The sequence below is a fragment of the Tinamus guttatus genome, unplaced genomic scaffold, assembly GCF_059628265.1.
Source record: "Tinamus guttatus ecotype Peru unplaced genomic scaffold, ASM5962826v1 Tinamus_guttatus_pri_ptg000047l, whole genome shotgun sequence".
Taxonomy (NCBI): Eukaryota; Metazoa; Chordata; class Aves; order Tinamiformes; family Tinamidae; genus Tinamus; species Tinamus guttatus.
The window spans coordinates 34,765-611,480 of record NW_028288581.1 but is presented as its reverse complement, the minus strand read 5'-3'; the positions used below and the strand labels follow the sequence as shown (position 1 = coordinate 611,480).

The window sequence follows — 576,716 nt, the reverse complement described above, 5'->3', positions numbered from 1 at the left end:
AAACAATGGAAGGATACTGTAGATTCTCCAATGGAATCTTGGAAGCCTGTTCTTATCAGTCCCTTCTATTCCACAATACATAGTTAGTAAGTGCAAAGTACAGCCTGCCCTGGAGGTCACCAATTTAAACACCTTTCTAGATTAAAACAAAACAACAACAAAAAAGAAATCTGGTAAGTACTAACACTGAAGGAAACTGCTTTGCTAGAGTCTGTTTTTTTAAAAAAAAAATAGTCATTGCTGACTGCAACTGTAGCCATAAGCTTTGTCTTGGACAGGTATTCCCAGTACAGTTGGGTCTTAATAAATCAAACGCAGCTCTTAAACTCTATTTGGGAAATGATAAGCAACAAATCTTGTGGAATTGGTTTTACTTGGTCTTGTGGGATTTAGTACTCAGTATTCTGCATCACCATTAACAGGGTTTCTTTAAGAAGCCAGCTTTTCATCTCAGCTATATCTGTTTGGCTGTTAAGATGACTTTTTTTTTTCTTTTTTTTTTTTTTTTGAGATAAACAAAGCCCATGACACTGGTAAAGATAAGAAGATTCATCTGCAACTTTCAGACCATGCCTATGCATTTGGATTTCCTGATAAAATATTTGTTTTCCATGTTAAGACCTGTCTTGTAAAAAAACAAAAAAGCAAAATAAAACAAACAAAAAAACCCTAATATCTCCAGACATGTTAAGGTTGGCACAATTCAAAACACAATTGATTAGGGTGGAATGGACAATGAACTGCAGCTAACCAAAACCTGTGATGGAGATCAGAAGGCAATTGAACTGTAATCAGTTCAATTGAACCTAAGTCAAATTTACAGACAGAGAATCTCAGAAATGCCATAACTAATGGAAGGATTTCAGCTATGAACATGGGCTGAGGAGCCTTTCAGAGCCAGAAGCTGACAGAGATTGAGGACATACTTAAGGGATGGTAATGATGATAACACTGGTGGCCCACAGATTTCTCTGTGGTACCAGAATGACAAGCTTAGATCATTCCTAGGGAACTGGAAGCACCTGCTTCCCTCCATGCTCTGTCTCTTGGGACCCTTAGGTTCAGTTCTGGAATAAGCCTGCCCACCTATACTGTTCACATACAGAGAGCAGTAGTGCTGTTTATCTGCCTATGAAAGGTTGTGAGAAGTCTACGGAAGTCAAAAGTCAAGACATGGATCTGAAAAAGAGATTTGTACAACTCAAAGGCCCCTCTGTAGCCTGAACTCTGAAGTGAGCACTTCTGGCCCACCCTCTGTGTCGTTGCTATAACCGCAGTCACAGACAAGCATCTCAGGAATCACTGACCAATAGGACTTTTGTATCTAATGTTTACTTCTGCATCTGTCTTTGAAAAGTCCCTGAAGGGCTGTGTTTCATCCTAATGGAGGGTAAAGAAAATGACAAGTAATTCAGTTATCTGCATTCAGAACCCTGTCCTTATGCAAATTTATCCAGTGGCCAGACATTTGGTAAGGCACTTTCTGATGAAGAAATGATATCTTTGTAATGTAACATCAGTAACAAAGATGTCTTTAGAGTGATAGTATCAACAGCTTTAGGCCAAATACAGAAAGCAACAAAGGGGAAAGAAAACGGCACTCTAAAATCATGTGCAGACACTTACCATAGGAAATCTTTGCTTTGATTCAAACACACAAACAAGTAGTAGACATAGATTTTACACGGTCACTTTCATTCATGATTATATTTACATGAATCATATCCAAATTTTTAAATCTTTCATTTGTCATTCAGCTCTCAGTCTATGAATTTTGTCTTCCTTTTCCCCAGTTTGCTACCAAGTTTCAGCTGCATATATTACAATGCAAGAGGTAGACAACACACTAATCAGATACTAGTAAGACTGTGTACTTGCCAAGAAATAAACAAGATATATTGATCATGATTTAATTGTACACAGTTATAGGTATATTGAAATGTCTGCAGTTATTATTCTGTCAACATTGTCCTATTACAGCCACAGAACTATCCATCACATAAATTCAGCACAGGAAGTCAGTTCAAATCAGCCAGTCTCTCAATCATTTCCAATCAAGTGAGGAATGTTCATAACATCACTTTAAAAATCTTGCCACCATTCCTGCCCTGACAGAAATAATAATTCAGCTTTCACCTTTGCGTGCAATGACAATTGTAAAGAAGAATTGTTTATAGGCTATCAAGGATGCTTGAAAGACTGATCTAGTTCTCAGCCTGGATGGCAATGGAGGAAACTGAGCTATTGTCCTTGCGCTATGTGTTAATATTCATGTAAGATCAGTCAGAAGTATTCAAGGCAAGTAAAGATGGCAGACTTAGCTTCACTTTCATACATCTGTGCCATTTTACAAGATAAGTTTCAGAAATAGGTAAATGAGCCTGTCAATTAGCATTCCTCAAAGGCTTACCTGATTTTAGTGAGCATCTCAATTCCATTAATAGTTAAATAGTAATTAATAATAATAATAGTAACTTTAAGCAAGCTTGAAACATACGATCTAGGAACAAATTCCTCATCTTATTAGCTTTGTTTTAAGATAATAATTGCTAATCTGTTTAATATTTAAGTATAATAAACTGTTTTTTCATGTATGCCCAACAAGTGAATACCAAGGATAACAAATCTTTCAGTTGGAAACTGAACATAAGAATTATAAAAGTTAATTATAACACAATTGCTTACAAACTCTTTTAGTAGATAATGATTTTGTATTAGTAATATCTGTAAATATAACCTAAGAATGAATAAGAACAAGTTTTTATCAAATTGATTCTTAGCCTAGGTTGGTATGATGTGAATGTTTGTTATCATTATTATAATTTGCCTTAATTGTATGATTCCTATTTATGTTTTCCTTATGTTTGTGTTGTGATATTCTTCCTGGGTATAGGGTATGTTTAAGAATAGTGCTCATATGATTAAGCAGCTCTTATTCAAAGAGAATAAGATAGAAATTCAGATTTTCTAGAATTCTAATAGAATTCTAATTCATATTCAGTAATTTACAGCCCAGGTGTCCAAGGTGTGAAGTGGACAAATATTTAGCAGCCAAAGTCTCGCATTTTAATAGTCCAACTCTATCATTTAAGAAAGGCAGTGACCCTTGATTTCAGGGTCCACGAATTCTCGGCTCAGCAAGAACCTTGTTTTCCAGAAAGAGAAAAGTGTTGCTATTAAGAAGACAGGTAGCATGTTGCATGGAGCTACTACCAGTGTGTTTAGACTCTAATTTGAACAAAAAAGTAGTCTTAAATGCAGCTCATGGTAAGATGCTGACCTCTGTACTAATTATTTGTGCTTCCCTCCTTAATGTGCCCACATACCTTCCTGAGAGACTCAATGACCCAGTGGCTTCTCCAGCTACTGGATTGTATTTATAGAGGAAACAATGTTGATTTTTCATGAAACTCTATATAAGTAGAATTTGTGCACTCATGTCCAGATATAAAAAAAAAAAAAAAAGGTTTGGTCACCAGTGACCAACTACTGTTGCTGTAATAGTCTCATAGTTGCTAGAAAGAGTTCACAAAAAAGACACTATACCCAATTGTTGATAAAAATATTTGACTAAAAGCATTATTCTACTGGAAAATATGCTTTGGGCCTGCTGACCAAGTGAAGAATCCAGTAATGAGGTACTACAGTATGAGTGCGAGGCTCTGTCTTGTATTAACTGACATAGCATAGCTAAAGAGTGGGCACCCTTTAGCTATGTTATGTCAGCTATATTATGTGACAGAAGCCCACACCAGCTTGGAAACTTTGATTGCGGGTAAGGAACATGAACCTCTGCTGGGAGGATGGTCATAAATACTGTTCCACTATACTGTTGAGGTTTGATGTGAATGCATGTCTCATATTGTCTTTCACCTATTATTTCTCTGAAATTGAGTGCTACTGCTAACAATAACATTTTGCCAGCTTCCTTTAGCGGAATTTGAATGAAAATCTTCTAAATCTTCACACACACACATTCAAGGCAGCATCTGCTTTCACTATTCCAAGAGACTTTGCAAACATTTACTTACTGTCAAGCTTTGTGCATATGCGTGCACGTGAAAGGTCAGAGATGGTTGTTCTATCATTTGGGATAAACACAACTGAATTGAAATGTCACAGCAGTTGTACCTAGCAGTTTTAAATCTTTGGAGTGTTGCAAGCCTGTGGATTTTCCTGCCAAGCAAATAAAAATCGACACTCCGACAGTACAAATTTACATGATTACAGATAATATATTTTACATCATGCTTGTGGAGTTTCTGAGCTCCAGTAGAGCACAGGCAGCATTTGCACTTGATTGGAGTTGAGAAGCTTGCTGTGAGGCTCCAGAGCACAGAACTAGGCTTTTAACAGAAAACCATGGAAGGCATCAGTAAATCCAAATTGCCTGTGTGCAGCTGATTGATGTTAACCTCTTTAGACCTCTCAGACATTATAAAGAAGCTCTGCAGAAGAAGTCAGAGGATGTCAAGGTATAATAAAAAAGAACAAAGAAAATTAATTTTGAATAATTAATTGAAGAAAAGGCAGCCTTCCTATAAGAAAGGCTCTTATATGAAGAGCATAAACCTTTTGTCACATGTTTGTAGCTTGTTGTTTTAGCAGTTTCCTTCTTGAGAATAAGTGCTGCATAAACTGTGTGCAAGAACTTGCTGACCCAGGGAAATGGAGGTTGCTGGAGAGTTTATTGGACCTCCTTTCCCCAAGAAGGACTTTCCTGAGGACAGTGTAGTGATTGCTTCAAATGGGGAAAAGGAGGATGGGAGTGCTCATCTTCTGAATAGAGATGGGATGGTGCTTGTTAAAAAAGCATTTCCAAATGTAAGAGCATGCTACAAGACAAACTGTGCTGAATTTTTGTGATTGCTAAGGAAAATGAAATCAAGAGGACAAGAAGGCGAGAAGAAGCAACGTGAGCCCCATTCTTTCATCTGAGCTTCATCTGAGCAGAGGTTTATTTTTTTAGCAGATGGAGTGAGAGCAAGTCATAAAGAATTACATGAGGAATTACAAATTGTACTCATTATTATTCATATAGATGTTAGGTATTTTTCTTGAACAGTCTTTCAGAAGAGGTGATAGCAATAGGGCTCTGTAGAGATTCTGTAGAGTTGTTTTGAAACCTGCAGAATTTAATAAAAAGTCGGATAATGACTGTAATATTAAAAACAAAACAAAACAAAACTACAGCTTTATATGTAGATGGGAAGAGCTCATCCGTTTAAGTCAGCAGTATAGTTTAAATTATATGATATTTTATGGTTCTCTAATTAAACTCTAGAAATAACTTTTTAAAGATTTTATATTTTCCTTCTTTGTGGAAGACCAATAATATTTGCTTAGGAGAAGCAACTATTGTTGAAAAACAGGCTGTTGACCACCTGCCTACTTTTAGTATATGTTCTGTTTAGCAGGTAAAAGAATAAGTTATATACTGTACAACATCTATGAAGTGGGTGCTTCATGGCATCAATGAATCTAAACATATGTTGTTTAATGACTTGTAACTGTCCTGATTATCAGTATACTAGTATTTTATAATTCTATCTGAAAACAGCATCTTGTTGAAGACAGACAGAAAATATCCAGACTCTTAAGTTTTTCTCCCAGATGCTCAAAATAACAGGTGGTCATAGACTCTCACAGTCCCTTCCCTCAGTAATTCCTCTCTCTTATTCCTCTTTGCATAATTTATTTTTTTAGGGCTAAAACTATTTCTTACTCTTCTCTAGCACAGTGAAACTCTGAGCTCAGCTGAATACATTGCTGTGATAATTCTGTTGTTTAGAGTTAACAAATAACGTTTCTGGCAGGCAATAATTTCTGCTAAATATGGCGGCTCACAGAGGCAGAAGACATAACCTTAGCTTTGGATGCAGTTTTTTACAAAGTGTAATGTAGCCCCCAGGATTAAGCAGGACAACTGGATGTTCAGAAAGCAGAAAAGCCTGAAGTTGCTGACAGACAGTTAGGCACCTGCTGGGGAATGTAGGAGAGCTGAGCTAACGGGTGCTCTCTTCTCTCCCCCACTTCGAGTGTACTGTGACAGATGGGATTTAGAACTGATTGACATATCTTATAGGATCTGTGCCAATTTAAATTATCTTTCAGATTTATTGCAGAAAATGTTAAGGTGAACGGCATGACCTGATGAGTTAACTCACTGAGAAAGGGAGAGAGAGGGAGAGAGAAGGAGACAGAGAGACAAAAAGGGAGAAGGAGGGAGAAGAAGGTGGAAGGGGAGAGAAAAAGAATGGAAGAGGGAAGAGGAAGATGAAGAGGGAGTTATGAAAGGGAGAGGGAAAAAAAAGAGGAAGAAACAAAAAAAAAAAGAAAAGAAATAAAGAGGGGGGAGGGAAGTAAGGAAAAGGAGGAGGGAAGGAAGGAAGGAAGAGAGGAAGGAAAGAAGGGAGGAAGGGAGGGAGGGAGGAAGGAAGGAAGGAAGGAAGGAAGGAAGGAAGGAAGGAAGGAAGGAAGGAAGGAAGGAAGGAAGGAAGGAAGGGAGGGAGGGAGGGAGGGAGGGAGGGAGGGAGAGAGCACTTAACACCACTCTCAGATGGGACCATCTACCCCACAGTCCGACAGTGGAGAATCTAAACAAAAGGAAAAATAAGAGGGAATTGTTTGATGGCAAGTGCACTCCAGCTTGCGCATGAGTTGCTTAGAGCTGTCACTTTGCAGCATTACAAGGTGACAGCATCAAAAAACCTTTAGATTGCTATCAAAGACAAATGGCCTTTTTAAGCCACATTCTTCTTTAGCTAGGCTGCTGTGAAGTGGTATACAGTATGCATGAAAAAAATGGACTTAAATAAATCACTTATAGGAGAGAATATTGGGAAGAATACCGGCATCTATTTGTGTTGAATCTAAAATTTGTTATGTTTTTCTGGAATAAATATTTTGCATAACACTCTGCTCTTATAGTCTACAACAGTTCAGTCTGGTTCATGTTTAAGTAGGTGTTGCAGAGCTGCTGTTACTGGTATCACATCTTAAGGAATAGTCCATTCACCCAAGAGACCATAAGACCATTTTAAAAGTCAGGGACAAAGAATCAGGATGAAACCTTATTAGAGGTGGTAATTTAGAAGCAGTGACAGTGGCACAAGGCTGCTTTACTGAGCGTCGGCCCCTAATCTCTACCAAGGACTATCCTTGAGAGAATAAAGTGTGAGGGCTTGTCAGGAATATCAGCAAAGGTGCCCCAGTCGTGCGAAGGCCTAGCAATGCAGAGCCAACCCAGCAGGGCTCCTGGCACAGCACCAGCCGTGCCTCTGGCATCCCTCCCCTGCTGTCAGAACTGCAAGGCAGGTCACTGCCTCCTCTCCTTGCGCTCTCAGCTTCCAGAAGCAAAGGGACAATATTGCTCGGCCTGGCGCCAGTTGCCTGGTGTGACAGCATTGGATCAGCTCCCCACCTGACATAAGCCAGGCAGAAGGAAAGTAGACAATGTTCTGAAAGGTGAGAAGAAGCAAGGAGAAGGTGACAGCAGCCTGGCGAAGCATCCAGCAGGAGAGAGAGTGGTAAATCTAAGAGGGTGACCTTGAGGCAAAGCACCCACTTCTCTTACTGAAGGAAAAAGCATTTTTTTGCAAGGATTTTTTTGCAAGCGGTGTTTTGCAAGCGGTGTTTTGCAAGGACTGTACCTGGCCCAGAAAAAGGTGGAAAAAAAAGGTTGATTTTTAGAATATGTAATTTTCTGATGATTAGCTTAAAGAGACTAAATGTTGCATTTTTAAAGAGGATTCGGCATCCACAGAAAAAAAAAAGTGTGTGATTTTATCAACATTCTGCTACAACATCTATGTTGCATTCCTAAAGCCACAGAGATGATCCTGAGCCGAATCTTCTATTCAACGCTTTAATCTTATGGGATATTCTAAGAGGTGCCTGATAGACAGACTGCCAGTTGTCAGAGTGTCTGTCAACTGTGAGAGCTAGCAGCATATGCTGAGACAAGCTGGAAAGGGCAGGGTAAAAGAGATGACTTCTCTGTTTATATAACAGAAGCTCAGCAGAATTGGAAGGAGCAGCCTTGTCTGAAGGTATGAAAACCAAAGAATTTGAAGTTTTACTGGGAAATCCACCGAGTGCACAAAGTAAACAATCCTGATTTATCTCTAGAACAAAACAGTCCTCTACTTTTATTGATGATTCATTGTTATTATTGATATTGCTGTTTAGTACCAATGATTGCTTAGCCTATCATTCTGAGTCAGATCTTTTTTGTGCAGGTCGTTTTATAAGAACCTAACTGATATTTCTGCTCAGAGGAGACTTTCATAATCTAAATCATTTCCATCCTTTAAAAATTTGCAGAATATTCTAATAGAATACAAAGTGAAGGACCATCTAATGGACTATCTCGTACACTTTGGAGAAGGAAATTTCAAGATTTGAAATGCTGTATTGGAACCTTTGAAGTTTTTCACTGTGATCATTTCCACAAACCCCTCTTTAGCCCACTGAGCTCTTCAATAGACCCTTCACATTTGTCGTCTTCATGAACAGGATTAAAACGAGGCTGAATTAAAATAGGCAAACAAGACTGGGCAGTGGTGGCAATGGTGGTAGGAGGACTGGAACCTGGGTACATCGCGGCACATGGCCCCAGGCAGTCTGGATGTGGCTTGCTCTCTCTTTCAGCTGTCTTTATCAAACTGGATATCTTTGTGTTTGGAATAGCTGGGGGTTGAGTCCTAGAATTCACGCAAGCCACACCAAGACTGAACTATGGCCCTGTGTCACAATGCACCAGTGTCCTGATCCTTCCCACTGCCACCCTTGGCTTCATTCACCGGTCTTGTTTGCTCATGGACTGACAAAATTCAGGTCCTCAGAAAGGTGAAAAAACATACGAATGACCCCAGGTATGGTCTAAATGTGAAGACTTTGTGGAGGTATTTTGCTGAGATACACAATCTACATACAGTGTAGATTGTTACTGGCTGTTGCTGCTAAGAACATTAGTAACTCAGTCTAATGAGTAAAAGTGTGCCAGGTGTCCCCTTCATCTGTGCATTCAGGTTGGAAGAATGAGCTCATCAGGCAGCAACTGAAGTACAGTACTGAAGTGGTCTAGACTTTTTCACGAATTTCAGACAGCAGGTAAACTTTGGTGACTGAGTTTTTACTGAGACGGGAAGTATGGATATGAAGTGATACGTGTTTGGGTATCAAAATACCCTGAGAAAAGGCATTTTTCTTTCTTTCATTTGTTTGTTTGTTTATCCATTCCCATTTTCAATTACAGAAAGCAGAAGATGTTATGTTGATTTTCCCTGAAAAAAAAGACATAAATAAGGGAATTATTGCTCTAGTTATTTGAAATTCACTGGTTATACAGCTTATTTGCTAAACTATGCCAAAGATAATTTCACCTTATCACTCATGGGCCTCTGAGACACATCCACTTCACAGCATCTGGTAAAGAGAAAAGCTTATGCTATTGCATTTAGCTGAGTATTAAGGGAACCAATAAATACAGCGTACAAATTTCAGAAAAAGTTTTCTAAGAAAACAGTACAAAAGCAGATTGCTCTAGTTAAAAGAGTTGCAGGTGCTTTAATTTTCTCCTACAGATCAGCAGCACACATGATTGAAGGCATCAATGTGCCCTCTCATACAACAACAGAGAGAGGGTACTTATTAAAAAGATTAAAGAGCTGTTCTAGAAGTTCAATGATCATTATAACTTCTTATTACCTGACAGCATATAACCAGTGAAGGGCTACAGATCTAACAACATCAAAAGGCAGTTTATAACTATATATTCAGGAGGTTTATCAAGAGCATATTTGCAGGAAGTTCTAAAATCTACAGCATTTCGGATTTTATTATTCAACAGCAGTGTCAGATTTTAATAAATGAAATTAGTTAATGAATGTACAATGCTCTGAAGATATGAAATGCTATTTAAATTGTGGGAAGGCAAATCAAGGTAAGGAATATAGTCTCAGTCTTGGAGAAAGAAGTATTTTCATTTAATAACACAATTCTTGAGGAATATGAGAAATAAAATACACTGTACTCAGATCAGAGTCTTCACATTTTGCTGTTGTTATTTTGGACTGAAAATCAAAGCATTAGATTCTTTAAATTGTATCTTTTCTACTTCATCTTATTAAAAGAAAAATATTTTCCCTTGCTTTCTGATTTGTAAAGTAGATTTTACCAAGAGAACTTTGCAATGATGAAGTGACATTATAAGAATTATGTCAGTTAGATTTCTGGGTGATTATTAACTCAGTTATAACATACTTTCCTACAGCATTTTTAAAGAAATTATATTCCGGGATTAAATGATCCCTACAATAAAACAGAGAGATTAATAATAACTGACAAATATTAAGAACAAAGTGAATAAAAATAATTATTTTTATCATAATGTGCTTTTTTCATTTTAGTCAAATTTTAATTTTTTTTAGAAGTTTGACAACACAATAAGCTAGTAAAAAATCCAAAACTTATTGTAATTTTTCAAAGCATATTTGTAAAAATTATCTAATCAGTAATTTTATGTAATACATTTTCCTTTCATAAGGGAAATATATTTCACTGATATAAGATGGATTGATTTAGGAATTTTGTTTCCCAATATTTTAACGAGAATTCTTAATCATCATTGCTGACCTTATCTAGTGCTGATTCTGCTTCAAATGGGAGGACAGATTATAGGACTTTCAGATTTCCTTTCCAGTCAACATTCGTATGATTTTACAATCTTCAGTTCTTATCTTAAAAATGAAACAAATATAAATCTGTGCCAGATATCTTGCTATGCATTTGCTCAGATACACCCTAGGAGCGCCACTTAGTGCCGCTTAATGCTGCAGGTAAGTTTTTCTACCTACTGATCTTTGTAAAAGTAGCAATAGGTTACTCTCAAAGATAACAATAGTTCAGTACTGTGCATCATGAAAAAGGCATATAAGTATATTATATTTTCAGTTGTTTTTTTCTTTTTTGTTTGTGAGCTCTCAAACACCTTCCAATAGAGAATGGTATGAGCTCCAGAACAGAAAAATGAAGTCTTCTGACAATCACTTGCTTATTCTCAGTTATTTTCTGTGTCTCCAGATCTTCAGGACAAAAGAATGTATATGTACTTATTGATGCTGTTATTATCTCAAAAGAAGAGAATGTATTGTGTTAGAGCTGTAATATCTCTATCATTTAGATCTTCAGGACAAAAGAATGTATATGTACTTATTGATGCTGTTATTATCTCAAAAGAAGAGAATGTATTGTGTTAGAGCTGTAATATCTCTATCATTTATTGTCATTCTGTAAATCCTTCAGTAGCACGCATTTATTCTTTTTATTGCCTTAGTTGTGTTATTGGCAGTTTCTGTGTTTAAAAGAGTGAAAATATCCCTTTTATGTTGGGTTAGGTAAGAAGATAGAAATAAACGTTATCTTTATTGGCCCAGCAACTGCTTCTTTAAGATAAGAAAAAGTATGAAACACACACAAAAAAATATGCAGGGCCTATATGAGCCACATCTGCTCTGGATAGGATATTGAGACTGTAAAGAGCTTTCCCCAAGACAAATAGGTGCTGCGGTGCTGTGGTTTATATATCCGATTGATGGGTGCTTGAATCCTGGATGTCATCTAGAGCCCTGTGCAGGACACCTGCCAGCTCAGTGTGGAGGCAGCTGGGTACAGGGTCCCACTGGACTAGGCAATAGGAAATGATCACTCCCTGGCATGATAATGCATTTTGATTCAGGGGCCAGGGAGAAAACTATCTTCATTTTGGATCGGCCCATTACATCCACCTCTGATAACAGGAAATGCTTTTAAGATATCAGTGCCAGAAGGGCAGTGGTTGCCACTTTTGCATAGTAGCTTAGCAGGTAACTCTTTTCCTATAGCTTAATGTAACTCCAAGGCTAGAAAAGAAGAGACAGGGATACTTATTACCCATCTTAATGAAGCTATTCCACTCAACAGTAACATAGTCAAGATTCATTTGGCCACAGAAAAGTGGTCAGTATGAGCTTATCGACTAACAGTCAAAGGCTAGAGGGAGAGAAGTTCTGGATTCTGGCTCTTGCCTTCAAGACCTGTACTGCAGCTTACCCTGAAACACATACTAAATGCAATGCATAAATAGTTCTTAGCTTCTGCTAAAGATGCTGGAGCCAGCGTAAAGACAGCTGTAGGGTTTGAAAGATATTCTCAAGGGAAACTTGTGCAATACCTCTTGTAGTAGCTTCAAGCCACAGCCATTACTCTTTCTCTTACATAAGCACCACCAGCATCACACTTTTCAAAATAAAGATATTGATCCTACCTCTGGGAGTGGCTGGGCAAGCACTCTAAAGGAGCTGCACTTCTTGGAAAAAAAATTGATAACTTGTCTCTTAGGCTCATGCTGTAAAGTGAGGTGCACTAAAGCCTATCACACTAAATCACGCTAAAGAGAAGCTTCTCAGCAAAAAAAAAAAAAGGGTGTCAGGAGTAATGGTACATCTTGACTTTTTAATATGAAAGGGCAGAGAAGCTGAAATCTAGCAGAATGAGGCATATGAGTGAACTGTATGCTGTAACACCTGACAACAGAGAAACCCCTGATTATTTAAAAATGTCAAATCAATCTTTTTTGTAAGTAACAAAGCATGATCTCAAATGCTTTAATTATTACATGTATTATCCAACATGTGATTTGCATGCTTATGGATGGATGACATAGAAAAAAAAAAGGGAGAAAAAAGAGTGGGCATGGGAAGACCCTTTGCCCATTTCATTTCTTATGTGGATGCCTGCTGTACAAAGCTAAGTCTAGCAAGATAGTGTTGCTCATTAGGGAGAGAGCTGGTATTCTGTTTCCTGGAAGGGTCATCAGCCCTTGCAGAATGGGTTCTTCTAGCTGCAAACGGCACTGAGAAATATTCAGCACATTGAAATGCATATACCGGCTCCTACAGAATGAAAGAGGAATAGGGGGAAAATGGGTGCATACTAATATTAATTATTTAGCTAAGCAATGTTAATTAGGTGTCTGCATAATTAGATATGGGATAATGAGGGTTCATTTGCTGCATTTGTTAATATTTACTTGCTTCAAGCCCAATTCTTCATTAAGTAGATCATCTCAGCTTACTTGCTGTGTGATTTTCTGAGTACCTGATAAGATATGTTCTCAGCTTTTCTAATGAAACAAAAAAGGATTTACTCCAAGATATTTATGTAACTACCATACTTAGTAAATGTTCCTTGACCTATTGACTCTCTTTAGAATGTTTCTCTGGAGGACTTACGTATCTCTAAGAGAACATAGGACTGCCTGAATAATCAAATGTATTTAATAAGTATGATAATTATTAAACTTAAATATACATGAATTATTATATATTATTATACTTAAATTACTATGTACTCAAAATTTGGAGAAACTTAAAGAAATCATCCTCCAGTTTTTATTACCTATCTTCTGAAATTAGAAAGAATTACTGAAGCATTAATAGTAATAATCAAATTATGTTGGTGATTATTCATCATTTTTATAGTATGCTCCTGTTCACATTAAATTAATTTTACTAGATAACTGAATAAAATTGTTTAGAAATATCAACAGGCTGGCAGCATATATTTTAAAACTTAGTTTGTATTTTTAGGTAGATAACCTTTATATATCCACACTGATTTTATTCTACTTTTATCTTCATATTTCATTAGTTACTTTTCTCTTCTTTCTTTTTTGCATTTGCCATCTTTCTTTGATGACTTTTTTAGCTATAGAGAATAATAAATGCTTACATTAAAGAAATATATTGTTTTAATGATCTTTCTAACATCAAGAAAAGAGAATAATGAGTGCAACAATTAGTCCATATATCTCCTCTTTAGGACAGCCTCTCTTTCATTTTCTCATTTTGTCACCTATTCATCTCTACCTATATTAAGCTTTTGCATGCTGTTTCATTTCCTGGACAGCTGGCAGTAACCATTTTCCTGGCATGCTTATTTTCTCAGTTGGGTTTTACTCAAAAATCAACGTGTTTCTACTGTTTTCAGAGTTTTACTTCCGCTGTATTTTCTTGTTCCTGTCTAGGAGCCAGGAAACGTATTACTATTTCATGACTCAGGGAACAAATGACTCTATTTCAGCATTCTTTCTCACTAGTCACTTCTGCTCTTCAAACTAACAATTGTTTCTGGCATTGGAAATATACTTCTCATCACATTTGCTGACCATTTAACTGAATTCCCTGATCCAGCCCAGGGTGCTTATGGTTGATATATACCAGGAGCATCCGGCAAAGGCAACAAGGAGGGTCCGCTTGCTTGAGTAGCCCATTTCTTTGAGTCCTCTCATGGGTTCTCCCTACCTGACCAGGCAGAAGTCACACAGTAAGGCTGAATGTGTTGCCAGTATGAAGCAGAGTGCATGCCCAGAAGGTAAAGACAGGTGGGGTTAAAGATTTTGGTCTTCTCCTATAGTTCAGTGAAGTGTTCTAGACTGGCTATCCATGTGGGTATTACCTGTCCTAGAAATATACAGTATATGGAAATTAGCACAGGCTGTTTTAAGGTGTTTCCTAAAACAGAAATAGAACAACATTAAAAAAGCAGAAAGGTCCATTAATGATCCGTAATATGGAAGGATCATTATGTTTTGAAAATAAGTAGTTTCTCAGTTTGTGCAATTTGACTGATGCCATGCTGGCTGATGATATATTGGAGAGATGAAGCAGTATAGCTCTTCAGAGTTACAAGAGCTACACCATTTAGGACCTGTTGCCAGTGGATGCCCCCTTCTGTCACACCCGGACGCCCTGGTTTTATTATTGTCTTCTGTCCACACTGCAAATGCTTATTCACATTGTTATGAAGGACAAAAGCTTAAGATAGCTTAAGATGAGGTAGAGACCTTTATAAGGAGTGTATCCTGTACATAGGATAGAACTATCTAGTCTTTCAACACTATTTACAATGTCCATTTACCTTAGGAGTTATGTTGCTCCAAACAAGTACTTTGATGAACTGAAAAGCAGCTGTTTCATTTTTGTGCATACATGTGCAAAATAATACATTTGCTGAGGAAGTGAATTGTTTATTCCAAAAAGAAGAGGACCTCTGTCAATACAAGCAGGAATCATTCTTTCAAACATAGTTTTACAGATGGAAAATTGCCTGTCAGCAGTATGGTGAAAAAGACTGAGCCTAGCTCAGCCAATTAAACCGGCAAATAGCATATAATCTTAAAATAGCATACATTCAAACCAGTTAAGCTTTTGGGCATAGTTCTGCATAGTTCATTTGTCTTCTTCAGAGCTTCACAAGACTTTTGGGTAGCAGCTATCAGAGGACTAAGAGCACTAACAGCACTTAACTTTCCTGACCAGCCTCACCGAGGGCTTCCTTGGGCCCTTTCTCATGTCCCAGGAGCTCTATTTCAACTCTTCAGTTCCTGCCTGAACTGTGTTGTTAGTGCTCCTGCCTCTTGTCTGCCTTCCGGATAGACTTCTGTTGATACTACAGATAAGGGCTGCTTCATCTCTTCCTCAGCATCATGCACATAACAGGGTTATGGATTGTTTGAAAAGAGTGACCCACAGCTTGTTACCCTCAGCAATGTCTAGATGACATGTGTGTGGTGAAGCAGGCAAGTTTGGAACAAGCAATGTACAGGGCAGCTACACAGGGTTTCATTGTTCAGTCCTGAAGGGTAGATAGTTCCTACCAAAGTGCCCTATGAATGTGACCTATCTCTCTCCAAAAAGTACTTGCACTCAAAGAGCAGAGCTGAAAGCACTTGACACACAAACTGCAGGGATCCACTACCAAGAGGAGTGTTACTGTACCTGAGATTTGTCCATCTCATTAGTTACTTTGCAGAAGAACTTACCTTGAAGTGTATGGAATTTTAAGCAATTTTAAGCAATATATTGTCATTTGACTAAAGGAAGATGCTTTTTCTTCAGTCAAAGATCCATAATGGAATGTTTGATTTTATATGCCTATGTAAAAATATGTAGATCTTAAATTTAATGCAAGTTCAGTGTTTGCAGGTATGGTAGATAATTATTGAATTACTCTGGTTTATTTATACATGCAAGCTGATTGGAAAATTGCCTAAACTGAACAGAAAATTGCCTAAGCCTTTGACATATCTGTGGCTTGATTTGTATTTCACATGTAAAGTAGGCATATGAACAAAAATTGTTTTAAAATATTTGTGATACAATTGAGTATTTATTTTTTAATAAAGAAAGAACTGTGTTCCTATGTTAGAATAATAGTAACTAGAATAATGTAAAAGAAAGGTATTTCCCAGCACTGGGAAATTTTAATCTCTAAATATTCAGATATAGTGTAACAGATGTAGCAGTATAATGCATTTTTTAAAAGATGATTTCCTAACACTAAATTGGTTTAGTGGAATATACTATTTAGCCATTCAAAACACACATATTGGTGAGGCAGCTAACATACTTTTGCATTTGCATTATACACTCTCTCTTGCTCTATGACTGTTAGGGTGCTGTGCTTATTGTGGCAAGAAAGGCAGCAGGATGTATGTCATAAATCAGCAGGAAATCATCATTAGTGTGTGCAACAATTTGTCTTTGTTAGCACTCTACTATATTTTCAGAAAAAAATGAACTATCATATAAATACTACAAATCATTCTTCTTAAGTGTTCTGATTTGCTACAATGAAGTCCTGTCAAGTCCTTGGCTTACAGTAAATAGAGACCATGACTTAACTTCTGTTCTGTTAAGACAGTCAGCATTGGCTGTCCATAAATTTCACCTTACATTTAAAATGCATATTTTTCACATGTAAAATTGAAATAAAACAGTTTAAATCTACCTGTCAAATCTGTGCTACCTGAAAGAACAGACAAGTGTGAGCACGACCTGTTCAAGAAACTAAAATATTGTGGGAAAGCTGCTTTCTTAATTATAACAAGAATTTGGACTTTCCTTATTTCAGATTCCAATAGAATAAATGCAGAAAACCTAAAAGTAGATAATCCTGTTTCTTAGGGAGAAAATTGACTGATAATTCACCATTCAAGGAATGGAAAAGATAGCAAAAATGATAATACAAAGGGCCTAAGGGATATTACTATCAATCCTACAAAATCAGCTTGACAATTTAAAGTAACCTGAAATATTGTGCCTTCATTTTATAAATCTGGTGCTCTATTTTTTTTCTTTTAAATGGATTTACCAAATTCAGGTTAATATGGATAGCAGTGACATATTAAATAGAGGAAGTCATTGTTAACCACTAAACAGATATTAAATTAGTGTTATTTATGTTTTAGCAAACATATTTTGTACTTAACTTTGATTTAAACAGGAAACAGACTCATCTTCTGTAACAGATTTATAGCAGGAATTAACTGGCTTTTAATATTTTAATTTCAAATTAAATGAATAGAATTTATCACTAAGTTTCGTTAATCTTAATATTGTCCTGAACAGAATAGCTATAGAAGAGAAGAATGCTTTGCTTATAGTAGTCCAACAGCATTAACAATCCTATTTCATTATAATCATTTTAAGAAAAGAAGACAGAACACCAACGCCATATCAATTTTGGCATTCTTACAATATTTTTCATACTATTTTTTATAATGCGATACAAAAAGATATTACAGCATGCTCAACAGAAATCAGAGGTGACAAAAATACACACCTTTTAAATGAATAGAGGATGGACTCTGATACTCTTATTCAGCAAGATTTCCTCTATGCTTCACAACAGCCCAAGTTTTCAGTATATTAACTCTGAAAAATTTAATATACCAGATTTACCAAACTTAAACCATTTAGAAATAAAGGTTTTTTGATGATTACAGAAACAACATTAGAATTGTATATCAATGCTGTATATATACCTGATAATCCATAAATCAGTAGAAAGAAAACTTGTAACTTTTTATTGTGTAGGTTTAGGTTAGGTTACCTTTAATCATGAATAAATCTTATTAATGAGCAGCTTATCGAGATGCCAATGTAATCACCATTTGCTTTTGAAATTAAACCCTTATCCAATGACTGTTTTCTGTAAAATATAAGATTAGTTCAGGAAGCAAAAAGTAAAAGTAGGAGTTCCCAGTGGAATTTATTTTTCAGTGTTTTCAGTTATCTGACTGTTTTTGAATTGTTATCAGAGATTCTCCTTTTATTCTCTTCTTTGACAGGTGCCCAGCTCTTTGAATTATCTTCATGTAGTTAGACATGTGAATTTCAAGCATTCCTCGCCAAAGTTTGTATATATGTATGGAGGAAAGGGTTCAATATGCAGGAGGGCAAGGCTATTCGGAGAGGTCTCAGCAGGCTGGAGAAATGGGCTGTTAGGAACCCCATGAAGTTCAGAAATACCAAATGGGAAGTCCTGCACTTGGGGAGGAGGACTTGGGGGAGTCCAGCAGTCCGAGCAGGCTGGAGAGCAGCCTTGCTGAAAAGGCCCTGGGCAGTCCTGGTGGACAAGAAGTTGACTGGGAGTCAACAATTCACCACTGCAGTAAAGAAATCCAACAGCACATGGGCTGCGTTAGCAGGAGTGTAACTAGCAGGCTGATCCAAGTGTTTCTTCCCCTCTTCAGTGGCTATCAGCTTCATTTTGAGGATTGTGTCCAGATTTGGCCTTCCCAGCATGAGAGGGGCTGGGACATTGCTGGTCAGGGTTGTGAAACATTTCAAAAAAAAAAAAAAAAAAAAGTCCTGTATTTCTAAGTATGGTGCTTAGTTTTAGTCAAGGCTGCCGAAGTTAAAGAAATTTCTGTACATCATTAGTTTTATTTGGCCTTTAATGAAGTTATTGAAAAGGTTAAGAAAACATGGGGTAGCTAAACATTAAAAATCTATTTCTACCAAGAGAGTTTGTAGATCACTGTTGTTAGACTGGCATAATTGTTTGCGGTTTCAGAATATTGATAGTCCTGGGTTTGATATGACAGCTGAATTGCATAAGTATCATCTTAATATTGACAGCGTTTTCTTACAGGTCACTCTGCATAAAGCCTATTTGCTAAAAGAAATTAAACTCATGACAGTTTGTTTAAAAGAAGGGTTCAGAGGTTTAAAAATAGTCCTGCTTTCATAAATATATCTAGTCACTCTATTTAGTTATACAAGACCTAGATGATAAAGAACATAATACCTCAGACAAAATCTCAGTTTGTGCGTGTTTTGAAGGGATAACTTTCTGAATCTCAGGATTATGAATATGCAGCTATTATCATATGTGGGAATATTGCCAAGCCCCTGCATAGAAAAAGGATGTGCTACTTGTCTGACAAACTAACTGTAATTGTCTCCAAATTAATGTATATATCTCATGTAGCTGCTTTTAGGTCCACTTCACAATCAAGGCAGAGAAATTGGAATGTTGAGGTCACTGTCCTTCTTATCTTACAGCTGACATTTAAAATAGGAGAGAGGTCTGTGTTGTAACCATGAAAACTCAGGAGACAGGAATAACACTGAAGATGACAACTCTCGTTTTTAAAAGGTTTTTTAATCCTCTGTCCCCAAAGTTGCTCTGGAGTAGAGAAATGAAAGGGTGACCCAGGAGCAAGCTTTTCTTTTTGTACTCAGAATATATTAATGTAAAAAGAAAGACTTTCATGACAAGTATTTTGCTCCACAAAAGCTCTTATTTTATAACATAGAATAAGACAAAATGTTTTGCCAAATCTTTCTGATCTGGCCTGCACAAATCCAGCTTTTGTCATTGAGCAAGCTTTTCTGTTATATTTGATTGATGTTTAATTTACTTGGTTAGTTTCTAGCTCAAAAGCAAACACTTTTGGCTGTAATAGAGCATTTGTGCCACTTGATGGAGCCATTAGAAGTAAGGTAATGCCACATCTTCTGTGATTGTTTTAAAATGCCTGTTTGTGTATTAGCAGCCAGAATATGTGGGTGCCAGTTACATACAAGCATACGGGGATGCGCTAAAGGAAGGGGAATCAAGCTCCCTTTGCACTTGCACAAATTAAAGTTGTTTACTCTGGGGGGAAAAATCTGAAACAAAGGTTTCACCTTTTTAATTTATAGTAGGATTCTTACCAAGAAAGAGAGCACTTAGATCTAAATATGGCAAGAATGTGCTTTCCTTTCAGCTGTAGAGTTCTGGATTTGTTTAGTTAAGGGCTGACATGCTATTAAAATACACTTCTGCTCCTCCTGTTTTAACCTGAGCCCCACTGGTGGAGTGAGCTTCTTGTTTTGATGAAGCCATGCCTAATTGTCAAGCACACCTATATTTTCCAAACATCCTTGAAAACTCCCAGTCGTTTATGTGTTTGCCAACGGCTAATAAGAAGAAGCACAGATATTGCTGAATGAAATATCCTCTTGAAATTTGCATGACTCGGCATGTGTATTGCGATCGTGTTCAACACACTGGATGAGCTCTAGGTACTTATATACAGCTGACTAACATGAATACATTTTTTGATATGGATTGAATGAAAACATGAACTATATTTCTTATAAAAGGGATATTTTCAATAATTGCATCTGATATTCAAAGTGTGTATTCACAAGAAAGATTTAAAAACAAAATAACTTTTGGTAATATTTACTGTAATAGTGTTGTAATATTTACTATTCTGCTTTGGAAGATATTCAATTAGAGACAGATGAGCCATAATTTCTCTTTTATTTTCCTGTTTTGGATTTGGGGTTTGCTTTCAGATTGAAGTACTCATATTACACTGAGAGATGACAGTGAATTACACGAGCTGATGAACAGTCTGACTTCTGTATTGCTAGATAACATTACTAAAAAAAACCCTACTGTTTCACTGTAGCTGCAATGAAATATTGTTTCTCTAGAGCTACAGTGAAATATTGTACAGACTGTCATTTTTGCTTTAGTGTACAGATGTTTATATTGGAAACACATGCTGATCCCTAATGTTGGCTCATTCTGTAATAATTATATCTTAGTACTGCATTACATTTTATAATTATCATAAAATCTTTATAATCATAAACACAACATGTTAATACATGCATTTTTTTCAATAGTTTATATGCTATCATTTCATGATTTCTACTGAAAGCGAAGATTCAGCTATCGCATGAATCTTGAAGGCAGAGAGAGAAATGAAAAAGGTAGGCAAAATATTGTCTTAAGTGATAATATTTCACACAGAGTAAGTAAATCTCCTTTTCCTTAAAGGATTTTTATGCCTCATGGTCAGGAAAAGTATAATACAATGATGTATATTCATGCATAAAGGAATATATTAGGGGAAAGAAATGCAATTGTAGAAATACCAGGGAAAGGAATCGATAGGACATTGTTGCCATATTTTCCCACTCCTTACAATCCTTCATCTGTTTTTTATTTTTTAATCACAGTACATACTATTGGAGATCATTAAACAAATATGCTGCCAATCGAATCCTTTATAAAACTTTTTACTTTAATCGGATTTATATGAGCATATTTGCTTGAGAAGGAACTCTGTATTCTTAACAAGGAATATTCTGTGACATTCCATAGATCCAAGATAAGGATTTACAGATATGATTTACACCACATGTAGAAAACAGGCAGACAAATCTCATTAAGAAAATGTTTCATCACAATTCAGTTTCATGACATCAGATAGATAGTCTAATTATTCCACGGTTGCAAAATCAGTGTGATGCATGGTAATATTAACTAGCTATTGCGATTAAGTAAATGTATGATGGAATTGCATAGACTGGAGGATCAACTTTATTAAAGCTTATCTTCATATTGGTGTAGTTTAATTTTTAACATCATCATAAATTCTCAACACTACTCTTTAATCAAGAGTACATGTTATAACAGTACCATGATAAATGTTTTAAAATAGAGCATGCTGTCTAATATATTTATTTTTAAATCCTATCAGAATATTTTCCCTCACATTTTCTGTTTTGGGGACCCTTTCTTGCCATTCTCTTAAGAGTTACAAAGTATTTAGTTTACCTATTTTCTCTTTCATTTGAAAAGCACCTACTCTTGTCTTTAGCATCAAAATTAGCAGAGGACTAGTTTAATTTTACCGTCCTTGAGTATATTTCATGTTCAGATCCAAGCAATTCTGATATAGGTCTGCTTTAACTCTGAAGATATTTGTCAGGAATATACCTTTGCTTTTATATGCTATGAGCAAAGGACAGTGCAAAAGATTTTCAGCATTCTGGATACACCAGTAAAGCTGTTTGGGCTAAACAGACAGATGTAGAAAATTGTTTACATGACAATCAAAGTTGATCCCAATAGCTCTATTCACTGCCTTTTCTCCCAAGGTTCAATTCTGACTGTTCCTTCAGAAAGGATTAGTGGTTCTACCCCATACAATATGCCCTCTCTTTAGTGCCCCGCTGTCACCTAGACTGTGTGAAAGGACAATTTTCCTAGCACAGCAGTTGGTGTGGAGAAAGATACCTGATTTCTGTGTTAAAACATAACTGCTGTTATGTTTATTCTCTGAATAAAGTGTTTACTGTCTGAGCAAAACATAACTGCTGTTTTCCTCTCTTGTCTTATCTTTTCTAAAATCAAATACCTGAAAAAAAAAATCAGAAAAAAAGGCATTCAAAGACATTTAAATTTTCCCTTTAAGTAGAATCCAGGCTAAAGTTAGCTTGCTTAAAAAACACGCTTATTTTTATATATCAAAGTAAGATAAATACCCAATAACAGATTCCTTCTTAAAACACAGCACCTGTATGGATGGCAAATTTGGTGTATATTTAATATAACCCTCTTAAAAGAGAAAAGAGAAAGACCTCTTAGATATGCAATTGGCGACTAAAGACAAAATTTCAGTGCAGCTTTTCTCCTGACAACACAACAGACTGGAGTGCCATACTGCTCCGTTTGTCCAGAAGACATTCAACAGTCATCTCTTTTCCATTAAATATAGCTTAGCACTTCTCAACAAAGTCTCAGAATATTTAAATTATATTTCATAGCTCCTGATTTAATTGGGTGGAACTGGAAGCTGGGAGCTGAGAGGGGAGCTGGGTTTGAAACTAATCAAATATAGACTAATGAGGAACCCCAATGAGCAAAAGTTGCTCCTTAGATCACCTTCCTCTAGCATGTGAAACTGTATCATGCCAAAGCATGATGGACATCATAGCAGTCTTCTACTTATGCCCTTTTTTAGAATCTGATAAGTTCTCACTTTTTTTCATGCTTTTTATAATCCAAATAGAGACTTGTGACACCTTGGCAAACACATAAATGGTCTTGTCATTTGCCTGACCATATATCATGATGGATTTAGAATGATTCTCCGGTCAAGAAAAGGTTGGACCAAATAAACTTAAATTGTACATTATTAAATGAAACTGTCATTAGTGGCAACAATATATTTGAAGTAAAACTTAAACATTGGGAAAAAAAAGACCATTTCTTTCCAGTTTCTTAGGACATTTCCTTTTGCCTTGCCAGCTATGCTGAACTTCCTAAGACACTCTCCCCAAAACATTTCGGTTTGTAAAAGTGACCTAGAATTGTCAATCAGTGTTTTTATTTATTTCACCTAAAGTAGACTATATCTAGAATGACAATGCATTAATTCTTCCAAGCAAAACAATCAAATGTGCTTGCTTTATTACATTGGTTTCTTTCATTTTTCTTGTGGCAAAATTGTTATCATTATTTTATTAAAATGCAGAAGAGAAAACCATTATTGACTGTAATAAGACTGTAAGACAGGGAACAATGAACTTAAAGATATCTCAAATAAACATTTATCATAAAACTCAGTATAAAGAACTAGAGATTTTAAAAAAAGTGATTTTTAAAAATACATTGCTTGAGTAAATATTAATGAAGGCATTAGCAAAGATAAGTATTTCCTGTGAAGACAATTTACTCTTTAATATTCAACTGGTCTCCCTAAAATGTGATAAATTTACAGGTTCAAAAAATTTTCTCTAAGATGAAACAAAGTCTGATTGTTTGTTTGTTTACAATTGAAAAAAAAAAAGGCAATTTATACAGCCAGCTTTAAGTATTCCTTCTTTGTATCTTAACACTTTATTGGAAGGAGACTAGTTAGAATAGGAATAGTTAGCAGTCTGAAAAGGAACAGTGTTTTTGGTACCGCTAAACTGCAGGTTTTGGGAACCCATGATGAGTGACCCTTGAAGTTAGATTCTGCTTTTCCTGTTTCAAGATATTAACACACATTTTAGGGCAGGGAGCTGCTTCCTTCTATCAGTATCTCTATATTTAAAAGTTTTAAAAGGAAATTAATATATGCCAGATGGTACTAAATCACCTCCTGCCCCTTTTTTTGTTAACATTTGAGAAATCTGTCCGCTCAGCTTCTGAATTCTGGTCAGCATTATAAAACTGTGATAATGAAAATTGTCATAAAATTTTATTCCTCTTTAAAGATTCTTGGTAACTTAATAGGAGTGAACCACATATCTATGAATATAGAAACAATAGTTAATAAATGGGTCTTGCTGACTGTCTTTCATAAAGCAGAATGACGGATTAAATCTAAGGAAGAATCACAAAAAGAAATTCCCCATTTTCAAAGTGATCAAAGAAATGCAGAGAGTAGACACTTATTGCAACAAAACAAAAATGTGACAAAGGAAGAATAAAAGGAAGAGTTTGCTCTTTACTTCTTCAAGGACAGAAGTAAAGACATAAGATACTTTAACATAAGAGAGGAAAATATAAGGTTTTTGTAATGATCGAGATTAGAGATCAATCAAAAGACAGAAGAAACAGGTCCAGAGGTAAGGAAATCTCATGTATAAGTTTATTTTAAATTATGTGTCTTTCTCCGGAACTAGTTTTTTTTTTTTTTTTTTTTTTTTTTAAGCAAAGTTCTCAGAAGTGTTGTTCACAGGCCACCTTTCTCATCATGCTTAGAATTGCCAGGAAGCATCTGGTCTTACATCTTTGGCAAGATTTGGTGAAGCAATGGTTTATAAGCTGGTATGTGTATGTGTTTGTATGTTTACATAGGAATAGAGGCAGCAACTCAGCTGGTTAGATTGGAGACTATTTAGATTGCTGAAGCAATGACTCCAGCTTTTAAGACGTGGCATTTGAAGGAGAGGTTTCCTATTTCAGATGTATTTTATTATTATTATTATCATAATTATCATTATTATTATTGCTTTAGTATTTCTGGTTACTACAAAGCAAAGGCAGAACATGGATTCTTGAATACTTGGGGGACTCCGGAAGTGCAGTTCCTTGTAGCAGTCTGGGCAGTGGCCATGAAGGAGCAAGAGACAAATACTGTCACACTGGCAAAAAAAGTTGAGAGCAGGTAATAGAGGAGGAATCCAAAATGTTAAGAGTATGACTAGAGTTAATGTTAAATGTTAAGAGTAGAGCCAAGATGCCAAACATATATCAGGAAATTCAGGAAATAGTAACCCAGTAAAGTTACAATTTGAAATGAGACACATATCAGTGCTACACAATCTTAGGTACAAGAGCAAAACACAGTATACACAGTCAGACAAAGGCCACTGAAACCTCAGGTGCACATGCAAACATCATCTGAACAAGCTAGATTGAAAAACAGTTTTAGAATGGCAGACTGGGTGTAAAGACTTTGGTAGAACCCTGAGAAAGAAAAAGGAAGCGAAAAAGGGCAATTAGGAAGAGGGAAGTTGTATTTTGAAGAACAAAAACAACTATACAGGTTTTGAGGGGGAGCGGTTCTTTTGTTTCAGACAATGCAGAATAAAAAGTCTGTGAACATAATACGGGCACATGGAAAACACTGCTTCAGACTGTGTTTTAAAAAGATGTGAAATGCCAAGTCCATTAGATTTTGTGTGCAGTATGTGCATTCTCCTTCAAATTATGATGAACTATTCTGAATGTGGCTGTTCTAACTGTAAAAAATGAACAGCGACTGTCTGTGGCTGCAGGCCAGCTTAGCCATCACTAAGTGGTGTTTTCACTGTTGTTTTATCAGTGTCGATTTAGCATGCATTTAAGTACCTGCTTGGTAAGGGGGGAAGAAAAAGTACCAACAAACCCAACTTTGAAACAGTACTGAAAAGAAGAAGAGGAATTTTGTTTTGAATGAACTAGTTTTGGGTTAGTCGCTGAAAATGATGCATTTGAAGTAAAAAGAAGCAAACACAAGTATTGAGGAAGGTTAGGGAACAGGAGAACAGTGACATCAACCTTCCCATATCGTAACTACCAGAGCACATTACTTTTGAGTCTCTGAATCCACTTACATCATTTCAAGATTTTTACCAACATTTTATATGTCAAAACAAAACACCTGCATTCAAAGATTGCAAGAAGTTGTCAAAGAGAAGAAGTTCTAAGTTCAATGAATTACAGGAGTTATATGGTATGAGATGCATACTCATAACACCTGTTAAAGACTGTAAACTTGGCATTCAATTGAAACATACCAAGGTCACATTTTAACGACTCTGGAACTGTTTATGTGTGGGTGAATACTGAATATGCACTTGTATTACATTTTTAAAGCACTAAGATGTCCTGAAACACGCAAAGTAAGACAATGCTTTCATAGATAAAAAATTAAACTTCAGCTAAAGCAAAGCGTATTAAAATGTTTGCAAATGTTAAGACATCTAAATTGGTAAAAGTCACCTGTGTCTGGGAAGTTTCATTCAAGGGCAAAGTGGAAAATAATAGGAGGAAATCCCCTTTTTTCAAACTTCGCATCCAAGTGATGCATTCATTTCCCAGTGTTCAAGAGCAAAGATATTTTGAACAGAGGCAGTTGGATAAGGTATGTTAATATCAACTTAATTTAGAACGATTGCAGTTGGCACATTCAAAATACAAAGGAGATGGCACAGAAGGAGAAAAAAGAGTTGAAGAGATAATAAACTTCAGGCTTCTCCCTCAAATGTTGGGGAGTGTTTCCCATTGCGGTCTAGGTGGCTCTGAATTTTTTGTTTATGACTTAGAAAATATTATATACACGTTCATTAATAAATTTTAGATGTGGCACCATCAAATCTCCTTGAGTTCTGGAATGGAAAAAAAAAAGCCCTGATAAAAGAAAATGAAACAAAACAAAACAAAAAAGGAAAGAAAAGGAAAAGAAAAAGGAAATAAGTGTTCATAAGTGTTCCCACGGTTACATTTTTGCAAATTGACTACTATCTGTAAATAGAAAGTTACCTACATAGCAACGATTTTTTTCACCCTTGGCTTTAAAAAGAAGGCCAGAAAGGTCAATATAGAAAGAATTGCAGTAAGTTCTCAATTTTGAGAGGGTCATCAAAACATTTAAACCAAAAAAACTGTAAAGGATTCAAAATATTATAAAATGAAGTTAAGCCACTGTGGGGTGGGGGTGGGGGAACAAAACACAGAAGCAAAGGCAGGGAAGGACAGGAAGATTGTACCAGAGGTTAAGATAAATGATAAGAAATGTTTCAAGTAAATAGAGCACAAAATGTCAGAAAAGGAGACGACAGGAACTCTGAGAGATAAGGACAATTTGTTGACATAAAGGTAGACAATGCAGGGGTGAAATGGATGAATCCTCCATTGCGGTGTTTACTAAGAGGGCAGGGAGCAGAAGCTGCCAGAGATAATAGACGTGCTTCTACATATCTCCTGCTGGGCCAAATGAAACAATGGCAGAAATCCAAATCCCTTTAGAACAGGTTACTAGGAAATCACAACAGCAACCTCCCTGGCTGCTATCATTCCAGCATTTGTTTGGGATTCTTCTTTGTAAGCCCTGCCGTGTGATAGACTCTCCCAGTGTTTTACTTATAACCTCTCTGTTGGCTCAAGTCAGCTCTAGCTCATGCCAGAGAGTTTGCTGCAAAAGCAGTACTTGGTCAAATATCATTAATCAAAATTGCCATCTCAATGCAGTTGTTGTTCTCATCTGCCTGAGTCTTGCTTTTTTTTGGTATAGAATAGGACACAGGAATAGAATAGTACAGAATACCTCTACAATTTGCAGTTAGTTTTCATAGTAGCCACTGCATGCTTTCAATTAATTTGGCAGATCACTTCAGGATACTGTTTGGAGATGTCACATAGAATGAATTTAAAAACTGGTAAAGGTTACAGACTAAATCATTTCTATCCTGTTATTTTGAGGGAAGTTTGAAGAATAATTCTTGAAGCCAGTTAGGATACCATCAAATATATTTCAAAAATGAATATATAGAGAGTTGCTTGCAGTGGACTTCAATTTAGAAAAAAAGTAATGAATTGATTTTCTTTGTTCTTTCTATTATCAGGAGATCAGATGTTTTCATATAAGAAAAACTTGTATGGTAACTGCTCAAGCCAAAAAGGTGCCATAGAATTAAATATGATATAATTTCATTAAATTATATCTCTTTCTCAGTAAGACTATCTGGGCATATTGCATTCTACTGCCACCAAAGATGAGAATCCATGGAGAGGAATTTGGGAGTTCTGATTGACAACAAGCTAACCATGAGGCATTGGCCAAGGCCAGTGGGATCCTGGCCTGCATCAGGAGGACTGTTGCCAGCAGGTTGAGGGAGGGGATCTGGAGCTTCTAGAGAGGGTCCAGCAGAGAGTGACAAAGATGATTAAGGGACTGGAGAATCTATCTTATGAGGAAAGCCTAATTGAGCTGGGCCTGTTTAGCCTAGAGAATAGAAGACTGTGAGGAGATCTGATCAATATGTATAAGTACCTGAAGGGAGAATGTAAAGAGGATGGGGCCAAACTCTTCTGCATGGTGGCCAGTGACATGACAAGGGGTAATGCGTACAAGTTGAAACACAGGAAGTTCCATCTGCATGTGAGGAAGAACTTCTTTCCTGTGAGGGTGACAGAGCACTGGAAGAGGCTGCCCAGAGAAGTTGTGGAGTCTCCTTCTCTGGAGATCTTCCAAACCCACCTGGATGCCACCTTGTGCCACGTACTCTAGGTGACCCTGCATGTGCAGGCGTGTTGGACTAGATGACCTCTAGAGCTCCCTTCAAACCTTAAACATTCTGTGATTCTGTGAAATTTATTATATACATTTTATAGCTAAATTAAAAAAATAGAAAATAATGATCAGAATCACTGCAGTATACACAATTTTGATATTAATCAAATATTTATTTCACTTATTTTTGTAGTTTCATTATTCTTGTAAGACACCCCGTTTGTAAACTCTTGACTCTAACTTCCTTCAAAAAATTATTTACCTGTTAGATGAAGTCAGTGATCAATGTTATGTGGGGCCAAAAATCTCAAAGGGATTGCTTTGAAAAGTAATGATAATAAAAAACATAAATGTAAATATGAATATATAAATAGGTATTCAGAAAAGGGAATAACATCCATGTGTAAACAATTTTCTACAATTATCGATGTTATTTGTGGGCACCATGTAAAAAAATTTTTTGACTTCATAGTGTGTGATGTGATGTGACTTCACCCTGTCTTGGTAGGGTTGCTGGGTTCGTCTTCTGTCTTCCAGTTAATCACACTGACCTTTAGGGAATAGGGAAAGACATATGACATTCAAGATCTGCAGAAAGATTTCCGAGGGTTTCAAATTGAATACAGGCCAAAAAAAAAAAAACAAAACAAAACAAAACTAACTACTACAAAAGGCTGACTGCTGGGATTTACTGTTGTGTTCCATCTCTGTAAGACACATTTTTTTTTTTTACCCTCTTCTGTGTTCTCAGATCTCAGCTGAAACACTTTCTCAAATTTTAAGGAACCCCAATCTAGGTAAGATGTTGTCTAATGAGAGAAATCTCAGTGGAGATAAATGGATTTATCAGATTTCAAGGAAAAATAAAACAGTAATTGGGTTTTTTAGTCTTGAAATGAGAAAATCATGGGACATTGACAGGATCTGGGTGCTGAGTTGGAGGGAAGGGCTTCAAGTCAACCCGCCAGCTACCCAGTCTGGCTCAGAGCTAAGCCAGAGAAGTGATAAGGGACCTGCAAACAACTGGGGAAGGACCCAAGGTCTCCATGTTCGTGTGCCCCCAGTGTCCTTGGAAATCATGGGGAGGTGAAGGATCCTGAGGCTGGACAGTGGATACTGCTGGGGATCAAGATGATGGCTTCATGGAGTCAACAAGTCACCAGGCATAGGCCAAATGTCTCACAGGAGAGATGTGTAACAGCCTTCAAAATATGTACAAACTTGCAGTATGTTGAAGGGAACTAACTTATTCTCCACATCTACCAGGGAGAAGATTTAAAAATGGGTTAAAAATGCCAAAAATGGAGGGTACTGACTAGACATAAACAAATAGCATAATTTACATGGAGACTAGCTGGCCATCCCTGACTTGACATAAACAAATGCTTTCTAATGGTAAGGAGAGATAAGCAATAGAATGGATTGCTTAGTAGGGTTAATCAAATTTCCCTCCAAGAGCTAGTTTAAAGAAAATTTAGACAAATATCTCTTTTGAATAATACAGAAATAGAAATTAATGAATGCTTTCAGACAGGGACATAGATTTAACGACTTATTTTGATTAGAGTAGGCCCTCTATTGTATACTACCTGGGAATCATTCCATCGATGCAAGCTAAGTTGAAGGAATTGATCCACTATTCTCTCAGCATCACTCTATATTTCAGTAAATGACAAGTTTTTTGTGAACTACTTAAACACTTTTTGCAGTTTGGTTACTTTCATGTGCTCAGTTTTTTAAATCATGATAGGGTTAAATCATGATATAGGTTTTCATTGCAAAATATATATGGCAAGTATATATTTTTTTCTAATATTCATTCATAAACATCATCAGCTCTTGTTATTGAATAGGGATGAAACAATCATCTAAGAAAATAACTTCTGACTATTCATCCAATACATTTTAAAGAAGGACATGGTATATATGTATGCCTACACAAGAGTTATTAGCTATTCTTTTTTAAATAATGTACGTACATATAGAGTTCCTTCCTAAGCCAAATTTTAAAGCATTGTTTGCATATGATTTTATATTCCAGCCTTTCATTAACATGTTTGGTTTGAAAATGCAACCACCACCCATATAAAGCAATTACATGGTCAGGTATATTATCACCAGATGTGATTACTCATCAAGTATAGATACTCCATATATTTTCAATGCAAATTAGAGGCATGTCTGAACAAATCACACGAATGCATATCGTATATCTGTTATCAATTTGCCCAAATGTCTCACCATAAAAATTCCATATTTGTAATTAACTAAAAAAGATAGAAGCCTAAATGCTATTGAATTGTTTTAGATCAGTTAACCCTCAGAAAAGCCTTTCATGGTCAGGAGAAGAAGGACTGTGATTAAAAATTCTTTACCACTGTCACCCAGTTTATCCCACCCACTTACTGTGATTTAGGCACTCTGCAGCTATCATGATACAGGGGGGTTGGCCTTTGAATGCTTGGGGGCCTTAATCCTCTTTCTAGCCAAGTGAATCACATTTGCAGTAATTGTCGTTTCTCAGACATAATTTCAGATGTCAATTAATAAATGGAGAAATCCCATAGTATGTTTTTATCAGCATTTTCAGTGATTGTTATCCGTGTACTCCTTTTTAGTTTATTTACTCTCTGCGAAAAGAAAGTATTAGCTACTGTGACAGTTATTTCTGAATTATGGGCAATAGTAACTTACCTAAATTTATGTCTGACTTCTTGCAGGCCAGTAAACAGCAAGCACCTCAGGAAGAACAAAATCTTCTGACTGATATATGATTGCTTTTACAGACACCCGTCTTTAGTTGAATTCAGTCTTTTTGAAAGCTGTTTCCCGAAATGCCAGAATACATTTGAGCAAAACCTCATCCACATAAGTATTAAACAAACAGCAAGCAATCAGTGGTATATACAAAATTAGGTATGTCTGAAACTCGCATTGACAGTATATATACAGCACTATTTTAACATGGTAAGTTGTACAGCAACTCCTACTCCATTATCAAAACAATTATTAGTAGCAAATGGTAATTTCATTTTTTCAGAGCAGTAACATAAAATTCCTTTGGTAAGAGGATTTTTTTATTATTATTATTTCCATTTTCTTTACTGTCCATGCCTCCTAGGGCATATCTGCTATTCATTGCACTGATTTTATAATTTTTTTCAAGTGAAAGTTGTACATTTGAAAAGTCCTACATGGTGCTTGAATTAGGACCTAAATACCTAAGGCTGTCTTCCCATCTACACATCTATCTAGCCATAGATTTACTATGTTGCATTCAGAACAGAGTACTATCAGGAGTATATATTTGAATCTTCATGTATAGAGATCTAGTCTCCTTTCTCATCCCCAAAATTGTTTTGCTAAAGTTATAATCAGTGCTTTCTTTCGTGATGCCCTTTTGTCCACTCTCATGAGTCACCATCATTGAGGGCTGTAATACAAAGTGATGGATGCAGCCTGTCCATCTCTATTATCTGGCAACTCATAGGCTGAAAAGTATAGCTTTCTCAGACATTTCTGCAGAAGTTGGGTCTCCTTTGTGTTACACTTCCTAAAATAGTTAATTTTTATTTTAAGGTTGTTTTAAAAGGGCAAGGCTGCAAGAATAAACTATTTCTGCAGCTCTTTTTCATGGTACAGGCAAAGTGCTCAGTACTGAAATTGCCATATGCGCATTTTGTGGACAAAAATGGTACACCATTGCTATTTGAATAGAATGGGTTTTATTTGTGTCTACATTACATGTGACAAAACATTTTATCTTTAGTTGCATATGTCCATATACAGAGGTACAGAATATATGATAAAGGGAAAGAAAACCCTAAATTAGATATCTTTGGGTATCATGACAGAAATCAAAATCTAGGATTGGTCCCTAAGCTCTTTATGCAATACATGAAGAGAGCGGCATACCTCAGAAGAGAGTTGTGTGTTGTTGGAATGAGGACACTCCTAGAAACTATCTACCGAGAAACGCTAAGCCTGGGGTGTTTCTGAAATTCTATCATCTGCTCTGGAAACAACATGACTGAGGCAAGGCTGCTGATAGGTTTCTCTCTTCCCTAGAGCTTGAAAGGTGAAAGTACATGCCTAGAGCTTAGTCCCTTAAAAATGGCTAGAGTAGTTTCTTCCTTTCAAAATGCAATTATTGACGGATGCAGCTCTTGCTCAGCAAATGGGAGACCTAGATTTCATATATCCTCAGCCTTATAAGTATTTCAGCTTGTATCTTCCAGCACTAAATGCTATGCAAGGCTTGGGCTACTTGCCAATGTTCCTAATAAAGTATTTTAATGAGGCAGCAAAGAATGAGAAGTTCAGTAGGCTAAGAAAGAAGACTGGAGAAGTGAAGGGATCCTAAATGTCAAACTATGTAATGAGTGATTTAAGTATATGTCAGTGGAATAGGAAGTCTTGGGGATTGAACCCAGGACTCCCCCAGGGATATATTCCAACTCCCGCTATAAGCTTCAGCTGACAGGATGGAAGACACCATTCCATTTAGCTCCTATGAACAGGACTTTGGGATTTGAATGTCTAATATTGTGGCAAATCTAGCCATACCAAGAGGGAGCTGCTCTAAAAACAATTCAGGTCAGACAGATAGTGGTACATATGAATTTAAATAACTCTTGGAAGTTGAGATGTTTTGTCCTTGTTCTCTTGTGGTTGCTTTTGTGCTTTTTATGGGATCTGGCCTTTGTTCTGTTGAAGTGTCTGGTTGCCAGCTATTTTAAGCTAGAGCCAAAATATTTTCTTGGTTTGGGGCACTTATATTTGTCCTCATTTTCCATATTAAAAATGGTATTGGGTAAAATCTCTAGATTCTTAAACAATCTTGAAACTGTTAAAACACACATGATTGTTATCGACTCTACCTTTCACATCCTTTTTATTAGCTGTGTCTGCATGTGTTTTCACTTAGGAATGAAAATATGAAAGTATTTTGCATTTTGAAAAATTTATCATTGCAGTATAATTGCTCCATGGTGTTAGGAGACAGCTTAGCCTTTCTGTTGATGTTTTTACCATTCTTTTTTATATTCTGGAGATGTGCTTTCATTTTTTTTTTCAGAAAACACCAGATTGAAGTCTTCCAATTAGTTTGACAATTAGTCTGTTTGATATTTCTCTTTTTCTCCATTGTTTGCTGTACATTTTCAAAGAAATTTATAAAATGGATTTGGGAAATTACTATTTTCTCAACTGCCTATGCTTTTCAAGAATTCATTGGTAACTGAACAAATTAAATGAGATTATATGCCCTCTTTACTTTTGAAAAGCAAGGAAAATCCTGAAATATTAATTAGAACAAGAGGATTTTGAAAATTAGAAGATTTTATTTTCAAATATATTTAGGTAGTAAAGGTTCAGTGAGTCACCATTTACGCTGTTAGGTACCATAAATCATAGATGGATTAAGACCATTGACTTAAATAAGAAGTGGTTAGATGAGTTTTGTCCACATATTTTAAGCACAGGGGCATTAAACAGCTTGCAGATCAGTCTGCAGTTCAACCTAGTATACAGACATGCAAACATGATACTATAAAGTAATTCTGGGATTAACAGTGTCTTCTGTTGTACAGTGCCTGTCTACATGTGTATACTTTTACTCCACGGCATATGTGAAGTAGCTAAAGACATCTTTTATTGATGATTGTAAAGAAATCTCTAACTGAGATTAGATCTGATGGAAGGTTTTGTAATCTTCAAGTGCTCTGTTTCAATGGAATATAAGAAGCCGGTTGCTAAGAGTCTGAGATCTATTAAAGTTGTCAGTAGAAAGAGTCCATTAGTGACATTTGAAAGAGTCAATTTGATTGTGTCTCACAATCCTTGTCTGTTCAGAATTTACTGCTGTGTAAATTACAGAGATGACTTGTGCCAGTCAGATTAAGCAGATGTGAGATATTGAAATGTAGCAAAAAACATGTTGAGAGGGAAAGACAAAATCTGTATATCTCATGCAGCATCCCATGATACATGATGGCCTGAAAGAGCCACGGGATATATTTGATAGTGCTAGGAGAGCAATTATGGAGAAAGATATGGAGAGTGCTAGGAAAATCACCTGAGGTATTTCTGACTCTGGCAAAATATGGATTTTAGGTAATGTTTCCTTGTATCAAAAGTTAGAATAAAAAGATAGAACTGATCAACATTCCAAGGGCAGTGCTAGATAGCATTAATGCATAGGAACATTTTCTCTAACCCAAACTAACCTCAGAAAAATAAATACGAATGACACGTAAAGTAGTGTGGCAAAACCTATTTCTGTCTCCAGTAGTAGTTCTTCCATAGTTCTTTAAGGAAATGTTTATTTTTGGAAAAAGCACTATTCATTTTACTGAGTTCCCTTACTTAAAAAAAGGTTACGTTGATAGCCCTGGACAGTAAAATTGAAACGTAGTTTTCTAATAAACTGGCAATTTCAGTGATTAATAATATCTATGCTTGAAAAGATAATAAATACCATTAGCTTTAAAAAACAACTGATCTCACATGAAGACATACAGTTTTAAGAGTTCTGCCCATACAACTAAGTGAGTCAGTGCTTGTGACAGTCTTTCTTTCCACAGCATTGGTGTATTTTATTATTCTTCAACGGAAGCCAAAATAAGTATCATCTTAAACAAAGCTATAGTATAATTAAATTAGAATAAAAAGGTTATTTTATCAACATGATGTTTTGTCATGAAAGAAAGTAGTCTTGAATCACAGGTGGCATGCTCCCAACTATATCAAACCAAGAGATCTTGACAGCAGAACAATGTTGTTTATGAAAACACAAAACCAAGGGAGGTGTGATTAATTATGCCTGTTCTTGGAAGATGTCAGAATTGATTAGCAGATAAATGGCTGAATGATTCACCTCCTGCAGGTCAGAGTGATTGCACAAAGCTGAAATTAATGTACTTAATACAGGGGTTGACTCAGCAGCTATCCCACTGCAGAAGGAAGGGCAGGAAGATGATGCCAACTTCAAGCAAAGCCCCTACCCTGATCCACGCTAGCCCTTACTTTCATGGGATATCAGAGTTCAATGATCCTTTGGCATTTCTCATGCCAGTAATACAAAAACTTTGAGTTTCTGGAACAAACATATTTTTTGGTGACTCCTTTAAGGTTTTTCTCAGAAAGATAAAAAGAAAATGTTGCTTAAATTAAAAGGAGAATATGGAAACAGCTGTTGATATTGAAGAAGCAGTGGGATGCTTGGGAAATTGAGCTGCAGATAGAGCAGTATATCTGAAACATACTTCAGGTATATGAACGGAAATAGAAAATGAATGCACTGAATGCTACAAATTTTGGACATAAGTAAGATATACAAAGCTTAGAGAAAAATCAAATATTGTACTGATAAAAATCATAAAAGGAATGGTTTCAGGAAATTTCTTTTAAAAGGATGAATAGGTACTATTCTGTTATTTAAAGAGAGTAAGATACCATAGTGTTGAACATCTTAAGAAAGTGTAAGACAGCAATCCTGTATTAAGTATACTAAGCAGCATTCCGTAAATAAGACTCAACTCTTATTGTGTTCAATAAATGTTCAATAGGGCCATATATGTATCATGAAGATATAGATGCACAAAATGTAAGTTATCATTGAGATTAGTTGCAAAGTCTGTTGAAATTAATGGAAAGCCCTTGAGGTACTGATTACAACTATGTTTGAATGAGAAGCAGGAGAAGCAAAAGGACTCTATTAATGCTATACAGGAAAATAGAACTGTGCTATTTCCAATTTTTGAATTGGTTGCATTGTAAAATGCAAAACCTTACTGGAATCAAAGAAGGATAGGACTGCCATTGAACAGTGACTTGAAGTCAGGAGCTCAGAACTCCATATAGTACTGTTTTTTGAAATAGGAGAGAAAAATTAGAAAACAAACAAACAAAGAAAAAATAATGAAAACCTAACCAAAATGAGACATTCAACAAAACAAAACTATTCCTTTAAAAGGAATAGTTTCAAATAATACAAAAGATGTTTGCAATTTGTCCTGATTTTAGACTAGAATAAGCCTTTATACACTGTGGTACTTCTTTATACAATGCTGTGGCAGAAGATGTTTTCACAGAAACAAACAAGCATTCTTCTATTGGAGGAAAATAATCACAGTTACACAGAATTTCTGCGCTTATAACATCCTCTAGAGAACAGCTTCATATTTTATCATAAAGATAGTCTTGTTTTTCTTTAATCTGCTCTGGTCAGGAAGATTTAAAGCTACTAAAAATACATTTTGTAGGATTTTCTCTCTCTTTCCTATGCTTTGGGTTGCCTGAATGTTATAGTGTTGTAATTTTTTTAGAAAGGTTATGAGAGTATGAACAGGCAATGCTGGATCAGATTAACAGCCTGCAGCATTAAAAGCCATGACGCCTCACCTTCCCTTCCTTTAGCATAGTCATGCTGAAACTTGCTCAGCATCATGCTGCTGAAGTAAGGTACATCCATTGCTGCCAGACACAAGAGCAAAAGAAATATCAGATAACACAACATCAGGCTATCATTTTCTATTACGTTAAAAGGCAATTAGATATTTCAGATGCACTGAGAACATTTAGAGACATGACAGTGAAGGCACAATCAGCAACTTCACTGAAGTTCAGAAGTAGCATTTTAAGGGTCATTTTTTAATTAGAGGATTTATTTTATTTTATTTTATTTTATTTTATTTTATTTTATTTTATTTTATTTTATTTTATTTTATTTTATTTTATTTTATTTTATTTTATGTTTTTCTTATTTATTTGACAGATATGGGTTCTTCTCCCAAGCCTTTGCACATCTTCTCTTACCACTTATTTTTCCCTTTCAGCAAACATTTGCCAGTGCAATACCGATTTCCAAAAAGTTTGCTGAAGGGACAAATCTCTAGGGCTACCAATATCAGCCTGACAGTCCTGCAGACACCTGTACTTTAAAGAAGAGGGTTTCTTCTCAAATGCTAATCAAGTATTGTTTCTAAGCACTTAAAATTAAATGAAATGGTATACCCTTGAAGATGTAAAACAAAAATACAGTAACCAGTATTTACACCTTACTTTATCTTATTGCTGTGCTGCTATTTCCAGTCAGATCAGGGGAAACAGTATTGCTTGCTATTAGAACAACTAAATTGATTCTAAGAGCTGCATTTGCTGAGTACTTCTGGTTTTTTACCTCCTCCTTTGCCACTTAGAACTTGCAAAATTGCTATTAATCTACTTCTGGGCCTACTTTGAATCCACATATGTGAAATAAACAAGCTGTGAAACTCTGAAATCTCTTATGGCGCCTTTGCAATGCAGCTAAAAGGCATTAAATTTGTTTCTAATCATTTTATCCTTTCATTCCATTTATTTGACTTAAGCTAATTTTGAATGAAGCTTTTATATATATACATATATTATATATATATTTATATATAAACATATATGAAGCTTATATATATATTTAGATTGTGACTGACAGTATGAATGGCTCTGGTCATATTTCCTTTCCAGATACAACATCTGCCATGTGGTACTGTTGAGTCCTTCCTTGCTTTTGGAGAGGGTGTTTCCAAAAAAAGTAATTCAGATGCCTGAGGAACAGAGGAACCCAAATTTTAAAAGAATATCCTAAACAACAATAACAAGTACCTAAACAGATTTTTTTTGAAAGACTTTGTGATGAACCATTACAGTTAAATTATCAATTACAGTTTCCGTAGAAAAATCCAAGCACAGTGATAACCAGGGCAAGATTTGTTTTTTCTCCTTCCTTCCTTCCTTCCTTCCTTCCTTCCTTCCTTCCTTCCTTCCTTCCTTCCTTCCTTCCTTCCTTCCTTCCTTCCTTCCTTCCTTCCTTCCTTCCTTCCTTCCTTCCTTCCTTCCTTCCTTCCTTCCTTCCTTCCTTCCTTCCTTCCTTCCTTCCTTCCTTCCTTCCTTCCTTCCTTCCTGTAAACTTCCTTCCTTTCTCCCTCCCTCTTTCTTTCTCCATTTTTCCCTTTCTTTTTCTTCTTTCTTTCTTTCTTGTTAGTGCTTCTTCCTGTAACCTGCTTTCTAGGGTGGGAAATTACATTATTCAAAAAGATAATCGCAGTCGCTGTGTGCATGGATTCTTTGCAGAGTACAGATCTGTTGACTGTAGTTAGATCGTGTTTAGTTTTTAAATAAAAGGTGAGGCAGAACAGTGCTTGCTTAAGAATTTTCCTTAAACATAGCATCTTCACATTGTCATTCTCCTGCAGAGAACACTGCAGAAAAACAGCAGGTTACAGAACAAACACAGAAATCAAATGCACTTTGAACTATTCTGCCCTATTCTTTTTAAGAGCAAGCAGTAGAGGAACATAATACTGTAGGTGGCATTATATCAGATTCTTTTGTCCCCTTCTGGAAGACTGCAAACCTTACAATGCATCTGCTATCAATCTAATAAAAGGAATTATTTTTGCTTCAGATATAAAACAGTTTTACTACCCCAAGTTAATATTTTAACCTTCTTAATAGTACCAGTTTTCCAGAATATGAATAGACAAAATTTAATTTTGCCTTTTAGAATCATCAGTGAATCCAGTGATAGTCACTCCATCAAGTCAATAGGGATCATTCAGGTCAAGGCAAGGCTTATACTTGTTTCACTGTGGGGATAACAAGCAGCATACACATACCCTTTCTTGCTGTGAAGCTGAAGTGCTGCCAACAGGATAAGCTTGATCTGTAAGTGCATAAGGTAGTGAGTAATAAGGAGGTGTATTATGTTCTGAGCTCTGTACATTGCTCTGTAGTGCCAGTTACAGCAAGATGTCAGTGTAGGTAAGCCCAAAGTAATATACGACAGAGTTTATTTAGTACATTTTTCCAGTGTTTTAGAAACAATTACATCAGGTGACAATAGATACAGGCTGGGAGTCAGCAGAAATAAGAGGACAGAAGGTATCAGGCACATGACACCTCTTGGAGGTTCCAGCTTCAAAAACCTACTCTTTCACTCTTACACATCTGACTAAGCTTCACTAATGCTGTGTTGAACTGGAGGACTCCAGTCTGACTCTACTAGAGTGGTGACTTCCCCCCACTTTGGGCTTCCAGAAATGGAAGCCAGCTGCAGAGGTCCAGCTGAAGGGGAAAGTGGACTTGCATTACAAGGTGCTCTGATGGCCTCTGGTGCAGACAAGGAGAAAGGCAGTTTAGTGCACTGCAAATAAATGTCTCAAAACCAAGGAGCCATAAATCTCTTCGGCATCTTGTGTCTGAATTTTCTGCTGGTGAAGCTGTGCACTGTGAGTCTTATGTATCTAGAGCAGGTCTGTCATTTGGAAAACTGGCTTGTAAATTAAGGCTCGAAGGCAGAGAGGCTGATCCGGGGTGAACAGTGGGCGTGAGCACAATACACCCACTGGTCCCACTCAGTTATCAGAATCTGTGGCATTTGAAATAGTGGTTTTAGGCACCTTCTAGTCTCATTCAAGTTCTTTGGTCACTATATTCAAACATTGATCTGTGTATCCAAAGAAGCAGAAAAAGCCATAGGACTTGTGAAATTAAAAAAAAAAAAAAGAGAGAGAGAAAGAGAGAGAATAGAGAAAGCTGAAGGAACCCTTACAGCAGGGTTATTTTACATCATCACTAGAGATAAGCAATCCCATCTCCATTTTCTGCCGTTAGGAACAGCAGAGAACCGGCAGATTACTGTAACAGCAAATTAAAAAGGAAAGAGGCAATTCAGTTGAATCAGTGACTCAGTGCTTAGTGGCTCAAGTCCTTGATCATTTAAATCAGGATGTAAATTTCTGCTGTCAAGAGGATCTTCTGTTCAATACAGTAATTTCTTCATCAGCAAGAAGTTGGTCAGTCTCTGGTGCTTTACATTCACTCACACAGAGATGCCAAGCCATGTTGAGTCCATCGGTGGTCAAGAAACCTAACATATGGTGCCAATGCCATAATAGCAAAATAGCTCGAAAACTATCCAGGCTGACTCGCTCATCTGACTCATGCTTGAAAATACATTTATACCCAATCACTACATTATAGAGCACCTCTATCACTATAATTCTTATTTGTTCTTGATTTCTAAATGACTTCAGCAAATCGAGAAATGTGTCGAATGCAAAGGCTCTTCTGTTGTTAATATAATGTTTCAGTATTAAGATTTTTGAGATATGGACTGTTACAGGAAAACATAAACCAATTAAATACCAATTGTATTTATCTTTCTGAAGGACCTCATTACAAATAGTAGCTATTTTATGAGAAAATGTTTGCACTGTAAGCTCTAGATAAAAATTTAACATCCTTTTTCTAGACCATCAAGTTTTCTAATATCAAGCTTTCTAACAAAGGCAAACTAATAAAAATTCTTGACATGGTAGGAAAATTACGGATATCACTAGTTTCTTTCCAAGTAAACAATTTCTTGGAAACTTGCATGTAGTCCTTTCTCCAACATATTTTTTTCTTTATCCCTAGACCATGAACTATATAAATTAGTTAAATTCTTCACAATGTACTTCAAATGTCATATTTATTTAGCACTGCACTTAGAGTATTACAACATTTTCATATTGCTAGCAAATGTGAAAATAGCTTGGAAAGCACTTCCCAGTTTTCCTGGTAGCTTTTAAACACATTATTGTCAAAACAACCTTAGTGTCTAGTTTAAAATATTTCAAAAATATGAATACACTGCAAAGATACTTGCTCCTATTATTCCACTAATAGAAATTATGTTTATTCTTCTTGGAAAATAGTGATATATTTGAATAAATGTCACTTACATTTCCAAACTCCAAATATTTTCAAAACTTTTAAAGGAACTAGCTAGGCCTTGAAAAAGTAAAATTGATTTATCTTTGGATATCCATTATTGCAAAAACCAGTAAGATTAAAAAAAAAGTATTTTGATATATTTAAGAGGTAAGCTGTCATTTTGAGCCTTCCTTTCTGAGTATAATCTGAGTTTATTGCTGGTTATTTGAGAAAGATATTCAGAAAGGTGGAAAGAATTAGTATTGGGTGTCTTCTGAACAAAGAGAGGTCTGGGAATAAACTAATCACCTTTGGCTCTCATAGTTCACAGAGACAAGCACTTTTAAGCATGAGTCATCTTATCTTAAATTAGATGCCTGAAATAAGTCATATGAACTGTGCTCAAATGTCCATTTCTCTCCACTGACTAATAAAGGGAACCCAGACAACCAGCTCAAATGTATGTTATTCACAATTGTATAAACTTAGGTGAGATAAAGCCCCCTGGATGAAGTGAAAGCTTTCTCATCCCACTGTTATTTCCCTCTTGACTGGTCTATCATGTTTGTATTCACTGTGAATATGAGGCTGTCATAATTCAACCATAATCATTCATTCATTCAACAATGGACAACAGAAAGATCTCCAATTCAAAAGAAGAAAGGAATTAACCAAACAGCCTAGTCCAGTGTTCATGGTCTTTATCTTCCCGTTTATGCATGTACACCTTGATGTTTCTCTATGAGCATATATACATTGAGTAAGGAGACAATATATGGTCTTGCGTTTAGCTAAAATTTTTGGTGAGTTCAAATGTGCTATGTTGGGTTTAGAAGGATTTGTACTCAAATTAAATACGATTAGTTAAAGTACTAAAAAATCTTTGTGCGGATGACTTTATTTTAGTTTAGAATTTTCTTGTTTATGTTTGATTCCTAGGCAACTTTCTATGAACTAGAAGAACCATTTAAAAGATGTTTTTCAGTCTTCGCTGATTTAGGGAATTTGGCTCAAAATTTTACATCATATACATGATACTGACTACTATTTTCTTTTTCAAAAAACAGCAGATACTAGGACTAGATTTCCATGTGCACTACCTCAACTGGATAAATTAGTTTTAGACTTGAAGCACTGGCATTCTGTGTTATCAATAATTTACAATTGAATGTTCATTTTGTGTGGATGCCTCCTTAAAGTGGAGAACCAGCCCTTTCATCATTGTCTGTGATCAAACCCACAAGCCAAAGCCTGCCATTGCTTAGAGAATAAGGACTTAATTGGTAGACACAAGTCTTAAAGTATCAGAGGCCATGAAATTTAAAAGCAAAGCTACTCTGCAGATTACTGTACAGAGAAAGATGACTGCAGATGAGTTTAAGAGAGGGAGTCATTTAAGCAGCAGAAAGCCCCCAATAGGCTAATTTATCATCCTCCTTGGCAGCCTCTGTGTGAAACCACTTTACATCATCTATCTGAAACCACTGCTGGATCAAATCTGGGATATGTTCATCGGATGGTTTGTGCATGCCAGCAAATGTAACTTCATTTTGATTTGTAATGCAGGTAGAAAACAATCATATTTCTACACATTTAAAATACATATGCATTCAAAAAGTCCAGACTAACACAGAAAGATTACAGGCTAGCCTAAACCTTCGCATTTCCAAGAGCTATATTTGAACCTATGTAAGACTTGCTTAGACTTAATGCTGAACTTCATATTTAATTTGCTATTCAAGAATGAATAAATTATAGAAAGTAAACAGCGTTGAGGAGAAGATCCACATAGAAGGGCTAAGTTATATAAACAATATATGTTTTTCACTTCACATTTCAAATTTACACTACATGGTGAACATGCTGTTGATATAGCATTGCTGACGTTCTGATCCTTTGTGTCCTGCATGACATCAATTAAAATATTTAATGATATAGAACCAAGATATGCAGTATGATCAAAACCATCAAGCTGATAGTGACAGATTTAAACATCTTTGCAAACATTTTATTCTTAAAAACTAAAGTATGTATTTTGCTTTTCAAATAGAAGTGTTTGCAGCTGAAAATATTCCCCATTTATCTTAAAACCCACCTTTGTTGGATCACAGCATTTATAAATTAACTACTTTTAACTACTAACCATTTGTCAGTGACATATTTTTTAAAATTCTAGCCTTTTAAATAAAGAGTGAAATAGTAAGTATATTAACCAATAATATTCTTTTACTCTTGCTAAAAATCACAATTTCAACCCAAAGCTCTGACAACAATAGCCTGAAGTTTTTGGTGGGTACTGGTGAACCAGCTGGATTAATCCCTGGCTTCCATGGGGAGGAGGCTCTCTTGGAATGGAGAGGTCCTGAGGTCAGAACACTGGGAGCAATCAGAGCAGTTGGAAGTTACCCCACTGATTGGGGTCTTGATCACCGAGGCCCATGGCTGTGCCTATGGTCATGGCTATGGCCATGCTGGAGACCAGGACTCCTATGGCATTGCTGAGGCAGGGACTGACAGCCCTGGACTGAGCTGAAATGGGACTCTTGGTCCATGGGGTCCCAGGTGAGGCTAGTCAGGGCCATAAAGACCTATTGGTGTTCTCAGTGCCCCCTCAAAATCAATTGCTTTGATACAAACAATATCAATAACAGTAATAAACAATAGCAATAGTACAATTAATAATTTCTACATCCTCAGTAATGACCTCATTAAATCTTAATAACAGAAAGTCTAGACCACAGTATTTGTTGGAAACAGCCTGTATTTTAATTTCTTTGATAAACATTGCCAGAATGCTATAGGTGGCAATATCATTTTTACTTTTATAAAACAGCCATAATTTTTAATTTTAGTAACAGCTTTTATTCAGGTGAACTTTGCAGAACCAGTACTTGAATGATTATTTTTGATCACATAATGTATTTTTACATGCTTATGTCCCTTCATGAAAATAATTTAAATGCAGGTTTTCCAGTGACTCCATTCAAATAAGTCACCTACAAGTACTAAAGAACATAATCTCTCCAAAATTATTCAAATGCTTAAGCGCTTGAGGATATATCCATACTGCTAAATAAAATGGTCAGGGAATAATACCATTTCCGGATTGCTTAAATCTAGCTCTAAATAAATATTTGTCTTGGAGAAATTTAGAGCAATGCAAAGCAAGGGAAGAAGCTATCAGTTAAGCTGTGTTCATGATCAGGGGTCCAATGCTCAAGCTTTCTCTTTTCCACATTTTTGTTTTTCAGTAAAGATGCATTCAAAGAGTCTCTAGACAGCAACCTATGTTTTCTTGAATGGTACAATTTCATCTTCTGCCTTTATGGACTTTGAGCAGGAAATTCGAATATTAGAAATATGTTTTGCTCAGGGTTCCCAGCAGTTCCCTAAGACTGGGAAAAAGAAGTTCAACCATATACCACTTCTTAGTAGTTTTACTAGAGAGATTAGATATCCTGCCACTTATTACCACTACCAGTTCTAATCTGATTTTACTAGCTAAATTAGACATCCTTGCCACTTTTTATGCTGGTTCCTTGAATTCCATCTGAACTGTCCAGCCCCTTTATAAAGATAAGATAAAGAATAAAGTCAGTCCAAAGAATTCTTGTTTATGAATTCATGCAGGCAAGGCAATATTCAGTACTGTGTTACCTAAATCTTCCTGTCAACATGCATTTAGAGGCTTAAGGCTAAGATAGATATATCACAGTTTTTTTTTTTTTTTGTATATGACAAACAGAGCAAGCTTCTAATTACGTTTTTACATATGACTGAAAAGCAGACTGGCTGCTTGTTTACCCATTTTAGATACTTAAATTCATTTGAAACATTAACATCTCATTGCAAGTGTTGGAGGGGAGTTATTAGAAAAGGTCCAATATCTTCCTTATCAGGGTTGTCACAGACTACTACCACACAAATTATATTATAAACTAGCCATACAATGATTAAATTCTACAGGTTTAGAAGTAAGAAAGAAACAGTAGGGTCTTTAGGTTGGAGAATGTAAATATAAAGGGATTGAAATTTAATCAACCTCCCAGTTAGCTAGAAGTGTTCAAAGAGCTGCTTTGAAGAATACATAATGTAAGTTCTTTCCTTCCATCTTGTCTCATCTCCCACACCTCAACTTTTACTTTGCATTGCTGAGAAAAGTGAGAGATGAGTATTTTTCATCTGCTGTGGGCATTGTATCAGTCCATGATATTCTTTTCTTTTCTTTCCTTTTTTTTTTTTTTTTTTTTTTTTTCTTTTGTGTTGGATTCAACCTATGACATTTTAACAAGACCTTAGTGCATGCAATTGTTCATGAAAGACAAAGATGAAGTTTCCTACTGGAGGTGCCAAGCCCAGGCTGGACCATGGCAGAAACTTCATTGATCAATTCAGACCTCATTCAAAGGACAGACAATGTCTTCTAGAAGAGGTCTGAAAAGCAAATTTGAAGCTGATGACAGCTTTTAACCAGGTACAAATAATTAAGGAAGGAGTGGTGACCAATACATCATTGGCAGGGAGCTTCCAAATGAAGCAAGTTAATAAAAACACAATGTAATTAAAGGATGTTCCCTCTGTCTTATCTCTCTGCCTGCATGCCAAACGCAATGGCTCTCATTACTCATTCGGGTAACCTGCTTGAAAGCACAAAAGAAGGGAAAGTAGTTTCTTGGTTCTACTGGAAGAGAAAGTAGGAAAATGGATCAGAGGAAGCGGAAATGTGTTTTTCTATGCTTTCTTTGAAAAATGAAACTTTGTATTCAGTGTTTTTAGAACTGCTGAACATTGTTGAGACATTGTACTTTTTGCTCCACAACTTTCACGGCTACAGTATTTCCCAGAGTACATGATGCAGCCTGATAAAGACTTTATTAACTATCTCCAAGATAAAGACTATAATCACTGCTCACCAGGAGTCCTCAGAAGCAGGTGTCAAAGAAACCTTAAGAATGAAATTTGCTTAGGAGAGCAGGACAGAAAAAGAAACTCAACAATATTTTGGAAGAAGATGAAATTTAGTAGAACCACTTTATGGATGGAAAACAGATTGACTTGTTACTCTGTTACATGACTGAGCAAAACTTTCCTTAGCTGATGTGATCAAACATTTTTCTTCTGCAGCCATATAATTATCTTATTTTAAAAAGCTTTTTTGCCTTGTTATAATCAGCACTATGATTATTTAACTTCAGCTCTTATTTTCTTTAGAAGTAAACCTCTTCGTTTTAGAATTGATTTGTGTTCTTTGGAGGGGAGAAGGTGGTGTCATGGTTTTCATATTCATTCTGAATCAGTAGTCACAAGAAGTATATGCCTAGTGCCTTCTGGAAAGAGCTGGTTCAAAAAGCTGCAAGTATTGGTATGAGCATGGCTCACAAACGTGGTGGGCAATAATGGAGATGACAGCATTAATAAAACAACACTGGCTTACCAATAATGATTGTTTTCAAAGAGATTAATTCTGCCAAACGATAAACACAGAGATCAGCATACAAACTCTTCCCTAAACATCATAAACATCATCTTCCATAAAAACATTTATACTTTCTGGACTTTCCATGTATAATTATTTTTTATTATCTTTTTTTTTTTTAAAAAAAAAGAGAAAGATTTAAGTGTCATTGATGGAGACAGGAAATTTAGCTGTGTTGCTACGATTGCTGCAATTTGTCACAACGTTTTAGGAAAATACCTGTGCCTGTGCAACCTTTATGACAACAAATTCATATTTGAAGTGACTTTATCTGCTTAGTGATTTTTTGACTTTTGAGGATCTTTAAAAAGTGACTGCAGGAAATGTTACATTGTATTTTGCATCCAGCTTACAGAAGTGTGAAATGTTCGTGTATTCAAATTTGATATGTAAAATAAACTTTTGTCCACATTTGTTCAAGGATTTCAATATCTGGGCAAGCTTGTCATTCGCCTTGCAGCAGATTTTCCATATCATATTGTCACTGGCTTGCAATAACAGGCTTGGAGGCTCCTTTGTACTGTTTAGTTTCCAATAATTCAAAAATTCACTTGATAATGGTCTCTCTCTACCCAGTTTGAGTTCACTTAACTCCAACACAGTCAAGTGGCTTTTGCACACATGTATTAGTACCCCACTGATGCATATAAAAGGACAGGGAATTATACTTTTAGTTGATTTCTTCTTTGGCAATCATTTTAAAATTACCACTTGGCCTGTTTTTAATGAGCTTTGAAATTCTGTCAGGCTGAGACTTTTTTTATGTTTAATGAAGCAAATTGTTGATCAAGGCCTTTGCTATTATTAAAATTATTTGGACCTTTCTTTTTAATTCTTTCTACTTCTGTTATTAATATGTTAATTTGGAATGATGAAGATCACAGTAATATTAGCTGCAGTCTTACTCTTTATTACACTATTTACACTTCCTCTTTATTACACTAATAATAATATTACATTAATATGAATCCTTTTTTGGGGGATGGCCAGATGTGATCCATATATTCCCTTTGCTAGCTATGGGAATAACTATGAAGCCTTTTAATAATAATGATGATGATAAAAAGAGAGAGAGAGAAAAAAGAAGGGAAAAGATATGGTTTGTTGCATTTAGTGTCCAGAAAATTCTTGCCATTTCTTGCCATTCTTATGCAAAAATAAAGCACCTACTATTTGGTCCATTTTATAGAAAATAAGTGCAGGTTAGCTGCTTATTTGTAAGTTCCAAGTAATATTTGCTTTCAGTAAAGATTTTTTTCAACATATTCTATCTTTTTCTGCCTTTGATCATAAGTTATTTTGGATCCTAAAATGTAATTGGATGTGATTTTAAATACAACCTGAAATGACTTTATGGTGTCAAGTGACCTGCTGTGGCAGGAAACCCTAAAATGCTGTCCTTTCCCTAAACTGATCAAGCAACTTAATGCCATTAAAAGATTGAAAATGGAAATAACGATCGACTGCCAGTTTTGCCATTCTACTCACTGTTAATGTTTCATCAGTTTTATTTTAGTAGTTAGAAACATTCTCTGCTGTATGGCCACATTACACTCCTTCATTCTTCAGCTCATATTTTTCTTTTAATAGTTTCTTTCTCTCTGCAATAATTCTCTTCTGCTGCACGCACAGACAGCAGTATTGAGTCTCTCTCTCTCTCTCTTTTTTTTTTTTTTTTTTTTTTTTTTTTTTGACCAGGCTAAAGTTTGAGGTATTTAATTTAATTTAATTTAATACGATTATACCTCCATTCCCTAGTCCTGCTCACTCTGTGTTTAATCATTATTGAATTCAATTTTTCTGAGTATGGGTTATTCCACTTACACATTAGCTTGTGTGGTGGCACTAATAATTGTCTCTCTCCAAGAAACTGTGACAATATACATATTATGATACTGGACTTAGTTTTTATAGGTACAGTACATTGGATTATGGTTGTCTCACGGTTAGCTAATGTCCCAGAATACCGTTTTTTTTTTCTCATTTCAAATTGGTGAACTTCCACTTCAGAGCAGAAATTCTTAATGTTAAATACATGACCTTTAATCTTCTTCTGATTAATACCATTTCTAGAGCACAGGGCCTCATGATTGTTGTTTTGAATCCCTTGTTTTTTTTCTCTTGTTCTGAATTCATTCTGAATTCATTCATTCTGAATATCATTTAACTGGCCTCATCACCAAATATCATCAGAAGAACTCCATTCTTGGAGTCTTGCCAGCACAATATAGTGGAAATTTGTAAATGGCCTCAAGCTCTGCTCAGGAACTCTGCTGATAAGCTCTGCCTGTTCACATTGTCCATTTCAAGTTACACACTTTTTGTTTTCTTTTTCTCTCCCCTCAGTCAATTCTTTCTCTCTCTGATAGAATTTTACTAATTGCTACCCTCTTCAGCTGTATGAATAATATTTTTATGTAGCATCCAATCAGATGATTTATATAAATCCTGAGAGAATAGATCAATTGCTTCTCATTTATCTGAGAATTTATGCAACTCTATTTGAACAGTGAATAAAAGCAAGATTTTGTTTAAACAAGAAACTAGGTGATAAAGGACTGCATATTAATGCAATCCCCCCAAAACAAACAAACAAACGAACAATAACAACAAAAAACACTCCTGAAATAGTTCATTACTTTTTAAATCTTTGATGAAAAGATTTTTTTTTTTTCCTGCCAGAATCCTTCATTCTTTAATTTACTGAATTCCTTTTAGTAGTGCTGGAAGGAAGAAAAGTTCATTTCCTTTTATGGAGTATTTTGACGTATGGAAAACTGTTCTCCCTCTGACTTGGATCAACATGCAGGAATGTTCACATTTGCTAGGAGACAGAAGAGAGTTTTGGCTTTGCAGGCATCCACCTGTCTTCCTGTCCTACAGCCCAGAGAAGACCCAGAGCTCGTGGTCATGGTACCCAGCAGGTGGCTTGATTGAGGAACCACAGAGATGAGCTGGCAGGAAACCAAGAAATTTCCAAAGCTTGTCTGGTGGTTGATTTCCAACAGGATTTCATCACAATAGAACTATTTTAGAAAAACATTTGCATTCCGATGAAGTAAAAAATTCCAAAAAGAAAATATTTTGTCTGAATTTTCTGATGAGCTTGAATGCCAAAAAAGCTTACTGTGGGAGGAGGCAGATAATCTCCATTTGGAACACCACATGCCAATTATTTACCATGCTGGGACTTGACAACTTCTTGAATCACGCTTGTTGTATCATGTCCCTGGGGGGTCTAGGAGAACTAGCATAAAGTTACAGTTGGCCATGAACTAGAAGTACCAATTCCATTAGATATCTGCTAAAAAGTCTTCTTGAAAATTTGAAAGGAGGTAAAAGTCTAAGTTTCAGTGTTCAAACACACTGGAAATTTGATCCAGTTTAAAAAAAAAAAAAGTAATCTAATAAAAAACAAAACAACGTAAAGAAAAGCCTTTTATTTTGTTATTTTTCCTAGCACACTTTACTGTGGGGCCAAACTTCCGTGCTGGACCAGTGGGAAGAGGAGGAAGAGAGAAATTCCATGAGGCCCGGGTGTAATTAGTGAAACCGTGAAACTTTGCATTGGCACTGTCTGAGAAAATTGCATAAATTGATAAGTAAGTAGGTTAAATGTGGCTTTCCTCTTTTCTTATGTTTACAAAGCTTTCTAAATAGGTTACCTGCTTTTATATAATTTTAAGTTAACAGGCTTTAGGAAAGAGAGGATAGACTTTAGGAATGGAGACTCAAAGGCATGTGTCTAACACACATGCGATCTGTTCCTATTTTTGTGGTAATCCTAGGATATTCATACCCTGCGCAGAACTCCAGTATAAATAACCCATGGTAGCACCCCAAAGAATATGCTTTGAGGGCTGCAGGAATCAGTTTAAGAACATATGACACAAAGAAAAAGAAATATTTTTCTAGGAGTTCCAATGTGATTTAAGAAAGATTGGAATAAACTGGAGCCTGCAATGCAAGGTTTCTCTCCTGAAAGCAAAATTTCAGAGTGCTTTGTCTCAGTCTGGGACTAAACTCACGTTCCAGAATATTGAGTTTTCCTTGTGCAAATTGTTTCATATTGTGATCCACAGTTACAAAAAATATTTTTTTTTATATTGCCTAATGTACATGATATTTAAAGCTTACGCTCCAAGGCTCAAACCAGTCATTAAATGACAGGAGGTAGAAAGAAATATGTCTTATCAGCAGGGGTATTCTCTGCTGGATTTTCTTGGTCCTTTCTAAATTGTCTCCTAACCATACTGAGAGAGGATACTGAATAAAACTGGCTGATGATCTGATCCAACCTGGCAGCTTTTGTGATGCTAAGTAACAAACAGAGGTGGGTTTATCCTATACATAACAATGGCAATTATATGCTTGTTAGTACAGCTTGACCTAGTTTTTCTTTGATTTATGCAGCAGAAAGGCTAATGTGTGACAACTATTATTAAAGTAAAATTCATGTGGAGTCTTAGGACCAGATAAGAGCAAACATTGTCTCTTTCACTATCTCCTTGCACTTCATAAGTGTCTATACATATGTTTTTGTTGGTTTTTTTTGGTGGTGGTGGTGGTGGCTTTTTATCTCTCAGTGTATTGCAATGTTAACCGTCTATACCCTCACAGAATATACAGTGATTTTTCATTGCTCTGCTGCCTGTTTAATATATCTGTAAAGAGTGTGCTGAAGTGCCTGTTATCCTAGAAGGTATACTGCATGTTAGAAATTGTGATTCCAAGTGGATTAAAGCTTACTATTGTTTTATTAGAAATTACTCCAGAAAAAAGTGAAGAAAGACCTCTGGCTTACTAGTATTAATTCCTATATCAACTAGGTGGTCTGAAATGGTATTTCTTGCGACAGTTTCTCTTTGCTTTTGTTTAGTCAATTCTTTGGTCATGTGATGTGACCTGCAGAGATGTGATGATACTCAGTGGCTTGCTGTGTCTGCACTCCTCAATGTAAGGAAGACAGGAATGTTAGATAAAGTTTTAGTCTTCACCTCCTTCTAGTACTTGCTGTCTGTGTGAGATATTTTATTTTCTTTAAAATGTAAGCTCCTCTGGCTATAAACTGTGATGTTTTATGATGCATACATTCCTGAGTACATTTATTTGTCCTTAAGAAATAATAGCTTGGCAGTAGCTGGTTGGTAGGTGGCAGAGAGAGACTTAGGTGATGCCAAGTAGTATGTACCAGTAGAGAATGAACCCTGAGCTGCCTCAGATGTCTTGTGAGACCTGCAGAAGTCGAAGAACTTGTGTTTTGCTTCTGTTGACTTGGGTACACCAACTTGGATCAAGAGGAGAGGTTTACATTATCCTGGGGTTCTCAGCCCATTCACTGAGATTTAATGTTTATCTGTTCCTTTTGAAAATAAGGAGGGCCAGGAAACACCACTTCTTTCCCCTTAAAAAAAAAAAAAAAAAAAAAAAAAAAAAAGCTGCCCTTAGACTACTTATTTGAGTGGTGTGAGTTTACAAGCTTATGAAGGTGGTAGGCTTGGGTTCAATGCCTGCTTTTGCTTGAGGAGATGTTTTTCACACTTAACTGAAGTTTCTTTAACCACCAGCTGTTCTGAGTTGACCTGTTTTTGAACTTCTTTCATTTTGCAAAAAAACAATAAAAGATTCATTGCCTCAGAGACACAGATGAAAGAGGAATGCCTGGATCACAGAGTAGTATTCGGAGAACCCAGAGAGAGGTAAGCGCCGGAGAACTGCCAAAATCAAAGTAATAAAAATCAGAACATTAAGCCTCTGTTTACATTAGCATTTTGGTTTAGGACAGCAGTGCAATATCAAGACAAAATCCTTGGTTGTCCCTTATAGCCTTTTGGTCCACAGAGAGGTTTTGTTGCAGACAAATTAGATTCACTTCAGGGAAAATGACATTGAAGGCTGTGCTTCAGGTGCTTACTGAATGTCCTTCAACCTCTAGTGGGAATACAAGGGTCCAACGCAATGACTGTTCTTTCAGGCAGGTTCTCACCACATGTTGTGGGGAGCCAGACCCAGGGAACTGACTGGGCTGAAAGCAAACTTCCAAATGACTTTCAGTATAGATGCAGAGTTCTCAGCATGAACTGCTTCAAGCTACTTCTGCTTTTATTGTACTAAAGTTTGGGTCAGCAGAGAAATAAACTCAGACAATATTGGACCATTGCAGTGTATAGGAAGAGAGAATTCAGTAAAGAAAATTATTCTTTGCACAAAGTTTTAAGTATTGTAGTTCATTTTATTGTATTTTTCTTTAGCTTAGCTGGTTATTGAGCTAACAGTCCTGAATATAAAATAACTGATAGCACTTCCACTAAAGGTATATAGGTTTCATCTTTGCTCTTATTTTCTAGCTACTGAAAGTATTTCTAATGGAATTTCTGAATGTCTTCTGATCATTTCTTTTGATATGTACAGTGTCATTAGGGGAAAATACAATAATGTATCCTATAAATGCCTGAATGACCACTTGTAAGTTGTTTCTGCTGCTAAGTGTGCTTTTGTATTCAAATGCAAATGAAATATTTAATGGGATATATTTCAGTAAAATTGCTATTTTATTTTTACAATTACTGTTTTACTTTTATAAATAGTCTTTTAAGAAAAGATTTTCTGGCAATTTAAAATAACACAGAAAGCTATATCCTGAACTAAAGCCTATCTGTTGTTAAATTGAACTGTTTTTCAATTACATTAAAAATAAAGCCCTATGGCTGACAAAAACAGTAGTATCAAAAGTGCTGCTCTATATTTCAGAATACTCTGAATCAGATAATGTAATCTATAATTGCATCTCTTTAATCATCTGTTTTTATCTCCTACTTCTGGCATGATTTCAGTAGTTGAAAACGAGACATGTATACAGCAGAAACTAGATGCACAGAAATTCATGACTACCTTGAACCGTGAAATTTTTAAAGTTCATACAATTTAAATACTGTGCAGTCTCAGAGATTATATAAAACCATTATTTGATGAAGTCTTCAGAAAAGGAGGATGTGCTCAGAAACATAGGTGATATTTCTAGGATGACTAGAGTCTTGGTAGAAGCTTGTAGAGGCTTGAGTTTGCAATATTTTTCAGTCATGAACAAAAGCTTTAATCTAACAGGGGACTTGCAGCTCCCTGTTTGAAAGCAGTGCCTGACTTGGAGATGCCTTCTTCCTACAGTGACCTCCAAAATCTTAAGCTATAGGCATAGGAGGAGTTGGTATTCAAAGAGGAGATCAGAAATGCATACTACTGAGAGGGCCGCTGCTAAAGCTGGCTGACAGAAAACACAGAGAACAGTTCAGTATGTTGCCACAGAGTGGAAAACAAGTTCTTGGCTCAGGGCAGCAGGCTGCCATCTTAATCCCTAGGAGAAGAAATTTTGCTAGATGACTATATCACTAAATAGGATATTAAAGGATATTTAATTAATATTTTAATTTCTGAAAAAAAAGCAACCCACAAATTTCTTCTTTGAACATAGTTATAGGAAACATTAAAAAAATATTCAGATGTGATGAAATCAGGCCAGTACCCAGCTGCAGTGCAGCTGCTAGTACCCAGTCACACAGTACTCAGAACTAAAGTCTCAAACATCTGGAACCATAGAATATGCCAAGCAGTTCAGATACACATTTTATCATCCGAATGAAATCTTTTATGAAGCTAAAGAAAGTTAAAATGACCAGGATAGTTTTCTTTTTGCCATAGCAGCTCAGTTGTAAAACAATAAAATTTCTTGCTCTGAGAGAGGCAGCATGGTCAAGAAGTCCTAGATGGAGAATAGAGAGTGAAAAAAACATAAAATTGCAGTCTTGAAATCAAACTGCGGAAAATCTGAAGCATACAATGAAGACTATCTTGCATAGTGCTTTCAAAAGAATTTTTCTTTTGCCACCATCCTTAGCCACAGTTACATTTTATTATTTACACCATGATGACGTCTGAAGGCCAAGTCCCACTGTGTTAAACAAAGCCCTGTCATTTAGAGAAGTCCCTTCTGTTTGAAGAGCTTACACTGCAAGTATGCAATTACAGTTGATAAACAGATAAAACAGAAAGTGGGCAGGGATAAAGAGAAACAAATGAGTGTAATACAATACCATTAGCATAAGCCTATCCTAAAGAAATATCTTCATGTTGTTTGCTTTTTTTGCTGAGGTTAAGCCATAGTTGTTAAAGATATTTTTTAGATCTGAGTACCTAAAGTCCTATATGAGGCTGTTGTTTAGATTCAATGATACTGGCCCAATTGCAGAATTCAGGATTCATCATCCTGTTTTTGTTCATGTATCATTTTTCCTTACTAAATTTCTGGTCGACTTGTGAATAAAATCTTAACACATGGTAAATAAACGATAGCTAGTTAGTGGGTTTAAGCTAATATTCTGTAGTGATTCTTTTTGGAAGAATATGTAATTGAAATGTCAAAGGCAAGTCTGATAGAAGAATCCAGGCTATTGTAAATTAGGAATTTGCATTATAAGAGGACTATTAATGAATGACATGAGCTGTTACTTTTAAATAAAGTATAATCATTTGTATGCAATGTGCAATTCTACAAGTTCAATTTCAGAAGCAAAGATGTCTGGACAAGTATTTCTGCATAATTAGCTAATCTAAACTTAACATACAAAATTTTAGTAGGTCAACCATTATTAGAAGACATGATGTGCTTTAGATTGTGGTTGAAGACTGAAATTTGTTTTATAACCTAAAGGATTTATATAGATGTATAAAAATGAATATACATATATATTCCCTCAGAAAACATATTTTTGAAAATTTCCCATAAATGTTTATGCATCTTCTTCTGAGATAAGTGTGACTATTTTGACTGGTTGAGAATACTACACCTTATCATACACATTAATTATCATGACTTGCATACACTGTTTTTCTGCTTACTACTTTTTCTTCTGCAGTTTGTTCCATATATTGTTAAAAAAAAAAAAATCTGTACTGGAATTCAGTGTGGGTGATCAAAACGTCTGCAAACTAGCTTACATACGCACACCTCCTGTCTGTTGTGACTGCAGCTACTAAGACTCATTTTATTTTGGCCATCAAAGTTTGAAATTGAGGAGTCAGTCCACACGAGGACCTCTGATATCTTTAGACTACTGTCTTACAGTGTGGAGAATCCACTGTAAATATCTTAGTGCAATGTAACCTGTACTGTCTATGTAAGGCTCTTTCACCTCTCTTAATCACTGTCATCTTATAATTTGTTGGAGGAGATGGCGGATTAACTCTCTAGAAAATCAAAGCCTCTAAAGTCACCGGCTAATGGCCTCACTTTTTTTTTTTTTTTTTTCTAAACAAACAAAATATTAGAACGAAGCTCTCTGCTTCCACTGCCTAATTCAAACTTTTCTCCCATCTCAAGGATGTCTTTTTTTTTTTTTTTTTTCCCCTGGTTTTGGGGATGTATTTTAAAACTTGGTGTCCCAAAATGTTTCAGCTAAGAAATGCCCGAATGAGATAGTTCAACAACTGCAAATACTTTTTTTTTCAGTTGTTTCTATCAAAACATTTAATTGAGTTTGATCTTGGCAATGACCACCATCCAGTAGCGATCTTAGTACGTCAATCCAAACTAATTTTTGCGCAAATGCAAAACTAGTTTAAAAAGCCATTCATCTCTAATCCTAGAGAATATGTGTGGTAATGAATTGACCATTGCAGAAGTGCCATTAATGCTGATATTCTCTGACTTTCCTGTTTGGGACTTTTTAACCTGAATAATGTTCTTCTAATGCAGATTTTTTGTGTATAATATATTTGAATATTTCCTCTTCTTTTTCCTAATATTTATTCAGGTACAGTCAGCAAACTGTCTGTGTGTGCATTTATGTCATTAAATATTTGCTCCTGTAGAAAGACTCCTACACGTACACTTCTGGTGATGATTCTAATGAGATACCCCAGCCTTCAGGGCACCATTCTGTCAGCAGGTGCTCTACACAAAGCAATGCTGGAGTTTGCAGGTTATCTTCACAACAGTGTAATTTCCTGGCATGATTCAGTGTGCAGTGGGGGAAATACTGGCATGGGGCCCAGAGTACTTAGGCATTTCTTCTTCTGAACTCTTTACAAGTTAAATACCACATGCTTCATAATAAAAGTAAAAAGTTAATATTACTAATACCAAGACATTGTACTGACACTGTTCTCGTGATGACAAATTTTCCCTATCAAAAACAAATAAAGCCTACTTCTCACTCCTAAAAGTTCAGATTGTTATTAGATTTCTGATTACAAAAGTAAAGATGTTTAGACTCAATTTTAAGTTAGCTGGATTTCCTTGGAAGCTTCTTTTTTATTTTATTTTATTTTATTTTATTTTATTTTATTTTATTTTATTTTATTTTATTTTATTTTATTTTATTTTTTAATTGCAAGACAAGGGAATAAATCTGACAGTGTTCCCTGATATATTAAGTATAAAAGTTATGCAATTACCATGAACAGTGATCATCCATTAAATAAAGACATATTCTTTGTACTTATTACAACATGTATACTATCCAGAAAGAACCACATATTTCATATAAATTATTTAGGTTTTGATTTACCATGAGAAATTATTAAAATACTGGAAAAATTAAATACATTATGGATTCAAAATAATGTAGTTATTAGGTATAAAAATGCATTATAAAATATAAATATATTATCAAATATACTGCATTATGAAATTCAAAAAATATTTTATAGTTACTTATAAAATAGAGTATGAATAAAAAACTCTTCAAAACAAATTCTAAGCAGAAGTTGCCAGAGAATGCTGTGCAACCTGTTGCCTAACCTCCTTGCAAAAAATGATGCTTGTACTTCAAGAGCCTGTAAATTTTAGTACAAAATTTTATTTAAAAAATTGTCCTGGGCTAAAGATGCCATTTTTATTTGAAATTGTATTTTAATGAAAATGAAAAAATATTTTTAAACTTTTAAATTTTAAAACTTTTAAAAAGTTTTGACTCCTTAATATAAATTATGATTTATATGGAACTGATATTTTTAAACTGCCAAACTTCTGCAGTGTAGATTGAGATTAATCTAGAAGACTAATGAAAGATTAGTTTCCTTGCCCTTGTAGTCCCGAAATATCTGAAAAAAGAAATTAGAAAAACCTCATTGTGATACTTCTGAAAGTTTCAACTGAAAACTCAGATGAACGAAGGAAAAATGGGCATATTAAACCATTATATAATGTTATTCAGAACTTTCAGATATCAGGCAATTAAGAAAAGTATTAATGACCCACTCAGCAGGTTTTTATGTGTCTGTTTGCCTTGGAGGCAAATTATTTAAACATAACCTCCTATTACTTGCTAGAATACTTGTGCATATTTTAGAGGTCTCTCAAAGAGCAAGTATATTCTTATGGTTAGAGTCCATATCACAGACTGTTGCCATCTTTGTATGTCGGTCCTTACAGTAATTGTAGCACTGAGTCTAACTGTGAGTTCTGAGAATAGTCCTTTTACAAAGAATTTTTAAAACACTTTCCAATAGTTAGGGGGCTTCAGTCACCAATCTGCTTTTGACTGACCTTAAGTCAGTGTTCATCCTGAGAAAATCAATTTTAAGTCATCAAGGTAGTACACACTTTGGCAGCTTTGGGTTTTGTATCAAGCAGGGAGTTACGGCCAGGGAGTAGGCTGCACCAAGGGTGTCCATGACTGTCACCGGGTCCAACATGGCCCATGATGGCTGAGCCATGGTCATGATAATCGTGTACTTCACTCTGCTGCTAGGGAACGGGAACTAGCATCACGCTGGAGTGTTAGGCATGTTCAGGATGCACTTAATGCACAGGATATACTTAATGGCAAACGCCAGGGATGCCTTAGGCAAGGGGTCATTTGAGGATGTCAGTGAAAGTTAGGTGTGACGGCATTCACGATACCTGCTGTGAGTAGCATTAGGTGAAACAAATAATCAAATATAATTGCCCTGCATTTCAAAACCCTTATATATTAAGAGATTCAAGAGAAGACCAAACGGCTTAAGAAAAACCTGCCTTTGATAACAAATAGCAAATGACCAACTAGAGTAAAACTTTGAAACTGGTTAATAAATGTGTCAGTAAATAATAATAATAATAATAATTATAATGTAATTTGGATATAGTAATTTATTTTTAAAAATGGCATTTATAATGAATGTTATCAGCATGGAACAGTTTGAGCAAATCTGCACAGGGTATTCCCAATAGGCGAAATGTAAACTTTTGTCTGTTGGGTTTCATTGACCAAACAAAATCTTTAGGTGATGCCGCTTGAAGAGAGTGATTTTGAGTCAATATGTTTAGAAAGATATCCTAAGAGTCTACTCCATCAAGTGTTCTCAATGGATATACTCAGGAGATTGCTCCATATAGGCTAATCTACGCTGTATGTAATTATAGAAGTAGTTACTATTTATAACTAGTAGTTTGTCATTGCAGAGTATCTCTGCCACAGATTCACAGATTAATCATGTTTTTAGATATTTTTATGAGATACTTTATTTTTTAAATATGTTAACAAAGATCATATGAATATATTCATGAAATATGAATTCATATTTCATACAAATTTATGAAATATATTTGTGACTTCTTTAAAAATGTTTTTCCAGTTCAGAATTTTCTCTGAAACTGCTTTTTTTTTTTTTGCATGAAGAGCAAATGGTGATCAAGAATTCTCTTTGAACACTTGTGGAGAAACAAATGAAATATTTTATGCACTTTTTCCCTCTGCTTTCAATTAACCAAAAGTAAAGAATTTGTAGATGGTTTTGAAGAAGGCAGGGGGGAAGGAATCAGACATTTATCTCATTTAGAAATAATATTGTGCCATAGTGGTGTGCCTTTCATGATAGATTTTGTTTTGAAATGGAACAGGGATAAATATTACTGGGTGCATGACAAATCCTAGGTTTCAGGAAATTTGATGTGAGACACAGTTTGATTTAACAATGAAGATAAACATCTGCTGCCTCTAAATAAATGGATTTTTTATTGCAGTGGTGGTCTTGGGAGAGTTTAGGGTGCGATGACCCCAAGAACAGAAGCACACCACTCAGTGATGTGATCTATTTTTTTTATAAACTTTTAGAGAGTGATTTCTGTGCTTAAGTTCCTATCTTAAGATTTCTGTTCTTCAGCAAAACACACTAAGTGCTCACAGTGCCTACCAAGACCCTGACCACTTTGGTGAAGTTCAAACAAGTGCCATGGGCCCTGGGGGAGAGGATGCTCACTCTGACCTTCACCATGCCTGTGTCCTGGACAGTGGCCTGGGCTGTGTGCGTCTTTCACACTGGGCTCAGACCGCTACATCAGCCGCCTAGGAATGGAATTTCCTCCAAGATAAAACTGCTTTTTACTATTTATTGCCTTTTAAAGTTAGTTTGTCATCACAGACTGCTGATGGCCTTGCTAGCTTACTAGCTCCAGGCTGCTCTCTGTGATTTTCCTCACATCTAAGGTCAATTAGAATTTATTTCCTCGGTTACTATTACCTTCTATTCTTCTGCCCCAAATGTGTTACATAGATTTAAAGCTGTTATCAGCTCACCTGTGTGTCTTTTTGTTTTTTCCTGCAGGTACCTAAACCATTCACTAGAGCAGGGCAGTCCATGCCTCATTTAGCAGCGCTCTCGGTTAGGTCTACTCCATGACATTAATTTCTGCTTCATTGTTTCCAGAGCACCTACTACAACTATCTAATCAGTGAAGACTGGGTGGATGTAACCAGGCTTTCACTTACCCAAGTGATGCTTCTCAGTAGGTTTTATCCTGGGACAAATTCCATGCAAATATAGAAGACATGTTAGCAAAATCACTGCCATTACATGATAGATGCTGTATGGTAGCTTCTTTTAGATGTGATGGACCTACACTAAAGACCACACTCAGGATTTTCACTGACAGCTTTGCTCTGGAAGAGGCTGGGTTTCAGAAACTTGGCGCACCTAGCAAGAAGGCCATGACTTAGCCACATCTGAATTCAAAGAGTCCTCCTGGTTGCAGGTCTGCCATTTCTGATTCTTATCTACTTGATTCAATCCCTTTATTATAGGTTTAATGCTAAGTTTGCGGGAGTCACTCACATCTTGGGTGGTTGCTTGATAGTGGAAAAGTTTGGTAGTTAGATAGAAGTGTCTCTTCCCATTTGCCTGATATTGGTCCATTGCCATTCCAGTATGGTAAAAAGATTAAAATTACCAGCTGAAATAAATACAAGAAAAATGTGTCTATTACCAGTGCACATTACTTCCTGAATATGGAATGACATATCCTACTGCAATTAATTAAATGCATGATTTAAGAAGTTATTTAAAGACAAGCCCTTGTCCCTCATAAAAGCATAACAGTCTAGTAGGAGGTCTATGGCTGTTTAGCAATTCTCCTGACACTATTTTTGCACTGTCTTTGAAATCACTTCAGACAAAGAGCATCATATTTAGATACTCTATGCATTTCAGTTTTGGATACTATATTATGAGAAACAAATAAATGGGTTTCAAATTCAGACAGAAAAGTAGAAATAAGGAAACATTCTGCAGCATAGGTATTCATTATACTTACAAGGTTTTCTAAGGATTTCTGGGCAAATAGTTTCAACTACAGTCAGCTTGAGACTTTGCAGCAAAACAAGAAGATTGATTTTAGTGCTCTGAGAACAGAGGGGTAATTATATTCTCATTTTCATGTTCATGATGTGCACAATTCTCCTATTAAACTTTAATGGGTGTTGCAAGTGAAAAAAACATATGCAACAAGATAGGGAAAACACCACAAAGCTGTTAGCTTTGAGTCCTTGTCAGATAGAAGATATTATCACTATAAATCTTAACTTTCATAGCCAGTGAGAGCTGCAGGGTAGGCTAGAGAAACAGAGAAGCATGGAACTGTATCTGTGCATTAAAAGTACCTCTCTAAAATATGTATCATGATTAAGTTAATATTGAACGGTGGATTTTATAACATTTTCTGATTTTATTTTCCCCAGGCAAAAATCAACACTTTTCTAACTGCAGTATCCTTCACAATTCATTTTCTGTAGTGTCAAAAGAGGTGTATTAAACACTCTGGGAGAAAACACACTCTCTGATATGGTGGCAGCAGGGTGCATATGGTTTCACAACAACATTAAAAGCTCATCTTTCTTTCTCTCTCTTTCCAGGAGCTGTTGTGGAGAGGGTGACACAGAAGTGAGAGTGCACTACCTGCAGTCAGCTATCAGAGAGCTGTGAAAAAAGAGAAGGCAGGGAGGAGTGCAGGGTACACTCAATAACATCTGTTCCTAAATGGAGGCAATAAGATCCAGCCTGCTTAGCATAAGCAGAAATATGTCAAGTTAAATAGGATAGCAGCGGGACTCAAGGTAGAGCATGCAGAAGTTGTGAAAATAAATGAGCAGAGCCCAAACATTTATGACATGAGGCAAGTGTGTAACCAAACTCGTGAATTCCTGGCTACATTTTCATTTATTAAAAACAGGGAAAATGTGGAATTGCAGACATGCATTGGAAAAGAAGTATTAAAATTGTGATTTGCATATATCCTTATCAGAAATATGGAAGGCAAGTATAGAGAATTTAAAAGTAGTGCTTTCTATCAGCTTTTGACTCTACCAAAATTTTTGGTTGAAAACTGTACTATACTGGTTCAAATAGTACTATTTTTCAGCACATGTTTCAGGGCTGAAACACTACTATACAAACCCATGAAAGGATAGTAAAATATGTAATCAGACAGAGTGCTATACTGAAATTTGCAGGAGCAGTAAGACATAAACACGTCTTTATACTTTCACAATATGTTTTTGGGGAGGAATTGGGTTGTTTGTCTTTCTGGTATCTGGAGCTTTCTTAAACTGTAATGTTATTTTAGACTTCTCTGCTGTCTTTGTTCAAGTTCAGCAAATAGGGTGTTTACATTTTGATTAAAAAAAACCCCACTCTTTTCTCAAATAAATAAACTGTCCCACTAGAAAAAAGAAAAACAAAACAAAGCGGAAAGCTAGAGAGCTACATTGTTAAGGTACAGACAGAAAAAGAATAGAAAACACACAGTCAAAGTAAAAATACATGCTTCAAGATAAAAATTAAAGAAAGCATGTGGTACAATAATGAAAGGAAATACTAGAAAGCTAATTTAAATGGTAGGAAAGAAAAGTTGCATTTACAGCTAATCAGATGAATTACTTAGAATCATAGGATCACAGAATGCTTAAGGTTGGAAGGGACCTCTAGAGGTCATCTAGTTCAACCCCCCTGCACACGCAGGGTCACCTAGAGCACGTGGCACAGGACTGCATCCAAGCGGGTTTGGAAGATCTCCACAGAAGGATACTCCACAACCTCTCTGGGCAGCCTGTTCCAGTGCTCCGTCACACTCATTGTTAAGAAATTTTTCCTTAAGTTCATGTGGAACTTTTGGTGCTTCAGTTTGTGGCCATTACCTCTAGTTCTGTTGGTGGCCACCACTGAAAAGAGGCCAGCACCATCCTCCTCACTGCCTCCCTTGAGGTACTTATAGACACTGATTAGATCCCCTCTCAGCCTTCTCTTCTCCAGGCTGAACAGGCCCAGCTCCCTCAGCCTCTCCTCATACAGCAGATGTTCCAGGCCCCTGATCATCCTTGTGGCCCTGCGCTGGACTCTCTCCAGCAGCTCCACATCCCTCTTGTACTGTGGAGCCCAGAACTGGACACAATACTCCAGATGCAGCCTCACGAGGGCTGAGTAGAGGGGCAGGATCACCTCCCTCGACCTGCTGGAGATGCTCTTCTTAATGCACCCCAGGATCCCACTGGCCTTCTTGGCCACAAGAGCACACTGCTGCCTCATGGTCAACTTGTCCACCATGACACCCAGGTCTTTCTCTGCAGAGCTGCTCTCCAGAAGGTCGGTCCCCAGCCTGTCCTGGTGCCTGGGGTTATTCCTCCCCAGGTGCAGGACCTTGCACTTGGCCTTGTTGAATTTCATAAGATTTTTCACCACCCAGTTGTTCAGTCTGTCCAATTCCCTCTGGATGGCAGCGCAGCCCTCTGGGGTATCACTTGAGCTGACATCTGTGATTGTGATGATTTCAACTGAAAGATCTGGAAAAACAAAACTGCTAGCAAATGATAGAAGAACTGAGACTGCAGGAGCTGGCCCTTTGTGGAGGAATGTTGGAAAATATGAGTTGCTGTTGAACAGCACCAAAATACCCTTGCCCATATGAATATCCTGTACTAAGGGAGAAACAAGTTTTCCAGCAATAACCTTCTCAAATGCACCATTTAATTTAAATACACACATATACTTTAACTACAAACTTCCATTGCCACAAATCAAGCTTTTCTATGAAATTAGAAAAAAAAAATCTATGAGAGGGTCTTCCTGGAATCACTGCAGAGACTGTAACAGGTTGGATAAATAAATAATATTTTATTATCAGGTGGAACAGCATGTGGGAATACAGAAAAGGAGGCTCTCCTAGTTCTGGTTAGAAAGGGCAAGTCTGTTCCTACCAGGAATTAGAAGAGAGTATGGGGAGGTATATTCCTCTACAGGGGGAAGAATGCTGATGCTACTTTCTACCAAGTGCAGCAAGCAGAGCATCTTTGTCTTGTTTTTCAGTCATTCTTCAGTCAGTGCCACACACTGAGCAAATTTGACTTGCTCTATGCTGGTAGAGCTTTTAGTGAGTTACCATGAAAAACAACATGGCATTTTAGCCTAACAGCATGAGAACAAATGCGCATCTCCACTGGAACTAATATAAAATAGAAAGCAGATCATATTACTAGGGCTATATGCATGGAGCTGCCAGCATCCTGTCATTAACCAAGTGCTTGTAAACACTAAAAAAAAATATATAATCACAAAACCACAATTTTTTCTTTTTTTTTTTTAAGTTTGATTTTGTGAAGCCCCCATGGCTGGCAGCCTACCCTGCAACATCCAAAGGGCCACATGCTGGCTTGTTTTGTTTTGCTGTTTGGTTTACAGTTGCTAAGTGGGTGCAGACTATCAGGTTTGTTCCTTTGTATCCTTATTTGCTTGCTTCCTTTGTTTTTATGTATGAATAATACTGCATAAACAGCTCAGTGGTTAGATTCCCGTAAACCTCTTCCTCTGAATTACCTACAGGGAAAAATCAGACCAAAGATCTCTCAAACTAGCCAGGGAAGAGGGGGAATCAGTTTGCTCTTGGGAGAGTTTCTATTAAAATAGATCTGTTTTTTAGGATTTTTTTGGGGGGATGGGTGCAACAACAGTCTAGGAGGGAGAACTGATTTGAGTTAAAAGAAAAAGCAACCAGCTAAAGCATATTTTTCAAAGTTCTTTGATACCAGACCCTTTAAGTTCCAGGTTTGCTGGGGAGATGTACTTCTTATAAATACTTTTTCAAAATCATTTCATTAGGAAATACACAAGTTTTTTTGCACTATTTTAATGAAAAGAATTAGATAGAAATAAAAAGAAATAAAAAATCATAGGAGTGGAATATTTTTAATAAATTCAGAAGAGTCATAGTAAAATATAACCTGTAAGTATTTGTAAAGTTCTTTTAACAGGTAGCATAGAAGCTTTGTAGTAGAAAATTCTCTGCAATGTAAAAAAAAAAAAAAAGGGAAAACCATATTATAAACCAAATAAATCTAACACTACTTGTGCTTGTTTAAAATTTTGTCGGAAAGAGGAATCAGAAGTGATTCACAGTCAATTGCAGGTCTTTTAAAATGTGGAGGATAAAAGTCTGAATTCTGACTGTAGGCAAACTTCTCAAAACAAGTAGAGTGGGGTTCATCTTGCATCACTTTCAGCTCCTGCAGTGTAGATCTAAACTTCTAAACATCCGAATTAAACACTCTGGGATCCCTTTGTAAGCCATGCAAAGGAATAAGTACAATTCATCTCATCCTGAGGTAGGTAGAAATACAAAACACATCATATGAAATGTATGCAAAAAAAAAAAAAAAAAAAAAAAAAGGCTTCTTTCTCCTCAGCTTCTCGCTATAATTAATCTGTGTTTGCTGTCTCCAGGATTTCTCTAAGCTGACTTCCTGGTGTCCTGGTTCTCTTTAGGAGAATGGCACTGATGTGGCTTCAGTGGTGGTGCCAGCATGTTGAGCTTGGCTGGCCAGCAAAGCTGAAGATGCCACATGCCACACTGATTTGTGCTGACCCTATCTTTATAAAAAATTATCCATCTGACCTCAGTAGACTGTGGAGAAAAGTTAGAATATAATTTGTAGAATAGAGTAGTATTTCTTAAAATGCTTTGTAAACATGCTATTTATTATATCTCTCGCGAAAGATTCCAAGCTAGGTGAACCGTAGATGATTTGGCCTTATGTTTGGCACATACTCTATAGTCACTGGAACACAGATCTGAGTACGAAGCTTCATATTAAGTGTACCTAAGAAGTAGAAAAAAATTAACACCTGTGATGTTTACAGTTAAAAACAAAAACAAAACAAAAGACTATTTTCAAGTGTTTTCAAGTGAAATGACAATTGTACAGCTTTCAAGTTTGGATACCCATCTGGCAAAAACATTGCAGCATGGATGACTTAAATTTTCTTTTAAGTCTGACAGGAGGTTTTGTTGTTTGTTTCTTTTTTTCCCCATCAATAAGCTCCTGTGCCTGATAGAAAGCTTCTGTGTTTTAGGAGGTTAGGTAACTGTGTGTGGTTCAGAAGTGGAAGCTATCTGGTTTTACCTGTCTGAAATTCCTGCATCTTCACTCCAGAAATGTTTATATTATTCTATTTGATATTTTTATTTATAGATCTTAATTTATTTCCATTCTGCATTGCACTACATTAAACCATTCTGGAAGAAAATGATACAGATTAGGACAAATAAAGCCATTGCTTGGAAGGAACAAGGACTGAGTTTCATCCTATCTTGAATAGGAGAGATTTGCAGCAACCTGATCAACAACTTCCACAACAGCAAGAAACTGCTGGTCAAATGTAATAACTGATGGGAATAAAGCAAAGGAAACAGCTGCTGTAGAAAAGGCCAAATAGAGCAGCAGCTAGAGAATTTACTTGCTGATAATGATGTAGATAATATGTTACAATAAAAAAAAAGAGTGAAGGACACAGGAGAACAATAACTGACTGACAAACAATAGATGGCCCTTTTATCAGGGACCACTAAACTAGAAGCAGAGATACTGGATTACGATTTTTCAGCAGCAGTCTGGAATGACTTTTTCAAGCAGTTAGTGTTGACAGAAAGGCAAAATGACAGCTTCATTTGTTGCCCAAAATATTAAAGTACCATTAAATGCAAAGAGTCCACTGCAAAGGAAAACATTTGATTTGTATGATATATGTCTTAATTTTACAAAGTATTTTGTGAAATTAATGGTTTAATTCAAAGAAGTCATAGGGTGCAACTGCTGCTCTGCAGAACTTGTTAATTTTAATTTATTAGTTGACCTTTGACTTTTATCAGCATATTAATTATAGAAAGTAGGATTACGGTTTCATTATGATAACAAAGACATTAACTATTGTTACTATTTATATAATTTTAAATTGAAATCAAAGTAAACTTTCTGCTTTGCATTTCAAAAGATAGAAACTTGAATGAATAGAAGTTAATTTTGAGGCTTCATGGAAAGATAAAGTTAAAACATTGGGAATTTTTTGATTAGCTTTGCTTATTCTTAAATGTAAAAGTGACTGTATTTGTCTTTTCAAGGACTGTCATACAAATACAAAAGTGCACAGTATCATGTGAAAAGGATGAGTGAAAAACAAACCCATTATTTTTCTGTAACAAGCAAATTTTAATCACATGTTGCTCACCACTTGAATCATGATACTGATTCAGCTGCAGAACATTCGATGGTAAAACATTTTGGTAAATAATTAGAGAATTTTCACACTAAATTGACCTTAACATAGTCCATTCAAGATAAAAAATAACTAGCTGAAGAAATAGGAGTAGGCACTCGAATCCTCTAAATGAGCAATAAAAGTATTTTAAAGTGAGAGCTTTTGAGTACTGAATGTTAGTTTCACAATTTATTTTCTAAGTTTCCTAAGCAGAATTCTCTGACAGAGGGGAGAAAATTTTTAATTTGCTCATTCTGGATTTATAGTTCGGGAAACTAAACTATAAAGCATAAAAAATGGGAAAAGGGATTGACATATAAGTAGCAGAATCATATGATGTGGCACCGGGTGGGACAGCAAGAAGAATAAACGTTTCATCTGTTCCGAATTCCTTACGGTTTGTTAGTATCTATCATAGGTGGCATCTAAAATTGCACACAGTGTTCCAGCTTAGTCTTACCTACCATGGAACAAAGCAAAACAATTGCCTGCCATAAGATGCCTATGATACTCAGTTATAGTATTTTTATTTTGTAAAGGCTGAAGCACAGTTGGCATTGAACATTTCTGAGCCATCTATTGTTTGCTTGCTGCCCAGTTAGAGAGTCTACACTTACCTTGTCTTGTTTATAAAAAAACACATTTTCCTAACATGTCCCTTATAAAATGTCAGGTCTTTCATTCTTCATTTTTTCTACTTTTTGTATCTTTATGTCATTATGCATCTTTAGTTACACATCTCTGCATGGTTACACATCCGTACAGGCACAAATCCTTATAGTTTCCAGATTTAGTAACAATGCAATGCTATCATTTCCTATCTTTTCTCTGTATTGGAACATTTCTTTGCTTTGGATTTAAATAAATAAACAAAGATTTTCTGAACTTTTCTCCCCTTCCTGGGATTTTTTTTTCTTAGAAATTCTTTATGCTGAAATTTGCATTTATCTGTAGTTATTTATATTTCCATTACTGTTGCTTCTTCCTCACCTTAAAGTCACAAACTCTTTGTGATCAATTTAATCCAGTATGATTTTCTACATTCTAAACCTCTGTTTTCTTATTCAAAATAAAAAATAAACAAAAAAGCTCTTAATTGTCACTTTCAAGAGTACACTCACATGTGCAACCTTTTCTTTTATGTAAGAATTTACACTTCCACACCAATTTCAGTTAATCTATACTTTTTTTTTTCTTTTTTCCTCCAGCTCTGATTAAGTCAGGTATGGCTTGTAAAGTATTCTATTTTTTCCTGTTTGTTCTCTGTACTCACAGTACCGACATCTAATTTTATCTTACTGAAGATTCCATTTTAATATCCCATTATTCTACCTCACTGCTATGATAAAGTCTCTCTCTCTCTCTCTCTCTCTATCTTTTTTCAACCTACTTTTGAGGCTTTTGTAACCAGAACTCTTGAATTAAGTTTAAAGTCTTTTTACTAGGTTGGCAATTCTTCATCTAATACCAGATCTGTGCCACCCAGCAGTACTGCTTTCAGTGTGTTTCTTGTAGAAGCTACCCAGGCTGTCTTTCCGGCTGTTTTGCATATATGGAATATGGTCAAAGATGTGTCTTTGAGTTTATTGTGTATCTGGGCTGAAGAGGTGATGGCTGAGGTTTGGCATTAGCAACTATTTGTACCCAAACTATCCTCTATGTTCCAAAGTTAGATTTCATGACTTTTTTTTTTTGTTTTACTCTTACATGACATGCATGAGGTTCCAAAATAAGAAATGTTGGCTTATTTATTGTAGCAGATAGCAGAATAGATCACCAGCTCACACAGCTCAAGTATTTAAGGGGTGTCTCTTTTCAATAACTATTGTCTGTTGGTGGCAAGCAGTCTCTGTCTATCTTCTAGAGGGCAAGAGATGCTTCAGAAGACCCAGCTCTGCACGAACGTTTTGCATGAGCAGAACATTTCAGGAAAGACGATTGTCTCTCTCGCAGACAAGATCACCTTTGTGCATGTTTGAAGGACTTGCGTTCCTAGACTGTCAAACTGGGACCTGTCATAAAACAGCATACACTGTTGAAGAAAGACAGCTTACTGTGAAAACTGCCTTCCAAAGCTGAGAGGTTTGAGTGTTTTTTTTTTCTTCTTCTTCTTCGTGTGAACAATCTGATGTTCATTTTAAATCCTCTTTTTGGTTACAAAGCACTGCATAGTATTATAGTACTATGTTGTTTCCTCCAGTTGCATCTGTTGTCTGTTGCATTCATAGTAACTATCTTGTTGCTTCAGCAAGTTTGGCTCTAAAATAGAGATTTATTTTTTTGAAAAATAAAAACAGACAAATTTTGTCAGCTCAGAGGACTAACTAGTTCAATATCCTTGCTCTAACAGTGCAGCAGATCCCTGAACAAAGTCTATATAAGTAAAAGAAATATATTAAATGTCCTTCTTTGAAACACTTTCCTGCCTTCTGGCAATCAGCAGTTTAGGGATTCCTGCTGACCCATTCATAATTGGTTTAGCCCTTATATATATCTTTCCTTGTGCTTTGCAATATCTTTCCTATTCCTCAGCAATAGCAATCTGATAAGTGTGAAAACTGAAATATCATCCACTAAGGTGATATATTTCAGATAGCCTGATATCATTTAGGAGTTTTCGCTCCTAATCACATATGTGGCTCCTGTCTTCTCTTTTCTTGATCACTGGGTAACACTACAAACATATCCAACATACCCTCTAAACAACAGTCATATCTAATAATGTAATTTAATCTAATAAGTAGAAAATAATAATCAACAAGCTAGGTGAAACAATAAAACCAGGATTAAGGTTAAAAACATATGGCTTTTTATAGGTTTGGTCATAGTTAAAAAGATTAAATCTTTTGTTACCAGAGCGCACCCTATAGTTTCAGCCAGAAACTACTATAAACCCAGCAAGTGATAGGATGAATATAACTGTCTTGAAATCTTCAGGGAAAAATCATTTGAGGCACCGAGTACAGCTTATAAAAGTAAGTATGTTAAAATTTATGAAGCACCCTGAGCTTATGGAGATGGGAGATGATATTACTCTAGTTGATGAGGTGTTGAGTGCCTTCCCCTCTCACATGACTCATGCAGCTCTGCTGACTTAAACTATAAGCTATGAGGTCCTCTGGAAAAAAAGTAAGAACAAAAGACAAATAATTTAAAAGAGCAACTAAGTTAGCTTGGAGATGAAATTGAACTGAGAATTAAACATTTAGTCCAGATCTGCAAAGGGATGTGTATTTTTTATTTGGTGCTGAGTATTCTTGACTCCCATTACAGTCACTGAGCTCCTGATGAGTTCACATTCTATCGTGAATATTTCACTATGGAAGTGCTGACAATCTCATCACTATATACTCTCATTTTGTAATGACTGCCAACACAGCCATTATGTGAATGAGATGGATAGACATAAAAGAAAAACAAAGAAGATCGATAAAATTTAAAGTATTTTTTGCTGCTTCTGATTTTAGTTCAATTATTTCCTTCCAAAGAACTATGACTGAATTAGTAAGGAAGTACAGTAAATATTGTAGATGAAAAAAAAAAAAAGGCTTTAATACTTTCATTGTATATTCATTGGCTATTCAATGCTCTCATTTATGTTCTAAAACTGCACTTAAATAGGGCTACATCCTAAAGACAAACCTGTGGGACATTTTCAGATTTCAGAGTCCTTTGGATGCTAGATCAGTTCTATCACTATAATGGTTAATGGGGAACATGAAATAAATTGAAAAAAAATTAAATTGCTGAAAAGAATAAGACTGTTTTAAGATGTGTACACAGCTAGATTCTACAGTTAAATACTTCAGAGAAGATCTTCATGAATCCTTTATGTACTAATGAAGCACAAAGTCCAACCTCTAAACTAATTTGGGAGGACAAGTGATAGCTTTTGTTGTATGTTTCAAGGTTTACGGAAAAAGATCACTCCAGAGTGATCTGACTGTAAGTACAAGTGCTTTATCAGCAGGAATGTTGTTGGCTAGCATAATTCTGAACTTACTTAATGATACTTCACTTCTTGCTATGGTCTGCACCACCAGAAGATTGAGGTCGTGCAAAGGCAGCTGGAAGCCATCTTTAACTGCCTTCTGGAAGCCTGTTCTGAGGTCAGGTCAGGCTCAGGAAACACTCTTCTTTTAGGAGAAAATTTTAGCTCTGAATGACTAGTGCTGATATAAACCTCCAGAACCTGCTTCTTGTTTATCAACATGCCTTCCAGCAACTTTGTAAGGCTCAGAAATGTATGCTGAATTCTAACACATTTTTTTATTCAATGACAGCTTTCCAGGTGGTGATGACTAGTCCTGAGTCATATTCCCATGATGTTTTTAATTCCATGACTTCAACCATTTCCGGCTTCCTATCTTGTCACATTCAGAATAGTTGGAAAGCTTTCGAATACCTCTCAAGAGTAATTCTTTGTCATGATGACTGAACTGAGCTATACGAGTAAAACGATAACAATAAATAGCATTTACTAACCACATGAAACCTGATGAGATAAACATAGACAAAGAGGGAAGGATGATCTTTTAAACTATGCTTACCTGGAAAGTTAGGGGCAGTTACAGTACCCCTCAGTGAATCAAACTGGATTTCTCTCTCATGTAATTATCCTGTATGAGGCAAAGGTGTCATAAGGACAGTGATAAATTTGGTGCCATTTACAAGAAAAAAAAAGAGACAAATTTGAGTCAGAAAGGAAATAGACAAGGGTGAAATAAAAATATGTCCATGAAAGAACCCTGCTTGCTTTTTTTTGTTGTTTATTTGTTTGTTTTCACAGAAGGTAAATCCACCAGGCTACTGAAAAAAAAAGTTTTTTTTTTTTTTTTTTTTTTTTTTTTACTCTTGTCTTACAAAGAATATGGTCTAAAATAGTAGAAAGGTACATGTTAAATAGATCTAAACCAGACTAAGTAAAACTTTTGCTTTTACCCCATACTAGGAATCAGAACATGAATTCTGTGTTAACACTAAGAAACAAAGATCTGGTTGTGTTTTGTTAATGGAGAATGTCAGAGAGGATGATATGCAGTGTATGTCATTAGTATCACGCTGCAGCAGAAAAAGATAAGACCCGTAGATCTGCTATAGAATCTCATCACTATGAGAATTTGAATTAGGGATACTCAGAAGAAGACTACCTTCACAAACATAAAAACTTGTTAGGAAAGGAGGAGTCTGCTCCTCATGTCCATGTGAGATAGCAGAGGAAATAATGGACTTAAACTGCACTAATGAAATGTTAGAGATAGTGAAAAATAAACTATTCTAGCAGTAATTGAACTGCTATCAAGTCACCACCATAAGAGGTCTTCAAAAACTGGTTAGATAGGCATTAACAAGACATTTCATAGACACTGCAAGTAACTGTAGAAAAGAATATTACTACTACTAAAAACAATAATAAAAAGCAGAAAAACTCTTTGCACCTTAGATTCCTTTTTTTTGGACATGCTACTAACTAGCTGGGCTTTCAAATGGAGAAAACATTTTAAAACACATATTGTCAGCTAAGGTGCATGTTTTTGTTTCTTTCTCAGATAACGGAATACAAATCATGCAATATATTTTAAAATAATACCTCAAACATGACCAACATTTAAAATAATACCTCAAACTCATTGAAATTTAGGATTTTCTAACTTCTTAAGCTCACTTCCCTTCACCCTGGTAGACATAAATGGGAATTAAATAGGTTTTGAAAAGATTAAAACAAGATCTGAACAATATTTAATCACGTATGTTTGGAAAGGCAAAGACTATGAGAGCCAGTGGGGGACAAAGATATAAATTAAGCTGTGAGGCAGGAGAAAGGAGTCAGTTTAATGATGGAAAATTTCTCTGCAAGCAAGAGAAAGTCTAACTATGCCGGCAAACTAAAACACTAAATAGAAACAAAATAAGATTGCTCTGATTTAGGCAGCAAACATAGAGAAATAAGAGCCTCTATCTTTTTATGCCAAGGAAATTAATTTAATCCAAGTCACAGAACAGTTTTTAACCTTTTTTTCAGAAACAAATTCTTCAGCTTGGAAATGCCAGTGCAGACTGAACAAATGTGTCTCCTGATGTTACACAGTCTTCAGCCCCCTCCAGTCTGCCCCCACAATCCTTCAGCTTGGGAGAAATACAAGGCAGCTCCTCCTACTGCCCTTTCGCTTCCAATCAATGAGGAACAGACTCCCAGCTAGGCATTAAGCAGTCTTGAGATACTGAGTTTATTTTGTTTGTTTGTTGTTACTTTTTTTTTTTTCTACAATGAAAATACATTTGTTTTCAGTAAAGAAATTCCCTTCCTTAACCACCTCCAGTTTTCTTTAAGTGAGGCCATTTGTTTTCAGCAGTGCTGAATATTCTTCCCTCTTGCAAACATGTTCGGTTTCTGCAGCTAGAGTACAAACAGCAAATGCTCACCAGAAATGCTCATCTCATCCTCTTCCCTCCTTCCCCCAGACCCTCAGCCTGACTCTTTTCACAAGCCCAGCAGCAGCAACCGTATGTTACGCATTAAAGACAATTGAAGAGGTTAATATTCATTGGTGTGCTGTCTACATTGAGAGAAATTGCAGATTCAGAAAAATAGTGTTTATTTTCCTTAACTCAAAAGGAAAAATTCTAAATTTCTTGACAGACACTAACATTTTGAAAAGTTGCATAGTTTAATTTATTAATAGATTTTTTTTTCCCTCATGCCTTCCAACAATAATTGCTATGTGTAACTATGGGAATACATCTGCCTTTTTATCCAAAGGGAAATAATTTTTTCCTTTCTCTTCTATATGCACATTTTCATACACATAATCATTTTCTTATCTAATTAAAATTACCATAAACTAAGTAACTAGTTTTAAATAAGGAGCACCTTTTCTCTAGCAGCAGATAATAAGCAGTGAATCTATTGTCTAAGCAAGATGTCAGAGACCTTCCAACAGAAACATGTAACCTTTATTTTGTGCTTGACTGTTGTATTCCAGTGGTGCTGCATAACCTTTGGCTTACAAAAAGACTGTATCTGTGCTCTATGCAAAAGCTTCTCTTTGTATTTTTAAAATTGGCAGCAGTGGGAGTTCTACTTCTGCAGGATCTCATTTAACGAATACAACAATACTAGGTTCTAGGAATGCAGCAAGATAGCAGAAACAAATATTTATGTATGCAAGTGTTCAAAAGTCATCTGCATTATGTAGAACTATTGTTCTACATAAGTCTAATGAGAATTTTCTTGCTGTCTTTAATGGAAACAGCGTTATCTTTTTTACATTAGCTCTTCTGACTAGCTGATGTCAGACATCTTTCCCCCAATGAGTAAATACTGAATAAACAAAAACAATGCAGATGACATGGTGGTTGTCTTCTCTGCAGTGCACACTATCTGAACTGTTCTTTGTGCTCAGCCTATTCAATACTGACTTTATTTTTAAATAACAAGCTTCTTCACATTACCTTCATATTTGGTTTTGAATGAACTAAATGTCCAGTTGTGCAAACAGTAGTATTAGTAAAAACTTCACTTGTGTCTAAGATCAAGTTAGTTGTCAGATTACTCACTGACTGTTGTGACCCATAAAATATACTTCAAATAAATACTAGGAATAATGGGAATGCAGGGGTTAATCTATTCTGAAAATCTATCTACTATCTATGAAGTGTACTTCATATTTCTATTAATATAGATGCTAAAAATGATGTGAATTCAATAAATTCAAGATGGGATTTAAAAAATGTCTACTGGCAGTAAGTTAATTACACAAAAATTAAAGCAAATTTTCTTGATTGTGCTGGTTTTAATTCCATTGTGTTCCTTCTTTCTCCATAAAGGTTCTAAGCCAAGTGAGAAACTGATCTTCTCAAGGAGTTCTGGTTTTATGTGAGCATTTATGCTCATTAGCTCTGAAACCACAATCCAGCTCTTTCATGTCCTTCTCCGGAATCCTCACTGAACTATAACTGTACATTTTTTTTTTCTTATAAAACGTTGTAAAACATTACCCTGGTAACTTTCCCTGTCCTCATAAGCTCTGCTTAATTCACTTAGTTGGTTTCTCATCCAGACTATTGTCTACTGAACATAAAATTCAGGTTGGAGTATGGGAGGGGAGGGAGTGTTTATTGGTATAGAGGACAGTGTTATCCGAATTCTTTGTAAAGTCTGAGCATTGGATCTAATTCAGCATAGCAAATTATGTCAACATTTATCACATGCACTCTTCAAGTCCTTTTGAAAGTTAAAGTCTAACAACCAAATTCTTCACCAAGCAGGTTATATTAGAAGTTCAGGACAGAACAGATGAGTTGGGGGTGGGGACCCTACCGTCCAGACATTGGTTCCCACCATTGCTTTAAAAATAGTTCTCCCTAAGACTTTGCAGCCATTCTATAGTCCCCTTTTGCTGCATCCTAAACTGCTCTGTTATGAAAGAAATTTAATTTAAAAGAAGAGAAATTGTCTGAGCAATTTTCCTCCCCCCTAACCTCTAAAGTAAAGCCTTCAGGAGGAATCTGGAGCTCCTAATGACCTCTCTGGCTAATGTTTATATTACCCTGGAGAAACAGCCCCTTGTTTAAAACATCAAGTAAATTAAATTGCAGGCTACACAGGCTTTTAAGGAGTGTTATAGATGAGAGGATAGCCTCTGCTATCTGACTTTGAAGAAACATTATTTTTGCACAGTACTGTCAACTTGCAGTGAATATATGCAATGATTTATATGCTGATTTAAAATTGTCGAAGTTGGGTGTGAGGTTGTGTCAAGATGACAAAAGCTTATACATACAAAACGTTTGGTGGGAAAGGAAAAGTGGATTTTTCCACTACACTTTTAAAATGCACCATGGCCTGGACTTCAGGAATCTCTTCAAATTCTTTAGTAAGAACAAATTTTCCAGTGTAATCAAGATGTGACTCAGTATAATTAAACTGAGTTTAAATTTCCCATTTATCCTTCTAGAAAAACACAGTTTAGCCTTGAGTTACATTGAAGGTGTTGTAGACATGTTTTGCTTTTCACTATTATATACGTTTGTAAATAATCAGGAAAACCATTAACTATAAACATGTAACAGATCCCTCTTGATAACACTGTGTGTGTGTGTTTAGGTTCTTGCACTGATTGTAATTTTGCATTTGGTCAGTAAAACATGAAATAACACTTCCAGTGATTAAGAAGCTCCAGAGACTAGTTGTCCATTGGGAATTACATGTTTACAGCTCCTTGAGAAGCACATGATAGTAAAGACTGAAAGTATGCAGTGTTGTTCAGGAAAAAAAAAATGGAAATATTTCTGAGGTTGTAAACTAGATCTCTTTGTAGTGATTTCATCATTTCTTCTTTGCTTGGAGGTACTTGTTTATAACTACTATCCCTGCATTTGAGCTAGGGTTTCTGCATGCCTCATGTTCTGTTTGTGTATGCCCTGAGCAGCTAGAAACTCCACAAGCAAGGGGGATTTCTGAAACTGTAGCATTTGCTATTGGATTGGCACCTCCATGCTCTGCTTGGAGTAACTTTGAGCATCTTTCCTGGGGTACTTAACTCTCTCGGTATATTGTGTAGAGTTTACATGTGCTACATGTCAAGAGACCAGAGTCCTGAAAGGCAGTTGACATAGTGGCTTGGTCATTTAACAGTTCTGATTCTGAGAAACTTCAATCAGCCCTTCAGCCCAGTCTTGAAGAGTAGGGAGCTAATTGCAGGTTTCAATTCTTCTAATGATTGGAGCTCTTGATCTTTAATAATGATATAGTAGCAACATTTTCTTCTTGTTCAAGAGGACTCCCATAAAAGGTAGGAGAACACAGGAGACTGCTATGATATTTGAACATTTTACTTGGAATAGTGGCTATTTCCAAGTGACTGAAAACTACACAGATATTTCAAAATCAAGCAACACCTTGTTCTAGATTAAACCACCTTCTGAAAGTAAGCTGGTGTGATTGGTGTCATATTGCAGATAAACTAGATTATTTGTTATTAACAGGTTATGTAGTGATATGCCCTTCAGAAATATGTACAGTATGAAGGAAAAAAAAAGCCTCTGAACACTAAAAAGCATCTTTCTAGAATATGGCATAAGCTAATTAGACTGGAGTTATGTCTTTCTTGAGAAAAGGACTGTACAATTCATTTGATGTTGAGACAAATCAGCAACCCTGCTGAGAACTTTAATAAGGTATCTAACAAGGGAAATTTGCCACATTAGGCAGTTTGGCTAGCTGCCAGTCACTGCTGTGCTATTTCAAGATGGTGTAATATCCCCCAAATTAATATGATGGACCTCTAGGATGCTTCATTGGATTTCAGTTCTGGATAATCTTTACTGAGGCACTACACACACACACAGGTGTGCGTGTACGCCTGTACGCCACAAGATAAAAGAAAACAGCAAAGCTAGATGAAAGTATGTAAATTTATGAAGTGGATGGCTATGTTATTAACCCTTCCAATCTGGCCTATGAAAAAACAAGCTCTAAAGTCCTACATTGTAGAGAGAGAAGTCCAACAACTAAATGCTGCTGTTATATGAACAGAATTTAATTGAAAATATAATTTGATATGAATTTATCTGGGGTTCAAATTCAATCAGCTTAAAAAGTAGCGCAGAAAGGGATTTTTGTATTAGATTATTTTACTCTTTCCCATTTTTAAAGTATCATTTTTGAAATCAAAGGTAGCAAGAAAAAAGGAATACTTCAGTCTAAAATTATTGATGACCCTTTTATTTCAGACCTGAAGTACATGGTTTCTGTTTGAGGAGGCTGGTAGGAGGGACTGTTCAATGGTAGAATGGCAGGAGGATGTGGGCTCCAGCCCCAGCAAATAAAGTTTGCATTAATATCCAACTGAAATGTGCATGAAATATTGGAATATGTTAATGACAACAAGATGCTCTTTTTCTTTTTTTTTTTTTTTTTTTTTTTTTTTCAAATGACCTGGATTCCCTATGGAGTCCCCTGTCCCAGAAGTTGTGCATTTAGTCTTTGTCTTGTTTGGTGATTTATACTTCTCCCTGACCACTTACATTTGGACCACAGTCTCCACACTTGTCAAGTCTTCTTCTAGAATTTGTTCTTTTTCATTTGCTTAGCAAACCACTGACTACTTTTCTTCACTGTTGACCTCTAAAGCAGTCCTTATTGAGAACATTTTAAACTTTCTTGACTTTCCTCTGCATGTCTGAAAGTTCTTTCTAGCTTTATCTTGCTATAATTACATAATTTCTTTGAAACAGACACTAACAACTTTCCTCCTACAGCTGAGATATTCTTTGAAAGGCTAAAATCTGTATTTACTTGCTTGGACACTTGGCATATTACCTATTGAACTACTTCCTGTTCTTTAAAACAGAATGTTGCTGGACATGATTTTCCCTATCTTTAATATAAATAAAGGAAGCAATTATAAATAGCTGATGAGGAACTGTGCATGCATAGTGAGTTTTAATTGCTGAGAAGTTTTTACTACATTCAGCTTGCAGCTGGCTGCATTGTTATTGCGTTGGTCAGATTGTAGTTGGCTAACTTATTTATTGCCTTCCCAGCTATATTTTGGGATTTGGGCTATGTTTTTGATAAGGCCAGATGTATTTCAGGCTAATTTTAATCTATAATCTAAATCTAAAATACAGATTTAATTTATTTTAAAAAAATGCTGGAGCACCAAAGTTACTGGTTGCAATTATTGTGTGATCTCTGTGTAAGTAAGTAAAATAACATACATTGCTATTGGGCAAATTGTCATCTTTAAGTATGACTTTTGAATATAAAATATAGAAAGTTAAATCATATTATAACAATATATAGTAATGATTCTGTTCAACTCAACAAAAGGTTCTGGTCTTATACTTACCTTCATAGATACTCAGCAAAATACTTAAGTGTGTGTTAATTGTGTGTTAATTTTAATTAAGAGGTGAACATCTGATTAACTTCAAATGCTATTATATAGCAGGTAATATTGAAAGCTGACTTGCATAATTTGGTGTTTTGTCTCATAGTTCTGAGAATAAACCAGAAATTCTTCACACCACAAGCTCTTCTGAAAACTCTTCTGAAAGTACTGGTACTCTGGTAGAACCTACCCCTGCTGAAATCAGTAGCAGCATAGTCTACTGGAATAGGAAAAGTCTGCGGACAGGAGAGATATGCATTTGTTTTTATATGCATATATAAATGAATACTTTAAATGAAAACTTTAATATTTGTCGTAATATCAGCTCATTGCTAGGTAAGGATTTGCAAAGAGGATAAATCAGCTATGACACCTATTATCTACCCCACACTGAATTCAGCTCTCCCCGCCTGCTGTGCTGCTGCCTGTTCAGACCCTGTGATGGTTGTGCAGCTGTGTGAGGCTCCAACCAGACTGCAGCTGCATTCTCTACCTTGATAAACACAGAATCTTTCTTTATGCCTACAGTGGGGATACTGCTGCACGCTCACATTACTGGGAGCTTATGTGAGAATTCTGCACTTAGGAAAGGAGTGCAGTAATTAGCCAAAGCCCCTGATACAGTCAGTTTTATACTGAAGAAGAAAATATATTTTTTAGAATTTTTCCCTGAAACACATACTAGGAAAACTGGCCAGTATTTCACGGTCTTGATCTCAGTGAACATTTCAACAGGAGCTGACACTTTACTGTTGTTGTTAGCAACAACTGTTAGTTGACCAATGGCAAAAATTTTTAATAACTATTTTTTAATTAAATCCTGTTATAGAGCTGAAAAATAGTAAATGCCAGTAATGTAAATGTTTCAGGATAGTTCTTTTTTTCTGTAAAAGAGAAATAAGAAAGATTATCAGTTATGAGATTAAGTAGGGAGCCATAAAAAAAAATACAGAATAAATTCTCCAGGTGCATCATTTTGTAATCACCTGATATTTTCTTGGGTAAGGTGTGTTATTTTCTAGATAAAGAACATATAACATTAGTGGTTAAACTGAAGAAGATAATGAGATTAGCCTAAGAATTATAGAGCACACAAAGGATTATATTTAATATGAATTGAAAAGAATTTATTAAAGGTACTACTTGGAAATTGTCAGAGAGGAAAATTGCATTTAATGTTTTCATTACTGACTACAGCATAGAGGAGTAGCATTCTGGTAGCAGTTTTTGCCATCAAAAATGTGAAATATATTGTCAATATATGAAAAATAGAAATGTCTTTCAAATAAAGGTATAGCAACAATACACTAAAAAGATATTGTTAGCAAAAATGATATCATTCAGTTAGGGATCATATTATTCCTATTGTAAGACGGGAATTTGGAACGAAGTCATTGAATAATAAAAAAATAAAGGTAGTATTCAGCCATACGGTCAGATATCAGTGCAATATAACTTTGAAAAATGGCAGAGACAATCTCAAGATTTATCACTTGGAATATTTTAATAAAGAAGGCGGACTAGTGCCACTGCAATATTAGTTTGAAAACATTGGAATCCTGGTCAACTAGTTTAAAAAAGAATCTATCTGGAATAGGCTGGAAAATACTATTCAGATTACCAGGAATAGGGGGAGCTTACTTTTGGTGAATCTAAAACATGTCTTATTTAATTAAGAAAACAAAGCTTGAGGATGCATGTCTGTGAATCCAGGAGTAAGAAACAGAAGAGGATGGAATTTTTAAAGGATGACATTAGTCTCTTTAAAAGAGAAAAAACAAATATGAACTGGTGGAGAATAGATTCAAGATTTACATTTTACATTTCCAATCGTGTAGGGGAAAAGGTTCTGGAGACAACTTTCAGTAGCAATGACAAGGAAAAATAGGATTGTTATTTCAATTGATTTATGAAATGGACTATACGATTATGGATCGCCTATTTTGTTCTCTTAGCAGCTATAGTATCTTTATGGATGACCAAGGAAACCAGAGATGTGAAAGACTTTTCTGCCTTTGCTATGAAGAGCTGTGAGAAGCCTTGCAGGTAGGTCACCATGTATAATTCACATAAATGTGTGCCAATGACAACAAAGAACAACAAATAAGAAGAAACAACAAATAGTACTAAATGTTGATTAAAAACATCATAATTAAACATTCATACCAGTTTGATATTTCCCTACATAGTTCAGTGAATCCTCATCAGCTTCTAGTAGGGGAATGCTATATGCTTGCACTACTTTTTCAGGAGTTGCTGTTAAGAACTAAAAGCTCTCCAAGATTTCTGTGTCAAAATATAAGACAGATATGAGAAAACGATTACTTTAAAGTGACATAAATTGAATTAAACGTGGAAGTAAATTAGTCCTTACCGTTATTGAAAAGATGTTAGGATAATTAGTTTGATAAGGAAATTCAAGAAAAGATGTTTAGCCATCAGTGTGTTTTCTCCTTCCCTCTTCTGCACAAATTCTCAGCCCTTCATACAGACAGATTTTTTTTTTTTTTAATCTCCTGTTCATTTACCATGCTTTGCTGTCCACAACAATTTGCACAATTGCTTTTTTTGCTTTATTACATGTTAACTCCATATTGAAGCATGTTTCTCTCTTCCTCATTTTAGGGCATGGTGATAGTACTGGTATATATCCGAAGTAGATAATAATAAAATGCATCCTTCTCGTGTATTTGTCCTGCAAGCCAAATGAATGCTCAGATATGTGAAAGAGGACAAATCTTCCTAGACTTTATCTTCATATACACGTCGTATTTCTATGGAGGACGAAGGACAAATTTTTAAACAGGTCAATATCTCCTCAAATTTAATAATTTTATCTTTGGAAAGAAAAAGCCATCTGTCTTTTTCGTATCCTGAAACTTTACCTTTAAATAATTAGGATTCGCATTGCTAAACATTATATAGCTCGAGCAGACTTTGAAAACCTGAAGACGTAGAAGATCAGATAAAATGAAAATATTAATCTATATTGATGTGAAGTATTTCATAGAGAACAAAAGCTGCTAACCATCATGCACCATTGTTTTCTTTGATTAAAATTACATGAATACTTGGCAATAATCTTCTAGCTGATTTTAGTCACTAGAAGGTGAGGTGAATGACAGCTGCACAGTGAAAAACAGCCTCCCAAAAATCACTAACTTTACAGAAGGCAAGTGTGTTCTGCAACTTAGTCCCAGAAAGGTGCAACATAGAAGATGAACCAGGTGTGATGGCTGATATTCCCTCTCTGAGACCTAACTATCACATCTGCAGCACTTGAAACATTCATTTGAAAATCAACAAAATACGAAATTGATGAAAGTTTAATGAAAATAATGTCTAACTTCAATTAGTTACAGTGGAAGCTCACAAATTCTTGTTTGCCTAACTCCCAGATTCCACAATTTTAAAGAAAATACTGTTTCTTCCTTCCTCTCAACAAATATTAAAAAGCAAACCAAACAAACAAACAAACAAAACACAAAAAACATAGCAATGTAGTAGTATTGAATCAGTTACTGTTTATTACATTAGAAAATATGAAGAAATTGTACTAGAGTGTGTATATATATATACACACACACATATATATATGTTGCTGCATCATCATAAAAGATAAGTACTAATACTTTGGCCAGACTACTTGTAATAACTTGTAGTACTCAGAAGTGTCATTCCTGCCAGGGGTAAATTGGGATCCACTTGTTACTGCAGAAATTTGCTAAATCCTTCAGTCTGGCTATCGAAATCATCAGGAAGTACAAGGGACTAGACTCATTCGACATTGCTGAAAATGCTGAATCTAGCCCTTTATTGCTCTACTGTGCTTGTAGGTTTGAGATGTTAAATATGTCATTCCTAGATCTTTACTTTTAGTCTCAGGAGCAAATTCCTCTGTGAGATAACTGGACTGAAAGCAACTCAGGGTTGAATTTTACTCTTGGTGCTTTTGGACTGGCTAATCTTTGAAATCTTTTATATCAGGCTGCTTAATGTGGCTGTCAGGGTGCATATATAGACAAAAACACTTTGTTAAATTCAGAAGCTGTGCCAAAGTTTAAAATAACTCTTAGCCCCGTATTCATTCCCTAGAAATGATCAAAAAGAAAAGGTGGAATTTAAATAAACTGCAGCCTACTCCGTGGAGTAGGTACTAAAGAGGTACTTATTCTAGCTGCATATCTGGCCCCAGAAGTTTTCTGAGATACCAATCTCTCTATACAGGCAAGATGTAATTGCAAGTATGCATTTAGTTAATGTTTATTAAAAACAATTCACCTTTAAAATGCACACTGCAGAGCAGATCTCTACTTTAGCAAGTAGTTTTTGTTTTACTTTCTGGTATTATAAAAAACAAGAACAATGCCTTCTAATAGAGGTCTTTTCGAAATAAAACGGACTACCAGTAATTTCAGAAATAATCTAAGGCTGTCGCTTAATCTTTGATCTTAAAAATCAAATCGATAGCACTGCATGAGTCACTTAGCTTAATTGTCACAAAGGATTTCATCTTTCTTCTGCATATAGGGTACTGCCTTTGGTTTTATGGAATTAGGTGTTCAATTAGGGTAACATTCTGTACTAATCTGTGGCTTTTTTTGTCTTCTTTAGAAGAGACAGTCCTCAATGTGCAGAAGGTTGATAGCTGCTATAATTTAAACAGCATAGTTCTTTCCTTTCTTTCTTTTCCTCCCTCCTGTAGATTCAAAAATACTTTCTCTGTGCTATCTGCATAACTGAAGATGTTGGTGTTTACTCAGAAGTTGGTGTTTACATCATGCTTAATCATATTCTATTGAGGTGCTCCTCAATAGCCTTTCTCCAAAACCAGGTCAGTCAGACATTTAGAGACCCATATCTGGGTTAGAAAAATAAAGTTTTGTAATTAAAGTGAAATTAGAACCATTATGATTCGTTTATGTTAATCAGTCCTGTAAATTCTTCTTTAAATATGTAGTTTTTACTGAAAGTAAGTCATTCCACTATGTTAAAATCCATGAAACAACAAAGGGTAATGCAGAGAGGAGTGTATAGTGTATAGTATGTATGGCTATCAGGATATCTTTTTTATCAGGACCTTGATAGAACTGCAAGTTTTATGACATGTGGTTACCTGGTCTATCAGTTTTGTGGAGCCGCAAGGGTTAGCAGTCTTTAAAAAAAACCATTCTTCTGAGCTGCTTTTGCCTGGTATTCTAAGGACAAGTAGGGGACAATCCCTATATGAATTCCTTCTCAGAATGAGCTTCTTATGCTACTTCCAGGTGCTTTCTACTCTTTCTGCTAGTCAGTTTTTGGTTGCTCTAGCACATAATGCAGGCTCAGTCATGAGGAATTGTTTTAAACATATTTTCTTTTGTTTTTCATATGGCAAATCAAGCCAGTGACAGAGCAAAAGCCTTTCTTCATTTTAAAGGCATATGTAACACATTGCACAGTGTAATCTCAGCTGACTACCAGTCTCTTTAGTAAGCATTTTTAGAAGGTTGTAGCAATAACTACATTTTGGAATTGACCTAATGTTCACTACATTTTAAATCTGTATTCTTTTGCAAGGCAATCATCCATTTTGCTATAAGATAGCGAAGGGTATCAGACAAGGAGACTAATACTCTTGATAGCAGGGAATTATTCTCTACGAAGAGAAATGCCTATTCTTTTATTTGTCACAGTATGCTGAAAAAGAAGAGGGAAATAATTTCTTGTTTCTTCGTCCTACGATAAGCCAGATTCTTCTGATTAATAAGTATATACTTGTTTGTGTTTATGGTTGAGCAATTGCTGTTAACCTAGGTAGAATTCTTCCCAGAGAACTAGTGCCATTGCATGAATATCCTCCAACATACTCTATAGTTTTGGGATTTTTTCCATTCTTATGGGTTCTTAATATTTGAAAGACCTAAGAGCTCACAGTACATTCATCTTTAGGATATAATTTATAAAAAGAGATATTATATTATATGTTTTATACATGTATAATATGTACTTATACATGTATATACATGTATAAATATAATATATATATTATATTGTATATTATATATTATTTATAATGAGACATTATGAGATGATCTTATATTATCAGAAGATGTTTCTGTTTTTAGTTGAAGAAAATACAGTAAAAGGAGAGGATCTTTTTTTCTTTGTTGTTTGTTTTTTTCTGAATTTATTTATATTCCTCTGAAACATAACTTTGCAAGTTCATTATTTCTCTTGTACAATTATTAATCCTGTGGTGTATGTGTATTTGTTGGTGCTTATTTCACTTTTTTAGTTTGGTACTGTTTACTTTTGTTCCATGTCTTCCTTTCAACCTACCCCATCACTTGAGTGGCAGCTTTGAAAGTCAATGTAGCAGTATTGCTCAGAGGATAGGCTCAAGTCAAAATACAGGATTGGAGACATTCCTCCCCTTCCTACTGACATTTGTTTTTTTTTACTTTAGGCATAAACAATTTTTTTTCTAGAGCTAAATCTAAACTTTCTGCAGTTTACGAGCATTATTTTTTGTTTAGTTTAGTTTTGTCTACTTTTATTTTATTTTCAATTCAGAACTGATTCCAGATGTGAATATTGTTACTCCAGCATTATTTGAAGTTAGCATTAACATTTCTCCAGAGATGACTTCTTGGCAGATTTTTTTTTCTTAAAAAACAATAAAATTATTTTGTTTCAAGCTGGAGTTTCATTTACACTATTTAGAATTTTCTCAACATATTATAACAAAATGTTCATTAAAAAGTGCACTTCCCAGAACTGTTAATTAAAAGGGCATGCTGGGATAAATAAACACATATGCTGTTGATTAACCACCTTTTAGGGGTCAACAGTTGGGACATCCTGCTGTGCTTGTGTTAATTGTTGTCCAGAATTTTACCAGGTACTGTTTTGTCCATATGGCACTTGCTGCAGATATATTGCAGCAGTATTCTCTCCATGGAGGGAAAGCGAAGGGAAGGGAGAGGGAAGGGAAGGGAGAGGGAAGGGAGAGGGAAGGGAGAGGGAAGGGAAGGGAAGGGAGAAGGAAGGGAAGGGAGAAGGAAGGGAAGGGAACAGAGAAGAAAGGGAAGGGAAGGGAAGGGAAGGGAAGGGAAGGGAAGGGAAGGGAAGGGAAGGGAAGGGAAGGGAAGGGAAGGGAAGGGAACGGAGAAGGAAGGGAAGGGAAGGGAAGGGAAGGGAAGGGAAGGGAAGGGAAGGGAAGGGAAGGGAAGGGAAGGGAAGGGAAGGGAAGGGGAAGAGAAGGGAAAGGAAGGGAAAGGAAGGGAAAGATAACTTTGGCTGCACTATATGGCAATAAGGAATTCACCCTCTCTCTTAAAATTTTCAAAGGGCTTATGTGGGTGTATGTGTGTATTCATCACTATCTATTAATATCTACCACTATTTATAGAGATCATATCTACCTGCATGAGGGGGAAATATAAATGCAAATTTGTAAGAAATATTTTCCCAAATAATGAAAAACAAGAAAAAGGGAAGACAATGTGTGTTAATGCCTACATTGCAAATATATATATAGATAGATATATTTATATATTCAGGATGGATATGCTATTTTTCAATTGAACAGAAAACATTCCTGTAAAACCCAAAAGATACTGTCTTTTTTTTTTTGTTATTTAATTATTCCCTAGAGACATCTGTCTTCATGAAAGGTGAATCACAGAAATGTCTGTAAGAGTGGAGGACTTGCCCTGATATACTCCTAAGTCTAAAATATATTCACCTTTACTGAAAATTATTTCTATTTGTTTGAATTCTTTTTAAATTTAAATGCGCACACAAAATTTTCATTTCTGTCTTTTATGATATAAAGATTTCAGGAAATTATTTGCAGGTAGGTAAAACAAACCAACTCCAAATCATAATATCTTACATAGACATTTAAATCTTACTGTCAGTTGTGTCTCTGACGATTGAAATTCAATATTTTTTTCTCCACGCTGTTGTTGAAATTTCAAGAAACCACTGGTCAAGTTCGAGCTCCATGTTTGAACAGTGATATAATCAGCTGGATAATAATCTGGAGAAAAAGTCCACCAGAAGTAGAGTCTTGTAAACCATTTATTTTACTTTCTCTTCATTTTTGAATGATGCTTCCTGCTGAAGATCTGGTTCTGTAGAGAATCCCAAATATTCTGCCACAGATATGCTTTATTTAAACTGGACAAATTAGCAGCCCTTGCACCTCAAGGATATCATGAATGACAGCAACCATATGACGAGAATTTATTCAATCTGCTAAATGGATAGTCTGAGGGTGAATTCTCTGGAATACCATAATCTCCTAGAATTAAGGCAGAAGTCCCTATTTCACATTGCCTGACAAAGCATTTCTGATGTTTTCATGATGATGATTTCCATTACCATTTTAATCAAAATGATGCATTGATGCAGCTTTGTTATATACAGGAGCAAAGTTATGTCTTACTCTTTCATGCGTTTTACATTTTGCTGTTTTTTGTGGTCATTCTGTATACATACTGTTAGGCATCTCTGTCTACAATCTTTGTTCTTCATTACTAAAAGTCTCTAGTCCAGACAGCCAAAATTTCAGTTTTCTTCCGAAGACTTCTCTCCTTTACCTTTGTTTTAGACATGTTCTAATCCACCTTTGTTTTCTGTGTCTGTGGTCTTAAGGATCATTTTTAGCTTGCCATATAGTTATTTGTTTCCACTCTTCTCTATATGAAGAGCAATTACAAACCACCAGTCCTTGACAAAATAACTCAAAAGCCATTCAACCTTGAACCAATCAGTAGTGGCACAGTGAAACTGTGAAAACAGAGATAAAAAATGATTCCTTTTTCAACTTGCTTGCTTGAGTTCCCTCTTTCTGGGACTAAGCTCTCTGTTTCTCTGCTGTGTGGTGGTTTTCTTACTCCTTCTGAGTGTCTTGCTGCATACTTCTCCCGGCTTTCACTATGGAAGAGCTGGAGTAGGACATCTCCTCAAGGGCTGACAAGCTGGTGACCCACGGTACCGATGTGCATCTGTAGCAGTGATTTTAAGAAGTTCCTCCAACAACTTTGTGATTATCAGGCAAGGTGAGGTGATAAGTCCAGATCAATCTGGAAAGTGAAGTGAGCAAGACAGGATCAGCCAAGGACAGAGCTGTAGAGAGGCACCATGGTGGCGGTGTCGAGGTACGGGGACTGACGGCCCCAGGCCGGGCTGAGATGGGAGCCTGATGATGACAGCCCGGAGTGGCCATGGCCAGTGGTGTCTGCAGGGCCCCGACAGGTATAACCAAACTGTGTGAGTTTCCTCTTCACTAGATACCATTCTAATTATCTATAATGTAATATTTTATCAAGCATAGGCAATGATGGAGGACTACTTCCACCAAGATCTCCTCAAGTATTTCATTCAATAGTGCTTTTCTCTTCGTATAGAGCTCCAACTCCCCTTTATTTATTAACTGAGGAAAACTGAACAAGTCCTCCTATAAGAAATGTCAATTTCAGGATGCTAAAGCAGTAATTTAGGAAGAGAGAAAGGAAGAGAGAAAGTTAAAAATTAGTCATGTTCAGAGAATAATAGAGAAAGGATAGTTTAATCCATGCTTTTGCTGTCTTACATTGTTGTTTTTTAAGAGTCAGTAATCTCATCAAATGCTAGCCATCTGTCAATACTAAGCCTCATTCCTCAAAAGCCTCAGACACAAATTTTCCACTGAATATCCCCTAAGTTTGTAGAAAATTCCAAAGGCCAGGAAAGAAACTTTCATCAGAAATGTCTGATGGTAGCGGAGAGATTACATTTCTCTCAGTTCTGGTATGCCATCAGAGCCATATAGTATTACACGACATTGCTGCTCTTTTCCACCTAAGTTTGGTATATTGTGTCTATGGCTTCTTGATAAACAATAATCTCATGCAACACAGGAAATTTTCTCAGCTGGTACAGGTTAAGGACTCAGTGGAGTTACACTGACTAATGCCAAATGAGGATCTGACTTGCACTCTGTTTATCTGTATCTGTTTATCTGTACTCACCAGTATCATTTGTAAATAAATAAATAAATAAACCCTAGAAAATTGTATCTATAAATAAGAAAGCTTGCAGGTAGCACATTGCTTAATTTAGTACATATGCATCCTCACATGCTAAAGCTGTTTATAGTAATAAATGCACTGCATTATTTATGATAATAAATGTTCAGAAACTTGTTTTCAAATTTCAAGGCAATCTAGCCTTGGGTTAGGTAATTGTGCCAGAGAGGATATAACTGGTCACAGTGACTGTGATGAGTATTCTTTACAGATTAACACACTGCTGATCACTTATAAAAATTATAGCATAATACTTCATTAGATTTTAATTTCTTTATCAATTTTTCTTCCTTTGGTTTCTATTAGAAATGCCTGCCTAAGGCATTTGGAGATGTCATTTCCTGTGATGAAAGGGGAATAGCATGAATGCAAATTTCCAGAAAATATTTTTGTTTCTCTTAGAGTTGGATTCTCATAAGCTTTTTTTTCCTCCAAGAAAATAACAATTCTGCACTTTTGATAATTTTACTATATATGTCTGGATTTATTTTTCAATGACAATTTCAAGCACAGAGAATTCAATGTTAAATAAAAGTGGCTTAAGATAAAGGAGTTAGTTTAAGGTATGCTCATGCAAATAGTATCCTGAAACTAGAAAAAGAGAATACAGAATTCTCTCATATTTCATTATTCATCTTGGAATACCAGACTGAAGACCTGACCTAAATTACTGTTCCCCAAATTACTTACTGCTATGCTGCTGATAGGTGTGGTAAAAAAGGAACAGAATTATTTATTTTTGGCATAGTACAAATGAAATGTGGTTTACCATTAGTTTGCTTTGTTCTTTTTTTGTTGTGTTTTGTTTGTTTTGTTTTGTAACTGAGGGAAAAACAGGAAATAAAAGTCCAATTCTTCCTATACAAATATGAGTATTGCTAAACTTAGTGATATCATCTAGTTATTCAATAATACTTTTGGAAACTGTACAGAAAGTATTGTATGACTATACTTGATGGAAAAACAGATATACCAAGTTGCATTAACCTGATTTCTGTGTGATAAAATCTAGGCAAATGTATCTTTACTTTTCACACTCTAAAAGCTTCTGTGTAAATGCTTCTTTAGTGCTTAAAAAACTAATTTGAGATATTCAGATTAGTCATACTCCTGTGACTGAATTAATATTGAAATAAACTGTAAATATTAAGTAAAAGGAAAAAAAATAAGGAAAGAAAAAATATAGATCAGACATGCATAAGAGTAAATCATCCAGTTCAGTCTTCTACTATTGCAGGCAATTTTTTTTTTTCATTTTACAGACTTCTGCACCATCTATGCTGCCTTCACCCCTAAGTTCTACATCATTGTTTCTGGATCACAGCAGCAAGCAAGTTATATTTCACTGGTACATAAACCATCTTTAATGCCAGGAAGATGATGATGTACTTATGTTTTGTTCTCCTTTTATTCCCAAATAAAATAACTTTTACTGTTAAACTTTTGGCATTTCTGACTTTACTCTTGCATGTTTCCGATGAACCTTATGAATTGTTTGTCCAGTTTTGCATTGTCCCTTGGCTTACTCATATATAAATATATTTCCCCATTGCATAAGATGCAAACTCTAGCTAGTTTAGAGCCTTTATCTTAGATATTCAAAGCTGTTTTTACATCTGAAGGCTGACATGCACCTTTGTCCCTCAGGACTTGTATCTACAACAGAATTTGCATGGGGTCGTTTGGACGTTGTTCCAAAGCCACCTTTTTTCAGTGATCTTCAAAGTGGATTTAATCCAAATACCAAAGTGGTTTTGTTTTTTTTTAAAGTTCCTTTTTTCCACACATACATCTTTGTATTCTTTTTTAACCAATATATCAGTCATTTACAGCACTACTCAAATATTTTTACCTTTTCTGTTTCTTATCAATTTGTACTCTTCCACATTGGCTTCAGCCATGGCTTTCTTGTAGTTCAGCTTTCTCTATTCTGTTGGTTCTATCCTCTACTATCCTGAAGGTTATAGTCACTGAGAGAGAGAAAAACAGAGAATCAGAGAGTAAATTCTAACAGAGAACAAATTTATGAAACTAACATAGAGAGAACTGAATGTTGAGAGAAGTAGAAGAAAATTTATCTACTATTTCTTAACACATGGCCCTTGCTTTCTGGCTCATCAAACTTGATAACCATCCATTTAAATTGAAGCACACATGGCTTTTGCACAGAGCAAAAACATGATCATCAAGTTCTTGATGACAATCTGTGCTTAGACATAGCTGTGCATTCCAGCACACCACCCATCTATCTTGGATTGGGTTAGATGTGGGCAACCAATACTTTCCTTCTTCATGGTTAGTATGAATGATGGCTGCTCAGACTGTGCACATGGAAGGAGCCATGGCCTTCCAATGGATTCCATTAAGAATGATAGGTTATTTAGCTAGATATATGTGGAAAAAAATAAAAAAGAAAAGCTCCCAATAAACTTGTCTGTGTGAGTAGGATAAGACATGTTAGACTGTCTTCCTTACTTATATTGAAAAAATAGCATTCCCACAGAAATTAAGAATAATTTTTCACTTTTTAAAAGGGAAGCTTTGGTATTGGTTCCTTCTTCTTTAATATGACGAGTCATGATTATTTTTGCATTCTCACAATACATGTGGATTCATGCTTAGCAAAACAACAGTATATTATTATTTAAATTTATTTTTATCTTTGTGTCCAGCTAATGTTTCAAATCCTTTCCTTTAATAATTATTATAAACTTAAATTCCTTATTGTTCTCAGCAATTATAATCCAGGTGGTTGGTTGATGTTGCTTGCATAGCTTTTGGCTATGTTGTTAACAAACTCATCAGTGCTTGTCTTTTTTCTGACAGTGATTGAAAGACTTTGGTTCACTCCTTCCATATGCTTACACATGCTGATAAATATTTGTCAACAGTTCTACTTATTGTACCGACTCAGAAACAGAAGGAAAACTTTTCAACTGCATATCCTGTAACTTCCATCCAGTACATATGAATGTCTTCCCTTTCATAGAAACATCTACTAACATATCATTGTCAACATCTCAGCCTCCCTAAGCAGTCAAAATATGCTTTGAAAATAAGTGCCACCTACCCTTAACATACTCCAGTGAGATATGCAAACACACACATTCTTTTTTGTAGTCTGGGTGATTCCGACTGAAATATAGGTAGATAGCTCTCCTTCCTCAATTGCACAGCATGTTGCTGTGAAAACAAAACCAATTTTAGTATCGGGGGATATTTTCAAGCCTTTTTTTTTTTTTTTTTTTCTCTCGCTCTCTTTTTTTTTTTTTTCATTCTATCCTGTGTCTGCTGCTAGATTTTTCAGTTGCTATGGTGAGCACGGGTGTAGGCAGTTCTTCCAGTGAGGGAAAAAAAAAAAAAGAAAAAGAAAAACACATTAAATGAATGCTAATGTGAGGGGAAACTGGCAAAGTCCTGTTTCATAACTTAGTCTGGCTCATACATAAAGATCATTCCACCTCAGACTTTCATGAAGCTATGTAGAAAAAGGTCCAAAAATCATATGCACAACCATCTTTTTTTTTTTTTTTTGAATCAAAAAGGAATGTATGGAACAGAATAGTCCAGTGATTTAAGCAAAGCTCTAGAAAATAGAGGCCTGAATTCTAGTACTATCTGTTGTCACTGAATGAGATAATTAAAGACAGGCACTGCAATGAAGGAGAATGATGTTCAGGGGATAATGGCTTCTTTCCATCCCTCTGGTATCCTTCATGCCTCCATCAGTGAACAGCTCAACCTCATAAATGAATGCAAAGTTTTTCAAATATCTATACTTTTTTACATTTCAAAATGTGTATCAGGTTTTAAAATATGAATATTCCACTTGGGAGACAAAATTCTCTACCTGCACTTAAAATAAAGGTTTTTGTTCCTTTCTCCTTCTTCCTTTCCTCCCTCTTTCTCTCCTTTCTTTTTAACTTTGTTTTTCTTTTCTCACATCTTCAGGACGAAACAAAGATTTTGAAGGAAGAAAAAGATCAAAACACTAATTATCCTGAAGAAATCATGATTTTGGAATTTCAAAAAATTATTTAAAAACATCTATCTTTTTTTTTCTTCCCCTCAAGGAGAAAAATTGTCTAGGAATAATGTTTGTTTAAAAAGTTTTCTGTTATACCTGTAAGTAGGGAATCAACACTTTCTTTCATAGACAACCCAAAATATCACAAAATGTTTCTATAATTTCATGCCACTTAGTGTCCTCTGTTCTTAAACTAAGGGACACTTTGAGATGCTAAGATTTTCAACTAAGCTAATTGAGCTCCAGCTCTTCTTTGGCTTCATTCTCTGCCTGTCTGTGATGGCGCTAGGAGACGCAGAGCTAACCCTACTGGGACATGAGAATAACCTTGCCCAAATAGGCTCTTTTGATCAGATTGAGTGTTATTAAAACTAATGCTCTTGGGTCTCTTATACTTGTGATTCATAGACAAAGTTTCTATGGTTTGTAGACAAGGCTTCTACCAGGTCTCTTGTATTTCTTTCAGATCTGATATATAGGAAGAAGTAACTTTTTGTTTTGGTCACATCTGTATACATCTGTTTGCTATATATGACTAGAAGACTAAAAATATTTCAGAATAGCTTGAAAAGCAGGAAAAAAAAAAAGCCCTGTTGAATTTTATCTAGTGAATATGGTGCCAGATTTATTCATAGTTCCAAGGGTTTTTGTGAAATGGAATTAACATCTGTGAGATATCTTGGATCTTCTACTATATAAATGTCAATTTTTCCTATTATTGACACAGAACCCCTTAAGAGTTGCAAGAAACTAGTCACTCTTTTATGTTTAACTTAAAGTGGTGATCCTGTAGATTACTAATATTAAATATCTCATTAATGAAAAAGCAGTCTATTCTCAACATATTTACTTATCTTCTTAATAGTGGAAATGTGCTCTCTTATTCTAGAGATGAATTAAATCTTATTTTTATGGAACCTTATGGAAAAAAAGAATGTTAAATTCTGATTCTGACAATGATTCCTTATAATTATTACTATTATTTCATAAATTTTATTAAAAAAATAATAATTTTTGCTTAAGAGTTGATGATAAATGAATAGGCAAGAAAGGATTTTCCTTGGTGACAGGTTTTAAAAATGATTAGTGCCTTAAATCTGCCATAGAAAAAAGAAAGGCATTTGCCTTATGTTTAAAATAGAAATTACATTGTATTCAGAATAAAATTTGATGTCAATTTGGGTTTAAAATTTTCTGCAGACGGGAAACTTTTCTTAGAAATGACTATTTTTACCTGCTTATTTCTAATCTTGTAAAATAACAATATGAAGATTTTTTTTCAAGGAAAATAACTATTAGTTTGCTTTTTGTATCTGTGTGTGATATCAAGGCACAGAAACATACACAAAAGATCCTACCCAAGTTGCACATAGATTTACTCAGTCTTAAACAGACTAAGAAAGTTTCGAATCTTCCTGCCAGGAGCAGTGAAATGAGCCCCAGAAGACCATGAAGACACCTTCTGCATGAATATCTTTCTTAAAATGTGAGGAGGAGACATGAAAATTGCCAACATCAGTTAACCCTATAAATCTCATTGTAACTGTGTATTGTGGAAACAATGCTCTAGGCAAGGGCTGGGTGCTTTGAAAATAAAGATTTAACTCTTTTCTAAGTTTTAAAATAAATTTCCTAACAATTTGTTTCCTATGGTTAGAGATAAGAAACGATTTAATTTGATGGATATATCCTATCACATTTAAACTGAGCGATTCAGCTGCTGAACATTAAAATATTCTGAGTTTTCTGTTAATAATTACACTATCCTGGAGGCACTAAAATAAATAATAATAAAACAATAAAAAACAACCAAGACAAACTATTCATAATTGAAATAATACCTACATCTAAAACAAATCCTTGTTTCTTTGATCACAAACAGTAAGCTACACAAGAAATGTAAGTTCACTTCATACGTACTTTGTTCTTACAATCTAGATAATAGTAAACTCTCTTCTGCTTGCAGTAAAACAGAAAAAAAAAAAAGGCTAGAGAATCAAAATCTTCACCGAGTGCTGCCCTATTCATTCAAACAAAACTTTTTGGAAGGCTGTAAAAAGTCATCCAAAGTCTCTTCTGCAGGCAACAAGTTAATGTTAATCTAGCTGTTTCAGAATTTGAGGCCTGTTGTGTTCTTTTCATTAGAGCAGTCAGTAATGCCACTACATAGGAAAAAAAAAAGATGAGAAATAATGCTATACTCACTGTAAAGCACAGCAAATGTTGAAGTCAAACTATGTAGCCTCAGGCATTTCTGCAAATGCAATGGAGTGATTCACTGTGTCATAAACCTTATGACCCCTCCTGTCTTTCTTGCATAGAGCTACTAGTGAATGATGGTTGCCTAAGAAAGCAAAAACAACAATACAAATATGTCTCCTCCCCTCTAAAAAAGTAGAATCAAAGCCTAATAAAGAAATCATATATCAAATATGCATACTGTTATGAACAGAGCTGAAGGAAGTTCAGGTATGGATAAGGAGCCTCTGCAGTGGTCTATCTTTGTCTTTGTCTCACATTACCTGTTTTTTTGTTGCATGCTGCAACTATACAGCTGCAACTCAAAACCAGTAAATATCTCTCTGATTATAAAAAGACAGTGTAGTTGAAGGAAGCCTTGTTACGGAGGCTTCAGTGACAAATGAGCTTGATTGGGAGACAGTTATTAGGTAAAGAGGAAGGCAAAGACTGACTGTACTACCCTAACTGTAGTAAAGAGGAAGAGAAGACAAAGGCACAGGGAGCTCTTCATCTAGTTGAATGTACACAACTCCATGGGAACAGATGGCAGGCATCCGGGCTGCTGGGAGTGCCAGCTCTTTATCAGCTTTGAAAAGTTTTGGCAACTGGGGGCTGCAAGTGGTTCTTCATGTCTGGAAAACAGAAAACATCAGACACATCTCCAAGTGGGAAGATATTGCAAATTACAGCGCTGTCAGCCTCCCATCAGTCCTGGTAAAGGTAATGAAGTAAATCCTCCATAAAGGCATTTCCAGTCTAGTAAGACCAAGAAGGTGATTGGGAACAGCCAGCACATATTTACCAAGGTCAAATCAGGCTTGATCAACCTGGTAGCTTTTTATATTGAGATGATTAAGGAAGTGGATGACAGGAGACTAGTGAACAATGTATACCTTGACTTTAGCAAGGCTTTCAACACGATTTCTGATAGAATATCCCTGTAACCAAGCTAGTGATCAAGGACTAGATAACTGGATGCTAAGTCAGTGCAAAATTGCCTGGAGAGCTAGACTTAAAGAGAGGTGATCAGCAGTATGAAATAAAACTGACAGCTGATGACTAGTGGAGTCACTCAGGAATCAATATGGGGACCAATATTATTTAGCATCTCTATTAATAACCCACATTTCACTCTCAGCAAGTTACAGATGATGACAAATTCTGAAGGAACAGCTGATATGGAAGCAGGTAGCACTGCTCTTCAGAGAGTCCTCAAGAGGATGTATAAACAGGCAAAGAAGAGCTTCACGATATTTAGCAAAAGCAAATTTGGAATCCCAAATTTGGGGTGGAATAACCCCATACAATTGTGGCTGCAAACTAGCTAGGAAGCAACTTTCTAGAAAAGCCAGCAGTGTGTCCTTATAGCAAAGAAAACAAACTACAGCCTGCTCTTTAGTAGCAAGTGATAGGGTGAAAGGTAATGGAACACGAGCTGCAATACAAGAAATTCTGATTAGATATCATGAGGGAAAAAAATCACTACCAAGTTGTCCACAGAGTCTTTAGAATTCCAGCCATGGGGCTAGTCAAAACTCAACAGAATAAGGCCTCTTACATAGACAGGCACATTAATATGGAACAACCGAATACTCTGGTGAAGTACTGGATTTGCAGTAAAGGTACTCATTTGATTTCCAGTGAGAGTAGAGCTGGGCTCTGTTCTGCCACAGCACTCTGAAAGGGGCTAGTTAGCACTGCTTCAATCAAACCAAGTGAAGCATTAGCCTTATTAGGCTATGCTGCTGGTAGTATCTGAGAGGCTTGAATATCTTTGCATGCTTTGTTTCATGTATTTGCACTCTTGGCAGCACCGAACTACCTTACACCCATCTGATATGGAAGTGCTACTGGTTTAACTTTATCTCATCTAGAAATGTTAAATTCATAGACATTGTCAGAATATGGCTCTAGATTAAGCAAGAGGTAATACTTCAGGCAGTTTGCCTGGTAGAGCAATCAGACAGTATCTAAAAGTCCTCATTTCAAGTAATTTATGAACATTTATGAGTGCGGCTCATTTAAAAGAGTACCCATACATGAAGGGAGAGAGAATATTCCAAAATAATGGGTTTTTAAAGCTGTTTCAATATAAAAAAAACCCAAACATACAGTGATCGACAAAAAGTGAGTGACCATCCTGTGGTAACTGAGCCATAAATGGACTATATTTACTATATTAAGGTGTAAAGTCTCTTGGCTATGTTGTGTGTAAGGATGAGTTCACCTAAATTTAGGAGAGGATTCATGGGACTAGGAATACTGAATTATGAAAAATATATTTTTCCCATAAAGATGATCAAACTATGAGAGTTAAGAGGGAAAGGGAGAATTTAACAAGCAAACCCCGCAGCTCCTGGCTCCTCTAACTGACTCCTATAAAGACCAACTTCAATGCTTAATTCTTACAGGATATTGAATGAGCCCAGTTACCTAATTTGGGTTTTGAATAACATTGAATAGGTTTGTATATGTATCGAGCTTACGTATATCATCGACATCAGTTCAAAGAATTTTTCTGCTGTTACACTAGTTTTCTCATTGAACATATACTTTTAAAATGTGGTATTCATATGTGGCAGCATAACATCACAGTTAGAAATTCATATAGTCTTAGCAAGTCTAAATGTTAGTTTCACCATAGAATAGTCATTGGAAATCCACCAGAAACTAGAAAGCACAGTATGCATCATTATGCTGAAAAAACATAAGAACTAGTAATGTAAAAGGTAGTGTACAAATTAACTGCTTTTACATAATCAAAGGATGGTTGAGGTTGGAAGGGACCTCTAGAGATCATCTAGTCCAACCCCCCTGCTCCAGCAGGGACACCTAGAGCATGTGGCACAGGACTGCATCCAGGCGGGTTTGGAAGATCTCCAGAGAAGGAGAGTCCACAACCTCTCTGGGCAGCCTGTTCCAGGGCTTTGTCACCCCTCACAGGAAAGAAGTTCTTCCGCAAATGGAGATGGAACTTCCTGTGTTTCAACTTACACCCGTTACCCCTCACCCTGTTAAAAGATCCTTTTAAGGTCTTTTAAGGTCTTAAGATGCTTTTAAGGGTCTTTTAACGTGTTTTCTAATAAGCATCAAAGGTAGGAAAAATCTGGCATGACATAAACTCTTAAAGGAGATGAACGTGAGCAGATGAACATGAGCATCCTCTTCTCAGAGATGAACTTAAACTGAAACTGTATCAAAATTCTGTAACTTGGACTGGTCTCTGTGCTCTCTATGTACTATGCATAATCAACATGATAAATCAGTTTACGTTTTCTGCAAGTAAGGCCTGCACCAATCAGAAGAAAACAGAACAGAGAATTGCTGTCCTAGCTCAGGATGGATCATGTAATTTTCATTTTATAAGCAAAGAAAAACTTAGAGTTATTTAAATGTCCGTTGCTATTTTTTTTTTATTTGGCTTTGAAGGAGAGATTTTCAATAGATAATAGCCAAGAACTTTAGAAATAACTGGTGTCTTAGGAGCCTCTGTTTTTCCAATGGCATTTGTGATCACAACTATGGCCTAGTTTTCCAATAGTGCAAAAAATGTATATTGACAGCTTGACTTTTAAAAATATTAAGATTCCAAGTACAATAACCAAAACTGAAGCATGAAAAATCAATACTATTTTTGTCACAAGATTTTACAAATGTCAGAACTTCAGTTTTTAATGTATATGAAAGATGACATTTTCAGCAGTACATTGCCCTCTAGCACTATACTGAGATATTGATTTAGATTTTCTTAGGGGCCTAGATATTCCTAAGAGGTGTCTGTTCCAAGTATTAATCCATCTTGGCCTGACCTAACTTGCGAGATCTGACAGGATCCTACAATAAGATGTTATGTCTAAAGGCAATTTATCTTTAAACTAGTGAAATAAAAGATTTTGTCAGAATGATACTGACATATAGAGAAAAAAGTTATAAAAAATGAAGATCAAACAGCCAAAGATCAAAACAAATGAGCAAACAGATAGATGGATGGATGGATGGATGGATGGATGGATAGATAGATAGATAATCAAAAAAAAATACAGATTCCTGTAGTCATTTGCATTTTAGTCAATTACCTGGACTTCCAAATTGGGCAATCATAAAAGAAATAGGTAGTAAAAGGTAGTTGAAGGATTTTTTATAAAATGGTCTCTACAACAACCCAAGACTGGAAGAGGCCTTCTGTGTGGTTTCTCTGAACCTGTATGAAAATTTAACTTTATTTGGAACATATATGTAACGGAAGACTTCAATAAATTTAAACTACAGTAGGAAGAGAAGGAAGCAATAGATCAAATATATGTAGCTGACCACTGGAATCAACAATTTTCTTGAATAGACAGTCATTACTTTTTTTTTTTTTTCCCTAAAACCTCATAGTCAGTGTAATCAGTACCAGCAACTGAGAAATCATTAGACTTTCAGACCATCAAGAGGGAAAGAAAAGGTATGCTATTGAGTGGGAGGATATTCTTTAAAATATTTTAGGCTTATTTGAAAGAAGCAGCTAAAGTGCTATTAAACTGGAGCTAATAAGTGCAACGTTATCTGAAATAACTTTCATTAAGGATCTCCATAAAAGGCTAGTAAGAAGATTAGCATCAGATTAAGCCTTTCATTAGATTAAAGAACGAAAACAGAGAGCAAATGGAGTAAATTAATAGTGAAATGGCTTATGGATCAATAGGAGGAGCAAAATTTTTAGAAAACCATAAATTCCTTGTGGATCTAAATCACATTTTAAATACACTAACTATCCTTAGAGGTATGAAGTATGTATTAAAAGACTGTTTAGAATTATGTATCCTCAGATCTGTAGGTTCTGTGTGCAGAATAGTTAGTACATACTGGAAGACAATAAGAATCGGGCACTTTATTAATTTAAGTATCTGGTAAATTTCACTGAAGTCCTCTCCTAAGCTTGGTCTCCTAAAGATAAACATAAATTCTCTGTCAGTGTGAAAATCCTTTGGAGAGAATTTTTATTAATTAACTCTACAAATTATCTGAATCTAGCTAGTCTTGTCTTTCACAAATTGTTGCATTAGTTCTGACATGTATGTATTGGAAGAACTATCATAAAGTAAAAAACAAAATCAAAAACAAAAACCCACACCTCTGCCAAAAAAGAACTTATTTCTACTTTCAATTCTGTATAAGACAGTAGTGCTTAGTTGATTTGCTTTGAAATTACCATGCAAGGTCTCCCCTGCAAGACAGAAGTAAGCAACAATACAACAAAACCTCAAGCACAGAATCAACCTAACAACTGAAATCTATGATTTTACTCTAAAAAAAATCAGTTCATGAGATTAGTAGTCATATTTTTTTTTCAAAATTGCATATCTTTTTAACAATAGAAATCCTTCCAACAGACTGATTATGATTATCGTTACATGCCTTTGACACTCCTCCAATAGCATAAAGATGGTGATTAGCAAAAACGAAATTCAAACTTTTTTTTTTTTCAAGGCAAAAGTAGCTTTCATGAGAGCAAGCAATCTAATGATTGATTGTTATACCTTTACTGTATAGCCTATCTAGACAGGAATTTAGTGAACCATTCCCCTCAATTATTTACTGTGAGTAGAAGTTTCTAAAACAGAATCTTCAGTTTGGTAAGACCAGGTGCAAAGCAGAACACAAACTCTTTATAGCGAACAAAATACACATCATGTCCTCTTTCAGAAGAAGATTTTTGAATCTTAATTTTCTTTTTTAGAGAATAAAATTTCAGCCATAATTACCATAAAGAGGTAGATGATAACTTGAAACATCTGTCTGGAAAATATGCTATGTGGACTGGTATGCAATAGCAGGGGACACCACAACGTGAAATAGATTTTAGAATATCAATCACCCTTTATTTTTTTTTTCTCTGTGGTGGTGTTTAGGGGTTATTGGGAAGATAAGGTTTGACATGTAAGTCATATAAGTTGTAAGTTTATTTTCTGGTTGAAGATTAGAATGGAAGTCTCAAGCCCGTGAAAAAAGAGGTGCCTTGTTTAAAATGACAAGCCTCAAAGACTCAAAGTCTCTAGGAAATCAGAAAATTAGTTATTTCTCCTGGGGGCTAGGAGTACATTTTGCATTCCTGCTAAAGATAAGAAATAAATCTTTCCACCAAGCAATCTTCACAATCATAATATTAGAGAAAATAGTTGTTCTTTAATTCAAGTTATTCCTTGTACTGTTTTGATCAGTATTATTATTCTTTAATTTTACTGTATTCCTATTACATCATTTTAAAATATTCCTTTCTGTACAAGGCACAAATTAAGATACATGGGATTTTCAAAAGCACTAATGGCAATTGGGAATGTAATTGATATTGAATACACATGGCTGTTACAAGACTGAAAATCCTGTCTGTGGCCAAACATGTCAAGAAAAAGGCCACTCTTCCCTTTCATAAACCATTGACATTGAAGAGCATTCTCCCATGAAGTGTGGGCAATCTAATTAAAGAGTTAATACTAAATAATTTCAAATCCCTTTCTGAATTCTTATTTCCCAAAGTAATATTTTGAGCTTTTCTCCTGGCCTCCTCTACTCTTTTGTTTGTTTGTTTGTTTGTTTGTTTGCTTTTGTTTGTTTTTGTGTTGGTTCCAATTGGATAGCAAATTTCTGAAAATAGCTTCCAGATTAAGCCCTCAGGAAATATAAGCAGGGTAATACCCAGTGATGAACCATGCTGGAATCTGGACTTCAAGCAGAGCCCTCAGCAGTTATGTGATGACAGGACAGAGGAAGTTCTGCATATTTCCATTAAAAAAAAAAAAAAAGGCATTGACACTCAAATGAGTTTATTGGCAAGAACTGGAGGACTGAAGTTTCTTTAGTACACAGTCATTACTTTTTTTTTCCCATTGGGTTGGTGATATATAACGTATTGCTGAGGTACTGGGCTCCAGCCTTCCAGACATCTCAGGACATGCTTGTTTTACACACTGAGAACAATTCCTCTGCAGTGAAAAATCCATCAGTAAGATAAGCATCTGCATGAGTCTTTCATGTCTCCAAAATCTAATTTGCCTGCAAATCCATTATTATGAATGGTGATATAAATAAGAATAAAATCCATTTGGATTATTCAGATCTCAGAGTTAGGACTGACTGTTGCAAGAGACATAGTTTAATGTTATATAGCTGCCTTGTTGCTTGTCTTGTATCATTCTCTGCTTCTAATTGACTTAATTTAAAAGTGACTTTTGATAGAATCAAGTAAATTAAACAGGCTGGATTTTAAAATAAGAAAAGGGAAATCTTGTGGTGTTTTTTTCCAGCACTTTTGAAGTTTGCATTTTATAGATTTTTAAAGGAAAAAGCCATTTTGCTGGCATTTTATTTCATATTTAACAATAAGAATATTATGAAAAGAATCAGATATGTTTTGAAAAAAAAAGTCATTACATATTTTGAATATTTTTTTAGGTCATATCTATCGTATGTCAGCTTTCTAATTTTTCTGTTTTGGAAACCTAGTTTCTACCTACCATATACAGAACAATATATACCGTCTAAAAGAAACTGTTAGTATATAATCTGGATTTTACCGAACAGATACATAGACAAAGGAAACTCTGAAGAAGGAAAAGGAACTTAGAACAAATATTCTAAACCTGAAAAATCTATAGTTATTGCCAGATGACTTAAAGACAGAATGCTTGAAAAATATATTTATTTCCAAATATTTGAATGTTAATCCTGAAATGTAATTGGAAAATAGCACTAGGTCTTACAAATATATTGAAGCACTTTGGTAATTTTATTCCTAAACTGATATTTCATTTCTGTTGATTAAACTGAAGGTAAGAAAGGTGGAAAAAAAAAAGTGCAGTAATAAGGCAAAGTACATAATCTATCAAAATTACATTTTATTGCATAATGGAAATAATTCCCTGGTTACTGCCTCTTTATTTTTTTCTTTTTTCCAGTTATCTTTAGTCACAGTTTTCCATTAAAGCTGTACACATCATAAAACACATAAAAATCTCCAGACCCTAGAGGCAGTGAAACATGGACTGGACATACGTTTTTAATTTGATGCTTTGTTTTTTAAGAACACATAAATCCCTCTTGGTTCATTAGGACCAACATCATTGTAATCTTACGTCTATACTTCTGCGATGCAATCATTCTAAAGAGTGAATTTATGAATTCCATTATTAAGTCAAATTTACATGGACTCCACCTGAACTTTTATTGTATTTAAGATCACAGAAACAAGACTTCCATAAATCTACTATTTTTTGCTAATATTGGCTAAAACAGTCTATACTGATGGTGTACAAGGCTAAGACAAGACTAAGGACACTAGAATTAAAATCAATTTCATTGGATTTGTCTGTGTAGAATATCTGCATCCCTACAAGTCACTGTAACTAACATAGTTACAGTGTGAGGAGAAATAAATACAGCAAAGGGAGGTAGAATTCACCTAAACTGATGTAGATGATAGCTACTTCAGGGTAAGATAAATTTTGCATTAGAAGAGTTTATTTCTCTACATTGACTACAAAGAGACCCAAAGATGACCAGCTCAGATATAGATATGTGCAAGTCAGATGACTGAATCTGATCAGATGAATCATGACTCAAGAGCCAGATTGATCAAATTTAAGTGCTATGTCAGTAAAAAAAAATTCTAATTGTCTATCTTTACAAAAAATCATAGATCATAATGAGTTTTTAGTCATATAAATTGTTTACAATAAAACAAACAAACAGCTTGATTTTTGTGTTTGATGTCATTTTATTTTCATTGTGTTATCTTTGCTTCGATTGCTATACATATGATTGAAATAAAGATATATATGTATGATTTTTATGAAACAAATATATATATATATGATTTGTATATGTACGGAAAATATATATATTTGTTTTATGCAGCACAAGAATGGAAATGAAGATTTCAGGTATACATATTCATCCGTATTAATTATTATGTTCAGTTAACGCTCAAGTCCATGAACTTTTGCAACTTCAAATTTACTTAAGCATGCTAACTACTAGCTCAAAAGTTTACAACACCCTTAGGAAATAAATTCAGTGGAAATTATGTCAAATATGGTTCTTAACAACAGCTAAAGAAAATCAGCTATTTTCTTTCATCAAATGGGCATAATCCACCAAATTCACAAAAAGATGTCACAAACAGTTAAGTTTAATCAAAAAAAAAATCATGTCATTCGTGACATGATTATGATTCCAACCCATTTTTCCCCTATGATGCTAAACTGCTAAATCTTTTCTTGGTTAAACTGATTGTAGGATTTTCGTTTACTGTGAAAAGTTTTGTGCTAGTTTCAAAAACTATGTTTTCTTCCTTTTGTGTTTTCTTTTCTTTTTTTTTTTAATATTTTCATTTTTGCTTCACAAAAACAGTGCAATATTCTGTGAATATCATTTATCAACTCTTGAGTTTTAGTGAGATTGCAGCTGATTCTGTGCCCTAACAATGGCATAATACTGAACAGTTAATTTATTTTACTACTTTTTCCCTTAAAAAGCATTCATCTGTAAAAACTGTGGAGATTTTTTACTTTGTAAAATTTTAATGCCAGAGAAAGAACCAGTAAAAATAGAAAGTTTTTGAACATGATTGAAGACATATTTGAAGGTATTATTAGAGAAGCTATAGAAGTTAAATGAAACCAAAATGAGAGCTGATACTTGACAAGCAGAGATGCTGTACATTCTTGAAATAGTTAGGTGTACAGAAAAAGATATAAATCAATTAGGCTAACAACCTACTTAGATAAAATATAAGGCAGTTATAGAATGTTTGGAGGAATCTTGTTATAGAAGGGCTATGAATTTCACTAATCATGACAGTAAACACATACATTTTTTTTTCTGCAATACTGCTGACCATGACCAGAAAAAAAAAAAAAAAGAAAAAATAGATTTTTTATTTGCAGAACTTATCTAATGAGAAAAGAGAATATTCGAACAAAAATCAAGAAGAGGGTTGGTTCTATAGTAGCCATCTGATAGAGTTGTGCGGTGCTAAAGCCATTCAGGGAAGCAGCTTTCCTTCCTTGTACATTTGTAAATTGTGTGTCCATCCTCTTCAAATGGTGCTTAGGAATTAAGAGTTCATACTGTTCTGAATATCGAGAGAAAAATAGAGGAAGAATGTGTCTTTGTGTAAACTTGAGTGAACAGTTTCTGGAATGAAATTGAATAAGCCTTTTAATATAATCACAGCAGAGTCAGATAGATGAGTTTTATATATCTCCAAATATATGCTTTTAACATTTCTAAGTAGAAATTAATTCTTTCTTCCCCAGACAAGTAGCTTCTGGTAACAGATGCAAGCAAAGATTTTAGTGTGGCTAGGAGACACAAATTGTTTGAAAACAATTAAGTACCTGTTTTGTGTGTATGTGTTCTGCTGAGATGTCAATAAACATACCTGCTGTGGAGGTTTTGCTTCTTCTATCTATCTTAGATGCCAGGTGGTCACATGTACTTGTTCATCTCCTCTAAGCTGCACAAAGCGAGCACGTCTGTGGATGAGTGTAAGCAAGCATTAAAATATTCTTGTCTTTATTATTACCAACTCACTTCCTAGATTAGGAATCATATCTTTTCATCATGGGTGCTAGTTTTCAAGCTCTTCTTATACTTTTCAAAAGGGGTAGAATATAAAGGGTAGTCAGGACCAAAAAAATCACAAGAAATACCAAAGACATAAATTACCTACATGAATAAGTCAGTAAAATTATGCTCTTTAAAAAACAGTGCTAAATTGCTATGTAATATAGTTCAAACGAAAAATAATGCACCTTTGATGTGAAAAAGAATTAAATGACTCACAAAATTTGCACGATTCAAAATCTACATGTGTCAAAATGAGAAATGTATCAGGGCATCACTGTAGACAGCTCAGTGTTACAAATAATCAAAATGATAGGCTGAATAAGCAAAGAAGCAAGACAGAGAATATTATAATACTCTGATACAGCTTATTGCAGCAGTTTTGTCTAGGATACATTGTCTTGTCTTATCATTTCCAAAACAAAAGCAGAAAGAAAAAGCTATTTGAGAAAGGTGAGAAGAATAGCAAAGACCACTGTTATATGCAGGTAAGCTGTGAAACATTGGGTTTGTTTAGAGGGATGATAAATAATGAGGACATAAACTGTATGAAACACTAGATAAAGAGCTTCTGTGTTAGTACAATGACACTTGTGTGATGAGAATAAAAGGTGAGAAATTCAGTGCTAGCATCTCTTTACTCAAAATGTCTCAAAACTGTGCAGCTCTAGGAAGTTGTTAGTTCTAATAACTTAACAGGATCCAGGGAAGCCTTGCTTGTAAATATCAGGAATAGCTAGAATTTTCATAATGAATTATAAAGAGTAATGTGAGAGGCATAATGAACCTTGTTTTAGCAGTCTTGAATGTTAGATCAGAAGGAAACCTAATGTATGATACAGATTACCCTTAGTTTTTGAAGTATCATTGGAGAGAGAAAGGATCCTAGACTTTCTAAATGTTTGTATTTAATGAGTAAAACAGTGTCAAGCACATGCTCAAGGATGATGTTCCACCCTGTTAAATTGCTGCTACTCTCTTTGGCCCACTGACTAAAAGTTATATCTCCAAAGAACATCTGGGTACTGTTTGGAATAAGTATGGGCCAAGGCAGCCCATAGATAGCACACATGCAGCTTTATGACCTTCTCTGACATTGTTTTCCAGTACTGTCCCAGCAAACCTTGCTGAAAATACCCTCAATCTTGTTCTGTAAAAAACTGGAGAGGCTTTGAAAAGGTCCTTGCATGATTTGTGTGTGTAAGGGCTTATTGTCCCAGTGGAGAAGTTGGATGAGCACAAGAGAGTGGCACGGTACTACAGGCAGAGGGATGCCATTGAACAAGCAAGACTGGAGTACTAGGCCTTGGTTCTGGAAAAAAATACCCCTCAAAATTCATGGAGAAGAGGGTTAGTGTCTAGAATAAGTGAGCTATCATTGTGATACTTGGAAAAAAAAAATAAGTTGAATATGTCATGGCCTGCAGACCTAACCACTGACCTGATGCAGTTTGGCATATCTGCCCTAATTACTCCAGGCTGTCCTGATGTTCAGCTAGCATGCAGATGCCATGCACATCTTAAAATGAAGGTTCAAGGCCTCTGTTTCCTCTCATCATGGTTGGAAAAGCGCCCCACAGACAACTGCTGCTCTCATCTCTGTCTACAGAGTTGTCAGACTCTGAGCTGGGTTCTGGGTTCTGAGTTCAGGTGAAGCAGTGGGGACCAATAATTTGCTTTCTGTGACTCTTGCAAAGGAGTGGGGCAGAGCAGACAGTGTTCTGGAAAGAAACATAGAAAAGAACAGCTGCCAGTTAGTACGTCTGCCCTGCAGCAGTGACAACCCACAGCAGGGCATCACCACCTGGACCTTGCATGGAGAAGTCACAGCTGATGTAGTTTCCCTGCGTACAGGTTTCCTGAATGAGTCTGGCCTGGGCAGCACCCAAATATGACAGCAAACGACCTGACTGACTGTTCCACCTGGATGAGGATAAGGTATCATCTTTAAAAAAGGCACTGCGCTTCACAGCTACACAGTGACACATTTCTTCTTGCCCTCCTAGAAGAAAGGAGAACCTTCATGAGTTTATACAGTACCATCCGAGGAACATAGCTGCTACTACAATCTATTCTCCCTATCCATCTTCTCCTTTCATATATGTTGTATAACCCCATCTCTCAATTTTAACACAATCACAGGCTTCCTATGGAGGCAGTCTTGTGAGGGCCAGGAGGATGAGGAGGAGGAGAAGAAGAAGTAGGGGGAGGGGATGCTGGCTGCAGCAATGAATCCCCTCTGGTACAATGGTAATGGATCCAACCAAAGGATGGTAAAGGAGCAGTGGATCCAAGCAAATGACCTAAAGTGAGTCCTGCAGCCTGTATAAGGTCTAGACACTCTGGACTGTCCTCCTTTTTAAGCAAGATATCATGGAAAGCACTGAAGTGGCTCAAGGTATCATTTGAAGCGTAGAGGGAGATATGAGATATCGTTTTGATGCAATATGACTTCTTGCTTCAGCACTCTATGTTTCACAGAGGGACTCATCTTGTCAAGAGAGTTCCCACAAGTAACTTCTTACCAATGTCCCCCTAAAGAAATGCTTACCGTAGTGCTGCTGCCACCCAATTTCCTAGGCAAAAAATGAGAGACAGTACACACTGCCCCTCCCAATCCTTTTTATTAATTTTCCAAGGTCTGGATGGCTTTTTCATATTCTGTTTCCATCTCCTAAAAAATGTGTTTCTTGTGTTCAGATTTGTGTTAAAGCCTTTGTTAAAACCGAGTTGCTCTCTACTGCAGTGGGTAAGTATCTTGGAACATACTGTATAGATACAGAGATCAAAGATGTGCGATTATTGATGGGGGGAGGAAGCAACAGCTAACTGAGACGCTTGATTATGACAGTGGTCTCCATGTTAGAGATCTGTAGCAGAGAAATGATAGAAATTATTATGTATGTCTGAGTAAAATGTGGAGCAAAGTGGAGAGACAAAGAAACATTATGGATAGAGAGCAAAGATTGAGTGATTAGAGATTAACAGTTCATGATTCTGTGAGAAAGATGGGTTGGGAAGGATGCTGTCAGAAAGCCTCTCTGAAGGAAAAAAAAACACAGCAGAGAAGAAACTGGGAATTGCAAAGATTGCCAATGCAAGGAGTGTGGGAGAAGGGAGAGAAGACAGATCAGTTTTTTGACAGCTGTTGGGGAAAGACTGACAGACCTCATTGGAGTTCTGCTTTAATTGCTATTGAGACCTGTGGTGAAGCTATTTCCCACTTCGATGGCTGTGTGCACTTTTCCATCTGCCTGTCATTAGCTACTGAGATACATGGAACGTATCACAGAGTTGAAAGATCTTGTCCATCTGTGATGTCTTCTGTCAGAATGGCTTGTAAGCATCCTTGGGTGCAAAGTAGAGCAAGATCTGATGATCCAGTCAGCATTGAGGATGGTATTGGCCACTCTGCCTCTCAAAAGTAACATTTTCTCAGTCAGATGTCTGAATGAACAGTCCTCCAAGACCCAACAAAACTGAAGCGAACTTAGCCTGTAGTAGACTTTACGTGGATTCAAAACCCACGACTATAAAGGGTAAATAACACTGCCATGATGAAGAGTGGAATTTGGACCACACACACAGGCTGATATCTTCAGTCAAGATTTGGTCTCACTTGTTGACACTGGGATACCTTGAAGTCTTGGCCTTGGTGGGATTTGTTGACATTGTTGACAGTGCTGTTCATAATAACTTCAAGGGAAAACTTATGACAGTCAAAGGTAGCAAAATTTCAGATGATGGCAACTGCTCTTACCACTAGGACAGATTTAGAGGAAGTAATAATCCTGTACTGGATGGCCAGAGCTTCCAGCAAAGAATAAATATTGAATGTGATCCTCTGCATGTGGAAGTACTATACCCACTATTGATCATCCTGTTTGTTATGCTGCATTATAGCATGTCGCACTATCTGTTGGGTGCCAAACCTCCATTCTTGCTCAGGTTGTGCTCAAGGTGACAAATGAGCCCATTGTGCTGCATTTTGCCTTTGGACTGGGGTGGGAGATGGTCTTTTCTTCCTCTGTGCTGCTGAGACTAGAAGTCCACCAGCAGCAGCTGCTATGGGCAGTGTGCTGTGCCATCAAGTACTCATGAGAGACTGCTGCTCCATAGATGTGGCACACAAAGCCCCTTTTTAATCCCCTGGAGTAATGATTATGTGTCATGCATAGGTGAAAGATGAGGAGAACCTATATGCATACTTTGTGGGTTCTCTCCCTGTACTTGGTGCTGCTGAGGCCACATCTCAAATACTGTGTTCAGTTTTGGGCCTCTCACTACAAGAAAGACTTGTGTGTGCTGGAGTGTGTCCAAAGCAACAAAGCTGGTGAAGGGGCTGGGCCACAGACCTTATGAAGAGCAGCTGAAGGAGCTGGGATTATTTAGTCTGAAGAAAAGGAAGCTCAGGGGAGACCTCATCACACTCTACAACTACCAGAGAGGAGGTTATAGTGAGATGAGGGGTCAATCTCTTCTCCAAAATAACTACCAATAGGACAAGAGGAAATGGCCTCGAATGGCACCAGGGGATGTTTAGGTTGGATATTAGGGATAATTTCTACAAGGAGAGAGTAGTCAAGCATTGGAACAGGTTACCCAGGGAAGTGGTGGGTCTCTGCAGTGTTCAAGAAATGTGTAGATGAGGCACTTAGGGATATGGTTTAGCAGGCACAGTGATGATGGGCTTACAGTTGGTCTGATGATCTTGGAGGTCTTTTCCAACCATAATGATTCTATGATTCTATGATTTAATAGACATACTCTTGTGGAATACTTTTAGTGGGGTACCAGGGCCTAAACGAGCTTGTAGCTGCGACAAGACTACTCTGTTTGGGGGACTATGATTAGTGTAACAGGTATGCAAGCCTTGGTTAGAAACACACACTCATCTTTAATTTCTAGGTGCAGTGAGGGTCAGTGGGGTATGTATATTCTGTACATTGTCTTGTAGAACAAGCTAAGACTATTACAGTAATAGCGCTAATGAATTCTTGAAAGGAATAAGTGGAGTAGATGAATCATTTCAGAGATGTTTTCCAAAATGTGTGATCTGTTTCGACCACTCTTGGTTAAGAGGAATAAGAAAAAGGACTATGCCTGACTGATAAGGACTTTGCCCCATAACTTATATTCCTTAAATCAGAGTGCTGTAAGGTGACCTACTAAAATCCTTGCAGAGCATTTAAATGTTTCTGCTCACACAAAAAGTCAAGCAAGCCATTTTTAGGCGCACATGATAAAAGTGCCGTGCTATTAAAGCAGCAATTCTATTATGATCTGTCTTTAAAAAGTAGGGTTGTGAGGAGAAATTGATATAAGGCATCTACTTACACAGGGAAAAAAGGAAAAGATAAATTCATAGAAGTAATGAAAACAGACAGCGCACCTGAGAAATCCCAAACAAAGTGATAATTTATAATTAGATCTGCATGAATAATAATAGAGTATTTACTTAATTTGTTTTTCATGTCTGAGAGATTTTTTTAACTGATCACGAGTTCCCCAAATGTATTTATCATTCATATGTATTTAACAAATACTTGTTGCAATTGATAGGTTCTAAACTTTTTTTTTTTTTTACTGTCAAAACATGTTTGGTTGGAAAATTCAAAGGTAGCTGCTCTTCTTTTTGATTTAAAAAGTTCTTCCAATTAATGTTTCTGTGTATTTCCTACTTTATCATTCACTTTTATGAATTTTTGCATGGAAACTGAGTCTCTAGAAAGAGTATATGAACTCATGGAAAGCAAAACCATTTAAGAATTCTAAATAACATTAACAGATTTTGTTCTGCAGTATATATTTACTCAGATAATAACGGAGTACTGGCCAAATGAGGTGTGAAAGAAAACAAAACATGCCCATACTGTCCAGTATAAAATAATCAGTCTGTTTGCTGGAAAAGTAAACAAAAATACTATATCTGCACAGCAAACAACTCTTAAAAGTTTTAGTAGGAAGCAAGCCAAAAAGTCCATAATCAAGTTTCAAATTTCTCATTTAAAAAAAAAAAAAGAAAAAAAGAAGGATTTAGTCGTTCACCTTGTCTTTGTCCTCGTAAGTTCTTCTGCTCTAAATGCATATTCTCAGATCTTCGTTTAAAACAAAGACAGTCCTTTACATGTTACTAGGTTTTAAAATTAAGGATGCTTTATGCATGATAATGATATTTAAAACAAACTTCCATGTCTGTTTTCCCTCTCTTTTAGGGTAAATTTGAAAATACAATTTCTCGGCAGCAGAGCTGTTTAAATAACTTACTGTCACTGTGCTGCAGTTTGTCTTGCGCTCATTGTGCCAATTGTTTGTGGAGCGAGACAGTAAACTGGATTACTGAAATGATTTGGGTTACTGCGATCATTTCACCAGACCAATTTGCAGAATAGCAGTTGCAGAGTGACAGAGCAGGGTACTGTGAGTGGAAAGGAAAAAGCAGATGGAGAAAGAAATTATGGGAAATGTTAAACCATCACTGCCATCAGAAAAAGCCTCTTATGAAAACTTATTTTTTTCAAAATCATCACTATTAGTATTTTTAATGTTGTGTCCAGCACAGTAAGAAGGCATTTCAATTAAAGCTGTAGTCTCAAGAAGTACGGTTTTTGTGCCACTTCTTGAGTATCACTCTCACTCCTGCTGTGTGGTAAAAACATAAGATGTGTTGGCACTTCAGTGAACCATCTCTGTTTTAGAGTGCATTTTAGTAATATTTGGGTTCACCAAATCTAATTTAGAACTTTCATAGTCAAATATTTTCTCCATGCTCAGAGAGCAGAAGACAAAATGATTTAGAAGAAAATAAAACACATTATAAGCAGAACAATGACATGACTATAGTTCCTCAGTAGCCTTTTAACCTATATTTTTCAGCTTTCTGAATAATTCTATCAATAATTTAATCTGTAGGTCTGCTATTCACATGGTATAAATCTTCAAGTAAAATTACAATGGAATTATGGTAGCAATGATTGCCTATAATTTTATCTTTGTAATATGGCATGGATTTCAGCATTACTTCTCTGATTAATCTTTCTAAACACACATATTTTTTAGGAGGACGTTAGATTAAAAAGAAAAGGGAGGAAACACAGTTAAATAAAGGGAATAAAAAAATGTAACAAGAATTTTGGGCTTTATACAGATGGCAGAATTAACTTTTTGTAAGTTTATGCCGATAGTTTTAATTAATATCAAAGCTGATACTCTGCCCACCCTGCCAACTTAGATTTAAGGGAAAGCTTGGAGAAATATTTATCTGGGCAGATGTCTCACTGAGATATTTGTGCGGAAATATGTCCAAGAATTATGCAGCATTCTAGAAATTAATGTTGTTTGGTCTGTTTTGTAATTAAGAACAGCATAATTGAAAATAAAATTGTTTGCGTTATTAACAAGGTCCAAATTGTCTGTGTAATAGCTAGTCTGAATAAATCTTCCATGCTTAGAATGAGAAGAGAGATACTACCTAGGAAATTTCTATTGCCCCAGACAAAGAAAATATCTAATAATGGAGTATTCAAGTTCATATCCACAATACTTACATCTCCCTAAAAAGAAAACAACAAGCTATTATTGCATACTAAAATTGCATTAAATATTACATATTTGTTTTCTGTAATATTTGAATAATAATGTTGGAACTGTGTTTACAGCACACAGAGCATGCACAATGCATTATTTGTGTTCGGGTGCTGTTCATAGATGAATGATTAATTTAGGTATCTACTAAGGAAGCTTAAGGCTGTATAAGAAGGTCTTCTACGAGTCCTAGGATACTTTCCACATTCCCCTTGTTTTTTACATTGGCTAAAGTTAAGTATGTTTGGAGAACATATTAGTAACATCAGTGTAAATGTTATTTTAGAAAAGAACTCTTTCACAACAGAGCAATTAGATTTATCCCATCAGCAGCAGTTTCCCAAACTGCTCTCAGGTTTTAATGAAAGAGTTCTTTTCCGGTTGGATGTGGAAAGGAAACAAATTACTAAACTCACCTTAGATCTGCACCTTTTGCTTCTCAGTACTTCAGCACAGTTCTATGATTCAAGATATCAGTAACTTTAAGTGAGCAGTAGGAGCTGTGAGCTTTGGTCATAGTCAACAGCAGATTATTCTCTGCTGTCTCTTCCTCAGCTTATCTACATAACATTTATATTGAGCTTATATACATATATAGATATAGACATATATATGTGCTTTATAATACAAAAAACTCAGACCAAAGCACCAAACACCAAACTCAACCATCTTCCCTCCTAGGCCCAGGGGATAGAGAAGAGAGAAAAAGGTTCTTCTGCAGGGTAATTCAGAAAAGGAGCCTGCTGAAATGTGCTCTGGATGTCTCTACAGAAGAGCTTCTTCCTCTCCACAGAGCAGTGTATGACTTCAGGGAGATTAACTACCTTAGCAAATTCCCTCTTTGTCATTGTTAATTTAGGTGTCTAAAAAGCAACAGATGACTCCCTATTTGTTTTGCATTTTTCTTTGTGTCCTGAAATGGATTCTGAACTATAATTCAGGCTTTCAAACGCTTCGCTATTATAACTAATTACGAAGGGGATTAAAAAACATAATGGCAGTGCAATTGCACTCCTTTCAGAGATTTGGAAAGAAGATGAGGATCATTGCCCTTCTGAAGTGCTTTCTCTCTTAATGTTTCATGAAGCTCATATATGGTAGTGCCAGCCAACACTGTATAAAATGATGATCTGTGAACTGTCAAACTGTAGTGTCACCTCAGCAACATACACTGCACTTCCCTTGGCCAAGGGCCAGCAGTATTTGTGGCCTCTGGCAGATTATGGCTGTAACAGCAGCACTTAGAGGTGGAGTCTCCCTCTTTGCCACAAGCAAAACTCAGAATACGCCAGGTAACCCCCTGGAAGCTGCATTTGCTTTTGGTCAGTGGGAGGAATCCAGTACTATACAGGCACAGCCTCCCATCAGCAATTGCCTTGAGAAGCAGGAAGAGAATAACATGAAATGAAAGAGAAGAAAAATGAACTGAAGAGAGGAAAAAATGTAAAAGTTCAATTTAAGACCATGTGAAGCTAATTAGGCAATTAAAGTACCTCGTATAATTGCATTGCCTTGCTTCTTCACTGTCTCTGCCCCCCCAAGAAAAAAAGAAAGTATGAGAATAAAGCTCTGCTTTCCCAGTAGCATAATGAACAAGAAAACATAATATATCACATGACTGTCATCTTTAAAAAATACCAGATAATGTATTTTACTGGAAAATTAGAAAAGCAATGCTATTCATTTTTCCTGAGATTGTGAACGATCTTAACCAAGTCCTTTCCACAGAAAACTTTTATTATCATAAAGGCATATTTGCCATTTAGAGAAGAAGCACAATATTGTTCAAAACAGAGATAAACATTCGGTTCTTAGGAACTAAATGAAAGGAGATAACACAGTGTGTTGATCTAAACAGGACCCCATTGAGAAGTGATTTCATTTTTTTATTATTTAAAACATCACCGTGCAGACATTAGCTAATTCTTCCAGCATCCCCTGCTTATAAATAGTGAGGCTGGAGGAAAGAGATGGCATATCCCCATTTAGTCAATGGAAATAAAATGAAATGAAATAAAATAAAATAAAATAAAATAAAAACCTCAGGAGTTCTCCACTTTCCGTTTGTACTCAGTTCTCTGAACACGGCTGTCCCACAATGCATATGCAACTGAAACCAAAGTAATCAGAGAACTGCTCATGCTGTCTCAGACAAAAGGAGACTTTGCTTTCAGGTCAGACATTAAATCGATTGTGGGATGACTCCAAGAAGACCACAAGAGCTTGAGTCATCATACAACTTGAGTCACATGCCTTCTTCACAGGAATACCCTGGAAGGCAAGGGAGGCGGGGATGAAAAAAATCTCTCCTTCACTGGCAGATGGCATTGTAGCCATCTGACAAGAAGGCAGGATATTACATTGATATGGAAAAGGATGCATCCTTGGTCAAAAAATAAGAGGTGTCAATGTATGGCTCATACTTGTCTGCTTTTCTAGTAAACAACATAATTAAGTTTGTATAAAAGGATAGGGGGAAAATGTCTCAAATATTTATTTTTGCACTCATTTGCAGCTCTCTTCCAAGAAAAGTCTTTTGTAGGACACAAGCACTAAGCTAGAAGCCTAGCTGCTTAACTTACTTAAAATTCTTGCCTTCCTTTTACGTGGCTAAAGCTAAGTTAGACAGACAATAACTTAATAAATGAGATTTCTTCTACAGTCAGTGGAAAAAAAAGATGGTAGAGAATAACTTGGCATATACGGGTGCCTGTTCTACAATGGAATAAACTCTGCCCTGTAGGTAACTGCATCTTTTTGCTATGAAGAACAACTGAAAGGGTAAGCTTTGACTGGATGGTTAAGTCTAGACAGATAGAGATACAGGAAATAAAAAGTTCCAGAAAATGTGTGCAGGGGGGTTGGACTAGATGACCCCTAGAGGTCCCTTCCAACCTTAAGCATTCTATGATTCTATGATTCTATGTGTTTATTTTTGTAGACATGTATATTAGAATAACAATTCTTCACCCTATAGTCATGTTCCATATCAGTATTCTTTACATACTATTAGTAGGGAAATTTCTTTGCCCTACATGTAGAAACCTCACGATAGATGAGCTGGATATTTTTCCTGCATGCTCACATTATCAAATACATTAAAAATTCATGTGGCAACCATGACTACTCAAAACATAAAGCTATTCACAAACTTTCATATGATCAGTCTGAAAAAGGTTTTCTAGAGCTGCATATTTTCCAGGAAGGTGGAATGAAATGTAAGATAATAAGCATGGAAAAGTGTATTGGGTTACACAGATACTGTCTAAATGAAAATTCTCTTTCCACAGTCTTTGTAGTGGAGACATGGATGGGAATAGGACTACCAAAAAAAAAAAAAAAAGTGTGAATTCTGAAATAGCAAGGCATATCATATTAGTACATTAATGGATGTAGCAATAGAAAACCTATGTCTCCAGTATACAGTGACATTCTAATTTAGGTTTTGTAACTTAAAATTGTCAAAATATTGCAGTATTGTAATATTCCATACTTAAATAGAACGTCAGGCTATAAATTAAATGATCATATTATATTTAAATACACTTTTTTTTTTCTTTTTTAAAGAGAGAGCAAGAGAAAACTGCTTGGCTGATTAGACAGAACTCCAGGCTTCCTTTGTCATGCTCAAGTTTTTCATTTTCATTTTATTTATGGGAAATGACAATAGAAAAAAAAAAGAAGGTAATTCTGAAAGAAATCAGAGAAATCAGATGAAGTTCCTTGCTATGAGGTGACTTTTGACACAAGTAAGGGCTGGAATATTTATAAGGCAACCAAGTAGAAAATGTGATCAAAAAAAATTTTTATGTCAATAATAATAATAAAAAAATGTACCATAACATTTTTGAAAGCCAACAAATGCATAGAATTGGGAGAAGACGGAAAAAAAAAACTGAAAAAAAAGAAACAATCTAACTTTTGGTGGTCCTCTTAATCCTTTTTTTTCCTTCCATCCCCATATGGGGAGATTTTATTCTTTTATCTATTTATTTTGATGACAGATTAAAATAAAAGGCAATCTCCCCTTGATTTTAGCATGCTTTGGATCAGGCCTTATTCTATTAGGTATAGGCTAATTTGAGCAAGACATTTATATTATCTTCTTCCTGCTGCAAATATGTGCAAAAGTTATATTTCACTTGTTCGTTGGCTTCAGTTAATGAAGAACAGCCTCTGCTCATTTCAGCTCATGCCCAAATATAACAGCTGAATGTAATATTATGACTGAGCTCTCGTTATAAAAATGTCATGATAGAGATGACCTACAATTTTTGGAGAGAAAATATTGGACTTCTAGACTCCATATTCCATCCATTGTTCTATCTCTGAAAATGTCAACAAACAAAAGCATGTTCTCATTCTCCAACAAGAAGTCTCACAGGATGCAGAGCAAACATCTGCAAGATAATTCAGTCAAACTAATCACATGAATATCTTCCATGTCTGTACTGTAGACTTATTAAAAAAAAAAAAAGAAAAGAAAAAGAAAAAAAAAAGAGTCTGGGGCACTTTTTAATTGCTTCCTGTGTGATAGATAATCAAGTAATTTAGTAAGAAAAGTTTGAAAACTTCAAGCCAAAGAGACTAAATTGAGTGTAATGTGAAAAGAAAGGCTGAAGGAGACTGAAAGAGCCTAAAAATCTGAACTAGACCTATTGGAACGGGAATTAGTACCTCATGTCTGTTAAGATTAACGTAAATTCCCCTGTTGTTTTGGAGAATGAGGCCCAGATGCCTGGAGCTTCCTCACAACGCTTCAGCTTTCTGAGAAATAGTGGCAGGGAAAGGAAAACTACAAATGTGATGGGCAATGAAACAAACAAAATTTGATTTTCTTGAGTCTTACCACCACCACTGATATTAATCTTGTTAGTGAAAACATTCAGATAGTTAAATCTGTCTTTCTTTACAGGAAGCAGATAAAAAACACTATTATATGGCCATATGAGAAGAAAAAAAAAATGCAAGCACTGAAGATGCTAAAGGATATATCCAGTATAGTAGTAGTATATGTAGTTTTGCCTACCGTGAATTTATAGATATTCTCATTAAACACAAATTGGTTCACCCACTAAAAAAAATAATAAAAGGAGGAGGAACTAACAAAACACTTGATTTTTAAATGTGTTAAAAATGCTAGATAACACTATAATGCTAGGGCTTAGCTGATTATCTTATCTTAATAATTGCTGCAACATCAGTAGAACTAGTCGACCCAAAAATAAAACAAAGTCTATTTTAAAAATAGCCTGCTGCAGAATTTTACAAAAGTCAGTGTGTAGCAATTAGAAAATACATTTTTGTTATGTAAGCTTCTAGTTATAAGAATATACATTTTGCAAAGACAAGGCACTGCTCTCCAACCTGTTTCAAATTATCTGTAGGACCTACATACAATCCTCTGGAGCTCGCAAGTTTCTATCAAAAAATCAAAGAAAAGCAAGCAATTAATGTAAAAAAAAAGTGGATTACTCTATGTATGATATTAGGCAAAATTTTAAGAACATTCCCTTAGAAATGGTAAAGTCTTCTCTTTTGATGAGTCTGTATTAGCCATTATTACAAATATTGTTGTCTGTTAAACAAAAATACGTTCACTAAGAAAACCCTAAAACCCATGGTGTTTAGGTGAAGCAATTGCTTAAAGCCTTACAAAAGTTATGCATTGTTCAATCTGATGGACTTTGTTCTCCGAGTATTTTGTAAATTAGTTATCTTGCAAATGATAAATCAAAGAATTAAAAGAACACCAATTGCAATTGCACTGATTAAAGCACTCGATGGCTGAGCTAATGTATTCTAAACTGAACTGTTTCAAGGAGAGAGTTGTGGAACATCTGTTGACCCTGCTGACTAGAAAGACAAGCTTCCTTGCACTTGTCAAGCACACATAACCAATAGAAAAATGTAATTTCAGAGTGAAGACAGTACATTGTGCTGGTAGAATCGTTTAGGGAGAACAATGAATAGGGTTGCATACCTCTGTAATGATAGTTTTGAGAAAAACTCGTTCCTTTGAGTTCAGATAATTAAAAAAGAAACACAGTTCAAAAAAAATCCATTATTTAGAATGGATCATGGTAGAAAAAATGCTAGAGGAGCTTTGGGAAAGAGCAGATATACATACTTCAGGTGCTTTCGCCCTTCACATAAAACCAGCTTCCTGATTTTCAAATATTTTATAACTTTACTTTTTTATTTATTTATTTTTTATTTTTTATCCCTTGAGCTCCAAGACCTAACACTAAGGGGCACCAGAGAACTGAACTGCATCTGCTCAGATCCATCAGGAAGCAGCTGCTGCCACCAGCAGCAGGAGTTATTTGCTGTGCTAGGTGGAGAGAGAATGGGGCTTTGGGGGAAACACAGCAGACGAGACAACAGTTCTGCATGACACATTCTCTGTTACAGAAAGCTGTGACTGGAAAAGCAAGGACACACACGCCTCGGGAATGCCACTGTAGGCTCCGCGTTGTGGTTTATCACTAGGTGTTGAAAAAGAACTCTCACTCTCTTTCCCAGACAAAAGTTGGGAAATGTGTGAAAAATACTGAATGCCATGTTTTAGGGGAGCCAAGTTTATGTTAAAAAAATACTAGCAGATTTATTCTGAGTTTAGCTCTAGACAAGTGCAAATGTAGGAAAACAAACTTCTTTATCAACTCATTCTTATATTCAATTTTGGGTGAGATCTGGATGTGGCTTGAATGAGGCCTAGAGATAAGTAGTTTTCATCACCAATTTTTAATTCTTTGTGGAGTTACAGGACATTTCCAGTGACAGCAGACGGCAAAAGTTCTATTACCTTTTCCCTTTCCAGAGGGCACCGATATCAAACAAACAAGTCCTTTTGCCAGGTGGGCAGTGCAAAACTGACTTCCTTCATCCCAAATTTGCCTGCCAAAGAGACAATAATTATTCCAGTGCTGCACATCTTAATATAGCGTATTTTGAAAATCTCGGAAAAGTTATGAGGAACCTGTTACGTATTGCAGGTTTCAATACCAATATTTTGTTTCTGTCCTTTATATTGCCACAAAATAAATAAATAAATAAATTACCAAATAAATAAACAAGATATAATGAAACAAATGACGTCATGTCAGAGAGGTTAAGCTGTTCTGACCACCTTTTAAAAGCTCAATCACCACCACCTCCCAGAGCAGAAAGCATTGAAAAAATGCACACATAGTACGGGCCCCAGTATGTCAAATCATGGGAATCAAAGACCCAAGACCAAGACTAATAAAATGCCATTAGCAGATGGTGTGCACTGATCAAGTGAGAATTGCTAAGATGCATTCTGTTTGAGTACTGTGGAAGCTTTTTTTTTTTTTTAATAATAATATTAGCACTTATTTCTGTATCTTTAAATAGTCTATCAAAATAAAATGGGCACATAACTTCTGTTCAGTACAGAATTTGACTCATAGATCTTTAAGGCCAGATGAGACCATTATGATAATGTGCTTTGACCTGCAGCATAATGCAGGGCATAAAATCTCATTCTGCAATTCCTCCCTCAAGCCTGTGTCTTCTGTTAGAGGTATACCATTTCTTTTTGAAAGACATCCAGCCCTGAATTTATTATTTAAAGTGATGGAAAATCCAGCACATTCCTTGGTAAACTCACCCCTTGGGTAGTGACAGGTGCAGTTGAAAAGGTACAGGCTCAGAAGTGGTTAGTTTCCAATTTTTTCCATCTACACCTTTTGATATCTAATTAGAGAAGACTCGGCTACCAGATATCTCAAATATGATCATAATGTTGTTTAAGGAATAAAGTTTTCTTTCACCAAGTCATGGGGAAAGCTGCACTTTGTGGAGTACATTGCCCTGGTGGGCAGGCGGACATTGCTTGTTCTAAATGTTCTCCTCCTTAGGATGCAGAAGCCACAGGAATGTGGGCTGGTATGTTCTCCTACATGTTCTCCTAACTCACTGGGAAATGAAAATATTGATCTTGTTTATGCTGTTACCAGAAGCATACCTTCTCAGGAGGAAGATCTTGTTACTGGAAGCTCCAAACAGTCTTCACCTGCTGATGTTCAACCCCTAACAGGCAACTTCAGTTGTCCTATGCAGGTTGCAAGTTTTTCTGTTGCTCTTCCATCAAAGTGTGTCAACAAGCAAGATGAAGGTATTTTTGAAGCAAAACTAACACGACATTTCTTTAAGCAAGAAAGTCTGAGAGCAAGGACTAGAAGGTGGTGGGCTCTCTGCTGAGAGTCCAAAAGGAAATCATAAGTAATTTGGCTTCCATCAATAGGAGACTTAAACTTGTCCTCAGTCTCTAGACAGCCACAGGATCTCTGAGGTGAAGCAAGAAGACTGAGAGCATTTACACGGGTCATGCACCAGACCTGTCTTTTGCAGAACTTCTCTTGGGGGACAGCTTAAGGTTTATGGACATTTTGCTTTCCAGTTTGCTGATTGGAAGATGAGCAGCCATTGTCAAGCTTTTTAACATGGGACTAAACCCTGTCAGGATCCAGCTGCTGCCCAGTACCTGGAATTTAATATGCTGCTATGACAAGGACAGACACGGTGACACATCTCTCCAGCCACCATCCTGCATGGACGTGATGTTTTGAGGCCACACAAGGAAGGAGAAGACCTTGAAGGGGAGAGGGTCTGCAGGGTGGATCTGAGCAGCCCCTTCAGAGAGGAAAAGTAGGGAGGTGTGCAGAAAGAGCGGCGCCAAGGAGGCCCTTTGGAGGGGCCATGTGGTCCCCTGTGCCTCTCCCACCTCCTCCTCCCCCTCCTCCTCCTCCTCAGGCAGGAGGAGGCAGAGTTGTTGCTGCTGCCAATGCGCCAGGATAGAGAGATCTCGGCGCGGGAGGAGATGACGCAAAAGGCAGAGCTCCCCCCAAAAAAGTGTTTCTCCAGGACGAAGATGGCGGCAACTTAGCCCAGGGGCCCAAGATGCCTGTGGCCATCGAGGGCCCCCAGCCTGGCAGTTCCGCCCCGTGCGCCCGGGGACACCGCGCCCGGCGGCAGCAGCGGCGGCAGCCGCAGCCCATTGTCACCAGCAGCAGCGGCGGCCCCGGCAGCCTCCTCCTCCTCTTCCTCTTCCTCCTCCTCCTCTTCAGCATCCTCGGCAGCGCTCCGGGAGCCCTGCAGCAGCGTCTCTCCACTTAGAGCGGAGGGGGGAGAGGAGACGGAGACAGCGGTGCAGGCATCTGTGCCGCGGCTCGGGGCTGAGGAAGAGGAGCGGCAGCGGCGGCGGGGAGGAAGAGGAGGCGAGGAGCCCTCCTGGAGCCGTCCGTGGGCAGCGGGAGACGCGGCATGCAGCTGTCCAGAGGCAGCGGGCTTTTCTCGGGAGGGAGATGGGGAGCTGCGATCTGACCATGCCTGGGTGAGAGGGGGAAAGGACCCGCCGAGCAGCCCCACCGCCACCAACTAGCACCACTACCACCACCATCTCCTCTCCCTCCTCCTCTCTCTGCGTTATTGCTCTTATCTTCTCCACGGCACTCCGTGCTGGATGGATTGGGGCTGCTTCGTGTGGTGAGACCAAGGCAGAGCCACCGGCGAAACCCAGCGACATCTCAGAGGAAGAAAAAGAAGCGGAAAGAAGACGGGGAAAGAGAGAGAGGGGGAGAGTGGAAGAAGGAGCGAGCGAGCGAGAGGAGAGAAGGGAAGGAAGAAGGCAAGAAAATCCCCTTAATCTTCTAAGTCAATGCATATTGTGGTGACACTGGCAAAGGAGCCCTCACGGTGGAGTCGGCCAGGACTGTGCGTTCCCAAAATATGACCAGGGGTGCTTGGATGTGCAGTCGGCAGTATGACGACGGCTTAAAAATCTGGTTTGCACCCCGGGAGAACGAGAAACCCTTCACGGATTCGGAGAGGGCTCAGAAATGGCGACTGTCCCTGGCATCGCTCTTGTTTTTCACCGTCCTGCTCTCTGATCACTTGTGGTTCTGCGCCGAGGCCAAATTCACGGGCACCGGAGACAAGGAGCAGCAGCAGCCGCCCGAGAAGCCGGAGCCCGCGGAGCAGGAGCTGCTGGCGGGCATGGGGGAGCCGGCGCCCCCCGCGCCCCCCGCGCCCCGGCTCCTCGCTCCCCCCTCGCCCTCCCTCCCGCCCTCCCCCAGCAGCAGCAGCAGCAGCAGCAGCGGCGGCCAGGGCAAGGAGAGCGAGCCCCGCCACGGCAAGGCTGTTTTCCTGGGCAACTCCAGTGCCAGGCCCGTGGAGAGCTGCCACCCGCAGAGCGCCTCGTCCGGGCAGTGCTTCAGCGTGGGCGACGCGGAGGCGGTGTGCGGGCGGCGGGGGGGGCCGCGGAGCCCGGCGCCCGGCTGGGACCTCACGGATTTTTACCTTTCCTTTTGTAATTCCTACACCCTTTGGGAGTTGTTCGCCGGGTTGTCCAATCCGGACACTTTGAACTGCAGTCTGGATGTGGTGCTGGAGGGGGAAGGCTCCTGCAGCCAGTGCGTCCAGGCTTACCAGCGCTACGACCAGCACGCTCAGGAGAAATACGAAGAGTTTGAGGTTATGCTCCAGAAATATTTACAGTCGGATGAGTACTCGGTGAAATCGTGTCCTGAGGATTGTAAGGTAGGAGCCCCTGCTGTGTCTCATGTCCCTGCAGGCGGCGGGCTGGCTGGCGAGCCTCCCTCGTCTGTAGTGTCTGCCGGGGTCCCTGTTTTGGCTGCTCCGCCCGCCGCTGGCCGCAGGTTTTCGGGTGCTGCCAGCGGGGAGCTGCAGGGAGCCCCGGTGTGTGCAGCGCTCGGAAGGGAGGCAGAGGGGGAAGGTTAACAGAAAAAAAAAAAAAAAAAAAACGGCGATTCCCGCTCCTCGGGGAGCGCGGAGCGGGATTTCCCCCCCTGCTCATGAATATGCGATCGGCTCCGGCTCGGCTGGCGGCTTCCAGCGGGCTCGGCCGCGGCTCGTCGGGAGGCGGCGACGGCGGCTGCATGTCAATGAGCGCGGCGCTGCGCGGGCGCGGAGCGGCCGGAGCCGGGCAGAGCTCTGCACTAGGGCTGGGCGCTGCAGTGCCCTCCGCGCGGGGGGCGACGGCGACAGCGTGTCCGTAAGCGCCGGCGTTTCCCTCGCCGGGACACCCGTGACCTGTCAGAGATCCGGAGATTCCCCCCGTTCCAGTTTTGTTAGAAGGGAGAGCCCCGCGCTGCCTCTCTCTAATCGTTGTCTGCTCTCGAGTTCTGTGCAAGATTAGTTGGCCCAACTCTCAAGACAAAAAAAGGGCAGAAAAAAAAAAAAAAAGAAAAAAAGAGAGTTGTATTTGGCATCTTAAAAAAACCCACAACAGTCAACATGTTATTTATTTATTAATTATGTTATTACTCTCATTTGCTTGTGTATTTACTAAGTCAGGCCATATGAATGGTTTCTGCCTGCAGAGTCGTCTACCTAGATTACTTTAGTACTACATTAAGCAATGCTATGTTGCCAGTGGAGCACAATAATGCATACAAATCACCACTCCAAGCAGAAGGCCATAACACTCTGTAACTTCAGTGGGGCCTTCTGGAATCACTTTGTGGTAACAGCACGTATCTAAATAATCTTATTATTTGAAAAGATGCTGTGATATACACCTATTCTACATCAAAATAAACCCTAAATCCTCCTAGAAGTTAAGTATTCTTGTTATCTCTATGAATAAAATGGGAATGTTACCATCAGGTTTTTCTTTCCTCACTAGACTTGACCAAAGTAAAGGTTTTTTTTTGAATTCCACTTTAACATGAGTGTATACACACTCATTACATCTATTTTATGTGCTGATAACATAAATAAATTTTGTCTCCAAACTGAGTGATTTGGAAGCAATAAAAAGCAAATATAAGTATATGTGTAAAAACATATTTGCCATTCCAGTAACGTCTTCATTGACCTACAGCTCAGTGCTGCCAAATAATCAATATCTACATTCTTAGGTTGGTTTGTTTTTATATCACAGTTTAGTCTCGATGGAGCCTTACCACAAAGTTTGTCTTTGCTCTACAACATGTAATTGCATAAGAGATGCTGAAAAGGTACAGTGTAGCAAATGCTCACTATATAATTAATTCCCCTTGAGAGCTTGAAAAAGGAGAAATACTCCTAATATTTCTGCTGATTAGGAAAAAAAGAAAAAAAAAAAAAAAAGAACATTAATGGGTTGCACTGACTGTATAAACCCAGCCTATCTACTGATGTTATCCTGCAATGTTTTGAGAAATTGGCCAACCAGTCTGTGTTAACATTTTGACAAGAGGGAGAAACTCGGTGCAATCTTTTTATTATTATTATTATTATTTTCGTATTCTTTTCTGCAACCCTCGAGTGCGCCTGCTCTGCCCCAGCGCGGTGGGGAGGCAGGGGCAGATGCGGGGCCGATGCGGGGCCGGGGACGGCAGGGACGGTGGCTCTGGCGGGACGGCTGCTGTCCGGGGTGCTGCAAGGCAAGGCAAGGGCCGCGCTCTGCTCACCGCGCAGGCCTCGCTGCGGGGAAGGAACTCCAGAAATAACTCTGACACTCGTGCCCCTGGCACCATCTGCTTGCGTCTCGGAGCGCGGTCCGGTTCGCTGAGACCTCTGGCATATCCAAACTCGCTGGCTCTGGCGTTCTGGTTGTGGTGCGTGGCCTGCGTTAACGTGCTTCTGCACGGTCTGCCCTCAAGTGCGTCCTGGTGAAGCTAGAAATTTGTGGTGACTAGTCTGCATGCAGTGAAGTGAACGTCACGGCATCTTATTGTGATTTCTGCTGTTGCATTTCATGTGTGAAACTCTGTCAGGAAGTAGTTGGGTTTTTGTTTATGGAGACACTATTACTTTGAGCACTGGACATACAAATATGTCTTAAAAATACTAGCTTGAGAAACAGCATTTAATATATGACTAGAAAATAAGAACTTTATGTCTAACTGTGCTTTTTAAGTATGCACCACTTGATTGTTTCTGTGGTGAGATTTTTTTATTATATATTAAACAAAATGCTAACAATATTGACATTAGTCAGTAAACATGTATGTAAGCACTAGCTTAGCACAATAAAAGACTTATTAAATAGTCTATTTGCATTTTAAAGATCTTTAGTATTCTATGAGGGCTGCTACATTCAGAGTAGGAGAGAGCTTTTCATCCTGTTGACCCATTATAGCTGATGACAAAATCAATAAATATTGCTCTGCTTATCACTCAACCCAACACCCTTCTTCCCCTCCCCTCAGTCCAGAAACTGTCTATTGAAAATTAAAGAGTGAAAGTTATGGTGGCGATAACTCTCAGTACAGCTAGTGATGTCTTACAGAAAGGCACTAAGGGTTATAATAAACAGTACATATCAAAACAGTCTTGATGTATTTGTGTAAAAATCAGATATTGTACTATCATTCCTTTACCTGAAACAAGAAGGAAATTAACTTGTTCCACTGTATGCCTCCTAGCCTCTGAAGACTGTTGTAAACAAATTGTTTTGTATTATAGAAATTTGTTTGCAGTCAGGAGTTTTGGTTATCAATCTCTTTTTAAGGTTTTCATATGGTGAGTTTTGGTTTCACTTTTAATACTTTTTTTTTTTTCCTCAAAAAGAAAAAAGCCTTCCTGTAACTTTTAATAGGTCTTCTATCAAACTTCATATCAATATTTGGGGTTTTTGGAAATTTTAGAGAAGATGCTGGAGAATAGTGATTTTCAGAGGATTTTGAAAATCAATATATACTCTTGATAGTATCAATTACAATGCATATACACACTGTGTTGTTGGGATGTCACTAGACTTCGTGTATTGTTTGAGAAGTTCTGGATATTGGTGTTGTCTCATAGAAAATCCATCTTGGATTGATTATACACACACAAAGGAATACTGAAATCTGATGTCTTTATATATTTTTTCCTTTCATTGAAAACTGTGTATCAATAATGACTAAACAATAAATAGTCAGCTACTTCTTTGAATGCATTATATATTCAAACACTGAAATAATGAAGTAGCAGAATATGAGTCTTCTTCTAAGATTTTCTGTTTTAAAAATAATTTCTTTTTTATAAAATGTTGCTTTTATGTGTTTTAAAGCAATAGTTATATTTATGGAGATTGTAGTCAGTGTGACACAGGACAATATTCAAGCAATTAACCCAGTACAGAATGGTACTGGTATGAAGTTAGAAGACACAGTTCCTCATAATGACTTGTCAGCTTTCTATCAGGGGAAATATTCAACTTCTTGCTCTTAAGTCAGCAGGCAATCACATTCTGGAATAGAGGAATATTCTGGCTTTTTCTGAGTATGAACTGGGTCAAATAACTAAGTAGGACATAAAAATGTAAAGGTTTTTAAATTTATGTGTCTTTTTTTTTTTTGATTTGTTTGTTTTTTAGAAATACAACTTGTGTCTTGGCGAAAAATACCCGAGGACAAGGTTTTCTGTGTCCTCTATATGATGAAAGTTAAGAGTGTTTAATATACGGTCTTCCTCAGTTAATACTGAATTATGTAATTCAGGTGAATTTGTTGTAGTTCAAATAATGTCTAATCATTCAGTTTTCCTACTAAAATATCAAAATAGAAAAAGAAAAAATACACCATGTTTTTCTTTTTTTTATATATATCAATATGGCTAAAATGCAGACTTTATCTCACATACTAGTGCTAAGCATGTATATGCCAACTATAACACCTTCTGATTTGATGTGATATTGGTATGAGAAATACGAAAAAAAAACAGATGAGTTTTCTTACTTCTTAGTTGAAAAACAGGCACATCAATAAAGGGTTTCATCATTTAACATAGATTGTATAACTGATTTAACTGATTGAAATATAGATGGAATATAGAGCTGGTGCTTATAGAATTGTTCCTGGATTTTATTTATTTATTTATTTATTTATTTTTTCCTTTTTTCCTCCCTGGTTTTTCTTTTCTTCTTCTTCTTTTTTTTTTTTTTAATCAAAAATCTATGCCCAGCTCTTATTATTTAAGAAGTTGGTTGAAAATAATTCAAAACAATAAAATTGCAGTTATTCTTATTTATTCTCATTTATCTGGCTGGGTATATCAAAGCTCTTATGAGTCATGACTTTTCCAAGAACTTTTTCCTAAACAGCATGTGTACTCTAATTAGATTTTGATGTAAACTCTCAGTTAAGCTGGCAGAATGGAGTGGATGAGAGATACGAAACCAAAAGCTCAACTGGTAAAAGAACCCTCCTGTTACAAAAGGTCACATAGACCAGCATCTGCCACAAAGTTAGACATTTCAATTGCAGCTGGTAACCACACAATATTTATCTTATATGAAAGAGTGATACCTACATTAATCAGATGAAACTCCTACAAATTAAGCCCTCAGGAATTTGCACTGATGGTGAGTATCTAAACCAAATAGGAAACAATAAGCCTTAATTACTGATCTGGTGCTGTTTTGCAGCGTGTTTAAAATAAAATACTTATTTTAGAGCTATTCTTAAAATGAACAATATACAATGTTAAAAAAAAGCCATGATACTTAAACGTATATATTTTAGAGTTTTGCTTAAAATGCTGTGAAACCAATATGACTTTATAAATTGACATTTGCACACAACATTTTTTTTTTCAGAATTAAAAAATAAATCAAAATTTAATTGTTTCTTGTAACTAATTTCAGATTAATGTATGGTTGAAGTTAATATACTTATTCTTGAAATAGTGCACCATTATATTGTTGTAAGGAACAATGGACTGATGAGCTTAATATTTCAGTATAAAATCCCTTTAAACTGTCTGATATAGTTTCCTTTCTTGAGCTAGATGAATGTACTGGAATTAAAGGAAAGCTGTGCACATATTTAAAGTCATTAGATGTCTAAAATGCCTTGTTGATCAGGATGTGAGTTCTCCATTCTTGCAAAAACAAATTTCCCAGTGTATTCTTTCCAGAGGTAAGAGTCAATTTATCTAGGTAATCTAGGCTTTTATGACATTCATATTGCCAATAGGTACTTCATTCCTGTTCTAGGAAAGAGAGACACTAGATGGCTAGTACAGATTGAACGAAGTGAATTCCATCCATCTAATTCAGTAAATACCATTTAACACGCCAATGTAGTAGAGGCACATGGCTAGAGATTTCATGGCTCTGCCCTCAGTTTTATTTTGTTCACTGGATCTCTCTGCATCAACCAGCATGCTTCACATGCACTTTGCAGAGAATACGTCAGTCTTGCTTCTTCATTACATGTTCTTCCAGGAAAAGTAATCAAAATGCAAATTACAGTTCTATCACTTATCCTGCCTAAAAATCATTTGTTCTATACTTAGTAATTTATCACTTCAGTCTTGCACTAAGATCCATAATGTATTTAGATCTATGAATTGCCTAGAAAGGAGAAAGCAACTCTGAAATTGAATTCTTAAATATTACTTTCTGATAAATATCACTCATAGCACTCCCGAAGACACAGAATAAGTAACTCATGAAAAGTAGATGTTTATAGTATAGTTGCCCACAACAGATACAATGGTAGTTGGTGGAAATATAGAGATAATTCTAGAGGATGAGTCAGTTCATGATAAAATGGATATCAAAAATAGATCAGATTGATTATGCCCTAAAAGTACCAATTTTCTGACCATTTTCTCCAAAGAGAATTAAGAGTCATTTTATCTCACATTCAGATGCCACATTTGCCAGGGGAGACAACTATAGATGTCTATAGTTAGGTTAGATATATCCTAAGCAAGTGAATTTGGTATGAAAACTAAGTTTGGAGGAAAGTGTGTTTGTGTGAAAGATCTGACTGTGAGAAAGTCTATAAAATCCTGCTGTTTGTGCTGCCCCAAACACCACAGAGAAACCAAAAGCCTCACTCATTTCTCTCATAACTATATTCTGTCACTAAAGAATGTCTGAGCTATGCAATCCATTTCTTAGCAATAAGATTAAGAATAAAGGTCTCGTATGATATAACTGTATTTTTATCTTTAAATTTTTATTTTATATTTTGGAGAGAGGGCAGTGAAAGAGCTTTCACATATAGCCATTTCAGTAATTTTCACCAAGAGACTGCACAGTAACAATTGTATGCCATTCTTTAATAGCATTTTTTGCAGGTAAATTTGCAAGAGAGACCTTGTTGCCCTTTTTCTCTTTGCAGTGAAGGTATTTTGTTGTGTATATGACTACATGTATGGGATTTCCTATTTTACAATGGGTTTCATTTCCTTCTCTCAGACCAAGCTGGAGGGAACTCGCAAGTTTACCCAGTCTCTCTCTCACTCAAGAGGCACATATTCCTAGATGTTTATGCCCAATTTACTAAAATCACATGTTTACTGTACTTTTTTTCTTTTCAGAACTGTATAGCAAATACCACAAAGTGAAAGTGTGTGGTAGTTTAGTAAACTTCATTAGTGAAGCACAAGAGGCACATTCTGGCAGTCAAGAGATTCTACTAAATAGAAGCTATGTAAAACAAAACAAATGCCCCAGGTTTACCCTTATTTTTGGATTTGATGTTTAGTCATATTTATAAACAGGGCAGATATGATTTGATTTGCAAACAGGGCAGACAGATGAAAGATGTTGAACACTCCTTAAAAACATGTACATGGTAGAGCCATTTCAAATAAGCTCCCAATCCATGCAAAAATGTAGGTGTCAACCATTTCTGTGGAATTTTCTCAAGTAATTAAGTTTGTAGTTGGAAGAGTATGCTGGCCAATATACCAGAGAATAGTGTAAGCAGCCTTGCAGTGAAGTTGTTGAATATTTAATGTTCCCTCATCTTCCATTTCTCCTCTTTCATCCAAACTGATGAAGATGCGTTGAGAAAGCTCTATTTGAATAACACTGTCTTGGAGGCTTTATGGGACAACCTTGCCTGGTAGGACCTTTGGAGGTCAATTGTGTTCAAACTGTTGAGAGGAGCTATAAGCGATAAACTTTAGCAGCAGTATATAAACACCATGGCCTTCTGCAGTGTCTCGGAGATCCTGCTGGGAATGTTCAACTTATTTTCATGCAAACAGATGATAAAATAACATTTTGAGATTCCAGCATCATAATAAAATTTCCTAGTTAAAAACACTACAAAAATTGATCAGAATTAAAGTTACCAAGAAACAATATGCATGATTTTTGAGAAATTTCATGGCAATTGGAAAGTGATTACGAATGTCTCGACTTCAGTAAAATAAGGGGAAACTGTATCTAGAAGCTTACTAGCTTTTACAGTAGAAGTTTTTACGATAAAAAAAAAGTCCTGATCTTCAATTTTAACATTTGAAAGTGATTTTTAATCTTTTTTTAATCAGTTATGGTTTTAGGCAAGTCATGACATTTTCAAATTTAACCACTTTAAAATTGTTAGAAAAAAAGTATAGTTATACTATTTTTGTATGTTTGCATATGCAATTGATATTCAGGGAAAAATATAACATCTAGAATACTTTTTGAATGTATGTTTAATTTTCACTTATCTCCTGCACTTTAGATCAATCATTGCCTTCATCTTGGGCTGGTTAACACAATTCATCTCTATAAAACACCATCATGATGAATTATCTTTATTACCTTTTTAAGATATTAGCAACCCAGAATAGGAGGACATTCCTCAGTAAAGAGATAGAGGAAAGACAAACAGTTTGTCATGTCTAGGAAAATAATAATTCTGATTTTATTCATCAATATTTTAGTGGGTTTCCAGTGTTTATCATTCATTGTTGCTTATTTCTCTACATTGGCTAACTTGTTCCTATTTTAAGGACTCATGGGTTCCCTTTTGGGAAAAAAAAATACTAGTTGTGTATTCATTTAGCTAAATAGTTGGATTTGAAGTTCTATTAAGGGAGAATTTAGACAACTCTAAAATGTATTAAGCATATTATAAGCTTGTATAAGCTATTACATTACAGATCAGATTTCTGTGTGTAGTAACAGAGCTCTGAATACAAAATCATAACTATGCACCTTTATACATGTGGTACTATAGATTCTCTTAATAAAGAAAATACAGAAACCAGTAACAAAAATTGTGTTTTTTTCTTAACTCATATTAGGTAGTAATTGATTTATTATGCTCATTATTCAAGAAAATACTTTTTTCTTCATACTTTTCTGTTACTTTACTAATGTAACTTCATTATTTGGTGGGGTATCATTATTACTGTTAGAGGTAAGGTTATATTTTCAAAGACATTAGATGATATGTGCTGAGATAAATGTTTGTATTTGTTAACACAATGGATAAAAAAAGATAGCTCTTCTAGGTGCTCTTTAAAAACAAACTGAGCTTTTAAAATGATAGCAAAAACATCAAATAAACAATAAAATAGTATTTTTGGTTAGTTACTCACTGCTATTGTAGAATAGATAATGAAAGTATATACATTTTTAAAATTACTTGCAAAAATTACATGCAAATTCTCCCTTTAGAACTCTTAACATTTCCCTCACAGAAGACAGTTGTTGAAAATACATATGTGCATAGAAGAGTTTTAGAATAATAAGTACACTTTATTTATTCACAGTTAGAGGTAAAATGCTTGCACATTCAAAGACTTATAACTATTTTTTTAAAAAGAAAATCACCTTGCGGTGAAATCTGGCATAGCAAATCTCAGTTTGGGAGTTATAGCCTTTTCAAAATATGAACAATTACTTCTCATTTTTTTCTTTAAGCATTATTGTATAATGTGAAAATGGGAAACATATCTATGCCAATCATCATATCTTTTTGTTTCAATTACCATTATCAACATAGCTAGAAACTATGGTATCTATGCTAAAACCACTGGAAAATTTTAAGAGAAAATACTGTAGTAGATTCAGAATATTTATCATTTCTTAAACAAGTTTCTGGTTTCTGGGTAGGATGTGTCTCTAATGATTTTAGCCATGTAAAAGATAGGCAAACAATTTAGTCAGTGGAGAAGGCGCCATGTCTTCAGCGCATAACTCTTTCATACAGAGCACAACCTTTTTATTACTGAATATGAGATTCCTAATGTATCCATTTTAAAATACTACAATTTTTATGCCTATATATATATATATATATACACATATATATTTTCTTCCTTTCACATTAGGTTTAAGCTGTTTATATTCCAGCGAAGTGCCTTAAAGCGGGACTGGGCGCTTTGGATAACAAGTAGGTATTTTCCAGAAGGGAACGGTATGCGGAGCACCCAGCACACTGTTCCTGGGGATGCCATGGCTCAGGCTACCAGCAACACAGTAACTCCGCTGCACGGATGGGGCAGAGCCAGTGCAACAGAGATGTGGGGACTCTGCCCATACTGTCCAAAATTATTTTAAAAGCAGAATTTATTCCTTTTTTCTTCTTGTCCATTTTATGCTTTCTGATATAACTATCCTTGGGGAAATTATCCTTATTATAGGCTAAGTTTAGCTTATGTGATATAGTGTATCAGGAAATGAGGCTTACTGTTTTATATCCCAATTCAGTTAGAAATGCTTTATAGATTCTTTTGTCTCCATTTAAATCTTATAAATGTTAATGCTTCATTTTATAAATTTACATTTTAAGAAAATTATTACTGCAACAATAACTTTTCAAAATTAGGCAACTGAGTTTGATTCCTGTGATGTGACCTGAGTGAATATACTGCAAGCTGATCTCTGTATGACAGGCAGGAATGCAAAATATTGTTTTATTTTTATTTGTAAATATAACCCAACTTTGCTCTAATTAAAGATTTACTTTGAGATAAAGATAATTCTGTTTAAATCAATGATTTTAGTTAAATGTAATACTGTTTTGGGGGCAGGAGGCAGCACATGATATACATTAAAACTCAAATGTATGAAATCAAAGGGACAGATTTGACTCAGCCTACATTTGTTTTATGAGCCACCCAACAAAAAGGAATACACAAAGAGTGTTTTAAGTGATCATTTTCTTGTCTTTGACTGACACTGTTAATTTGTTGTTGTTTTCATATTAATGATTTTTTCCCTGTTCTTTGTTGTTGTTCTTGGTCTTGATCTCATTCTTTCATTTCATTGATTTCTCAGGCATACTGTAGCAAAATATTACGAGCTTAACTTGTTTTTTTCCAAAGGGAAAAAAATCTAAAGACAGAAAAGCAGAATTAATTTGCCTTTTCCAGGTGAACATTGTAGGTCATCCACCAGGGTTAAAAGGACAAATGTTGATCCAAGTATTGATAGTCTAAATGGAGAGAAACTGCTTTGATTCCTGAGAAGCGCTCTGTGTTTGCACTGGCATAAATACTTCTAGAGTCCAAGCATAAATTGCAGAATTACCAAGGAAGTTTGTTCTGTGGGAATTTTCAGTACTCACAATAAAAGGGTAACAATATTAACAATGACTCATATTAAATAAAAATTACAGGAATTATAAACACACACACGTGTGTTGTTGAGTCTCCGAGAGGAGGAAGTACGATGAAGCATCCTGGAGACGACAGGACAGCCCTGAAGTAGAGTCTTGTTGAAAGTATTTGAGAAGTCTTGTAGGAGTTTAAGAAGTTCAGAAAAATGCACTTTTTTTCAAATAGTCTTTTTGTTTATTTCAGTTCGTGATAGATTTTCTGACTGACTTGATTATATAAACAGCTTAGATATGAGCTTGATTTTTTGTTTTGTTTTGTTTCTTTGTTTATTTCTCCTTTTTTTTTTTTTTTCGATCCAGGCTTCAGAAAGACCCCATTGTATGGTCTGAACTTTGGATATGCAAGCATCAATTTTAAATGTACTAGCAAAGATATATTCTAACATTTGTTTCTATTTGTCTTCACAACTCCTTTGTAGTACATTTTATGCATTTGGACTGAAATTTGGATCACTGGTCGGAACAAAAACACCTAGTATTCCAAGCACCTGTGCTAAATAGTATTAATAAATTATGGGAAAAAAGTTACCCTGAATATTCTATTTGCTTAATCACAATATTTTAGATTATATTTATTTCTACTTCTTTTTTTTTGTACTTTACGTTTCTTTTTTCTATTTGTTTATTTATTTGTTTTTGTTTCCAGGACTTTTTGATTGATGTGATCATTGGAATATGAGTTCTTTGTTCTTGATGTATCATCTGAGCTTTATATCTTCTCTGAAATCTTTTAAGGGAATGAAATATACTAGCTTGTACAATATAAGCATCAATTTCAGTAACTTTCCAAATATATATCCTTACATTTTGTTATGAACATAATGATTTACATTATGATTTTTTTTTCTCATTGTTCTTAGGATAGGCTTAATTTGAACAGAACTACTGATTTTGCCATGGAAGAGATTTTTCTCCTCTTCTTGTAAAGTTGTTTAGCTCTGCAAGAGTCGGAGATGACATGATTTGCAGTTTGCAGGACATGTTTATGTCACAGAATTTGAACAGATCCAGGACTAGTAGCAAAGACTGACAGGTTCACAAGAGAGATCACAGTAAGGAAGGCTTTCAATAAAAGATCTGTGAATATCAAGAAGCTTTCCTTGGGATACTCTTAATTTCTGGTCAAGCTTATAGGATTAAAAGTAGTGTCTAAAGAATATGTAATTAAAAGAATGTTTGAAATAATTTAATGAAATGTTTTAAAGAAAAGCAAAATGTGTGTGTGTGTGTGTTTTCTTGGGGTTATTTGTATTATTGGGGAACTAAAATACAAGAATTCAGCAATGCAGGTGCCCCACAGCATGAAGTCCTGGGTGACATGCACCTCCTATATGCCTTGAAGGGCTGATTCTACCTCTAATTCTTTTCTCCCCTTTGTGCCTTAGTAGAATTAAGATGCAACTGTTTAATTCCTCACGGAGTTTGTCCACACTTGAGTGCAGAGATTGCAAACCTTGAGTGCTTCTGCCATGTGCAGCAAGTTGCACTGAGGGCATGCCCATGCCTGCATTTTCACTTGGGTCAGGAGGATACCTTTAAGGCAAATGTCCCACTCATTCTCCTTTGCTGCCTTTTGGTTTCCGTGACGGGAACCATCTGGAAACGTATAAACTGGATACTTTTCCAGAGAACATAAAGGGGAAAAAGTGCCCAGAAAGGCATCCGATGAACATAGTGGTGCCATGTTGTGGGCCTGCTTTTAGTGTCAGGATGGTGGAAAAATATGAAGTAAGCATGAAAAGTAACAGCTTGTGCAGGAAGGGAAGGGAACTTGCAAGAGTAGAATAGATCTGATCCTCCTTTGTGAAATAGTGCTCTCCCTATCTTATTTATTTTCCTGTTTGCTACTAGAATAAAAAAGGATTATAGGGCAATGTTCAATTCGGATTTTAGATAGCCACAGAACTGATAACAAGTTCTCAGGAAAAGCCTAAATACCTGATTTTCCCTTTAAATTGTTTCATTTTTTTTTATTCCTGTGAACATTTCATGTGCTTTTGGTTTTTCAGCAGTGAGGACAATACTATACCTGTGGGCATGGATGAGGATTTTTTTTCTTTACAAAATAAAGTTTCTTTCTTAGAGATCTTAGAAAAGCACTCTGTGATCCTTTGGAAAACATAACACTAGGAATATCTCATTATTGATAGAATCGTTGTTATTAGTATAGGGAATTAATACCTTGCTTATTTTTATTTCTTAAGCATTTTCATTTAAAAGCCTCCAGTAGCTACTGGGAAAGCTAGATTGTTGCCTTTGAACTGGGAAAATTCATGTTATGTTTTGAGATGTTCATAAATAAATTTAATGCATTTCTGGGAAGAAAAAAAATAGCTGAAAACATTGTTCTAGACATCATGATAAACAATTTCTGATAGAAGGCTCATTCCTGAAGATCAACTAGCTTAATGGATTTTAGCCTTTTGTGACCACTAGAAAGTTTTCTTACCTTTTCCCCCGTTCGAAATCTCAAGGTGGCCAAAAAAGAGGCAAGGAAAGCAATTCGTTGTCTGGCAAAATGGAAAAACAAATCATTTGCTGAAATGGTATCAGTGTGCTTGATTGATTGAAGCATCAGGGGGAGAGCTGCAGGTGATCAGCGTTTCCTTCGCCAACAGATGCTACTGAGCTAATAGGGACTGCTAGTGAGACAGACTAGCAGAGGCATGGGGCTTTTCTGCCAGCTGGAAAAAACATCAGAATGACAGAGAGACAAAAATGCAGATGTTTAACTTGTATATAATTATGCAATAATTATTTGTGTCCTCTTCAGAGCAGATGGAAAATACATTTGTAAAATACTTGCATTTGACGTAGCTCAAACTATGCTTAGGGTGGTTTATCCTGAAGGATAGCCTGAAGGAGCCAGTGCTGAAGGATCAGGAAACTGAAGAGATTTTTGAGGTATATTTTCCATAAGCAGGATATAGGAACTGACACACTACACTGCTCAGTGACCTGCTTCGTGTCATGTTCTATCTTGGAGAATAAGCAGAGTTTGGGAGGTAAAAGGAACACTTATACTAGGCAGTTAGCAAATCCTTTGCCAATGTGGAATGCTTCTTCCTAAATCATATTAAGAGGTACTTGATTTTCCATGTTCAGGGTTCAAGAAAATATATTCATATATCCTGATTAGTATAACTTATTCATAACTTATTATTTATGATAAGCAAAAATTTAAACATCAGTGGAGAGATTTGCTGTTTATATACCACTTTCATGTACAGTTCTGGGGCTGTGTTAATGGAGAGTGACTGACAAAGGCAATTAAGTTCACTCTTGCATAGCAGACAAGGATTTTGTGTATTCTGTGCGGAACTGAGAAAAACTGTGCGTCTATTATACTGCAAGAGTTTCTCTGCAGCTGCTATATGTGACATTGTAGTTTCAACTGTAATTATTTTAATTCTTTCTTTTTTAAAAAAATCATTTGGAACAAGCTTTCATGTATCAAGTTTTCTATATTGGCATTTTCTTGTAAGCAGCTTCTATATGATACTCTCTACCTACTTTAGTAGTCACAAGGAAATCGGTATAGAAAGCTCTCTGCTCTGATGCAGTCAGGGTAGTGCTGAACAACATTTCCAACTCATGGACCCGCTGGTCATAAAGATAAGACAATTTAAAACATCCTTTAGGATATAGCTTTTATCCTTGCTGCACACACCTACGTTAGTTTGTGGAGAGAGAAAGAAACAAAACTACCTACCAAACTAATTTTTAATGTCTTTTACTCTGAATCTTTGATATAGTAGTATGCTATACTGAGAAGAACAGTTTTCTAAAAGACCAAATGAAAAGTAGAGCTGGAAAGTATATTTTATGGTGTATAGAAGTTGGGAGAATGATAAGATGGGTGCCTGTGAAACACAAGAGAGCAACTGCAGGGTAGTTTGACTTCTCAATTATTATTTCTGAAGGGTTTGTTTCTGGTATACTAGACAGGTGTACTATCTGGTGTATATACTGTACTATACTGGTGTACTATCTTCACTGTGAAGAACTTTTATGTACAGATACACAAATAAATATGTCAAAACCCTTCATTAAGACAGAATTACTTTTGGCCTAATAGACATAGTGAACTGCATGTGTTTGGTTTAAATTAAAAATAATCTATCTATTTTAACGTGTTTTTAATTTTGTTGAATTTGACATTTTTAAGGACTAATTGAATTCTTTGTAATTAATTAACTTTTCTTACTTTGCATGTCCTTTCAGTCTCATTCTTTAAAGACGTCATCCTTCTCCCCTAGATAAGCAAGCCTCAGCCTTTGTGATCTTCCGGTATCTTCCTTTTCCTCTGTTTTGCAGTGCTGTCTTTATTGTTGATAATGGTTGCTTACAGAGGAGTGTTTTCACTGATTTGTGCATATCGTTTTTCGTTGTTGTTGTTTTTCCTGTTTCATCTTCCCCATATCAGTGGTCATACAGAGTTTTTAATTCTAGACTAAGTAATTCATATGGTTGCTTCCAGTGTGCATCAATTATGCTTGGCAATGCTAGACTCCATCTGCTATTGTTTCCCCTTTCACTTAACTCTCTTAAGCTTCCCAAGAGCTCCTTGGCCTGCTATGGCCTTGATTAATCCAAGGCTTGTCATGTCACTTGTAACATTTCTATCTTATTGTTAGTCCCCGTTTCCCCATGATTAATAGATAGATTAGACACTCTCATTCCCAGCAAAGAACCTGGGGCATCCTGCTGTTGAGCTTTAGCTACTGAGCAAGGACCTCTTGTTTCAGTCTTTGTATTCTACTTTTTGTAGTTAGCTCTAATCAGTGGCAATCCTTTACTTCTTCCTCTATGATTACATAGTTTCTTTAACACCCTCTTGTCGGGTACATTCTCATAGGCTTTTCCAAAGTCCAGAGCAGTTGTACAAGCCAGGTCTGATTATTTACTACTTATTATCATGCTTATTAACATTTAATAATTTCATGAGAAACTCAAGGGGTAATTTCTGTCTTTCTTCTTATTTTAATCAAAATATTTAATAATTTTATTTTAAATTGACACCTCATCCAGTTTATTTAATAGCACGGCAATACGTCTGGCGGCAGCTGTAAAGAGTTCTTTCTGAGATTTCCCCTAGTACTTTGATAAGAGAACTGTTCTGTTGTATGATTCAGTACACAAATGACTTTAAAGCGAGACTGCATAATTAGGGGTTTTCTAAATCTTAAATTGCTTTGGGACACTTATATAAACATCACTCCATCTTTGGCACTGATCTTTTATTGATTGGTTTGTTTCAGTAGTTCTTCTTATAATATCTGAATCTTTGAGCCTACTTCATCTTTATTGCTTGAAAAGGTTAGTACCTCCCCAACATCTTTTGAGATTTTTAAAAAATGTAAAAAACAATGTGCTTTCTTTGCTATAATCCTACCTTTTCCAGTTTCTACTTTAACTTCTTGTTAGTGTAAACATGGTATCTCTTGCAAGAATCATATTTTTTTTACATCTATTTACTCATGATATATTTGTAGCCATTCTCCTTTCCTGTTAGCATGAGTCTGTCACCATTTATGCTCTTGAAGACCACAAACTTCCTTTGCCAGGTAAACCAACAATTCCACGTCTAGCTTACATATTACAGTTCCAGAAGTAACCATATTTCTTGTTCAAACAGATCTGAGAGAGTTGAAAGCTGAAAAATGTTTTTATTGTTTGTTTTCTTTACACTGACCAAGGTAGATCATACTTAGTTTATCTTCGTTTAGATGAACTGCAACTTAGTGGCGAGATGCAATAAAAGACAAGTGCATTATTTTATGGAATTTGGCTTCAAAGAGCAGCTTTCAAGAGCAGACTGCAATATCTGCCCCTGTCACAGAACAACGGGTGGTGGGGGTGAGTGACACAATGAACTTCACTCATGGGAAAGAAATAGGAATACGTTTTATTGACAATGATAATGGTTTCACAAGATTCTATGGCAAGGTCACTTATTACTTACTGCATGGAGGTTCAAGATACACACAGAATTACCAAGGACACCTTCACATTGGATCACAAGGTTCAGATTGGACCCCCTTGCTTTCCAAACTCTTTCTAAGAAGAGTCTGGGTGCAGCTGGATCCAGTCCTAGTCCCACATCTGGTCAACAGTTTATGTCTAAGGGATTTGTGCACAGTTACAAAGTACAGTTTACAAGTTCAGAAAGAGAGCGCACTATAGTCACTTACCACGAGTCTGTAGGACTCTTAACCCTGAGGAGTATCCTTGAGAGGCGTCCCTGCTCAAGGGGAGATCCCGGCATGCAGCCTGCTGCGATGCAAGGAGAGCTCAATGGGCTTTTGGGCTGTCCCCATATCTATGGGATAAGATGATTGACTGATAGTCATTCTTTCAATTCCAAAATGACTGTTGGCTGGTGTACTCACAGTTAGCCTTATCTCCCCATCAAAATAGGGCCATCAGGACTGTTATTGATGGTTAATGTCTGGGTGGTGGAAGAAATCAGGGAGGCAACTACCAGGATCAGATAATGTGGTAGTTAACACCTGAACAGGGCTATGAGTGAGAAGTCAGGTTGATCTGGGGAAGGAGCCCATCCATCACAGCCCCTTCTCTCCCCCAGATTTACATGCTTGATCTCACTATCCAGTATGTATCTGAGAAGCCTCAGAAAGGTGATTCAAAGCTAGCACACTAAGCAGGGGTATGTCTAAGGCTAGCTAGTGCAGAAAGAAGTACATTTCTTTTGGGTATGGAATTCTCAAAAACAGAACTCAGAAGCATCAACCTGAAGTAAGATCCGTCCAGAGATGCCGCTTAGCTGATTATCTTGCCAGCTGTTGGAGACAGGTGGTGAGTCTGAGAGCTTTCTGATGCTTTTGGTGTATGTATGTGTGCGTGTTTTCTCACTAGGATCAGAGACTATCTACTGATCAGTCCGCACCTGTGCAGTGAATCTGCTATGAAACTGGATGCAGTAGTCCTCACTGTCTGTCCTCACCACTCGCTGCTCAGGAGCTAGAGAAGTCACTTATGGTGTAGGAAATTTACAGGTGTGTGTTCAAGACACTCCACAACGTGAAGATCTTCAGTCACTTGAATTATATAGTGAAATATATATAGAAATATATATATATAGAAATATATAGAAATATAGTGAAACTATAAAAATATCATCAAATGATTACCACTAAGTCAGAATATTTAGCTTTATGTTACTCTGTGAAAATTTAAACTTTTTTTTTTTTTGATTTTGCCAGTTTGATTTTGCCAGGAACTATTTTTACTACTACTATTAGTGAATTCTCAAAATACCATGGTGGAAAATCTTCAGTCACATCCTTTGAATTACTTTTGATTACCTACTTCTCAGCGAGTGCTTCCTCCTTAAACAAACCTCTCTTCTGCTGCCAAACACCCCTCAACTCCAGAGCACATAAAGGCATTCTTTTACTTCAGGAAGTGTGAGGTAGCTACTTAAAGTGTCCTGGCTATCCAATTAATGATTTTAGGCTTCGAACAAAGCAATAGTAGAACAGCTAGCTAGAGCTAATTCTCATCTGGGCATACCTATCTCAAGGTATGCACTCCAGAGACTGTTTTAGACCATTGGAGGTTACAAAGTTTGAGACTTTACCAAAGTTACATGAATTAAGCAAAAGACCCAGAGGAAATTTTGCTTCAGTAATAGCTTCTTCTGGATCTTCCAGGATACACATATGTATGTTACAAACATCAAAATATTCTCAGTAGCTACAGGGTACATTCCAGCTCCCTCCAGAGATGTTTTACAGTGATGGAAATATTATCCCTTTTCTATTCTGCTCACGGAAACATCAAAGAAGGAAGCACTTAGGAGGATATTCTCAGGAAGCAGAGTCTAAGCAAATTAAGAAGAATGACCTGGAAAATACAAATAATTTCTATCATCGGGAATAAATAATACAGAAAGAAATGATTTAAAATGTATATGAGCACAGGGCAATATAGCTAATAGAAAATAATACAGTCTTTCATTAATATAGATGAGTAAAGCCACCCATAATGTGAAATATTTGTCCAGTACTCTTGAAGGTTCCATTTATAATTGTAGATATTTACATAAGAGCTTCTTACATGTGAATCAATACAGTAGTCTATACTAGGATTCAGATTTTTTTTTTTTTTGGTTTTGTTTTCACGTAATTTTACATACAACACAATTAAGTGATGAAGACAACCTACAGAAAAAAATCTTGCTAGAAATAAAGGAACATGCTGTTTACTGTCTGGTGTGATATGAACTCCATAGAGGGAAGAGAAACAGTATGGCATGCCAATACCATTAACATAAACCCGAGCTGCTAAGCTGAATCTTAGTTGTCACTATTAGCAATTTTGTACATGCAAACAACTCACTACAAGTTGACATCATTTTCTAAAATTGTGGTTTTGTGTTCTGTCCAGATGTGATCAGGAGTACAAACATACTATGGGTTTGGTGATAAAGTATATCCGCTTTCTGTTTAGCTCAGCCAAAGCTGACAGACTGGCAGCTGCAGAGACAGAATGAAAAGTTTGATTTGACTTCCTGGTTAAGCAAGATATTAAAAGGGGTTCTTGCACCCACTGTAGAGAATAGTGACAATAGGTAACTGGGGAAACCCTTTATCACCCACAGTTTTTCAAAGTCAGGAGATTTCTCACTCAATGACCTTTTTTTTTTTTTTTCTTCTCACAAATTCTGTATTTTTATTTTCCTTTTCTTAATGAGAAAAAAATATATATGTAGTTATGCTGGATTGACCAGAATCCCCAACTTTTCATAGCAAAGAACTTCCAAAAGGATATCATAGTCAGAAAGACATGACAGATGCTTTGGTATAATATTTTATCAAGAGAAATCTCTCTTGAAAAAGACATCCACAAAGGCTGTTTTTACCTACTCGCTATCATCACGAAGGGAGTGATTGCATCCCTAGATTGCTCTCCATTTGCAGATGCCCACCATTCAAAGACCGAGAAAGCACATAGGTCAAGTTATTACACTTTCCATACCTGTGAATTCAAAAAAAGTGCAGTGCTAATGGCTTGATTGCACGTGACACACTGTGGCAGTAGTGCTACAGGTGAAATCCTCTGGAGACCCACAAATCACAGGACACATATTTAGAGCAGTCTTTGTGAGCATTCTTCACAAAAACAATAGGCTATCTTAAATAATCCGCTGTTGATTCCCATCATAACAAATGTTATGTTTCCCTCTGCACAGCCCAGCTGTAAGACACTGCCATGTAGAGGATGTTCCCATGTGCCAGCAGACACTAGTAAGTGAAACAGTCCCTGGAGAGCATTGGCAAGAATAAAATAACGGAAATCCATATTTTCACTATGACCAATAGTGAAATATGTAGTGAAATAGTGACTATGACCAATCTCACAGAGTCTGCATTTTCAGCTGAATCCAGGTGAAACAATGCAAGATCGTTGTAGTTTAGAGCACTGGGTCATAACTGCCTCAAGTCACTTTGCCATCCCAGGTGCTCTTGGTTTCCCCTTCTCTCCCAGAGCCTGCAGAGTTTTTTTTGCAGTGTTCGGTCACTCAGAGTTTCTGAGTTATCTAAATTAAAAAAGACAGAGTTATCTCACTGTGTTAATCAGAATAATTGTCCTTTTTTTTTTTTTTTAAACATAGCACCTGTTTTTCTAAGTTATTTCCCCTTAAATCAACACTATTAGCAAAAAGTACAAAAAGTAAAACAGGTAAGATAAACTCCCTGTGTGCAGAGGGAAAATTAGTTAGATCTCCCTAGGGAATGGCTGTTTTGGAAGAATAGCCACCTGTTTTCCCTTTTTTATATGTATTTTTTAAGAACAGAAGTATGTTTTCACGCATCTTTTAACTTTTGAAATGGATAAATTACTTTATGCTGCAGGGCATTAAAACTGCATCTGGATAGAGCATCTGCAAGAAGAGTCAAAATTCAATGCAAATTAGAGTGACAGCTTTATGAAGCTCTCAAATCTTTCTATACTGAAAATATGACAGGCTAGTATTGCAAACTTACGTCTGCTACAATGTCATCCTTCTTGTCTGTAAGATCTATAATATTTTGTTCATGAAATGGAGCTTCCAAGAAAATCTTAAATAAAAATCTTAATAGTTTTATCAGATAAATAAAAAATAAAGTCATAGGTAGTTTAGTGTCCAGCCTGTCTTTCTTCTTAGTAATCTTGGGATCAAATATGGCCTCCCAGAATGTAAAGGGTCAAGCCTGTTTATTTTAGTCTCTATGAAAGTCAATAAGGGTCTGTTAAGTTTGTATGTTTTTACTAACCTTCACAAAATTATTTCTCATACCATTTTTTGGAGAAATAGTGTGCTTTCAAGAAGCAGTATCTTTATTTTTGAAGAACCAGTCACACACTGGGAGTAGCAATTTCAATCATATTGAAAACTTTTACCTGCAGAAGGATAACATTCCCTGTCTCTAATTTGTAGTTTTATGGCTCTGGATAGTAACCACACATTATTCAGTTAACAGAAACATCACAAGACCTATGCTGTTGACATAAAAGAGCATCAAGGCAGTGCCATTTTGAAAGCCCCATGTGCTACAACACATGAGAATACAAGTGTTGCCACTTAAATCATGTTTCATTTCCACTTATGGACAGAATTTACAAGCAAATAATGCATTCCTTCAATGTTAGGCACTTCAACCTGAGATCCTGATCACTCTTAGAGTAATTAAATCTGCTAATGTGAAAGAGGGTTGAAGTATTGGACCGTTGGTAAGAAATTTGCAAGGTACTCTTTTCCGTATTACAATTTTTATGTTTTAAAAAGTGGATTTTTTTTCAAGCTGACCTTCACAGTTATAATCCAATCGAGTGAGTATTGATGCAGAAGCTGAAGATGAGCCAGTATGTTAGATGTGATAGTCGTGCTGGAGGTGCTTTTATCCTGCACAAAAGAAAAAGATCATCACTAGACATGCCTGACATATTTGTCTTGCTGACACATTTAAATCTTGATTTCTGTATTGTCTGAATAATCAGTCTTTGAGAATGTTCTTTTTCTTTTCTTTTCTTTTCTTTTCTTTTCTTTTCTTTTCTTTTCTTTTCTTTTCTTTTCTTTTCTTTTCTTTTCTTTTCTTTTCTTTTCTTTTCTTTTCTTTTCTTTTCTTTTCTTTCATGTTTGAAAAAATGCCCTTTAGGGCTGCAGAGCACTAATTCATCTTAGCCAACTTTTACTGTCCAAAACCTAAGTGTCCAGTTAAGCAAGTTAACTTGACCCCCTACATGGTTAATAGGGTTCCTCTGTTCTCTAAATAGGCATTTCAAATAGATGGGTTGAATTTCCCTCTGGAGTTTCTGCACTCTTCATTAATTAGAGAGAGATTCATCAACCCTAACCTCAGTGTCTAAAAGTTAGGCTTCAAATTCTTAGTTACACTCAGTGTATCAAATAAGGGGAAAATACCTTTCCAAAAGAGTGATTCATCTTCCTGTAACATGGACATCTATGGCAGGGCAAATGAATCTGTATAGGGAGCCTAGGGTTACAGATATTTAAGAGATGACAGGTTACACTAGATAGCTAGAATTAAATGAGATTAATTTCTCTATGGTTACATGAACACCAGGTTAGCCACAGTAACTGCAGATCAAGTGCTTCTCTCTGAGGAAAGCGGGGCTATGAATCCATCGTGTTGCTTATCTTCCGTTGCCTTCTCTCCTGATCTTATGTGCTGTGAGCCAAGCTATATGGTACTTATTGAGAGGTGAAGTACTTCTGCAGGATGTCTTTGCATCAGAGCCTTCTGCACAGTAGAGGCTTATGAATGCTGGGTCTTTTGAGGTTTTTCACTGTACTGCAGGATCAGATGTCCAAAGGACTATTTACAGCAAGAAGCTGTAAAAGAATACTACATTTCCTAAGTGCAAAGTGATGTAGCTTCAAGTTATTTTCCAGGCAAAAATAAGGATTAGAGGATCTAATGAACTGGATCACTCAAAATGCATATGTTTTTCCTCATTAACAGATAGAGTGGTTCTACATAATATTCTTTGTTCTCTCTACCAGACAGGGATTTGCTTGTAATTCATACTTAAAAACAAGTTTATCTTTATCAGCATTCTGTACTTGAGTATAATTTTGGGGATAAAAATCTTCAAATATTTGCTATCAGTGAGAGACTGAAGCCTAGTGTGATTTCAAACTTCAGGCTTTGCCTTCATTATTGCTATGTCAAGTAGAGATTTGCAGGGTGCGAGCTACTAAGCAGTAAGTGTGCATGAGCTGGTTTTCTGACATTTGTCTTTGAAGAGGGTGAGAGAGTTGTTTAGTATTACTTATTCTACCAACATTATCAATATCATTAAGCAAAGATATAGAGATGCAGAAAGATATATTAAGAGAGGCTTTTTGTTTCCCTCCCCTTTTATTTGAATGATAGACAGTTTGGCTCAATTTTTGTCCATGCCTGCTCATGGAAAAACACAAGGCACAAGAGAAAAAAAGCAAAGGCCTTATAAACATCTATAGGCATAGAACCTCATAGAAGGTTTGAATGGTAAAGATTGAATGCGGAAACACTGGAATGGGGAAATCCAAATGCATGTATGTGACTGTAGAAATAAGAAAAATTACCAAAGCAGTAAAAGTGATTGTCTCGTGACTTCCTCCTTATTCTCATCAAGGTAACTATAAGAAGTAGGCTATCCTTAAAATATAATCCTGGTAATCATGAAGATATGCTTTACACACTTTATTCTGTGGCTTTACTTTGTCCAGGACTTGATTTTTTTTTTCTTTTTCACTATCCATATCTGGAAAATGATGCACCCATCGATATATCATCTGGCCTCGTCTAGCTATTCTAGCTGAAGCTCAAAACAGGGAAGGAACAGAGACCAGCAGTCTAGTTAATTCTTCCCATCCAAAAGAAAGATGCCTCAAAAACAAACAAACAATAAAACAAAAGGTTTGTAAACATTGCAAGATTGTAAAAAGTTAGGAAAACTGGATCGACCTGGTGGTCTTTGCTTTAGCAAGGTTTGTATTTTCTTGTGTTCCCCAACAAGAGTGAGGCTGAATATTTGCCTCTTTCTAACATGAAAATTTTCTCAAAATGCTCTCTTAATAAGTCAACTTCAAGATGTGACACTTTCAGAAAGAAAAATAAAACACAAAGGGTTAGGTACAATTTAATGTGGTTTATACCACATTAAAATATAAATCTTTTCAAGGGAATCTTTGATGAAACATGTGCATATTAGATTTCTTTTTGTGTGTACCTTGATTGCTAAGAAGAAAGAATACTAAACGTAATATACATACCTAGTTAGCACCAGAAAAGTAGGTAGCATGGAGAGCAGGCTAAAAACTGTACAGATTTCTCTATTTGTGAGGCAGGATAATTTCTTCTAAGTTATATGGAAATGACAAGAGATTTCCATTTTTAAACATCACAGCTGGGACATTTATAAATAAAACTTACTAGAACAAGTGTATCCTGTGTTTATTTGACAGGTTTATCTACTTTTTGTGTCCTTTTAGTAAAGATCCGTTGTTTTTGCCTATCTCCAGCTTGCTGGCTTCTCGTTGGGCAATTTGACTTTTGCCTGAAAGACAAGATGTCCCAGGCTCAGGTTTGCGTCATCTCTGTTCTTAGTCCATCAAATGGATATTGAACTTCAGCGTATGTCAGGGGAAATAATAAGGCATCATTAGGCATAATTTTGGCATAATAAGGAATTACAGTAAGGACAACTTTAAAAGTAGTCCTTGCCACTACACCATTGCTCTGGGTGAAAAAAAATAGAAACGAATTGGCAAACAGTGAGAGGAATAGAGGGAGTATGTGGTATAGGCTTACTATATGGGTAAGACTTACAGGTCTTACGATGCTTGAGAAATGGCTAAAGAACCTAGGAAGAGGTTTATGAACACATTGACACATGTCAAATGTGTGACACGTTTGTCTCAATGGCTTTGCTGTTGTTTGTGTATGTTTTGTCTCAGTGGCCTTGCTCTTCTTCTGGGTATGTCTTTGTCCTAGGTAGGTATGGTGAAAAAAAGAAACCTGGGAGAAATATGAGGGAGTCTTTATCTGTTATCAGGGAGAAAGAAATGGAAGGCAGACTTCACATCTCCCAGAGGTAATTTAAAAGAAGTCTGTATGAGTTTTGTACTATCTATAGTAATCTTGTCCAGATCAAGCACATTTTAAAGGAAACTAGGTGAGCCTCTATCTTCACAGAGCTAATGAAACATTCAGAACAACACAATGTTGTGGTTATATTGCTTTTAAAAATGGAAAGAAGCAACATAAATACAAAAGTAGCTGAAATACAGTAGATTGCTTTTTGAGACTTTTGGATTGATACTAAATAGGGGTTAAAATAATATATCACTATTAGCAGCATGCAGCATTGCAGTACTATATCTTAAGGTTTACATGTTACCCTTTTATTTATAAACTGAGCTCTCGGTGGAAATGTGATCCCTTCTCTTGTGTTCAGAGATGTGAGAGATGTAAGAGATGTAGCTTTTTTTTTTATTTATTTTCCTAATTCTAGAGAAGAGACTTTTTCTTTCTGATTCTGGGAAAATATATAAGAATACAGACTGTTCAGAACTATTATGTTCCAAATATTTTTTCTTTGAAATAAATAAATAAGTTCTTTTTTGTCATTGTGGGTTTTTTATTTATTTTGCTTGTTTGTTTTTTAGGGAGACAACTGCAGTCCATTTTTGTTGATAAGCTGAAGTCTGGACAAATAAACATAATGTAAATAAATGTTGTCATTTGAAGTCTGTGAATAGAGCATGAAGTGATAAATTTGCATTACAAGAATGTATACGGCTTCTTTCTCAGCAAGCCATTAACTCTGAAACTTAACATTGCTTGTTCAGATAATTTAGCAATGATCATTTGTAACAGAATCAGTCTGCTCTTCTGGAAAAAAGGATTCTAAAAAAAAACCCCAAATGTGTTCTCACAGATGAAAGATAGCACCCCAACTTTAGTTGCCTTATCTATAGTTTTAGAAGTGGGCAGACAGCTGCTGTTAATTAAATGTGATAGGAAAATGAAGTCTTGAATCATGGGATCATTTGCTGTCAATGATGTTACACCATTAGACAAATGGAGGGATATAGACACTTAAGAAGTGCATGTTTTAGTTGTATTCTGAGGTGCAATTCCTAGCTTTGAGTTCACTTGTGCAAAAGAGCAGAAGACGTATCTATTTTGAGAACAGAATAGAATAGGGAAGAATATACCAACCCAGTGTATCAGTCACAAAAAAGAAAAAATAAATCAATACACTCTAGAAAGTCTGTTCTATTTTAAAGATCTTTAAATCCAAATAATACATGACTGAAGCATAAAAAGCCAAAAGGACTGCCAGATTTTACAATTCAATTTCAGACAAACCCTGTTTCAGGATTAATTAGCAGCTATGACAGAAACAGAAGTTTTAGCACAGAAGCTGTATGGATGCTACATAAGCCCATACGCCTTGCTAAGGAATTTAGATTCTGGTTTCCATGAAGTACAAGGCCATAAGAAGATTGACTATATCAGTGCAGCTTATCTATAGAAAGAATAAAATTTTTCATGGGTTAATCAGTATCTCCAAAAAGACTTAAATGTGTTGTGATACCGTAGGGAATATGCGTACATACAACTGAATGTATTCCATTGAATCAGTGAATGTCCTGAGTGTATGTACATGCCTCCTGTCAGGATGGTATCTTCTCTCTCCAAAGAAGGACAGTGAAGAGGCATTAAACTGTCCTGATCCCATTGCAGGGAAACAAGTGAGACTAGCGGGATGCAACATTGCATAGGCAGTGAAATTTTTCTGTCTTTTCCATAGGAGATACAGTATAGCCGGAAGTATGGAAAACTAAGGTAGATCTTAGTGATTGGTGTTAAAACCAAACTGTTTTCCTCCTCTCAGCCCCTTCTACCTGTCCCCCAACTTAATTTAAAAAAATAGTAGTAGGAAAAAATATATATTAGTAGGAAGAAGAGTAACTTAAGGACAAGGAGAGCTTTCAGAGCAGAGTGACAGGTTAAATTAAAAAAATTGTCAGATATGGAGAGGAAGAGAAGGGGAGAAGTTTCAGGAGGAAGTATGCCTAGCAAAAGGAGAATCAAAAGTGCTCAAATGCCTATGTGTTATACTAAAACTAAGGAAAGAAAACCAGTGAGCTAGCTGAGAATGTATCTGATTGTATATGCTGGAGAAGCCACGGAAATGGAGGGAAGCTGAAGGAAAGATGAAACCATACTAGAGTAAAATGCACCAATCTGATAAATGTTCAGCTGGAGAGCTCTACTGAAGCTGTGACATGTGTCTCATTTTGTGCGGAGCCAGTAGTTCCTGGAAAGACAAGTTAAGACAGTGCATATGTCTTTGCAAGGCAGAATCCACAATTTAAATGTGTCACTGAGCTAGAACTTTGAACATGTATCTGCCCATCAGATGTCACTAAAATACTCATGTCTGGCAGTATCATCTTGATTTATAGTTTTAAATACATTCACTTATCTAATCAATAGTGGCAATAGGGTGCCCCACTTGTAGAAACGATGTCAGTCTCAGAACCTCCATACCATTTATCAGATTTAGGCCAAGCAAATCAGTGCAGTTAATAACAGTGACTTCTACCCAATAGTGCTATCAGTTAATATGTCAATCTACTAATAAATCTATATGCTTGAGAAAATGCTTGAAAAAAGAGATAGTGTAATAGATACCGCTTTAGTGAGAGGTGAAGGACAAGCGAGTTTGATACCTGTGCAGTGTAGGTTATTGCTAGAGGGTGGAAATTTTGTTCATATAAGCCAAAGAGGCTTTTGTCTCTGTAGCATTCCAAATAGCTATTCACAGGTGACCTACTGTTGTAGCAGCACTCAAAATAGCATTGGCTTTTTTTAAGTCATACCGATAATTAAAGGTTTGGCACTCAAATGCTTCAGCTCATTCAACTTTCAGCATGCTTGATGGAGTTAGTCAAAGGACACACAATAAACTGATCCCCTCGCAATTGCACCAGAGCAGCTTTTGTGGCCGAGGGTAGGCTTTCAGATGAAAGTTATGCATAGCATAGGCACTTATTCTCTAGAATATGATTTTCTTTTCCATGTACGACATGGCAATTGGGATCAGCTGGAGTGCCTATGCTCACAGAATGTTACTAGGAAGATTTCATAGCAAGGGTTTCTTTGGGTGCTGTTGAAATAATACAACAGATATTGCTGACTGCAAGCATCCAGGCTTTCATCTCTTTGGGGCTCCATAATAAGAACCACAAAAAAATGCTTGTACAAAGATAAAATATTGAACTTTGGTATGTATAAAAAATCTACTTGTATCATATAGTGTAGGGAGTGTAATATTTCATGTCTTTTATCAACTGTTTCCATTGTCTAGAATATTGCTTTTATATTTCATTGGATGAACATTAAGTTAAACAACATTAAATTAAAAATACATTAAAAGGCACAGTTTAATTTAGAACTGTTTTTTTTTCTCTATTGAAATCAATATTATATTAGTTTTTATATCTTTGGGAGCAAAACTGGGCCACAGAGAGGCCATTTTTTACATAAAATATGTGAGACAGTTCTTGTTGGCTACTGTAGCATAGTCATTCATCTTAAGCAGATTTTGTCTAAAAAAAAAAGGATTTTTTTTTAGAAAGAGAAATATATCCAGAAATCTGGTTCTCTCTGCAGGTGAACCATAGATAATAATTTGCATCAGTTTATATTTGGATACAGAATGTTACCAAATTAGTTTGTGTATGCTTTTTGAACTGACTTTGAATTAGTGTAAATGATCACATAATAATCAGGGCAATGATAATTCATGCTGCTGAAAAATGGATTAGTTAATGCTACAAATCTGCTTCCCAGGAAACTGGCCAAATAGAGTCTTCAAAAACTCATATTTTTACTTTCCTTCAGTCTGAAGATGGAATAAATTTCAAATGTGAATCAGACAGTTTTTTGGTTAGTGAAAGATGTGAACAGCCCTATGTCTAGGAGCCAAAGTTAGTGGCTGAAATTTGAAAGATAATTTTAAATAAGATACATTCTGGCTTCACTTTGAGCTTTGTCTTCTGAGTATAGTTCACAGAAGAAAACAGATTTTTTTTTCCTTCTCAAAAGAATGTTACCATAGATTGTCCTGATAAGGGGGTAGAAGCTCCAAAGGATTTTGATCACTAGTGCTTCAAATCAATTGTAATTAATATCCCTGGCTAATTTAACTGGATAATGCAAAAGCTTAGCTGGAGACTTCAAAGAATATGGTGCACGGGAAAGGAACTTCTATGAAAAGGAGTTAGTTTCTTCGATATTGTACATGTGTACATTTCTCACCTACCATAGTTAAAATCAGTGGTGTTATGCTACGGTAAAAGTTATGGAGAAATCAGAATATTTGAGAATAAAACTGTGAAAAACATGAAGAAAATTATTTGGCTATAAAATTAGATAAAGAGGGTAAGAGAAGAAAATTTCACATCCCATGTTTTACCAAAGACATGTAAGATTGCGGTAGAGGAAAGAACAAACAGAGGTATAACTAATCTATCTACTAAAATCCTAAAATCCTTCCTTCAGAAGGGTCCTCCACTACAATATGTTGTAAAACCCTACATCTCAAAAGCACCTTGTGAACCTTTGTGTGCATGGAGCCCTTACTTGGAGGTACTCTGTTTATGTTATCCGACGAAGTCCTGTTTTCTCAAGACTGGGGGCATGATACTGAGTTCCTCTTTCATAACCAGAAGTATTCCCTAAACATAAGATTTCATTAAAAGAGAGAAAATATCAGGCCTTTTTGAAAAACATTTTATCTTCATTGTACTTACTTTTTATCTACTCATCAGTCATGTCATGTTTTGAATAAACTTGTGCTTTCAGAGAGATTGATCAAAAAGACTGTGAGTCAGAATGCTGGTTGAACTTGGTCTTTTTTATATTCTGTATAGAAAAAAAAATTGAAAAATCTAAACATCATTATGCCAATACTTTTCTACCAGCATTCTTAACAACAGCTTCTCTCGAGTACTCAGATAGTTCTCTCTCTCTCCTCCCCTAAAAAAGAACAAAAAAAAAAAAAAAAAAAAGATATCTTTTTGGAGTCTTCAGAGATTTTGTTTTGCTCAATTTATCTTTCTAGTAGTCCAAAGGAATGGAAGTTTAATTTGAGAACTCAGCCTCAGGCTCTTCCGGATGTATCAGCTTTTTTCTAGTCGCTCATTCCAACACCCATGAGTCAGGGCACCAAATGTTCCCTGCGAGTCTGCTTCCAGTGCCGTGCTCAAGTGGGGAGCAGTTAGTCACAGATAAGGGAGGCACGGATGAGTATCTATGTGGCATCAGAAAAAAAATAGTGTGGGATAGCTCTTCCAGACAAATAACACCTGGGTGAGATATTTGCTGACGTGAGCAGCCTTATCGTATATGAAAATGGGAAGGAACTTTTCCGCCATGAGGCGCTTGGGGAGAGGGATCTGTAAAGATGGCAAATGTGATCAGTATGCAGAAGCTAGACTGCAGCAAATGAAGAGTGGAGAGAAATATTAAAACATTTCCTTTGATTATATATTCTTTCCACTGTTGAATTATGAACAGTTGTTAGCTTTCTTTAAGTCAGAGCATGATTCACATAATTATTGTATTATGATTATTTTTTATTAAAGGACTCAACATATTGTAAAGGTTTCTGATGATTAAAGGAAAAATTAAAATAAAAAATATTTTTCAGCGGAATGGCTACATTTATCACTTAAATGAATTCAGTCATTATTTGGCATTCTCAAGTCTATATCTGAATGAAGGTTGCATATTCTGACTTTTCTGTTTCATTGCAACTTTTAATAGGGAAAATATAGCATCATATAGATAATGTAAACACAATATAGATCCTATCAAGATAAAAGATGCAGAGATTTATTATCAGAAATAATTTTCTATTTAAAAAAATGCAAGCTATTTTAATCAGTGAAATAATTAGAATATTCTTGCGATCGTTTTATTTATTTGGTTGATCGATTTTACCTATTTTCTTTTTTTATGGAAATATCTAAAGTATTTGCTGTTGTCGGCTTAAAATAAAATACGTGCTCTGTCTTTTGACTCTAGGCAAAGTAATTTAAAATTTAGAACCATTTCTAATAAACTGTTAGCCATGTATATGAATGAGACTCAGGTCAATGAAAGAAATAGAGCAGAAAAAGAAAGAACTATCACTTATTAGACCAATGATTGGTAAAGCTCATGTCATTAAATATGCATTGCTTTTGCATAGGTTGTCCAAATTACAGCTAATTGTGCAGAGAAATAAGAAATGCTGAGAAAAATTAATTGACAATGTCATATTTATAACTAATTTTGAGCCCAGCTGTGTCTCCTGAGCACAGTTAGTGTTTTACATTACGGAACTAGTTTGTAAACCAGAATTGTACATATTACCAGAAGTGCTCAGGATTTATCTATATTTCTTTCTGTGTTTAATTCAGGATACTTGAGAGAGTAGAAACTGTACAAATGGCTTCACTTTTCCATATTGCATTCAGTCCAAAAGCATGTCCTCCTTGTTTCTCATTTTACATCAGAAGAAAATAAAATATTAAAGGGTTATCTTCTTCATTATTATTGATGATAAAGATTTACTCTATGAAAAGCCAGAAAGCAGAAGCAACACTAGCAGCTCCAATCTCTAAACCTGAAAAGAGTTACAAGGGCTTTGTATAGCGAATTGGGCATCCTTCATTAAAGAGAGAGTTAATAGCGTGGGGACAGAAGAGAATTAGCTGGCCAGCCTACTGTTTGCACCAGCCACTGTGCTGAATTCTGGCATTTCTTGAACCAGGCAAGAGGATAGCTGTGTGTGCTATGGCTGAAACTCACTAGCATTTGTCAGGGCCAACCTTATCTGCAGGGGGGAGGCCCAGAGAAAAAAAAAAAAAAAGAGAGATCCTGAACATCCCCAATCTGTGTTTTGAACATCCCCAATCTGTGTTTTAAGGCATAGAAAAACTTGGTTGGTCCTAGGTTCTGTGGTTCCAGGAATACTTCATCATGACTGATCTAAACCTACAGCATGTACCCTGACAACCTAACTGCCAATGCAAGGATTTCCTTAGACAACTATTTCTTAGCCCTCCATTAGATCTAGACCGTGGTGCAAACAGAAATTTAAAATTCCTGGATCTGCTATGCCATGAGTCAACTGATGCTTTACCCTGCATTTTTCAATCTAGATTCAGATTTTCTTTTGGGCTTCTTCCTCCTGTAGCCATGGAGTTTCTATTTTGAACGATACTGTATTTTACAGCACATTAATAGGCACTGACTTGGGTGGTAGTAACCAGAAGTTCAACTCCCTTCAAATTGAAGGAGATTATGAACCAGTCTCCATTTCCTCATCAAACCCTCTCACCAGCAGGCAATCATGCAACAGGAGGTGGGTGGTAGGACCATAATTTCTTTCAAATGAGTCTCTGTACGACCATATCAACTTATTTTGATATGAGCTAATCTAGCAAAACAAGTTGTTTCGAAAATTTGGATGGATGCCTGTTTTCTGTTTCCCAAATGTCCGTAGGCATGTGGGTAATCAGTTTAATAGAGACTCTCGTCTCTATTGAGACTTTATTGAGCTTACGAAATAATGGAAACCTTTAAAAAAGAGTGAAGATTTTTTTTTCTTTTTCTGAAAAATGCAGGTTATATTTTTCTCAGATACTTGGAGTGGATGTTCTTGAATTTGTATTCTAAACATGAACTTCTGAATTGCACCAAAGTTGTATTCCAGATTAGCCTTTCCATTGAGAAGTTTTTTTCTTTTTCTTTTTTTTTTGGGGGGGGGGGGTGGGGGAGGACAAGGGGGAGGAGGGGAGTGCAGAGAGCCCCAGTAAAGAAGATAGTTCTATAAGTGAAGATAGTCAGATAATAACTTCAGTGTTGTTTAAACCACTTAATTCTATAAAAGACAGAGTTGACTGATTTTCAGCTGTTATTTAAAATTGCCTTTATGATCAGATATCCATGTTCCTATAATATATTTGTAATAAATGTATTTTATAATTCCTTTTGTCATTCATGAAATAATTTAATAAATTCAGAGATTTAATTGGTCTATTTGACTTGAAGATTCTCAGTTGATTCTCAATTGATAACTGTTTGAAGCTTTACTTTTTAAAATTACTGCTAATCATATCTTAACTTCATCAAGATTTTTCTAGATTTTTATTTAAATTAATATTTTGTGGACATAATAAAGTCAAGTCCCTTTTAGTAAGTATCATCAGTAAAGAATCTTTCAGGATTTCAATGCATATACAGACTCATTGTCTCAAGAGCCTGATCAAATAGATCTAATTACTTTTTGTTTTCATGTTAATTATATGGTTTAGAGACAGATCATGAGTCGGATATCTCAAACGACTGTGTATTTTCACCAGGCCAAAAGTCAGGATCAAAGCTGATCTTAGCTTATTGCTTGTAACTTCGCAGACTTCAGGGCATTTCTGAGAGTGAAAATAAGTCTATATACACTCTCTTTGAGCTTAAGAATATTTTGAAATGGAAAACATTGTGTTTTATCAGGGAAACAAAAGTTGGTATGAGTACCAGTATTTCTTTAATCGATCATAAGAACAAGGAGAAAAATTATGAAGGACACCTAAGTTCATGCGATTGGTGTTGAGTTTTCTTATATTAATATTTAATCTGAATTTGGAGAAAAAGGAAAAAAAATACAGGGTTTATCCATGGTATTTAAACTGGAACATTCTGCAGGAGATTATTTCTTATTAATTATAAAGAAATCAATTATTGACACCTAAAATTAAATTAGAGAAATCTTCTTAAAGTCTTTTCTTTGAATTTACTTCCATGGACTTTGGACCAGCCTTTCACAGAGTGCATTTATAACAGTGATTTTATTCTGATCCAGATCACACTTTTGAAGGAAATCTCCTGATCAACTTTCTTCTGTGGCCTTTGGTTCATATTACTGAGTGGCCTTGGAGCATGTCAGCTGGCTTTCTCTGGAATAATATTCAGCTAGAAGATGTGCTTCAACTGCTAATGGGCATTCCATCTTTGGGACCAGACAAGAGCTAGTCCAAAATCCTCTACTCCAAAACATGTATAGAATGAACACCAGGTCCTCAGCACCAACTGCTTCAATACACTAGTTCAATCTTTTTGAAATGCACTTCTTATTTCTGTAGAGAAAGCCAGCAAGGATGCTTCTTGTTGATCGTACAGAAAGTACATATAGTACAGATCATAGAATCATAGAATCATAGAATGCTTAGGGTTGGAAGGGACCTCTAGAGATCATCTAGTCCAACCCCCCTGCACACACAGGGTCACCTAGAGCACGTGGCACAGGACTGCGTCCAAGCGAGTTTTGAAGATCTCCAGCGAAGGAGACTCCACAACCTCTCTGGGCAGCCTGTTCCAGGGCTCTGTCACCCTCACTGTTAAAAAATCTTTCCTTAAGTTCCCGTGGAAGTTTTGGTGCTTCAGTTTGTGGCCATTGCCTCTAGTTCTGTCAGTGGCCACCCTGAAAGGAGACCAGCACCATCCTCCGCACTCCTTCCCTTGAGGTACTTGTAGACACTGATTAGATCCCCTCTCAGCTTTCTCTTCTCCATGGGCAATTAAGGGAAAGAGGTGATGTTCGTATGCCACTAAAATAGACAAATTTAGCAATTTTCATCATAACATCACAAATATGAGTATCCAAAAACGTAGTCAGAGCAAAAAGAGATTCTTAACTGGCAAAACAAATCATAAAACCATATTTTTCATACACTTTTTCAAAAGTGTAATAATAATATATATACATACATATAATATGCATTTGTATATAATGTATTTATTTTGTATATATTACACATAATATATTATGCATAAATAATAGGTTTTTTTTCTTTTTTAACAACTGAAAATTTAAACAAAAATTAATTTTCTTTAAAAATTAAGCTCCTCCCTGGAAAGAAAAAATACTGGATAAAATACCTTGCTCAATATGTTAGAAATTAAGGGTTTTTTTGAAAATGGAAGTATGTGAAAAGTATCAATTTAGTCTGCTTCATTAGAAATTTGTGAAGAAGTTGATCATTCTGCTAAAATAGAAGTAGAAAGAGAGAAGTGTAAATATAGTAGTATTTTAGAACTGCGTTTCCAACAACTGTCTTTCTGAAATGTGTGTAACTTTGGGGAATACTGCATTTTGAACTATAGTTTTCCCAGCCATTTATATATATATATATATATATGCACACACATATATATGTATATAAACGGTTGTTATCGATTAGAATAAAAAGGAACTAAGTGCAGAAAGAGATATATACAAATTAGGAGGGTACAATTTCATTAATGCTCACAAAAACCCATGTGGCTTGATAAGAAGCCTTATACCAAATAACAAGCTGTCGAAGTCAGAGGGCCATAGTACTTGTGCTTTCAGCAGGTTAAACTCAGCTGAAATCCCTCCACCAATGGGACTTGCATCTTGTTTTGATTAGAGCAACAGTCTTAGCCTGGTGTATGGGTTGCAGCCTCCTATGGATATGCTTGTTAACCAGATAAATCCAACAGTTTTTGTTACCTGTAAACTCATTTCCTCCAGAGATCAATGATGACTCAGACATGTCTTAGATGACAATTCATTATTTATTTGTTCTTCCACCTACAATTTGCAGAAATGTGGAACAGAAAGGATAAAATTCAACAAGAGACCAAGTTATACATTTCCATAATTAAACTTAATTTCTTTCTGATTTACTGTCTGCTCTGTTTTGCAAGAGACAGCTTGCTTGATGCAGTCCGTGTGTATGATCATGCCTGCAATGTATTTTATGCCTAGGTCTGTTCCTGCACAAAAACAAACAAATGAAATAGGAGAAAACTCAAAACAAGCATACAAAACACTCACTGTAGAGAGCATATTAATTGTGAACCAAAGAATGACTGAAAACTTAGCGGCATGATGTGAAGAACAAAGAAGAGAAGAGTAGGCAAAGTGTTTACTGCACACCAGCGGACACTGATGTGAAAAAAGAGGATCTGTTGAAGTAACAGAGGTGTGGGGAACTCTCTAACTTCCATTTGTATCCCTATCACTTTCTTCCCAAGACCAAAGATCTATGTTAAATGTCCTGTCAAATTTGTTCCAGCACCAAGACAGGGCTAGTGTTTGGAAACATGTGGCCTGAACTTTTAATTTTGCTTTCAGTGTCAGGTTTCAGCATACTTCTCCAAGCTGATATTTGTGTATTGATCCAGTTTGTAACATCTTTTTGAACAACTTTCACCTACTTATTTTTTGAACAACTTTTATCCGTTCAGAAGAACATTGCTTAAGAAATGAGACATGAACACTTAGAAAAGAGCTGTAGTGAAACCTGTTAAGCAAATTTAATTCAGCAGGGTTTCCTGTGTTGTATTATCTTTATTTGATGCTCTTATATAACTACAAAAGTTAATCATTTCAAGTTACATTCCCACTGACAACTTCCATGCTATTTCTTTGCAGCATCTTCTATAGCTAATGGTCCATCACAACTTCCATTATAAGTTTTGATTTTTGAGAGTTTTGTCATAGTAGCAGTTATTGAAAAGGGAACTCATCCTGGGAGATTCTGAAAAACTTAGTCGAAGCCAGTTTAGTTCTTTTTTTATAGATTTTATCCACTTTGTACATCTTTATCTCTAATAAAGTTTCTGGACAGTTTCTGATACGGTGCAAACTGATAGTTTCACAATGTCACACAAACTGGTAAAAAAAAATGAGATGTTTGACTTCTGTTTACAATATCTCTCCTGATAGTTGAACAAGGAACTATTTTGCACCTTGCAATGCCCTGTAGATTTGAATCTGTAAATATGCACTGGTGCAAATTTTCAAATAGATACTCAATAGTGGGAGAAGTTTGTAATGTGTAAGGGAGATATACAGACACCTATGTGACCAAGCCTGCGACTTCGTCCATGCTTACTGACATACAGAGCTTATTGTGCATTACTCTTCATCTTTGAATCAACATCTGCAACACTAAAGTGCTTCTGAAGATACTTTCCAACATTTCCAACCAGAAAAAAACAGTGATCAATGAAATTTTCTCTTTTTCTTTTTCCATAGGGAAATAAAAAAAAAAGCTTGGATGTTGTTCTGAATCACTTATTCATCTGCACACTGAAGATGAATGAACTATTCTGTTACAATATCTGGTTCCAGCTTACTTGACAACAGTCACAAGCAGGCAAAACAACAACGCACCTTTTAATAAAAAGCCACCATAATGAAGTCACACTCTTGTGCATAAACAATAAAAAAATCAATGTCTGCAGTTATATGACCACTCATGCACTAAAGTGCTTTGCTCAGTGGATACTTGCATGAAATCAATGTTCATCATGAAATCAATGTTCATCAGGTGTCTGACTGTGCTATTGCAAGACAATCTCAAATTCTCAAGCAAGCATGATGGAAGTCCAGAATTCTTTTTTTTATCATATTACTACATATATTAATCCATTTAGAAACAACTACTAATACGGTATATCACCTATAGTTCACGTATAAATCATTCCTAGTCCTCAAAAATATAAGATTTTTTAAATATATCTTTTTTAGAAGCGATAAATAATTTCATAATTTTAATAATTATTAAAACTCTTAGAAGTACCTGTACTGATATAATATAACAAGATTATTCCTTGCCAAAATCTATAGAATGGTATGTAAAAAAAAAAGTATAATTTATATAAAAAAAGCAAAATAAAATGTATATATCTATGCCTATTACTCATGCATTTACTTCTAGTATGTATCTACATTAGTCTGATTATCTATTGATAGCATTTTTTTTTTTCATTTCCAAATGGTATTACTGCTCTTTATTGTAAATTATCGTCCGTATAGTATTGCTTGTGGTCTAATACTACTAGATCTTTATTTATCTCCTTTTAGAATCAGAGGAAAGCAGTCACCTGGCTGTGGAACATATTTCTTGAACAGCAGGATCTGGATCTTTGGCCTTCTCCTTCTATCTACAGAGCTGTTTTGGCAGTAATGGAAAGATGGAAAATAGCTGACTCATTAACATCTGCATTCTAAACTGTTGATTGCTCTTGTCCAAAAGTTTTTTTAGGGCGGAGATGTTGTACTGTGTTTATGATTTACATTAGCTGCTCCTCTCTTATTCACATACAATGCTAAATTTTTGAATTCCTAGATATCCATTAATTATGGGACTGTATGTTTGTGAGTGGGAGAAAGAGCATTAATTTCCAAAGGAAGAATATATATATTACATGTATATATATTATTCTTTAAATAAGGACATGCCTTTTACTTTAAGAGCAGACACCAATCTTGGGGGATTGACTTCATAATGGGAAACAGACAATTCTTTTCCATCTTCAGCAGAGTCAAAATAAGCATCTCTCCTTTCTTCCCACAGACTGATTAACAGAGGTATTCCCTTTTGATAACTTCAAAGAGAGAAAGGCTTGTGGTGTTTTTTTTTCCTCTCTATTTTGTGAGCTAACATACAAACATACCAAAACTTTCTTCTCACAAAAAACATTCATTTTTGACAGAAGAACATACATTGTCTTTCCTGCTTTCAAGGCATAATACTTCTTAGAAAGATTCATCCTCTACATAGTTAAAGTGAAACCTCTTTGTTCTCCCTGTTTACTTACAAAGGCTCATTTAAAAGCTGATGTTTTCCAACCATAATGATTCTCTGATTCTATGTTTGAGTTTAAATCATTTAGTCCTTGGCTACCTATATAAAGATTTTCCTGGATGCTGAACGTTACTGAACATATCCTGATATTTTTTTTTTTGTAAAATAATTCTACTTCCAAATCAGTTCCAATATGAATCTCAAAATAGAAGGTTTATAAGGTTTTATAAATAACATAATTTGCTCACTATTCAGTAGCTTTTCATTTTTTAATGCACACTCTATAATAGAGTAATCCCACTGAAATATACCTGAAGTTATAAATGACATATTATAACCCTGTGTCTTACAATATCATAAAGATATCTGGGCAATGGAAAATAAAAGCACACATATAAACTACCATGAGAGAGAGTCTGTCAAATATGATTTAAATAAAAGTGTGCTTTTAAAATAGTGATATTAAGACTGATTTACCATGCATCGTACTAGTTGAAAGCTATCCAGATAAGCAAATCAAGATGTTCAATAAAAATTAGAAAGAATGCTCCGGCAAAAGCTTTCTGATACAGAACTTGAAATGCAACTGGCTGCCTCAGAGAAGAAAAACGAAAGTCATATAAAAAACAAATACATTCTTGTTAATCCTGAAATAATGTTTTGAAAAGAAACCAAAGATTGTATCCTGAATAAAAAGAGAATTTTAAATTTGACATTAGTAATCTAAATCCTATGATATATCTTTGAATATCTTAGACCCAGAGGGGAATGATATAATACGTTTCCATGTAGGGTATGATATGCTAAGTACATAATCACAGGCTACGCTACACTATAGTACCTGAGAGGTCTTCCTGATTACGAAGATGGATACTTAGACATATCTCACCTTGACATATCTCAATATTATTTTGTTATGACTTTTTGTTGTATTAGTGTAACGTACTGTGCACACTGCAGCATCTTCCCCTTTCCCGCACCTCGGCTTCTACAGGAAGAAAACCTGAGTGTTAGACAGAAAATGATTTGCCATTTGCACTCCAGGCTATCTCTCAGTGCACCTCCTAATCAAGATGTAACTACAGGAACCTGAGGAAATGTTTCTATCACCAGAAATGTGCCATTTCCCAAGAACATGAGATGATCTAATGGACGATATTAATACTTCCTGGAAACCTTGCCTCTCCTATAACTGTAGGCTTCATTGTTGTTTGCTTTTTTCTTCATTCATAAGAATTGTTTGCTTTGGAGTAAAGATCCTCTTTATTACTTGCTGTCAGCGCTTGCTTTAGCAGAGTCACTTGCTTTAGTACAGTCTACATTCTACTCCAGCTTCCCAGAAATCTTAGCTCTTGCACCTTACCCTGTCCTTCATCTAGAGGACAGAAAGTCAGACTGTTTTAGCTTGTTTTTCTTTGTTGTTGGTGGTGGTTGTTTTGTTTTTAGGTGTTTCATTTGGGCCCTGAATCCTGTATGACTGTGAACCATACTCAAAGCCTTGAACCTCGTGAAGTCCTTCACCCATATAGTCCTTTGGAACTCCCCCAGTACTGGCAGCTCAGCTCTCTTGGGACAATCTCCAAGGAGGACTATTTAATTGGAAATATGTGAGACTGTGTTAGAAGGACTCAAGAACTCCTGAGGTTTGAAAAAGCAAAAATCCAGACATGCCCTCTCCCCTTGTCTCATCCTTTCTTGTTTTGGAGTCTGAGGTTTCACAGAGTTTGGGCTGTCCAGAATAACTATTGCCCTTCATCTCACCAGTACATGCTTCTTAAATTTAAAAGATTCCATTTACATGCAGTTTATGTCTCTTTTGACCATCTTATCAGCTGAATATTGACTGGTGGTCAAATCACAAAAGCGTATGTAGATGTTGCAGTGTTGAGACTCAACAATTCCAATGTTGAGACTCTTGCTTTACCCCTTCTGAAAGTTTTTGCTGTTGAGATAATCTACAGTTTCCTTTTCTCACCTTCCTTCCATTGCATTTGGATTTCTACAAATAAGTTCTCTTCCACATTCTGCTGCTCATGTGTTGGATACCCCATTTTGCTTAATCTAGTGTGATATTTGAAGTAAGAAACAGAATTCTCTGACAGAATCAATGTTTAAATCTAGATCTATCTTTATTCATTATTTGAAGTATTTTCTCCTGAAAATTCTTTTCCATCTCTCCTTGTGTGGCATTCACTGTCATATAAAACCTGATATTAGTTTGGTGTACTTGCCTGGTTTCCTTAGAAACCTTTCTGAGTGATTTCCTGCAAAGGAAATTATCGTCCCACATTTAGGAAGGTACAGTTACAACTGAATAATGTTTTGACATAAGTATCAAAATTAAATTGCACACCTTACTTTAGCATCACATCGGAATTAGCCTAATTTATATTTTCCAATCCTAAATGCCTTCTCTTCAATTTTGAGCTGCAGATCAATGTCCATCATGTCATCAGATGAAGAAAGGTCATGGCTAATCTAGGCATTGAAGCATTATATTCTGTAATTTCATTTTGTAAATCTGATTGTTTTAGAGTCTTTTTAAGTGACAAACCAGACATCTGCATCAGACTCAGGAAATGTTATTATATCATCTGTAAATTTTTCTATCAGGCTGTATTTTAGTAGCACAAAATGCACCAAAAGTTATGTTGTGTCAGAAGTCTGTCTCCAGTGCGGTGCTCAGAATTACCTTGGGATATTAAGGCCTTGATTCTGAACTCATAATCAAAGGGTTCCTTTACACTGATTGGCAGTAGTTTGAGACCTTCCAAAACTATGGATCTTGAAAAGAATTCAGGCATGAAGGAGAACTGTTTATTTTGTCTGTCTTGTTTGGAAGCATCTGTATCAGATGGATGTGAACTGCTTTTGTTGTTTCTTCTGCTTCTGCACTCTTGTGTACAGAAAATCATGCCATCTTATGTCACTGTTTAACCGATAGCATCATATTGCATCACTAGCCTTAGCTGTCTATTTTTAAGGTTGATAAAATGTAAATCAAATTTTCAAAAAGCCTGAGATGCAGTTGTTATTAAAGAATATGATTCATGATATGTTAAGATATATAAAATCAAATTATCTATATTGCATAATAATATCTCTGTAAAATCTAATAGCAATAATAATATCATATATGATAAACTGAATGCCTTTCATTGCAGATGATCATGGACATGAATTTTTCTCTAACAATAATCAAATATATTGTGAGTCTTCCAAAATCAACAAAGATCTCTAAGGCAACGCCTTCCACAAGACTATTCTGTAGACGTCTTTTATCTTGTGTTATGATGAATATAATGAAAAGTAATGTTCTTGGATTTTCTGCTGCAAATTAAATTAGTTGAACATTTCTAGTTTCAGATAAAATCTGAAACTACTGGTCATATGTTAACTTATGATGCATATCTCATCCTATTTCCTTGTCCTGCATATTTTGTTAGTAACTCAAGCACACTAGCGATGTGTACTCATGTATACATAAGCTTTGGAAAGGCTGATGCTTGTTCTGTTCCTGTGTGCCCCAAAGCGTATGTATTCATATAATTAAAGTATATGAAGATAAAGTATATGAGGATAGAGTGGTTCATTGCTTCTGCCTCCCTATACATAGTTATTCACCACCTGTGTTGCCATTTTTTTTCTACTTTGTAATATAGTATATATAGGCCTGAAATATGGTGAGTAGCTTCATGAAACACAATATTCACATCTCTGTTTAAAATAGGATTACTTATTGCGTATTATAGCCCTGCATGCCAAGCATATAAATGTCTCTTTTTGGAAAGCCATGTGCTAGAAGGATCCCCCAGAAAAGGTTTTTCTGGTACATCATGAATTCTTTTGCAACTGTAATAAGCTGGATGACATTTTTGAAATAAGAAAAAATGATTTTCTATCTGCTAAAATGTCAAACTTTCATCCGTTGCAATTTGAAATTAAAGGTATGTGTATATACAGCAATATGCTAAAATGTATATAGATAAAACCTTACGAGTTATAGTTACTTAACTTCACAATTGGCAGTAGCTTGAGGAAAAGAGGTGATATAGTTAATTATTGCCAGGCCTTTATTAAAAGCAATATGAAAGATAAAAGTTAGAAAAGCCACATAAGGCAGAGCTGCTGAACAATAAAACTTATATGGGTGAAGTTTTTTTTAGATCAGTGATCACTTTGCTGCTGTTCCCTTTTAATACCTAATTAGCACTTTAGAAATCATGGAATCATAGAATCATTAAGGTTGTAAGAGACCTTTGGAGATCAAATACATACATGAATAAGGGAAAAAAAAAAAAGTTCTTCTTCTTACATTTAATTTACTGGCCAAGAAAGAACTATTATATCACGTAATACCTAAATATTTTTCCAAATGGTTGCCAATCTGAATTCATGAGCATAAGGCACATCATGCGGTAAAAAACAGCTGAGATAGATGATGTATCCTGTAGAATTCTGACATTTCAGGAATGGACAAGATTTAAACAGTTAAAGACATTCTGAGCAGTGATTTTAGTTTTGCTCTCTTAAACTTACAGAATTCCTATGCAAACTACACCTGCTTGTCGGGTGATATTAAGTTCTCAAATAGTAGTAGCCCTCTCTCCATAAAGACGACTGATCAAATATCCAATGGCCTTACTGTAAATGAGCAAAAACATGAAAATGTGGAGGGGTTTTGGTTCTCCAGTGGGAGGTAACAACACATCCCTCTGGGTGGATGATCCAGGCTCAGGAGACATCATGTGTAACAGCATTTTAGTGCATCTGCCTGCTAAGATGAATACTCACAAATGCATATACACATATCTTTCTGATATCTGATACATAAAAGAGATTATGTATTATAAAGTTTATGAGATACTATGCAAAACTTGTTTTAAAAATATGCAAAAAGCTCTACTATTGCCTTTTTTAATCTTATCTTCTACCAATCGGAAAGCTCCTCAGAAATTTTCCTCTTAAGATATACTATTTTAGGGACAGAGATACAGCTCCAGAAAAATGCTATGTCTGAATATTTTTGTATTGAATGCTATGCAAAATAGAAAATACATGATTTTATAATGTGTCTACAAACTTCTATTAACATTTTCATTTTATTAACATTGTCTGAAAATTCTGTTATAACTTAGCCTTTCACCATAAGTAATTTGATATGTGAAATGTAGGTTCCTGATGTTATACTTTATATAACATATTCTGTGTTTGCAATAGTAAAGGCTTCTTCTTCTCACAATAAAATAGGCAGTACTATTAATTTTGTTATATTGTGTTACATTTTACTATGCTGTTCTGAAATAGCCATTGAACTGTAAAAGCCATAGACCTTCTGACTAATTATTAGCAACATCTTATATGTGACACTAATCCATAAAAACAATTTCATAACAATTCCAAAACATAATTTTCACATCATAATGATAATAGCTATAGCTCTGGTTATCCTCTTTCTGAGTATGTTTCTTGTAGTTTAGTAACCTTGACTGTTAGTTCTTTAGCTGTAAATTGTGCAAGGATTAGTACAAAATGTACAAATGATTCACAAGAAATACACTCTTAAGTGTAATTCTTTAAATTAGGGGCATGGGGTGGCCATATCTTAGATGCTAGAGATTTTATTAAAGGCAGAGAAGAGAGGGTTTTATTATTGAAATGATTCAGGAAAAGTTCTACAAAGACAGCACTGGAGGCTAACATTTTTTATTTAACCAAAGAAATAGTCAGAACAGGCTCAACATTAGGATGACTGTCCCTATCCTTATGTTATACATTGGTATCTAACTCTTTTTTTGCAAAGTAATAGGATTCAAAATGCATCATGCTTTTTGGTATTTTTTAGCCTTTTATTTTAAAAAATCTAAAAGGATTAGTCAGAGGAATGTATCTCTAAATAGTTGATCTTTATATTCCTTGGTCAAATTATAAAAGAGAATAGCAACTTTGGATTGGTCCCCAAAGTGATGTTTTTAGTTTTTAAATGAACATATCATAATTTGGATGACTCAAGATGTTTAATTTAATTTTCAAAGTGCTATTATTTTTTTTAGTTATATTGAAACATTTTATAGCAAGTTATATTAAAATTTAACTGTGTTCAATTTAAAATCCATAAACCCATAGCTAGACAGTTATTTCATCCTAATTTTCAATTCAGTTCACCCACAGGCTTCAGATTAGCTCACATGAGCTCTAGATCCTGAACTAAAATAGTCTATGAGAACAAGCGAGTAAAGACCACCAGCTGCCATCTAGTCTCAAAGTGGTTTTATGAGCTCATCATTAACTGTATTTGCTCATTGTAGCTAAAGTCCTGTCTTGCCTCGTATAAAGCTGCAGATATAGCTGTGTAGCTTATACTAGTCACTTCTCCTTGCTCATATCCAGAGGATGGGTCTGGCCTCAGAGCTGATGTCTCCTTGTGGCCATGGGCTGCTGTCTCATTGCCAGCCTTTGGCCTTCTGCTATGCAGCTGCTGCCATTAGCAAACTCTGCTAAAAAAAAAAAAAAAAAAAAAAAAAAAGGGTTGCAGTGCACAAGCTCCAAACATAGCTTTCAAGCTATCCCATGCTAGTTACGTTTCTGTTTTGTCTATTAGGTAGGACCGATGCTTGTAAAGATAAAAAGCAAAGACAATAGGTAAGCAAGAAAAGGTCAGCTCTCAACCTTGGTGTCCCTCTAACGGTCTCCAGTCTCCAGTCTAACAGATCATTTTCTACGTGGTCTATCACAGTTAGGCATTTGTTGAACATAATTTTATCTCTGAGTATTTTTTTTTCACCAGTACCCATTCTGTGGAGTATAATGAGTTTTTCAGGTACATGTAAAATCCTTCCCACAAGCGAAGAGTGTTGCTTCTATCAAGGCCTGTGAATGGATGCTTACAGCTCAGAAGGCAGTCTAGGGAAAAGGTGTGTTAGTCACAATTACTGCCAGGAAATCTGTGGGGAAAAAAAAAGGAGAAAATAAAAGACTAAAAATATATTTATTTAAAAGCAATATCAGCTTTTTTAAGATTAAATGGAAAATTGCCCAAATGAGAAATCACATGAAATGGCAGTTTCTTTACTTGAATGCTTTGGTTTATTCAGATGTTTTAAAGACCTTTATCACCTGCTGAGTGCCTGGAAGTATGAATACACATTGGAGTGACAGGCTGCACACCACAAAGTAGATTTGTGCTGAGGGACAGAATGCCTCCTGCTACTATTGGCTATCTATTTTTTTCCAATAAACTGTGGGGTTAAAATTTCAAGAGAAGAACCTCTCTTTTTCCTTTGTTGTTCTTAGAAGTTCTTTTTTATCTAATTCCTTGTCAAAATTAGACGTTTACTCAAATACCGTACAATAAAGGAGTAATATAGTAGTCAATAGCCTGAAGAAAGGAGTATGTTTTAGGAGTGTAATCCCACAAGAGAATGCATACAATTATATCTGTACAAAAAAAACTGAAATCGTTATTCCATGGAAGCCCTCTCTTCTCTGAAGTTCCAAAGTGCTTTTTTTTTTTTTTTTTAAACATAAGATCCATCCAGGCCCTGGTTTGTAGAGACAGGGAAAAGGCAAAAAGCAAACCTCTTTATAATTCAATTACGCTGGGCCAAGCTAGCATTCCCGTGGTGGCAATGTGACACACAAGGTTCAGGGAGGAAACGTTTAGGCATTAGAATAATTTATTTGATCAGGGCCCATTTGGGCTCTGCAGTTTTTATTTAAACAGTTGGTGTTCAGCCTTAGGGAGCACAGAGGTTACTTGCCCTTCTTTCCAGTGACTTGTCTGTGGGCTTGAAGGAGTTTCCGAAGAAATAAAATTCAGTCTTTTTCAATAGAAGGCTGTCTGTTGGGAACGTCTCTAAAGGGGTCTACCAAGGAAACGAAAGAAAAGGAAAAAAGAAAACAAAAGAAAAAAAAATGATATAAATTTAAATTGTCCTTTACTTTCAAAAAATCTCTCTACTCTGGTGGTTAATAAGAATGAAATACCTAAAATAAAACTGCAAGATTAAAGATACTGTTTTCTATTTGTACAGTACTTTTCATATAAAGAGCTCAGAACTAAGACAGTGATTAAAGTTAAGGGAGATAGGCAGGGATGATATATTTTTCTTCTTGTAGATAAATATATTGAGGCATAGATAGGTTTAATTGTTTTTATCACAGAGAGTCCATCTGAAAGTTATGCGTAGACTTTTGCAGTCTATTTTTTCACACTTTTTATATATCAAACCAGTAACAGAACTAAAGGAATGAATGTAAATTAGGAAACAGTGATACCGTGGTGGTGCGGACCACAGTGAAATACCTCAGCAACCAAGATGCTCTTAGCAACAGAGTAAAATAAAAAGCTGCGCTGGTAATGTTTAGAAGAAGTGAAAAACCTGCTGAAGGTACAAAGGGCTACTTGTATCTGTGGGTTAAAGTTGTCTGCAGTACACTTCACAAAAGAATAAAAGCTCATATCAGAGCTGGTCAAGATATATTTGATAGAAAAATATAATGTCAAAATGTTTTGTGGATGGAAAAATAAATAAAAAAGGTGCTTCTTAAAACTACTGGAACCAAGTAGTTATCATGAGGCGCGTGGGCTCAATTCTTTCTTTGTCTTATTCAATAGAAAGTACCACAGAGAAGTATAACAGATCCTAACTTCTCTGCTGCTGGTACTTCCTGGACTGACTGGATTATTCTGTATTTCCATTGCTGAAGCTATTTCAGTTTATCATAGAATCATAGAATGAATCATAGAATCATGTTTATATAAATAAACAATTTTTGGAGCAGGAACTTAAACCTGAGTGTCTGGAGGAGTGGTACATTTATGACTGTTTAGGATCAGTCTCTCTTAACGTAGACTCCGCTACCATGGAAAATATATTTTGTGGCATGCACTAAAGCCTATGCTGCCTTTCCTTTACTGCTGTTGTAGAAAAATGTAGCGTAAACTAGTATTACACCTTTGTTTTACTACGACAACATACTATGTTGCCTTCATCACTAGAGGAATGTAGTGCCTCCCACTCGTAGTGTATTTATCCTCACAGCACTCTTACGATGTTGAGCAGATGGCAAAGCAAGTTGCTGTGTAGAAAGATTGACTCTTCAAGATCAGATAAGAAGAGTGTGATGAAACCAGGCCCAGGTTTTCTTCATCTTTCTGCTAGACTCCGTGCTCTACTGGGAAATCACCACGTGCATCTCCCTGTGTGGACAAGGACATGTTGGGTTCTCCTTCTTTCCCTCCACCCTCGGGGACACAAATAGGATGATGGCCTTTGGTGACCCTTGTCTCATGTAAAAACCAAAAGCGATGACTGAAACCTGGCATGGCCTAAAAAATGTGATAGAGTTCTCAAATTATGCTGATTATGAGATTGTCAAAGACAATCTTGGGGAAGATAAAAAGTGTGACCTGCTTGCGTTTTCCCTTCCTCTAGCACGTATTGGCTTATATCAAGTTTGGTCAGTAGGTAATTAATTTGGGCTTATCGATTCCACTGGCAACTGCTACAAGTGTTTCTTCATTTTAAGGATAAGTTAGAGTGGTTTATAAGGACACAGGAGCTGAAAGTGATGTATTACACTGTCCCCATGCAGTCCTCTGCCGAAGTAAACTGTCTGGCAGCACTTCTGTGAAATGTGAAGGACATACCTGAAAGAGGCAACTCTTTCCTGGGAATGTCCTCATTCTCCTAGCGTAAGACAGTGTTGTTTTGCAGTTGCCTCATTTGGAAAGTCTACCATCTCTGACATGCCACTGGCAGCCTTTTTGGCAGGGGAGATGATGGCAACTCATTTAACGTTCTTAAGGGATTTGGAACTTTCACATCATTAAAAGGGTATTCCATTAGCAATCTTGTCACATGTTAATTTGTGTAAAATATAAACACACCAGTAGGTCACAGCAGGTTCCGGAAAATAAAAGAAGTGATTTGATCACTTAGTGCTAACCTAGCAAAAAAGGAGCAGAATACATTTTTTTTAAAGCATGGCAGGTGGTGCCTCTTCTTAACAGCTCCCGAAATCTGATTTTTAATTTTGTTTTTCTTCCTATCCTTTGTCCTTTTTTCCACTCATTTTTCTCATATTTTCATTAGAATTATTTTAATTGTAGATTCTTTTCCTCACAATAGAAAAACATATTTTTTTTCAAGAAACGTGGTAGTTTTGGTATTTAATTTTGTCTTTATAATGTTTAAGGAATTTATATGGAATGGAGAAGTTCATTGGCTGTGCTAATTTCAACAATTTTGGTGCATATGACAACTGCTAATTAGCATGTTTCAACTGATCAAAAGATTTTAAAATGAAATATTTATACTTAATATAGGAGTGAAAGCATTTCTCTCCTTTTCCATTTCATAAGTCTAAAAGTGAGGCAAGAAGTCTAGAGTATCTAAGTTAAAATAAATTATCAGAGTATTTTGCTTGACTGGATTGATTCTTTCATTTATTTGGATGTATAAAAATTTCTGATTTTGATTTAGCATCTCATTCAGAATGGAAAGAGTAATTAAAGTTTTGAAGTTTTAAGGATTGAATACTCTACACCCTCTTCTTCCCCTGGCCTCTAATTTTGGAGGAGTCATCTAAGGGAATTGGAAACATCCGAGGCTGCAAGCTTCCTATGTATTTTTCAAATGTTGATATTTTCATAGACTTGCAGAATGTCTATATGTGAATTAATATGTGTGAAAATGCCATTACTACATATGCTGTTCCTACTGTGACTTACAGTCTTCTTTTTCTGTTTTTTCCATTAGGGTCCTAGAGCAGTTGCAGTGAGGCGAATAAGTGAACAACTCCTTAGGTTACATATTATATGTGGAAGATGGGTAGATTTTGGATGCTATGCATCCATTTGGGGCCAGCAGCAGGATCTCTGTTTCTTGAGAAAGGCAGTATGGAGAAGGTGCAGCTCTTAGCCTGCCCTGAGTTCCAGCTAAGTCGGAGCCAGGAGCCAGTGTCACACACCTTTAACATCCTACCCATCAAGGTGAATGGCAATAAACTTAACTGGCAATAAACTTAATCTTGGATCTGAGAAAAAGAACTGCAGCACAGCAGACTGTTCTAAGCAGGTTTCTGACATCTGCCCTAGGGAGGCTGCACTGAAGTATTAAACATATGGTGCAATGGTGCAGAACAAATTACATTTAAAACAAACCAAGGAAGAGACATCAAAATGCCCAGAAATGTCAAGCCTTGTAGCAAAATTATCAGAGATGACTAAGATAGGACTGATAAGCTAACGAGCTCAATGCCAGTCCTCAAGTATATAAAAGGTTGCTACAGAAACAAAGAAGAATGCCCAGTTATCTACATCTGCTGGAGATTAGTCAAGAATTGGAGTAGCTACAGTGATATGCTTGTAGGCCAGATGACCCTTGTCTCCATTTCAGCCGTATGTTTTGTGGTGCTGTGGATCTTGATCACTCCCTTGAAAGGAAAGACAATTGCTTAAGCGATCAGATTGGTATTTTAAATGTTGAGAGACTTGTCAAAGATTACATCTGAAAACAGAAAATATCAAAATATTAGAGGGCTGGAACTAAGGCAGATCACTAGCACAGGGTTTTAGCTAAGTGGAAGCTTGCAGGCTGCTTTGCAGTCTCTCACCAAGAAAGAGTTGATGGCAGTATTCTGGTTTCTAAAATGATGATGCCCCCCCCCCCGCCATCCTTTGGGGGATGAACAGCATTTAGAGGAAAAGATCCTTCCAGTCGTTTTCCTCAGTTGCTCTCTTAAAGATCTGTAGTCTAAAAAATGAATGGAATAGCACTATAGAGTGCTAATATAGAAGGATCTGCTCAGAAGCTTCGGTGAGAGTTTTGTTTTCAGTTTTGTTACCAAGGATCTTACAGCCTAAATTTTAAATGTGACATGATAAATGAGGCTGACATCTAAGAAGAAAGGTTCAGGAGTAGAGAGGGACAAAGAACACAGTGGTAAAATGTTATAGGACTCAAGGTAGGCATAAGAACCAGTTGTAGAACAATGAAAAAAAGAATGGTGAACGTGCTGTTTTGCCTACTCTAGTCAATAAATAATCTTAGTAATGCTGTGAAAATCGTCAATCTTTGTATACCACTTCAAGTGAGACTGAGGACCTAGCATGTGCCTCTTTCAGAGGCATGGTGTCCCCCAAACAGTTCAATTCGCTGTTTTCATTGCCAGGAGTCCTCTGTGCCATGCAAAATGGTCATGCCCTGCCCCGTCATTCCTGACTCTGCTGAAGATGATGGGACTGGGTCAGCAAAGCCAGGATTTCATTTGAGCTGGGAATACAGCCCTGCCTGTGTTTGGCAAGTGAGCTCTGCTCACTGCTTTTGTCAGGAAAGCAGGGTGAGAGTTACCTGGAAAAGGTCTCTGGTTTCTCCTTCTCTTTGTTGACTCTCTTCTAGCATGGAACTGAGGTGCTGTAGCAAGCACCAAAACACCGTGGAGAAAGGATTAGAATGAAAACCTAGATGGATAAACAGACATTTTTTGTCCAGAAGAATATTCAGATAGTAGAAATTGTCACAAAAACCTCTGTTAAGAAATGTGAACAGCTATAAAGGACCCAAATACCTAAAGCACCAAGTTAAGGCTTAAATAAAAATGTAATGGATGTGAATACTCTAGTATATTTTATAGTTAAGATTTAGGGACTTTTTTTTTGCACATAACATGGCTAATTCTGCATCATAATTCTTAACTGTGATGTTCACACTGTCAGAGAACATGACATTAAAAATATATTTTCCTGAAACACATTACATCTTACATCTACTTATTATTAGAAATATAAATGTATGTTTTGTAGTTTAAATTAAAATTGGCAAGCTTATTAATCATTGAGAAAGTATACAAAATTACTCACTTAGAAATATTATCATTGGAAACTTTTTCCCAGCAGTATGTAAAGCAAACACTTCACAATGACATTTTCTTGCCAAATTTTGGATTTTGATTAAGACAGGCTTTTCAGCTGATATGTTTTTACCAAACTAGTAATTATCTTTTGTCTGCTAAGCTTTAAGTTGCAATTAAATACAAACTAAAATATGCTCCTGATGTTATATTAAAATATAAAAATATAAAAAATACATGTAGAAAAGAAAGCATTTTTATTAAAAATGAAGCTATTTGACAACTAGAAAAATTACTTGAGTGTCAGACATGATAGTTTGATTTACAACATTTACTTAGAAATGAGCATTCACTTAAAAAAAAACCCAAGCTTTATGCCTTTGTAACATGAAGACAAGGAAAAAACAGGTGAACTAAATCTTTTATAAACTTAAAGTGTCCTATTCCTATGATTGTTGAAACATTGATTTTCTGCTTTGAAATCATAAGATATCCTTCCTATAAAACCTTTCTGTTTGTTAGTTACAAAGAGTGTGTAAAAATCGGAAGTCATAAAACCCAAGTCTGGCACTCCAGAATTGCTTCCCTGTGGAATTCCTTTCACATTCATTTCTTTGTTCAGGTTTTCTCAGCTTTAAAAGCAAATCAGTCTACTCTGCTTGATACTGATCCAGTGCATGTAAAGTTCTCTTCTCTACTTAGGTTAGGAGCATGGGAATTTTTCTGCAGTTTTCAGGCAGAGAAATGAACTGCGCTACATAGTTTACATGCTCTGGCCCAAGATGAGGTCCTAAAAGTTTGTTATGGTCCAGGACAGAAAAAAAGAAGTTGCCTTTTTCAAACCTTTCTTAAATTTTGGAGGTTTTATTGTTGGGAGAAAGGGTTTGTAGCAGGAGATGTGGGAGATGATAGTGTGGGGGAGGGGTGGATTGAAGAGCTTTTTTTTTTTTTTTTTTTTTTTCCATAGGAGATGGTAGAAGATGACTCAGTAGCTGAAACTCTCTGAGCAATATTCCTTTCTTTTGTGGAAGTGTGAATATCACCGTTTTCTTATGTGGTCTCTCCTCATTACCAGACTGCAATCTCCTTTCCTCACCTTTCTGCCAAATCTTTTTCCCATCCTCAAATTCATAGCTTCAGATGAGTGTTCTGCTGGTGAACAAGAGAAAGATTGAGCAATTTATAACGTATGAGACTGAACTGAGCCTGTCTCCACTGGAAAACTGTCTTTTGTATAGCAAAATAAGGCTTTAGGGGGTGATTCTGAAGCTCTTTTTTTTTAGGACAGCAGGTCAAAATACTAAAGATATACTGAACATTAAACCAGTTGTACAATTAATATTAGAAAGCATCAAAAAATCTGAAGAACAGCCTGTGCTAACTAAAGTCTGCCTCCAGCAAACAAGTTTGTATGTTAAAGCAGAGGAGTTAGTTTGTTTTCATTTCTAATTTTGGCTGTGCAAGCATATTGCAGAGCTGGTTCAGGTATTGGGAGTGAGGTTTATCTGCCCTGCTTGTTCTGTAGAACTGGCTCCACTAATACAACATAACCGCGACCAATACTACTGTTCTTGCTTGCACACTCACAAAGCCCTTCCTAAGAAAAACTGTAATTAAAAATTTCTGTATGATGGAGAATACAATATACTACTACCAGCCCAGAAGTGCTTTAATATTTATAGCATAAAAGCAGCAGTATATATTTTATAAAGGCCTCAAGCTTAGCGCTGATCACTTCTTAGGAGTTTTATACAAGTATATTTACATAATTTACTGCTGCTTCTAACAACTTATTTCCATGAAAACCACACTTATGATAAGTCAACTTTCTGCTGAATTTTTTAGAGAGATATATGTCTTATCCGAGATGTTTTGGTATACCCAGCCACTGTTTTGAATGGCACTTTTAAAACTGATATAACCAGTCAGTTAAACAGAAGATTTGCTTTTAGCTGGAAGGAAAATTTATTCTATACTGAAAGATTAAATTCTCTAATTTCTAGAAATATGCTGTTTCTGAAGTACTACAATTCTCTTGACAAGTTTCAAAGTCTAACTTAGACTTTCCTCTAAAGCTGCATTCCATAATACTGCAGAAATTCTTATTTTTTGTTATTATAGAGATACAATTTTACCTTTTAGGAAGTTAGTGGCTTCACCTAGAACTGTTAAAAAATCTAACAAAATTCATATATATATATTTATATATATGTATATATGAATTTCACAGCTGAAATTACTTTTTAGATGGGTTTGCAAAGTATATTTTAACAACCTTTGCGTGGAAGTAGAAAATGCCTATGGAGCTATATCAGCTGTGGAAGATACAGAGATAAAATCAGTTCAAAATAGAAAGATGGAAGATAAATCATCTCTGGAAGTATAAGTAAACAAAATTTTATTTGAAATCCCCAGCTGTAAAATCACTGTTTTTTACTGCCTAGCACAGGAGAAAAAGCAATAAATGTGAGACACCTGTGCCAACAGAGAGTGATTTTCTTGATCAGTAGACCAACATTTCCCTCCCTTTTCATTCCACCTGCTGTTTAGCTAAAGATGGGAAGGGGAGAAAACATTGCAGTAAATGAGACAGAGGGGGAACATTATTTGTAAAATATTTAAAAACAGATAAGTTATTTTTTCCCCTCTATCTACATCATACATATATCACCTTCTAGAAAGCTTTCTTGATTCCCATGAATGAAAGCAAGAAAACACAATATAATGCAGCATCCTCCAAAGGATAACAGAAGATTTATTATCATACTGGGACCTGTAGGTAATCAGGAAATGTCCATCTGTGAAAGCAAGGTTAGCTCTTGATAAATTAGGAATAAGAGACACACAGCTATGCACAATATCCTTTTAGGTTAGTCCATTTGAATCATGGTGAGGTGAGATTTCTGAATGGGTACCAAAGATCTGTCCAGGTTTGCCACCTCACACAACCAACTTGTATACCTTGCTATTAAGAGAATACCTTATCCACTTAAGTGTGTTAACATACTCCTCCTCAACGCAACTTAATGTCTTCCTATTGTGATTCTGGTTTGGCACTGTGTGGGAACGTTTATACAGCTAACTATGTAACTAAATTAAGAAGGACCAGGACATTAAATCTTTGTTTGTCCATAATGTCACAAGTAGTTGTTGGCTCATTTTCTGGCTCTGTTTTGGACAAATACTCTTGTTTTTTTTCAGCACAGTTCTCCTTGTGAAGGGTCTAACTCTAAAGCAGAGTCCATTGAACACAACCGTTTGTCCATGTGAACATATCATAATCATTTGGCTTCAAGTAAGATCAGTTCCTGATTCTCTTCCAGTTATCATGTAGACATAGCTTCTCAGACAACTAATTGGACATTTCTAATTTTCCTTGGCTCAACATTCAGGTCAAAATTCCCCCGGCTACAGTGTAATCTGTCTTTGCCACTTGTCCAACTTTGCCCAGAGTGACTAATGGGACCATCTGAATTGTTGTTTTATCCTCTATATCTATTTTTAAAAGCCTCTTTTATTCAACACAGAAAACTTTCGCTTTCTGCTATACAATATATGACCCATCAAAAATTTATTTTTCTTTACTTATGAACATCCTCAGGATCTTGAGGCAGCTCATTATCTTTTGGAGTGAAAAGAAAGATGGAGCACCACCAAAGCATTTGCCAAAAGTTCTTGTTCATCTCAGCTATTCAAGCAGACAAGATTTTGATGTGTAGAGGTTTTAAGTTATTTCGTTGTTGTTGTATTCTTTTCTTCCAACCTTTACTTAGGACACAGCAGGAATCTATTCTTCCGGCTGCAGCTAAAATTGTCAGGCAGATCCCACTAGTGCTGATTTTTCAATGTGTTGTCTTTAACCGAAGATTTCCCCCAAAGTCTATACAATGGAATTTAGATATGTCTGGAACTCTCAGATCTTTAATAGCTCTCTTCATTCTAAGAAAAAAAAAAAAAGGAAATAACTACAGAAGCTGAGGAAGAATTGAGAAAGGAGTAGTTAAATTAGGGACAATTGTACTTCTTTTTGGAAGCTTGCTCTACTTGTAGCAACTTGCTATCTTTTTGTCTTATTTGTCTGGTTTATGCCTATTTGGATGATTTTTCTCTGAAGATATCTTCAAGTATGAGTGGATTTGTACAACTCAGTCTTCACACAGAAACAGGCACATGTATATATGTATACACTGGTAGGTTATTTATCTAGAGTCATTCCAGTCCTGAATGAGGCTGAGGGTATAATTTAGATTGCTTTGACTACAATTGATTTTCACACTTTAGTTTTCCAGTTCTATGGCTGAAGTAGTCCAGACAAAATAATCTGTCTTTTCAAAAAAAGATAGTGAATGTAGGAAGCAAGGAAGTTCAAGAAAAGAAATAATCATTGACAACTTTACAGGTATCATGAGTGTGGAGAGTATTGAAAACAACAGGGAGATTTATATTTCTTCCTACTTTCTCCTGAAAATAATAACTAAGAAAGATCCAAGCCATCTGGAATCAGAGCATTTCAATTTTATTACTTAGAACACCTCTTTGGTAACTCTTTGTGGTATTGGCTATTTTATAATGCCTTTTACATATGAATTACATAAGTTTGTCTGGAAGAAAGGCATTGAATAACCTGTTGAGTACATGACCCAACTATCTACCTGAGAGAGAGGTATCTTCAAAATAAAGGTAATATAAGAGGTACACTAACTTAGAAAGTTTGGATTCACAATTTCACAGGCTCAGGTAAGTTGAAATGATATTTTCTAAGGAAGTTAGTAGGTAAATATGGATGTAAAACGGTAAATATGGAGATCAGAATTATGACAGTGAAGAAAAATTGCAGTTATTCATAACCCTGGGGTCTGTCTGTCTGATACATTGCAATTTGCTTAGCCTGAAACTTGCAGTGGTCTGTTTCACCAAAAATGTTTCTATCGCAAGACAAGTGTTTCTGTTCCTAATTTTATTCAGGCTCTTATTAACTTACTGCTCCCTTCCAAACTGAAATCTTATTTGTCCGTAAGTTGCAATATACATTATTCTTGAAAAGGCTTTTTAAGTATGGAATAGTCATGCAACAGTGACCTATGTTCTCCAGATTCAATACTAAATAAAGCAGAATAAAACATTTTGAAATGTCCTATTAGCCAGTGTGTCCAATATATTTATGTTACTCATTAGCCGATAAAGCAGAACTCACATTTATCCTAATGGCTGCTATAAAAGAAGACAAAGTTATTCCTAAATCAGCTCATTAAATGATATACTCTCTTTAGAGAAGTAAGGCTGGGGGTATAATTGTATCTTAGCATTTACACAATTTTATGGATATTATTTATTCAAATAATGTTCTCTTACATTTTATTGCAAATTTTTTTCATTGTGCTTGGTATCATCATTAATGTTTGGTAAATATTCAGTGAAAGTAAGACATATACATGCATATATATATATGCATATGCATATATATATCAATCAACACTGTTAATTTTTACTTTCAAATCCAGAAACAAACTTGAGTGAGTGTCTCCGTTGCCTTGGAAACAAATGGAGGCTTGACTTGGAGTAGTTATATCCTTGAAATTAGGGGTGGAGTTTTGATGTTGCTGTTCTTTTTACGATGCAGATGAGGAAGGCAATTCTTGTAAAGACTATGCCTTATTGCATTTATAAGAACACAGAATCAAGATAATATGATGAAAAATGAGGTAGTGTTGGGAACAGATTTGAGAGGGAAATGAGAGCAGAACAGTTGCACTGAGTCTGTAGCCTTAAGCTTCTGATATTGATTAGACTAGCTAATCCTGGAGACTGCTACGAAGATGACTAGCTACAACAGGATAAGTATTTCTTTCTATTTATCTTCCAAATATTGGAAGAAGCTCAGCATTTTTCCTAGTAATTTCTAGTTTTGACTATATAAGTATGCATCATTTGCACTTGCAGCAACCATATATTTATAGTTTTCCAATTAGTTCAGGGAGTATCCTGACATAGAATAAGCCAATTTCAGGTATTTCAGCACATATCCTGTCTATAGGTCCTCATGCTTCTCACTGAGAGAAGTGTACCACTACAAGACTATGAGAATTTGACCAAGGATCCATCTCTAATAAGTCTTTTGAATAAGGTGACATTTTGAATTGTAGTTAGGATAATGAAGATATTAGAATGAGGTACTTTATTGAGAGTTTTGAAGTCTAGTTTCTACTGTTATCTTTTGCTTATATAGTATGAACAATAATATTGATATATATTCTTGTCAAGACAGTTTAAAAGTAGAAAAAAAATAAGTTCTGAAATATTACTGCTTTACTGAGTTTTACACAATAGAGTGAGATAAAGGGCCTCTGGGATTTGCATGGATTTGCATTAATCCTATCTATACTCTGGCTGTGCTGAGAACTATTAATATACCCATTTTACAGTGAATGCAATTAGGCTTTCCTTTCACAATTGTTAATACCTGATCTGTGCACTATTGGATGACCCAGGAGAGCTAATTTCATCCGAGTGAGGAATGGCCACACGTTGAATTTCTAACAAATTAGTCAGAGTACATACACAGAGCTGATATTGGCCCCACACTTCTATGCTGCTTTTGTAGCAGCAGGAAGGACAGTCTATCCTTGAGAAGCCACCAAGGTAGTACAAAACTAGCTTGTCAAAACATGTTCAATTCATATGAACCAGAACCTGCCATTTGCCCATGCTTAGTGTTTTACACCACGACCTGTGATGCTTTTGATACATTAAGATATATCAAAGCTGGATTTGCTCTATTTTAAAATCCTTGGTTAAGCCATAGCTATTGGCAACTAATCAGCCTGTTTTCAGGAATATGTAGGAGTGCAAGGAATTCACTTATTCCTCGACTGATGTCCTTAGCTTTTCATCTCTAGACATTGGTTCACCATGGTTTGTAAGCATGTGCTCATCACTGAGCACATCAATAGGCTTCTTCCAGTCAGACAGATTTAAGCAAATGTTTTCCAGAAACAACATACCTGCAAGTTTGCTGTCAGCTGTGCAACTGAAGTAACTGATTGATTGATATCAAATAGATTTTTTTATACTAGTAACGTCCTTCCTTTCTGATGAATTTCCTTGTTTTTATTAGGAGTGATTACTGTAATTTTCATATGTCCTTGACATGATAGCTATGAGAAGCATACGCTCACGTTTTCCCTAAAATTTGTATTTGGTATCAAAACTTTATTATCTGAAAAAAAACGTTGAAAAGGGATGAGAAAAGCACAAGCTACTCGGTAGTAATATTTTAATATACCTAATCAAGACTGTAATAACAAAATCCACTATAAAAATCTTTATGTTACTAATAGTACCTTACAATATTGTTTTTTTTTTTTAATTAAGATTTTGAAATCTGTTGGTCTGATCCTGGAAACCTTTATTCCTCTAACTGTTTGGTACTTGACTGTAGCATGTCTATGAGGACTAGTAGGCTACTCACTAAGGGATTTATGGAATCAGTTCCTAATTTGCTTTTCACTTTTTATTTTTCCTTCTCAGTGTTCCAGATGCACTTAGGGTGGACCATGCAGGTAGCCTGCTGTCTCTCTCAGTTAGTCTGAGCTGTTGTCCTCTGCTCACATACTTTCAGGATTTACACATATTAGCCAAGCACTGATGTGTTCAGGTCTCCACTTCTGCACTCTTCAGCAGAAAGAAGCAAAACAAATAAGTAAACAGGCTTCAGTTATCTCCTCTGTACAAAAACAAAACAAAACAAAGACAAACCAACAAACAAAAACAGGGAATAATTGCAACTAAGATAGATCTGTACATTAAATACATTAAAAAAAATTTAAAAAAGCAGACCTTCCCTCCAGCAAAACTAAACCTGCCACCAGCTGTGGGATTCAATTATGTATCACTAGGTGGTTTTCTGTTTGTTTTTAAGCTGCAGCTTGATAGAATTAACTTTGAGTTTTCTCAGCTCGTTTCCCCACTCTATTACTGATAAACAAGCAATTACTAATGCACCTGTGCTTGCGCTCAGGAAAGTTTCTGCTAGGTGGAAGGTAGTTTGGGACAAGGTACTTCTTAGTCCCTAGCTCTGTGGGACTCACATGGGGACTGTCCCCTCCCATGTCTGTCCCTACCAGGGAAGCTTCGGCTTCTCTCCCGCACCCTGTGATGCCCAGGGCAGCCCCAACAAGTGGGCGGCTCTTGTAAGGCTGTTGTGTAGTCCCCCCAGGGCTTTTCCCATGAGCTGGGGCTGATCCAGAAGGCCTGAAGAAGAGGCTTTTTTGGAAGGGAGCTTGGGAGTCGTTCTGAGCTCAGAGACGCTTCCAGGGCAGGGCTACCAGTCACAGCCAGCAGAACATTTCTCCTGTTGAATCCTGTTGCCACATGTCAAATCCTTGGGATTAAGCAAGATGAACTGTCTGGTCATTTGTTTCTCATAATACCTGACTGGTAATGTGAAACCATGCAATTGTGCTGTTATTCTCTGTCTTTCAGAGACTTGTTTCTTTCCCTGCAGAGGATGACCCATTAATGGGGCTATCTAGGTGTCTTCCAGGGCTTGCCTACTTCAAGAATCAGTAAGAGAGTCAGCCACATCTAGTAGATACTTACAATGCCAAATGGTCATTTCCAAGAGTCTTTTTTTTCTTCTTATCAGAAGCAAACTTTGGCTTTTTAACTACTACTGACATGCTTATACAGTACGTTTTATCGATTTACTTGCATCTGAGCTTATTCAACACATGAAATGAGCTACAAGCAAAGCAAATTGGGACATTATTGAAAATAACAAAGCCACCTGATTATTATACTCCCACTACATGCTGTCTTTCTAGTTCCCTAGAATAAACACTTTTATGACGGACATCTTTTGTGACAGACAGTGCCAGTTGCACTGGCATCTTCCCTGCAGATGTTTCTGGTGAAGTGCAGTGATGGTTGGGAAGGCCAATAAATAAGTTCACGGAAATGTCCAAGCCTTGTACACATGCTACCAGAGCAAAGTATCTACGAAAATTCCCATGCATGGTCTTATATGTGTAAAATGCTAGTAGCTAAGTGGCTAAGCATTTGTGAGAGAAAAAGAAAAAAGAAAAAAATAATGTTTTATCTACTTTCCCACTGCATTAGAACATAGCACAACAGCTTTATCTACAGTCATAGTCTGTACTGCAATTTTAAGAAAGTGCCACTTCAGGATGGCTTTTTCTTAGATAAGTTGTGGATGAAGCGGGCTGTATTTTTCCCATTCATTTTCCTCTACTTTTCCAGCTACTTATCAGCTTAGCTACTCCTGGCAAACCAAGGGATAATTCTTCTGAGTTAGGTCATCCTATATTATCTGCAGCTGTTATGAGAGAGCCGAGCAACTAGCATAGGGAATAGCAGATCGTGGTAATTTCAAGAATCAGTGTCCTTTTTTGTTGTTGTTAGCATTCTTCCATTGGCTTGTGCTTTATTGATGGCTATAACAGGTATACTGTAAAAAAAAATAACGAAAGGAGATAAATAAGACTGCTCAGCTGTCTTTTGACTGTTTAAAATGCCAAGTATGTGGAGGCCTTTTTGTTGTTGTTGTTCGTTTTTAGCAAAAACATAGTTCTGTAAGCCTTGCCAGTTGTTCAAACAGTTAGTTTGACAAGCAGATATGTTTAATGAGGCTTATATTTTCTACATATAAATGCTCTTCAATAACAATAAGAGTCTGCTTTCCCTACTATTTTTAGGCTTCATGGTGTTTTTCTTTTTCCATATATATATATACGTGTAAAGAAAATTAGATAATTATTTGCAGTGATTGTATTTATCCCTCCACTATTAAAAACAGCTTAAGAACATGAATTTTTTGTTGGGCATTGGCTGAGTTTTGGAAAAAGAAACTAAGGAAGATTGGCCATGCTAAATACGGCTGACTCCCAAATTCACACAGCATTCACAAAGGATTTGTTGCTTTCCTTCACATTTTCACTGGTCAAGTAAAGTTCTAGCTAGATATTGATAAATCCTGGCAATGACACTTTCTTCACTGCGTGGGTGTAATTCTTAGGAATAATGCTTTTCACCTTTCATAGACGTGCATGACTTCAAAGGCAGAGATGCACGTGGTCCAGAGTATTCACAGGACTCAGCAATTGCAAAGAAGGCTCCAAGAAGTGTGCAGTGCTGTATGCTAGAAGTGTCCAAACAAAAGATGAAAGCTAAGCTAAGATGAGCCAACCAACCAAATCTCCTTACAGGAAGAGGGAAGGAAGCCAAAACTTGCCCTATAAACCTGTAGGAGCTCACTTACTTTAATGACATGGAAGAAGGAATACACCCGTTACAAGTGTATTCAGAAAGCCTGGAACAATTTTCATACAATATTCAGTTTTTGCATACATTTCCAACATCTGGGGGGAGATTTCTGAAGGCACTGCTGCTGGATCCATGAGAACTGCACATCCAGCTCCTACTTTCAGTTTTGAAAAGAAAAGAATCCTTTCTTAAATTCTATCTTTATTCAAAGAAAAACCTAAGCAAAGATATGCCTGAATTAAAATTATGGGATTTGACCATTAATTCCATTTGCCTTGCTCCTTCTGTCTCTGTTGTTGTGTACCCAGTTCTCCTCAGTCTTGAAAATTGCAATAAATTAGATTATATTTGCAAAGTACTTTGAAGCTAGAAAGCAGTGAACAATTATTCAGCATTATAACTTTATTTTCCGTTAGAGAGAGAGACTTGCTAGAAAGCAATGAGTGCAATTTAAAGTTACCATCAAAGACTACAAAGGATATGTACTCCTTTTTGTTTGGAAAATGTAATTATCATGTGCTAATATAGTCTAGGAAGAAGACTTGTGTCTCATGAAAAGATTCTTTTGAAAAATGGTGGAGAAAGACAGAAGACTTAATTTCCTGTTTGGATTACTCTGGAATGCATGTAATATAATGAAGGAGAAGTGTAAGGGTGGCTAGTGATGAGACATGGAAGCAAACATTCTGTTCTTTAACTCCATGTGTAGGTTTCAACCATGTTTATGGGTACATTAAAAATTTTTTCTTCATCTACAAAGAAAAATTATATATGAATTACAACAATTCTACGATAAAATTGCAGAAAGGAAGATTTTAAAAGAATTTTAGGGTAGTTACCATATTTTTGTTCTATCTTTCTAGAAGATAACTTAGCACAGGAGAATAATGGTCTATGTTTTGAGCTCTTAAGTATTCTGAGTTCTTGTTTTAATAATCATGCAATTTTAGTAATAAAATTGTTTTTCTTGCTCAAATTATACCAGTAATATGACCAGCTAATATTAAGGGGTTAAGAAACTCTTATTTGTGCCAGAAAATGAAATAAACCAAAAGGGGCAATATCTGTAATATATTTATTTCAATACAGAATATTCAACATATTTATTTTCAATAGCAGAGTAATTTTGTGAAGAATTCTTTCCTGTCTAACAAAACTGAATTTACAAATCAGTTAAATCCTGTTTAAAAAGACAAATGAATGCAAATTCAAAGCTATTTTTCTTTTTCATTTAGAAGTATGTATGGTGAAGAAACATCTTGGGCCACTGGTTCATATCTGTTTTCCAAACAGAGTTTTGCACTGACGTATATGAATGTTTCATCTCATAGTTTTTGTTTTGTTTTGTTTTGTTTTTGTAGCAAAACAACATTGATTTAAACATAACTTTTGGCAGTACTCAAATAGAGTTTCTTCTTCAGAGAGTTTTATTATTGCTGTTTATCTTTAATAAAAACATTTGCCATACTTGTAGCCTTTGAATACCATAAAACGTAACTATATTGATTCTACTAGCAAAACACGGGAGCACATTTTATCATTGATTTTGCATGTAATGAGGTTACAATGGATAATTGAAAGGAAAATTTGGCCCATTGCTTCTAAAACTTAATTTTCTTCCTCCCAAACCTGTCTATGCAGACCAGCTGGCTCCAGGCAGGTCTTATTTAAGTGTAGAAATAGTATTAAGGCACCTTAATGTGACAAATGGCAAAAAGCACTTTGTAAAAATTTCATTCAGAAAAAGAAGAGTGAATTGCTGAGTGAGCTTTTGGGGAAGGAAGGTCGTAAGACTTCTCTATCATCCCCAAGCAAGCAGCAGCAGCCAAGGTGGAGAACTAGGATATGAATAGAGCAAATGCAAGAGATTTTCAAGATAAAAATGCGCAAATTACAGTCTTTTAGGTGTTAATTAGTATAAAAAATAAATTTCATTCTGATTTGAGCAAATATTCTGCTGCCACTGTTGGTTATGTTTTTAGTTACCCTCTGACAAGATGCTAATTTACCTTATTCTTCTTTAAGAAATCGCTTGAAGAATGGACTCCCCTGCACTAATGCACTTACTTTCTTAGTGACAGCTGCCAAGGTGCTGTCAAACCCAGCTGTCTCATTATTCCTCTTTCATTACATTTTCTTGTTATTCCTTGTACATGGGAGAAGAACCATATTAAAGCATTCCCTGTGACTCCGTTATAATTGCACCCTCTGTTAGTAATTGCTCATCCATTCAAAAGCTTTGCTGCAATATTTTGAAACAAATTGACATCATTCTAGTTCTGCAGTTAATCTGCTATTCAGAAAGGCATAGCAGGGGGATGTCTTATTGCTGTACTTTCTATGCATGGGTACTTTGGAAAGAAAATTAGCTTTGGAGACAGTGTTTGAACATTTTAATGAAACCATTATACCTAAGAGACTGTAATTTCTAGATTTCTGTCTGATACCAACTACCCCTGTTTATAGAATATTTTAATGCTCAGATTGTGCATGGCTTAATATTACATTGCGTATTGCACATTTTTTTTTTTTGTCTCCAGTGTGCATGGGAAGCTTGACATTCTTTTACACAAAATGATAGAAATGCATGCAGACATTTAACAGTCATAGTGACAAGTTGTATGGAAACAACAATGGAGATGAAGTTACATTATGCAAAGCAAGTTCTCTCAAATGTGATGGTCAGGTTTTTGCAGACTAGCTCTCTTTGATGTCGTGGCATGACAGGAAATAATGTGTATCCCTAAATTCAAAGATCAAAAGAAATATACTGTCTCCTTCATAACAGAACATCCCCTTCCCCTCCCAAATATAACTCTTCACACAGAATATATAAAAGAGTAGTTTGAAATACAGTGCCATGAAATGTGCAAGCAGCATTAAGAGACAGGAGAGGTTTGTCTGCATTTTGGTATTTAGAGGCAATAAATAGCATTGGCAATAAAATGACTTTGACTTGAATTACAACAGCCTTTCTTTGCCTGAATGTGGAGAGTGGGATAAGTGCTGACAAATTAATATGAATGATAATTTTTCCAGACAGCACATATACAGCATTTTGACAGTTAAGGAGAACCACTATTTAAAAAAGCATTTTCTACCAAATCTTGATTTCAAAGTGAATGCATCCTGAAAATTTAATACTTCCCAACTCTGCTGCATACCCTGGCAATAAAAGTGTAGTGTGACTTTGTAGTTTTGTCTTCTAATTTAATAGGATACTGTCTAGGGTGTAAAAATTAAAATTAGTCTTATGCTCTCCTACCACTTTCTATTTTGTGAAAAAATCTGCTTTTACAAGGCCCCAAAACTATACTGGAAGAGTCAGGACTACTGTCATTTTGTCCCCTTTGTCCCCCTTTCATTCTTAAGGCATAATATTGGAAAAAGGTCAGGCATAATAATATCATCATGTTAATTTTTTTCTCCCTCACTCATAAACCATGTATTGCTCAAAGTATGACTATGCCATTCTGTAATAAGAATAAGAATAAGAATTCTGTAATAAGAATAAGAAGTAGGAAGTTTTTAAACTAGTGTTAATTTATAGAAAATGGGATTTATCACTTCTTTGTATTTTCTTTTACAAATGGGAGTATTTATTACCATTAATGGTTCCAGCACAGTTTTACATAAAAATGTAAATACCAAATATGGAGCTTAGATGAAAATCTATTTTATCTGAAATGAGGCTTTTGTACTTTGTATTTTCTTTTTCCTCCCAACAATTCTTCTGTTGGTATAGTTCTGTCAGCCACTGCATTTTGCCTACTGCTAATCATTTTCAATAGCTTTATTTTAAAAATTATTGTAAATTTCACTATATTTAATTAAGAGCTTTTTGCTTACTTTTAGGGAATATTCACCCTTAATTCTGTTTAGTTTGACTGTACCCATTTCAAAGAAACTATCTTATTTTTCTGGAATGGAGTCATTTAAATGACAAAGATTTTAGATATTATTTAGACTATTCAGTTTTTATCTTTTTACTTTTTGTAGTTGCAATACCAGTTTAAGATGAAAAATAGTTGCTTAAAAGAAGCTATTGAAAAAAATCATCTTCAAATTCTTTACTGTCTTACCTTACCTAGATTTGAAGCTGATCTTCTACAGGACCTAGTGGGTAGAGCCTGAAATATTTTACATAAAGAATTATGTTGTGTTTTCTTTTACCTTTTCTATTTGGTTACTGTCCTAAAAAAAAAAAAAAAGCCAATTCTCATTAATATCAATAGAATATTACCAATTGATTCAGCCAATTAGTTATCACTAGCTCAGTATCTGCTAATAATTTGACATTTTTTCAGTATATCCACTTTTGCATTTATGTTGTTAAAATTAATTGGCAGATGGAATTCTGAGCCTTTCTTTTAGAAACCCTTCAGCTCACCATGTTTATATACCCCTGGATGGTCTTTCACAAATGCTCAAATTATTTGATTTAATTCTGATGTTGGAAAACGTACGATGAATTTGCAACCTATTTATTATTACCCCATTGAATATGGGAAAGCATATGTTCCTGAGACTTGTTTCTATAGTTAACATGATTATTTTTCCTGCAGTAGTTGCTTTTGCTCTCTGCTCTAAAGGGACTGTATATGGATGGTTGTTTAAAACTGAATTGAAAGAAATGAAAATGAAATGAAAAATTTCTTACATTTTGAAAAGTTTTTAAGTACAAGATGTTCTACAGATGAAACGGATAAAGGTATATATGCCAAGAAAGCACACTCAAACCTATCTCTTTAAGTTTTCTTCTTTATATTTGTCTATCTGAATTTGTAATGTATTTCTTTAGGCACAAGTGTCTTTAACTGTAACTTTAGTAGAAATTGGTTAAGAAAATGTGACTAGCTATCTTGCTTTTTGGAAGAAAAAAGTGGCAGTGGAGGGGAAAAAATAGGTAAGCCTACAACACAGCACTGAAACTAATTTGTTCTGTGAAAGAAGATAAAATAATTAAGACATAAAATCCAGACTACTCTGAGAATATTGACTATAGAGGCAACTAATTTAACCTTGCTGTAGTCACATAATTAGTATTGATAGAAAGGGCTTAGAATTCCACTTTCACTTTTTACAGTTTGGCAAAAGGTTCTTCTTTGAATGGTAGCTTAGTCTAGCTATTGCAATATAGCTTTCATTTTCCAGCCTACAGTTACATAAACTGATCTTTAGAACATACATATTTGCTCTGCATTTACGATGGACCCAAAATACATTCCTCAGCAACATTACTTTAAAGTTATATTAGTTGTTGTCCACTTGCCAGAAATTTCCATATGCTTTATATTTTTTTTCCACTTAATTACAGATTTTTTTTCTTATTTATTACTGGAATACTTCATTGATATATATATGAAAAAAAGCACAGGTTGATATCCTTTCAGTATCCTGTTCAGCTTTCTCTCAAGGGATTTTTATTAGTACAAGTTCAGTGAAATCTTAACACAGGCCTACGGAAAAATGCTGTGGGTAATGATTAGAGCAGCTTAATGCAGGCCTTGATATCAATGATATATCTGAATTGTGCTTCTCCAAAACATTTTTTTTTAATTTAATTCACCTGACATTGGCATTTGTCTTAGAATATGGCTATTGACTTCCTCAGTCCTAGAAACAAAGGGAGTGATTACAAAAGTATTGTGCATTACCAATTCATAATTGTTTTAGGGGTGCACAAGGCATCCAAAAGGAAGGACCCTGCTCTTTACCAGAATCCACACAGATACGTATACTGATTTTTCTATGCAATCTTTCTTGTATATCAGGATGCTTCATGGAAATCTTCAAATCTTTGTTTTTCATATTCCTCTGAAATAGAAAAGCTGTATACATGTGTGTGTGTATGTACATAGGTGCGTTCATGTGTGTGTATACACTCTAAAATAATAACATAAAGTACCATTGATTCCAGTAAATATTTGCTTGAGAAAAGCAAGGGTAGAGAAGGAAATTACTTTCCAGTGTCCTCTGTAACTAGGCATAGAAAATGAGTTTAATTAGTCTAATCATCTGTACTGTCTCTTCCCTGACAGCAGACCGCTCCTGACCTGTCTTTGCTTACCCTGTGTGACAGTGGCAGCTCAGCTGCTGGTGTCTGTGCTGTTCTTTAACAGGCTAAGCTAAGGTGGCCTCCAAATGCTATTTGTCATTACTTTTTGGCAGGTAGTGCCATAGTTGTTCATAGAAGAACTTTAAGACTACATAATTGTATTCCAGAAACAGATGGGACCTGCATGACTCGATCTGGCGCAATACGAATCAAGTCTATCCAAAATGCAAATGTCTGTGGGCTCAGGTCTGCGGTACATGGTAGTGCATGGCCAGATTCTCTAATGTGGAATTCCTTGAGAGTTATCTCAGACCCAAAGTTGACTTTAGGCTTTTATTTACATTAAAAAAAAAGTAAATATGAGTCATTGTCACATGAATATATGAATTTTTTGTTTCATGAAGAACTTCTAATATTAGTCATGCAAATATTACATATTCTTTCTGATCTGCAAGTATGTGAAATCCATGATGATTATGCTTAAAACCTCACAGAATAGCTGAAAGCTGTAGAAAGCTTCTCACACCTACAGACAAAAAGAATCTTTGATACCATGAATCAAATGAGCTTGCGTACTTTTAATGTTCTTACTTTACAACGGTAGTTTTGCAGCAATGGGGACACAGCTGCTGCTCCATGTTGAATAAGGATTCTTTTAATGAGGTTATTCCTACCCGTGCTGTTCTTTTGGACTACTTGGAGTAAAGCAAAGGATAAATAGTGCACAATATTTTATGCAGTGAAGAAGTTCCTTGGATGTAGAGCAATGTTTTCACATTTAAACTTCAAAGCAATCTATTTTTCTAAAACACAGTGCCTTTAAATTCAAATTATTGGCAGTTAGTAGTGGTGCTCTTTGAGAGGTTATTAATTAGCCATTAACTATACTAACAAGGTTTGAGTCGTACCAGTAAGGTTATCAAACAAATTTCATAAGCATATTAATTTGGCTAGCAGGAGAAACTGGGAACATGGGTAGATATGCTGGAAGGCTAGTGAACTATGAAATGACATTGTTACAAGTTCAGAGAAAACCTTCTTTTTTTAGGAGGAAAAATATCATGTGCATAAAATCAATATAAACATATTTTGAGAAATTTCTTTACCGAGAACGTGTGAAAAAAGTGGATAGGCAAAGATAGCTGATAGGCCAGAGGAAAGACGTCAGCCAAGGTTGTGACAGGACAAGAAGGCATCCTGCTGTAATGCCTTTGAAGACTGCTAAGTGGTCAATATTGAGCTGAGTAGTTGACTACACTTACCAAAGTTTTTCCTCATTGACAGGATCAGGGGAAAACAGTTGGGAAGTGAAAGGGATTTAATGTTATAGGCAGTAACATAATGCACTCAGTAAATGAGGGTGTCAGGTGAAGATCACGAGAGACTCCACAGTTTGAGATACTGGTCCGATAGCTGAAAGATACGGAGGAGTAGTGTCCAAGGCTAGACAAGTGACAAAGGAAGATCGAGTGTTGTGTGGAAGTCTAGGAATATATATATAGCAATAAAGGCCAAGGAGTGATATTAAGTTCCAGCTAAGTTGAGCAGGATGCTTCTGTATATCAGACTCCTAGAGACATTAATAAATTATGACAAGTAAACTTTTAATATGGAAACATTACACCTATAGCTATGCTCAATACCTGACTATAACAATATAACTGTAGTTAGGATTCTGCATATAATTTCAGAGTCTACTAACATTACTGAGCACTGGGGTGCAACGTTGGCAGCACTGAAATCAGCAGGAAGCCTGCCATTGACATTAACGACACCGAGTTAACACCACGGCAGTCTGCCTCTGTATTAAATCTGTTACCATGGATATACATTCAGCAGGCAGGCTGTTTATATAAGCAGGGCTAGCAATCAGAACAAATCCAAAAGCAACAGTTCTTTGCAAATATCAAGCAAAAAGATGAAAAACAGCACAAAGGTGCTGAGGTGGGTTTAGCTTTGCTCTTATTAGAATGCACGGTAAACAGAAGTTTACTAAGAAGTGTGGGTACACAACTTCCACCCAAGGTAGGGATCTAAATGATCAATATCAGCTCATGTAAGTTTTTAATTCAGCGTTTGAGATCTATCTATTGTTATTTTATACTTTAATGATGTCATCACAGTAAGGATTCCAGCATCACAACACAGGCAAGAAGACAGGAAAGAGGAGGTAGGACCAGACTCTCCTTATTCTCCTGCACAGTGAAGAGTTTCAGAGGATCTGGGACTCCTTTCCCTATCTCAGAATTGCTATTGCACAAACTTTTGCATTGCTGGTCCTGCCTTATCTATCTACACAAGAACCTTGAACGTCCCCACAAATCAGGACGGTTTCAGTCCTATACATAGCTAGAGGAGGGTAAGCCTGGAATTTCTGGTGGAAAGGCTGGGGTTCTATATCTCTTATATACTGTTCTTGAATAACCTCTTAAATAAGCAGTTCTTTAAAATGCATGTTCTTTAAAAAAAAGAAGATAATGATCAGCAGTTTGAAAAAATGGGCAGAATCTGAAGTGATTCATGGAGTATATAAAATGATAATTGACAGAGAAATCAAGAAGACCACAGGGAAGAAATAGAAGAATGAATCAAAAACAATGATGGGTTTGCATATTAATGCAGAACTAAAAGGAGAAAATACAAACAGAAGAAAACAAAACATTATGTCTTGAAAAACTTAACTGAATCATAGTCTTAATGAAGGAAAGAAAACAGATTTGTAGAGAGGATTCTTTACTGTTTGATTGTTAATCAAATTAATCTTTAACTTCTGTGCAACAAATAAGAGAGCACAGGAGGGAACACATATTTTCCTTCCAGCTTGCAGCTTGCTTCAGACTGCAAATGTGAGTTACGTGATCTGTGTAATCACTATCTACACTTCAAGTTAGAGAGTAGAGAAGGGCACCCTGTCAATAGAGGAGTGAAGTGAAGGAGGATGGGCCTGAGGGCTACAATAAATGGTTCCTCAGCCATTAGAGTGCAGGGGGAGATGGACAGCTAGGACACCTGAGTCTAAATTCATTTCTGCATTCCTTTTGAGCTAGTGCAGGAGTTTAGAATCTAATTCCATATATAAACCTCTGCCTAGTCTTGCACTGTTAATCATAAATACACATGCCTAGGGTATCATTATCAAAGTAAAGAAATCTCAGGAGAAAGGATTTATTTTCTTCTTGTTTTCTAAATACAAAATAGTTTTGTTTAATTGCTGCCTCTGCCACAGGATTATGGTGAATGTGTCAGTAATCCTGGCAAAACAAAGAACACAGGAGGAGTTCTGTAAGTATTTTCCTCTTCTTTGTTCAATGTAAATGGCTGGCCTGCTACCAGCCAACATGTTTTGGGAATCATTTGAAGGGAGCATGTGATCGTGGTAAAGTGCAAAATCATAGGAGAGGGAAAAAAAAAGGGATTTTCCCCCCAAAACATCCTACCTCATTCTTTATGCTCTGGTATATATTCTGGTGCTACAATGGTTTATGGTCACAGAGCCTTTCAGCCTTTCAGCCAGGGAGCTGATCTCCCTGGTTGGAGTATTACTGCCCTGGTGCTCTATAATCTCCTTAATACTTCAGCCCATGAGAGCCCCATGTGAATGGCGTGTTGGCAACTGTTGAGAAAAGGAGAATAGAATTGAAGCAGACATTGTCATGAAATCCTTCACTCTCTAGGCAAGTACAATAAGATATTAAAGTTAATGCAAATTAAGTATTTTAATAGAGAATGTTTTTAAAAAAGGCTTTAAGACAATATGGGATAAGGACACTAAAAATGAGGAGACAGTTCTTTTTTTCTGTTTAAAATCTCAGTACTGTGAGGTAGTGTAGGAAGTAGTATCATATTGAAAGCATGCGTAAATTTTGGCATGGTAGAATTAGCATTTCAATGTGTAGCTAACGCTCTCATATTTTGAAGAATTAGGGTTTAGTTCCTTGCTCAGATATGAACAGAGACACATAGTCACATGCATGCAAATGTACAAGTACTAGTACTCTTTACTGGGTGTAGCTCTGAGAAAAGACTTGACTCTTAGATGATAGGGAAAAAGATGAGCTTGCACAATTCTTATCAAAAGTCAATTACACTGAATTGTAGGGCAAGAAAAGACAAGAAGTTTATTTTTTTCTGAGAAGCCTACAAACGTATTTCTTCCATCTAGACAAGCACTAAATTTTGCCAGAGATTTTAATGAGCTCTTTTAGAAAATCACTGTAGCATACAGTTTTAGCCCCCAATTTGTTTTGATCCTTTTCCATTTTCAATTTGATTTTCTTTGCGCTCATAGACCTCTGTATTCCAAGCTTCACAAGAAGATCACAGGATCACAGGATCGCAGAATGGTTGAGGTTGGAAGGGACCTCTAGAGATCATCTAGTCCAACACTCCTGCTCAAGCAGGGACACCTGGAGTACGTAGCACAGGATTGCATCGAAATGGGTTTTGAATATCTTCAAAGATATCTCCAAGATTTACTCAGCAATATGCTGACTTTTTTTTTTTTTTTTTTTGTCATGCTCTTTATTTTCAGAGTTGAATTGAACCTTAAAGGAAGAGAGCAAAGGTTCATCCAGAGTACTACATGTATGGTCTTACAGAGTAAAAAGTGCATTGTCAAATGACCTGGTGGTAGAAGAGAGCTATATAGATTCCTGTAATGCTTAGTAGTACTGTGCACTGGACCAGTACTGATAAAATCATTAATAAAGTTGGCAAAAATGCTAAATAGCAGTCCCTTGATTTTCCAGATTTTTTTTGTGAAATTTTCCTTCCTTGATTGCACCTAAAATGACTCTACATTGATATGCAAATGGGAGCCTAGACCAGTTGGTTGGCTGGGTGCTAAGCTAAATAATTTGTCATGCACTCTGCTTTCCCATAATGTTTATGGAGGCTTAATTTAAGTACTTTCTAAATATTTCAGTCTTTTGCAAATACTTCTGTGTTGTATTTACTTTGTAAATACTTTGTATACTTACTAGGCTAGTAGGACTAGCAATCAAAGCAATATATTAGAACATGCTCAATTTGACTTCTAAACAATGCAAGCAGGACCTTTTCTAATAGACAAAGAGAAAAGATATTCTTTATTATTAACAGAACGTAGCAAAATAATGTAGAATTACAGCACATTTACTTTTGTTCTTTAAAAAGTGGGTTGTTCTAAAAAGATACAATCATAAACAAAATGCATGTGAAAGTGTTTTCAGCAGTACATTAAATTCCATTGCCTTATTGGAATAACTAGTTGCTTTTAATACTTTGCAGCATTTGTCCATAGAAGGTATTTTGCCTTTTTGCCTGTATATACTCTGCATAATTAAAGTATGGCAAGTATCTCGGCCTAATATTAGAACTGCAAAAATGGTATGCCAGAGAATACTACAAGCTTGAAGAAGCCTTCACTGTGGTATATATAAAAAAAAGAGTGTGCTTTTTCGGTAGTATTTTTGGAGTACCTAACTTGTGTTGATGTGTGATGAAAATCTGCTAATTCCAATTAACACAACAGGATGGGAGGGAGGGACAGAGGGCGGGGGGGAAGCGTGAAAGGTATGAAAATAGAATTATTTCTGTGAATCTATCTTCTCTGCTTGAGAGTTTCCTATGAAGTAATGGCTGGCATGTTGAGTTCATCTTAAAATGGACTGTAAACTATTTTTATGTCTTTTTGGCAGTATTATCAGTAAAGGTCTAGTATGCCTACTGCAATATTATTCAGTGTTAAAGTGTGAGCAAATACTTGCATAACTGTGATCTGAAGTTTGCATTTTAGGTTTGTATCTCTACAGCAAATGCTACTGTGGTAAAAATGACAGCTTTTCCATGTTTGCAGATTTTTTTGTGATTGCTCTGTTCTTCTTGTCCATATGTAAATGTTATGAATGCCAAGAAGTATTAACTGAGAAGCGAGTTAGAACTGGAGCAGAGCCCAACTACCTGATGCTTACATGCAGATAAGACAACAGAAAAAAAATCAATAAATAAAATGCACAGCCCTCCATTTCACATTAATTTCTTTGGTCATTTGCTTTCTTTTTTTATTGTTGTTTCAATATACTTTTACTATTTTTTTATGAATGTCTATGCCACATAAAAATTAGATGTGTACTTGGCTTGCCTGGAAACTAAGACAGGCAAAGGACAGTGAACACTTTGCTTACAGACAGCATGCTGGGGAAAAGCAGTTTGAGGTTGTTTTCTGGTAGAAATTTGGTAAAGTTTAAATGCCTTATATTCATTTTAAATTCAATAGCAAAGCACCCAAATAAGTGCCTGAACATTAGACACTGCTAATTATTTCATGGTTTTCATTGAATCTTTTATTGAATTTTTCATTCCTTTAACATCTACTAATATGTTTTTTAATTAAGTGTCCCCCAAAAAACTTTAAAGATACATTTGTATATTAGATTACTATTACTATTTCTATTTATTAGTTATTTTGAGTGATCACTACAGCAAGCTGGATTGGTGAATGAGATCACCATGTGACCATGTAATTCTTGTACCCATGAAGAGCAAGGGCAATGTTCTCTGAATCAGGCAGAGGTAGTTACTGAGAGAGGCCGGGCACAACTAACTACACAAAACATTGCTTCCAGTCTTTTCTTGCAGGGGAAGAAAAAAGCCAAGTCACACAAAAGTGACCTCTGGGATGATTCTGGACTACTTCTCCTAGCTGGATTATACTGAGATAAATTTTTTAAAGACTTGCTCAATTCTCATTGTTCCTTCTCATGCCTTGAGCAGCATAAAATGAAATTCAAGTCAAAATTTGCTCTGAACAGGATAACAATCATAATAAAAGCAGGAACTGGCCATTTTGTTGCTTTGAAGTTGATTTTTAGAGCATGCACTTATAAAAGTTAGAACTTCTTTTTTAACTTCTTTTTTCTTTTTTTTTTTCTTTTTTTTTTTTTTTAATAAAAGGAAAGGAGATAAGATGCTCCAGCCATGCCTTTAATTTAGTGGAAACAAAAATCAGCTGTAGCTCTTCTGGGATGTTTGTTCCCCTTCCCTGCATCTACAGCAGGAACAGCCGGATGGAGGGGAGGGTTTCTGGGCTTCCACAGTTCTTGCTGACATAAAAAAAAATGTAGTGGAGGATAAACTAACAAAATGAAAAGTGAATTGTAGTGCTGAGGAATGCCCCTAACCTCTAGAAGTAGACTGTGGAAATACAGCTGGGAACAGTAACCTCTTTAGCTGCTCTAGCTAAATCCAGCAGAGTTTATGAACTGGAGTTCATAGCATCCTTTTGTATGATTTGCCTGTATTTGCCACTTGTATTGTCTTTTTTTTTTTTTTTTTTTTCCTTCTGGTAATCCTTCTTCCTCTTTTATCTGTTACTTTCCATTTCTGAGTTCATTTCGTACTGACCATAAAGCTTTCAAGGTAGGAATCAGGCCTGTTTATTCCCACTGAGTGCTATGCAGATTTATGGTGTTATAAAAATACTGGCTTATCATTCTGCTCAACTGAATGTGCCCACTTATTCAGGGGGATAGTTTGGAATACATGTTGTTTCAGTTAGAATATCTCAGCTTGTATCACACCTAATATGAATACGGCATTCATGACTAGACAAGCACACCATAATTTTTAGCATAATTTTTACCATAAAAGCTTGTCTAAGCTAGGGATATCAAAACAAAAATCATCATGACAAAATAGAGCACCATTGAAAACACACTTTATCATACACATCCAGTTAAGCTTCATTTTGCAGACATGTAGCCAACAGAAAGACCAAGATGCAATGACCTGGTTGCAATAACTCCAGTTAGGGTGAAAACATCTCAACAGAAATAATTTGCCTGAGTTTAGCAAAGTGTGCAGCAATTGTGGGAGCCAAACTTTTGCACATTATAGTCTATTTCACCAGGCCCTGAATGATAGCTCAGTGATCTATCTTACTACTTAAATCTTGGATTTTTCAAAAGTAAGTTCTTTGTCATTGACGCTGTTACCATTGTAAGAGGAATATTGGCAGAATTTACATCATATGTAAATCTCTCCCCAAGATTTTTTAGTCTTTGCCAAGATTTTCTAGGCTTTGGATTGTTCAGTACATCCATTTGCTTGTCATTCGTATGCATCAATGTGTTATGTATATTCTAGAAGTGGATAGCTATTAAGAGACCACTTTACATCAGCATGCATGCGATTTACTCCTGAGTATTCTGAAGTGCTTGAGCAAGCCAAATTTGTTAAATCAACAGAGGCACTATCCAAGAAAAGAAGCAGCTAGGTCAATGCACTATTTGCACATTATGCTCATCATTTAGAAAAGCAAAGGCATGTCTGACCCGAAAGCTCTTATTTAGAGTTCTTGGTTCTAGGTCAGACTGCCACTGTTATGTAGAAATTCCACTTTTAAGTCACTCTAAAACATATTTCTGTCTTATAACATTGTCGCTTTGCTGCTTGAAGAAAAAAAAATTATTGCTGATTTTCAAAAGCATTTTAAGGTTCAGTCCTCCTGCATCACTGATTTCCATCTTTTCAATTTCAGCAAGCTCTGAAATCCTCATTTGTTACTTCTGTTAGTAGCTGTAGAGGTCTTCATCATGAGAACTTAAATTTTGATCCAAAGATTAAGTTGTAGTGATAAAAGATTGTGCATGTGCACAATCCCTTAACTCTGTATAAGAATTAGTGTGTTTTCTCCAGCCTAGAGTTGTAGATTTAAGTTCAGCAAGTAGTTTATTGCCGCTTTATTTGTGTTGTGCTCCTTCATGGCAATTTTCATAGAACTGGAACTTTCAGTGCTAGGTGTATGTCACTTTTCAGTACTGGCTTACTAATTTCAATTTTACACTAATAATAATATATAAAAAAGATGTCTAGTACAGTATTACTTGTTTAAATTGGAAAAGGCTTTACAAACCTTTCAAAAGATAATAAATTGCTATCAGATTTTAAAGAATAGCAACGTCCTACTTTAGTCATATATGAAGCATATCTTTTTTGTTGTTACGAATACATAGCATAAATATTTTATTTTACATTAGTGGAATATTTTCAAATAATTTTAAAAATGGTAATACAATAATATGTGATAAGTTCTGTGACTCTTAAAATAAATATCACAACCATTCCAGTTTTAGTAGGCTAAGGAGACCTTCAAATTTAGATAGGTTTACATGTTACATCCTAACCATTTACGTACAGAGCAGTAATGAGGTTCCTACCAGGTTAATTGTGTCACTTCCAATGTAAACCCTTGATATCTACTGGTAATCACTGTAGAAAAGCCTGAACAACAGCATGATATGTCTCAGAAAAGTTCTTTAATTATCTACAGAAAAGATAATCATTAACATCTTGTTCAGTGTTTCCTTGAAGTAAACAGAACATATTCCTAAAAAGGAAGAATATAAAAACAATTCAGGAACATATCTGTTCCGATGTCATTAAAATTGAGATGAAAAGAGTCTTCTTTGTCTTTAATAAAAGAGTGAGAGCTGTCTGAGACAGTTGGCTGTGTGTCTAGATTGCATTCATATTGCTTATTAGGTTGTTCTTATCATGGTAAGAGATAAGACAAAAAAAAATCTTAAGATTCAAGTGTTCAGATCATTTTATACAAAGAAGCTTGGTTTTCTAATGCAAATCCTGCCACCTAGATCTAGATGTAAGCACTCTGTGTCTGTATTAGTAGATTAAGTGGATGCATATGCACTTTGGATTTTTACTGGGTTGACAATATTCTCTATAGACTTGAGCCATCCTCTGTTGAAGTCAGTGAGCATTTTGCTATTGATTTTAACTGGAAAGCACTAAGCTCTCAAGCACTACTGACCACCCTTGTGAAACATCTGTCTGAAAACAATTAAGCACTGTAAATTCAACTGAAAAATTGTGTAGTAAATGTTTTGTGGATTTTATTTGTTTCTTACAAAGCAAGTGTTTTAGAAGCTCTCTTTTCCCCCTGTAAAAACAGGTGTTTTAAACAGGAAAGCATAGTAAATATACCCACACACAAAAAATCTGTGATGTCTATATGAATATATTTGTTGCAAAACACTGTTGTTTGCAACAGATTGTTGTTGTTGATGATGCAGTTGCTAGTGGAGGCTTTTGTGAGGATTAAGGTAGAATACAATTACATTGTGCTATTCATCGGAAGAAGATAAATGAATCTCTTGTAATGCTTAAATAACTTTAAATACCTGTGCTTGAAGCATTTCGATTTTAAATGCATTTTTGAAGAATGGGAATGTCATTCCTTGATAGGAGGGCTTTCTCCAAACATCTCTGAGCTCCATTTGTAGCTAGTCATGCAGAAGTGATGAAACTGCCGTGGAGAGGGAACATTTGCAAAGAAGATGGGAGTTAGGAAATGATTCGCCAAGAAGCAAAGAAACATAAGCCTACTGTGGCAGAAAGGAAGGTGAACAAACAAGGGGAGAGCTAGAAGATTTTTTATTTATATTTTTTGGAACAGTAATTGAATACAGTGATTTTCCCAACACATAGTGAGTCACTTTAAATGAAGATATAAAGATAGTGATAGTGCATTAGCACAGACACAGGTTCGTCTCTTTAAGAACTTGATAATATCATTATTATGATAAAGAGTGGGAGGGCCTGTGCTTTGGGGGCATTTCAGGAGAATAAGCACCTCTCAGTGATTACCTTCAGTGGCAACCATCATGTGATGCCTTGTTAACAGTTTCTGGCAAAATCTTGGCCAGATTTCTATTTCATTGCTTTCCTTGTCACATTGTCAGGCAGTTTTCTGCTTGATTCACGCAGTGTGACTTCAGAATCATGAATGTGCATATGACATGTTATTTGGTATCTTGTCAGCTGCAAGAAAAATATAGGTAACACGCTGACAAAAGCACCCGACACTGTGGGTAGACCTGGCTAAGGGCATGAGAATTTTATTGCCCAAGAGAATTTGCTGATGTGAGCTTGCTTCATGCAATTGCAATGCTTGTTGGGGGCCAGTGTATCTTGTAGAAAAAGGTGAGTATTTTGTTTGGGAGAACAGATATACAGACACCTGTGAAATTGATGTCAGTACCTGGAAGACCGACAATACAGTAATGCATAACAGTTGAAATAGGAATAGCTAAATCTGAGAAGCAAGGTGAAGCTAATATTAAGGTGAAGTGATGAACCAAAAGTATCAAGTGTACATGGAGAATGAGCTGGCAATAACTCCAGTATTCTCCTCCTAGTTTATAAGCAGTGGAGAGACATCCATTCTGTTTTTTGGACTTCTTTAGCATGGGGCATGCTACTGTCATCATCGTTTTCTTGGATTATGAAAGACAATGAGGTTATGATAAAAAATATGATTTATTTAAAGCACCGTTCAATGATATTCCAATGATGTGGTGAATGGATAGCATGAAAACCTCTGAAATCTAACAAAGGAATCCAATGAGGCATCTTTATTTCATGTGAACAGAAGTGATTCTGTCGTAATGAAGAAACTCTTGTGAGCAAAGTATGAGTAATCTTTCCAAATAAGTGATACAAACCTAGATAGCAGAAAGCGAGATAAAACAATACAAGTTATATCACAATAGAATCAGATGTATAGATTTGTGGATAATGGGAAGAAACAATGACTCAGTTCAAAGGCCATTACTCTCAGGAGGGTAAAGTGTGGCAAGTGTATTTGTGTGCTGAAGATGTATGTTGCTTAAAAAATTAGCCTGTTTGGAAATGCCCTGCTGGTGATGAAATTCTCTCAGGTGCTCCATAACGAGGTAGCTGGAGGAATACTCACAGCCTGTGGGCAATATCCCATCAGTATTCTCATCATGTGTACTCCTGTAAATGACTGGTAGCTTTGTGCTTGGTAGTCGGCTTGAACTGGCATAGAAATCCTTTCAGGCAGCCCACTAAAAATGAGAATCAATTGCTTCCTGACCTTGGGTGCCTACAGTACAAAAATAAATGCCTTGTTAATGAAACACACACAAAAAAGGGAAAGAAGTCCACAAGAATGTAGCTATGCATTTCCTCATGGATGTTACGGAAATGATTCAGCGTTATTCATTATTACATAATATTTTGAGATTAATATCAGAAGGAATGGAATACAGATCTGAGTTGTGTTGGATTCTTATCAGGTTGATGTCAGATACCACTGCAGATAGATATTTTAAAATATAGTTTCCAAAACACTTAAATGATTTAGGTCTGCAAGTCTACCTCACAGCCCATTTAAAGGTATTTCTCTTTATATAAATGTGCTGCTTGCTCTCTGGGCAGTGTAATTAAAATAGGGATAGAAATAAGACCTAATTATATCATAAATACCTACAGTATCCTAATTCTAGTAATACTATATTTTAATAAATATAAATATCTTTTTCAATTTCTAGCGTAAGTGTAGATTTTCATATTGAGATGTGAGCATTCTGCTTCATGAAAATGAAATTCCTGAACATATCCATGAGCTAAAGTAAGAGAACTTGTTACAAACTTTTCATTCTGCACTTTTTGCAGCTGCCTACTTCCTGTTGTAGAAGATACAATAAATTTCTTTTGCGATAATTTATATGGATCCTCTAAGTGATTTCTTGAAATCTTCCATTATCTTTTCAATTTAAAAGTAACTATGAGTGGTTTTAATAGTGATCACAGCTAGAAATTGGGGAAATTTAACCAAATTTCTGGGAGTTTTATTCTGATTTATATTCTGATCACAGTGCTGTGATCTTGACAAAAGAATTCAACTCCTTGAATCTTTTCATACAATTAAGTGAACATAATAATCAGACAAGTCTTTAAGGCATTTTTTTAATTTCTTTTGGTAGAGCAGAATAAGATGCATAATTTTAAATGTTTTGTAGTTTAAAAGTCCTGTAGTTTCATTTATTAAAGACAGTTCTAAATTATTTCAACTACTGTAATAATGTAATGGGACACTGAATAGACAAAACCATTCTAGTTTCCAGGATGTTCAGATTGTTTCCATTCAATAAGCAAGTCCTACTGAAAAAAAAAAAAAGACCAGCAAAGCAAGCAACTCAGCTTGTGAATTTGGTTCTGTTTTTGAAATAATCTGTTTCCCAAAGGACCATGAACTCCACATGGAGCTCACTGTTTGATCCAGCCTTGGTTGGATTCTGCAGCATAGTGAGGCAAGAAATTAAAATTTTAGACACAAAAATTTCAGTGCATAGTTCTTTCTCTGACTCCAAATTAATTCTTCTTAGTACCTTCAGCTAGAAAAAAGTTCTTGTCCTGTAGATTTATCCAAAGTTTGCATGGTGAATAATTTGTAGCACAGAACTAGATCCCACATTGCACAACTTAGGAAAGCTGACAACTTCTCAGTGTTTCTTGGAGCATTGAGAGAAACCTAAATCTCACACATTCTTGCAGAATAATGATGGGATTTATATCTATTCCTGATATATAAAGAATGAACAGAATCTCTCAGAGGTCTGAGTTCATCCTCTAACTGCAGAGTCTCTAGGGACTTAAAGTCTTTCAGGATCCCACTTTTGAAAGAAAAAAAATCCCATCTGATCAGGTTTAAAAGTACTTGTTTACAGTTATGATCCTGTTATGTTCAAAATCAATTTTTATTGCATGTCTACAGAATAAGAGATAAGAAATAGATGAAAAACTGTGGTTTTTTTTTTGTTTTTCCTTGTTTGTTTTTTGTTTTTCCAAAGATCCAACAGGTATTAAAAAACAGAGATGCAGATTAAAAAACACAGATGCAGATAGAAAGAGGCAATAGAAATAAAAGAACTTCAGATTCAATAGAAATAAAATAACTTTCTCCTTTCCCTTTCCCTTTTATGTCACAATTTAGAAGTCAAGCTGTTAAAGACAATTTAATTATATTTTGTCATTCCTATGGAATTATATTACATGTTTACTGATGACCTAGCTTTTTTTGGAAGTGAGTTACTATTTTTTATTGGCCTAAAGAAAATAAAGCTTTTGCACAAAATATATTCTCAGTTACAAAACCAAAATTATAGGTTTCAACTCAAAAGAGTTTTTTTTTTCACCTCTATGAAAAAAATAAATTGTATTTTAAAAACGTCATTGTTCTGTATGTATTCTTCCTAACAGATTCAGAAAGGAAGTAATCTCCAAATAAGCAAGTGACCTTTTCTTATATGCCTAAAATTTATCTTACAAGTTTTTGTTCTTACTTTTTTTTTTCTCCCTTAATAAATGACAATACCTTTCTGTCAGGAAAAAAAAAAAAAGAAAAAAAGAAATTATAAAGGTTTACCAGGAGCCTGGAATGCTAGTAACTTTATTACCCAGCAGCTTCTGAATGTCCTTGCAATACATGCTAAACCAGTGTAATACTTGGATTAGATTCTTTAGCTATTCTCAGCCAAAAGCAGAGAGACAATTTCTAAAGACCGTACAGGTAGCATTTTTTGCTTCTGAAATCCAGTTGTGCATGTATATTAAATTTTATGGAAGCTAGTCTTCCTAAGCTGCCTTTCAAAATCTTTATTTATAAACTCTTTGCAGCAGGGCTATATACTACTAGGCTGCCAGTATCCGAAATTACTGCAGTAAAGTTTAGACAGAATAATAGTTCTTTTTCAAGGAAGAATAAAAAGGCAGCTGAATGCTAATTAGCTATCAGAAAGGGAAAAATGGCACTGGCCACAAATGAGCATCCTTCGGTCTACAACTTGTTTAACTTTCACACATCTCTCTCTCTTTCTCTCTCTCTCTGTATATTTACTCTTACTTGTCATCTTCATTGCTGCTCCCTCAGTGGTATTAGTCAGACTTTGTGCTAGCTGTTGAACATAAACATTTAATAAAGTACTATTATCCTATGGAATAACCAAAGTTGAGGAAATGTATAAATAACTTCTTGAACGTGGTGAACATTTTTAGGTTTGCATATATATCAAAGTAGTGAAACATTTGTGTTTTCTTAGCTGTTATAGATATATGTTAATAAAATAGTAGTGAAGAATTCTATTGTTTTCTAAGCATCAAGGAAATCTGTAGCAACAGAATAATCTCTGAAACCAGGACTTCCAATAATAGCATATGCCACCCAGTGTTGACAAATTTGTAAAGATTTGCTTTTGCAAAAAAATCTTTTTCATTTAAATAACTTTCAAACAATATTATAGCAGATTTTATTCAAAATATTAAAAATATTATTACTACTAAGACCAGCCCTCAGTCATCCCAGACTCTATACACCAGAAAGGAAGACTTTTCCTTGGTAGAGGAGGATTGGGTTAGAGATCATTTAGTCAAATATGATACTGACAAATCCATGGGCCCTGATAAGATGCACCCAAGTGGGAGGGAGCTGGCAGATGTCATTTCTAAGCCTACCTCCATCATCATTGAAAGAACATGATGGAGAACAGGAGAGGCACCTGAGGACTGGAAGAAAGCCAATGGCACTCCAATCTTCAAAAAGGGCAAGAAGGAGGACCTAGGAAACTAGAGGTCATTCAGCCTCACCTCCATCCCTGGAAAGGTGCTCACTTATCCTGGATGGCATCTGTAAGCATGTAGAAGGCAAGAAGGTGATCGGCAGAGGTCAACATGGATTCACTGAGAGGAAATCATGCTATAACAGTCTGATAGTTTTCTGTGATGGAATGAGTACCTGGGTAGATGAGGGAAGAGCGTGTTGTCTACCTTGACTTCAGTAAGGCTTTCCACACATCTCCTATACCATCCTCATAGGGTAGTGGGCTAGATGAGTGAACAAGAATTTCTTTTCTTTTTTTTTTCTGTTTTTTCTTTCAGATGTATACTGACTCACTTCATATTTGTGAAGCTGATATTCACAGTATGAAACCTACAGGAATTAATTAGTGTAACTTCTCCAAAGATACTGGATATTCTTAAAGTATAAATGCTCATAATCGAAGAAAATAGTAACATAGACTAAAGCATTCATCTGAAAGTTTGATTTACAGGCAGCACAAGTAGGTAATGCATAAACACACTTATGATAGCTCTACATGAAGTATCACTCATCAATTATCAATCATTGAAAAAAAAAAAAAAAAGCTTAAAATTTATCTAAAAATGTTGCCTGGCTAGATATGCTAATATCACCCCCATTTTCAGTCATCCCAAAAGTAGAATCTATCTAGAAATAATAGGAATGAGTGAGAAATGTGAGATGTGGGAGGTGTAAGATAGCCATGAGACTTAAAGTCGTGTCTCCTGTAGGAGAAACTATGTTTTGCTGAGTGCATTTTGCAGCATATGCTAGCTATTAAAATAGTAAGGTAGAAGAGAATTTCCCCTACTAGGTATTTTCTCGATATAGTGCTCCATTTTCTTTGTGTGTGTGCGTGTGTATGTACGCATGGGGGGGCATCTTTTTTGTCAATTGTCTTTATCTACCAGTGTTTGATTTTGTGTTTCCTATGTGTTTTTGATCAAAAATCTTTTTTTTTTTGAAAAGTTTGTTTTAGTGTAGAAAAATAAATTCAAATAGATCTTTTTTTTCTGCTTGTTTTTGGACTGGCGGTCAAATCAAGTTACATATTTATATAATCATCACACAGATTTATAACCCAACTTTTATATAGTTGTTCTCCCTTAGATGCAGAGGGTGAAACAGACTGTGATTGATTTCATAGGTGCCAGGTGCTCAAAATTAAACTTGTAGCATTGATCTTTTTGTAGATGTACAGAGCGGAAAAACCCTTAATACACACTGTCCTATTTTTGTCAGACTAAAGATTGCCATGGCCACAGCCTGTGAGTGCTTCACAACTGCTAATTAATTTATTTTCACAGGACTCCTGAGATAGTAAAATTTCCTTGCCCTCATTTTGTAGAAATGGAACTGGAATATAGAGGAATTGTGTGATTTATTCAAGGTCATAGAGAAAGTTGGGACAGAATCTAGAATAGAGCCTAGCTCTCAAAAACTGAGCCTTAAGTAATATATCACAGCCCTCCCCCTGAGGTATGTATCCAAAGGGTAGTCACAATAAAGTTCTTGATGAATCAGAACTCCTCCAAAAGTAGCAGACAAACTTGGAAAAGCTGAGTGTTTCAGGGGGAGTATCAGGGCTTCTTAGGGAAATGAGATGCTGAGAAGTGTTTTTCAACAGAATTTTGAAATATCTACCCCAAATAAATGAAGGAGTCCAAATTTGACTGATATTATTTGTTTTGGTGGACTTGTATACGCATCTGTATTGTTATTACTGTTACTGTTTTCGCCATCATTAGTTCGTGATATTCAAAGGTCTATTAACACTTCACACTATCTTTCTTCAAATAAACTTTAAAAGTTCAGTGAGAGATGCCATCCAAAAGCCTTGTTATCCTGCTGAAACTTTACAGACAGATCTGCGGTTGATGTTTTGAAAACCAAAAAGAATTACAAGTGTTTTAGAGAAGCTCAGCTCTGCACAGAGGGACCTGGGTGTCATTGTGGACAAGTTGACCACGAGGCAGCAGTGTGCCCTCGTGGCCAAGAAGGCCAATGGGATCCTGGGGTGCATTAAGAAGAGCATCTCCAGCAGGTCGAAGGAGGTGATCCTGCCCCTCTACTCAGCCCTGGTGAGGACACATCTGGAGTATTGTGTCCAGTTCTGGGCCCCCCAGTACAAGAGGGATGTGGAGCTGCTGGAGAGAGTCCAGCGCAGGGCCACAAGGATGATCAGGGGCCTGGAACATCTGCCCTAGGAGGAGAGGCTGAGGGAGCTGGGCCTGTTCAGCCTGGAGAAGAGAAGGCTGAGAGGGGATCTAATCAGTGTCTAAAAGTACCTCAAGGGAGACAGTGAGGAGAGTGGTGCTAGCCTCTTTTCACTGGTGGCCACCGACAGAACTAGAGGTAATGGCCACAAACTGAAACACCAAAATTTCCACAGGAACTTAAGGAAAAATTTCTTAACAGTGAGGGTGATAGAGCCCAGGAACAGGCCCACCAGAGAGGTTGTGGAGTCTCCTTCTCTGGAGATCTTCAAAATCCCCTTGGACGCAGTCCTGTGCCACGTGCTCTAGGTGACCCTGCGTGTGCAGGGGGGTTGGATTAGATGACCTCTAGAGATCCCTTCCAACCTTAAGCATTCTACGATTCTATGAAGCAAAACAAAAAATTTTCATGCTGTCTTCTGTAATAGTAGTCTCTGTTTTGTAGTGTAACTGGTATTCAGTATCTTTAAACTGACATAAATGATGGCATAAGGATACTACATAGCTTTTCAACAGTGCTTGTAATTCATAAAACGGTTTTATTATCTGGAAATCATTGGTTTGAACGCATGCATTCAGACTGATGCTGAATATTTGTTTGTAGTGAATGCAGAACAAGGCCAAGCTTTGTTAGAACAATAATCTGGTTCCCAATCTGAGGTTTAAGATTGAAAAATTAATTTTGATAGAAAGAAGAACATTCTTACCAGTCTTCCTCTGCATGAACTGGGTAAGAATAAATGAACAGGAATATTTTAATATTGTAAAATGTCCTAACATTTTTACTTACTGTGAAGGTAGAAGAGTGGTCAGGATGACTACTTGTGGATTACCTAAACAGCAACATGGTATGTATTTTTTCTTGCCTTTCCTTGCTCAATCCCTTCTTAACATCTGCCTGAGCTATTTGCAATTATACGATTTTAGACCCTTGGTTCAACCAAATTAGTATTTAATATTATCCTCCCCCTCCTCCCAAAAAACAAAACAAAACAAAAGAAAAAACTTTGATTGGTAGAGTACAAGGAAGTAGAGCTTTGTGTTTCTAACCATTAAGTCCTCATAGCCATACCTTTGGTCAGTTGTTAATAAACTACACTCCTTGTCCTGCATAACGCATTTGGTCCTAAATCCCTTCATAGGCTATAACTGTTCCTAATGATAGGGAACCTCTCTGCAGTGTTTGGTACAGCAAAAGCTGTCCTCTGGAGTCATTGCTGTATTTTAGAGCAGATTGAAAGAGACAGGGCAGCCGCTACAGGTCAGATCTGATGGGAGATCTGAGTTGTCATAATAAGCTGGTTTCTCAGTAGCTTACACCAATGAAGCTTACAGGCGGGCAGCTCTGGCAGCTGCTGGGCTGGCTAAGTATTGATTGGAAGGGAAAAAGGAAGGAGATCATGACCTTCCATTCAGAACCTTACGAAAGTCTGGCCAGGCCAGTCTTGTGGCTAACGCAACGCTCGGGCACAGCAGCAGGAGGCAGGCCCGCTTCCTCCCTGCCTTCTGACACTAAGTCATTAACTCGGCTAGCCTCACTCTTCCCTTGGTGGTTGGCTGCTAAAAGAAGAGAAAGGGAGCCTCATCAAAGTCGTCAGAGTCATTTTCAAGTGCAGTACTTTTTATTTTTTTTAACTCTAAGTTACCTATTAAAAAAAAGGAAAAAAAAAAAATGAAATGAACTGAAACTCCCTCAAGCCTATGTGCATTTTCAGCAATTAATGGGAGAAGTATTTACCATTCAAAAAGCTTTTACTGCTTGGAATTTCTCCAGTTCAGAATCAGCTCTATCAAATTGGCCAATGCAATTTATTATCTCCTCAGGGACATTCATCTGTCCCAGCTAACCTTTCTCAGAATAGATCCAGCTGTGTCCTTCTGCACACTCCCCTCAAAATGCAATCACTGTAAGGATGTCCTCAACACAACTATCAAAGATACCCTTAGGCCTAGCACTGCATTAATGACCTATAAGCTCATAACTTCCATTTCTGTGTATATATTTTGATGTGAGGGTTAAGAAGGATAGCACAGGTTCAAGCTCACCAGGAAGATCCCCAGGGAAACAAAAGTGCAATTATTCTGTAAATGGCAATTCAGAATTAATGGCCCAAGAAAATGACTTTCTAGAGAACTTCAGCTCCCATGATATTTGGAATTGACAGAAATTGACTTGGGAGATATCCATTGCAGTTTCCTTAGCATAGAAGTGTATAGATCTTGAAAAATATATGTCTTGTCCCTGTTTTGTAAAGATGGACAATGAGAAGGCTGGAAATGAGACACAGGAGATGAATCTACTTGTTTGAAGTCATGCCTTTGACTGGTGGCTGATTAGATTGAGATGGAGAAATTGAGATGGATCTGCTAGGCATTAGGCTGGCATCCTAGTTCCTTAGTGTAATACAGATAATTCAGTGATGCTGGTCTTGTGCCTTGAAGTCAATGTGGGGAAGTTAAATTAACTTGTGGTAAGGCTCTTTATATGTTAAAAAAATACATGTACATAATCACATATTTGCAAAATAGTCACTGCAAGTAAATTAATAAAAAACATTTTTTTAATAAGTGCTAACAAGTCTTGGCAAATTAAACTAAATTAATGATTACTGGAACAGGCTGCCCAGAGAGGTTGTGGAGTCTCCTTCTCTGGAGATCTTCAAAACCCGCTTGGATGCAGTCCTGTGCCATGTGCTCTAGGTGACCCTGTGTGTGCAGGGGGATTGGACTAGATGACCTCTAGAGGTCCCTTCCAACCTTAAGCATTCTATGATTCTATGATTACTTTAAATAAATCTATTCCAGTTTTCCATTCTTATACCTATATTTTCTTTTTAGCATCTTCAAGTGTTCATCCTGCACAGGGCTCAGCCTCTTAGTTCCTTTAAAAAACAATTGAAAAAAAATGAAGAATGAAGAAGAAAAAACAGAAGTTTCGCATTTGGAGGGGAACATCTAGTAACTTTGAAAACTGAGATAACTGCTTTGATTTGGTTGTTTTTCCTAGTTTCCCGAGACTTATATATTCATGTTCTTTGTCTTTCTGTTATTCCTTCCACATCTAAGTAACATTTAAACCTTTTGGCCAATTTCAACCATGTGTGACAAGTAGACATTTCAAAGATTTGAAAATCCTGTGTAATTTTTGGACCTTTCATGAGTGGAAGAAAAAAGCCATGAAATGCTGGAGGAGAAATTAGTGTAATGAGGAAGAGTAGCCATGCAGGAAACACATTTGTATGAAACTTAGCATATTTCTTTCAATTTCTCAAAGATCAGTTTTTTTAAATTAAATATAAGCTTAAAGATACAGCCAAGATACAGAGAGCATATTGATGAGCTGCCACAATAGCAGAAATGTGTATGCCTTCTACCTAATTTAAAATCTAAAACTGAGAAGTTAGTCTCTCAGTTCTCTGTAATGGATTTTCTCTCTTCCCACCGATTCTCTTCCTGTGACCACAAGTTAGGTGGCCTAGCTACATGAATTAGAGGCTATTATATTTAGGCAATTCCTCCCAAAATTTCCCTTATTAGCTTTCTGCTTTTTTCCTGCTCAGCTTACCAGCAGAAGAAAGGAGAGGAACTTCTCTATTACTGCATGAGTTGTCTCCTAATGAAGATCTATAGCGTTACAGAGGTAGGTATTAATATGTCCTGACAGAAGCCAATGTTTTTCGTGTAGTACATTTTTCTGTAAAACTTGTAGAAGTTACATATGGAAATACATAGAAGAGAGGAAATAGCTTCATCGAGGAAATATATTAGAAAACATGACAGGAAGGGAATTTGATTTACTCGAGGCACAAAAATGGGCTTACCTAACAGAAATACTAATATAATAGCAATTGTAGCACATTGCATGTAGATACCACATTTGTATTAACAAGTTGCAGGCAAATAAGGAGAGAAAATGGCCTTAAATTATTTGCTTGCTGACAAAGTCCCTGAAAACTTTAGGTGCAACAAACAGTTCATTTTATAATTTAAAAAGAAGGGGAAAAAAACAAAGAAGTAACATTCCTCATGATACACTGGAGTGGAAGGTGAATTTTCTGATGGAAGGAGGTTAAGTTAGCACTTGGAATTGTTTAAAAAACACAATCAGCTGAGCAATTATGGCTCACAATGATTAATCTATTTCAGGTATGTTTTCTCACTCAGGCAAGCTACTGCCTAAATTAGTCTTGGTATCTCTCTGGTGTTATCCAGACACTACTGTCATCTTTTTTTTTAATGCTGCCTTGATGAATATATTTGTTAGATGAAGGTTTAGCCCTTCCTTCCTTCCTCTCTTCCTCCCTTTCTCTCTTCCTTCCTCTTTTCCTTCCTTCCTCCCTTCCTTCCTCTCTTTCTCCCTTCCTCTCTTCCTCCCTTCCTCTCTTCCTTCCTCTCTTTCTTCCTTCCTTCCTTCCTTCCCTCCCTCCCTTCCTTCCTCCCTCCCTCCCTCCCTCCCTTCCTTCCTTCCTCCCTCCCTCCCTCCCTCCCTCCCTCCCTCCCTCCCTTCCTTCCTTCCTTCCTTCCTTCCTTCCTTCCTTCCTTCCTTCCTTCCTTCCTTCCTTCCTTCCTTCCTTCCTTCCTTCCTTCCTTCCTTCCTTCCTTCCTTCCTTCCTTCCTTCTTTCCTTCCTTCCTTCCTTCCTTCCTTCCTTCCTTCCTTCCTTCCTTCCTTCCTTCCTTCCTTCCTTCCTTCCTTCCTTCCTTCCTTCCTTCCTTCCTTCCTTCCTTCCTTCCTTCCTTCCTTCCTTCCTTCCTTCCTTCCTTCCTTCCTTCCTTTTCCTTCCTTCCTTTTCTCAGAAATATACTCAAAATGCTGCTTGATATACTCAAAGTCTCCTAAATCTCCTGCTGTTGTGTTTCTGTCTTATTTTTGGGAGAAGTGATGTTAGAGGTTTTTCTTTTTTTTTTTTTTTTTTTTAATGTGTCTTAATTTTTCAGGGAGGTCATTTCCAGTGTTCTCCATAATTTTATGAGGTACCATAGTTATCTCTGTTCCTAGAGAAGACAGAAAGCCTCACTATAGAGCAATTTATCCTCTTTACTATTCAGCTCTGAGGTAGGCAGTTGGAGACTCTCCTGCACAGAGGGTAATTTTACCAAGCAGCAGAAAATGCTTAGAAGCATTTCCCATAAGGGTGGTAGATGTCATTCTAGAGGATAAATTATTTTGCTTCAAAATCTCTGGATTAATTGTGGTAATTAAATATACCCATACATATAATTTGCCTTTGGTGCTTGTAATTTTGGTTTGAATTAAAAAAAAAAAAAGTTCTTAGAAGCAACAAACATACTTGATTGTTCTGTATAGACTTAATATGTGGTTTCTGTTCATCATTTTTCTTAGAAAAGTATTTCTTTTTCTTTCTTTTTTCTTTAACGTTCTCTTTCTTTTTCTGTCTTTATCTTTTTCCTTTCTTTTCTTTTCTTTTTTCCAGAATACATAACAAAAATTTTTAAGCAGAGTGAATAGAAGGTAGAAGTAGGCTCTTGATTTCTGTTCCATGTTTCCTTAGTACTTGGCCCAACAGGTAAGCTGAGGGTTGTTTTACACAGATAGAGTCTTGCTCATGACTGTGATTTTTGGGTGCTTTTACAAAATGGTCTATTAATATTAATGGATCCTCACCCCAAAAGCCATTTTATATAAGGGTAGCAGATAAGCTGCATGTACACCTACATCTGCTTTCTGATCTGAACAGCTCTTGCTATGAATTACCTCAATATCCTGTATAGCATTATTCATAAATATCTGGGTATCTGTCTGCTGATGCACGGTGCTTAGCACATTCATACAGACATGATTTTGGGGAAGAAAAAGAGAACAATGAAAATACATATAAGCTCGTGACTGTGGTTATATATACTACTTAGCAATTCCATATCTGTAGCATTTTAAAAAGAGATAAGTAAGAAGATTTTAAAAAATAAAACAAAACAACACAAAACCCTTCTCTAAGATAATATCTAAAATGATAGTTTTAACATTCAGATACAGCTTCAATTTGGGCAAAAGTTTATCTAATTCTGTTTTAGGCTAATGTTCAAGTGTCCAATGTCCAAGTTTTAGACAAATGCCTAAGATATGCATATTACAAATTAAGCAATTTTCAATCCCTTCCACAAAAATTATTTCAAGTAAGTAAGGTGGGCTGAGTTCAGGGTTTTTTTTTTTCCCCCTTGGGACAGTATTAAAAGAGTACGTGACCTTTGCTTTTAAGCTTGCATTTTCCAGTCCAGGCTTTTAGTTACCTTACCATTTAATTTTTGCCCTGAATATCCTGTCTTTCTCTGTTTCTCTAGTCATGTTTTTCAAATGATTTATTAGTTGCTTAGCTGTTCTTCAAAAATAATATAATTGGACTATATTGTGGGTCTGATCTTCAGGGACATTGTGTTGGGCATTGTTGATAAGCACTCCAGAGACTCAGCATGTCTAAGTAGCTCATAGGTTCTCACTAACTTTTAAGACTCCATAAGTTCCTAGTTTTATGTACCTGAGTAGGTATGTATATACATGAAGAAAAGCTTAAACGTTGCTTCACTGCAGTTGCAATGCATTGAAACCCCAAAGATGCATGAAAGAACTATGAAAACTCTAAACATACTCAACATACTGCTCTCACAGCAGTGAGATAGGAAGGTAGAAGAGTTTGGTGAGAGATTTTGATGAATCCCTCAACGTGTATAATGTTACCATTGTTTCTCCTCTCCATGAGCTCAAAGTATACACTGTTTTCCTTGAAAATGCAGAAGCTCATACACGTAATTGTTTTCCTTCTAAAATCAACTATTTTATATTATAGGAGAGAAGATAAAGACTTGGATGGATTCCATCCTTTTTAATAATAAATAATAATAAGTTCTCTGAAAATATCAAAGAGAAAGCTAATGTATTTGCAGTGTGGAATACAGTTTCAAATAAAAGAATAATGTAATTCTACATGGAAATTTTTAATTAAGTTAACATTTGACATTTTGAGGCTATCTTTGAATATAGTGTTATTTTTATAGTATTGTGAAAGGTAAACTATTTGTACACTTTGTTACAGTGAAAACATGGTTCCTAAAATGAAGCAAAGAAAGAATGATCGCTGAGAATATGCTATTTTCCATAGAGCCAAAATGAGTATGAACAAGTATCAAGCAATTGTCAGTGGATGAGAATAACAAAGACTGAATGAATACGAGAACGTCTTTTCTTAGGATATATCTTATTTTTTTTAAAAAAAGTATTAGAATCCCAGATTTCATATTTGTTTATCTTTTGGGACATATTATATTTAATTTCAGACCTGGCCTAACTGAACTGAACTACTTCTCATCCTGAATGAAATGCAGTTCTCACAGGGAATTTATTTTAGAAATTTTAGGTAATTTTTGCATATAGGTTCTTGTGTTCTGCAATTCTTTTAATTTTGCTAAGTAACCTCCTTTCTCTCATTTCCCTTTTCAAATGAGACATATTGATTACTAATCAGTTTTAATTCCTTATTTATTTAACATGGAAATTGAATAGATCAATTGTTTAGCAGCACTGTCGTTAGAAAATGAGCTAATGTAGAAGGTGGGGAGGATTCACTCTTCATATTTTTGAATGGAAATGTCTGTGGCTGTTTTACATTTTGCAGAGCTCAGTGCTCCAGTGAGCTGTGGTGAACTTGTCTCCTCCCACTCACAGTATGGCAAGATTTGGGATCCTAATTTTGCAGGAAGTAGAACACCTGAACCAAGAAAGTTCTCACATGAAGAAATGAAGATACTTAGAGATACCTAGAGACGCCTAGAGAATATAAATGCTTCTTGGATTTGGTGGCCACTAGAACAAGGACTTAGTGAATTGCTTTTTGGAGTACAGTTCAGTTCATTTAAATATCATGTTAGGCATCAGATATACTCATCTGACAACTGGAAAATCAGCTTACTTAGCAGACATGAGTCTAAGCTGCAATTCTGGCCAGGTTTAAACACTCAGAGTAAATCCTGCTACTGGAACTGATGAAATAGAGCTAGTGGAGGCTTTAGGTGACTTTCTTTTTTGAGTGCAGCCAGATGTTTCTTTGGGTTGAAGTTAAAGATGGACACAATCAAGGAAGAGTCTAACCAGGACATATCATACCAATGACACAGCATATACATGGGAGTAGTATCATAGAATCATGGAATCATAGAATGCTTAAGATTGGAAGGGATCTCTAGAGATCATCTAGTCCAACCCCCCTGTACACATAGGGTCACCCAGAGCACGTGGCACAGGACTGCATCCAAGCGGGTTTTGAAGATCTCCAGAGGAGGAGACTCTACAACCTCTCTGGGCAGCCTGTTCCTGGGCTCTGTCACCCTCACTGTTAAAATTTTTTTCCTTAAGTTCCTGTGGAACTTTTGATGCTTCAGTTTGTGGCCATTACCTCTAGTTCTGTCAGTGGCCACCACTGAAAAGAGGCCAGCACCATCCTCCTCACTCCCTCCCTCGAGGTACTTATAGACACTGATTAGATCCCCTCTCAGCCTTCTCTTCTCCAGACTGAACAGGCCCAGCTCCCTCAGTCTGTCCTCATAGGGCAGATGTTCCAGGCCCCTGATCATCCTTGTAGCCCTGCACTGTATGCCATGTATGTTGCAGATACAATGACTGGGTTCTCTGATGCACAGTCATAAAGTTGTGGAGGAATAATGCTGATTTGTAGCTTTCTACGTGTGGGAACTATGAGTTTAAAATACTGAGAGATAATGAGGTTACATATTTTCTGTATAAACACAGGCTGATAAGACAGTGAAGGGCCCTGCAACCTCCACTGCAATCCCATAGGCTGCTAAGGTAAGAGAGAGCATGCATACTTCCATATGGAGCCAACAGCCCTTGAATAGAATGATATGGGGAAGCTGATTGAGAAGGATATATCTTGTGATCTGTAAAACTTACATAGCAATCTGTAACCATGTTGAGGAGATCAGTTATGATTTGTTAAGACCTCCACTTTGACAGAAAGATATCGAGTCAGGGCGAATGTTTAAGAATAAGAGCTTGGTGATTGATACACATGAAATGCTTGGCATCCTTACTGTCTATCTGTTGTTGACTTTGTGTTTCACTTTCTATTACTGCCCACCCGCCCTTTCCATTTCATCCTATTTTGTGACGCACTTCACTGCTCTCATTCCTCTGATTCTGCCAGACCTCATTGCTGCATGCAGAGGGCTGTGGATCAAATAAGCCTGCCACAGTGAGCCATAAGTTCCTAGGGCTTCCAGAACTATATCATCATCCTTGATTCTATAGGTGGGTATCAAAAACTCCTTCAGGCACAATTTTGAATTATCAAGAGAGATTTATCGTAATCGAGGATCAGAAGGAGATTCTGGAAAGGGAAAACAAAACAATCTGAGAAGGCGAAATGTATATGCAGATACTCTCTTGGAAGCTGAGGAAACATAATGTAGTTTTTAGGAAGAAAGATTTCTAAATCAAAAGAAAAAAAAAGAAACACTGTAATTGCAATTATCGATATGATTATCATAATAGGTGGTTTGTTTTTAATAAACTCTGAAGCCCTTGAATTCTTTACACTCTAGGATGCCCCAAAGAGTCATTATTAGGCTTTTAGGGTTTCAATTTGTGAATATACAGGCACTTGGAGCAACTTTTGGTATAGAGAACTGTTTAGTTCATCAGATGAAGCCATTTTGAACAGACTCCTATACTGTAATAAAATTAGCCAAGCACTGGAATCACAGAGATGATGATACTGTTAATTGTCTTTTATTGTTATTTATTCAGAGAATAATTCTATGTAGAAAATGCAGCTATGTGGGAGAATTTATAACAGATTTCTCAAACAATAAATATTAAAATCTGAAATTAGTGTAGTTTTAAAATTCAATATCTTTAATAAATGAAGGCAGAACTTTACCACGGAAATTAAATGGAATCTAATAAATTACTTAAATATAGCATAAATTTGAATGTGTTCATTGGAGAGCTAGTCATGTTTGAGTGTGCATTACAAAATTACAGCTATATAGTAACTTTCACTTGTAATAAATGTGCTAATCAAAAATACATTTACATTTAAGAACTTTTAGAAATTTAAAAAGACATTTAAGTCTTTTAGAAATATGTGGACTTTGCAACGTCTTGTTATATATATGCTAACTACTAATACATATTTTACAGATGGAGAAAAGGAGAGAGAGACAAAAATCTTGGCTTCCACTATTATTCTCTGACCTCCAGAAACAGATATAATGATTTCCAACCAGAGAACTGAAAATGCAGAGAGCAATATATTTCCTTACATCAGCTCATTTTGTTTCAGAGCTAATATTTAAACTGTAAAGATCCTATTCTAGTATTTTATAGGACATTTAAAAAGAACATTCTCAAAATTGTTATCTCTGGGGTTATGGTAGATCTGCACAGGAATTAATGTGAATATTTTACGTGTGATATCCATTTTCTAATAAAATTAATTTTTCTTAGTTTTGTTGCCAGTTTCTTTCTCTTATGACAGATAATAGAACTGAAAGCATCAGATCCCTGATTCATGTAAATTTGTTAAAATTTCAGGTTTTATTAAAAAGAAATGTGAGAATCTCATGATCCCTCTAATATTTTACACTACACCACAAGTAATTACTAACCTTTTTTTTTTAAAAAAAAAAACACTTTATGATCTTTAAACCAGCCTTTCTTATATACAACACTTTACTCATTTTTTTTCAATTTCATTCTCTGATAAGAAAAAGATACTTTTTTTCTCTTTAAAAAGGTAAAATGGCTGTGAATAAAGAATTCTTAGATGAGAGTGACATCAAGTGTTTGTCTCATAGCTAAAAGAACCCATTTTTTTCCCACATCTAACTTGTTTAGGTCATTCTAAGTTGCTATAAAGATTTCAGCTAAGTGATTCCAAAATTTCCTTCTCTACAAATTTTATTATTTATTTATTATGTATTTATTATTTATTATTTTATTTTAAATCAGGCAAGTCAATTAGTTTATTGAAAAGTTAATGTATCTCAATACTTTTGGCTGCAACACATGACTTAGCTACCTATATAAATATTAGAATGAGGAATAATATACTTGGTTCCAGTCTTTGGTGACAATTTCCTATCTTTCATATTAATATTCAAAGCATGAATTACATTTTATGAAACAAATACATTCTAGAAATGTTCTGTTGATTATATAGAGAAAACAAATCAACAATGATTAACTATGTCCTGTTAAATTTCTTTGAAATGTCAGTGAGAAGTCACAACCATACTTTACAATCTTTTGAAACAAATTTGAAAAATTTCCTTTACATATTAAGGTTCAGTTCTTAAGTTTAAATTATATTGTCAGTAGATGGATCTTTATTGTTGTATGCTTTGCAAGTGATTTATACTGTTTGCTGCGAATAATGCTGCTCCTAATTAGATGAGTGGATGCAGACCTTGGTACAACCTATAGCAATTCCCATTCAAGCTTTTAAGCTTACTCTCAGAATTGCTCTTATTTTTGGCCTGCAGTTGTATGACGTTGTATTTCATACTTTATTACGTGTTTAAAATGGTCATAAAAATAGATATGTAAGGCAATAACAAGCAGCATATGCTTCTGCAGGCATAGAGGAGGTCCTGGAGGAAGACTGAAGTTCTGCACAGGCCACTGCACCAAAAAATGACAGAATACTTTTCCAGGGTCTTTTCTTCTGCTTATGAGCATTCATACAACTAAAAAATAGGAGCACATTTTAAGTATTTATATTAGAAAGATAATGTCTTTCTGCATGTGAATTAAAATTTCAATTATTCTAAAACTTGAAAAGAATAATTACATTGTCAAAGCTGTTTCCATGCCTAATGGAATGTTTCCACGCCTAATTCACAATGAACAGTGAATAAGGTAATGTTTGTTTTGGTTTGAATTTTTCAACTTATACATGGGCTATAAGCCCAGTGATGCAAGATTTTTTTTTTCTTCCTATATTTCTAATATATTTGAATGTCTCTGCTATTTAGACCTATGTCCACAGTACTAATGCTAATAATGATAATGAACATAGATGGCTTCATTACAGAGAGTACTGTGGTTCATAAAAGGAATCTTCTTACCATCCTCTTCTCTTAAGGAAGAGGATGGCTGGATTTTCGGACTCTGAAAGAACCAAGGATTTTTTAGGATTTTTTTTTAGTAATTTATGGGTGATGCCCTTGTGATTTAGGGATGTGCCCCTGTGATCTATGACCAAAAAAAAAAAAAAAAAAAAAAAAAAAAAAAAGTAGCCAGTTCCTATATTATACTTTTTTTGTTTTGAATTTAAGACCAGGGCTGACATTTTTTGCTAAATGTAATAAAGGGTATTTGTTGATTCTTCTCATTATAGGCATGTTTTTCTTCAGTTTCAGATGCCAAAAGGTAAAGAATTCTTGAGAAATTGTGATTGGACTAACTAAAACATTGCAAGTAGCTGTCGTAGTATTTTGTTGTTGTTGTTTGTTTGTTTGTTTACTCTTCTCCACCTATTTTCAAGAGAGGAAAAATGAATTTTGCACCCTCTTCTTCTTCTACAAAAGAAAAAAATATGAATATAGCAAGATCACTGGTAGTGCTGTATAAATGCAAGTGAAGCTTTCACCTCCACATGCTAAACCTCTTGTGGTTGGTAGGACATAAATACTGTGTTTTTTGAAATAATTCTGCATTGCAAATGTGGGCATCCAGGGTCTGTGTCAGCTGAGTTTTTGCATCTCTCTAAGAACATGCATGAGAGGCATCCGGTCTAGCGAACAAGGCATGCCGAACTTGGTCAGTGTACGCAACTTGCAGAGCTCTTGGTGGACTTGATCCGCGGCCTCCGTTCCATTTGCTCCTGCTGATGGCATTAGGAGCCACATTTGGTGCACAGAACATAAATTGCAGAATTATACAAAATTCAGTTGAAAACTGTTGATTGTGCGGTGAGTGTGTACTAATGTGTTTAAAAATAATTTTCCTAATTTCGCCCACTCTTTATCAGGAATGCATTTATCTCTGAGACTCTGAAAGGAGGAGCCTTTTTAAGCCTAGTAAGTAGGTGAGGAGTATCTTCAATATTTTCAAACGTAGCTGTACCTAGTCCCTGGTTACCAAGGGTATGTAAAGAAACTGCAGTTATTTCAGGTATCTAAAGTGTAGGTTCCTAGGAAGCTGGGGCAGAGTGTCTCTCAGCTAGAGCGTTGACACAGAAATACATATGCTCACAGTTAACACATTGGGGTAGTATTTATTGCATTGCTTCATCTGACATAAGGATATCTCTATTTCATGTTATGCATACATTTTTGATTTACATTGTCAGTATAAAAAGAGCTTAAAAGGTATGTTCTTCTCAAGCACAGTTTGCTTATTTTCAAATGAAGTGCAAAAAGGAATACACAGGTCAAAACCCCTTATTGCATGTAAAACAATGAGATACAATGTAATGATAATTTTTTGCCACCAGAGAGCTCTTATTGCATTGTACTAACAATAGTATTCAAATATTTGTTCATGGGTACCATAATTAATTCTCAAGCAGTGAAAATTCTTTCATATTTATATTCTCTCCCTTTCCTCATTCTCTGCCCTGCTGGAAATTCCCAGAGGGTTATTTCCTGTCATCAGACTGCATTGAAGAAAAAAAGGCTTCATAAGTGACTAGATAGCCAGAATTAACATTTCCAAAATGAATTACTTGCAGAAAGTGGTTTAACTTACTCATCCTTTCCATAACATGGTGTAAAAATCCAATGTTTGGTGTATCTATATTTTTCCAAGAAGATCAAAGCTGAGAAACTCACTATGTGTTTAAAGCAAATACGTTCCAGGAAGAAAGGGTAGTGAAGCTAGAAAGGATTGATAAACAGAAAGGTCTCTGAACAAAAGTATTTATTCTAGTACTAAGGGCTTTATCTGACTCCATTGGCTTAAATATTAATAATTCAAGTCTAAGCTCGTCATGGACTGATCATGTTTTATTTGGGAATTTAGGAGTAGTTTTATTACATCATATGGTGGAAAACTTATATAGCTTAAATAGCAAATAGCTTAAATCTTAACAAATATATATTATTTATTTATTTGTTTTAGTATTAATGACAGTTAATGACAATATATTAATGACAATCTCATGGCTGGTTTAAGTTTCTGGAAGAACAACATAAGACTTCTTGGCTGATAGCAGGGAGAAAATTTTTTTTCCGTGTTTGAAGTTCAATGGGCACTGTAGGCACAGCCATCTGATAACTCAATACTGCTCTTTTCTACTGTTAACATTAAAATGGTACATACCCAATATTTCATTACCTATAGAGGTAGTGAAATAAATATATTTACATACATGTAGTATGTAAACCAAGTATACTTGGTTCTAATTCACCATGTACATGTTGGAATGTTGAAAATGGCAAAATGGGAAAAGCACAATTTTATATCTGCTTTGATTTGCGGTAAGTTTTTAGCCAAGGTTAAGAATAATGCTAAGTCAGGTCTTTTGGGAAAGCCTATTATCATTACAGCTATTAAGATTTTATTTTTTATGTTGGAGAAAATATTGCAGTGCAATACATTTTACTTTCCCTTGTAAACTTGTTTCTCCATGTACCTATTTATCCAAATTTATCTGTGTATCCCTAGGTTCTGTGGAATCCCGAGCTGATTAGCTGCATTTTCAAGTGATTCCTGACTCCTACTGATCAGACTGATGTTTGTGGACCAAGTTTTACTGGTTTAAAAAAAAAGAAAAAAAAGAAAAAGTTCCTGCTAAGACTATATTAATCAGCCATAAATACGTACTGTAGTGTTATTTTAGTCTGGTGCAGTTTTGCCAATTATACTACAAAGATTTCATAGTTATTTTCTTAGTTTTGACATCTGGATTGAGCCAAAATAATAAATACTGGTCTGTATTTTCTTCTTAAAGTAAAGAATTGACAAACAAACAAGCAAAGAAGCAAACAAACAAGAAAACTTTTAAAACAAATCATTAGAAATGTATGTTTTTTCAAAATTAAGTAAAATGAATTTGTATTTCCTGATATATTTTCTGATATAATAAATGTTATTCAGAATATTTTCATCAATATCAAGGCCTTCTTCAGAGGAAGGTTGGAAGGAGATTTCTCTGCATACCCAATGTGTTGCTTATCTCCGTGGGCTGTAATCTTCCTCAGAACAGGCAGGATGCTTCCCAGCTTGAGGAAATAGATACTGATTATTATTTCTTAGAAATCTCTGACAAGTTAAAAGCTAACTAAAATAAAATTAGAGAGGCTGGATTTGCTCTCATATTCCTCAACACTTTTCGTGCATCATGCAAAGGGACAGCTGCTGTAATTCTAAAGAAAAAGGTACAGCCTTCTTTTCCTCTCTCTCTTCGTTAATCTTAATGTCTAGGTGGATTTTGCACATGGGACTTGCAGCAACCCACTTACGGATTATGCAGCTCTTACGGCGATTTGTCAGTTTGATTTATCCTGCTGAATGTTTTGAATTGAGATGAGCCACTGCTTCTTTATTTTTACTTCTTCTACCAAAGAGAGACATTGTGGACCTAACACACAACTAAAAACATTGAAAATCATGCCATCATATATTCACTGATATATTAGCCTGGTAAAAGGTGTTGAAATGCGCCATGCAAAGAAAACATTCTTGATATACCACAAACCATGTATGTTATTAACCATGGCACTAAAACAGTTTATTCTTCAACTCTCCTTCCACTGTGTCCATCAACACTGCCTGCACATATAAAAGAGACGTTTCCTTTTATGAGATAGTCCTATCATCTCTGTTTAAGTTTGCATTGCTCTTCATAGACCACTGAGGGTTGTCAGGCAGTCTGCTGAGTTTCCAGTATTTTCTTGGCTAGAATCTTGGCTAGAATGCCTTGGCTACACTGTCCTGGCTAGAAATGGTACATTCAGGTTTAACTGCTCAGTTATCTAAAGAAATGAAACTCTTTTATATCATATCTGTGTTTGGATACCCTTGTGTTTCTTTTCTGAAGCATGATCCTGATTACTTTTGCATACATATCATATGTATACGGCAAATCAATGTCTCATTTCTGTCTCGGCTCAAATTGTTCTTCTGCTGCCTCCCTGTCCCCTTGTAACATTTTAAAATTTTTCAATGGAGAGAAATTCCACTTTTCCAGATAACTTTTTCCTTCTGGTAACTTCCCATTGTTTGCAGGGCTTTAACTTCTCACTAAGTCAGGCAGTGAGCTCAAGGCTATAAACTCTGCACTCAGGTGCAACAGTGAAAGATTGATGGGCACCACCTTCTACCATAAGAGCAGCTGACAGGGTGGTTGATGCCCCTCCAAAAGCCCTCTAGTTCCTCCAGCCTAGGCTCTGAAATTTCAGTGTTTCAAAGCATGGCTGCAACAAGACCATCTGTTCTATTAGACTTTTGAATTCTCTTTTAGTTCAGCTCCATTCCCTTTCCCTTGCAGTTCAAGGTGTGACTGGAGACAGTAGAAACAGCTGGGCATGGAATGATATTGCCAGAATGCTGATGAAGAAGAATGGTTAGATGAGATGTTAAAAAGATGGACTGGATGAGATGAAGACTGTCTCAACTGTTCTAATCTAATGACAATGTCAGTCTTATAAAATATGCTGTTTTAAAAGTCCAGTTGCTAAAATAAATTTGGCAAGGACAGCTACTCTGTTGTTTTCAGTGTGTCCATCAGAAATTTAGATGAAGAAAACCTGTAAGTATATCTTTTTGAGGAGTTTTATTGAACTGATCACATGAATATTGAATGTGGAATACCTTTATATTCATTAGCTATTTGAAATCAAAACTATCTTTGGCAGTGAAATGAACATAATCTCTTTTTTTTTTTTTTTCCTAAGAAATATCACTTAACTTTGAGTGAGTTCTTTTACTGAAGTTCTTTTTGTGAGTTTTTTTTTTCTGAATTAGCAGAAACATCTTTATGGTTTTACTGAGTGTTTTGTGAATTACCCTGGTAATTTTAATATCATTACTGGTAGTATGTAAAGCTAGAAGCATCTATAAATAATTCTGTGTGGGATCTGATATTCTAAAAAAAAAAAAAAAAAAAAAAAAAAAGGGAAGAAACCACTTTCAATTCAGAAAGTATAGATTTTTTTAACTTACAATTTAATGTTCTTAGTTTTATTTTTGACTATCTCTTCTGACTCTAAGTTCAGTAAATGCATTTACATTTGATGGTGTATTTTGGGAAATTGAAGATCAAAATGTGATTGGTGTTACGATAATTTAAGAAAATTATTCCACTAGTAAAACCATAAATTAACTAAGAATGCCTAATTGTATTTGACGTATTATACACTGAGATTTTTATTTGTTTTTAAAAAATCTTTAAGTGGGGAAAAAAAAGAAAAAAAAATCAAAATGCTTTTGTTGACATACTGAATTCTTGAATCAGAACTAAATGTGTAAATAAAGGCAATGGAGAGACTTTTTTTTCTCCACTCCGCTGAATGCTGCTCCCAGAGCACCAGGAGAAGTGGATGCTTAGGGCCTTCGGGTACTAATGGTGAGCACCATCCTGATGTGTGAGACTGGGTTGCAGGCTGGCACAAGCTCTGTGGCGCTGGTTTTGTTAAGTGACTGACAGGACGGCCACAACAGAGCAGGTCAGCATCAGCCACGTGCCAAGAGTGACTAAAATCCCCTCAGCTGGCAGGGCAGACCCATCTCTGCCACTGGCCGCTTGTCCTTGGTGTGCAGCCTTCTCACTGGCATACCCTCGCGGAGGGGAGATTTCTTACAGACCAGGTTGCTTCTTCTGGAACCTGGGCCATCTGGGTCATTGCTCCTCCTATTTTGGGGCAATAAACTGTCAAGCATTCCCAAGTCCTCATCAAATTGATAGGTAACCAATTATTGATGTCCTGGATGCCTGATCAGATACTGCCTCCGTTCTTAGCTTCAAGTTGAGTGTGAAATAGTATGAAAATTCACAAATAAGTCAATATCTTCAATTTCACAATAAGTTGATTTCTTATCATGTGCAATGAAATAGAGCAGAGGAAAACTACAGTTCACTAATACCCACAAGGGAACCTTTATTTCTTTTTTCATTTTTCTCTTTTGAAGAGGATCACTTAAAACAATTAACCCTAACAATTGAAAAAAGCGGTATTTTTTGGCACACATTAATTGACACCTAAACTGGAACATGAAATGAGAATAAATGCGAAGCCACGTTAGGTTGCCCTTTATTTTTTCCCTTTGTCTTTGGTACTGCCACAAAAGAAAAAAAAAAAAGAAAAAAAAGAAAAAAAAAAAAAAACCTAGTGAACCTAGCTGTTTAATAAAGTGATTCTGAAATGCAACATCTCGTTTTTCAAGTCAATCTGCTGAATTCAAAATGCGTCAGAGTGATAAAGAAAGGAGTCCATGACAGATATCCAACCAAAAGAACATCTGAAAATGCCTGCACCTGTAAACGGGTTTTCTGGGGAAAAATCTGACACTATAGAAGGCAGTTTCTTTAATTTAAGTAATTTACTTCAAGACAATAATTTTCAACACAGAAATTACAGATCCCCCAAATTATTTCCAGACATGAAGTGGGAAAAAAAAAATCCCAAATTCAAATACATGGAACAATGATGTGATTGTAATCAAAGAGAATATAAGGAAGAAGCAAAATTAAACTAATTAGAAGAGCCACAGGAAAAAAAAATACACACACAAAAAGCTAAACTAAACTTCTAGGAGAATGAATATTTTAAATGACATTTCTAAGTGCTTTCATATTGCTGGATAAGCCTGATCTGTCTGTAACACTAGCTAGCACTAGCTAGCAACACTAGCATGTGTCACATGTTTTTTTGCAGACAGCCTTATCTGAACTCTTTTTGTTTCAGCTGGGAAAAAACAAAAGCTATAACTTCACATACACAGTGATGTGTACATACACTTCACATACATAGTCTTCATATTTATATGTATATAATCACTACATCGTATTTGAATCCAGACAGGGCAAGATTTGGCCCCACAGAAAAACTGAACCTTTAGAGAGGAAGAAAAATATAATGATGTTAAAATCAGGCACCATAAGACTTTTCAGATATTAAAATGAAGATATTACATTACTCTTTATTACAATTTTCTATTCATTTTTATTTTGTTGATAAACAACTTTTTATTTGAATATAAATCACTGTTACAGATAGCAGAAATGAATGAGCTGGAATCTCCTAATCAACTGTAATGGCTTTTTTGTTGTTGCTTTGATCTAATCTAGTTCAATTTTAACATAACGTAATTTTGAATTAAAAGTTTTTGGGGTTTTAGGAAGGAAAAATATGGAATTGAATGTGAGCTGGACCAGTTGGAGACTGAATATGCAGATATACTATAGATACCACAATATAGATTTCGTCACAAGATCTAACAAGAAAAGGCACTGTGCCTTTATGTGTATGTATATGCATGCAAAAGTGTACATGCTTAGACTGGTTTGTAAATCCTGAATGACATTTGCAATTGGAAATCTTGAATTTTTTTTTAGTGTGTAATCGGTCTTCAGAGTCGTTGCACCTATGGGGTAAAATAGATAATTTCCATCTAATCAGTTACTTTACATAGATAAATAAATCTGGTGGCCATTTTATCAAAAGCATATGATGTTCTAAATCAGAAGAATTTTAAATAATTTTGGCCATTATTGTTGCTGTTCAGCAACATGCACACAGCCATAAAACAACCATGATTATAGTTATATTTTTGTTGTCAATTCATAATGATTTCATAAAGTAAAACATTTAAAGATAAATCATTTCTGCTTATTCCTAATTCCTTTTTTTTATGTGTGAAATAATGAAAAAATACTCTTTTAGCAGGACTAGAAGATCCTGCCAGAAATATCTTATTTCTTTCTCTTTGTTAAAATCTGCATAAGCTAATGATTTTACAGACCGCATGTTAGTAGATAGATAAATTCAGTCTTTCAGCCACTTGTCTTTGTTTTTCAAATGAGTATCGCCAACCACTATGTGAAATCAGCATCATACAAGTTAAACAGAAGTAGCAGATGGATGAATTTCATGCAGTCTATTCAAAATTAATAGGGAAGGGTGTGGAGAAAAGAGAGAGAGGAATGGGAAATTATAGTGTTTTGTTGGTGTAAAATGATGGAATTGAAAAACATTAGCTATTTCACAGGAGTACAATATATACAAAATGGGAAAAGATTAAGGCAAATGAAATGATCTGAACTGTGACTTTTGCCTAGTTTAACAGAAGCAAGAGAGAGAGCTCTCCTTCCGTTACCATATAAGACATAATAGGTGAGTATTAGAATTTTTTAATAATTGCTGATAAATAAGGTGAAAGTCAAACTTGCTTGATTATCATGTATCTTGTAAAGTATTTTGCTAGATGAAATACTGCCATTGATAACACAAGCAACTGTCATCCAAGTAGCTTAAACAGCTTACGTAATGAATACAACCAAGAGAGAATTCTACTTTAATAATATAATTTTTACAACTGAGTATGCTGCATCATAAGGCATTGATTTATATATCACTAGTTCAGTGACCATGCATATACATTTAATAGGCACCATATAGTATATTACACATTTTCTCCTGTGTTCTTATCTTTACCAAATGAAATCAGAATAACTGCATAGGAATGAAACTGCATAAAATAGAAGCTGTTCAAGGCATTGTGATTTCTGCAAAAGTGATTCAGTGGTCTAAAGATGCCAAATAATGTTTTGTGACTGTTTAAGACTGAAGTTCTTCCTTGTTAATATGACGGTATTAACAGTCTGGGAAAGGAGTATCTGGAGTACAACTCTATTGTATAATGCAGAGAAGAGAAAATTTATATTTTGTGGATATCAAGCTATCAAATATTTAGAAGTATAAAATGGATCATTTAGAGAACAGAAATTCTTTGGCACTCACACGTAAATACTTATTCGACAGTAACTGTGTTACAATGTTCAAATATTGGTGCGGTGCTTCCTGATTGCTTCCTATTGAACCGCGGAGACATTTGCACCAGAACATTTCTATTCCTGGAGAAGTTTTGCTTTGAATACTGACCAAAAGGTATCCTTCTCAATTAAACCAATGACTTGGAGCTTGTGGAGAGTGAAGAGACTTATTTGTCTTTGAAATTGGCCTGTAACATTTAAAGAGAGAAAGAGATGAAAAAGGGGATAGAAAAGCCGAAGATAAAACATTTGAGCTTCAAGATAATGCCAAAACACACTAGTAACTTCTTTAAAGCTACATTTCCTTTAACTAGATAAACTTGGAGTCTGGCCAGTTTCTAGAAATAAAAATAAAGGCACTTTCAAATAGTAATAACTTCTCAGAAATTAATGTATTCAGTATTAAGGAAGCTTTGTCCATAGAGAATTTCTTCTAATTCACCTTGATTTTAGAAGCTGGAATAAATCGTCAAGCTGCATTCTTGTCTCTTATTTAGAAAAGCAATCATAAAGTCTGTATCATTTAGTTGATCTCAGTGTTGCATGCATTTTTTTTTTGACATGCATATATAAAAATCTAGCTAGAGTTGTGCATATGATATATGCATATAAAACTAAGTATTCAGAGCTGTGAAGTGTATATCGTTCCTTTTTTCTGGTTCTTCTTATCAATTGCCAGCACAGTAAACATTAATAGATTCCCTAAGGTTGGGATGCCCTTGTCTTCAAGCCTGTGGAATTTTTATGCCATGTATTATCTCTTTTTGTACAGAACTCTATTATTTCCTCAACACCACTGTCTCATGTATCCATTTGCTGCTGCTTTCAGAATTTCACTTTACAGTATATCCGATACCAAGAACTCTCTAAAAGATCACTTATTAATTAATAAGAATCATATATTTTATGTGACTTGTGTGGTAGTTATAGAAAATGTAAAATCACCTAACAGTACTAGAGAATCCTACCATGGGAGCCCTCCTTCACTTGGAAAATATTGACATTGAGGTGTTTTAGCACTTTGGTTAAGTGTATCTAGTCAGTGGCTTTCCTGAAATTACGTTTTATATCCTATAATGTTTCAGAAATATGTAGCATAATTCAGGAGGACAAGCCTTTGAAGTAGCTAGAAACAAAAGTAGAAGGGCAATGGAGACTCATGAAAATGGAAATGCTGTGTAAGAGAATGGATACGAATTCCCTGCAGAAAGGTATTGCATGTTAAAGCCCCGTGCAAAAATCAGTGACTTTTATTGACTACAGACAGACTTCATAGCTGATTATAGTGAGTGTGATCATTATGTAGATTCCTAATTCAAGTCTGTACTTGAAAATGTTTACTTTATGTTCAAAAAGTGACTTAGGATACACCTTCGACTTGGTGATAGTGGGAAATCCATGTAGTAGGGACTTGGCATAGTCCAGCTGATAGTATACTTAACCAGCTGCAGTGGTTTGAAGCATCTATGTATAGATACTCATTCTGTTTTGTAGATAATTTGGGGAATTTCTAAATGTATCTATCAAACAGAAAATTCTATCCTAAATTTAAGGTTTGGTTTCCTTCACTTCTGTTTAATGTATCTATATTTTGCTGCAAAGTCAATAAGAAGTGACATGAAAAAATATTGCACCTGTCATAGGGAACGTAATGGAACATCATTATATACAGTTTTTCACCCAGTGAAATGGAAATTTTATGAATAAATGGACAGCTATGATAAAGGGCTAACTAGATTCTTGCATTTGAAAGACTGTTGTTATTAGTGAACAATTTCATAACCCTGATAAAAGTCTCATTTTGAAAGAATGGATCTCTTAGATGCATAGGATCTCTTCTTACTTCTATTAGAAAAAAAAAAACAGCAAAAGCAAAAGAAAAAGAATGCATGTATAAATCTGAGTTAAAAAGTAAGAAAAACATCACCAGCTTTTGAAGATGTGTCTTTGTTGCTATAGATGCTGTAGAGGGCTGCACTGTGAGACCATGAACTGTTAAGAGTTCTGAGGCAAATGTGGCACAGAGATGTTTATTAGTCACATGTCCTTACAGCAACTAAGATGAGGTAGGAGTGGGTCTCAGCACCCCTGTGACTCTTTCCTGTCTGTTTACTTCAACTGCCGCATGTCTCTGAAGAGGTGAGCTATAAATCCAGGCTACTTCTCAAGGTTGGAGCTGTGCACGGGAGAATGCGCTTACGCTATTGACTTCAGGGTGCCAAGAACCAGCACTGCTCCAGCGAGCTCACTGATTTATTTTGTAAAGAAGAAATAGACAGAGGATCTGCGTTCAGGACAAATGCCAGATTTTTTTTTTTTTTTAAGAGGAAATTTTCCAGTCTGCCAGTGTCAAAGGATACTTCGCAGTGCATTAGCTGAGTGGCATGAGATTTAACCTCGGTGAACTCCTGAATGGCCAGCTGGGACTGTGTTGTCACAATTGTACTGTCATTGCATTCCTTCACCTGTGTCCTTTAGCTGTGGTCAGAAAACCTGTATTTATTTTTCCCATTGCTTTGCACAGTTGTCTCACCTTTTCTCCTTAGGAATTCCACAGTGTGCAGAGATATTGCTTACTGTCAGGTTATTAGTCAGGAGGGCGAGTGGAATAAGCCAATGACAATGATGTAAATAAGTAAATAATAAGTAATAAGTTTAAATTAAAAGTTGACCTTCAAGATATAAAATCTATTAATACACTTTAAAATTTTCTATACAGAATGCCCTCATAAAACAGTTGAAGTACGGTTTTCAGTATAGGTTACAAGACATAGCCCTTATTTAACACTGTAGACGGTTTAGACTTTCCATCACCACCACAAATAAGACATCTGAGTATATCTAAATATTTTCTGTATCTTTCACTGTTCAAAGTAGGTATTATATTAGGATTCCTCTGCAGTGTTTGTAACGAAATACTGCAGAAGCCGTGGAGATATCAAAGTTCATGAAGTGCAGAAAGTTGCCTTAAAAAAGATCCAGAAAGACATTTGGAGTCACATAAGAGATGAGAAAGGAAGAAGTTATCAGACAGGATTGAATATAGTATGAAAAAATAAGGAGAAAACATTAGCAGAAAGTTAAAAGCTGATTAAATAGAGGTAGCATAATCTTCATTTTTGGGTCAAAAGCTGATTAAAGAGAGGTAATATAACCATCATTCTTGTGTCACAGAGCATAATTCCCTTACTGAAATTAGTTTTGTATGTCTTGATCAGCTGTGGAACAGAAGTATAGCTGTTTTTCACGGAACTTTACATAGCTCCTTTCACCATTGCACCATCATTCCGGCTTTAAACTGAGAGGGTAAACCAGAAAAAAAAAAAAAAAAAGATTTTTGGGTAGTGGGTTAACTTTGTCTGACTTCAATGAGGATTCCAGTGAAGAAAAGCAAAATGTGTCTATTTGCCATTGCTTATAAATAATCAAGGTAACTAAGCTAGAGTAAAAAGGTGTTGGAGTCAGTTTCTGTACCTTTGTCCTTATAAAAATCATAAAAAAAAATTAAGGATTAATTTAACCGTCATAAAAATGATCATCCATATTTCTTCTGTAAAAAGAAAATATGCTGAAATTTTGAGTTCTGGGGAAGTGAAGAAGACAAGGAAGGATATTGACACCTGGTTTTCAAGAATATGCCAGGTACACTGTAGACTTAGTTCAGGAAACTGTGAGTTGAACTACAGAAACAGCAGGAGCTGGCTTAGGTCTGTGAGTTAATATTCATGGAATGAAAATACATTTTTGGTGTTATTATTAAGAAGCACAAGTCACTCAAATGCTAGAAGGCTGAGCACAGGACACTTACGTAATTAAAACCTCATTGTAAATGTAAGATCTAATAGTATTAATGTTGCTAGGTGACTCACTGAAGAATTAAATGAAATTGAGAAATGTCTCTAAAATTTAGCTGTTGAATATCTGCATTGCCATACCAGCAAAAGCCTGTAGATGGGATGAATTTATACTGCTAAGATCTGCACAAACCTAAATATTCCTACGGTCCTAGAATAAATAATTTACAAACTGCAGGGGTAATTCTGGGGCAGGGGCCTGAGCAGGGGTTGGACTAGATGATCTCCAGAGGTTCATTCCAACCTCAACCATTCTGTGATTCTATGATTCTTCAGCAGCCTTGCTGGCCATGGACTCTGGAAAAAGTCTGTTGTGTTCTGTGTCCTTCCTTGAGAAATTACCTGAAAATTTTTGGAGAACTTGTACTAAGACTTTTTATCTCTCTAGTCATTCTTCTGGCTCTTTCACACCAGTCTCTGTTTTCTCCATGTAGAAAGAGTTTATACACACAGAATCTGACCATGCCTTCCTTAATGAAACACAGTCTATGCAGTCCATGTTCTTATGGAGAAGACTTGTCCTGTCTCCAAAAAACTGTTGAGAGACCCAAAAGGCTCAACATTTATTTCCCAAACTTACAGTGTTTTTCTCATGAAGAGACCTGGGAGGAAAATTAAAAAGACAAAAACAAAAACAAGATATCGGGTATGAAAGAAGAAAGAATCTATATGTAAATGAAATAGTCTGTATCTATACCTATATAAGTAAAAAAAGAAAATTTAAAATTATTTTTAAGGTAGTGTAATTTTTATAGAAACAATATGTAATTTTTAAAGAATCAAATATGTAATTTTGCAAAGATATCTTCATTTATTTTAAAATGCTGTTTTAAAAGCCACTGTTAAAGCAGTGCAGAATCTGCACTGATTCTGAACTTGTTATGGAATTTAGTGAGAAACAGAATGGAAATTATTTTGGGGACACCATTTTGGGTGAATGTTACTGGGGAGTTATGATGTTAAAAAGAGGATTTTTGAGTTTTAGGCACATGAGGTCACTCCCTGGCTTTCCCAAAGATGGGGTTCATCACAGAAAATAATAATAATAATAATAATAAAGGAGAAAAAGCATGATCTGTCAGATGATATTCTTCAGCTGATTTTTATGAACTGAATTTTACTGCCAGACATGTGCTCTGAGTCATGGGTGAGGAGACAGCTGCTTCCTCAAGCCTCACTTTACCTCTTGTTGGAGACGCTTTCAGTTATGATCTGACCCTGAGATGCTGAATACAAAAACCCAAGTTGTCTTTTTGGAAATTAACTACCACCTACAGTAACTAGAAAGGGCTAGATTCCTTTCTGTGGTAATGTATTATAGTTTCTTAATGAAACTATAATACATTATGGTAGACACCATAAGGATGGTGTCTATGAAATTCCTCCATGCCCACTACTTAGAGAGCCATTCATTAAATATATAAATCATTTAAATATGATATGTCCCAAATTAAATGGGGTATATTTGCTAATAGAAGCTTAAGTGAAAGCAGATACTTTCTCTCTTTTGGTAAGAAGCAGAGAATCTGAGCGCATGTCAATTAAATCAGAATTTCTTGTTTTACAGTGAGCACTTAGAAATAATGTTCACTTTTCAAATAACTTCGCAAGGCATGCGGGGAATGTTTAAAAGTGAGAAGAGAATCAAGGCCACTTGGTGCTTCTGTTGTCAGAAGGGAGCTAGGCATGTTGAAATAACAATAAAGATGTGAACCCTGTGTTTCAAATGCTCGGCTTTATTCTTCTGTTTGCTTCATTCATTCTATTGTATCGGCCTACACACTAATGAAACCTTAACAGAGGAGTTGCACTGCTGTGGGAACCCGCTGTGGTTTCCTTGAGGTTGGCTTTTGCTGTCAAATTTTTGTGTAGGTGGCTTGCACTTAATGCGATGGTCTGATTTAATGGGAATTGTTCCTAAGCAGCTAGATGCCACAGAGCTCTTGCTGAGCACTTGTCAGGAGGTGCCTAGCAAAGGCAAGCAAGACAAAACGGAGCAGCCCCGGAGCTCTCTGGGTTCAGATCTGATGAGGTTTAGTGAAGCGGGAGGAAGAAAAGCCCAGGCAAGCCTGCCAGTCTCGCTAAACTCCAGCATCGTGTTTTGGGTAGTCTGTCTGATTCAGAAAAGCAATGCAAAATTGTTAAAAGTATTGTGAGCTCTTTGGTTTGCTTCTGACTTTTTGCAAAGGTCTTATTTCCCAGGCAATGGATAAGAAAAATAATGTGCATTTACCTTGCTGCAGAAGGCTGCATCTTGAAGTGCCAAGTAATTTCAATTCCCAGTTTCCTGAGCTCAGTTTCCATGCTGGCCTTGTAATGAGGGCAATACCAGGCATGCTATGTGGGTTGGGTTTCTTGTGGGTTATATTGCACGATTAAGCTCTGAGGGCTCCTTCAACATATTAAGCAACTGTAGTGATATTTAAAGACATTTTTTGTTGTTCCTGTTACAAACAACTGCAGTATACATTGGCTGGAGCAGTAACTAGGCAATTCTGCTAGTGGTGAAAATCCCCTACCCCCATGCAATTATATGAAAACAAAACAGATGAACAAGATCTTGTGAGGTTTTCAGCAACAGTCTGACTTGGAGGTTACAGGACCTGCAATTGGGCTGCTACTTCTGACTGAAGAAGTCAACACCCAGTTCTCCCCTTTGGCCCAGTGCATTCCTGAATATATGTCCCTGAACATTCAAGATGCTTAAGATGCTTATAACTCCTTTGATTCCCCCTGATCATCCTTCTGGTGCAGTACCATGACGTACACTCACATCTGTATTTTTGAGCTTAATTGTGATAGCTTCTTTTTTTCTTTTTCTTTTTCTTTTTCTTTTTCTTTTTCTTTTTCTTTTTCTTTTTCTTTTTCAAGGAAATAAAGAACCTTCTTTTACTAAGGCCTAGGTCTTTAAAGATTGCCCAGTTATGTTTAAGTTTGAGAAAACAAAGACAGAAAAATCCATAGAGGGTAAAGTGTGTGATCATCTTAGGAATATACCCACATGGTTTTTTACTTCAAGAGACTGAACAGTAGTTTAACATGGTGCTTTAGCTTGACATCCATTATAGTGAACTGGATACTAAGAATTTTGCATGCAAAATGAATCTTTTAGAGTATGCATGTAATACAGTATGTTAGATTTATGCATTGTTTTGAAGAGATGTTTAGAATTGTAAAAATACAGTGCTTAATGAGTGAAGCACATGCATCATTGTACTCTATATCCCTAAACACACTTCTCTCTAACTCTCTGTCACAGTTACCAGTCTTTTAAAGTATTACATCTCTGTGCTTGTTTGGTTTCTTTAGAGTGAAATTTATAATGTCTGTATAAAGCTTAAAAAACCCACTGTTTTAATAAATGTCAGACAATAAGCCTTTTATACATAAAAGTAAAAAAAAAAAAAGTGTTTTAAACACAATTGTTCTTCAAGCGAAAGTGAGACAAGGAAGAGGATAATGGAACAGTCTTTCCTTACCTTGTTGTGGTATATAACCATATAGCTTTTACTGTAGTCAGTGATTTACTCAGAAATCACTCCTATACTTTTCAGTGGAGCACTGCATTAGCTGGATCAGCCCTTCTCTTTGCTCCCTTCTAACTGCATTAACCTGCCGTCCTTGAATTTCTCCTTCAAGATCTGAACAAAGAGCTCTTCAGCTTGGGTGGAAGTGGAAAATGTGGTTATTGATTTAGGCATGAATAAATGAATGTGTACCTGAATGTATGAACAGATAAATGGATAGATGTTATTAGTATTGAATACTGTAGGCAACCTTCATCATTTTAGTAAAAGATGCACAAGAGTGCCAAGTCAGATACATATATATATAACTTTTAAGACTGTATAACCTTCTGAGACTATCTGTATTGATGGAAAGGCGTATGCATTTTAGAGAGAGATACCTTTTAGAGCACACAGCAGTACCTTCCTGGAAGAGTATGCAGGGGTTGCCCTTTCTGCAGAAACCAGATGCTGGGAAGAGATATGTGCATGAGGAGGTTTCACCCTGAAGAAATCAGAATGCCTCTGCAGAACATATCCCAGGAAAGCCGCAGGCTGAGGGGTGGACTCAGGGGTCCTTTCTATAGCAAGAATATAAAAAATATTTTTGAAAGAGTGTGTTTCAGCTGCATTGATAAAATATACTATTTTTTGGTATGCCTTTACATAACAAAGTTATTTATCTGTGTCTTACTAGTACATCTTCGTTTCACCAGTTTCTAGAGGATTCTCTACACATTTCTCTAACTGCAGTTATTCTTCTAGTTATATGTTCTTTATGCAGCATACCGTTAAACAGCATATGGTTATATTATTAATACAAGAAAAATAAAAATGTCCTTGTATCGAGACAGCTTATTTGAATAGCTACATGGAAATAATTTATTATTATTATATTTAATTCTGGCAAGAGACTATGCTAACGCCAGCTTGTTAAAATCAAAACGGAAGGTTTATTTTCTTAATTAATTTGTTAAAAACATCCTCTTGATAGCAAAATAAACTGGTACAAAAGTTATTTGCAGATCATGCTCAAAGGAAAAAAGTGAACTAAATCTTTGTAGAGGCACAATTTTCAGGTATTAACCAAGTGCCCAGTAGCTGAAAGTTAGGAATGGCATGTAAAGGAGAAAATGCCATTGCACAGTCTAGTACAAGCATGTTTTCCAAAGCAGCTGACAGCTAAAATAGAATTTATAGCTATTTTAGCAGCTGGACATTTTGTTTGTTTTAGATGGTAAGTTTTGAAAGAGAAAAGGGGGAAATTTCCTCAGCATGGTTGAGTGAAAGAAAGTCAGTAAATGGCATGAGTGATTTGTGTAATCTGTGGCAAAGAAAGCTTCTGTTGAGCCCTCACCACTTAATGGTAACATTAACGCTACATGTATTAATGTTACTGAGCCAGGGAGATCAATGAAACTGTACAGATTAAAACTGATTCTAGTTCCTAATCAGAAATGTCCAATTACTCAGGCTTATGACAGGTACACTTGAGTGTTAGGCAACTGTTACCTGGAGAAAGACAGCATAATTTGATCTGTGCTTTCCTTCCTTTCATGGGTTGCAGAAGGAAATTTGGTGGCCAGCATGGCTGCAGAAGACAAACTGAGCAGATTTGCTGCCTGGGAGGAGTGAGTGAGTTGAATTATATTGTTGCTCTGGTAGTTATTTATTGGGGAAGTAATCTAAGCATCACTTCCTTGACTAAATTTCCAATGAGTGAAGAAAAGAATTAAAAGGATCATAATGAAATCTCAACTTGTTGTAATTCCTTTGAAAATTACATAATTGCATGCCATAATAATTCAACAACTTCACAGGGACCTTTCTGGTAGTATCTTTTGGAAGGTACTTACTTTGTGTGTGATATCACTATGAAATTTTCTTAAGTTTATCACCGATTTGAAAGATTTGATCGCTCGTCTTAATGTGTAATATTACAGATGTAATATTTTAAGAGGTATTTATGAATAATCATTTCAAAGACATCTTCTTTTAAGACTTTGATCCTTTCAAAATCAGTCATTTATCAATCCAATTGAAGATTAAGCCAATCAAAGAGAAACTGTTCATTCTTCTAAATTAATTTATAAGTCCTCATGTTTCCCTTACCCGAGAAAATGCTCATAGCTGAAGAACAAGCAGTATGATGGCATGATATATTGTTGCTTCTAAACAGACAACTGGTTATTTCAATAAGTGAGTGCCTCAGTGTCTCTTTCTTTCTTTCTTTCTTTCTTTCTTTCTTTCTTTCTTTCTTTCTTTCTTTCTTTCTTTCTTTCTTTCTTTCTTTCTTTCTTTCTTTCTTTCTTTCTTTCTTTCTTTCTTTCTTTCTCTCTTTCTCTCTTTCTCTCTTTCTCTCTTTCTCTCTTTCTCTCTTTCTCTCTTTCTCTCTTTCTCTCTCTCTTTCTTTCTCTCTTTCTTTCTCTCTTTCTCTCTTTCTCTCTCTCTTTCTCTCTCTCTTTCTTTCATGATGACTCCCAATTTGTCTAATTCATTTTCCTTTTTTCCCTGAGTTGACAGCATATGCATTAGTAATCTTTATTGACTAATTTTGGTGCAGAATGTAGAAGTAACTAAAAACAACTGTCAGCTCAGTGCTCTGCAGTGACAATATTTTGCGGGTCAAACCAACCTCTCTGATACTTTTAAGGCTTGTAATTATTAATCTTTCACTGTCTTTCCCTTCTCTCTACTTTTGAGTGACATGATTTCCTTTCTTCCTTACCAGATGTGCAATGCAAATTTTGTTCTCAGAAGATTTTAGATTATTTGTTATTAAAAATTTTAGATTAAGATTGTAGTTTCTTAATTATTAAAGATTTGATCACTTGCAACCTAGTACTCTCTCTTACGCCATCAGTTCTAAAGTGTCTCCTATTTGTGTTGTATTGGAAAAGTTTGATAGTTTGACATGTTCGCTTATAATCAAAATGATTTATTTTATTTTATTTTATCAGATGCCATGGAGTCACTATATTTCAAAGCAAAATCTTGTTCATTTAGAAATCTGCAGTATCCTTGACACTGCTGAAGTGTCAGGATTTTGGTTGTCTTACTGCATTTCTGCATCACAACATGCATGGCCTTCACTCACAGTATCTTATGTTAAAATGAAATACTTAAGTATAACTAAAGAATGTCAGCATTGCGATTTAACTTAACCTCTGTAGTAACTCCATTTTCATTTGGATTTTGTCTGGGAATCATTACATCTACAGATAATTATCTAACATGCTTCCCAGGCTGTGTTATGGATACAGTCACCACAGCATCTCTGCTCTGTTGTTCTCTGTCAGGTGAATTACATTTCTCTCTGAGGCAGTTACTGCTAAAGACGTTGCAATGAAGCTTTCATTATTTTCTGATTGCTTTCACTGTAACAAAACAAACTTCAAATATTTTATTTATTCTTTCTCTCTTTTTTTTTTATTTTTAAATCTATATACTACAAAATTGAGTGATCTCTTTACCACTTTGGCACAAAGAGCATTTACATTTTCAAGGGTGCAGTGGGCTAAAGCTAAGAAGAATCAGAATATTTTACCAAGTTGGCGAGAGAAGTGTTAGTTAAAATAGAGACTGGAATTTGTGAGACTTGATAGGATGATCATAAATAAAAATGTTAGTTTGAAGTTAGTATCACTTGATATTTTGGAGGTCAGTATCTGTGAAGTGACCTTGTCTGCATTTTTTTTACTATCCTCCCTTTTAAGACAACAGACTTTCTGTCTATCAGGCAATGTATATTTGAGAAAGTCTGTATCAATCTGTATATTTAAGAAGTGTGACCCATATTGAATTTTGCTCTTGGCTGTCAATCAGCTGAAGATGCCATAGTGCAGTAGTAGCCATTCCTCAGTGCTTGCAAAGTATTCCTCTTTCCCCAGTGTTAGTTTACACATACACATAGATTGAGTCTTCCCCCATATATCTGACCTTATCCCATCTGCCTCTCAAATTATAAAAACTACATTTTGTTGCTAGATCATTTGGTGATATGTGAAAGTTTTAGTCACTAGGGAAGAAAAATAAGTTACATCTGAGTCTTTACACTGAGCCTACACATTCTCCTCTGTGGGAAAAAAAAAGCTCATTCCTTACAGATTGTAAAGAATATTAAGAGGTCTTTCCTCTGTAAATCCTTTCACCTGCTTCACTGATTAATACTGCCTCAGATTGGGACTGAGCCGCAGTCTCCTGGGCAACGTTGCTAAAATCCTACCTCTTCCGAGAAGGCCCCTGAGAATTGGTTTCCTCTCAGAGCCTGTTGATTTCTGATCCAAGCCCTTTTCTTGTCAGCTAATGGGTACAAATTGAGGAAATAGGCAGCGTGTGAGAGCAGTGTGAATCAAGGAAGTTCTGCTAAATGAGGTGGGTGGTGGGACCATCTGGGCATTTGAAAACTTGCCTATTTCTCGGTTAGATAATTATCTAATTTCACTATTATTAGGCATGCAAGGTCCAAACTGCAACATCTTTGCCTGCGACTTAAAATACAATATTGAAATGATTTTTTTAATATGTTAAACCAGTTATTATTTTTCTCTGCTTTTTTATTTTTGAATTCCTAATTTGTGTACTGATAATTCTTCCATTTGCAGTTACTAAAAGCTATGTGTAAGTTACTAGTTTGTTCCTTTTCTTTTATTTTTATTATTATTATTATTATTATTATTATTATTATTATTATTATTATTTTAATCCTTTGCTATCTGGTTAAAAGCTAAAATAATTTTGAAAGTCTTCTGGGCTTTATGCACTGTTACTTATTTCCTGTTATAGCTCTTGGGATCTGGGGCAACCAGTACTGAAAAAGTTTGATTTTCTGAAACATTTTTTCCATTTAAGTTAAGAGGTTCTTCCTATGGTATTATTCATCATGAAATTCTTAGGAAAATACAATTAAAATTAAGAGTAAGTGTTCAAGGTTCCATCATTAGCCATCGCTATTAACTAGATGCATGAATAGTGAAAACAATATTATATATATTATATATATATATATGGTAAAACTTCTATATGCTATCAAAATTCATGACACTTGATTAATCAGATACTGAGAAAAGTAGTTCTCTATTGTTCTACAGAATACTTTTTCATCGTTTGCGTAATGCTAGCCCTGAAAGGCTAGGAAAAAATTATGGAGAGGTTTTCTTTGAAGGGGTAGTTTATTTTTGTGCAGGAAAGAAGGGGAAAATGGCTTGTAAGCATGGCTTCAAAACTTATCAACAAATATAAACTTCCATCTGCAAATTTCATTCTTCTTTGAATAACTGCCTTTTTATCAAGTTATGTTCTATATGATCAGTTACTTCCAAACTTAACGTTCATAACTAATCAAAAATACTAAAACTTAATTAAGATAAGAGATTGTTGGATGGGACTCTGTGGGATCATTGCCTTGTTCTAGTGTTCTCATGCACGTGCTGCTGCAATGGCAGGAGATAATAGCTACCCAGATCTGGTTGCCATCTTAGAAGGCAGAACCACCTAGTTTGTGCTGAACTGGAGAAATGAGAAGTTGCAGGAGCTTCAAAAGGAAGGCAAGACACAATTGCTCTTATGCAGATCATGAAAACAAGCTTCATCCCCTTTAAGAACAAAAGAAAAAAATAGAAAGATTTTCTATCCCCTTTTCTTGTGTTAGCATGGGCAGTATATTTTTAGAGGTCTGGTACTCAGAATTTTGAAAATGACAGTTTCTCAAATACTTCTATCATACCTCTTGGCAGATCATTGAAAGAGCTGTTTTATCCACAACTTGTGGATGATCAGTTTAGTTTTGCCTTGCATTTGATAGCAAACCAGCAATTCTATAAAGTGACAGAGATGAAGATGGACAGAAAAACAAGAGGTCCAAACAGCTTGTCTGTGTTTTTCCCCTCTCTCCCCTCCTTCTCCTCTTTCTCCTATAAAAATAAAGAGCTACTTCAAACTGAGATGTAAGATAAAACCATCTATTTTAGAAAAAAAAAAAAAAAAGAATCCACCAAATAATACACGTTTGGTTATTCATTTGCATTAATTATAATGAAGAGCAGAAAAGAACAGGAGGAATTTATATCCCAGATCATGTTTCCCAGAAGACTAGAAGGGAAGGGGGAAAGCTCACCTCAAATCTCCCAAAACTTGCTTTGAAACCTTCCCCCAAAATATCCTTTGTCTCTCACCAGTCTTTGCTATTTTACCCTTGGTATGCAGGTGAGATTTCACTCCAAAGTGCCCTTCACACATGTGCTCTATAGAGCAACTAGTTAAAATTGGTTGTTTCTTTAAAGGAGGAGGGTGCCTGTAAGGCAGACGTCATTGTATCCAAGTCTCTTAATGCATCTGACCCTTTCTTCTTTAGGACTATCTATCTAAACTGTCATAGGCTCAGCCAGATTTACACTAGTGAATTGGTGGCTTAAAACCTCCAACCTCCTTCTGCTCTTGGTGTACAAATCCCATTTTGCATCTGTCAGGAGGGCACACAGGCTTTATATGTAACTAGAAAAAAAAGCTAGAATTATTCTTGGTGTCTGAAATCTAATAACAAAAATTAATTTCAGTGTTTTCTGAAAACAGGAAATACACTGCTGGGATAGAAATATCAAACAGTGCAAATCCAGTTTAAAATGTAAACCAGGATCTAATCATATTGGTAGCTGCTGTAAAATGTAACAGAAAGAGAACCTTGTTTTAATCTGGTGGATAACACACTAGTACTCATCTAACAGCTGTATCTGTTACATGAAATGCATCACATACAAAACATGAACACCAGTACACTGAAGGATTAATGCTATCAAATCAATATACTTTTTTTTTGTATACAGATGTCATTAGTAATTTTAGTGAATCATTTTTTATGACGGTCCCTCTCCTTTCTGTGCATGCATGCATGTTCTGGAAAGCCCCAATTTTCCTCAAAGTGACTGCATCAATAGCATCATTTCTCTGTGATTGTTAGAAAATATAGAATTTTAGAATATAACCAATTTCACATTTTTCACTTAGAGATATATGTGCTTGATTATCACATAATATTTTATAATCAAAAAGGAAAAGCTTTATTTTATTTTTCCCTAAATATTTCTGGTATAGTTTAATATACCTTCATGCTGCTCATGATAAATAGATTTGAAAGTTCTGTTGTTTAATGTGGTAGCTCATGATCCCACTCTTAAAATATATAGTTGCATACAAGACTATTTTCCTAATCAAGTTTCAAGGAGATACTAGTGAATCAAGTGGAGGAGGAAGGAGAGGTGGGGAATGATGTGAGGCAAATAGTAATCTGTAAAAGAAGGAATGGTGTCAGGGATATTGATAGCCCAGCGGACCGTGACAGGTGTAGTTATGCACAGTCTCTGTGGAATATATATTGACATGGCTGGATGCTCTGAAGAAAGAACAGGGAGTTGAACAGTGAGATTTGCAGAAATCTCGAGACAGAGGTTGTAGATTTTAGCTGAACTGCTGCTGCTGGATAAGTGGTGACAGATTCAACAGAAAAGACAGGTTCAGGAAGTAGCGGATGCAAATCCATTTCTGATTTTCTTAGCTCTGAATCTGACTTTGAATAGGTTTATGATAAAATTGAGGAACTTTGGGGAATTTTAGACATAAGGCTCCTTAAGCTGCATCTGCAAAAAAAATGTATATGCAAACTTATATTTGCCCATGTAGGACAGCCGAAAAATTGCACAGCTGTATTGTCATGCATTTCTAAGTTGCATTTCTAAACTATTTTCAATCAGTACATTTTCTTTCAGAAACAGGTATGTCAAACTGTCATATTCTAAGCCACAAAACTCTTATCTGGACTCACTTTTGTATATCTTTCCACCCTTATCCTACAAACAGCGAACATTCTTGCTTTTTAAGTTAGAAAAACACAGATAAATTACATAATTTTATTTTGTGAGACTTAAATTATGTGAAAATATATGCCTGTGGAGTCATGAGGAGGCCCAAGAGTTTTGTTCCCCCTTTTACGGAATGCATGCTAGTGAAAATAAAATTCCATTTACTAAAGCTTGCAGATTTAGGAAATTTTTGTTCATCAGGGTGAATTGAAAGAAATGTTTAAACTGATCTCAACTGCATCTTTCAAATTGATATAAAAATAACATGAAAATCTGCTAAAGATCCAGGAACTTGGATCCCCAACTTAGTTGGGTACCTAAATTAATTAGAAAATGGTTTTGAAAAACTTGGGTATCTCAGAATGGGAACCACAAAACTGGATTATACAGCAAGAAGTTGCCTAGGCTTAGCCAAGAAGGACACAACTTCCACCGCTCATGCATGGGGAAACAATTCTGGGACCTGGATGTTAGTGTTTTGTGTCAAGTGCCATTTTCATTTCTCCAGGGTGCCCGTGGTACCCTCGTGAGTCTTGCAGGTATGGTACAGAGCACTGCACCTCTCTGAAAAACAGTGGAGACCTGCAGGACCCCACGGGCCCACATCTGCCAGGACTAAACAGGTTTCTCCTGTGTTGTGAGTCTAACTTTTTTTTTTTTTTTTTTTTTTTTTTTTAAACAGAGTGGGTGAAGTAAGAACAAATAGAAGTGAAATGTTGTACTAAGTGCTGTTAAAATGTAATGGCTGGCTGAAATATATTCAAGGAGTACTTATTTAGAAAACTTTTTCACTTGAGTTTTATCTCGTTAAAGAATACTTAGGAGTTTGGTAAAAGAATACTTCTTAATTCAGGCTATACAATTACTAATGAAAACCAACCCAAATTTGTCTTAAAAAGTTTAAGCTTAATAGACAAATCAGATATCCCTCTTTCAGCTAACAATAAGAGAAAACAGGAAGTGTTTGCAGTTAGAAAGAAATGAAGAACTCTCCCAGTGCCGATTGAAATCTGTAGGTATCAAATAAATACAGCAGGCAGTAAGGGAGAAATAATGGGCCAAATCCATCCCTGGGGTAATTTCAATTCTTTCCTTGGAGTTTACCTGTATAAATTATTGATTGCAAGCAGCAGTAATTTTAATTCAATGTAAATCAGCTGGTAGAAAAAATAATACCTCCTTTACTGAGCGAGAACTTGATTTTTTAGTGCTTAGCTCAATATCTGATTCAAAATGATTTCAACTGACAATGACTTTTGGTCTCCGCATAATAATGCATTTCCTAGAAATCTTATTAACAGACATAATTAAATCATGGAGTATTTGCCAGAATTCAAATGAACACTAAGTACAGCCAACTCATTTTAAAAGCTTTAAACAAGCAGCACTTTGCAGTGCCATTACCTAAGTGCTCACTTAGGGCTAGATTCTTACCCTGGCATGCAGGATGCAAGAAATGAAGTGCTAACTTCTTCCTATTGTGGATAGCCCAAAACAGGTTTAGGAGGAGGAGGAAGAAAGGAAGGGATAGAAAAAACAGAGAGATAGGTTGTGCTCCCCTTGCGCCACTTGGTGTGTCCTGTGACAATATGTCACTTGGGCTTATTACCCAAGTACTTTGGCCGAAGATTCGCGGAAAGAAATGTGTGAGTGAAGATAAGCTTACACTGCTTCTGTTCTGCAGAGGAGCATTTACACTGGCCTACAGCAAGAAATATTAATTAAGTAGCTTGCTCTTCTTACTGTGACACAATGAAAATTTGGGGAAAGTCAAACGCATAAAGGAAGAGAAGAGGGTGCTCTTGTTAAAGATGCATCGGTAAACTTAACTTGGTGAAGCCTCTGTCTAGAGCCCTGCCACACAGTCCTCACTAATGGTCCTTAGCTGCTTCCCTGATAGAAGTTTTGGCTGGACTAACTACCATGTTTAGAGATTGTCAGTGCATGATTCAGAGAAAGCGTGAGAAAGGTTTGTTTCCAGTAAGCAGTACAAACAAGATCAGCATGTTTTGAAAGAGTTTATTCAGATGGACCAAAGTTCTGCTGGAACAAACTTCTTGTTCTTGGGGCAAACAGAGGGATACCTCTTTTATTTATTTGGATATTGCAGTTTCCTGAGCCTTGAATAGGCAAACCAGCTTGCAGTGATTTTGCATTTATACTTTTTAGCAACAGCAGAAATAAGTAATGACATGGGATTTTTCTTGGCAGATGCAGCTTATTATTTCATCTCGTTACATCCAGTTCCATAGATTTTTCTCCTATTGTTAAATATTACAATGAAATGTTTTGGTGCGTATAGGAATGTTTATAAAAAGAATCATCTATAAGAGTACTCTGCCTCCATGACTGAACAAGGGGTAATATTTTGATACCTCTTTTTGTAAATGCATCATTGTTTATAGAATCATTCATCTAAAGTCAGGAAAAATTTCCAAAAGCAAAATTGATATTTCAAGATACTCTAACTTATGTATGAAAGGTTTTCAAAATAAACACAAGGTTTAGTCAGATTTTAATAAGGTGGCCATTAAAACAAGAAGCACTACATTCTGAAACCTAAAAATGCTCACATTCAGACAAATCTCTTTTTTTTTTTTGCCCATCTCTCTTTAGGGGTTGTAGAGTAGCATGACACTCACCTGCTTAAGTACTTCCCGGGGTTTATTTATTTATTTATTTACTATAACCTTCATGTTTATGCCACTGGAAGTTGGGAAGTCAAGTTACATTTCTCTTTTGGTAGCTGCTAACAGCCAGTTGGAAGATCATGTCCCGCTGCTGACTCTTTCTCATCTCGGTGCTTGCTATATCTGCACTCTTTGTCTCCTGTCTGAGAAGCCAGAGATTCCTCTGGTCTCTTAGCTAGGTAGCACATCCCCTACAGATAGATTTAAGCAGTTAGCATCAGTGAGTGAACATGACCTGATAAATCTGCAGTTCTTGTGTTTCCTAGGCTATGATCCCTGTAACAGACCTACAAGCACTACTGCAATAGGACTACAGAATAAGCAAATAAAATGCCATGAGTGCTGATGTTGCAGAATCACTGTCCTAAAGTCTAACAGAATATAAGAATATAAATTCTCATAGTTATTTGTGTAATCTTTTTGAGGCTGCACACAATACCTAAAGTGTAAGCTTTAGAATGTGTTATAAAAAATAGAGATAAAAAGATATTCTCATGTTAATTTTGCAATTTAAGTTGGGATTAAATACGTATCCCACTCAATAACATGTATAGTCTGTGTTAGCACTTCCAATAATATGTATCATATGGGCAGCAGTTAGTTTTCCAGACAAATAAGTTAAAAGAAAACTCAGAAGGCAGTGGATTTAAATAGATATAATACATCAGGTAGCCAAGAGTTCCAAGGGTCACTGGAAGGACAAGGGAACACAATTTGAGGAAATGAAATTGAAGAAAAAGCTATAAGTATAAATTAATGTTAGTAGGCTGACAGAAGGAAGGGAGTTGTAAGGATAAGAGCTGAAGGATGAGAATTATGGTGGGCTGTGTGATACATGCAGGATCAGTAACCAAACAGAAGCTTTACAATATGAATTCATGTGTGGGAGAAAGTGCCAAATCTCACTATACAGCTAGGATTCCAGGGCGTAATAGTGCAGAAAAGCAGATGCTACCTATGTACACAGCAGTGGAGCTCCAAAAAAATGTTAAAAGCTAGTATCAAAATGTTAGAACAACTATAATGGTCCATCTTATCTAATATCCTAATTTTAACTAATCGGTAAAAGATCTTAAGGAAAATGAATAAAAAGAAGGCAAGTACAGAAAAATCCTTCCTATTCAATGTTTAGAAATCATTGGTTTAGAGATCTCTGGAAATCACACTGAATTGAATCAGCAGTCTAGGGCTATATCTTTCATTACTTTCCCACGAGGTAAATTTGTATGAAGTTGTGAAATTCTTAAATATTTTTTGATACTATTTACACATTGACTTACACCACAGCCTGTGGGAATGGGTTTCATAATTACCTGTCAATGGAAGTACTTCCTGGTGTTTTCGTATAACCCTTATGCTTGACAAATTTTTTGATTGTTCACTAGTGCTTGCATTATTTAAAACAAAACAGAGCAAAACTTTCATATTCACTTTTTTTTTTTTTTTTTTTTTAACTTTATAGAGTCCTACCATGCCTTTCTGATTTCAAATCAAAACAGTCCTGGTCCATTTCTCTTTCATTTTGATGAGTGCTCTTCCTTAGCTCTGATTATTCTAGTTACTCTTTTCTAAATTTCCTTTAGTCTTTTTGAGAGCATGCATCCCAAGTTGCAAAACTCCACTTACCAATAGAGGAGTATTTTTCTTAATAACACTTAATAACAACTCTTCCTTTATTAATTCCTTGCTGTCAGTTTTGTGATTATTATGAATAATTCTGAAATATGTAAACCAGGCATTTTCTCCTGGCCTTTGAGGCTGAGCTTCTTTCAGCTCTAGTGAAAAAGATATTTTCAAGAGCTCTTTGGAGGTCCAAATCCATGTTTCATCCATTTCACTCATCTCCCTGTGTTCACTGAATTTATATAAAAAAAAACTAATCATTTTATGAAGTCTGACTACAAAAACAGTGTTGAGCCTCAGCCATGTTAGTATATGTCTCCTAATTTTATGCAGTTTGTTGGCTAGAAATGAGGTATACCAGAGCATTTTCAGGTACCAGCATTATTACTATCACCTGTTGTCCTCTGACGGTGAGGCTAACTTGAGTGGTAAATGACTTATTTCTTTTGTATTTTAATGCCTATAGAAATTGTGAGTGATACATGCAATTCTGGGAAGATTTTGTGCCCTTCCAAAACCTCTTCTGTAGATACTTTAGTTGAGAAAGTTCTTCTGATACCTTCCCCATTAGATTAAAACTCCAATTTTGGAATCTTCCTAGGTAGTTTTGTAATTAACACTGATGAAACACTTTGAATTTTGTTTTTCAGCAATGACTTTATTAGAAGTAAGAGCACCTTTTGCACTTTGTTTGGCAGTCCCACTGAATCACCTTGCCATTGCAGAGGCCATGGCAACAAGCTGGTACTTGATATGGAGTGTGGCCAGAAGTCAGGAGAAGGATTGTTCCTTTTGGCTAGGATGAAGTAAGAGAAATTGATTAGCATTTGACATTCCTAGTAATCAAGCCATGTGCCTGGGTGCTAAAGATCGATTTTAAGAAGGAAAAGCCCCACATATTCCAGTTTAAGCATTTTTTTTCCCTTAATCTTTGCCTCTGTATGTCTTAGCCGTATTCATTTGCAGAATATCAGTGATAATATTGACCTGCTTTCAAGGAGCTGTCAAATTCTACATTGTTATTTTTAGTTATTAGGCCCAAGTAATTCCCTGCAGGAATGTCTGTAAGATCTGTAAAGCTCAAAATGGAAAGGACCGTGAAATGCTGAACAGTTGTCTTTTTGATTATTTATCACCAAGACAGAATATATGGTTTTGAAATGCTCACACTTATATGAGGTCACTGCTCAGAACACTGCACTTTTCAAGGTACCATTCCCTCACTTTTCCTACCCTCCATGTTTCACGTCAAGTATGAATATCAGCAAAGGTTGTCAAACTACAGACTAGCAGATTGCAGTGTCAAACAGTGTAGGGGACTGAAGCTGAATCGGAAGGAGAGAATAGTAGGGGGAAAATAATAAGAATGGTTAAAATCTATCTGGCACTTTTAGCTAGCAATCATGGAGGATGGTATATAGATGACTGAGGTTCTGAGAGCCCAATGTAAAGATTGTCTTCTTATCTCAGCCTTCTGCTGAGGTACTTAGGCTACTGAGCTGTTCTCGGTATAGCCTGTCTTCTCTTGCCACCTAACTCTACTACATGTCAGCCCTGTTCCATGCTGAAGATTTTTGCTAGGGAAACCTGTTGGCAAAAAGAATGTGACGTTTTTCTGGAGTGCTGGCAGTTACGTATTGCAGGTGATCGTTGTAGTATGGCAGGGTAATTCACATTCTGGGCTCAATTTCTCAAGAATGTGAGGTCAGAAGACAAATATATACAATAGTGATAAATTATTAATTTTTCTGATACCTGGGGCCTTTGTTTTGATTCTGTCTTTCCTCTGTCTCTTTTTTTTTTCCTCCCTTTTTCTGAAGTGCGATTATAGAGCAAGTGTCATCTCTCAGGAGTGTTAACTTGTGTCCCCTCCAAAACTGACAGAAACTTCTAAGGAATGTTAAAATAGGTATCTTGTGTGGTTGTTAAGTTGATAAGACAAACTATGAAGAATTCATAGAGAAGGAATTTTTGTATCTAAAATTAAAATTAAATGTATAATACATCTTTATGATATTTTATGCTTGACATAATTCAATTACATTCATCTGTAGTCTAGTCTGTGTTCTTATACTTGTTTTAATCTAGGACCCTGCATTTTTGTTTTGTATTTAAAAAACAGAGGGCAAGACTGAACTTAAGTTAACTTAAGAGCAACACTGTTTCATTTCTTTTCTGTATAACAGTTTGATATTTAAATATTAAGGGGGTCAGCTGACAGTCTTTTGGCCAAAAAAAAAAAAAAAACTTTATAAATTGTAAACATGTAAAGCTTTTAGTAAAGTGTTATTGTCACTTTGTGTCTGTACCTGCTGAGGTCCTGATTTGTCCAATAATTTTATTTATGTGTTTACTCCATATTCATAGATCAAGTCCCAGAGAGTATCATATACTGTTCTCCACCATAAAACAAGAAAACAAATTTAGGCAAAATATCCATGCAAATGAAGTGATCTGCTTTTGTCTGCTTTATTATTTCCTTTTGTTAATAGAGTAGTTCAGTTCTGGAGACTATTTGTGATTGTTCTGCAAGTCTGAAAATTGTTTGGTTTGTTATGTTTTACTGCTCTAATATTATTTTGATGTAATTGTTTACTTCTGTAGGTTTCCATGATTATCCAGATACCAGATGATAATTTCCAATTCTTATCTCTATATTTGTATTAATAATCAAAGCAGGATTTTTAAAAATAACTTTTTCCTTATCCCATTCTGTTCTCGCTAGTGTAAGAGAGATTTAATGAGTTCTTCAAAATGTTCTGTGTGATCAGACATTTTGTCCTGAGAATTGAGAACATATGGTGATATCATTTTTAGAATTTAGTCCTAGTCCCCTTTCTGTCATTTGTACAGATATTCAAGGTATTCAAGTGATGTGTGTTAATGGAACTGAGACATTAACTTTGCAAGGCAAAGCACACACATTTTGCCTCTAATTCTTGCAATGGCTTGCTTTATAACTTGGATCTTATCACATGACTTTTTCACACTTTTATTACTCCCAAAACTGGAATAGAGATAGTCACTCAAAATCTCCTATTTATAATGTACTAATGTAAGAGCTAGAAATCACCATTTGCTTTTGCATACAGACAACATGGATTCTGCAAAGCCAATTTAAGCTCTATCATAAGAAGAGGAAGGTTGTTTTCCGCTAGGGGAAAGAGTCAAAAAGAGTCAATTCTTCACTGTAGTTACCAATAAATACAGGTGGTGGAAAGTTGTATAAATTTCCCAAATTCAAAATAGTAGTGATGATATCAACATATTATTTATTTCAAGGATGTACCATGGTAAAACAGAGCTTCAGTTGAGGGTGGCAGATTCTAGCTCAAGGTTGCATTTGGTACCCTAATAAAATCTTTGCTTTTCGGTGAATAGGAAGCTTCTAGCCAGCTGTTTTAAGCCTAACACATATTCTGATACCAATGAAAGAGCATAAAATTTTTAATATCTCTTAGAACCATGTGCTATCAGTATCAACGTTTGCAGCTTTTGGCTTTTAAATTCAACCTTTGTATTCTCAGTAGTTCTCATCTGATTATACAGGTGTGTTTTTTCATTTAAAGGAAGTCTCTGCAGCCGTGACCAACGGCAGGCACATGTCTATCCCTGGAGAAGGCCAAAAGTTGTGACCATCCAGAGAGCTTGCGGGGGTGATCCATGTACTAATCCTCAGGAACTTGCAAACATTCTGATCCACAGAAGTTATGCACAAATCTCTTCTTTCCAGTGAAACACTCTAATTTTGCACCCTGTGAAGTTAATTGACCTTTGACCGTAATCTCACTGTGAAAAAATATTGTAGGTATCCAAATACTCAGAGATAATTTGCAAAATTATCTTTCACTGTGTGAAATTAAGGAAATTATTTTTTTTCCTTTTTTTTCCCCTTTCTTTCTTGTTTTGCTTCAGTCAGCCCAGCAGTAAGTTAAATACAATGTGGTTGCTACTAAAAAGTAGACTTGATTGAAATATTTCAAAAATTTAATTATTTTTATGTTTTTTTTTTTTTCCCTGCCAGCTATGGAACTATGGAACTGACCTTTTTTAATTGGAATTTTGATGGGTTTTTCAGAAAATCAAAGGAATATGTGATTCTTTCATGTTTTGTTAAACAGTTCTGTGGGAAAACAAATCTGATCCCCAAGCTGATTGTTCCTAGGCAAAAAGATTGCATTTACAAAAGGCTGTAGAATACCTATTCTGGATTAGAAACTTGTTCTGAAAATACTCCCCTTCTACCTAGGAAAGAGGATTCTTCACATATATATATAAAGTTAATAGATTCACGGGCAATAGAAGAAAAAGATAAACTCATGTTCTTCATCTTTCCAGTGGGATGGTGTGCTTGTGAATAATTTTTGCATTTATTCATATTTTAAATTTATTTATATTTAATTCTTTCAAGGTGTACGTCATGATACTACAGACTCTAGAAATATTGATGACAATTGTGATGGTATTTAACATGGAAATTTAATATTTAAGATGTTTTTCCTGTCATGTCCATTTATGCTCAGTGTTTTGTTCTCACCAAATGGTCATGTATGTATGAAGCCTTTTGGGTCATATCACACTGTAAAAAATAACAAGAGAAGTCTGTAATTGCAGTTAATTTAACTATAATTTTTATGTTGCAAACAATTCTTGTGTATGTCACCACTGTAAAATATTAGTCGATGGTGAACCATTTTGTTAAGCTTTTTGAATGCAATATACATGGGAAATAAATAATGCTCATATGTTATTTGGTCAAAATCTTAGTACTTCTCCTGAATTTTAGCTAGGTATCTCTGAGCTTGACTCTTAAAGATTTAACAAATGTGTATATGTTACTGCCTGCTCAAAAATAGTGTACCAAAAGGAAAGGTTTTACCCACTGGCACAATTGTGCAATTTGTGATTTTGTAGGTTTCATTAAGAAGGTTAGTATGTATCATTCTATTTTATTTTCATCTCCAAAAGTTATATGTTGCCACAATTTATGCCTTACACAATTTTTAATGCAAATGCAACACTGCTTTTGTTTTATTCTTTTCAGGAAATTATTTTTTGAAATGTCTCTATGCACAGATTTGGCTTTGGAAATTGTGTTAAGGCAAGTAGATAGACAGTGGTTTAGTAGGATGAAATGTGAAGCAGCAAATAAAAAGTATCTGTTGCAATAGACAGTACCACTTTGCATGTCTGAAAATATAGGTGTGCACCACCCAAGCAGCCTTGCTGAAAGACTGGAAGGCTGCCACCACCACAATACATGAACAGCCAGCTTACAGCTGGGACAAGGTCAGAGGCAAACAAGCCTCGAGCACTGAGTCTCTGCAGATGCAGATGACAGGTGTCTCCTGAAGCAGATGTTCCAGGCTAGGGGAACAAAGTCAAACTGATACCAGGCCGGCAGTGAAATCCTGACCCAGCCAGGAGCCTTCTTTTTTTAACTTGGCAGAATGCCACAGCGTGCAGTAAAAATTATGTCCTGTAGTACTGTGTGATGAGATAAGCGAGTGGGCTCAGCAGCAGAGGGAAAAGTATTTGGGATTCATGAACAGATGTGGGCTGTGTTTGTGTAGTGTGGGAAGTTGAGTGTCACTCCCTCGTTTCTTCTCTTCATCCCCCATTGCCGTATCCAAGGATGGAATAATTTAGAGGACTAATTTAGACTCATTTCTTTAAAAATCAGGCAGCTAGTCTGAGTAAGATGCCTCACTCCTTTTCTAATCAACAAAAACCAAATTAGGCAAATCCACACAATTTATCTCCCGTGCAATGACATCTGGTGTTTGTGTAATAAAATGGTGTTTGGTGCTCTGGGTGTCCCTGCTGGAGCAGGGGGGTTGGACTAGATTATCTCTAGAGGTCCCTTCCAACCTCAACCATGCTGTGAATGAAATCCCCAAAGTCCCCTTTCTCAAGAGCTGCAGAAGCTGTAGAGCAAAAGATTCAAAAAGACAGCTGTGTACAGTAGCAACACAAATCCATGAGCAATGCAAAGAGGATGGAAATAGTAGGGGAGCAGGTGAACTTTTTCCTACTACTTCTAGAGCAATTGAAATTGAGATTAAGATCCCCTCATTTTCGTCCTTCACAAAGTGGCTCTAAAATGTACAAAATGTGAGGTGGCCAAGAGAATTTTCGGTAACACAGAAAACTCCAAATGAATTACTGAGATTAAAGGTCTTGGAGAAAGAATCTTTGGGATTGAAAGGTTTAGGAAAAAAATAAAGATTTTTTCACTGAAGCTTCTTTTACTGTAGTTGTAACATTTTACCATGATTGAACTCCTGGTGAAAAAAGGAAGCAATCATTGTAGTTATAAGCAGTTAAATTGCCAGAACAAGTTATTTATACTAAAGTTTCTACAGGTGAGTTTGAAGTGGGAAATTTGAGGGTTAAGTCCTCTGTGTGGTCAATGGAATATAGAAAGTGATTCACCCTGTCTGAAGAAGCCATTCAATGGTTGGTCAAAGAATGGTTCAATGCAATGGGAGGTCTGCAAGCTCTTTAAAGTATATCTGTTGTAGGTGTTTCAATCTTCAACAAGTCTAATCCACATTTTTTAAATTTATTAGAATAGCTTTACTTTAAGTAGGAAAAATGCAGTTTGGTTTTCTATTTCTTCATGTTTCAATGAATGGAAGAAATACAAAGCAATAATAGCCAAAATGTAAGACATTACTTTTATAGCTCTTATTTACTGCATTTTCTGGTAATTTTTAGTTGCTCAGGTTTCTAAACAGTTTCCCCACAGATGTATTCTGACATTTGAAATGCAGATTTCAAAAACTGAAAAAAAAAAAAAAAGATAATGCATGAAAAAATATGATTTATCTTCTTACCTACCAGATAACATGCCCACCCTTCCAAAAATTTCTGAAGTTCAAGGATTGGTCTTAAAATGAAAGAACAAATTATCACTGTAGAATAAAATTTACTACTTGACAATTCTTATTATATAGTTAAGCATAATTAACTAAATTCGAACTGGCCTGTAGAATCTATGCTTTCTTTCCAGTGATTAGAGATGACAGAATGTTATCTCCAAATGTTAGATGGAAGGTAATTCAGTTTTCACAGAACTTTTATGTGATGCTAATTGAATTAATATTTAAGATATGTGTCATGTCTTGTGTAAGATATTATATACACACTGCTTTTATTTTGACTAAGGTGTCTTACTACCTACTAAGCATTTAGAGATGTTATAGCTCCAGAGAACAGGCTGCAGTCACTAGTGGAAAATACAGCTTGCAGTCGCTGATATTTTAGTATTACATTTTCTTTAGTATTTTGTGGAGAACACTGTCTTTATTTATTAATTACATTTAGTAATTATAAACATAAACTGTAAAAAAAATGTTTTTACCATCATAAAAAACAAGATATCACGTAGATCAATCTGGAAATATATGATGAAGGATGGACGTATGAGACTATCTGTAAATGGAAAGGTATGAAAGTTCAAAAGTGAGTATTTTGCTGACAATGCAGTAGGCAAATAACTGTTTTATAGCTTCATGGTTAAAGTTCTGCAAATTGAGATTTGATAATATGCTAGTTTCATTTCTTATATTGGAAATATAACTCTCCTTTAACTCTCCTTTCCATTTAGTTTATTTCTCAGCTGTTCATTAGGAACAACCTAATGTTCACTGTCATCTCCAGGTTGACTGCAGTGAAGATAAAGGGGCATATATCAGGGCATATATCAGTTCTCCCTAATTCAGACACCAGCATTTATAGATCGACTCTACTGATTACTTTGTATTCTGAACTTTAATTGCATACTATTTCATATTTTACTTTTTTTGATGTTTATTTATGAAACTATAAAACTATTATTTCTTTATCAGTAGCTTAACCGACAGCCGTTATTAAGATTATAATTAGCAGTCTTTTCTTCAGTTCCAGACAATTCAAAATATTTACATGCCGACCCATCATGACTGGGTCAGATCTTTGAAACAGAAGGTGTTTTAGTATGTACCCCTAGAGACTTCCACTGCAAACTTAACAGACCACAGAAAAATCTTCCTTGCGGCTGTCTTAGCTTTGGAAGCATTTTAAGTCTTTAAAGACATTTTTTCACGGAAGTCTAGACTTTCCCTTGTTATGAAATCGCATCAGTTTTCTAAATGAAGTCAGTCAAAATGCATTTGCCTGAATTTGTAATTAGTGAGAGTAAAACCACATTTTTCAGAATTCTCCACAGAAAGCCTAAATGCCTGAATCTTGTGGCTTGCAGTGGATTTGTTTGTCCTCAGCAAGATGTGTGGGGCAGAACTCTGCTTGTGCACCATTACTTTTCTCTCCCCCAAGAGTCCCAGTGGTCTCTGTGAGGAGCCAATAGGGGCTCAGGTTATCACAGTTATCACAGTTGTTTTTCACTGATAGACTAATTAACAGTTATGTATTGATACCTTTTCATGTAGGTCACTGTAGAGAATGAAAATCATCCAGCAGAGTGTTGTTTGAGGGGGTTTTGCTCTAGTGGCAAGATTGACACAGGTCAGTTCAAATTTTTCACTTATTTTGTAAAGTTAATCAATAGGAATATGTGCCAGGAAGGTGAGCCACTTGATTTGTTTCAACTTGGTTAAGAGACTATTGCAAGTCATAACAGGCAGAGCATCATGCGGTTGGGTGGCAAATGCAGTTATCACCAGAAATAAAAGATGCATTGGCAAGTTAGTCGGGATGCAGCAGGAAATATCAGCATCCAAACTGCCTTTTTTGAGTTTTGAAACAAAGATGTTCAATATTTTTCTGAAAAGGGACAGTTCTGTTCCTGGGCCTCCCATTGGGAACATTTCATTACAGTTTGAACACTTACTCAGCACTTTTGAGAGTGCTTTTCATTATCTTTGTATTTGATTCTTAGGAAGTAAAGGACCTTGCTTTAGATTTGGTTGTATTTCTTAAATTTCTGAAATGTTCCATCCTTTTGATGCAGGAAGGAGACCAACATTTTACCCTGTCTCAAGATGATCATGTAAAAGAATGACTCACTAGATACCAAATTTTAAAAAGTGACTCATGGTTTTATTTATAAGGGGTAGGTGGGAGGATATGAGAACGCCTCAAGTCCCCTTAGGCTTTAGGAAACCCACAGTGAAAACAAATTTTAGTCTTCTGATTTGGGTAAATACTGACAGTGTCTTTTTTTTTTTTTTTTTTCTTTCTGCAGAACCTCATTACACTTCCATTCTACTATATGTTTTGTTAATGTGGAGGGGTGTGGAAAAAAGGAGGGAAAGTTAGGAAACTGTCGAGTAGTAGAAGTGGGAAAAGAAATATTTTGCAGTCACTGGGCACCCCCTTTGCAGACTCTCTTGGAAACGCTTCCTCCAATGAAGCGCTGAATTCCAAGCCATCTGTGAATCCTCAAACTTGCACACCCACAGTGAAAAATGGATATAATTTGTTTCTAAAGCTGCTGGGGTCTGCCAAACTTCTTTTTTTTTCCCCTTCTTTCAGTCATTTCTTTATCTTCATCTATCTTCATCCTTATTTTCTCTGAATTTTTGACCATCAAGAAGAGGAAAGAAGCACCATCTGTTCTTAAAATGCTCTAAGTTTGGCTTCTGCTGATAATTATCAGCAAATCAGACTAAAGCACAGCATTTGGTATCCCTCAGTTATAATGTATCTAACAGCAAATGTGAGCAGGCCTAACTGGATCAGTGTTTTGTTTCTAAAATAAGTATAGCATGACTACAGTAGGGTTGTCATTTAATTACCTTGCGAATGTATCAGCCTATCCAGTTCCACTTCCTTCCCCCCAGTCCAAGGACAGTGCTAGTTATAATTAATGTATATCTGAAAAGTTTTTGTTTTTCCTGATATTTTATTTATCTAACTAAATAGTTAGATAAATAGTACCAATACTTGCTTACTACCAATAACTTCTCCCAATGAGTAGTAATACATATTATATCACAGGAAGTAGAAATCATTATTAAAAATGTGAAAATTCATTATATGCAAATGAATCAAAATCATTTTGCAGTGTGCAGGGCTTCATCAACAAGTCTGATGAAAATCACTATTTAAATCTGAGAAGTCTGTTGAGTTTCGTGCTGTGACATTTGAAGACGGAAAATGCATGTATATGAAACAGGAGCAAATTGTTACCTCCCTCTTACCAGAACGGGGGAGTAAATCTTAGCAGTGTTTTGTCATGATTCAATCTTAATTTCTGATTCTCTACTTTTGCTGCTATATACTGTCTTTTATATACTATCTTTTTCTCAAGCCAATACAGATACAATGTCTGGTTTCTAATGATATGACAAAATTCAGAGAAGACCCATTATTCTGTCACCTTTCAATGAGCAGTAGCCGAAGGAGGAATTTTGCCCTATGTGTTCTTTAACTGGAACCTCCAGATGGTCTCATGTTGCTGTGCTGCATGTGACACACTGACAAATAGGCTGTCAGGGAAGATTTTTCCTGTAATATACACTGTGAAACTAAACCTCTCTTTGTTGATATACATTGTTTGAAGCATGCAGCTTCCTGTGAGACATCATGAGAAGGTATTTTAGACTCCATATGAATACAAAATGCTAAGAAAAACTAGTATGTCATTCCATATACTGAGTTGACAAAAAAAGGTCATGTGCCGGTGAAGTGAACATGCAGAATTCAAAAGTTTGTCTTGAACAGGGTGAAATTTGCCTCTTTATAGCTAGTCTATAGGTATTATTATGCAACAGGTCGAAACAGAGGTAGTTAGGCTTTCTTGATCAAAAAATTCAGCCCATCAAATTCTGGTCACCTGGCACTAAACTAAGAGAATGGATTCAGTGACCTCCATAAACATTCAATTCAATAGAGAGGAAGAGCCCAAAGGATGATTCCTTAGCTGTACTGTAGACATGATATTCGGATCTGAAGTGGGTTGAAGGGTACTGCAATGCGATTTCAAGTCTCTTTCATTTAGGCTTGCAAATTAGAAGCATAAGTGAACTGGAGGAATCAGGTCCTAGTCTATTAAACCATTGCATCAATTGTCTGTATTTGGTAGAATTACACTCGAAACAGTTCAATTTCACATAGTTTTCTCCTGCTTTTGATTTTGACCATAGCAGTCGTCATGGTACTGATGGCTTTTTTTCTTGGTTTTGTTTGTTTAAAATGAGTCCTATTTCAGTGTAATGAGTACAGCTGAATTTAAACTCATGGAACTTAAGGTTCTGTTTGTTGACAAATAATTTGTGTTTCACAGTGCGTCGCTCATAATCCATTTCTATGTTACTGTTGGCTGATAGGAGATCATTTATTAGTAATACATATATATTTATGTGTGTAAAATTAATTCAAATCCACTTTTTTCTGTTAGATACGCAAAATAAAAGACATCAAGAAAAGAAGTCTTTTGCTACCCCATCTGCCATTCTGTATGTGACAAGCAATTTATTACATTTTCAAGGTTAAGAATACAAAGATACGTGATAGATGTAGGCAAACAGAAAGCATCTACAGAAAAAAAATAGAAATTAGCCTGCTTTTCCCATGAAGTATTTCTTGTCCTTCCTCTTACTTTCTACACAAATAAAAGAAATGCACGGCCTAATTTGTCATTGTATTTTTTTTTTTAAATATGTTTTAATTATATTTGATCAACCAGTTTCAGAGGTTGTGAGTTTATTTTCTTGAATAATTTTAAGGGAAATCCCGCAGTTGCCAGATTAGTTCACAAGACTGAGAACCTGGCTGACTTGCTTGTTTAGATTTCATTTTAGATTTTTACATGAGCCAGAAAAGTAGATCTCTAAATGGGTAACTCATGTGTCTGTGAATGCATAAGATGAATAGAAACATGCTCATTTCAGCTTTTATTAAGACTTCAGAGTATCAGTCCTGTTGACATTACTTTCACCTTTTCTCTTTTTCCCCTGCCCAGGCCTACTTATTAATTAATTAATTAATTACTGCAGACAGGTTCTGCTACAGTCCAGTCCTCAATGTTTTGGATGTCAGATACAGAGAATACACATACAGTTTAAAAGCAAGGAATTAAGTGATATTTATCGTGTTGTACGTACAAAGCCAGTCAAATCAGCAATTATGTAATTTTGACCTGTATGACAATTTTGTTTCTAAGAAAACAGAGAAGTATAAGGTCAGCAAACATGGTTTGCCAATGATGGTATCACTATTCTTATACTACTATGCAGTTTCCTCAGAAAAAAATACTGGTGAGGCTTGCAGCACCATCCTTGCAGAAGCCACCTGAGCCACATGTTCAGTTTATTGTTCTGACTGTTTGAGCTGAAATATTATAGACTGGCAATTTCTTTAAATAGACTTTTTTTTTTTTGTATTTTATATCCATTCAGTTCATTTAATTTAAAGAAGGAACCTTGCACCATAAATCTCTTAAAAAGCTAAAACTTCACAGCATTGGAACAAGATAAGGCACATTATGGGATGGTTAGAAGTGTCTGTGACAGAGAGGAACCTTTTGCTGTCTTTGTAAAATTCCATCCAAATTTTGTCAAGTGCCAAAAATCTTAGTTTGCATAAATTCAACAGCAGTTTTGGCCTAGCTGATCTATCCCTGACTATGGGCCCAGTCATCTAGAATAAGAACTCTTAATCTGTCCTGCGATCTCAGTGATGCTCTATTTGTTTGGAAAATGCTGCACTGAGCACATCATTAAAGGCTAAAGCATTTTGTAAAATTAGGTGTTAGGCATATTGATTTGGTTATCCACTGTTGGAAAAAGTCTTATACTTTGATAATTCTTTCCTTTCTACTTGGAAATACATCAAATCCTAACCTTATTGAATGGGTGCAGAGGAAAAAAAATAAGACTTTTCAAATACTCTAGTACTGTAGCGATAATCACTTTAAAAATATTGCAGGGAATATCTAACTATGCATTTAGATTGGATCTGAATATTATGCAATCAATAAGACCCTACACTAAACCATTCAAGGAAAAGAAATACCTGGATAGCCATTCAACGAGCATTCATTGAATATAGCAGGGTCTTGGGAAAAAATATATGAGCAATCATAATGTAGAGGTACAAGAGAATATATTCAATACTACCCTTTCTGGCTCTGGGGGCACGACTTTTAGCTTTAATAAAATTCAATGTAGTTTTTATGTCTGTCATATACTGTAATGCCTTTAAGATTATATTTCCTCAAATTTAATACAATGCATAACACTGTATTAAAAATAGATAGTAAATGTATACTAGCATGGATATAAGTGTGTGAACACAAAAAAAGTTAAAATGTATTCAGGAATACCCAAGTATCATAATTAACATTGCTAACCATTTTAAAAAACTTATCAAGATCATCATCTCCACTAATGAGTTGAGGACTAATTTTTCCCTATTTATCTATGTTTTTAATATGAATATTTGAATATGTACATGCTATTTGAACTACTTTTATTAGATTTTGACCAATACTGAAAGATAGGTTAAAAGACACTGATTCATTATGATAATTCCTAGATATATTTTATTGAGGACAATGGAAAAATCATTTTTCCTTAAAAAATATTTGCTTGTGTATTATGTTGCTTCAGGTTTTGTGTCAGAAATTCTTGTGAAAATACTTTTTTTCCCTTGAGAAAATTTCTCTAGGTTTTCTTCAGTTTTAGCTTAGGTGCTGAGCTATCTGCTGAAAGGAGAAAAATGTTTACAAAGAGTTAAAATGTACCTAAGAACATCAGTACTGTAGTCTGCCAGCGTTTCATCATCTGATCAACTGTATCTTTAATGCTTGCCTTTTAATCCACTTATAGCTATTCTATACAGGAAATGGAACACTGGAACATTATGGTTTAAGAAATGAGGAAATCACACGATGTCTGGAGAGCTTAGAAAGCAATAGAAATGAATTCTGAAAAAAATAGTCTATTGTAAAAATAGGTCATTTGTTTTCATCTGTCACTACTACTAGGCAAAGATTAATTCAGTGTTCAGAACATCAGCCAAATAGTTCATGATCATAGAAAACACAAAAGGAAAATAAAGTTATAATTACGTGTAATATAATTAGGAGTGTTGTGAGTAATAAATCAGACAAAATGCAATACAGCTAGTATATTGCCCATACATATTGTCTGTTTTTGGACACTTTGAACTTTTAAAGATACAAATATACAAATCTCATGTGTCTCAGAGAAACAAAAACTCCTGGGTCCTGTTAACCTGTCCAGATAAATTTCAGTCTTTAAACTATTGTGCCTTAAGTATCTGCCTGCCTGGATTAACATAATTGGAAATTGATCTAAAACATTTTCTCTACTAAGTTACCATTAAAAGCACTTGGATTCTCCTGAGACATCACATTCTAGAAATAAGACAATCTTTGAGTTTAGCAAAATAATAATAATAATAATAAAGTGAATACAGTGATTGAGGATAGAATAGAATGATTCAACTGTGATATACATAAATTTTAGACAAGTGTAATCTATTTTTTCACACTAGTGAAATGAGGCATCATCCTGTAAAATCACTGATAAACTCAGACTGTTTTGAGACTTCCTGAAGTAACACTTCAGCTTTGCTTTTTGAGATCGTTACTGGTTTCTTTTCCTGCTCATAAACACTACCATCTTCTCTCCCTGCACAATCCCCACCTGACGCCCTTTCTGGAGCTAATCTGGAGAAATCTCCCCCCTGGAAAAAGATCTTATCCCCTCTTTCTTCATGAGCTCAGCTCTTGCCTCCCTGTTTCCTGTAGATAAATTGATGCAAAAGGGAGGGAGACAGTTTCCTCAAAAGCATTTGTAACTGGGAGCTTTGTTTTCCAATCACAGAATCACACAGAATTACAGAATAGTTGAGGTTGGAAGGGACCTCTAGAGATCATCTAGTCCAAATCCCCTCCTCAAGTACGGACACCTAGAGCACGTGGCACAGGGGCACATCCAGGTGGGTTTGGAAGATCTCCAGAGAAGGAGACTCCACAACCTCTCTGGGCAGCCTGTTCCAGAGCTCTGTTACCCTCACAGTAAAGAGGTTCTTCCTCATATGGAGATGGATCATCTCCTCTTCCCTCCTCAGCCACACAAAGGTGAGGTGAAAGCTCGTCTCAGCTCCAGTCCTTTCTGGCTCCTTTTCTTCCCTTGAAGCTCTTCACCCTGTTAGGCTCTCTCTACCGCTAACCTCCTTCCTTGCTATTGAAATCTGCACCTCAACCACACACAAGTCCTTCTTTGTCCATGCCAGCAGTGACCCTCTCCGAACCAGCTTCTGCCTTGGCTTTTCAGCAGGTTCCTCACACCAGGGCAAATGCCTTCATTCTTTTCCTTTTTAACCTTATAGAATTCCTTTCCTCTTCCACTGCTTTTGCCCTTCAAAGTTCTTGTTTTCCTTTTTTTACCTGTCACATCATTTGGTTTTTGCCCTCTTTCTGTATTCCTCTCTAGCTTTTCTTTCTCTAATGCCAATTATAGGTAGGAGATGAGATTACAAGCCAACTAACCCAGTTGACTCTGCAATTTCTCTGACAGAAAGCAGGTTTTTAAAAAGCCAGAATTGACTATTGTGGAGTCCCGCTCTCCTGAGTATATTTTCCATGGTTTTGGCTTGACTGTTTTGGCTCTCTATGTAGTAGTGTTGGTTTCCCACCTGCTCCAATGATTCTGAGCTACAGCAATGAAAATAAAAAGTGAAAAAGGTTTTGCATCCTGCCTGTCTTTTTAGACTCCATAGGCGTAGACAGTAGATGGGAAAGACCTTTCAATAATAACCACACCAAAGCTGCTTTCATTCTATGTGCTTGTTCCAAATCTTTATGAAGGTCATCCGTAGCCAGAATTTTTCCCAATATACCTATTGAGCAGATGAGGTTTTTGAGGCTTCTAAATAAAACTACAAAGGTTGTATTTCACAGTGGTGGATTGGCAGCTGCTGGCTGCATTTCTCTGTGTTTTGTGGATGAGCTTTCCTGCTTTCATCATAGTGACTCCAAATGCTTTCTGTTTTCTATCTCTTTGTAATACAGAGACAGGCCATAGATCCATGGCAGCCAGGGGAAATCCAGGCAGACCAAATGAGATCTCATTCCCCCAATTTATAGTTCATACTGTGTATGGCAAGATCTTCATTCATATAATTAACTTCCCCCTTGTCACTTTTGAGAGATAGCTCTTTAGTGTATGCTAGATCCCTCAAATACTGTTTCATAATCTGGCAATAGGGAAATGCATATTAAGTTGGACAAGAATGAATGGATCTAGAGTTCAGGGTGTGGTAAAGCTGATGGATCTGGCAAGGGATTTACCTAGGGAGAGTCAGGTAGATTGGCAGTAAGTAGAAGCATATTTTACATTTTGTCAGGAAAGCTCTTGTGCTCAGGGAATATCATATGTCCTGTTGACTAAGATGGAAAATTTTGGAGAGAGTCTCTTGCAAAACTTCTGGAATTATATCATGGCATTTTCAACATGTAAATATTTCAGGATAGCAAATGCCTCTAGAGAACTTTCAGGAAAAGTAAAGATTTATTTTTTTGGACAATGATGCTTCTCTCGTATGCATAGGAAAATATTTCTTTGATGCATTTTATATAATCACAGGAATTTTTCTAGGAAATGGGATACTTTAAACTTTCAAACAAAATGCTACCTTGAAAGGTAGGAGAGAGAGAGGGAGAAAGAAGCTTCAATAATTAATGCCCTCACAAAAGAAAGTAAGCATTTGGTTTTGTGAAATAACCATTGCTTTCTCATATTGTCTTCACATTTAATCTATGTCTTTAATAATGAATGGTGCTGCTAAATACCATGTCTACTTACTCTGTTCTTTTTTCTGCTTATTTTCATTTAGAAATGAGGTTTGAATGAACTTTTTAACCACGATATTAAAGCAGAAATTATGGATGTGAATCCTTAATACAATGTAATTTCAGATAGCATTTTGATTCTAAGTAATAATTAGTGTAATAAATGGTGTCAATTTTGAGTGGATTGTCAAACACTAAAGGCATTTTTTTATTTGTCATCTGTATTGAAGAAACAAAATATTAAAAATCCTGCTTTAGTTATTTTACTTTTTCATGTTTTGAAATGGCTACTTTGTACATTTGTTATTTACTTCTCTCCACTTAGCTCGCCATTTGATTAATCTACTAGTCATAACATTAGCTTTTTTTGTTATTTAATACAATTGTGTTTAACTTCAGTAGGAAAATTGCCTGAGATCAGCTGAGAGAACTACCAAGGGCTTGTCTTTCCACTCCAAACTGGGTCAGATCTTTCCTATCTGCCTGGGCTCCAGTGGGTGGGCCTTCACAGACATCTCTGAAGCAGGCAGGAGTTTTCTTGGATGAAGATGTTTAGAAAAGTAGAATATAAATGAGATAAAGTTTTCTTTTTATTTTTTTTAAGTGATGAATATCAAAGCATAGAAAACCAGAAAAATATTGTCTTCTAATGCTAAAATAACAACATTGATGCAGTTTCCTGAATATAATTTATTAATTAAAAAAACTGCACTAAGATGAACTAAATAGTGGGATGTGATTTTCAGTCATGCACAGACATAAAGTGAAAATTCTTGCCCTGTTTCATCTGTCAAAATTCTTATTATCTGGTTGAAAATGAATTTCAGAATAGGATAAAGGATTCTCTGTTTCATTGATACGAAACAGATATGATGCTTTGATTTGCATACTCAAAGTAAACTTTCTGGTCAATCATAACTGTGGATTTTAAGCTAATTTTACAGCAGCATCTAAGACATGTATCGCTTCATCTTTGACAATCATTCTGTTTTGCATCTATTAGCTTTAAAATATCATTTTTTATATTTACTCCTGAATATTCAATATAAGTTTGGGTTATGGTATCTAAAAGCTCACTTTTTCTCTGTAGTGGCATTACAAGCAAAAAAAGAAAACACAGGCAGATTCTGGAGGCAATCCCTAAAAATATTGATGTAGTGACTACAGCTGGTAAGGAATGCCTGGTTAGACTACTTTTTTTTTTTTTTCTATATGGTAATGTTCTTTCCTTGCGAAACTGAAACCTCTGAAAGCTCTCTATGATATTTACTTTAATTTTACCCAAGGCTGGAAGTGAAATTAAGAAAAAAATCCTAGTTATTTAATAATAAAATAGAAGAATAAAATCAACATTTTTATCTTCAGGAAAAAAAAAAAGTTTGAAATATTTTCTTAGGAGAGGTTTATTTTTATATTTTTTCTTTCTTTTTTTAAGGAAGAATAGATTTCCTTTTTCTAACCACTTCTGACAATAAAAGGTGTGCAATATAATTTCTCTATGTCTGCTGTGCTGTAGTCAAGTTTCTTCCTGATTACAATGTTTCCTCCATTCCTCCAATGCAATAAAATGCATTGTTGCATTGCAATGCATTTGTTTTGTTCAAAGGGAACACAGCTCAGTGAAACCATTAGACATATAAACTTCATGAAATTAATTGAGGATTCAGCCTTCTTCAGAGACTGGTAAACAAAGAAAAGATTTTACATAGTGAAATTGTTCTAACTCTTTCATAGAAAAATAGCTGCTAAAGGAAGTGAAATTTTAAATTACAAACTTACTTATTAAGCAACTTATTATTATTATGTGAAATGCACAAGCATGCATCTAAGTGATAAATATGGAACGGTAAAGGTTTCTTTTTAATATTCCTATATCAGCATATATTTTTTCCTTTTCCTTTTCTTTTTCTCTTTAAAGAATAGCTTCAGCTACTGAAACCAAAGACATTTATTACAGTACAGTTTTTATGCACATCTTCTATCTTTCATAAATGCCATGGAGGTTTCATGAAATATTCTTGTAACTTAAAAGAACCGAGTGAAATGTTCTGCAAGTGAACTGCAAGAACTGGGAATTTCGCTGCATCTCTTTATCTATCTCTACCTACAAAATAGAATTTCCATAGATTTCCCAGTGTGCAAGATGAAAGGTCCTCAATAATAACACTGATTTAAATTTAGTGTTATGTTTTGGGTTTGTCGAAAGAAAGAAAAAAAATCAGTATTTGCAAAAGTACAGGCGAAAAAGAGAGACTGGCCTTTCATGAGTTAACTACAGGTTATTTGGCTAATGCAGTTAGCTTATATGCCTAGATTATGCAATGAGTGGCAGAGGTGAATCAGAGTAGAAATTTAATTTAAGAATATTTATCTCTTTCAGAATTCCTAGACTAGACCTTATTCAATGATACAAATATTCAGTCCCGCAACACCTTTGAGTGTCAAATATCATTGATTAATATATATATATATAATAAAGAAAAATGTGATTAACTCTTAAAGTGTTTGTGTCTTGAAAGTCTAAATGAGTTTGTTTAAAAATTATTGTAATGATTTTAGCTTTGTGATATCTCTTATAATGAAGGCTTCACCTAAAAATACTGCTCTTTGTTTCGGTTCTGTTAAAAAATATCAATATTTATGGAATGATAAAATGTTTAAAGACACCTAGCTTTGCTGAATGAAAACTGTCATATGTAACACTAATTTCTCAAAATAAAACATTTGAAAACTATATCTGAATGTCTTATGATTATGCTTCTATTCCTTGTAAGTATCACAGGAACACATGGCTCTCTGGGGAAATGCTGAGCCAGCCTGGTGGTTCATATCTAACACACCTTTACAACCATCTGTTTTCAGATAAATAATTCTTTTCATTCCTGAATTTTAGAAAGGGGGCAAAAATGAGTCTGAAAAACAGCACAGTAGTTTATCTTTTACATGTTCTTACAATTGCCTTCAAAATACTCGAGTGACACCTTTTTCTAAATTGAAGTGTAGAGTAGAAGTCTGAGAAAAAAAAAAAGTTGTAGTAAAGAGTCTAAATGCTGCTTTTAATCGCACACAGAATCACAGAATGGTTGAGGTTGGAAGGGACCTCTAGAGATCACTTAGTTCAACCCCCCTGCTCCAGCAGGGTCACCTAGAGCACATGGCACAGGGTGACATCCAGGCGGGTTTTGAAGATCTCCGGAGAAGGAGACAAGTGAAAATATTATTTAAAACAAAACTTGCCCTGCTACTCTGTGTTGAGACTATTCCTTCATGACATATTTCTTCTGCACCACCTTTTACTGCTTTGATCCAGTCCTGCAAGACCTTGCACACATGGTAGCCTTACTGAGCATGTCAAGGCTTCTGGAAGAATTTGCAGAATTGGATTTGATATGTGTCACAGCTCCACAATATGGCAGTGAAACCGGTTGAGTGTCAAGGGACATCTGTAGCTGAGACCTTAAATTCTTCTTGCAGGTCTCAACATATTACCTTCTTCATTGTCTCCACCATGAACACCTCATAAAGCATCAACTCTGCCCTTCTCTCCCATCTTCTAAGAAATAAAGAAGGAAAAATACATTGTGTATGATCCCAGATATGCAGCAGAAACAGTAATAAAAGTAATTGTACTTTTTGTTTATAGAGTTGGCTAAACTGCTCCTGGAATTGCAAATGGATTTATCTCAATCAGTTTCAAAAATAGCCATCACAGATCCTTTGAGCAGTGCATGCTTAGTATCTAAATTCATGGTAATATACAGTACCAGGACTTGTTTGGGGTGAGTAATAAAGATTAAAGACAATACAAGACTGTAATTGTTAGAGCACTTTGAAACTACTATAAATAGAAAAAGTCAATACTGGGATAGCTTCATGCATTATTCATATGGAAGGAAATAGCCCCTATCCAGCAACTGGATCTGTGAGATCAGGACTCTACACTTCCTAAGAGCCTCACTGAAAGGCTCCAAGGTGTCTAAAGCTAAAGAAAGAGAAAAAAAAAATCAAGAATGCAGCTGACTGTTGGGGGATAAGGGCTAAAGAATGGAAATAAATCAAGAGATTTGAGTTATGGCTATAAAATACTGAATTGCTTGCTGATTTTGGTGTAATTTGATATTTGTTTAATTTGATTCTGAATAAAATCTACCCTAGAATACACAAGGGAAGAAAGTTATTATGTATAATAGCACTGAAAATGTTTGAGAAGAGATGTTTAATTTTCCAGATTGACTAATGCTATGTAATGAGAAAAAAAATAACAACTAATATGTAATTGGGAATAATTTTTTTTTGTATGGCAATATTTTTAAAGTACTTTAGGAGGGGTAAACTTCATTACGGTTTGATGTTATGTTTATTTGCTTTTTCTGTATCAACCAAAACGTCAGTTTGAAATCTTTCTGTATTCTATATGTTATAAGTGATTTTGCAGAACAATGCAGGACTAAGTGTACCTATCTATCCATATGTACAGGGTATGTTTTTTTCTCCTTTTTGTTTTTTTTTTCACCCAGCATGTTGCTGCAACATCAATAATTTTCCAGCAGTTAATTGAGAACATGTCTAATATCTCACTTGCCAGGTCACAAACTGGACTTTGTTATGCTGGAATCAAACTGTTAAATAACAACATATTTAAGAGCTAGGAAATACAAATTACCTTGTGGATAGTTTTTGATTAAGCAGATCTGTACTTTAAGAGTACATTGTCTTATATAAATGACTACAAAAGTGAAAGCTGTCACATCAACTAATTCATAATTTTCATAGTCATTCTATGACGAATGATGAAAGGTTACAGAAAAGTTGTAGTTTTTATTTTCCTAAAAAGCTGTTCACCTAGATTCCCTTCACAAAGGCAAGTCTAGTTTGTGCTGTTTCCGTTAAAGGCACTGCCTTTGTATAGTTTAAACTCTTGTGACTAGAAACACTAATTCTGGGGCTGTAGATCAGAAAAAAAAAAAAAAAGCTAAATATGTAACAATATGAATTGTTCATGTGTTCATTTTATGCAGGACTTGATTTTTAATAGTGGGAGAGTGGAGTCCCAGTGGGACTCCAATAGCGGGAGAGTGGAGTGGGGAGGGAAAAGTGGACAGATGAGAATAGCAATAATACTTTCCAACACTTTGCTAACTTCCAAACATAATATTGAATATAAAATACGCCATCATCATCTTGGCTGTTGGTTTATGCGGAAGATGGAGGAAATATTTTGTATGGAATATATCTCCCTAAATTTAAACTTTTTTACATAGTGGCTTAAATCTTCTTTCAGGGATTTGCTTTTTATGAGATTATCTTGATGACCATATTTTTTTCTTTCCTGATTGTAATTCTTGCCATAATTTCAGTCATTTCCACTTTTCTCTTACACATCTCTCCTAGAACAGAGAACTATGCTTTTTTACAGTTTCTGTGACTGGTTGTGGCCTGGTAATATATTTTATCCTCCTTTCTATTCTCTCTTCCAGGAAATTATAGCATTCACTTGTCTGTTTTGTTGTGGAACCATGTAGTTATTAATTTTAACACTAGTTTCAGAGAGAGAAAGAGAAAAAAAACTCACAGGCCAGTGAAAACTCTATTTTCCATGTCTGTTAAGAAAGCATGTTATTTTTTATTTCTTGACAGTGTTATTCATTTGACTGTAGAATAATCTTAGGCCTATTACCACAATGGTGATTTTACATTTTTTTTGGTGCTTTGCTTTATTCACAGTGAAGTTCTGTTATTAAGGAAACTTTTGACTTTAGAATGATGCGTGGATACAGTGAATGCAGAAGTGAAGGACTGGGTTGTCGAGCTACTGCAAGAGTCAGTTTGAATTAGCTGGGAGTTTTACATAAACAGAATGGAAGTGGCATGTTAAATTGCATTCATTTTGTTTACACACTGGCCATAAGCTCGAAAGCACTGTGTGTGTACATGGAACAAAAATAACACTTTGATATGGGAATGGCGAACTTAGCTCCAGTTACACACATATTCTATGAACAGGTTTTAAACATATTATTATAATATACAGGCACCTAAATCTGCCTGTGATGTTCCTGTGAAACTCTCTGAGATAGTTCTGTGAGAGGAAAGATGTTAGGCTGAAAAATGTGGATAAACCTCAGAACGAGTCTTGCTAATCAACCTGCGTGATAGAAGGGAGACCCATGGTCCTTCTGGTTAAGAGCAACCACTAGCACAGCTTCTTCAGCATCATGCGTGGCAGCAGTAGATGCAATCATCTGAGATTTCCAAGAACTTGGCAAAGCAGTCCTGATAGTTATGGACTTATATGCCTGGAGTCAATACCCCTTCCTCTGTTGCTCTCATTGGTGTGCACAGACGAGCCCTCAGTCAGGACTTGCTAGCACACCCTATGCCGTTATACATGCTGGTGTCCAGGCTGGACTGATTTTTCACACCATGCCAGTGCTTTTCTCACTTGATTTGTGTGTGTGTGTGTGTATGTACATTTGATAGCATTCCCATTGAAATTTTCTTTCGATATATTGACGGCTTGTTAAAATATTGCCCTCTTAATTAATTAAGTAATAGTCTATTATATAGCCTATATGCCTATAACTCTAGCATGGAGGGCTGATTCTGAAAGGTTAGCTGTTGTGAACACAGTTTGAAAAGGATACCATGTACTTTTTACAATTCTCATTCTGGACCTTAGTGCTTTTACTGAAGGCTACTTAGGCACAGTTGTTTGTGATGCTCTGGGGTAAGGAGAACAGCTGTTAGGAAGTCAAAGCTCACTTCCTATTTCATCATGCTATCAACAATTTCTTGAGGATACAAATAAACTAAATGGTGCTGTGTAACTACAGACTGTGTACCCCAATGGTCTGTACTGTGATGTTAGATGTGAGGAGTATCTTAGAAGAGACAGTTCCACGTGAGAAGACATTGTGTCAGAATGTATTTGATGTGGTGCTACAGACCTAAATTATGTCTGTGTCAGTGCAGGCCATCAACAAACGTACGTAAGTACAATTACTTGGCAACCCTAAAAAACATATCAGTTATCATATTATTGCTTCGAGATAGCTCTGAGTCAGAATGGAACTTAGTATATACTTTGTAAGAGTGACTGTGTTGAAATACTCTTCACCATTATGTTTCTTTTTTCTTTCTTTTTTTTTTTTTCTGTTTCTGCATCTATTGTGATTCACGAGCACTTTCCAATGCTGCAGTGTTACCATATTGTGTCTTATTATATTGTGTGCCAAGAGCAATAACATAAAACCTTTCTTTTTCCTACATGCTCCATTTAATCTCTAAAAGCAGGAGTTAGCTCAATGAAGTGTGTATATATACCAGCGTTACACCACTTCCATCCTGGAACTACAGCATCACTTGCTCATAAATTTCTAAGCCACAGTAGTGCACAAGTGAAGTGTATAGGTGAAACTGTGAGAAGTTTAGCATCTAGTAAATTCAGCAGTCACTTTGTGCAACGTTTGCAATAAACTCCTTCCAGCTGATTATATATTACAGCTTACATGCTCTAAAGAGATTTAGCCTTGTCTTGGCAACAACTGAAAGAATAGAGTATAAAGTGTGCAGAAGTTTATATTGCATTTCAGTAAGCAGATTCATTTCTTAGTAGTTCTGGGCCAATGTGCATGAGGGAGGAGGAAAAGAGGAGGATGCATTTAGTTCTAAGAATATAAAATAAAAAAAAAAAGTCAAACTATAAACGTGGTATTTTGATAAATATAGACCATCATATTTTCAACGACACTCTCACAGTAATTAGCACATTTTGAAAGTATATTATTTGCCTCCAGAAGGAGAAAATATGGCTTTACTGAAGCTGCATGTAAATAGTCTCAAGTGCAAGTTGACATGATTTTTTCCAAATAAAATTTTCTAGAGCAGTTTACAAAGAAAAGTTAATGCTGGTGCCCACATAATATACTTTCTACAAAGTTGGAAAGCCAGTGAATCAGAATCAGAGGTCCAGGTCTATTTCACTTAACTCTAGAGAGGAACAGTGCTGATACTTATAGTGGGTAAAACTTGCTTTGCATTTAGCTGAGAGGTGCATATGCTTTGATTTATCTCATACCTAAGTAGATACCTATCTTACAGGTATGTCATGTTCAGTGAAATGCAGCCCACCTTAAAGGACCTCCATATCTATCTTTCTTCTCACTGCTAACACCTTCTGGTATCCCAGCTATAAATCCTTTATGACAGTTCAACTTTTCAGCACTTTCCGTACTGAACATATCAAACTAATCTCTTTTTCAACTACCCTTCCTCCCATACTCTTGAGTGGAAATTTAAGATAGTGATTTGAATGTGCTAGTAGGAAGGAGCTTGCAAAATGAGATAGGAAGCATCTGGCATTCCCACCTGTGCAGAATTAAAGGAAACATTTGGGCTTCACTGTACTTGTGGCTGTGGGAATATATGGCAGAGGGCTGGGAGAATGTACTTGTTAAATTATTTAACTTTTAATTTTCTTCACCTTGTGTGAGATCGACTGTTTTAAGTGATTGTACTTGCTTATTTTCCTTCATTTTAAAATGCTGAACACTAGCTACCACACATGTATAAACCCACATGCTTTGTGTTTGTGCTCTCCCAAGCATGCAGGAGTGCTCCTGGTGTTGTCTGACTGGTAAAGTTACCACTGATCCTCAAAGGAGTAGTCCATCTTCAGGGGACATCGCATATTATTCAGGTTTTCTTGTGAATGTCCTCAGCAAGTCAGCTACTAGCCATGCTTGGCAAACAAAAAGTTCTTTTCATGATCTCCCTGGCTTGTTTTGGTCATTGCTCGTTAGCCTTGCAGGAGGAAGAGGGCAGGAAGAATGGGAAATAGAAGCTGTAAAGATATAAAAGTGGAAATGTGTCAGTTTTTCAACTTTTATCAAATCTGGGATTAAAAATTAAAAGCAGGTCCTGTTTAATGAATCCTTTTCATTTAGTTTTTTTTTAGCCTTACAGAAATGGTTAGCAGTCTCCTAACTGTAGTTCAAACATTATCCAGTGATTACATCCAGTTATGTGATCCTACCAGCCACATAAAGGAAAGCTCCCTGCCTAACACCTGGATTATAGGGTCAGCATTTCTTTATTTCTTTATACAGGAGTCAGCCATGAGAGGGCTGTGAAGGAAAAAAAAAAAATGTGTGAGTCCCTTTCTGTATGAAAAAGTTAGAGATTCCCATCAGTTTCCCTTGTACAAGAAATTTCCTGAGTGATCTTTCTGTGAGCCTCTCAGAATCTCTGGGGCCTTAACAATGCAAAACCTGAGTTTGCTTAGGTAAAGACTGAAGATGTTATAAAATATGAAATGAATGAGACAACTGTTATAACAGGTGACAATAAATACTAAAACCACATGAAAAATAAAAATGAAAGATGGAACAAATGTACCCAGCAATCCTGTTAGTATAGGGAAATAGGTAGGATAGAAAGGAAAGCGGCAAAAATTTTGAGAATTTGCAAAGAAAGTAAAAGATGATTCCTCCAAAGAATATAGGCCATGATTGGAATCACCCTCTGTCAAAAACCCTTCACATACACTCTTCTAAATTGCAACCTTGCCTTTCTTCCCCCTCTTCCTTTACCCCTAATCTGGATCCATGGATTACTCTGTACGTTTAGCACTATTATTCAAACGTCAGAGCAATGTTCATATGTATATGCACAGGATTGTGCATATGTATATGTATTTATTTATTTTTCATGTATTCAATACTCAGTTCATTTGTTTTATAAATCTAAGAGTATGTAACATTATCAGGACAGCTGAAAAGAACAAAACTTCAGGATAAACTAAACATCATTCACATTTAAACCACATATATAACCTTAAAATAAATCCAATAATTTACCTTTTATGGGCTCTGTGTCAGGGTGTATATATATTTGCAGATGCAAAATATACATTAGACATTTACATATACATAAAATATATGTTTTTACATCAACAGATGTAAAAATTGAGTTTTCAAAAATACATTTTTTGATTCAATTGATCACATGGGACAAATATTCCCTGATTATTGTCACTTTGGCATATGTGGAAGATAGCAGGGGAGCTGCAGAAAGATGCTGGAAAACAAGCATAAACAGGAAAATGTTAAAAATAGTTGGGATGAAGCCTCCCTGTTCTTGAAGATGATGTACTGTGCTTTGTGTTATATAATACAAAGGAAACTGATTATAGCAAATTGGCTGTAAACACACAGACCAGTAACATTTTGTTCTTGTTTTGTTGTGAGATAACGTGTGTTGTGGGCACTGAGAAGGCAAAGAGAAGTGCATTGGGGGAGATCTGTAGGAAGGAATAGTTGAGAGATGTTTGTCAGACCTGCTAAAGAAAATAAAAAATGAGCAGAGGCTAAAAAGAAAGAAAGATAAAAAGGCATGAAGAAAATAAGTGAAATGCGCAACGGGAGAACCGAAGATGATGCACAAACAGTTAAGTTTCCTTCAGAAGGAATAGGAAACAGTGACAGATTTAGATGATTATTTAAATCCACCTATTTTTCCCACTCTTCCTCACATTATTGAGGGGATTTCTTTTTCTGTTTTGGTAGAATCTGTATGAATTCAAATGACAGTTCCATCTTTGGCACCAGCATCAATATATTCCTTTTTTATACTAACGATGCTGAAAAAAATACATATTGAAAACCATTGATGAGAGAAAATTAATTTTCATTTCCTCTTTAGCTGGTTAAAAAAAAAAAAAAAGATTAATATTTGGCTCTCACTCTAGGGGAGGGAACAAGCTTAACTCAGAATTAATGCCAAAGCATTAAAGAATAGTATTACTGTAAAACATTCACATACCATCAAACATTATTACCTAAAATGCTATCTGCGCAAGCAAATGTGGCAAACTGGGTAGAAGTTGTGCATATCCTAATTGCAAAATGGACAATAAAGATGGAGGAAGTCTTGATTCAGATACCCGTACTAAGTATCCTTCACATCCTACAGAAAAATATGCATGAAAATAACCATACATTTCCTTTGCCTTAACAGCTCCTGTTGATAAGACTTTAATGATTCAGCAGCAGGTTTCATTTTTAAGGTGCCTGATGAAGTAACATATCTCATCTCAATCTTTCCAAATTGCTCCTTCCTATCTCCATTTCTTCCTCAGTTCTCAGAATAACACCTTCTTCCTTTTAGTTTTCACAACTCATTTGTATTCTCTAGTGCTCATTATATTGCACCAGCAAAATTATGACAACGAACTTCTAAGCTTATGATTTCAAAATCAATTTCTAAACTTAAAAAAAAAATGCTACAAGGACCAGAATTACAAATCCTCTTGATTAATAAAGGAGATAAAATGTTTAATATCCATTAATATGTTTCAAATCAAGAATTTGTAGCTTAAGTCAAATTTACATCCCATGGTAGAAAGAATCAATACTAAGTTAGATCCCACAAAATCCTAAATCTGCAAAGTAAATGTGGTACAATATTGCAGAAGCTAGGGATGTTCAAAGCAACAGGAATGTGTGTAGATTTAACATATATGCCTGTAAATAGTATGCATATTTGTGCCAAAATTGCAAGAACATTTTTCCTTAATTAGTTTTCCTCAATTAGTATTGCAAAATACATAATTTCCCGGTTTTATCTGTTGTAAATTTCAAGCTTTTAAAAAGAGATTATGAAAATAAAGTCCCTTTTTTCTCTCTTGATAAATGATGGACAGTCTTTTCCAAAATAAAATGGTTTATCCTTGAAAGAAAAAGATACTTGTAGTTGAAATTCAAATTAATAATTCATAACATATAACCAAGTACCTTTTTACATTGAGCCGAAAAAAAGGAACAGAAATAAAATCTCCAAATTGCTGCAATTTGAAAATAGAAAAAAAAAAGATGTACCAATAGCTTCTTAATACAACTTATTTTAAGAGGAAGTATGTCCAACAAGGTCTATAGGCTTCCTGTCTTAATAGTTCAAACATACAGAATATAAGGACAAGCTATCAATAATATAAGAAGTCTTTCTTAAGAAATAGACAATAAAAACTCATCTAAAAGTAGATGAATATATTTTTATCGTAGGGTCTTATAAGGTTTTTCAGGCCTTTCCTCTCTGAGAGTGGACATTAAAAGATAAAGTATGGCATTCATTTCCTGATAGTTATTCCTTTAAACATGTTTAATTGGTCTCTATTAGTAAACAAAATGAACAAGTCTCTGCCCTGTAATGAGGCAAATGTTGGTTGGAGTGGCCATCTAAACAGCCACCAGTGTTAGGTCCCTGCTGAAGTGGGGCTCCCAAGCACTGGATGAGGTCCTCATGTCTTTGAGTCTTAAAAGGATGGAGACTGCTGGTTACTCCTTGAAGATCTGGTCCAGTCATACCTCCTTGGGCAAAACTTCCTCCTAAAATGTAATCTGAAAGCACGGGTGACTAGTTTCCTTCTTTATAGCATTTGCTGTCACTGGGATGAGGCTGCCCTCTTCATGACTAGCATTTGAGTAGTTGTAGGCTGTGTGAATCTCTCCTGAGCTTCTCTTTGCCAGGCTAAATGAGCCCTAAGCGAGTTTCTTTTCTCAGATCATGCAGTCTCAGTCCCCAACTACCTTGTTAACCTTTCTCTGAACCCTCTCTAGTTTCTAGGCAGCTTCCTTGAACTGGAGGGGCCCAGAACATAACATAATATTGCTCAACTAACTTATATTCTTGACTTTTAACATTTAGGATGATTTGAAGGACAACATTTTATTTTCCGGACATATAATGCGGTCTTCCCAAAGTATGTCTGAAACATATAAAACTACTCAGCAAAGGAGCATTTTACAATTTCTAGGTATAACAATATTTGCAAGAAACAAACTGCATTTTAGTGTGGATGATTCAGGTAAACAAATTCACAAATTATGGGTCCTATAAAATGTTGTCCCTGAGTACTGACTGAATTTGGAACTGCTGAAGTGGAAGTGCTATGTATTTTAGCTAGACTGCACTCCAATTTTTATTCAGAATAATTAAGCAGTGCATGTCAGAATCTTAAAAGAAAGGTGTTTCCTTTAATCTGCTAAGAACTATTTCACAGCATATCTCATTTAAGCACCTCCTTTTGTTTTCTAGGTAAATATTATCCTTTCTTTCATCCTGTTTCTAGCTAGTGTATTCCCTGTGTGACCGTGGAAGAGTACTTAACTTTGATTTCTCATGGAACTGATTTCAAGTCATGTCTCCAGAATCAATTGGTTTGTTTCAAAGATCCCTCATAGACTGTGGTGGTAGCATTGTCATATCATTCACTGATAAAACAGTGAAGGCATTCAATGATATGCCTTCACTGTTCATATTTTTAAGAAGTGAGATGGAAAGAGAAAATGAATAGAATACATTTTTGTCTCTTTCTCTCTCTGTGTTTTTTTTTCCCCCAAAATCCATGCATGAAAATACTTCTAGCTATACTCTAGCTACGTGTTTCAATATTTTTTCTAGTAGGTAGACTCTACAAAACTGATGTGTTCTATAAATAATCAAAGACCACAGTGTTTTTACTAAATCCAACCTGTTGATCCAGAACATGGGGCAGCGGTGTAGAAGGTGTGTTCACATTTTGATTTACTCCATCTACATTATAGAGACAGCCAGGTGAGTCCAACTACTTATAACAGGGTTGTAAATTAAGAATTATTCCCACTTTTATCCCTATATTATTGAGCTAGAACCTGTTTGATATTTCTTGAGCAAACAGTCATTGCTGTCTCGAACTTAAATGCTTTTGTAGGTCCTGAATTTGTTTTAAAAGTTATAGTAGGCTCTCTGAATTTGGTCTAGCTAATCTCTTTAGCACATTTGGATGGAGTGCTTCAGTAAAAGCATGTTTGACTGGTAAAACTAACTTGACTAATATGGGAGGATAATATAAAGGTCAAATATAAACGTCTTTAAAAAACTTTGCTGTCTAAAGAAATGCTGAGGAGAGCTAGTAATAGATTGTTTCATAAAACAATTTATATGTGGATATATATTTTTTTCCTAGAAGATTTTTTGGCCTTTTGAACAAGCAGATCACTCTTATCTTTTGAAAACTATGCCAAGAAGACAAGGAACAAAAGAAGGAAGCACTATTTTTGTAAAAATCTATACAGCAGGATAATTTTCCTGTTGTTTGTGGTGATGATAGCACCCATTTTTAATGAGTGCTATTATTTTGAAAAATATTTTAAAATATTACTGAAGTAATTCAGATATTAGGACAAAATCTCTTGTTACCTCTTCATACAAACCAGCTAGGAAGATAAGAACATCATATGGCAGGCAAAAATGCATGAAGAAGAAATGGTTTAAGTGACTAGATGCTAAATACATTAAAAATTGTAATTTTTTATAAAAATATATAGACTTAGAATGTAATTTACGCAAGAGGCAGGCTTTTAAGTCAAACAATGTTTTGTCATTCTATCTTCTGGAAGAAAAGTGTGCGGTTAGTAAATATACAATGAGGATTACCATGAATCTTCATGTTTCTTGAAAGTTCTTAAAAAGGATAGATACTAGTCATCAGCTTTGCTTCTAAGGCTATCTTCAGCATCTGCATTGGAGATGCTCTTTCCCTTTCCCCGTTCTCTGAAGTAGCCAGGCAGAGCGCACGAACCTGCTTCTTACTGGTGAAGACTTCTCCTGATTTCAGAAGTAAGTTCAGTCTGCATCTAGCAAGCGGCATCTTTTATATAACTTTGTTAAAAAAAAATACAATAAAAAAGAAGCTCTTGGATTTTCTTGTCTAAAAAAAATGTTATTTGTTTTAATTTACAGGATTCTTCATCTGCCGATTCTGTATCTGTCAGCAGACATTCTTCTGTAAACAAGAGAGTCATGTGCTGTCACTAAAGACTCGCTGAACATTAAGGCTGCTTGAGCATACTGAAAGAAAAGCATGAGGAGACAGCTGCTCTTTGTAAAGCTCAGTAAAGCAGAGACAGCATTGAAGCAGAAACCTCTGCTTGATCTCAAGTTCTTTTCCCTCTTCAGCATCATCCAGTTTATTTCAAGCAGAGATATATGCTGCTTCTAATTATTTGAGAAAAGCAGACATTATATGTAGATGCATAGAGGATGAGCACAAAGGAGAATAACGGACTTGAGCTAATAAGGAAAGAATATAAAAGTTCAACCTGCAAAATAGAAGAAAAGACAGTTCTGGACCCTGGAGCACGTATGTGACTTTCTTCTACATTATTTTGCATCTCGTTATAAAAGTTTACCTCTGCAAGTGAATGTGAAAAGAATAATGATAAGAATGGCACACGATGAAGCTCTTGGACGAACATCTCAGGTCAGTGAAGGAACAGTCAAACCCAATGAATTATCTTTCAAGTTATCTTCATAATTTTGTCTATGAATTCTGAGGATGAATGGTTTTCGCTAGTTCAGGAGTTGAAAACAAAGGCAGTTGTTATATCAGAGCATCTTACAGATATTTTTCCATTGTGCAATCCTATGGAGGACTGCTGCCAATATTGGTTTATAGCTGACTCCTTTACAAAAAAATGATGTAGCAAAAAACTCAGGATCTGTGTAATTTTGCAATTTTATTCTGAACTTTCTTTTGTAATGTTACTTCAAAAAGCATAATAAAAGTTTTCTTTCAATCATGACTTCTTTATTCTTTTTATTCTACAGAAAAATATCGCTAGATAAAATATCATTTCCCATTCTCCCAGTTACTCAAAATTTTCACTTAATAACTGTTGCTTCATGTTCTTATTTCCATCTCTTCTAAGCTACCACAATAAGAAAACATCTCTGTTTAAACTACAATAAATGTTAAATATTGCACAAAAATTGGGATTTACAGGTTAAACTGTAATTAAACTATTGGAAAGGCATATAAATCTTTTATTGTGTCAGTAAATAATATAGACAACATATGTGCATGTGTATAGAAAGAAAGAAAGAAAGAAAGAAAGAAAGAAAGAAAGAAAGAAAGAAAGAAAGAAAGAAAGAAAGAAAGAAAGAAAAATTCTGCTTGTTGACTGGAAGAGACAAAATGAAATCCAGCAGGATATTTCAGTATCACAGTTAAACCCCTTTTAAAGTCCAGCCTAGCGATCAGACAGGTTTACATGCAAACTGCTTAATAGAGTATGAACAATTATAATTTTGCTTTTTGATACAGTCAATCTCATGCAAGATATACGGGAAGATATGTACATAGGGAGAATGTCCCTGTGACAAGACAGAGGGATTTTATTTTTGTTTGGTCTGTTTGCACTCTTATTAGTGAGGCTAGGAAACTGTTTTTCATGATAATAAAAAAAAAAATAGGGTCAATAGCATTGCCTCACTTCTTTAAAAGTAAGAAATACCTCTCTTGAGTAGTATTTCTTCTCAGCTAACGCAAAATACCAGTGATGAGAAATACTTCATACTGTGTTATTGGGACAAGGGTCCATAAAAGTTACGATGCTTAACTGAATGATGTTCCTTCATTTTATTTATTTTCTTTGTTTTGTTTTGTTTGTTTTTAAGCTACAATCTGCATGGCAAGGAGGTCTCCTCTTGTAAGGGTATTTCTACGACTACAGTCTTGTTTAGCTGTTGTCTTTGGCTAGCTACAATCAGGTTACTGAGCTGTATTTAGAGGAAATACAAAGCTGCTCATTGTCTCTCCACTCAAATTACTATGGTATCAAAAAAAAAATCCACCCCAAAACACCTATCATTTGCAGTTAATTATTTCATTATTTCACCTGGAAGGAGACATCACTTGAGATTGTATGATGTGGGTAAAAAAATTCTTTCGGTTAAAATAATGCTATCAGTTTAGAATACTTAAAGTGATAGGAAGGGGAGGAAAGTCCTTTTAATGGAGCCTTCTGTAGTTATAGGACTTACTTACTGTAGTAGTACAGCTACTCACAGCTATAGGAACCAGAAGGATAGCAGCTCTAATCCAAAATTTGTGAACCAGAATGGATGCAGTTTTGCAAAGTGGCACAGCTTGTGTATTACAGAGGGCCCAGGTACAAAAAAGCCAACAGTGGTAGAGTTTGCTTTTCAACGCATGATGAGAAGTGCAGAAGGCAATAGACTGAACAGTAAACAACATAATCTTGGCACTGTGGAAGAAATAAAGTAGAGGGTGAAAAATAAGGAGGAATGTGTAACATAACAACCAAAGCAAAGACACATGTTTATTTTGAGAAAAAAAAAAAAAAGAAAAAAAAAAGAAAAAAAAAGATTTAGGGTTAGGTTTAGGCTTGATTGGTCTAGGCTAAAAGTTTGGGTGACATTTTTATTTAACCGGGCTTCTTCTCGGTCCCTTTCACACCAGGGACCTGATTACAGCCTGTGAATGAAAGAAAAATTAAGATGTGTATTAATTCTAAATAAACTAAACCAGCTACGTATTCCCCAAAAAAAGTATCTCCAGATTTGCTTGCTAGGGTCTAATCAACTCAGCCAAGAGACAGAACATCTTGTACTTCAGCCAGGCTCAGCTAGCTGCAGAGAATCTGTGGTCTAGGAAACATGCGCTGCGTATTCCCAGGGCACTTGGGAATTACAGTTAATTGCACGCAGGCTCCACTAAAGGTTTTCATTCAGAATAAACATTTGGCTTATGTTTTATTTGTAAGACATAATTTATTATTGCATTATTTAAAACAGTGAAAGTCTTCACATGCCATCTATGGAAAATGATATTTTTTTCTGGGATGTGAAGGAAATGCTGCCTGTTGATTTTAAACAGCATAAACTTATCTGTGAAAATACATATTGTAACGATGACCAACCACACTATACCTCCAGGTTTTAAGATGGATTTTTTTTCTGCTTTTACATGTTTTCACCTAACAAAACGCATGCCAGATTCATTGCTTAATGTCTACTGCCACTTTTTGCTTCTTTTTTAGATATTTATGCTTATAAAATCCCAGAAGTCTTAAGAACTCTGGAAAAGAAGTCTAATTTCTTTTATTAGTAAATTTAGCAATATCTCCTAGTGACTAAGTTGAAAGTCTTCCCTTTCATAAATTAATTGTGCTCTGTAGTCACTCACAACCCATACCAGAAATTTGTCTGGAAACAGACATTTGATGAAGACAGATGTTCGGCACACTTGGAATCTGATTAAAATCAACTAGTTTAGGGAACACTAAGTTCTCATGAACTATTCTCACTTGGAAAAATGTCATCAGATAAACAAATTGACTGCTTTCTGTTTCAGCCAAAACAACAATAAAAGTGTTTGTTTTTGTTTGCATACTACTGGCCTATTGTTCTGGTGACTCTTACAGCGCACATCATTAAACTGTCATTGCGCATGCAAATTGCTAAAAATGATGTATACGAGAAGCCTGCAAGTATGGGCCAAAACAGCCTAAAGACTCTTGCAGCACCTTCCTACATTGTGCCAGTGAATTAGTTCTGAGGTAAATCAACCCATGTAAAACATGGGAGCTGCTTTTACAGATTTGCGAAATGTATTCTACCCTTTTCAGGAAAAAAAAAAAAAAAAAAGGGATCCAAAACTTTAGACAAAGCAATACAAAATTGCATGATGAACAGATAAGGAGTTAGAGTTGCTCAGCCTTTTCCAAAATAGCAGGGCAGGTCAGTAGAATTTGCTGGACTTCCCTATGAATTTGGCTTTTCAGTATGGGTTTATTTATGTGTGCACAAGAGTTCTACTTCTGTGAATGCAATCTCTCTAGGCAATGAGCTAAACTAGAAAGATAACAAGATACTGCAAGGAAACTTAGCAGTGGGTGTTTTATATGGCGGTGAGGGGTTTTTGCTTGTTTGTTTGTTTCTGAAAATATATTCCCTTGACCTAATATATGCATGAACTCCCCATCTTCTCAACATCCCATCTGTTTCTGTATGGCTTCTGCATGTGTCAAAAATGTTGAATTAATGGCATACCGTCTATAAATAGAGTTGCCTAGCTGGTAATAAGGATGGTAAATACAAATATTGTCAAATTCTTGAGGGAAATGGGATGCTAGGTAGAGAATGTGTAATGTTATTTGAACAGTAGAAAAGTACACATTTACTCACTGTGCCTGTTTTCCCCTATGTTCTAAAGACTTACAACAATTCCTGTCTTGCAGCAGAAAGAACTAGTGAATTTATGACTAGGCACACCTGGTTTTCCTAAAAAAAAAAAAGGAAATCATTTTATATAAAAGGCTCTTTACAAGGTTAAGAGGAATTGCCTCAAAGTGTGTGAGTTTGGGAATGATTGTGCGAAGACATTGATACTTATTACATAGCAGTAACTCTGACGAGATCATCAGTTTTGTAAGAAGTCCTAAAGATAAATCCATTGTGTGCTTCAGAACTGTCTTTTCTTGTTATCTTGCTTTCAGTATTTTCTTATTTTATGCAATGAAATATTCTACTGGTTTAAATGAGGTTTTGGCTCCTTTAAGTATTTAATTTTAAACTGTTGAATTAGGTATATTTGATTATTTGCAAGGTGGAATTACAAATTGTTTGGAGGTGGAAAAAAGGAAACATCCTTATTCTGATATTCAATCCAAGGATTCATGAAATAAATTTCTATTAACCACATAGTATTTTTTGTTTTTAATGGAATATTTTCTTTTCTCTTGATTAACTTGCTCTAGAAATGGAGGTTCCTTATTAGTAGTAGCAATTTTCAGTATAAAGTTAGGTGACTCAAGTAGATGAGTAGCATCTGTATTTGTAGTATGAATATTTGCATATAAATTATTTTCATTGGGATCTGATTCTTTCAGTAACAGTATTGTTGTATTTATGAAGTAAGATCATAAATAGAATTTTTTTATATATAGTTTTAAAGCCTATGGAGAAATGTGGAATGGTCTTGAAGAAATAAATTAGCAATACCCTGGTTCTGCATAATCTTAGAGTATGAACGTAAAATACATTTCTAGTGTCAAAAGTAATCGTAAATTACATTCTTTGCATGTAGTTAGAGATCTTCTTTATTACTGTGTAGGTAGAGTCCAAATTGTCTGTTAAGAGTTAGACAAACTTAACGAATTTTGAGTACTACAAGTAACTGCATGTATAGGTGTTATATGAAAAATGTTTATGATCATATTTTCAATTAAGTATTTATATGTGCTTATCATTCTAAGTATTTTTCCTTAATAGTGAGAAAAATAGCAGCCTTTAAATGCCCAGGCTGAACTCCAAAGAATTTCTACAATGGCCTAAAATAAGGACTTTGGTCTTTATTTATTTACTTTAAAAGCATCTTTATAGCTTAATTTCAAGTAGGCCTGACTATGCTTTTCCCTACTGTTTGGATTTTATATTTCTAATATCACCCCACAATAATTGAAGGCAGATTTAGTGTTTGATTTTTAAAATAATAAAAAAGGTCATTATATGTCCACAATCCTACATTTTAATTTTTAAAAAGGAAAATTTCAAGGAAAAAACAACAGTCAGAAAAATGAGATACTTTTATTCTGAAAGTCCTTGTACACTGTGAAGAAAAATAGACAACTTCAATTTTAACAATCAACCGGTTTAAACATAGACTAGACAAGAAAAATACTGTGATATCACTTGATGGTGTAAAATGAAATGCCCAAATTAAATATACCAGAAAAAACTAATTTTGTTCTTCTTGTCAGTGTAGAAAAACTATTTTTGCACGTAATGCATGAAGGAAAGCTAGTTTTCTAATTGTTATAGTTATTTTTCCTATAAACATCTGTATATCAGTTGTCTAAATGATAGTTACAGAGAGGGTTTTCTTTAAAGCTTCCATATTTTCTTGGTAATTTCAGATGAATAGAGTTAAACAAAATGAAAATTAATTAAGAAAAAGAGACTGTTTTAAGCTGTGGAACTGCAAGTGCATGTAATGGTATTTAATTTTCTGCATGTGAGGAGCTGTATCACACTCTGAATCCGGCCAAATGCAGATATCTAATCAAAGTCGTGTATGTGTGAGAGAATCAGACCTTGTTTCACTGTCAAGGTTAAAGCCTTCCTTTTTTTCTACCAACTCAGGTGCTATTAGCTATGATATATTTTAGATCAAGTTTTGCCTTAGGCATGTGGCAAGCAAGGTGATTTACCTTAATTTAATTGTCACTGAAGAGGAAATAACATACCATCTAGAAACTACCTTGCTGCTTAATAACTTGGCAATGTTATGCAACGTGGAAAGGAGTTGAAAGCAGCAAAATTTTCCTAAGCAACTATGATAGGTGCATATGTGTATGTGTGTGTATACATATCTTTATGTATGCGGATACACACACAGGCGCATATATATATATATATATGTATGTATGTGTGTATTTACTTGCTTGAGTGCATTCAGGAATTTTAAGCCTCTAAACGCACTTTGGGCTTCTATAGATTTTTCCAAGGCCTGAAGACATTTTCAAGAGAAGCTATTTTCCAGGGAAATCCTTATTTTGCCCGAGTTGATTGCTGTGGTATATTTGTTCATAGGTGCCTTTACTCATAGTACTACTGCCAAGCTTCATTCTAGTCAAGTACTTCTTCGGTCTTCTTAAATCTGTTACTTATTTTCTTTTCTGACCTCTTCATTTGGGTCTTGGTTGTTTTAAACAGCAGTGAATTAACCTGTATGCAGCGATCATTCTCCAAGCTGTTACTGTTTTCTTTCTTAGAGATAAATTCTGCCTATCAGTACAAATGCACTTTTCTGTGGCCTCCTGACTTGAAAACAGGAGAGAATATTTTATGTTAGACAGTCTGGGTTGGAATGTGGTGACAAGAAGGGTCGTCTGAGGTTTCCGCTTGGATCCAGGTAAGCTAGAGTGCATGAAATTTATGATCGAATAGTTTCACCCTGAGACATCAGGAAGGTTTCTGCATCCTTCAATACTTGCCAAGGTAATGAAGGAACTGAGAATTACACAAGGGCAATGTTTGCACCCTATGAGGTTAAATGTAGAAAAATTAGCTGTGGGACTAGAGGCTTGATGGGAGCTATTGGATTCCTTCCATGACTTTCCCATACATCAGCCTCTACTCTCATTTCCACCTGACATCTTAGAAAAAGCATACTGAAACTAGCAGCAGAAGGATTCTGTAATCATTTGAATGTACTCACATACTCTAATCACATCCAGAAAGTCTCCTTTGAGCTTCTCTGGGCTGAAGTGCTTTATCTTTTCTTCTTGAAGGAGTTGCCTTCCTCGTAGGCTATAAAGTTTGCTTAAGGGAAGCACAGTTATTCACTTGATCTGAAATACACTTGCAAGCAGATACATTGCAATGGCCATGCAGAAGTCCTTATGCACAATATTTGATCAAGCACTTTCAAGGACGGGGTGCCAAGCCTCTGTGCTGCTTTTAAGCAAACTGTGGGCAAAAGTTCCAGCAAAGAAAGAAGTTTGCCTTTTCTCCAGAGTCATCAAAGTCCTGTAAACTGGGATTGGTCAAAGGCTCAGTTAATATCTGGAGTGTCCTTGTCTTCAGAATGAAGGAGAAGGAAGCAAGATTAACAACCTGTGGGAAAGTAACAACCTAAGGAAACCCAGAGTACTTTGTTTGTGTCAGCAATATAGGAGGATGGCGAATGGCAGAGCGTGTGCCCTTCAGAACCAGAGCGAATGGTCTTCAGGAGAGACAGCACAATTTCTAAGTAATGCAAACAGTGTCATATAGGCAAATTGAATTGTGAATTGTGCCTCACAGCTGCGCAGTAAGTCCTGGTAATTGGCCCCTTTCTAATTCATATTTCCCATAAAACTTTCTACTCTTATCCATATAAATAGCAAATCAGTTATCCCACATTATATAAAATTATCTTCAGTGTAGAATCAACCTTGTTAATTTTAGTTTCTTATGCTTATGATTTTGACTCATAAATAATATTAAGTGATTGAATTATAATGTGCTGAATACTCATATGTCACACTATCCTCTGAGTCTATCCTGGTAATATTTTAATCAAGAAATTATCAGAAATCATTAGCAGAACAGCCAAGAGATTGCTAGCAGTTCTCTAGAACCTAAAAATTATCTTTTTAGTGACCAAGAGCATGTACATCAAATAAGTTTTCTCTGAGAAAGCTTAGAAAGGCAAGTAGTAGCACTGATCAGAATACCGTTTTCTAGATATTTCTTAAAGTTTTTTTTTTCTGAAAAATCATGGTTTCAGAGGGTCATTCAGGTTGGAAAAGACCTTGGAAGGTCTCAAATGCAATACTCTGTTCAGAGTATGGCGTGGTCAGCCATGAGCTCTGACCAGGTTGCTCAGGACTTTGTCGAAATTGGTCTGGAAAACCTTTGAGGATGGAGCACCCACAGCCTCTGTGGGCTAAGTGTCCTACTGCCTAACTATCCTGCTGGTGAGAAAGTTTCTCTTTATATATAGCCTGAGCATCTCGTATTTCAGCCTGTATCCCTTGTCCCTCATCCTGCTGCCATTCACCGCTATGAAGGGCCTGTTTCTGTCCTCTCAGTCCCCTGCTCATAGGTATTAGGGGGCTGCTGTGAGGTGTCCCTGAAGGTGTCCTTGCTGAATTTTAGGAGGATCCCCTTGACCCACCCTTCCAGTCTGGCTAGGTCCCTCGGGATGTCAGCCCTGTCCTTGAGTATTTTGACTTATTCCTCCTCAGTGTGGCGTCATCTGCAAACTTTACAAGTGTGCACTCTGCCTCCTCCACCAGGTCATTTGATAGTCATGTTAAAACATGCCAGGCCCCAGAATATACCCCAGCAGTGCTTCATTTGTCACCAGCTGCCAGGCAGCGTACAACCCATTAACCATGAGCCTGCAAGCCCAACCATCCAGTGTGCTGTTTACCCTCCTGTGTAAGTAGTTGTCCGCCCACATAGACTGTAATGTCCTCACTTGCATTCAAGCATATTGCAGAAGGCAATTGAAAGTCTTGCTAGAGTATAGGCAAATGGCATCCCCTAGTCCATAAATCTAGTCATTCATCATTAATGGCAGTCAGGTTATTCAGGCATGATTTCTCATTGGGGAATCCATGCTGACTCTCCTCAGTAATCCACTTTTCTTTCATATAACTAATGATTAACTCTACCAGACTTCTGAGGAAGGTATACGAGTGGAGGAAGGAAATTCTAGCTTTTTTCAGATATTTAAGACTATGATTCAAGATATGGTTGAGAGCTCTGTTGATTTGAAATTAATCTTCTGTGATTTAGGCAGCCTATGGCCCTGAACTGAAGTCTTCTATAAAGACTTTCCAAATAGTTAAGATACTCAGGAAAACGTATTTTTCTGAGGTGTTCTGTTTTATGGAAAACTCTATCCCACAAACCTCTGTTTAACTAACTAAAATGTTTTGAAGTTTTACTTTTGTTTCGGTAGAACATAACATATAATTCTGAAAATTTCAGAACTTATCTTGAAAAACATTTTTTGTATGTGGTTCAGGACTTGTGAACACTAAATAGATTTGCCATCATGATATCCAAGAGAGAAAACTTTGATACCAGGTAATAGCTACATAAAGTGACATTGATTAAAAAGTAAAATAAAATAAAATAAAACAAAACACACACAGCAGCTTCAGATGATAGGTTCATTTTGTTGAGGTCACAGAGTTTCTAATGTCTGCCTGAGTTGATGGACAGCACACTCAATATTGGCTTATGTGTAGTTTTGCTGGCTGCTTAACCTGCAAATTTCTCCAGAGATTTGAACAGTACAAAGTTATTTGTCAAACCTGTACTGAATCCATATGACAGAAAGAAAGTTAAAGACATGTGGAAATGGCAAAAAGGGTTCAAATAAATACTTATTTTTAAAACTGTAATAATCAAAAACTACCTTAAATTAGAAATATTAGAAGTCTTCATAATATATCTGAGGAAATTTAAAAAAATGGTTTGGCTGCCTGGCTTAAATAGGGAGATTTAGGAAATAATAATTCTTTGGTGGTAGCTGAGGAAAAAAGCAATGTTTGTCAAAACAAATTACCATCATGAAGAAATACAGGTTTTTTGACATTTAGGTTGTGAAGAACAGTGAAAGTCTTTAAAGACCTGCCGTATATTTCATGGAATATGTCCTATGCTTTTAATTTGTACATTATAACAACAACAACAACAAATGGAAAACAACAAGTACTAGGAAACCACTTCAAGATTTTTGTCTGAAGAATTATATGCACATGTGTAGATATGCACAAAGGCTTTGAGTTTCTTAATCATTGTTTGGTCCTGTATATGTTAGAAAATCTTGTGAACAGACAGTGAAATGTTGAGGAATGGCTGTTCCCTAATTATGTTACTTTGGCAAGTTATTAGGATATTAAATAAAGTTATTTAAAAATGTTTGGGATGCACTTGCATGGTATATTTAAAATGCTGTATACAAATCTCACATTTAAAAACAACTGACAAAACCTGAAACAACTGCAAAAATTTTTTGACGTGCAAAATACTTATGCAAATTTATTTTAGCTCATTATCTCTTCAATTTGTCGTATTGATGAAAGCATATTTTTATTAGTGCATATTTAATATTGTCAAGATATTTGATGGAATGCTACAATACTGAAACATTTCATAGTCTTTTCTTTCAAATACAAATTAGAGCAAAGCTGAAGTGTGAACTGTCCTCTCTAGAGTTAAAAAAAAAAAAAAAAAAAAAAAGGAGCAGTTCATTAACAACTTAAATCTCTAATTGGGGCTAGTAAAGCTTCAAGAGATGAATTAGTGTATCTGCTTGACATCCAGTTGGTGGAAAAGGAGCAAATCATTCCCACCCACACTCTCATATCCCCACTCTCCTGTGAGAATAGGAAAAGATGCTTTGTGAAATACTATTTAGAGTTCAGGTTGCTTTGCTTACTGCAAACTAATTGATAGAAATCCAAGTTTAAAGTACCAAATGGTTTATTAAGAAAAGGACCAGAACATGAATTCCATGTCCTTTTTTCTTTTCTACTCTTCTCTGAAATAAGAGCTTGTTATCAGAAAAGCATCTGGTTTCTATTAGACTCCTAATAGGATTCCATATACTTTATGAGAGAAAAACATCCACTCTGTGCTGGGAAAGCATCTGTCACAGGACTTTTTTCCTGTCTCCTAAAAAAGAACTAATGTTCTTTTTGAATATTCTTGATGGTACAGGTTAAAAGTTTTGCCTCTTGAACTGTGTTTTTAAGTGTGTAACAAAATTGGAATATGGTGGTATATGGGCTATCTGACAAGATGTACTCCAGATTTGCCTTGTATACAGCTCCCATAGGTTGTGGCAGACATAGTAAAATGCTTCACACATGAGCTAGATATGATAAGTTGAACATTTTTGCAAGATAAGAATAAGTGAACCATGTTTAAGTTTATGAATATAGATGGTCAATTCTATCTTTTTCTTTCTGTATCCTTTCAGAACTTTTTTTTTGCTTTGGAAAGTCTAGTCATGTAGTTTCATGACATCCTACTGCTCAACAGAGCATAAGACAAATGTTTATCTTCTGGTCTTCTCATTATAACTGAACATATTGGAGAAAAAGTAGTCTTTACACATTGGAAAAGTCAAAGCATCCTGACGGCTTGCAGCACTCCTTGCAAGCTATTACTTACCCAGGTTTTGTATTATGTAATCTGTGTGTGTGTGTGTGTGTGTGTGTGTGCACGTGTGTGTGTGTATGCTACAATGTGCATTGTGTAAGTTAAACATTTTGAAAGCAATTGTTCTACCTTGCTGGCAGGCAATTATTTTCACTGATTTTCATGGGCAGGGAAAGACAGGAGAAAAAGGAAGAAGTGCGAAGTCATTTGGCTTGCCCAACAGAAACAATGGAAACAGGAATTGTCAGGAAACAGTGGGCTGGCAGTGACTCTGCCTGCAAGGGATGAGTGGTCCAGTGGTGGTCCTGACACTCATTTAGGCCAGGACCATTGCTTCACCTCTCCTTTCCATACCTAAGAAAAGTGGCACTGGGAACCTCCTAGTTCACAGGATGCTTGAGACTTGGTAGATGACCATTGCTAAACAGCTATCATAGAATCATTGAATCATTAAGGTTGGAAGCGGCCTCCAGAGACCATCTAGTCCAACCCCCCTGCACACGCAGGGTCACCTAGAGCACGTGGCACAGGGTGGCATCCAAGCGGATTTTGAAGATCTCCAGAGAAGGAGACTCCACAACCTCTCTGGGCAGCCTGTTCCAGTGCTCTGTCACCCTCCCTGTTAATTTTTTTTTCCTTAAGTTCCTGTGGAACTTTTGGTGTTTCAGTTTGTGGCCATTGCCTCTAGTTCTGTCAGTGGCCACAAAAGAGGCCGGCCCCATCCTCTACACTCCCTCTCTTGAGGTATTTATAGACACTGATCAGGCCCCTATATGTTATGAGTCTGTGTTCTGTAGAAATGAGCAGACAAGGTATTGTTGTCTCATTTGCATTTTTCCAAACTTTTTTTTTTAATTATTTTTTTTATCTCCAGAGTTCTGTGTTGTGATGTTCTCACAGAAGATTTGGAGAACCAGCTCTACCTATTACACAAAATTACATCCAGCATCATGTAATAAAAATACAGCTCCTATTGGCTACCATATATTGAGTGGATTTATGCAAAATATTAAGGGGCAAAAAAACAATGTATAGTAAATAAATTCAGAAAGAATAAGCCATCACACAGTCTTGACTTTTTTATAAGTCTTTCTAATAAGTATTGTAATGAGTTTCATAATGATAATAAAAAGGAGCTTAAGTCTTCTGTATCATTTTAATCATATAGCAATGGACAAATTATTGTAATGGAATCAAGCTTGTATCACACTTAATCTCTCAAGGTGCACATTTCTTTTCATAGCTTTTCAAATTCACTCCTTAAATCCTACATGCCAAAGGAAATAATCATATAGTCTCTATGTAATTAAAAACTTCCAGGCCACCTAAAACACAGTGAAACATAGTAATTAGTTTAGTAGAGAAAATTCCTTTTGTGCTGTTTTATTTGTTTTAGTTTCTACATCCCGACTTTGTTGTTCTGAAGTAGTGTAGACCTTTAATTTCAGCATCCTCCTAGGGATCTATAAAAGATCTCATTATTAATTTATTTCATTTTTAATTTATCATCCAATTTTTGTTATTTTTTTGTGTGTGTCACTTATCTTTTGACAAAAAAAAAACAAAAAACTACAACCTAAACGTGAGAAAATATGAAGTATTTTCAACCTATGCAAGCTAAAAAAATAAATTAGGCAAATGATTTCATGGTCCTTTCCTTGGAAATCCTTTGATAAGAAATCTTGCAAAGAAGTTGAGAGAAGTTTTTGTAGTCTGCCTTTGTCATGTTGTGAATGGCCAAATTCAGTAATACTGAAGAGTGATACTTACACAAAACAAGGTGACCTTACCGAGATCTAAGGACATTAAGCCATTTCACAAAGATTTCACAAAGATCAGTGGTTTATTGATACTTTTGAAAGTGTCATAGTATATGTTTTAACACATATGTTCAATGCTACAGAGTCTGAGAGCTTTTCTTTTGTACTTAGCTATATGTGCAGTTCTGCTGTAGATAAAGATGGGCATTTTTAAAAAATCTTTAATCTGGAAGTCTAGAAATCACCAGCTTCATAGGGAACAGGAACAACTAACAACTAATGTATTTCTAGTGTATGTATCTGTTATAACCTGCTCCTTCTTATCTCACTAAATGATTAGTTTAGTGTCAGATGGCATAACATTGTTTTTAGTATCCAAATATATGACAGGATGAGATTTCTTTGACTAACTGCAATTAGTGTTCACAAAGAGGAAAAAGATCCTAGTAGGTGCTTCTGTAAATAACAACCATATTTATGACCTTACCTGATGATAGTTAAAGGTATTAATGGTATTTAAAAGGCACCTGTATACAAGCAAAAGATAGCTTAAAGCAAGTTATTTTAAGGAAGCAGGGCTTTATGCATTACAAGATTGTTCGCACATTTGTAGGATAATTGGAGTAAATTTTTAAAAATGTTGCTTTGTTATGACTACATTTTTTTCAGCTTTCCTATTACATGCATATGTGTGTCTGTATGTGTATCATTTCTTCCATAAAGAAAAGCATATTTATATTCATTAGTTATTACTAGTGGCCCAGACAAAGCTGAATGCTGTCAAAAAGATAGTCCAAAAAGTCCATATAGTTTGCTCTGTCGCTGTGGCTTAGCACATCTAGATTTTGTGAATTAGTAATGTGCTTTTCAGAACAGTGCTGAGGCAGTGAGTGATCGGTAGGTGAAAAAGACTTTTAAATATAAAATTTTAATTGAATTCTTCATTATTCCCACAAATCTCTGTTCTTTACATGTACTGTTTTGCCTAGATCTACTCCAAGATTTATTTTTCGAAAACATGGCAAGATGTTAATGCTGTCCATCTGTTGTGTCTCATTTTAACTTTGATCTGGAGAGATATAGATGCTTGTCTGAAGTTGATGAACCTGTGCAGTACACTGGCTAACTTCCTTTCAGTCAAGTTCTTCCTTTATCTCCTATCCATATAACATCCACATCAGTAGAATTGTTCCAAACAACCTGGCTCCAAATTTCAAAAGTCACCAGCATTTTTTCTTTCTGAAGACATTTTATATCTTGGTAGATCACTGCCCCATCTCTATTCTATAGACTGTAAATTTTGTGTGATCGGAAAAGCTCTTCTCTTCAGCCTGAAAAATATAATCTCATATTTAGTACATCTGTATTGCTACTTTTGCAGTGTAGAGACCAGCCATATTATTATTGTTGTTGTTTACTGTCACTCCTTTACAGCCTGCTCCTTTAACTTTTTTGATATATTTAAAGTGGCTGGGCTTTGATTCAAAATAAGGGGTATGCATTGCCATCTTTTACTTGAGAACAGCATTTCTCATTCAGCCTAAAACATTCCCATGTATATTGGTAGCAAGGTTAGAATAAATATGTAGGTAGAATACATTCTGAATACAAATCAGCATTAAGTCCATAGAAAGACTCATGGAATGGTAACCCGTAGCTGGTCATCATGATCATCATGTCTGCAGTTTTGTAGCTAAAAACATACACAGTACTGTACTATGTATAGGCCATGCAGAAATTTGTAGCTAAAACTGGTACTTCTTTACTTCTTTATACCTACTGAGCCCTCTTTGTTTGCTAACATTTTATAGGCAGAGTCCTATGTCTTCTCTTAGGAAGTAATAAATTAAATATAAATAAATCAGGAATGTCCTCCCTTCATAACTGTAAATGCATAGTAAAACCCATGTATGGGACATACAGTTTATTAATGTAGGAAGCATAAATGCTGTAGAATTAATTTTAGTGGCTAAGAGTTAATTTCCAATAACCTCTGCTTCATAAATCTCTAATAATTATCTAAACAGTGTCTCCGGTTATTGGGTGATTAACACATTTTAATGATGAGAAGATTTTTTCATTAAAAAGAAATAGATGTTTTTCACCACGGTGAAAAACTCTGTACTCCTTAGAACACTATACCTGTTCCTTCCTTGGCACATAAAAGGAAATAACAAAAGGATAAAAGGAGTAACAAAATTTGCAGAAATAGCACCACTCTTAAAACTCCAGCAGAATAGAAATATACACTCAGGATACCCGGTTAATCCCCTGTCTACTTCTCACAAATCACAAAACGGTTGAGTTTGGAAAGGGACCTCTAGAGATCATGTAGTCCGACTCCTCGGCTCAAGCAGGGACAGCTAGAGCACTTGGCACAGGGTGGCATCCAGGCGGGTTCGGAAGATCTCCAGAGAAGGAGACTCCACAGACTCTCTGGGCAACCTGTTCCAGGGCTCTGTCACCCTCACAGTCAAGAAGTTCTTCCTTATGTGGAGGTGGAACTTCCTGTGTTTCAATTTGTACCCATTACCCCTTGTCCTGTCACTGGTCACCACCGATAAGAGTTTGGCCCCATCCTCATGTTGAGAAGATCCCCTCTCAGTCTTCTCCAGGCTAAACAGCCCTAGCTCACTCAGTCTTTCCTCATACGATACAGGTCCCAGTCTCTTAATCATCTTTGTCACTCTGTACTGGATCTTCTCTAGAAGCTCAATGTCCCTCTTGTACTGCGGAGCCCAGAACTGTACATAATAGCCCAGGTGCAGCCTCACCAGAGCTGAGTGCATTCAGAATCACCTCCCTCGACGGGCTGGCAACACTCCTCCTGATGCAGGCCAGGATCCCATTGGCCTTCTTGGCCACGAGTGCACATTGCTGCCTCATGGTTAGCTTGTGGTCAACCAAGACTCCCAAATGCCTCTCCGTAGAGCTGCCTTCTAGCAGGTCAACCCCTACTCTGTCCTGGTACCTGGAGTTATTCCCCAGGAGTTTTGTGGGAAGTTGCACAACACTTGCAAGGAAGGAAGCATTGGATCTGTCTCACTGCTTCCATAATGGATGGAATACCCATAGAGAAGGATTGAACAGCAGGTCACAGCTTCATATAGCAACTCCAAGCTATCTTTTCCTAATTTTTGTTCTTTCTAGTATTGTGGTTAGAGGATCCCAAACTTCCTTGGTCTAGTTTTGGATTACATTAGAGAAAGGAAATTCATGTGTATCTCAATTCATTTGTCTCTTAGCTTGATTTTTTAAAACTCATCATTGTCCATTTTCTCTGTTGATTCTCATTTTTTCGACAGCAGATCAGGGCCACTTGCCAGGTCAATCAGCTGCTCCAATATATTCTCTTGCCAGAGAGTCTAGGAACCCATTTTCTGTTACTAGTTCTAGAATCAGGCACAACTAGACCTTGAGCCTGGGCTTCATCAAGAATATATGTTAGAGAAATTTTGAATTTTGCTGAGCTTTGACGAGCTAAATGTATACCTGTTCATATTTTAATTTGTGATGTTCCCGATGACAGATGAAGGAGGGGTGTGAGGAGGTGAGTAAATGTAAAATGGCTAACCAAAATCTTTTTATTTAAGGAGTTGAAGGAATTTATTAGATTTTTACAGGCAGATGTCCCAACAAAATGAGTAAGTGGATATGTGAAGGATATCCTAATTAACATAAACATCCATATTCATCACAAGACTTGGCTTAAATCATTAATTCAGTGTCATTGTATCTCTCAACTGTGGTGATACTTTAAAACACTAAGTATTAACTAGTCTTCAGTATCTGTATAATGTCCCACCTCCCTAAATATAATATACCAGGGCTTTGGCATATCATAAATAAAGAAAAGATCTCTTAAGATGTAGTAAAGATTTCTCAATTTACAACAATGTTTCTGTGTCTTAGTTATTAAAGGGGGGCTTTAAATTTAAATGTTGTGTATACTCATGTCTAGGTCTGCATCATCAAACTCAGAAACAAGTTGAAAGGTATTCTTATTTGTAGAAAATGTGTACCTATTTGTACCTGAATTTTTAAACATACTGGGGAATAATGCTGAGCAAATAATGAATTTTTGACTCATTGGTTGAAAGTATCGAGTATTGATACTTTCAGAAAATCATCTTTGTCCTTCTTTTAATGGCTGAAACATTCGTTGCTCTTTTTGTGAATTAGTGCTAAAATATTTATATTCACCCTGCATTAGGTGGCCTCTGCCAAAAGCATGGAGGTTGTATTGAAAATACCTGCTCTGTTCTTGTGTATTTGTGCAATATTTAGTCTTAACTTTTTGCAAAACCCCTTCAAGTTAAGAGCTGTCTTATTCTACAGTCATTCATGACATTTATACAGGAAGGCATTTTATTTTCACAATGTCTTGATTGAAAGAAATATTAGAATGAAAAATCAGACAGAAAAGTAACTTCACTCTTTTAGATGGACTACCTCAGAGCTGCATTTTGTACCAGGAAATTAGGTTTTGTATGAAACATCCTACTGTCTTGTGCTACTAGATATGTATGGGAAAGTGTTATTTTAAACATAAATATTTTTGAAGATATATCTGGAAGGTAGGACTGTACTTCAGACACATTGACATTGCAACAAACCACTTAACAAACCCGTCTTCATTTTTTCTTTCAGAAGAAATGAGAGTGTGTTAATATGCATCCAGATCATATGCGTGCATTATCTTCAGATTAATTTGACAATGCATAAAATGTGAAAGGAAAAAAAAAAGGACAGTGCAGTCCACATAAATATGACATGGTGAATCAATAACTTAATTTTGTCTGCCTCATTGCTTTCAGAAACCTAACTACCATAATGTATATTCCTGATGTCTCCGGTTGGAACTGGAACAGTTTTTAGGTGTTTGTTTCAAGAAGGAAAGGCAGGAGAACAGCCAGTGCAATTGCTTGTGCGACTTTCTCCCTCTGTCCCCTCTCTCTTTTTAAAGGGCATGAGTTGTCTCCTGGAGGCATGAGCTGCTTGTTATCTGAGTTCAATAGCAGATCACTTTTTCCCGCCGTAGGTTTTGCTGCAGTTTCAGCTGCTACAAGAGGTTTTTGTTGCTTTTTCCAAGAACAGGAAAGTAAAAAAGTCTAAAACAACAATCAAGGTTAAACAAGGATGCAGGACTAAAGGAGCAGTTCTGCAACATGACACGTTGACCAAAGTTTGTATAAAAGCATGGAGGGAAAATTGGAAGTTCAATCTGAGAGATTTGTATACATCGATGTATACATATTCTGAAGTAGTAGATGACTATTTCAAATGCAATTTCATAATCAGAAATGAGTCCAAACTTACTCTCAGTACCTTTGAATATCACACTGCCATTCCAACAAGCTCTAATTTACCTATGTTTACTGTTCCAAATTAATTGCCTTTACTGTCCAAAGTTACTTTCCTGAGAAGACTTTGGATACTTCTGCATATTAACTTGCATAAGTATAGAATAAGCACGACGCATGAGCAAATAAGGAATTCCTCTCTAATGTCTCATATCCTAGCATAACCTCTTGTATTGAAATAGATTTGGACTTAGTTCAAAGCATTTCTCCAAGTTTATGTGCCCAGATTTTTTAAATGTGAATTAACAGCTTGGATACATTTCTATTGCCTGATCTAATAGCCTTTATTAATACTGCTGGAATCTACCCTTGAGTGATGACTACTCAAGTGAGGGGTGATCTAGGATAAAAAGAATAATTGTAATTTCGAAATGGCAAAAAATAGTTTTTTAAAGACAACATTTATTGTCAGGAAAAAACTGACCCTTATTACAAACTGTTACTTATAACAGATTCTTGGATCCACCAACAAATGTAGGACTTTTGTCATTCATATCAAAGAAAACCTTTCAGATGTTAGATGTTCATTCAGGCTTTAGGTCTATATGGACTCAAAATAGCAATGGGATTTTTTTTTCCCCATTTTTTTATTTACCAGTGCAGTTATGTTGCACTCTAATTACATTGCGTAAGTACATAAGACTTGTTTATGTACTGATGCATAAGTTTGGAACTTGGCTGCACTATAATCAACTCCTTTATTATGTGTAAAAATTAATTTTCTGAATAAACATTCATTTTGCATATAAGAAACTAGACAAAATGTAGTCCTTAAAGAGTGATTCTTAAAATGTGTATTCACACGTCCAATTTCCTGTTCTTGAAGCAGACATGAACACATTGCATTTCTTTAACAGAAGAAAGCAATTTGCCATTGGTGTATTATTATTTTGAAAAAGCAACATTTCAGGATTTACCTGGTCATTTGGTGTCTGATCATGACACCCAGAGTGTTGGCAGTATTGCAAAAATATACCCCTCGGTCCTCCAGGCTTAGTAAGAAGAAAGAAGGCAAAAGAAAACCAGTGCGCCAAGGGTAGTACACAACCTATGGGAATATGTGTCTTACACAGTTTTGCAGAAAGTTGGGGATGCATCATTATTAAAATAAAGCTACATCCATAACCTACGTTTTTCACTAGAACACTTGAGATTTTACAAATTTTTGGTCAAAAAAAAAAAGATGTTTTTGTCTTTTGATGTTTAGTGATGGTGATATAATTCTAGTGTTGCTATTACAGGATTCTGATGACTTCTTAAAAAAAGAGAGTCCTTTTTATTTTTTATTTTTTATTTTTTTTTCTGGACACTGATACTGGTTTAGCACTGGTAGAAAACAGAAAAGTTAATCTAACAAACCATTAGTGTAGAGACATTAGTGTAATATAAATTACACGAGACATTAGTGTAATATAAATTTAAGTATCCACTTGGTTGTATTAGACTACTGCCAAAAAACAATATTGATTGCAACAAAAATCATCTCAAAAACAATTCAAAAGCATCAAAAAATCAATGAATAAGCTCCACTTTTACCATAAAGACAAAACATATTCTTTTCTTTTCTGAAACTGTTAATCACCACAAAACTTTAGCTTGACTTAATACCTTTCCTATTTTAACCTTTTTTTAAAAAAAAAAAATGTACTACTGCTCTCACTTGGCTCTGTGTTGACACCTCAGACTGTGTTCTAGGGACGACATTGCCCGAGCAGTCATGGTTAGGAACATGGGAAATAAAATATTATCATCTTTTGAGCAAGATTTCTAAGGAAACAACAGTGCTAATTTAAGGTTGACTATATCAATGACAACCTGAGAGATACAGCTATAATGAATTCACTTGACAATAAATAAATTAATAATACTTAGAAGTCTCACTGATTATGAGGAGCTGTTTGGATGTGAATAATATAGTTTATCTACCCAGAGAGTTTGCTGTGAAACGTACATATTAAAATAAATATATATTAAGACATGTGTGTGCAGGTAAGCCTTTCTTGCTATTACTGGCCCTATTGATTTCACTTACCTATTAGCATCATTTTTATCTTGAAAGGACTCTAAGTATACATTTATTCTGTTCATTCATTTCTGAGGGCAAACGGGGAGATGGAGATAGCATAGAACAAAGAAGGAAGGCAGGCTATAACTCAAGCTTTTATTTGTTACAAACAGATAGAAAAAAGACAGAATGATCTGGCATATAGACCATTTATAATTATAAGGTAGGGGAAAACGGGAAATTGTCAGTAACTACGGAATTTTTGGACAAAACCCCTGCAATTTGAGTTAATTATCTTTTCTGAGTTCTTGTTCTGAACAAAACACAAGTGTTTATATAGTGCTATTGTATCAGAGTTTATTTATACTTGTTTTTAATATAGTTTTATTAAAAATAAAAATAGAGAGATCCAGAAACAATGTTTGAAAAGTTTGTTAAAATATATCAACTGTGAGTAAACAGATGTTGGAGTGCAAAGAATTTTTAACAAACCATTTCCAAATCATAAGGGCATAATGCAGAAGAGAGGAGGGGGGGAATATAGCGTGTTACATAATCCTGACTGCATGTTAAAACAGTGCAAGAGCCTGGAGCTCTACCCACTCTAAGCAGCTGAGCCTCTGGATAATTATGTTTTAAAGCAGTGCTGTTGTCCCATCTTGTTTTTGCTTTCCCGCTCATTTAAGAAGTGTAATATTTTTTAATCTATAGAAAGTTAAGAATATTTTGAAACTTTGAGATATGCCAGTTTTAAAGAAAATCAATTCCAAATTTCTCAGAAAACTGGAAGAATCCCTTGCCTTAACATCAGTATGAGTAAGCAGCCTGAAAGATTGCATGTTACTGTAATAAATTCACGTTTGTTAATTACTTGTTTGAACTAAGACCAGTCAAACTTTCAAAAGCACGTAAAAACTTTATAAATCAAGTTCAATAAAAACTATGTAAAAGTGAGTGTTTGTGAATGTAGTAGTTATCCATGACTGAAAAGATGTAGTCTTCTATTAAATATAAGAACATTTGTATTTTGATGAACCATAAACTGTAATTATAATCTGTGGCAAGTATAATCAGAAAGCATAAAATTAATCCATAAAAGGTATATACTGAAAAGTTTTTATTTATGATCATAAATGAAGGATTCCTGATCTAAAAGTATGAAGAAACAAAAAACATATTCCTGTCTAACATATCAGGGCAAGCAAGTATAAACAGCAAAGCAACCATTTTATTGCCATAGCTTAGCTATACTGCAAACAGTGGCAATTACAGAAAAATGAACTGCGAACTGTTTTCTTTTTTTCTCTGTTGTTATCTTTCAGTAATATCTCTGTATCTTTCAACAACTGAGGACTAAACTCAGAAGGAACAGTTGACTTCAACTGTCTATATCACCCTAGAGCTGCTAGTGGCTAGTTTCCCAGTATTTGGGCAAATGAGTGTCCTATTCTCATTTTCTTTCTGCAGAGTACAGCATTTAGAATTATATCTCACAGTCTACACTGTAATATGCTTTTCATTTCATTGCAACACAGCTGATAAAATCTCTGCTCCTTCCAGCAAAACCCTTAGGATGAACACGACAAGGTTCTTGCTCATCCCCTATTCTCTGGTGAGGGCTCTCAGCTCTTGAGATTTTCCCTCTCGGCCCATGAAATTCTACATAGCAAACTGCAAAAGAGATCTGCTGGTTGGTTTTGTGGTCTCATCATGGGCTCCTTTCAGGTAAAACTAAAGATGCTTGCCAAGAGGACCTCAGTGCACTCCAGTTGCTCATATGCCTACCTTCTGCATAACTGGTCTGGACTTATCTGAAAGCAAATGGTAACCAAGTACTTTTGGGGCCTATCAGGTTCAAGCCAGACAACTTCTTTTAGTCGTATATTGAATCTTTAAGACAAATAAGCAAAAAGAAACAAAGCAGAAAAAGAAATAGCAATAAAAGAGAAAAGTAAGGTAAGAAAAATGGAAGTCCAAAAAAGGTCAGTCTTGAAGGATTGCTTCTGTTTGCACATTTTCTTTGGTGTGGGGAAGAGTATTTATCATGTCCAGAAAAAGAGGGGAATGGTGTTGACCTTTACTACAGTAACTGTAACTGAAGAGAGCTGAAACTATGCCTGAGCTTAGATGGTGATGTCCGTAGTGCTGTGTATTAGGCACTCTTGTTCTGTCTGTGTGAGAATACTGGGATCTGTCAGTCTATCTTTGTTTGTAAAGCTGTTTTAATTAACATTCTCTAAAATGGAACAAAACAAAGTTCCTAGAATGTTCTAATGCACTCTGGAAGGGATGTGCAAGTTTCAGACATCACTTATATTTGAATTGAATACTTAGTAATGGTGATGTTCCATTTGAGGTCTTGGTTCTGCAGGCATATATCAGGCTCTGTTTAAGGACATTCAGCTAGTCTTTAAGGGCAAGCCAGGACCTGTTACTGCTGAATATGTAAAATGAGATTTCAAATGGTGCAAGCATGATAAACTTTATTTATTCCTGCAGGTTTTAATATGAATAATAATAATAATAAAAGATCAAGAATAGCACAGATGGACAGATATCAATATGCATAGATGCAATTAATTTGGAAAGAATTTTAGACCACCAACTTGTCATCTTAACTGTTTATGACAAACTATCATTTATCTTCCATAGCTTTGAAAAGTATCTCAGAGTATGTGAATATGCTCGAATTGAGGGCTTATTCCCTCCAGTAGAGAACCATTGCTTAAGTGCTCAGATGCTGTATCACAAATTTGGAGCTCCGTTTTTTAGAAAACCACAGATTTCTTCTCTGTGGTATAGGCACAGCGTTTCAGCTGGAGAGGAGGCGAAGATTACTACAGTGCTTTCCCTTGAATGGGGTAGAAATGCCTTCCCTTTAGATAAAAGTGGCAGTTAGACTGTCACCAGTAGAAACTGGTTTGTGTCAGCTTCCTAGTGAGTGGAAAATATCTTATTCTGGTATTTTGATACAATAAATATACATTTTGGTTTCAAGAAACACTTCTGTTTATAAAGATGCCAAAAATTCCATTGAAAGATGACTCAAAAGATATTCTTTTCACTTTTGTGAAGTACTCTGTGAAGAATTTTTCCCATCTGACCTGAAATATTTATTTTAGCTTCCTGACACTTTTTTCTTGATATCTTTACAGATTGGCCAGTGAACTGAAAAATTAATTATTTGCACAGCCAAGGGGTGACTGGATGGAAGAACCCTGATTTCTTCTTCCTCTTGAGTCTATAAAAGAACAGTGAACAGCTCATTTTTTTAGCTTTTGTTTTATTTTATTTTATTTTGTTTTATTTTTGTGAGCTTAGTTCCTCTTAATGTGCTTAGTTAATAAATCTGGGCAAGAGTGTCCTGACAAAAAGTTTGCAAATAACTCTTCCCTTATTTCTTGAAAGCCAAGGGTGAGTCCTCCAAAACTCTGCAATTATTAAATAATTATCTTAAGTTAACTTAGCTACTCTTCCCATTTTTGACATCAATTATAGTTGATATCCTCTCAGTTCTAGAATTTACTCCCTTGTTATTGGCTTTTCAATCTTTTAAATTGAAAAAAAACAAGTTTCTTTGCATTTTTCAGGCTCAAGTAAAATGAGTAGAGATTCCTTTCCTGCAACTCCTTTCAGATATCTGCAATGTAAAAAATATAAATACGAATCAATATATATAAAATAATATTACCATAAATAAATATCTCCATCTTATGATCTTATTTGATGAACAACCATATACAACAAAAACTTAAATACTGAAAACTTTGTTTTTCTTTTTTTAATTTCGAGATAATCCATAACTGCTTCTTGTAGAAATTTTAATTTAGCAAGTGAATTTTAAAAATAAGTATTGTTTACACATCTCACTTACCTTGTTCCTTAACATCTTCAGTAAAGCTTTTCCTTCTGCTAATGCGTTCTAGTTTGCCCCTTTTCAACATTAGTCATACGGGTGTTTAGCTTACTTCTTAAACAAAAGATGTGTGTAAATTATTTTCATTCAATATTTTGAATAAATATATATTTTTTGGATCTAGTACAAGTGTTCCAGTTTTAAAAAAAGTCTAAATTATCATCTGTAGCTTCTATCATCGTCTCATCTCAAAAGAAAATATTGTGTCTTTAGAAAAAATATCCCTCTCTCTGCTTGAAAGACTTTGCTTTCGATAAACTTTATTTGATATCTTATTTTTTAAACCCTTTTAAGGAATCCCTTCTTTAGAATCACATAGCATATTGCAATCACATTTCTTATTTGTTTTTAAGCTTTTAGCAAAACACTGGAAATGCTCATTTTGGTTTATTTCTCTGGAGAAAGCCTCTCCAGGAAATGATATTCTCCATATGAAAATTTTTGTCCCATATAGCCTTACAGTGAGGTCAAGAGGGCTTGAGTTTGTGAGTGTGTGCATGTGTGGATGTGAGTGAGTGTGTGTGTATGTTTTTTTGCTACCACATCTTGCAGTAGCTCTCTTGATGGTCATATCCTAGCTAAGATTAAGCAATACATAACTTTGCCTACAAACCCACTTTCTGCTAGAAATACACAAAATCCTTTTCCCTTACAATGTTTTCTGCTGTAACAACACCTTGTCCCTTGTTCTGTGCATTTTGCCCAAGCCACTGCACCTGTTTGTGGGTCACAGTATGGTGACATTCATTTCTGCACATCCTTCCCTCGACCATGGCTGAAGTTTTGCCTGTGTTTGGGTGTATCTTACATTTCCTGAACTCTTCTTCCAGAGACTCATTTTCCCTAAGACTTGGCACAGAGCTCAAGTTTTGCACCCTTAGCAATTTCTAGTGTATTCACCTCTTTCCCAAAACTTTATTTGAAGTGCTTAAGGTTTGGATGTTGAGTTTGAGTCATATTATAGGGATCTTGTTTCCTAAGATGATGAGCAATTATGTTGAAGAAATGTCTGCCTTGATAATTTGTGTCTCTCTAATTTGCATCATCTTGAATGTTATTGTATTGTAGCTGCAAGGACTCAATTCCTGTAAATCTAGTCTGACAGCCCCTATCAGGTTTATGATTTCTTATTCCATCTGTTTTTGAGTTCCATTATTTTTGTTAGTTGTTTTTTCCTTCCTTGTGTGCCTCTCTCATGCTCCAATTACTGCTATATAATTATTAATTATATCTAGCTGCTAGCTTGGCTACTGATCACCTGGAATCTAATCTCTAATCAAAAAAATATATTAAATTTATAGCTGTCTTCTAGAAATTCCTGGTGCCACCTATTGGTTAAATGGTTGAAGTGCAGCTCTTTGTCATCAATTAGCATAAAAGAGATGCTGTCTATGCAAATAACTGTTTTAAACCATATGCTGAAGAGTTTATTGCTAAAAAATCGTATGTGTATAAACTTAGATTCACTTTAGAGATCTATTCTGACTTGAAACAAATATTAACAATGCTCAAAAATAAAGTAAATGTATATTTGTAAGTAACTTTATAAATTTTTAAAATATTTTCCGTATTTAAAAGATCCAAATGAATACCAACACATCTTCTTTTTTCAGACTTAACTTATTAAACATATATGGACAAATGAACTGGATATCTCAACTCCTGATTTTTTCTGCTGGTTTCTTTTCTTTTGGCATCTTTATTAAGGAGTGTCTATGAATTCTAAATATATTTCCCTTAACAGTAGTTGTGTAGACTCATTTCATTATGAGCTCTAATCCCAGTCTTAATCAGTGTATTTAAATAGAATTCTTTTTATATTGATAGACACATACGTATGCACCTTGTTTTTCTTTTTTCTGCCTCAGAATGCTATTTGCTGGTTTATGAAGGGAATGCTACTGCAGGTATTAAATCAGCCATACCAAAGGAGATGGCATGTAGGGACTCCAGCATAGTATATTCCTCGGCTCATACAGTTTTACTTTACAGACTGCATAAATGCTGAACAGGAAGAGCCCCAGGTACGGAGGCAGAAATGAGATTACCCACTAGCTACAACATCAGATTCCAGTCTGATACAGAGAAACAATATGTCAGCCCAAAGTGCCTATGGAACAGACTTAATAGGATTTCTGGAAACCTAAAATGACTGGAAAAATCATATCCTCAATATCCACACTTTCCCCTAAAAAGAAGTGCCCCATGGCACAGAGAGTTGGCAAACAGTCCTGTGTTGTTTCCAGGCTCCTAGGCAATGCTCTGGCTGAAGGTTTCCTCAATTACCAGAGTGATTCATGGCTCACTTCATGAAACTGAATATGAAACACCAATTTTTTTCATAAAATATGTCCGTATACTGGAAACATCAGTGCAGAGAGCTGTTGAGGGCTTTGGGGGTTTTTGTTCATTTGTTTTTTCCTTCGCTTTTGTACTAATAGAGGTTCCTTTGATTCACTTGCTTGCTTGTGAGGTGCTTCTATTGGATTATGCCATCTGGTTGTCCTTCCATAGTAACTGGTTAAGTTGGATTTGCATGATTAAGCCTGCGTTAATGGGAGGAATTTATGCATAATTTTGGTTGACAGTAGAAGACTTGGCAACAATGATAGTGATTAATTGTCATTAAGTATTTCTGCAAAAGTACAAAATCTATTTTGTTTTACAAATATGTGAGTCTTAATTAGGTGAATTACCTAATTGTTGCATTCTGACTCAGCATAAAATCTGACTTAACTCCTGAACTCATTTTGCCTCCTGACTATCAGAGGTCTACATCCAGTTATTATATCTGCCAGATAACTTACTTTCCTCTAAGAGGTGACATTTAAAGAGGTAACATTTAGAAGTTAAGCTGAAAAGGAAAAAGTATTATGGGAAATCTAAAATAAAGTGCTACACAAATCGCTGCTTCTTTGAAAAATAACACAAAGCTTGGAGCCTTATTGTTTTATTGCTTATAATTACATTATCCATTCCCACTACTTTCTCAAATAAAATTCCAGTACCTCATTTTTTATTAGAATCACTCAAAAAAAGGGACACCGAAGTGTTGGATCCTCCAGGTCCTACAGGTAAGAAAAATACAGCTGGTAGAGAGGTATGTAGTAGTATGATAGTTCAGGCATAGAAGTTTGGGAATCACTTTCCCACCTGTTTTTAACTTCTTTTGTGTGTGCATGACTTTGGATAAATTACTTTTTCTTAACGTGATCTTTCATTTCTTTTCTCAGTTTGTAAATTCTCTAGGGCAGTGTCCAGCACAATGGGCTCTCCTATAAAATGCATGGTAATAATGCATAATTTTATCAGGAGTGAACTATTTTATATGAATTATAAAATCTTGGATTACAAGGTATTACTGCAAACATCTAGTGAAACGCTATGTGATCTTGAGTGTTGACTCAAAGATATTTTGTTTTGGGTGTTTTTGTATTGTTTTTGACATTGCTTTGTGTTGTAGTCGTCATTATCTGAGCACCTCGACTGCTCAATTGTACATTTTGCATCTGTATGATTTGTTCATAAAATTAATCTGGAAGATATATAGTGCATTATAACAAGATTTCAGCTTACTTTATTCATTTAAAAAAGTTATATTTTAGTTTGTCATTCTAAATATTCTGTAGTAACTTGCCTATGCTGAAAGAAAGTGTCCTAAATCCATTTTCTTTCCGAAATAGAATTGCATAAACATGGCCTTTTCTCACATAATAGATCCTCTCTCTATGTGAAAGAATAACAAATCTTCCCACGTTCATGTCAGAAATACTTTTGATTTTTTCTATCCCTCACAGAAAGACTGAATAAGGGAGACTACTGTTCCTCCTTGGTGCATAAACTGAATGTTATAGTCCTTCGTGCAACCAGAAATCCATTGAAAGCAGTTTATAAATGTCACTCAAACCATAACCAAAACATGTCCCTAGGCCTCGTTTGGACCACAACGTCTTTAGAGTATGGTGGAAATGAAAAGAAGGATTTTATAAAGGAAAAGTTTTATGAGAAGGGAAAAGAGACAACGGGTCTTCAGTGCCTTGACTTTGCTAGATGTGGCAGGTGTGAATGCATGGTTGTGTAGCCCTCCCTATTCAGCCTGCCCTTTCTCAGCTGATAGAACTTTTTTTTTCTGTTTTCAGTTTTTCAGGCCTGACTTTTGAAAAACATTCCTATCCCTTTATCGCCGCTGAGGTAAAAATCATTGAGAATTCACAGGCATAAACTACTGTAATACCATTTCTTCATGGTGTAAATTTTCAGACTAGAATAGATAGCACTTTAGCCTTCCTATTTCAGCTTCTCCACGTGTTAAATGAGGCTCGGGATAATTACTTCCTTTCCTCACAGGGGTGTTGTGAGAATTAATTTGTTAACGTTTGCATGGAGTTTCCAAGATGCAAAGTGTTATACATGTGCTAATTAGTTTGATTATTATTAGCTGTATGTCATTTGCACCGTCAGGAAACCCATGCATTAATAATCCAGCACAGAGATTCAGTTTTATGCATTGCATCCTGGCCAAAGTAGGAGAAATACCTTTCATAAAAGAAACAGTAGAAGAAATAAAGGTGTGTATTATGTAGCTAAATAGAGCTGCACTCAAGAGTACCATTTTCATCTTGTAAACGTTATCAAAATACTGTTGTAGTGGGCTTTAATTCTCAAAGTGACTATGAAAACCATGTCACCAGATAGGTTTCTGAACTCTGGATCTTCAATTACAAGGAAATTTTGAAAGTGCATAGAAAGCTGGTCTTTGGGTGGGAGGTTGTATGCTGTCAAGTATACATATGTCTGTAATCAGGCTCTTGGATCTGGATGTAATTAAGCAACTGGCAATTAATCTCTGTTAGTACATGTTTCCACTATCATATTTCATAAGACCTGATGCTAAAGCCACTTTATAATAACCTTACCTTCCTAAGAAGACCAAGAGAACTGAATGCACTAAAAAGAAAAGAATGAACTTTCAAAGAACTAAACTCATCAAAACTTATATCCTAGAGATGTGCGTTAAGTGGAAATCAGTGACAGTGATTTTTTAACAAGTGAAAACCAAAACAATATGATCAGACATACTGAAAGAAAAAAAAAAGTGAAATATATAATTTATTCCAAGAAGCAGGTCTGCCAAATGAAGTTCTTATAGTAAGTAATAGTCCTGATGGTATCCTCATTCATCAGCACTTCTCTCTGGCTTCCTAGCACGTCGTTCACTCCTTCTGCCTCTCCTCTCCTCTCCTCCCCTCCCCTCCCGTCCTCTCCCCTCCCCTCCCCTCTCTTCTTTTTTTTTTCTTCTTTACAGATCATCATAAAATTCCTCTCTTCTTGTAATAATATTGTATTTCATGGAATAAAAATTCTATATTATGTCTCTTAAACATTAACTGCTTTCAATATGAAATGAGTATAAAAAAAAAGAAACAGCCAAAGTGATTGGCTTATTTTCCCCTTTCCTCGCGTTTAACTTACTCTATGAGCAATCAGGTAGTTTCCTATATTGTGCAGGAAGTAAGATGCTTAGTCAGCACTCTGCTGTTTGCACAGATGAGGCATGCAAAAATGAAACACTTCAAGGATCATTCCAAAGCCATCTGCTTTATTTCATTTCCCCTTTTAAATCTTCCACACATAAAATATTTTGCTGTAGCATGTGGGATTCTGTGTTCAACTCTGACCTGTTTTATGCTGTGGAATAAACTTGAACATCTATCCCTGCTGCTTGAACAAAGTGGAGGCAAATAGAGCTTTGGAATAAATCATGCAAGAGTGGACAGTGATCTGTAAGATTCACCTATAGAAGATGGGAAAGGAATGAGAAAGATGAGCTAAATCATCCAATTCCTAGATAGTTCATCTTACTGTGATGTAAACTCCTAAAATACTTCTTTCCAGTGAGTCAAAAGGGGACAATTAACTTAGACAATTGTAAATTTTGGATGGTTGATCTTCACAAAGATATATCCTAATTATAGTCTCTCTATACTGAATTTCTGATCATGACCTAAAAGCTGAATTGATCAAAGAAAGATGGTTTTCCTTTTCTTTTTTTTTTCCTTTTTTTTTTCCTAATCATAAAAGGATGATTAAATAAATATTTCCAGAATATGCATATCATTTTTCCTCAGGAACTGGAAACTTCCAGTTTCAGTGACAGACCCTGCTATCCGCTCAGGAGCAGCAACTCTGTTATCAGGACACTCATCTACAATGGGAAGGAGATCCCATTTTGCTGTTCCTGCTTTACCTTAGGCTACACTGTTTACTCTCAGTTTGCAGTAGGTGTCCTAAATACTTAGCATTTTGTCTCCATTTTATTTCTGCTATTCCATTATATATATGTTAGTTAGTTAGCTGTGGTATTAAAGAGACTTTAAAAGTTAATGGCTAGGAGATTAGGTTGAGGTCCAAAGCCAAATTCATTGACCCTTTTCTGGGAAATAGAAATTTCAGGTTCAGAGAAAACTGTGGTTGAAAAAATGTGGTTGTACCGACTCTTTGCTTGTTCACTAATGAAGAAATGTCTTTGTGAATTTTATTTATTTGTTAAAAAGATTTCTGGAAGAAGAGAGTTGTAGTCATGCACTTTCTGGAGCTGGGGATGTAATTCTTCACACAGCTCTGTCCCTAAGCTTTCTGCAACTTCAATCAAGGCAATCACATTCTTAAGAGTGAAGCTTATGCTACGATATTTTGGCAAGACAGCACTTCTCTGATAAGAAGTCCATCAGAGTCCAACATTTTACAACTCTGGTACGTTTAGATGACTAATGTACAATAAAAGGTAATTCAGTAGTAAAAGAGGATTTCTGGTAGAGAAAATTTCTTCCCAAACAGTTTGAATGAATCTGTTATTGCACAAACTGCTCACTCTCTGAAGATATGATCTCCATTTCATACATTGTGCCAGTAGCCACACCATTACTCAAACCCAGTTCACGAATTGCCCTTTCACAAAAGGAAGAGGAAGGACTGAAAAAAAATTGGTGTTATTCATTGGCATGGTTAATAAAGCTGATTTGTTACCAATCACTCAATGCTAAGATGCTTCATCATCTAGAATGTGATACAGTGCTGTGATCGTGGCGGAAATCTGTCACCTAATAGGTGGCTGTTTCATCTGTATTGTAGGGAGCAAATAGCTGCTGAAGCTAAGAAACAACTAGGTTGACTAGGTTATTCTAGTTTAAGAGATTAAGATTAGCCAAAGTCTGAGTTTTCAGTTACTTTTTACAAATAAATGAATATTTTTGGCACATCTAACAACCTTACTTTCTTCTTTCACCGTTTGATTTTTTCGGGGGGCGAGGATTGTTTGATTTTGCAGTCCTTCGGAACTGGGCGTAAGAAGTCACTCTTATTTCGGGAAGTATGTGTTAATGTGTTATACTTTGGATTGTAGCACACTGTAATTTTTTAATAGACCTCTAAGAATTCCACTCAGCTTCAATCAGACTGTTGGAAATATATTTAGCTTAGTTATGCCTTTGGCCTCAGCAATGGGAGGACCACTGTAATTCCAAGAACAGAAAGAGTGATGTCTTAAATGCAGATTTGCATGGAACAGTACGGCTGTACTGCTTACGGGACTGGCTCGTTATCTGTTAAAGTTTCGGCGTACGAATATTTTTTACGAGTCACTCTTGAACAAAGTTATAACTAGCAATTTTGCCCTCATATGTATAATTCGTAGGTACAACAGACTTTGCATTAATAGCTAAGATTGGTTACAACGAAACCCTCATCCATATTGATTTTTATAATATTAAGACATGGGTAACAGAAAATACTGCCAGCAGCAGGGATTTAACTTAAAACCAAAGATGGGCTAGCATTATGGATTCACAGGCTAAGGGAAATAATTGAAATGTTAAGAGAAAAAGGTAGTTTGTCAATAGTCCATCTTCTCTTGACCATAAGATAAATGCTATGATGTTACTGGAGTTATTGTAGCAGTTCTAGTGAATAAAAAAGATTTTTTTTCACTCTTTTCAAGGACCTAATAATTTTGAAAGATAAAGGCAACAATATCAAAAGAAAGAAGAAGAAATCTTAAAAAAAAAAAAAGCTAGACCTCGGATTTTCATTTACCTCAACAATGAATATGAAAACCCTTTATAAAAGCAGACAAGTTTGAATTCTTTCTCATAAAACAGTCTTGTTTACTTTTCCCTTCCATGGAAAAGTGAACACTAATGATTTGCCTTTATAAGCAACAAAGGGACAGTGGGGAAAAAAAAGAATTTTAAAATTTTAGAAAAACATGCAATAAAAATATTAAGTAGATTTGATAATATAGCTTTATACATAGCATTCCTATTCTGATTTCAAAACTTTGTTGGTGTTCTGCCTAACTAAAAGATAAGTAAGGAAATTTGCTCTAGAATTGATTCATATAAAGACTGTCTTCTAATAAGTGAATGCAGGCAATTAGAATCTGTAATGGTAAAAATTTTCTAAACTTGGTTTTAGGAAAGGTGATAATGGTAATTTTGAGGTGTTCAAACATTAAACTTCTTTTATAAATAATCAAGGATATTTTCTTGATTCAATAGATAAGCATCACCTGTAAAATCTGTCTATGAATTGGGATAGCATGGAAAGGAGATATGTATTGTTTCTTCTCCATTGTACAATTATCAAAACAAATATGTAGATGAATAACAGAAAAGAGCACATTTCATCCTGTGAAACTCTCGTAAATTTCCTGTTTTGAGACAAAGTTGTATTTCTCCATTCTTAGTGGAAACCAGGAAATATTGGGAACCTTATTCAAACTCTTAAACAATTTTGAAGAATTGGATCTATAGCTGCAATTTTTCTCCTAAAAAAAAGGATAACTTTTTTCTTCTTCTCTCCTCTGTCAGTGGATTATTGTGAATTCCACTATTAAAACACATTTGTATTTTATCTTCATTGCTTCAGAAACCCTGATGTTACTACTGTTGTCCAAGAAACAAAAATCTGATTTTTTCTTCACAAAGAAATTACAACTTAACAATAACATTTAATTGCTTGTAAGCAAGAACCAGATCTTTCCTTCTAGCTGTTGTTTGTTCCAGGAATCACTTTCCAACACAATGAATCAACTATGAATGTCCAGTATATCATGCAAAGATGCCACAAGACAGTCCATGCTGCAGAAGTTGTACATGTGTACACACGTGGCTACCTATACACAGATTTACAGAAACTTGAGTCACAAGTAAATATGTTCATTGACATTTATAACAAAACTTCAATTAAATTCAGCAGAAATTAACACCTTAGTGCCATTATTTAGTCTGTGGCATATGACTGGTTTAAAATACTCCAAAATGTGCTAGCCCGGAAGGATGATATTGCTCCACATGACTACATATTTCTGCCTCCTGCTTTGTTTGAGCACAGTTGAATGTACAGTCATGTGCTGAGCTGTACCAAGCCTAAACATTTACAAAATAAGATGATTACTCTTTATTTGCACCAGTGACTCCCCATTAGGCACATGTTTGGTAGTGTTAGCAGAAGGGACGCGGCAGGTCCATTTTGGCACCAGCATGGTGTTAGATTTGCTTTATGTGCCACATGAAGCTTAAAAGTAGCTACATCATAGCTTGTGTGCCTGTACATGGAGAACTATTAATTGGCTGTCTGCATTTCCTTAAGCTTGACAATTGTTTGAATATCCAAATTCCCCAGCAGCCCACAAGAAACTGTGCAGATACTGTCCCCCACACTGTGCTGGGAAGGACATCAGTATGTGCTACTTTGAGAGTAGTCCCGATTTTCATTTCACTCCCCTGAAAATCAGCAAAAAGTTATCTCATCATGCTCCTTTTTCATAATATGAAGCACCGTATTGAAGGCTTGATTAATGTAATGTGGCATGCACATTGGTGCTTCCTCTCCTTACAATCCGATGTATTTATGTCCTTAAATCTTAATCTGTGGGATTAATTTTAATTATTCCAAGTGCGAAGCACACTGCATACAATAACGGTAGAAGATAGAAAGCAATGAAGTAGACAATGCCTAGAACTAGTGAGAGGCAACATGGGACAGCGTAAAGTGATTTTTCCATAAAGTTGAAAGCTAGCTTTTATTTATTTTTCCCCAGTGGCATCTAATTTATGGACTGAATATTGGTATATCCCAATTATTACTTATTCCAACCATTACTTAGCCCATCACTATGGACTGAATATCGGTATATCCCAATTATTACTTTGGGTATCCCACTACACTGGGTATATCCCAATTATTGCTCAAGTGATACCCAAGGAGTGATAGCCCACAATACTTCACACTTCATTCCAAGTCATTGTTTTTTTTTTATAGCCAGGAAAATCTGAAGAGAATGCAATGACATTTCAATTTTACATGAATGCAGGATTCTATATTACAAATGATGAATAACTTCCATAATTTCACTGGTATTTTCTTTGATATTGTTAGAAATAATTTAAACTTCTATTTTATGTATTTGATGCTTTTGTGCATACAGATTTTACTGTTATTCTTGTGCGTCTTTGAGTTCTGTCTGCAGTCTTCTTATGATGTTCTAATTTTCTGAGTTTTGCCATTGGCTGTAATCATAGATCACCATAAATGCCTAGTGAATTTTCCAGCTTTGAAAATAATGTGAAAAATACTATCACTTCAAATCAGCAAAGCATAATTTTAAATTATTTAATCTTGACTTTGTCTAGTGCCTTAACCCTCTGTCCTCTTTGTTACTTGGAAAGCCTGTTAAGGATGTTTAATTCCTTTTGTTTCTACTACTTTTAAAGAATAGTTTTAATTAAATAAATTGAAACTGTAGATTAAATTATTAATTAACTTAGCCTGTATAAAAGTGTTTCCTTATAGCAAGAAACCTGAATTCTGTTCAGTGCCCTCTGGAGCGTGCTGTGACCCCATAAGTATAACAGGGAAACAAAACCAGAAGCTGTTTTTCTCAATCAAATAACATCCTCATGTATTTCTATTGCCTCATCTGAAGGACAGCAGAGTGGGGGAGATTCCCTGTATATAGAGAATGAAACAATAATCAGGGATTTATTGCTTGCTGTCTCCCACGGAAATGCACACCAGGACCAGGACAGCAGAGGGGCTTCTGCTCTGTATAGAAATAGTCTGGTAATAGTAATTGTGTTTTTAGCAGAGCTTCTGCACATTGCTGCAGAATGTTCAGAGTAGATGGCAAAAGGATGAATAAAACGAGCTGAAATTTAGTCAAATGCTACTGCTTGTTGTTCTCTTCTGCCATATTGGTAGGCTTACTGCCCATGTCCTGCAGCAGTAGTACTGACACACTTTTAATAACTGCTTTGCTTTTGCCATCCCTGTGAAACTTCAGGCATGAAGTCCTCTCTTGAGGTCGTGCAGCTCTTCCCTTCCCGCAGTGCATGGGTTCTACAGCGCATTTGCAAACGTAACCCTTACAATTCCAATAGCGCCAGCAACAAGATTAGCAAGTCAGACTGACATTTGTCCAGGCAACATTTGCTGTATATCTTTAGCATATCCAAGAAGCTGCTCTAACTCTGCTAATAGCACTTTGGCATATTGTTGCCACGCTGCTGCTGCTGCTGGAAGATGGATACTATTTCTTCTTAGTAAATTGGCATACTTGAGTACCCCCTCCCTCATCCCTTCGCTGCAGACAGATGGAACAGCAGTCTTTCCGTCCTCCACTGGAGATATGGGAATTAGTCGTCTAGCTGTGCCGTTAGGGAATGAGCTGTTGATACTTGAACATCAGAATTGTTGCTGTACTGAGTTTGTAACTAGCACTTCTATTGCCAGGGGCTGTTTTTGTGATTGTTGCTGAAATTTTAGATTTCTTCAATGCATCCATTGCATTGCCTGTTTCCTAGAACAGGAGTAGAAGCTTTCACAGACTGCTGAGAAGCCTGTCAGATCCTTGCAGAGCTGATAAACTTTTCATTGGTGTCTTGAAGGTTTCACATTCATTGACCCATGGACATTTTCTAGGAGGTGAAATGTTGCAATATGTCATGGATGAAACTTTAGAATTCACTATGATCTTCAGAGTTTATGATGCCCAAATGGAATCTGGAAAGAAAACAGAATTCTTGCCTTCAAAACCTTAATCTAATGTTTTGAAGCTATAAACAGATAAAAATAGGTCTTATTCCACTGAATTTCCTTGCTGGTTGAATTCAGGACCACTCATGTAAATTAATGTTCTGGGCATGTTTTCAGGGCTGGTGCAGCAATCTTGTCTACAGCTTTTTATTTGTGTATAATATAATCAGGAAAAAAGGTGGTCTGGTAGGTTATTTTTTTTCCTTCAGTTTTGTTACTTTCATAGAAATCCATTGCAGCAATGCCAGCGGAAGTTAAGAGAATTTAATAGCATTTTTTGTTGTTGTTTGTAAAAGTGAGATTTTATGTGATATGAGATCTGTGATGATGCTGCACATTAGAATGGAATTGCAAGGAAATTCGTTAGGATGTAATCACTGTCTCTGATTGATTGCAAAGGCTGCTTTACACATTATAAATGGATTTTGACCACAGCAATATTTGTGTTCTCTGAACAATGGCAACTTTGTGGCTTGCCAGAGTAACTGACCTTGGTTCTGCGGTATGGTCCCTCCATGTCTGTCTATTATAAGCATTGTGGAGGTAATAATGTCCACCGTGAAGTGGCAGAAGCTAAGTTTCTCATCCAGAAGTCCTTTGAGGGATATGAAAGACAGAACAAATTCTTTTTTTTTTTTTTTCCTGGTGGAATGGGATTGAGCACTGAGTGAAAGCTGGGAATATAAATCAGGGAAGTGTTCTTTCAGGTGGAGACCTCTGTAGTTATCATTCATCCATATTTCGCAGCAGGACTTTTGTGTGCAAGTCTGTGCTGTGAAAACATGGACTCTCTGCCAAACGTCTATGTTTTGGCCGCAGATCTCACATGCTTATATTGGTGATAGTATAAACATTGCATGGGGGCATGAAAAAACACAGAAACAAACAATTTTGTATTGTGAAAAGGAGGTCCAAAATATCTTGGCAGTGACCAGTGTGTCATTTAGTGTCCCAGGTTTTCTTGCCAGCATTTAAATTAAACTGGACTAGAATCAAATCAGTTCTATCAGTATCCCATTCTAACCTTTGGTTAAGCTGATCATTTGCAACTTTTTGAAGTGTTTAAGCTATATCAAAAATGTATCGCACTATTACTCCTTGGCACATTTGTGTGCCTGGTGAATGGGACACTACCCAGCATCATTTCCTTGCACAATTAGGAATATTAATTCCTTGGTGCCTTTATGAGCTGCTTGGTGCTGTCAATTGTCTAGTGTAAAGATGCAAAGCATTTTTTCTCCTCCTGAGAAAGGTGATTTATTAGACTATTACTCAAACAGAATGCATCTCAACATTGCCAAATGTGCACCATTCAAGAAAAACAGGCATTCAAAGTGGAAAAGATCTTCACCACTGCAGTCATGTTCTGTGAGTCTACAGGCTGTGTGGCCAGATTTAATTCAATTCCAAACCTAAATAGTTCAAGAAATGTCTGCTTTTGTTAATTTCTTTTGCTCAATACTGTCACAAGTGACATATTTGTCAATATTTGATGACCACACAGTTTTATGGAATGATGGCCAAAGGCCAGAAAATAAATAATTCTCATAAGAGAATTTTATTATGCTTTTCCATAGCAATCTGTCCTACTTTCTATGACTCACTATAGTTTCATCTGTCTCTAGGCTTGTAATATGTATTACAAAAGAAATTTCAATTAGTCTCCTAAAGCTTCATGCAAAAAAGAAAAGATGTATACTGAATTTTTTACACAATAAAATGAGAGTTGAAAGCAATCCCAATACCATAACAAATCTAGTGAGTTATTGTTATTAGTGTCAAAATCGAAAGAATGAGTAATCCAAAAAAAAAAAAAAGTTTATGTAGATTTTTTTTCATTCTATGAATACACAGAAAAATGGTAAATAAGTTTTATTTCCCCTCTGTATTGGTATTTCTGTTTGTAAAATGCAGTCATAGAGGCAGATGTGCTATAAAAAAAAAAAAAAAAAAAAAAAAAAAAAAAAAAACTTCCAGTGCTCTAACTTCTTACTTGACAAAAAACCCCTTTCCTTGGAAGATTTTTTTTTTCTCTTAATATGTGGTTTTCAGGGTTACTGGATCTTAAAACACCTATCCCAGAGGAAATACAAAAAGTTGGAAAAATCATTTCCATCTCTCAAGAATTCCAATTTGTATATGGAGGGTGGAGTGAAATACTGAGATAGGAATCCTATTTTGCACTAGATACTCTTTGACAGAAGGGGTAAATCACTTACTTTGCCAAACAAAAACTAAGAAACGGAAAAAATCATAAGAAGACTTCTAGAATATAAAATATCAGAATACATTTTCCTGTGACTATAGTTCTAGCTCTCTTCTGATCTGTTATTTCAGATTCCTCTCAGCAGGATGGAAGCAGATTCCAGTAGCGCTTTCTGCTTTCTTCTCCAGTTCAGCTGTTCTTGGATTGCTGCATTTCATATGTGAACCTGGATTTGACTTGCAATTACCAGGGCCAACAAGGAACTTCAACATTTCCTTTGGGAAAACACCTTTATTAAACTGTAGACATGCTCTGAGTATAAATTAGACATAATAAATACTATCAATGATTACTCTGATGTACTGGAAAGCCTTTTCTGCTGTTTTCCTAGGATGTTTTCAGTAGAATGTCTAAGAAAAAGCACACTTGGCTTGCATTATGTGTGACTCTTGTATGTACACCCTTATGGCTGCAGTGAACTGCTTTTAAGTATATAGCTAAGAAAGTCATATAGCGAAGGATCGTATGATGAGTGTTCGTCCTCTCTTTTTGCCTATTTTTACTTTTAGGGTACCTGACTGTGTCAGAGGGCAGCTCAGTAATGCTAGGCTGATACTTCGGGAACATACCAAGTGGCATCCTCACAAACAAGTTGCTTATTCCTTGGCACTTAGAACTAGCTGTGGCACTGCTGCACCTTCTATACCTTTTATACATAGGAAACTGGGAAATTTAATGATGTGAGGAGTTACAAGGGATTGTGTGCAATGTCATGCTTAGAATTTGAGATTGATTACTATCACTTTGGTATTGGTAAGAATGTTGGGATGCATAGATCAGATTAGCTGAAGGATGTGAACAAGAGGATGATGCTGGAAAATAGTGAGGAGAAGTTCCTGGATCTGTTGCATTCCACATTTCGTCTTTCTTGAGAAATTCTGAAATTCAGACATTCCTTAATTCAAATAAATACCTTTTGAGAAGTTTTGCCCTTTAGAAGCCCAGCAAGAAAAACAAAACAAAACAAAATAAATGAAAGCTTGAAAATAACAAACTTGACAATAATGCATCATTTCAATAAAATCCTAATATCTGGTTATTTTTGTATTCTGTAGAATATATAAGAAAATAAAGCATTTGTAAACTAATTATTATTATTATTATTATTATTATTTTACCTTCAAAATAGACTATGGATAGTGGTAGGAAGGAAGATACTGCTGACATGTGGGAGCTTTGCAACTTCCTGGGTGTACTAAGACCACACTCTTGTATCTTAGGTTGCTTGCCTGTACTTGTCACCCTCCTCTTCTACTTGTGCTTTTCTCTCACACTTTATTCATCTTTTCTTCCATATTCAACTCTTCTGCTACCCTTCCACTTGTTTCTTTCACTTACCTATATCCCTTTCACCAGCTTTTAAGTTTTTTCATGCATACAGATCAATAAAAATTTTTGCATCACTTGAGTAGCTCAGCAGGGAGTAAGATGCTTGTTGCTCTGCCTTGGAGGAGAAGGTTGTAGGTGAATAGGAAAAACCTCAAAATGCACTGAATTGGACAGGATGTCACCTGCCAAAAGTCTCTGTTTTTCTCCACAGAAGGGCTCACAGTGTAAATTCAAGCTTTGAGTTTTTATTTTCTCTTCAGATCCTCATTAGAGCATTTTAGTAGCACATAAGACATATTGTTGAAGTGATAAGAACCAAATTCATGTTGGCAGTTTCCAGATACCTGACCCTCTGGCCCTTTTTGCTTCAACAAAATAGAACTTTTCGAAGGAAGGGACTGAAATAACTATGGGCACAAAACACCTGCACTGCTCTGCCTATTTTGAGTAAGAAAAAAACAGGAAAAAGGAAAATAATAAAGGTGATGTTCTGTTTTTCTGAGACATCAGTTGTCCTTGATGGCTACCCAAGAAGAGATGTCAGGGTCTCACAGTGAGGTTAATAGGGCCTTGTAGGCTAGAAGCAGGTTATGATCAATGATGGGTGTTCTTCCCTCAGTGAAAGGGCTTTCCAGAAGGCTTTGGGAAAGTGAGACTGAAGTAAAATATCATTTAAACCAGATTTTGAGCCTGTTTATTTTTTATTATTATTTTTCAATGCATAATAGCATAACACTGTGGTCCTCCGGCAGCAGGATAATCTATCTTATGAAACTCTTATCTTTTGTTTTCTTACTCTAAGAAAAGCCCTCGAAGAAAGGGCCTCGCCACTAACGATGTAAGATATAATGGATGCATTCGGTTAGAATGGTATTAGAATGATTTTTTTTCCCAGTTATGCCATAATTAGACAAATAATTTTCATTCCTCTTAATTGGCATACTCCCACAGTTAGGTAAAGGCTCAGTAAAAAAAAATAAAATATCTTTGATTTGATTTTTTGTAAGAGGTAGGGTAAAAGTTTGGCTGGAATGGAACAAGAATGTACAACTCAAGAAAACTAGTCTTAGACAAATACTTAAATAGTTAAAGGAGTAGGAAGTATTCATACTCTGAAATCTGCCCAATCTATTTTATTTCAGTAACTTTGGTGCTAAGTATTAATGGAAAGTATTTTTCACAATTATCCCATTCTAGTGTGTTCAGCATGTCTATTCTGTTGATATTGAAATCTCGCACCAAAAATTTTTATGTATAGCGTCAATTTAGTTTAATTCTGTGCATGAAATCAGAGCTCCATGTCATTTTAAACTACAGAGCTGGGTTATATGTGTGAACTGATTATCCTCATGTAATATACAAAATGTATTTAATACTAACATTCACAAATACAAAGCATACCTGACTACTTCCAGAGAAGACATGCCTAGAAGAACAAACTTTAACATGTAAAATTCTGCAGAGTAAAGTCAGGAAAAGTTAAGCATAACTGATAAAACTGAGGAAAAAAAATGTCATTTAGGTATTTTGAATTTTTCTCCTAGCCACAGAAAATTATGACTTCAAGAGAAATTAAATTTTCATCTGATCTAATTACCGGCGGTTGTATTGTTGTACAACAAAAGCTTTATGTCATTAAAATAATATTATTCTTTTTCTCACACTTTGACTTCATAGTGTTTTCCATTATAGATCTCTGCTTTTTTCGTTATTATTTTTGACTTATTTATCCCACAACTGTCCCTCAAAACAATGTTCGAAATAATATGTCTGTCTATATATGGTGAATTTAAAACTTGCCCAAGCTTAAATTTAAGAATTGTCTTCTCTAGACAGAAAATAGTTATGTGGTTTTGCATGAAAGAAGAATCTAGATTTGGTTCTCTGGGAGAATTCAGATAAAGCTGTTTACCAGATTATTTTACCACTATAGCGATACTGTTACACTCTGGAACCTGGTGTGCTCTTTTTTTGTTGAGGTTTTTGTATATGAAGAAATATACCTTTTTAAATTGTTTTCAGGCTTAGAATGCTGGTTCATAAGTAGCAGAGATGGTAGTGTCTGCAATAGTATGACAAGTCAAGTTTGCATAAGGCCAACACAGTATTTTTTTACATATATGACGTGAGGTTTTTTCATTACCTTGCTCTAAAAGTTAACATAAATTCTTAGGCTGATAAATGCTGTTATTATTTTAGGGGAATCCTGTTGCCTGGATAGCTTTCAGTTATGAGTAGATGTTTGCTTTTGCCATAGTTTTTCTTCCTGCAGTGCAGGGAAAGGAAAAATGTTACTGCATATATCATATATAAGCAATAAGGCCAGCGTAAGCCTTTTATCACTTAGATAAGGACAGACAGGTCCCCTGGTACTTTAGACAGTTTGATCCTTATCTGACATAAAAAACTGACATTGAGCTCTTCTGACTATTTCAAAGCAGCATTTTAAAGAGAAAATGACTGACATTTTTGTATTTCAATTTCTCTCTCTCTTTTTTTTTTTTCTTTTCACATCTAGTGTAGTTAAAACAAGCTTTCCAACTTGCAGTCATCATGCATAGAATAACTGAGGCAATCAATGCAGTAATTATCTGTTCTTAGAATGAGCTAAAGGCAGGCTGGGGCTCTCCTCCCTACATAAAAAATGTGAGGGAATGTGAGCAAAACTGAATAAGAAGAGTTACTGATTTTTATTTACATTAGTTTTATCAAGGAGACATTAATTTAAATGACAGTCTAGTCACTTATGCTCTCATAACATAAAATTATTTATTTTTATCCTTAAATATATGAGACCTTAGTTATTATTGCTAGTTACATTATTTATTCTGCTTTTCTTTTCTTTTCACTCATTGCAACTATTTCCATATAATACATAAACAATACCTCTAATACATAAGCATATGATCTGTCACTGTTAGAAATCAGCATGCACAAATACCTTTATGCAAACATTTTCCAGACTTTAATGATGGGAATGCCCATGATCATATATTAAGAGGTGTCATCTCACACTGTTCATTGGTTTACCTGGTACAGTCTTCCAGTGAAAGTACTTAACATTTCATAGAAAGCAAAATGCAACAGTGATGCACTCAGTTCCACCTATAAGTAAACTGTAGCCCACTCATGCAAAACACTTTAGCCAATCTTCTCCAGCAATCTAATGAAGAATTTTGGAGATGTGATTACCTATATATGAAGCTTTAAATAATAAAAAGAAAATAACAACCAAAAAAATCCTTTCTCTCTCATCACTCAAGACACAATTTCTTTTTTTATCTTGTCTACTGCATGCATATCATGGTGAATCTTATTATTTAGACAAGCTACTTTTATTTATTGATTTAACTAAATTTCAAGAGAAAAGTCAACTTTATTTTTGTCTGACAGTAAATGAGGAGTAGAACTGTCCAGAACAGAGCTAGGAAATGCCAGGAGATTTCAAATTTTATCTTGATCTGAAGCTCTGGCTGGTAAAGGGCTGCAAACCCAGGACTCGATTCATGGCTTTAGAATAAGACCAGCCTAAATCCCAAAACTCCAGAATCTCAAGCCATCTCTACCAGAAGACTCCTAGAAGGTGAGGAATTTCAGGTCTTGAACAAGGAAATCCAAAGCGCTGATTCCTCAGGCTTAGTAAGCTCTCAAAAAAACATGAAAAGATTTTGCTTTAAATACTATTTTGATTTTGTGAAAGATAATTTTCCTAAAGCAATTTCATAGAATGTCTGACTAGACCTAATCTGCATTGGCAAACAGTATTTTGTAGGCTTTCACTCCTTGAAAACATTGTAACTTGACATCTGAGGATAGTCATTTGTACCCACTGATTGTCGATGCAACAATGACTTGCTTTAAGTACTATTCTAGGACAGTATTTATGATTATGAGCTAGGAAAAAAACCCTCAAATTATATATTTAAAACATATTTGCTGGTTAAATGAAGGCAAATCCTATGTTTCCACTTAAAAAAATGGAAATGTCCCAAGGGCACATTTCATCCTGAGAGCTATGTATGTTTAAAAAAGATTTCTTAACACGTAAGAGAAAACCCTATGTTCTACACAAGTGTACATTGCTAAAGATGCTGTTCTTCTATAACTGTAGCTGTCGAAGAAGGTGATGAAGATTATAGTGAAATTATCCCTCAGGTGACTTGTGCTAGATCCATGAACCCTTTGAAGATGAGGAATAAAAGTTTTTGTTCATTTCTTTTTAATGTGATTGAGTGAAATACCAATAAAATCATGAAAGTGGGTTGTATCTGTTTATTTTTTTTAATGAATAGTAGTAGAACTAGTAGACAGTAGATAGTAGATAAATACTTGAACACCTACCCTTGAATACTTATCTTTAACATTGACCTCAGCATAAAATCTCCCTATATACTTTTTGAAGGTGAATTTCGATTTACCTGTTGTTACTGGTGTTATCCTTGAGTACAAAAGAGAAATGAAGAGCATGGGTGATTTAAGAAAAAAAGGTCTTTGATATGTCCTCTGTCTAAGGACTTTTCTGAGGCACAACCAAAACTTTAATGCTTTGAGTAAAAAGTCACTCTATTGGTCCCAAGAGGGACCTTGGGAAACAAAGTATTTTCAGTTTCTTCCATTCTGTGTTACTTGCATTGGTTTTGTTGAGATTAGAACTCTGCCATACTGGAAACCTCCGTTTAATCAACAGTACTTTTACCGGGTAAGTTCTTATCTGTTCTGAAGGAGCATTTCCTGAATCAATAGGGGCTAGAAAGAAAGGAAGGAAAACACTTACAAGGTAAAGTTAAAGAGCAGAATTCATTTTGTCTGAATTTAATAGCATATTATATTTTAGAAGACTTTGTTTAGTTCCTTTCTTACTTGAGAATCTTTCGTCTTCAAAAATATGCTAAATAATACAACCTACTTTTGTTCCTATACATGCATATCCCCCAAAAGGTTTCCTTCCTTCCTTCCTTCCTTCCTTCCTTCCTTCCTTCCTTCCTTCCTTCCTTCCTTCCTTCCTTCCTTCCTTCCTTCCTTCCTTCCTTCCTTCCTTCCTTCCTTCCTTCCTTCCTTCCTTCCTTCCTTCCTTCCTTCCTTCCTTCCTTCCTTCCTTCCTTCCTCTTTCTCTCTCTCTTTCTTTCTTTCTTTCTTTCTTTCTTTCTTTCTTTCTTTCTTTCTTTCTTTCTTTCTTTCTTTCTTTCTTTCTTTCTTTCTTTCTTTCTTTCTTTCTTTCTTTCTTTCTTTCTTTCTTTCTTTCTTTCTTTCTTTCTTTCTTTCTTTCTTTCTTTCTTTCTTTCTTTCTTTCTTTCTTTCTTTCTTTCTTTCTTTCTTTCTTCTCTTTCTTTCTTTCTTTTTCTTCTTTCTTCTTTCTCTCTCTCTCTCTTTCTCTCTCTCTTTCTCTCTCGAATAACTCGAGCCACTCAAATAACTGTCAGTGGAGTAATTGAACACTGTGTTAACACTTCGACAGAAAATGAATTCAATAGGAATTTGACAGGAAGGAATTCTCCTTCCTCCAACCCTTGACTCAAGTTTGTTGCGGACAATTTTGGGAACTATGCAATACATATAATGTATATAAACAGTAAATTCCACTCCCAGAAAGGAACAGACTTACTTTAGTGCTGACTACATCCACTCTCAACATCTTCATGCTCAAAATCAAGGGTGAATATGATTGGCCAGCTTCTACATGCAAGTATCTTTTTTACCATATGTCTAAGTTTTTGATTGGTGTTACTAACTCATGTCTTTAGGAAATAGCCAAATAATTCATGTCAGGAAATAAGAAACAATTTTCCTCAGGCAAGATGGGCAGAGATCACTAGGATGACAATTACATTCATTTTTTTTGAGGTAACAATTTCCATTTGTTTCAGCAAATAAATGACTTACTGGCAACCAGTTGTCAGGCAGTGCCTACTGAAGATTCTCAGGTAGATGTTTTTGAGAATATTTTTGAATTCTGTACCTACTGCATCGTTTCCCACAATTGCAGGAGATGTGACTCAATAGCTTATGCCTGAGTCGTTTCTAGACCTGTTTTCAGTGCCTTGATTTAGGAGCACAGGTTCAAAACAAGGAAACCTTGGTATAGTGTTTGCCTATGCAACATGCAAGATTCAAATCTTTATATCCCACCAAAAATGAATTCTGATATTATTTCACATGGCAAGGTTTTGATTCTGTATCTCCTGAGTGTAATGACAATATCTTATCTTCTACATTTTGAGACATTTTCCTGATAATGATTTACATCTCACGGAACTCATGGATCACATCATCAGTGAACAAACATCAGTGACATGAATTATTTGGCTATTTCCTAAAGACATGAGTTAGTAACACCAATCAAAAACTTAGACATATGGTAAAAAAGATACTTGCATGTAGAAGCTGGCCAATCATATTCAGTGTAAAATGTGCCAATGATTGTTTTGGACATTTATTCTATATGACAAGAAAACTTTTAAGATCTAACAAAAAAAAAAAAAAAGAGTGTCAGAACACTAAATAGTAATTTGAAGAGAGCAGGGGACGTCAGAATCATGTACCTATAAGTCATGGCAAAACATCTCAAGAAAGACACTGGGTTGTAACCCTTAGAAGGATTGTTTGGTAATGTTTTAGAATGCATAAACACAATGATGATATATAATTATGAATATAAGTGTTTTACACTTGGAACATCTGATATGCTTTTATACAAAGACATTATTGCATCTAAATGTACTTTCTCATTTTTGCATAAATAAATCATTGCAACAATGGGGTTTGTTCACAATAAATGAAAATGAAAGAATTTAGACTTTGGCAGTGAAAAATAAAACATTTCTATAAATGACTCATTTTTTTCATAAATATAATGTATGTTGAAACTTTTTTTTTGTCAGGGGATTGAGTTTTGACATAAATAAATACATTTTTCACAAGCTGCTTGTAGGCCTAAAAATCATTGTGATTTGTTGGGAGCAAGAAAGGGAGAAACTTTGTAGCTGGGGCCCTGTTTTGGCAACTGAAACTTAAACCATTTCATTCAACACTTGAGGTTAATTTTTTCATCCTATCTTAAAAAAAAAAATAATACCAACGAATCTTTTGTTGTTGCTGAAAAAGAAAAAACAAAAACTTTTCTAGACCATGTTTAAATAACATAATTCCAAAAGAATTCTACTAAATGAGTCAAAGCTTATATACATGTATATACATATTATATATATATATAAATTTAAAGATTCCTAGATCATAACTTAGACATTTAAATAAGCCACCCAATTGTCTCTGCAGAGAATCTTCCTGCAAAAATTGAATCTGACTGCAATGCCAGGTATGATTTAAAAAGGTCTGTTATTACTATCTACCTCCATTTCAGTGAAACTGATGAAAATCTACTGGCACTATGTGTTATGAACTTTCTCCAATCTGAGCAAAGCTGTTCAACGAGGTGCTTCTTTGAGCTGTCCATACTAGTATTCCTGCCTCTGTCATTCCACTGATGTTGGTCAAATGTATGTAACAGGAGGGAAGTCTGCCAAGTGGTGAAATTCACTCTTTTTCCTTATTACTTCTATGAAAGTGGGCAAATTCAGTCAGGTTTCATCAATAAATAACTATTGATTCTTATATCAGCAACTGAGATGTCTTCATTTCTTAATTTAGTCTTTACTAATGGTTTAAAGATACTGATGTAAAGACCAAGAAAATTTTAAAGACTAGTTAACTGATGTTTTCAATTTCTGACAGAGGAAATCTAGGTTAAAATAATATTTAAATGGTAAATTATTTTCAAGAGAGTATAATTTCTAGCTGTTTAAAACGTCAGAGAAATGCAATGTTAATGATGCGTATACTTGAGATTTTTATGCAGAAGCTGATGTCTTCTGCATCATATTTCTAATCTGTGACAAATACCAGTGCAGAACATGAAGTTATAAAAATTATGACATCTATAGATTTGCAGATAAAACAAAGAAACAGTTTTACTATGGAAAGTGCTTAGAACAGAGGTTATACTTGCTGGCGTTCATTTCAGATTGCAGATAGGATTTCATATCTACCACCTTAATTTTCAGGATGTGGTTCAAGACTAGTTTATTAATTACAAATATGGAAAATTATACATGGGGATGAAGAGAAAGTGAAATATATTTTTAAATTAGGATACTTCCTTTTGTGTAGTGTACTTGCAGTATAAGCTACATAGAGTTCTCTTTTGCTCTTCAGCTCTGTTGTGTTTGTTTTAGTCTCTGGTAAAAATATTAATATTGTTATTATTTATTATTCATATTCTTGTGGAGCACAAACACCTAATTTTGAGGCAAGATGCTAAGTAGTAGGTACAGTAAAATTACAGAACAAGAAATAATAAAGTTCAACATTTTCATTTTTTCTGCAGGTATCCTTTCCTTTATTTTCTGTCCTTCATCTATTGTTTTACTGCATTAGCTATACCCTGATAGATCTTGCTACATAATGATTAAAAGCAAACATTCAAGGAGATGGATGAAATATATTCAGGTGCAATCACCGATTAAAGTGCATTTCAAGTTTCCATTGTTGTCACTCACAATGATACTTAACATAAGCAATGCGTCTAGATCAAGATGAAGCTCTGTAGTTGACAGCAGGGATAAGAGCTCTTTGAATTGTAATTTGCCTATGACAGTGTTTGAATAGAGGCTTTTTTTTTTTTTTTTTTGATTTACAAATAGTACAGCTAGTAAGGTAAAAATGTAGGTAGACCTGGAAGGACCTAGGAGGCATTTTTTCTTTTCATTGGCAATTTTTTTTGAAAGCCTAGTCAGAAAAGGGATAAGAAGTCTACACCCAGATACATTTATTATTATCAATTTGGCCCCATAACTTAAGGCAAAAACAAAAGCTTCATTTTACATAAGACTGTTTTTCTTTCCCCTCCTCTCCCCTGCCCTCCTCTCCATTCCTCCTTTTGCTGAGGATTGGTTATTTTCTAGTGGTAGTGTTTTATTAACTGCAACAGCTTTGTATAACTTCATAAAATACATACAACAACCTTCATTCCTCAGGTTTGATGAGTTTTAGGGAACTATTTAGAAATTTCCAAGCTTATCCTATAATGGAATTGCAAACAGGTAATGAGGAGAGATATGACTAAGGATGAAGATCTGGCATGTCTCCATTTTTGCCCAGATAAGCAAGGAATATGGGCCTACCCAGTGAATCTTCTTCTAAGCAAGCTTGGACTGATACCATTCTGTGCTGTTAGATCTTTCGATAGTCCACGTGGCAGCCTTTTTCAGGCAGACAAATCCAGGCTGGGACTACAGGGCCTCCTCCTATCACACATTCAGCCTCTGTAAGGGTGAATGCATAGTCCCAGGCTAGACATACTACAATACTGCAATACCACAATACCACAGCTGGAAACACAGACCAAGACAGTCAGAAAATAGTGTTTGGCACAGTCTCATACAAGACATGAGCAGCACGGACTGTTCCTCTTCCCCAGCAGATCAGGATTGGAGACTGCTACTGGGATACATACACAATATAGAAGTCTCTTCAGGAGCTGGCTTTAGACACTCAGTCTATCCCATAGCTGGCCCAAGGTCCAAAGCAGCTGAACTGAAGTCTCCTGAGGTGCTAGCACTTTGGCCCTCAAGCCCCTTAGGCTTATGGTTGCTTGTCCTCCTACCTCTGCAGCACTAAGCTGCTAGCACTCAGATCTTTTATCCGTCTAGCTAGCCTGATTTAAAGCTAGCTAGTGTTTCCACACGCAACCAGCTCGCACTTGACCAGCCCTCGTTTTCACATTTTTTTCCCACACTTGATTTCTCTGATCCACACTGACGATTTCCTTTCACTACCTTTAATCCTTCCTCTAAAATTCCCATAAAAGATTTTGTGCATCTCACAAGCCCTTGAAGACATACCTTAATATGTTTTATTAGTGGGTCCTATGCCCATTGAGGTTATATGTCCCTTTAGTTTCAGGGTGCTTCAAGGAGCAGGCTTTCTTTGATTTCTTTGGGTGGTCTTCATTACCAGAAAGAGTGGTCATTCTTATTTAATGTTCTTAGAAAGTAGCTGAACCTGTGTGCTCTATTTTCACTAATTACTGGACTACCAGGGCCTCTCTGCCTGTCTTTGTCCCTAATTGTACCCAGGTCTTTGTTGGGATTAGCCTTTAATCATGTTACCTAAAGACTTCTAAATTTAAGGTAAGATTCATTATGTTGTATTTAATACTATATGAGTATTAGACATATACATGCTAGACTCCTAGTCTAAGCTAGCCAACTCAGAAGATAAAAATTAACATAAGATGGTGATTCACCACACTTTTCTAAAGACACATCTTAAGGATGGTCTTTTGCCTTCTAGAAAGTCTATGTCTCTTCACAGAGACACCTCCATGATTAGTTTTACCTAGATGTCAAACATCCAGATGGCTAAAGCAGGTAAGATGAATTCCAGCTTTACAGATGATTCATATATTTATTAACATACACCAGTGTATATAATCGATGATATGTAATTGCATGGAAGTCTAGTTCTATGAGGAGGAAAAATGGATCATTTAAAGTTAGTATAGCTTTGGTTGTTTGAGACATGGCTTCTACTACCAGTTATATTGTAATAGCATGTCAAATATTAGTAAAAACATTTAATTCATTTTAAAGAGGTTATCTCCATGAAATATTCGGTATGGATTAATTTATGCTTTTTATTTAGGCCAGAATGGGCAAAATGAATGAAATTACAATTATACGAGTAAATGTTATTGCAAACCCTCTAGCAGCAGGAAATAGCTTCATAACAAAATTACGTAACAGCTGCTATCACTAGTAATCAGCATAATAATGTTTTCTCTCTCTTTCTCATGAAGCAAGAAGTATTCAACAGGATTGTGTTCAAGGAGTTGTAGTGAGAAAAAGAGCATCTATAGCATACACAAATAGTATGCAACAGATACCCTTTAGTAAGTAGACATCTAATTGGTAGTACAGTCTATGTGTTCTTCTCATTTTGACCTGGAAATATCATCTTGTACAGTAAGTCGGTATAAAGGCTGAAATTATCTTGTCTTTTTGTATGATTTTTGGTCACTAGAATGACAAATGATCATTCAGGCCTTAATGAAATAGATACCTTGTCTCATCTTGGCTGATTTCATCTTCTTTATAACTCCTCGTTAGCTAATTGAAGGCACCTAGATGTGCTGACTACACTCCTCCTAATGCAGCCTGGTACAAGGTTAACCTTCACTGTCACAATGGCATGCTGCTGGTTCATGCTCATCTTGCACTCTACCAACACTACCCATACCTTTTCTGCAGAAATTCTCCGCTCTATATTGTCACACTGGGTTATTTCATCCCAGATGTAAGACTTTATATGGTATTTACTGAACTTCCTGAGGTTCCTGAGAGTCCATTTCTCCAGCCTGTTGAATTCTCACCAATTTGTATCCCTGAATTTCAGTGTCAGGTGGTCCCTTTGATTTGATGTCTTCTGCACCTAGATGACAGTGGATTCCCTCCCATTGTCCAGGTTATTGATGAAGTTAGTGAAGGTGCAGTATTTCGTCCAGTGATGACTCAGAAAAATGCAGCTCATAATCAGCTAGATTTTCTGCCATAGGGTTTTGCCCTTAAGTTCAATGGTCCAACAGTTTTCCATCCACTGTTCCATTCATAACTCCCAAGTTTGGTTGCAAATAGGCTATGGAACTCTGTGTCAAAAGCCCTTCTTTAGAAAAAGACTTTCTAAATTATATTCAGTGCTGTTTCCTCACAGTCTCACATTTTTTTTGAAAGGAAGCAACAAGACTTCAGTAGCAGCCAGGAGATTTGAAACCCCCTCAGTCTTTTTTCCTTCAAGCTGTTAAAATTTTCCTACATCTTGCGTCAGTTTATGGATCAATAAACAATGAGAGTTAGTTAAGTCGCATCTCTAAATCATTCCCCAAAATTGCTGTTTCTTGTTTTATGTTGATGTGTCTTTCCTGCTGAAAATTTTCATAATGATTTTCTTAAATTTCTTTGCTTTTTTGTAAAAAAAAAATCATGAAAATTTGTGTATTGATAGTTATTATTCTAGTAGCCCCCATTATTAGGATAAAATTTAAAATTAGAATTTAAATAAATAAATTGCATGCATAATCAAAAAAGTGATTTCACTGTGTTCTTTCTAAGCACTAAGTCCCATGCTTATGTGAACAGTTGGGATGTCATTCAGATATTAGGTTTGTTGTCTTTATATATTAGTAATGGCTGGTTTCTTTTTCTAACTTTTTCTTTTTTTTCCCTAACCATGACTCGGGGCTGATGTGTTTTTAACCTTTGTTTCTTTGCCATTTATCATCAGTGACCAGAAGGAGGACTTTTTCATCCTCATTTCCTAGTACCTGCACTGACTGTCCACAATTCTTTGCTAGCTCTGCTAAGGAAGCCCCACCTTGATGTTACTGTGCTGATGCTCCTGACAACACCAGCTCACAAAGAGCTCACCATTCTCTGTGCTGGGTGACAATGCTTTATAGATTCACAGGATGTACAAGGAACATATGAAGTTCTAGAGCCCTTCAAGCAGAGGGAAAGTATTGATCTAACTGAAGGTCTCCCTTCCAGTATGAAAGTTGCACTTTTTCCCAACCCCCACCTCTGTCGAAGTTTGGCTTCTCATTTTATAGATTTTATAGTCATCTTATATTAATTTGCAAAAAAAAAAAAAAAAAAATCTTATACTTCACTTCCAAAATGCCTTGGCATCCTTCTGCTGCTGCCTTTTCAGACAATATCATTTAACTCAGAATAAGTTGTTATTTGGTCTGAGTTTCTCTTGCATTACATAACCTATATTATATAATAAGACAGTTGTTGTTCCTCCCTTTCCCTGTAAATTATAAAACTGATACTTTTCAGTATCAGAAGCTATCAAGACTATTTGTACCCAAAGGCATCTCAGTACTGTCCTACATAGATGTAGCTGGCATACACTTTTCTCATAACACTTTCTAAGATAGAGTTGGCTCCAATGTTTCTGATTTCCCAGCCTACTTGTTTGACTAATTAGATGTTGAACTCTGTAGATGATTTTGAAGTTGTTTATTTCCTGTCTAATGGCATTACATGTGTCGCAGAGATTGGTAATGATGTGAGGTGTTCTGCTTTGGAAATACATAGGAAACAGCTGGAGATAGCCACTGCCAGTTTGCCTTGAGCCTTGTTTTTGCTTTACTCACATAAATTGGCCTAAAGATGAGGGGAAAATAATAATTAAAAAAAAAAACAGTAAGAAAAGAATCCTGATGTGTCCATTAAATGTATTGCAAATATTTGATCAATGTCGATAGGAGAAAAAAAAAAAAAGAAAAAAAGGAAAAAAAAAAACCCTCTAGTTCTTCCCATTTCACCTGTAATTATTTCTGTAATTTTGATTTGAAGAATTTTATTCAGCTTTGACTGGGCAGAACCTACTTTTCTTTTAAGTTTCTAACAGACATTGTGATAAACTCCAGCCATAAATAAATGTTTTTCTTTGTCAAGAAATAAACAATAGTTTTGTACTTTTTGTTGGATTCTTGATCTAATTTTTATATTTCTCCTAAAGTAGTTTCACATTTTAAATGATAATATCTGGCAGTTTCCCAGGTAAAAGAGCCCTGACAGCTCAAAGAATTACAGTTGGGCCATTCATACTGATGATTTGCCCTTCTCATTTGTGTACTCAGCTCTGAGTTACAGGAGATCCATGGGGAGGACTGATGTGGGCTGGGATCTCCCGTCACTTTTACACTGGGCTTTATTTAAAAAAAAATCAGAGGAGAATACAAATTTTAGAAGCACAATTCTACTCTTACATTTGTTGGATTTATTAAAATAATAGCTAGCAAACATCAGACGAGACTGTATTTTGACTCTGGAGAGCTGAAGCTGAAAGCTAAAGTCCGGAGGAAAGAGATAGGTTTGTGATACTGAAAGACACTTGAGAAAAAGTAATTTAGGCCCTACAAATATTTAAGCCAAAGACAATGAAATATGATACATATTGCAATAAAAAAATCCAAAGGCAAAACTTTTATTTTTCTTCATTTTTTACAAACTGTATTTGGTGATCTTAGGATGTGTAAGTTTAGTGTGAGAGATTCTAATAATCATAGTCTCATTGAAAGTAATTATTGATTATGACAAAACTCATTTTAAATAAAATACAATCATAATGTAATCAATAAGAAAAAAATACTGGAAGTACTGCTTGAAGGCAAAATCTTGTGTGATGCTATTAACATTCCTCAAATTTATTTCTGTGTCCTCCCTATATTCAGGAATCTTTTATTATGTAACATGTGAAATGCAAGCCATTGTACTGGGTGATTAGATGAAGTTTTTTTGTTTCATGTAGTGAAAAATAATTGTCCAGTGCTTCAAAATGCTCCTAGAACACATGTTAAAGCTAATGGTAGATGAAAACTCTCCGTATCACAGAAAATCCACCAATGTCCATCAAATGCAAGTAATATAATGGGTATACAGAGACCATGTATTTTTTAATGCCTTATTCAAAATATTGGTTTTCAATGTATGTATACATACCTTTTATAGACAAAGTCACTTAGTATGTTAATATGGTTTAGTATGGTCATATATAATGAAGAAAGATATAGAATGAGGTCCCAGATCACAGTATACTAATTGCATAAACCACCCTACACTATTGTGCCCTCCAGCTACCTGCAGATTATCAGCTCAATGATTTTTTCCCATCATGTATGATGTCTTCCAGTTTAAGGAAAAAATCACTACATTTTAGAGCATAACTTGTAAGATTTACGAAGCAATCCCTGATTATTTATCCCATTTTTTTTAACTTTTTATTTCCTATTTCGTTTATATAATGATGCAATGTTTGCTTACCTTTTAATTTCTATAGAGCTCAAGTCCTAAAAACAAACAAACAAAAAAAAACTTGACAAAAACTAATATTAGCATATGAAAAAGTTTGAAAAAAATAGCTTTGTCTCCTTCTACAAATTATTTTAAATGAAAAGGTCATTTAGATTACCGTATAAATTTTTTTTTAATAAATATATAATTTGAAAACAGGAATTTTGGGAACAAGATATGTCATGCTAACAAATTTTCAAAGACGATAAACATTTTTTAACTCTCTCAGCCTGTTTGCGCAGCAGTATAGAGCGGGGATTCACCTTGTGTACCATGTTAATCTGTCTGAAGAGCTCACATCAACTAGTCAGAAGCTTTTGGATCTTTTGCAGCAGAGAAAACCAAGTGTTCTTTAGGATGAATTAGCCATTTCTAATATTTTAGCTTTTTCATATAAAAATGCAGCTAATAAGACATGCACAAGAGTATAAGCATTTCCCACTATATCTGTGTCTATTTCTGAAATCCACTTTGTGTTACAAAACTAAATTCAAAGGACTTTTTTTTTTTTTTCCATGAAGGTTTGAAAAAGTAACTTCAAGGCATAATTTCAAGGCATGTACAAAATGATCTTGTACTGAATATTTGGACATCCAAACACATAAAAATAAAGATTAAGGATCTGTAAGCAACTTTTGCTTAAAAATTGTATTCTTACTTGTCATTGTAAAATATGAGCACTAAGGAACTCTAATGCTGAACCTATATAAACACACTCATCTATATTTACAGACACACAATGATGATTTGGGTCATCTCAGGCCCAAATATACACATGTAATCACATATATACTTTCAGATATTCATGACATTCTCTAGATCAAGAGATTGATCACTGGTTTTGTTTATTTTGAGATTCCTTTTTTTTTCCAGAAGAAAACTCTAATTTCCCTGAGCTAGAATATATTAAATAAATTGATTTTATCTTTTTGGCTACACAAAATTGAACACTCATTCTTAAAAAAAATGGTATTTTTATGCACTGTATGAAGGTACTTAGAAGGAGTAAATCATTAAATAATGCAACTAGCTAAATGATTGATTGATTTCTCTAGTTACTGCCAAATAAGATAATTATAGAATAGCAACCATCTTTCAAAATAAAGTGATTGTTTCCAGCTAATTCCCAAGCTCCCAATACCTATATTATTAAAAGAAAATCCTGTTAATTAGATGCATCCTATGATGGGATAGTAGCTATTTGTTTGTTCTTTTTTCCCAAATATTCATAGCCATATCTATTTAAATTCAGCGTCTGCAGTATTTGAAAGCAGATAGTTTGTATTCCTTCTGTTTTAATAGTTTAATTGCATTCCTGTTTAGGTATTCGACACAAAGCTGTGAGAGTAAATTGAAATTCTGGCCTTCAGCCGGCCTGATTTTGCATTTGAAAGGAACGAGGACTTTCACTCCAGTCCACAAAGGCCAATATTTTTCATTATCCCTGAGTATTGCAAGAGGGGAATCACAGGAGTGGACAGTAATTATGACTGTTATGTCAGCACTAAAGGCCATGCTACACCACAACTCCATTTCCAAATCTTGAGTGAATAATGTGTATCAGTAGTAATGTTAATTTCCTGATGCAGTAAGCTCACCAGAATAACCCTTGTTTTTCAAAGCTATGAAAATTCTGGATAAAGAAATAGGTTTAGTCATTCTTGATATACTATTTTTTTTTTTTTTTTTCGGAAGACATTAATTTACTGACACTGTTACATGTTTTATAGTAAAGTGAGCGTCTTTTGAGCTTAATGCACTACTGACTGCGTGAAATGTTGTGAGAAGCAACACGGTTGCACAGTCAAAGTTCAGAGATAAGTTCAGCAATATGCAGTTCAACTAATGGTAAAAATTTTCTTGTCCACTTCCTTCATTCTTTCACCATTAAAAAAAAAGCAAAACATAAATAATTAAGTGAATAGGGTTTTTTAAAACCAAAGCTGAGCATTCTTTCTCTTAACTTCTTTTGGAAATATTTGCCTGAAAAATGAAGTGTGCTTTTTTTTTCTCAAAAAATCTTTTCAGATTGCGTGGGAAATGGTGCCTCAAGCTTGACCTGCTACTTCTGTAGATTAAATACTTACAATTTAAATATTTGCATAGGATGAGAAAAATACCTTTTCCTTTCTTTTCCTTTCTTTTCCTTTCTTTTCCTTTCTTTTCCTTTCTTTTCCTTTCTTTTCCTTTCTTTCAATCTTTGTTTCCCTTCTTTGAATAGGCACAACACACAAACATGCAATTTGCCCTGGCTTTTGTCTAACTGCAAATAAAAGATTGGGTACAGCTGAACTTGCAAGAGCAAAGACAAAAGCAAGCATTGTCAGGCACTTTCCATTAGCTCGGGTTTTCTTCTGGAAATGTCAGTGTTCTGTGGAGCTTTTCTCTCCTTTGTTTTAATAATCTTATCCAGTGTGTACAGCTTTCTTATTAGCCAGTTCTGGAGTAAATTGAAAGGTCAAGACACTTAGACATTTAGGGCATGGATAATGCCATGAGCTTGTCCGTCCTCTGATGGAAGCAAGGTTTTGGTGTCATTGCAAAGAAGCAAAAAGTTTTGCAGTTGGAGTTAAAAGTCAGCAGCTTTTAAGATACTATTTCTGCCAGACTTGAACAATCCCTCATATAACCATAAAAAAGAAGGAGAGAGAAAAAGGAAATTGTACCACAGATGAGAGAAGTTGCTGTGAGTGGAGTAAAAATAAGTAAGTTATTGGTTTAAAAAAATTACATTTCTCATGTCTGCTTGTGCAAGAATTCCTACCCTGGTTTTGTACTTTTTTCTTACTAACGTACAAACTCTTTTTTTCACTTTTAAGGTTCTAAAGCATCACTATCTTCACTGCTTACTTTCTGTCTTTTAGGACAGTTCTATTTTCCATTAATCTGTAGCACTACATTTCACAAGCACCTCTGTTCCCTATTCTTATCTATGTCCTTAGGAACGTTTGCGGCTCATCTGCTCTCTTATGCAATGCCAGACGGCACACTGCGTCCCTTGTAAACAAACAAACAACCAGCAATAACAACAAAAAAAAACAAGAATCCCCAAAGGAAAAATTCCTCTCGGTTAACCTTCTAAGCCTTTCTTGGCTGCTCTTTGTACTATGGATTTTGTCTGGTGTACTTAGAGATATCTGCTTTCATATTCCAACACATTGGTTTAAAAAATAGACTACACATCTAAATCTGAACTCAGCTTTTGCAACCTGCCTTATTAATGAGCAGGTCACTCCATCCCAATGATAAGTGTTAATCGTATGGAGAGAAAGAGGCTCAGTGGATAGGAATTGAGAGCATGTCAGCCTGTTAAAGGATGGTGGGAAGGCACAGCCGTTGAGATCACGGTCATCCTTGCAAATGAGCATATGCTCCTGACTGACTCCCCTTTGTGTATGTGTGTTTTTGGGGAGGGTTTGTTACCTGTTTAGCTCTGCCTGAGCATAGCAGCTTTTCATAGATACAAAATCTTTTGCAGTTCCTTCTGTGTTGACTGGCGTGCTCACAGTCTTCTTGCACTGCAATGCACGAGCACGAAGGAAGATGGAGAAGTTTGAACCACAAGGCATATACTATCCAATATTTTTGTGTCCTGCAACACCAATTTGGGTAACTTTTGCCTGCAAAGGATAGCAACTATTTTACTGACCCCCCTGCCAAGCATGTGCATTACACTAGATTTGGGCAAAATACGCTTCTCAGGCAAATATATGGCTTGATGCCTTCTTCTAATAGAGATCACAGTCCCTTGCAGTCTGACCTTCCCTTTATTTTATTATTAATATTATTTTTAATCAGATCTCAAGTTCAGATACTTGCTAGCAAAATCTTATGTGGCAGGGAAAAAAGAGGTTAATAACAAATCTGAGGAGTTTAAAATGAATAGTGAAATTTCATACTAATGGGCTGTCTACTTATAGAAAAAATCACAGATGCATACTTTGCTTTTATACCAATGTCCTAAAGCTCACATATTTGCTGTTGTTTTATTGTGGAAATAACTTTTGTCTCTTGAAAAACTGGGAGAAAACCCATGCTTTAATCTAAAGCACATTGATTTCAATGTCTTTTATGGAACTACTGGAGAAAAGTGTACTTCCCTTCTAAATTCATCTACTTGGTAGTTACAGACTTCATCACAAATGCAGGAAATGACATTTCAGTTCTCTCCTCTTTTCTAAGGAGAGATTAATTCAAAACTCCTTAGAGTTAATGACTCTTCATACTGGAATTGCTGTATTTCATATAAAACAACATTTTAATGAAACAATAATTTTTGAAACAAAGCATCTGACTTCCTGCCCTGTAAGCCTGTCCCTGATACATAAAAATTTCAATTTTGTTTGTTAAATAAAATATTAGCTACCAGAAGAGTATGTTCTTGCCTACTTAACTGCATACATTATACTGTATGATGAATAATAATAAAAAAACATGCTGTTCTCTGTACCAATTATATAATTTGAAAGAAAAATGTTAACTCTAACTGTACTTATTTTTTCTTTTTTTTTTCTTTTTTTTTTTGTAGAATTTATTAGTATGAAAGCAGACCTAATCAGACCTACAGACCTACAAATATTTCTTACATAATTTGCATTCAAATGTTAAGGAACACGAAAGCAAAACTAAAACTCATGTTACTCATGCTACTTATTACAGCCATGTTTAATGGCTGTGATTCCTGATATGGTGAGCTGGGGTCGCTCCTTCTCCTCCTTTATGAATCTAGTCATGTCTGAGTGCTTATTTCTCCTCAGATGAAACAAATGCACATAGAATTTTCTGATGGTGATGACTTTTTTTTTTAAGTATAGTTAGGTTAATTTAGCATTTGTAAATATACACTTGTTCCAACTTCCATATCCACACACCAAATAAACAAACCAGCAGCCAAAAATCTGCCCAGCATGTGGATGTGGCATTGGTAAAGAATGATATATTTTAAAAGCCTATTGATGTGTAGAAGTGTATACACGGGCATTTGCCTTCCCTTAGAATTTGAATCGTTTGAAAGAAAAAAAACTTAAAGCTGATCCTCTTTAGTTGTTTTTTAAGGGTAGAATTTGCTGATATGAAAGCATAGGCATGTTGCTGTTCTGCTAAAACAGAACAGACAGTGTGAGAGTGATCAGGAGATTAAATGGTGTACTGAAAACAAATGAGCTTTGGCATACAAAGTGGCTTTGCCTTGTTCCTGATATCACTTTGATTCATATGCTCAGTAGAGCATGAATGAAATAAGGACTGCAATGCTGTGTTTCGGGTTTCTGTGTGCTAAATAATAGTTTAGATTTTCCTTATCCAAATCGCTGTCTGTATATATTAGCAACTATATACTGTACTGGGGGAATATGGATTCTGCTAATTAGTATCTAACTAAAATGTGTTTTTAGAAGACAGGAAGGTAGTTTATCTGATAAGAAGCTTGAGGAGTCAAAAAGCATTAGAGTACAGATAATATGCAATGTTCAGGTTCAAGTTTACAGGGGGATTACCATCTGAAGCTACTGCAGTCAAGACCTGCTCATTTGCAAACCCTGAAATCAGGGAAAATTCTTAAAAAAAGACTGAGGTCTGAGCAAGGATTTAGGTTGTTTATAATGCCATCAATCCATTGTGAATCACATTTTGGAAGACAGATAGCTTGGAAACTGAAGCGGTGAATAAATCCTCTTCTGCATGAATGAGACTTAGGAATACTCTGCCTTAGCAACCAAGCAACTATCAGATGATCTAATATCAAGGCGAGCTGGCAACATGGAACAGCTTGCTAGCAGCTGAGATCTGATGGTTTGTAACATGTAGGATGTGAATGTTAATTTAAAAATAAGAGACATTCATATGTGTTTGTGCGAGTACCATAAACCATGACATTTCCTGGGCTTACATGCCATCTTCACCAAATATACTCGACTGTTGTAATTGCTAGAAGACGAAATCTTGAAGCGAGTGAAGGTGCAAGTTATACGAAGTCAATAAGCATTTTCTGTGTTTCAGGTACCTATGGTAAAAGTGCTGCAGTGATTTTTTTTTTTCCGGTTCCTCTCAGTTTTAAAGGCTAGAAGTTCCTAAACTGTTTTCCTCTAGGTTTTCCTTTGTTAGAGCCTGTCAGATGCTGTTACTGATATCTCAGGTAAACCTGCCACACATACCATATTGCTGCTGCTTCTGAAATGCGAGAGTATTGGAAAAGAAAAGGACCCAGAAAACCTCCTCCTTGTGATTGCGTATCTGCCTGGGCTGCTTCTTGCAAAGGAGAGTGGCAACTTCTGACACCTCTTTCCTGCTTGCTTACGGACAGGGCCTGTTCCTTACTCTGGCTCTCAGCTTTCTCTTCTGGAGGAAGTCAACCCGGCAGTCTGCATATGGCTGAGAAGAGCTATGCTCAAGTTTGGCCACCATCAAGTTAGGAGAAGAAGAAACAAGAAGGTATCGTGAGCAGGAACTTTCCAACAGTGATAGAAGCATAGTTTCACTTGCAGGGATAGTTATTCATCATCTTTCTCTTTAGTTTTTCATTTTCTGTTGTTTCCTTGAAATAAACCTTAAAATCACTCATTCTTCTCTATTTATAGAAAATAAATATTTTAGTTGTTTGGGGACATCGTGTTTAAACCACTCTGAGTTTATGTCATCAAATAACAAAAGTGACTAGAGAGGATCATTTACAGTTAAACATCAGGAATCCCTGCTAATTCATATTACTTCATATGCTCCCAAACATGCTGTTTATTTCTTTATTTTTTTAATGATTTAAAGAATATACCCATAAAAAAGTAGCTTTCCCAATAACAAACATTATGCCTCTTTTTCTAGCTTAATCTCAATCAATTAGTTATATTTTATTATCCATAATTGCTATGCTAAAGACGGGGGTGTGAAGAAAACCTTTGGAATGGCATTCAGCTGTCTGTCTTAAGATATTTCTAACTGCCTAGATTTTGGAGAAATTTTCACTGTGGGTGTGATGCAAATATTGCCTTGATGATGAGTTTCTTATATATCCCTCCCAAACATCTTCTGCAGGCCAGTGATGCCTTTGATTTCTACTATAACTGGAGGTGTAATGACAACACCAGTAAGCATAGTGCCACTCCTTTTAATCTGCCTTGTTTAAAAAAAAATGGTGCAAAGGATCCCTAACAGTGTGGTATTCGCTGTAGACTAGTATTTCTAGTCTCTGACAGGGTTATATATGCACATCTTGACACATTCTCACAGCGTTTGTTTCCTAACCTGGACAGATTAAATTTACTTTTTGTACTTCCAAAAGTGCAGTAAATCTTCCCCCAACTACAAACTATACATATTGTTGGTGTCAAGGAACTAAACTCTCTAAACCTGCTGCTCCAATTCAGTGCAGTGTTAATTTTTCTGTTCTTACCTGCTTTAGCGAGCAAATAATAAGTCTTTCAGCAAATCTGTCAGTATAAAAATTTCACTCTGGTACTATGCAGAAATTACTGCAGTAGAGTAGGATTTTTTTTAACAAAACAAAACAAACAAAAGCCTACTGTTTTATATACTCCTGAGGTCACTACCCTTTGCTAGAAGATGCTATGCTAACCTGAGGAATTTCTGTGGAATTTATTCTGATTCCTTACTCATCAGTATAATAGGTTCTTAATGCGGAGGAATTAGATTAAACAATAAAGAGATGAAGAGGCAGAGTATAAGTTAGATAGCTGTGCAGAAGACTTTGCAATAAGGACACAAATACAGGGAAGTTTGAAGAGTAAGAAAGACTGGTGGAAGCGCATTGAGACTTCCTGTATGAAAGTCCAGAGTGATGCAGCAGATCCAGTGACAGTCTGATTACAAGGTAGCATTTGGAGGCTTCCAGCTTCACCAATCAAATGTGGTATGCAGTTATTTGAGATTGTCTATTCCCATCCAAGTACAGTAGATATACAGCAGAAAATGTGTACTAAAAATCATAAGTGTAATTTTTAAGGACTTTTTAAGGACATTTTTTATTATCACGTAAAAATTGTGTTTAAAGTTTAATTAAAATATTTTATTCATAGTCAACTTAAAGCCATATCTGGAAATTTTTAAAAGGTAGAGTAAGCTTTTTTATCAGATGTTAATCATAACATCAGTCTTTTAGCAACATTTTATTTTATGGAAAATATTTATGTTCCAAGGATGGTTGGAAGCTTTAATTGATTTTTCACACTTCAGTGCAGTGCAGTCAGTTTTTGCAAATATTTTTTTTCTTTCATTCTCAAACAAGTGTCCCAAACTCAGGTTTAATTTCAATGTAGCTAGTGGCTACTGTGCACAGAATTCCAATACGGTATTTTAACATTTTTCAAGGTTAATATTAAATAATGTGTGTTATATTCAGTTTGTGAGTATTAAATTTCAGCATATATTTTCCAATCAACTGAGTTGTGAACGGTCTATAAAATCTGAATGGTGGGCTAGATATTTAATTTCTATCTTAGGTAGTCTTTTATGTTTCAGATTGTTTAACCCTATTTGATTTTGAGCAGGTGTAGTCTCACTGAAATCAGTTTTGATCTTTCTGTCCATACAATCAGTATGTGTGTTTGATTTGCAAGCTTTAGCTTGTTGTATGCCTCAGGAAAAAAAAAAAAAAAAAAAAAAAAAAAAAAAAGCTTCATAGAGTAACTGTCCAACTGTTCACATTTAGCAGGTAATTTAGAACGTAGTTTATTTTTTTCAGCTGCTTTACATATGAGTGGCTGTGTAGTGGACCCCAGCTTCCTGGGTTTAGTCATTAAGGAAAAATTGATATGTACAAATTTAAATAAATAATATTCTATGTCAGCAGATTTTTTTTGTAATTGAAGTATGACAGCATTTTTCTGCACTGTAAATGTTTAGATATATATTTATCCCTCTTTCCCTTTATATTGTGCATTGCAATAGAATTGATAGCACATTGTTATCTTTATTTCTCATTTGCCATCTCTGAGATAAAATCTGTGCATATTTAAGGAATGAGATCTGGAATTATACATTGCCTGTGTCAAAAGGCTCAAAGCAAGGTTCATCACCAAGCAGTATATCAGATTGGTCTAGTGAGGAGTGGGCTGGGGGGATACATCTTTTCCCCAGGCCAACACTGTCAGCAAAGAGACAATTTTTCTCCTCAGACCGAGGCAAAAGCATCTGTTTTCTTTTCATCCCTCTCCATCCCACGCCAGCAGTAAATTCAAGTAGGAGATCTAATCTTGATTGGTTTTATGTCTGCTGGGCAAATTGTAGGAGTGTATCTTTGAAACTGAGAACAAATTTAGAAAAATATAAGCTGTGGTGCAGTGACAGTGACTGGAAAAATGGCAGGAGCATTATTTCTGCCCACACTCCATGCACAGGAGGCAGTAGCCTTTCATACGCACAGGACTCCACAGTTTATCATCAGGACCAGAGAGGCAAGAGGGAGACCACGTTTTGCTGCCGGAGGACACCTTCTTGCAGAAAAGTTTAATTAAAACATGTCCTCAGCTGTATTTTATCTTGTGAAAGGCTGGCCGGTGCTAGAGTTAATGCCCCTGTAAATTCCTTTGCCAAGTGTTATTAATTTGACAAGAGCCTTGGGAAGCAAAGGGTCCTAAGATCATTAAGTTCTGCCTCCCTGGGAATGTGGGTGTGCGCTCAACAGCAAGCACTGAAAGAAGAGGAGAGAAAATAGCCCGTCTGTAATGAGCACAAGTGAATAAATGTTTTTATAGCATTAATTTCAAAATATATTTTAATCTCTACAGTGAATCTGTATAGTATGCCCTAAATGGTCTTCTGTGTTTCTGTCTAGGAAAATGATTTTACTTATATCTGATTGATACATATTTAAGCTAATATTGAATTTTATATTAAAATAAATTAGAAGTTCATGGAATTATATGTTTACCTTACTGAATTCAAAAATATATGTCAAATGTTCAGTGGCAATCTTAGAACTCCTTGTGCGATGGATTCAGTGCTAGATCAGCTTATGTCAACTGACGTGAATGGAACTTTGCTACTAAATACCAGTTGATAGGTTAGAGATACATATATTTATCTATACACTTGGTCAACTCCAATTTAGATTATAAAACGAGAGAGACACTGAGAAAAATGTAAACAGCTGAGTAATGTCCTGAATATGAACATGAGTTTTCTCAGTTCTCTAGGAGTGAGGGGAAAAAAAAAAAAAAAAGGAAAAGAAGATATTTGCCAATGAAGAAAACAGCATTCAGAATGCAAAGAGAATTGCGCTGTGTGGATCTGAGCTGTATTTAGGGAAAGAAATCTTCCTTTGGCATGGGAGAATGACTTATAGTTTCTGGGCTTCTGCCCTATGTTTGTCCATGCTCCTTTGGAAATGTTCCTTATTCCTTAGAGAAGTTACAGAAGGAAAGAAGAATGTTTTTACTCTAAAAAATAGTGAGCATTGCATAGTTTAACTGAAACAAAACGATTTATTTACTCTACTGCTTATTATTACTTCATATCATTTCCTAGGCTTCATATCACCTAGCAGCTTGTCTGAGCAGTTTTTTTTTCATAGAGGTCACTAAATAGGTTCATTTTTAAAAGGATCTAGTCTTAAGAGTATATTTTTAAAGAAAGAAAATTCTCTTTAGTTCCTTTTAATTGAATAGAAATAATCTGAAATGAATTTTCTCAAATTTACAAGAAGTCACATGCTTGAGATGAGAATGAGGAATCAAAAATTTAAACTAGACTAAAGAATTTGTCAGAGATAAATGAATAAATGAAAACAAGATCAGGAAAATAACATTGAAAAAAATGAATAAAATAAATACAATATTGCTACAGCAAGCAGATTTTGAAAGATAAGGTCAAGCACTTTTCAAAATATAAAAATCCTCTCATTTTTCAAACTCCTGATTCACATAATGTAAATAAGTTCAAACTTTAAAAATATTTAACATTGCCTAAAGGACCAACATCAATAAATTCTCACCAGAAAGGCTCAATGAATTAAGAATTAGACTTAGCTAATGGCTACTGTAAAGTAAAATCGACTTTACTTGGTAAATTACCTAATGAGAAAAAAAAATATGCCTTTTTAAGACAACTATTTACATGAATACTTGCATATTTTTACTGGAGTACAATAATTTTGTCAATTTAATATAATTTGTATGGGTTTATTTCAGTAAATCAGTTGTACTGCAATAACAGTACTATGATGAATTCCAGATCTTCTCTACCTGAGACATTTTTGAAAGAAAGCCACTGCAAAGCCAGCTGGAGGATAGACTAAGAAATAATACCTCCCCCCAAAAAAGGACAAAATAACAACAAGAATCTTAGGCTTTCACAACATTGAGATACAATATTAGTTACATACAAATCATACACAGTGTGAGATTGTTCCAAAATACTCCTGACCTTCTGGACTTGTCTATTAAAAGAATATATGACCATGTGAACTATAATATGTGGATGTTTATGGACTTTGATTATGATTAAAACTAATTTCAGATAGCTATTAAAGCTACTTTAATGTTTCCTCCTGTCTCCAGGCCTGATGCTCCAGACCATCCGTTTTCAGCAAATTATCTGTGTGCTTTAAATCTGTGCTAAATGCATACCCCTTGAAAGCAACAGAAAATATTCTCATAATATCCATATGGTTCTCTTGTCTTGAATATTAAGCTGTAGCAAAATCTTGTCCTTAGAATATGCTGAAATTGCAAATGTATGTCTTAAATCATTAGTGTAGATTGCCTTACAATTGAAGACAAATTCCCATAAAGATTTCATATTCTTGAAATTAGTGGCTTTGTTAAGTGCAGAGTGCATAAGCAAAGAAAGGACATTTCCCAGAAAGAACACATTTACTTGCTCATGTTAGAGACAAACTTGCTGAAGTAACTTCCTACACTGATAGATCTATGCAAATACAAACATGACTGTAAGTAACTGCTCCCATGTTGTCCCAGTGGACACTGTATTCTGTTGCTAGTTTTCTCCTGTTCTACTAGTTCTATTTTAATTTCTAAGGCTTTTCAAAGCAGCAGTATTGGACTTCAACCAGATAAAACAACTGGCAAGACAGTATTTTGGTCTTAACAAGAATGCAGGGCAGATGAGTGAAAAGCATAATGAAATGTACTCCCTTTTAAATACAATTTTTGAATTTTATGTGAATGACTGTGTCACTATTTCCTATGATGATGTTCAGTCAAATTAATGTTATTAGTGTGGGTCATATATATTTTGACTTCTGCACTAAACACAGTAGAAAAACATTGTGAATATTCTCAGTGGATGCTGATATCCACACTTAGGAATATTTGTTACCTCTCTTCTGTCTGATTTGTACTCAAATTGAGATATAACAAATACGGTTGCAAAAAGACTGAGCCAGGATATTGGAAGTACATTTATTCTCAGCACATGGTCGCAGTTTTTCTGTTGTTGTAGCTGGACTTAAAGCATTTATTTTTCTTGTAATAGCTTTTGTTTTTCTCTGGCAAATACCATATCCCATTCCTCTGTAAGCATGATGTATAGAACAGTGAACAGTTTCTCACTGAAACTGAAATTATTAATAGAAAATAAGGTTAGGTTTGCTTGTTTCAGAATACTTGTATCACACAGAGGCCAAGATATTGAAAAGTTGACATAGAATCCTCCTTTAAGTCATGTCATCTGTCACCTAAAAATTAGGTTCTAACAGAAATATATGAGAAAAAACTTGAAGCATTTGGAAATGAGCTCCATACACATCAGAAAGATGAAAACAAGGTGACATATTTAAGATCCATTTTGTTAAGATGTTCAGGGCTAGAACTGTGGCTCAGCAAATGAAATATTGTTTAGGGAAAAGTTTCAGGAGGGTATATTGTTCTAATTTTTGCTAAATGTATAATCATGTTTAAGGCATGCACTTACAAATTTGGAAACATAAACTAGAATCACTAGAATTTGGACTCAGAAAGCTACTGCCAGTCATCCTAATTATGATAAGGAGTTGGTCTGAAAACCAGATTCTTCCTTTGAATAATTTTGGCTATATTTTCTATATAAGTCAACTATAGTTTTTGGTTTGCATGAGTATGGAAGCTGAGTTGGATTAAATGATTTTTAAGGCAGGATGAAGAGCGGATTTATGAGAGTATAAATATGGCCTTTCTTGCAGTTTTACATCAGAGACCAGAAAGCATTAGAGCAGCTTTTATCATCTTTTAAAGAAATGTGATAATTTTGAACAATGAAAAAATGTTCCCAAATATGTTTTATTAAACTGAAATTTTACCCCAATGTTTTCAACCTATGCACATCCTGACTTTTGGAGTACAAAGCCAGAAAATTCTCCTTCCACTGGGAGCAAAACAATACAGTGACAGTAACCACGGCCTTGTGCTATTTTCAGTAGTAATATAGAAGTCCATTAGTGAAAACATTAATTTAATGAGGTAGACTGTATACTTTGCTGTTGGATGGTAATATTTTACTACTATATTTAGTAGTACTTCCTGTGAATACTTAGAGGAAAAAGAAAGACCTGGAAAGGACCTTAAGAGGTCACCTCAACTATGCTAGCAGTGTGTCTTCTTTTGTTTTTCCTAAGTATATAGCTATAAAGCCTAAAATCTTTCTGAGACATGACAGAACAGAACCATTTTGCCCTTGACTGAAGTCAAGCTTCTCACAAAATCCATTTTCCCTGTGGTAGGCAATGCCTAATTTACACTGTGAAGATTCTAATTATCTCATCCTTCTACCAATGCTTTCTTCCCTGGTAGATAGATGGGATACTTGTAGATTGTCACGTAGAGCCAGCAGTAGCAATGTCACTGCTTGTCCAATCAGGTTGCTGTACACTATTGTTTTAGAAAGTCTTCTTCCCTTTGGGCACACATCTTGTTCAATGAGAAGTAAATCCAGAGTGCACCCCTGAGAATTCATAAGTCTCAAATTTAACCTGCAGGCTGGTCTCAAAGCTATTCTTGCTCTAGAAGCAGACTCTCTCTCGCAACGCCTGTCTGGGGCATTAGCACCAGTGTCCAAGTGCTGTACAGGACCGTGTTCCAGAGCTGGGCACTTTGCAGAATAGAATCACAGAACAGAACCACAGCAGCAGTGGGGAATGTGTGACCATTCTTTCAAAAGACTGCAATGCTTTAGCTACCGAGGGATCAAAAAGGGGTTTCATAAAACATTATTAGTGAAGAATCTAAAGCGAGAAGAAAATTTAGTAGTATTGTTTCCAAATCATACTTTTTCTTCCAGTTTTTAGTATTAAGTTTTAACATCTGCTAGAGAATTTTGAATAAAGTAGTTAGGCATCTAATAACCAGTGGAATGGGCCTTGTTTTAGCAAATAACTTTATTTAATGCCACGCTACTACTGGACTGTTCTTTCTGTTAATCATTTCCAAAATATTTCACAGTACACTGGCTTCTAAACCCTAGGGAATCACTTTTGTTATATTATTCTTCTTTCAGAATGTTTCTCTTTCAAAATAATTAAAAAAAAAAGAATTTAGGAAGAAGGAAGTATTTATTAGTAGGAAATTCTATCCTAAAATCCTGTTTAAGTAAAATTTTAACAACAACTTCTTCTGCATGCAAAAAGTTCCTTAATTACGTATTTGCTTTAAAATTAGTTAGATGTTCTCTTTTCTGATTATGTACCATTTTCCCAAACATGTTTGCAAGTATAGCTCTTGATGTCATAACAGTCATGACTACCTGTTTCTGCAGGATTATTGGAGCAACAGCAGTCACTGTCAGAATATTAACACTTTCCCCTAGCAGCAACTGAAATCCCAGCAAAGAATGGTGTTTTCTAGAAATAGAGGAAAAATTTTGAGTGCTGTTAACTGTTGTACATACAACAATTTTATGTCATATAATGTGCCAAGTTCTTTCTTTAGTATAGCTGGCATGCAGAAAGGATCCTATCACAGCCCTTTATTTCTGGTAGAAATGCTGCTTTGACAACTCACCTATCTACTTCATCATAAGCATCTCAAGTTAAAGACTATCTGCAGAAGAAAGGAACTGTTCTCTGCATTCTGTGGAGAGAGAATGAGTGATGTCTTTGTATTACAGCAAATGAGAAGCCCCTCTGAAATGTCAGCAAAGCTGTGGCAGAGAGCAGGAAGCTTGCTGCATCTCCATCACACCTGGTGTCCAAGAGCAGGTTAAAAGAGGATTTTGTAAGAATGCAGGAAATATTTTTTGATCTGGAGAGTAAATTCACATGGGATTAATCCTGCACTTACCTTGTCTAAAAAAAAAAAAAAAAAAAATGCAGTCTTTTATTTTCATGATCAAGTTCCTAGACTGTCACTTCAGAAGGGTGGAATCTTTTCCTCCTGTTTGTCCTACATACACAGCAAAACATTAGTCTCAAGATGTAGGTTCTGCACGTCTCTGATCTTTTTCTCTGTTTGTGTGGATATTAGTCCATTTCTGGAGGTGTATAGAGCCCTCTGCTGGTGCCTGCCTGCTTCAAGAGTGTGCTTTTATAATGTCAAATACTGCCTTGTTGGCTTGGGCTTGTCATGTATATGTGGTTGTTTGACTCTATGTTGTGCTACACAGTTTGCTGTTCTTCTTCTGTATGTGTAAATACCTTTTTTTTATTTATTTTTTTTTTCAAGAAGCAAACAGTTAAAATCAGTTGCTATAATACCATTCTGTATAGCTGCTTGCAGGGATTGTGGCTTTGCATTTGAAAGCATGAGGGAAGTGTTTTACTTCATTTCTATAACCACCAGGGATTCCCTGGCTGCCTGATTCTTGCGGAGCCTTTGATTTGATCAGAGCTGTGCATTTTCTGCCTTCAAGTGTCCTTAATGAAAAGCATATTTTGAGAGGTATGAAGGAATTCCTCAAGAAAAGAGACAGTACAAGGAGGGAGGGAGGGAAGAATGAGGGGACGGTCTTGCTAGAGTGCTGGAAAGAAAAAGTGAAAGAGTCGCAGTTAGGAGAGAAGAGAAATATGATTATGCAGCATCAGAACTGCAGTAGCCTCTGCAGAATAGGGAATAACAGAAGCAGCACAAGAAGGCAGATTTTTCCCTTTGAAGTCACAGATGGGAGTCTCCCTTACACAGGCACACAGATCTTCCCCTATTTTATTGTTGACAAGTGAACAATTAACTGCAGTTCATTTGAGAAACATATTGAGGGAGGGGGTATAAATCTTATATTTCATTTTGTTTATTAAGAGAAGATGCTCAATTTGTAATTGATTCAATATTCTTGTTAATAGCAATGTCTAATTAAGGAATCCATTAGAAGTCTATAATACTAATTTAGCTGGGGAAATCCAGGAACTGTTCTGTAAAATGAATGCAGTAGGTTTTTATGGGTTTTCTAATCAGACATTTTCACTGTCTGCATTAGTTCATGCTTTCATAGCATGTCTATGACTTAAGTATGAATTCCTTGATTGATTGATAATATACTAAATCTGGAGAGGAATACATTTTGTTAATCTACTCATTAACATTACAAGCAGTATGATGGTTTATGATAGCCACTTTTGGAACATCACAAGATCCTTCACTTATTCAATCACAGCAATAAATCTGAATGTGGAGAGCTCATATTGGGTGTTTTCTCCATCAACACTTGGAATAGCAATAAATTCAGAGCGACATTTCTGAAATAAAACAAGCATTACACAAATAGTCTTTGTAAGATGCTGTGATGAAGGCTTTGCTGAAAGCACATCCACCATTAACTGGCAGTATGAGGTGCCTTTATAGAGTGAATTTTCTCTATCCTTCTCATTGTAGTTATGTCATATACTTCAATTCTGCACAATGGATCTACATTTGAAAGGCTGCAGTTCTGTACCTGACATAGCATGAAAATTTTAAGCATTTATTCTCTCCTGAAAGCACCTTATTTATCTTGTTTCTGTTTTTAAGGGGTTTGGTAAATTAATGATCAACACTGGAAGTTTCTTTATATTATTCTAGTATTTAAACTCACCAGTGTCTGAAAATTGAGGGCATGTGGCCATGTTTAGAGATATGAGGACATGGAGCACATAAACTTTTATATTTCCATTGTGTGATGAACAAGCTTGCCTAAAAGTTCAGATTTCCAGTGTCATTCTACTACTCCACAAAGACAAGAAAAAATGCATATATCACTATCACTTGCTATCACATACCTCTTATGTTGTCTTTCTTTACCCTTATTCTACAGAGAACTGCTAATGTCTTTTTCAGCAGCAGCTTGACTTTCTTCGAATTTTAATCTTCCCTGTTGTTGAATTTTCCATTTGCACTTCATATTTGCTTTTGATATTGAGATAAAAAAAAAATTGTCTAGCTTCCTCAACACCTGCAGTATTAAAGGAAAAATTACTACCTTTATCCATGCTAAGTTGGAAGTTAGTCATTCATTCAAATGGTCAAAAACCATATCGTGGTACAAAGGTGTTACAACTAATGCCTATTGATGAATTTACCACCTTTTCAAAAGTTTTTATAGTGAATGATTTCTTGTATGAATTCCTAGAACACATATCATATTATTATTATTATTACTATTATTGTTGTTGTTGTTGTTGTTGTTGTTGTTATTATTATGTGGGGAAAAATAAATATGTAGATTTTCGGCCTACAGCTAAGACTACATTTTTGCATCATGGAAGGAGAAAACAACACCTTCCCACAGTGCATGAGTTTGATTGATTTTGTGTTAATGTGTGGAGGCATATGTATATCTGTGTGTGTATGTTTACGTACCTACACATCTCAAATTACAAGGAATAGATTCCTCAGTCTTCCTTTCCCCATCTCAAAAACAATGTTTTCTTTCTTTTCTTTTTTTTTCTCTAAATCACATATGTCCCCCTCACATAACTAGAAATCTCTCACATAACTCATCATAGTTTCTCTTAAGAGGGATAAAAACTTACCTATTTCAGTTAGACTTGAAGAATCTCATGTTCAAGGAGGTTTAATACAAAAAAAAAAAAAAAAAAAGTTTTATTTTCCTGTGGAAAATAATTGAATGGTAAAATTTTACACTGCTTTAAAGATTGCATAAACAAACTGTCCCTTAGTGTAGACAAACCTTTGGGTGAATTGCAGTGATAATATTGTACTGAAGAATGTTCTCAGGTGTAGTATGACTACATATGCATATATGCATATACATAGTGTGCCACATAAGTACTGGCACTGAAGACTGCATTTGAGAAAGACTACAGAAAATACTTTCTGTGTTCCCTGTACTCAGTAGGCTATATGGACTTTACTGATGTCAGTAAATGCTGTGAGTGAAAGTTTCAAAATCCAGAGAGAAGCTCAATTTTCAAACAAACAGTTTGAAACAAACAATGTGCATTTATAGCTTTTTAAATGTCATTAATTTATTTTTCAGAGAATTTAAATTCACAGTTACTCATTCGAGAAACACCAAACACGGAGCACTACTGGAGCTGATGGGATTTGCTTTGCCATCAGTAGGAATTGTCCTACTTGTAGGACAGTAGGAATTCCCATCAGTAAGAATTGAAAGTTGGAGTATTATCTGTTTGTTCTTAAACTGCATGTGTATTTTACTGATATGTGAGAGCATTTTCATATTTGGAATATAATTCAGATTCTCAGGGATATTTGGCATAGGGTTTTCTTTACTGCTCATAGAGAACACCACCACCAGCATATCACAGGATATGATGATCATTCACAGCTTGTAAAACACTAAAGACATTGTATTATTTTAATAATTCTCACTAGATAGCAAAGTGACAATAATGATTCATTCATTTTATTTGTGAAATTGCTATATGATTACCTTGATTTTTTCAAATAATTTTGAAGAAATACTTTTCTTCATCTTCCTCTCTCCACATTGCCCTAAATATTTATTTCAGGCTCCACAGTGCCCTATAGGTATTGTTGGCCTAACTATCACTGTTTGCAGCTGAAATGTAGAAAATGAGTATTGTTCATTCTAATAGTTAGATCTTTCCTTTGATTTAATAAGAAATAATCTTTAGTTCCAATCACATCTAATCAGTCCCAGTGTCCCAATAAAAATTGGACTTCCTGTGTTATGTCTTGTTTAATTAAATTCTCTCGCTTTCTTGCCAGCTTACACAGGATTCAGCTTCTGTTTTAAACTGTTGTGTAACATTGAGTGACACTGTAAGAAAGACTTAACATTGACTGAATAAAAAAAGACTTTTTTTGTATTGCAGTCCATCTTATGTTGCTTTCTAAAATAGTAGATGAAGAACCAGAATATGGATTCTGAATTCACATGTTATATATTAATCTGCTGAACAATAAAGTCAAATAGGTTTATGGGCTGTCACTGAAAATGTACCTGCAACAGAAATAAATATATATCTCAGACCCTTTCTGCACAAGTTTAAATATTGACTGCTCAGACTATGGTGAGATGTGGTTCTTGTGACTGCAGTCTTATAGTTGCTTGTTCGTTTACATTCATTTTATTAAATGTAACTCTGTTACATAAATGTCAGTGCAGCCAACACTGCAGAGCTATAGTATGCAATCTTAGCTCTCACATTTCCTTCTGCTTCCTCACATTTAGTATTTTACTTCAGGAGTACTCCCACTTACATTATTGAGCAATGCTCCACAAAGGCTCTGATCATGTAGACTTCCCACAGAAGACAGGACAATTTAGCTCGATTAAGAATGAAGTAGTTTGATCCAGTTATCTTCTCTTTTACAGTGTATTTCAACTGGAAGGAATCCAAAGCACTTCATATCATCACTCTTTCTCTTTTTTGCTATATAACTACCTGACACTCACAAACGACCATTGAGAAGACCAGAAAAACATGATTTCTAATTAGATTTACAAAACTAGATTCTACAGAGTTGAAAGAAGTATATGCATATTTATACAGGGGTATGTATATAAACATGTGTGCACATATGTCTACATACCATATGTGACTCCATTATGATATGGAGTAGTGTATAAGTTTTACTATCCTCTTTCATTTATCATTTTTTTCCTGGACAACTTTTAACTACATTTTTTTTTTCTTATTCATATTCATTCATTTCTTATTCATGTTCTTTTATTTTCTTATTCAGAAATAATCCATCCCAAACACTGCAGCAGGTTTTTTTCTTTTCTTCTTTTTTTTCTTTTTTTTTTTTCCTGCTATTATTGCTATTTGGAATATTATCAAGTTTTATTGGATACTTTTTCACAGAGTGAATTGTGAGAAGAGTGCAAAATATAGGCAATTAAATCCCATGCAGGCAAAATGGAAAGTTTCAAGATAAAAGAGTGTTTTTACTTCAACCCCATGATGAAATTAAAACTTTGAAAGTTTTTTGTGCATAGTAATGAAAAATAAAATGGTCCTGTGTCCTCAGCAGTCCTTGGTTTGGTGTTTCTTTGAGATTCACGAAGCTGAGGGACAAGTGTCAGCCTGAAACATGCCGGGTAAAGAATCTGAAAATCAGTACCTGCTAAAATCAGTATCTACTGAGAACCTACCAAATGGCTACCAATGACTGATAACTATTTGAGGATATCTGCCTCTCAGCCAAGCACTTCTTGACAAAATTTTTGTTAAGAGATTGTAGATTCCTCTGAAAGTTTCAGGTTAAAGGTATCAACATTTGTTGACATATGACTGTTCCAGCAAAAACTTTCCAGCTAACTCTGATCTCTTTACTCAGCACAAAAATCAGTAGGTCATGATTTATATGTAATTGATTTATTGTCAGAATATGATATCATTTCTTTACCTTTTGCAGTGAAATATAATTGCTGAAGGTTTCTGAAAAATGACAAGTACTTAAAGGTTGCAAAGTTTAACATTTTGATTTATAAAATTGGGGATAAAGTCTTACAGAAAGAAATTTTTAATTGTTTATTCATTGTTTACTTAAATAGTACAAGAGAGAAGACAGTAACAATAATTCAAAAGAAAAAATACTAAAACTTCTGTTAAAAGCAGAAGTAGGCTGGATGGCATCTCAGAGGAGTTGAGATGTGTGATCAGGTATGGTCTTAAGTAGGTTAGGGGGCACTCTTTCCCATTTATTCAGTAAGCAACTGTTTCCCAAGCTGGGCTGTGGAGCTGTTGTAAATAATTCCCTAGGAAGTATTTATGACTTACAAAAGCTTTTATTTATACACTATTTTCAGAGTTTTATTAATAAATTTCCAGAACATTTCATCAAAAAAATCATATTTTAAAACCTGGAAAATTAAACTGCTAGGAAAGATCTAAATGGTAAGGTTGGCCTGAATTGGGAGGGTTTGATTTTCTAAGATAATTTCCTGAAAGTATTAAGAACAGTAAAGCGATTGGATCATTCAACTTAGGTGCACTTGTAGACAGTGTATAGGTGAGTGTGAAGGTCAGTGCAGGTCACATCAATCACATGCCATTTAAGGATCTAATAAACTTTACGTTAGTGCTGCATATATTTCAGAAAGCATTAATTTCCTAGTATTTAAGTATTATACAATACACAGCTCCTTTATCTTCATCTTGCCCTATGCTTAAGCAAGTTGTGCTTTTTATCACAAAATCGTCAGTGCCTTGATTTTTTGTGGCCTCGATACTTTCAAGTCTTTGGGATGTTTGTTGTTTTTATTACACATTGGCCACAATTCTCTCTTCTACTGCCTCCCCCTATTGCCCTTTTAGATTAGTATTTCCTTCTTAGCAGGATCCTCTTGCTCTGTACTCATACCTCTTTGAATCCCATTCTGAAATATAGAAATGTTAGAGTTATGTTACTTTGCAGTAGTAACTGTCTAATGTTGGCATGGCCTAACTCTTTCCTCCTGTCTATGGGTCTCATCTAGAGTTTGGGATTGCACTCTAGGTGGGATACGTCAAAAAGCATTATAACATTTCCTTCTGCCAGGTCTTCTCTTAACGTCACCTATAATATTCCTTGGCCTCATAGAAAGGATTTGTAAGTAAGCAAGCTGTATGCTTTAACTTAAAAAAAGAGTACAAGTAGTGTTTTCTTCTTTCATCACAGATGTGTCTATTTCCTCAGTGATGCATCAAGATAAATATATAAGTATCATGCAGTTAAAGCACTAATATTTTAACTGAATGACCGAATGTATTCAGCCTACTTCTGTTTTCCCAGCATTAGCTGCAAATACTCCATCTCTCAATCTTTAATTCACGTATGCTCACGACTGATAACAAAACAGCCTGGATAACAACAGGCGATACAAGTGAAAAGTAGGTGCAAGCTTTGTGTGTGCCTATGTGTGTGCATGTGCATGTGCGTGAGTGTACACGGGATACACAAACCCCTCCGAGATGCACAAACCCCGCCTTTGTACCACTGATCATGCTAAGAAGGAAGATGAATATCAGCCAAATTAAGAAGAAATGAGGGTATTGCAAAAAGATTTTTGACCAAACAGCAATTAACTTCAAAAACTGTATAGAAGAAGGATCAAAAAGAGGACATCCCTCTTGAAGGAAGGGATCAGGCTGTGATCCCCAGGGCTGGATAACGGATCACACTCCTCTCACTGCGGGAGGGTACATGCTTCCAGGAACAAGGTAGAAAAGAATTTTTAGAACATCAAAAGTATACTTTTACATTTCCAGGGTAGAGTTCCAATTGTTGTCTAGCAATAACAGAAATTAAATATTTTAATAATATTAAGAAAAAAAAAAGTAGTCAGTGCAGTGGCAGTTCTTTCATTCAAGGAACTTGACTATCATCTCTCCTCATTTATAAGATATCTGGAGTACATTGGGTTTGCCTTAATAAACTGTTATAGTTCATAGGGTCTGACATTATATTGTGAAGGTGATAGCTATCTGTAATACCCTCCAAAGCAGTTTTTTTTAATTTTTGTGTTATTTTGCAGTATTTATTATGACTCCTGAAAAGCTTTGCTTGCAAATATGAATGTATATGCTGTCATAAAAGAACACTCATAGAAAAAAAAAAAGTCTCAGAATTTGTGGAGAAAAAAAAAAAAATATATATAGGTAGTTACAAATGAAGACATGTAGGGCTGGAGAGTTTGTGGACGATCTCTCAAAATTATGGCGTTCAGCACCAGAATTCAGCTACCAAAGCCTTAAAAAAAATACTCACATCTGTCCTGTGAGCAACTCTGTAACCTGGATTTCTCCTGGAATTTAATGAGGCTTTATGGATACCATATTTGCAGCAGGGCTACAGATATCTCAATGTGCATTTTACTTTCTTTCCTGGCTCTATAGAGTGTTAAACAGTGGGTCAAGCAGCAGGACCATCACTGTCACAGACATTTAGTGGATTATGACTGATCAGTTTTTTCCATGATATATGCAATATATGCTATATTTATATATCCTTAAAAATCAAAACATGCACACATGCAGGTGAAGGTGCACGCAGACACACTCAAACCCAAAAACATAGATCACTCTCAACAAAAATTTCTGACTGACTATCAATATAATATAAGTGTTCCAGGTAAAGTACTGGCTGTTTGATCACATGTTCACTAGAGAAATATTGGGTTAGAGTTTTCTTATTTTCTTAAAGGATATGGAATTAAGTTTCTCCGTCACACAAGGGTATCACACAAGGGTATGCAGGGGCTATCACTGCAAAAAAAGAATTAACAAAGTAGACAGAAATGCAAATTAAAAATATATTTTCTCAGGCTTTCTGGCAGATTTGATTATGTTTTCTCTTTTTGGTTTAAAATTAACTCAAGCTATGTTACTCTTAAAAATTCTGCTATTTATCAGTGAGTGTGATTTTATCGTTTTCAGTGGACCTGCATATCACTGCAAACTACTAAGAATGACAACAGAGACCATTTGGTCTCACATATACACCCTGAAAAATCTTGATTCTCACAGAAAAGAACAAAAATAAAAATGTGTAGCAAAAGAGCATAAAGGACACTGAAAAGGGAGGACCTGTTCGGAGTCTTCCTCTCTCCCCTATGCTGTTCACACTTCTGTAGTTTATATAGCTAACATAGCTAACGTCCAAGTTTCAGGTAGAGTTCCTCCTATTTTCAGCCATAATCCTTTCAAAATTAAAGCTAGACTTTGTCTATTTAGAGTAGCATATTTTTTTTGTGATATCACTGGAAAATATAGGCTTTACACAAGTATATAGATTAAAAATATATGCCTTACAGTAAGTATTGTTGGTTCTACTCTAGCAGAAAAAGGCGTATTGAATATTCCAAGTTAAATTTTGTAGAGAGATTGAAAGATCAAGGGAGACTGAAGTATTTGCTCAAATAATAATGAGGCAACCTCATGCAGACAACATAGTATGAAACTTTACTCATAGTAAGTTGGAGGAAAAGTTTAGACTCATGACAAGGGAGCTGATGTAAATGATGTGGGCAATGGTGGTAGTTTTATATCACATTTGATAAAGTAATCATACTCCCTGGGAAGCTGGCTAAGTCCCAGATGTGTGTCTGCTGGGAACCATCAACTTCTAAATGGTTCCTCCCGAGTGGCCAAGAGTCAAAATGAAGTAGTGGAAAATAAGGGACTCATAATTTTATGAATTCATTAATTCAGCAGGACAGCAGTACAAAATACGAGCAATTTGCCTTGGAAGTGCTTGTACATCCCCTCTCCTGGCAGTAAACTATAGCTGATTATAAGACCCTGTAGACTTCAATAGGTAGCATGGATTTGCCATAGATCCTAGGAAGTTTGGCACAGACATAAAGTTACCTACGGGAAATAGCAACCAACTTTGCATTTCTGTTGCTTAAAAGCATAAACACATGCATAATCTAAATAAAATGAGAAAGAAATAAGAAAATACATGTTTGCAGTAGAGATGAGGTGTGAATTGGCAGGAAATCAGAGAGAGAAAAAGATATGAATCTGTGTTGATTCTTGGGCAGTAAACAGAGAGGATCTTTCTCCGAGTAATGTAGTGTGAATGCTGAGTCTGTGTCATTTGCTCCAGGGCAGTAAGAGTTTATAAAATCAAACCAGTTGCACAGCTATAGATCCCCTATAATGCAACATTTATTTTTCTTTGCCCTAGGCAATAGATTTTCTATTACTGAATGTGAACTAATGAACTAGCAGAACAAGCCCACCTTATCAACATTATTGAATCTGTTTCCACCCTGTAGCAGAGAGGACAGCTCAGGTGGAGAGCATGCCACCTGTCTGACACTGTGAATCAAGTTCTGCATCTGAGGATGCTCTCTGTGCTGCTGCTGCTGCTGCTCATATCTTTTTGAAGCACATGGTAAACATGATCAGAGTACCAATCTTTTCAGCCCACACAGGGATATGCTCTCTATTTAACAAACCAGAGTAACATCACACAGCAGCAATCTAGAAAATTAATTTTCAAGCAGGCTTGCTAGATAGCTCTACAGAGGGTCTTTCAGCAAACAAAAATCTGGTCTGACCACCAAAGCTTTTCTATGGCTCTGAATCTTGCACAGACAGTTGTGCTGAGTTAAAGTGAACAAATAAGGACATAAAGTCTTACCCTTCTTACTGTGTAGCATTCACAACTCTCTTTCTAAAGATGTCATATGTGACAAGCTAGGGTTTGTACCTGTGAAACTTAAGAATCTTAATGAGAAAAGCAATGATTTTTGTTGATGTCTTTTCTCTCTTAAATGTATGTCCTAATTATTGGGCTGCTGGATGTGTTGGAAATAATTTCATATGATGGAAATAATTTCTCTTCCTTTCTGTTTTTAATGATAAATTTGATCCTTGACTTTGATCTTCAAGAAACTGCAGAATATATCCTACATAAAATTTCTGGGAAGATTATGAGAAACAATCTTGAACAACAAAGTTAATATTTCTGATCATAAAGAGCTCCAGATTCTGATTACTAATAGCAATTTTTATTGCAACCTGTTTAGAAGAGGTCATATTCAAATGTATCTTTAATTTTGGAAGAGAGAATTATGAAAGAAAACTGCATTGCAAAAAGAACTTTGACTTTGTGCAGGCTTGAGAACATACTTCTAAATGTAGCTCTTAAATAATAGGCAATGGAAAAATAAAGATTTAGATACCCAATATGAACAGTACATGTGCAATGGTCTTAAAAGATATTTTGTATATTTTTTTTTTCTTTTGCCCACAAAGGCTTTTAGTAATTTTAATATGATAAGCTTAGCCATTTTCATTTTTATAATCCCTAACTAAGTTTCTAAGTACCTCTACATCTTGAAGTACTTAGTTAAGATTCAAACACATTCAGGTAATCGATCCCTCCATGGTTACCTGAGAAAAAGAGGCTTGTGCAACTTCCTTTATGCATCCCTGATCTTCTTCCCCTGTAATTTTAGAATCTTCCAATTCTAGACAAATATGATAAAAGATTGTTTTGGAAGTACTACAATGTCTCAAGAAGGCATATATAAGAGAAGAGAAGACTCTATAAGTGTTACCAAAATTGGTAGAGAAATGAGAACACTCTTACTGAAGCGCTGAAGTTGTGTGCTCAACAGTTACCTGACCTCTAATCAGTTGGCAGATGCTCCCAGAGCCCTGTGTACCTGGCCTCTCTGATATGTTTTATGGGATTTGGAGGAAGCCAGAGGCACCAGGGAATATAAGAAAAAACTTCATATATCATGGTGCAAAGGCTGGTGGACAGAAGATGAGTATAGAGCTATTATGATGATGTGATATAAAGGACAGAAAACATGAATCTAAAAGGAAAACAAGCTTCATTAGGTTCCTTGCACAGAAAGCATTTTTTTTAATTGAGTCAGTGTACTAAACTGCTATGAGTTCCAGTAATATATCATGCTAAGAAACAGATCACAATTTGCTTAAATTATGATCAAGAAATACTTTTGTTGTCTAGAGAATGGACTAGGTGATAAAAGTTAATATTAGAAGATCAATAGCCTCAGGAATATAATTTCATTCATTAAGATACAGTACTAGCTAAAATTCAACTAGGAGCAAGGTATTATGTTATTCCATTTGTACATATGATGACATAAAAAATAGAATTGAGTTACCTCATCCAGTTTTGCTTGAGGCCTGAGATAATAGGCACTGCATGTGGAGGGAATATTTACAGTATTCAGAGTTAAGATTGTTGACCTGTAGTAGTCTTAAAATGTGAGAAGATATATTTCATATATTTTTTTTGTAATCTAAATGTCTGAATTGGAATTCAAAAATCTACACTTCAGAGGAAATATGTTTTCCTCTTCTGATAAGTTGGACTTTTTGACCAAAATGAAGACCATGTAGAGTAGCTAATGCTCTATATGTTGCTTTTTTTTTTGAGTTTACTCCATGACACAAATGGCAACTGAACAATATGGTGATTTCCCATTACTATTTGTATTATTTGCAAGCTAAGTCAAAAAAGACTTTATGCTCTTCCAAATGCTACATACAAGTTGACAAGTAGCATGTTATATCCTGTTAAATGAGATGTGGAAATCTGTGGCACTTCCAGGTCTCCTCATTAACACGACGTTATAACTTTAGTTGTGGATTGTAGGAGAGGAATGTCCATTATGAAAAGAAAATAGACAACTGCTTCTTTAAGTGTCAGAATAGACACATGGAGTGATGATTTGAAGTCAGTCAATCTACTTGTAACAACAATCTTCCAGGATTTAACACAGTATAAAAAAATATGAATGAAAAACCATGAGTAATTCTAGTGTAATCTAAACTGCATCACTGAGATCAAGACACGAGGCTACTGATCTGTGGTTGTGCAATATGTCACCCTAGCTATTAACCATGAGCATGCGTATATCCAGTTGTGACTGGATATATACAGTTGTGTATATTTTCCTTTGCATGTTTGACCATGCCTAGGGGTCGTTGAATGTTTCTGCCGAAGTTTGTATCAGAATTAACCTTCAAGTGCTATGCAAGAGGAACCTAGAAATCTAGAATTTTATAATCTTCTTTATAGATCTCTCTATTTTTTAGTACTTGGGCATATATGGGCTTTCAGCACATAAATGTATACTGTCATCTGTTCAGATGGGTATCCTCTTTTATGGGTGGGTTATTATTTACTATTTAATTTCACCTTCAGAAGTGTTTGTTGTTTATTTTCACAACCCAAACCAATCTGTAGATGCCAAATTTCTTCTTTTCCATTGAAAACAGGGTAATATTTCATAATATTTGTTATCTTTAGGCTAATTTTCCAGGACAGCTCTAAAGAAATTAAGGACAGGAGCCTCAATCCTTCATCCTCACCCCGTCTGCTTCTATTTTAAGTCAGTTCAGAGGATAATATTCATTAGAAACACTGCAGAATATGCATTTTCCTGTCTGGAAAAGTGATATTTGTCAGGATCGCTTTTCAGACAGGATGCATTAAGAGGCATCTGCAAGCAGAGATGGAAGTTGGTCAGAAAACACTAAAGCACAGGTCCGACTCCCTGTATTTGAGTTCTACTACTTCTTTGAAATGGATCCCCTGCATTTTTCCTTCTGTTGTAGGGATGGGAGAAAGCCTAGCAGGGATAGTGAAGTCTAGAAAAACTACCTTCTTGTTTCTTTCTCTTTGTTTCCTTTATGGAGCTAGGAGAAAAAAAAAAAAAAAGACAGCAACAAAAAATCAAAAACAAAAACAAAAAACAAAAAACCCAGCAACAAAAAAGAAAGAGCTTACATGTGCACACACACAGAATGAACAGAACTTGATTTTTTCACTTACATTCTATATTCCAGCAATTTTTTCCTAAAAGTCAAAAGAAAAAAAATCTGAATGAGAACTTGTAACAAAATGCAGCATTATGAAAATGCAGGTATATGATACAGAAGAACAGCAGATCTTTTGATTCAAAAGCTGTCAGTTATGATCCCTTCAGCTTTATAAAATGCCATGAGATGTTTTGTCTGCACATTTTTTTTCTCCTCTGTGGCACAAAGAACATTGACTGAGAAGTATAATTCACTTCTAAAGAAAAAAGAAAAAGTTCTCATCTGTCCCGACTTTTTCTCTTTCCTATAAAATCTTCTTATTTCCACTTATTTAGGAAAAATATAAAAGCTCTTCCTTCACAGAAATAGAAAACAAACAAATATGATGGCAGTTTCTTAATTTCACATAGCCCCAGGGCTTGTTCAGCCTTTGAATAAGTGTTTCATTTGCTCACCAGGACCACAAATTAAAATTATTCAGATGCCCTGGCAAATATGCTCTTAAAGCTCATTAGGTTTATTTTGTCGTGCAGTCTTACTGCATATCCAAAGTCTGAATGCCCCTATCCTGTTCAAAGTAAATTAATCATCTTAAAAATATCCTATGAAATGATACCGTCTGAGATTATTTTCAAGTCTGAGATATATGACTCAACTTTTGGTTCTGAATATGATTCAGCTGGTGAAAAAAGACAACTATTCTAAAGAGACTAGGAGAAAAAGAACAACATATCAACATAAGACCTTGAATAACTGTGAAGTAGATTAAGATCTTAAATAACTGAGAGAAAATGGGTGATTTTCAGTATGTTTCATTCTAGATTTAGTAACATGAACATTTGACAAACTTACTAAACTTGAAAATTTTCAATTGTGTCTTGAGAGAGCAGCTATAATAACAAACAAATGATTGGAACCAGGGGATTTATTTATTCATGACCTGAGAAGCAAATTTAAAATTCTTATGGTGATCATTCTATGAAAATATTGAATCTACAAATCAAATGTATGAAAGACCACTGTCTTAAGGTAATTTGAAAAGAAACTTTCATAGCTTTTTACATAATAACTTTTAACTCCATCTCACAAATCACTTCTCCATTTTTCCAAAATATTTAGCTAAGTCAAAAAAATCGCATACTTTTAAATAAGAAAGGAACACAATAGCAATCATCCTTCAAACTCAGGGTGAGATCCAAATAAAGAACTTCTAAAATAACATGTTGAATATGTTTAAAACTCACTAATTAATTTTTTTAGATACAGATTTACTTTTTTTTTCAGTTATGTCTCAGTTCAAAGATGGAAGCCTATTTTCCTTGCAGGAGCAAATGTCCCTTTCCTGAAGTGCTCACAGCCTACAGATGCAATTAAAAAAAAAAGACAGGTGATTGTGATTTTTTTTTATAAGAGGAAGTCATTGCACAGCAATTGCTCATCCACTAGCAAACATTTTTACAAGCATCTCTCTCTTATGGCAGTATGGGAATGACAGTGCTGTTCCTGAGAAGAATTGATTTCATCTTCCCGATGTCTCAGTGATTCTTCACATTTTGGTGATTTCCCAGTGAAAATACTGTGCTTGTAAAGGAGTTTTTTTTTCAGTTAGTGCACATTCAAACTCTGCCTATGAATTAGATAGTCAGGTCAGTTCTTTTATTTTTCCATTTAACACCACCAATAATAATTACCATAGCTTTTTCCCTGTAAGACAGAGCAGATGACTATTTTTACGTGAATCATACAGGTAAAATGCTTCCCCTATCATTCTTCACTGCTGCTACAATGACTGTAACAGTGAGAACACCACTGTACTAATGATCCTCACATTTAATCATGATCTTGTAAACTAAGCTCATAGTAAGCCATCATTCTTAATTTGCAGGTGTTTCCTGACTAATTTTGTTGAATTTACCTGTGTAATACTGAGAAATTGAAGTGGAGAAAGACACTATAGGCAAGGATCAATTAATTAACAATTTATTAGTGAGTATGATAAGGACAGTTCTTCTATCTCACTGCTGTATAAGCTCTACATTCTTACAGAGTGTATTGAAAGCAACATCAATGGTAAAAATGCCACATTTCATAAGAAAATGATACAAGAGTGAGGATAAATAGGATAAATCTGCTTGTCACAAAAAAAAGAATTTTTTTTTCATATTTGCAAGATATGTAGATTCCTCAAACTAATTTCATGTTAAAATTCCAGATTGTCATTAAATATTTAAAAAATCTAGTAATATAACTATCAAATTGAGAAGCTGAGGTTCACTGGAGCTTGGCTGAAACAAAAAAAAAATGTGTAGAGAACCAAATGTAAATAAAATACATGAAGAAAATTATGTAAATCTCAGAGTATTTCTTCTTTGGGGAGTGACTTTACATGGAATGCTTGTAAGGCTATAACGTTTTTCTGGTTTTATAAGAGGTCACATCATTAAGAACTAATATCAGTCAGAAAATATTTCACATTTGTTTTCAGAAGCACATACACTTACCTGTAATTCTGGGGTGAGATTTTTCTAAAGGGATAGGAGAATTCTTATTCAGTTCTGAAATAAGTTACTATTATACATTGTACCAAATTTTCATTGAGTGATTTTCCATTCCAGATTTGAACATTATGATGTCAAAGGAAATTAGATAATATGGGCAGGAAGGAAGATGAAGGATGAAGCAAAAGGCTGTTCAAGGATAACACTGCAAGCTCAGCTGACTAGGAGAGGAAATCAAGCAGAGCTGTTATGCTTCTTTCAGAATTGCATTCTTCTATGCCCATAACTTTTCCACCAAATTTGAGCAAACAAAAATAAGCTATGTCTGGCTACAATCAGTAGCCAGCTACATTCAGAAAATCCAAATATGACAAGATGTTTGTGATAATTTTCTGCCTACTTAAGTAGTAAAATACTTCAAACACGACAAGTATACTTCTTGCTTTCTAGAACAACACTCATCTGTTGGCTATGGAATCTGTCAAACAATAGGGGTAAAATGAAAGGGAAACATGAAAATTAACTGAAAGCTAAATTTCAGGGCTGAATGCTTCCTCTGCCTAAGTGACAGGAGCTGTGCACAAGGGAGTATGAGGAGTAAAAGACTGCGAAGAATGGCTGGAAATCTTGGCTTGAATATTGCATAATTATATTAAAAGGACAGCCTCTGATGTATGTGTACACTTCACTGTCTTCTTTCTCTCTCTCTCTCTCTCTCTTTCTTTCTTTCTTTCTTTCTTTCTTTCTTTCTTTCTTTCTTTCTTTCTTTCTTTCTTTCTTTCTTTCTTTCTTTTTTTGTTTTTTCCTTTTCTATCTTTTCCTTAACTATGCCAAATCTATGCAAACATCTAAGGGTTTGTAGTGCATGCTTCTTGAGTAGTTTCAGTGATAAACATTAGTTTTGAGGATACACAGGGTCCAAGGAAAATCAGATCAAACTATGTGTTTTACTAGGACTTCCATATTTGAAAATTGAGATCAGTAGATGGCTCTCATGACTCGGATCTCTGACACAGGAAATAAACTGCACTTTAGAATGATTTTATTAATTTGAGTAGATAAGATTAAGCAAAGCTTGTATGACCTCAGATTTGTCTGCATGATAGAAGTTGTACTTGTTTTTCAGAAAATTTGCTTGTAGGCAAGGTTCACCTTGGGCTGCCAGAGCCTCAGGCATGATGCAGAAAGTGCAAAGGAATGTTTTCATCATTATCCCTGCCAGTGGTATTGCTTTCCACCTCCACCTGGCAGGCTGCCAGGTGCCAGACATGGCTCTGCCTCTTCTTGCTCCATGTAATGTCTTTGTACAGAAACTGTAGTCTTGAGACAATTTGGTTTCAACTCCCCAGTTAGTGCAGAACCACTTCATTTCTGCAGTGTGCAAGACTGCTGAGTTATTTATGCTCTGCTACTTATTAAACATTTGAAATTGTTCTTTGATTACTTTAATTACTGACAACCAGTAACTTAGCCAGTAAAGATGCTATTACATGTAAGCTGCAATTCTATCAACTAGTTTCTGTCTCTCAGCATTCAAAATATTTATCCTGTGTCATGTCCTAGTTTAAGAGCAGGGAAAACAGTTTGGTCTGAGGGTGTTGTCTGTGAATCCTCTTCCTTCTCTTATAAAGAAAATGATGACAGAAAGAAGAAGAAGAAGAAGAAGAAAAAAAAAAAAAAAAAAACACGTTTCTTCTTTAATGAGGGCTGTCTCCAGAAGCAGTAGTCTTTGATTTGATCAGTGATTATTTTTTGAAGACTTGAAGGCACTGCAAACTGAGGAAGCACTTGTAGCACTGGAGTGCTTGCATGCATGATGCCTTTTTCCTGCTTGGTGTAGACAAGAAAGATTTTCTGAGCTTGTGAGCAGGGCTAACTTACCCACAGGATAAGGCGTGAAGAGGCTGAGGATGGACTCCTGCCATTTCTAGAAGTAGAAAAGAGACTCGAGGAGCCCACTGCAAGTTGTGCAGTGGGAAATGCCGCTCTGATCGGCTTTGCAGAATTGCCGAGCTCTGAAGTTGCACAGCAGAGGGGCTCTTGCCTGCAGCCTCCCTGGGTGCCTTGGGCTGCGTCCAGCTCCCCAGCACACAGGGAACTCTGAAGCAGAAGATAGGGCTTGATTTAAGCAGGGCTTTGGTGTTTCAAAGAGAGAAGTTCTTCCACTTCAGTTTTCACTCTTTTATCTGTCTTTTCTCTGAAACTAACGCACACACTTGGATTGCACAACAGCAAAATCCTCTTCTTATAAAACAAAAATTAGCATATCCACATAATTTCCTTTTTATAGGCAGAAAATAAGGCAGAAATAGGGAAAGTGACTTTTCTTAATAATACAGCTCTTAATTTTGATCACTGTTGTGGTATATATGTACTAATTTATGAAAGGAGAGAAAGAAAGAGAGAGAAATGAGAGTGAATAAAAAGTAGCTATTTTCTTTTTTTTCTGCATTAAGTAAACATATGGCAATAAAAGAAATTACAAGAGAATATGGAAACCATTTAAGACAATAATGTAATAAGAATTGAAATTGATACAGAAAAATAAGTTACAAATTTATCACATAGTTACAAAAGTTAAAATTTATCATCAAGATTTCAGAATAAGAGAAACATCTCAAAATCCCTATGGTTACTTTTGATCATTAATTTCATCTTGTCCAAGCTTGTTGGTCCTTTCAGTTACTTATTCCACAGTTCTCAATTTGCACATCAATTTCTGGATTGATTGACAAGTCTTTTTATCTTACAGTCCAGGAACCTTTTCCATTTATTAACACATCCTGTACAAGGTTCCAAATCTTCCTACTGACTGCAACTCTGGGCTTGATGAAAATCATCTTTGTGCCGAAATGTTTTATTTGCTAAAATAGCTTTAATACTTAGGTGCTTTAGATCTGGGCCTCTAAATCTGTAAATTGACCTTTTGTAGTCTTGATAATATTTAAAATATAGTTCTTTTTGTGTTGCACACAAGCCTAACATGTAACTCTGCAAGTATATTTTATGTTTTTCCCTCCTTCCAAAACCTTAATCATGGATACCAATATTAGAGTGTATACAAATAAGTATCAGATTGCTGTTACTAATATAGTATCAAAAATACTCACAAACCCATAAATGTAAATGAGGCAGCTATTATTCAGTGCAGTGATATTTTTTTTCATTGTTAAATATATATATGTATTTGTTATTAGGATAGAACATTAGGTGCCACCAAGAATCTGCCTAAGGATAACTAAATTAACAGTACAAATAGGGTAAGCTATTGAAGCTTTCAAATAGAGTAAACTATATGAAACACCAAAAGTTCAACAGGAATTTAAGGAAAAATATCTTGACAATGAGAGTGACAGAACACTGGGCCAGGTTGCCAAGAGAGGTTGTGCAATCTCCATTTCTGGAGATCTTCAAAACATGCTTGGACACAATCCTATACAACATGCTCTAAGTTACCTTGTGTGTGCAGGGAGGTTGGACTAGATGGTCTTTAAGGGTCCCTTCAAACCTTAGTGATTCTATGATTCTAACAAGCACATATCAGGACAGATATGGTCTCACTAGCAAAGGAAAAATGTAACACGCAAAAATAAATGTTTTCAAGTAAAGAGTGCTTACATACAAAAGGTGTCCTTACTTACAAAATGTGTGCTTAACACTAGGAAGATGAAAATTTACTTCCCAAAGGAAGCAGTTAAAAATTACTTTTTTTGGAGAACTAGCTAATTTCATACTCTCTCTGCAAGATCTGTACAAATTAGAACACCAGAGAAATTCTATGGTCATATATCAATGCTAGAACTAGTGAATGTGCATTTGGAAACCCAAACGACATTAAAAAGTATCCAAGACTTCACCACTTGGTCCATTTTTAACAGAAGGGTTAAAGAATCCCTAGAATTTTTGCTTCAGTAAGTATCTTTTTTTTTTTTAAAAAAAAAAAGCCTTTTTTTCATTTCTTTTTTGTAATCTCCCTAGCTCCCAATTTCAAGTATTGGCTCTAGTTATATTAAATTATAGCTCAAGTTTGATTAATTTATTGTTTAATTTCACCCTGATTAATTACAGAGATTTGTTTTTTTTTTCTTCATGCTGAATGGATGTTAATGGCATGTTTTACAGTCTATTAATCACTCTTCCTTGTCTCTGAACTGTCTCCCATTGTTTATCATTACTCCTTTTCTACTGCCTGTAAAATGCACTTAGTACTCCTGCTAAATAAACAGATAAAATAATTGATCCATGACTAATAAATATTCCCCTCTTTCAGGTATGCAAGGGCTGTGACAAACTTTTTAGCAATAGTGCTACACTAGAACTTATACTCAGCTGATTACCCACAGGACTACACATGACATACAGTTAAATTCAGTATCTGAAAGGCAAACTTAGTCAAATACTAACTGGAAATAAAAGTCATACAAGTTTACATTCTGGTTTATATAGTAGTAATGGCCCTAATTTGACAAGACTTATGAGCATGGTGTTGACTCTACTAACCTCATTAGTCAGTTTTGTTATACCATTAAAAAGAAAAAGAAAAATCAAAGAAGCTGAACAAGCTATATTTTCCGTTCCTCTACTTTGTCTGGCATTAATTTTATTAACCTTTTCCAGAATCATAAACTAACCACCTCTCCACCAAAAGTAAAGCTTCCACAGTATAATGCTACCAGAAGAAGTAATCAAAATCTAGCAGTGAACTTGATCTAGTTATTATAGACAGACACCTATTCCATTTTAAATTCCATTTGATAAATTGTAGTCAGTTTAATAATTTTTCTGCAAAACTTCTGTATGCTGGAATTAAAAATGACATTAAATAAACATTACATTCTTTCAGTGTTTTTCCAGGAAGCTAGAAGATAAGACTAGGCAAGAATTATATAAATGTCATTCTGTCTTTAATCTAAAAGTTCAAAGGTAGTATTAAGTAAATACTTTGGAAGGAAACACAGGAATGGAGAATGGATAAAAAGGAAGAAATATAATATCAGACTACTGACTACTATAATTGAAGAAATGATTTATAGGAATATTTGTTAATTAATGTATTTCAGTTTTGCTTATAGTATAACAGACATCAGAAGGGAATCATTATGATATGACAACTAGTAATAATATTTTAATTGATATATTTTCATGATGTTCCCCAGAAATTTGCATTTTGAATATGCTATGCTGCTGCTCATGTTTAAATTTCTGATTCTATATATTGTATCTCTGAGACTGGAGGCAATGACAAATGAAATTCTGTGAATGTGAATTCCATGGTATGCTTACAGCTCTTAAAACCCCTGACCTTCTATCATTGAATAAAAAGGCCAGATACACTATATATGCAATATTAAGCAGAGGTACAAAATCGAAGGAAAGGAAAACAAAACTAAGAAAGCTTTTTTTTTTTTTCTTCCTCTTCATATTCTTCTGTTAGTCCAAGTAATGACAATGATTTAAGTTTTTGATTCATGCTGAAATGTATAGCTTTGAGTGAAGAATGAGTTTATGAAGACTACCAATGTTTTAGATTTTTTTTTATTATTATTATTAAATGTGCCCATGAGATGCTTGAACTTCAAAATACTCTGTGGAAATAGAATTCTGCTAAACTGAATCTTGTCTTCAGGAATATACAGAGCATCCATTTTATTTGTCTATTATTTTCCACAGATTCTCTCTGTTGTCAGGAAAGAATGAAGGATGGAGGGAGAGGAGCATCCACGGACACTTGCAAGTCCACTACTCTCTCCTTCCCTCTGCCTTCCCAAAGAATCATGAAAGAAACTCCAGAAGTTTTACTGACTAAATTAGGTCCTTACAGATGAATGATACGATTTTTATCCTTTTTTCTTCTCTTTATTTGAAAGATTGTGAAATTGAGTTCTGCTATGCAGAAAACTATTTTCCCAAAATCCTAGATTGTCTTGAAGTTAAACTTATAAGAGTTTCTGGAAGCCTTAACCATATGGCACCCTATACTCTTGACTTTAAGGAGAAGATACAAGTTTTGTAGCTTATTGGTTTCCTGAGTCCTAGTCTAGCTGATTTTACAGAAAGCCTGATTCTCAGAGCTCTCTGGAAGTAAGACAGCTGCATAATTTAAATGGGTTCTCATCCAAAGATACTAACAAAGTGAGATTCAGGGCAATGTTTTGTTAAAAGACATCTCAGCTCATATTGTCTTCAGCCTGCTGATCTCTGGAATATCTAGGTAATTTTTTTAGAATGAAGTAAGTTCCTTTCGATGGTAATTTGTAGAGCATTAATGGGATGTTTTCCAAAGGAACAAGAATTAGAAAATTTTCTGGTGAAAGCATTTTTGTTGCACTAACAGACAGACCGACAGATGACTAATGAGAAATATCTCCATGAAATCAATATGTTTTTGATCATTTTCACTGCTCAAGGTGTTTGTTTGATAAGTCATAATTTCAAAATAAAGTTCCTCAGTGATTTCCAAATGCTGTCTTGCTGCAGAACGTATCATGCACTTCTTCTGCAAAGAGAGGTGAGGGAGTGAGGATAGGTGTGCTATCAAATTAACATTCTGTTTTATAAAAACAGCAGTAGACTGCCAAATGCTAATATGGAGAGTAGAAGGTCCTGAGCAAGATTCAACACAAAGTCAATTATGCTGATATTATGTTGATGGTATATCTTCTATTTGCTTCTAAATTAACTTTGTGAGATTGATTACTAGTGCACCTGAGTTCTATGCAGGTCTGAATTTAGAGATTATCACTGAAAACAGGTAACTATTTCTATTTCTATTTTATTTAATATCATTTGATTTTGCCTGCCATAATTTACAAGGCCTTTGTTATCTCAGTAATTTAGATCTTGGCATTTGTCTTCATCAAAGGATGAAATGGTGAGCACTAGTGATGACAAGACTGTTTAACAAAAGAGAGAAAGCGACAGACAGAGTAAAGCACTGGCACCCTTAATATATTTATTTGCTTTTTACTTTACTTATTTATTTATTTATTCCTCACAGTAAAATATGAGCAAAAGGGAGTGCTTCTCTTATATTTTAGGAAAGTGTAGACTGGGATTGGATTATGATTTTCCTGACATCCAAATACACCGTTCTGGTAGGATAAATAGCAAAGAAATCTAATGACTCACTCAGTTCATAAGTTTTCAGAGGTGGAATACTGAGGAACAACTCCATTTGTGTGTCTGTACATTCTGCACTTTATATGCTAAAATTAGAATAAAAATAATCCTCAAAGAAAACCACCTGCTTTCCCGAAGGAAACCTAAGGAAAAGAGCCGCAAATAGACCAGAGCAACTAACAACATTAGCAAAATTGTCCTTATTTCTACATTTTCTTAACTGTTAATTGTTTCAGAACATGATATGGTCTAAGCATTATTTTAAAAACAGTGGATTAAAAAGAACCATAACAACATTATTTATTGTTTGCAGCCGTGTAGAATCTAAGAACAATTGTAGATATGTAGTCCAGGAAATATACAATGGCTGAATGGATGGCAATATAACTGCATTGGCCTCTGCTCTGTTAATAATTTGTTTCAAGAGAAATGGAATAAACAGCGTTATTAATGAGACCAGTGGAATAAATATGAGCCTATAAAGTATACTGGAGTAGTTGATAACACTGTCAGAGCATCCTATTAAGATAGTTTAATTATAGCACTACAAATAGAGCTCTGTAGCAGATTCTACAGAACCTGAGCTGACTTTTTATTTTCACTGGAGTTCTTGTAAAAGTCTGCAGTTCTTTTCAACAGGTTGTAATACTATGGTGATAGGAATCTTTTAAATAGATAGTTTAATCAAAAGAAGGAAAGGGTGAACATGAACCACCTGAAAAAAAATGTACGGAATTATTTTAAAATAGTTTAAATAAATAAAATAGATTTTTAAAATTTTGCTCATATAAGTGAAATTAATGAGACTGATAGCTGACTATAGTGATTTGATTCCCAAGAGTGCTTGTGTGCACTTCCAAACCAGAGATCATTCTGACAAAGATTTCATAAACTTTGATTTATAAATCTTGACTATCCTGCAATGTTTTTTGTTTATATTTATTGTCCTTAGCATTCAGTTTCATCATGTCCAGTCATATCAACTCCACAGCTAAGGTTGGAAAGCTGTGTGCCAAACAGACTTTATTAACTTCAGATGGAAGAGTTTGAGGAAGCAAACACAGGCATCAAACTGCTAAAAAGAAAACATTCTATTTAGCTACCTCACATTGACCCTTAATATGCTAGATTTTATGTACAATTCCTTTTTGTGACTGATTACTATGTAAATCGTTTAGGACATTGTTTTAATCCTGGGACAGCTTTGAGGAAACAATAAAATGTTACTGGATAACCGGCCTTCTGCCTCACAGGTATTTCTCAGTAGAAACGATCATGAGAAACGTCAAGATTTTTAAATGAAGTTATATGCAGAAAGCAGTATGGCCCTTTAATTATGCCCCTAAGTACAGAATATTTGCTTAATTGCTTAGTAACCCTTGTATCCTGAAAATTTAATTAAACAATGATTAACTATTCATTATAATATTTTTCTGTTATTATGCAGTACAAGATAAACATTAACTTTTAAAGTCTTTATCATATCATGTTTGGAATTAAGCAACCTCAATTCTCACCAGCTGCAAAAACTGACTGTGATATTGCAATAACTTATCTACTTTCCTTGCTCAAGTAATAATACCTGATGCATCAAGCAAATGACAGTAGCTCATGGAAAGAGGCTACCAGCTTAAGCAGTGGCAGCTAATCCCATTTTTCTATCACAGTCCTGAAGCAACACGATTCGATAAGATGGCCCAGCTCATTCACTGTGGTAAGCTAGGATATTATACAGTCTGCTTCAGGTGTAGTGCCAGAACAGAAAAGCTGCAATCTTGAGCCCATTAGCTTTCTTCTGAATGTGAGCAACCATGTAGAACTACCAGAAGAAAAGAAGCTGCACTCTCTCCCTTTTTATACAGTAATTGATTAAATCCCCAAGATAAATATCCACCTCTCCCTGAAGCAATTCCAGCTGACTTGTCACTCCTCTGGGGAATGTCCTAGTCCTCGGGCATACCCTGCTGTGGGGAGGCAATCTCCTTTGCTCCTTTTGGAGTTGTTCTGCATTCTACTTTGAATTCCAGAAAGAATTCAAGATTTGCAGAATAAATTAACCTCACTCATTGCCTGGCAAAAAGACAGTAAGTAGGGAGGGTCTGAGATCTAAATTTAGGCCAAGGGATTATCACATCACCTTATCTCTGAAGCAAAGACTAGCATACAGTACCGCCTCCATAAAACTCTGAAGAGAGGAACAGTGGAAGGCAGTTCAGTATAGAATCTATGATTCTATGATTCAGTAAGACACTTTCCTGTGAACTGACGAAGGAAAATAAGATTTCTGGTGGCAGAAAGCTTAGTTCTGAACATCTTATATTTTTTTTTCTCATTCTTATTCTGATGGATAGATTAGAAACAGAACCATCTGAATTTGCAGTGTCTTCATCTTGAGTGTCATTTTTAGGGGGAACTCTCTCTCTCTTTGTATATGTTTATAAATATAGGTGTGTATACATATATTGATGTATATGTATGTGAAACAATTTAATCTCACTCATTGCATGAGGCAGTGAGTATAGAGGATCTGAAATCTAAACCTAGCCTAAAACCTAGATCAATACTAGAGTAAAACCTAACAACATTCCTACTCCTTGGTAATAAATGAGCAAAAGCATAATCTGCATTGTTCTAATGAATCTTTGGGGAAGTTCATCACAAAGATGAAAATACTTTCATTTGCATTCTTCCACATCTCATTTCTGTGGAAGTACATTCCGTACTATGAATTCCATGCTACATCTTATTCCATAGAATATTCTAGGCACCACTAACCTGGAATTTGTGAGGGGAGGGACTGTTCATTTTCCTCATATCCTTTCACTCTCCATTTATGGAAACTCTAAGGCTTTGCACTGGTTCCCTTTCTAAGATGGTTGACCTATGACTGATCCCAGAATTTAATTCACATACACTTGAGTTGAACTACTGACTAGCAGTGCATTTTCCGTGCTGTCAGGAGTCTGAAGCTGGAGTGGCTTGAAACTGAATTTACATCTCCCAGGAAGAAGGTTTTCCTGGGCTGTTGTCTACTTGCTAGTCAGGAAAAAAAGACCGTGATTGTGTTCTCTCATAAATCTGAAGTAACAACACAATAATAATATCCTAGACATGAATTATTTTGGCATTGATTTGCTCACATTTTGAAGAATCTATATATTGATTTTGTTATTTGGAGCTTATCTTGCCAATTTAGGCTTTGAAAAAGATCAGAGCATCCTGAACTCAAAGTTGTTATCTCGCTACAGTCAGAAAACTGAATATGATTTTGACTTTTTTATTTATTCATCATTTTATTGGAAAACATTTGTTATGAAGTTTAATGACCCTCTATTTGCTTACTAGAGATATAGAAATTTGTATGTGTGGGAAGGGAGTTTAATATCATGACTGAAAAGTCATTTGAAATTGTTTTCATCAGTCTGCATTTTTTTTTCTCTTAGGGAAATTAAAAGCCAGGAGAAAGTGTTGTAACGTAACTCAAATATTAATCCTGAAAAAAAGCATTTTCATAAATCATGTTCTAGATACTGGGATTATGCTCACATATAAAAAAGAAATTGGTCAAAATATTCCTCCTATTTAATTCAAATACATAATTTAACTAAGTAGAAACACTTTCAGCAAAAAAAAATGTATATTTAATAATTCTCTCCTAAGTTCTGTTCCAGTACCTAATACATGGGAAAATGACTGAAAGTAATGATCTGTGCAAATACACACAGAGTATCAAGTGGGCATATAGAATAATAATTTTAAAAAGTACATACATAGTTGATCAATTGGCTACAAAAAGAAATGAACTCTGGTGTAGAACATACATATCAATTAATATGTTTTCCATTGTTTTTTTACTGTTTTATTACACAGATGGTGGACTATCTCTGATTTTTGTAGGAAATGAGCTAATCTTCCATTACATGTTTTTTTTTTTTTTTTCCTCATCCTCTTCTCTTCGAACTTCTGTGCTTATCTTACACTTCAACCCATGATTATCATAGAATCATAGAATTGTTAAGGTTGGGAGGAACCCCTAGAGATCATCTAGTCCAATCTCCCCGCACACCTAGGGTCACCTAGAGCACATGGCACATGATTCCACAATCTCTCTGGGCAGTCTGTTCCAGTGCTCTGTCACCCTCACTGTTAAGAAATTTTTCCTTAAGTTCCTGTGGAACTTTTGGTGTTTCAGTTTGTGGCCATTACCTCTAGTTCCATCAGTGGCCACCACTGAAAAGAGGCCAGCACCATCCTCCTCACTGCCTCCCTTGAGGTACTTCTAGACACTGATGAGATCCCCTCTCAGCCTTCTCTTCTCCAGGCTCAATAGGCCCAGCTCCCTCAGCCTCTCCTCATAGGGCAGATGTTCCAGGCCCCTGATCATCCTTGTAGTCCTGCGCTGGACTCTCTCCAGCAGCTCCATGTCCCTCTTGTACTGGGGGGGTCCAGATGTGGCACACAGTACTGCAGATGTGGCCTCACCAGGGCTGAGTAGAGGGGCAAGATCACCTCCCTCGACCTGCTGGAGATGCTTTTCTTAATGCATCCCAGGATCTCATTGGCCTTCTTGGCCACGAGGGCACATAATTTTATTATTTAAAAGGCATCAGGCTTGAGGTAAAACCAAGGTATACATTAGCTCAAGCCTTAGGAAAAAAGAAAAAAAAAAAAAGAATAGTAGGAATATGCATGAAGGATTCAACAACACAGTTTAGCTGGCTAGTTTAAGAATATTATGGGTATATCCATATAATGACAACCCTAGCAATTCCTTGGGAAAGCAGGAATGGACATGTGTCAAAACTTGTTACCGTTTCAACAGCAGCATCCAGACCTGAGCCCCATGCCCTGTCACTGGTTTATAGATACCGCTATAGCCCAGGTCTGGGACTATTTGCCTCCAGGTGTGTATAACCTTGTTTTCAGTTTCTATGTATACACTGGGTGTCTCTTTGCCAATTTTAGTACACAAACTGTCTTTCTAAAAATGTTTGCTGTGCCTTCAAAGTACAGAATTATTAAAAGAAATGTGGAAATAGGCCTAACCACATAAATTTAACTCTTTTGCATTTATAAGTTCAGTCACAGTCAGAGAATAAAGTATGTTGATTACATTAGCTTCAGTTTGGAAGAGGACTATTTTACTCAAATTAGTTAACATTTAACCAAATAATGAATAATTTGAACTGAATGAAAATAATGACTTGAATATTTAGAAAAAAATGTTTCTGGTTCCTCAGGAGACTCCTGGCCTGTGAGAATCAAAATAGCCAGAAATTCAGAAGTAGTCTAATTCCTTTCTGTGATTCTGCTTATGGGAAATATTACCAAATGAAGCTAAAATAAGCTTTCATGTACCTACTGTGTTTTATGTTGTTATGGTTCTAAAGCATATATTTTCAGGAATATATTCATTTCATTGTATTTTATGTCTATAGAGCTTTTAATTACAAATATATGGTCTAAAGTTCACCTGCTTATGTGAGAAGCATATGACTGTTCTGTGCAAGAAAACAAAAAACAGCATAATATTTTTCAAACTTTGAGGTGTTGGGGAGCAAAATGAGTATTAATTTTGTTTATTGTTTCATGCAATTATTTAGACAAACTGGCTTAATGGATAGAAGGATAAGTATCACATATTTTGCTTTTCGTGGTGTACGCTTGTTTGTTTTTACTAGCAGAGTCTGAAGGAGAATTTGCATCACTACATTATTTTGAAAATGGCAACTGAAAAGAGAATTATTACTGAAAGCCACTTCAAGTTAATATTAACTCAACATGAATTTTAGTCTTGGGATATTTCAGTTTCAGGAGTGAAATCATGAAATCCATTGATTTAAATATTGAATGGACATGTTTTGCTAAGATTGTTTAGATTGTCCTCTTAATCACAAAGACATTAAAATCCAATTGTGCAATACAGAGATTAAAATTCTAACTATGTTTATCAGGATTTTAGGAGGCAATCAGATAGCAATTGTTTTGCCACTCCCAAGTAGCAAATAAAAGATACATTTTTAAGTCCCACCTTTCCAGATGCCATTTTAGATGAGCAAGAGAAAAGTGTACCTTGGGCTTGATCTTTACTAGTAGTGTCAAGGTGTTACTTTGGTATAAAGTGCCTGAAGATACTCCCTGCCTCGGTTAGAAATTCTACATAAATATAAAAATATAAATCAGGGCATTAGTGATCCAATGGTATAAGTATGAAAATTCTAATGTAGATGTCATTTTTATAATGATATAGTTTCACATACTTATGAATTCTATCTAAATACAGTTTCTGATTACGGATTTTCTTTAATGTTAATGTTAATTCGGTTTCCTTAGGAAGACTTTCAGTCATTCTAAGATGTCCAACTAACCATCACATCGCTGTAACTTAAAACAGTCAGATTCACAAGAAAATGAATGAACACCAATTATGGCGCTTCCAGGAAAAAACATAGTTTTCATAGCTTACGCACTCTTGCACTTGGTTTGAATCAGCTGAAGGTACACTCTTCAGAACAGCTCTAAGTAATGGAATATATATTCCAAACAGATACCAATGTAATAGAAAGCTCAGAGAGAAAAACATATAAACAGAATTAGTGAAAAAAACTTTGACATTCAGACTTAGACTTAGTGAAAAAATACCTTCTTCTGATAATAATAAATTATTAATTATTAATATTTGTATCTGTACTTCTTTGTATCATCTCTAATACTTTTCAGTAAGTCTTGCCTTCTCAGTAGGCACTGAATGTTTATCTGATTTACCATGAGGGTGTCTTAGTTGGGATGCCTCTGAGAAATTCCCGTCATCACGTTGTTTTCCAACCTTCAAAAGACCTCTCCATTTTCTCTTTGCCTCTCCTAAGAGCATAGCTCAGGTGCTTAAGTGACAGCTCCCAGGCTACTGCAAATTACATTTTGATGAACAAAGGAAAACTGAAATTAAGGGCTTGTTTATTCTATAAAGAAAGACTGTAAACTGTTTCACTCAGCCATCCCTGCGTGAAAGATGCAACCTGGGAGCACCTGGGAACAAAAAGCCTTAGGAGGGTAACCACTGGAATTACTCTTCTCTAAGATGAATCTTAAAATTGTTCCTTTTGAACTCTATTTATATAGTTATGTGCACTCAGCTTTTTGAGTTTTATTGATAAACTAGGTAAATGATAAACTCTACAAAAATCTTCTGTTTTTTTTTTTTTTCCTACAAAAATATAACAGCTATCTATCTATTATGATGGACAAAATCTCTTTAAGGTGATTAAGTTTATTTTCTTCCTTTTTGTTCATTGTTAAATAGCAGGCAAGAAAATGCCTCTGATAACGTCAAATAAAAGGAACAATTTGGGTCTTTTTAACATCATGTTTTTAACAAAATGTTATCAACTCTCCTAGCTGTAGATATGCTATAAAAACAAAAAGGTGAAACATGTATCTTCCTGATCTTCTTGTTACACCAGATGTAAATATATATATATATATATATATGTGTGTGTGTGTGTATATATATATATATACTTAAAATAACAGAATTAGTCAGTGGAGCAGTACAGAAAAATGATATTCAACACAAACCATTTGATATTGGCCTTTGGCATTTTAAAGCATTTTTTAATTAATTTTATTTTTATTTCCAAATGAAATATTCTCTCAGAAGGGAAAAATGATGTTTTTTCAGCCAAAGTTATTTGCAAATTTGGCACAAACTTATGATTCTTTTTGAATGCCTTGAAGAATCATATTTTTAATCTGTTCTTCAGGGGAAAAGTTCTTGAGCAGAAAATATAAATCCTGTAGTTCTGTAATGAAAACAATAGAGATTCTTATTTTGGAATTAAATCAGATGTCTTTATTATTTCACTAGTCAACATGGCAAATGAGACAGTTCTGTATCAAGGTCACAGTTAGATTATGCCTCCTAGTACTTAACTGTGCAAAAAATATAATAGCTTGGAGAATTTAGTCTTGGTTACTGCTTTTATTGACATGTAACTTCACTGTTACTTAATTTGCAAAGATAACTGTAAATAAAATATTTATAGCTGGAAAAATATTTTAAAGTATACTTTAGAAATTTCTCTTTTTTATTTTAAGCTTCTATGACCTGTCTAAGTATATAATAGGAAAAGATTTTGTCTTTTCTTTCACATAAAGCAAAGCCACAAAGCTATTTACACTCATATTTTTTCTGCAGAAAGGAGCAGTGAAGTCTTAATATATTTTCTAAAATGTAAAATGCTGTTGAATTGTGAGTGTCAGATAATGCAGGTGGCATATTGTATTGAAAAATGGCAATGAGGAGAATTCCATTCATCTTCATAATCTCATGCTTCAGGGAATAAATGGATCAGTGCCTGGATCAGGAAATAGTATTTGTCTCTTGATCCAGCATTACACAATTCACCATGTGTATTATGTGTTTTTTTCTTATCCTCTTCTTTGTCTTAAGGTGGAATCCACTAAAAACCTTGCAGTGTTTTTTTTTATTAGGCATCTCTAGTTCTCAAAATCTGGTCTTGCTGCATCCTTTATACATCTGTTTCCATCTGGTTCTGGACATTATGACACATGAATATGTACAGAAATTTGGGAGGATTAACCTCAGGGTCCTGTCCAAAGAATAAGCACTCTGTGTCTTGGGTTAAACAAACAAAAACAGCTCAGTTTTCAATCAAACACAAGTGTGTATTTAAGTATTCCTTTCAGCAGGGAATTTTCTACAATAGAGTGGAATATATTCTGAAATCTTGCAAGTAAGTGACTATGAAATGGAATTATTAATACATGATTAACTGCATTGACTTTATTGTAACAAATACCTAAAAACATAATTATCTAACGTGCTGAAGTTACTTCTGTAATACTTCTGAGTATCTGTATTCTCATAGGTACAACTACTGGTGAAAATGTAGAATTATATTTCCCGAACTTCACAAAGGCCACTGAGATACATGTTGACATAAATTTTTGCTAATAATTATTCTTAATGTATTAATTAATTAGATAGAATAGATATTGCAATTATCACATAAAACACCAGCTTAAAAATAATAAAAAAAACATAGTATCTGAAATTTCTCCCTGCAGATATCTGCATTGTGCAATGAGATGCAATATTAGGAACACTAAACTAGATGCATATTAATTGACCCATCTTAGTTAACACAGTCCTATCTAGTTACCACAGTTACTGCCCTCAGGCAAAAGCCTGTTTGCAATACTTCTGATGTTGTCTGACAGAACATAAATTCAGTGTGACTTGCAAGTTACAATCAAAGAGATTGACTTCTACCCTCTTCTAGCTGTGTGTTCTTGGTGCGTTCTGGACCAGAATATGTTTTGGATAAATCAATCCTCTGAGTTATCTCACCACAAAGTTATACTACAGCTTATGCCAGCATAAGGGAGATGAATGGAAGGTGAAGACCTTTTTCATCAACAAACTACTCCTCTGTTGTTTTAATTGTCAATAAAAATGAATTTTAAATTCTGTGAGAAAGACTACTGCTTTGAAGACATAAGTCATGTGACTGTGGTCACATGAACCAAGTGCTCTCATGCTCTGATGGCACAGTATTTTTTCTAGAGATCTTTCTTGCATTTTCCTATCAATGTGTTTATTTTTGCCTCTTGACTACAACAGTTTTCTTCTACTGCAAAGACACAGAATACCCTTTCCTCAAACAAAATGTATTTTCAGCCTGACATTATCGTCTTGAAATGAAACTTTTGTTAAAATAAGCTAAAAACCAAATATTTTATCATCTTCAGTAGAGGATTTAACTCAATGCATTTACTCTGAAGCTGAAAATATCTTCAGTGCTAAAGCGCTTTGTAAGCACTTGGAATACATATCTGGTACTACAGCAAATTTTCTTGGCCATTAAAAATTTGTAGTTTACTGAAAAATGTATTTATTTAATGCTCGTATGCATTTCTGAGGGAAAAAGAACAATCTGAAATGAATCCTAAATAGAATTGCCACCTAGTATGTGCTGTTGCTTGAAATGTGTTGATGAGATGACTGAAATATGAAGCAAGTATATAGCCTGTATTCTGCCACATGTATGTGATTCAGATAACCCTCACAGAAAGTCGAAAGGTAAAGCAAGGATAATTGTAGAGATTCTAAAACACGCTCAAATAACATTGAGCGTGTCCATATACTGCAAACACTGCAGCTTTTAAATTTCTCTCTGCACATTTTGAGTGGATGCATGCACCAGACAGTGAGAACAAGGAGCCTTCATTCCATGCCTATTAGCTGTTTTGTAAGGACAACGAATGAGTTCTGCTCCAGAAACAGCAAGTTCAAACAAGACGTAATAGTGACAACAGCCCTGGACTTCTAGAAGACAGGCGTTGTCATCACCAGTCCATATTCTTCATTAGATTTGGCTCAGTGACCAGGCTGTGTGAGCGCCACTCCTAAAACGTCTTGGTGGATTTTGTTTGTTTGTTTGTTTGTTTGTTTTTTACAAATGTCAGTAAAATATTGAATTCTAGCAATATTCTGTGTCAATTAGACAGTATTGCTGCACATAGCACACCATCTCTGAAGGCTGTTAGGAGCATGGGTAGCTCAATATCATAATTGATATGTGTAGTCATTTCAAAAGCCTGATCAATATCTAAAATCAGGACAAAATAGTTTAAGACTTTTCTATTTTCAGCTGCATTCCTCTAGAAACTTATGCCAAAACATGTAATGGACACAGAATTATTAAACACCAATACTTTGTTTTATTTGTATAAATTAGTCTGGTGAAGACTGTTATGTCAGATATTGTCACTACCGCCAAAATTTTCCAAATAATCATTCTATATTTATATAATTATATGTGTATATGTATAAATATATGTGTATATATAATCTGAGTATATTATTCAGTGTATAAATGCTTGTTCAAAATTATCTGTACGTTTCTGCATTATTTTTGCCTGTTTCACATGTATTTGTGAGGTCCTGCAAAGATGATGTTCTGACTCTGAAAGTTATCTTTGAGATAAAATTGATGACTAGCACAAATAATCTAAATTTTTTAAAAAATCAAATCACTCAAATTAATAATATATATCTCTCTTTTCTGAGAGAGAGATAACCATAGTTAATGCGGATCACTGTGAATCCAGGTAAGCCAACACTGAATTTATACAACTTCTAGCCTCATATCAGTAGCTGCAAACAAAATGGGGAGAGAGAGATGTATTGCTGCTTTATGGAAATAGTATTTTCTTTTTCATTAAAGAGCTTAGACAAGATCCATAAATGGTTCTCGGGCTTAGTACAGTTCTGTATAATGAAGCAGAAATGAGTGTTGTAGAATGAAAAGGAAAAAAGAATAATTGCTTTCTAAGATGTTTGAAATTAGGCTGACAGGCATTAACTTTGCATGCTAGAAAAAGCATCATTTTTATGTTTACTGTCATTCTTATTGGTTTGTGAAAGCCTAGATAAGTGATCTGTACTAATGGAATCAGTCATTCTTTGTTCTTTTCATTTTCAAGGACCCTGAATAGCAAGTTTAGATGGAAAAATCTCCTGATCTCCAAGCAAAACAAGACACTCAATGGAGTGAAAATACTTAAAGTGAATTTAAAGATGAAAATAATCAAGGATAGATTGTCCATTAGTTATAAATGCTTAAGCTTTGGTGCACCCTATTTGCACTAAAACCGATAATAATTAAAAAAGTGTGGGGAGATTTTTGTTGCTTTAGTCCTAATTGCAACAACCTCTGTCTTGACAATGATGTTTTGTGTGATTTGTTACATTATGTTTTGTACTGAGAGGTTGAATACTTTCATCTGCATAATGCTGAGATGGAGCATAATTAGCAAAATGCTGTTCTGAGTCTGAAGTAGTTTTCTGTTGTCCTGTTCATTGCAAAACTACTGTCTCATTGAGAAGCTGAAAATGATTTTGTGTGTGCTGTTCACTTTTGTTATATTTGGCCAAGTGAGCTAAAGTACAGTGAATTAACCAGGATATTGAAACATTATCCTGAGAACTCTTGTAATACAACCATCCCAGAGATCATAACCTAAATCGCTCGGAGAATGTAGGCCAGGTATATAAATGACAGAAGCTCATTGGAGCACAGTTCAGGTTACTCATATTGCATGTATGTATCACCAGTACTCTTTTCTTGTAATAGGTACAGATTGAAACACAGGAAGTTCCATCTCCATATGAGAAGGTACTTCTTTCCTGTGAGGGTGACAGAGTCCTGGAAGAGGCTGCCCAGAGAGGCTGTGGAGTCTCCTTCTCTGGAGATCTTCCAAACCTGCCTGGATGCCACCCTGTGCCACGTGCTCTAGGTGTCCCTGCTGGAGCAGAGGGGTTGGATTAGATAATCTCCAGAGGTCCCTTCCAACCTCAACGATTCTGTGATCAATGAGTTCCCAGTTCATTCACACCATAAACTGCTATACTGTTAGCCCCACGCTAAGGGTCAATGAAAGATCAGAAAATGATCAGGACAGATCCCCTGTCCATTGTCCTTCAAAGCATTTTATAGTTTAGTATAGGCTTTACTGAGAGCACGGAGAGAGCGTAGCTGCAAGGTGAACGTCAACTCAAGTGAGGGATCATTCTTGAAATGCTGTATCAATATAATTAAAACATCTTTCCAGGACTAGCACTTCTGATAGCCTTTTGAGAAAATAAGGATCAGATGTCCTTTCTGATGACAGTAAATAACCTACAGGGATCCCAGTTAAGTGAATTACTACCCCAATTAAACAGCAGTTCTTGCTGATAAGTATCATTAGGTTTAATTCCTTTCCTTGGGAAATGTCCTGATCAAGATTATTTCTCAATTTAGTGGTAAGTAATCTAATAGCTAAAGGAAAAAAATGTAGTATTTGAAGTAGAAATGAGAGATAAAAGATGAAAAAAATGGTAATGTAGGCATAGATTTGGATGAAAAGCATGCAAACCCTGACAAAACTAGAATAAATGTAGTCAGAGTTTTTCAGCTAATTTGGTATCTTGCAGAAAACAAAAAAAAAAGTTCTTAATAGAATTCTTAATAGTTCTTAATAGTTTTTCTTCTTTTCTTTATTATAGTATAGTTTATTCTAATAAAATCAAATTTCCATCGATTAAGATTTAGAAGATTGGCAGAATCTGGGGAGAGATAAATTAAAATGCCAGATACTTTTCATAGGATTACATCATATCATAGATTTCTCATGTCCACAGTGGATTTCTTCTTAAAAGAAGATATTTATGAATAGGTTATTAAGTAACCATGTATGACCTATTGAAAATGTGGGAAATGGGAAAGCATGCTAAATGAAATGAGGTAGAGCACAGCTGGACCTCTAACATTACCTGATTCTTATTATTTTTTAGTATTATGCTACTATCTAGAGGGGAAAAATAACAAAATGACTTGTGCTGGAACATTTAGGAAGTTCCCAAGATTTAAGTACTAAAATTTCAAACCCACAAGGATCTTTTTTCCCTAGAAAGATGAAAAATGAATAGGAGTGAAAGTGAAGATAGATCATGGTGAGTAAAAAGAGATAAAGCAGCAGCAGCAAAAGCACTTCTGTCTAGAAACAAGGTCTTGCTATGGGGAAAAGAGAAGGCAAGAAAGCAAACAGAGTGCATTTGGGAGGAGGGGAAGTGCAGGGGACGCAGGAGGACAGATCAACAGTTTCTAACTCCATCCTTTTTCCCTTATCAAGAACTGAGCTAACTTGAAAAGTCTACTAAAAAGAAATGCGTTGAGCTGAAATATTATAGCCCTAGCTGACTTTGCAATGAGACCATTTGGGATGAGCAAAAGATAATTTTAGAACTATCTAGCAAGTATCCTTTAAAACTTGTGCCAGGAAGCTGCCTTTCTGCTGTAGCAACACAGAAATTGTTTAGGTGTGCAGAGGGACATTTCTGAGCTCAGCTGATCGAAGTCCTGCTCCAAGCAGGGTTAATGTCAGGTCAGGTTATTCAGGGATTTGTTCTAGTACAGTTAGGAAAAGTAGGTGGTAGTAAAAGATCTCTGAAAATACTTTTATGAATTATAAAGTCCTATAATTTTCTTACATCATCAAAGCACATCAAGCCAATGTTGTCTTTAATTTGTGTTCTTACTAGATCTCTAAAATATTTAAACAGGTTTGTCTATTCTGATGGGTATTTTAAACTGCATAAAGCCTATCCTCAGTTTTGGCAGCTTTGAAAATATACAAAGTGCTGCATAAAAATTTAATTTATGTATCATCCGACTTCTACGTCATGATATCTTCCTAAAGTCAAAGCTCACTGTAATAAATGTGACCATATTAAACTTAGTCTCCATTCCACTTGAAACAAATTCTTAGATCTAAGTTGAGATAATAGACTTGCTAGTAGAATACATTTAGTTTTTACATTGAAAAAGCCTCAAAGTCTACATCCCCCACAAAAAAAGGAAAACAACAACACATGCACACTCCAATATTTTGTTAGAGACATACCTCTCTGCATCAGGCAATCTGAGTATTTGTAGTAAATTGTTGTTCCTATGCTTAACTCTCCACTCTGTCTAAAGTCCTCCTGGAAAATTAGAATTCCTCAATAATATGCTTCACTACATGAAACTACTCGTAAAATGCCCGGTCAAAAAATGTGCTTCTGTATGATAACAGAGCATATAATAGAGTGCAATAGTGTATCTTGCATAACAGCTATCAATGGTTACACAAACGGCAAAGTACAAAAGTGAAAAGACTAAACTAGAATCTAGTTTCTGAACAAGAATTTAACTAACTGGCATGTAAACTAGAATTCAGTTTCTTCGTCTATATGAGTATCTACACAAAGTAGTTCAGTAGAAAGTGGTATGGTTAGAGGAAGAGAAAGCTTAATCTAATACATCAGCACTCATAACTTTTTGTAGGATGTGACACTTCATAAAGGTCAATATGCCCATCACAACAGCCTAACATTTGGTAGTGGAGGATGATCTCCCTGTTTGTGAAGTATTTGCTAAGCTCAAAGGGAGAAGGGAGTCAGTTGTTATTTAAACTGCTGACAGCCAAAATAACCCCTAGTGCCTTTCCTCCAACTTGAAGTGACCAAAAGTTCAAAGGTATGCTTGAGGGACCTCTAGAGCTGTGATTTCTGAAGAGCTATAAAAGCTGTTTGTGCTGTAATCTTTTCACTCCTGCTGCATTCTTTTTTTTTCAACAAGGTCTTTTAATAAACCTGAAGCTCCATGGATTCCCTTACAGAATGAAGTCCTCTGAGTTGTCCAGATCTGTTTCCTTTTTTTCATCAAAGAAAATAAAGTGGCTTTCTGCACTGAAAAAGTCTGAAATTAGCTATCCCTTCTTTTCGAGGACAAGGAAACATTCATCTAAACAAAACCCATCCTAATTCCTGTGTACCTAATTTCTGAATTCTGTATTTATTTATTTCACTTCTAAGGTTTTGTTTTTAACTCTGATGCCAACTGATAGGAAATCTGCCAGGACAAAGGATAGGAATTTGCTTAGGATAAAGCACTGTGAGTTATGTTGAAAAATTGCTAATGGCTTAAATAATAAAGTGTATTCTTGCTTTATCAGAAGTATTCTAACCAGACAAGTAAGTAGCACAAGCATAAATGTTACACATTTTAAGAGGCTCAGAACTCACTATAGATAAGGGAAATATACTGAAAAAATGCCTAAAATTCTAGGTACCAAAAATAGGAGAAAAAAAAAAAAAAACAACAGCAACAACAACAACAAAGCAAGCGATTTGAACAGAATGTAGGCCTTGAATATAATGGACAAATTAGACTGTGTTCCTAAATCCACCTCAGCCTAGTTAAAGTTCTGGTGTCAGGTAAGTGCTTGTGTCTGACTCACAACTTCAGCACATCAATATACAGACCATGCACACTCCAGGTGAATATTTTCAGGAAAAGATAGGTAACAATCTTCAATTGAAATCATTAGGCAAATACGAGTTGATTGTCTTTTAGATTCAGGATCAAAGAATGATTTGTTTGCTAAGTTATGGTATGGGAGTAAGCCAATTGTGTGTAATAATCATTTTAAACAAACTCACGAGCTGATATAAATCTGTAAATAAAATATGGTGATATTATTGTATGTGTCTTTTACCCTTCAGAATTATGCACACACTGATTAGGAGCATTACCTATGGAGAAGAGGTGAGGAATGCTGTGCTTTAAAATATGCACCAACAATGAATTTGTTATATTTAAATTTTATAAAATCAAGCTTTTACATGTATGGAATAAGTGGAATAAGGTTATCTTTACACTTTTAGTTAAAAATTACCTCTTCACAAAATACAGATGCGTGTATACGGATGCGCGAAGACCAGTACATCTGTTGCAGAATAGCACAATGCACACAGCTCTATGGCAGGTTAGGTAGTGATGGTGTAATGAAACATGTAGTGAGTGCAACAAGGATAGGGAAATTATTTGAGCATTAGAATAATGTCCTTTCATTACAATTGCCAAATTAAATTAAATGAAGTTAAGGCTGTGCACTTAAGAAGTTCCCCGTTGCCAAAACTTTTTAAAATATCCCATGGCGTGCCTTTGGGAAGTATCCTTTTTCTTCTTACTTGATGGTGAACTTGAAGATGATGGTTTGTTATATGCTTGATTGTAGGGTTTTTGTTTTGTTTGTTTGTTTTTTTTTTTGTTCTACATTATGCTGAATGTCTTTAACCTTCCCATTTCTCATATGGCTGCTAACATAATTCTTTTCTACTGCCAGATAACACCTGAGAGAAGAAAATACTTTTCTATCTTATCACTTGGCATGCAGGAATTCTCTTTACTCAGGATAGCCTTCTTGTCATCAATTCTCAACTCTTCTGTTGAATGAAAGAAATAGGAAACTACACAGCTCATACAGTAGCATGATGATATTTTACACTTGTCTGTTTTCACTCTTCAGAGTCATTTACATGGGATAAAGGTGCAATTAATTCTCATTATTTATTATCATCTTATACTTTTACAAATGACTTAGTTCAGATTGTTCTCCTTTAGTGGCAGTGTCATTGTAATGACCCTGGCTGCTAAATAGAGGTGTCTTAAATTTAAATAGGAATATTTGACACCTATTTCTTTTGTGGTATGACAGTTTCTTGGGATTTATTATAATTTTTAAGATAAGAAAAAATACATTTTTCTCTTTCCACAGTTTTCAAGCTAAGTTTTGTTGCTATTTTCTTCCTCACTCTTGTCACTTATGCCACTGTACATTGTGCCTTTAGTCTTGTTTCATCTTCTAGTTCACTCATTGCTTTACTTTTATGCCGTCACCCTCAAAAAGTCCTTTCCTTAGATAATACACCAGACCATTACTTTTGTTTATTTAAAGACATTCTTAAAATTCTTCAGTTTCTAATTTTTGTTTACCTGAGAGGTAAAACTGAATCTTGCAGCGAAGTTTTCCTTTTCTACTTTAGAGATTCATAATGATTTTGTCTTCACTGTGATGATGGGGCATGGTGGACTGTATTTAGGGAAACACTGTCTATATGTTAATTTTTTTTTCCTAAATAATACCACAATCCCATATTAAGATTTGAAACTTCTTACAATCCTTTTACATAATGTATGAAGTTGAACTGAAGTACTTATGGGTGATCCAAAAATGGCAGAAAAGTCATTTTGATCTAGATTCCTTCATGTGTTTTAATGGGTAGCTTTTCATAGGCAAATCATAACTTCGCCACTTCTTAAGGCTCTTTTTATCTTGAGAGAAATTTCCATCCTTATATCAAATATATAAGTTTCTCTTTATCATTTAAAGTTAATCTTCTTTATACCTTTCAGGAACGGCTTTTTTTTTTTTTTTTTTTTCTGACTAAGCCTTAATTTGACTCAGTCCTGATGAGGCTGTACTGCTTGCAGGACTCGATATAGTTCTGTCACATAGAGCTGAGCCCTGGGGACATAACAACCAAGGTAGGCATTAGCTCAGACATCTCAGCCATACACTGTTTCCTACTTGTGAAATGTTGCAATTTGAAAGCTGTAGTGGTAGTGGTGGCGGGGGGGGGGGGGGGGAGAAGGAGATATCAAATTAGTATTGGATTCACCAACAGTCTGTGGACCACAGGTCCGATCACCTTCCTAGGAGCGAATCGAGTTCCCAAACAGTGTGATCCACTATAAGCTCGACTCTGGCAGTATCAGATTCATGAACAGTCCATCAACTGTAGGTCCAATCGCCTCCCCCCGAACAAGCAGTCGAGTTCACAAACAGTATGATTTATTCAAATGCAACATTTACAAAGCAGGTTTTGGATGTCAGTACAGGAAATTCTCTACTCGAGCGTGGGGTTTTACCTAGCTCTGGTGTACAAATGTGCAATCATCGCTTACCCCAGAAGATGGGAGAGGGCTCTCAGTCTCAAGGCTCCTCAGGCGGTGCGCCAGTCCAAGGGGAGGAAAGAGGGATCAGCACATCAGCTGATCCAGAATTTATGATGGAATCTTCCTTCTCACTTCTTAGTCTCCTCAGGCGGGGTTCCAGTCCGAGGGGAGGAAAGGGGGATCAGCCCATCAACTGACCCAAGAGTTACGATGGTTTCTTCCCTCCTGCTTTTCATCCTTAGTTCACCTTTTATACTTCTCTTTCCATTCAGGTGGAGCTCGAGTGACTAGAGTCATACTTAATATTGTTATTGATTAGGGAAAAAGTTTCTCGCTTTCATTTAAAGGTACAGTCAACCGAAAATCTAGAGTGCATGCTTGGTGAGGGGTGGTCGTACCTCGGAGGTGGGTAACTTTTGGGATGGAGGTGTGTTTTTGACATTATAATGAGCGAAGTTCAAGTTAAATTCATCCAAAAGGAGTGATTTGCCACCCTTGCTGGCTCAGCACCGGACATGTTATCATATATCTCCCATTGGGCAGCTACTGTGCGGCTTAGAAGCAGCCCAGCACAGGGAGTGCAACAGAGTTTGGCCGCGGTGTCTTCACCCCGCTCCATCCTCCATTACTCCCCTTTGCAGCTGCAAAGAGGGCAGACTGTGGTGTCTAGGGAACGGTGGAGGAGCAGAGTCCGTGCACACCAGCCATCCTGGAAGTGGCAACTGTGCATCACCCCAAGCAAGCTGTTGTAATGCCAAAACTTCTGTTAAGCCCTAGTTTTCCTCTCAGTTCCTGTTTTCAAACAATTCTTCCACACTACCGTAAGCTTAGGTAGGGTGTCTGCTTTTGAACTAACAGACTACTTTATATCTCATTCAGCACACACTAATTTCCTTTGTTTATAGTTTCTTGTTGAATGTCAGAAATAGATAATTTTTTTGTTTGGTTGGTTGGGTGTTTTTTTTCAGGTAAATGGAGGCGAATAGATTTTCTTGCTGATAAGGGATCAGGCATTTTACCATTTTTATTATCTTTTGGAAAAAAAAAAGATATTTTTTTTTTTAAAAAAGATAATATTTAAAAGACAAGATGACAAGATGACAAGATGACAAGATAACTTAGAAAATGAAAGAAAAGAAAGGTAAAGAACAGCCAATGTCAAAAACTAACGAAGAAACCATCCCTTCTCCAATTTCTGAGTTAATTCTTTTTCTTTTCTTTTTCTTCCTCCTGTCCTTTCATTGAACGTACTTGCACACAGTCTCCTTGCATGTACTACACTTTGGTGTGTAGTCATTACAATATAATTATTTCATAGTTTTATATATACAGGTATGTTTGTGAGAGACAAAGAACATAGGAGAGAATCAGAATTACTTAAAGCATGTCAAAGAATCTGCCGATTTTTCAGCAGATATTCAGTGATTCACTAGAAATTTAGGAGCTCTTGTGATTAGACTGCGCACTCTTACGATTAAATAGATATTAATATATTTTGAATAGTCTGAGGATTGCTGGCGTATATATTACTGACATTTACTGTTGATTAGCTTTAACATAAAACTTTCAAGGCAGTTAAAATCCCATTGTTGCAAACATACTATGGCAGCTACACAGAGGGCTCTTACATTTGCCTCCCATTTGATTTTCCTTTCATCTGAGGACAAACACATTAAAAGGCATGTATCTTCCACTTAGTAAAAGTGTTTCTAGAAGGTCGAGGTCTTTTTTTATGCAAACACCATTTCTGTTTTTACCCTGGAAAACCAAGAAGAGAAATGCAGTCTTTGGAACATAGTATTTACATGGGCTGTGATACTTTCAATTCAGTTTGGAATACTGAATTAGATGTTTCCTTGTATAACTCACTTCCCTTGTCCAAAAAAAAAAAAAAAAAAAAAGCTTTTTAAAACCTTGTAAGTGGAATCGGTCTTTTTTAAGATCTCACACAAACAATGGTTTATGCTGATAAGGAGGAAATTAAGTCTTGCAATTACATTAGGTTCACATTGCAGTGATGTGAACAGAAATCTTGCTCTTAAATTAAGTGGATTTTCAGTGAGTCCAGCTATCCTTCTGACACTTTCATGTTTCAGTAGAGACCCTCCACTCCATTTCCGAAGTTGTTATTTTGATAACATTATTTGTAAGTGTGGGTATCTGCAAAACAATATGGACAATACTATACTTAAGAACTAGTTTAAGAGTGTAGATCTTTAATAGATAGTATAATTCTGTATTTTAGCAGAAAAATGATATTGTAATCTAATACTGATGAAAAAAAATGAAGAAGTCTAGTTTTATTTTCAGAGGTTTTCTGTTTTTACTAATGAAAGTGCTTTTCTTTTCCTGGTGGTGTTATTTAAGCATCAATTTCTTTTAGTTTGGCTTGCTCTTTTTAAGAAAAAAAAATGTGTTCTCCAGATTAAACAACTGTGCAGAGTCTTCATTTAAATAATATAAAGGAACATGAAAGAGTTAAGTGACAAAAATACTAATAAACAATTCTGTAGTTATAGACCAAAAATAAAACTAGAGAAGTAATGTATTATGTTGTTATGGAAACTGAATATTTAGATTTAAATTTATGAAGCAGAACTTCAAGGATTATCCTAAGCAGTAAACATATTTGCAAACAAATTAAATATTGCCATCCAGATATTCTATCACTAGTAATCATCGTGAATATTTACTGCAGAATTATCTAATGTTCACACTCCTAAAACTTAATCATTAATCTGGTTTTGTGCAATTTTATTGTATTTTTTTAGCTTATGACCACTTGTCCTTTTTGTTGTCCAATTAAATGTCAGCTAGTACTCTCTTTAGTACATTATAGATGTATTCTTATTTTTATCTGCATCAGCTATTGCTTTAAACAATATGTATTTCCCAATCTACTAAGCTGTCTTGTATTTTACTGCACTATGATCAGTGTGATACTCTTATTGTACACTTATTCCTCCATTTCTTTTTTTTTCTGCAATATATGAGAACCAAGTTCCCCGACTAATGTAGCTGAGATTGTTCTACTCACTCAGACAGGATTTTTTAGAATTCTGTCTCTGTTATGTGATTCTTGGTCTTTGTTTAGCTTCATTGTTTCAAATGGTAAAATCTTCAGCAAAGCAATGCATAGGTATATGTATTTTTCTCTCTGACTCCACAATGTAGTTGATTAGATGCTGAATATATTTAGTATACAAATAATATTGTTATTTTCAATGATGAAACTGCATAAAAAGATAAAACATATTTTCATGTGTCCTTTTCTATATCAGTTTTATTATGGCAAAATTGTTTTCTTATTATCAATATCACATAGAATAAAATATATTTCAAATTCAATTACTGAATTATGAGAAATATAAAAATTTGAGTGCATTGACTGCTCTCCAATATATATTTTCTTGTGACTACTAATTGTTTGTACAATGTGTTTTTAACTGTGATTGGCTCAAAAGGATCAATATTTGACCCCTTTTAGATATTAATCGTCCCTACAGTGTGCCAGCATTTTCAGCTTCAGTAAAATTCCGATTTCTCAGTTGAGACCATTTTCACCATTTGCAGAAGAAAAAAGTGGAAAGAACTTTGCAAGAGAAATCACATTGTTTTCCATGCACATTATGAAATGTGATAAACGGAGTCATTAAATTTGCAAATTTTCCTTTAGGGCAAAGTATACTTGAGCTGAATATGTTTTTCAAATTTTCTTCTTCAGTGGGAAAGCAAAAATGTTATGTAATGTAACTTCCAGAGCTTTTAAAGGGTGGGCCTTCCAATTAAACTGGTCTGCAGACGCATAAGAAAAAGCAAAGAACTCATCAAAATCAAAAAACAGTAGTTGTTGGATCAATAGATAGCACTACATCCAAGTTAGAGCAGAGACTTCTATAAATTCACGATACCTTGTTTTGGTCTTAAACACAATAGGCTTATTGTTGTCTGATAAACAACTTTCAACAAGTCTTACATTCTAAAATAGATACTTTTTACTGCTTAATACAAATTATAAACATGAACCATTGTAATGTTAACCATGTTAATAATTTGAGCTAAAGTCATCTCATGCTGATTTCTGCCTGATAAAGTGGTCATGAAATTTTTGACATCAAAAAAATATATATTTTCATATTGCACTGTGTAGTCTTTTGAAACATATATTGGTGTCTGGCTATTATATCTTTTACATATGAAATACTTACAAAATGAAGCACACTGCTTATAGTATTTGAGTTATATTTTCATAAGTTAGAAGATTAGATTTTTTTTGTAGAAATAGATTTTATTTAAAGTTACAGGGTTAAATACTGGCACTATTATGGAGATTAATGAAGATCTAAATGCAATCATAGTTCCCATGTTATGTTTATAGATGTTTATTATTTCATTTCAAAATATTATAGGTCATTTTCGACTTTGGGGGATATATGCCTTATCAGTAAGAGCTTCATTGATGGAATTGCTGAGCTGCATAATCTCTCATCAGCAGTATTCAGTACTATATGTTTGCATGAAGCAGCAAGAAAAGTCATAGTGGCTAACAGTGGAATAACTATTTCATCTAAGTAGATTCTTCATAATCTCATCACTCACTGAATACCCTAAAAAATGTTGATTTGTATTCTTTAAAGTCCATCTCGTTTTCCAGGTGTAGTTACTGCACCTTACTACACATGGAATCTTACCACTTTACTATGTTCAAAAGCATGTGCTAGCAAGAACTTTTGCTAAGTTACTTTAGACTAAGCATCAGTATCTTTCCAACATGTGTTCAATTTAAAATGGTCCAGGAGTCTCCGAATCTCAAGACTTAGGTATAATTTTAATTGATTTTCAAATTAAATTAAATCAGGAATAATGAAAGCTGTTTTTTAAACATTATTTTTTTGTAATTGTTATTAATGTAAGAAGAGGGGTGATTTGCATCCCTAGATGTTAATTTCTGACTTGAATAATGCAGTTTAAATCTATTTAAACGCACAATACAGTATAAAACAATACTGGTTTGCATTGAGTGATTCATTTTAATGAACATAAAGGATTTGGTAACAATAGTTTCTGTCTCTGTACTCACTTCAAAAAGATTTCAGTCATGTTTTCGCAAATCATTGAGTAATTTCTATGGTTAGTAATGTATTTCCACTGAAAAAGTCCCATTTAAAATGGTATTAGGCTATAAATGCTCAGAAATTACTTTGAGTGGTCAAATCAACAGCTATCAAATTAGTTTATACAAAGAATAATGAATCTGCTGTCTTGATAATCCATTCTTTTGAGTACTAAAAAAATAATTTATTCAATCTTTGTAAACACGGACGCTCAATATAGCATAGTAATTTTACTATAATATCTTTTTGGTGAAAACTCAATTAATTCCAATGGAATGTCTGTTCTGTCTTCATATACTCCAGCAACTGGTTTTATTCATTGAGCTACACATCTAGAAAGAGTACAAGTTGAAGATAATAATAATCTAGGCAATATAGAAGGAAGCTTTATTATTTAAGAAACATATAACACAATTGAAAGTGCATAGACACAATTTTGTAATACTCTATTGAATGAAGTAGTTCAATAATTAACTCTCATTTTAATATACCTAAAATTATCTATTTAAATGTTTTTCTTTAAATTTCCACCACTATTTCAAGCTTGATTTAACCATATTCTCTCCGATTTTGTCCAGTAGAGCTGCCTTTGCAAAGTAAAGTTCCCTTCTGATAAATGAATATAATTCAAGATGTATATTATTCTGAAGGGCTGAGCTCAAAGAAAAGTCTGTTGCAAACCTCAAAACCTCAAAGTAGATCCCCAGTTCTGGTTGTTGTTGCAGTCATTGTAGAACATCTGAGGCCAATTCAGATTTTTTTTTTTTTTTTGTGATTACTAATATGAGGTCTGAGTCCATAATCTGTAGTTACTGAGAGTATTTAAAAGTAGGTGATCAAGGTAAGATTTAAATGAAAGAGTTCGTGAGGGTCATGAGGGTTGTGCCTTATCAAGAGGAACTCACACTAATAATGAGAATGAGTCAGAATATTTTGAGAGTTTAAATTTCAGCCTAAATCTCTTTTAAAACAAAACAGTTGTCACCATTGCTATCAGGAGATAAGAAATATTCACTGACTGTGCATAAAACCCTAAGTGGGTTGCACTCACATCCCAGACTTCTAGCCAAAAGCAGATGTAGCAGCTATTGTTCAGTCCATCTGGAGATTGGCTATACCATAACTTTATTCCTCCAAAAGGTCTGTAGCTGAATTGCCACAGCCTATAAAGCTGAGCTTTAGGAGAAAAAAAAAAAAAGACAAGACAAAACAACTTTAAGATTTCATTCAACATTATATAGGCTTTGCTTACCATCACAGTATCTTAAAGGCCTTTGGTAGTGCACTATGTAAGGAAAATGACTAGGACATTCTGAGGAAGACAGAAGTATATGTGGTACTTCATATTCTTCAGGAGATTCATTTTTATTCCTGCTGATGTTTATTGTTCCTACATAGTGCTGTGTGCTAAAGAATATGAGTTTTGAAACATATGTTTTGTCTTTTCAGAAAATTCTGCATGTCTTCCTCTGATACCTTCTTCATTCTGCTTTAGACAAGGACTTTGGTGTTGCAAAATGCATTTACCTGTTGTGTGCTGTTATTTGATTTCATGAAATAACCAGACTATGGAAAATATTGATTAGTAGTCTTTGAATTGTAATAATTCATAATCAATAGCAGCATTATTTTTAATTGTGGCAGTTAAGAGAGATTCCAGTAATATCAGATGGGCCCTAGATTTACTGATATAATACATCACGAAAGGTCATGTTTTATGTATTACTGTGTTTATGTTTCTTCTTTTTCATGAAAGTTTGTTAGTTGCTTCTATCCTCTCAATAAAACAAACACTGATTTCTTTCTGTGGCTGCTACTGAATATTTGCTGTTTTTGCTGAAGATTTCCTTGATTAAATACATAGGATTAGGAGTTGGTCTATTATCCTACATTTGTTTCACATTTGACATCAAATACATATAATACCAGAACATTTCCACTTCTTTGATCAGCAATGGTATGGCTTGCCCCAAGTCATTGATAAGACTGAAAGACATACCATGCCATTACCCTAAGAAGACATACGTTTATAACTGTGCAATATGAAAAATCTTACTGCTCAGCTAAGTGAGTGAGTTATACAATAGTACGTTAAATATAGTGCTTTTCTGGTGTCTCAGAACATCCTTAAAAAACAAATAAATTATTGCTACACAACATCTGGTACAGGAAAGTTTTAAAAGCATTTCTAAGCAAGCCAAATCTGCTAAGTAAAATGAAGCTGTGTTTTTGCTTTATTCTTAAAAGATGCAACTATGAATGTAATGGACAGACACCTGTAACCCATGTGAAGTGGTATATTTTACTATGGTGTTCAAAAAGCACTTAGATTACTAATCTTTAATGATTTCTGGAGTAAACTGTAAGTGATTTAAAAGTTCAATAATTTTTCTTTCATATTTACGCCAATGATTTGCATGAACAATGCAAGGTAAATATGATGATCCACTAAAGCAAGTCAATAGATTTTGAAACCTCTGAAGGCAGTGGACTGACAACTTTGTTTAGAAATAACCTTTTATTTCTTAAACAAGCCCCATTTCTCAAATATTTATTCTCAGTACTGGACCTTAAATTATCCCTTATTATGGGATAATAATATTTCCATTGACATACCATTTTTTTGGTTTTTTTTTCCCTCTAAGCAGAAATTTTCTTGATTCATTGTCATCTCATTTCAATGTGGTTAACTTTACTAAGATATTGAGATATGCATGAGATATGCAAGAAGAAATTTGGCAATATACTTTCTTCTTTTTCTGATAATTTATTTTATCTCTTATCTTTTGATTAATTCCTCAACTCCAACAATTTATACATTATTATTATTTCTGATTGGTTTAAAAAGAGACATATAAAATAATATTATGGATTTATCAATAAACTATATTAATTCACTGTGATCAAATAATCTATAAAATCACAGATGTTACATTTTCAATGACATTTTACAGCATAATAAAATGTATTAAAGAGATCTAGTCTGAGACAAAACTTTGAATTGATATGAGTTTAGTGATTAATAGCAAGTTTCTAAGTTGATTTTCATTATGTCAAATTTGAATTGTCTTTCAAGATTTTGGACACCTTCCTTCAAGAAGGTCATTAGTTGTAACATCACAACATGCAGCCAGGGAATAGAAAATCAGTAGAAATTTTTGAGGAAACATGTATGCTAACCAGTATAACATCAATAGGAGAGGAGACACAGGGATAAAAGAAGAAAATTACCCTCTGACAATCCGGAAAAATGAAAAACAGTTGGTTTTAGCTCCTTGAAATAAAACTCACTTGACAAAGGACAAATGTCGTGGATGTCTTAGTTTTATGGCAGTGCATTGGTTTTCTAGACCAATGTTTGGAAAGCTAATATCAATGAAAAGATGTTTTGTCTAGAAACAAATCTCTGATATTTGTAGGTCAGTTAAAATACCTTTAAAGATAGTTTTACTGGTAGTTCATCATTATGTATGATTTCTCAGCTTAATTTATAAGCAAATAAAGAGGCAAATGAAAGGAAATACAACTATCTTTGTTTTACAGATAAAGAGAAGGGATGCAGATGTTTAAGCAATTTATTTGGCCCCAGGCAATATGGATGTTACGGAAAGTCTTTTCCTTCTCGTGGGGACTTGTCTATTTCACAATCCTGTATTCAGATTAAATGTAGCTCTCCTGGGATGCTCCAGCCAGGCCCACACTGGAGAACTAGAACGATGATGGAAGGCTTCTTGGGAGCCTTCCCACTTCTGTCTCCAATGGTCTAGGCAATGCAGCAGGAAAATTCAGGCACTCTTTCAACAAACCTATCATGGTCTGATATTTAACACTCAGAAATGCAGCTCCTAAATTAAATTCCCAGCCTTAAGAAACAATGTTTTCAGAATGGGATCCCACAAATTCCCAGGATATGAGGAAAAGGAAATAAAGTGTTATGTGCAGGGATGAAAACTGAGCACTGCCATCTTTTAGTGGTGTCTTTACATTCCATATTTCAGATACATGTGTCTACTTCTTTATCATCCTGTCATCCTTTTTGATGCTACATTCCTTCCTGAAGAATGGCATAGGTCCAGTAAGACAGAGGAGAGACTCGTTTATACCCCTCCTTAGCCTTGAAAACAAAGTTTGGGTTTTGGATTTTATCTCAAAATGCTTTGGACTTCTATCACCCATGAGCTCTATTTTTATGGCAACTCTCTGGTAGGTACCTACATGCTTTACAGGGTCCTTTTCAGTCCTTGTGAGCCTTTGTTCAATTGAAAGCTAACTCTTTTAAGATATTCCAGCACTAAGCTAAGAAAGATAAGTGTTTTAAACACTGTTTTTTTTTTATCAGCTTGCTTTTCAAGTTCTATTGCTCATTTCTGTATTTAGCCAGCCTTATTCTTCTTTAAAGGAGAATGCCTCTTGCTTGTTTTTTGTTTTGTTTTTCTTTTTGTTTTTCTCCATATAATATCATGATTATCCTGTTCCATCTTCTGCTCTGGAAGAATGAATTTTATTCACCGAATAGAAAGCATAGTGTGACTTATTTCCCCAATTCCTGATATTTTCATTTTCAAAGATCATAAGTTTCTGGAGAGCAGAACTGAATAAAGCTTGCTGTCAACCTGGCAAATTGCATAATCTGGATTTTCTTAATGCTTGATAGCAAGCCATTACACAATATACAGTAAAGGCTGTAAAATCTTTTAGGCATTAAAAAATGAATTTGAAGTAAGGGAGGAAATAGGACTTCTATATTAGAAGGCTAAATTTGTCAAATTTATGAACACAGTGTGTGTGAGTCTTGAAAAATGCAAATAAACTGTATATCTTATTTGAAGGAGGCATAATACAAAGAAACAGCACCTAGTAAATTGCCTGAGATCACAAAACAAACTAAAAATTATTTTTCATATTTAATACTGATTCCTATGATAAGGAACCAGTATGAGGATAGGGATGACTTGTTTCTGTATTTGTTTTTGAAGCTGATAATGTTTCTGAAACACTTGCAAAAGAAAGTTGATGTTGGTGATATTCCTGCCTGACTTCCAAGACAGCTTTCAGCAGCCCTTCCATCTAGCTCTGGAAAACTCTAGACTTCTGACATCAGATGTTTCCAGTCCTGTTCAAAAAGATTTTCAGAAATTTGGCCCTTAGGCTTGACTCACAGGGCTGAAAAAAATATCAATATCTAATAAAGATAAAAAGAACAGGATGAAAAGTTTATAGGAATGCTATAGTCATTCTTTTTATAGAAGCAGTTGCTTAATAAGATCTGCAGTAAAAAAAACTTTGGAAGAAAATATTCCACAAATCATTTGAACTCAGTATATTTCACCTTTGTGGGTATTATGACAAGTTCCAGCTTTATAATTTTGAATTATAAAACATAAAATGAATGATTTTTTAATTTCACTGTAGACAAAGTGGCATGATAAGATTGAAGTCATTTGTTGCAAAGAAATGGAAAAGCCTTTGTTTTGAACTTGTTGACTCAATTAATGCCGCATGACTGAATATAATGATGTATAATTTATTTTTAAAATATAAAGTAATTGTGTGCAAATTTTAATTAGTCATTCTTAGATTGTAATTTATATTCTTACATAATGTTTTAGGTGATTGGTAATACATAGAAATGGAAGCAGTACTGGGAAATAAAAGATAATATACATGTAAAAAATGTTAACAGAAATAAAAATAAATATATATACTTTCATATATCTATCTGTATATATGTATACATATATACAGACAGATATATGAGACTGGGCTTTTGGCAGGTGCTTTCCCATCTGCTCACCTGTCAGGTAAAGAGATGACCTGCTGGAGCGCAGGACAGCTTGAGCCACCACCCAGCCAGGAGCTGAAGTCTGCCTCTAGATACTCACCTATCTTCTGAGGCACAGAGGGCAGAGGACATGGGGACAGCCATCCCGAGCACCTGGCCCACCACCCCCTGCCAGGTCTGCACAGAAAGCTTGGCAGAGCACCTGGCAGACACCTGCGACTGAGTGTTTCTGTTTTCCCGGTAAGGTGAAACTCAGTCAGCTCTGATTTAAAATATATGTATGTGCTTTTATAGTAGCATTCTTTGGATTTTCAGCATTTACCACTGCAGGAGATGGTATGTGTGACTGGCAGATTCACAGCTTCCATTGCTTCCTTTCTAGGTCCTCTGAATACAGAAATTATTGTACAGTCTTTTTTTTTTTTTTCCTCTTGTACTTTTGTGCCTTTTATTCATAGTCCAGGGCCTTTTCCCTATTAAAGCTGCAAATTTTCTGTGCTAATTAATGATCTGAGAATATTTGCTTTGTTATTAAGTAGCAGTCACACTTCAGGGGGAAAAAATGCGCCCAAAATACCTTTAGTATTGTGGAAGTCTTATTGCAAAACAGAGCCTTCTCAAACAAGCCAACAAAAAGCATGTTTTATAATAAATAGAATTTTCCCAGGAATAATAATTAAACATTTCACCACATCATAGAAATTTGTAGTAAAGATGAGTTCAAAGTTAAAAAAGTTCAAAGCAGCTCCACGTAAAACCTGTACTTATGTAATACTGTGGACTTCTAACACTATAGCAGAACTTAAAATTGAAAGGGTACAATTCGCACATACTATTAAAGATGCTTCATTTTTTTCCCCCAAATATCTGGAGATCAGAATTGTTGTGGGAATGAGAGGCACAGTTCACATGACCAAAGGGAAACTCCTGTTACATCGAAGTCTGCGCCTGTACTGACCTCTCTTATTTCCCTTTTAGCTCACAATAGAGCAGCAGATAGATCTGAGAAGTAGCTTTTTTCATTCTAAGCTTTTGGAAGGCGGATGGAAAGAAAACATTAATTTAACTTTAAGAATCAGAAAATCAAGGAAATTTATGATACTTAAGATGGAATGGAAGTGAGATCAATGCCATATCCTTGCCTTTAATATGACCTCTAATGTGTAGGTAGTAGTCAGGTCATGAGAAAGAAGACACCTTCCTTTTCATAAGCAACATCTTTTTACTGACAGCATTTTGGGCAACAGGCCAGACAATATCAGGAAGGGGAGTTTCAGAAGATAATTTCTTGTTATTGATTTAATTATATTAAAAATATCAAATGAACACACTGAAAGACAAAGATACACCATGTACCAATTACCATGATAAATAACAGTAGCAGCTCATTATAAAAGCGTTATAAAAGTTAATCAGATAATATTCAGGATCTCGTTAGTCTGAGCACAAAACATAATTTGTATTATCAGTAAAAAGATGAAGCAAAATAGTGTAAACTTTAGCATAATCCCCTGGTTAGAGTTCGACTAAACAAAAATTCCCTCAAAACTGTTTCTGAAGAAAATGCTTTATTGTTTGAAGTGCATCCTTTCAATCAACCAAGAAACCATTGCCCTGTTAAAATCAGTGGTCAGCCTTAAGTTTCAGAGAAGACAAAAATTTCATTGACAATGAAGAAATGTGCATGAGAATAAATTCACTCGGTCTTTGGGGATTGCTGATCATCATAGTGCAAGGTCTTGGACATGCCTTCAGAGCCAGCAGCAGCAAAAGGTATTATAGCATTTTTTAAAAAATACATGTCTACTAGGTGTCATTCATTAGTAATGTTGCTGCTGTCATGGATTAAGCAGATAAGCAAGAAAACAAACAAGCAAACAAACTGTGGTGGGTGTCTGCTACAGGCCACCTGACCAGGAGGTTGATGAGACCTTCTATAGTTAGCTGGATATTGCCTCACAGTCACAGGCCCTGGTTCTCATGGGGGACTTCAACTACCCCGACATCAACTGGAAGGATAACACGGCCAGGCACAAACAGTCCTGGAGGTTCCTGCAGAGCGTCGACGATAACTTTTTGACGCAGGTTGTGGAGGAGCCGGAGAGGAGAGGTGGGCTACTGGACCTCGTGCTATCAAATAGAGAGGGGCTTGTAGGAGATGTCAAGGTGGGGTGTAGCCTCAGATGCAGTGACCATGAGTTGGTAGAGTTCAGGATCAAACGAGGAGGTGGCAGGGCTGTAAGTAGCCTTGCAACAAGGGACTTCAGGAGGGTCAAATTTAGCCTCTTCAGAGACCTCTTCAGAAGAATCCCATGGGCTAGAGCTCTAGAAGGCAGGGGGGGCCAAGAGAGCTGGTTAATTTTCAAGCGGCACTTCCTCCACGCTCAGCACCAGTGCATCCCTGTGAGTAAGAAGTTGGGCAGAGGGGGCAGGAGACCTGCATGGATGAGCAAGGAGCTTGTGGCAATGCTCAAGCAGAGGGCAGCGGTACACAGAATGTGGAAAAAAGGACAGGCCCCCTGGGAGAAATATAACCTCTCTTGCCTCAAACTATATGAGCTAAGCTAGTCATTCACTAGCATGTGTAACAACTTGCCCTCTATAACATTCTAGAGGAGTACTAAGAAACTCTCCTCCATATAGGAATTTGCAAAAGAAAACAAGTTAACAAAAGTCACTGGCTTTACTGATGGCTTTAAAAGACCCTCATAACCTTAAAGTTATAGTTCTGTGAAGATGCTCAACCTCTTGCTGTTTTTTTCCTTTGCACTGTTGTATACAGTTTTGGTTGTTTGCCTTTGAACAAATTATAGTTGATAAATAGTTTATTACAATATTCAGGAGGAAATAAAGGGCTATAAAAGTCAGCCACCCATGAACACATAAGATGACAAAGAAAGGTGATAAATCAGAAAACTTCACTTGTTTCATTCAGATGGAGTCACAATACTGTTGTTTTGCTTTTACCTCATTCAAAATAAGAGCCTTTAGCAAATAGCAACTTTATCTCAAATCTGAAATAAAAAAGAAAATATTCCTTGGAGGTGAAAAGATTTGGTTTTGTTTTGTAGTCTAAGAACAAGACAACAGAAGATACTGCTTTTGCACATTTGCAGCTCAGTTTTTTCCTTTATCTTTCCCTTGAACAGTTTATAAATGGTTTTAGTCAAAATAAATAAGTTCTCTTTGGCATTTTATTGCTTAGGAACAAATACTGAGGATGGCAAACACCCTTTTAACTGTATTTTTATAAGGTACATATTAACTTTTTTAAAATGTAGAGAAAATAAGAATACCAGACATAAGCTACTTTCCTCACCACCTTCTGGTCCTTTGCTTTTAAGGAATTTCTGCTATAGATTGCTATAAAATACAATAAAAAAGTTTTATAAAGATAATGTCTGTTTAACTGTAATAATTGATTAATTTGTATATTTCTAGGGACCTTATTAGCTGACTGAAACATTTGTAGGGTTCACTTATGTTGTAGTTCACATCTTGTATTTCGGTTAACTGTAGTGAGACTTAGACTGCGCAGGATTCAGAACAGCTGAGTTCAGTTCCTTTGTCTCCTACAAGATCTTCATTGCTTTATTCAAGTAGGATAGACTCTGTGAACCTCCATTTTTCATCATTAAAATTGAAAATAATACTTTTTTCCCCTCCTGTCTTTTGAGGAAAGGGAAAAGATTATCTTTGGTATGTTTCACATGACGCCTAACAAAAAGGATTCCTGACCTCATTCAATATCTCTGGACTCCATTATAAAGTAGAGAAATAATCTTATAACTATGTTTGAGTCTATCTAGTGTGGAATATTTCCAGAAGCAACCCTGGAGGCAAGCTGATTCCCTTCCTTCTTAGCTAGTAAATATGTATTTTGTAAATCCCAGGCAAGCTGACAACCCACAGGTTACAAAGCCAAGAGAAGCAGCTTTTCTCTGAAGTCTGCTTATTCCCCACTCATCTTGAAAATGGATGTGGATAACTGCATGAGAGTAAAAGAGGAAAGTTCTTTACGCTTGCATTAAACAAGATCTGTTCATTTAATAAGAATGTAAATGCTTATATTGCTCAGAAAAAAAAATCATATTTAGGCTACGTTAGCTATGGGTTAGGTTCATAGTTATAGTCAGTCTGTGATTTACTTGTTGACTCAGATTAGGTCATGTTAATTGAAAAACACTTTTCTCTTTATACAGAACAGCTCATTGTAATCTACAACAATGTTCCCATGTTATTTTAGGAAACAGGGCAAAATAACCCTAGTCATCACTTCAAATGATGAAGATTGGCCTCCAGCATTGTCAAGTGGGTAAGCCTGAGTATATTTTGCATTAATTCAGCAATGGACCAAGTACATAGGGGAAATACTAGCTTTTATAGATACAGTTGGTTAGTCATTTCAGGAAAGGAGAGCTCCAGCTGCCTGAGAATTACTCTCAGGTCATTTCTAAAAACACAAATTCAAGTAGGTGACATTTAGGAGACTTCCTAAAAGTCTTGATTTAGGCACAACATAATCACTTCAAAACTCAAGTGATAGTTTCTTCTCAGCAACAACCCATATCTTGGATGAATAGGGAATGAAGCACAGAATGAGTGGCAGTGGGGGTGAGTGACACAATACACTTCACTCGTGTGAAAGAAATAGTAATAGGTTTTATTGATATGGACAATGGTTTGATGAGATTCTACGGCAAGGTCACATTATTTGTTGCATGGGGTACAAGATATGCACAGAATTACCAAGGAGACCCTCCCGTTGAATCATGGGGTTCAGAGTAGAGTCCCTTGCTTTTCAAACTCCTTCTGAGAGGAATCTGGGTGCATCTAGATCAAATCCTAGTCCCAGACCTGGTCAACAGTTTATGACTAAAGAATTCTGTGCACAGTTACATATACAATTCAGTAAAACTTATAAGTTCGGAAAGAGTGCTATAGTCACTTACCACAGACCTGTTGTGGCAAGGATCTCTTAAGTCAAGGAGTATCCTTCAGAGACATCCTATCTCAAGGGGAGATCTTGGCATGCAGCCTGCTGCATGAGCTCTCGGGATGATTGATTTATAGTCATTCTTTCCTTTCAGCTGAATTTTGGTTGGTGCATGCTCTGTTAGCCCTTATCTCCCTATCAGAATGCAGCCATCTGGTTATTGTAGGTCAGGGAGGCAACCACCAGGATCGGATAAGGTCACTGGTGATTAACAACTGAATAGGGCTACTGCTGCATGTAAAAGGTCAGGCAGGGCTGGGAAAGGAGCAAACCCTTCACGTGGGGACAGTGAATGTGTCAGGACATAGCTACTCTGAGAAATATCAAAGATTTTATAGTGTGCCTACCTCCAAACAAACATATTTCTTTCCACACACAAGCATTCTCAAGGATAAGTCAAAAATAACAGTTAAAGAATGGAAATTCCTTCAAAGTCACAAAAGATGCAATTTCCAAATGCCTACTGTAACAAAGGCAAACTTTGCTTTCTCCTGTATAGCAGAAACAATAAGTCAAAAGATCATCAAATCAAAATATATATATTACTGGAGTCCTGTTCGATATTAATTCAGATTTGATCCATAGTATCATTTCACTCTCTGCCCTTTTTTCTAATTCTCAGTTGGGCTATCTCCTCATTTTGAGCATGTTTATGGGAAAACCTACCCATCAAGTAAATCATTTTGACTGAGATTTTTTTCATATTCTTCATTAGGAAAAAAAAAAAAAAGATACCAGGAAAAGGGGGAAGAAAATAGAAGACACTTAAATGAATATATCTGAGATGTGATAGTGCTGGATGGAAGCCAATTTCCAAATTTCTGCTTGATTTAAACTAAATTCAGTAGAGCTGATGATAGCAAGATGTTCACAACTGAGTCCAGTAGTAGTATTAGAGGCAAACTGATGAAGAACAGGCTAGGTGTCAGGTGGCAGTCAGGTGGATTAGATCACCTGAACCCACCTGCTGGGTTCAAAGGGTTGTGAGCTGTGGCAGGAAATCCTGCTGGAGGCCAGTCACTACTGCTGTGCCTCCAGGGCCAGTATTGTGTGTTTGACATGCTCTTTAAAGTCCTGGTGGATTGGTCAGAGTGCACTCTCAACAAGTTTGTACACAACACAAAACTGAGAGGAGTAGCTGAAAGAGAAATGACAAGTCCTGCACTTGGGGATGAATACCTCGATGCACTAATAAAGTCAGGGGGGCATCCATGGCTCGCAGCTTTGCAGAGAAGGTCCTGGGGGTCCTGATGAAGAAACTGAGTATGTGCTAGCAATGTGCTCCTGCAGCAATGGCCAGCAGTATCCAGGGCTGAATTAGATGTAACATGCAGGTTGAGGGAGGTGATCCTTTTCCTCTACTCATCAGTAGTGAGACCATATCCAGAGTGCCAAGCCCAGGTTTGGGCTTTCCTGCTTGATTTAAACTAAATTCAGTAGAGCTGATGATAGCAAGATGTTCACAACTGAGTCCAGTAGTAGTATTAGAGGCAAACTGATGAAGAACAGGCTAGGTGTCAGGTGGCAGTCAGGTGGATTAGATCACCTGAACCCACCTGCTGGGTTCAAAGGGTTGTGAGCTGTGGCAGGAAATCCTGCTGGAGGCCAGTCACTACTGCTGTGCCTCCAGGGCCAGTATTGTGTGTTTGACATGCTCTTTAAAGTCCTGGTGGATTGGTCAGAGTGCACTCTCAACAAGTTTGTACACAACACAAAACTGAGAGGAGTAGCTGAAAGAGAAATGACAAGTCCTGCACTTGGGGATGAATACCTCGATGCACTAATAAAGTCAGGGGGGCATCCATGGCTCGCAGCTTTGCAGAGAAGGTCCTGGGGGTCCTGATGAAGAAACTGAGTATGTGCTAGCAATGTGCTCCTGCAGCAATGGCCAGCAGTATCCAGGGCTGAATTAGATGTAACATGCAGGTTGAGGGAGGTGATCCTTTTCCTCTACTCATCAGTAGTGAGACCATATCCAGAGTGCCAAGCCCAGGTTTGGGCTTTCCTGTAGGAGAGAAACATATTGGAGAAAGCCCAGTGGGTTGCCATACAGATGATTAAGAGGGAGGGTGAAAGGAGGATTAACTAGAAGATTTCCAGACATGCCTTCCAACCTGAAACACTGTGGTTCCGTGAAGATTAGATGCAAACTCTGCCTCCTCTGAACAGACTGAAAGAATTTTGAGAGTCAAGCATTTTCTATTAATTAACAGGATATTTCCTTTAATTCAAAGAGAATGAAGTTCAATTTGTTAGTATATGTTAGGAAAAATATGACATTTGATTTCTTAAAAGCCACAGAGTGTCTGAGTCTGATTTATTGGGTATCCAGGAGTGATTTTTCTTCTCTGTGGGTTTTTTTTTGCAAGTTCCATGCTTGTCAAAGTCTCACGGAAAATTTTAGTTTTAGCCAACCTAGATTTTCTGGGAAAACACATTACAAGAATCACAGCCACTTTTCATCTGAAGTGCTATAGAGCAGTTCTCATCATCATGAGCTGCCATCTCCTCTTTTCCCATCTGATCAGTTGCTGTCTTTTCCTTTTATTCCTCAGGGTGCTTTTCATGCTGTTCATTAAGAAAGGAACTATTCACCTAGCAAAAAATATCAAAACATTACTTCCCTGAAAATCTCCTTCTGATACTCCCATAGAAAATCACATAACCAAACAAATTTACATCTAGGATATTAAAGCATATCTGTGAGATTCTTCTTCTTAAATACTACTTGCTGCTATTTTCCCAAGTTACTCTTGATGTTTTCTTACATCTCAATATATGTATTGATGTTCATGCAATTCTGCTGTAAACCTGCACAGAAAAATCTCCAAAACATATTTTCCTGTTACATGGCAACTTGAAGGCCATGTTTTTAGTATCCCTGTGGCTTTTAGTATCTTATGCAGCCTTCAGTTAAAGGTCCTAAAGTCCTTAGGAACAATCTTTAAAAGTCCTTTGGGTGATCATCGTTAAAGCTTTTATAGTGTGTTTTATATTTTTAGTGCTTAACATCAGGCTATAAAAAACAAGCTTGTGAAAACCTATAATTTACTAGGAGTATTCATGTCTTTTATTCTTGTATTTACTTTAAATGCCATAAATCTGGAAAAAGATGAAGCAGCAGCTTATTTTAAAGTGTTTGTAAAAGGGAATTAACACTGAAGGCTACAGATATATTTATATATTTATATACATTAAATATAGTTAATAGTTAATTAATTAATTGTTGATAGTAAACAATATGTTTAATATATACATATATTTAATATATTTAAAGGAGTCAGGGCCATTTATTTTTAACAAGAACTGATTCAAATGTAGCAGCCCAGAATGGACTTGAATGGTAAATATTCATCTAGATTTTTGTCTTTAACATATATGTTATGCTAATATATAATGAATGGAAAAAGAATAAGCTTGATATCCTCACAGCCATATTAGAGTGATGTCCTTATGAAAGTTTTATTACCATTATGTGCAGCATTCTCCAAGATATACTTTTCCTTACCGTTAAAAGCATGTTGCTCAATGGAGTTTAAATTTCCAAGTTAACCAGCAAATCATAATCAGTGATTGAAAAAGCAGAAACAAGTTCTTTACAGCAAGATATTAAACCTGAGTTTTTCAAGCAGATTCCTAAGCCTTATATTTGCACACAAAACCTACTTTCCAGAATTCATTAGAGTCATTTACCCCAATGAAATCAATGTGAACTGTGAGCACCCATACTCTGGAGAACTCAAGTCATTTTATTAATATTCCTCTGTGTTAAAGCCTTGAACAATGTCATTAATGTGAGTGGTTTATGGGATGAGAGAGTTTCAAGGAAACTTTGCTGCAAGATAAGCAGCTATGCCAATTTTTGTTGCTGGGATAAGTGCAACTAATATAGCAATGACATAGGCAGATGGCATTTTGCCACACTTTCAGATATTTTTAAATTGCTTCCCGCCATCATTCACAGTTCATTGCCAGGTATGTCACTTGGTGGCATAAGTTTACAAATATGTTCTGTCAACATAGAACAAGTGATTAAAAAAATCTTTTTTCTTATTGCTAGTCTGGTATCTGTTTCCTTCCATAAGCCCACAGCCATTCGTTTTCTTTGGTGTAAGTTTCTCATCTGTGAATAGGAAGCAAAATTCTGCTCATTTATAGCACTTATTGACAATGCCAGAAAAGAATTTTAAATGTACTACCCTCCACACATTCCATGCGCAACCTCAGATAACATCCAAAAAAAACAACGTACCACTAATTATATAGTTAGGTATGTTTAGTAAAGCAGAACTGAAAAATAATATTTATTTATTTTTGATCAGCGATAATATGGCTGTCCTGATCTTTGTATCTCCTGCAGACATGACTGTGAACTGTTACAGAAAAAATAATCTACTCAGAACCCATATAGCTGGAAAGAAAGAAAGACGGAAATTAAAGACAGAAAAAGAACAGTGGAAAAGTGTCACTTAAAAGATACTCCTTCTAAGCATCATATTTAAATTTTCCCTACTTCCAATTTGTGTTAAAATGTGCACCACAAAATATATGCTAATTTGTAATACTATCATCTTGTAGTACACTTGAATGACACTTTCAGTAGTGTCATTCATTAGAGATGAAGGTCACGCACTCATCACAATCTGGATTAGTCAGCAGATTGAGAACTTGTATTCATGAAAGGTAATGTATTAAGCATGAACAATGATCTGCTGGTTAAGTCAAGCAGTAGGTGTAGATCACAAACGTACAAAAAACTGTTGACAGGTGCAGCACAGCAATTCTTTGCCAGTGATAAGGGAAGAGAAGAAAGGTCATCTTGTGAGGAATAAAAGAAGATTCTTGCTCTTGATTCTTGATAAACAACAAGACCTCTTGTTGATAATCAGAAGTTAACTGAATGTGCCAGTTCATATACAGTTTGGGGAATGACCGTACGGGCCCCACCTGTGTTTCTTAAGTACTTCAGAGCTGCTATTCCTCATTTCTGAATGCTCACACTTTCTAGTGGCCAATTCTCATCTGGCTTGGTCAATCAAGTCTTATCTTCCACTCCTCTCTCCCCATTTTGATGCTTTCCTGTTCAGTTAAACATCTGTTGTGAAAGATATCTAAATCTTTAGTGAACATGATTACTCAGGGGTTTAGTTTGCCTCAAGCTCCTCTCTTTCACAGATTGTTTTAGTCTTCTGAAAGGAACAGACCTGAAAAGGCAGAAGCACTTAAAAATACTTCAGATGCTGGTTGGAAAAAGAATTCTAGAGAAAGAGGTGAATGAGACAAGAAAATATCTTACATGCCTTATCAGCATTATTTGTTAAAGGAAGCAATTAGGTGGAAAGTAAGTTCTTCCACAGTAGCATTAGCACCATAAAATGGAGCTAGTTCTAAAATAGGTGGGTGCCAGGCTTTTCCTTATTTATTCTGTCTGGTGGTTGGATGTCATGGGCATTTTAAGCTAGAATATGCAACCCTCATCTAATGTCATTAGATACTTCCTGTGTCATCAAATGCCTGAAGAACCTTTTGTATAAAGGAGTTTTTAGTTCTTTCCTTTTAGATTTATACTTTCAAGCTGAATAAATTAAAGAATATTTTTCTTTGTGATGTAATCTAAAATATTGGAAGTAGAATCATGGAACTCTTCAGATTCACAGATCTAAAAAATGCAAGAGATATAATAAGGAAGAAAAATCTTGGAAAATAGGAAGAATCATTACAACAGCAGCAACAAAAAAGACATTTCCAGGATTACACATTAAATAGCCTAAATTGAGAAAAAAATCTCCATCATTCCGTTAGAATCCCTGTGATACTTGGAGATTAAACTCCTTTTCCTTATCTTGTCACCATATCCCTGATTCTTTCAACAGCGAAGGTGACTTCTTCCCTTGCAGGTCTCACTCTCACCTGCACCTCTGTTCTACAATACTTGTCCCTTGCAGGCTGAGATTTCCTTCTGCTATTTTAAATGTGACATGTTTATTATCATGATAATTATATTAGAAGTTGCACTCAGAATTCAATAGCACAGTGTCTGTTCAACTGTGCCTTCTCTCCATGACCTTGAGGCAGCAGCTCCCATCCCATATATCAATGAGTTTTAAAGAAGGAGTAGATAGATACAAAGGACACAGAAGAAAAGAATGGAACAGGGTTCAAAGCCACAAAATTTTAAGAGTCTGACCCATTGCAGCATTTTTTTTCTGAATGGATAAATTACTGTAGCATGGCCAATTACTGTGGTACATGCAAGAGACAGTCAACCTCAAAAAATATTCACAAAAGATATGAGGAGAGGGAATGTTCTTTTGTTTACAAAAGTGACCTGCACTTGATGCTGGTGTATAAGAGGAGGCTTGCAAAGCTTATTCTTCAATGGGAAATATGTACCCAATGGAAAACATAAATTTTTATCACATGATACACTTCAAGATGTTCTTTTCAGTATATACAAGAGTCTATGTATTAAAATTTCAGATAAAACAAGAACAAAGAGGAAAGCACTTCAGAGTTTTTTTTTTTCAGGAATAATACAACATTTCGAATCCATGATTAAGGAGAAAAGCAGAACCAGCAACCATAATATTATGGGTGACTCTTTTTTTTCATATAAATTTTCCTAAGTACATTGAGTTATTATAGAGCTGATGGCCATTTTTTCAATGAGCCACTTTAGCCAGTTTAGAAAATAGTATTTTGCTGAGAGCATAACTTCTCAAGGAAACATAACTCTTTCAGCTGTCCAGGATGAGATTTGTGGTTATAGCAAAGAAAATTCTCCTTCTCTCACTCCTCTATCTAAAACAGCCAGTAACAGAATAAGAAAGACATGAAGACAGGAAATGTCAGACTCAAATTCTGATTCTTGTTCATCCTTAAAAATAAATAAATATAGAAAAGAATTTTTATACTCCCATGGAATACCCTAACAACTGTTTTTGGGTATGCTTTTAGTTTGAAATGACTTTAATTCCATCACAATATGGAGTGGGAATAATTTTTAAAAACTTCAATATTTTTGTGAAATCAAATACATATGCATATGTATATATACAGCCAGTCATATTTTATACTTTCTAGCCGAGGGAATGGAACAGGCTAGTTAATAAAACTTCTGAGACTTTTTAGATATCCTTTCTTGGCAACTATACCATGTGGTGCCATCTGGCTTATTAGAAGTGTAAGTATTTCCTTCTCAGATGTACTATTTTTGTATGACAGAGATGATAATTTAGCAATTTCCTGAGTGAAAAAGCAAGGTACATCAAAAGAAGGGAAATCATCCCAATTTAGCTGAAAACTTAAAAGCAAGGCCTTTCAGAAGCCTGTCCAACTTTTCAGGCTGAGATGTAGGATGTTGCATACAGGGAATTACTGTCTTTGGATGAATAGATACAACAAGCACAGATCCCGTTTTCCCAGTCTCCTGTCACGCCCAGATGCACTTAGAACTACTATGTAGTGAGGAGCCCTCATCTAAGGAAAAGGAAGGGAATAGACATTAGAGTTAATGAGAAGGAGCTAGCTGAAGTACCTTTCTGTAAAGAATTGCACAAGAAGAGCCGTTAAAACAACTTCCAAAACAATGCATTTCTACTCTTTTGCAGTTTCTACTATTAGCAATAAATGAATCAAACTCCAACTAGACATTTAAGAAGTTAAATAAAGCTTATTACTAACATATACAGAGACTTGCATTTCAATAGTTTAACATGGTTATACTTTATATGAATGCAATTCAAATTTTTGCTTGAAAGGAATGAACAAATAACGTAATTTAGCAAAGAGTCCTTTAAGTTTATGTTAATTAAAAAGTTAAGGAAGGAATTTTCTTGAGAAGCAATGATAGGCTTCAATTTTTTTCCACTCTTATTACAGTACATGGTAGTATAAAAATAGTCTTTTAATGATATGTGTATATAATCTTTAATATGGCAATAACCATATCTAATACTTTATACTGCAGGACTTAGAAATGCAGGATAACAACTTATTCACTGAGAAGGAAATATTAGAACATGGCTAACTTACTTTCACAGATGCTCTCAGCATTTGAAATATGTAACTTTTGGAGGCTTAATGGAAATGAATAGTGCTTGAGAATCATCATGGTACCATTTATCATAGCCTTGACTGTTATTCTCAAAAAGGTTTGTAGTTACAGATTATGATTTAACCATGTTAAGTTTAAAATGAATTTTGAATTTTATTTTACCGTGGGCCTGGATGGATATGCCAAACGTCTACTATGAGGTACTTCAAGCTCTTGACTCTCATTTACTGTAGTAACACTTGAGATTGCCCAGCACTTCTCGGGATCAGTCCTATTTTCATAGGAATTTATAATGCTTAAACTGATATTAAGGCTAAAATATCATCTATAGTACAGCTGGCCTTGAGAACATTCCATTACCTGTATTGAAAACAGGTATCTGTGAGATATCTAAACTCGTATTTGAAGTATTTCTTTTCTTAGTAAAGATTATACTGCTTCCTGAAGAGTTCAGCTTCTGACAGCTTCTGATTTTGATTCAGACAAAATCAGTGAATTGTTAAATCAGCCACAGTTAGAGTTTGGGGGAAAAAAAGAATGCACAAGCCCATAGAATACTATTTTCTATTTGGGTTGTGGAAATATTATTATTGTCATATTTAAAGTGAATACAGGGAATAAATACAGACGCTTCTTTGTTGCAGTTTAAACTATGCCATAGCCCATGATCCAGTAGTTTGAATTGCAGCTCTTCCATTTTCACCTGATCTTTTCGTTGTGAATGCTTGGATGTGTTTCAACTGTTCAAACCAATTACAATTGCCACTGCTGAGTTAAATTTGAATATAGCTTGTTTAACAGTCAATTGCTTCTTCTTTTTTTTTTTTTTTTTTTTTTTTTTTTGTTTAGAATGTGTAATATTTCTACGGTACTTCTTGGCTGAATGGAGGAAAGACTGAATTTAGGCAGAGGCAGTTATTTTGCACTGAACTCTGAAAGAGCTATCATAAAAAAAAAGAAAGAAAAATATCCCTGTTTACTGTTAAACAAGGCTATTAAAGATATCACAACAGTTGTCTTTTAAAATGCTAATCAAATTTATGAATATAAATCAAAAGACAGGTTGTCAATAGCATATCAGTAATTATATCAATACTTGTTTTTCTTTTATGCAAATAAAAATGAAAATTAGCATACTTACCAGAGGATTGTAAGTGGTTCAAGAAAGGGAGAGAAAGCATTTTTGAAGTAGCTCATTGTATTTACAGAATGTAGAATGTAGTTAAACAATAAATATTTGGACAGTTCTATTCATCCAATCATCATCACCCCCCCCCCAAAAAAAGGGTTGCATACTGAAAAAAACCCACACACCCCCCAGATGATGAACTTCTTTCCTCCCCATTCAAGTTTATCTGCCCACTGCCTGGCACACAGAGATTTAAAACTGCTGCCTTGGAAATCATAACGATTTTAGAGCAATTTAAGAAGATTATTTATTGTACTGCTTCATGATTAAGGCTAGTCATATCAGTGAACATATTCAGGCAAAGAAATATAATTACATGTGGGATTGGAAAAGTCATAGAAAAATCAGGAACTCCTGATTCCTGATTTTAGCTAATTCAGTAATAACTATGGAAGTTGTGAAGGATGAAATATGCATTTTAAATAGGGGGCGTCTGTGATGGGACAGAGGGAGTGTATCCTACCTACTCCTCCTTGAAATCTGAGCACGTCGACTTTTAGCAGTATTTCTATACAAGATGCACTTTCTTAGTTACTTGTTGCATAGATTTGCATCTAGTTGACTAGAATACCCATCAACATTCTTTCCATTCTCTTATTAAAACCATCAGGAATATGTGAATTTAAGAAAAACAGTATTAACTTAGGGATAAATTATTTCATATGCTATATGCACAACAAATAATGATTTTTAAGTATTCCAGACAGATTGGTAACATATTTTATAGGATTGCATTCATTCGAATAACAAAAGCAGTTATGAATATAACCAAATTTTGTAGACAACATGTTACTCTAGGCAGCTCTAGTTAGCATTTCCTTGTGTCTGCTCTAGATAGCATAGATTATTTTTGAGATCCTGCAGCTACATATTTGCAAAGAACTAAGGTGATTTGGGGGGTGTTTTCCTTGTTTAGTAGCCCAACATATTATGAGATGCATGGATGTGATTTAAATGTTAAGTGGTTTTATTTTCAAATGAATGATTTCCATAGGAAAAAGATTTGGTATCTCCAATGTATCTTGAACTGGACAAAATCATATTGATTCTATTATCTAATTTCTAAATGACAAAATGGTATTTTGTGCTGGTTTCATTAAAAATTGGATCCTCAAATCCTTGAACTCTGGCAGCTTCCACTGGCATGAATCAAGATACTTTCAACTTTCCTGGATCAAGCTCACATATTGCTTCTCTCTGAGACATTGCATAATCTATTTCTCAAAATGTTGCTTCCAGGGGAAGGTTATGTTAAAGAAAGAGAAAATGTGCTTATAATATTGAAATGAAACATTCCAATGCATTGTTTACCTCTTTTAAGCAAAAAATTACAAGTTTTCTCGGGCATTTTCTTGAGAGCTTCTACATTTCTACATATATAGCTATTTATCAATATGTATGTATACTCTTATCACATAATCACATGACCTGTGTTTAGGCAATTAATACTAGACTGTCTTTCGTTTCTACGATTCCATTAAAAATATACACGGATCATCTGATTGCTTATCCTTTCAAATGTCACTCTCAGTTTATGTAAACTTTATGTAAAGGAAGAATACTTTTTTTTTTTTTCATTCAAATGACAAGCCACCTATGGCTCATCCCATCATAGATGGTTTAAGTGCCTAGCATCCCTCATTATGTAAAGTAAACAAGTCTGAGAAGCTTCAGCAAACATAACATAACCAAGGTTTTCTTCACTATTTCAGGACATTAGCAACACTGATTCAAATAGAATTTGTAAAATGCCTTAATGAGATAAACATATGAAAAGAGAAATTCTTCTTTGGTATTTGCATCTCACTGTACTAGGTCCTCTCATCTCAGCAGGCTAAGTATTTCATGGCTTGTCAGGAACTTTTCCCAACTGCCTTAAACCTGGAGATCAGTTTTAATCCTCCTAGTTTCTCATAAATTCATCCTTTGCTTTTTTTGTAGCTTAATCACAAACTTTTCTCAGTGATCCAATCTTGTAAGTCTTTTCTGTTTACTATTCATCTCTTCAGGGATGTTTGAGAGTGCAAGCAAACAAGCATGCACAGATTCAAGAAAGCAAATACTAGAGAACACTAAGGAACAAATACAAGACACACTGAAAAAACATATTGCTTCTTCACTTACATTCTTACCATTCATTTACATTCTTATAATTCACCTACATTCTTATCATTTATTTACACTTAGATCTATTAGGTAAAAAAGTATATTGTGCTAAGCACAAAATATTTCTCCTTCTTTTTCATAGAATCATAGAATCATAGAATGCTTAGGGTTGGAAGGGACCTCTAGAGATCATCTAGTCCAACCCCTCTGCATACGCAGGGACACCTAGAGCACGTGGCACAGGACTGCATCCAAGCGGGTTTTGAAGATCTCCAGAGAAGGAGACTCCACAACCTCTCTGGGCAGTCTGTTCCAGTGCTCTGTCACCCTCACTGTTAAGAAATTTTTCCTTAAGTTCCTATGGAATTTTTGGTGTTTCAGTTTCCGGCCATTTCCTCTAGTCCTATCAGTGGCCACCACTGAAAAGAGACCATCACCGTCCTCTGCACTCCCTCCCTTGAGGTACTTATAGACACTGATTAGATCCCCTCTCAGCCTTCTCTTCTCCAGGCTGAACAGGCCCAGCTCCCTCAGCCTCTCCTCATAGGGCAGATGTTCCAGGCCCCTGATCATCCTTGTAGCCCTGCGCTGGACTCTCTCCAGAAGCTCCACATCCCTCTTGTACTGTGGAGCCCAGAACTGGACACAATACTCCAGATGTGCCCTCACCAGGGCTGAGTAGAGGGGCAGGATCACCTCCCTCGACCTGCTGGAGACGCTCTTCTTAAGGCAGCCCAGGATTCCATTGGCCTTCTTGGCCACGAGGGCACACTGCTGCCTCATGGTCAACTTATCATCCACCATGACACCCAGGTCTTTCTCCGCAGAGCTGCTCTCCAGAAGCTTGGTCCCCAGCCTGTACTGGTGTCTGGGGTTATTCCTTCCCAGGTGCAGAACCTTGCACTTGGCCTTGTTGAATTTCATGAGGTTTTTCACCGCCCAATTGTCCAGTCTGTCCAGGTCCCTCTGGATGGCAGCGCAGCCCTCTGGGGTATCGGCTACTCCTCCCAGTTTGGTATCATCAGCAAACTTGCTTTCCTTGTCTAATTCTGTAGTCCAACAAGATGAAGGTCCATTTTTCTGTTCCTTCCTCCTGCCTGTTATTCTGATTTTGAGGAAGTGCCTGTTCCTCAGACCATTACCTTATTTGTAGTGTCCTTCCATGGTTTTCATTTATCTCATTCTTAAAGGGCAGCCTCAATCTCTATTCCTGTGGGTCCTGATGAAGCACTACTCAATGACTGCTGTCTATATAATATTGAAATGTTCCAGAGGAATCAGTTCCATAGCCACCACCAGAATTCAAAAAAGAAAAAAAAAAAAAAAAAAAAAAGCAATCTCTGAGCCGTCTCATCTAGTGAAGCTTAACAGTTAAATGTGTTCTTGGGATCTTCTAAACAGGCAAGAGACATAAATCATGAAAACTTTTTTCAGCACTGAAATTTCAAAATTTTTGGTGTTTGAAATATATTTGTCCTAGGAAGTATACTGAGAATATACCTGAATATATATAGTTAGTTGGTTTTCAATGAAAAACAATTTCAATAAAATATTTTTTCTAAGAAGCCACTGAAGCAACAAAATCTGAGCTATAACAGCATGTCAACAGCTGCTGTGTTCTATAGAAGTTATTTGCTGATTCAAAACAAGCAGTTATTCTCACATTCCTTCATTTCTGTCATGGCATTGTATAAAACCCTTTATCCTTTCTATGACACCACGTGGAACAACTGAATTCTCTCAGATTTTGTGGCAGGATATTTTGAAATAAAAAATTGTCTTTATCGCTCATAGATTTGATCAATTTTTAATTATGTTGGCCTGAAAATTCCATTATGTGTTTCAGTTATTGGTTTAAACAAGAACCTAATAACAGGCACAAAGGTTTGCATATGAAGTCACTTGATCCATGTTAATATCTGCATGTCCTCAAAGACACAATGGGCAACCAAGATTAGAACATTTCCTTTACCCTTCTACTCCCATGCAGCCATGGTATCAAAAGTTGTCATTCATTCTTGCATCCATATAGTACTTCGCTGTTCTCTCTGTTGTGCCAATTGTTTTTGCAGCTGTGCAGTAAATCAGATATCTATAGTAATTTAGCTAGAAGTAAAAATAAAACCTTTTGCCGCTCAGATTCATACTGTGGTCAAAAGAAAAAGGGTTCTATTTGTATAAAGTGCGGGAAGGAAAAGGCAGGGAGCTAGGAAAGAAATTAATTTCTTGTTTTGGTGGGGGAAAGATTAAATATTCATACATTTAGGTCCTGAGATAATATTCTTTTTCTACTTGTAAGCAAAAATGACCGTTGTTTCTCCTTGGCACTAATGTTTGTTTCTTTGGAGTCAAAGGGAAAAGAAAATACCTTGTAAATCCCCTTGAGCAATATAAATTGGATTGAATTCATATAGTTATGTTTTGGTTTCTTTCCTGTTACTGAAAATGAATGAGATACATGAAAAAAAAAAAAAAAAAAAAAACCAAAAACATCTAGAGGACTTAGAGCTACTCTGTTACATTTTTATGAGACTATCTCTACTTAATCAAAATGACATCTGTGTGATGAAAATGTTTGTGTTTCTTAGAAAGAGGCACAATACTTGAGGAGAAATAACAAATAACTTCTCCCTAGCTTAATCCCTTGTTGACTTATGTTTGGTAACTGGGCAATTCCATTAATAACCAGAAAAGTACTAGCATCACTTTTTTTCACCTCATTTTTCCCCAGATAGCTTTTATTTCTTGCATAAAAAGAAGCTAGGAAAACATTCCATGATCTCTGAGGAAAGTATAGAAGAAAACAAGCTTTTATGTTCAAAGTTAAGCAGGAATTCTGTTCGGATCAAGGTGATACTTTAAGCAATAGCAGTAGGAGGAAAGGGAAAGGGAAAGGTGAAAGGGTAAAGGCAGGAAAAAGAGTAAGAGCACAGGGGAAGGGGAAACGGGAAGGGAAGGGAAGGGAAACATACATTTAAGTGGTAATTTTATATATTTTATATAAAATATATTATTATATATAATATATACATATTATACATAATATTACATACTTATATACATTTAGGAAGTAATTATATCATGAGGAAGTTTAAGCCATTTACTTCATATAGTAAAGAGCTTTGTTAATCACAGCATTGAAACAGCAAAGGTAATTCCAGGAGTTAAAATAAAAATTAATAATTTTATGAGTAATTAGACTTCATGTCCTAGTATAATCATGCAGAAGAGATTCAAAGAGCTCTAATATGTTCAGGGCTCACAAGACAGACAAGGAAGTAGAACAGTGGTGAATTATTGCTTCTATTCCATTTAGTTAGGAGCGCAGACTAAAGCACTGTCACCTGAATTGGTCATCTAGCTTCTCTCATTCTAAACTAATTTTTTCTCTCTCTTTTTTTTTTTTTGTTTGTTTTTTTCCAGGCTTTTCCTATTAGTGATTACTGTAGCCCTTTTCTTCACAGTTCCGCAGCTGAGAAATTGTTAATGGGTTTTCTTAGCTAGCTTGACGAGATGTTTTCACACGCTGCAAGCTCTTTCTGCTCACCTGTATAAGCATATGCCACTTCCCCCAGCCCGTGGCCTTTAATTCAGAGTGCCTCTCAGAATCTGCACAGGCTTCCCACTTAGCTGTGGATCATGCTGTTGGCTCACACTGTTCAATGCAAAGCCTTTTTTCTCCCGTGCACTTTCATCATTCTTTCTAAAGTCTCTAATTAGCTGTGGTAAAATGACTATAGTATTTCACTTTAATTTCCGTTTTTACAGTAAACAGTAGCACATTAGTGTACATGTTCAAAAAACATAATATCAGATATTTCATCACAAAACAGGCTGACAGTATTTAAAAAGTAATATGTTACATTGACAAATATAGAACTACATTATCAAATGCAGATGTTAGAACTAGTGAAATGACAGAAAGTGGATATAACGAAACATAATCAGGTCCTTCCTTTTCTTAGTCCTTTCTGACATAACACAGAGAAACACATAGAGAAACAAAAACATTAAAAAAACATGAAATTAGTATACTCAAGTATTTGAAAGTATTTGCATTACCTGATAACCTAACCTGGATTTGTTGTTCATCATATCCAGAGCAAAAAATTTTGCTGCTTTGTGATTAATGGCAAAACTAAATTGTTTTAAAATAGATTAAATAATCAGTGCTTTGAGGGTTTTTTTTCTTTGTTTGTTTTTTGAAGTTGTCAGCCTGTTGATGGCTGTCTTTCTGCAAAGACAATACCTCTCATAGCCAGGCACTGATCCTAAAGTAGCATCAAAAAAGGAAAATGCTTTTACAAAAAATGCTTACAAAAGTGAATGCTTTTACAGAATCACAGAATGGTTAAAGCTGGAAGGGACCTCTAGAGATCATCTAGTTCAACTCCCTTGCTCAAGCCCAGACACCTAGAGCACGTGGCACAGGGTGGCATCCAGGCGGGTTTGGAAGAGATCCAGAGAAGGCGACTCCACAACCTCTCTAGGCAGCCTGTTCCAGATCTCTATCACCCTCACAGTAAAGTTCTTCCTCATATGGAGATGGAACTTCCTATGTTTTAATTGAGGAAGTTCCATTTTAGAACTATAGTTCTATTCTAAATAAATAGTTCAATTTTAGAATAAAACTATTAAGTAATAATGCCTTTGCAGCTAAGAAAATAAAATTGGAGCTCTCAGGGTACAAAATAGCCACAATGGGGATTAAGAAGAATTCTTCCTTTATTATACACCCCATTCTTTGATGTGTTCTGATGGTCTTCTTTGTGGTGTATAACTACAAGCAAGCAAAGTTCAGCAATCATGACACAGGCCATGAGTACAGTAAGGAGTATTTTATGGGTGGAGGTGTTCAGAATCAGCCAGAGAATTTACTTAATCCACATCTTCCCTTCATGGAAGTTAGCCATTGGAGAACACTGTCTTTCCCATGTCATAGGAACCAGACGCTTTAAGAAGCCCGTGCATTAAATGCACAGCCTGGCCCAGCATAGTACACCATTTCCAGTGCAAGTGTAAATAGTAATCACAGTACTGTTATTTAAAAAGTTGCACGCTCCCAAATCTTTTTCCCTACAAACCGATTAGCCTAATTTGATATTTGCTAGTGACCATGCACTAACATTTGCATCCACACAATATGTATGCCTTTCGGCCTCTTCACCTGCTGTAAACACAGACACGTGGTCCCCTGCAACCTATGGCCACCACTCCATTGGTTGGCACATAGTCCTCCATACCCACACATGCACACAGAATGCAGACTCCCTTCACCCAGGAAAATAACCAGAAACTAAGCTTAATAATAAAAGAGGATAGACTGTGCTGATCATGTGCCGGGCATGACCAGAGAAGCATACTGACCGTCTGTCTTTACACACAGTCTGTCCCTTTTACACACTTCTATCTTTATTTTTTTTTTCTTTTTCTTCCTAGATCAGCTTGATTCAGTCCAATGTTCTGAGGTTATAGAGAGACATTGAATAAACCTTGGATTACCAAGATAGAAATACAGTGGAAGTGGAAACATATTAAAAGAAAAGTTGAACTGCAGAAGTCAGCAAAGTTAGTGTAGCAGAGAAGAGATACCTAAATGAGAATAGACAGTCTTGAGTGAACTTCAGCAAAACCGATAGGAGTAAGAGAATGCACATTTTTTGACATAAATGATTAGGTCAACTTAAAAAAGGAAAACTTTTAAGCAAATAATGAAAAAAAAAACCCCTACATTGCCTAGCAGGTGGTATATATATGTCTTACTAAGAAATTGCTAAGCTGCTGATTTGTGTTTTGGTGCTTTCCTATAAAAACACTAGGAAATTTTGAACTGCATAACTTTCTATCAAGATTTTTTACCTAATCGGTAATACAAGGCTATTGAAATCTCTCTAGCTACTCTTTTTTTTTTTTTACTGGAAGAGAACTGCTAATGTGACTGTATGTTCTCAATCTCAAGTAATTCATACAAAGAGAAGCTCAACATTACAATGAAACTTTTCCCAGAATTCTATTTTGTTTACTTCTTTGTTTGTTTTGTTCTCTCTAATAATCCTTAAATAAGCAAGAATCTAGAAGACAAAGTCAATGTTCTCTGGCCATTATCTAGGAAGTTGCCAGCTTTTTATTGTAGTCCTTAATTTTTTTTTCTTTCTTGAATTCAACATACAGAAATTTACTTAACATCTGATGCTACTCAGAAAGGAAAGATCTTCAAACAAATCATTTTTTCCTTTTTGTCTTGTTTGACAGTATATTATCAGCAGTCAGAGTGCTTCTAATATAACTTAATGAAAATAACTATTTTTAGGGAATATGAAGATTCTTCCAGGAAAAGGGACTTAATTATCTCTTTAATCAGTGCACCACAAAGTATATGGACCTGACATCCAGCAGTGAAAATTGTGGCACAGGAACAATGGAAATAGTAATAATAATAATCATAATTAGTATTCATAAGAACTCACAATGAATAATTCATCTAATAAATTTAGCCACTCTTTATGGTCATGGAATAACTGCAAGCAGCATATTTCCCTGGAAATCTCTTTTTCCTTTTCCTTTTTTTCTTTTTCTTTTTCCCTTTTTCTTTTTCTTTCTTTTTTTCTATTTCTTTTTCTTTTTCCTTTTCTCTTTCTCTTTTTCTTTTTCCTTTTTTCTTTTTCTTTCTCTTTCTCTTTCTCTTTCTCTTTCCCGTATAATCAGCAGTGTTCAGATTACTCTCCATCCAATCAATATGGTTGCAAGTGTAAAGCATGTTGTTTCCTAGGTTTGTTCCTGTCATTGTTGGTGCTTGAGACCATAATCAGCCCATACAGTGAATGAGTAAATAACATTCTTCCCTGTCTCCTTTCATTTACAGGGGCTACGATTACCTAACAGCATTTAAATATTTTTCTCTTCAAGTCCTATCTAGTGTTCCTTTCACTGCACACAATTTCTCTGCTCAAGGATAAATTCAAGATGAAATATCTGGTGAACTGTGTGAATTGTGATTGCATAGGGCATAACTCTGTGGTGCAGTAACAAGAGTAGCAATACCTAGACCTTTATTTGAAGCTATTGAATCTCTTATCATTACCAGTAGAAAGAGTGCCAAGATCTGATTTCCAAATCTCTTAATGCTGAAAGTAAGGATCATTCACTGTATGCAGTGGAATATTTTGCTTCTTGCTTTTCTAAGTCACATGTACTCTTTATTCTCATAAAGAAAAAGATGTATATGCTAACGTGCAGGTCTATCCCATCCAACCTTAGATACTTGACTGAGAGTATAAACCAGGAATATAGCATCTTCTAATGGAAAAGCAATAGATTGCCTAAAATTATTCTGTCAGGCAGTCTATCTACCTCTTTTCACCAGCTACACTGTGAGTTCACACTCCCACTAAGTGTGTGGGTGCTTAAAGAAAATGTCTCAGTTTAAAACTGGATGAAGTCAGATCTCAGTGCTCGACAATATATGGGATAACTGATAATAAAAAAAAAAATAAAAAAGCGAGTGATTTTTGAAGGCATGTTGGAAATTGTGTGTGTGAGCTGTGTTAAAGCTAAGGTAATGGCTCTTATTAGATTACCTCGGAGAGTTCTTTTCCATCCCAAGAGATCAAAATGCCTGACAAAAGGGAGCAATGTCATACCTGTTCACCTAAGTTCGCTCATGAGACCAAAGGAAAGGCAAAACATGAGACTTAAATTTCCTGAAATACTGCATTTCTCAAACTTTCTTGTTTGTTATACAGTTTGTTTGTTCTATAGTTAAATGAAAATAATAAATGTTTCCTCTTTCTTTTAATATATGTAGTGCCAAGATTTTTTACCTGTCAGCTGCAGACATTACAATGAAAACTTAAGAGTTTATCAACAAAAGAAAAAAAAATGATAATTGAGCCACCAAAGTTGTTAGAATAAGAGATGGCACCCATCCCTGGAATGATAATGTTTAGATATACTAATTTTAATATGTTATCGTATACTGGATCATCAAAATATGTTTTATTTTGTCTTTATGTCTTGCACCAAGGCTACCAAGTACAAGCATTACTGTATTATTATTTGAAATAATAAATATATATAACCAACCCCACTGTTTTAATTTTCCCATGTTGTATTTTCTTGTTGCTAATAATTCATCTACTATCCAGAAATCAACTGTAATTTCTAACATTAGAAATGGATTTATTAGAAATGTATCCACAAGAGGTGGAAACACATGCAACATATACCCACCACCAAGTGGGTGATCCCTGAATTTTGAGCAGCCACCATGTGAAATGCAAAGCAATTCTAATCTTTGTTAATGTTATTTATCAAAAATATAATGTTGTGCATGGTAACATAATCAATAAACAGATATAAATGAATACTGGAAGCCTACCCACAGATGAAAAAATAGTTATGAGGAGAAGGAAAATATGGATAAGCAAGAAAAAGCAAATTTTCTTGGAAAAAGCATTACCGTGAAGATGATAGTCTTTTGCCATGTGCTGAGCAAAGGTTGCACTAGATACTAAGATCAACTCTGGACAAGACCTCTGACAGCAGGAAAGCAAAACAAAAACATTCCATATCTTGATAATTGTTTATCCTGCATTTTTTTCCACTTCTTTTTATTATAGATGCTTCTTGGTGGCCTCCATGATAGTGATGGTGAGTATACTGTTCAGTTGCATCTTGGCAGTCACTGGGTATTTCAGAAAAAAAAAAGCATTTCTCACAGCCTCTTTAGAAATCTCACCAAGTTTTTTTCATCCAGACACCAATCCTGTAAAAAAGATAATCAGAGATTATTTTGTCTCCCAAGTAATTCCCTGTTTGGATGGGATCTATAAATTCTGCCTATGTTGGAAGCTGATTATTATAGGGACTTCACTTGTTTTCAGACCTAGTTGTGATAGACTAAGGGTTTTCAGTGTCAGAAAGGGCTCTTTGTGAACCTTTTTCTCAAATATCCTTCCATACCTGCCCAAGACAGTTTTGGGGTGGGGGTGGGGAGTGTTTTTTTTTTTTTTTTCCTTACACAAGGAAGGAAATTACAGGAAATTATGCAAGGAATCCTTTTCCTTTCTCCTTTCTCCTTTTTTTTTTTTCTTTGCGTTTTAGATGTTTCCTTTCATCATGGAAATGCTATAATGCTGAGAGAGATGGAACTAATAAAATTTCCTATTGCAGTCAATGTATCATTAGTTTCCTCTTCCTGACTCATGTTGCTTATGTGCTTTCTTTAAACCTTCTTGATCTTGGAGATTTCTTATTCCTTCTGAGAGGATAGGAGGAAGATAGTTTGGGGAGATGAGGGAGAGAATATATGGCACTGATCTTCTAAAGCTGGTGATACTTTGTTTTTTCTTGTTGATCATTTGGCAGTTTTCGTTTCTGTTTAAAGAAAATATTGAAATTTAAATTTTTATGGTTTGGAAAAAAATTCTCAAACAAAGGGAGTATTAGGTAGCATTTGAGTGGAGATTATATTTCTGCTTCATTGTTGATATAGAATAAGAGTTTAGAGATTTTCAGTTTTCATTGATTTACAGAAAAATCCTTTGTTAATCAGAACAAGATAATTCTCAAACAAGTAAGCATTTGTTGCAATGTTTTTTTTTTTTACGTATAAATCAAAACACCTAAAAGACTCTTTTACATTTTGGATGTCATCTTAGAAGACCTTCTTTGGTTCAATAAAATATTCAAATAATAAGTTAGCTAACACTTATTTCTCATGGGAGGCAGAATGTAACATCCTTCCTGAACCATGTCTTGGATTAAATTTGCACAATAAAAATCTACTTTTATTGATGCTGATTCCTTCTGCCATTCTGCGTACTAATGTCTTCTTACTTCTCCGGTTGTACCAAATTGAAAGTTATTTTATAAGCTGCCTTCCTGGCATAGAAATCTATTTTTCTGCATTGAGAAACATCATCTTTTTTTTTTCAATAAAAGTATAAAATGATTCATTTTATTCAGAAAAAAAAATGTTTCCATATTATCTCTTAATTTGCAGAGACCAGAAAGGAGGCAAAATATTTTATATATACATATACATCATAGAATCATAGGACGCTTAAGGTTGGAAGGGACCTCTAGAGATCATCTGGTCCAACCCCCCTGTACACGCAGGGTCACCTAGAGCACGTGGCACAGGGTGGCATCCAAGCGGGTTTGGAAGATCTCCAGAGAAGGAGACTCCACAACCTCTCTGGGCAGCCTGTTCCAGTGCTCTGTCACCCTCACTGTTAAAATTTTTTTCCTTAAGTTCCTGTGGAACTTTTGATGCTTCAGTTTGTGGCCATTACCTCTAGTTCTGTTGGTGGCCACCACTGAAAAAAGGCCAGCACCATCCTCCTCACTGACTCCGTTGAGGTACTTATAGACACTGATTAGATCCCCTCTCAGCCTTCTCTTCTCCAGGCTGAACAGGCCCAGCTCCCTCAGCCTCTCCTCATAGGGGAGACACATAGCAGAGTGTCTATGATCTTTTATTTGTATATATAAACAACAGTTAGATATTTAACATCTGTATCAAGGTCTTTACATTACTACTAGGTGAATAATTTAGTAACTGAAAAGGAAAAATAAAACTTTATAGGAATTTTGGGGGGACAGTAGCACATCTCAAGTGTGACAAAAAGGTGGTTCTGAGGAAATTTTCACCTTTGATAAGTTCTGTAATTTCTTTTCCTAAAGTATTTCCAGTAATACAAGCACTTATTGCTTTATGAAATGATATCTACATTTATATTATATCATACATCATTGGGAAATTAAGTCATGATTTCTCCCTTATGCATGAGAAGCTCTGTATAAGTACATGAAGTACAGTAACTTAGATGCAGCAATAAAAGTTACTTTTCTTTGCCGTCCAACTATGAGGATCTATGACTGCTCTATAAGAGCTTTGATCTTAATATTCCTTCTATCCATAAAACAGTAGCTATTTTCGCCAATGACTAGAAAAGGGGAGCAAGAGTTCTTATCTCCCTCCATTTACGCCCATGACTCCGATCATCTGATCTAGCAATATACACAAGACTCGGTACCTAGCTTAAAACTTAAATGATGGAGAATCAAAAACAAGCAGGGCTGTGTGGCTGTACTCTGCTTTTCTCCTCTTTTCTAATTGTTAAATCACAAGTGAATCATATTAATTCTTTGCTTATTTTCCACTAAAGTTGTTGAGCACCTTTATTAGATTTAAGAGCTTAATGGGTTTTCTGTATTCTTTTTTCATTGAGGTGCACAACATGCTTTGGTTGACCACAGTTCCTGATTGAATGCAGGAAAGGATGAGAAGTTAGGTAGTTCAAGAATAAAGATTTGAATGGTGAGGGTTTTGAATATCTGCTAAAAGACACAATGAAAGATTAAAGGACTGAAAAAACAAATGATTAAGATAAAGAAATGGCCTATTTCTTGTTTTTCTGCTTTAGAAAGACTCTACACAGGTGCCTTATGAATATCTTTTGGGAACAGAGAAGCAAGAGAAAATTCTATAAGAAAAGAAAATGCTGTCACATGCTCAACTTTATGATAACAAGGACAGGAGAAAATATTTTTATGTCACAAAAATCACTTAATAACGCTACTTAAGAAATAACTGTAGAATTTAGAAGATGAATGAAGCCTTCACAGTGGCTTATTTTGACGTCAAAGACACTCAGTAACTGCACGACAAAGACTTCATGGTTACTTGACTTGTATTTCATAGTAATACTGCAGTTCTTTTTGAGACAATTATTTTGTTTGGGTGGCTGAAAGAATTTGATTTTTTTATCTTCTGTCTTTTGAATTCACATATACAAAATTACTGGAATATGCCAAAAATAATACTACTGGGACAAGTGAATGCACTATTGTGTCTATCTGTTCTATCTGTTCAAAGGAATGGTGAATTTTGGGAATTCTACTCTAACAGAACTGAAAATCTGTTTAGAAAATGTCTACAGAAGAAATGAGAGAAAGAGAGATGGAGGAATCACAAGGACAGCTCATGCCAGATATATGCAAATGGTCATGCAAGCTGAGGAAATAACAAAGTTTGGAGTGGTGAAAAGTTTTTCCAAAGTAAGAAATTGGGTATTTGAAAATGTAACAGAGGATATTATGGCTTAATTAAAAAGACATGTGCGTGTGCACACACACACATATTCACTGCAATAGTAATCAGTTTCATGGAATACTAACACGGATTGCAAATATACAGATACTTCCAGGGTTTTTATGTTTGTTTGTTTGTTGTCTACATCCTTTCTCTGGAACAAACAGAATCACAGAATCACATAATGGTTGAGGTTGGAAGGGACCTCTAGAGATCATCTAGGCTAACCCTAGATGATCAAGCAGGCACACCTAGAGCACGTGGCACAGGCCTGCGTCCAAGCGGGTTTTGAAGATCTCCAGAGACGGAGACTCCACAACCTCCCTGGGCAGCCTTTTCCAGGGCTCTGTCACCCTCACAGGAAAGAAGTTTTTCCTCGCATAGAGATGGAACTTCCTATGTTTCAGTTTCTACCCTTTACCCTTTGTCCTGTCACTGGCCACCACAGAGGAGGGTTTGGCCCCATCCTCCCTACATTTTCCCCTCAGGTACTTGTACATGTTGATCAGATCTCCTCTCAGCCTTCTCTTCTCTAGACTAAGCAGGCCCAGCTTGCTCAGTCTTTCTTCATAAGATAGATGTTCCAGTCCCTTAACCATCTTAGTCACTCTATGCTGGACCCTCTCTAGAAGTTCCACATCCCTCTTGTACTGGGGGACCCAGAACTGCGCACAGTACTCCAGGTGCGGCCTCACCAGAGCTGAGGAGAGGGGGAGAATAAATTCACCTCCCTTGACCTGCTGGCAACACTCCTCCTAATGCAGACCAGGATCCCACTGGCCTTCTTGGCCACGAGGGCACACTGCTGCCTCATGGTTAACTTGTTGTCAACCAGGACTCCCAAATCCCTCTCCACAGAGCTGCTTCCCAGCAGGTTAACCCCTAATTTGTAATTGTTGCTGGAGTTATTCTCCACCAGGTGCAGGACCCTGCACTTGTCCTTGTTGAACCTCATGAGGTTCCTCTCCGCCCAACTCTCCATCCTGTCTAGGTTCCTCTGAATGGCAGCACAGCCAGCTGGAGTGTTGACCACTCCACCCAGTTTTATATCATCTGCAAACTTGCTGAGGGTGCACTCTGTGCCCTCGTCCCAGTCATTGATGAACAAGTTGAACAGCACTGGGCCCAGTGCTGACCCTTGTGGGACACCACTGGCCATGGGCCTCCAACTAGACTCAGGCCCATTTATCACCACCTTCTGGGCTCTGCCATCCAGCCAGTCCTCAATCCACTTCACTGTCCACTCATCCAGTCCACGCTTCCAGAGCTTTCCTATGAGGATGTTATGGAAGACTGTGTCGAAAGCCTTGCTGAAATCAAGGTAGACAACATGCACGGCTCTCCCACCATCCATCCAGCCAGTCACCTCATTGTAGAAGGCTCTCAGGTTCATCAAACACGACTTTCCCTTGGTGAATCCATGCTGACTACTCCTGATGACCTTCTTTTCCTTGACATACCTAGAGATGGTCTCTCAGATGACCTGCTCCTTCACTTTCCCAGGGATGGAGGTGAGGCCTGTACTTTCCCAGCTCCTCCCTCATGTTTTTTTTTTTGAAGACTGGAATGACATTGGCTTTCTTACAGTCCTCCGGTACCTCCCCACCCTCCATGACCTCTTGAAGATGATGGAGAGCAGCTGAACAATAACCTCCGCGAGTTCCCTCAACACTCTTGGGTGAATCCTGTCTGCGCCCATAGATTTATGGGTGTCCAGTTTGCCTAAATAATCGCTAACCCAATCCTCCTTGACCAGCAGAAAGTCCTCCTGTCTCCTGGTTATTTCTCTTGTTTCCGGGCTCTGTAGTTCATGGAGACTAGCCTTAGTAGTAAAGACAGAAGCAAAGAAGGCATTTAGTAACTCCATCTTCTCTGCATTCTCTGCCACCAAGGCATCCTCCCCATTTGGCAGCAGACTAACATTTTCCCTAGCCTTCCTCTTCCTGCTGATGTATTTATAGAAGTCCTTCCTGTTACCCCTGACATCTCTTGCTAACTCTAATTCCAAATGGGCCTTGGCCTTCCTTGTTGCATTCCTGCATTCTCTGACAATGTTCCTATATTCTTCCCATGTGGCCTGGCCCTTCTTCCACATTATGTACATGCTCTTCTTCCCATTGATTTTACTCAACAGCTCCTTGTCCATCCATGCAGATCTCCTGCCCCCCTTCCTCAACTTCTTTCTTACAGGAATTCACCAATACTGAGCCTGGAGAAAGTGGTGTTTGAATATTAGCCAACCAACTCTCCTGGACCCCCTTTCCTTCTAGAACCCTTGCCCAGGGGATTCCTCCAAGGACCTCCCTGAAGAGGTCAAAGTTAGCTCTCTTGAAGTCCAGGGTTGCAATCCTACTTCTTGTCCAGCTTCCTCCTTGCAGGATCATGAATTCCAACATCTTGTGATCACTGCAGCCAAGACTGCCCCCAACCCTCACATTTCCCACTAGACCATCTCTGTTTGTTCATATCAGGTCTAGCAGTGCCCCTCCCCTTGTTGGCTCATCAACCACCTGCATCAAGAAGTTATGAGCAATGTTCTTCAGGAACCTCCTGGTCTGTCTGGTTCTAGCTGTGTGATTATCCCAGCAGTCATCAGGGTGGTTGATGCCCATAACGATCAGGGCCTGGGATTGTGAGGCTTCTTGCAGCTGCCTGTAGAAGGCCTCATCTACTTTCTCGCCCTGGTAAGGTGTCCTGGAGCAAACTGCCACAACCGTGTCCGCCTTGTTGTCCTGCCCTTTAACCCTCACCCACAGGCTCTTGGTTTGCCCTTTGTTCTCCCCTTTGCTGAGCTCCATATATTCCAGTTGCTCTCTCACATAAAGAGCAACTCTGACACCTCGCCTTTCTGGCCTGTCCTTCCTGAAAAGCCTAAAGCCATCCATAGCCACATTCCAGTCATAAGAGTTGTCCCACCATGTCTCAGTAATTGCGATGAGATCATGGCCCTGCAAACACACACGCATCTCCAATTCCCCTTGGTTATTCCCCATGCTGCGTGCGTTTACCTAGAGGCATTTGAGTTGGGCACCCAATGTGCCTCTCTTTCTAGCTGGGGCAAATGGAACTACGTGGGCCTTCAGGAGTTCTCTTATTTTCCCATTTCCTCTTCAGCTTAGGGTGCTCTACACAGACTATGGAGTTAGGCTGCTGCGAGTGGCATGACAGGCCATGGCCTATCCCATAACCTGCTTCCTCAATGATACCCCTCCTCCCCCATTGAATCTGGTTTAAAGCCCTCTCGATGAGCCCTGCTAGATCATGTGCCTGGGCTCTCTTCCCACTTTGAGAAAGATGGATCCCATTAGATTCCATCACACCTGCTGCTATGCAAGGCTTCCTGTTGCTGAAGAAACCAAAAGTTGTGGTGATGACACCAGCCACAGAGCCACATGTTAATGGAGCGCATCCTCCTATTTCTTTCTATATTGCTGCCAGCACTGGGAAGAATGGAGGAGAATTCCCAATTAGGAGTTCCTAATTGTCTGCCCCAATTCCCTAAAGTCCCTTTTGATTGCCCTCAGGCTACATGTTGCTGCTGCTTCTCCTCCCACATGTAGGACCATCAATGGATAATAGTCTGTGGATCTAACCAGGCCGGGAAGTTTCTGGGTGACATCCTTAACCTGGGCCCCAGGAAGGCAGCAGACTTAAAGGAGGGTCGCTCCTACATATTGGACATTCCCTGAATTGAGGAGTGTCCCAGGACTATAACCCGCCTTTTCTCCCTCATGCCGGTTTATATTATATGTATTTGTATTGCTCCAGAAACAAGACTCTTTGAGGATTAAATTAATGGCCTGGATTTTGCATTCTGTCATTTGGACCAGTTTTAGGCCCAACTTTGTAATACTTGTAGCAACAAAGGAATTTTCACAGAATCTATCAGACAGTCTCTGAAGTTCCCATCCCTTCAAAGTCTCATATATGTCAGAACATCATTTTTTTTTTCCATATGGGACTTAAAGCTTACAAACAGGGCAAAAAGACTGAACTTCAAGGTCAGAGTATAAAATGAAGCTTTATGGTCATCTTGTTATGGAATCCAAATCAAGACCATCCAAGACAAAAACAAAATTTCATCCTAACTCTTCAGCAACAGGAAGTCACTGAAGGCCAACAAGTTTTTGTGTTGTTTTGGTTTATGATCATTTGCACAATACATATAAAGACTAATTTTGGTGAATGAAAGACATAAAGAGGAAATAAGAAAAAGCAGTTGAAAGATTAGGATTAGAGACTACAAATGCAACATTAATTAAAAATGTTGTCATTCCCAGTCAAATAAAATTAATTCAATCAGCATTATATGTTATTCACATGTTATTGCATCCTAAAAAATGCTAGATATATCTTTATTTCATCTATGCAAAAAAAATGAAATCATACCAGTTCCACCAAATAAATTGTAAATTTCTCCATCTTCTTTCTTTGCTGAGTAACACTGCCTCCATATCAGTTCATATCGTTCATTGCAGAATAATTCCTCTTCTTGATGATGTTAAATACAGTGTGTGCAAATAAAAAAAAAAAAAGGACAAACATAAACAAACAAAACTAAAAACTTTGGATCTTTTTCATATACATATATAGTTTTTTCTGACATTTATTGTATAACTCTCCAACTCTTCCTTGTCTGAAGTTATGGCATTGTTAACCTTACTTTCATACATAGTGTTTGTTCAGAAAATTTTAAGGCTCAGCACAATAGAAATAGATGGATATGTTACCAAACTAGTCATTATTTCCTTAGCTATAGCTATGTTTTCCATAGGAATCAGATTTTGTTATCATGGGATTGCTATATGAATTCAGATGATGACTTCACGTTAGCTTCCCATCTTTTATTTCTGTGCTGCCCACTTTGCAGGGCCTGTTCCAGGGCTGGTTTTTGTTTAAGAAAGAAAGGGAAGCAGACGAAAAAAGAGAAATTTCATCTTGAAGTCTTTAGAGCAAGCACAAAGCAAATGACCGCACTTTTTCTTTTTTTTTAATCTTATATATGCTTTTAAAACAGATTATATCATGATATACAGAATATAGTCTCTTAGTTTGAAAATCCATTTTGCACACATAACAATATTTTCATATGCACACAGGACACTGGACAAACAAGCTCTTCTGCTTGGAAAACCAAAGATTACTCTTTTAATTGCTTTTGAAATGTTTACTCAGTGCAGTTACAAAATTACTTATCTGAAAGAAGTAGATATTAAGCTTCTCTACTATAAGCTGGAAGATAAGCTCATTTTTTATTTGTTTACCAGGGATTTATGCAGTCATTGTTTACTGAAGTTTATGAAAACAAAATATCTCTCCACAAAAAAAAAATCAGATTGTATCCTCAATTTTGTACGTGGAAAACTGTAATGTTCTGCAAGATGCAGTCTGGGGAGGATTTTTTTTTTTTTTTTTTAATGCGCAGTATTTTTTTGCAACAAAAGAAAACTGTAAGTCTTGTAAGGTAATTTGTGACTGGACCATTCTGTCACTGTACCAGAGAAAAAAACTATAACCAAGTCTGGGGTTACTTCCTGAGGTCAGGTTGTATAGAAATTTTAATAGGACCATAGCTTTAGCTTGTTTTGATGGAAGTGATAGGGAGCCTCATTCTTAACAGCTGACAAATGGCAAGTTGACAGTGGCAAGAATGGATATGCTAAATACATGAAGGATAGTGGATCCCAGTGTCCAGATCCCAGTTCTAGATCAAGGTAGAGGTAATTCTGAGAAGTAATTGCTTACTAACTTTCTTCAGAAACAAGATGTTCTGCTGCTTCTCTGGACTGAAATATATGGTAAATTCAGGGTTTTCTGGAAAGTAGCTGATATCATTTATAGGGTAGGACCATGATGTTGTATTATCATATATATACTTTGCATACAAATCACAATATATATTGTAATGCAGTAACAGAAACAGAATAACAGAATCTACTTGTTTCTTCTTTTTTAAAAAAATCTGAACATATAAAAGTTTTAGTAGTTTATGTATTCATATCTGTTCTGAAAAATATGTCTTTTTCTGTAACTCTTCTATAAGTTTTCTCCCCTCATATATATTATGTCATTCATAATCACGTTTATTTAATTTCTAAACCTGAAAGAATAGACACATTCAATGATTCCATAAATTAAACTATACTTATTTTACTCTGAACATAGCTACTAGAAACCCCTATCTAACTTCTACTTTAAAAATCAAAGCCCAAGGTTAAGCATCAAAGCCTTAAAAATGCTTAATTTATATTGAATACTTAGAAGTTTTGCTCCTAAGTTTGTGCACAGCAACTTGATGATGTTGACCAGGTTAGCATCTTTTGCCATTGCCTTTCCCCAATTAGGTAAGACATTTTCTGAGTTTGTCTACAGGAGCATATGCTCTCCTACCCGAAACTGCAAATCCTGTGTTTTTGTCAGTTTTCCCAGTGAAATCTGTTTTGCTTTATGGAAAACACTTATTGAACTGGAGAATCACTTAACATCCTACTGAAGAGAGCACTGATGCCAGTCTCTACTGAATAGTATTCCTAAAAACTTGATACAGGATAACAGTCCATGTACCGAATGATATTCAGATAAACTCTAATACAAGTAAGACTGTGAAAAAACTCCAACTCCCTAGATCTGTGAATATGACAAGTCATATATCCCAGATATGTAAAATAACCCAAATGGGTTTAAATATTGGATGTACGTACCTCCTGCAAATATCAGAGGTGGGGAAATCTGAACTTGGATTTTCCCACATCAGTGCTCTAAGGATGTAATATTGCAGAGAAAGCAAACCAGGCAACATTCCTCCCACATCCCCAGCTCTTTGTTGAGTTTATTGATGTGTATGCCTGCTCACAAGACCTACTTCATAGCCATGAATCATCAGTTGAGGTAGACATCCTCCAGGTTGTTAAATTCTCCATCAAAAGGAAAATGCCAATTGTACTCTTACCTCAGCACTCACGGACTCACTATCTGCATGCTGGTTTCTGTAAATCTCGTTTTAGTGCTTTCTTTTTTTAAGCACTGTGAAGATTACATGGATTGCTGACCTTGAAACTGTAGATTTCATTAGTTAGTGTGGCAAAGTTGGGCCCAGTGTCTCCTGGAGACTGAGACTTGTTTGGAAGCTGAGTGGAAGTCTCTGATCCCAAACCATCAAGACGGAATGGCAGAAATTAAATAGAAAGTTGCAAATCACCTCATTGATCCAATCTTAAACACAGTGGAACTATGGAACAGAGAGGTGGCTAAAACATGACAGAATGGCTGTCCTAGGTATCAATTTGCAGAAGTATTTAGTCTGCACTAAAACAAGCACAGACAGTTCTGCTGAAAATTCAGAAAACTGAGCCGTGAACAGACATGCGTATTTCCAGCACAGGATGCCATTTTTTCTGTGCTATCACAGAGCACTGGTGGCTGGCAAAGCCAGAAGCAAATCTTTTGTGTTTCAGTAGCATTTTCAGTGTAAGTTTTTTTCATTAGAAGCAAATAATTAAATAATAGGAAATGAACATATATTTTTATTCTTTGTGGTGCTTCCTTCCCACAATACTTGATTCTGTTAATCTTTATTGCATTATCCTGACAAATAACTTGGACAATCTGTAGCAGTTATGAAAGTTATGGAAATTCCTCTGACTTTATTGATAAGCATTTTCAAGAAACTACTTTTAAAATATTTTCTGTATTTTCATCAGGAGGCCTGATCAGAGTAATGGTAAATATTTTTTCCAGAAAAAAAAAATCATCTAGCCCCTTCAAATAAAATAGTTTTCTAAATAGAATATTTTTTTCAGTGGGACCAATTAATACTAGGTTTTACATCAAATCTTTCTCAGTTGGGTGCTGGTGCAAATTACAAATTAACACATTACATACTCCATAAGATTGTGGATAATCTCTTTCCCCATTTTCTCTTTCTGCTCCTCTTGATTTCCCAAAGACAAGAGAACTGAATTTATCCACTTCATACCAAGAATGTGAGAACCCATAATTCATATGGTGCAATATGAAGTAAGTGTCATTCATCATTTACGTGATGAAGATAAATGTTGCTGGCTGCAGAAAGGAACTTTGTGAAGCTGACTGTGGATCACAGGAACAAGAAATATTAATTCATCTTGACTGCATATAGTAGGCTGAAGATTCAGGCAGAAAGAGGACATTGGCTACTAATATAGTTTTCAAATGCTATCTGTAAAATATTTGAGGATCCATGAAAGCTATTTAACAAAAGGAAATTTGGTGTCACTGACTATTTTTTTGTATTGATACTTTGGGCATTTTCCTTAGAAGAACATTGAAGGTCAGAAAAAATTGCAAACTATTAAACACTGTTTTTTGAAAATGTTTTAATAAGCTGGATGTATGGAAGTATATTTTAAAAGGATGTCATAAATTAAGGGGACCACCCCTATACATACATGATTTGTGCATTAGTCTGTATATGCTACACTGTGAGATCAGACTTCTCTATTTTTCTGTGTTTGGGCCGGCTGAATCACTTGCTAGTTCAGCAGGATGAAAATAATATATTGCATATTCTTGGTCTTTGTGAAATCTATAGTAAAGGCTGGAAGAGGGCTTAGATTTCCAAGTGTATTATAACAGATAATTCCCTTTTTGAATTATTGACCTAGGTATCTGAACATATATGATTTGTAAGGTAAGCTATCTGGACTTAAAGACATTTTCTTTCCACTTAGAATGGTGGCTGGGTGCTGTGCAGGCCCACAATATGAGGAAGCATTTTCTATGTGATTTTATCTGGTTCTTTGTTTACCTCTGCACTCAGGGAAAATAGTTGAGATTACTTCAAATTAATTGATGGCCTATCAATATGAATTTGAACGCTCTAGTTTGTGTGTGAGAAATTGTTTGTCTTCTGGCACAAATATGGAGGCTTCAAATTAATACACATCATTATAAATGAACATGAGCTGGAAGTCAGTTTGAATAAAAGTTCTCATAAAGGCAACCTTTATCTCTTCCTTGCTCCCTTGTTTTAAAAATTAGAATTTTGACCTTTTTTTTTGACAGATTAAAATGTATGTATTCTCAAAGCATCTCTTTCACTGAATTAATGGTTGTTTGGTGGGGGCTGAACTAGTCTAATTGTGTTAAAGGAACTTTTACTATGTCCATAATTGTTATGTCAATGGCTAAATAACTAAATTATTAAGATATTTTTGATATGTCTCATTCTTTTCTTTAAATTAAACTTGACAAACGTAGCTCTGGATAATTAATTGCTGGGTTTTCTTTTTCTTCTTTGGTACAAAGTGCTAAGTTAATCTCTTTCAGAACTGACAGACTTGGAGCTGCTTTTATTCTTTTTCAATAGTTAGTCTGAATAAAAACTTGGCAAGCTGGGCCACGACTATTCTTAAATCTTTTTCAGACTCAGCCGTAAAATATGCTCAGTTATTGACAGAAAGCTTATTATTTCCAACTTTGTAATAGGATATATCTTTAGAGTTAGTTAAATTCTGTTTGTTGCAAACTTTATCTCCTTCAAGCTGGCCTCTTTTCAGTGGTGGCCATCAATAGGACTAGTGGAAATGGCCGCAAACTGAAGCACCAAAAGTTCCACAGGAACTTAAGGAAAAATTTCTTAACAGTGAGGGTGACAGAGCCCTGGAACAGGCTGCCCAGAGAGGTTGTGGAGTCTCCTTCTCTGGATATCTTCAAAACCTGCTTGGACGCAGTCCTATGCCACGTGTTCTAGTTGACCCTGCATGTGCAGGGGGGGTTGGGCTAGATGACCTCTAAAGGTCTCTTCCAATCTTAAGGATTCTATGATTCTATGATTGTATTACTAACCCCAACTCTAAATATTACTAAAAAGATTAACCTAATATTCAGACCGTTATCTCTACCTGGAAGATGAACTTTTTTTCTTCCCTCAAGAAAAATTAAACTTTTTAAATAAAACTGAACTTAAATGCATGACTGCAAAATGTTTTATTTAACTGCAGACATTTTGCAGAAAAAAAAACAACATTTTTCCTTAAAAAGAATTCTGCTACAATCAATCTGGAAAGCAGTTTTGATTATAAACTTTCACCTATCCCTCTCAGCTGTGATTATTCATGCTTACAAAGCTGAGTACATGTATGTTTGATGCTGTGTGTGGTATAGTTTCACATATGTCTCCATTGCTAGCAAATTAGGGATGCAATGCCTAGTGGTGTTCCTTGATACTAAGGAACAAGTTGTATGTATATATATATATATATATGTAAACTTATTCAGAATACATACATACTATTATAAATACTAGCATAAAGAAGGAAACAGAAGTTCCAGTATGCACCTATGCCATTACGTTGTAAACCAGATGATTCTATTCATGATTAACAAAATAAAACATGAATATAAATTATGCAGGTCTGAAGGGCATTCTGATGTCTGTAAAATTGTCATCTTCCTGTGATATTGTATCTTTTCATCATTAAAATCCTTTTTATCATGGTGAAGCAATGAAGTTTTATTTCTTAGATAAGATTGTAATGGCATTAGCATTAAAAACTTGTCAATAGGAGAGCTTAGACCACCTAGAGACTCAGAAAATCCAGTTAAAGCTCTTTTAGATCTTAAAGATTTATTTTAATACTGGTTTTTGCCTGGAATGTATGATAAATTGGGCACTTTTTAGTGAAGACTCCTCCTTTTCTATCCAGTTCAAAAACAATTTGCTGAGAAAAACTGCCATCCCTCCTTTGAACAGATCCCACATTCCTTTTGATTGCTCCCATCCTTCATGTAATGGAATGGGCATGTGTTGAATATCTTAAAACAACAACAGCAACAAAAAACAAACCAACCAACCAAAAAACAAAAACAGCAAAAGTGTACAAACATGCTGGAACCTCTCCACATCTCTATTACTCAAGAGTTCCTGTTGTTAAGTGATAATATTAGTAGTTGACTTCAGAAGTCTCTGGATTCAGAGAGAAAAGTCTCTCATTTCAGAGAGAATGGATTTTTAGTAGGGCTGACTTTAATGCTGGATACTGGGCACAGTCACCATTTCAACCCCTGACTTGCAGGGTCACTTAAACTTCAAATCTTCCATTCCTTGGCACAAAGCCAGTTTGAACTTTGCTTCAGAACGAATGTTTATCAGAGGTTGATTGTTCAAAAGCATAGAAGAGCACTCAGTGAGGATTAAAAAAATAACAAAATCAAAACCAAAACATCTTGATTTCTGAATTCATTACATATAACAGATAACTATGCTCTCTGCTTAGTATCTGTTCCTTACCCTGGCATCTTTTTTACCGATATGTGAACGTCACCACATTACTCATACCAGCGCTTGTCTGTACTTGCATACTTCTTTTCACTTCTTCATCTTGGCTGATAAAAGTTTTGATAGCAGTAGAAATGACTATAACAACAAAAATACCATATCCCATTACCAAGCTCATTTCAAACACATGACAGAAAACATGTTCTGGCAAAATAAAATACCTTGTTAGGCTTGTTACTGGTTATGCTGCTATAGCTAAATTGATGAAAGATTGCTGTATACACAGATTTTTGAGGGATTTCAGATGCAGTAGGTTTTAGTTTTATAAAGCCTCAAAGTTATTTATATTAATAGGGACTGAAGAGACAAGGAAAAGGTGTGAGTTATGAGAACCATAACTGGGGAAAATGTAATTTTGCATATAGTGCCTTGTCTTCAGACTCTTTAACCACTGTTACAATATATAGTGCACTGTCTTAAAGCAATTCACAGAAGTCAAGCTCATGGGTCTCCCATAAGATTGCAGGATTCTGAGAGTATCCCTCTCCTTCAACTTTTTCACGGAGTGGAGAATAGTTGTTCTCCATGGGAGACTGCTGAGAACAGAGAATTCAGCCCTAGCACCATGGCATCGAGTTTTACGAAAAAAAATCTTTGTCCTAGGCCTATTCCTAATGGAGCTGCTGTGGGAGTTCAAGGGTTCAGTGATGTACATCAAGCTAGAGGATGCTGTATTAACCCTTCAGCTTTGAATTCCTGGCCAGGTTTATGGTGGATTTTGAATTCAGTGACAGGTTAGAAACCCTAGAAAACTTTGTCGTTCCACTAGATGCATCAGTATTTTTCCATTTTTATCATCTTTTTGTGAATATTTAGTTCCTATCTCATTTTTGAAGGCAGCAGGACTATTATGGTGATTACTAGATTCAGAGGATTAAGCAAGACATCAAGAAATAGTTCTATATTTCAGATCTTCTTTCTGAAGTAGTTTATGTTTGAAACTTCTCATGGCTTTTTTATGAATGCAAGAAAACATTTGTGCATCGTAGCTGCTTTTAGTAAGTGATTTATTTGAGGTTTTTGAGTAACTTGTTATATCATAGAATCATAGAATCATTAAGGTTGGAAGGGACCTTTGGAGATCACCTAGTCCAAACCCCCTGCACACACAGGGTTACCTAGAGCAAGTTAATTTATTCTTTATTTAGATGGTCTTCAGACTTTTCTCATAGGCTCCTAGACTCTCTCAAAGAAAGACTTTTCTCATATACTTATAACTAGTTCTAGTCTCAAAAAAAAAAAAAAAAAAAAAAAGGGAGCATTTTACTGAACTCAATAAGGCATATTATATTTTCCAGAAATAAGTTTGGAAGGAAAGGGAACTAAAATGCATTTTTTATTTCCCCTTCTTAATGGATCAACATGTGATTATGTGAAAACAGAGTCAGTGGTATATGTAAGGCCCTACTGGTTATTGCTAAAGAAACATCACCGCTGACAAGGATGCCGGATTTTTGCATGAAACTCGTTTTCACTTTGTTTTGCTCCTGTGGTTAATTTATAATGACCTTTAGGAACTCTTCAAGCTGAGAAAGGAGCCATTCCTCCTGTTTTATCAGGAAAGTCAAGGACATACAGTCCTCCCTTGTGAGTAACAGTGTATCTGCTGTGAAGGTTATTTTTACTCTTGCAAACACAGAGTAAAATATAAATAATGAATATTTTTGTAGCTGAATTTTGCTTTGTTAGGAAAGATATAAGCCAAAAAAAAAGGGGGGGATATAGAAAAACAAACAAACAAGCAAAAAAAAAAAAAAAAAAAAAAAACAGGTTGGTCTGTCCCTTAAAAAGTCCCTTAGTAGATTTTTTCCAGAAAGTTTTTTTTCCTTTTTCCATTGAGAGTAAATTCTTCTCCCCCCACCCCCTTTTTTTTTTTTTTTTTGTTTCTATCTGCAATTACCTTGTTCTGTTCACAACTTTCTACAGTTATTTAACATTTTTATCATGGATATTTTGATGGAAAAACTCCAAGATCTTCTTAAACAACTTCTGGGACATTAAACATCAATTTTTTACCCAGGTGAAACTCTCACCTGGATAAGGTGAAAGATTGTCAAACATTTTCATTTTCTTTCAATAATACCTAGTTCCAACAATATCAGTGTAAAACTACCATTGTGACATTCATATCCGGAATACTATGTGGAGCTGGGAAGCATGAAACAGCACTTTGTGCTCTCTTGGCCATTACTGCAGTCAGTACTTATTGCTAATGAATTATTCTTAGTGATTAGGTAAACTGAGAACCCCTACTAGTGCAGTAGAAAGCTTGTGGAGGTTTCCTCACTGCAAGTCATCATGAACTGTGTGTGTGTTGCATATATTTTATCCTCTGAACTGCATTTTCTTTTTATCTCCAAATAAAAATACATATGATTAAAAGATCCATCCAGATTCCCCAATGGCAATTCTGTGCCAGGAATTGCATTAACATAAATTGGCTCCAGCAGCCTCTGCAGAACAGAAATGCTCTTATTTGTGGTAGTATTTTAGTGAAATGTGGGCATTTAAAATAAGATTTTGAGAGTCATGCAGAGTTGAGCTGAAACATTTATCTACATTTGCATCTTCTAGGGCTTGTCTTGCATGCCTGCATTCTCTGAAATCCTCAGAAAGTGAATGGTGACTTTGTGCTCACAGGAATCAAATAGCCAGGGCCGCAGTTAAAGGGCACTGTCCCAGAAATCGGCCATTATTCAGTTAAATGGCATTCCCATCCATAATTATTATATTGCAAAGAGAATATTATCATACATATCTATAAGTGAATGTGTTTGTACATTTTTGTATGTATGCATGTATATAAATATATATGTGTGTATATATATATACATATATATATGGCTGAATACTGAAGGGGAATATTATTCTAATTTTTAGAGATATTTTACCTTTCAAAGTTTTAGAAAGTCAGTTATTACTAATGAAATGTTAATCTGTTACATTGCCAGTAATCTCACCACTATCCTAATTTTATAAAACTGGATTCAGGCTAAAGAAACATAAATCACCATTTGCTCTGAGCAATACTCTGTGAACGTGAAATCCTCACGTGCATACAGTAAAACTGGTAAATAAACGTCCAAATCCTCCTATACTTTATTCCAACATGATGTAAACTGGGTTGGTATTACAGAGTCAAAGATTGTATATTTTTTAGAGACGAACTCTCTCTGATTTATGCAATATATAAGAGGAAAAAGAAGGGATAAAACAGCTGCAGCTTTCATTTCACTTTGTCATTACTTAGCTAGCGAAAACTGAAACAATTCTTTCTTTTTTTCTGATCATGTAATGTTATACGACATACAAAGAAGAGGGAAATAGTTATTACGGACTTTACTTTTCAAAAAAGATGAAACTCCAACCAAGAGTAAATGTTGCAACAGAAATAATATTTCCAGCTAGGAAATATTTTCATTCTTAAGTGTCAACATTGCTCAGAATTACTTTTGTCCAAATGATGATTAACTAACTCAATTTAGGCAGCTAGAGTGAGCTGTTGATTTTGTATTTGTAGCTTCGGATCAGAAGCTACATCAAAATTAAGTGTTAAAATATTTGTCAGCCTTTTGGTTTCAGAGGACTATGGTTTGTCTAACGTTCTGCTTCTCATTTTGTCAAACCACTTGATCATAAAAATCTATATATTGGCAACACGCCATTTCTACTTCACTGTGATCTCTTTATATGCTTCTTTTAACATATTTCTCTTCCTGTCTGGATGTGCTTTGGGGTTTTCATTAAAATGTAATCTTTTTGAAGCTCAAGGTCTGTTGATTTTCATAATCTTAGTCACTTCCCATCAGAAATAAATAGTAAATACAATTACTTGGTTTCATACTGGCAGGCTTTTGAATTATATTTCCCACATCCAAACACCAGACTCCACAATCATGCATTCTATATATGCCACTGGATTTACAGACAATAATATTAGAGAGTTATGAAACTGCGTGATGCTGTATTTTACACTTTCATTCCTTCACCCAAGAAGCTGTCTGTCTTCATACAATGATAGCTTCAGCTTATTACTTTAAATTCTCTCTACTTCTACCTTAATAGTCTCAGATAAGTCTTCAGACTTCTCACAATCCTTACAGGACCACAAAGAAATCGTTTATTTGTGCAGAAGAGATTAAATCTTTGCATGTACTTTAGTTGTACTTCATTAAGGATTTCTTGAAGAGATCTAACTCAACAATGAACATTTAAGGTGGCTTGTTTTTTGGGTTTTTTTTTTTGAGTAAAAAAATCAAGGCCTCAGATATCTAGAGCTAGGTTTGCATTTCCCTTCAGTGATATTTTTTAGAGGACTAGATCTGCTCAAAGAAACTGGATCCATGTTTTCTACTGTACTTCTTGATGTCAAACCATTCCTCAGGGAATGCAAGTGGGAATGCAAAATTTGTGAATTGCCAAAGTTGTTTTGAGCTACTCTGAAATAAATCATTGAAGTGGATAATAGTTGGTGAACACATTTTGCTCTCCCGATGATGCTGGTTGCCTGGTAACCAGCAAAAGGCACATGTCACAGGAGGGTTCAGAGACAACAGCCAACAACAATCTCTGCAAGATAAGGAAAAGGAAGACCACTGAGTAGCTCACCTGAATTGTTTTATATAGGAATTCAGTTATCTTTCTACTACAGTGAATATCTAAGCTGATTCCAAACCTCAATTTAGTACAACATTTATGGCAGTTCTTAATTAGTGCTAGAATTTGCATCTGTAAAGAGAAGACCTAAAGTCTTAATTTGCAAAAGATTTATGGGTGCCCATTCTCAGCAGCATGTAATGGAAAGATATTGTTGCCTTTGTTTTGTCACTCGCTGTGGGGAGCAGGTTTGTATTTTCACAAAGTTACACTATATTTTGTATGCAGAGTCAATGGACCCTCAAAGATAAAGGTCAGGTATGATGTAAAGGAAGCCACAGGACCACAGACTTACACACATTAAAAATATATATTTTAGCAAATATATCATTTATGTAGCTGTGCTCATTCCTATATTCCTTTGTTCAAGCCTTTTCTTTTCTAAATCAAATAATCAAATTTTTGCTCAAGTACTCAGAAAATGATATCCATCCATGCCTCCCCATTAGGATACTCTCTTTAATTACAGATTTAGGTATTTATTTTTGCCTACATCCACTAGAGTTCATATTTTATATGTGAATTCAGTGTCCTTGTTTATTTTCAAAATGCATATACAATTATATAGCTTCCATTAAGATAGTTGTTGTGGTTGTTGTTGTTGTTGTTTTAGCACAGTATCTTACTTGCTTAAAACCCCAAATGTACTAATTATAGCAGGGTCTTTTATAGCAGGGTCTTATCAGAGTAAATTAGATATCTTTTAAAATAGAGATTTAGAACATTATAATTGGATTCCGTTGACAAAAATGTGAAAAACATTTGAATTCATCTATCATCTTATATCTGCACAACACTTGGGTCTGTAGCCTGAGGTTGTCACCTCATCTCTCTCTGTTGTCAGTGGAGAGGGACATCATACTCTTCTTAGATTGTGAGGAATTGCTATAAAGGGGTGCTAATTATTTTTTGTTAAGTATTAAGGAAGTAGACAACTATCACAGATTTAAAATATATTCATTAAATAGCAAATATTAGATTGAATTAATACACTTTCCCCTCCCTCTCCTTTTGGGGTAAATAAAAATAAAAAGATAGGAATAACCACTCTGCACTGCAATTGCTAAGGCTCATTAGTAATACCATATTAGTCTCCTGAATATCAAATTGCTTACCCAGAAAATAAGAAAAGCTATTAGTGAGCACTTCTAAATATCTTTGATAAAACATAATTTTTTCATCACCACAGTAACAGTATCATAGGAAAGATCCAGCCTTCTAGCATGGTATTCCTCTGTTTTATACATGCAAATAACTAAATAAGAAACTATGTTCTTTTTTCCCTGAAACTGTTAGCCTATACACAGTATATTTTCGTAAGCCTGAAATAAATCTCACTGTACAACACTGATACATTCCTAGGATAGGTCCATCTTCTTTTCTCTTTTGTAGTTATGGATCTTCCTTTCTCTTTTTGTGTTCTCTTCATTTTCACTGCCAAGGCATCTGGCTTTGAGAGCAGGAGTGGAGAACATCAGAGCTCATAGCACGCAGATGAATTCCCATATGGTTATTGAGAAGTTTGGCTTCCTTCAAATAAGTAATTCTAAGGAAAGTCCTATGTTTTCATGTCCTGGGATGAAACAGTCTTGAAGTCTCTCTGGGAGAATGTGGAGGTGCAGTCTATTGGCATGCTGAAAGAATTTTTATTGGACACTTATTCCTGGAAGCCTATAGTTATTTAACTCTATGTTAACTAAGAATATTTTTTAGGTAATAATGACTTTGGCAAATTTGGATATATTTCAAGACAGGCACAATGATAACACAAAAGATACTGCCTTGTAAAAATTTAAATCCCCACTCTGAAACAGTGGATTCCTACATGTTTTCAATGAATCCAATAATCCGTAACCCCAATGTGAGAACTAGCTGAATGATTGTACTAGAATTAAAATAAGCATTTGTTTTGAATTATAGCTCATAATGGAAAGTTTTAAGTTTAATATAGGGGAAGGAAGGAAGGAAGGAAGGAAGGAAGGAAGGAAGGAAGGAAGGAAGGAAGGAAGGAAGGAAGGAAGGAAGGAAGGAAGGAAGGAAGGAAGGAAGGAAGGAAGGAAGGAAGGAAGGAAGGAAGGAAGGAAGGAAGGAAGGAAGGAAGGAAGGAAGGAAGGAAGGAAGGAAGGAAGGAAGGAAGGAAGGAAGGAAGGAAGGAAGGAAGGAAGGAAGGGAAGGAAGTCTATTTTTAAGGGAAATTGATTGATGGGCAACTTTAAACACGATCTGGATGGACAGAAAAGACAGAAAGTCTTTGGGTGACTGAGACTGATCTGCTGGAATTACAGTCAGCTATTGAATCAATGTGCTGTTGAAAAAGATCAATAAAATATCTCCCCATATGAAGCATGAATCATAAAACAGATTTTTTGCTACTTAAATAGCAAGCCTTGATCAGAAGAGTTAGAAAAATGTGATAGTTCCTTCTTATCCCTGGTTTAAATAATAGCTCATAAAAAATGCTGAAACACACTGATATCTTTTTTGTCAGTGTGTTTCAGAAGTGTTTATTTCATTTATTGTCTCTCAGTTTATTGTTTGATTTTTCTTAGGATCATTATCTAGTGCTTTTCAAATTTTTATTCTGTAGTGCAGTTCTGCAATATTTTGACTTCAAGCACTTGAGGGAAAAAATTATTTGTTTTCTTTTTCAGTTTGGTTGTTTCTCGCTGAATGAACAATGAATAAAAACAATTATGAAAGTAAAAAATTGCTTGTTTGCCTTGAACCCCTCATCAGATGATCATCTGAATAATCTCAGAGATGTGGTCACTCGTTGCATAAGAACAGGACTACTAGTTGTGTAAGACTAGGATTTAGGAACAATTTCTTATTTTTTTAATTAGCTGCTTAATAAAACTGAATTTTAATCCTATTACATCAAAGTCACTTAAGAAGATGCCACTAATTTAAGATAGGAACAGTACAGCGTATTTTGTGCAACTCTGACCAACAATATCCTCTTACCTATAATAAATCTTTCCTATGTTCTTAATGTGACATTAAGTTCTTAACATTGTCACATACATTGTGACACTTACAGTGACACATGCATACCTTATCACTAGGTGGAAAACACCTCTTTCCCATCAAAGGCTAACACAATATTTATTATTCTCTCAAGAGAAAATGCTATGAGAGCAGTCTAGGATACCAAAGTTTTTGTTAGGTTTCAGCCATTCTCTATAAATATGTCTTTAGAAATAACTTAACCATTTCCATTTATATTTTTCACTAATTCCTTTTGCTGCTGCAGTATTGATGATGACAGCTTTCTCTAAACTCTTTCTTGGAACTCTCGAAAAAGCAAAAGAATGCTTCATTGCTCTCTAGTTCCAGACGTTTTTATTCCCCGAAGCTGACTGATAAGGAGAAATCTGGGTCTCACATATGTTCACTTTTGTACTTAACACATAGTTAAGTACATACTTGAATAGTAAAGCACAAATAAAATAGCTCAAGTTTTGACAGACATAGCTGCTTCTGATTTTAGTATGTATTTTAAAAACGCACCATCCTTTTTCACCTTTTGGACACAATAGATTCCTTTATTGGGGATACAATTTTTTTCTTAGGTTTTGTTAATTTTGTCTTATTATTCACTTGAAATGTCATAGAATCATAGAATCATTAAGGTTGGAAGGGACCTCTAGAGGTCATCTAGTCCAACCCCCCTGCACACGCAGGGTCACCCAGAGCACATGGCACAGGACTGTGTCCAAGAGGTTTTTGAAGATCTCCAGAGAACACACACACAACCTCTCTTGGCACCCTGTTCCAGTGCTCTGTCACCCTCACTGTTAAGAAAATTTTCCTTAAGTTCCTGTGGAACTTTTGGTGCTTCAGTTTGTGGCCATTACCTCTTGTCCTATCGCTGGCCACCAGTGAAAAGAGGCCGGCCCCATGCTACTCACTGCCTCCCTTAAGGTATTTACAGACACTGATCAGGTCCCCTCTCAGCCTTCTCTTCTTCAGGCTGAACAGGCCCAGCTCTCTCAGCCTTTCCTCATAAGGTAGATGTTCCAGGCCCCTGATCGCCCTGGTAGCCCTGTGCTGGACTCTCTTCAGAAGTTCTACATCCCTCTTGTACTGGGGAGCCCAGAACTGGACACAATACTCCAGATGTGGCCTCACCAGGGCAGAGTAGAGAGGCAGGATCATCTCCCTCGACCTGCTGGAGTTGCTTTTCTTAATGCATCCCAGGATGTCATTGGCCTTCTTGGCCAGAAGGGCTATATATTACTGTAAGAAGACATTTACCATGCATTTCATACTCCTAGCTTTTGTCTGATCTTTTCAGTTACAGAATTAATGAGAAAAAGGGAGTAAATTGCTACATGAACTGCCACTCTACCACAGTGGTCACTACTTGAATTGCTAAACTATTCGGGGCTTTGAAATGAAAGAAAATGGCCGTCTAATTTATAAAAAGACATAAAAATAAGTAAAATCATAGGAGGTTGGAATGAGAATGCTCTATTTGATCATGTAGCCTAACTCTCCGATAAGGTGCCTCCACCATAGATTTTCCATTGTTATTTTCAAACTCACCTTAATTTCTTGTAATTGAGAAAGCTAATAAGATTCTTTATTATTTTTATATAGCAAAAATATTTTATTGGGATACAGAGGTAATGCATTTCTGGACTTGGTTTTGAAGTTGAAATAACTTCAAACTTTTTTTTCCATCTGCCTTATTTCTTTTTGCAGAAAAGGCTAGCAGAATTTTACCACTGAATTCTCATAAAGAGTGAGCAGCAACTAGAGAAGGTTGACAGCTTATTGGAGTTATCTGTTTAGTACCACAAATCTTAGGGTGTAAACATTATTTTATTAAAGTTTAGGGTTAAAAAAAAATATTACTTGCTGTCCATGAATCTGTCACAGAACTGTTATGGAATTTCTTCTCATTTAAACTCAATGCACTCTTTGATAGTTTTGCAGCACTGTACGGCTAAGATTTCATTCAGTGGTTCATTTCATGATTTCATTCAAGATTTCATTCAAGACTTCATTCAGTGTTTCCAGTACAAGAAGGACATTGAGCTTCTAGAGAGGGTCCAGCGGAGAGCCACAAAGATAATTAAGGTACTGGAGCATTTATCCTACGACGAAAGACTAAGCGAGCTGGGCCCTTTTAGTGTGGAGAAGAGAAGACTGACAGGAGATTTGATCAGCATGTACAAGTACCTGAGGGGTGATTGCAGGGTGGATGGGGCCAGGCTCTTCTCCGTGGTGGCCTAGTGACAGGACGAAGGGTAATGGTTGTAATTTGAAACATAGCAAGTTTAATCTCCATATGAGGAAGAACTTCTTTCCTGTGAGGGTGACAGAGCACTGGAGCAGGCTGCCCAGAGAGGTTGTGGAGTCTCCTTCTCTGGAGATCTTCAAAACCTGCCTGGATGCCACCCTGTGCCACGGGCTCCAGGTGTCCCTACTTGAGCAGGGGGGTTGGACTACACTAGATGATCTCTAGAGGTCCCTTCCAACCTTAAGCATTCTGTGATGCTGTGATTCTGTGATTTAGTGTTTTCCAGCTAAGGACAACTATGTTTTAGATTCAGTGTGTGGAACAGAACTGCAATTGACTTTCATATTGTATGAGTGTACAAATTAGGAGTTGTCCACAATGCCTAACTTGAAGTATATTACTTATGTGTCTCAATTAGGACTAGGCTTCATTTGTAGATGATGGACAGATATGGTACTCCAGAAGATGATTTGGAGAAGGAACCTAGTTTTCAGTTCTTTGCATTGCCTTCTGGATGATTTCTTCCCATGCACTTGTAGGGAATAGTGACAGGCAAGCTTTCTAACTTGTGCACCTAATCCTAAAGTTAGATGATGTGAAACTCTCCTTTTAGCATATATGTGCCAAAGCCCTGTGCTGATAGAATAGCAGGGATTCCTGGCAGTTGAGACCCGTATGGCAACTGAAACGGGATATACCATTAAGATATACCATTACTAAGATGGAATTTAATGACTACATTGTGTCTGTTTTACAATTTTAAAATTTTACCTTTTATTGTGATTGAATTTCTTATGCGTTCAGTTCACATAAATATTATCTACAAATTAGTTTACCAGCAGATGGGCAGGCAGTGAAACACAATCATCCAATGGTGACATTGGCTCCTTAAAGGTATTAAAGGTAAATTATGTGCAATTCTGAAGACCTTAGCACTGCTAAGTAACAAGAAATATCAGGGCCCAGCTTTGCTTGATCGAGTTGTACGTGTGCTCAAAAACATTCCTTCGTTCCCTCAACCTGACAGCGAAAAAGTATACTCATTTAGAGAAGAGAGATAACGGCCACAGGCTTACATTTGCGAAAAGTGAAATGAAGACTCTATTTACTACTTATAGCTTTTATTACTGGAACTCCTCATAACTCCTCATTATGGTATAACATCCTCATTATGGTATAACTCCTCATTATGGTATAACATCTTTGTGACAATTTTCTGATAATAAAACAGAGTTTTAGACATACTCAGCAGGCAATAGGTACTCTTTTATGTCTTGTATTGTGTTTGTGAAGGACCTGGTAGCTTATTGCAGGATATCTTCTTATAAATTATTTCTTAGATCTTTTCTTAGCATCCGAATACTTTTTCTTGCTGGGCTTGATCTAAGGCCTGGGCCACATCCTTTAAATTTAATACAAAAAAATCCCATTTCTTAAAGATTTTAAAGAGTTTTACATCTAGCCCGTTTATTTTATTAGATCATGAATAAAATGCAAGGACTTTGTGATCGTGACGTGAGGATTTTGTAATCATGAATAAAATGCAAGTCCACCAGGACTTTGTACGATAGATACAAGCAATGTATCTAAGTAAGTGGTACAATAGATAAAAGCAAAAATGATTGTGGAACCTGCCCGCAGGAATTGAATCTCAACTAAGATTGAACAATTTGTTTAGTGATACAAAAAACAGGAAAGAATCAGTCCTCCTGAATATTATGGTCTCACTCTGAGAAGCATCCTGCAATATTTTTCCAGGTATGGCGAAGTACGGTAAAAAGTGGTCCAACACTACAGCTAGCCACAACTTTGTGTGTGATGGGAATGGTGTGCTAGCAATAAATATGTACAAGATAGGAGTGAAATAAATTATAACAATATTTCTAACCACAAGCAGAGTGAAGATGACATTCCAATAACAAGAGTTTAGGTAAGACAATCAAACACTATAAAATTTGATATAATTATGAAAGGAATTGTGTTGCATAGTTGCACATTCAAGGTTTAACATTCAGGTCACATTCAAGGTTGTGGAAAAAAAAGAATTTAGTTAGGCGATTGCTATCACTGTTTTCTTTGTGTTTTCATTTATTATTGCTTCAAACTATGACTTCACAAAATTTGAAAAACACTACATGCAACAAGAACAAAATAATCGTAAAGGATTCATCTCACTAGAGAAGTCTGAATCAGGCCTGTGGCACAAAATTCTGGGCAAATATCTCTTGCAAAGTTACCAAAAAGTTTTCTTCTCCTTTTTTCTTCAATTTTATAGACAAAAATGAAGTTGCAAGAATGCTGGGCTAAATTGCCATATGATAAATTTTGTCTCTTTAAAAAATAGAGCAAAAGTGTTTGTTCAGTCATAAATAATTTTTTAACTGCAGTAATTCCTGGGTAAATATTATGCCTTTATCACATAGGAGGCTGCAATGACTGATTGTTCTGTTCTCAATATAAACTAATGGTTACTATTCAATAGTTAGTGAATTAAATAGCCAGTTTGGACTTTGCAGTCATTTCGAAACTGCGACTACTTAAGGCATGCGAGGTACAGCTACCATCCATAAACATATCACAGATGTACTCTTGAAAAGTTTTAAGCAGTTTTGCTTTATTTTCATTTTTTGCAAGTTTTTATATATGAGAGCAATTTTTATTTGTGTCTATGTATACATATACATTTAAAATATATTCTTAAATATTTACACAATTACATTTATAAAATTATTGTCTCTTTAAAAGGCTTAAATGGTTTTCTTTCTGCCCATATTAGAATACACACAGAGACACACAGACACAGAAAGTAGAAGCAGATAATTACCATTCTGTTTAGTACAAAAGGCACCATTAGGCTATTTTATGTTAATGTCTAAGTATTAGCTTTTACATGACTTGGTAGGTTTGACATATTATATCCCTTATTATATTACAAGCTTCTGCGTCTTTACTTTGATGCTATGTCACAGTCAAGGTGTTCCAAGTTTTAAGAAACTTTGAAGTACTTCAAAGTGATATGAAAAGGGCAATTACAGAACTGCCTACAAAAATACAATAATGAAACAGTCACCTTTTCCCCTTCCTTTCAAAAATGTAGGGTTTTTCATTATTATTTTTATCTTTTTATCTTTTTTTTTCCCTTTTTTTTTTTTTGGTGATCAAAGTGAGAAACTAACAGTTCAGCTATACCTAATCATAGCATAACTGTCTATACTTATTTAATGTCACCGACAGCTTTCCTGTCTGATTCACAAATATGTAAAACAAACGGGAAACTACCTATGATAACAACCCTATACCTAAACATATTATTCTGTATTCAAAATAGACAACTGAAAAGTAAATAGGCTAACACCTTTTCACACCAATCTCCCCTCTCTTTCTTTTTTAATCTTTAAACTGCCCCCATAAAACTGTAATAATGAATGAATCCCAGTTTGCCTATTCAGCCCACTTTTTCCATACTCACACTGCTGTTTAAATCTCCCTTCTTGTGATATCCCTCCACCTCCCACAACACCATGATCTTCTTTCACTACTTAAAAAGAGAGAGAATAAAAACAAATTAAGCAGGTTGTTCTTTTCTCAACAACTCACTTTTCTCCTTAATAGTCTCCAGTCAAAATTCTCTGCTATGTAAATGAGCAAAACTTTTTGTTGCACTTATACCAAAGAAAGAAGTACATCTCATTTTTACTAGCAGAGATTGGTCCTGCCTGTCAGGGAGGGTAAATGAGTTTGAACTGGAAGTAGATATGACCATTTGTTTCCCACCTGTAAAATTGGTCATTAATGGAAAGGTTTTAGAAGTAGTGCTTATATGGTTCTAATTTCAGAGAAAATATAAATAGCCCATTTTGAAAACCTTATAACTGGCAATGGAAAACAACTTAGAGGACCAGATAGCAGATGCTAATACATCAATTACATGCCCACAGGTAAGAGATGAACAGTTGTTCCTACTAGTTGCTGAAAGCCAGCTGCAGTGAAAGTTTTCCAGCTGTTTTAGGAGAGTTACCAATTTTAGTGGGGCTGAGGGATATGGAGCTGCAGGAGAGAGTCCAGCGCAGGGCCACAAGGATGATCAGGGGCCTGGAACATCTGCCCTATGAGGAGAGGCTGAGGGAGCTGGGCCTGTTCAGCCTGGAGAAGAGAAGGCTGAGAGGGGATCTAATCAGTGTCTATAAGTACCTCAAGGGAGGCAGTGAGGAGGATGGTGCTGGCCTTTTTTCAGTGGTGGCCACTGACAGAACTAGAGGAAATGGCCACAAACTGAAGCACCAAAAGTTCCACAGGAACTTAAGGAAAAATTTCTTAACAGTGAGGGTGACAGAGCACTGGAACAGGCTGCCCAGAGAGGTTGTGGAGTCTCCTTCTCTGGAGATCTTCCAAACCCGCTTGGACGCAGTCCTGTACCACGTGCTCTAGGTGACCCTGCGTGTGCAGGGGGGTTGGACTAGATGACCTCTAGAGGTCCCTTCCAACCCTAAGCATTCTATGATTCTAGAAAATACGATCTGTCTGTAATAGTCTTATTCTTGGTGTTTTTAAATCTGATTTTAGTGCAGCCCAGCTTGTCCATCTTATGATATTTTTGGACACCAAAATAAATGGCTCTTCAGATTTTTTAAAAAACAAAGTGATCACTTCAAAAAAGTGATTACTTATTTATTTATTTTTTAATGGAGAACACAGTACCTGTGAAACTGTGCAACTTTACATGACTGCAAAGCAGCAAGTGCAAATCCTATTTTCAGAGAGAATGCCCGAATCAAATGGTGCAGGGAATCAATGCTGCACTGGAGGCTTATAGTTGACATGTTAGGTGAATGGGTGCATCACCAGAGGGAATCACAGAAACCACCTGTTAATGAATCATGATGCTGCATTGCCACAGACACGGATTTATTTTAGACAGTTCAATTGATGCTACATAAAATTCATCTGCCTACTTCCATGGCTACAATCTTAAAAATTACAGCTCCTAGCTGACTGAGATTTTCATGTTAAATTCACTGTATTCTTAAGGATCAATTCTTATATAGAAACGATTGTCTTGAAATTAGTAAAAGCTCAATGCATATTTTGGGCTAATCTTTAAGATCCTCAAAACAAGTGTTCAATCATGTTTCTTACATATCCAGAGGCAGATGGTATAACTGATATGCTCAGATGATTCCTTTATAAACACTAAAATGCCTGATCACTGTGCAAGGTGCCATAGAAACGGTTGTATTAATTTCATTCATGCTTGCAAATGCAGGTGATAATCCCTCTTTTTTATTTTTATCCAATAACCCTGCAATTAGAGCTCTAAACCAATATTTGAGAACTGTGAGTTCTATGTTTTGCTATCCATCATGTGATTTCGCATCTACTTTTTGTAAAGCAATGCCCTAGCCCTTTGCGTTTGGCTAGGCTAGAGGTCTATACATGCGTGTTAGATGATGACTATTCTTTTTGCCATTTTGACTAACAAAATACATTATTATTAGAAATAATGATCAAAATTCATTGGTTCGGACAAAAAGGAAATGTTTATGTAATTTTGCAGTTAGTGTGTAACTGGAGAAGAGGTCTAGGTCATGGTCTTTGCTGCAAGGTCTGGTTTCACGGTTTACAGAGGTTAAGCAGACCTTAGAAAGACAGGTTTGAAAGTGCATGGACATGAAGCAAGTTCTCTGTTGAAAAAGCATTTTCAGACTGCGCTTTGTTTCCCTGTGATTCATTGTGCTTGTATTCATTTGTTAGGTGGCAGTTTTTGCACAATGGGAATTGAGTCAATAGTATTTTTGTGAGGATTGTTGGCTTTTCTGAATGGGGACTTTTATGGAATGTTTTACTTGAGCTCCTATGTGTCTCTTGAAAATAATTTGAATAAATGTGTGGATAGGCGCTTTTGAAAAGAACTGTGTCTCTTCAGCATGCCATTCATATCATCTGCCTGCAGCACAACAAACAGGTCACAAGGCGGTTTTATCCTCTGACAGTGTGGCAATACAATACAAAGGCTGAAATTGAGAAATGTTAATCACATCTCTGCTTCTCTTCCCACTTAATTTTGTTCTTCTTGGTTTTATAAAGATCCTGATTTGGGGATTTAAAAAGTGCTCTAAATTATTCATATTAACTAAATACTAGTCCTTTCTAGATTTCCTCAAACCATAAAGGCAACACATTAGTTTTCATATTTTCTTCCTCCATCACTTCCTTTCTTTTTTTTTTTCATTTCTTTATTTATATTCTTTCATAGTAAAGTATCTCTTTCAGAAATGTTTCCTCAAATGGAGTTAACAAAGGATCTGTCTTTCTTTTCTTTTTTTGCTCTTTTTTTTTTTAATGTACCTTTACAGAATCATACAGAATCACAGAGCAGTTGGAGTTGGATGGGACCGCTAGAGATCACCCAGTACAACGGGACCTTGGCAGGCTGAAGAGTTGGGCAGAGAGGAACCTCATTAGGTTTAACAAAGGCAAATGCAGGGTCCTGCAGCTGGGGAAGAATAATCCCAGGCACCAGTACAGATTATGGGTCGACCTGCTGGGAAGCAGCTCTCTGGAAAGGGATTTGGGAGGTCTGGTTGACAAGTCAATCATGAGGCAGCCCTATGCTCTCATGGCCGAAAAGGCCAGTGGGATCCTGGCCTGCATCAGGAGGAGCTTTGCCACCAGGTGGAGGGAAGTGATCCTTCAGCTCTGCTGAGGCTGCACCTCACAAATTGAAACATGGAAGTTTCAGGAAGAATTCTTCACCATGAGGGTGACAGAGCTCTGGAACAGGCTGCCTAGAGAGACCGTGGAGTCTCCTTCTGTGGAGGTCTTCAAAACCCACCTGGATACAGTCTGTGCAATGTGCCATATCCTGTATCTGCGATTCTGGTTCACACATAGCAAAACTGCCAATACAAACAGGGAATCAGTGCTCTAGAAGCTTCACAAAAGATTACAGATATATTACCATAAGAAATATTCTGTGGTAAAAAAGGTGTAATTTCTAAAAATTTCTCAGTAGCCAGGACAGAAAGCTTGGTATGAAGGAAGGATTGCTACTATATGTTTGTATATAGGGAGCTTAGACTTAGAAACTTGCTGAAACAGCAGAACAGGTATCCTTATCTCTTACGTTACCTACTTGTCCAATTCTTAAAAGGCAAAAATCTCCATTCTGGTTTTTTTTTTTTTAACAGACTTTGAAAGATGATAAACAACTTCCCACACAATTAATTCTATCACTTTCCCACTTATACTTGTTTCTGTAAAAGTTGAGGTCAGTAAACACAGGCTGTGGCATAATAGGGATTCCATTTTACAGCCTCCGTAAGGCTGGGAATTAATTAATTAATTTCCTAGACACTAATGTCAATATAGCTACTTCTCTTCTTTATGAATTAACAAACCTTCTTTTCTCAAGCCATAAGCTCAGATCTGAAGAATACTAAGGTAGTCACTGTATTTTTCTTCCGTTTAAAACTTACTTGCCTTCATTCTCCTGTCCAAGTCTGTTTTTCTCCACCTTCTATTAATCACGCCCTATCTCTGCAGAGGGGTGGTAATTAAAAAAAAAAAAAAAAAAAAAAAGGAAAAGGGAATGATGGAAATGGCAAAAATGTGTGTTCTGAAATTATACTCTGCAATATATTCAAGAGGTGCATAATATGTGGCATAAAAATGTGTTCTGTTCCCTCTGTGCCATTTATTCTACTTCAAAGCACCAGACAATTTTGATGAAATAATAATTCAGATTTACAATTGTATTGAAGGTTTTGTATTAACGTGCTTGAAGGCGTTATTTGTTTTAAGTCTCTTTCCTCGGAAATTTCCTCAAAACATCATTATCAATCATTTTCATGTTATTTCCTGATTATCTCTCAACAGATTTATTTTATGGTCTGGAATAAGCTGTCCTTTTGTCCTTTCAAACAAATTATACATTTATACATGCAGCTTTCCGTAGATTTAAAAAAGTCAGACAAAGTCTGTGCCTTGCAGTGCATCGGGCTGCCATATATTGGTCTGATCCCACAGGGAGAGTACTTTAAACAGTAAGTGGCCCTTTTGACTTTTATGGGCTTATTCACTGACATAAAGTATGCATATGGGAACAATTTTCTAGAATTGAAACCCAAAATAGTAAAAGGTCTCCCAGAGTAACTTGAAGCTTTTTTAGCCAGGAACCTGCATGTTGCAACTATCTTTTGGGAATACTTGCTATATATATACAGATGGCTGATTTCTCTTTCAAACTCCAATTTCCTGGAAATAGGAGCCTGATTTTTAGTCTGTCCCCATTGTAAATATGTGCCAAGACTGAATTAAGTTAACATTTCTAATCATAATGTTTTATTCACTGAAATGATTGAAATGAAAAGTTTTTGGGTTTTTTTTTGCTTTTCACCTCTGCTTTTCTGTAGAGAAAAAGTTTTTTTTTTTTTTTCTTTTTCAGATTAATGCAACAATACAATGTCCATTGGATAAAAATGTCTCTGAGGTTTAATGCAAAATAAGCTGTCTAGCATAGACACTCTTGGGGTACTTGAAAATTTAAAGGATATAGTGCATTCATGACTCAAGACTTCACGGTTGCCTCAGAGATGCCATTGGAAAAAAAAAAGGCATTTACCCAGGGTAAATGCCATCCTCTGGGACAGGATTATATGGAGGCCCAGCTGGACTTGCTACTGGGCTTGCTGGAGATGTGCCTGTCTGCTGAAAGGACCTGAGCCCTGAGGAGGGTTTTGAAAGCCCTCTGGAAGGGTAGACAAAAAAGGAGGGAGTATGTAGATGATGGAGACCAAGATATTTTTGTGGTTCCATCTATGAAAAGGCTAGAGCCCTAGAGTCAGCCAGTGCTTATGTTTTTACAGAGCTGGATGTTTAGAAAACACTGTCTCTATTTTGTGGCTTTCTATACTTGACATAGTATTTAAGCAGGACACTTGCTTCAAAAAAATCAGCCTATGGATAGGCTATGGGTTGGCTCCTGTTATACACTGTATTGGTTTGGGGAAGTTATCTATCTTACTATCACTTTCCTGAGCTGAAAACCTATGAGAAGAACAAAGACATGGAAGAAAGTTGCAGAGAGAAGGAAATGATAAATCAAAGCTCACTAATTTGCAAGAAAAAAATTTTTTGAAATGAACTGGAAAGTCTTGCATTTTAGTGAAAAACAGTGATTATGGTTATTAAATTTAAATCAGAGAAAGGTAAACTGGAACACAAGTAGGTTAATGGTACTAGTAACACTATTACTGTGTTTTCAGTGCTTTGTTTTGAAAAGGAGGAAATTTCATCTGATTTTGGCTTTTATTATTTCAGTAGAAAATGAAAATAATTGGAAAATAAAGTTAAAATTTGAGCTGCCTTTACTACTGATGTTCGTAATGACCATCTATTGCAGCATTTTGGAGGAGTTGAAGTAATCACATGCAGCCATTTTGAAAACAAGTAGCATAAATGAAAGCTATGTTTTAAGTTCCCAAATGCCTTTCATTAGTGTTACTGAGGAGATCTGAAAGTTCTCCACATGCCTTGTGCTGGTTTTGGATCTTCATTGTCCACTAATCTTCCATTAGCACTTTTAGACCACTAATGCCAATTTGTTTCAGTATTCAGCTTCCCAGGCAGTGGGTTTTGATGATGCTGAAAAGCTGAGGTGGGAAGAAAGTTCCACAGAAATACTCCAAGCAGGTGTGTGCAAGTTTCTGCACATGAAACGAAAGAATGTGGCATAAAAACCACATTTAGTAGATGTGGGCCAGCTGCTGTGCTAGTATAAATGCCATGGATTCAGATGCTCAATTGTTTCCTATGCTTTGGACTTTTAGACTTACTGGGATATTATTAATAGAGTTCTATGAACAAAAGAACTTTTCAGTGCCTCAAACAGAGGTGTAGATATGTCCTTAGATATATCTCATATCGCCTTTAAATCTTAGATTTCAAGAGAAGACAACTTTTTTGAATGTTTGCTGTTTTGCATTTCCAAGATCAGCCAAATTGGCAGATGCTCAAACCAATTTAATATCTCTTGGCTCCATGGTTCTTCGTTTCCTGGTCCTTAAAGCTTATTCTTTGCAATAACTGAACCACAAAAACAAAGATCATTCACCAGTGAACAACACATGTCTTGCCTAGAAAAAAAATGTGAATGTACCTGCCAGCTCTTAATCAATGTAACACAGAAAAATAAATGGTTAAAATACTTCAGCATCTTAAATATATGCAGGACCCTTCAGACTTTAGTAGAATGTACAGCACAATTCCCAAATATGGCTCAATGCCCATATTGTTTCTAAACTTATTTTCATTTTTCAAGTATGCATTTTTACAAATACATTCTTTAATCATATTCATTATAAATGTGAAAGCTCCACTTGATGTTTCCACTCAGCTAAGCCAGTATAGAGAAATTGAAAGCCTTTATTACACCCTTTGCCTCTCAAGAGGGCCACTGTGAAGCAGCTGACATGATTTGAATCACTGAAATGTTACTAGCTGTGAAAACAGAATTTGGGTAAAGAATATTTATTGCGTGGTGTGGAACACCACTGCCTGAATTCTAAATCCTTATTGGTTCTCTCTATTGCAGCAATAAGAATTGTGCTTTGTATCTTGGATTTCCAATGAGCATTCAGAATTTAAATGAAATAACTGAGAATTTCAGTTTAGTAACTCAACATTGGACATATATGCAGATTCTGATACTGTAGTATAACAAGTTATTCATTATTTTTAACATAGTTTAATCAGTTGCTTAAACTATGTTAAAAATAGTGATTATCTTGTTATTGATATGCCTTGCTAGAGTTTTAGATCTAACTTCTTTTTTCACAACTTCTATTAAAATCATGATAGAAATAATGTTTCTATGAATCACAGAATTTAAAATGAATATTCTATTGGGATACACTTGAACTAGATAAAAATATCAGAACTATTCTTTATAGGAATGTAACAGTTCTCATAACCAGTAGCATATTAGAAGACTCTCCTCATAGGATAAAGGAAAATAAGGGGCTAGAATTGTTTACTAGAATATCAGAAATGGAGAAGTTTCAGCCTGCCTATGGTCCCAGTTGGGCAAAAGATTTGGATTTAGTGTCCCTAAGAATTTTTATTTAAACATATACTATGTTTTCCTGAATGTGACTGCCATTTGGAAGATACTGAGGACTACATTTGTGAAATAACTCATGTTTCTCTTTCTTGCCTTGACTCCTAGTTTGGAATTATGGTCCAAAACACAAATCCCCCACACCTCTCTTTCTTTGATTCTTACATGCTACTCCACAACAGTCTTAGTATAAAAGCTTGAGGTTTAACTTCTCTGCTTGCCTCTTGTTTGTTTGTTTGCTTGCTTGTTTTTAAGGAATAAACAGCTCCCTATACAGTTATGTTTGTATGCTTCTCTGTCAGGCCTCTACCACGTAAAAATAGCTGATCAAAAAGTAAAAGTAGGCATGATAGTTGTCTTTCCATACACTGCACACGTGTAAACAAATATGATGGCAATGCTTCCATTGTGCAAATGATGAAAATATTCACCTTTCTATCTAGTACTATGGGTTCAGCCAACCTTGGACAAATAATTGGTTATCTGCCCATTGCCACTTTCCAGGAAAAGGCAAAAGGTACTCCTGGTTCCTCTTGGTGAAGATAATACACTTTCTAACATCTTACCAAATCTATGATTTGGTCTTTGTTTGGGAGGAAGTGTTCCCAGTTTCAGCTCCTGCTTTAAGGACCATATGTGTTTTGTGTTAGTCAGTCACTCAACAAATCCGTGGTGTACTCAGTCACTGGACTGTAATGCTCACCTTCCCCTCCTTGGGAAATACCCAAATTAATAAACCAGATTAATAAACCTAGAGTATTTTATCCATCTTTTCAGAATGACAGCTTCCCTCTTTCCTTCCTTCCACCTTAAATACGCATCCTTACATTCTGGTTTGAACACTTTCGAGTCAAGGAGAAATGGAGAACTTAAAAATGTCATTGTTTCTTCAGCACTCTAGATGAGTTTTCTGGTCTTTGAGGTACTGGATTAAAAAAAAAAAAAAAAAAGCTACAGAGAGCCATACCTCATTCTTATTAGGGACAGTCACTGGCGAAAGAAAAGTTCAAATCTGAAAGTGCAAAATGGGCTGAAAAGTCTCTTTATATAACTGAATATCTTAAAGAGGAGTAGATTACCATAGTGCTTTGTATTTTGATTGATTACCTTAAACAGAGGTAAATAAACCCCATTTACTGCTAACTGCCCATGTGATTTGTGCTGAGTTTGCACCTTACACCAAGATGAGAACTCTGATGTGCATCAGTGTCAGCAGCAATCTTAGTTCAGTGTTGTGGCTCTGGACATCTTCTGTTGTTCAGAACTCTCTCTGGCTGAACATCTTCTCCTGAACATCTTCTGTGAATCTAGATAGATATGATAAATTGTAGATTTACATCTACAAGTATTAGCTGGAGACTGAAAAAGGATACCATGCTATCCCGCCTTACATTTTTCTGTTCAACTTCTTTCTACTACAGGTAAAGCAAAACAAGATGTTAAAGATGTTGATTGCCACTGGGATAGATATGTCCATCAATCATCACACTGATGAATTTATGAAGGTAAAACTGCAGATTTAGTTTCTACAGATAAATTTAAGTCCCTCCTGGTAAGGAAGTAATTTTTAGTGTGAACATTTCGAGAATGTTCACATTTCATTTGTGATATGAAGGAAGTGTGTTTCCTTGTTTTGCATCCCCCACCCGTAACTAGTATTGTCAGATTAACCCTTAAATTAATTGGTTGTGATTCAACAGTTATAGTCATTTAATGACAAAGAGGGAAAGCAAAACTTGGTTCTGTATAAAAAGGAAAACAAAGTGATAGTTATTAGTGAGATAGTTGTACTCTCATAGAAGACTGACTATTAGATTGTAAAGGATTTCCAAGGATAGGGCACTATGATATTTCAGTGTATGAGTTTGCAGATCCAGAAACAATTCTCAGTGGAGAGAGTGAAACCTGTAATAATTAATGCATACGACCATTTAGCAGTAGATCTTAGATTCACTAAAATTCATTGATATCATGTTGAATCTGTTGATGTAAACTTGCGTATCTAAGTGAAAAGCTGCTATTTTTTTCCTACCAAAAGTGGGAGCCAAAAGTGGTAGTAGTAGCAAAGCAAAAATTGAAAGAATCAAAATCTCTTAATGCTTATAGCTCAGACATGCAAAATGTAGAGGGCGCAGGCTCTGATTCTTTCTATCTATTCTAGCTGTCAACACAGCAGTAATTGCTGTAGACACACCTCTAATAGCACTTTCTCTTTTGCATGTTGCTACAAACCACTTGTAAATTCTCATAGCCATGCAGTGTGTATATATATATATATATATATATAAAATGTGGTTGTCATCTTAAAATCAATTTTTCTCTTGTGCTTGTAGTGAAACTGATTACAAGTTATACAAATGCAAGCTTTATCACGACAGCAGAACAGAATGGATGCAGCATAATCATTTATTCATTAAAGTGTAAATGAGCAAATTATAATATGAAGTATTAGTATGAAGCTGCATAGTTTGCTCCTGCTACTTGTGGTGTAAATCAAAAAGCGTAAGTGCGAAACTGTTGGTTGTGCAATAAAGAGCTTTGCTAAGGTTAAAGAAATTAAGGATGATATTGATCAATAATGATTGATTGATATATCTATCCTAGTGGCATAGCCAACACCCTTTTCAATTTAATCTATTCTCCCTTACTTACAACAGCTTTACTAAAGAGATATCAAATTCTTTCAGTCATCAGATGGTGAGAGCTCTATAAGGGCTATCTGTGTGAGAAAGGAAAGAAATTCTTGGAGTAGGGTGGGAGGGGAGGAAGTGTGTGCGAGTGTGAGGCAGGGGGGAACTGTCCATAGCAGTAATCCTACAAGTTATGCTATAATTCATAGCATTCATCCCCATAGTATGGGATTTAATGATTCCAATATACTCTAATTTTTCACAATATTTGAGTAACTGGCTTAAAACCAATAATATATATTTTTAATGATTAACTATGAAAAGACTTTTGAGTCAGCAAAAGTTAAAATTACTTAGTCACAAGATATATCAGTGATAACCAAGAAAGACAGCTGATCAACAGACTAATATCCTTTTGTCTTTCCTCAAATAAAGGACAGAATTATTTATTACAGATATTTGATTAGAGGTTCCATCATTAAATTTCATGTTGCAAATTAAGATCTGTCCTACTTTCAAACTGCTGCATAAAATTAAACATATTTAACAAATGTTATGAAAGCAATTATAATGTAATAACAATACGTTTCTGCATTTTCTTACAGTAATTCATAGATAATTCGTAGCAAGGTTATCTCACAAATTCCACAGAATTACAAAATCTTGTTCAAAAAAATTTGCTACTGAACCTCAATGTTTTTATCTTTGGCAATTTTAAGCCCTTTGTTAAGTAATATTCCCACGGACATCAGTAGCAATTTTCCAAAATTGTGTGAAGAAGAATTTCTGATTCCACAAAGAATAGTAGCTACTATATTCCTTTCCAAGAAGAGGCACTGTTTCACTTTGTAAAAGACATTAAAGAAGATTCTTAACTGACCTTTTATTAATATTCCTACTTTTGTTTGAAGGGCAATAGTGCCAGGGGCTGAACAAGAGGATCTTTGTTCTTATACCAGCCCCTGAAAATTCTCCCAGGTGACTGCATGGTGATGTAGGGATTTATGTCCAGGAAAAGCCTTGCCAACACATATGAAATTATAGGTGTATACAGACACACAGAAATGCAGCATGTTATCACTTGGTCTCAAGAATTTCACCTTCATTAATCTAAAGGTCAAAGTAGTTCCCTAGTGCTTTTCATTTCTTTTTAGTACAATTAGAAAATAAAGATCAATTAGTTATTCACAATAGGAGTCAAAAACTTTTCATTAGGTATTTGTAAAATATAACTAGGAATATTGTTCAAATTAATCCAAGAGAAAATATGCTGTTAGTCTAGCCCTTTAACATTTAATGTTCTGACCTATAAGGAGAAAAAAAGAAAGAAGGGGGAGAGGAGGAAAACAAACCAACAAAAAAACTTAAATGCCACAGATTTTTCACTTGTAAACAAACATTAGCACAGAAGCCCCAAGGATTTATAAAATGAAATGCAAAGGCTGAATTTTCTACAAGGTATATGGAAGCTGATATTCTTTGGATAGCAGTGCACCATGGAAAATCTTTTCCTGTTTTGTATGATGCTCATATAGACAAGAAAAGAATGAGGTTCTTTTAGCAGTTTGGTTTATGCATTTTGTGAATGCATGAGTAGTGTTGTCTGTGTCTCAGCAATTGAGTCTTCGCTGCAGCATGTAACATTTCATGGACAACAGGCAATTAAGTTTCATCAGCATAGCAGCTTGGACAGTGCTTAAGTGCACTTTACGTTTGTATTTCTAATGGAGATACAATATTTAGAACCTTTTATAGAAAAAAAAAAAAAAAGAGAAACAGTTGCATGATTTTGCTTGACTGATGCAGATAAATCTTCAACATCATAATTTACCAGCCTATTATTTAAAAAGGAACAGTTGCAAGTTCAATTCTGGCTCCTTTTAGATAGGAGCAGACCCATATGTGTTTGAGGTGATCTGTGGACATGGAATGACTTGGAGAGCCAGAGCGTCCAGAAAGCATAGCTAAAAGAGAATTAAATTTTATGGTTTAAAATGCAAAGGTATGCAGTTAAAGGCTAGCAGCACTAATTTCTGCTATGAGACCATCTACTAGCAGCAACTAAAGCTGCTACAACTAAAAGCTTGATTACTTCAGCTGGGCACAGACAGTGCTGCAAATATAGCTCAGCCACACAAAAGTAAAAGTTAACTCTTGTAACCAAAGATAAAGCAGGTGATACAAACAGACCTGGGGCAGTATCAATAACTGTGTTACTGGAAACAACATTGGAAACAACACACTGGAAAGATTTTATATTTAGTACTGTGTTGTCAATGTGCAAGTAAGATCATGAGAGGAAAGCAGAAGAGTTTCAGTTCAGGCACTCTGAGTTCTTGAGACACTGGACTTCTACTGAGGAGAATGCCCAGTGAAATAATTGGTTTCAGTGGGAACATGAGGCCCAAATAGGAGTTATGCGCGCAAACACCTTGGAGGATGTAATCCTGATTCTTGCAATTTAGCAGAGAATTGGTTGAAACTGATCTTTCTAAATACTTCAAGGACATAAAGACTTGTGAGGGAGAAGAACCACTTATGCAACAGATAATATCGGTGCAAAAGAAGCAAGTATATATGGACCATTAGTATTTCTAGGCTGAAAATAGGTTTCAAATCACCAGCAAAACAAACCTCTATGGAATAGGAGAGTTAAAAAAAAAACAAAATCAGAGAAATAACTTAAAACAAAATCCCACTATTGTTTGTGACTGGAATACTGAGGGCTAGCAATTTTATTGCATTATATTACATTGCATTTTATTACATTATGAATGTATTTGTGAAATATTCTCACTCGGAACTATAGAGTTTGGATCAAACCTATTTACTTCTTTCTTGAAAGTGCTGGACAGCAGCTCTGAATGGCACTAGTTCTGAATATAGCATGATATGTTATAATCCTTACTTGGAGCTAACCAGTGGAAGGAAAGAAGTTCCATTGCCACGTGGTAATGTCCTGGTCTCAGGATCTGCATGAAGATGAGCTGAATGCTAAATGAAATCTGTAAACTGAGATCGGGATTTCAAGGGCATGCATTTTGCCTTCTTCATTTGATAAGAGAAATTAGCCATAGCAGTGATTGAAAGCAGTTCAATCTCCTCCCTGTCCCCCTCCTCGCTCCCCACCCCCCAAAAAAGAATCTAAGCTAACAAACTGAAATGAGGTACGAATCTGGAATTTTATGAATAAGATACAGAATAATTTAAGTAGTTTCTCATTATGATTAAAAAAAATCAAAAAAAAACACACCATACTTAGTGTTGAATTTAACATTCATCAGAACTTCAGGGGTACTACATAATTTATTCCCCTAAAACAAAGACATATCAGACTTAAGGGGTCAGGCAGTTTGAATCCACAAGGTTGACTGTCCAGTTTTCTCTACAAGGAATGAATCACCATTGCACCAAGAGAGAGCAAACATCATCGAAGTAGTTGTTTTCACCTGGGTAATTCCTAAAGGATGGATGCTAAACACATCTATAACTTTTCTGCTGCTATAGGTGTTATTTATTTCTGCTCTACAGTTCTATAAAGGCTACAGAATTACTAACTTTTCATTCCTGGATTAGTTCTTGTGGAACATCCCAGGGTTTTGCTTAAGCCTGAGGCAGCAAAGTGATTCAAATGAGTGGCAAAGATCTGCTGCTCTGGGTCAGGTGTCATAAAGGAATCTACACCCTGTTTTACATCTTCTTTTCTCTTCTTTAAGAAGAAAGTCATAGCACTGCCAACTTTTCTTCTACTTGACTTGGTCTGCAAGACGTGAACTGGAGAGAAGAAATGTGAAATTTTGAATCTTTTATAGTGCTTTCCCCTTTTGGGGGATATACAGGAGGAGGAAGAAACTGGCTACTGTGATACATTTCTCTCAAGATTATTTGATCAACTCCTGGGCTTTCCTAATTCAAGGGAAACGTACGTGTGGAAACGGTTGATAACTGATCACCTGCAAATTTTAATCTATACAACTATTTCCATCCACTTTCCCACTTTATAGTAGAGACCTGTGTCGGGTGGGAGGATGCATCATAGAAGTCTTGTCGATTCCTGGAATACCAGTGATCAATATTGATAATATTATTGAACTAATACTTTAATTAAAAATGAAGTACATTGATTGGGATGATTATTTATCATTTCTTGCTAAAATTATTGATCCAGTGTGCTGTAGGAAGCCCTTGGCTAGGTGAAAGTCCAGTCTCAGAGGAAAGTATGTGACCATAGCACTGATACCAGTTTAACAATTGAACAAAAGAAATTCCCTATGTAGCACTTAAAGCACCTCGAACAGGAATTGGGATATACTGACTCCAAATGAATCCATCAGATAGATAGATCATGAGCATTTGTCTGAATATATCAAAAGTATGCTAATAGGAAGGAGTCAACAGCTTACTTTGATCAACTTTCACTTCCATCATTTCACTTTTATAAAGCAGATAAAGATACAGATCTTGATCAAAGTGTGGTGCAGTCTCTTTTCAATATAAACTACATGCAAATTCTTTCCCCTCAAGATAAAGCTCATATGATTTTCTTGCCTAATGTACAACAGGGTATTGAAGCTGGCTCTAACTGTATTTTGGGTATAGTATGAGGTGAAATATTTGGATAACTGCACTGTTTAATGATAGAGGGCTGCACAATGTCCTTAAAAGTCCTTTTTTTTTTCTTTTTACAACCATTTCAAAAAAAACTAATATCACTTTCATTACTGTGCATTTTGTAGATTTGACATAGTGATTCATGCAATCAAAATTATAGGGTCTGTTAAGCAACCCTCAAATTATTTTAAGCTTCTTATAGTATTTCTCTTACATGCAGCCCTCATTTTGGCCATTAACATTCGACACTGGAACCATAGTATTTTGCTCAGTATAACCAAAGTATTAGCTTTAAATTAACACAGCATCTAACACCATTTAAACCAAATGATAGGACCTAGATCATTTACAGTGGCATTGTTTCAGAAGAAAAAAAAAAGAGGGAGAATAAAATGAATGCAATTTTTCAACAGATTTTAGATGCTGCACTTAATGCATATTTAGTCAGATAAATGGGTAACATTTCATCCAGATGATTAGACTTGTTTTAATCATTTCCTCACAGAGTGAACATAGGTCTGGAAAACAGAGCATCATTGCTTGAAAATAGGTTTATCTCCAGATACTCCTTTCATATGCAATGGCAATGACCCTGATTTAAAGGAATCTCTCTTTGAATCTGAAAGCCAATTTTGAGCATCTGTGCAGATGATTTTCTAAGAAGAGGCTCTGATCTAGCCACAGGAACTGCAGCCTTCTCTTTCTCAGAAGTCACTTAAATCTGTAAAATATAGTCTTATAACAACTTATAACAACTGGAAGAGCAGCCAAATATATTTCTATATGCATTAGAGAGCATTTGGGGAGATTTTGTGCTGAAGAAACTTTCTAATAATCAAAAGAAAAGAAAGGATTACTGTCTTTTTGAATGGAAATGGGATGTCTCTGCACTTCTTCAGAGAGCATTTGTTATTTTTAGAAATTTTCTGAAAAGAAAGTTGGCTTTCTGCATTTGAGAGGTATGTGCTTGTGTCCACAAGGAATGAGTATGTTGCTTACAGTAATATCAGATTTCTTAATAAATTCTCTTTAGCAAAAGGGCTTTCACAAGTCATGAGCAAGAATGATTTCAGTGGCTGAATGCAAGGCAGCTGCCCTGTGCTCATGGAAAGGGGCCTCTGAGCCAAGAGCTGGTGATTCTCCTGAGTATCAAAAGCTTTGGGCCATTGTCAAATGATGTACTTGAGAACTGGCAAATGCCCTCAATACAGTGATGAGGCACCTTCTTTGTAGGTCTCGTTATTTCCCTGTGAGACCTGTATAATATCAATGTAAATGTAGGATATGTGTATGTAGAGTACCCTATTTAAAGATAGGGTATGTTGGTCTGGCATATCATGCCTATAATCAATATTACGTATAGAAGCAATGTAGATATAGCCATATTTTATTCTCCAGACCATCCAGACATACAATCTACCTATTTGCTTCCATACTTTTCTGAATAAAGCCAGATATTCTTGAAGAATGTTGAGGGGAAAAGAAGCCAGTTGTCTGAGACAAGGCATGTGATCCTGCCTGCCCTATTCAAAGATAAACTTAGGTAGCATTAGAGGAATATTCCAAAGTTGCAGGATGTTGCATACAAAATATAAAATAAAGAAAAATGGTGACAAGTAAAATATATTAAATGGATAACATGTAACAAATTACTTCGATTTTTAGGACAATGGAGGCATTTTAAGAGCCATGTTATCCAAAGGTGACCAACTTTGCTGACGCTGGTGTCACCTTGCAAAATCTCTACACAAAGATACGTATTTCTTTTGAGAGATTATGAGTTGGGAGTGTTGGACCAGTGGGATATAAAGTTCCAAATAGTCAAACCCCAAAGTTTCTGTACCAGTTCAGTTCTCTTGTTGCTTTCATGTCACTACCTCAACAGAGAAGAAACTCAAGGGAGCTGTAAGCAAAATACTTGTTAGCTGCTAAAACCTACCAGCTGATCACTAATCCATAAGGATTCTAACACCCAGAAAAAAGAAAAAGAAGGAAAAAACTCCCTAAAGGCTTGTTGATATCTCTGTCTCCTTAAATGCTTGTAAAAATCTGTTGCTTAATTACTTTTTTTATGAGGGTTGATAGTATAGAGTATTCTTTTACTGAGCTTATTTATCTGCTACATTAGTGAATAGTACTTCTGAAAAAAAGTTAAGCCCCTTCTGTTGTACTTTTTTAATGGAATAAATTTATATTGCTTATTAATATCTCACTGAAACTCTCCTTGAACTTTTTTAGAAGCTACACTGTGGTGTTGGGTGAGTTTCGAGTAAAATAACAAGAAGGAAGTTTGCTAGACACTTAGAGGACATTTCTATGACATAATTTAAAGACACTCTCCAATTTTGTTTGAAGGGCTATGGAAAAATATCAGCCTCACAAAAAATGTTGCATGACTTTTTTTTTATGTGAACATGTAAGTGCTGAGTATTATATTATCCAAAGGCAGCTACATAGTCATTATAACTACATAATTGATTAGGGGTTTTTTTGTCATTAGCACACCTGTTGTTTAAAGACATAAGCTCTCTGTGAAAAGACTGCAGAGATTTAATGCAGCTTCACCCTCCTAAAAGGCTTTCAGCAACAAGAAAGATTGGGGCCAACTCTGACAGCTGCAATTTATACTGCTGCCAGCCTAATTCCTTAATATAAAGCAGTGGTAAAACTATCTAGAGGATGGCAGGTACAGAATGGTATTTCAAGAAACCATAGCCAGGAGAATACAAGTGATGCCACCGTAGCATCCACCTTTTCCTACCTACCCCTTCTTCAAATCCTGTTGATTATATTTTTCCCTGAACAGCTCATATTTTATCCTTTCTGGCTGAAAGGAAAGTTGGGAAGAAAAAAGACTGTTGTATAGGGTGAAAGCCTTCCTGACATTGCTTTTACAGGCAGAGCAGTACCTCTTCCACCTCTTAAAGGGGTCTAGCAAAACCCTGAGTCATGTTAAGCCCTATTCACTCTTCCATGTATTCACTATTTTTCCTAGTTTTTTTTAAGTAGTTGAATTATTTTAAATACTGAAAAGACAGAAAATTTAGAAGGATGAATGCAAGACTGCAAGACTTCTTTTTCTACCTGCATTGCTATATAGATTATGAGAACATTTGAGTTTTCCTGTGTCTTAACTCTAAAGCACCTATTAAAAGATTTTGGCTAAAATGCTCTTTAAAAAGTCCAGTAGCTCAATAATAAAGACTTCAAACGGTGCAGAACCTACCTCATATGTTGGGAAATTGTTTCAGTCACAAATTATTTACTCAATACCACTATATTTTTCTGCTATTATTTAGACTGCTTCAGGTTAGTATTAAGTGGATTGTGAGCTCTTGTGCAGGTTATTCAGGGATCTGCCTTATTGTTCATACTTAATATTTAGTTTTGTAAGGACACTGGAAGATTAGGATTAGCACTTTTAGCTCTTATTGTCATCAAAAGAAATGAAATAATTAAACTATTCCTTTACATCTCTGTATGAGTCAACTATTATAGAAAATGTGTTTTTGATGGAGATCTGGAGGGGAAAGTATGGTGGATGAGAAAGATAAAACAAATAAGAAAGTATTAAAGTAGAAAAGAAAGTATGATGTCAGCTGTTTCTATGGGAACATTGAGGGACTGGCTAAAGGAGGAATACAGAAAGCAAGCAATGACCAAAAAGGGTTTTAAGCTGCTTTTAGATAAAATTTGTTTCTGACATAGTTTCTGATTACCATATATAACATAGTTATTGTAAGAAGGATACATATATCATGCCCTCCTATGAAATAAATATGAAAACAACTGAGACAAAAATTGGAGAAAGCCTATAGTTTTTATTTTCAAAGCAGGTAAATAAAGAGACTAATCCTGTGCAGCTCTTTTATTTCTTAATAAGATTTAAGTGCAGACAGGGAAATGGAGCCTGTTAGCTGATGCCAGGCTACTTTCTGTGATATTTTCTATTTACTACCATGGTGCTATGACCACTTTTACTGATGTCCTCCTGCCTGAAGCAGCTTCTCACAGACCTTGCATGTCAACTTTATGCCTAACAACTGCTCTTCATGAAAGATTAGGTGAAATCCAATCAGAAATGTGGCAACTTCCTGATTGAGTCCAAGCAAAAGTGACTTTAGGTTTTGATATGGATTAGAGTTCTTCGTTTGGTTGGGCTGATAGGAACAAATGGAAAATGATCTGCTCTACCTGTGGCAGTATTTGACATTCACTGTGAGCATCTGAATGACATGAAATTAACAGAACAAAAATATTTTAAGCTCAAAAAAAAATCGAGAAGCTTTTAGAGAAAATTTGACTGCCTTCTCTCATTCTTCTTCTCCCTCTTTCTTCAAATAAAGCTTCAATTACTTGATTACTTGAACCAAATGTTGAGTTATAAATATAGTAAATAATTGACTTTTGAGTTAAATGGAAGTACAACTGCTTTAATGGAGTTTTCTGTCTTTTATTCTGTTTTGCTGGGTGGTATTTCAAGGACACTATCACCTAGGGACTAGGGCCAACACTGCATTGCATGTGCTGAACTCCCAAACGACATCTGCCATCTTCCAGAGCAAACATGCTGTAGAGCAATCCCTCTGCTTGGAATGCTGTGCTTAAGATGATAATTTCGATGATATTATTCCTGGAGGCAAGGTCCAAATGACAGCTAAACCGAAAGAAATGATCTGAGAAGTGGAAATAGAAATATTTTGCCCAGTGGTGTTGGATTGCTTAAATTGGTGTGTTTTTACTTTGCTGAAGGCAATTTTTCCAGAGTTTTCCTTACAAGACTCAGTTCTGAGAATCTGCAAATGGGGCTGTTACTTCTCTTGGTAGTTTGTAGGGAGCATATAACAGGAGATGGTTTTGGAAAAGTCTAAGTGGACATTCTAGCTACCCCTCTATCTATCTACTTCTACCTCTCTATTTTCTCTCATTTTGGAGTTGATTTCTGAACACCTAGGCTCTTTTTAGGCCCTGGTAAGCAAAGCTGATCTGCAGCCATTCGTAAATCAACCAAGTGTACAGGGTCCTAAGTAGTCTTACAGAGTCTCTGGAGAGGCCTTGCTACTTCAGTTTCACTGCTGTTGGCTCATGTGGTAGCTGGGTGAAAGCTAATTCAAGCATCCAGCACATGTTGAGATTACATTTCATAATTGCAGTGTACACAAACCTAAGTGATGCTTTAGACTTATTCTACCTGTGCTGTATGTGGGAACAGCTGGAATTTAAGTGCTGATGATTTGATGTACACAATAGTAACAGTGAGCTAGATCACAGTAATGGATAACCCAGGTAATTTTCTGATTTAATGGCTAACTCCAATGTGACCTGCGTAATGGGTACTGTCAAGACATCAGCATGCAAACTCTAGTAGATCATGCTGTGGCTGTGTAGGTCTTCTTAAAACCCACAATTATTTGTTTTTTTCCCTTTGGTGAGAGTAACTAACCTGTGCACTGGCATGTAAAAAATGATCTCCACTTCTACTCCATTTCACAACACGAAGCTTTACAGTACAAATGAGCCAATCTAATAAGTCTGCACCAGAGGGTACAGTCCTACTTTGCTCACGTACAGGTACAGTTTTGTTTCCTTCTCCAAGCCACCTACTCTACTAGGGAAAAATTTCTGTATTAATTATTTTAGCTTTCTGTTGGCTAAGCAAGTTGAACTGGCTCAGTTTGAGGTCATATGGATGTCAAAACCACCACAAGGTAAAAGGTGGGAAGGAGCACACATCTGGGATAAGAGAAGAGGAGGAAAAAGGAAAAGCCAATTTTACTGGATGCGAGCTATTAGTTCATCTCAGCCATAAACTTAAACCCTCAGAGATGTAAAATGCAAAGCCCCAGTCTCATTTTAAGCTGCCAGTGAAGGACTTCTTTGCGCTGCAGGAGCTGACAAGGACACCCGCGTTACCTCAGTGACTCCGCTATTGACCTCTGTCAGGAGGGCAGCGCTGCCAGCTGGAGACTGTCGCAAGATTTGTCATCGCTCTGTGCTCATAGTTAGATGGGGACTAACAATGATGCATTCATTTGGCCTCACTCTTGCACTGAAGCAAAGCTATTTGGTGGAAATTTCTCATGCTGCAAAGTTCCTTCCAAATGAGCAGATGTTTTAACAGAATAGTTGTTGTTGCTGTTATCAGTTTATTTACTTGTTGGAAAGCAAGACCATGATACTGTTTGCTTTGTATTGCCAGAAAAAAAAATCATGGGGGAGAGAAATTATGATTTTTTCCTTATCATCTGTGTAAAGTGGAACAAGAAATCTAGTTATCTTTCACTGATGTATAATTTTCTAACCAAAATTCATTCTGCTTTATATACACCATTGGGGACTTTCAAGGGCACAATAATATACAAATCCTGAAAATGTAATGCTTCAAGTAAGGCTTGATTTAGTCTATCTCTGAGTAACTTGACTGTACCAGCTCTTACTAAGGTGCTGTTAAAACTAACCTTAACCTTATGTCAGTTAAAACTGCTTCATTAAAATCAGACTGCAAACAGGGCATGTCTAATCCATTTGCTGTTTTTTATCTGTTGTGTTTTGCATTATAAACATTTACAAAAATTTTTATATATTTTCTCCTTTTATAACAATAGAAAATAAATTCACCCATCTACATTCTGTCCAGAAAAATCCTATTTAGCAATGATGAGAAATACTAACAAATTGCAGGTCTATAAACTTCTAAATCTCAGTAGTATTTTAGATTGCAAACATGAACTCTCCACAGACTTTTTCATAGAAAAGAGAAAACTCATAGTGTTATTTTCATTCTTCTTTCCACTTTCTGGGGCAGAAATACAATATAGAATGTGAAAACATAAGTGTTTTGTTAGCATGGTGTGCCGCAGTCACTTTAGCTCCTCATAGAAAAGTAGTTTAGAGAGAGGAAAGCACCCAGAGATTTTTGCAAAGAGATCATTGGGATTATATATAATTTTCTGTCTCTGGAGGATGGTCCCTGTCAATGAACTCAGTAGCTCTACTGGGAGAAAAATTTGTATGGAATTCAAATGAGTTCATTGGCTGGGATGATTTGAATAATTGCCTATACATTTTACAGATTCTGCCTCTTGATTTAGAGCTATTATTGCATAATTCCTTTTTTTCTTTTTTTAAAAAAATCTTCCGTATTAAAGAGTATGCAGTTTTTCTGGCAAACATTCTGCTGTGTCCCTTCAGAGCAGAGATAGTTGTTAAAAGCAAGCTGGGCTGATGTGTTCGCAGAAACTCAGGAGGCCAGTGTTCTCTGTCTGCAGGGAAGAGTTTATTTCAAAACAATGGAAAGTTACCCAAAGCAGAACAAAGAGGCCTGTGTTCCAGTGGGTTTTATACACTGGTGAAAGAATCATCAGCAGAGGCAGGTAGGAAGGAAAAATAAACATGAGTCTTTAAGAAGCAAACATTGTTCAGCACAGGCAGAGCTAGGGCAAGGTCAGGAACAGCCTGGTTTAACTAGACAGCCACAGTCAAAAATGGTTACTAAGCACACCAAGGTTGCACAAATCAGGAAAAAAATCCATGACTTTCAAGAGGAATTTAAACAACTTGAGATAGTCTGTTACTCACTCGGGACTGCTGAAAAGGAAATTAAGATAGAAAAACTAAAAATGCAGAAGTTATTCCGTTCATATTTCTTATCCTGCTGAGTGTTTCTTATCTCATTAAGCAATGACTTTGGAAGTCCTGTACTGATGTAAATTTTTGATTATAAATATTTTCTTTTTGTAGAATAGCAAAAAAACAACTTTTTTTTTTTTAATAAGGTCCTGTTAAAAATATGGAGGAGTTAGTTAAACAGCAAATCTCAGGAGCAGCCTCTGCATATATTTATCCTCAAAGTATATTTGCATCTTACATGAGGAATCTACATCTTTCTAGCAAGCTAGAGGCTTACAACACATTGAACCATTGACTGAGACTCCATACAGCAGTATAGAAGCCATGTTATCGCCAGCACCTCTATTAACCTGATTCTCCTACTGAAAGAATTGTATTTTAAGTTTATCGGAATTGTATTTTAAGTTCATAGGAAATGACACAAAGAGAAGGAGGCTGTGGCTTCGAGGTCATCTGTGGCAACTTGTTCTTTTCTTCTCTTGGTAAAGTGATAGGAATCAGCCACTGATAAAAAAAAAGTAAAAATCTGTCATTGATTCTAACTGAAAAAAAAAAAGAAAAGAAAAAATAGAATAAATTTATATGTAATTTTGACTATGTAAGTGCTTTCCTTAGTTTAGTGTCTATTAAAATGTTAATATTTTCATATGAATCAGTCTTATGTTCCACTATCTGCCTAACTTTAACTACAAAAATAGTAGCAGCAGTGCACCAGTGATGAAAATTAAGTCTGTATGAAGCCAAAATACTGCTGTTTCCAAATTTTTGTTTCGAACACTTATATACAAGACCCCAATCTCAAATTTACTTTTTTTTTTATTTTTCTTTATTTTTGCATTTATGTGCTCATAAAAATGATCTTGGAAAAGTCAGTACTGAACTAAGCATGAATACAAATGTATGCACTATGCTAAAAATTATTCATATGATCAAGCATTTTGTTTAATCAGTTCCTAAACATACAAGGATTTGATTTGTATACTAAATACAATTTAATTTTTATATTCCTTCCCAGAAGCTGCTCCTCTGTGCTTTTTTTAATCCTAGGGAATGTTTTGAATTCTACTCATGAGCAAATATATCACTTTTTGTCTTATTTGCTGTAAAGCATAGAAAAGCATTAATTTGAGAAGTTGACTAGCCAGGATTAATTACCTATAAAACATTCCCGAGAAATATTTATTTTCACTGTTCCAAAGACTCCATGTGCATGAGTTTCCACAACTTCCCTGCCATTACAGATTGATTATGCTTCCTCCTTTACTGCTTATCAGAATATCTTTTACATTTTTCTATTCCAAAATAAGACAAAATTTTCCTCTACATCCATTTAAGTTTCCTTATATGTATGCACATTTTTTTCATATTAAAAAAGAATAACTTTTTCCAACGGAAAAATTACAGAGAAATATGATTCATTATGTTTTTGAAAAGGTTCAGTGTTACTGAAAAGGCACTTGGTGATGTAAGATAAAAGCAAAATAATCTAATTTAGAATATTTTTGTAGAAAAGGTATAACTGGATGCTGCAAATCACCATAGACTCTAATTTCTTGAAAGGAAGTCAGAGGGAAGTCTGTCTCTGCGAAGAGACTTAAACCTCCCTAGTTCTATTGATGTTAAGTCCTGCTGTATGTCTTCTTGTGCATTTCTTCTTGACATACTCCTCACTTTAGTACTCAACTTTTTAAAACTATCTCAGCAATAACAGAAGACAGAGAAGATATTTCATGGGGAGAATGAAAAGGTATTTCTTCTTCTGATATTTTAACTTATGTTCCATTTACAAACTTTCTGGAAACATTATCATTTCCACATTAGTCTTGTCACTAGTGTGATTACCATGAGTGACAGTATCAACATTTTTTTATTCTAGAGACAGACCAAATGCCCTCCACCAGTGGAAAGATCCCTTTTTTTTTCATATCTGCTGCTGTAAAAAATGTTCTCTGCCACAGTGGGTGAGAGAAACGTGATAGGTGGTAAGGAATGGGAAAAGCGAAAAAAAAAATGGTTCTCTGTAGGTTGTTTCTCTGAATAGTTTTGACTTACTTCTCCTTGTTGTTTGTACATTTTTTTCTGAGAAGAATTTTTCCCATATCTGGTGAAAACTTACTAAGGCTTTCAGATCAGAAGAGTTGAGGGAAATGGACACCTATGGTCCTTCTAAGTCTTGACTTGACTCAGTCTCTACCAGTCAATCCTTTCTCTGTGAGGTCTTTGGAAGCATTAAAAGAGCAAGCATCTCATGGTCAGACACAAATGCAGGGCAATAAAATAGTATTTACACATTTTCTAAGCTTGAGCAGGAGTTTTGTGATTTTATTATTTGCATCAACTTTTCAGCATTCTCTTTTTTACTGGGTGGAGTTTGCATTTGTAGGTATAGTTCTGCAAAGGCAGTCATGAAGTAAAGACGATGCACATATAGTTCTGAAAAGAGAATAAAGCCTGTAGATGTGTTATGAGTGAATATTTAGATTTAAGATTTTAGTCAAATGGGGGAGGGGTTGCAAAATTAAGTTGTTCTTCACATCATCGTAGTTGCGATGGAAAGAGCTTTGTGGAGTATTCTGTTCAGTGTACCTTAAAGATTCTCAGCTGATAGGGATATTAAGCGGGTGTTTTTTGTGTATTTTTTTGCATTTGCATATGTACACATGCACTTGCATGTGCATCTATAACGGAACAAAGGTATAAAGACTTACGTATACAAAATAAGAATGGTATACATTTGTGAACTTTTAAGATAATACTAATGAAAAAATATATATAGTTATTACACACCGAGAAAGAGAAAACTTGCCAGTTATCTTGGAAAGAGCTTTATTGCTTTGTCCTGTGTGCCTCTGCTCCTGCTTGGCACCAGTTGCCACGTGCAGCTCTGCAAGCCTGATCCATTAGGCAAATCACCACTGAGGGATACTGCAGCAGCACATTTTGATACGCTGTAAAAACACAGGCTCGCAGGCAGAGGCAATTTCCAAGAAATGTGTTTTTTGGTTCACTTTTGCACTAATTTGGGGAATACAGCACACAGAATACAGGGAAGTAAATCAGTGTACCATTTTCTATTCCACATATATTCTGTATTGCAGAATTCCCCTCATAGCCTCAAAATTACCTAAAAAAGAGGTTTATCTCTTCAGCCACTTAAGCATTAAGCTTTTTTGCTTGCTAGTTTTAGATCTCCAACTGACTTGATATATGAAGATGCCTCTAATTTACTTTGTTTATAGACAGTTTGGAGAAATACTGATGAGTAGGACTTCAAAACTCTGCCCTTCACTGCACAATCTAATCTTTTCAGCAAAGCAGTATTGAAGATCTTCAGCTTTGCTGGTTCACAAATTACAGTACTCTGAGCCTAGCAATATGATGGAAGCAGTGAGTGTAAAGTGAGTATTTAGTATGGATTCTGTTGTAGAATTTGGACTTAGGAGAACTAATTTAACTTCAGGTACCTTGATGCATGCCCATTAAATTATCTATACATGTACTTTCAGAAAGATTTGTATCCATCAAATTCTATTTAAGTAAATCTGTCTGCAATAGTTTGAAATGTCATTAAAAAAATAACACAGAAGGAAAGGAGAAAAGGGAAAGTTAAGTTTTATTTGTTGTTTTTTTTAGGTTTTTTTTTTTTTTTTGCAAATGTTATCTAAATATTCCATTCACAACTCCATCTTGCTTAATTTGCTCACTCTTGCTTAATTTTCAGTATGCTTGCTTGTATTTATGTTCATCTCTCTTCACAAACAGTATAGCCCTTTATGTGTTTCCTATGGAATGAGGACATACATTGAATTAAAAATCACAGTTGCAGCCTCATTGAGTGGAAAAGCAGGATGATGAACAGATGGCACAAAAGGGCAAGCTCTTAGAAGAAGCTTCTTTTTGTATTTGGGAATATTATGTTAGCACATATCTTTTTTTTTTCTTCTCCTTAAGTGTTATATTTTGTACCTTGTCACAGGATTTGAACTCAGAACACTCTCACACTCAGTTTTAAAGATGTAGTTCAAAAGTTTATGCAATTACTCTGAAACCAAATGCATTCTCAAATGCTGATGTTACCATAGCTACTGATAATCCCAATACTCCGCAGAAAATATGAAAAATTATTCATTCAAATATAGCATTCCTGTCAAGAATTTACAATTATCCCATAGATTATTAGACAAATTTGAGTAGAAAATGAAGCTCTAATATGATGATTTCAAAAGTATCAATACTAATTTTATATTTGCTAATTGAACTGAGGCCTCATTTTCATATTTTTGGTGGTCTTCTGATTATCTAGACATTTTTAGCCTTCAAAAGACTTCATTTTCAGCACGAACAAAGCACAAATTTCCTTTTCAGTACTGTACATGCCTTCAGAGGATTATCTTGTTTGCTGCTCATTCAGGCCAACACCATGGCAAAATGCTCTATGCCAGTTTACAAAATTGCACAGTTGCTAATGAAAAGATGCAAATAAGCCAGTAGAGAAAGATACTTAGTATTGTATAAATGCTTAAGTCATTGATTGTTGAAATCTGTGTGTCAAGGAAAGAACTGCTTGATAGCTTTATTATAAGCATTTGCTATTAATCACTGTCAGTGAGAGGACACCAAGGTTCCAAACTTCTCCATTATGGCTTCTGCTATAGCTGGATTTTCAATAGAAAAACTTCACAATATAGATGGTGAAGAATGGCCGTATTATAACACTCAAGGTTCTTGTTTTTATTATTTTTTAAATTGGAAATATACTTGTCCATGTGGGAAGCTGAGCATTAGAATACTTGACCATTCATTCAGAGATCTGCACTGAAGAATTTAAAGATGCATGATGCTTCAACTGAAATATAAATGAGCCTGAAATTGTAAATGAGAGAAACAATACTGAGATTAATTCTTAGCTTTAAATTTATAATTTTAAACTTCAATGAATTTTAAACTAATTCAACTTGGAAACAGGTTTTCAAAGTGGATTATTTTTAAAAAACTACTAATTTTTAAAAAATATTAATTTTTGAAAATTATTCTTTCAAAATTGTCTCTCAAGAGTTTGTAGCATATTTTGTTTATTCAACTTTCAATACTCTCTTTATTACAGGGAAAAGGATCTACTTTGTTTTTTGGAACATTCCTGAGAACTAGATGCTCTAGATGAAAGATTTTACTAACACATTTTTATGTTAGTGACAAAAAACAAACAAACGAAGAAACAAAATCCTGGTTTCTTACGAGTCCTGTTTCCAAAATCCTAGCAAACAGCTTTGGGATGATTTAAAATGCTCATTTACCAGACATCTCCCAGGGAAATCTTGGATATCCCTCAAAAAGCCTGAAAGCATCCTCCTGCGGTATTCAGCGTTCAAATTCTGTCCCTTCAACTGATTTGCTTGAGAGGGAAGTAATCTTGTTGAAGGGATACCATAAAAATCTTCAGATCATAGCAATATTTATATTGTACTATGCTATGTTCTATTTCCTCCTCTCAAAAGAAGTGAACCCATCTGAGATTTTTTATTTTTAGAAGAAAAAGAAAGGCATAGTCTTTTTTTCTTTTTTTTTTTCTTTTTTTTTTTTTTTTTCCAGAGGGCACCTAGGCAGTATTGCTTTTTGTGTTTGTTGTTTCTTAGAAATTTTCTGCCATTATAATTTTTATTCATTTGATTCAAAATTTTCCCTTGGCAACTTCACATTAACAGATGTATGTGAGGGAAAAATTGACTATAACTAGGATTTTCAGGATTTGGTCCAGCAGGGCCACTGAACTAAGTGTTAATGGACTCCACATAATAATAACTGCATTGATATTTGTCTTTATAGATATATATCTCAGAGCACTTGCACACAAATTCATCCCATCCATTTTCAGATCCATTCAGATCTAAGTGGGCTGAACAAATTTCTGTCTTCCTCTTCATATGAGAAATCTTATATATCTCAATGAATGCCTTATGTTAGTCCAAATGTATTCAGATCATAAGATTTTGAAAATCCGGTCATGAAAGACCTTTTTTCATATTAATCCTATCATGAGGATCATAGTAATGTCTACCTAAATCAGGAACACTTTGTCACAGAAAAAAAAAATCTTCATGATTCATTCTGTAGAATTTCCTTGCATTTTTATCCACCCAGTGAGTATGGTTTTCTCAGGAGGTAAGAAAAAGGGTGCACAATTCTAAGATTCATAGGAAAAGATCCAGCCAACGGCTGTTGAATTTGTCATAAGCCAACATTCAGCAACATACCATAATAGTTCTTCAGAAAATTCTAGAACTGTGCTAGTGTTTTGATAGAACATACTCAGTACATTCTCAAAAGCACAGCAAACTCTACAAATTAACTATAACAAACTTCATAATCATTAATGGTCGTTAGTCCATGTTTCATCCATGCCTGGTGCCCTTTTTGATTAATTATCTATGAACATACATACAATAATTTTTTGGCACAAATTGTCACAGGCCATAATAGCCAAAACTTAAAACAGACAAGAGTGGGATGCAATTGCATATTTACTACTAAAAATAGTACTATATGACTTGTCTGATAAAGAATCAAAGCCTGGTAAATATGAACTGTTCATATTTTGTTCATGTTTTGTCCATAGCTACTAAAAATCCTGCATATTTTAAATAATGAATTTGATAGAGGTGATACTATTTAGAAATGTATATCATAAAATGTCTTAGGGCTGCATCCCACTTTTTCAGAAATCAATAATCTTATCAATAATTCTGAAGGGAAGTTTGAGCCTCCTCAAAAAATAGCCTAAAGATATATTTCTTGGTGGTACACACTGGGTAATAGAGACCTATTGAACAATCAGTGAAGAACACGAGATGCTGAGAAGGGAAATTCTAGAGATCCTTGTTTACTAACACTGGCAGTTGATTTTAATTTGATCTAACACAATTGTGTCATGACACTAGTTGCCACCCATAAATATCTCTTTAGGGTTTCAGATTTTTTTCCCTAGAGAAAGAATGAAATGAAAGTTAACAGGAGAATAAATTTTCTGCTTTCTGCTTATTCTATATCATAAGGCGTTTTGTTGTTATTGTTGCTGTTTTTGCATAAATCTTTTTTCAGTTCCATAACTGCTTTTTATTGCCACTTGGGGGATTACAGTAATAAAAATAAGAATAAATATATAAGTACTAGGGCATTTATAATGTTTATGTTTTTCAGAGCTGATCAGTGCTGATCAGTATGAAACAACCGCAACCTGAATAGCAAGGGTAAAAGCAACTTTGTCAAAGTGCTTATTTTATTACAGTAGTGGTGGGTTTTTTTTGATGATTTGTTTAGTTTTTCCTGCTGATAAAGAATATCTGTAGAGAAGACTAGTATATAGACAAATAAAGTCCACTCATCTTCTGGTGCATGCAGTCATTTTTTTTTCTACTACTAATTGGTATTATGTGCATCTGTGATGATTGCTGCACAATCTTTCCCAGACTAACATATTTGTTCTTTATTTTTCACATTATGTACTTCTTTTACTTTCAAGTACTCCCAACACTTTTATCATCCTCTCTTATGTTTTCTCATGATTTTCTTCAGTTTAGGGAACAGAATAACATAAAACGACACACCTATACTATGCTATGTTTTTCAATTTTTACCTGTGATATTTTCATGATATGTTCTTTTTTATTTCTTTTGGAGGGCAGATCTCTAACAGTTTCTTTGTTTTATTTTACTTTTGTGTGTTTCTTTTTTGTTTGTTTGTTTTGGTTTTTACTGCAGTATGCTTTCTAGATTCCAAAAACACAAGTAAGGAAATAACTTTGTACACGCATGTATTGTCTCTTATTCTTTTATATTCTCTTTTATTTTGTCTTGTTTCTTAAATAGGATAGTGAAATTACTAGTTAAATATCTAGATTAATGAACAATGTAACTACTGGTTTATTTGCCTAATAATTACATTATTTTAACAATTATCCAATCTATACATCTGCAAACATGCAAAAGTCATGAGTTCACATGAAGCTGAACAACTGTCCTTTTAAGAATTCTTCCATAAAGCTTTAGTTCATCAGATTTAACAGTATTAAACATTTCTAAAATTGCTCTGATTTTGCCAGAAACATTGCCTCATAATCAAAGAAGAAATTTGACTGACATAACTGTAGGGGGCTATGCAGTGCTCTGATTGACCTATCTATTATCTAATCTGCTTATTTAGGTTTCCTCAGAATCAGAGAAAGTTGGGTGTCTGCATTGTGTGTTTCACTATGTCCTGAAAAATACACATGAATTAGGTGAAATAGATCACTTGCTTAACTGAAAAAAGTAAATTAGAAGGCAAGCTTAGATTAAATTCAATATAGAGACAGGTAAAGTTAAATAAGAGTAATCCTAGTTTACCTCAGGAAAGTTACTTAACAACAGTGAAATATTATCTTTCTATGACTCTGGGTCTGGTCCTTAGCTACTTCTGACCATCTAACCACAGTAATAAAAATAAGAATAAACATATAAGTACTAGGACACTTATAATGTCTTAGACATTATAGTGACACTTGATAATTATAATGACACCTGCCATAAATGTTTACGGTTATGTTTTGCAAAGAAATTCAGTTTTGCTTCATAAAATGAATGATTACTTGTTTCTAAAAATTCCACTTATACAAATGATTTACTTTTAGAAGAATATCCATGAACAATGTAACTGCTGTTACTCCAACCCTGTGAAGGGTTTTTAATTACTTGTAACATGAAGGAAAAAAATATAATTTTAAAATTCAATTCAATTAAAATTCAATTTAAAATTCAGGGGCCTGGAACATCTGCCCTATGAGGAGAGGCTGAGGGAGCTGGGCCTGTTCAGCCTGGAGAAGAGAAGGCTGAGAGGGGATCTAATCAGTGTCTAGAAGTACCTCAACGGAGGGAGTGCAGAGGATGGTGCTGGTCTCTTTTCAGTGGTGGCCAATGACAGAACTAGAGGTAATAGCCACAAACTGAAACACCAAAAGTTTCACAGGAACTTAAGGAAAAATTTTTTAACAGTGAGGGTGACAGAGCCCTGGAACAGGCTGCCCAGAGAGGTTGTGGAGTCTCCTTCTCTGGAGATCTTCAAAACCCGCTTGGATGAAATCCTGTGCCACGTGCTCTAGGTGACCCTGCGTGTGCAGGGGGGTTGGACTAGATGATCTCTAGAGGTCCCTTCCAACCCTAAGCATTCTATGATTCTATGATTCTATGAAAATATGTAAAAAGTGAAACAGATATGTTGACAGCTGATGAGCTACCAAACTGGTGCAGTTTTCTGCTTTGTAGTGAAAATGTCTCTGGTGGTAAACAGAAATATTGCTACTGTTAACTAAGGATGATGGACTGATCTTTTAACAACTGTGTAACATTGCTTTTGTTTAAACATAAAAGGTTTAAATAAGCATTTGTGAGAACATATCCAAAACTTAAATGCAGTACTGCTTATAAACCTGTTGCAGTTTGAAATCCGTGGCGGTGGGTGGGGGAGGGAGGAGATACCACATACTGTGTTAGCTATACGCCTGACTCTGACAGTATCAGATTCACAAACAGTCTGTGCACCGTAGGTCCGATCGCCTTCTAAACAAGTAGGGGAATTCACGAATAGCGTGATTTACTCAAATGCAACAACTACAAAGTAGGTTTCGGGTGTCAGTACAGGAAATTCTCTACTACAGGGTGGGATTTTTTAGCTAGCTGTGATGTACAAATGTGCAATTCTCGCTCACCCTAGAAGATGGGAGGGCTGTCAGTCTCAAGATTCCTCAAGTGGCATCCCAACCCAAGGGAAGGAAAGGGATTCAGCCTGTCGACTGACCCAGGAGTTACAATGGATTCTTCCCTCCTCCTCCTCTTCCTCCTGACTTCACCTTTTATACTTTTCTTTACATTCAGGTGGAGCTTGAGCGACTAGAGTCATACTTGTTATTGTTATTGATTGGTGAAAAAGTTTCTCGCTTTCATTTAAAGGTACAGTCAACCGAAAATCTAGAGTGAGGGGTGGTCGTACCTCGGAGGCGGGTAACTTTGGGGATGGAGGTGTGCTTTGACATTATGATGAGCTTCTAATGAGCAAAGTTCAAGCAAAGTTCATCTGAAAGGAGTGATTTGCCACCTTTGCTGGCTCAGCACCGGACATGTTATCATATATCTCTTGTTGGGCAGCTACTGTGCGGCTTATCAACAGCCTAGCCCAGGGACTGCAACAGAATTTGGCCATGATGTTTTCATTCCACTCCACCATCCCTTACTCCCCTTTGCAGCTGCAAGGAGGGCAGATTGTGCTGCCCAGGGAACCATGCGGGAGCAGAGTCCATGCGTACCAACCATCCTGGAAGTGGCAAATGTGTATAACCTCAAGCAAGCTTTTGTAACGCCAAAACTTCTGTTATTCTGTTAGCTCCTAGTTTTTCTCTAAGTTTTCCCTTTTCAAGCAGTTCTTCCACAAAACCATGCTGCATTTTGTAGAAATTACCCTGTCATTTGTATAACCTAGGCATTCCAGTTTACAGCAGTAATACCATTTATTAGCCTCATCTGTGTGGGGAATAAACTATCAGTGAATACTGATCAGTCACTGTGAGTTCCCAGGGGTCAAACATAGGTGTCAGGCTTTGAAAAATCATGTGTGTAAAAATAAAGAGATTTGGGCATACTAGAGCTGCTAAGCTCCTCTACATATTAGGGTGAAGAGGAAAAGACTGAATGTACTCTAATTGTGTGAGTAGTAAGAGAAGAGCAAACACATGCTTTAAAATATATAAAAAAGCCATACATCTATTTCTAAATTTACATACACAGTAGTACACAGACATCATCAAACTCATCAATAAATAAAAAAAAAAGCTGAGTGCAATAGAGTTGTTTCTAGCTGATTTCTAGCCAGTATACTGTGACAAGTGGCTTTGACTTTTGGCATGTCTCAAATAGGCTTTTTTCCAAAGGAGACATGGATGTACCAAAGTGCATAATTGTCTGGAAGATGGAATAGGGGATTTCAGACACCCAATGTAATCTGTTTAAGGAAAATAAATCAGAGACTTCAGCTAGTATTATAAGTATGCAGCAAAAACTGTAGCATTTCCTTGTGAACAATATTGCTCTCTCATATATATTTCTATATCTCATTTAGCAAAATTATCTAATGCTTTTCTGACAAAATGATCTGCTAATTCTGCCACTTTAAGGGTAATTACTTCTTTTTAGCACATGGAAGCACTATGAAGCAGCATTCCATGGAAACATCAGCTTTTTACTTCCTCTAAAGAGAACAGGAGAGTCCACTGGAATGGACTCTGTTACAGAGTTCTCACTTTTTATGTTTTCCTGCATGGGGGCTGATTTAATAAATAATCTGAAATCTCATGTTCTCTCCAAGAGAAGTGCAGGTGCTTCTCTCACCTACTCCAATGGTACTTCAATGCGTTGCACTCTTCACTGTATTTTTATGTACATTAGGTTTTTTTGCACATGCCTATAAAAATGAAGGTAAAATCTATACAGTGTGTCATTTCTTCTGTTTTGTATAGCCTCTCTAAAAGCTAATTATCATTGTGCTGATTACAGAATAGAAGAAAATGCAAAACAGAGAGCTTGTTGAACTCCACAAAGGGAATTACTATCACATTCTGAAATAAAAATTGGGATTTATACTTAGTTCAGTCACATGTTCTATCTTGCATACTGCAGTGTAGTGTGACAGAGTATTATCTGGAAAAGAATACTATTAATGAGAATGAAAGTAGTCATTCTTTTCAGTTATATTTACAGAGACAAAGGAAGTCTATATTTTGTCCTCATCCACTTATTTAAAGGACTGTGATTGTATAATTATTCTATCTGCAAAGCCACGAAAGTCATAATAATTACATGAAGCATTAACAATGAGACATTACAAGCAGTTGTTGTGAGTTCACAGAAAGTATGAGCTTCAAGCAATTGCTCTTCCTTGGGATAAATTAAGAACATTTAGCTCAATTTCTTTTTCCAACAGTCAACAGTTGGTTGTTCACAAGAGTCCAAGTATTCTTCATATATATATATATATTCTATGCAAATGTATACATATATATATTCTATACAAATATATATGTACTTCCTCAGAACTTACTCACAGTTTCTACTACTTTGTCAATAACCATTTTCTGGAACTGTATTCTCTATATTTTATATATTTATATAAATACATATATATCTGTATTTAACAGCACTTGGTGTATTTTCTTGCATAAATGTGCCCATTTAAAAGTTTATTTTTTCATTGCCTTTCTAGATAGGCTATGTAAATGTGACAATAATAACTTTCAAATTATTTATTGGTCAGATAGAGAGGAAGAAATTTGGCATAGCAATATATTCTAATATATTTCTATCTTACCATGTAAAGCAGGGATTAAAATAGACAGTTTACACAGGCTATAGACAAACACATTTTGCCAAGCTGGCCAGAGAGATGTAAAAAATTACTGTCCCCATCTGTTCAACTGCAGCATCTGAAACACTACCTTATTAAGGGTACACATCCACATCCATAAAATAGATGAACTTGAATCACCCTTCCGTAGTGATCAAGCTGAACTTTTTTAGGATATGAGGTTATAGACTGTGCTGACACTACCAGGGTGGGCATGTCAGCTGTGTGATCCAGGATCCTTAGAGAAGTTATAAGTGGTAACAGTGTCTGTCTATAAGTGTGTCTATACGAAAACTGAGTCCTCCTTTCTTTTGTTTATACATGTACAAAATAAATTTGTACCATAATGAGATATAGTTAGTGATTTAATAATTTAGTGATTATTGCCTAAAGGCAATAGCATGTTAATTTTATGATGTCATCCTGTTTCCTTTTCTTTGGAGTGATAGATAGGAAATAATGGTTTATTCTATCAGTGCTACCTAGAAGTAAGCCTGATACAATATAGAGTGCACTATGGTATTGAAGGACAATTATGTGATCTGTGTGTGTTTTAAGCATTGGCTAAGAGGTGAGATCTTTACATTTGTGAGGCTTTTTAAAAGTATTTGTCATAATTTAAGGAGGGTAGTTTTTTCTGTTGTATATTATTTTCTTAACAAACACCCCTCCTGTGTCCCTCAAGTGTCTGCACATTAGAATACAACTTTGTTTTGCCCGTCATCTTCATGTCAATGTTGTGACAATTAACAAGGATATGCTAGGCAATGCAGTGCTTCGTTGTTGCTAAGGTAACTTCTAAAGTACATATTTTGATATGAAGATTCAAGCTAGTGACTAAAAAAAAATGGATAGACCAAAATATTTAAGGTTTGCCTTTAGGAAAAGAGAATTTTGCTGCTGAAGTGTACCACCTCTTAAGACTGAAGGAAAGAGAAGGGCATGGTAACTTTTTTGTATTAGGATAATATGTTCCAATAAAGTGGAGATCTAGAAGTTAGTCAGCTCTTGAAGCAGGAATCAAATGTTCTTTTCTACAACCAGGCTTTTTGTGCAGCAGGAGTCCAGGCTGATTCCTCAGAATGGCTTCAGGGCAGCCAGAATCATGATCAAGTCAGCAGATGGAAGCACTGAAGGCAAAGACATGTGCAAAAACTCAGGGTGCTTAAAGGAGTCAACCTGTCTTCTATGCACACATCTGGGACTTTGGAAATAAAATGCTGAACATAAAATGAACTCATCACAGTTCATTATTTTTGCTTAAACAAGAGGAGGGAAGATGGCACTAATGGTAGTGCACTACTGCTCCTACTTTACTCATAAAGTCCCTAATCCAGTGATGCAGGTTATAGATGATGTTTTCCCTGAAGATTTAGTTTCAGGATGGATACTAGCTTTGGAGCGGTTATAAATGTTCAAATTTTATGATTATCACTTGAATGTACATTGGTATAGAAAAAATCTAATGAATTAGTAATATGTTCAGAGATTTGGTGATGTTTCAGATCCCATTTGAGCTACAAGTAACACATGTATTTTACTCCCAGGACAAGGCCAGGTGAGGCTATGCGGTATGTGAATGGCTGTATGTGAATATGTTCACTGGATAATGTTAAAGCTGCGGTGACCTTCATTAGGAAATTCAGGATTATAAGAGAAATATAGCAAAGACACACTTTCTTGAAGGAAAGGAAAGAGTTTCGTTGTCAGGGATCAGTTTCTAAAGCACTTCATACAATCATAGTTCAACATAAAATATACTATATATAACCTCAAGTTCTTGAAAGAAATGACTACAGCTGCATTTTGCAGTAAACTTGACCCTGACAGGGGGTCAGGGAATGGCTTTTGGACCAAGTCACCCAGGGACCCTCTAGTAAAAAATTAGTCATACCTTGTAAGCATTTTTAATGGAGAAGGCCTTTAAATTAGGACTCAAATCTAGACCAAAATGTAAGTGCTATGCATATCCAGTGACTGTAATTGAGTTTAAAACAGATAGGGTAAATTCTGCTAATTAATTTGAGATTTTATTTTTGAGTCTTAGGTTCTGAATGTTTCTGCTTTATTATTCTTGTATAGTACATCTGCAAAGAATGAAATGTAACATTTTGCAGACATGACAAAACTTGCTTATACTCTTATAGACCATTGCAAGCACTAAAAAAAGCAACAATGGAAAAAAGAAACAGCCAAACATTCAATGATATAAGGATAAGAGGACCAAGTTGAATAAATGGGTTTTTAGTTTATGTCAAAAAAAAGAAACAATATGAAAAAGGAAGAGTCCAAGAATCTAACTATATGAAATTTTTATACAAATCTCCATGATGCCTCATTCTTAGAAGTCTCCTTACCGGTGCTTTATAGTAGTTGCTAGGGCTTTGAAGAGCACTGCAATTTGGACTTATAATTCCAAATTTTCTTTCCTTCTTAACGTGCATCTTCTTCAGCCTCATAAGGTTAAGACACGCATTGCAATCGCAACCAATTTGTGTTCAAATAGAAGAGAATGAAGAGCAAAGGTTTAAGGAGCACTGTATGTGATATATGAACTTCCTGCTGAGCAGCAAGTAAGATTAGGCTGAACTGTGCTACAGTTGCTGTAAAAGAATTGTACTATAAAAGAAATGAAGATTGCAATCATGCAATCTTCCATTGCTTCGTGTAGATTCAAATAATTCTGTATCTTTATCTATTTTAGGGTTTTAGAACAAAATCATTTTGATATGTTCCTCTCAGTAAAAATCAGTAAAAAAAGATTTTATTGTGAGGGTCTTCATTGATTTCTTGAAGTTTTTATCTTTTTTTTTCTTTCTCTAAAAACGTTCAGGCTAAGTATTGGTAATAATTCTGAGGTGGAGATGTTAACTGTTGGAATGGACTAATTGGAAGCAGGAAATCCTGAGTGATAAAGCTGAGCCCACAGCTGAGAGAAATTCCTGAACTGACTTCACAGTTGATATCATTACTTGATATGGGTAAAGAAAGGAAGGAATATCAGATTCTGTTTTGTTTGTTTGCTTGTTTACTTTTTTTTAAGGTTTTTTTTTTTTTCACAAATTCTACCTTGTAAGTTTTACAGACAAAACACACATAGACATTTATACAAAACACACACACATATACTTGGCAATGCTATGAAGAAAATGTGAGCAGATATATTGCTGTCTTGTTAATCAATTTAGGAAGAAAAATTTTCACTCTCGAGAAGCTTTCTCCACAGATTATTAGCAATAAAAGGACAGATGAGCACATCTCATACACATTCACCTCCGTGAAATGAGACCATTAATGTGAATTGTGGATGATTTAAACATCATCAGAAAGTGGGAAGTATTTAATTTGGCAGCATTTAGAAAAAGTCATGAGAGTTTCAATTTCAATCAAACTTAGGCTTATAAAAATGCTACCTATATCGGAAGGGTGTTAGAGGAAAATTAGAATGGCATTCATGTAGTAGGTAGCAGCACGTTTGAGTGCTAGTAATGCTTCAAGAGATACCTTAAATGAAAGCTGTTTTTAAAGAGAAGCTATTCTAATGTGTAAGCAATGAATTGGGCAAAAGAGGGGAAAAAAGAAAGAAAGTGATTCTTTTTGTAAGACTTTTGCAAGAATGCCAAGAATTGGGGTAGGTAAGCTATGCAGTAAAGAATTTTAAACAATTTTCAAAATCTCTGATTCATTATCTGATTGTGACCCTGTAGAAGTCAGAACCGTAAATTCTCTCAAACTTCTAAATTTCTGTTGTCCTACACATATCTCCCTATTCTAAGTAGAATCATAAGGCTTTAGAACACCTTTGTGTATAACAAAAATGAATGATATTTCAATATATTATCTTTTGCTGTGAGATCATTGGTTCAAAATCTATTAGACAATCACTGAAAATCCTTATGAAATACCCTGATGATTAATGTGGCAGGAAACTTCACAGTCCATTAGAATTACCCCTGCTTCTCTAATTTAGATTTCTGAACGTAGACATTTAGCTATCTTTTTGTTCCTACATACTCTAATATGGTATGCAGTGGAGGAGAATTTTATACTGAGATGTTTGTGTCGTGTTATCACTTAAAAGAGGGATACTCATAGTCTTTTACTCCTCTAAGTATTGTTTTATAATATTTAAATGAATTATTATCTTTTAAACATTAGAAGAAATTCAATACTGTTTATGTGATTGTGATTGATAGATTTTAGGAACTTGAAGTAATTCCAGTGTTCCAATGTTTTGAAAGGAATTCCATTCATTTTTGATGGTATACCTCTACTTAGGTTAAAAAAATATAAAAAAAAAATGGTAATGATGAGTCACTTTGTGTTTATATAAATATATATGTATGAACAAAGACCTACTTAAAATATTTTGCATTTGCATTCTTTTTTTTTATTTTGCTGGAAAAATCAAATGTTTTGGGGACCTGTTAACAAATAATCCAGATTCACCCATTTTAAATAAAGTATATGATTAAAAGGGTCAAATAAACAAAACTCCTTGTAAAGTAAATGGACACAAAGAAAGAGGCACCTCAGAGGCTAATTCAGGGTGTCTAAAATATGAATCGTCCTCTGGAGCTTGCTTTCTTTTGCCATTGCCTGTAGAAGGAATCCAGAGAGATTAGATTTCTGTACTTAGGTCCTCAGAGATGTGACTAAAGGTAGGTGGCATAAGTCCAGACAACACACAAGCAAACTTTTGCAGAGCTGTGAATAAAGGGTTCAGAAATTCTTTATCAGTATTTAAAATGAATTTTGGCTGCTGATACGGAACAAAAAATAAATATCTTTGCGCACCAGATTTCTTAAAGCACTTAATATAATTTTTTTGTTAGAACAGCAGAGGAGTTAAAAAATTATAATTTTGTTTGAGAGAGAGGAGAAAGAAGGTGGGGAAGAAGACTGGTGATAGTGAGATACTGGGGAAGGAATACCTCAGGGACATTAGTAGGGAAAATAGAAAGAAAAAATCCTAATTTGCAGAAGTTAAATCAAGTTTGGTAACATCTTCCCAACCCAATTACAATGTGAAGAAGAAATTTTGAGGGCTTTCTTGTCTCAGCAACTAATTAAAAGCAAGAGAGAATTGTAGGACACATATGCTAAGCAAACCTCGATTTATTTAATGTGTCCATTCCTTCTTGTGAAATCTATCATCTCTAAATTGTTATCCATATATTTATGAATGGACACACACGCATGTACATACGTACACTTATCCATATATATAAAATTATGTACCATCTACAGCTAATCATGTTATTCCCTTGACAAGTATCTATCTGGACTTGCTGCTTGGAATTGCATTTTATGGTTAATGTGCTCCTGCACTGAGCCCTTTCTTTCAACTTTGCCCATGTAACCAAGACTCAGTGTAACAGAGACTTACCTCTCTGCACTGTCAAGAGTCAGTGACATACACTTTCAGTGACTAAGCTTACCTAAAGTCTCTTGGTCTTTCGAGCTGAGTAATTTTATAAATATATGGAAGAAATTCAGGTTCTTGTCACTGTGCATATCCTTCAGTTCAGGTGCATATACTTTTGTCTGAAAGCATTAAGGAATAGTCATTAGAAATCCTCCTAAGTCTCAAGTTTATTTTCTCAGTAACAGAAAAAATTCAGAGGGAAAACAATTTACAAATGAAGCATTTATGTAGTTGTTTTGAGGGCATACAGGTTTAGGGATTCAATAAAAATTTTAATATCCAGAGCAGCCTACAGCATTTGTTACTTCTCTTAAGGCAACCTCATTTAAGATTAAGATTCTAAGGCAGGTTCTAAGGCAGGCAGATTCTAAGGTTTTCAAGTGGTAAAGATTTTTTTTTTGAGATTTTTTATTCAAAAATTCTGCGCTACTGAAAGTCTCCTTTTAGCCTGTGTTTTTTCTGACATTTAGATCTATGCATAAGTGATAAAGAATGGTAATCTGCAACTCAGGAATCCATCCTCCCACATATTATATAATTTTGAGATGGTGCATTAAGTTAAAAACAAAATAAAACAAAAAGTTTGAGGAACATTCCAGCTGCCCTCATATAGGCAGCTTGACACCAGAAGTTAAAAGGGGATGGACACCTAAGCCTCTTATAAAAGAAGATAAAACATATGACTTTTGCTCTAGTTTCATTTCAAGTGCACCTTGAAACTTAAAGATTGCAATTATCTGCTCATTTTGCTCCTCTAAAGCTGGCAGGTTTCACCCTGCCCGGTTTCCCTCTCCCTTCTTTGAGAGCAATCATTACTGATTTCACTTCTAACACAGCTTTCTATCCTTACCTCTCTTTCACAGCGAGTGAGAGAGAAAAAAAAAGTTCAGACCATCTCTCAGTCAGAGCCATATTAATTACAATTATAGTATTTTGAGAGGAAAGAATGAGAGACGCTTGCTAAATTCATAATGTGCTTCAGATGTATGTGCATTAACATTCATCTAAGAATAATTTTTTGCCCTTCTATGAAGGAACACTGAGTTCCTCATTTCCTCAAATGTGAACTACCTCTTTTTAACACAGAATGATAAAGCATAGTATGGGTATGTGCTTTCTATTTAAGTCCTTCATGTCATTCATGTGTTGATCAAGATGAAAGTTTTCAACCATAAAGAATATCTGTTCATTTTATCAAACACTATTGAATTTGAAAATAAGATGGGTTCTACATTACCTTTTCAATGCAACAGAAAAATATGCAATCAGGTTAGATTTTACTTTGAGTCATTCTCGATACAATAGGATAAAGACTCATGCTGTCCTAATTCAAGCTTATTTTGATTACAAAGGATATAGATTTATATTACCTTTTGGGTAATCTTTGACATTTGAACAACTGCATTAAATTGATGATGCAGCTTTTTAAAACAAACAAACAAACAAAATGATGGAAATCCCTTTTCCAAGTAGTGGTAATATCCACAATGCAGTTATATGGTCATGAACTGGAACGTAGCACATCCCCAGTGATTGCGCATATTCAATTACACTGATTAGTAGTTGCAGAGACAACATTTATAAATTTCAGTAATGTCAAACAGCACACAAACAGCAGCGGTTTGGAAAGAGCCTCTTTAGTAACACGCCCACTAACACTTACGGATTCATTTATCCAGAAAATACAAATACTCTGCGTATTCAGAGCCTCATCTTGCCATGTTATTCTCATTAAGTAATACCTTTCTCGGTGCCTGGTCTTGCTGAAATCAATAGGCTTTGCCATGAGAACACTACTGAGAGTTGATACAGATCGGTTAAAGTGAAAAAAGGATTATCCACAGGATCTCACTGGGGAAGAGCAATCTTGCAGACATAGAGAAGTGAACTGGATTTGAATTAGGCTGCATAAATTTCTGTGATTCATGTATGAAACTAAATACATGTATGTATACCTATAACAACAAAAATTTATTTTCACTGTCCTTTTTTTCATCTTTAATTTCAGAAAAGGTCTCATATAAACACTATGTTTTTTCCAATGTCATACATATCAGTTTAAAGCACATGAAATCAAAGCAGCGCAACCCACGAGTCTCAGTTCAGCGAAACTATTTTAAAGTTTTTTATATGAATATAAGCCATTTCTAAAATTATAGGGTGATATTTATGGAAAGTGTCCATCCACTATGAACTGGCTGATTTAAATATTCAGATAAGAGAAAACAGATATATTATTTCTGTGTTTATTGTAAAAAATGGCACAAAATGTCTATCTGCATCCTCAGGAACCTAAATATCTTGATTTAGATATGAGTGAAAAGTTTATCCAAAGCTTGTGGTCCAGTAAATTGCCTATAGAAGAAGTTATGAGTATCTTCACTAGAGTTTTATACTTTCATAAAACTTTGCTAAATTATTTTCTCCCCCTAAATAATCTCTACATTATATATATACATGTATATAATATTATGTATACTATAATATGATATATATTGTATAATTATATAATTAATTGTATATAATTATGTAATTTACTATATAATAGATTATAGTATGTACATACATATATACATATGATATATGTGCTTATTATAAAAAAAAAGTATTCCGACTAGTAGCGGGAATCCGTAACAACTTAATACTTTGAAAAACTGTTCCCTAGTCTTAGGAAGGTAGCCCTTGTGTTGTTTCATAGTCTGACTTCTTTCCAATCAGGGAGTCTTTGAGCAACAAACTTGTTCACAAGTGTACCTTACAGAGTCTCCTAACCCTCTATAATGCCAAGTTAACATTTCCTTGGACCTCTAGAAAAAGTCAATGTCAATAGGTCACATACTTTTCTAGGATGATAATTTATGGGGGAACAAAATAAAAGTAGAAAGGAGCATTACTTTTTCCTACAGAAAATTGGTTAGATGATAATAGCTGCTGAAAAGAAGAAAAGCCCTAAACAGATAAGGTAATTACCAGGGCTGTTTTTGTTTGTTTGTTCTTCCCAATAATGTGAGATAAGTGCAGTTATGACAAAAGAAGGAAAGCAAAATCATAGTCCAATAATAACATCATAATTTTACACAAGACTAAAAATTCTGAATGTACTGCGTCTGGTAGAAAATATGCCTTTAACAGAAAAGAGTGGGAGGAAATTTTGAGAGCAACTCTAGGTCTCTACAATATTAGCAATCCAGGGAATAAAGTAGTAATAGAAATGTTCTGTTGTTGGCTGAGCTTGAGCATATCTCATCACTATTCCATAAAGGTTGCCTTGCTTGTGCAAATCCCTAAGAAAATGCATGTAGTAACAGTCAGAGTGACATAAGTTTTGTGAATAACACAGGAAAAAAAACTCTGGAACTCTAGAGAGATGGCTTGATGAACATAGACTGTGGAGTACTGGACAGTATACCAAAATTATTAATATGGTAACAAGAAAATAATTAGATTGCTTGTGAATAACCTCATTTATTCTGCAGACACTAGATTAGAATTTACAGCACTTCATTAAGGTGGTTGGTACATCTGTCCTATGCAGACCACCTAAATCCAAGGGAACAGATTGGTACTAATGTACATCAGATGCCTCAAGAGGTCTGATCCATAAGTCGTACTTTCTAAGTGACATAAAACATCAAACTTTTGAAATAGACTTGTGCTCTGCTAAGCTGATGTCAACTGTTAATAGATTGCTGCTTCTGCTGCCTCTGCTCTAAAAGTCATACGTTCATCTTATACATAAATTATATGCCGTGCTTTTAAAAAGATGTGCAGATGGAGCATTAATCTCATTTTTGATAGAATGGGCTGATACTTTTCCTCTGTGCTCTTTGAATAAGAAAGCAATAAAGATAGGTTCATAGGAACACACAGACGCCAGGGATTTAACACCCATTGACACAATGAAAATTATGTACTTCTGTTTTTTTTTTTTTTCTTTTTTTTTTTGATTCTAAGAATTTGATTCAAATCTGTAGTGGAGTTAATGGAAAGTCCCCTACTGACTAACAATCAACGATGTTCTCAAAAGCCATTTGGATATTCAGTTATTCAGATTTTAACTTGTTAAATTAAAGTCTACCCCCTTTTCCCTCCCTCAGTGAACTAAATTTATGCTAATAAAATGCAAATGAATGTCAAGCTGTTGAGAGAAATGCTCAATATTTTTCATAGTATTGTTTCTTATCAGTGACATAAGAGATCTTTTTATTTTAATATATGTATTGTGAGCTGGATTGTAGTATGCCTTGCAGGAAACAACTGAAACATGGAAAAGTAAAGCTGCAGCTCAGAGGTAGCTAAGCTTGTCCTTCTGGGTCTGAAAAGGACAAGGGGAAGAAAAGATCGTAAGTTTAGAGGTTTAGAAAGATTAATAGAATTAGAAAAAGAAGACTGAGGGTGGCATAATAAGGATTTTGTAAACAGGAAAGCTAGATGCTAGATGCAATGATAAAGGGAAAGTCTTAAGTACCTGAGGGGTGATTATAGGGAGGATGGGGCCAGCCTCTTCTCCGTGGTGGCTGGTGACAGGGCAAGGAGTAACGGGTGTAAGTTGAAACACAGGAAGTTCCACCTCCATGTGAGGAAGAACTTCTTTCCTGTGGGGGTGACAGAGCCCTGGAACAGGCTGCCCAGAGAGGCTGTGGAGTCTCCTTCTCTGGGGAACTTCCAAACCCGCCTGGATGCCACCCTGTGCCACGTGCTCTAGGTGTCTGTGCTAGAGCAAGTGGGTTGGCCTAGATGATCTCTAGAGGTCCCTTCCAATCTTAAGCATTCTGTGATTCTGTCTTTTCTATAGCTCATGGCATAAGAGAAGTAATGTGTTTAAACTGCAGTAACGGATGTTTAAATTAGGCACACAGGAAAACTTGCTAATTTTAAGGATGGTTGAGAATTGGAATGACTTGTCTAGAGAGAATGTTAGGAATCCTTAGACATTTTAAGAACAGATAAGACAAACATCTGTCAAGGATACATTAGGAAGAGCTGATCCTGTCCTGGGAAAAGAAGTTGATTAGATAAATTCTCAAAATCTCTTTCAGCCGTACTTTATATGTGATTTCTTCTTCTCTTTTTCCCATCCAGAAGAACTGACTGTGCAGAGCAGAAAATACGCTGCCAATACTTAAAATTCTCCTAAAGCTGCTTGTGAAGTGTTCATTCAGGAATATTCACTCACATTAAAATCTACTTAAACAGATGTTCGAATTCCCTATTTACATAGAGCACTTCTCTGAAAACAGGAATTCCAGGTATCTTACTCCATAATTTCCCCCTATCCCTCAGTTTCGGTGAAGAATATCTATAGCTAGTTAGAAGAAATGTATTCTTCTGCTGCATTTTATTACGTTTGTTCTATTTAATCTCAGTTCAGAAGTGAAATGTTTCAAAGGTATTTAGTAATCATGAGAAATAATACAACTTTCATCACTTTGAATATTTTCTTCTGGAACACTTTGTCCATTTGCATATAATAGTCTTGCAGTAAGTAATTGGAAATTCTTGCATTATGATTGAAGATCTTTCTTTATTTGGGCTTTTAATGATAACCTCATAATAAAGTGATGTACACCTCATAATAAAGGACATCTGAAGTTAATGGGCCAAAAAAAAAAAAAAAAAAGGCAGTGATGACCAAGATGCCATCTAAAGGACCAGTGCCCACACAGATTGCACTTCATTATAACAAAGAATTCTTAGAGATGCAAAAATATTTTCTTTGAACAACAACAAGCAAAATGGGTAGTCACTGCTAACAAAGTTGCGAAAGTATTTTCGGACCTATGCTTCAGGCCTTTCCTTTTAAAAAATTTTCTTTCTGGCATAAATAAGAAATAAGATGTAGCATGATATAACACACCGAACAATGTTTTTTTTTTTTTTTTTTTTTTGGTTCAGAGAGGAAGGACTCTTTTATTGAACACACTATTAATTCAGTCTCTAAATTGGCTCTTTTTTACAAAGTTGGTCTTCCCAACAAGATCAATTTTCTTTAGCAGAGAACATCTTTGTTTTAGTCATCTTCTCTAGAGAGGACTGTTAGTGTTAATAGTTTATTCTCAGGGCAATTAGCATTATAGATTTATAAAGGCATCCTGGGCCTGGCTAAACATGATAGTTGCAGTAATTGAAAATGATGAGATGGAGACTGGTTGCTTGACAACAGATGGCCTTTCAATACTGAATATACCTCATTTTGTCAGATTATAGCAGCTAAACAGGCGTTGAACTAGCCTTCATCTAAGAATATCTAGGATTCTAGGTTGCTTGTTCCTTTGTGGTGTAAATTTCTGCTTTTCATATATTTTATTTGGTACTGCCTGGTATTTTTTTTTTAGAAATTTTCTCTAGCAACACAGGGCACAGAAGTATTGAAAATAAATCCTGAATCTGGATTCTGTTATTCATTTTCTCAATTCTCAATATTTTCACATTGCTTTGCCGCAGGGGTGGTCCTCCTGGGGTATTTCATCAGGTGAGCACATCAAGTATTGTCTATCCCTTGAGCTGAATGCTACTGACATTCCTTGGGAGAGTCAAGCTTGGGTATCACCTTCAACCACCTCATCAGAAGTTATATTAGTTATATTATCAACTTCAGATTGTAGGATTGCTATCTTTTGAGTATTGGCTTTTCAATATTGTGATGGTTATTTCAATTAAAGTTCTCTCGACCTCTTAGGCTTTGATTCCTTCTGCTCACTACCTTTTTGTTTAAGAGAATAGGGAAACCAATTTCAAACATCAAAATTGTGTTCACACAATTTTAACCCAGTGTCTTTCTGAATCCAGCACACCCCAGGAGGGAAAGATTTCTCTTCCTGTCCTTTACTTTTAGCTGTTGGATTCCTCCTCTTTTGCCCTGGCAGGTGTTCAATTCCTCACTAAGACATCAATATCCATAATAATAATAATAATAATAATAAAACACTCTAGGTAACTTGTCAGACAGATCAGCTCACTGATCTGATTCTCTGTGTGGCTGCACAAGCAGATGTCGCAGCGAAAGGACGAATCAGGGACCATGGGTCATTTGTCTCAGTGGTACTACAGATCTCTAAGGAATAGAGTATAAAGTTATAAATGCAACAGGCACACACATGAAACTTTCATAAGGCCGAGTTTTTGTATCATTTCTAACACAGACTGGATCCAGATAAGAGGATCCCAGTGAAGGATCTGGGAAAAAAGAAACAATATGTGCTTTGCTATCAGATGACAAAACTTCACCAGACAGAGCTGAAGAAGTAAATATAGAGTGAAGACCAGGTTTGATTGATAAAAACACCTTAATTAAGCAGAAGTCACTGGATGAAGGCTGAAATATCTTAATAAACTGTGGCTAGCACAGCAAAACATTTATCTCTTATTTTGAATGGACTGAACAGATGGGGAAAAGTGTTTTGATCACTGAAGCCTGAAGTCTGGATAAAAAGTAAGGGGAATAAGAAAGTGTCATTAGCAAGAAGAGATTGCATTGCATTGGCATTGCTGAATTCTTTCATAATATCTTGTAGACCAGGGAATGCAACAATCAGTTGATCATTAATTGTAGGAAAGATAAAGGCCTGATAAGTGATGGAGGGAGAGAGACGCCGTATTAAAGACACCATTGATTTTGTTTGATTTAACATAGCATGGAAAATAAATGAGTCAGTAAGATTTCCAGGGATGTAACACTTCCATAGCTTGTAGTGTCTATTGGTCAAATCCTTGGAAATATTTCTGTGTAAAACTTCAAATTACATGCCTCTTTCACTTGTCCCCAATTAGATTTACTATCCTCTGTTGCCTTTTTTTTTTTTTTTTTTTTTTTTTTTTTCTTTTTGAATATATATTGGAACTGAACTGAGCATGAATCCAATAGTTCGGGTGCATAGGACAAAAGAATGACTTGCAGTTGTGACTTCTTTCTCCAGCCATGAATCCAATACAATTTGTGTTAAATACATGTACAACTTAAATGTCTGTTTCCTTCCATCTTAATTTTGGGTAGCAAAATGTCTATATGATTTAATTTTTTTTTCAAGTGATTCCAATTTCAAGTAAAACTATCCTGTTGCTTTTTGCTTTCCTTTTCTAATTCCTTTCTAGAAGTTGGGATATTCTTTGATTGTGAATACTCTACACTGCTTGCTCACCTCATTTACTGTGGTAGTTCGTTAATCCTCTTTGTTAAGAAATGGGAGTTAAGAAAGTGTTCAATGGATTTTCTAACTGCATTTTCCACTCCCATCTTGTTTTCTATGAACATACTAGATAAGAACAGGAACTCCAGATATTTAAAATTGAACTTGTTCTTTTTTAAGAGAGCTATTTCAAGAAATACCACTATTTCTGCCTTTTCCTCAAGCACATGTAAGAGACTGTTGGGAGAGTGTTCTCAGAGCTATGCTAAAAATCACAAAATACACAGTTGTATTTAAATGTGTGTAGTTTCTGACACTAATACATTCTTTAAAAGATGAAAACCCAAAGGAGAAAAGGTTTCTATCAGTGATAATTGCTATTGTGTGCTTATTAAGTATAGCAGAAAAAAATCATTAATCAAAACATAATTTGACAAATTCTTGATTATACCAATATGACTAATGGGAAAATAACAGCCATTGAGGAAAAAAGGTATAAATTTAGAATGTGACTTTGCATATTTGATTGTGGTTTATAACTAGCTCAATACAAAATCAAAATATAGTCTCTGGAAAGCTAGTTAATTTGAGCTAGTCTGCATGAAAATCAAAGGTATGTTATGGTAAATAGTGATAATGTATTAATCAACACTGAATATCTAAATTCTTTGTCTTCTGAGATTTCCATTAGAACTTCAAATGATTAAACAAAAGATTTGGCAAGATATTGCATCACAACAGTGTTCTTTAGAAGAATGGGTACCTTTGCATGGCTTTTACTGATACATTCATAAATAAAGATCATTTCATTAAATCAACAGAGATAAAATTTTCTGTTTACTAGGAGAGTTTTTTCATTACTCTCTACAGATTTGCAAAACTGTTCCTTCTGTGTACAGCAATAATCAAGGGATACAGTTATGTGCATTGTTCCTTTCACTCACGGAAAACTTCGACTCCAGTGGTGCAACACAGCCTTGTTTAGATGATACATGCATGATGCAGTGTTTGAATTAAACACACAGACTTAATGATGTGCTTTAAAATACCCTAAACAATCAACTGAATAGCATATGAAAATGAATAGTGCAGTTGTCTCAACTCTAACTAAAGAATAAGGATACCTTTTGCCATCTGCAATTGATATTTTAATGAAAAAATCCTAGATAAAAAAACCCTTAGATTTCATCTCACTGGTGCACAGCTGGATTTGAATCTTTGTTGTAGTGTAGTAAGAAAAGAAATTAAGTGCAATGCCAGAGTAGAAAAAAGTGAAAATATTCTGTTTCCTTTAATCTTTTTTATCAGACAAGATAGTATTTAACATTTTCTCACATTTCAGCAGGATTAATAAGGATTATTTCCAGTCCTAGAAGAAGACATTCATTAAATTGCATTCAACTGTTGTGCATTTTGTCTCTGTAACTTAAAGAACATTTCATTCTCAAACGTTTTTTCTTAGCAGCTAGAAAAGCTGCAGCTTTTTTCACATGACTTTTCTGTGCTTTGCAAATTATTTCCAATGTAGGGAACAAAAAAGATTAAGGGTTGTTTTTCAGTATAGTTGTTTGAAATTGTATAGCTTGTTGTACTTTTCCGGCTTTGCACAAAAACCACTTGGCTTGAATTATCATCAACAAGCAGAACTGCCAAAGATCAAAGAGCCTTAAGCCTAACCTTTTGATATAGATAAAGCCACAGTATCCCATAAGAGCTGTAATGCAGATGCCTCCTGTCTTCCTTCCTTCCTACCCAGAAGGAGTGTCCTGACCTTCTGCAAAAGGAAAAATATGGGTACCAAGGGAAGAAGAAACATAAGATATTGGCAATGGAATCCAACCAAAGTTTCAATGATTTTATTGTCTCACTGACAAACCCTGATAATTTTCTAACTTTTTGATACATATCTCCACTTACCTTGTATTTTTTTTTAATTTCTCTGCACTAGCACAAACTAGATAACGTAATACAGAAAAAGAGCTAGGCATTAGTTAAGTGTAAAAAAAAAACAGAAAAAAAAATCCTGTGGATTTAAGTTAGCTGGCTACCAAATTTGGGAGTAATTTAGGAGTTTTTGCTATAGAAAGTAGATAGGCTTATTCAGATTTGGTACTTTATTCATTGACTGACAGAGACTTTTGAGACACAGGCTGACCTCTCTTAGGTAGCAAATTAATAGCTTTGACGACCACACAAAATCTGTAAAAATGTGTGAGGAAAAAAATGTGTCATTAATTATATGGGTTGATTAAAGTTTCAGATGATTGAGTGCATTTCTATGGATTATCAAAGACTTTATTTTCCCTTTGAAAAGTATTTTCCTTCTCCATCTGTCATACTAGTCATACTTCCCTGTCTCAGTCATTATTAAAATAAATAATAATAAAAAAAGGAATTGCAAATTCTGTAAGGCCTTCATACAGTGATGGTGAGGTTTAAGAGGTACCTAGAACCAAGAAAAGCAAGCATACCTAATATGAAAACCTAGCAGATATATTAGCACTTTACAGAACTTTGAAAAAATCCAAAAACCTATTATTCCTATTATTTCTTTGAAAAATCAATACTAGTGTATGAAGAATATGTAAAATGACATAAGATCTCTAAGCCATAGCTGACAGTAGTTTGTGACTAACACAACTGTAACTGATTTGTGTGATGTGTGATTTTTTTTCATCAAAAACCTGAAATATTAATAGACATTTTTAGATCCCCAAACCGTAAGCAGACTCACTTTTTTTAAGAGTACTTAAATTAGTCTATCAAAAATATTTTACAAATGATCCTGAGGTTGCTTTTTTTAATTTCTCTTTTCAGTAGACAAAAGACAACCATTAAATTTTTGAATATATAAATTATGTTTGGAGTGAGGGTGGAGCCAGTTGATCTGCTTCTGAAGAACCTGTCTTAAAGCATAGAGAGATGCAGCAATTGAAATTTTTGCTAATCATTCCATAGCTTTAGGAGAGGAAAGGGTGGTGAGTTTGAGGTGTGTTTTTTGGAGGGAAAGCTTTGGTTTTCCACCTCATCCTTCAGTTCTGAAAATCTACAGATGTCAAGAAAAAATGATTGTCCAATAATGATTAGCTTATATATCTTTAATGTCAAGCCTGTTAATTAGTACAAATGTGAATTTTAAATTGTTCACAGGAATAACATTACTCACAGAAGCAGGTAATTTTCCTGAGCAATTATCTGGTCAGATATATATTTTTAAGAAATTGCCCTTTATAGAATACTGTTAAAAAAAGTCTCCTTTCTTAGAGGAAAGCAAATAACCTAACAAATTCCTTTCAGAATGGAAGATAAAACTAAAACTTAAGAACAGCAAAAATCACTAGCTGAAGCCCAATAATGCATAATCTTCTTGCCAAAATCTTTCAGTTCTATTCTGCTCTCTACAGAGGAAGGGAAACCTCTTTCTGCGTGCACATTAAGAGACAGATAAGATTTTTCCCCCAACATTTATTATAACTTTCATTGCAAAACTTGCATTGGCTAAAGAGATGGATGGGCCTGACACTTTTAATTTATGCTAGTACTCCATTACATAGCCAGTAAGTACGAAGGAGCATTAAAGTAAACAAAAATTAGGGCCCAATGTATTGCCTATGGGCTCTATCTCTATGTAATCTTCTGAGCAGTGTAACAGAATAAGACACCGATTTAATTCTTTCAAACGGTATTTTTGAGTTTGAATATTAAAGGTAGTAATTACCAATTCACTTAGTGAGTTTGTTACCAGCTTCTGTTACTTTTAACGTGTTGACCTTTCTGTTCCAAATCTGAGCTATCTACACCCAAATTTGTTGCAGTTCTATTCTTGGAGTGCTGACATTTGCTTAGATGGAAAAGTTTACTCAGTGAAACCCTGCACCCACCTATCAGAATGCTTTACATGGCTTAGCTTTCATGTGATTCTTTCCCTTTCATGACAGCTTTGAATAAATGCTTTTTAATATTATCTCTGAACTTTGCAAACGGAGTCTGGAGTACCCAGTGCTTGGTGTAGGTAATCTAAGAGGTTAATTGAAATGCTCTTAGTTTAAGGACATTTCATCTCTGACCTGCAGCCAAAGGAAACTTTTTCTGTAGGAGCTTAAGTTCATCATTCACTTAGCCGTGCAGGTACCTGTAAATGACAGAGGCCAACATCACCATGTTATTTATATACCACAACTACTGATATATCACCAGATGCATTTTTTAACATACAATCTTTTCCACTTTATTTTTTCCTGTTTCCTCTTACAAAATGGCCATGATTTCTTCTTCCATTTGATCCATATTGGAGGTTTTCAACAAACATTTCGTGCGTTTGGGAAAAAGAGAGATATAACCCAGAAGTTTTGATCTATGGAAATGAGCACAAACCACCTGGAGTGCTATAGCTTCATGTGCTTATTTATATTCACTTGTTTTCTTGCATAACCAAGGCTGTGGTATGAGAACCTTAAAAATACACTTCACCATGCCACGAATGGATTGGCTGATTCATAAGTGTTTCCTGCTGAACTCCAGAGGGAATTTGGAGAAATAATTAATTCAAGGTTATAGGACATCTTAGAGCAGGTATTATAAGCAATCCTGACCCTATGGCTATCTTTATTGACTCTTTTATGGTTAGATAGGCATGTATATATCTTCTTCTGTCTACAGCTCTGCTATCTAGTATTCTCAAACACTAGTCTCCACTGACTCAGTTTTCCATCCTCTCTGCTGTGCATAAAAGAATACTGCTTGTGCGAGCTCTTCCAGTCAAAATAGATTAGGTTAGAGAAAGAATTTAAGAATTTAATTACAATTTATTATGAATAGTGGCAAGACTGACTATTTTTTATTATAAAAAGAAAGTACGTAGTGAACGCACAAGTAGCACAGACTGTAGTTCGAAAGAAATGATAGATCTGCAACCAGGAAAAGGTGAATTCAAGAAGAGCTAGAGGCAGAAAAGCACTTGTTTCCATAGTCTCAGAGATAAAACCAAACTGAACCTGGGAGTCTGCCACTGTGGTCTTTTTTCTTTTTTTCTTTTTTTTTTTTTCAGTCTTGTTATATTTCAGCCTCTCAAGTTGACAGCAAAGAATATGTCTCTGCATGACACTTCTCAGAGGTGAATAATACCTTGTAATTCCACTTCTGAAATTCAGTTTCTTCCTCATTTCCTGTGCATCAAAATTACAGAAACATTCCTACACAAAGAGCCCTCTGGAGCAGGTTAAAAAGAGCACCATTTGCCCTAAAACACTTCAATTCTATTGATACTTACTTGCCTACCTGCTTTGCTAGTAGATATCTGACTCTTTGAAGTCATTATCAATGGAATGGTAATGGGAACTTAACAGTGGAAATGCAGGTTTAGATGCTGATAATAGCTCCTCAGGACCTGGAGATCTGTAAAAATAGCAGGTCCTCTGCCCTAGCATAAAGGAGGCAGCTCATTTAAGTGTATCATTTTCAAAAGGCATTTTACAAAGCAGCTTCAAAGTGACATTCTTCTGCTGTTATAGACGAAAGAAGAGAAGAATGGAAGGAAGAGTTCCTACCTAGTAACCTGCATTATAAGCTATAATCTTTTTTCATCTTTCTATTAGATAACAAATTCTCTGCTATGTACCATCTTGTTCTCATATTGTGCCACTAGGCTGCGATATGTAGAATATTTGATGTTCACATTTTGATGATGGCAGAAGCAAATTAATCTAGTCTTGCTTAATTGGATATTCATACAGTTTCCCAGGGAAAGCTGTCAGACAGGTAGTAAAGATGAAGCTGTTCAAGAATTTTCTGCCTGTAAAATGAAAGGGTAATGAAAAGATGATAATTTTAGTATGTTACATAATGTTATGAAATAATAAAAAATGAACTGTCATTGCCTCTGTCTTATTATATTTTAATTCTCTGTTAAAATGAGCCGGTCTCATTAGATTGTTAGGGAGAAGTGTAAAATATCAGGTCAATTTTAAGCGGAAAGGCTGCAAAGGACCTTTCTTTTGGTCTAAGAAATACTCTTCTCCTGTTACTATCAAATAATACTACAGAAAGTAGTCTTTCAAAGCACTGAAGATAGTAGCATAGAGAAAGGGTTGAGCATTCTCTGTGATTGTACACAGAGAATCTAAACTATCAGCCCAGTAAAAATTGCTAAGTTATAGTGAACTTCTAGGGTAAGTGATAAGGCTGTCTTGAAGCTTGTAAACACGATGTGACTTTAGTGTAAATACAGTATGTCAGCATTGATGGAAAAAAACTTTCTGCGTGTGGGAAAGAAAGATCTCTGCATCTCTGTTGGAAGCTGCCATCACCAAAGTAGAAAGAGCAATAGGTGTAAACCATCTCCCTTTCAGCCGGAGTCTCAGCAGATCAGATGCAGAACAGAAAGGTAACCTGACAGAACTGGGCTGCTGTTAATAGCCAGTATCAGGACACCACTTGTCAAAGGCTGTGTAACCTAACAACTTAAAGATGATAGTAATTTGGTGTGGATAACATTCAAGGGGACAAATTTTCAGATTTCTGAGCATCTTTAAAGAGATGTTACTGCAATTCAAAGTTCTTTTGGGATTGTCATGATAGACAAAAATCACTCCCCCTAAGTTGGGGAAACACAAGGAAACTCTATCTAAAAACCCAAGGAAACTCTGTCTTAAAACATTTGACACTTTTTAAGAGCTTTAGTGAAGTACTCACTGGTTTTAAGATTATTTTGGTGTAGAGTCATGATATACAGATGTGTAGAAAATAGCAACCTCCACTTACTGGCTTCCTCTGTTCCCTTCTTTTCTTTTCTCTTGCCAATAAGCACTCCTATAAACAAAAATAAATAAATAGATGTATAAATAAAAGCGGAAAGAGGCAGATCAGACATTTATTAATTCAATTTCATTTGATCTTCATTCATCAATATTTCCATTAAAATCCTTTTAGCATGTCTAATCTGATGGAAACCTCGCAGCGGGGAGATAAGCAAGAGGTACAAGGACTGCAAAGATTTTTTGCTATTAGAGATGACATCTTTGAATAATTGCCTAGAAGAAATCAAAAAAACAGAGGGTCTCATGCTGAACATTTAATTTTCTCTTTTTTATAGTGTAATCAGTAAAAATGGAGGAAAAACTCTTTAATTCCATCAGCTAACATCTGCATTTGTTAGATCTATCTGCAGTAGATTTGCAATAGATTTTAAAACAGTTGCATAATATGTCAATAGAGGGTTTTTTATTTTTTTAGTTATTTGACATTTGTTTTGAACATCCTGTACATGCTTAATTCACTAAGTTCAGAAAATATGTATTACAGGATGTCCCTTTATTAAGGTGACTGTAAATGGAAAGTAGAATGTTAGAAGTGAATCCCTTAAATACCTCTCAGGAAAAGGTCAAGGAAGAAAGGAAGAAAAGAAAGGGAAGGAAGAGTATAGATCAGAGTTACCACTATAAAATATACTGTCTTTCTGCTCACAGTCAGTACAAGACTCATATACTGAATCCTTTTGTCTTGATCATCACGTTCATGATCATGACCATGATCATCATCATTTTATGATTACTTCAGTTTACTCTTAGTTGAATAGAAAGGGATTTGAGGAAAAATAAACTACATAGCTACTAAGAATGGAAAAAAATATCCTGTAAAATATTATTGTTAGAGATTACTAGAATACTTCAATTTCTTACACATGATATTATTTTCTTTGAATAACCTTTTTAAAAGACAGATTTTGAGTTTCTCTTTAAATATATTCTCCTTTTCTCTGTAATATTTTTTCAGTTCCTTTCTTTCCCCACTAAGGTAGTAAAATTAATGGCATCTTGGGTGTAGGTTATTTTTTTTTAATTAGCACAGATAAAGAAAAGAAAACTCCCCCACTGTAGTCAAAGAGGAATAAAGTCAGAACACAATTCGACTTAAAATCAGATTGAGTTATTACTAATTTTAAATGGTAGCATTGCTATTTTTAGCAAAGTCTGAATATTTTTATATCCTTCCAAGATATCTTTTATTTAAAGAGGTCCTTATTTCTCTGTGCTATAACAGCTGTTTGCACACATTAAGTGAAATGTTTAAATTCTTAGTAATGCTTTTAAGTGATGAATGCACAAAAACTGTCCAAACAAAACCATTTAGTTCCTATTCAAATTTTTTCACGCCAGAATCCTACATTGACACTTTATTTAGCAGGTCCAAGTCTGCCTAGCTTGCATCCAGATTTACAGGCAATTAATCAACCATTCTTCCAAATGTAAAGATCTCTGTTTCTTATGTAGCTTATTGAGAGGTGCTGGAAGAAGAAAATCTCAGATGTCATTTTGTGCCTGTTGACAGTTTTGACTGTTTGTCTTGCTGCAGTTAAAATGTCAAAAATCTATTCTAACAGTACCAAATACCTCCTCTGAACCAGTTGGTTTCATGTCCTAGGTAGTAAACTGAAAGAGGTGTTATTCACCCCACGTTTTTCTTAGGAGGGATGAATCTTTTCTTGACAGCAGTTTTACAACCATGCAACATAAATCCTTCCTCAAGCATTTTAATAATCAAAATAGTGGTAGCATCTTTGCACAGATATCCTAGAAGTGTACCTTATAACAGAAGACAAAGGATCTGCGCTATACTTAAAAACAAATATCTATTGATTACAATGTATTTCACAATGCTTACATAAAATTCCTTCAGTGGTGAAATGTACCTGTATGTGGAAGAGCAACATGGATCTTCACCATATTGGACCTTGCAGTAGAACTATGATGAAGAACAATATAAATATCTCTATATATATATTTTTTCCAGCAGAGGATTTTAAACTATTTTAAAGGAATAAGTCCAGTAGTGTTTCTGTCTATGTATATTACTATACCAGCCATAGTGATATGTACAGGAGCATGTTCATTTAATCATTTAAATCATATGAAAGATCCTTGGAAAGAATGTCAAGTTTGACACAACAGCATGCCCTCCAATAATGTGTCACATATTCCAGTGCACCTAGGGAGTGTATGTACATTCATTTGTGCCCTGGATGTTAGTCCAGTATCAGCTAGGACTCTGGCTGGACCTTATAATAGCTTCTGTGCCTGAGCTTTCAATGAGAATCTGGAGAATTTCAACAGGTCTCTCCATCTGGCATGGTAATTAACCTTTCTTCTATGATGGGCTGTTTCTACTTCTTAGTGTTATCATAAACCTTAGGATAACAAAAATGATAGCAGTGAAAACAGGCTAAAAAATACATTTAAGTTACATGAAAATATAAGAAAGGGTTTTTTCAGTACAAGCTCTGTCAGTGTGCCTTTGTTTTCCCAGTCTGTCACTGCTCCTGTTATCAGATAATGATGAGTTTTTGCAAAGACAGAGCAACAAAAGGAAAAGGAAAAGCAGTTTTGCTTCCATCTAAATAATTCTATTTTGTCACAAAAAAACAAATGAAATTCATCAGGCTATCACAGGAACAGTTGATGTTCCTGAAAAATGAGCAGGGAAAGGCAAAGATGCTGCAACATTTAATTCCCTCTTTAATATGTCATAATGCTTGCAAATAATTTTCCATGTATATTACATAGTGAGTCTGAATAGCAATGCAGTGCATCAAAGGCTTGTCTATATTATCCCATAGACTAATATTTACTCTATTATTATGCAATATAATATGTATGGAATACTGGGAAATGGGATCTTGCAAGTAATCTTTAATATATTTATTAATTATTTGAAATCAACAATAACTAACATATTTAATTGCATGTTTAAAAGCTAAAACAAAATGTTTCAGACACCTGAGAGGATGTAACCTACTACTAGAAGACCTAGAGAGGATTAATGTAAGAGAGGAATACATGAGAGGAAAGTAACTGATATGTTTTAATGAAAGATATTGTGGTGCTAACTAAAAACATTAGAGCATATATTTCATGTTTTGTTAACACTACATATTTTAGGAAAAACATTAATTTTAATAAAAGTTGTTATGAAGCACAGCGACAAATCTAGGTCAGCTGAAAATAAACATCTAAACTAGGAGTCAACAGCTAACTTTAGGTGACTAAATAAAGTTAAGAATCTAAGTTAAGAAGATAGCAAATAGCTTATAGTAAAGTAGAGAAACATGCTATGGCAGAAAATCATTTAGTGGAAATTTCTAACTAATGAATTTTGTATTGCCATCTGTTACAGTCTCTCACTCTCAGCACTATCATTGTATATCATGGTAAATAAAGGTTGTGCTCCTCATTTGGACGTTTAGATGATCAAAATGATATGGATATGAATAAATTTTTGAGATTCAAAGTTGTCTCCAACAGACATTGAAATGGTCTTGTTTTCATTCCTCTAAAGAACAGAAGACTTCTTTGAAATATTTGCTCCCAATAATACAAATAATAATGTATTTTCCACCTAGCCCAATTCAAAAAAGAGAAAAGAAGAATAAAACAAATAAGAATATTGTAATGATAGTGTAGAGAGTTATGGTTTTAATGAAATATGGAAGCAGGCTATCCAAGGAAAATTTTGGAGAACATATTCACAGAGCAGAAAAATGAAACTATTTTTATGAGTGACACATGGCACTACAGCAGAGATTGAAGAGGAATTAAGTTAATTGTACTGGAATCCCAAAGGTCTGTATTTGCTGAAAAAAAAAGACAAAGATTAGAGGCATGTAAATGTGACCAAAAAAACGTTGGTAAATGCGATAATCTCCTTAAGGTTTGAAGCAAGAGGAAAGAAGCACTAGACTCTATTTAGAAACAAGAGACTCTAGCTAGACTCTAGCTAGAAACAATTTCTAAATATTTATATGTGTCCAGTGAAGAGACAGTGTGACATTAAAGTCATGCTAGTTAGCTCAGATGTGGACCAAGGGACCTCATACTTTGCATGTGATATTAGAGGATGTGTGGTCTCGTCAGTTTTGCACTGGGGTAGGCAAAGGAAGCATGGTAAAATGGAACATGGGCAAGGACTTCCCTAATTGTATTTCCACCTAAGAATTTTTAACATTCTTCTGCAGCTTTTTCTTAGCTACAAAACATCCTTTTTCCTTTTGTCTAAAGGAAATTTTGTCTAAAGTCTAAGGGGTTGATTGGCAAAATAGCAAAAACTGACTTGCAAAACCTGGCCTGATTAGATTATTTACTATGAGTGTTTAGTATTATTCAAGTTCAAGGAGTAGATCAGCACTTCCTCAACACTTCAAACAAATTAGAACATAAAATTAGGTCTTGTACTAAGCTCCTGTGTAAATGATTTCTTTTCCAAAATACTGTCTAGTATCTTGCTCTTAGGTCAGTTTCTGAATTCTCAGCACATAAAATTCTTGACCTATTTATTACCCTACTCATTACTATAGGGGAGATAAAAAAAGAAAAGACTGTTTTAATTATTTGTCTTTCTTTATAATACTTTGATGAATTATTCATAGAAAGAAAAGAATCTTAGTTATGCATAAATGCATTCTGATTCAAAGAAGAAATCTTTCCCCTCACCCTGTACCTTGGTTTCCATTTGGTTTCTTGTATCTTTCGGACTTGAGACAAGTGTTGAAATTGCTGGGCTCAAAGGAATGCTCACCTATACTAAACCTTGCAACTGCCTTCTCTAGTTTAGGCCAAAGAGTTCGTATCTCCGTACTGAAGAATTACAGGCATTTTAGTATCATTGAGCTATTCCGTCTACTGAGTAGATGGCATATTATAACTTTTTTAGTTGATGTTGAATCCTTTTAAGTTTGTTCTCCTAACAGTAACTACAAGTTTCCTGAATGAGCTTCAGTTTTTGTAGTAGTGGAGGTATTTTGGCTGGAGGATATTTATAAAGCTGAGGGAAGAGATTGTCTTTGGTTTTCTTATTCTATGAAAAGCTCAGAATGAAGTGATGAACTCCAGTATCTCAAAACTATTCTGCACTTCTCCATATAATGTATTTAAAAAATATACCTTTCCATCATATCACTGAATACTACAAACAATTCAGTTGCTGTCCTGTTGAAATAGAAATGTGCAAAATTTTATATTGTTCTAGCATTTTGACATATAATAATTTTACAGAAGTTGTTATAAAATAACCAGTTTCACAAGTTGCCTTTTGTAGTTTATGGAAATATCCGTTGGCAATAGGGCTTTGAGTTTATGAACATGTATGTGTAAAAAGATGTGCATCATGTAACATAAAAATCAGTAGAATTAATTTCTATTAGGCCCTGAGCGAAGCATATTCCAGGGATAAGTTGATTTCAATACAAATGATCTCTCTAAGATATTCAGATTTTGATATACCGACCCATTATTTTCTGCATATTTATAGACCTTTATTTTTGCATAAGAATAATGCACTTCATTTTGAGGTAATTTTAGAACATAGTGTATTTATTTTGTAGAAGTGTAGCTTACAACAATCAAAATAACAGAATTAAGTTAAGAACTAGTACATAGTACAATCAGTCACATTGCTATGGGTCTTTTCCAAGTTTCTGCTATATTCTTGGAAACAGAAAAGTCTTCGATTTAGAGTTCAATACATGAGATTCCCTCAGGACACAAAAAACAGAACAAGACCAGCAGAGTTAAAGACAACAAGTAGCAGAGCTTTTTCCCTACCACCTTCTTGCTGATGGAATCAAACATATATCACTAAGACAGTAACAGAAGGACCTATTTATTTACTGAATAATGTTCTACTTCCTAGAAGTGTAAAACTGATATGGTGATTAATGACATAAAAATAAAAATAAAAATAAAAATAAAAATAAAAATAAAAATAAAAATAAAAATAAAGATAAGCACTAAATTTTAAAAAATGCCTACTTCTCTTTGACAAGATGAAAAAGAAAGATGGGTGCTGTTCTAACTTCTATAAATTGCTTAATTTACTTTATTGTTTTAATTTAATGCTTAAGGATTCACTAAGCATTCTATTAGTTCTCCTTTTTGTCCTATCTACTTATCTTTTTTTTTTTGCTTTCTGGTGAGCAGGCTCCTGCAGGCAGGGTTCTGTGCTCTCTCTATATATGTTTTTGCAGACCCTACTGTAATAGTGCTCCAAGCATTTAAAAAACTTCTAATATCAACGGCTATTATTGATAAAATATGAGGCTTTTCAGAAGAATGGGCAGCACTGAATCTTGGTTTTGCTTTGTGTTGTTCCTTTTTTTTTTTTTTTTTTTTTTTTTTTTTCCTCAGCTCCTGGAATAAGGAGGAAAGGGGACTAAGCTCATCCTGCCACACACCGCACAGAGAGGGAGGACTGGGATAAAGAAGCCGGAGGGCTGGAATTGGTACTCCTGTTCTCCTTCCTGGAATGGGAAGGGTGAGGGCTGTGTTTACTGCTTGCTGCATGGCTTCTGCTGCTGAGCAGTAGTTGCTCTTCCAATGCAGCAGTCCTCCCTGAGGGCTGAGCAGTAAATTTATTTTTTTACATCTTTAGAGCCACGTAGACAATGAATCATGAATACTGTATGCAGATACCTACTTTGTTTAAAATAAGCCTGTAAATTACCTAGGGGATCTGTAAATAACAGAATTATTTTTCTCGTTGAAAAAAAAAAGGCACTAAAGAATTAACACTACTTAATGATTTATTTATTTCAATTTGTATGAGAGGACTAAACTTATTGCTATTTTCTGTAATATTGTCAATTGCATTGCCCATAACATTTTCAATTTGAATAAAAATTATACAAGCAATAAGTACTCTTAATTTTATAATATAAAACAATATCATACTCTGTACAATTAGACTTTAAAGTTTTCAAGCGTGATCAAATAACTTTGCAAAGTTGTTGCTTTAAGAAATTGTCATTTTATTAATTGTAATAAAGACCATCATAGGCAAATACATATGCAATATCAATATATATCATATATATTTCTCATGCATTTAAAATTCTTAAAACAGAAAATTACTTCTTATCAATGAAAAATTATTTGTTTTGCATTACTTTATAATTTAGAGGTACAGGAATCACTGTGAGTAAACTATAGCAGTTTAGTACTTTTGTTTATAACATATTTGTGTGCAGAAGAATGCACACACACCATACTTCCTTGTGACTGCTAAAAGACCAGTGAAGAAAAACATAAAGTGTTCACAAAGTTAAGGAGTTCTTAAATATCTTGTCCTAAATACTGGATCTAAATTTTCCACTGCATCTGAGCCCAGTTCAAGAAAAAAATGACAAGTTCCACTCAAGTGGGTAAGCTACACACAGTATTTTAATTGGACACATATAGGCTGCTATTTTAGTCTTAAGTTAGTATCTTTTGTGCACATTGTTAATCAGAAGAATAAGATGTTTACTGTACTACATTCTTGTCCAGAGGAATTAAGATTTCTTGAGTAGTTTTCACAAGGCATATTAGTGCAATCTTATAAGAATATCAGACTCAAGTGCAGACCTTACCTGGCTGAACAGATGATACTTAAATCAACACCTACATAGAGCAGCTAAGCTGTAAACTATGTCAGAAGTTATTGTAACCAAAATCCAGGCAATAGTTTTAATCTCTTGACAACTAGTAGCAGATAGTTTTAAAAAACAATTTTTGGTACTCTGTCAGAAACTAAAATTTTTATTTTGTTTCTTTTCCAAATAACTGATTTCATCATACTGTTGTTTTTAATTTTCCATTCTCATATCAAGAAGAAGAATATTAAAAAGGTCTCATTACACAGAATCAGAGAATCACAGAATGGTTGAGGTTGGAAGGCACCTCTAGTCCAACCCCCCTGCTCCAGCAGGGACACCTAGAGCACGTGGCACAGGGTGGCATCCAGGTGGGTTTGGAAGATCTCCAGAGAAGGAGATCCACAGACTCTCCAGGCAGCCTGATACAGAGCTCTGTCACCCCCACAGTAAAGAAGTTCTTCCTCACATGGAGATGGAACTTCCTGTGTTCCAATCTGTGCCCATTACCCCTTGTCCTGTCATTGGCCACCATTGAGAAGCGTTTGGCCCCATCATTTTTACATTCTCCCCTCAGGTATTTATACATGTTAGATATTTAGGAGATTGAAATAAATCCATGTTATATTTAAATTTACTTCACTTTTCAGAGATAATATCTTCATACATTCTTTTCCCACATTGAACAAATTGAACCTCAATTAGAAATGTTCCTGGCACTACACTATTGATAGTGAAATAAAAGCACATTAACACCAATTAATATCTTTAAAAAATGTGCTTTTCACCTGTGTGATCTTATGGTAATTTTGCTTTTAAGTTGTATTAGACATTTATATTACTCCATCTGTTATTTTTTTAACTTAAATAGAGTACTTCAGAAAGATCTCTGTCATGATAAGTAAGTCAGTGCGAGTTACTTCTGGCTATGTTTTTTTGTTATTTTTTATTTCAATATTGTTAACAAAATAGTATACTACTGTAATTTGATCAAAGCCAGGATTAAGCTGATATAGTTCACAAATAGAACTTTTCACCAGCTGGTCTTTTTTCCTTACTGCTGCAGTGTTAGAGTCTTAGGACAAGCAATTTGATGGTGTAGCTATGTATCTCACAGGCTAGTTGCTGCAGAAAAGGACAGTCCTCTGACCACTCTCCATACTGGCCACACAATTTCCCCTCTCCTCCCTAATATTTTGTACCTGAGCGGAAATGTGCCTGAGCAGTTGGTGAATTGGTTCAAGAAGATAAATGACAGAAAGATGATGATGGTGATGGTGGTTGTTTTTGTTGTTGTTGTTGTTGTTAACAGTGATTTTGTATTGGCAGCCATCTAGCTTGCCTTCTACTCAGAACATTAGTTTGGAAGTAACTAATCAGTAGACTGACTCACCTGTAACATCACACATCACAAAAACCACTGAAAGGGGTTGTATCCATATTTGAGACCTTTGCCTAGGTGGCAGAAAAGTTGGCAAGATAAACCTCCAAATTACAATGCTGCAAGTGCTGCTTATGCAGGGTTCTTCATCAGAAAGATAGAGCTTACCTGCTGAAAAAGAGACCTACAAAGGAGAGGCACCTCATCTGTCCTCACTGTCTGTTCAGTCCAGATAGATTAATTTCTCCATCTTCAGATAGCTCTTAAGTTAGTGGGTTTAGGTGCCTCTGATGCATTTATCTTCTTGTTCCAGGACATATGTCTGGCATTAAAATAATGAGATGCTTACTCATCCCTGTAAGATTTGAACTCTGGACTTCAATTTCCTAGAAATGCACATTTCAGCACCCCAAAGAATTTGAGTAGTGAAATATCTGTTTTCTGGGCCCTGATGAGGCATGGGACTAACGTGGACTTGAGGCTAATGAGAGTTATTAAGCTTTATTGCGTTAAAATGTCTTGGGAGCGTTCTGGGAACAAGTTCTGTCCTGAATTTTTTAATGTATGATGGAATTCTCATGAAAACAAGGTCTTATTTTGTCAATTAAGATAGCCAAAAATGAGAAACAAAATTACCAAACAAAAAATATATATGTTATATAAAACTCATATATAGGTTAAAAAAATGCATGGACATCTCAAGATGCTTTATAAAACTGAGCAAAGGTTCAAGACTGGAACTAGTGCTAGTATTTGTCTGGACTATCTAGTTTCAGCTGTGGTTATAAAAATGATACTATTTGTTTGAAAAATGGTTCTGTGCAAGCTGACTTTCACTGCAGGAATTTAAATGAGATAATATGATATTTGACTGCAGTTTTTTGAGAGTGTTGCATGCCAAAGTCTAAGGCTTCATACAATAAACCTACAAATTCAGTTGTTCTGAGGTCTCACAAGTTTAGGAAAAAGTGCAGCCTTTATGCTGTCCTGCTGAAAGTGATTATTACCTAGACGTTTTTCAGAGCAAGTTTCATTCTTCCATTGCTCACAACAGTCTGTGAAAGTTTAGCTCATACACAAGTTTTCCTTGTAATTTATGACTAAGATAGCTTTAGTGTTAATCTTTGTATCAGATTCTTCATTTCTTCTGTTTAGACAAGCAACCTATTCACTAAGTATTTCTTCTGTCTTCCTCCCTGAAGTAAAATACAGATACACATTGAAATGTCTATTAAGATATGTTGTAACAGATGGAATATTTTCTAATGATAACAAATTTTTGTGCTATTGTGATGGTATAATATATGACCTCTGTGTTTATACATATTATATCTTTAGGGCATATATTATTGCTTCACTTTATTTATGTTCCTCTCAGCCTCACTGTACATTACAAACACCCTTTCTTGCTAATTAACTCCAGTGATCCCTTTAAGTCCTGATTAAGTTCTATTATTAAATTATTAAGATCTTTCCCTAGTGTCCCACATTTTTCCCTCTCTAATTTTAGAGGGCTTTCTGAAGCAATAAATATTCTTATGAAGTGATTTTTCCCTCTTATTTTCTCTGTACATATTTTAAGAATATCAAGTTGGCAAATGATCAGAGCTCATAAAGCAAGGGATTTCACATGGAATATCTTTAGGAGATGCACATAGTTATATTTTTGTATTCTAAGTTATCTAACATTATCCAAGAGATTGTAGCAAAATTTGGATTCCCAAGGAAATCAAAGAAACTCCTGACATCCTTTCCAAAACCAAAGAATTTGCTGCAAAATAAATATAATTTTATTTTTCAAATGAATGTGCTATATTTTTCATATGATATTATACTATGGCACATATTTTCTTTCAGTTCTTCATTTATTGTTTATGCAATAGCCTTGTAGAAAGTGCAGATTTGTACATCTGTGGGGGAGAAATAAAAGAAAAAGACGTGCTATGAAAATGCACACACACTTACGGTATTTGACAGTAAAACATGATTCAACCATGTAGGAAGATGAGGGTTTTGCAGAAGAATTAGTCTCAGGTTTCCTCTTTGGCTATTGCTTTTAGCAGTTCTTTCATTTAAAGGTGACTTTTTTATCTAATGCAAATACGGATAGGAGGCATATATTTTGCAGTTAGATTCTAGAAGAGAAAAAATCTTCTCCATTATCATAATAGGGGCTAGTTCAACATCAAGTATTTTCAGACATTTCTACACCAGCTTAAAAAGATGTATGATGTATTGTAAATAATACATTTGCAATGATATAAATCATATGTCTAATACGTTCCAACATTTAAATGCTCCTTCTCTCTGGCTCTTGCTTACTTTTGCTTTTCATGATTATCTAATCATAGAATCATTATGGTTGAAAAAGACCTTCAAGATCACTGAGTCCCACCATAAACTCTTCAACATCATACCTGCTAAACCATGTCCCCAAGTGCTTCATCTACACGTTTCTTGAACACTGCCAGAGATGGTGGCTCCACCACTCCCCTGGACAGCCTGTTCCAATGCTTCACCACTCTTTCTGTGTATAAATTCTTCCTAACATCTAACCTGAACCTCCCCTGGCACAACTTGAGGCCATTTCCTCTTGTTCTATCTGTAGTTATCATCTTTAGTATATATGTATATAGTATATGTAGTTATTATCTTTAGTTTTTGCCTAAAAGTCATGCACTATATGTTCAAATGAGCAGTGGTATAAAAGCTGCATCTGAAGTAACCGGAGGAAACGTTTCATTCTTTCCATGATATCTCCCTAGCCTTCATTAAGTTTCTGCTTGCCTGCATCACCATGCTATAACATCTTTTCTTTCTGTTTAGCAATAAGTTGTGGATATGGAAAGCAAAGTTTCCCCATATCCACTGGGGATATCCTGCACATTCAAGCACCATTTATGTACTTCAGGAAGGATTGCACAGGTAATGGTTTATTCAGTATTTTGTCACTACTGTGGCTCCCAACTCCCAAAAAATCATAATCTATTTTGCAGCCCAGACTTTTTGTATGATACAGTCCATGAGTTAATTGTGTTTGAATGAGGATTAAAGCACAAGCACATCCCGTTTCCACCCTGACAGGAAAAAACTTCTTCCTCATGTGCAGAAGACATTCCTGTTTAAATTTGTACCCGTTACCCCTTGTCCTGTCACTGGCCACCACCAAGAAGAGTTCGACCTCATCCTCTTTACATCCTCACCTCAGATATTTGTACATGTTCCTAATTAAGATGAATTGCCTCGATCCATTTGAAATGCATTTGAATTTGAACCTGGGCTTACTGAAGGAAAAGGTATAAAAGAATGCAATTTCAAAATTTGTTCTTCCTGATTAAATACTATATTATTTCCAGGAGGAAACCTACCCCATGAAGTATATGAATTGTCCTTTTGAGCTATATACCTGTCACCTGTCTCTGCTTATCATAAGAGGATCTTAAGTCATATGTCCATGCTGGGCACCTTAAATTTGGCATTTGGTGTGAAAATTTACTTTTTGGCATATGTAGTCATGAACTGGATCATCATTTATTTATTTATTGCTTTTTGCAAAGAGTTTTAGAAATTATTTGAAATAAAGCATTTGATATAGATTAACAGAATCATTCTTTAGTATTGACTTCACCTGTTTGCATAATATAACAATGATAATGCACATTTTGATGATAAAGTGAACCTTTTATGCTCTAGAGAGACTATGCATCAGTTTTTGGATAAAGCTATAGGAGAAATCAGAATTATTCTAGCTTCCCAAACTTTGAATAAGATGCCCTATAATACACAAAGGTTACCCTCCAGGCAGCACATAAAGTCATTATAAAGCATAAAATAAAACAGTTTAACTGAATTTAGAATTAATAAAGAACATCTGTTTTCCTGTAGTGGAATGGTAACACATGCTGGCTGAACATAATCATGAAGCAGAACCATCTATACGCAAAACTTAAATTCACACAACCAAGTAATCTGATTGACCAAATACAACTATATGATTTAGTGTGTCTTTTTTTTTTTTTTTTTAGTTTGTGTAATCCACTCCCCTTACCTTATTTTTGCTTGCAGAAATGGCAAAAATACACTTTTGAATTTAAGGATGCATCATGTAATGAGAAAGAGTGTATGATTGTGTAATTCAGAAACACAACAGCACTGGGGATACTTAGTAATATTTATTTCTTATTCTTTACAGTGATATTCATCTTAGCAATAGTGTTGCTTAGACATTCTTATCTTCAGTATAATGAATGCAACAACTTCGCATTGCAGGTATCTCTAGCTGCTATATATATCTTAGCCACTAAAAGGAGTGGCTTGTTTGACCAACATAACCCCACAGTTACTCGTCTAAACTGCAAGTCTGACATAGTCCAATTGGATGCATGCTAGTGGGCCAATACAATAACAGTGAATTATTACAGCTGCATTTTTTTCTGTGTATTATGTACAGTAACTTTGGGGAGCAAAATTTTCTCTTTATTTTCTTTTTCATTCCGAGAAATTAATATAAGGTTAATAAAGGTGTTCACAAATTCCCATTTCTAATTATTTAGTTACTAGTACCATTGATTTCCTAGGAGACTAGCAAGGTATGAATGCATTGGATTTTTTTTTACTTAAGTATTTGTGCTGGTGTTTCTCTAATCTGAGTAAATTCTACTTAGTGTCTACAAAATAAGCTTGTTCCAAAGTATATTTTATATAGTTTTTTTACTATAGTATAGTTTTATAGTATTTGTTTTTCTTTTTACTGTTAACACTTTCTGAGTCTGTAAATGATTAATGAAATTTAATAATATAGTTTTAATACTGTCCCTTGCTTTTTAGATGTCATAGTCTAGGAATTTCTATACTTCAGTAGACTGTTTTCCTGATCAGTGTTTTCCTGAAACGGTTTATATGGAAAGGAATGTTAAACCTTCAAAGAGGCAGGATAAGCAGCTCTGCCAGTGATTTCATGGATAAGAACCATTTTGAAAAATGCCGTTTTTCTACTTCTTTTAGATGGATTAGAAGTTGGTATTACTCAATAGCAACAGACACCATTCTGAGTCTGCTTTGTTAATTTTGTGTTTGATTATGATACATCTAGGTGCACACATCTGTATACATGTATAGTTAAGTAATTTTTTTATTGTATTGTAAGTAAGTTGGAAACCTGAGCATGATGCAATGAGCCAGTTCACCTTGCAAGCGCCGTTCATTTCTTGGGCTCACATTTTCTACTTGAAAACATGGAAAGATTCCACTCCTGCTTTTTAAATATAGTTGTATAAAGCTTTTAAAATGGCTGGCTGACCCCTTGATTGAAAGGCTAATAGAGATAGGAATGCTAAAATCCCCTTCATATGAATGACTTTTTAAGAAGGCTGTACACATTTAAGTGAAACATCAGAAAGTAAGGGTAGCTACTAGCACCTGCTCTTTCTGCTTTGTATACCTGTATTCTGCAAACTAAAATGCTAAAACTGGCAGAGCCCAGAAGGTGGTGATAAATGAGGCTGAGTCTAGCTGGAGGCCTGTGGCCAGTCATGTCCCACAAGGGTCAGTGCTGGGCCCGGTGCTCTTCAACTTGGAAGAGGACAAGGGCACAGAGTGCACCCTCAGCAAGTTTGCGGATGACACCAAACTGGGAGGAGTGGCTTCAGAGGGCTGTGCCGCCAATCAGAGGGGCCTAGACAGGATGGAGAGTTGGGCAGAGAAGAACCTCATGAAGTTCAACAAGGACAAGTGCAGGGTCCTGCACGTGGGGAGGAATAACCCCAGACACCAGTACAGATTAGGGGTTGACCTGCTGGAAAGCAGATCCGCAGAGAGGGATTTGGGAGTCCTTGTTGACAAAAAGTTAACCATGAGTCAGCAGTATGCTCTTGTAGCCAAGAAGGCCAACAGGATCCTGGCCTGCATCAAGAGGAGTGTTGCCAGCAGGTTGAGGGAGGTGGTCCTCTCACTCTACTTACCTCTGGTGTGACCGCACCTGGAGTATTGGGTGTGGTTCTGAGCTCCCCAGTACAAGAATGACATTGAGCTTCTAGAGAAGATGATTAAGGGACTGGAGCATCTGTCATATGAGGAAAGACTAGACGAGCTGGGCCTGTTTAGTCTGGAGAAGAGAAGACTGAGAGGAGATTTGATCAACATGTACAAGTATGTGAGGGATGATTGTAGGGAGGGTGGGGCCAGGCTCTTCTTGGTGGTGGCCAGTGACAGGACAGGGTGTAAATTGAAACATAGGAAGTTTAATCTCTATATGAGGAAGAACTTCTTTACTGTGAGGGTGACAGAGCCCTGGAGCAGGCTGCCCAGAGAGGTTGTGGAGTCTCCTTTTCTGGAGATCTTCCAAACCCGGCTGGATGCCACCCTGTGCCACGTGCTCTAGGTGTCCCTGCTTGAGCAGGTGGGTTGGACTAGATGATCTCTAGAGGTCCCGTCCAACCTTAACCATTCTGTGATTCTGTGTGATTCTGTGATTATATATAAAAATAATAAGAAAATAACTCAGAAAAGATTTCAGGCCAAGGATATCTTTTCATGGAACATGAGATGAATCATATTTTGCAGCTGTGTATATTTTTCATTGACTATAAAGAAAAGCCTAGAATAAATTGCCTGCGTGTTGGTATCTACACTGACAGGTGATTGGGGTGCAGTCCGGAAGTATGAATTGTTAAACAATTCAATGTGTTGGTATTCACATTGTGCTACTTAACTCCCTATTTAACAAGAAACTATTTGGTTTGTATATCTTACAATTTTGATCAATATCAATTAGTTGAGATTTCCTGGTTAAATAATTTCTGTTTATTTAGTTTTATTATAGTATCAGATTAGTGTCTCATTCTTTTTAGAAGCATAAATTATTTACTATTCTTCTTCAGTTATATGATGTTATATGCTGATCTGAACATTTCAAAGCATATCAAATCTTGATTTGCTTTCATTTTTATATTCTTGACTTATTTAGGATAACACTTAATTGAGATAATGCTTCAAGGTGATTGTATCATCCCAAACTCTAGAGAATATTTTTCATTCAATAGTACTTCTGTATAAGCCAGTTCATAGACTCAAATGTGAGATTTTTTTTTTGGGGGGGGTGCTTTTTACTGTTTGCTTTAATGCTTATTGGATTCTAAAATCCCTCAAGTGCAATACTCTTCCATCATTACTTTCTCCTCTTCTTGTCTTATACATGTCACATGAATTCAATAACCTGATTCTCACACAGTTTGGAGTATTTGTAAAAATCATTCTGTTGACAGACAAATTGACATCAAAGCCTATGCATAATTTTAGAAAATCAATCAAACGTGTCCTATACAGCAAAGTTTACTCAGTCCTTTTTTTTTTCAATTAATTTCAATTAACAAGCTCCCATACAGCTAAGATGAGCCAAGATGACTCAGCCCTCAACATTAAGCAGACAATGATTTAAAGAGAGAGAGAAAATAACAGCAAGGTGTAATGGCATGATGAAAGTCATTATAGAAGATGAAGGTCTTATGAAAAGACTTTTGATCTGTTATTTGGATTTTTCACTATTTAGAAACAGATCTTGGTCCTCTTGTACTAGACCTCGCCATAAAGGCGAGGTTCCATGTTCCAGTTCTGTAATAACTCTCCTGATGTGAATTCTTCTATGTCCCAAAGTCATAGAGCATTGACAAGGCTTCTCTCTTTAGCTAGTTTAGACAGGTTGGAAAATCATAGCCTCTACTGAATTATAGCTGCAGCTCCACTACTTCACCTGAGGAGTCATCTTTCCTGCAAACAGTATTCTTGCTTTGTGGTGCCAGGTCAAGGAGATATGTGAGGTAGCAGGCTTTGTAGTAGTGGTAAGGACAAGTGAAGGATATACAGAAATCAAAGACAGTACGGATTCAGGAGTCCCATCCTTCAACTGCGCTGGAGATACAAGTAGAGCTTGTGCCTTGCAGGACACTCAGTAGTAACTTCAAGGAGAGTAAAAGCTGGAAGTTGCTGACTTCTCTCATACCAGGAAGGTTTTTGCTCCTCCTAAAGTCTTGCAGTTACTGAATGCTCTTGAACATGAATAGGAGCTGGACTTTTGAATGCTTTTGAGTGAAACATCTGGGCCAGCAAACCCTGAGCCACAAAAGAGGATCCAAAGGAAGCCCAAAGGAAGTGGCAGTGGCAATAGTGGATTACTCCCTGTTGCAAGGGACAGAAGCACCCACCTACTTATCTGACCTGCTGTCTAGAGAGATGTCCAGTGCCAGGCTCCCCATTTTAAGAGACATTGTGTAGGTTGTTCAGAGAGTCTCCATCCTTGGAGATATCCAAAAGCCATTTGGACAGGATCCTGGACTACTATCTTGAGCAGAGGGAGATGGATGTGATGATCTCTAAAGGTCCTTCCAACCTCAACCATTCTGTGATTCTGTGAAAGTCAGTGAGTGTCCCAGGATCCTCAGAAGCCCTTGAAGCAATTGGAAAGCAATTCCACATGGTAATGCTCCTCTGGATGAGCATTTAATGGAATTTCCTTAAAGAATACATTTGAAAAAGAGAACATTGCTCCATTAGGATTACAGAAATTGCTAGCTTTCACAAAACTCTACAAATCATGGTATTTTACATTTACAATTGGATCTGGATAACATATCAGTTATAATGAGAGACTGCTTGTCTTTTTCCATCTTTATTTTCCCCTACATGTATAATTTCCACAAAACCAAAATTGACATTCTTAGTACCAGAATTATTCTCATTTTCCTTATTTCTTTCTCAAAGCAGTATTTTATTTTATAAGGAAAATGCCAATGACTTATGTAAAGTTATCTAAACATTGTTCAAGCTGGTTTTAGGATTGAAGAAAATAGACAAATGTTCTAGTTTCCCTTCAGTGTGCCTCAGTCCTGTGTGAAGTAAAAAGCCATTAAGTACTTGGTGCAGAAGTGGGAAGATCTTATACCTTGTCTTCTCTGCACAAATCTATTTTAGGTTCTGGTCACTATTTCTCATTTGATTTAAAAAAAAAAAAAAAAGTGTTGCTGGTAAAAAAAAAAAAAGAGGGAGAGAGATGGGGAGAGAGAAGAATGTTATTTCACTGTCAGAAAAGCATAGTAAGATATGATTCGCTGTAAGAACTATGTGTCCAATTGCCATTGCCCTTGTTCTTTTAGAACCTGTGTATTTGTGTTTATTATTATTATTGTTATTACTATTGTTGTTATTATTATTTGTCTTTGGCTTTTACATTGAAAAGACTTTTCCTCCTCATTGTAGAAGATGATGATTCAGTAAAGAGTATTCTGTGTAAATTCTTTGCTGACATGGTTAAAAGCTTTGATTATATTCATGACCTCAACAAGAGACTGTCCCAGAAATGTCCCTGAATTTAAAACAGCTTTTTTTCTTTCTTTTGTAGCATTATTTTTTTTTCAATGACTATTTATATAAATATTTGTATGTACATATATATACACTAGAGTGCTTTCTTTCAATATTTTCAAGTGCTTCAATGTTTATATTTCAATGAGTTTCTGCAAGATCCATATAAAGATAGCCCTGACTTCTGGAGCTTTCATGGACGTCTTATGTTGTTACTCATTAACTGCTGCAGAACCCAAAGACTAACCTATTTTACTGCAGAGTTTGGATCTAGAGCACAATTGATTAATATCTCAGCAAGCTAAATGAATTGTCTGACATACTAACTATGCCCTTTATGTACACTCATAGAACACAAGTCATGAATATCTTGCATTTCACGGATGTTTCCTAAAATGATAAGAAATGTAGGCAATATAAGATATTATCAAAGAAAGCTAGATAAGGAAAATAAAAGTCAAGAGAAAGCTCTGGATCCTGATTAGCCATGCTGTTCAACAGTTAGTTGGCTCCGCAGCTCAATCTCTGAACTGCTCCAAGCACTTAAATCTACCACAGGGAGGGCAAGGATGTGATCTAGCTGAGATCAGTTAGTTGAGGTATTTTGTTTAGCAAAAGAGATGCTACCTTTTGCAGCATTTTTGTTTATTATAATGTTGTGTAGATTGCTTCTTTGTTTAACAGATAGTCTTTTTAGAGAATGAATGAATGAATGAAGAAAAAGATGAATCTGAAAAGCTAAGGGAAATTCTACTTATTTATAGGAAGTATCAGGAAAGTGGAGTAAAACACTATTCCCATCTGCAGTACATGCATCAGCCTTGATTCAAAAAGGCCCTCAGGCCCATACTAACTTTAACCCCTCTAAAATAGATATAGTTAGATTATTTGGATGTCTCTGGCTGTAATGTGGCACAGTAGCCTTTCACTGCATCTGAAAGAGATACACTAAAAAAAAAGGGTAAAAAAAAGCAAAAGAAAAACAATAGTATCTGCAGAAATGCTTGCAGTCATGGGCCTAAAAAACAGTACAGAATTCATTTCCCAGCTGCCTGTGTTGTCTCACAGGAGCTCTTGTTTGGAGAGCTAATCTCCTTGTTCTTTCCCATGGGCTACTGTGTATGTGTGCCTGAATGATACCTCCCAGGAACAACTCTGTCTCCTGCTACGGCAAACGCATATCCCTGATCATGTACTTCAGAGATAGGCTCCATGTAAGGGCGCAGATGTGACAGTGTTACTTCTTTCTTATCATGCTTCACAGCACTCATGCTGCTGTCAGGCATGACAGGCAGCAACCCCCTTGGTAAATCCCTATCCTGAAAGTTAGTTCAGTCCTAAGGAAGCTGCTTTGGGGGGGTGCGTGTATTTATTGACTTTTTGTATCCAGTATTTGTCTTGAACCTGCTAAAGTTCCAGATAAATATCTAAATTTAAGCTTATCATTTGCCTCGTGTTTATCTCAGATATAGCATATGAGTATATATTAGACATAGAAGTTTCCTGCTACTCTGTATTTCTTCGTGCTTCAGATATATAAACTGTTGCTTTTAATAGGAGGAAATTATATCTGGTGAAACTCTGTTAATGGCATTAGTGAGAGGTTAATTTGCTATTGCAATTTTCATTGGGGACTTATTGAAATCAGCATAGAAGGGAGTCCTGTTGTTTAACAGCTTTGACTGTCTTTGTTGAAGAATTAGGGAAAAGCTTTTCCTTTCCACCCTAATTTGTTTTGCTATGGGAGGAGCAGGGACATCTGTTGCAATGCATACAAGTTTTTGCTCCAGAAAACTACAAAAAAAGAAAACAAAGGTAGAAGCAACAGTGAATTAGATAACCTTTTAATCTATTTATCAAAGGAGCTGAAGTTCTATTTCAAAGAAGGTTAAGGAATACGTATTGAACTCAGAAAATGAATCTACCTCTACAGCACTGAGATAACCAAAAAAAAGGAGAACGAAATCAGTGCAAACCTGTTAGCACATGCCAACTCTTATTAAGAGATTAGAGTGCTTAAAAAGACAGAGAGCAGTTCAATATTTCCTTTTAAGTTTCTCTCAGCTGATTTCTTGTGTGCACGGCTGTGCGCTGCAGTGAAGCAAACAGGTCATATTTCAGCTGTGAAAGCTCTCCATGGCGTGAAGAGCTGAGCAACTCTTTTTCAGGCTTTATGAGATTTCTTTAAACAATCTCCCTCTGCAGTACCCAAACGAGCGACGCTTAGAAAGTTGAGTAAGGGTGTGCATTGCTAAGAAACGTAACTTTCTCACAGGCTAGAAAATGTGACAGTGGACTTGCTTCATACATGAATGCTGAACAATTTAGGAATTGTTCCCAGTTACACTGTGTTATTCTAGATCTCCTCCCACCCCGCTTTAATCAGAGGAACACAAGGTTTACAAACAGACATACTGTGAAACATTAATGAAAACAGGTTAGTAGCTATGCAGAGCCGAGAGCATAATACAAATCCCAGTGAGGCTAATAGAAATATAGACAGAGTTTTTAAAAAAAGGACAGAGCTATTTCTGTCAGAAATAGATTCTCCCTCTGACCCATGCAGTGCTAATTTACAGAGGGAAAGGCCTTCACTCAGCCTTGTTTCAAGCCACATGCTGCTTGCGAGGAGGCACTCACAACTCATTACACTTTCTGCTTTGTCCCTTTTCAGTCTTATTCAAGGTTAGACCAAAACTAGGTTTTAGGGAGATACTATTCAGGAAGAGTTGCTAGATGATAGAAGGCTAGATGGCAGATGGCATTTATTTCTGGTGGGAGGCAGAGCAGGGCAGTGCTCTGATACCAAGTATCAGAGAAGTGGGGCTTGCAGACCCCTGATGCTACTGGGATGGGACTGGGCAAACACACAAGGGTCATTCTCACACAGTCAGAGAGGAGTGAATCTCTTCTCCCCCCCCCCCCTTTTTTTTTTCTTTTTGTCCCCCTGCCCCGTTCCAGAAGTCAGAAATCCAGGAAAACTCCCAGAGTCACAATAATTGGGCTGAACATGACTAATCCCAAATTATTCTTCTTTGGGTCATTTAGAACACAAATATTTGATTAACCTGAGTGAACAGTGATGTCCATTAAGGCGTCTTGGTGTTCCACATGTTGCTGCATTTTGACCTTCCCTCTACCTCCCACAGCTTCCTCCTTCCAGGAAGTTTCTCAAATTTTAAAGTGCTTCTATTGGCTTTACTCACCATCTAAGTGATATAATCAATTTTACTTAAAATCACAAGTAAATGAATGAGTAGGAGTCTGCTTGACCACAGGTCTTATACACATATAAAGCACACTTGCACAGAAAATATGGTTGAAAGAAAAAAAAAGTTTCAGAGCAAGTAGAGGAGTTCTGCAGAGAGGGAAAAAAAATCATTAAGTGTTTTGAAACATCCTGGCAGTACTGGGAACTGAAAAGAACTCATTAGTGTCAATTGAAGAAACAGGTTTGGTATAGGTGGCATATATGACACAGATTAGCTTCGGTTTTTGTTTCCTCCATCCCTACTCTATACTTCAAAGGTGCACTACAGAGAAGATTTAACTCTCAGCTTTCCCACTGATCTTTTAGTGCTGAGATAAGCCAAAAATGGCCACTTTAGGAGAAAAAGGAAATATGACCTTATTCAGAGTCACAGGGACAATGCAAAACATTTAGAAACTGAATCGTTTTATGAATGCATTCACACTCTGAAGAATAGGTTTGAATATACTTCATAATGAGAACACTATATGTTCTTTGTAGGAGGGATGTAGAAACTCCTCAGTGAAAGTGACAATCAGGGCTTCTGATTCAGGTCTGTTAAATGGAAAGCTATTGATCACCACCTTAATGTGCCAATGTGATTTCATGCTTGGATAATGGCCAGAGTGTGTTGTTGGTCCTAAAAGCAGAACAATACAATGTTATTTATTTCCTGGCATGTCTCATCCTTTACTTAGGGCAAACCCACATTTTTCCACAAGAACAAACTGCAATTAAGCATTAATTTAACATACAATATTGATCTAAGCTGCAAAGGAGTTTAGCAAATTTCTGTAAATTTGCTTTCAGTCACCTTATACTCATTTTAATTAATTAAATTGTGTGCCCTCAGCACTTCTCTCATTAATTAAAATACAACAGAATAATCTCTTTAAAATCTTGCTCTGCATCTTGTAACCTTATTTATGGAAAAGACTTTATAAGCAGATTCAGCCATTGTGAATGAAACAGCAATCTGCTCCTTCTTTGGTAGTATGCATATTAATTTAATATTAGGCTTCCATATTTATATCTGTTAATCTTTTGTTCTCTACTTCTGTTTACATATTTGTCAAATCGTTTTTCCTGTGCCCAGTAAGTGGTAAGGCTTAACCAATGTTGATAACATCTTCAAGAACCATCAATAATAAAATATCTATACTGAATTGTATTGTACTACTATTTATTATCACGAAACATCTTCTTTAACTTCTGTGACAGAATTACAATTTAAATTAACAACACAATATGGCCTATGATTGTTAGTGCCACATGTTTTATCTTTGCCTGTCCATTCCTGCTATTTGTTTCCCTGCTCATGAAGAACTTTCCCAAACTAAAAATATTCCTTTGTCTTCCTTATGAACGGAACGTATTGGAAAAGATTATAATGGAACATGTTGCATTTACCACAAGTTCCAACTTTTTTTCCAGAGTCATGAAATCTGAAATTATACTCATGTGAGAATTACCAAATACTGTGATGAGAATCTCCTCTCTTGTTTAAAAACAGTGTTTTCTAGGTTACAGAGGAGTTTAGCGAATGTTATTAAATATGCTTACCATTTTCTGGAGTCTTTTTCTTTACTTCGTACCTGTACTCAGTCCTTTTCTCATAGAGTAGCATATAAGGAAGAAAAAATAGTTTTTATGAAACCTTGAAAAATATAAATGATGAAAACCCAGAAGCAAACTGATAGATCAAACTACTGATCACTGAGTCCAAAGCCTCTAAGCATGATCCATAACAAACAGTTAGGAAAGAGCAAGTATAGACTGATATCTTCTCTGAGGTTTAAGGGCCTAAAAGCAGTCTAGCAGTATCTTCAGGAAGGTCTTTGAGAAGACGGAGCCAAAAAAATCTTTTTGAAATAAGATTCTCAACGGACTCTTCTTTTTGTAAAGTTGAATCATGACATTTTATTTTGTAAAATGATCTCTGTGACTTGGTGAATCTGAGTCCTGATTTTTGAAGGTTTGGAGTAGGTCATGTCAAGACATGAAATTAGAAGAATATACAGCTGCCGCATTCCAGGAGAGCACCGTGTTTTGCTTTGTTTTTTAGCCGAAGGAAATAATAATAAAAAAAAGCAAATCATAAAATCAAGTGAATGATTCATTCTGTGGTCCAGTGAAGCAAGGAATTAAATAAAAATGTGTTTTCAACCTTTGAGTTCACTTTAAAAATGACAAAAGTTGAGGAGATGAGAAAATAAAACAATAATCATAGGTAACCAAGTATATAAAAATAAAAGCATCATTTTGTGCTTTTACTTAACATTTCTTACCAATTTTTATTATGCTTTTAATTCCCATCTCTCCCTCCTGTCTTTGCTTATAGGCTATTTCACTGTGAATAGGAACAGGATGAATGAATGAGCTATCACCCCTGTCTCACCCCCCGCCAAAAAAATCTACTCATCATCACATTGAAATTCATTCCTGTCTTTGACTGTCCTTCAGCAAAAAATTAATCAACTGTCTTCATTATAAGATTTGTCAGCATGATAGAGCTAATATTAACGCATTTTAGATTGAAAATAAATAGCAGAATTGACATCTATGCACAACACTAGAATGTGGCAGGATGCTGTATGCAATGTGTCATTGGTGATACAGCCTGAACACATTAACCACAGCATTCATTTTGTGCATAAATCAGTGTAATTATTTAATCTTTAATTTTAAACAACTAGCACTTTGCTCTAGCTCCAGCATTTCATTGTACTGGAGTAAAAAGGACAGTAGAATTATTTCCATAGCTGACAAAAAGGACTTCCTGATGGGGGAAATTACATAGCAAATTTTGACAAGGAATTACTTTGTATATGGTTTGCTGTAAAGTCCTTGGCCTGTCTTTTAACGGGTCATATTCAATTCAACAGCAGAATAGACTACCAAAACAGTTCTTGAATTCCTGATTTTGGGCTACAGCACTTTTTGGAATTAGGATTTTCCAGCGCTGCGCTGGCCAACTTCTAATATGTTTTTGAGCTATTTAGCAGAAGCTAAACGTTTGGACATATGCATCCTCTTCTCTCACCTGTCTCCATATATAAATCAATAGAACACAAAGAACGCACAAAGAGTATGGATTTATACTCTTTAGTAGAACAACCATTTTTCAGCCATGAAGTCAAATTTCACAGTGATTTAGTTTTCCTAGTACAGGCTTGTCTTTTTAGGGTGAATGATTGCCACATTTCCCAAATATAGACTTCACAGCACATTCTGTAATATACTCATACCATGATTTGCGGATAGAAAATAAGATTTCTTAGTAAAATTCATGTTAATAACCTTCCTTTACTTATTTTGGGTCTATCTTCCTATCTTTAAAATCAGTAAAAGTTTATCCATAAAATATAAATTATTTATATCCCCTAATGTAGGAATTTAGAGGAGGGAATGATAAACTCCTTAATTGTATTCTTACTGGAAATCACTGGAAATTCTTACTGGAATAGGTGCTCATCCAGCAAGTAGGAACCAATCTGTCTATATAAATCATACAGAAACCCTAAGGAAAGAAGCCTCTGGCATATGAAGCTCCCAGAGTTAGTAGTATTTCATTGCTATTAAAGTAGGTATGATCTTCATTTTATGTCCAAAGAGTATCAGAGAAAGTGTGGTCATGCCATACATGACCTGAGCTTCAGTTAAAAACTAGACTTTCTTGTAAAAACTTTAAGGCATGAATTCTTCTGACACTTCTGTTGACTGATATTTGAGACAGCAGTCTTCTAAGGAGTACTTGTAGACAGAATGATTTTGCCTTAAAACAATATAATCAAATTTAACAAAAGAGATCCAAAATGAGTGAATAAAAAAGTTATGAGTAGAGACTTAAAACATTAAGTATTTAAATTATTACATCACAGTAGAATAAAATAGTCTGTTTAGTCGCTTTTCATTTCTGGTGGAACATTTTAGTCAGCAGAAGTGAGGGAACATCAACCTAGCTGGAATGGAGGTAAGGAAGTATCTCTTGATATTCTGAAATTATTATGCCAAGAAATCAAATATAGCTGCAGGGAAAGGAAAAGAGGCCATCACATACACCACAGTATTTAGTAATCCTCAACCCATTTCTTTTTTCTTTCTCTATGGTATCCTTCTTCTTAATTCTGCTAACAGACTGTACATTAAAAACAAAACAAACAATAAAAAAAATCGTGCTCTTGAGAACTACACTTTTGGATGCAGTTCATGAAAGATCCTTCACAAACCGACCCCTATAGGATTTACAAATTCTAGCTCTTATTCAGCTTGCAATAACTCATGCAAAGCCCTGGCAATAGAGACTGTTTTACTGAAAGTGTGCTGTGGGATCCATACACCTAGACATCTGCACTACTGTGCAGACAGGTTATACAGGTTATATAGCTTTTTGTTTTGTATTTCATATAGCACTGAGCATCACAGGTGCAGCATTTCAGTATTGGTATCAGATGGAAAGCCATATGGAAGGACATAAGGCCATGACTAACTGCAACTGACCCTCTGATCAAGTCCTGTACCTGCCTCTTCCTTCCCGGCCTAGACTCTCCCAACACAGGCCCATCCCTAACTCTGATTTGAACCATTTCTCTTTCCCTTAGATCTGGCCTTGTTTTCTTGGGTTTTCTATCACTCATGGTTCCTCTATCTCCACATCATACTCCAAACAAGAATTTTCCACAAATGGAATTTTCATTAAGGATAATTAATGCAGGGATTTTTTTCCTTTAGCTGTGTACCCCATTGCTGGTTCTAGCAGAGGAGAGATACAACACTAGACAAAACTACTACATGAAAGCCCTTCCTTTAGTCCAAGTGTCAAGAAGTGATAAGAAATGGTACAGCTCCTGCTATGATAGACTTCCTCCATTAGAATGATTTACTGCGACATCTTCTAAGAATAGATTGTAATGATCCTTCAAAATGAATGCTGAGCCACAGACCTCTATTCACGATCAATTCTGATTACAGTGCACTGTAACTCTCTAAATCATTACATAATGTGACTGCATATTATGATACTGCTTGCTTACTTGAGGAGTAACAGTTCTGGAAACAAATATAGTAAAAAGAATTTCTAGCTAGTATCACACCAACTTTTCTTTTATTACCATATAAAGAGCAGAGCAATAGCAACAAAATGGGCATTTTCATCTACAGCAAAACCACTGAAGCTTAGCTTCAGGTTTTGGGTTAAACTCCAGGGTGGCATCTTTCATGTTAAATGAGGATTAAGTTTTCATTTTGATCCCTCTCTCAGCTGTGTTTCTTTACTGTATTCAGTGATCTACTTTTACAAACCTGTGGCAAATTCAGTATATCTGCATCTTTAACCCTTGTGACCAGTTTGCCTGCACCATTTTAACTGTGCAAAGGCAGCTTCGTTTGTAAGAAAGTCAGAATTATAAATTCAGTTGCATTCAATGGGATCCGTGGCACTTAAGCACGTCTAAAAGCTAACTGCTGTAAACAAGATTTGTTTTTTAAACTTCAGCCCTAGACTATTCAGTAGTCTGCTCCAGTGTTATACTTGGCACATTGCAATTAATTCCTAAATAGCACAACTGGGTCCTTATTTTGTCCAGGAACTGTGGCATCTAGAGAAGGTTGTAATCAAATAGTAATTTAATATCAGTGCATTTAGTGTCGGTGAACAAGCAAAGGAAATGAAAGCAAAATGTTAAGTTAAAAATATATTTATATATATGTATAGCTAGCATAGTATAGCTGGAAACTAATTTAGTATAAATAAGTCATTAAGATGGGAAGAAAAAAAAAAAAAAAGTAGACGGGTGATTTGCTAAGTTTCCAAGCAGCTTGTTAGCATTCATGAGAATGGATCTTCAAGAATTATCATGTCACACATTTAGTTCATAGCCTAGATGAAGGATTTTGTATGTCAATCAATGAAATTGTAATCATCCAAAAAAAGACATCTGAGGCTGGTTCCCAAGATTAACCAAATTTGAAGGAATTTAGAAATTTAAAGGCAAAAGAGCACAGGAGCTTAATGTATTATTTCCTCATTCTGCTAAAGAGAAGAACTTCTTAAGAGGACACACAAGCTTCACATTGTAAATATTGTTATTGCTAAGGGTGAAATTCACAACATAAAAATGAGCAGTATGAACATATTTGGTTCTGTGCTCTTTTCATATTCCATATTGCACAAAATATCATGTACAGCAAACAGGTTGACAGACTATGCTACCAAGGCCAACTTTCTAAGATGTCTTTGACATTTATAAAGATGGCATCTTCATTAAAAAATAAATAAAACCTGTCAATATGGGAAGAAGTAAAAGGATAATTAACTAGGTCACAGGCTAGCAAAGAAAGATTAGCAATTATTGCATTGAGTGCATTTGGGAAAGATACATTTTGACAAAAAGTCACAGCAGAGCTTCCAGACATAACAATGCTTGATTGAGGAACAAAAAATAATCACAAAATGACAGTTAAAAGTTAAAAATAGCAATGTATTCAAAAGTTTTAAAGCATGTCAGGTTTCCAAATAGCAACTTATAGATCAAAAATAACACGTGGCCTAATTTTAACTAAAGAGATGTTAATGACCCTGCTTAAAAAAGAAAAAAAAAAGCTTTTCCTATTAAACCATTTTGAATAATTTTCCTATGTTTTTCTGTACGTTTTTTTTCTTTGTTTCAATCATTGCTGAGGGAATGTAAAACAGAAGACATAGTCTGTCCTTTTAAGGCTCGTGCTAGTCAGAAACATCTAATCATCTAAAGATTTAGATTCCACAGTCACTTAAAGTCTGTAAATGCACAGGCCTGCACAGAAAAAGTGAGGGCTTCCTTTACTCCTTATTCCCACCGCGTATCTTCTGACAGGCTTGTAATTCAAAAGTCTATTGGGATGGATTGGAGGTCTACTCTGCTAAAAGTAATTCAGTAAAGATCTAGTCTGTTTTAGCATAGCATTATTGCCAGTACAAGGGCAGTACCAGGAGTGGGCCTCTAGGACAAAAATGTGTGCAGGTCCAGCTGTTTTAACAATGGCTTCTATTTAGTTGACTTAAAGAACCTCATTCTCAACTAAGTATTTGCATAATTAAATAAAAAATCTTTTGCAATTTATTCTTTAGTATTTTTAACATTTATTTTTTACTTTTACTACAATAAACACATATCTTTTCACCTTCTCTTCACATATATTCTCACTTTTTAATAAAAGGTGTGGGTAAATTAGACCAAATGTTTACAATGAGTGCTTTTACAGGACTATTCCTGACTTTGGAGGGTATGGGTATTCTGTACTTATTCTGTACTATGAAAAGCTAATGGCATTTTCTGAGCTTGTCCTGTGTTGTGGGGCATACTTCAATGAAACTGAAACAGGATCTATTCATGCTGCTTGCCTCAAAAAGTTGTCACTTATTCACAAGAAGACAGCATGTGCCACCCACGACCTTATCAGTAAGTCTCTCAGTTCACTATCTTATTTCCACAGTAGTCAGTGATAGGCCTTGCACAGGAATAAGCCACAAAATTCAAGGTGGGCAGCATCACAAATATTTCCTAATCTTTAAATCTGAAAGCTAGAGACTTTCTTGAAGACTTAAACACTTGGCTTGTAAACAAAAATATTCTGCTCTCCCAAAGCAAGTACGAATGACTTTATTCAAGAGCAAGAAATGGCTACAGAGTCCGCAAAGAGAAATCCAGTCCCTCTCTATGAAGTATCTGTGGAGGACTCAGTTTTGCTCCCTGAAGGCTTTCAAAAAGGGGAACATACAGATTTACTTTAGAAAGATCATTGTTTGAATCATGCTTTCTTGCTCTCACAAAAATGCTCTTGTAATATATGTTAACTGTAGGCCTAGCATGGAAAAAATATTTCCTGCTATTATTTTGAAATTGAGAGTCTTCAGTTTTATTATTTCTTTTCTCCCCTCCCTTCCTGGTTCTTCGACATATGTCCTTACTCTTTACCACTATTCCCATTTTATATATCCTGCTCCTTCTTACTCATCTCCTCTTTAAAGTCTCTTGATCAGTCTTTCCTCAGACGCCTCAGTCATGGAGCTCCCTTCTGACTTTCCCTAATCTTATGCCTCCTTTTTGGGGGTGAGATTAGCTATTTCTGGGCAGAACATTCCAGGTGACTGTGTGTCATTGACTATTCAGGAGACTGAGCTTTTTTCTCTCTAGTTTCCTAGCATTTATATATCCATCTGTTGCCTTTTCTTGGCTGTAACTACACAGATATCTGCTCTGAACATCACTGAACAGCAAGACCCAGATTATTTTCTTGGTATATTAAATGGAAAATCCCTTAAGGTATATAAGCAGTTAAAATTTTCTTCTCAAAGGTCTGTTACTTTCAGGTTGTCAGCACTGAACTTCGCTGTTCATTCTCCAAGTTTTAAGTTCTTCTGAAATTCTTAATGTCCTTTTTGTACTTGATTAATCTTTCCTCTTTCTGTCCATTTGCTTCTGTGTTGTTTAACCCTTTTGCTAATTCATTAATATGTTACTAAACAAAATATAACGAACGTGAAAAACTCATGCACTCCACTTTTGACCTTTTGTACTGATGAAAATTGATTCCTTTTTCCATTCTTTTGTTTCCCCTTACCCAGCTTTTATACATGACAGTATGCTACTCTCAAGCAATAAAAGTTTAATTCATTTATTATCCTTTTGAGAGACCTTCTGAATGAATTTTCGCAGAGCTAAATAAGTTGCCACCAGCACTGCATTTTCATTGTTATACACTGAAAGAATTCCGAGTCATTAAAGAGACAATTTACCTTTGCAGAAATCAGGCTGGTTAGCCTTGTCATGTTACCATCTGCAGTATGTTTTATTATTCCACTTCAAAATATTATTTTAACCAGCTTATTAGCTTCCAAATATATCTGTGGCTTAGCTGTTAGAGAATTTCTGGGTGACTAAGGTAATCATTCTGAAATATAAACTAGAATATTTTCTACTCTTAATCCATCCAATCTATTAACTCTTTTTAATGACACATTGTATATTTTCAGTAGCAGTCCTGATTTTTTGTTCTCAAGCTCTTTAGTATCTTTCCAAATTTGTCTTCTATTTGCTGAACAAGCTATAGCAACAATAAATGAAAGCAAATATGAAAGACAAAACTCTTCATCTAATATTTTCTTTCCCACTGATGTTAGTGACTTATGCAAATTGTATGAAGTGTCAGCAAATATTTGCATTCCAATTTGATCCTCATGTAGCATATAAAATAATCCAAGAAAAACTGCAATGAAGTAAATATTTAGAAACAACAATTTTGTCCAGAGACAAAAGAGAAAAGAATGCTTCCCTCAACAGGAAGAAAAAAATGGCACAAAAATAATTCATCAATAAGTGAAAACATTTTGACATGTCATATAAAAATACATTTTGTTCTGATACTATTAAAGAGGATGGAAATAGGCAGAAGAAAAACAAGGACTACTTCTTTTTGTGGAGACTGCAGCTGGTACAACTCTCACAGAGTAGTGTTACACATATTATAAAACTGTGCAAAGCTCTTTTACCAGCTGAAAACGGTACCTGGTGTGATGTCTTGCAATTTCCACTCCAAATGGCCTCATGAGACTATTACATATCAAAACCCTTTTCTCTGGACTAGGCATCCAGAATCTATCCCAGCATTAGTCAGGCATTTTGAAGATCAAAATAATCCAATACTTAGGATGTATATAATATATATTATTAAAATCAGCTGTTTCATCTGCAGAATGGCATAGTAATGCTGAAATCTTGCCCTCCTTCAAATAGAATTGCTGGGAGATTCTTTGGTAAGTGTAATATGCTTTATAAAAGAATTGGACCTATTTTTGTATTCCAAATGTTGCTAGGCTTCCAGATATGAGAAGATGTTATACCACAATGAACATTAAAAGAGGAATGGGAAAAGTGAAAAAGATAAATTAAAAGGTCATTGTGGAACATTCTGTAGGCAGTTTGCACAGGTCCTTACACAGAAACTTGGTGGTTCCTGCTCTTCTGGGAAATCAGAGGTCAAAAGCTTTTGTTCTAGTCCTTATGCGGCTGATTGCCAAATTTGTCGGTGAGAGAGGGATATATATATAAATTTGCCTTGTTGCTCTGCACTTTCCAGCCAGTCTTTCAATAATATGTTTCGTTCTGCTGTGGCAAATGCCACAGAGCTTGCAGAGCTTCCCACAACTGGGAAACTCCCCTTTGTGCCACCAGCTTCTGGTGCAGAGCTGATGTCCTCTCCTAGAGAATATGATTTATGGACTGTGTGATCACAAGCTGGGGTCAGGGCCCTGAACTCAACGTCCTTCCACCACCACTACTGGCCCAGGAAGAGTTTGGCTGCTTGGGTCCAAAACAGCTTTTGGAGCAGCTGTCTGCCTTTGAATCAGAGCTGTATGAGAAAGACTGCAAGAAATGGAGATGAACCTCCTTTGCTCAGAAGCTGCTGTTAAGCTCAGGACTTTGCCCTCCTTGGATGTCTCTGTGTTTTTCATCAATGCCAGAGTAACAATGCTCAGTCTGAAGGTGTTATCAAAAAATGTGCATTAAATGTAAGGAAAGGAAGTTGCACAACTTGAGGGCACTGAATATGTAGCAATGTAGATTAGCGCAGGGGCTACCTGGGTCCAAAAGTGTCTTAAGTATAAAGTGAGTTCCATCTACTTGGTCTACTTGGATAGTTTTTAAGTACAAATAAAGTTTAAAATGACCATGAGTAAAATAAATTTTCCTGGGTGATACAAATGACAATATTTTTTGTTTTGTTTTATTTTGTTTTGGAAGAGTTTTCATATTCTAAAACACTTGCCTTGTTCCTCATACCATATATTTCCCATATTTGCTAGACTCATTTGCTTCTCATTTTGAGACTTTGTCAGATTATCTGTTGACTTTTCAGTTGCTTATTTGGATTTAGACAAAGCGTTCTTAAGTCTAAGTGAATAAGATGAAAATTCAGTATCTAAGCTTAATAAATGCTAAAGAGTTTACAATTCCAGATAGAAAAAGAAACTTAAGAAATGGAAAACTATATACCTGTGTACAATTGTATCAGCTTTTGGCAACTCCCCTCATCTTTTAAGAGCCTGTAATAGCTGTTGGATCTTGATTGGATATTTTGGGGGCAATCAGTGAATTCTCTTCTGAACTCTTCTAAACATCACTAGATATTAGGTCAAAACAAACAAACAAACAACAACAACAAGCACATGTCCTTGACTTGAGAAAGTAGAAGAGAGAGTAACTTTGTCTAATGCACATCGGTAGCATGATAGTAAACAGTACCAGTCTTTAGAGCAATGGGATGTTGAGCTGATTTATATGCAATACCATCACTTTAAAAAGTGATTGAGAGCAGAATCAAACATAAAGACTTTCCAGCCTTGACAGGTTCATGAATTCAAATGTATTTTTAAAGAATATAAAACTCTAAGAGATTGAGAAATGACTCCAAGTTAGTGGTCCTAGGATGGGCCAGATTGGATACTTTAGGCATTATTGATTTATTTTACTTTAATCCTATCTCATTTGAACATTTTACTATAATATTTGATTAGATGGAGTATTATTAGACTCACAAAATCAAAGGCTAGTCACCAGCTTTTACCAGTCTACAATCACTTATTAATTTTCAGTTTCCTTTAAACTTACCGAAAGAGATATTTATGATCTTCAGAAGTAAGTTTCTTTGTAATATTAAGAGCTAATTCAGATGATTAGTTCAGGTATTAAAGTATTAAGAAACAACAATGAAGTTAACCGTTATGATGACCCTAGTTGCCTGGATGGCTAATCACCATAAAGATAGGGCTGGTAGATTTGGGGGTTTTTTTGCACAATATTTGTTCCTTCCAAGAACTTGATTTATTTTGGCATATAAAAACATTGTAGAAATCTTGTATGTGTGTCTAATTCCCTTAAAGAATACCAAAGTGTTAAAGAGACACTGATACCATCTCCATTTCAGTAATTTCTCCATAATCAAAGAAACATTTATATTAGTAGCTGGCATATCTGCATTTTTCTAGTCATTTCTACCAACATAAACAACAAAGACGTGAGAAGAGAAGCTTGTCATTCCTCCCATTTCTATTTGGTTGGAAGAAATCTTATTATGTAGTATGCAAACTGAAGCTAAGATCAATAATGTTCTGGCAAATAAATTTCGACTTTGGTTTACCTTTCTTTTATTATTGCTTTTTGGAATTCACAACTTTCATATCAAAATATTTGCATGAGATATTAAAGTTTAATCTTCTAGTAAAACAGAAAGAGAGGAAAAAAAAGTTTCCCTATTTAATTTAATCTCATTTAGGAAACACAAAAAGATTTTGTCCCTTTGTATTCACTGGCATCAAGTTCTTCTAGATAAAGAAAATATTTATCTCATGTTATTCCAACCATGCACATAAAGTATTAATTATAATAAAATATAAATGAAATCAAAGGTCAAAATAGCCAACAGACAGCTGTGTTTGTCCTCAAATTACTGTGAATTTCAGGCATTAGTTTCACTAATATGAAACAGGCATTCTCATTTCCTAGTGTAGTCTTTTAATAGAAGTTAAAACATCTGTGTAGAATGGAATAGCAGGAAAATATAATGTCTGCTCTGCAGGATGTTCAGATTCTAATTTGTTTTCATTCTGATCATAAAAAAAACCACTCTCAGAGCAAAGATTCATGTGTGTGTGTGTGTGTGTTTGTGATTTGTGTGCATTTATAAACAAACTTTTCCACAAAGTAGAATAGTTTGAGTTAATAAAGTAATATGATTTAAAAAAAAAAAAAAGTTACGTGCATAAAATTAAAAATACTGTAATGTGCATTTAAATTAAAATTTAATGTGCCATGTTTTTCTGTGTAAATAGATGACAATGATTTTTGGAACATAAATATTTCAACTTTATTGAAAAAGTATATTTCACCATTTTGACAGTGCAAAAATCAAATGGAAACCATGACGTTTTTACCCATTGAAAATGTCAAGACAATCAATTTGTTCCTATGAAATATGTTACTTTCAGCAACCAGCATTTCCCAAAGCCACAATTCTGTTGATGGTTGCAACTTAATAAAATGAGGACTGTTTAATCACCTGGCTCTACTGCCAGCTCTCATTGGCAATATCTCCTTTGGAAACTTGATGCTTTCTATCAGATTATTACTTATGCACTATTTGTTTGTTTAGCCAGCTCTATTCTAAGACTACCTCTGGTTTCAGAACATAACTGAGAAAAAAGGCCAATGGCAGAGAAATGCCATCAGCAGTCCAGCTGCAGTCCTTTTATGAAGAGGGCTCTCTATAGGATGTGATTTTTATGCTGCAGCACACATGCAAAATATAGTTTTCCTGAAGTCAGATAGTCCTTACTGCTCAAAACTGACAAAGTTCCTGGGGGAGTTCACATTTGTAACAGTACCCTTGTCAGATTTAATCAGATCTTGTTGCAGTTAGCCATTATATTTTGGGCGTGTAGTCTGTATAAAATACACTTGTAAGCTATCTAAAAGACATCTCTGCTTGTACAGTAGGATATCTCAAGTTTTGATGCCCAAAGCAGACACTGAGGTTGACCCATGTGTTTCATAAAAAGCAGCACTGTCACTCAAAACAACACATAATACTCTGGTGTTCCAAATGTAAAAAAGCTTTTTAGAGGCTGCACTGCTCAGACAGTGGGTTAGCTAAAAGGTGGCAGTAGCTATTACCTCCCTTCTATATATCATACATAAAATCTAAAGTGAATTTTATTGCAAAACCACTGTCAAAAAAGGAAGTAAGCATATTCTTCTGAGGTATTGCATTGCTGGCATGGAATCCATAATGAAATGTTCCTCTTATTCCTAGATATTCTTTGATACATTTGTCTTTGCTTGGCTAATGTACATCTACAGTGGTGGATATCTTTTGTAACTTGATCTAGACAAACAAAGGTTTACAAAGTTTTTCAGAGTTTATCAGTAGCTTACCTCTGATTTTGTTATTAACAATATCAGAATTTATGAAGAGAAAGGTTATTGTTTTTAATTTTCTAATATGCCTAGTAACTCTGCCCTGTAGGGATATGGGAACCCGAAACAAACTAAAATGAGGTAAAGGGGTAGTAAAGAGGAATAAATGCTGAAATAGATGTTTTTAAAATGTTTCAAATAAAGGTTGATGTGGTAACTCTGAGAAAGATAGCATTATTGGTAGTGGAAACATCCCAGAATAACTGACATAGGCAACAATTCATCCACATTCAAAAAGAAATAAAGTAAGGGACTTAAACATATGCCCTAGCTTTAAATGTATGTATAATGTCTTTAGATAATTCATATATCCCTCTCTCCACAAATCAGGCAGGCATTAAACATGTAAAGCAGGCATCACTCATTGCATACAGGAAATGTGTTGCATACAAGAATCTTTAAGGTTAGTTTCGGCTACAGGGAATTACATGCTAAAATTGAGGCTAGTGAGAAGAGAAGAAAGGATTTTCTTTGCTCATTGTTGTCAATATCAGCGTGAGCTAAGGACCACTGAGGTAGAACAGTACAGTAAATTGTTGAAAGGCCACATCATTATTTTGTCATGTAAAAATAATGTTTTAAAAATGAGTGCTGTTCCAGGGTCCAGTTATGTTAGAAAAGTTCAACTCATGGAGTAGCTTATTTCATGAATATTCTTGTAAAAATCAATGGATTAGTCAACCACAGCCTGAGTATGCAGAAGGACTACAGCATTAAACTGTAATCACAATAATAATCACAAGTTTTGGTGGTAGCTCAACTGCAAGCATATCATACAGTTTTAAGGCAATATTATTAATGCCTTTATCACAATAAAAGATACTTACTTGACATGTTTCAAAAATGTCAATGAACAGAATGCTTGTGAAGTTTGTTTGTGAGAAGCCTCTTCCTTTTCAATCATTACGTGATATTTTAAGTTGTTCTCTGAAGACCTCAGCTTTGTACTGAAGAATGAATATGGTAAAAGTTCAATATAAAGCAGTCAAAATTGTTTTGATTCAGAAAATTTGCTACTTTGAAGACAATTTATGTTCTGACTTCTCTCTTCCTACGTTCTTTCCTTCCCTACATCCTCCACATCTACACAATAAGAACTCTTTAAGGATTTCTCAACTCCCTTTTGTTATATTATTTTGACAATCCAGCCAGTAAGATTTTTGTTCAGTCAGAAAAAAAGAAGCAAAAATGATTTTCATTCACTGGGAAGAGCTAAATAAACACTTCCTTTCCTTGAAATGTCACACTGTTCATTTAGAAATGTGATGATAACAGGTCAGGATTGAAAGGGGAAAGGGTGGGAGAAGAGCTCTGAATTCATGCCTTGAAAACTATGAAGAATTGGTAGCAATAGAGAATGAAACTGATTGAGCTTTTCCTCTTAGTTCTACTGATACATCTCATGCAGTGTGACTCAGATGATTCAGGCTCCGTATTCAATATATTTTGACAGAAATTAGGCTATTCAGAAGCCTGTGTATTGTGCATGTATGAGTGTGCGAGAGTGAGAAAGACTGTGGGCATAGATGCATAGTAAATACAGCTTTAACTTATCATTTTTGCAGTCTTTTTTTTTTCAGTAAATACTAGTCATATGATTAAACTGAGCTTTGTGCCATTGTGCAGCAAGTTGCAAGTCTTCTAATATTATGTCTAGGGTTATGACCAGTTAACACAGTCTAGTCTGTGCACACTGAAGGGAAAAACTTCTGGATCCCCTCCAGGAAAATCATGCAGCCAGTTTAGCTAATAGCTCTGTCTGATGGCCTTTCAAGATCAGAAGGAATAGCTCTGAGACACAGTCTAATCACACATGTGATGAAGACAATATCCAGACTTTGAGTGCCTGCAGTTCTATTGATGGCAATCTTTCACAGCAGAACAGGAAAGCTAGAAAGAGATGCACATTGGGAACTCAACTCAAATGCCTCTAGGTAAATGCATGCAGCATGGGGAATAAACAGGGGGAAATGAAGATGTATGTACAGTAGCAGGGCCATGATCTCATCGCAATTGCTGAGACATGGTGGGACTGCTGTCTGACTGGAACGTGGCCATGGATGGCTTTGTGCTTTTTAGGAAAGACACACCAGGAAGGGACGGTAGTGGAGTTGCTCTTTATGTGAGACAGCTGGATATGTATCGAGCTGTATGGATACTGGAATGTATCGAGCTCAGCAAAGGGGAGGACAAAGCTCAAGTCAAGAGCCTGTGATCAGGACTAAAGAGCAGATCAACAGGGGCAACACTGTGGTAGGTGTTTACTACAGGCTTCATTGAAGTAGCCTCACAGTCACAGGAGCTGGTCTTCATGGGGATTTGAACCACTCTGATTTCTGCTGGGATGACCACACAGCTCGGAAGACATGGTCCGGGAGGTTCCTGCAGAACACTGCAGGTAACTTCTTGATGAAGGTAGAAGATGAGTCAATGAGGAGTGGGGCGCTGGTCGATCTGGTACTAACAAAGAGAGATGGTATAGTTGGAAATGTGAAGGATGGGGGCAGTCTTGGTGTTGCAGTTGGGTGGGGAGGCAAATTTGTTAAGAGATGAATCCGCTTGCGTTCCAGCCGATCCTCAAAGGTTAGAGGGACTGGAGGCGGCTCGACTCATCTCTTAATAGGGATACCAAATACTGTGTTAGCTATATGCCCAACTCTGGCAGTATCAGATTCACCAACGGTTTGCTGAGACCATCGGTCCGATCACCTTCCTAGGAGCGAGTCAAGTTCCCAAATAGTGCGATCAACTATCAGCTCGACTATGGCACTATTGAATTCACCAATACTCTGTTGATTATAGGTCCGATGACTGCCTTCAAAACAAGTGGCCGGGTTCACAAATAGCACAATTTATTCAAACGCAACATTTGGAAAACAAGTTTCAGATGTCATTATAGGAAATTCTCTACTACAGAGTTGAGTTCTTAGCTAGTGCCTAGTGTACAAATACGCAATCGTCACTCACCCAGAAGATGGGAGAGGGCTCTCAATCTTGAGGAGTCTCCTCAGGAAGTGTCCTGACCCGAGGGGAGGAGAGGGGTTCAGCCTGTCGACTGATCCAGAAGTTACGATGGAATCTTCCCTCTCTTCTCTTCCTTCTTCCTTAGTTCCTCTTCCTCCATTCTTACCGTCCCTTTCTTCCTTCCTAGTTCTTACCTCTCCATTCTTCCTTTCTAGTTTGCCTTTTATATATTTTCTTTTACATTTAGGTGGAGCTTGAGTGACTCTAGTCTTATTTACTTTCAGTATTCATTGATTTAAAAAAGTCTCCCGAGCTAATTGAAAATCTAGAGAGCATTCTCAGTGAGATGAGGTTGTGTATTGGTAGGCGAAGTTTGAGCAAAGTCTATTGGAAGGGACTGATCTGCCACCATTGTTGGCCCAGCACCAGACATCACACTATGTGGGTTATCAGCTGCATGGTACAACCAGGTTGCCACCTCTGCAGGGAGTACAACACAGTTTGGCTGCAGTGTCTTCACTCCCCTCCACGCTCCATTCACTCGTCGTCTGCACAGCACCATCAGATTATCCCCTCCACAGGGAAGCCAACAAAGTTGGGCCATGGTGTCTCCATTCTGCTCCACTCTTCATTTACTCTTATTATTGTGTGCTAGGAGGGCAGACTGTGTTGCCAAAGGAATCATGGGGAAGTGGACTCTGTACATATGAGCCATCCTGGAAGTGGTAACTGTCTCTCACCTCAAGCAAGCCTCTGTAATGCCATAACTTCTGTTAGACTCTGGTGTTCTCTAAGAGTCCCTTTCTCAAGGAGTTCTCTCACACTTGGCTGCAGGGATTACGAGATGTTGGAATTCATGATCCTGCAAGGAGGAAGCTGGGCAAGAAGTAGGATTTCAACCCTGGACTTCAAGAGAGCTGTCTCTGACCTCTTTAGGGACCTATTTGGATGAATCCCCTGATGCAGGGGCCTAGAAGGAAAGGGAGTCCAGGAGAGTTGGCTATTATTCAAGCACCACTTTCTCCAAGCTCAAGATCAGAGACAAGAAGTCAAGCAAGGAGGGCAGGAGACCTGCATGGAGAGGCAAGGAGTTCTTGGAAAACTTAATCAGAAAAAGAGACTATGCATATTTTGGAAGAGGGGTCAGACCATGTGGGAACAATATAAGAATATTACCAGAGAATGCAGGCATGTGTAAAGGAAGGCCAACACCCATTTGGAATTAGAGTTAGCAAGAGATGTCAGGGACAACAGGAAGGGCAAATACACCAGCAGCAAGAGGAAGACTAGGGACAATGTGGGCCTGCTGCTGAACAGGATGGGTGCCTTGGTGACAGATGTTGCAGAGACGGTAGAGTTACTAAATGCCTTCTTTGCTTCTGTCTTTATTCCTAAGGTTAGTCCCCATGAACTACAGAGCCCGGAGACAAGAGAGAAAATTGGGAGATAGGAAGACTTTCCCCTAGTTGAGGAGGGGGGAGGATTGAGAGTTAGAGATAATTTAGGCAAACCTGACACCCATTAATCAATGGACCTGGATGGGATGCACCAAAGAGTGCTGAGAGAACTGGGAAGCTATTGCTGAGCCACTCTTCATCATCTTCAAGAGATCATGACGACTGCAGGAGGTACCTGAGGACTGGAAGAAAGCCAGTGTCACTCCTGTCTTCAAAAAGGGCAAGAAGGAGGACCCAGGAAACTACAGGCTGGTCAGCTTCATCTCTTTCTCTGGAAAGATGATGGAGCAGCTCATCCTAGAGACCATATCTAGATATGTCAAGGAAAAGAAGGTGATCAGGAGTAGTCAGCATGGATTCACCAAGGGAAAGTCATGTTTGATGAACCTGAGAGCATTCTGCAATGGAATGACCTGCTGGATGGATGATGGGAGAGCCATGGGTGTTGTCTTCCTTGACTTCAGCAAGGCTTTTGACACTGTCTCCCATAACATCCTCCTGGGGAAGCTCAGGAAGTGTGGATTAGATGAGTGGACAGTGAGGTGGGTTGAGAATTGGCTGCATAGCAGAGCTCAGAGGGTTGTGATAAATGGGGCCGAGCCCAGCTGGAGACCTGTGGCTAATGGTGTCCCCCAGGGCCCAGGGCTGTTAACTTTATTCGACAGTGACTTGGATAAGGGGACAGAGTGCAGCCTCAGTAAGTTTGCAGATGATACCAAACTAGGTAGAGCAGCTGACACTCCAAGGGCCCAGGGCTGCCATTCAGAGGGACCTAGACTGGTTGAAGAGTTGGGCAGAGAGGAACCTCATGAGGTTCAAGAAAGGTAAGTGCAGGATCATGCACCTGAGGAGGAATAACCCCAGAGACCAGTGCAAATTAGGGGTGGACCTGCTGGAAAGCAGCTCTGCGGAGAAGGATTTGGGAGTCCTGGTTGACAAGTTAACCATGAGTCAGCAATGTGCCCTCTTAGCCAATAAGGCCAATGGGATCCTGGTCTGCATTAGGAGGAGTGATGCCAGCAGGTGATCTTGCCCCTCTACTCAGCTCTGGTGAGGCCAGAGTATTGTGTGCAGTTCTTGGCTTCTCAGTACAAGAGGGACGTGGAACTTCTTGAGAGGGTCTAGCATAGAGTGACAAAGATGATTAAGGGACTGCAGCATCTGTCCTATGAGGAAAGACTAAGTGAGCTGGGCCTGTTTAGCCGGTAGAAGAGAGGATTGAGAGGTGATCTGATCAACAGGTACGAATACCTGAAGGGAGAATGTAAAGAGGATGGGGTCAAGCTCTTCTTGGTGGTGACCAGTGACAGGAGAAGGGGTAATGGGTACAAATTAAAATGCAGGAAGTTCCATCTCCATGTGAGGAAGAACTTTGTTACTGTGAGGAGGACAGAGCCCAGGAACAGGCTGCCCAGAGAGGTTGTGGAGTCTCCTTCTTTGGAAATGTTCAAAACACACCTGGATGTGATCTTGTGTCATGTGCTCCAGTTGTCCCTGCTTGAGCAGGGGATTTCGACTAGATGATCTCTAGAGGTCCCTTCCAACTTGAACTATTCTGTGATTCTGTGATCTTATCCCTTTGCTACATAGACAAATCAAAGATATTTAGCTAAATATATGTATTTACTGTATGTATGCTACTACACTAATTTGCCAATAACCCAGCTATCTTATCTCCAAGCATGTTTTTCCTTGCAAAACAAATAAAATTAAAAACAGTAAAACTTGGAGGTTTTTGCATTCTGTGATGTTGGTCTGTCAGGTTTCTGATTAGGAACTGATCAATAATTTTCCAAAGGCTTTCAAGTTCTCCCAAAACATCTGGAAACAATTTCATTTTTTTTGAATGCATATTAATATATTTATATAATACATGAAATCTACATACAAGATCATAATATGCAGCAGGAAATCTGTATTTCAGAAATCCCAAAGTTATGCTGACATTTTTTTTCTTTCATAGCTTTTTGGCGATTTCACTTTCATAGTTTTTTGGTGATATAGCTATTAATAAAAAAGATGCTTTTATATCCAGAAGTTTTGAGTTAATATGAGAATCACTAAAGATTTCTTCTTCTTTCTTGAAAAACCTTCGGTAGCTGCATTTTCTTTTGTTTTGTTTCTACATTATGTATCTTTGCTATATTATCACATAGCCACAGAATCCCCGATGCCTCAGCTCAGTTCATGTAACAGGAAGTTAGTTTCTCCCTCTCCGTTTTCTTTTTTGTCTTTTTAATTGAGGATACCATAAAATGAATATCCCCAAAAAGAGGCTTTCTACAAGCCCTCTTTGCTTTCCATGGAATGTGATACAAGGCATATGTTTTATTGACTCAAATCTTAAGACTATGCATATTTTGGAGAAACAAGAATTTGGTTCTACAGATCATTACTTAAAGTAAAACCTGGAGGACTTTACCTCTGGCTATCTGACACTCCCTAATCCCCCTTCATTTTTATTCCAACTTTGGAAGAAATCTCAACTTAATAGTGAGGAGCAGAATAAAAGAAGCAGCCAGAAAACAGTATTGTAATGTCACTTGTAATCTGAGTGAATGTATATCATCATAAAACAGAAAGCAGAAAATATATGGACCTTTATGAATTTTTCTTTAGTTTCTATGAATTTTACTGTTCAAAGCATCATGTATCAACTATACTTTGTGATATTGTCTTTTAACTGAATAGCTGTTGACTTTAGAGAAGAAGGATGGGGTTTAGAAGTTTAGTAGTGAGTGACCTCACACAGTTTTTGAGTGTTTTCCTGGATTTCTCCATATAAGGCAGATTAACCTTTTTCTAAGTGAAACATAAAATCACTATGGGTGGGAAAGACCATCAAGACCAACTGTAATGAACACACAGACGCAAATGCAATCTTTTGATGCCTAAATGTGATCAATGTTTCATGATAGCCAGCTAATAAGTTAAAGAAAATGATATCGTTCTAGGTTTGGGGTTTGTTTTTTAATTCTTTTGTTTAACTTTCTTTCTTTCTTTTTTTTTGTTTTTTTTTTGTTTGTTTGTTTGTTTGTTTTGATTTGGAGCAATCACACCTGCTTAAGAACAAAAGCTTTATTTTGATAATGATTATGTCAACAGGGAAAAGCAGATATTTTATTGCCCTAACCAACATCCTCAAACAAGATATTCTATATCTTTAATCAGTGACCCATAATTTGCTGAAGCCACTGCAAAGACTTCTCACAAATGTCCATTAGGCTCCATTGCTACAGTGAGAGCGAGCTTCTTCATTTTTACAGGAGTGAAAGTTATTTATATGTCTGAACATGCTGTCAAACTATGTAAGAAAGATTCTGTTGATGCTTGAATCTAGGATGCATTGTTTGTAAGGTTGCTAGGTTGCTAGTGTGAAGTACTGACATGGAAGAGGACAGGAGTATTTTATTTAAGAAAAGTCCTTTCTTCATTTTTTGCCAATATGAAAGTCTCCCTTTTATTTTTCACAGATTTCTAGGAATTGGTCAACACAATATTTTATATTGTATAATTCAGAACAGATGTGAACAGAGGTTAAGTAAGAGCTATGTGAAATAAAAAGCAATTTTTATTACAGAAAGAGTAGAAAGAAAGAAAACAAAAGACTGCTTTCACAATGGTCATGTAAAAAGTTTGTACTTCAATAAGATAACAACATCATGGCTTTTACTAGACATGAACAATTTAATATACATAACATTTTTGCTATCCAGACGAGCATTATTCATCTGACAATTTCAGATGATACAATGAAAATGGTATGGGAAAATATTAATACTAAATGCAACTAATACTTTGAACTCTTTATATATAATAAATATTAAGAGAACATTTGCTATGAGGGTAAAACTTTGTATTTAGCCACTAATGTCCTTTAAAAAAAATCAAAACATAGTTACAAAATTCATACTATACTCATTATACAAGCCAAAACCTATTGTCATTGATGGTTTTAGCCTTTATTATAATGTGCGTGTTTTAAGATTATGAAGATCAGCATTTTGGATTTGCTTGTAGTTAGAGCAACATTCCTAACTAATACTAGCTAATCAAAGGGCATAAAATATCTATTTTGTAGTTAGGAAAATTAAGAAAATTTCAGTGAACTGCAGTTCCAAATCACAGGCTTCTAACATTTAAGCTAAATAAGCCTCTTTCTGCCACCACTGATTCTAAGATTCCCCCAACGAGACAGGAGCTCTGAATCTACTTAATCAGTTTGGTCAATCATGGGCCTTATGCAAAGGGTACTTGGTAATGAGTGTTGTACAGCAATAAGAAATCAGTTTAAATACTTTCTGCTGGGTAGAACATCTGTAGGTACATAAAACTTTGTTTTATATAAAACCTGTGCTGCCTAGAACTTCTGAAATGTCTGAGCAGGGCAGGAGAGATTACTGTGGATCTTTGCTGTGAAAGTAGGCAGTTAGATCATGTCTCTTCTAGTAAATAAGAGTGGACAGTGACTGCTCTCTGGTCAAGAGGCCATATAGACCAGAACAGTTCTGCACTCATTTGCATTTTCTCCTTTTCCTTCAAAAAGTAAAAAAAAAAAGCTATATCAAAACCACTGACCGGGAGCGGTCGCAACAACATGACTTTCATGACTTTTCCCAAATTTATTCCTTATTTAGATGTGACTTTTAATTCCAACTCAGCTGGTGGAAGTGATTAGTTGATTAGTTACAAGTGTTAGTTTGGCAATTTTCCACCCCCTTCACTCCTTCAAATGCTCAGAGGTTCTCATGCCAATCCATGGGGAGGCCTGAGAAAAAAAAAAAGGGGGCACCACTGTAGGAAGGGCTGCAGACCAGTAGTCCTGAATTAGGTTGCTTTGATGCACACGCCTAGAGCTTCACCCACTACTTCTTGGAGCTGCTGGAGCATTCTGCAGATGTAATTTGATCCACAAGCTTAAAGTTTATTTGGAAGAAGCCAGAGCATGGGGGTAGAAAGACTGATAAGTACCAGTATCTCATCACGGAATTGGTTATGACATTAACTGCATATTCAGACAGAACATTGAAAATCTTCTCAGGTTTTCTGTAATCTGAGCATAGTTTACAAAAATGGAACCAGCATACTAAAAATCTTGACAAAAATTGTAGGCAAGAGAGAGAGAGAAGTTATATTATGGGACGATATAGAGTAGGAGGTGCTTATCTGAGAAACAGATCTCAGAAGGAGGTATACTCAAGCAATCTCCAAACATACAGACAATAGTTCAAATGCGATTTTCAGTCGAAGCCTGAGGGCTTGTCAAAAGATCAGAGCAGGAAGATGGTATGTGTGAACCGCAAGTGGATACATAAAAATGCTCATGGAAGCCTATGATCAGGCTACTTCTGTTCTTGAATAAAAATTAATTTCCTGCTTATGTAGACATTGAGTTTATCTGTTATCTTATTGTTGTTAGGTGCTGTTCCAAATACTCCCTATAAGCTGATGTAAATTTTTAAATATTATTCATAAGCTACCTTATGATTCTTATGTCAATCTTATTTTGTAAGGAATAAATGTGGGTCCATTTTAATTGCATCTAGAGTGTTAGACATCAGAAAGAAGCATTTGTGAAGACATATCTGTTCTCAGAGCCAAAGTTCCTGCTTCCAACCAGTAGATTACGCTCGCTGACTAATTAAAAACAGAAAACAATTACTTTACTTCTTTCATTATTGCAAATGTCAATAGAGAAACTGAACCATTAAAATATGATGGGGTGAACAGTTAACACTAGGAAAAACAATCGCTGCTTAGATGTAGCTTATTTAAGAACAAAAAGTACACATTATCACCTACTCTTATGTCTCATTAATCATTTATTGCAGAGAAGAACCCCGTGTAAGCAATTAAAATTGAATTTGTAATGAAAACATGCTTGTCCTATAGAGTGCAATAGGTAAAAGCTACTATAAAGAGGTAATCATAAACCATAGATTAGTGATAATGGGTTCACTTTATCACCTAGCAACATCACCCATACCTGCTGCCACTGCAAACAAGCTATGGTAAAAGTTTTGTGATTCTGGAACCACTACACTAGAATTAATTATACAACTTAAACCTTTACCTACAATAAAAAAAATTACAACTGACAGGATAAAATGTGATGAAATTGTAGCAAACCCTTTACTAATTTGCTCTTTTCAGGTGTCAGTTGAAATTTCAGCACTAAAAAATATGTTCTTTATTAAAAACATATGTAGAAAGAAAGAAAACAATCAGCTAACTATACTGCTTTTCAGCCTGTGATAAAAGCTGAATTTCAGAAGCTATTAAGCTGCTCTGAATGAATGCAGAGAGGAAGTTCACATTATATAACAACCTAGATAGCAACTACCTAGCCATTAAATGAGGTACTTCAAAACAGATAAGTGGAAGATAAAAATGTAGAACAAGCAAGTTTCTGTTGTACTTATACTTAGTCATACAGATGTATTATCACCTTGGTTTACTGGTGTGCGTTCTACTTTTGTATGATCCCGCATGTGAAGCACATCTGTGTTTCAAAGACTCAGCTGAAGTCTTATGAGAATCGTGCTGCTCAGAAGACAGTTGGATAAAGAAATCAAAGTCAATGTATTTATTATGTTCTTTGTTTAAACAATGACAAAGATGATAGTAATAATCACAGCTTTCTATACCATGTCTATACAGTGTGCATTTTTGCCCCCAGATGTATGTGTTGTCCCTCACTGCTATGGATTTAGTCTAGATTCTAGTCTAAAGCCATTGGTGTTCAGGCACCCTAATGGTATGGACTGCACAGAGCTCAATTTGAAGAGAAGTAGCACCATCTATCGTGACCTGAAGGCTTAGCTTTACACAATATTCACTAAGCAGGCCTGAGCTCAGTCTGAAATTCTTTTTTACACATGTATTTCTATTTTTCCCCCAAAGAATTCCAAATGCGATTAGGACCATGGTTTATCTATGAAGATAAAATGCTAGAGGGGTATTGTCTGTGTGTGTGTGTGTGCGTGCGTGTGTGTGCAATGGAAAGCTGTAATTTAGACAGATACCTGTCTGCAAACAAAGATAAAATACTAGCGTAGCCTTGGGTTATTGTTGCTTTTAAATAGCTATAATTTTAAACAGCTTGGCTGGAGCTTTCAGTTTTGAAACAGGTTCGTAGTCAAATTTTAGGGTTTGTTTAATCAGGTGATATTCTCTTAGAACTTGGCTTCAGAAGGAATATTAATGTAGGTGTGCTGTACAACACGTGCTTCTAATAATGGCAGTACTGTTGTCATCCATCTATACTTCTGATTCTTCTCTTTTCCAGACTGTCTACAAAGCCTGGCTCTGTTCCCAGTATTTTGAAGTCACACAGTTTCACTGCAGCAACAGAATTCCTTGCAAGCAATACTGTTTGGAGGTTCAGACAAGGTGTCCCTTTATATTACCCGACAACGATGATGTCATCTATGGAGGACTATCAAGTTTCATCTGTACAGGTATAGTACAGAAAATCTCATTTCACTTATTTTTGTAAGTTTAAATGTGAAGTGGAATGTGGACAATGTTTCCTGTAGTAGTTTTAATTACGAGACCCAGAACATTTTCCTTATGGTAAAGATTCTCAGAGGTACTAGAATTTGAGCCCAGATATAGTTAGGCAAATTTTCGCTTCAGCTTGCCACAGACATTAACTATGCAAAACAAAATTACTAAATAAATTTTCTCTGGCTATCTTTTATGTTTATTAATTTGCTGAAAGCTTCTGGTAGCTGCGTGTCATGAGCTAAGAGAAAGAGTCAAGATCTGTTTTTACAGTATTCACCTTTCTTCACTAATACTTTTCTATCAGACAAGCAAAGAATCTGAGAAGTAGCTTGCAAGACTGTGCAGCAGCTCCTGGACAGTGAATGTGGATGGAAAGGGCTTTCATTAGAGAGGAATTATAAGGATTAAATGTTCTCCTGTGAAGAACTCATCCTTTCATCTCTTCTTCACTCTTGTTACATTCTGGGAGTATTTTTAATAAAATAATATTGTTAATATAGGTCTACATATGGTTATTAAAGTAGTTTCCATTCTCTTTCAAGCAGACTCAGAGAGGTCTCAGGTCTCACAACTCTATGTGCTCAACATTGACTGAATACTCATTCACAAAAAACTTTACATCGCAGAATCACAGAATCACAGAATGTTTGAGATTGGAAGGGAAACTCTAGAGATTATCTAGCCCAGTGCCCCTGCTCAAGCCCAGACACCTAGAGCACATGGCACAGGGTGGCATCCGGGTGGATTTTGAAGATCTCCAGAGAAGGAGACTCCACAACCTCTCTGGGCAGCCTGTTCCAGGGCTCTGTCACCCTCACAGGAAAAAGTTCTTCCTCATATGGAGATGGAACTTCCTGTCTTTAAATTTGTATATATTACCCCTTGTCCTGTCACTGGCCACCACCGAGAAGAGTTTAACCCTATCCTCTTTACATTCTCCCTTCAGGTATTTGTACATATTCATCAGATCCCCTCTCAGTCTTCTCTTCTCCAAGGCTAAACGGGCCCAGCTCGCTTAGTCTTTCCTCTAGATAGATGCTGGCATCTGTTAATCATTTTTGTAGCTCTTTGCTGGACCCTCTGGACAAGTTGCATGTCCCTCTTGTACTGGGAAGCACAGAATGTCATCTGCAGGATCTTGGTGCCTGTATCACCCCACAATCTCAAAGATATTTAGGCATTTTATTCCCAGTAAACCAATCAAAAGAGATTTCAGCTCCTAGATTATTAAACAGCATGACGTGAATACCTAAAATTAGGCATCGTCTGCTTTAAATTATGGCTGCACAGGAAACCTTGACACTAAATGAGTTGTTCAATGTCAGCTAGTTAAAACTGAGTAAACAATAAAACATCGAGAATATTCTATACCAGGCAAGCATCGTGGCTGTGGCAACTCCCTGCGCCTTATAGTCTGTGTTTCAATTTAAGTGGATTTTGATAGTAAGATATATATAGTCCTACTTGAAGATTAAAAGTCCACTGTACAAAATCCAGCAATACCCATCCATATGCAAAAGACATTGTAACAAAATGTAAGTTGAATTCTAATTTGGTAGTCATCAATAGGGTAATAGTACTCAACATTTGTCTTCAATGCATTTCATAAATATTAATTCCCTTCCAATATGAATACAGAGCAAACAAATGAGGATTATTTTCCATTTTAAGATAGGACTGTACAAGCTGTAGTGAGAGATGGAGGACATTTAAACATATAACAGTGTGTGCATGTGCAGAGGGACAAAGAATAAAAATCTAATAAAAAAAAAAACGTTTTAGCACTTATTCCAGAAGATCTCTTAAGAAATACATATCCACTTCTTCATTTTATCTCCAGGTCCAGAAGCATTCCTTATTTATTTGTTTATTTATTTATTTATACTTATATATATATAAAAAAGTATATATATATATATTTATACTTGTATATATATATATAAAATTTTTGAATTTTCAAAGTTTCAAGGATTCCCAACAGTTATTATCACCAAGTTCTTAGAGAAGGATTAAATTCCCTTTATTGAAGATAAAGTGTAAATGTCTACATATGAACTCTACAATTAAGCTCCCAATACAGTCAGTGATGATGTGGTATGAGAGCTATTTATTTCATGTTAAGGAGGTGCGTGTGTGTATATATATATATATATATATGCTCTCTCTATATATAGAGAGAGAGAGACTGTCTCTCTAGACCCCATTGACTGTACTGGCTACACATTTTGGGCTGTAGCTGGCTTTAGTTACTAAGGTCTTATTGCTGGTATTTAAAATCCAGGCGATCTGAGACTCATTCTTAGACTCAGCAGCGCACTAAAAAATGTTTTTTTCTCTGCTTGAACTCCAGTGTCAGTGGGACAGAACACATACCCATAAATCCATAGGAGGCAGCATACTGATAGTAGGCAATTGTGTGCAAGAAAAGATGTTGAGGAATTGAGGTTCCAGTTCAAACTTTTGCCAGGATACAGATCCATATCCACCATGTTTTTAAGCAGTAACATGGAGTATAAGCATATCCAGCCATAGAACAGTGAGAACTTAGACTAATACTTTCTGCAAGACTAAAGAATTTAAATTTTATGCTGCTTAATGAAAATAGAATTGTTTCATGTAAACTCAAGTGTACATCAACAGCCTGGCAGTTAAGTTGGCTTTTGTTTGCAGAAAAATTCATGAAAGCAGGTCTCCCGCATCTTGAGGGATCTTTTCTCCTGATGTACTTTCTGTGAATTCCTGACCAGTAGACCTGTCCTGGGAATTTAAATTTGTTGATCTTGCCATTGCCTAGCTGCATGAATTTTATTACCAAAAAAAAAAAAAAAAAGTCAGGCTGGAGGTATTTCTATTTAGGATTTGGATATTATCACAGGTTTTCTGGTCTCCCCATTTGACTGAAGTTTACCATGTAACTGGCCATTGTGCTCCACTACTGTAAATGAAGCAGGAGTAAATTTTGTTTTCAGGGATTCTATATGTACTGTATTTTGCCACTAATCCTCAGCCACTTATATCAGGCCTGGACATCTCTTTTCCTCCTTACTGTGATAATTTTCCACAAAGAGCAGAATCCTGCCTGTTCTTTTTCAAACCCCTAACTTACACTTTTAGAGGGATCCAGCAGGAACTGAGTTAGGTTGTGCTGGAATAAGATTTTTTTTTCCACTATAAACAAATGAAAGACTGGCTGGCTGGCTAAGGAATACTGTTAATTATAAAATTGGAGAGAAAAGACTCCTGCTTTTGAGATGATTTCTCTCTGCTAAATTTCAAGAATTTGTAGATCCTTGTTTTCAACAATAACATCTTAGAAGCAACAGTTTTATAATCAGGACTTCTCTTCCTTCTCTCCATGGTAACAGACTATTTCCTCTAAGGTCCAGTAGAGATTTAGGTTAATGGAAAGACAGAAGATGGGTTCCTATAAAATGATTCAATGCACTGTAGAAAGCGAGTGAGATAAAAAGGTGTATTGGCTATAGCTCTTTTTACCTGACATTGAATCAAGAACAAAGGATGTAAATGTTACATGCTGTTTTCCAACTGCAGCTAGATAAGAGGTCAAGAGCTGTTGCGATACCAAATTTTTACCTTCCCTGTATAGCTGCAAAGTGATTTGTAGTGGCAAGGCAGAGACACCTAGTGGAAACAGAGGGACAAATCCACATTGCCAAAAATAAGCCAGGTCGCTTTCCTTCCTTGAAAATATTATCTCATGGTGAAATTAATAAATATCAGTCCATCTTAAAAATAGTAGAAAAGTATGACAAGAAACTCATATACTATTTTTTTCTCCTAGAGCAGTATTTTCTAAAGGCTGCAGGCTGTAGAAAAAGTACTGGAGTCCTTAAAAAGCAATGATAAAAACTTTTATTCTTCCTTGGAAGGTCCATGTAATAATAAAAGAGTATAGGAATGCCTATCTTTCTTCCCCAAGCAATTTTAAAATCATTATAATCTTATAATTCCTAAATGGATGTATTGTAAAATGCTTCAAAAAACTTCAAAAAGGAAAAAGGATTATAGGAAGAGTCACTGCAGGTGGCAGGCTGTAGACACAGGCTGCTAAGTCACATATGGTAGTGGTATTCCTGTTCTTTTCCAGTTCTTTGACAGTGTTAAATCAAATCCAGCAGGATTTGAAGAGGCATGATGCTTGTAGTTTCTGATATGAATTAATAATGACTTCCTGAACTCCCGTAGGATTGGTATAATAGATAAGATGCACTTAGGCTGAGAAAGTCATACCTGTATACCTCCAGTGAAAGCACACGGGGAATAGTGGGAATAGATACTAGTTCTGTATCACTGTGACTTGTCTTTCAGAGAAATGCATGTGGGGCTGTGAGAGAACTGTGGTGCGAAAGAAAGTACCTGGGTCATTAATCAAAACAATCAGAATCGCAGTGTGGGTCTGATTATAGGGAACATGCAGTTAGCTAGGAAAAAAGCTTTTTTTTTTTTTCTCATTTTTCTTATCTTCTAGGAAATAGAAAGAAGTGTCTGAGTTTTTCTGTCAGGCACCATTCTGGAATACATAGTTTGTCATATTCATTAATATTGAATGCTTGCTACAAATTTAGACCTTTGGAGTGTACACCCATATGATTAAAGTTTCCAGTAGTTCTATCTAACATTTCTTTGTGTGGCTCAGAGCAGAGTCTTATATAAGGGGGATAATAATACTATTTAGGCATATGTGCACTTACACAGGAATACGACTGTGTCCCAAGCAAAGTTCCAGGAAAAGTTTTTAATTGGAGACTTCTATGAAAACAATGTGAATACCAGTGGGACTGTCTTATTTCATAGACCAGTCATCTTTTCCCTCCGCTTTTCTTTTCCCCAAAGTGAAAGGTGTATGTGAAATATTTCTTCCACAAATGCTCCTGGGATGTGAAAAGAGAGCTGAAAAATGAAAGGTTGCCTATGCACAGAGCTCTGAGAAGAGACTACTAATACCTCCCATTTCCTTCTTTTACCATGCCTTTCAGAGCAGTGTGGTCCATGGACTGGTCCATGATCTGCTTCTGTCTGCCACCAGACTGCAGAGACAAAGTAGCCATAAATGCAGAAAATGTCACAGCCAAAATCATCCTCTCAGGCCTGCAGTTTGCTCAGCCCAGAAAATGCAAGAGTTAGTAACTATCCAACAAGCAGTAGAGACTGCCAGAGAGAGGGGGGGAAACATTATTTCTCCCCCGCATGCTTGGCTCTTCCCGAGTAACTGGAATATGCCATGGCCACCAACACAGTAGCTGTGTCTACACTGGCATTCTAGCTCAGATCAGGAGCTCATTTTTTTGAATCTCCTCTTCATATTTCCTGCTGTTTGTTTTGCACTGAGGAGAGGACTCAAGGGATACAAACTGGGTTCGTTTTGGATGAAACTAAAGAGGAAGGTGAGCTGCGGGACTGTCTAGTACACTCTAACCACTAATGAGCATTTCGTCTACAGGATTAGACCAGAGAGGTTGAGGTAAAGTCCCTGAAACTACATCAGCTCTGTATGTTTTCCTCCATGTTTTTTTTTCCTTTTGCACAAAACTATTTGTTAATACAGACACAGCCAACCCTGACTGCTGGGAGAGCAGGCTCAAACTTGATATCTGCATGCTATGTCTGGCCAACATTAGAGTTCAGAATTAGAGCTACTTGTATTGCTAAAGGTTTTCTTTGCCTTGAACAAGATTTTGGGCCTCTTTATGCTTTGTGTTATACTGGGGCCATCAGCCATCAACAAGCATCAGGCATTAAATCCCAGCCTTGTCCTCACTCTCTCTACCCCTACAATAGATTTTAGGGAGTTTAACTGAGCACTCAAGTTCCCCTATCAAGGACAAGACATATGTTGAGTAGCAATATGGAGGTGATGTGTTACAACAGCTTTGTCCAACTGCAGCGTGACACCCTCAGGAGTTCCCTTGGGCCAGTATCATCAGAATAAGGCTGCTGCCACCAAGACGAAAGTCATATTTTTCTGTCTTCTTCTTTCCTATGCTGATACTGTTTAATTTAGAAGAGGAAAACAAGGGAGGGACAAGGTGGGAAAAGAGGTAATTCAGGTGCTTTGAAACACTCAGATCTGTCCATTAGCTATATACTAATTAGGCTCCAACTTTATCTTCTCTGAATAAAATCTCAGTTGCTTGGAAGTCATGGTGTGAATACTCTTCCATATATGTATATATATATTTTTTCAAATATGTAACATATGTTTAACTTCTCTGCGCAAATTAGCACTTCTTCAGAAACTCCTTTTTTTACTATGATGAAGACTATTCATCACAAAAAAAAAACTATCATCAGTGGCATTTGACGGCATACAATGATATTTCTAAGAATGTAGTGAGAATTATTACACAGATCTAATTTTCACCAATCTGTAGTAGGAATTAGTTGACTATCAAAGATCAACAAAGGTATTGTGAGGATTTCTTTAAATTACAGCTACCTCTCAAGGGGAGGTTGTGTATCTATGTAGCATATTTAGCTAAGAAATGTTTGCTCCAAAAGAATCTTCCTGAATTCAGTAAAATCTGAAAAGCAATTTCCTTGAGGAATTGTGATATATGGCTTGCCTCACGACTTATTCTTTCTTTGTAGAATTCAAGAAGAGATAATCTCTGAATCCAGTCTCCTTTTTGTTATTCTTTTCACATTCCCAATATATAGATATACTCAATACAAATTCTTACTCTAAAAATAATTCACAATGATCTATCATTTGCCTCCTGCCTACACCTCTTAGTAGGTCCTAAAATACCAGAGCGTTAAGACACAGACAGCAGGACAAATCCATTTATGTTTGACAAGCATGATTTAAATCATTACTAGCTATGGATCTGCTTACAAAGAAAATTTGACATGACTTTACAGTAGAATCTGACAATTAAATACCTCATCTTTTATAATCCAGCCTTCATCTAGAAACCTGAGTGTTGTGGCTTTCCCTTGAAGCAAGTCCCATGGCATAATTGCCTTATTACTTGCAAACCCATTCTTCTTCATTAAAAATAACCATGACAATTAACCTATTGTTGTCCCTGAACTTTCTAAGGCGACACAATGTGTATATACATATGATCTTTTCCTTTCCTATCATGCCATTTCATCAACAGCTATAGAATAAAAACTGGAGGGAACTGGAGAAAGCCACATGCTCGCTAGAAGCAAACTATCTGAATCTTGTCCTATCTCTCAACATAGCACAGATAAAAAAGCCACTTGTGTTACCTTGAGAGTCAGCTAGTTATTTTTCTGTCTTACATCAGGTTAGTTGGTTTTACAGGGATAACATTGCTTTAAAGAAGCATGGGGAAAATGATCCTGTATATATTTTAGTAAAACAATGTAGATATAGTGAAGAAACTGTGATTTTTTTTTTCTTGAATGTGTACACATACACAGAAGAAAATGCTCCAGAAACAGCTGCCTGAAGTATTCTCCAACATATAATGATAAAATAAAATTAAAACACAGCAATCCAAATCTCCTCTGACAAGCTTGTAATAGGAATAGAGTATGAAATGCAAATTAACTTTTTAAAAAACATAAACAACAGTCTTCACCACTTTAAGAATAATCTGACTAAACGACAACTTATTTATCTTTAAGCCTTCTTCCATGTTTCATTTTATTACTTTTTGTAATAGGAAGAATATAAAATATTTGTCTAAACAGAAGAATCATAATGTGCCACAGGCACAGCAATTTAGCAATTGAGGCGACCATCTGGATAAGATCAGAGAGATGCCTTCCACATCAAATTTAAGCAGGCAGTGAAATCTAGTCATGTAACATGTAATGTGTTTCCTTCCCTTCTGTTGCTAGAAAATGCTAGTATTGAACTCTCAGAAATAATTCCTCATTAACTGAAATGTCATAAATTGTGTTGGCATTCTCTAATACAATTATGTCACTTCTGGATGGATCATTCTTGGCAGACATTATGTACCTTGCACTTTGTTACAAAATGGAGCACTCAGAACTTCTGGTAAACCAAAAGAAGAATCCATTTCCCTGGATTTATTTTCTTGTTCATGTTCTTCTCTTCAAGTAAAGAAGCTTGGTATATGTCTAAAAATAAATCAGGAATCTATGTAAAAAGGACTTTAATTCCAAGTTCTACCATAAGAAAATGAGAGAGAAGGAAAAAAAAAAACAAAAACAAAACAAAACAAACCTCCATTTTAACTGTTTTGGCTTTCCAAAATACTTATCATTCAAATTACAACAACCAGTATATCAATCACAACGATTTTCTTTGATGGTGAATGGAAGATGGATATGACTATGGTTCCATGGTTTCTTTTGCACCAAAGAAACCAACAAGTGGTCAAACCCAGGTCAACCAAGAGATCCAGCTATATGCATAACTAACATCCGGACTGTAGTGGTGTGAGACCTACAAATGCAACAAACCCTTTTTCATACTGATGTCTATGCAAAAGAAATGCATACAGAAACCACAGCTCTGAGTTAGCTGGTGACCTAGCAGGCTAGCAGACCGTGCATGATCCTTACAGTTTTCATTCCTTTATAACAATAGATGTTTTGTTGCATTTCCCATAAACCTGATGCTTATGTCATCATACCTATTTCTTTCAGTATGATTCACCTGGGTAGGATACATGGAATTGATCTGCAGTCATGTCTCATTAACATAATCTCAGTCAAATGAGTAGCCTTAATTCTTTTATTAGGTGCAGCAACGCACTCCCTACAGATATGGCTGTTGAGTTGCTGATCAGAATGTTGCATGTGGAAGTGTCTTGTTACAACAAAAAAGATTGCTTTTGTATGACCTTCGTGAATCAGGACATATCTGCCTGCAGAGTGGTTTGATATTACAATGATCTTTTCAAATTCTAGATCTTTGATTAAGATCAGGTTTCAAAATTCAAGATCTTGTCTGGTGAAACTCTAGAGAGGGTTGGGGAAAATTAGAGAATGGATATCCAGAAGTGATGCAGTGAGAAATGTAAGCAAAAATATATGAAAAGCAAAGTAAGATTCCAGTCATGAAAAGTATCCAGTCTCAGAAATATAATTATCAAGCACCTAGCATGACAGAAAAATGACATCCACAAGCTGAGCTGTAAAGACAGAAGCAGATAATGTGAGTGTTCATTCCTTGCCCCAAACTCTGTTCAAGTATAGAAAGTTTGAATAGAACCCTTTTTTTTTTTTTTCTCTCACTTCTGTTTTCCCAGACTCATGTCTGCGAAATGTAATGCAGGGCCTCTGATAAAGTCACATATTTGTAAACCTTTGAAATAATAGGCTAACTGATTAGCTCAAGGAGGCCAAAGATGATAGTATGACAGCAAGGCACAGTAATGAAGTTTTATTATTTCTAAGCAAAAGTCTTGAAAAAAAATGCTAAATGCTGTGAAACTGTCATACAAAGACAGACTCTGTAGTTAATTAATTATGAAACATGTAACTGTAAATTCAGAGACTGAATTCAATTGCTGAATTGAAGTACTGAGCAAATTCAATTTTGTAGTAAGGAACAAAATGTAGCTTTGAATAAGGTGCTCCATTGAATTTATTCATAATTCATTAACTCTATATGAACAATTTAAATACCTTTTGATTGCTAACTTGTATATTTAGAGAGTCTTTGATTTCAAAGGATGTCTGGGTTATCTTATAATGAGAAAAGTAGGAAATATAGTTGGAATAGCAAACAAGCCTCAATAGGATCAAAACATTAACCATCTTCTATGTCTCTTCAATTATCGCTAACAGTTTGAGCTACTGCAGTCACAGAACAGATTGCATAACTATTTACTTTCGGGGGTATTATGTACATTATGATGCAAAAAAACACACTACAAACACAGCAAAATATTCTCTCAGAAAATAAGAAGTTAGCAGTAAAACTGTTTTGTAGTATTTGAAATAAACAATTGATGACAAGCCCCAAAATGTAATAGATTTCTTTTTCAAAAAACACAAAACATATTTAGCCATGATCTGAAAGAGAATAAATTATTTATAAGTGTTTTTATCTAGCATTAAATGTCTGGCTGCATATCTATAAAATGGCATGATTTCCTACATATTTCCTGGCTTTACAGGAAATTAAACAAGCTGTTTTAACTTCTGAATCTCTAAAAATTTAGCTGAATTCAAAAAGAAATGAAACTTTTTGGGGGCTCGTGTAAAATAACAGGCTGTTAAGGGGTTTATTCAGATATGTAAAAAAGTATCAGTCTATACTTTAAAATACTCAGTGTACTCACTCTTATTTTAATTGCAGATCAGTATTATGGAAAAGGAATGAAAGAGTTGAGTTTTACTTCATTTTAAGCTGTGCTGTTTCATTTACAAGGTACTCATGAAGTGTAAGCAGTGTGATTCCTGGACCTAAGAATGTTATGACTAAATGGTAGGCAGTGTGTTGCGGTTTGATGGGGTGGGCAAATTTGGTAAGAGATGAATCCCCTTGCGTTCCAGCCAATTCTCAAAGGTTAGAGGGACTGGGGGCGGCTGGACTCATCTCTTAATAGGGATATCAAATACTATGTTAGCTATATATCCAACTCTGGCAGTATCAGATTCACCAACAGTCTGTTGACTGTAGGTCCGATTGCCTTCAAAACAAGTGGTCGAGTTCACAAATAGCACAATTTATTCAAACGCAACATTTGGAAGACAAGTTTCAGATGTCATTATAGGAAATTCTCTACTATAGAGTTGAGTTCTTAGCTAGTGCCTAGTGTACAAATATGCAATCATCACTCACCCAGAAGATGGGAGAGGGCTCTCAATCTTGAGAAGTCTCCTCAGGCAGTGCCCAAGGGGAGGAGAGGGCTTCGGCCTGCCGACTGATCCAGAAGTTGCAATGGAATCTTCCCTCTCTCCTTTTTGTTCTTCCTTAGTTCCTCTTCCTCCATTCCTACTGTCCCATTCTTCCTTCCTAGTTCTTAACCCATTCTCCCTCCTTAGTTCACCTCTTATATAGAATAATAGAATCATTAAGGTTGGAAGGGACCTCTAGAGATCATCTAGTCCAACCCCCCTGCACATGCAGGCTCGCCTAGAGCACATGGCACAGGATTGCATCCAAATCTAATATTTTCTTTTACATTTAGGTGGAGCTTGAGTGACTCTAGTTATACTTACTTTCAGTATTCATTGATTTAAAAGAGTCTCCCAAGTTAATCAAAAATCTAGAGAGCATGCTCAGTGAGATGCGATTGTGTATTGGTATTATGATGAGATTAGAAGGAGGAGAAGTTTGAGCAAAGTCTATCAGAAGGGACTGATCTGCCACCACTGTTGGCCCAGCACCAGTCATCACACTATGTGGGTTATCAGCTGTGAGGTATCACCAGGTTGCCACTTCTGCAGGGAGTACAACACAGTTTGGCTGCAGTGTCTTCACTCCGCTCTACCCTCCATTCACTCGTCATCTGCATGGCACCATCAGAGTATCCCCTTCACAGGGAAGCCAACAAAGTTGGGCCATGGTGTCTCCATTCTGCTCCACTCTTCATTTACTCTTATTATTGTGTGCTAGGAGGGCAGACTGTGTTACCAAAGGAATCATGGGGAAGTGGACTCTGTACATACGAGCCATCCTGGAAGTGGTAACTGTCTCTCACCTCAAGCAAGCCTCTGTAATGCCATAACTTCTGTTAGACTCTGGTGTTCTCTAAGAGCCCTTTCTCGAGGAATTCTCTCACACAGTGCTTTTTGAAATTGCCAAGATACTTGGCAATGACTTGTGATTGCCAAGATACTTTAGAAAAAGATCTAATTCTTTCTCCTAGAAGCACAGTCACTTCAAAAAATATGTTGATCATGCCTTTTTTCTCAAAATCTTGGTCTTAATATTTCAACCCAGGTAAGTTATTTTCTAGCAAAACCTAGAACTATCGTAGAGCAAATATTTACTCAAAATTTATTCCAGCATCAGTTTAAGTAGAATAGCTTAATATTTGTCCATTAAGTTGGAATTCTTGCATTTAACCTCTAATTAAGAATCCTAAGTTTGGTTCTTTTAATTTATAGTTAAGAAGAATGTATGAGAAGTAAACTTGTCATATTACTGTTGCATAGATTAATGTAGAGAGCATTGGTGATTTCTAAAGTGATAATTGTGGTCTTTGGAAAGGTTGGAATTCCTTTAACTATTTTAAAATATATAATTGGATCAGACGGAGGAATTTAATATGTTTGAAGGGCAGAAATGGCCTAGCTGCAGAGTAAGAAATATCAAGAGACCCAATTATTATACAGGAAGGAAAGACTTTGCACATTTGGGATATACACAGAAGAACATCTCAGCCATAGGTACTTAGTTAAAACAGGGTAAACAGGCGAACTCAGAACAGCTCTCTTTGGAAAGTCCTCCTGTGAAATTGTTCTGAAGCTGTACTGATCTAACACCAATTCATTTCGTCTTTAATGTCAAACTTCCCATGCACAGTGTTATGAGTATGTTCCTCACAGACTGAGGAAGTATTTCAAGAAGATCTTGGCAAATTTTCTGAAAATGTCCAGTTTAGTTTCTTATTGTTTGAGTCATCTGAAATAGGGAAGAAGTTTATGTTTCAGTTTTACTACTAGAGGAACTCAAAAACTGTTTGGCAACTCCATATCTTTACACAATCACATTCAGGTTCATACTACTATTGAATAATTTTTTGATGCTATTTCGTGTGTTTCCTTCCTGTTGGACTGAATGTCTGACTGGATTCAACTATCATTAGACTAACTAACATTAGACTAACTAACATTAGACAAAATGGATTGAATTCAACAATACTTACTATGCAAAAATGGCAAGTGTTTTGAAGGCCTCAAACTAACTCAGAGATCTAGACTGAATAGCTCAGCTTAAATGCATTCTTTTCCATTGAACTGCCAATATTTGCAAACCTTATTCTGTGGGATATTAATTTTTGCTTGTGTTTATCCTACAGGGCTCTATGAAAACTTTCCAACCAATGCAGAACCAGAATGCTGTGATGTCAGATGGGGACTATTATCAGATCATCAATCCAAAGGGACTATAAAAACAAGTGGCTCAACAATGTGTCACAGGACATCACTCACAGTTTCATCAGCATCAAGACTGTGTAACAGCAGACTTAAACTGTGTGTTCTTGTATTAATTCTCTTACATACAGTACTTACAGTCTCAGCAGCACAGAACTCAACAGGACTGGGCTTTGGAGGCATAACAACTTTGGAAGATAATTCAACCAATGAGGAATAAAAGACAGGAATCGTCTTATATGATAGAAACACAACAGGCCCAAAGGACTACAGTCTAATATAACAAATACTGAGTGCTTTGCCCTCAGATCTCTTCATGAATGACCTTTTGGGTAAAATAAAAAGATTGGGCCACTACCCAAAAAACAAGGACACATGAACACAGCTTTTTATTGACTAAAAGGCTGTATGGTGACTTAAATTTCTCACACCATTTTATACACTGTGTTTTAATGTTTGGAGTTTCTTTTTTTGTTTGTTTTTTGCACTTGTTAATACAGGATTTTATTTTTGGGACGGTTTCTCAAAGCTAAATTAAGTCTTTTCTCTGTCGATATATTTCTAGTCATCGTGTGTGTTCATCTGATAGTTCTGTCTTTTATGTCCTGTCAGTTTCTATTAGAGGAATGACTGCTATGATTTCATGACATAGCAAAAACTAAACACAAAAAAAAAACACAAAAAGACAAAAAAAAAACAACAACAAAAATGAACAAAACAAAATACAAAAAAAAAAGAAAAAGAAAAAAAAAAAGCAGCAACAAAAAGTAAACCGAACTGTCCTCTTACCCATGGGAATCATTCATCTCCTTTCCCCTCCCCATCTCCCTCAGCAGACAACCTGCATTTGCTTCTGTCTATGTAATCACAATGAATGGGTACACCATGCCTGTGTGCCTCTGCCAGTGTTGCACAAACCAGTTGACTGAGCAAACCCAAAAGGAGCATGAAGGAGGTTCCTTTTAGCTGAATGAATAAGTGCTCTCCTTATAAGGTGGGATTGGACAGTTAAAAAAAGTTTATGTAAAGAAACGATATATAACAAACTGTTGCTCCAATACCTGTTTTGAAGAAGTCCAGTCCTTTCTCACTGGTCAGTTGAACAGGAGCAGCCTTTTTTGGGACACAATGTGTATAACCAGTTATGCTCAGCAAGTTCAATAGTTGGGAAGCCTTCATATTGGAGGTGAAGGATTGGCATTCATTGTGAATTACGTTTTGAGTTTCTCCTGCTGTCTCATAACCAGCAGCTTTACATAAGGAATGGAAGCAAAGAGCTTCCAAAATTCAAGTCTTTTTGTCTCAGCAAAATTACATAGAAGCCTTTGAGCATCTACTACAGAAAGTATCTATTTGGTTTTGAACCCATTGTTTTTTTTTCTAATATATGCGTGTTGTTGAAAGTTACTCTAGTTATTAAGGGTGCACAAGAATGTGTTAGCACAGATAAAGAAATTATTTTATTTTAAATACTTAGGACAACAATTTTAATAAATGTGCAATAAAACAGTAAAGAATATACTAGGATATGAGTAGTCAAGAGAAAAGATTGTAATCTGATTGCTGATTTTTCATTTTTTGGGGTGGTTTTTATTTTGTTTACTTATATGGGAACATTTCACCTGCTGAGTGTATGAGAATTTGCTTTTTAAAAAGGCCTTTTAGAGTTTACAGTAGAATCAATGGAAGGAAAAGTTAATAAGGGCTGTTTTTAAAAACTTTACATTCCTTCCTATTCTCTAACTACACTTGGAAAGTGCACTTTAGAGATGTATGTTGTGTAGCTGGGAGATGAAGGAAATCTATAGGAAATGTTCTCTTAGGAAATAAAATATAGTTACCTACTTTCTAGCTATGAAATACCCCTTGATAAATATTGATGTTGTAAGAACATTTAATCACTGGTGCATAATACGCGTTTTTGTATACAGTTTATGGTCTGTTCAATTCTGGAGATAAAAAAGAAGATAGTCATACTGCTTAAGCAGTTCAAGATGCACATGTTAAGCTGTGAGAGCTCTAATATTTTGCAAGAGTATTTGTTTTGATAGTGTTTTACTATAATCCAAAATGAGGAGCCTAAAATGATCTGTGCAGATATGACAAAAACAAAAAGCACCAACTAATGCAAAGTTCTTCAGCACTGGTTTGTTTCTATATTTTTTGCCCTTCCCTTCCTTGCACATGCTATATTTTGTTCAATAAAACATGGTGCTTTTTAGTTATTTTATTTTCTGTTAGAGACACATGTATTAATTATGTTGAAATTATGCAAAAAGTGGGGAAAATGTAGAATTGTAATTGAAAAAGCCTTAACAAATGGTAGAATGTAGATTTTTGAAAGGATAGAGATGTTATTGAGAAGTGATGGAGCAATAACTGGGCAGTGCTCTGGTACTGTACAACAGCTGATGAGTCACACTACTGAGAAAGCTCTTACTGGGTGAGCTCTTGTTCAACTGACCTCTTAATTCTAGTAAGTGTGTATGGTCAGTAAACAGTTTGTTATAACCTTTATCTACCTCTGCTGTGCAAAGGCCATCCAACATCCATTCTGTGATGTCCCTCGTGTTTTGTTCACATCATTATACACTGTCATCTATTTTTACACTGTACCAATACAGTAGCAAGTCCGGTACATCCCAGTTGAATTGGCACATGAA

At 35.8% G+C, this 576,716-nt stretch overlaps 1 protein-coding gene across 1 annotated transcript; it reads left to right on the top strand.

The window, feature by feature from the left end:
- The first annotated feature begins 123,438 nt into the window (after positions 1-123,438).
- Positions 123,439-574,694, top strand: NALF1 (NALCN channel auxiliary factor 1). Its single transcript, XM_088538546.1, has 3 exons — positions 123,439-124,909; positions 560,813-560,984; positions 573,978-574,694. Exons 1-3 carry the CDS (start codon positions 124,100-124,102, stop codon positions 574,271-574,273), a joined length of 1,278 nt encoding a protein of 425 aa, XP_088394672.1. The 5' UTR covers positions 123,439-124,099; the 3' UTR covers positions 574,274-574,694.
- The last annotated feature ends 2,022 nt before the right edge of the window (positions 574,695-576,716 follow it).

What these genes read in the sequence shown, in the direction of transcription:
- NALF1 (XM_088538546.1), top strand. Translation starts at nt 124,100, where the DNA reads ATGACCAGGGGTGCTTGGATGTGCAGTCGGCAGTATGACGACGGCTTA. An exon ending in CGTGTCCTGAGGATTGTAAG is followed by an intron (nt 124,910 to 560,812) that starts GTAGGAGCCCCT and finishes TCTCTTTTCCAG; the next exon opens with ACTGTCTACAAAGCCTGGCT. An exon ending in ATCAAGTTTCATCTGTACAG is followed by an intron (nt 560,985 to 573,977) that starts GTATAGTACAGA and finishes TTTATCCTACAG; the next exon opens with GGCTCTATGAAAACTTTCCA.